We start from the raw sequence: 548,969 nt of genomic DNA, 5'->3' as shown, positions 1-548,969 counted from the left end.
GAACAAGAACGTGACCTGCATGCAATTTTGGGCACCAGAATACAAGAAGAACATAAAGCTGTTACAGAGTGTCCAAAGAAGGGCTACAAAGATGGTAGACGATCTGGAGGGCAAGGTGTGTGAGGAGCAGCTGAGGTCCCTGGGTTTGCTCAGCGCAGAGCAAGGAGCTGAGGGAGGCCTGATGGCTGCAGCTCCTCACAGGGAGCCGAGGGGCAGCGCTGAGCTCTGCTCTGTGTGACAGCGGCAGGGAACGGCATGGAGCTGCGTCAGGGGAGGGCGGCTGGGGGTGAGGGACAGGGAGAGTAGGTGGCCTTTCTGTTGGTATTCCAATGTATCAACAAGTCCTGGCTGCCTCAAATTTGCTGAAGCCCTTATCCAAAAAGATGCGCTGAATTGTAAATTATAATTAATATAACTCACTGTACTTACCCTATATAAATCTATTATACAAATCTACATTATCTCTTCTTAGCTCCAAATTCACATTAGCCTTCCTTATCTCAAATCCTCACAACACTATTCAAAAGCTAAGTATCAGCATCATTTCCTTCAGGGGAGAAGTTTATTCAAAGTGGTGATGTCTGTCTTTGGCCCAGTAGTAGGATATAATGTTACCTCTCAATGACGACCTGGCTGGTAATTTACCAGTGTAAGTACAGTGGTGCAAAAGTTCTTATGGAATAAGTAGATCCCTAGAGCATGCAACTTATATTTCATCTCGTTAATGGTGTGAAGCAGAAGGCAAAAGATTGAGGGATCACAGATGCAGAACTTCTGTCTAGCAAGCATGAAATGTTGATGGCTGTAAATCATTTAAAATTTATTTATTTAAAATTTATTTAAAATTTAAAATTTATTTAAAATCTTTAAATACTTAAATCTTTAATGGTGTCAGATTTCTTTTTTTTCGTGTGATTAGTGCTGTTGCTGAAGAAAAGAAGAGCATTGCTTTGCTTAGCATAAGGAAATTGCTTTGTATAGAGTCATAAGCTATAAAAGGAGACTTAATATAGGATACGTTATTCACCTACTCAAAGCAGAGTTTGGCCATTATTTTGTAAGGAAAAACATAACCAAGTTCACAGCAGCCTGTGAGGGATTATGACCTGTTCCTGTTGTGCAGAATGGGAAGAGCAAGTCTCTCCCCTGACCCCTTGTCAAAGCTCATAGCACCTTGTCAAAGGTCCCCACCTCAGCAGCAAATGAGGCTGCTGTGGTATTGCTGAGCCCAAGCCATAAAATGTGCTACTGCCATGTCTCACCTCTAGATGAGTTCTCCCTGCATCCAGAGAGGGGAACATGGAAGAAATGTTAAATTTCCAACTCAGTCCTTTACAGCTACATGCTATCCTTGATCTGTTGAGAGCAGACAGCAAAAATTACTTATTTTTCTGTATTCCAGATATATTCTGTATTTCAGAAATGACTATGCCATCATTTTCCTTCAAAACAAATGAAACAGTATGAATGAAATATTCACTTAGGGAAAGCTTTTTTTTCCCCTAAATTATCCAAAATATACCTGTAGGACTTGCACAGATTTATGGTGTCCGTTATGCCAATGTGTAAAGGTCTATAAATCAATGTGTTTCTTCTTTCTGCAAAATGCTCCCAAAATAAATACAACCCAAACCTATGACATTGCTTTGTGTCTCATCTGAAGGACACTGTTTATCATTAAGCAGAATACCTATGTAGCAACATGAACACACCCATGAAAACCCATAGGAAATGAAAAAGACTGCTTTTGTCTTCTGCCATTTGTATATGGGATTATTCTGAGCCAAACAGTGAATTTGTTGAAGGTACATATCAGAGAATCACAGAACTGTGGGGCTAGGAAAGTTCTCAAGAGATAATCAAGTCCAACTCCCCTGCTAAAGCAGGTTCCCTACAATAGGTCACACAGGTAGGGATCCAGATGGGTCTCGAATATCTCCATAGAAGGAGACTCCACAACCTCTCTGGGCAACCTGTTCCAGTGCTCCATCACCCTTACCATAAAGAAGTTCTTCTGCATGTCAGTATGGAACTTCCCATGTTTGAGTTTTAGGTCATTGCTCCTTATCCTATCAATACATAGTGCTGAGAAGAGCCTGGCCTCATCCATTCGCTTCCCACCTCCCTTTAGATATTTATAAATATTAACCAGATTCCCCCTGTCTTCTTTTCCTCAGGCTGAACAGACCCAGATTTCTCAGCCTTTCCTCATAAGGGAGATGCTCCAGACCCTTAATCATCTTTGTCACCCTCTGCTGGACTTCCTGTCTTTTTGGAACTGGGGATCCCAGAGCTGGACACAGTATTCCAGATGTGGCCTCACGAGGGCAGAGCAGAAGGGCAGAATCACCTCCCTTGACCTGCTGGCCACACTCCTTTTAATGCACCCCAGGATCCCACTGGTCTTCTTAGCCAGTGGAGCACACTGCTGGCTTATGGCCAATCTGTTGTCCACCAGGACCCCCAAGCCCATTTCCACAGAGCTCCTCTCCAGCAAACCACCCTCTAACCTGTACTGATGCATGAGGTTATTCCTTATAATTGATCTAAGCAAAAAAGAAAAAATCCGAATAATGTTGCCTTCTGCAATATGCCCTAAAGCAGAAAAAGGACAAATAACAGAATGATAGAGTCATGGAATTATTAAGACCTCTAAGAGCATCTAGTGCAACTGTCAGCCCATCACCACCACGCCCACTAGCCACGTCCCTCATCCGGTACGGCTATCTTTCAAACGAAGAAGATTGCACGGTGAACATCTTCGATAAGGCAGCCGAGAACCCCTTCGGCTTCTCTTAGCCGAGGTTGATGTCAGCGATGCGCTGCTTACTCCAGCGAACTGAAATCAAACCTGAGGAAGAAGCCGGACCGCTGCTCCCGCCGCGCGGCGCCATGGCGGCTCCGGGACGCAGGAGGGCAGCAGCAGGAAGGACACGAGCCGCGTGCTGCGCTGTGCGGGACATGGCGTGTCCTGGCGGGACCCCGGTGACAATAAAAGGGGCAATCCAGGAGGGAAGCCGGAATCCTGACACCCTGTATTGTACCAGGAACGGTGTGGTGAGCAGCACTAGGGAAGTCATGCTGCCCGTGTACTCGGCATTGGTGAGGCCTTACCTCGAGTGCTGTGTTCAGTTTTAGGCACATCAGTACAGAAAGGACGTGGAAGGTGCTGGAGCAGATCCAAAGAAGGGCAACAGGGTGGTGAAGGGAGAATATGCCCTATGAGGAGAGACTGAAGGAACTGGGGCTGTTTGGTCTGCAGAAGAGGAGGCTGAAGGGAGACCTTGCTGCTCTCTTTCAATACCTGAAACGTGCTTACAGTGAGAGTGGGGTTGGTTTCTTCTCACTGGTGACAGGTGACAGGATGAGGGGAAATGGCCTCAAGTTGTGCCAAGGGAAGTTTAGGTTGGATATCAGGAAAAACTTCTTTACAGAAAGGAAAGTGCTCAGTTGTGAAGCACTGGAATAGGCTCCCCAGGGAGGTGGTTGAGTCACCATCCCTGGATGTGTTTAAAAACCATTTGGATGTGGTGCTCAGGGACATGATTTAGCAGAGGGTTGTTAGGGTAGTATGGTTAGGTCGTGGTTGGTCTCAATGGTCTTGAAGGTCTTTTCTAACCTGAGCGATTCTGTGATTCTGTGAGTAAAACTCTTATTTCAGACAGGAATGCTGGGGTTGGAAAAAGAGGAGGAAAAGCAAAGACGACAGTTATGTCGTGTAAAAAAATGTCAGTGGCAGCCTGCCCTCCTTACTTCAGCTCCTGTCCATCTCTGCACAAACACTTTGGGAGTGGACTGTGACTCGAGAGGAGCCCAACAGGGTGGTAAAGCGACCTGAAAAACACGCAGGCGTTCAGTGATGGGGTGCTGAATGACTCCGAGTCAGTAACATCACAGTCCAGTGACACAGGAAGGCAGACAACATTTTCCTCAGTTACAGTTTTCTTAGCTGTGGGATGCAATTCTGGCAACCACAAGAGAGCATCATTCCCACAGCAAATAGGATACAGCTCTGGAGAGGGAGGACAAACAGCTTAACTCCTTTGGGCTCACAGTGGGAACTTTGTTGGCATGTTCCAGATCTGTGGTCCCTACCTCCAATCTATACGAAGGTTCCTTAGTCTGCCCTGCCAGAGCTCGTTCCAGAGGGACTACATAATATTTATTCCCACTAGAGAAGGAGAGCGCATACATGTATTTTCTGCCTCCCAACCCAGTGCCCTAAATGCTGATCTCTTGGCTGCTCCAGGACAATGTTTACAAGAACATTATCTGCTTTCATCTCAGCACAAAATGGAAATTGCTGAAGTTTAGGAACTGGGAAAAACAGTTCTTTCCCATGTAGCTGGGAGGACAGTGTAGGAAACAGATTTAGGTTCGGCTGCTACTCTAAAGCTCGTGTGCTGGTGACTGCATACACTTTGAGTGTTCAGCCAGTGAATTATAGCTTGCTATAATAAGAATGTTCTGCTTTCCATTAGATCACACTCACTGCAACAACAGCAAATGAACTGAGGCAGCCAACAGAGCCATCAGTGACTTTTCTGTGACAGTCTCTTTTCTTCTGTTCTGGCAAAAGGACACCTTGGTGGCATTATCAGAAGAAACAGATGAGCTCCTCTGAAGGAAGAAGAGAGGTCCCAGTCCAGGTGAACACCAAAAAATCCAAGAATCTTAGCAAAACTAGAAAAAAAGTGGTAGCAGATATCATAATTCTTGTACTAAAATTCAAGTCAGAGCTCTCTCATGGTGTTATGAGAGTAATAAATAGCACTCTCAGCTCTTAGCAGCAGTCTGAATACTTCTTTATCAAAAAACCCTTTGAAACAAGAGATAGGTGCATTTCCAGGACTGACATTGTTGAAAGGAATGATGAAAAGGAGAATGGTTCACCCTGCAGAAGCAAAGCAAGTTTGGGTCACGCTGCCAGAAGTTGGAGCAGTTTGTGTGAGAAACAAGTGTTCTGAAAATTTCTGTGTGATCTTATCTCTTCAGAGGGACAGACCACTTAGAAGAAGCCAGATAAGTCATGCAGGTTATGAAACTGAGCAGTTGCAGGCATTATCTGTTGGGAAACCTAAATATTTTTTAATCTACCATTGCTCCTTTGAAGCAGCCAGTGCAGCCGTATCAAGTGGCTTATTCAGTCACTCACAAGGTCCTACTTTAGGAAGAGATGAACTGCTTTTCAGACTTTACTGACTGTATTGGCTAGAGTCAAGATTCACCTCTATGTGTCCAGCACTGGGAAGGTGTCCTGGCTGGCACCCAGCTGTTCCAAAAGGGCAACGGTTTCCCCTGTAATTTCCCCTGTCAGTGACAGCCACTTGTCTCAGGCTTCTGAAATAGCACCAGCATTAAGTTGAGCCACTCATCTCCACTGCCTGAGCCGCTGATCTCCACAGGCAAAGCATAGCAAAGCACATTTATAATAGACACGTTAGAGCAAAGGCATTCTCATGGAACTGGATTCTGCTCTACATACTGTATATCTGTCTCTGCGCTTGAAGATTTCTTTGGCTTGCAATTTTGTTTTGAGGCCATTGTGTCTTTTAATTGCAGAATTCCATGCATATTAGTCTTTCCAATCACGAGGCAACCTGAAATAACTGTTCAGCAACAACTTACATTAATTGAGCCTTAACAGGTTGGTGCAGAACAGATGCGCATGCATAGAGATAGTTCAGAGACTCTTTCTCGGCTTCCTTCTACCTGACTTACTGCTATTGACTGAACACTGGCATCAGCTGTGTTTTGCAAGACAGCCCCTGAAAGGCAGACCAATGACCTATGGCAAAGAAAGAAACTGTTGGATGAGGCAGGAGTGAAAGTATGCAAGAGACAAAGCAGTAAAGGGAGGACAAAGGAATGGTCAGTATTGGTACCAGGAACATGACTGGCAGCAAACTGGAAAGAACTGAGAAATGACTCGTTTCGCTGTGATCAAAAAACCTATCCTTTTTCAGCAAAAGGATGGCAACAAGTTCACTGCACGTCACTACCATACTTATCACTGCTGTCCAACCCGGAGGACAAAGATACCCAAAGAAAGGAATCTTGGGCAGTGGCCTTGCTGGAGATATATAGAGGCTGAAGCTTCTGAAGGTGGAAGGAGGAGGCAGCATCCACCGTCTGACATTCAGCACACAAATCCAAACAAAATTCTGAGCAGCACCAGCTTGGGGGAGATTGCTCCGGTTCATTTGTTCTGAAGTTTTTCACCAAGCCCTTATTACTTATGTTGGTTTTCCTATAATGAAACATACACAAAAACTGCCTGCCTTTCGCACCGCTCTTTGAGTGAGTCACTGAATGCCCTGTGGCTATGAGCAAACACTGAGCTATCTCTGTTATGCCTTTTGAAAAACAGAGCAGTGAGCTATGCTTCGCTGATAATGAAAATGTGAACATGAATGGAATTGTGCCCATAAAGTAAGTTACTAACTAAATATGCATTAGCAAGACATCCTGAGATGAGAACAGTCTTGTGGAGGCAACCAAACTAATGCCAGCCTTGAGCAATGCCCTGCCTTATTACTTACAGAAAGTCACCATGACAAAGCACAACTTATTATGAAGGTTATTAAGGCAGTAATGACTCTTGTCATTCAATGACATTGCAGGGATTAACAGGCTCCTGAGAAATGTCTCCTTCTGGTCATTGCCTCCTGTGAGATGCTGTTGCTGCCAGTGTGTCTGCCTCTCCTGCAGCGATGCTGCTTCTCAGTCTTCTGCAAACAGCCAAGTGACTGAGATTAACCAGGAAACATTGCAGTGGGTACACTGTCACGACACATCCCAGGCCCAGCATTTTAGAATGACTAGTGCCAACATTCAGGACAGAATCAGAACAGTAGTGTATTCCTATTTCTTTATTTGCATTACTGTGCATTTTACAGATTTAGGTTTGTTGAGTAAGACATTTACTGCATTCAGCAAAGAGATGCTCTGACCCAGAGAATGTGGAGCAGGAGCAGGACAGCCATGGGAAACGGAGATAATGAATGTGGGGAGCAGCCTCAGCAGAGCAGTCACTCAGTCATCATCAGAACTTTAGCAGGCCCGGGAAATTCAGAGAAAATAATTAGTTTTTGCAGGTATCTGTGGTGACTTTTTCTGAGAAGGAAGAGTGGCGGTGAGGAAAAACACGGAAGTTCAAAAATTGTCAAGCTGAAAATGGAAATTGGCACCCTATGTTGATCAGAGGTAGGGCTTGGCCTCTGCATGATGAAAGGGTTGTTGTAGAAGTGGTTTCATCTGAGCAGTCACAGCATGCAGAAATGAGGTGATTTCATGAGAACAAGCAATTAATTCTGTGAGAAGTAAATCCAGTGAAGACTTGCTTCTTACCAACTAGTGTCTTTTTTCTTACCCACCCATCACAACAACCCAAAGCTCTGTACCACTGTCTCCTCACCTTGGCAGTGATCTCCTTGGCACATCCCCTAGATAGCAGCAGGGTGAAGGGCACCATCAGCTCCCCTAGCTCCCAACAAGGGGTCAGTGCCAGCTACCAGCCTGATACCCACAGCAGCTGACCACCAGCTAGCCACTGCTGGAGGGCACACACCACAGCTTTGGCCTCAGTGGACATATAAATTTCATTTCTTACATAGAGCCAGTTTTCAGATGTCTCATAGAAAACTCCACTGTTAGGCTGTTCTTCATCTCAGCTGATGATCCCAACTAAGTGGTACAGAAAGGCACTCTTGACTTGTGATTCATGCTATCCCAAAATAGATGTCTGAATCAGGACAGTTGAATCCAGTTGAGAAGTGCCAACTGGTCTCCACTAACTGTAAGGACAACATAAGGTGACAATTCAGATGATACTACATACTGATACGATATCCAGAGTCTAAACTTAGGTGAAATTAATCCGAATGCCTTTGAGCTATGTGCCATACTACTGCAGTGTTAAAATTTGGCAGTCAGTTTAAAAGTTAGTAGAGGGGGACAGATGAACAGACACAATCACCAAAGAGTTCCTTTCTTGGGATGCTAGGCTGAAAAATCAAGAAGTGCAGGGTAAAGGCGAGAAAATAAAGATATAATTGTGCATATTTCCACAGAAGATGCTGCATTCAATAAATTATTTGTTGTGTCAACTGGTCTGTTCTAGATTTCATGCCCATACATCAGATTTAAATATTTAAGGTCCCAGATAATAAACCGCATAAAGCTACACACAGTAACTTCTGTGTAAAATTCACAACTGTTCATTCAGTTAGATAATGTACTGAAACAAAGGCAGCCAGTTTCAAGTTGATTTATCTTCTTAAAGTGTAAAATTAAATTCAGAAAATTACATTTATTTTGGGAGGCCCTATGTGGAGTCAGGAATTGGACTCTGTGATCCCTATGAGTCCATTCCGACTCGGGATATTTCATGATTCTATGATTCTATTTATCACGTTAATGGCCTAAAAAAATTCTGTATAACAGCTTTTCCAGACCTCAGGCCATTTTCTGCCTCTTTCTGAGCCCACTCCATCAGCTCAGCCCACTCCATCTGTTCAGAATCCCCACACACCTTGTGTGTGTGTGAGCATCCTGAGCGATGCACTCTAGTGCTGGTGTCACCACAGCAGCTAGAACCACCTCTTGTTGCTTGACAGCAAGTACCAGCAAGCTGCCTTTTTCTACCATGGTGAATGTAGCTCACTTGCCTTCCTGTCTTTTGCAAGTTTTTGCAGGAATCAATGTATGTTTTCCTAGCAAAGTTAAAGAAACAAAGCGATGAAAGCCAGAAGATCAAAGAGAAGTCATGCAAGATACGGGTTTCAACAAGATGAGAATATTAAGATGTCCTGTGATGGAAAACAGAATAAAAAAGAAAAGAAAAAAAGATCTATTAACTTGTAAAGGACATTGAGCCTTTCTTCCACATGTTCCTTTTAGAGTTCAGCTTGGGTTGCCACACACCTCTGTTTCTGCAAGCCTGGAGTTTGCCCACAAAATCCCTACTATGGTCTACAGTGCAGGTTCACAAGAGCTACAAGAATTCTGTGGAACAACTATAGAGTTTCTTTCCGGACACAAAAAATAATCCAGTCCAAGTTGCTAGGTATTCTGAAAGTTGCAGAAAACTGAGACAGCTTTAGGGAATTTTGATTGGGGAAAAAAAATAGAAAAATGAATGCATTCCATACATTGTATTAGAAAGACATACATTACTGATAAAATGAAGACTTTCTCTAATGACTTCAACACTGTTTCTTATTAGTCTGCTGAAGGAGAGCCAGCTTTCTCATGCTGATAGCACAAGTGAGTTGTGCAATGACAACCTGTCCCAGCAACACGTGGCTCTGGGCATTTTATGCCCAACATAATGTGCAAATATGAAGTTATTGGTTTGCTAGCGAGTTTGCTGATGTGAAACGGGGCCAAGAGAGGATGACTGGACAGAAATGAGAGAGACCTTTCACATTATGAAAGGGCACATGGTACGTGAGCCTCACATAGCCTGACAGCAAGGCTTCGTGCTTTTGCAGAGAAGTAGAAACTAACACAAAAGTTGTTCAAGGACTTCTTTCTGTTAATTTAGTTACAGATAAATTGAATTTTCAAGTCTATGTGAAATGTAACTTGGCCTTGAATTTTTATTTTTGGAGAGGACTGTTATTATATGGGTAACAGCATGTAGAGTTGGTAGAGACTAAGCGATTGGACAAATTCTGATTTCTTTGTGAAATGAATTAGTAGACTTGGGCCATGCTGCTCACTGACCCAGGCGTTGATCTGTAGCTGCTGCTACAATGTGAGTTCTGTGGGATTTGTCTCAAAGCTGCCTCCTCCAGCTCTAAGTCCCTTTCTCTCACAAACAGGAATGTGCTTCAAAAAGAAAGTCACTTGACTTTCCCATGAGTTTAATTTCTACAGCTATTTGTCCCCTGAAACTACCGTGCAAGATGCACTCCTGGATTTTCTGCTTGAAGCTTTTGTAAATAATTTACAGTTCAAGGAATTGAAATAAGCCAACTAGTCAGAAGAGAAAATATCAATTGTCACAATTATCCATTTTTCTGGTTTCTAGTGCTTCCTACCACTCTTGATAGGAAAGTGCAAAATCTGTGGCAAATCTGATCTATTGGTTCCAATTTGAAATTAAACTCATTTAGGAAGAACAGGTGCCAACTGGAAAACAAGCAGACAGCTTAAAGGTAATTAAGGATAAAATATTAATCTATTTGCGTTCCAGAAGGCTGCCCTTTGACCTTCTTTGAGATAATACATTAACATCAGGGTGAAATGTTCATGTGCTGTCCAAACTTTTTACCTGATTCTACATTACAATATCTGAATGTATCATATGAATATATCATATGAATGCTGAGTCACTTCCTTATTAGTACAGTTAAATAGCATGACATAGCTCAAGTATGGGACCAGCCACATCTTTTTGGCTTCATTTGTTGATATGTCAGAAGAAAAAATTAAATGAATTCATAAAAAGGACCTATCTGCTCATTTGTTTTCTTAAAGAAGATTTGATCCTCTTAGATTATTCCAAATGCAGTTTGCCACAATAACCATCTAAGCATGGTTATATATGGCTATGTGTAAGGATAGTATGGCACACAGATACACAAAGAACGACTGCAGGAAAACCCATCCACAAATGTTAGTTGCTCTCCACTCCAAGCAGTCTGAGATTAAAACAAAAAGCTTTTAGGGGGCACAGGACCAGCAATTTGGTGCCAGTGGAGTCAGCCAGCTTGTGCAGAGAGCACTGTCAGCCTTTGCTAAGAAACAGCAGCTTACTGAATCCCTGCAAAATAGTATTAAACTTTCAGAAGTAAAGATCTTACTGCTGGGTCAGTAACTGAAGAATAGCTTTATCCAGGACAGCTTCTCTCTTTGCTCTGCACTTTCTAGAGAAAAACTAACAATTTCTGTGGATTTCTGGCAATTACAATTACTTTTGGTATTGCTTCTCAAAATAATACCATTCCATTTCAAAATCACAGTATCTATTGGTTGATCTCTCAGTGTTTCAAGAGCATGAGAAAATTTACAGTATATGTATGCTTATGCAATATATATCCTTAATGCAAACATTTCTTCATGAACAAGTTATTGCCTTCTGATCCCTTTCTCACTTTTAATTATCTTTTTGATTCTGCTGCTGATCTGTAGGTCTTGAAGAAGTCAGTGTGCAAGTAGGACAAGCATCAAATGCAGACATGAGATGTGCTTCCTTCAAAAATACAAGCAGATAATATCCTTATTTTAGAGCAAGAAAATGAAATTGCATGCCTTAGGGAAAGAAAATGTGATAAAATCAGGACAGGAACAAAAAAAGAAAGTCTGACTGAGCTTTGTTAAACATTCTCTGATGGTACCATAAAACAAAGCTCGCAATACCAGTTCCAGGAAAGGGTATCCAGCTGTTCATATTTGAAGATCCTCATCTGACTTTGTAAAGCTGAAAGTTTTCATCTTTCTTATCACTAAAAGTGCCCATCATTAAAATTAACAAAAATGTTTGCTACTGCTAAGAAGAGAAGGCAAGAAATAAGCCTCCTTTTCACTTGTTGAGAACAAGACTAGGTAGGAAACATGCCATGTTTTCTATGTTAAAGCTCCTACAGTTGATCCTTTGGGAAGTGAATCCTTCTACAAATTTGGTAGGAAATTTAAAATTTGGAGAGGTGAGAGCTGTGCTCTATGTGGAATTCCTCAGACTCCTCAAATAAATTCCTGCTCTGTTGTGCAGAGATGGAAGGCCACTGGTCACTGAGGGCTGCGCCTGCCCTGCACAGCATCCTGCTGCTGCCCAGGCCCTGCACTGCCACATAGGCCCCAAGGCAAGAGTCTGCACAAGGAGCCTGCAGGGAGAGCTAGGCAGGAAGAACAGAGTCACAGAATCATACAGTCATAGAATCACAGAGTGGATTAGGTTGGAAAGGACCTTTAAGATCATTTATTTCCAAACTCCCTGCTATAGGCAGGAGCACATCCTGCTAGACCAGGTTGCTCACAGCCCCATCCAGCCTGGCCCTGAATGCCTCCAGGGTGGGAGCATCCACATCCTCTCTGGGCAACCTGTTCCAGTGCCTCACCACCCTCACAGTAAGGAATTCCTTCCTAATATCTAATCTACCCTCTTTCAGTTTAAAGCCATTTCCCCTCATCCTGTCACTGCATGCCCTTATCAAAAGTCTCTTCCCAGCTTTCCCATAGGCCCACTTCAGTTACTGGATGGCTGCTAGACCTGCATGAGGGACCTATTTACAGCAAAGAAAGCACGAGAGCAAAAAGCTGGGCAGTTTTGGATTTATCTCATCCCAACTTCTTCTGGAGCCAGGAAAAAAAGTTTCTTTTGTCGACAAGTATCGTGTGAAAGGCAGTGGGAACACACCTATAGTGTGTCCTTTTGGGACTGATTCCTTGGAGACAACCACCTCTCAAAGCATGTGCTCAAATGGTCTGGTAAACCTACGAATCACAACACTTCACCGAATGAGAATTAGCATTGTGAAGTCAAACCCTCCAACATCATGAAATGCTAGAATTAATTTCATGGCACCCTGCTGTTTATGCATTACAGCACGTCCTTCAAACGGTACAACTGCAGAGGCATTCCTTTCAGGAGATCCCTGCTTCATTCAGTGTACAGGAACAGCAGAGGTTTCTTAACGAGAGTCTAGGTGAGATTTTTATTAGCAGCGTCACTCAGAGAGCTGCACTCTGCCTCGCTTACTGAACCCTTTCTCAGCAAGGCTCTGAATAGAAAATTTAAAATGTACAGTTTTATTTTGGAAGTTCAACACCTTGTAAAATTCAGCTGAAGCTGAGTGCTTAGACTCTGTAGTCCAAGACAAGAAAATTTTAAAAATGAAGACCAAGCAGGACCTTTCAGATCTTTTCAGGTCTTGCTTTCCACAGGCTGTGCAATATCCAGCTGCATTCACTATGGCACTAATTCTGCTCTCCTGTTAACTTTTCAACTTAACTCTAAAGCCCTTCCATATTCTGCAGTAAACACAGTTAAGACCCTTCAGGGAACAGAATCTTTCAGCTCAGCCCCAAAAGATGCACATCTTGTCTGCATTTCTGACTTGCTGCAGCATAAGTTTGCAGAGTACAGAAAAATGCCTCAAGATACCATAGCGAAATGTGAAATGGAAAACCTGCAATTGCCTCTGATCTCTCACAGAATTGAACACCATATCCATTACTGACATGCATGCACATAGAAGGACAGATTCCTTTTAGAAGGATCCTTAAGGTGGTCAGATGGGTCAAAACTGAGGGAATAAGGCAAAACATCCAGTCCTCCTGCTTCCCAAAAGACAGCACGAGGGCCATATTTGTGGCACCAGGAGCATTAGGCGAAGAGCTGTCTGTGGCAATGGCAGCTGCAGGCTGATATTTGGTGGGATTCCAAAGATTCACCCTTTCTTACAATCCTATGAATGGGATTAGACGTACCTCCAAACTAAGAGATGCAAGGAAGAAAGCAACACAAGTACTCTGTTTCTCAAAAAGAAGATAAGCTGGAAAAGGTGTCAGAGAACAATCTGTAAAGAAAATCAAACGAGTACACTCTGCAGGCTATATCTTTCAACCATGGCTCCTTCACACAATAGCTCTGGGGTTTCTTCAAACAAGATTTAGGTTTTCCTAAGTAGATGCCATCTTGAGTACTGTACCATACCACAACTAGCCACCTACCAACATAGAGGGTGTAGGGATTCAAGAGGTCCTACATTGTATCAGCAGTACCATGTGAATAGCTTGGCTACTTCGGGTAGCTTATGTCCAGATGTGGACCTTGATCCCTACCAGCCATTTCACTGAGGCTCAGTGTCGAGGCATGTGCAGACTATCTGCTGCCCTGCACCTAATTCTCCAGCATACCTGCCCACTGCACCTGCCTATCTGATGCAGGATACCAAAGGCACTAAGTCACTGTGGTGCTCATCTCAAAATGCTGTTGCGTGAGGAGCATGTTTTTGTTGTGTTTTGGTTTTAATGGGCCTGAAGCTCTATTTCCCATCAAACTCAAAAGGAGGAAAAGAAAACCTTACATGACCTTTCAGGAGACGATAGCTTGGGAGATGCCTTTCCTTTTATATCAGGCTTAGCAGAAGAATGAGGAAACAGTCAGATTACTGTTAAAATGAATGATGAATCCGCATATCTGATCGCTGACCTAGCTCTGAAATAATACCATATTTTATTATTTTAGGGTGAAAAAGAGAATGGTTCAGAATTTATGAGATTAAAACTCCTTCAACTGCAGCCAATGGAAACACTGAATTTGACTTTGGAAGAAACAGAAAATGTCTGAGTTAATCTGAAAAATACTTTGAACAATGGAGTGATTACCACTTGCTGACAATCATTAGCTTTCCTTCCTTTCCTCTGTCTCAATCACATAAAATCTCTCCAGGGCAGTACATTTATTTGTTTGCTGTCTAGCTTCATAGTTTCTTTACAAAGTTTTGAGAGGAAAATGAAAAGTTGATGTATTTCCAGAAATCTAAGATAGGAGGAAAAAAAAAAAAAACAACCAGAAAGAAAGAAAGCCTACCTAGATTCTGTGGAGATGGCAAGAGAGATTGTGGTTATCAGGTTATCTCTCTTGCAGGGAGCTGAAAAATGAGTTTACAAAATATTCAAACTTTATTGACCACATTCCTGCAGAGCCTTCTTGCTGCTGTGACACTGGCTGATCTGTAATACTCACTCTGTGAAAGGCTAAACCATAACAGCAAATAAAAACAACTTCTATATATGGAATGGTGTAAAAGCGAATTGTGCATGAACAGAACTTGGATGTTTGCTATTCAGGGGTAACAGCACATTACAAGAAAGCTGATTTACTTACCAGCTTGCCTGTGAGATATAGGCTGTGTTTCCTATTTTCCTTTTCTGAGACCCAGACCCAGCATGCAGTCCTATCCACTAACATTAGCTCTGGTGCTCCTCAGTACATACCTTCATGGTTTGAGTCAAATCCACACAACATCACAAAATGATTCACCTTTTTCCAGTAAACTGAATAGGCTTGGTGCGGGGTAAAAAAACACAAGCCAGTGCAAGTGAGGAGAGAAGGGCCAAGGTGAGGAGAGCAACGAGTAGAGCAAAGAGCCTTTTCCACTATTTGGAAATGAGCTGTTAGATCATCTCAAGCCCAAACGTGTAATTTCGCCTGTGACAGCTTTGTTGCAGACACTAATTCTCTGTTACCTGCCCTATAGACTTGTCTTAACAGCCATCTGCAGCCCATCAGTAATTAATCAGCCTGCCTTTGAGCGCTGAGAACAACATGATCTGTGGTGAACACAAAGAACTTCAGGAGAAAACTTCAGAAGCCTAGTGATCTAAAATGTGCAGCAGTGTCCAATGTTTTCACAAGGCACTCTGGTAACCCCTGGGAGCTGTGCATTTCTTTTCATCTGTAGCACCTTTGTATTCCAAGAATCTCATCCTCGCCTCCAGGCAACCTCCTTGGTCAATTAGGAGCACTTCTTTCTGCAACAGATGCTGAGAAATGTGTGTGGTAACACTACCAAAGCTACTGCAACCCACTGTCCATAGCTACATCTAACGGCAATGTTTGCACAGTGTATGGGAGCAACACTGAGGCAACAACCTGCCCAACTCTTCCCTCGTAACACAGCTTCTTACAGGGAGTAAGTAGTGCTGCTGAGTCCACCCATGCATACTTTCTAGGAGAAAAGATCTTTCTAGAAACACGAGCTGTCACAGAAAGATACAAATAAGCCATAAAATTATTTGACTGCCTGAAACACTCAACAGAAGGCCAAGATTTCCTTTTTTGATCTGGTAGGTCTGTTTGTTGAAAATGGAAATGGCACATTCATGTTTCTGCTTCGCTAGCATTTGGTAACCTAGCTGAAAGCACTGTCGATTCTTGAGATGTCTGGAACATGCATTGGCTCACTAACAAATTTAGTCTTCTGTTACCTCCAGTAATAAACAGGATTCTACTTGCGATTTTGAGCAACTATTTCATGATTAGGTTAAAGCTTTTTCCTTGATGGAGTATTACACAGTATTACACAGCTCTTGTGAAAAGAAAGATTAAAGTAGACTGGTGGAACAAGAATCACGAGAAATTTGAGAAGTAAAAAAGGTTTCTCATGGGATAATGCATGGGACCAAAACTTATGCGCATGCATGCCAAAGGGGAGCCTCCTCTGTCCCTTGGCATTGAGCATGGGTAAATGTTGGACCAGAACAGCACTGCTGCTTCGGCAGCGCCCTTACTACCTCCTCCTGGAGACATATGACCCTACAGTCGGAAAGAACCGGGTGGTCATAGCTAATCCCATGAGCTAAACAGACAGGAGTCCTGCTGTAAGCACCACGAAGCATGGGAGCACGGCGTGTTTGGCAGGCAGAAGCTGTCTTTTTTACATAACTGTGCAAAGTACAGCTCCAGTGATAAAACTTTACAGTATTTACAGGTTATATGGGGTAAGGGTTACATTTCCTCTACTCTTATCTTTGTGTCCAATGCATTCTTTCGCAGAAATGGGGATTTGGGCAAAGACTAAAGAACATACAGTTATAAACTACTGGGTAACCATGTACTGTTACTGGCAGTATTAGCAAGGGTTAGAATCCAAGCACTTATTTTCGTAAGCCTCAAACACAATGGAGACTTTAGGGATTTACTAATGGAAGGCTTGGTTTGTGTTCCAACTCTTACCTCACCTGCTAAGTATTAACTATTTCTTCACACTTAAAATCTTCATGAATTGCATATGTCAGGTATAAATATATAGTACAGAGCCTGAGCTGAAACTTGGAATATAAAACCACTGTACCTTGCACAAGGCAATGTTACTAATGCAAACACAAACATACAAAGGTAGCACTATTTTAAAACCTACTTGCATATTGTTATTGTGTTATGATCCTAACTTTAATATCAACAGTTGAATAGCAAGGGGAATCTGGTTTGTCAAGCCTCCCAAGGGAATCAGTCAGAGAAAGTGAGGGCACAGCACACATCATTTACCCGCTCCACTGACCTTCTGCACCAGGAGATCAGTAGGTCACCATCAAAAGGTTCAAGTTTCCCATCCGTGGTTTGGTAGGGAACACACAGCTTTACCCAAGTGGTCTCTCATTAGTCCTGACCTTTTCAGCAGCGCTCTTCAGAACGGTGCTCTCCCCTGCAAAGCTGGCATAGGGCAGGGATGCCACTAAATATCCCTGGAGTTCTGAGCTCCAGTTAGCTACACAGATACACAGATGCCAGTGTGTACAGAGGGGACAGAAGAGAACAGGATGCCAGACCATGTCTGGCTAGCTACTGCCCAGTTCACCACCTGCTGGTCCCACTACCTCTGTCCACAGATTCCTGCCACTATTCTTTCTTATGTGTTAATTTCACAACATACTTCATGAGAAATTTAGCCTCTTACCCTAAGATAACTGGAGCAGCCCCTATAGCTGATAATCTACAGTTAAAGTAAAGCAATAATTATTGTATGTTTTTAAAGGAAGCATCCTGGATCCTACCTGAAGCAGCTTGACATCTCTGCTCCTCAGTTTGTCTACCTGCACACTAGGACTATTTATGCTTAAGGCCACTTTCCAGTTCCTCAGAGGCTATAAATTGTAAAAATGTATTTAAAAATAAAGAGCTATAACACTGAGTACTAGACCAACTTTTAAAACTGTTACAATTGCTCTACTTAGAGAAATTTCAAAAAAAAAAAAGCATTTCCAGCTTCCTGCAGCTGAAGAAGATGCAACTGATCTCCGGAAACTATTCTGTATGTAATTATTAGCAGGCTTTAAGGTATTCTGGTTTTCAATGTATTCCTGAAAAAAAGTACTTTTGTGCAATATTATGTCTAAAAATATATTTCTCCCCATTAGCCATAAAGAGCCACAAGTCACACAGAAACTAAGGGATGGCACTCAGTGTAAGTTTGAGATTGCTTTTCACCAGTTTTACAGTTGCAGCCAATGCTATGCAGTAATATTATATAAACACCAGTTATTATTTTTCTTTCCATGCGAACAATGACTTATTCTTTAAGGAAAACGATGTCCTGGTTATTAGTAAAATATCAAAGGGTATTTGCTGACTGCCTCAGTCTTTCTTACCGGATGTAGTTCTTCAGGTTAAAATACTCTCTGGGATTTCATACTTGGGGAAAAATCAATATAAGGTAATTTTTGTATAATCTTCTTGCAACCACCCCTGCTTCAATCTGACAAAAAGATCAAGTGTTTAAATCAGATCCTTTTTTGGGACTTTGGACTTATGTAGAGGCTTGGAAAGCTTTCACTGGAGTTTCTGAAAAGCTCTTATCTTATCAAATCCTACTCTGCTATCTCATTTTCTTCCTGAAGGTTAGGTAGTTTCTGCTGCTGCTTTATCAAAGATACAAAATACCTGTATGCGTGGCCATTTAAAACAGGGGATCATTCCCATTTGGTTCATTGTTACATGGCCAAAGGCTTCCAGAATGAGCAATCTTGTAAATATTGACTATTCCCATCACAAATCAATCAATCATAATTTAAACCACAGTAACAAAATTGAATGACTAAGAGAGAAAGAACTGCACTACAAAATGAGCTGCCAGGCAATGAACAGATGCACAAATTGGATAGGAAATCAGATCCTGTCTTGAGAAGTCTCTGATATTTACAGCTTGCAGATCTAATACTGTGATTGTTCAGTACCTTGTGCTGGACATGACCTGAATGCCTGTTGGTCCAAAAGAAACTGAGATTCATGCTAGGTATCTATACATTTCCTAGACATTTGCTTTCCCTGGGAAGGAGATCTCACCACAAGGGGACAAGTGGAACTGCTCCCAGGACAGGACAAACTTGTGACTCCAGGTTGCCGCTGGACAGAACATCCCAAAGCAGGATGATTGAACCCAGGCTGCCCACCATGGCACACTCCAAGGTGGGAGAACTGCACAGCATTATGGCTGTTCTTCCCTTCAAGGCTCCTGGCACAGCAGACACAGGTTCTGCTTTCCTTTCTTGAAATATGGTGTTAAAATCCAGGTATGATGTGGTACATCACAGAATTGTAGGGTCTGGAAGAGTCTGCCCCTTTCCATTTGATTCCCACACGTTAGTTACTTATAAACAGTTATGGGATTCCCCTCTCAGCCTCCTCCAGACTGAAGAGTCCCAGGTATCTCAGCCTTTCCTCATTAGGGAGATGCTCCAGGCCCTTAATCATCTTTGTAACCCTCTGCTGGACTCTGCCTGGGAGAACCCTGCCTTTTCTGAACCCCAAGAGCTCAAAACTGGACACAGTATTCCAGATGTGGCCTTACCAGGGCAGAGAAGAGGTGGAGGATCACCTCCCTCTACCTGCTGGCTGTGCTCTTTTTAATGCACCCCAGGATTCCACTGGCCTTCTCAGCCACCAGGGCACACTGCTGGCTCATGACCAACCTGCTGTCCACCAGCACCTCCAAGTCCTTTTCCACAGAGCTCCTCTCCAGCAAATCAGCCCTAACTGTACTGAGGCATATGGTTATTCTTCCCTTCCAATCCAGGCCATTCTGTGATTCTGTGAAGACTCTGTATTTGCTGTTGTTGAACTTCATCAGGTTCCTCTCTGTCCAACACTCCAGTCTGTCCAGATCTTGCTGAATGGTAGCACGGCCTTCTAGAGAGGCAGCTACTCCTCCCAGCCATATCATCAACAAATTTGCTGAGGGTGCACCCCCTCCCTTCATCCAGGTCACTAATGCATCTTACTTAGGAATTATGCTTTTTTTTCCCCACTATGGATCAGTATTTCATTTACAGCTGCTAAACTTCTTTATGTAAAATAAATACACCACAGTTTGTGAATAGCAGGAAAGAAAAGGCAATTGCTAAAGAGAAAAATGTTATGCATTTATTCTACTTTTCAACTAACTTGTGAATGTTTCAATTAATATTCAGCTAATGTTCGGGGTCTTGTGAGTTGTTTTCAGAAGTTGATTGTGGAATTAAGACTTTTTGGTGTGTCCTCTTTGACTGCAAGAAAAGAGCACTGTCTGCCAGTTCTACCCAAATAATTAATTTGCTTTGTTAGGCTGCACATGTCTGAAATCAGTCCTTCGGAAAAGTGTGCTGTCAGCAAAGCCTTTGGAAGGACTTTGCACACACTCCTAGTTTCTGGTCATGCCTCTGTTGTTCCTCATTTCTTATGCCTAAAAAGGAATTCATCTGATATTCATTGTAAATTACATGACATGCCAAAGAAAACAACTTGGCATGTGGAGTGGATTAGAAGTAAGTTTGTCTTCAGCTTTGTTACTGAGCATCTAGTGTCATTTTATACTATACAGAGAAGACACTAACTGAGAACCTAGTTTGGAGAAGAACCAGTATTACAGTTTGACCGGAGTAGGCTTTTGTCAGTCATCTTCTTCGCTGCAGAATAGGAAGACCTTCACTGGATGACTCTCAGAAATCAAAGAATCATAGAACATCCTGAGTTGGAAGGGACCCTAAGGATCGTTGAGTCCAGCTCCTGGCTGCACAGAGGAACATGCAAAATTCCAACCCTGTTCTGAGAGCATTGTCAAAATACTCCTTGAACTTCAGCAGCCTGTTCCATGCCCACCACCTCTGGTGCAGCCCTGTCCCTCACCCCCAGCTGCCCTCCCCTGACGCAGCTCCATGCCGTTCCCTGTCGCTGTCACACAGAGCAGAGCTCAGTGCTGCCTCTGCGCTGTGAGGAGCTGCAGCGGCCATCAGGCCTCCCTCAGCTCCTTGCTCTGCGCTGAGCGCACCGAGGGACCTCAGCGCTTCTCATACGTCTTCTTCTCCAGACCCTTCAGCATTTTCATAGCCCTCCTCTAGACGATGTGCAAGTTTTATGTCCTCACATTGTGGCAGCCAAACCTGCACGCAGTGCTGGAGGTGAGGCCGCACAGCACAGAGCAGAGCAGGGCAACCCCTCCCCTCTCCCATAGGCAGCGCTGGGCCTGGGGCACCGCAGGGTGCGTTGGCCCTTTGGCTGCCAGGCACACTGCTGGCTTTGTCCCACTCGTCATCAACCAGAACCCCAGCTCCCTTTCCATGGGGCTGCTCTCCAGCCTCTCATCCCCCAGCCTGTACGTACATGCAGGGTTACCCTGTCCCGGGTACAGAATCCGACACATGCCCTTCTTAAACTTCATCTTATTGGTGATTCCCTCTCCCTTTAATCTGTTAAGACGTCTCCACATGATGTCTCCATGCTTGAGAGAACTCCTAATTTAGCATAGTCTGCAAACTTACTTAGCATATCTTCAAGTCTTGCACTGAAAACATGTATAAAAACACTAAAGAGAACTGGCCCTAAAACAGAGTCCTGTGGAACCCCACTAGTGACTGGCCACCAGCCTGATGTAACCTCATTTACTATAACCTTTTGAGCCTGACCTGTATTAACCCAAATACAGTTTAGTTTGAGTTATTTGTTGGAAAACTTTCTGCATTAAAAAAACAATTGCCTGAGCACAGGTCTCTCCAATGCTTTAGGGAATGCCTGGAGGCCCCCTAACTCAGAAGGAGGCAGTTACCACATTTGCTCCTTATCTCTGTTGATACTGGATACAGGTGCATACCATAATTTATGGACCTGGATCAAAAAATACAGTATTTTTTTTCTACCAAACACACTACTCTAAAATGTTGAAAGGAGATTGTTCCAAATGAATTCTTTACTGTATCCACAGAATAACACAATATTCAGAAATGACAACTCAATAATCACTTTGAACAATGCTACTCCAAAAATTTTATCTGATGATTTATGAAGAAAAACAAACCTTTCTTTATTCCTTGTAATAACAGCCTTATCACAAGACATCTACTTTTTACTTGTTACTTCTAATGACAGCTGGTAAAACAAAGCTTTCTGTAGAACACGGCTTTGAGCAACCTGGTCTAGTGGAAAATGTCCCTGCCCTTGGCAGATGGTTGGAACTAGATGATCTTTACAGTCCCCTGCAACCCAAACCATTCTGTGATTCTATGATTCTATGCCCAGACTCATCCCTGAGTCTTTAACCTCTTTCCACAAGTATATTCTCAAAGCTCCAAGCTACTTTATTGAGATTTAGTGGCAGCTGATTTTGACAGCTTAGCAGATACTCAAAACACAAAGTGGGTTGTACTCTCGGGAGGTTCTAGGAAGACAGGAACATACAAACACCAGGCCAACTGCTCACTATTACAGGTCCTGTGCCATATATTCTCTTTCTACAACCCTATTATCTTCAACTTAAAAACACACAGGCCTTTAACTATTTCAGCTGGAAAACTTTTCAAGATCTCTACTGATCTTCATCTAGCAGAAAGTCTAGTAGATAGTTTTGGAATGCTTTTCTAATGGCTTTCGAGGCAAGGATCAGTAAGATCACCCAGGACTTTTTAACTTCAGTACTTGTTTTTTCTTAAAATATTTGTTTCTTGGCATAGCCCTCTCTGGGTGTCACCATGCTGCTTCAACATTATCATAACACAGCTGAAACTAACCTGAAAATTATTTTTCCATGTCTGGGGGAAAAAAAAAAAGAAGAAAAAGGTAAATTCCTGTTTATTTTTGGATGCAATTAATTTGTTCCTTTTCATATAAGACAAGGCTCTTCCATTAAGTTTCTGTTTTAAATCAGAGCAGGGAGAACAAAAAGAAAGGAAAAGCTGATATTTATTTAACTGGATATGTAATTTAATTAGAAAAAAATATTCTAATTGCCCAACAGGTAAAAAAATAAAAATAAAAAGCAAACAAACAAAAATAAAACAACACTCAAACACTGAAAGTGTACTAAAATTACATCCTCAAATAAATGATAATTTGCTGTGTGGTAAGTAGGTACAGCTTCAGAAATGAGGAACAGAGTCCCTAGCTGGGATTGAAAAGCAGCTACTCAGTAAATGAGTGGTTTGGCCCAGTTATAACACAGATCTTGTTGAGGGAAAGTGAATTTGGACTGTCTGCATATTAAAGTTCCATATTGCTAAGTTTAGATAAAGGACATTTTTGGGAAGGAAGTATTTCTTCCCAATAAAATGGCTTTCTAGTGACCAATTTCCTTCAAAAACGAATACAGGTTTTCCTTTGGACTGTCCGGAGAAAGTCACATCCTGGGGCTGGGAATATTGGTACTGGGTTAAACGCATCAACCACATCAACCCTGTATGTTTGGAAAAGCTTCTTTTTCTCTTTTTTAATATAAAGTGTATTGGAAGCCATTATACATCACATCAAGTGCACTAGAAATGATTATGCAACATTACAAACACATGCAAATATTACACAATACTTGTGCATCATGAAGTCATATTTGATGTTATGCAGAAGTGAATACTTCTGCACGTGATGCCTGTCAGCCTTAGAATAGTTTATACTCGTCTGTGCACAGTTCTCTGCAGGGGAAAAGGCTACATATATCCCAACGCTGCCAAAACAAACATTTAGAACTGAAGGAAAAAGGACCTTCAGCTGAAGACAGTAAACACCTCATAAACAGAGCTGAGATGTTACACTGTGAAGCTAAAGATCACAGTGTGAGAGAACAGTTTACATTTTTATCAGTTTTACTGGTGCAAAAGGAAAGTAGCTTGGTTTTCTGTCATAAATAGTGTACTACCTCAATAGTTGATAAGCACACAAGAACGGGGTAAAAAAATAGACAACAACACTGAAACAACTCAAGAATTTGTATATTAGTGGCAAGAGAAAACCAGTGAAAATGAGCTCTTGAATTTCAGGATGAAGAGTAACATTCATGGTCAGCTGAAGAGTACAGACTGCTTAATAGCAGCTTGCATTAGTGTAAAGCTTAGTTTGGAAATTTAGTCTATGTTGCTAGAAATGTACAGGACTGTGTGTAATTACACACAATAGCACACTCAAGGCACTCTGGGATGATAACAAATACCCAAAGCTTCCAAAAACTTCTCTCAGAACACAGCACTCTACCAGCCATGTGAACAGCGAGCACAAAAGCTACATAACCCAGGCAGGTTCACCTGGATTCATATGATAACAAATGGAGTTTGCTTTGATATAATAACATTTGCTCCAAAATCAGAACAACTGCCCCAAGAGAAGGAAAGAGGCCACTGGCAGAGTCATTTCATACTGTTTGGAAGCATTTGGTATTGATGGGACTTCTCAGCTGCACCCATTTGGACACTAAACCTATAGAAAACCTGAGATTGGGTGACAGTGTGGTGGTACTAACATCTGAATCTCCGTCCTTTGGTGCAAGTGGCCTCAAATACAAGGGGCCACACATGCAGTCACTTTGTCCTCTCACAGCACAAACATATAGAAGTTGGTTCTGCATAAGCAATATTTTTCATCAGACTGCTGTTGCCAAGCGTGAAGATTTTCTAAGTCCCCCGTTTTTCAAAAATCAAAAAGACTATGGGAATTTTGGAACTAATGGAAGAGATTTTTTTCTTCTCCTTCAAAACACAATTTGAATGGTTTACTAGTCCTCAAAACCCTTAACTATGCAATTCTACTGCATGCCAGCCATGCTTTCCCCAAAGGCCTACAAAGAAGTAGCTGTGTGAATAGAATGAAAAACAGGGCTCAGGCAGAATGAATTGCCAAATCTGAGCCCTGGTCCGCTTTGCAAACTTCCTTACATCCCTCGCTTTTTAATGGTGCCCAGAAAGGACAGCGCTCTCAGAAGCAAGTCTCTCCCTTCACCTAAGGTTCAGCTTCTTGCTCGTCTCCTTATTTAGATGACGCTTTTGATAGCAGCGACACAGCCCTTCTTCCGTTTTGTATCGAGCCTACAATGCACAGCGTGACACTTCCCGCCTTCCCAGTGACGAACGTGGCTCCGGTTCGCCGCGAGGCAATGAGCCGCGGCCTCTCTCCCCTCGGCACAACGGGACACAACCGCAGCGCGGGAAGCGCGGCCCGAGCACGAGCGGCTCGGCAGGGCGAGGTACTGCCTTCTGAATCTGAAACTGTCTATTGACTTGTCTCAAGAGGACCCGAGCGCCCATCTCGCCGCAGCCAGGTGCTTACACAGACAAACGTGCAGGAACGAACAGCGTAAGCTCCTTCCCGGCCTTTGTCCGGCAGGAGTGAACGTCTCGCATCCCTCGATCCTCCAGGAGGGCCGGGCCGGGCCGGACCACCCGGCCCTGACGGCCCAGCACCGCCACCTTCTCCGCCGTGCCCGCGGAGCTGCCCGCGGGGCGCAGGAGCCGGGCGGAGCGGCGGGGCGGGGCTGCCGGCGGAAAGTGCTGAGTCACGGCCTGACGCGCCGCCGCCGTCACGTGCGGCGCCGGGCTCGGACCCGCCGCGCAGCGCGGCGCTCGGCGCAGATCGTTCCGAGCTCGTGCTGCGGCTCGCCGCTCGTTTCCGATCTCCCTCGCTACCCGGGGCCGGCATGGGGCTGCTGTCGCAGGGCTCGCCGCTGAGCTGGGAGGAGACGCGGCGCTACGCGGAGCACGTGCGGAAGCACGGCATCCTCCAGTTCCTCCACATCTACCGCGCGCTGCGCGACCGCCACAAGGACGTCCTCAAGTGGGGCGACGAGGTGAGTCCCCCCGGCGCGGCCGCCCCGCGCGCTGCCTCGGCTTTGTTTCCCCGCCGGCGGTGCCGTAGAGCGGCCGCCCGGCGCTTCCCGGAGCGCTCTTCGCCTTGAGCGAAGCGCTCCGCCGCGCTCTCCAGGCTGCGCGCGCGGCCCCGTTCTCCCCCGCGGTCGGCGTGCGAGGGGCCGCGGGAGGCGGTCGTGCTGCCGCGGGCGGGCCCTGCGCGCTCGGCTGTCCGGACGGGCCTCGGCCGCACCGCGCGCGGAGTCCCGGACCGGCGGGGTGAGGAAGGGAAGGCCGCCTGCGGGCTCTACTGGAGGCGGCCGCCGCGGGGCTGCCCTGCGCCTGCCTGGCGCAGAGCCTCTCGGCGCTGTCCGGCCGTAAAGGCCTACGGGAGCCCGTCCGCCGCATCCGCGCTTTGTGCCGCCGCCCCGCCGAGCTGCGCTTGGCGGCGACCCCGGGCCTCTGGGAGCAGAGCCTGGCGCTTACAGGTGCTTGTTACCGGTGGAAAACGCCGTTCTCCTGCACGGCAAGACCTCGTGTCCTCCGCGCGTTCTTCTGGCTGCTCGGGGGTTAGCGAGACAAACTGAAATGGTTGGATATATCTCTGTGTGACACTGGTGTTCCTGTGGCTGCTGCACGGCTGAGGCTGTGCTGGCAGCAAAGAGCCTCACAAGTTGTAGGTTCAGGAGTAAAAATGGAACAGAGAGTACTCCTGTTACTCCAGCGCTGAACTTGAGGGTTTCCTCATGAACCTTTAACAGAGGTGCCCGCCTCTAGTGTAAGTCAGCCTTGTGTTCTCAGGTATGGTTCCATATCCACAGTAGGTGAGGTAGATCTGCAGGCATGCTGGCCCAGGGACCCTCTCCCTGAGCTGCTACCACTGTCCAAGCTCAGGACCTGGCCTAAGCACCAGTCACTTGATCATATCTTAGCGTAGGCTGTTCTCACAGCAGCACTTCACAGCAATCCAGCAAGCTGTGGTTAAGGTGAGGCAAGCAATAGGAGGTGTGTAGGAACAGGTGAGCAACAGCAGCTGCTTGTTGTTGAGTGTGCATTGTTATGTTCGAGTCACTGGGTTCATCGCCTAGCTGTGGTGTAGCAAATGATAGTAACCTCAGGTGTAGCAGCTTGTCTTTATTCTGTACTGTACAATCTTTGTATTATGCAGCCTTAAGGCATGCATTAGTGTGTTGAGTTTGTGCCACTCTGCAGTTGTGCAAAGCAGAATCACATCTGTGTAGCTTGCTGTGCTGTAGGCAGATAGTGTGGAAAGCAGTGTTTGTTTTCATATTTTTTTTTCTTCCAATTTCTGGTTATTAGAAAGTGGACTCACGCTTACACCGTCCAGCTGCCAGCTGAGCAGTTATCACTAACTTGCCTTCTGTGTGTTTTGACTCTCATGTGTAAAGTCACAGCCTGAAGGTATGTTACTGTCTTAAAAACTCATGTAGACAGAAATCGAGGAGGATGACAGGCCTCAATGGTAGCAATGAAATCAGGATAAAGAAAATTACTTCTGTGCTAACAAGATGTTATTGAGATATAGTTTGGCAGAAGATACTTTTTTCAACTTTGTTTTTGAGGACTACTTGCGAGCAAAACCCAACTTCTGTAGCACACACTGAGTTTGTCTTTCACTGCAGACAGTGCAAGTATTGGGCACATTGCCCTAATCTCTCTAAAACTGTTGTGGGGAGGAAATATGATGGCTTTATACTCACTAGCAGACAACCTTAGTCTTGATCGAATTATTATCAGGGTTCTATCACACAGCATGTGCTGTCAGACTCCTTGAGAGAGCATTGGTGATCCTTTAGGATGCTTGTAACCTGCTGTAGACTCCAGTGGTGCCAGATGAAAATGCAGGGAGCCGTTGTGTGGCTGTCTGCCTCCTGCTGCCAGTCAAGAGCGCTAAAGAGAGGGGCTGACAGAACGTTGTGGTGGCACTTGATCAGAATGAAGCTGAGCAGCAACTGCAGCTCCCACTGCTGCTCTGTACTCTGACTACAGAACTGGAGAGGTCAAAGCATTGGCTCTGTTGCCTCTGAGACAGCCAGCTTCTTGCTTGCGGTGTTAGGAGAGCCAGGGTCTCTGCTGAACTGATGTTGGCTTTCTGAGGTCTGTTTTCTGGGGGCTTTGTTTTCTACGAGCGTGAAGATTTTGTTTGAACTTTTTTTTGAAAAGAAAGATGTAGATATACTGCAGAATAAGACTCGCTTAAAAAAAAATCTTTCTAAACATCTCTTTGAAGCCGTGTTTGTAGGTAAGTGTCCTTTGCCCCTTAATTACCATTCTGCCTCATCTACTTTAAAACTCCCTGTTAATGCTTGGCATCTCATGGCTGTGGAAAATACAAAACATCAAACTGCCTCATTATCCATCATTAAACCTCTCTTTATGATCCTTGCCTTAATGCCTGTCTCACATTCTCCTGAGGTTTTCTTCCTTTTCTCCCCAACAACAATGCATGGTTAACCATGTGTTCTCAGAGAAAAGTCACTAGATTTTTTTTTTTCTGTGTGCAGCAAATGCAAAAACTTTTAATCGCTGTATATGAGCAGAGGTATCAGGCACTACATGAGACAACTGGATTGTGCTGCTAGAAGTATTTGTGGCATCAAGAGTTTAAAAATTTTCTTTGAGAGTAAGACAAAACCTACTCCGTTGCTTCCCACCTTTCCTGCTGAAAGCTGTCTTGTGTGCTCGTGTGCTGTGCAGTGCCTCTGCTCTGCTGTTTGCATTCCTCTAGCTGACAGCTGTTGCTTAAATTTCACTTTGCAGCTTAATGTGGACATTCAGATCAGACAAGTGGAATGAGTGGCTCTTGGCTAGGCTCAGTTCCATCACTTTGTGCTGCGTGGGCATGTGTGTGTGCAGAGTAACAGCATCTCATGCAGATCTGCATATGTGGATACACATCCATTAGTACTTACGTGTGATAATTCAAGTTTTTTTGCCATCTGTTTCATCCATGAATGGGACAGGTTGATGTTCTGCAGGCTGAATGCCTGTCTGGGCTGGGAAAGTGATGCAAGCAAGAAGAGCTGGAAGAAGGAAGTTGAAGGAGCAAAAACCTGTAAAGAGTATATGAAAGTGTTTGGAGGGAGGTCCCCTCAGAAGAAAAGCTGTTGAGAGCAAGGATGAGCAACACGTGATGGTTTTATTTGGAAGCACATGCAAGTTAGATGGCATCTGACTTGTCTTGCTTAAAGAAATCGGACATAACCATTTCTTCATTGTGTGAGTCTTGCTGCTGTCAGTGTTAGGCCATAAAGCGCACTGTGCATCTTCAGTTGTTGTCTTTGTGCTGACAGGGACTAATTTTAAAGACGTGACTTTTATTATATTTGGTACTGAATTGTATGAGACACTACGAAATGTGTAGCGTACTGCTTGCAAGTGGTAGTCTTCCTGACTTCATTCTGTTGTGGCTTTTCTTTTGTTTCCTGCATAATGTTGCTTTCTCAGTCTTTTACCTTCTTTTGGTCTGTTTTCTTTTCCTATTTTTACTTTTGATTTACTCTTTTTAAATTATACGTTGTAAATTGAGAATGGAAATGAACATTTTCTGCTCAGCACTTCTTAATGCAGGCAGCAAAGCATCTTTTCTCTGAAGGTGCTGGAAGAGAAGTCAGAGGGTTTTTGGCAAAGTGACTCGCAAGGTGTTACTTCTGAGGAGAAGATCTCTAAAGTTTTCTGCTTTTTCTTGATAAAAGCCCGGACTGTAAAAAGAACTCCTCATCCTTTTGAATAATTCTTCTCAAGGACCTAGCTACAGTATTAATGTCTTGCTGCAGTTCATGGCTTTTGTTTTTTCCAGACAGGAACAGCACAGTGCTGGGATCAGTGACACTGCACCAGAGCCTACAGAATTTCAGGCTGGTAAAGTCATCGCTACAGCTGAAGGAAATGAATTTGGGTTCAGATGCACGTGGTTTGAGGCTCCTGTTTAATATTTGTGACTTATTTAAAACCAGAGACAAAGTCTAGGGCATTTTTTTAACAATGATTAATCTAGCTTATCTGCTGTATGAAGTAAGCGTCGTTCCTGTCTCTGAAACATGCAACTGAAGTTTTGGTCACTACTGCTCTAAAAGACTGCAGAGGCCCAGTGAGAGACATGCAAGGAGGTGCTCAGATACAGGCTCTCTGCTGGACTCTCTCCAGCAGATGCCTGTCTTTTTTCGTACTGGAGAGTTCAGAACTGGACGCAGTACTCCAGGTGAGGCCTGACCAGGGCACAGCACAGGGGAAGGATCACCTCCCTTGACCTGCTGGCCACACTCCTTTTAATGCATCCCAGGATCCCATTGGCCTTCTTGGCCACCAGGGCACACTGCTGGCTCATGGCCAACCAGTCAGAAAGCTAATGGAACAGAAAAGCAGCAGATGTAAAGCAGTTATCTTAGAAGGACAAAGGTTAGGTATCCTGTGGCATAGGAACTAAGATGGACGCCTACGTGGATGACGAGTAAGCAGTTTCTTAAGGCTTTTATTTACAAAACTCCACATGCTGCAAGATGTCCATCCCTCTGTCCAAACCACATAGACAATTTTCAGGTGGCTCATTGGGTTTCTTTAACATTCATCTGCAACTTTCTAATTAGCTTTTTACTGTATATATTGTAAACAAAACAGAAGAGCAATGAATTGCTTTTGTATTTTCCTTGCTATCAGTAATAGATTTTCCTTTTAAGAAAAACAAATAGTCAGGTCTTAATCTGAGGAGCTCATAATCTCACTTTGTTCAAAATGCTCTGCAGAAAGTACTTTAAAGCTTTTCATGAACTCTTGTGTTCGCAATAACACCAATGTATTATCACCTTAAAAAAGGGTGTTTTTTTTTTTTGTTTTAACATTTGAGCTCATGTTGCTTTAAGACAATCAGTTGTAGTCTCCCCCTCCCCCCGCAAAATTCCCCCAAACAATGCATTTTTGAATTTCTCTCATGCAGAAATTCCTCATGATGGCTCCCTGCCAGATGCAGTGTGTCTGGATGCATCTGAATGGTAGTTGTCTTAATCAATGCGCTTGCCTGCTTGCTGTGTGAGGAGAGGCAGCACTCAGGAATGATTGGGTTATATGTCACGTGTCTGCCTGTTCATACTTCCCCTCTGAGCTTTGACTAAATAAAGGGACAGTGGCATTATTTGTTTACAGGTAGTTGTGTTTCCTTTGTATTTTCATAGCTGCACTTGCTGTTTATTAGGGTAGTGTTCCTGGGGTATGAATTTAATACTGCTTGAAAGCTTTGAATGTTTGAGTACACAAATGAATATACCAATGAATGCAAATATATCTCCTTAAATCTTGATTTGAACAAGGTAGGTGCCCTTAAAGAGTCATCTTGTTTATTCCTTCCCTGGTTGGTTTGGCTGACAGTTGTGAAACTGCACTTCTGCCCTGCTTTAATCCTTGTATCACAACTGTAGCTGTTAGCCTCCTTGCTGATTAATTATTCGCTTCAGCTGCTTCCTTCTCAGTTCTTCTGTGACCACATTGCAAGACTTGCTCAAGCTGTAGTGTAGCAGCTGTGAGCCAATGTGGTTGGGTGTGCTGAGAATGCAGCAGTGCAGAGCTCGCAGCTCTGTCCAGTCCTGCTGGAAATAGTGTGCACCTTCCCTCAGACTGCTCACGTGTGGTAGGTGCTGATCTGTTTCCATATAAAACATGGCGCGTCTCTGCAGTGCTCTACAGACACCGTGGGAAATGGATCTGGTGGCTCTTTCTGTGGAAATTGCTGTGTATAACTTTCTTTATACCTGGTGGTTGCTGCCGTGGCCTTGCCTGCATTACCTCCTCAGCTTAAAACAGATGGGACTGCAGAAGAGATGAGCAAACAAACAGGAAGAGAAATGCAAGGTACCTAATATTCAGAAGACTTGAGCTGTTAGGCTGAGGAAATATGTGGGAGCCTACATTTGGAGAGAGAACACAGGTCTGAGGGAAGTTTAGCTCCAGGGCTCCCAGAAGTTGTGCTGGGATTTGAGAAGCTCCTCCTAACTGCTGCTGCAGAAAAAGAACAAAACAAAAAGCACAAACACAAAGATTTGTACATCCTGGTGTTTTCTTTACCCTAAACTGTTCGGAAAGCAGAAGCGATTCTCAATTCTTTCTATCTCAACAAGTAAAAAATACAGGTACAAGTCCTTTGCCTCACATTATGCTTTCAGTTTTCTTTATTTAAGCTGTGTATCAGTTTGGAGTTGCTCCCATAAAGTTTCTTAGTCTAATCCTACAGGTATTTGGCTGTGTTATACTGAGTGTTTCATCAAATAGTTTATAGTTGGTTGCTTTTTCTAAAGCTAATTTTGTAGTTCATGGAGAATGTTTTGGAGGGCTTTTTTGTTTGTTTGTTTTCTCTAAACAAGCCATAATCTGTAATAAATAGCGACTGGGGCCCCACAGTATGCATTGATCTCCTCCTCCACAATCACAGATTAAAATAAAAGGAGTTTTAATTATCTGCTGCTTGTATATTTCAGATAGAGAAATATTCTGTTCTGTTCAGTTAATTTCCTCCCTTGCGTGGATGTCAAATGAATTGCCATCATCTTGTCATGGAATTACCATCTATTGTTTCAGCGTAATTCCTCTTTTGCTACCGACTTGTTCTTGCTGTGCAGAGGTGTTATCTCAGTTAATGGTATTGGAAGGGCTCAGTAGGAGGGATGGGTACGGGAAAGGGGTTTTCTTCATCTTTTCTCTCTCTATCTTTGTGATACTAGAGGCAGTGTAGAAGCTTGTGGCGTCTTGTTTAACAGTTGAAGAAATTATCTATTACTAGTCTACAAAAATTTCTAGCCTGTGAGAATTAGAAAGTACAGCTGTGCCAGAAAGACTTGTGCTTTTTTGTCTTAAATCTAAAAATTCATGAGTATCTTAAACTTGTCATTGGAGAAATGTGACACTAACATCATCTTAGTCTTTTATAGTATTACCTCAGATGTGACCCAGTTCAACAACTGAAGAGGAGATGCTTTGTTCTCTGATGTGTCCACGTCTTGTACCGGGGAGGAATGCAAATAGTTACAACCTCTACTTTTGAGTAGCCCAGCTTCCTGGTGTGTGTGCAACACAGGACATCCTCTCGTCATGTTAAATCACGTGCAAAAAAAGATTTTATTTATTTATATTTTTTTTTGCAAACCTGATGTCAACAAGTGGGAGGGGAGCAGGCAGGAAGCCTTAGCTAGGTCTGTTTTGCCTCTTCATTTTCTGCAGCTACGTCTGCTTCTGCATCTTCATCTTTTGTGTGGTACAGAAGTGCTTCAGCTTTGTACTCTCAGTGTAATAAACATCAGTGACACTGGGTTTTTTGTTACTGTTCTTTAAGAGCACGATTGCTGTAGGTTGGTTTTGTGTAGAGTTGCAGGCTGCTTACTGGATTAGCTGCTCCAAGGGTGCTTGATCAAAATTATGCATTTTAGGAAATACATTTGAGTAACAAACTTAAATAAATAAGAAGTGTTTTAATGGCAGAAAATAGGGATTGCAGTCCCATGAGCCTGGCTGCGCTTTGTGTTGTGTGAGTGATCTCAGGGCTTGCTGAGAAATGGGGGCACCGGCTTCATCTGCGATGCCAGAGTTGTTTTCCTCCCAAGTTCTCTCCCTCAGGACTTGGACTCTCCTTTGTGGGCCTGCAAACCTTTCATTAAATGTTATGAGCTGGTTATTACTGTGCCTATGTTTTATGACAGCAATGGTGAGAAAGTAACCCCATTAAAAAACATCACATGTATCACGAGTACTTACGGGAAAAGCAGAATTTTCTGTGTTAACACTGTAGACCTGCAGTAGAGTTTTTTAATGGGCAGTCAGGTTATTAAACCTTTGTTCTTCTGTAGATTGTCATTTTAATGAAATGTGGCATTTTAATGATGCAGTAAGTGACCAATAAACGTTCTAAGGAATTACATCTTTTGCCACAATGGAGCTTAATAACTAGTGAAAAGAGCTTGGGTTTTTTGTTTGTTTGAGGCCATTGGGAATAAAGGTTAACTTTAAATGTGTGCATAAATATGTGAGGCATACTGCATGAAAAGACTGTAGATGTTTTTGTGGCTTCTGGGAACAGTAAACAAAAGTCTGGAGACCTTGTTCAGTACTGAGGAAGAGATTGCTTTTTTTTTTTTTTTTTTTTAAAGCTCCAGGCCAAGGGGGAAGTATGAATCCAGAGGCAGCTGCTGAACTGGCGTTAAGGCAACTCAAGTAATTGCTCCAAATACTCATGTCAGTGGTTGCCCAGTGAAGGCACTGCTAAGGAAAAAAACATCAGTAAGGTTGTCTTCGAGGAAGAGTGGTGGTCTGTGAGTCATCCCAGGCTGTTCTGTGTCTCCCATGACTCATCTGTGTCAGTTTATTAGCCTGGGTAGAGAAGTCCAGGGAAAAGGTGAATGCAGAGGTTGTTTTTCCCCAGGAGGAAAGAGCAAGGCAGAGAGCATGCAAACTTACCCTTTCCTCTCAAAACTTTTTCTATACATTCTATTATTATTCTATTCTTATGTATATTCTATATACATAATTCTTTCAAAATTATTTCATAGAATCATAGAATCACCAAGGTTGGAAAAGACCTAAAAGATCATCCAGTCCAACCGTTCACCTGTTCCCAACAGCTCCCACTAAACCATGTTCCTCAGCACAACATCCAGTCTTTCCCTCTGTTGTATAATCTCAGCCTCTTCAGCACCTTATTTCTGAGTTTACCAACGTGCAAGTCTGGATGCTTCCATGAATATTTATATACAGAAACTGCTCATGGCAAATACACTGTACATTAAAAGCGTCTGTCAAACACTCTGGAGTGGGGCCTTGGCACTCAAATATCAACCAGGCTTTGGTCTTGGTGTACTTAGCATAACAGTGTTACGTTGAGTGCCCTAAGAAGGGGACTGATAGTGGAAAATTGGCCCCTGCCAAGGCGTGTGTTTGTACACCGATACTCGTTGGACGCGCATCAATTCTTGTTTCTGCGAACTGCTGCTGAAACTTTGCTTGACTTATGTGTCTTAAAACTAAAGTGGTATGCTTTGTGAAGAAAGAATACATGTAATTAATAGAAGTACATGAATTGTAGCATGCAGTTTTAGACATGCTTGCCCATTTCCAAAAAACAATTAGCTTCAGCAGTGCTGCTGGGCAAGTCCAGTAACAGCTACTTGGCTTCTTGTGTAGGAAGAGGTTTGGCTCCTTCCCAGCCTAGGCTGGTTCGCAGTCTTGCCTGCAGTCGAATCTACAGAGGCAACATGAAAGAACTTTGAAAAGTTTTAACATTTCTCCAGCAGGCAGCTGTAAGAAGTAAACCTGACAAATGAAGCAACTGTGTTCTAGGAACTGTCCTGCCAACAAGGTGCCCCAGGTCCAGAAGCACAGCCACCAAGTGAGGGATGGGGCTGTCCTTCTGGGCTGTTTTACCTCCAGCACTGTGCGGGCTTTAGGTGCTGTAATAGAAGAGAGCATAAAACAGTTTGACAGTGTCAAAAGGAGGGCTGTGAAGATGGTGAAGGGTCTGGAGGACAAGATGTAAGAGGGGCACAGAGGCCCCTTACTGTGTTCAGAGCAGGCAGTGCGTGGGGGGCATCGTGGTGGGTGCATCTCTTCACAGGGAGCAGCGGGGCGGTGCTGAGCTGTGCTCTCTGCTGACAGCGATGGCCCTGGGGAATGGCATGGGTCTGTGTCAGGGGAGGATTAGGTTGGGTGAGGGAATGGTTCTTCACTGGAGGACAGCAGGCATGGAACAGGCTGCCGAGTTCAAGGAGTGTTTATGCAGTGCTCTCAGACACAGAGTTTGAATTTTGCATGGTCCTGTGTGGAGCCAGGAGCTGGATTCAGTGATCCTTGTGGATCCTTTATAGCTTGGGATGTTCTGTGACTATTCTGTGATGCTGAAGGTCTCCACTCTAGAAAACAACGGGGTGAAAGTGGTGTGGATGCATTCTGTAGTTGCAGCGTGCTGCAAGTTAGTGGTTGAAGGAAGCTGACAAGGGATATTTTTTCTTTTATGTTGGCTCAAAGGTAGCTCTTTTATACTTGAATTAATTTACTGGTGTGGACATTTATTTGTTATTTGAACTTTTTTGTAGTTTTGCTGTAGGTATTTTACCGCTTTCACTTCTCTGTATTCCTCGCCAGTTTCTAGTTCTGTTTCCCAGTGATCTGTCCACAGCATTTCTGCAAGGTGAACATAGCCTTCTTGGTCAGAAGGCTTTGTGTATTGGAACTGTGTTGTGCACCCCACTGCAGGGAGGAGTCTTTGGTCTTCACTGGTATCTTCATACTGTGCATTCCAGATGGGAAAAAGAGACGTGATGCTTTAGAGCAGGAACACCACCTGAGTGCATGAATCTATGGTGTGCCTTTCTTACAGCAGCAGAGTGTGCTTCTCTAGTAGACCTAAGTAATGCTTCTTAGCTGTGTGCCTTAGTAATTTGACCTAGTGTGTATTTTGCTGCTCACTTGGTAGGCTAGTTAAAACTAGGGAGAAAAGAGAACTGCAAGAGTTTGTCAAAGTAAGTTTGAGGTGAAACTCACACAATTGACTTTCAGACTCAAAGCAGTTACAGACGTGCTGATGCTTTCAGTTTGGCCACGACTCTCTGAACATTTTTGTGGATGAAAAACAAGACAAGTCTGTGAATGAAGAGTTCAAGTTAAATGTGAAAGTGTGTGAACTGTGAATTTGTTTCTCTTTTTTAGCTGTAGGCTAAATCTTTTGATGAGCTTTAATTAAATTCTTTCAGAATGCCCATTCAGTCAGTCAGTCTGTCTGTTGGCAAGATATTCTGTAGCAACTTCTAATTGTTGGCAGCTGTCTGAAGTTCTTCTTTCTCATTAATTTTAATGCCAGATCTTCTGTGTGTTAAGACAGCTTTGAAGATTTAGTCAGTGTTTCTGGGGGCAAGAGTAGCAGTTGTTTTTAAAGCTAGGTGTGTAAATGGCATATATTCACTGCTGTACTCAGATCACAAAACGTTGTGATTTCCTTCTTAACTTAATGCTTCTTTACATTCTGCTGGTTTATTTTCTTTTGTGATGCTTCTAAACAATATATAATATAGTTCATAAAGAACAAAATATAATAGAGTTTTTTAAGATAGGAGGCTAATCACAGGAATGTGTTTATACACAGTGACAGATGTTGGCCTTTTGGTGTCTCTGAAGTACAGCTGCAATTCTTTCACCTTTTTCTGTTCTCAGTCCCTCCTGAAGGGTGCCATAAGGGCAGTGTGGAGGCCAGGTGCACAGGAGGCTTGAAGACAGGTCTGTGACTAGGTATTATGAGTTGAACTGTGCACTGAAGTACTCCTGATAGGTTAGGAGTGAAGGTAAGTTGGCTGAAGCTTTTCCAAAGCAAGAGGTGGTGTTGACTGTGGTAGGAACCCAGGAAGTGTGAAAGAAGTCCCTTTGTATGGCCACTAATCGTGAGTCAGGTGTCACTTGATAAAAACTAAATCAACGCTTGAGTGCATTCCAGTTGCCTGTTGTCTTATCTTGAGCAGATTATTGTAGCATAATGCACACAAACCACAGAGAAACTCTGTGTTGCACAGAAACTAGAAATCACTATGTATCTTTAGGGGATTAAGATTTGATCTTGCAAAGTATTGAGAACATGCCTAATTGCTCGATTAGTTCCTCCAGGATTTGTGTATAATCAGATTCTATAGAATTACAGACATTCTCAGATAATTCTGGTTTAGATTTAATCATAAACCCTGGCAGAATATTACATTCATTGTCACTGTAGCTAGCAACAGCTCTTCTATGAATGCCAAAGTAACCAAAGACTAGGAAGCTCACAAATCCATTTAGTGTGATGGGAAACACTCCACAGGCTTTCCTGTGCTTTGCCAGACTGTTTTCCCAGATGCATCTCTGTATAAAAAGATGTTGTTGCCAGTTTGTACACTGGCACTTCAGAATCAGTGCTTTGTGTGAATCTCCTGGCACTGAGGTAGAGTTGTTCACAAAGTACCTCTGGGTAAATGATGGTCAGAAATCATAACTAAGTGCAAATGCTGGTAAATTCTACCTGTGGAAGTATAGTTTGAATTTATAACTAGAACTGGATGTTTGCATTACATTAGTTGTGAAGGACTTGGTTTAAGAGCTGCGAACACAAAGCATTGTGTATCAGTGCTGGTCCAGTCAGGACTTTTTGAAGCCATTACCCTTGTGATGCATTTCCATCCATGACTTCTGATTTTACTTGGCAAGTAAAGCATCCCCTTCCAAATGTCAGAAAATAGAGTTGTGTCAGTAAGGGTTGAAGGGTTATAATGTCCAGGCAGCTGTCAGGGTGCTCTGCTTGGTAGTGCTCTACAAGTCTGTGAAGGAATTTTGGTAGCAAACATGCATCAAGATTAGAAAGGTTGAAATGAGAGTGTTCTGAGTGTTCAGGCAATCTGGTAGGCAAACTGTTTCCTTCAGACCTTTGGCACAGCACTGGAGTTGCTTTCAGCAGCAGCTTGAGAGATTGAGGTCTCTACGTGCATGGCATAGGAGCGAGTGAGGGGGGCAGCCAGGAATAGAGGCAGGCGGAGGTCCTGAAGCACAGCGAGATGAGGTTAGGAAGGCAGGGAGGGAAGAGAGGCTGTGAAAGAGAAGCTGAAGCAAGCCCCCTGTGCTGTACTAAGAGCTGCATTAATAGCAGCCTGACGCTGTTTGTTACAACTGTGGACTTCCCGTAGTGTAAATGAGACTCTGTTGCACCACCCTTGATGACCAGTCACTTGTTGGAACTATAAATGGATGTCCTGTTTGTAGAATGAGGGCTTTTTGTTTTTATCAGCTGCAGAGACTAACCTGTGGGATGACAGACGTTTGTGGTTAGCAGTTTGCGTGGGGTTTTAGCTTTACAAAGCCAGAATCTTTCTCTGAAGTGTCTGCGGTTAGAAAAAAAAAAAAAGTCAAATTTCAAGAAACTTCAGCTGATCTGAAGATGAAGTAAGCATGCAGCTATCTTCTCCAGTGTTGTTTACCATATTCATAGGTAGCCATGGGTTTTTTTTAAGCTTCTGTTAAGTTCAGTGTGAAATTTGACATCTCTTTATGCTTGATGCTTGAAATCATGTGCCAGTGAGAGTTTGTGTATGAAGAAAACTCTACCACTAACTGCTTATTTTCTTTTTATTACTTACAAGGTGGAGTATATGTTAGTAAAATTTGACCATGAGAATAAGAAAGTACGCTTAGTGCTGAGTGGTGAAGAAGTTCTTCAGACGCTGCAAGACAAGGGGGAGAAGATAAACCCCAAGTAAGTAGCTGTTTCCTGTTGCTTTTTTTTCCTCTTCTTGTGATGTTGTACAGGATTTTGTACAACTGATTTAACTTGAAGTCTGCTTTTTGTAAAGCAGTAAGTCACAGGTATCAATATTCACAGATTCCAGTGGGATGCAAGCGGTGAAAGATTTTGAGTGCATCTGCAGGTTTTCCATGGACCTTTGATTTTAGACCTTGTAAAAACGAAGGACGTAATGATGAGCATTCAGAAGTTTCAGTTTTAGGTATTTGTTTTGTCTTGCTCTGGTTTTGTGGTCATGTGTACGGAGTGCCTGCATACCAGAGCTTCCTGCCCAGTGGAGCGCGTGCGCTCTCAGTGCATCCCTGATTGCAGGAGCAGATGAGGTCTGTTGAAGGGAGCTGTCATCTTTGGAAGCACTGTCCCATTTTTGATAGATTTAGAAAGATAGACATAAAATGGCAGGGCAGTTCTTTTCCATCCTCTTCTCTCCTGTGGAATTTGCAACAGTAATTAGATTTCCACTTAAGCTAGCCATAGAACTGCAGTTCTATGCAGCTTTCTAATTGGTGGCAACAGATCTTTGTTTCCCAAGCAGAGAAACGAGATCAGAGATAGCAAAGTGTTTTGACTGAAAAGAGCTAGCACTTAGAGGAAGCTAGAAAAACTGCTGTGGTGATGAAAGGTCTTTGTGCCCCAGGCGCCTTAACCTATGTCATCCAGAAAGGCTTGCCTGTTTTTGCTTCTCAGTAGAGGGACTGGAATGCCAGCAAGAAGAAATACCTCTGTATTTAAGTCTTTTGCTTGAAACCACTGCTATGTGAAAGAACAGCAAGGAAATGCTGCTTGCCTTTGGACTCTGTGGAGGTGGCTTGTCAAGAAAGCAAGCTGTTTTTCAGGGTGATTGCTGGTGTCTTAAACTTCATTTCGTTTCTTAACCTGATAAATTCATGATATCTGACCAGGTTTCCATTAGCAGCAGAAAGAAGAAATAGGGCATAACTTCCTTGCTTTGTGCTGTGGCAAGTTAAAACCCCAAGAAACAAAAGATTGAGATATACTGAAGGCAGTTGCAAGATGACATTAAGCAGATTCTGCTTGCTGCATTATGCAACAAACTTTCTAGCACAAAACTGTGCTTTAACTTCTTTTAGCTGTCTCCTAGTGGTGCGATCCATTGGAATGTACATTGTGGTACTCCATCAAATAATCAGCTTTAGGAGATTTTTCTTTCAAGTTGCATTTGTCTGAAACTCATGCTATTAATCCATCTTCTGTAAAGTTATAGAAATATTTAAATAAGGCTGTTTGTGTTAAAGCCACCCAACACTCTGGCGACCAGAATATGGAAGCTATATGATTGAAGGCACACCTGGGCAGCCATACGGGGGAACCATGTCTGAATTCAACACTGTTCAAGACAACATGAGGAAAAGGAGGCAAGAGGCCGCTTCTGTGCTGAAAGAAAATGAGGCTATTTGCACTGTGACGTCTTTTCCAAGGTGAGATTGCTGTTTCAGATGTGTAATGCTGAATTTCCTTTCCTCCTTATTCTACTTAAATGCTTTTTCATAGAATCATAGAATGGCCTGGGTTGAAAAGGACCACAGTGGTTATCTAGTTTCAGCCCCCATGCAGTGTGCAAGGTTGCCAACCACTAAACCAGGCTGCCCAGAGCCATGTCCTAAGCTGTACAGTTAAACTGAGCAAAATATGACTCAATTAACAGTCTTGCTTTCTATAACTTTTTATTGCTGTGAGTCAGAAATAAATGAATGTCTTCTGTACTTCTAGGTTGCTTCTAATTTGTGATGATTTTGCAATAGAATGTCTGATTATTCATAACATAAAGTATTGTACGTACAATAGCCTGCAGTATTGGATTGGTATGGCACATCATACACAAAAGGCTTCTCTCTGTTTATTTTCCAAGCTTTGATGTTTATAAATAGCATTTGTAAAAAGTGGCTAACATGACCTGTTCTTTTTTTTTTCATACTACTTATTCACTGAAGCACACACATCCTTCCTTTTAAGGCTTTGAACACGATAGAAGAAGAATGTGATTATCATTACAAAATGAAGATTTAAAACTTTTATAATCCTGTATTTACCAAATCTAGAAAGCAGTACACCTCTCCTGAGTTCCCAAAGGGTACATTTCTTTATTTGTCTTTCATTGTGAAGAGACTCTTGATGAAATGCATTCAGAATGTGCTTCATTGCCTAGGAGAAACTGTATTTTGTGACCTTCCTTTCAAACACGGTTCTAAAGGAGGATTTAGTATGTTAGTTCTGGTCAGCCGAATAAATGAAAATAGGCTGAAAGCAGTGGGGTTCATTGGTTGGTCGGCTGCTTTTTTTTGCTCAGCTGTTTTTAGAAGTGAAAAAAGTTTTGCATTAGAATAGAAGCATTTGGGTTTACCACCTGGCTTCTTGTGTAGTACGGAATGAAATGGCCCTGAATTCTTACTGAGTGTGTGTACACCACAGAGTGTAACTTAGCAGCAAGTATCAGGTATGAAAATGCCATTGTGTATTCTACCTGAAGAACTCTCTGTTGATAAAATGCACTTCCTCTATATGACAACTGTACTAGACATGATGGCTTATATAAAGTCCGGTAGTTCAGTATATTACAGAATTGCATTTTGCCCTGTAACATAATGAAAAGATGATGTCAGTGAATATCGTATAAGAAGATTTCAGAGCCAGTCTTGCAATTAATAAAGGGAAAGAGAGGGACTCATCACCTTGTAGATACAGACAGTTTTTATGCTACTGTAGAAGCAATACATAAGACTTAAGCGAACACCAGTGAATAATAAAATGTGCAGTCTACATGTGATTTATGTTTGGAATGATTCTTAGCTTCATCCATCAGGATTTGTTCTCCCTAGATTATATACTTCCATATTACTGCCTTATGCTGTCTTGCCATTCCAAGTCTCTATTTGTTTAACTGTAATCCTGCTAACTTAGCTTATGAGATTTTTTTCTGTTGTTATTATAACCTCTACAGTAGCATACAAGTGTGTCTGTTGATGTGCAGATAGCATAGAAGAAAATCTGTGCATCTGAAAAGAAAGAAAATGTTAGAAGGAAGACCAAGAGTAGGCTTGTTCAGATGAATTCAGTTAAAATAAATTGCTTCAATGTTAAAACAACAAAAATAACACTAACTTAGAAGCTAACTGACTATCCCAGCTTTTAAATTTGTGAGCCCTTGTTGCTGGAGCAGAAAACTTTTCTTTCTGGACTGGAGCAATGCAATTACAGCGTTCTTTCTGATTCATCATGTAAGTGATAAAGTTGGATTTAAATGTTGTGGGACAGCTTGGATACTTCAGCTAAGAAGAAAGCAGTAGTGAAATATGTGTTGAACATAAGTCATTTTTACAGGAATATGAATATCCTTATTGGTATTTTGAGTAACTTGATTATAACTGTTTTCATATAGCCAAATATTGGAGTCTTTCTGGGTAATTCCAGCTTTATTTATTTACTCTGCAGTATGGAGGAATTAATTTTATGCAGCTTTACGTTATTTGACTCAGCTGGTATTGAAAAGCTACTTATTCTTGTTTCAGATGGTTCTTAAACTTGCAAGGAGGACTCCAAAGCAAAAGATTTTATTTTGATTTTCTTTATCATCTCTCAGCATTTTATGCCTAATAGGTGTATCTTTTCCTTGCTTACTATTGTTTCTCCCATTTTGAGGATTCTTCAAAGCTCCAAAATCACAAGTTGTGACAAGCTTTTAAAAACCTTTTTATTCCTTCATATACCAGAATTCTTATCTTAGGTCATCTGGCACTTCTAAAATCAGTCTGTTTTCTTAATGACTTGGACTCTCACTGTTGTATTTCATAGGTTAGGGTGTCCTGGTTTTACGCTGCCAGAATATAAGCCAACGCCAGTAGAAGGAGGAGCTTCAAAATCCCTCTTCTTTCCAGATGAAGCCATCAATAAACATCCTAGATTTAGGTAAGAGTATTTGGGGAGTGTGAATGGGAAGCCAGATGTTTTTCTTCACTGAATTATTACAGGCATACCTTTGAAAGAAAGCTACTTGGCTGCATGTATCCCAGGGTCTTGGACAGAGATGTTGTGATGCTGTGTGTTTTTTATCAGTGACTTTAAGTAAACTGTTAAGCTCAAGGGATTTCATATAGTAGTTTCATGACATTATCAGACAAATGGTGTTGATTTGGTTCCTGCAAAATTGTTTCCAGTTAGAAATCCTGTGGTTAACCACTTTGCTCACTGTTAATCCAGCTCTTGTTCAGGTATGTTGTAGTGCATTTTATTTCAGCAACATCACGGTGTACTGAACTCAGCCAGGTTCACCCAAAGTGGAGCAGAGTGTCAAATAACTTGTATGGTCCAGGAAGGGGTTTGAGCATAGAGTGAGACTTCAGAGAATCAAATATGTCATTTAAAAACTAAGCAGTACCTTTTCACTTACCCTTGTTCTCTTCAGGTCAGCAGCCCATTACTTCTGCCCATCAGTCCCTCAAAATAGGACTGACTTCAGTGAAGAAAAATTAAGTTTAGAGTCTGTTGTAGTCTGTAAAGCAGGGAAAGAAAGATCCCAAAAGAAAGGCTCAAAGCAAACAGGAAGCTTATATTCTGAAGTATTGAATATTAATGAGAAATTAACTGTGAAACTATATATTCTTATCTCAGTACGCTGACCAGAAACATTCGGCACCGAAGAGGAGAGAAGGTTGTCATAAATGTACCAAGTGAGTGAATCCAATGTATCGCTTCTTCTTTTTCAAATTCAGTGTTCAGTCTGTTACTCTGGGTTACTGAATATCTGTGTTCTCCACACAGTCTTTAAAGATAAGAATACGCCATCACCGTTTATAGAAACATTTCCTAATGATGATGGAGAAGCAGCAAAAGCAGCGAAACCAGACTTTATATATATGGACGCTATGGGGTTTGGAATGGGCAACTGCTGTCTTCAGGTAAATACATCTACTTTTGAGATGTAACTGAATGTCATCTTTCCTAAACTGTTTGTTTTTTAAGTTACCTTATGTCTCATTGCTGTAGTTGATGCGTTTTCAGTATGGCAAAAGGGGAAGTAAAATAACAGTTTTGTGTGTGACAGTGCCTTCTTAAAATCCAGATTTATTTGCCTACACTATGTCTATTTTCTGCAAATGTTCAGTGGTAATTTGATATTTTGCTGAAAGGATTTGCTTGAACTGGCCACATCCCTGTCACAGACTTCTCCTGAAACTCTGTTTTTGAAGTGTGAAAGATCTTCTGTTGTCTTCCTTCAGGCGTATCCAAAGAGCCTGGTGGAAATGCAAACTGAACTGCCTTGTAGAAAAGTGATTTGGTTAGGTTTTTTTTTGGCTATTCACCATGTATGTTTTTTTCTCTTCCCAATTCTTTGAACAGTAAAAGCGAAGAGTGACAAGAGGTCATTGGAGCACCTTTAAGAAATTAATAGCTCTTTTCTGTATATATTTCTTTACAAACAGCTTTAACTCCCGCATACAAATTTCCTCATTAATGCATATTTTTAGCTACCTATCAAGAAGCTACCTTCTCACTTCTTACACCATGAGCCTACCAAATCTACGTGGGCAGCTGCCTCCTGTTCCTGCTTAATGAGAGACATACTGCTGCTTTTATTTCCTCTGTTAATACATTCCCTCTTTTTACTTTTCTTTTATTCATTTGCTGGACTCAACGTGTCCAGTTTAAATCCAAGTGTTGTTTTCTTTAATTCTTTCAATCTGGTTTTTTTTGTAGTTTTGTTTGTTTGTGTCAGTGTTTCTCTTTCACAGTAGCCCAGTGGGGATGATGTCTTAGGCAGCAATGATGTATTTGACTGTTGTTAAAATCTGCCTGTTGCCAGCACTAGCAGCTTGTAAGCAGAGTGAGGAATAGGGTTGTGTTCTGTCTCCAGGGGATTAAAGGAAATTCCCCTATTGTTTCACCACACTGGCAGAAATAACCACATTCAAAACGCTTCTGTCTGAGGCTAAGAAAGTTAAAAAGATGAACAGATAAAGTGTTTTGGACAACAGCTGAGTATGATTACCTGTTGCTGTAGGTAAACTAGGGAGAATATGATGAAATAGTGAAATGTGTGTGAAGTAAACACATGCAATATTATATTATATGCAGCCTATTTTGTGCCAGCTCTTTTTATGATGCATGACCAACAAAGAAATCCAGCCTCTGCTTTCAGTCACTGTTGAACTTTAAAAAAAAAAAGTTAATCTCTGTTTATAGAACACAGTTTTGCTTTTTATCAAGCTTAAAATCAGTGGTTAAATTCAGTACTCTTGCTATTGTCAAAAGGAGAATGAAAACAAAGTTGTCGGGTGCTGTAAGCAGCTGCTTATGTGTTAGCTGTTAATTCCTTACAACCAAGACCAAGCACTGTTAATTCCTTATAATGTGTTCCCTGCTTATTTTCTGTAGTTTATAAGTATAGACTTTGTCTTTTTCTCACCACACACACAGAATACAACTTGATTTGAGGTATTTTCGGGGTCAGAAAGTATCCTGATCAGCTCAGTTGGGATCATTTGCGTGGGCACTGTCCCCTGTGAGCAACAAGGCATAGTGCTGTGCTCCTGCCCTTGTTTAGGCTTCATGCACTGAGCCTGAGATGTTCTGGGTGTTTCTGATTTGCTTTGGGATTTTTGTTTTGTTTTGTTGTTTTTTTTTTTTAATCTTGCTCACAGGTGGGAAGGGCTTCAGTTGCAGGTTAGGAATCTGTGCCTTTGTTGGAGATTTTAATGGTCTGTGCTCAAGGATAATTGTATTCAACTGATGTTATTCAGGCCAGTATCACCAGTGATGGTGATTCAGAGTTGAAGCAGGTTACATAAGGTCACGATAGGATTCATTCCAACCTAAATTACTCTGTGATTTATGAATGTGTAAACTCTGAAGAAGGAAACAGAGGCTTTTAATCTGTTCATCATCTTTTAACGGTATTGAGGTGACTGGGCCCTCTCTGTGTTTCTGAAGTGCATGGAGTGGTGGTTTGAGAACTCTGGGGAGTAAAATCAGTTAGAAATGCATCTTGCATTTGATGCTGCTCTGAGCAAATTTCACCAAAATTGCAAAGAAATGGTAGTTTCTGGGGACTTTTGTGGTACAGCTTCCACGTCAGTAACGGTGAATAATATTTCATTTTGTGTTGTGTTCATTTTCATGTTGTGTCCTGGCCTCCAATGCAGGCAAAACCGTTCTTTCAACAAAAGTTACAGTAAACAAAAAAAAAGTCTATTTTTTCCCAGATGCGGGATCAAACACAAACATACTGAAGGCAGTTCTTTAGAACAGGAATTGAAACAGGATTGGCTGTCACATAAAGCAAATTTTACATCTGCATCTGACTGTCATTTTAAGTGAGTAGGTTCCTGGTGTGGTTCCTGAATGCACATTATCAACCCACCTGTGTTGTAGATGTTAATTCAGTTGTCTTTGGTTCTGGCAAGTGTTTGTGTGTCTGGCTTCAGAGCTGAGGTGTTGTCATCTGAAGTGTTTTAATAAACATGGAGAGTGTGTGGAAGGAAGCTTGTAATACAGATGCTGCTGGCAAAAGCTTGTCCAAATGTCTTGAAAGAAAAAGCACATAAACTTCTGATATTAAGATTCTTCTACAGTTTTGTAGGCTCTGATTCCAGGAAGATTATGCTTGCACTAAGATTATAGAAACTGTAATAGCAACTGTCCTTCCTTCATTAGGTAACATTCCAGGCTTGCAGCATTTCTGAAGCAAGATATCTCTATGATCAACTAGCTACAATCTGTCCCATTGTGGTGAGTAATGCACTTCTGTCACATCACATCTTCGTTGTATGGAAGCCACCACATGTGAAAAATAAAATCTGAATTAAGACCTTAAATGCTAGCTACAAATTTAATGTTCTGGGTAAAATGTTGATTTCTCTTACTATGCTGTCACATCAACAGTGTTATTCGTTTAATGTCCAGATATGTTTAATGAATGTGAGCTGTCACTTTGGAGTGTTTGAAAGAGAAGCATGTGATACTCACAGAGCTTATGTCTCTAACTTTACCATGCTAAACACATGAAAAATACTTCTGTTGAATACTTCTTGAAGTGCATTTGGGGAAGCTTTTCATGGAAAATAGCTGAAGTCACTCCTCGAGCAATTCGTAAATTTTTGGCTTTGGTCTGTTTCACTTACATCTGTCCCTTTGTAAGCGTGTAGAAGCAAGTATTGTAATAAAATAAGTATTGGCCTATTTTGAACAGCTCCTCCTCTGAGTGAGATGTATTGCAGCTTTGCTGCTGAAGTGCCTGCCAAATAAAAATAAAAAGATTGCTGGGTGAATTTCATGAGTTCAGAAGCACCGTAATTGCTGATCTTGTTATGAAATTTATTCTTCTTCATCAACTTTCTGTTCCTTAAATGCTGAGGTAGTAAGTATGGAGAACATTAGGTGCCACTTCAGAAATGCTGACATTTAATGCAGGCATTTTATGGGGATAGGAGTTGAGAGACTTTGTGGTATGGGCTTTGTCTGCGTGCTAAACTGAAATGTGTACTTCATGCACGTTTCCCTTTCCTGTGGGATTAAGGCACTGGTTTTGGTTCCTTGGCCTGTACTTCTGTTTTCATGTTCGGCTATTTTCTTTCAGATGGCCTTGAGTGCTGCATCTCCGTTCTACAGAGGCTATGTGTCCGATATTGATTGTCGCTGGGGAGTCATATCTGCATCTGTGGATGATCGAACGCGAGAAGAGAGGGGGCTGGAGGTAAGTGATATGGGTAGGAGGCATCTGCTGTTCTTCAGAGAAAAATGTTAAACTTTCATCAATACCAAATTCTGCTTGTGGTCATCAGAGTCCCTGATGGGGGAATTTGACAGTTGTTGTGGTAAATACAGAAGAGATCGTGTAAGCAGTCATGTTGGTTGTACAGCTTACAGAAGCAAATACCTTTTCAGTTAGGTATGGAATTTCAGTTAAACTCCTCTTTTGCTCCTCCACAGCTTACTAAAGTTGTCCATGTTTAAATTTTCCATTTTGTGCTTAGGCCAAAAGGCAGAAATTGGTTTGAGTTAAATAGCAGGTGATGCTGAGTAATCCAGTAATGTAAACTGGAGCTACATGAAGGGAGCAATTGCCAGAACTTCAGGAATTTCTGTAAGAATTAATTGGCATCTGAGACACATAAGAAAAAAGTCTACTTGAAATACTTCTTTAGCTTTAAACCCAGTTTAAGACTATTTCTAGCAATGTGTGTGTAATAAACTGCATCAGTATGTGTTGGAACAGGTATAATAATGCTTTCCAGATAGTTGGGGTAATGTTGATTACATCAGGAAAATGTTTCCATTTAAGATTCATGCTTTTAATAATTTTGAGGCTGTAGGGATTTTTAAAACAGCGTAATAATTCTGACATAAGTGTCATTAGTGAGCAAAACTTAGGTAACATTGTTAACAAGCTGTTAAAATATTGTATTCTTAAATTATATAGCCACTGAAGAACAACCATTATAGAATCAGTAAATCCAGATATGATTCCATAGACAGTTATCTATCTGAATGTGGTGAGAAATACAATGACATTGATTTGACAATAGACAAAGATATCTACGAGCACCTAATAAAGGAAGGTAAGTGATTGCTTCATTATGAGCAGGTTTAGAATTGTGCTTGCACTGTATGGGGATATTTTAGTTTTTGTTTCAATCATTGTGATTTCCTGAGAGTGACTCCTTTTCAGAAAGTATCTATGCACCGTGACCTTAAGAGTAAAAAACACATATATTTGTGCAAGGAACTGTCCCTAATTCCAGCATGAGAAGCTTAGTGAATTGTGTACTAATCTTTTACTTTTGTGGAGAGACAGAACTGCTTTAGGAAACGTGACACAGAGGCACATCAGAAAACAGAAATGGCAGCCACACCAATATCCAGCTGCCACTTCCAAAGAAGACCTTGTTCTTTTTTTCTCTTTAATCATTTCCTTCCTTCCCAAAATCATCGTTTTGACTTTAACAGGATGTGGTGGGTTGAGGTAGTTGGATTTTTTTCACTTTAGGTTCTTGTAAAACAAATCATTTCTTAGAGCCTCCTTTGCTGCATTTGAATTGTTTCTCTGAATTTTCATTTTGTAGGTATTGACCACCTTTTGGCACAGCATATTGCACACTTGTTTATTCGAGACCCATTGACTTTGTTTGAGGAGAAAATACATCTAGATGATGCAAATGAATCCGACCATTTTGAGGTTGTGTCTGATTTAGAGGAATTTAATAATTATCTATGTACAATTTTTCTTTCTTTATAGTACTGCTTAGTTGAAGGATGGTTATATTGGCTAAGAATATCCTTTTTCCTGACTTCTTCATTTCAGATAGTTTTTTAGCATATGACTTTGCAGTTATAAGCATGTATTTCTGTTTAATCATTTACTTAGAAGAAAATGGTACCTGATATTCTAAATGCAACAAAATTAAAGGGCACAAATCAGTTGTGTATGTAATTGATATGGGGAATTGCCTTTTTTGTGTGACTTCCTGAAAGCTCGTTTGCATGACATCTCTTCTGCATGTGTCTCTCTTACACAAACTAATGAAAATCTGTATAGCATAGCTATTATTTTGTAATCATAGTATGGTATTTTTACTCATTTTTACATTTGGATGTATCAGTCCCTTAGGAAAAGACCTGTTTCAGCTCAGCTCAGCCTAGTATCTCATGTAATCCTCAAATAAAATAGTATAAGAAAGTATAGCAAAGTTGCTTAGAGGATGAATAGTTGTATTATGCTTTTTAGAGAGTCATCACCAATTTGGAACTATTTCTCTGTTAATTTGAGCTTCTTTTGGGGAGTTATTAAGACAGTTCGTTTTGCTTTGATTATCTTACATAATGATGCGTATCTTAACTGCAACAGATAATTTCTTGTGCTTTGCAGAACATTCAGTCTACAAACTGGCAGACAATGAGATTTAAACCACCCCCTCCAAATTCAGATATAGGATGGAGAGTGGAATTCAGGCCTATGGAGGTAAGGAGGGAGTCAATTTGCACAAAAATCCGTTTACTTTTAAGTGGAAAAGTACTAGACATGCTGCCATTCAGTATCAGACCCTTGTTACTTGTGTTTTCTTCCCTCTGAGTTGCTAGATGCAAATGAAGTGGACAGCAGTGTTTAATCAGACATGAACTGTGGAATGTAACTGACAGGAGAATCCACTGTAGCACAGCAAAGCATGCTAATGGATTTGGGGTGGCAGGGAAAAGAATTAGGCTTGTACTAAAACTTCTGCAAACAAAGACCTGTTTAGTTTCCAGGGACCTTACTTCTCCGTGCTTTTATTGGTACTGAACAATTCCGCTGTCACTGTTTTGTGTTTTACAAGTGCTTTTATTTTATAGCTGTCTGAGTTGAGTCCCTTAAGTAGGAGTTTAAAAGCTATAATGCATTTCTAATTACACAGAGCCTGTAGGTACAGGTTATTAGGTAGCCTTTTGGAACACAAGTGCGCTTTGGCATTGGTTTAAAGGGTTGAACTTGAAGTGTCCACACTGTGTTGTGCACTTGAAGGCACAATCATTCCAGCACGTACATCACTGTCTCTGCTTGTAGAATGTGTATGAATACACACGTCAGTGTGAATTGTTGGAGTCCAACCATTCTAAACTCTCTCACATAGCCATCTGTTTCCATGGGCATGTTCCCACTAGTGTAATTCCATCTCTAATTCTTTCATGTCTAGGTCCAGTTAACAGACTTTGAAAATTCTGCGTATGTTGTGTTTGTGGTACTGCTAACTCGAGTGATTCTGTCATACAAACTGGATTTTCTCATTCCTTTGTCCAAGGTAGGTGTGAAAGATGGGATTTACTGAAGCTAATTGCAAAATATTTGCATCGTGTTTAATTTTTATCCTCTGAAATCTAGGAATTACTGTGAGTGTGCTTACTGAACAACTATTTCTGTCTTTCAGTCAGTTTTCATTTGGGCCAGTAATTTGCTTCAATTTAACTTCTGCAATTGCAGATATTTTACTGCCATCTAATGGAGTTAAGCTTGCAGGGGCATTGCTAGCTGCCTCTTGATGTTTCGTGACTCATTTAAAAATGGCTGATGGGCCCTTATTTAGAAAGGCATCAAACCACTGCCTTCATTTCAGTTGCATGCTCCTTCTGCAGTCCTGCTGCTGTATCTCAGTGAGCAGTGGCCATGTGACATTATGGTTTTCCTTTTTGGTTGTGTGGCTTCATGCTTGTTTAATGAACACCAAACAAAATGCTTCCCTGAAGTCCTGCTTGCTCGTGGCATAGGAATTCCTGTGGTGCCCAACAGTGTCAAGCAGCTACAGAAATGCTGATAAAGAGCATTGTCACAGAAATGTTTTGAGACTCAAAAAGGGCATGTTTCCACTGTTTTACAGGAGAAATAGACCGTGGAGTTCAAATAAACTTACTTTGGTATTTGTTCTAATGTGGTTACAGTGTGTGTCTTGTGTTCTTACTTTTTTGTTGTTTGTATTTGAAGGAGAAGCTGAGGTACCTAAGCAGGGTACTTCCCTCTTAGCTTTTGAGACTAATCTTATACTGATCTCTTCCGTCTGATTGAGTACTGCTGTAGTTCAGTTAGCTAGTGTGTAAATAAATTCCCTAATACAGGAAGAACGAGAACGGGCTTTTGAAAAGCAAAGCATTGAAAGGTAGGAATTAAGTGAGGATTTCACATTATCCTTAAAGATGAAACATGGAATTCAGCAATTAGTATCCCTTCTTCTACAGGCAACGTAGTAAAACTAGTGTCCAAAATAAGCAATGTTCATTCCCTCAGGATACACCTACCAAAGAACTTGGACAAATTCTCTGTCTGTAAACTTAGGAGCAATGCTTTGTTGTTTGTAGGTTTTGTGGAAGTCTGCAATGTGGAACTACTTTTCCGGCAGCTTCTCTGAGTATTTCACAGATGTTTGGATATGGGATATTCCCTTACAATGTTACTGGAAGTGTTTGAGTTTATTTTAACTTTTTTTTAGAAACAGTTATTACTTTTCAGAAGACTTCAATGACCTTGTTAATAAAAGCAGCCGACAGTGGATTGGAGGATAGCAATTTTTGTCTGTACACAATGAAGTTGCATCTGGATACACGCAAAAAAATCAGATGGAATGCAACCTGTTACACACAGCTGCATTCTGTTTTCAGTCTGACTTACAAGATTAACGTAGCATTTTCTAACAGTACCTCTCCTGCTGGAGACCTGATTTTATAGTGTCACCTTCTCATGGTTTTGTACAGAACCAGTAAATACTTATTTCCAGAGTTTGGTCTTATGTGGTAAAGCAATTAAAAACGCAAGAGATTTTTCAGCTAGTGAGACTCCAAACTAATGTGAGGGTTTGGAGAGTCCTTGCTTTCTATAATGCCATTGATCTCTGCAATATTTGCTTTGCTAGGTGGATGAAAATATGAAGATGGCCCAGAAAAGAGATGCTGTTCGGCAGGGAATGTTTTACTTCAGAAAGGATATTTGCAAAGGTATCCCAGCAAGCATTCTAACAACATGATGGTCAATAATTACTGCATTTCTTCTGACTTACTACTTTCCCTTTGTCTCCCATGAAGGTGGAAATGTCGTGGATGGATGTGGCTCTGCACAAAATGGGACGGGCACAGACACGGAGGAGTACACCTTAATGAGCATTGATACAATTATAAACGGGAAGGTCATAGCCTCTTTACCTGGGACACACAGCCTTCCCCTCTGCTCTGTCCCCCTTGAATTGACTAAGCATGTTTCATGCTGACTGTGTTCTCTCATACAGGAAGGAGTCTTCCCTGGTTTGATCCCAATTTTGAATTCTTACCTTGAAAACATGGAGGTGGATGTGGACACAAGATGCACCATCCTAAACTACCTGAAGTTAATAAAAAAGAGAGCATCTGGTATGTTTGACACTTTCAGGCACTGATTTTCCTGCTGTTTTTCTACTTCAAATGTAATAAGGATGTTCTCTAATTATCAGTTGGGTAGAACTAGTGGCAACTGTGACTTTCTGGTGAAGTGTTAAGTCTTAGGAGCAAAGGACTGACAGGTCCTTTGGCTTAAATTAGGTCATGTTTAATTCTGTTCATAAATGTTTTGTGATCCATTTTAGAACTTAACTTAGGAGTAATTGGTACGTTACTCCCAAACTGCAGTTGTATTTCCAAGATGTTTTTTCAGCAGCACTTTTATGAGTATGTGGGGCTGGGTCTGATAGCCTGGCAAAGAGTCTGGCTCCAAAGTGTGCTGGTGTTAAGTTTGGTTAAGCTCTTATATGTAAGAGCATGGGGGCTTGTTTTTAATTCCCTGATAAGAAAGTCCTTCTGTAAGTAGTGAAAATCTTTGAACTCAGACCAGGTTCTTCTGCCTTTTTCATGCTGCATTGCCTTCTCAGGTGATATAATGACTTCTTATGCTCCTTCTTTAAATGCAGCAGTGTACTGAGCAGAAGATGCAGGCCAAGGGCTTTCATTCAGAACTGGGCTTAACAATCGTTAGCAGCTTTATACTGAAGTACAAATCCTTCTTGTGCCAGCTAGACAGTTGTACAATCAATGAATATACAGATGGTATAGTATGTCCAGGAGTTTGGCTGATGTAATTATGATGCTAGACTAAGGAAAAGAGGACACTCACCCTATCATGGGCTCATGTAATAAACTCCGGTGGAGTAGATCTCCAGTAGAAGAGATCCTTCCCCACTGGCTGTCAGCTCTTAAATGGGTCTAGGAGAGGTGGAGCCAAGCTCATAGAACGGCTTGGTTGGAAGGGACCCCACGGATCATCAAGGCCCAAGCCCCTGCCACAAGCAGGGCCACCAAGCTCCAGATCTGGTTGTCCAGGACCACGGCCTTATGAGTCAGAACACAAACTTTGTTTGTGATACATTCATTGGTTTTAAATTAGTGTAGCATTCTTTTTTAATTACTGAAGATTGCGATAGAACATTCTAGCTAAAAATGTTTTTAAAACTGAGGCAAAAATCAGGTCTTTCTCCTGCCTCTTAATTTAATGCTTTAGCAGCTCTAGAGAGTGGTAACACGTTTTAATTAATTGTTGCTTTCACTGAAAATGTTCTTTCAAAGCCTGCTTGTTTGTGGAAGATTTCTGTCCCTCAGGTAACACAGATGAGGGATTTGGTGCTTGACTTAACAAAGAGAAAGTAAACTGGTAAGAAGAAAACATTTGAGGTTCGTTAACCCTCAAAGTAGCAGAGCTTCCAAAATATTCCATTATTTTGTATTGCTTATAATTAGATTTAAAAAATGCTTTTGGAAAAAAGAGAGATGCAGAGATACTGTTTTTGTATTCTTTTTCATGAAGAGATAATTAACCCAGGCTCAACGCTGTGCCATGGGTGTTTCACATTCAAATGTGATTTCCAATTATTTCAGGGTTTCATGCCTTCTAGTTCCTATGCTGCATGGTAATGTTTCTACTGCAAAATCATGAACATTGAAGTCTGCTCACAAGTATAGTCTTCCAGCCTTGAAATTCCTTCCTCCCATATTTCTTTGTTTGCAGGTTTCCTCGCATGTTTTTTCTGCTTTTTCTTAATTTCTTAAAAACTTGTTTTTTGGGGATGCATCCTGTCAGCCTACCGTGATGTCTTACTGTCATAATTACCTTTATCTTATACTCATTGGAGTTTGCTTGCATGTACTGCATTCAGGAGTGAGATTTAGTAGGCTGAATGCTGGTGTCCAGCTGGCTCACAGCTGCTCCTTCGCAAGGACACAGGTCTCCTATAGGCAGTGTGTGTTACTTGGTGCTGGGGGCCCTGGGGCATCTGATGGCTGCCCTGTGGCCAGCAGTATCCTGCGTAGTGAAGCAGGGGCAGTGTGTGCAAGCCAGGAGCTGCTGCAGTTGGGAACCTGCCTGTCTTCTGCTAGAGGAGCTGCCAGAGGGAAAAAGTAAGAGAGTGATTAAGGGCACACGAAGCAGAGATAGCAGCTGAGTTGGATGGAAAATTATATCGGATCACAGAATGGTTTGGGTTGGAAAGGTCCTTAGAGATCATCCAGTTCAACCCCCCCCATGGGCAGGGCTGCCACCCACCAGGTCAGGCTGCTCAGGGTCTGTCCAGCCTGGCCTTGAGTTCCTCTGGGGTTGGGGCATCCACAACTTCTCTGGGCAGCTGTGCCACTGCCTCACTGCCCTTCGTAATTATTGTAGTGGTGTCTGTTGGTTTGTCTCAGACAGCTTTTCTACTGAAGTGTTTTAAAGACCCCTTGCTATTCGATCTGTTGGTAACGCCTGTTCTAGCGTGTGAGTGTGATGCCTTTCTCTGTGCTGCTTTTATAGAAGATTTGAAATTTTGAAGATTGTACCAGAAGAGTTTGGGACTGTCAGTGATGCGGCAGCTGAATTTTGCTTCAAGTTTTAGCCTCATTAAAAAGAAAGAAGTAGGAATGCGTTTCCTATGAAAGCACAAACTGTTAATTAATTGTGCGTGGAATGTTGTGTTTTACTGCTACATAAGGCGCACTAACTGAAATTTGGTTCTGTTTTACCCCCAGGAGAACTAATGACGGTCGCCCGGTGGATGAGGGAATTCATCGCACAGCACCCAGACTACAAGCAGGATAGTGTGATAACAGATGAAATGAACTACAGCCTTATTTGGAAATGCAACCAAATCGCGCTAGGCCAGGCAGAATGTCCGGAACTGTTGGGGGTAGGATTTAACAAGAAACCAAGTGGAAACAAAACTGACCCTTTGTAATGAATGTTTGTTAAATAATAGAAAGTTTTAAGTCTTTTAGCTAAGCACTAGCAAAGGTACTGTGAATCTGATACAGTTTCATGGTGTGAAGACCAAAACAGGGATACTGCACTCTAAAATGGGCCAATGCCTAAATATTCGTTTAAGGCATCCTAAAGTGGGCATATTCTTATTGTTAAGGTTTATACAATGTACATGTAAATAGTAAAATATTTTTATGATTAACATCAATGTATTTTAATAAGCATTGTATCTAAAGTTATTGTGAATTAGCTCATTAACTTTTTTATGCTTAGAAAAGGAAAATTGTCCTGAACAACTTTGTAAATGTAATGGTACTTGTATATTATATGCATTCCAGTTACTGAATGTTTACTGTAATTTTTTAACCTGGAATGTGCTGAGTAATCTACCTTATTGTGTAAGAAAGGAAAAAAAAAAAAACCTTAACCTACCTGACTCCCAGACTTCTTCCTTCCATTTTGGTTTTGAAAGTACTTAAGAACAGAAAAATGCATGTGCATTCCATTTGTTAATCTCTACAGCAGTTTCTCTGTTGCTGCAAGACCTACATCCGGATGTACAGTGTAGAATTGGAGGAACAGAGCTATCTCTAGTCAGATAACACAACTCCCTGTCTCCTGGTAACTGCAGTTTTACACAAGTGCTGCCATTTTCTTTCATAACCTGCATTTCCTACAACAAAAACTCCATCTTTTCCCAGAATTTTTTTTGGTTCAGAAGTTTGGCCCACTTTTTATGATCTGACAGAATAGCAGAAAGAGGGGAGAGCTGATGTAAGAAAGGAGGAAGTGGGAGCTGAACGTAAGACTGTCCTTATGCAGGAATCAGGTGACTGCTCTGGGCTCTGGCACTCCTTCACTGCTGGGAGAGCCTGCATTGCTGCTGCTCCCGCAGTCAGTAACAACTGCAGGACCTTTTTGTTCTTCCTAATGGTTGAGTTCCTCATTCCTCATTCACTATTAAAAATATTTCTGGCAGCATGTTTATACTTCATACAGGTAGCTGAGGTACCTACAGAGCTGTAAGTATGGGCAGCTTTACCTCCTCTATAAAGTAATGCAAGGAGATCATGGAGCATGTGAGTCCTTTGAACTGGGAGCAGTGCTGGCAGTGACTGTAAGATACTTAAAATTTAGCCATTGCAACTGTAAATAAAGCAAACTTACGGGGCCTTTTAATTTAGCTTCTTAACTGATTCCTAAAAGTGCATTGCATTATGGATGCATTATGCAAAGCTTAATGCAAGAGCATATAAATATCTGAGGTGTAATGATCTTTACCAAGGACTAATGGAGAAACTGCATTGAAAAGGTGCACTAAAGAGAGGCTTTTATGTACTGACATTAGAATTTGTTCTGTGTTCACAGGTGTGCTTTAGAGAATAAAAAGAATGCTTTTTATGTGGTGGTGAATTTGTTTTAATCAAGGTGTAGGCGTATGCTAATTAAGTTTGTGTAATAAGGAAATAAAATAAAATTTGCAGTATGTGTTTGTCACTTGCATGAGTTGGAGTCGGTCTCAGATTCAAAAAAGGAACTCTTGTACTTCCTGAGGACTGATAGCAAAGGTTTTATCACTCCTGCAACAGAAATTGTGTCATCTTTGATGCAGCATCTGTCTGACTGTGTAGCAGGAGGTGCTGCAATTGAAAGAACCCTTAGGAAAATGACTGCTTCACTACTGGTAGCATATCAATGTAACGTATCAGTGCATCCTTTAAACGTGGCATTAAGTCACCATTCTGGCCTAGCAGGTGGCTCCTGTCCTCTGAATAACTGACTGTTGTCCTGACTCTTAGAAGCTGTGGCCTCCAGCATCCGCTGTGCTGTATGCACACTTTAGGGCAGGACAGGAAGAATCAAGCCAGGCTGCTGCTTGTTTGCCCAGGTGTCCATGGCTTTGGTGCCTGAGCAGCTGATGTTTCCCAGATGAAGAGATGCCCTGGGTGCTGGACATGTGAAGGCTCCCAGCCATTGGTGCAGGGAAGGGCAAGTTTTGCGGCTGGCTGGGGATGTGGCCAGGGGAGGCTGTGTGGTACCTTTGTGAAGAAATCCCTTGAGCTATGTACACAAGATTTGGGGTCCTACCATCATGAGGTGCTATCATGGATATAGCAACCCTCCTGAAAGCCATGAGAGCAAAACTGAACACCCCAAGTTAATGTGATCGGTTCCTTGCCCAAAAACATTTGTAGTGTCTTGATCATGGCACTTTGTGTGAGCATCACGATGTCCTGGCTCCAGTTCAGCTGCAGTAATCTGACTCCTTCCTGCCTTCTCAGCTTGAAGACCCTGTTCTGATTTCTTGGAAGTCTTGGCATCATAAACAATATTCTGGGACAGCTGTCCTCTTTCCTGAAAAATCATGCAGCTTGAAACAGCAAAACAAATGTTTACAGTCACCATGTTTAGTTTTACTAGACGATTAGGATTATATTCTGTGTGTAGCTCTGGTTTTGCAGCAAATTTAAGTGACAGCAGAGGTAGCTCCAGCAGCTGCTTAGATAGCTGGAGCTGGATGTCAGCAGGAAAGAATTGCTGCAGTCCCTCCAGGAGCTGGTCCATTCTTCTGACTGCCTCTTATGCATATCAACATATGCAAAAACACACTCCTGGGGATATTCTTTAGGAAAGCAGATGAAGGGACGAAAGTGCAATAGTCCTCCAGCTGGCAGCAATGCGAAACAGAAGGTTGCTATTGAGCATAGTGCTGAGCAGTGTGAGAGCCTGTGGTATAACACCAATCTAGAAACAAGAATGTGATATTGGAGCATGGTAGCAGGGAACATGGGTCTCACCAAGTCCGAAAGACCTGATGATTTGCTGGAATTTCCTTGAAGCATCTTTGCTTGGGGAGGAACAGCTCATCTGCCCCTTGCCGGTGCAACAAAAGGGCAAAAGCAAGGAAGTTCCTGGGTCACAATAGACAGCTGTGAGTGAAGAGGGAAAAAACAAAGTGATGCCAAAGCATCCACGCACCACCTGTTTTCTCTGCCGGGTGTCAAACTGGAGGTGGAAATGTGTCCTGAGCAGGCAGAGCCGAGGATGGGAGCAGGCAGCCCCTGCCGAGTAGCGCCGTGCCCTGTGCGGGGTTTGGAGGAGGCAGTGACACAGCGACACCACCTCATCTCCCAGAGCTCGAGGGGCTCCTTCAGAAGGTTTAGCTGTCTGCGAACTGAACAACCGGGTGAGCAGCCTGTGTTAAGAAATGGCTCCCTAGTGTTTTCTAAGTCCATATGCACCTGTGTGCACCTGTTAATTTAGCTCTCCAGTTTATTCCCGTATCTCAATATCTTCCCCAAACTACCCTGTTATGTGGACCTACGGGAGCTGTAATCATCCTGCCAGTAAGAAGGCAGAATGGTTCAGAGGGCAGCACCCAGAGACAGGCTGCTGACAGGAGTGCTCAGAATCCTGCAGGGAAGCGCTGGTATGCGGCGGCTCCGCAGGGGGATGCTGGCGCGAAGTGGCTCGGTGAACTTGTGCGGGAGGAGGAGAGATCGTGTGAGGTGAAAGCAGCTGCGGGAGGCGGGAACGAAGTCTGAGAGTGAAGCTGACGAGGTCGAATGTCAGAAATCGCCCGCTCTCCCCGCGCAGCGATTCGCGGGGCAGCCGCACCACGCTGACCTCCGGCTCCCTGGCTTTTTTCAGCTCCGTTTTATCTCCCCCTTACACCACTCGGTAAGCTGGGCTCCGTGCCTTCAGCCCGTTCCCACAGGAGCACACAGATGCGGGGCCGCACAGCTAATCCCCGCTTTCCTCACAGCACGGGCACTCGGAGGCCAACGCTCGCACTGCTGTCCTCAGCCTGCTCCGCACAGCCGGGCGCAGAGCTGCCCCTGGGCCGGCCGCGCCGTGGAACCCGGGCCTCGCAGAGCGGCCTCTCCTGCCTGCAGCTTGTCCCGAGGGTGGCAGAACGAGGCACGATCCTGCCTGGGATCTCATCTCGGCGCAGGACGAGCTCGTTGCTAAGCCCGGCGCCAGCCCTAGGTGGCCTCCTAGGCTCAGCGGGCTGGGAAGTGCAAATCACCGTACTGGAGGAAGGAGGAGGGAAAACAGCCACAGCCACAGCTGCGTATCAGATCCAAACCCTCTCTGGGTTCTGGCTGCAGGGATCTGCGGCTGTGCTGAGCACAGGGTCATGCTGCGTCCTGGTATGACAGCTGGGGACAGAGCCGGAGCCCTCGTGACGGCAGCATTTGCCTGCACGGGCTGGGAAATGGGGCAGGCAGTTCAGCTGCAGAGAGCTCTGCCCAGAGCAAACCACCTCTGTGTGAATCACAGTGTGCAGCGCCCAGGTGCTCCTGGGCATGGCACGTCCCAGTGGGCTCTGCAGGGTGGGTAGGGCTTGCTCTTAAAGTGTTCGCTTCTGGGTGGCAAATGTTACTTTAGGAAAAAAACAGCAAGAAGCTCCTATCTAAGACTGCTCAGAGAATGGCACAAAATAACGTTCAGATTTTTGTCTCTTCCCCTTCATTTATGGCCTGCAGCCTGCTGTGTCCCTCAGCTGTGGCTCTGATTTCCCACAGCACAGCATCTGGCCTTGCTGGGAGCTGGCGCTAGAACAAGACTGCATTTCTCATCCTACCTCAGAAAAGCAAAATCAAGTGCAAGGTCCTGCAGCTGGGTTGGGGCAATTCCAAGCACGAATCCAGGCTGCATGGAGAATGGCTTGAGAGTAGCCCTGAGGAGAAGGATTTGTGGGTGTCAGTTGATGAAAGATTCAACATGAGCTGGCAGTGTGCGCTTGCAGCCCAGAAGGCCAACCATATCCTTGGGATGCATCAAGAGAAGTGTGACCAGCAGGTCAAGGGAGGGGATTCTGCCCCTCCACTCTGCTCTTGTGAGACTCCCTCACCCTGATCCCGCACCCTGACAGCCTTCCCCTTCTCCCCGGTTCTGGAGCCCCCAAAACAAGAAGGACATGGATTTGTTGAGCAGGGTCCAGAGGAGGGCCACAAAGATGATCAGAAGGCTGGAGCACCTCCCCTATGAGGAAAGGCTGAGAGAGCTAGGGCTTTTCAGCTGGAGAGAAGGCTGTGAGGGGACTTTTTAACAGCCTTCCAGTACGTGAAGGGAGTCTACAGGAAAGCTGGGGAGGGACTTGTTAAAAGGGCAGGTAGAAAGAGAAGGAGATGAATTGGCTTTAAACTGGAAAAGGGTAGATTTAGACTAGATATTAGGAAGAAATTCTTAACTGTGAGCGTGGTGAAACACTGGAACAGGTTGCTCTGTGAGGTTGTGGATGCCCCCTCCCTGGAGGCTTTCAAGGCCAGACTGGATGGGGCTTTGAGCAACCTGGTCTAGAGGGAGGTGTCCCTGCCTATAGTACGGGGGTTGAAACTCGATGATCTTTAAGGTCCCTTCCAACCCAAACCATTTTATGGTTCTAAGAAATGGCACAGAAAGGAGGATTCAAGATGTGCATCAGAGTATCCAGAAGAGGACTCTGCAGGAGATTGTGTGCAGTCTTGCACAAAGCCTTGTAGCTGTTCTCAAGACAGACCAGAGCAAGCTGTTCTGAGCACAGAAGAATGCATCCTTTGGGGCTGTGCTGTCCGGAGGTGGGGATGACCCAGGTGCATCCCTGCTTAGGATGTCATCATTCTGTTTCCATGAGGAATAACACTAACACTGGTCTTGAAGAACCCAGGAGATGATGTGATGTGGTGAGTCTAATGCTCTAACTGCAATTAATATTAAACATTCTGATTTATTCTGTCTACCAGCTGCTCTATATTTATCACATTTCCTTCACTGTGCTCAGAGTTTGAGAGGTGGTGCAGTGACAACCTCACACATGCATCTCCTATCTCTTAACATGAAGAAACAAATTTGGTCTGTACTAGTGACATCCTAGTAACAGCTTTTACCAGTGGAGCCCATTAGCAGGAAGGGCTTATAATCAGCCATTCTTGTGTTCATGTGATACCTACCGTGAGAAGACATCTGCGAGTTGTGCAGTGTTAAAACAGGCTCCATGTGTCTTGCCTCCAGGAGACATTACAGACAACACTGAAGTCACTGAATGCTAGTGCTGTGTCCTCATGGCACATCACCAGTTGGGTATAGGCTGCTGTGACAGGCCCTGCAACAGGAGCCAGTGACATAGTAGCTGCTCTCCAAAGCTCTTTACATGGGGAGAAAACACTCCATAACATGAGGTTTCTGGTTTTGTGGCCTGCTTGGCGGTTTCCCTCTGGATAGGCAGGGGAGCAGATCTCAGCTGCTCTGCTCTCATGAGTGCTCCCATGAGACCTCAAACTTGACACAAAAATTAAAAAGACTGCCTTCAGGGAAAACAGCTGGTTCCATCCTTGCTGCTCTCTTTAGCAGCCTGACCTTCTCCTCCAGCACACCCCTCCCTTATCTCCATGCAGAATGTCTCCGCTACTGAGTCTCCTCTCCCTTGCTCTTGTGCAAGCTCTGCCTCCATCCTCCTGCCTGGGAAGATGACAGCTGCACATCCTCCCGCAGCAGCACAACAGCAGTCTTGAGCTTGCAGGAAGCAAAGCAGGAGACGGTGATCCCTTCCTGATGCCAGAGGGAGGTGAGAAAGGCAGGAAGACCTGTGGAGTCAGACATGGAGCAAGCCATCCAATAGCCCTCATTGAAAGGCCCCATTATTATTTCTTGTTCCCAAAGAAATCTCAAGGGTTAGGCACTCTAAGGATGTACAAACTGAGGGGGAAGAAGGTATCTAAATGCTCATGTTACAGGGTTGTGTATGCCTGGTTTTTGTCCATGGTTAACCAAAAAATTAAAAAAAAAAGAAGAGGGAGATGCTGAAGAGTCCCAAGCTCAGCTTATCTGGCCTTTGATCTCAAAAGCACAAACTGAGCTTTCATTGTGGACAAAAGAAGACAGGGCTGGCACAGCTATGAATGGTCTGCAAAGAAGTAGGCAGATGAAATTCTGCTTTCATCCAGAGACAGGAAAGCAGGTAGCAGCTATGGAGATCTTTTGGCCATAGAATAGAGGTGAGAAGAAGAGAACCCAACAAATGCAACCAGATAGAGTGGGGAGATAGCTTGGAGGGAACCCAGGAATGGGCAAACATGAAAAACCCGGGGCAGATTCCATGGTGGGACAAGGTGATGGTGTCTGGCACCTGATGGTCCTCAGAAGGTGAGGCCGGTGTGCTAATTAGGACCAGAGGCCTTTCTGGTTGCAAAATTTTATCTTGAAACGATAAAATTAAAAACAAAACAACTCTAAGCCACTCCTTGACACTTAGACACCCACAGATGATTGCCAGTGAATGCTCTTAGATTCTTACCTCATGAGCTTCGGCATGTGGCAAAACAGGCAGGGAGCTTCTATGCGTGTGGCTAATGGGGAACAGGTTTGGGGTGTGCAACCAGGAACGCTTTTTCAGCAATCCTGAATAATGCTTTCTCAGTGAGAAGAGCTGTGGTTTCCATCCTCATCTACATCTTTCTGTGTGACATGCATAGACTGGAAAGGCATTAAGCATTTCTGGGTAGAAATGGTAACTTCAGATGCCTCAGAGAAGCATCAAAACTTGCTGTTGAGAAAAGGGAGCTCTGAGAGGGTGAGGCTGTGGGATGGCTGGGATTAACGCAACCAGGACAGCACCATGAATGACAGTGGCTGTGTCTCACTGCTGTATGCTGGCAGCTGAAGCTTTATGTCACTCATAGCAGTGATCCTAACTCAAAAGCTTTTGTAGGCTTAGAGTAAATTTTAATCTAGAACAGGAGTGGCCAAAGTCCATTTATGTTGACAGTTTTCTCCACGATGGACCACGGCATCAGACACTTGTTCATTTACTGCCTTCTCCAACTGCCTGAGCTCTGGATTTCTCTCCAAGCTTGGACTGCATCTCCAAGCTTCCCAGGCATCTCTGCAAGTACCTTCCAGACACTGTGGAGCACCAAAAGACCTGTATAAATTGAATCACCATCCAAACCTACAATGCCCAGAGTCTCAGAGGAACAGATGGTGGGAGGAAGCAACAGGCATTGGCAATCCAGAGGTTGTGATAGTAGCATCTTTCGCTTTTTCAACAAGGGCTTATCCTCCCTATTGGACTTTACTACCATAGAGAACAAAAAGAGTAGAACGTATTTTTAAGCCTCTGTATAAATCAGTAATATACTGACATCTTCATTACTGTGCAATGTTCTGCTTGCCTTACCTCAAGAGGCATAAAATAGAGCTAGAGACAGCCAAGGCCAAAGAGAACATTCAGGAAAAAAAAAAAAAAAAAAAAAAAAAGGAAAGAAAATAAAGAGGAGATAATGCAACCTAAGGCAGGCACTGCATTAGAAGCCCTGAGCACTGGGAGCTGCTTCAATATTCAAGCAGTCACTAATAGAGTATGCAAAAGGAAAGCATGGGCCACTCAGACTTCTCATCTAGCAGCTAAACATCTCAATCACCAGCTTCCTTCAAGCACCAACTTGCAGTGCGCTGCAACTACAGAATGTGTCCACGCTAGTTTCATGCTTGGCCATGTTTAGTATGAAGGAAGTCTTCATCACCATAAGATAGAATCACAGAATACCCCAAGTTGGAAGGGACCCACAAGGATCATTGAGTGCAGTTCCTGACTCCACACAGAACCAGTCCAAACTCAAACCCAATGTCTGAGAGCACTGTCCAAACACTCCTTGAACTCCAGCAGCCTGGGGCCGTGACCACTGCCCTGGGCAGCCTGTTCCATGCTCACCATCCTCTGGTGCAGAACCTTTCCTAACACCCAAAATGACCTTCCACTGACACAGCTCCATGCCATTCCCTCAGATCCTGTCGCTGTGAACAAAGAGATCAGTGCCTGCTCCCGCACTCCACCTTAACCATCTCTATTAGCTTTCCAAATCATCTTTTCTGGTCATACTAATAGTAACAGTCCACACTTTAGGAAGCATTGTTGTAATAGCCTGTTAACAGTAGCCATTCTGGTTGCTTTGAACTCTAAAAATACCTTACCTTCCCCATGAAGCAAACAAAGTTTTAGGCTACAATATGCCCCTAGGAAAGCAAGCAGTCACGGTGGGCCTAATATGCACATAAACATGTGGTTAGCTTACTCCCTGGCACAGTCCCAGCTTGATCTGACCAGCAGTGTGCTAGACTACACCATGCATGGCCCAAAGAGTTATTCAGGTGGGCAGGATGCAGCCGTGCTGCTCAGATGGGCAGAGTTTTTGTTAGTGTGGCCACGAGCTGCCTCAAGGTGAATTGACCTCCTTGGACTGTTTCATTTTCTAGTACAGATTTAACCTATGTACCTCATACCAACTTGCACTGGAGGGAATATGACATATCCATAAATAACTATGAAGACTTTTAACTTTCATATATCCATATTTTTTCTTGGTTTTGCCAGCAGACCTCTATACAGAACTAGAATTTATGCTGTTGCAGTTATATGTAGGAGTACTTGAAGGCATATTGTGTACTATAGAGGAACCAAGGAGCCCTTCACAGGTGAAGAGCTGGTCAAGTACAGCGGCTCCAAGCAAATGGCACAGCCTTAGAAATGTATGATTCAACCTTGTGAAAGTCAAGCAGCAGTCTCATATAATACACGCTCTTCATACACACTGTCTCCAAGTCCAGTTTTTAGTAAAATATCTGAAAAGCTACATCCAGATGTTCTGTCTGAAATAGCAAACAGATGTTATCATGCATGGAAGGGATCTAATATCATTGCATGTTCCCTAAAGCATGCACAGAAGCTGATTTTCTGATAACAAAAGTGCAGCTCATACTGCTTAGCAATTTAGAAATGACAGAATAGAAGAACAAAACTGTAGAGATTGGAAGAGTCCACTGGAGCTCGTCCAGTCCAAAGCATTGCTCAAAGCACAATCAGATGAAATAAGTCACTCAGGACCGTGCCCAGTTGGATTTTGAATGTGTCCAAAATGGAGACTGCATCCTCTCTGGGCAACATGTGCCAATCTCACAGTGCCAAAGGTTTTTTCTAATTTCAAGTTTCAGTTCATGCCTCTCGTCCTGTAACAGGGTACCACTGATAAGTGACTTTGTCTTTTTTAAGCCCTCCCATCAGGTATTTCTCCATCCCAACAATATCTCCCTCGACACTTTGCTAAGGAAAGCAGTTCCAGCTCTCTCAGCCTCTCCTCATATGGCAGATACTCCAGTGGCTTTATCACCTCGCTGATCCTTCATGGAGAGTGGAATATGAATTACATCTCTTGTTCTGCTGGCAACACTCTGCCTAATGCAGTACATCTTGACCTTGTTTGCCACGTGACAGAACTTCTGACTCATGGTCACTTTGTTGTCCACCAAGACCCCAAGAACATTTTTCTTCAAGGCTGCTTTCCAGTTGGTTGGCCTCCATGCAACCTGTACAGCAGCACAGGGTGACTCTTCCCCAGGGGCAGGACTCTATGTTTCTCTTTACTGAGTTTCATGAGGTTCCTCTCCATCTATTTCTCCAGCCTGCCAACGTCCCTCTGGATGGCAGCACAACGCTCTGATGGATCAGCCACTCCTCCCAGTTTTGTCCCTTCTGCAAACTTAATCAGTGAAGATGTTGAGCAATATTGGCCTCAGTATCAATGTCTGGTTACACCATTAGGGAATAACCTCCACCTGGATTTTGTGCCACTGATAATTGCTCTCTGAGATTGGCATGTCAGCCCTTTTTCAGCTGATAATTCCTTGGCTTGTCTATGAGAATTTATGGGAGTGCTGACAGGCTAAAGTCAAGACAAATGACTACAGCTTCCGCCTCATCCACCAAGCCACTTGTTGTAGAAGGCTACTATGTTGGTTATGGACAATTTCTCCTTCATAAATCTATGCTTATGGCTCATACTTTCTTCTTCTCTGCATGTCTGGAATGGGTTTCCAAGAGCTTTTTCTCTACCACCTTCCCTGGAATTGAGGCAGTTTTGCAGAGTCTTGACCTTGCGCCAGATGACAGGTAGTCACATCAACAATTTGGTTTTAGCTGCTCAACAGCTGTGATATGACAAGGGAAAATGTTTTCAAACTAAATGAGGAGAGATTTAGATTACACATGTAGAACTTTTTTACAGTAAGGGTGATGAGGCTCTGGAACAGGTTGCCCAGAGAAGTGATGGAAGCCCTATCCTTGGAGATACTCAAGGTCAGACTGGACAAGGCTGTGAGCAACCTAAAAGAGCTGTAGGTGTCCCTGTTCATTGTGGAGGGATTGGACTTTTGTAGAGTCTTTTAAGAGTCCCTTCCAATTCAAATTCTAGGATTCTATATTTCAGAACAGACCGTATCTCTTTGTATACCCACCCCACTGATGCCCTCATATCCTCCCTTCCATATACTCCCACTGATGCTTGCTTTCAGCTTCCCACTAGGTGCCCTTTCACTAGACCTGTTTGCTGTGCTTGAAGAAGTGCTGTGCTTCATGGTTTCTCCAAACACAAATGCATTTCCAGTTTTCCTTCAAGTTCTCATTGTTCATATTTATTTCCATTGAAAGCTGTTTCCAGTGCTACTGGCCATGGTTTGGTCCTCAGCTTCTATCAGCTGTATGGCATTTATCTCAGAAAGATAGCACCTCAGAGCAGGGATGTCTTACCCATGAAGACTGGAGAACCATGCAGAAGTTTGATTCACTGCCTGGTGGTAACTGATGTCCATTTTGTATCAAAATAAGGCAGGCAGCCAAACTCTAGTTCTCTCACCTGTGTTGGTATGAATGTAGAGTTGCAGCTCTGAGGTTATCTCAACATTATGCTGACAGTAAGTGAGGGCAGGAACTTATACAGCAGGAGGGTTTTGCAAGTGAAATGGGTAAATAGATTATCTTTTGTTATTCTTAGCAGCTTGTCCATTCTTTGCCAATGTTATGTAACCTACATCTGCAGTCAGGGTTTGTTTAAACACATAAGGCAATCTCCATAAAGTCACTTGCAGATACACTGAATTAATTTCAGAAAAATGTCATTGAACATTTTAACAAGGGGAAAGCAGAGCAGGAGTGCAGCGCATTTGCCTGCTGCTCAGTCCTTTCCACTATACCAGATACTAGCATCCAATGGCTGGAGAGAGAAAGCTGTGCCTGACAAATCCCCTTTTGAATGTTTAGAATTGTGCAGAACTGTTATAAGTGCATTTAGAGAAGGGTAGAAGTCCTTTTGACAAAAGTCAGGAGGCTGTATTTTGCTAAATGCTTTATCTTTTTCAAAACTCATAAGGTAAGATATATGGCCTTACTACATTTAGACCTCATCCTTGCTTATTCCTTGCATAGTAGATTAAGAAAATGCCACACAACTTCGAATTACTGCAACAGGGCACTGTGGTTACTGCACTGCTGACATACATTACTTATGTACATCTCTCTGGCAAGGTAAAGGAGCCTGCAGGGTACCCACATATTAAAGCTTCTTCCTGCAGCCAGAGGACATAATTAGGTCACAAAACACTGCAAGTTGTTTCTCTTAAACTGATGTCTTTTTTGGTATTAGGATTAGTGAACAACTGAAGATTTTAAGGTGAAAATGAGTCATTTGAGCTGTCCTGGTGGCAAAACCAAAATCACCTCTTGCTGCAGGCTGAATTTCTCATGGATCTTGGAAGAAAGGGTAAAGAATCAACCAAAGGAGTGTGCACACATTGCAGCTCATTGTTTTGCTTTCAGTAAAACCCTCTGTGAACCACGAAAAGACACATTTCTAGCTATCATCGTATGTTCAGCTCCTGCAGTTGCTGCTTGGCAAAAGATATTGAGCTGGCATAATCTTTTTGGCACTGTAAAAATATTGTCACCAGATCAGCTTAGGAATATTTCTACACTAATAAAGCACTTGCGTTTATCTAACAGGCTTATCCAGCAGCCCCTGAGCAACCAGAGAACTTGACAACTGGAAGTAGAAAAGAGGAACACAGCTTCCAGGAGCAGCACATGTGCACCCAGCAGCACAGCACTGCCCAGGCCTGTGTGTTTGTCAGGGCTGAGGAATGCCTCGTTGACAAAGACGGGAAGTGCTGATACATTTTCCCCAAGTCAGGCATTAGAACTGTTTTTTCCCTGCTATTAATGCCACCATTTTCAAAAGTGAAAACAAAGGGCATTTGTTCTTACGGGTTTGGGGGAAAAAAAAAAGTTTATGTATAATAGGAATCAATCTTTTTTTCTTTGCCAGAAGTGGTTCTTTGGGGGCTTTTGGCCATACGTGTTTAAAACCCAATTGTTTTCCTCTGTGTTCTCTGAGTTTTTCAGCAGTTGTTCCTCTCTGAGAGGTCGGCAGCAGAAGTAAATCAGTTTCCATGTGCTTAAAAACAAAGGAACAATGAAACATTCAGCCAAGCTTGCCTCACTGGATCTCCTTTTTTTTTTTTTTAAACTTTCAGAGCAATTTGCAATAGGAGAAAGGCTGAACAACTCGAGATCCCAGAGCATTTATGAGGAGAGGCTCAGAGTGCCGACTGTGACTGCTGGGAGATTCAGGGTCACATCCTCCCCCTCTTAAGCTCTCAAAAGTCCAAACTGAACTGAGAGAAGGATTTGACCTTATTGTATTCTGAAAGTAAATCACCGTGATGAGTGAGAAATGTTTGCTAACTGAAGCGCAGTAACTGGGTGTGCGATAACCGGCTCGAGGTTTTCCAGCAGCAAGAGCAAAACCCAGGTTTGTGGTGGCAGCAGTAGAGCAGATTCTGCTCGTGGGTCTGGGGGCTGTAAGTGCAATGTGGAAGCAAGGCAGGGGGTAAGTGCCTGGATTTGGAGGTGAGCACAGCCCACAGCTCCCAGCAGCTTGCTCCCATGGGCAGCCATCAGCTCTGCCATGTCTGCTCAGCCTGTGGCCCTTGTGACATAAGTCTCATTGTTTAAATCCTTTCAGCTAACAGGTTTTACATGATAATCCTACAGGATGATAGCACATAAGCAGTGAAGGCCAACTGTCATCTGAGAACCTGCCTGACTGCACACACACTTCCTTAAATGCAGATGGCACTTGCAGTCAGGGCTTTCAGAGCAGGTGGTGCTGGGACCCTAGTTTGTACCTTCAGAACAATTTCCATCCCCGTGGTCTGAAACTACAACAAAAATATTAACTGACTTGCTCTACTAACACATGGAAAACAGGCACGAGGACATTTCCTACCCTGCAGTGTGCCCATCCCATCGGTTGGGAGCTGCAGTTGCTCTGTGACACAGATGCTTCTACCCGGCGGGTCAGGCTGGTAAATGAAGAAAGATACCAAATTTGGTTTAAATTTCAGGTGGAATGTAATCATGCAGGCTGGAAAATTGCCAAGGTGCTGATTAGCGCCCTACAGAAAGCCACAGGGAATCACTAATAATCATGGCTATTTGATTAGCTGCTGCTCCATTCTGCATGCAGAGCTGTGTTTTTCCCACTGTGCTTGGTGGCTCTCCTGGTGCTTGCCCTTACGTGCCCCCTCTGCAGGGCTGGCAGGCACATCAGGGCACCCTCTTTCCCAGGAAAGTAAAGCTCTGCTGGCACATAAAGGATTGCCCTTTGTACCATGGCCTGAGCGCTACAGCCCCTGGTATGTTTTGTTTCTTGTTTTGTGCCTTTCTTTGGGAGCAGGATTCAGCCTCGGTGCCATCTGTGGAACTCTGCCTTTGGCTGGCTGTTTTGCTACTGCTGGGAAGCGTTTCCAAGAAAGCTGAGCTACAGCTTCTATTGCTGATTTAGAATAAGATATTTATGGTTCTATTTTTCACCACTGGTATTTCAAAAGAGAATGTTAAAACAGGTTTGGTATGAATGGTTGTATTCTTCACAGTTTTACAGTTTAGTCAACACTTCCTCTGCTTTTTCAGGCAGAACTTCCTTGTTATCATCTCTTTTTAAACCTTATCTAATTTCTGCTCTGTGGCTATTGTTTTTCAAGTGCCTTTCCTTTGTTTTCTTCACTGAATCATTTCCATTGCTTTTCAATTTTACTTCCATCAAATCATAGAATAATTTGGGCTGGAAGGGACCAAGGAAGGAGTTTCTTTTCTGATTTTTTTTTTTTTTTTCCCAGCTAACTAAAAAGAACTGCCAACACCATAAATACATGTAATTTAAGTGATGCTTCATAAAAAGAATGGAGACACAGGAAGGAAGTATGTATTTTTAGAAGAAGAGGATGTTGTGAAAGTACCTGCGGAGAGAAGCTTACCATGCTGATGCTGAAAGAATTGTATGTGGAATGGATGGATGCTTTTATGATTTAATTTCATCTGAGCAATGAATCCTGGCCTGATGGAGGAACTTAGCTTCTGACCACAAGGGTCAGTTTGTTCCTGAGGTGACAACATGACCACATAGTTTCAATGTGAAGAAGGAGACTTCTGTATTGGTCTGGTGAACTAACCTCACACGTTCCAGTGCCAGGCCGAAAGGCTGCAGCCAACTGCCTTGGTCAGGAGGGCATGGCATCAGCCTGGAAGGGACAGTTGGTGCAGACAGAAAATCCCAAGGAGGTGCTCGTGTTACTAATACAAAATTGCCCTGCAAATGGGTAAGACCCACAGATTAGATACTAGAGAAGGATGGAGGCAGTTTGTGTTCCGACTTCTATTAGTTCATGTAAACTCCATCTCAGCCCACTGCTCTTCCCAGCAAGTAAGAGCAAGTGTTGGTAATGAAGCAGGCTGCAGTGTTCTGGGCTACATCCCCAGCTGGGGCATAAGGATGGCCATGTCTAGCACTGGCTGTTAGGATTTAAATGACTAAAATTATTTTTTAATAAAATTCTGGACAAGTTAAACATCAGTAGAGACTTGTACTTCTCCCACCAAGCAAAGCTTCTGCTAACAGTAACTAGTGCACAAACATCATGCTAGCAGAGCAGTGGGCTCTGAATAATACCTAATTCCTTTAGACCCATGGCTGTCAGCAGAATCCTCATGAGATATCTCCTCTCCGTTCCTTATTTCCCTTTGCAAAACCATGCTTATTGCATGAAATATGCACTTGTCCCACCTCCACATTGCACCTCAGGGAAAGGCTTCGGTGTTTCCTGCCCTGAGGCAGCACAGGGCACCTCATTTGGCAAAGGCCAAAGCGATATAAAAAAATATGAACAATTAGTCCCTACAAATCTCCTGTAACATCTTGGGTCTCCACCAGAGATATTACTGGCATCTTGTGGTGCCTTCAAGTGCCTTTTAGCTGGGGAGAGGAGGGAGCTTGAACTAAGCCAGTTCCTTGTCTGAGGATTTAACCCAAATACCTTCACCTTCCCAGTAAAAACATGCCTTGCAGTACCTCAGAGTGCAGCCTGCAGTGACACATCCTGAGGCAAGAGGCAGTGGTGGTGGTTGGCTGAATCCCCCATCTAACACCTGGGAGAACAAGATGGCATCAGCACAGCTGGGCCCTTTGATTGCCTGAAATCCTCATCAAAGAGGGAATTTAGTGCCCCTCCTTTGTTTCCCAGGTAATAGTGCATTTGGGCAAGCCTGCCCCCTCGCACTGGAATTTATACATACCCCAACCACCAGGGAGTTTTGCAAGGGAAAGGCCATGTGTCTTTATCATCCCCAGGAGGAGGAGCTTTTCAAGAGGCTTCTTCAGTATTAACAGCCTATTTCAGTTCTGGTATCAAAACTGTCAGCTTAGTAACAAAACAGCTGAGAAACAAAACTGCAAATAAACAAATCCTCATTACTTCACATAATGAGATTTCATTTTCAACCCATCTCAGAACAAGACGCTCCCGAACACAGGCTTGTGGCTCTGCACTGGGCAACTGGTTGCACTGCAGCCTTTGATACAAGTTGTCAAGAATAATGCATTTTTCCTTTCAGAGACAAGGCTGGAAAGCTCCTGAGCCCTGGTGCCGGATCCAAAACTGTGGGGCTACATTTGATAACGTTTTGATTTAGATAAGAGTTTTAAGGCAGTAATGGAAAGCGAAGGAAAGGAGGGCTGGGAATGCCTAGACTGAAACCTAGGTGAGAGTCTTCACGTACTGAAACAAGCACCAAAATGTATCTCACAGCTTTAATGGAATTATTCTTGATTTGAAGTGCTCTGAGCTCTGAGAAGGGCTGTGGGCTGGCACTTGGGAACTGCAAGCAGTAGGGGGACTACGGTTTGGCAAATGAGCCTTTGTCAGCTGAATGTAAAGAAGTGCCTGAGGCAATGTTCCCAGTCTTGTCAAGGAGTGTGATGTGTTCTGTTTGCACTTTGGTGTGTTTTGTGATTCAGCTGGTGAGCTCTGACTTCTTACTAAGGCAGGGTGACAGCTCTTCAGTCATGATCTGTGGTATCTGTAATTTCACTTCTCTATTTCTGTACAGAATGCAGAACTATTGTTTGGTAATTAAAACTGAACTGAATGCAGTTTATTTTTTTTCTTCATAGGAAGTTACATTGGATAAAATGGCATTTAAAAAGGGAACATAAGAAATGCAGTGTTCTTAATAGTTTTACCCAAAGTGATGTAATTTGTCATGACCCAAGGACAGTTTGCCACATAAAATCCAATTATTTTTTTTTTTTTTTTGTCTAAATCAATGTGAGGCTCATTCTTTCTGCTGCAAAAATCAATGGCAATTTAAGAAGTTGGGACCTGTTTCTGTGAAAATCTAAACCAGATCGTTCTCTTTCGTGCCTCTTTTTGCAGATGAAATAAGCAAACCTATGCCATGTTAAGCTTCATTCAGTTTTAAATAAGTGTTGCTAAAGATAATTCCAAACATACTTCACTCTTTTGCTTCAAAGGTTTTCTTTACATCGTCTTACCCATACGTTTGGATCTGTGGGCTCTCAACAATTCCACATGAATTTTCCAAAGTACAGAGAGCTGGACAGCTTTAGTACAGGTGATTGTCTCTCACTGCTGTGTGACTGTGGGGATCTTACCCTGCACATCCTAACAAACTTCAGAGACATTTCTGAGAGCCTTCAAAGTGCAGACATTGCTTCCACCTGATGTGGACTTGCTACAACTCACAGGGGCCAGTCACAGCATTCATTTGCTCGAAGGCTTCACTGACAAATGGAAAAACTAACTGAGGTCCAGTCAATACCTGCTATTATAGGGTTCCGTTCTTTCAGCTCTAGTTGTATGAGATTGACTAGCATGGTTTTCTTTCCCCTTGCAATTTCAGCCAAAGAAAAAAGAGATAATGCAGGGAAGTAAACGTTCTTTGGGTAAAACCAACAATAACAAGCACAAAAGAGCAAAATTAGAAAATGAATTAAGTGCCCATTTCTGAGAGACTGCAAGCAATTAAAGCAGAGAAGTCTGCTTGGAATGTGAGGAGCACGCTGCAGTAAGTACTACAGCACCTGTCTCTGCACTGACAACTGACATTGCAGTTTCACTGCTCCTTAACCCAGCAAAGCACCCACTTGAGCAGAAAAGGGTGATCCTGTCTTCCTCTGCTCCCAGTTCTCAGTCCCATCCTCCATTGCATCCGCACAAACGTTCATGCAGCATGCCAGATCCCATTGCTCTCTGAGCAGGTTCCTTCAGATATTCTGCATGAATAGAATGTAATGTTTCAATACCAAATTTATTTATTTGACATTATGCAGGATTTTGATTATCCAGTGTGATGCACCCCTATACTGAAATTATAACACGTGTATAATACAGCAATTTTAATATACAGTTGTTTCACAATACAAACACGATTGCTATTACTGGTATCTACGTGTTTTCCATCACAGTTCTGTGTGTTCCCAATTGCTGGGAAAGAATAGGTGGGCTGTTCTCTTCAAACCTCATTTTGATGGTTGTTCAATTTTGGTACTCCGTGTTGGGCTCAGCCAGCTATACACTTCTCCCATGCTGGTCTGGTTGGCTCAGGAAGATAATGCATTCTACTGACCATCTTAGGGAAGACCATTTACACAAGCAGTTGACCTGCTCAACTGATACTGTTGAACTGTAGTTGATTAGCTATAAAAGTGGCTACCTTCCACCCCCCTTGTGTTAAGTTCATCTTCTACATAGGCACTGGGGGACATACTTAGTGCTCATGGTAGTTGATGGTTGGACTAGATGGCCTGAGAGGTCTTTTCTGACCTTACTGACTCTGTGATTCTATGATTTCTTCCCAATAGTTGTGGTCACTTCCTACACTCTTTCCTGAACTTCCTAAGAACATCATCTTTGCCTACCTCCTCTGAGCCTTCTTTCTTGGTTCTCTCTGTGTTCTTTTAGGTATAGGGTGTTGTGCTATGATATCAAACCAGGAATTGTGTTTTACAAAGTCAAGTTACACACATTTGTTCATTTTGAGAGCCTATGTTTTTTTCCCGCAGATTCATGACAAAATCCATACTACATATTGTAGAGTGCAATAGTGTAGTAAGAAACTACATTCTGATGAACATGAGCTATATTAAACACAGGAACAAAGATGTGGTGCTAACATACAGATGGCAGAGTTCAAAGCCTTCCAGTGCCTCTGTAGCCATCTGTGTTGTCCCTGGAACAACCATCCCCACAGCTTTGGTTGTGGGAATGCTAAGCTTCCTCCCCAGAGCCATCACCACACGTGGGATAACGTGACGGCGACTTTCCAGTTGGTCCTGCAGAGATTAGGGCTGGGGAAAGGGCAGAGGAAAGGCGAGTACTGTGTCTTGAAATAAACGCAGGATCTAAGTATAACAAAGCTATCTGCTGGAAGCAGTGGGGCAGCTAACAGCCCTGCCTTTGGTCATGGCCCATGGGAGCTCTGCAGAGAGGAAGCAGTACCTCACTGTACCAGACGCAGCACAGGAACATCTAGGGTAGAGCGCCATGGCTCCAGGCACTCGCAGGGCCACACGTCACAAGCCCAAGTGTCAGAACTGTATTATTATTAAACAAAATGCACTTTCCTACTATCCTTTAAAGAAGACAACCTTATATCAACAAAAGGGTGAGTTATGGTGAGTTTGCTTGTAGTCCTAATCCTAATGGACTTCATGCTGTTGCCATTATTAGACAAGACTTTACCATGTGGGTGGAAGCCGAAAACCAGCCAAGAGTGAAGAGACAAATAAGAAACTATTTGAAGAATGGGGATTTCAAATGAGAGCCTTTGATGATTAATGCACTGCTGCTGCAGTCATGAGAACTGGGCCAGAAGTCAAAACTCTGAGCTGCCTTTCCTGTGGGGTTAGTGCTCCAGCTACAGAGCTGTGATGTTTATAGAAGGAGACACAATCAATGATCCATACAAGACATGTAACAAGGCAACTACCTTGTCAAAATGACATGAGGAGGAGCAGCGTATAGTAAAAAGAAAATAGGCTTTGGTGATGCTTTTTTTCCCTCATAAAAGTAGACTGAAGTAAGCAAGACATATTGGAGCTGGCGGTGTATTGTTTGGCAGCAGTTCAAAGCAAGGACCTTGCTCACACTTTTTGATGTGTGCACCTGCTATGTGCAAAAGGTAAAGGATGAGGGACACGGTGTCTCTGCACAGAATAAAGGGAGGAATTGCTTATTCCTCCTGAGTGACAGAGGATGCTCTGCACAGCCCAAGCAGGGAAGAAACGTATTCAGGGAGTGTGTGAAACAGTGTGAAACTGCTGTATAAAATAACAAAATCCTGAGGTTTAATGCTGGTGGGTGTCCATACATAAAGGAATTATTTAAAAAAAACACACCCCATTCAGCTTCTCCTGGTATACAACAAAAAGACAACAGAGTTGTTTACAAAGACCGTTCATGCATGGTTAAGTTCACACAGAAATCTCCATTCAAGTGAAAGGTGAGGTGGGTGTGAGGATACCGCCCATGCTAAGCTACAGCTTCAAAGTGTTTTTTCTCAGCAGAAACTGCATCCAGAATGTAGTGCATTTCACCAATAAGTAGGAGTTCAGACAATTTTTAACTCATCTAATTATAGCTTATTTGTTGTGATACTGTAATTAAGAGCATTGAGGCACTCTCATACATATGCCTAGATGAGTTTCTGGTGCCAAGATGAGCTGTTAGCAGCTACAAGTGCCCTTGTTATACACACTGCTAATTTAGGTGTAGTTAAAATACATATAAGGGCTCAGGCACCATAAGTGAGTCCCTGCAGGCAAAAAAGTCCCTGTGCATGAACAGTAGCTGGAAGCCTGGCCCAGAGCGAGAGCAATGCATGCCAGCTTCAACCTATGGAGATTTATGCTAATATACTTCATTTCTCACTTCCAACCGGAAATAAGAGCACAAAAAGTTTATTCCCATGGTTGAAATGATGCCTGGCAACTCACTGAATGGCAGTAGCGAGGACTTTCTGAGTTCCAGCTGTTTCCCTCTGTCCCAGTGAAGCCCTACCAGAGACAAAAGGGTCTGGGGACATCCCTGCACAGCGATCCCCACGCTGGAGCTGGATGCAGCAGGGAATGAGCCACAGCAACTGCTCAGAAATGTTTGGTCCTTACAGTGTTTTATTGAAATATGTGGCGACAAGGAGACCTTCAGGCAGGAACCTGACAAGAGCTGAAGGCTCATGAAATCTGGGATCGCAGAGCTGAAGGAAAATAAACCTAACTATACTTCATATCTTTCTTAAAAACAAAACAAAGCGGCCAGAGAAACAAACTCCTGCAAGCCTACAGCTTTGTCACACTCCAGGAGATAATCACACATTACACGAGCTATTTGCCTTGCAGTTCTGCAACACTCAACTGCCAGTTTCAGTGTATCTGGGCTCCTTCAGCCAGCTTCTCAGAGTGCAGAAAAGAAGTTGTGGTTCCTGTTTCAAAACACAAGAGCAGTCTGAGGTTGGATATATGCTGCTACAGCTTTCCATTTTAGAAAGTCAATGCATAAGATTACTCCAATAATAAAATTAGAAGATAGTAGGCCAATAATACTGAATCTCCACCTTTTGAATGAGAAAAAGGCAATTACAAGAATTGCATACCATAGAGAATTTTTAATAATTGATCAGATAAGAACATGGTATATACAGTTAGTAAATAATAACAATACAGCTATTAGACATTGATGCAGGTAAGTTGAGAATAGAACCTTTTACCTCAGAAATCACTGAAAAGATTAACCTTACGTGCAAGAGACAAAACTGTCCCAAAAGAGGAACTTAGTTTAATATGTACTTATGCTAGAGAAATACAGACAAAGAAAAAAAAAAAACCAACATAATCAAGAACTGGGTCTCATAATCCCAATGCATTCATAAAAGTTGCTGCTCTTACGTGTAGATCTACTACTCTTCCTCTCTGAGCAGTCAACAAGCAAGCCACAGAGACAGCGCATTGGGTGTGCAGAGAACTCATCTCCTGGGAAGAAGATATGAAGAAGGCAGTTTTGTGTACTGAGGATTCAATGTCTTGCAGCCAGAGAGGGAGGCCTAAAGCTGGTCTGCACGGTGATTCCAGAATAAAACAGGCTATTAAAATCACACACAGTAGCTCTAGAGGATAAATGTACAGATACAATGGTTTTCTTTAAGGAAGAAGATCTTTTGTAAATACAACAGATTAAAAAGGGAGAGGAACTGTAGCAGAACTTAAGTGCTGTCAGGAAACAGCCTACTCAATAAGATGGCTGCAGTAATGACCTAATACTTAATGACGGTTCAGGTAAGAGGTGGTGGCACAAATTTTAGCAGCAGGGCAATTTGAATGGATTTAATACTTGAAAAATTAATTAAAATCTAATACATGAAAAATTCCAAAAAGGAACAACAACCATTCAGACTTATGTATGTGCTCTAGGATAATTTAGAGTATTTACAAAAATACTTTTGCCTGCCTTTTTTGCATTAAGATGGTACGATTTGCTCTTAGCTCTAAGCAGTGGGTCAGTATTTTCTCTCAACAGCAGAATTATCTCAAACGGTTTACACTGGCTATGGTTAAAGAGAAGTGGACAGGGAGCACGGCACACAAACAGGACCACATCCCTCTCAGAGGTACAGTCACTGATGTTTTCTACCTGAGGTTATGTGGGAGCACATCCGATAGCCTGTGCTCTCTGTAAAGCAAGTCTCCAACCGGCAGGACTGATTATCCAGGCAGTAAGGAGGGAATGTCTGGAGATCTTTGGTAAACTGCCTTTTGAAATCGGGAAAACAAACCATTCCTAGGGCTTTGAGGTCAAATAGGTGTCTTGGATGGTAAATGACCCAATATCTGTATCAACCTTATCTCAGCAGTGAGGACAACCCACTTCTCCTCCTCATTCTCTTATTCTCTGTTTTTCACTCTTTCATTCCTTTACTTCCTATGGAAAGCTGTCTTAGCCTACAGCCATCTATAAGGAAGCCTAACAAAAAGTTACATTCATGTTTCCCCTTCCCTTCCAAACAAATGCTGTCCAAAGCTGCTTCTCTTAACCAGTACATCTGAGACTTTCAGTGGAAATACAGAGGTGTACTCCTACCAGCTCTACTATACTGAGTGATGTAACAAGTCCAGATGCCATTCCCACTAGTTTTGAGTAGAGATAGTAATGAAAGATAAAGCAGACAGGCTGCAGTGGACTGTGATGTTGTTTTGGAAGAATAAATGTTGTCTGAAAGATTAGATGTTGCAATCCATACAGTAAGCCAACAAAAAGACCCCATAAAAGGAACAGTCAAGGAGTAAGCATCCTGTTACTAACATAAAATAATGCAGTTCATCCTTTGATTGCAGTTCCAATTAGGGCTGAGATGATCCTCCCCACTCCCATCCCACATCCCACTCCCTCCATCAACCAGCAAGACTCCATACAGGCTCAGTGGCTTATGCCCCACTAGAGGCTGGATTTGCACCAGACAAAGGTACGCTTTGAGCCGTTTTGAAAATCAGATGCCTCTGACTGCCATTTCTAATGCAGGACCAACTGGTGCAGAATGACGTGTGGGCACTGCCTACACAGCTGGCTGAGTATGTGTGCCTCTTGGTTAACTGACTGTTCTTTTCCTTGTGTCTTATCTTCATTACTTTTGTAACTACCTGCTCCTTTATTACTTGCTCATCAGAAACACCTTTACCGTCTGCTATTGACAGTGACAGCCATCTAGCAGTGTCACAGGGGGAAAACAGCTAGTATACAGTGGCAAGATCCCCAGGGCTTGTTATTTTCTAAGCTCGGGGCAATCGAAGCTTAGCAGCCAACTGACGACACCAAAGAAAAATGCATGTAACTAAGATAAGCAGCACTGGCAAGAGTGGATTTTCACCAAATTTTCTCTCTGACATGCAGCACTGTGAGAGAGAAAAGCATACTATCAACAACAGCATAGAAAACTTTCCAATTATTTAACATATGTTCTGTTTGGCTAGAAATGAAACATTTTGCTATCGCAGGACACCATCTGTTCTGCCTCTGGGGTAAGCCTGGCTCTTAACATACATCACAGGTTTGCTGAGTTGATACAGTCCTAGAAAATAATCATTTACCTACAGCACTGAACACTGAAGGGAGATAAAAGAACAGGAAATGCAGGAAAGTAACTTGCTAATACGAAATGCATGAAACTGGATTAGAAATATGGGGCAGAACCTTGTCTCCACTCTTGCATGGGAGAATTTTGCCCTTGCTGGCAGAAACCAAAAGCACTCTCAAAAGTTACAGCAGTTGGTAACACGATCATCCCTCAGAGTAGAGCCAGTGTGTTCACACCAGTTCTGTGCTGAAGTCTCAAACCCTCAGCTTCACCCTGCCACTTTTTATAGTGCCTGCCAAGTAAGGAACTGCCAAGAAAACCCCATCCAGAAGCTTTCTGCATAACAATCAAGTAATCAAAATTTTACAAGCAGCATAAATCATTTGTGCTTTGCACAGAAGAAATTGCCATATTCTGAGGAAAGAGATACTGAAACTCCATGCCTGGTTCTTTAGTTTGGTGTTTGATTTAAAGTGAACAGTAATCATATACCACTTATCTCACTGATAAAAAACATGGGACTGCCACAGTCAGCCTGGACAGAAGCCAAAGCAAACTCAAGCAGAACTGAGAATTTGAATTGAGATGACTGTCACAAGTGATGGTTGTTCATTCAAATCAAGAAAAATTGGTTTGTTTCAAATCTCAGTAGAGACCTCTTCATTATAATGTGCATGATGAACCACTACTAAATATGCATGGCATGGATATCTAGTTGATTTTAGGAAAGTTCTGGTTCCTCACCTCCCCCATCCCTCAGAAAAAAAAGAAAAAGAGATGTAGGCTTGTTTCCCTGCAATGCACAGTTCCATCACTTTATCCAGGCTAATTTCAAGCAAAACACCAATGGACCTTCTACTCCAAACTCTTTATCCTGTGCTAAAGCTCACTGACTCTCAGTTCTACTTATGGCTGTTCCAGCTGTTGCCCTCCTATCTGCATTCTCAAGCACTAGCAGCTTTTTAGCCTGCTCTCTTTGCTTATCATTGCAAAAGTAGCAAGTTGGTTTAGTGAGGACAACTGTGTCTGCTGAGGCCCCTTGTCATCTCTGCTGCGGATACCTAGGATGAGCCATTCATGGCTCAGCTTTTCACAGTCCTCAGCATTCCGCCTCCTCTCTCAGGACTACGATAGACCTGAGACACACATAAATCCCCTGGTCGGGGACCTCTGGATGAAATAAGTTATCCAAATGCAAGGCATAAATTGCATTATGCCTGTCCTTGCTATCTTTCTGTCTGAATCCTCGATAATGTTTAATTGTCCCTCTTCTGAACTCCAGCCTCATCGATCCCGCTCTGATAACGAGGTCTATGAAGTCCATCCTGAGCAAACACACTGATAGCATTTCCATCAGCACTCAGCAGGGAGGCCAAGGGTGATGTTTTCACTTGTGGAAAACTTGCAGATTTTCTAACAAAACACTAAGGAATCCATGACTCGGTACATACGTAGCCCAAAACGACACTGGCCTGCCCCTAACTCCTCGCTCGGTGATAAAACTACTCAGCAAATTTAAAACTCTTAAAACATGAACAAAAAACCCATTTGTTTACTTAGTTCTCCTAACAGGGTTATTCTGAAACAAAGCTTTCCTATGCCACGACCTTGTTCTTATTTTCTGACTGATAAGAGCACAAGAACTTTAGAGAGGTCAGGTGAGGAAAAGAAGCAGCTGATCAGGGAGGTGGTACCACGCTGGCAATGCCCAAATTCTCCAGCTTCATCTTCCCTCCTATGCTGGCCACATCTCAGGCAGGAAGAAAGGAACTCTCTCCCATGCAGGGTACTGCTCGCCTTCCAGCCTGGCCCTTGCGTTGGCATTCCCAGTGTTCTGCTTCATCCCCTCTTGCATCTGAAGTTGCAGAGGCTGTTATTTATTTTTAAACTACCAGATTGAGTCTTAATTATTTAAGCATCTCCCAGATATAGAAAGCTGTTTTGGCTGTGAAAGTAACACTCAGTGCAATCATATCACATCAATAAACCATGAAAATAAATGTGTACACCTGTTGGGAAGCAACTTTATTTAAAGCTCATTTAAAAGTCCAGTTCAGATTTACAGATGTGAAAAGACCCAACATTGTTCACATTTCAATAAGCACATGGCATTTCAGCTCAAGTGAGAAAAAAAAAAAGGGACTTGCACCTCATCCCACTGACTTTGTTAGGAGCAAGATGGCTTTATTTCCCCTGAAACCAGAAGGAACACCTCTGTGACACCCAAAATGAAAGCCTTGGCAAGAGGCCTTCGGACAGGTGTACTCACTTCAGAGTTGTGCTAGCTTTCATTTTAATTCTGAAGTGCTAAAACTTAATAGGTAAGGACAGCTGTGAATGCTCATGCCTTATTGCAAACTGTTACAAAGGCTCACATCACACATGCAAAGATCATACAGAGGCTCTGTTTCTTCAGAGAGAAAGGGAAATGGGAAACTTGGGCTTCAAAAGCAGACATTCTTCAAAACCTTCATTGCTTCATGGCTTCAAAACCTGTACATTCTTAGTAACTAGGATCAAGAAATAAGGTAACACATTACGGTGTGGCCACAATGTCCAGTTTGGAGAAATGATTTTTTTATGTCCAATCTTAGGTAGGGTTGGATTTTTTTTCTGCTCACACTGGGCAAACGAACAGTTAAAACGTTACCTGATAGTATCACCCTAGGGAATTGCTTGCACATTGGAGTCAAACCAGGCCAGCCCTACACGCAACATGCTGCATAGGCTAAATGGCCATAGACATAGGACCGGTGAATTACTACAGAAGAAGAGCTACTGGCTGGCAAGGTTAGCTATCATTTGCATTGATAGCTTCATCTGTACAGCCTTTTCTTACAGTCAGAGGGAAAAAAAGATCCGTACTCATCCAGCTCTCTAAAATTGCTGACTGTGCAATTCAGTACTGCCTTTGAGCACTAATCTTCGATCTTGAGTACAGCTCAAGCAAAATGCTGCTCTATTCCTCTCCTTAGCGAAGCAAAGCTGCATTTTATTTATGTAACATTTTCACTAAACTAGCAAAGAGGTGGAGCAAAGTCAAAGAAAAAAAAATGACGGAAAAAAAGACAAGGAAAAAGCCATCTCTCTTCCAGCATGAGAGAGTATGAACAGCAGCCTGACTGGAAAAGAAATGGGCTGCTGACTAAACTCTGGCCACAGTGACCCCAGGCTCCCCGCGGTTGCCTGGTATGGGTTGTCAGCACCCAGTGGAGGTACGGAACAGTGTGGGGTAGGCTCTTCACTGAATGTGCTGCATGTTGGAGAGGAGCCAGCGAGAATGTGTTAGGATTCCTTCCTCAAACATTTGACACAATCAGGACAGGCTTAGAATATATATCTAAATTACACAGCAAAGTCAGGGTTTTATTATATGATCAAGATAAGATCTCGCCTTATTTACCACACACACCGCTTCCATTCAAATGCATTATTATGTTGCAAAGCCTTTTATTCCAAACATAGCAAACAGATCAACAGAACCTACCTGCAACCTTTAATTTAGGCTTGTGGCTCACCTCATTATGGCAGTCTTTAATTACATTATCCCATATTGTTTTTCACTGGGATGGAAAATGCTCACTTAATCAGCAGCCTCTCAATATTTTGTTTAATCCTCAGGAGTCAGTGTGGAGGCTCAACTTGTTGGGCACAGCTGGAAGCAGCTGGACTTCCTGCTGGGCTCCCTATGGGCTCTCTGCATTGAGTGCCAAGTGCTGCCATCCCACTCTATGCCCTTGAAGTCAACCTGACACCACAAAACCCATAGAATAATTGAATCATTAAGGATGGATAAGACCTTTAAGATCATTTAGTCCAGCCATCAATCCAGCACAGCCATCCCCACCATGCACACTATGTCCCTCAGTGCCACATCAACACATTTCTTGAACACCTCCAGGGACGGTGACTCCAGCACCACCCCAGGCAGCCCATTCCAGTGCCTCACTGCCCTTTCTGAGAAGAAATTTTTCCTAATATCCAACCTGAACCTTCTCTGGTGCCACTCAAGGCCATTCCATCTCATCCTGTCGCTGTTACCTGGGATGAGAAGCTGGCCCCGCTCCTCACCATAACCTCCTTTCAGGTAGTTTAGAGAGCAATAAGGTTTCCCCTGAGCCTCCTCTGCTCCAGACTAAACAACCCAGTTCCCTCAGATGCTCCCCATAAGACTTGTGCTCCAGACCCTGCACGGCCTTGTTGTCCTTTGGACACGCTCCAGGGCCTCCGTGTCCTTCTTGTGGTGAGGGGCCCATAGCTGAACACAGCACTCGAGGTGCAGCCTCCTGAGTGCTGAACACAGAGAGATGGTCACCTTCCTGCTGGCAACACCACTGCTGACACACACCAGGATGCCACTGGCCTTCTTGGCCACCTGGGCACACTGCTGGCTTACGTTCAGCCCCCTGTTCCCTAAATCCTTTGCCTCTGCGCAGCCTGCCACGCTGGGGCCATTCTGCCCCAAGCCTGTATGAATTCATGGGGTCCTTGTGATCACCAACCCACTGCACACCCACGAGGCCAACCCAGGCACCCTCGAAATGGCGGCACGACCGCCCCCAAAACTTCCAGCGCAGCCACGGCCTCCTCCGGCCATGATGTCACACCGCGCCCCCTCCCGCCCCCCACTCCGCCACCCTTCGCACCATCGTTACGTCACGATCAGCCCATGGGGGAGGGACCGGGGGAGGACGCGGGGCGGTGGAGCCCCACCGCTCCGCCCCCGCCTCCGCCCCCGTCGTCCCGCAGCGTGCCAGAGCCGGCCGGTGCCGCCGCCGCCCGCAGCCTGCCGCGCCGTCAGGTAGGGCCGCCGGGCTGTGGTGCGGTCGTGCGCGCCCGGGAGGAAGAGGTGCCGGAAGGGCGTGGGGTGGTCGGTGTGGCGGCGGCTGGGCTGGGGGCGGCAGCCGTGCGGGGGGCTGCGGGCGGCGGGGGCTGAACCGGGTTTTTTCCCCCCAAATCGCCTTCCGAAGAGCATGATGCAATCCGGCATTGCCATGGCTACTGCAGCTTCGCGAGCCCCCCTCCCCGCTCCGCGGTAGGGAAGCGGGTCCTTGCGTGCTGTGCGGGGAGGGCGAAAAAAAAAAAAGAATTAAAGAACAAAACAAAACGTGGAATCAAAAGCGTTGGCGGCGGAGCTATAACGGGAACGGCGGGGCCGCGGGGGCGGCGTCCGCGCTTGGTGCCCCGCGGAAGTGGATCGGAGCATCCCGAGCCCCGCGCGGCGCGGGGGCGCTGCCGGGCCGCTGGGGGGGGGGCGGGTGAGGCGGCGCGACGGGACGGGAACGGGATGCGGCCACGTGCCGTGGGCTCTGCCGAAAACTTCCCCGCGTCGCCGCCGTGCCGCCGCGCTCCGTCTCGACAGCGTGCCGCGTGGGGCCGTGGGGGGCGGGGGGTTTCTCCGGGGATCTCCCCGTCCGCAGACAAAGGCGGATCTGCGGGGCCGAGCTCTCCCGCCGGGCACCGCTGCTTGCTCGGCACGACGGGCTATGGCCGGATGCAGAAGACGGACTGATGTATCGCTCCGGCTGCGGGAGGCTGGAGGTGCCGGCGGTGCCCCGGCGGCGTATCGGGCACCTCTGTGGAAAACGCAGGCGGAGAGCTCGGCCCAGCCGCCGGGGATGGTGAGGAGGTAAAAACAACACGAGAAAAAGGCGCGGGTGCTGTTGTATTTAGGATGCTTCCGAACAGGAAGTCTCGAAACCGCTCCGTGCAAACGACACACGCCCTGCAGCTGGAGCCAGGCGAGGGGGAGCTCGGGCTGCTCGGCTGGGCACGGCCATTCGTCCGAGTCCGCTCCCAGGGTAAGGCAGCGCCCGACCTGCCGCCGGCCCTGAGACGGAGGCTTTGCCGCCGGGACGCAGCGCGGATTCGTGTTGCAGGCAGAGAGAGAGGGGGTTTGTTTGTTTTTAATGCCAAGTCATGAATAGCACCGGAGGGTTTGGTGATCTAATGTAGGCATTCCAGCCTAAGCCTGCCTCGTTCCTTTGCCTGAGGGTTTGTTGGAAGGATTCACGGCTCATGCTGGGTGCTGGTGTGCCCTCGCTGCCAGGAGCAGCAGCACAAACAGCACCAGGGCTGTAAGCCTGCAGCGCACAGCGTTATGTGCTGCTATTCAGGAAGGAAGGCCAGAGCTTCTTCTAAAGCGTGTATGTATCTGGGCTGCAGTAGTCATAATCTATTGCTGGAGCAGCAGATAACCAAAGCGTGTTCCAGAATGGGACCATTTTGCTGGCTAGGGTGTCTGTTGGCAGGCACGGATGAAGGGTTTCCCTTGAAACTTGCATGCCTGTGGATGGCTGGGCTTGGCGTGCTGGAAATGCCTGCCAGCTTTCTGCACGTGTCAAAGAGAGCTCTGCACCAAGGTTAGTAATGGGTTTGCCACATCAAAGATGCCAACCAACAGAGCTCATGGGTCCAGGACGCTGTAAAACATGCCAGAATTTGGGATCTTGTGCTGGATTTCTTGCACGAGTAACGCGTGCTGGAAGCACTTCGGGGTTTCTTTGTGTGTTTTTTTTGTCCATAATAAGCAAAGGAAATGGTAAGTGGACTAAGCTAGGGGGCACGATATTGGAGACATGGTTTAGTGGGTACAGTGGTGATGAATTGATGGTTGGACTACATGGTCCTAGAAGTCTTTTCCAACCTTAATAATTCTATGTATTATACTCAGTATTTTAGCATTCAGAAGCAATCAGAGAGCAGTCATGAAGTTAATGTGTCACGGAGCTTTGTCTTGGAAGTTCAGGATGAGTTGCTCTGTTTGTTCCACTGTGGTCATACTCATTTAAAAAGCAGTCACACTTTGTATAGTTTGGTTTACTTTCTGTATCAGCAGTTGATTTCTTAGAATGAAACTCACGTGTATCTGTAACATAAACAGAGCATCATTAGGGGTATTCAGCTGATGTGCTGTCTGACTGACCTTTAGGTATACTTAGTGCAGTATTTCAGTAAGCTGTTGTCTTTACGTTTCTCAGGAAGAATTCCTCACTGCATTCCTTGCCTGTTGAACAGTCAGAGCTGAAATTAAATATTTTGAATTCTCTCATCTTATCTGTTCTTTCCACATTGACCTTCATTTTATGTTGATTGTAAGAGGCATTAAATTGGAGAAAATACAGTTAACAGAGCAACAACAGAAAAATCTATCTGTCTTGTTGGAAAGAATACTGTGAGTTTGGCAGGCTCCTGTACAGGAACTTCAATTGCTCATTCTTGTGCAGCTTGTTGGAAAGACTTTTGAAGGTTCTGATTTTTTGGATGCAGATCTGACCATTGTAGGTTTCCAAACTGCTGTGGTGTTCCTGTTTGAGTTGTCACATGTGGGAAGCCCAGCACTGAGCTGTCGGTGAGCACGTTCTTTTTAAGTGTTGTTCTGCTGGTAACTGGTTAATTGCTTTCACACAGCAAACAGATCTCATTCCTTTATCTTCCTCGTTTCTGGGCCACAAACGTTGCAACACGAAACACTTCTGTGGCTGTAGAGCTCAAAATATCCACCAGGGTACAGCAACATGGCATTGCTCAAATACAAGAGTGATTTGCAAGGCCAAAACAATTCCTGCCCTTGCTGTCTCCTACCTGTCTTCTACTGGTCTCAGCACTACTTGAAGGAGTGAGTCTCTAGAGCAGTGACTGTGCAGGAGAGCAGCTGAGAGGCATTCCAGCTGTCACTATTGCTGTCAGCTTGCTGCCTGGCCAGAGGTACCCGCCTCTGAGGCAAGAAGCCAAGCTGCTCTTGTCTTATGCAGAGTTGTCTGCTGAAGTGGGCAGCACTGGAGAGGCTCCCTCAAACCTGCCTGTTGTTTCACTGCTGACGAGCAGAAGCACATGGAATCGTAGATGGTGTGGGTCAGAAGAGACCTTAAAGACAGTCCCTTTCCAACACACTTGCCGTGGGCAGGGTTGCCACCCACTAATCAGGCTGCCCAGGCTCAATCCAGCCTGCATTGAACACCTCCAGGGAATACTTCTGCAAATGATGTGCTATCCTGAGATGTTTCACAGACTGTTTCCTTTTCGAAGCTCCTGAATTCCATTAGAGATTTGCCAGTTCTTTGTATAGGTCACGAAGACACCTATTTATTCTGATGCTTTTTGCAGTAAGCTTCCCCGAGCAACCAGTCAATTTGCTCATTTTGTCTTCTCAATCTGTCCTCCTTCATTGCTGTATCTAGAATTGGCCTGATACATGTGAGTGCTTTTGAGGCTGTTGGCCTCAGCTCCAGCAGAAACATTCTCCTGCTTTTACAATGTACCAAATTATATCCTTCCAGGACATAACATATGCTTCTGAAAGCTGTATAATAGACTTCAGAAATTGATGCTTACTGTGTGCCACTCAGACTCCAAAACACTTCACAAAACTGACAACAATCCTTGTAATCTGTAGCTGTTTTGTCATGTACAGTGTAGTCTCTAATTGGTTTTGTGATTCCTAAGTGCATCACCAGCCCACAGATTCCTGCACTTCAAAGGATTTATGCATGGTAGCATCAGCAGCAGTTTTTCCCTTAGAGATCGCATACATTTGTCCACACCCAGACAAATCAAGAGAGTAAGTAAGGAACTCTGTAGAATTTAGGCTGTTTGAAATCTTGCTTCCAGATCAGTTGCTTTTCTTTGTTCAAACAAATTATCAAATCGCACAAATGCTGCCTTGAATTTTGCTGCCAACATACCTCATAGTTGCAGTGGACCGAATGCAGTGGCTCTGTTGAAATTGATCTTATTTCCCCAAATGTACTGCCATGGTTTCTCTGTTTGTATTTTGTTTGGGACGCGTTATTGTACAGGGTAAATAAGAGCACAGGAACAAACTTGCCCAAAGTATGTGACCTGTGAATGCTCTCCCAGTGCGGTCAGCATGCTGAAGAATTATTTCATTTCCTCGCTGAGATGGTTGACTCACACCAAGCACCAAGCGCTGAGGAAGCGCGATGGCAGTTCAGCAAATTCCCTTACCAGGTGCACAGCTCTGCAGATGTGTGCTGCTCCGTGGACCTGTCACTTCTCCAAGAACAAATGAATCATGCTACTAATGCTGAATTCGCTGTTGTAAACTAGGGTCGGGTCTCAGCATCCCAGTGCATCTGGATATTTTGCATGCCTGTGTTAAAGCATTATTAGCTACATAGGTTATGCTTTGCTGATTCCTTCCTAATGGTGTCTGTGAATTTACACTGTCATTTACACAGAGCAACTGTCCTTGTCCTGCTACCTCTTCCAGGTGCTCCCCTCTCCCTCTGGTGACCTTGACAAAAAACTGTTATTCTTCTTGCCAGCTGTATTTGCATTGTCTGGAGGATAACTGCTTCCTTCCCCTTGCAAATCGAGGCTCTCTGCTGTGAAAGAAATGCCATAGGCTTGAGTTCAAATAGCACACTAGTGTTCAGGGAAGCTGATAGATGTTTCTGTTGGTGTCATGACGTTAGGGATGTTACCAGTAATAGACCAAAACTAGCAGGTTTTGAATTGCACAATATGGTGTTTAAGCTTATTAGACTGAAAAACACATCACGGTATCCTATGGCTTTAGGCCACATGTATAACTACTTAGTTCATAAACATTCAAATTTGCAGGTGCCTTATTTCCCAATGCTTTTTTTTTATTATTTTTTTTTTTATTTTTAATACTGGTACAGACATGCAGGAGAGCATTTAGGATTGAGGCAGTCTGTGTGCTGTGCCTGTGCTGGCTGAGGAGCCCCTGGATGGAGCCAGCTGTGAAACATGCCTCCCTCCTTCAGTTGCTGTACGTTTGCAGGAACCTCAGCACCAAGAGGCTCATGGAAGTCTGAGGCAATTCCTGCCACCAGGCTTCAAAATAAACTAAAACTGTGGTGTTTGTATGTGGATGGAGTGGATGATGCAGTCCAGGGCTTGAAGTTCTCAGAAATGCACCAAAAAAAATCTCCTTGTATGTTTGCCATTACTTTATCAGCTGTTGATAGACTTATCTCAGCATAGGGCTATGGTCTTGTGTCGGTCCTGTGTCCTCTGCTTTGGATTCAGTCAAAGCAATCAACATCTGGAAAACTGGAAACCTTCATACTGTGATCTTGAAGACTTCCCCTCAGGAGTGCTGTTTCTATGCATGTTATTCAATCAAAAAGCTTCTCTTAACCTTCTCCTGAAGTATTACATCTTGTTCCCACCTGGCTTTTAGAAGTGCTAATCATCTTGCAGACAAACACTAAGGAGAACCTTTGACTTAAACAACAATAATTAAACCATTAATCATTAGTAGAGTGACATTCTACAGTGTTTAACCCTGCCCTTTAAAAAAAGAGATTGGAGAAACCTTCATGTGTGCTGAAGTTTAGCTTGTATGATGGTTATGGTGTGTGGCTCTTATCCTTGCCTAAATGCACACATGTTCAGCTCGCTCATACAGTGCTTACATGTTTCTGAGCTAGGCCTCCTGTAGGAGTTACAGGACAACTGTGGGCAGAAGGACATGAAGCTGGATTTGGCTTTGAAGGATGCAGCCTCAAGTTATGTATCATATTCTAGAATCTTAGGATCACAGGCTTAGGAGGGACCTTAAAACCCATTCAGTTCCACCTCCCTTGATGTAGACAGGCCAGACCCCCACCAGATCAGGCTGCCCAGGGCCCCATCCAACTTGCCCTCAACACCTCCACGGATGGGACATCCACAGATTCTCTGGGCAGCTGTGCCAGTGCCTCACTGTCCTCTGAGTAAAAAGCAATGAATCGGCCAGATATATAGAATCTTGAAGTCGCATTTGTGTGTGACGGTTACACTTGCATTTGTAAGCACATGCTGTGATGCTGTGTGGATTGCAGGGTTGCAGCTGTTTATAGTGAAATTCTGGACGGGCATCCCTATACCTTCTGCTAGAGCTTCAGAAGTAGTGTGGTTGCTGTAGGACACACACAGGGAGCACCAGCGATGTATGGAATGGCAGACCCATTGTTTAATAGAGTCAGAAGGTACCAGGTGAGTCCGTAAGGACTGACGGAGGCTTCAGGAACCTTGTTGTTCTGTTAAAAATAGGGAGGAAAAAAGAAAGACAAGTGGCCATCCCAGAAGGGTTGCCACATTTCAGTGTAGATCATGGCCCTGTTAATACAATAGCTGCTTATAGGTAAAAGTTTTGCATAGACATAAACCGTTGTTAGAGTCAGTTGTGTTGTGCCTCTTACTACAAGAGTTTACTTGACTAGCTCTGTCTCCTGGTTTTGCAGCCATTACCAGGTTCCCACGTAATCCTGAAATATCCGGGGTTCTTGAGGCACCGCTCAGCCCTTGCTTCTCTTTCATAGGCTTCTGAAACCCCTGACTTTGTTACCCGTTCTTCTGCCCTTTCAGAAATCGTCATCTGCCTTTGAAGCAAGCAAAGGCACACTGCAAACCTGAGGATGCCTTGCAGAACAAGAATAACATACTTTGATACTTTTTTATCTTCTGTATTGATTTTTTGCTCTATTACCACTGCTAAGTGATTGCACTATGATACAGGAAGGGATCAGTAATGTTCTTTTCAGAGGTTTTGTATCATTTTTTCAAATCCCCCATCTAATTGACTCTGCTTCTGGGTACAGTACAGAGCTCATTAAAGTAATGTATTCAAATATAAGCTCCAGCAGAGCTATCATGAACTTTAGTTGTGAGGGCTAAATGCTGCTTGGTTTTATATCAAGCACATCAGGCTCAAATGATGTGCAGGGCTGGGTATCAGATGCACGCAGCACAGGTCTGCTCTCTGGGTGCTTGTGTGGACTGGCTCTGTGTGCTAAAACTGGTACTTAAGAAACTTGAAGTGGAGCTTTGAGTCCTCAAGAATGCAGTAGGTGAGAACACAGGGCTCTCACCAGGTTTTAGCCGACTTTTAGAGTGTGTGGAAAATGATCATCTTGGAGCAACGCGTGTGCTTTAGTGCTCCTTGCTGCCTTTGGAGGAGGTGGCTATAGCCTACTTACAGCATTAGGGCTGTAAGCAAGTTGCCAAATGTGTGCGTGTGGTAGATTATAGATAACATTAAGGGCTTTTCTACTCTTCTTCCCCTTTCATTTTTCCTTTTCTCCCTTCTCTGTTCCTCTCTTCCCCTTTCTCAGCATTGCCCTTTGGAAGCTGGCTCAGCAGCTGTTCTGGGGGGTTGTTCTGCAGGATGGGTGAGCAGAGCTGGGCTCTGTGCCGAGCCAGAAGAGGAGTCCTGGCTGGGGTCAGCAGGTGAAAGACATTAGTGAGGCTGTGGGCTTGAGCACCGCACTTCCCCTGTCTGCAGTGACAGGTCTGCCTCACAGACAGTCCCTTTCTGCTGTTTGTCTTCAGGTGGCACGTCTGTGCGGGGGACTCATATGCCACAGTGATGAAACACTGTGGAACGACAACCTCCAATCACTGAGATGGCATTTAGATATTTAAGAAATAGGTCCATGGAAGAGGTATGTTGGACGAAAGAACTGTTTTTAATGGGAATTAAAAATAAGCCCATGGTTGCCATGAGAGGCTGAGGGACAACTTTCAAGAGCTGCCAACATTAGTAAGCGGTTTTATTATCTGAAACGTTCTGTGTTCTACCCAGTCTGTACAAAACATACATGAAATAGAATAACAGAATCACCGAATGGTTTGGGTTGGAAGGGACCTTTAAGATCATCTAGTTCCAATCCCCTGCTATAGGCAGGGAACACCTCCCACTAGACCAGGTTGCTCACAGCTCCATCCAGCCTGGCTTTGAATGCTTCCAGAGAGGGGGCATCCATAGGTGCACCTCATAAGGTAAAGGTCTGGTTTTGCTTTCTGGCAATTTCATGTGCAGAGTACTACTATGCAGGCTGCAGTGCTTGTCTGTTCCATAGAGTTAGAGGAGTTCTACTAGAGTGGCTAATGAAACAAAACTTAATTCCTTCCTATCTTTCACTCCTGGCAAAAGATTAGTGCTTATAAAATACACTGTAAGTTGTGTTTTCACTTTGCTGTAAGCAGAAAGGAGAAAGCTTCATTTTTTAAAATATAAAAATAACTTTTTAATTATCTAGCAATGTGTTTTTCCTGTATAATAAATTTAATTATCAAAGCTGGGTATTGAGTTGAACTGCTTGGAATTACCAGAAAATCAAAGTCACTGACGTTTCTTCTCAGGCTCCTGCACTTGAGTCTTAGATTGCTACTGAGGGCTCAGTTATTGTTTCTTACAGTATAATATGCTTTAATACTGAGCATTAAGATATACTGATGAACATCTCTGTCTTCCACAATCCTCAGCTTCAGACTGACTGTGTTTTTGGTCAGAGTCACCTGACACCTAGTGTTTAGCTTTTTATTTTTATCATTTTCTATTTCTCTCCACTGTTTCTGTTTCTGTTGGAATATTCTTGCAGACTGAACAAAGGTTGCCCGTTTGTGCAGGAGGCTGTCCTTGGTCCCTGTCTGCAATCTCTTGGTGCTCAGCTCTCTCCTCCCCCACCTTATGTCCTGCTCTCTCACAGCTGGTTTGGATTGCATCCATCCTTGGTTCTGCATTGTGCAGGACAGATACTAATGCATCTTAAAATCTGTCATTTGTATTGTGAACACCTCGGCCCTCTTTTATTGCTGCTTTTACAGTGCAATAATCTGTCACTTGGAGCTGTTTACATTTACGATCTCTCTATGAGGTAGCTCTGTATGACATTAGCACGATCCATATGACCTTCTGTGACTCTACATACTGCATTTTTCCTTGTGCTTTCCACCACAGCACTGCCAATATGTAAGATGCAGTGTGTACAACACATTTTATTTTGAATACTATTTTGTAATTCTGCCTTAATAACAGAGGCATCTTTCTCCTTGTCTGTATTCTTCCTTTACCTACCTTTTTGCTGCGGCCTTGGTTTCTTGCCAAGTAGTGAGAAACAGGTGGTGGAATGGACATGGCTAAAAACTCCTCACTGGGTTGTTTCAGAGGGCTATCCTAACTACCTCTGCTTTTTTGCTCTGAGAAGGGCAGAGGCAGGGGTGCCCCTTGCATTTCTGTGTTATCTTCCTTGAGCAGGCAAGCTGTGAGCAGAATGTGCCTATCTGGTACTGCCTGATAAGGACAGGGATGGTTGTAGGGCAGAGGGAGGAAACTCATTACGTTGATGAGTTTGGGTGTTTTGTCTCTGTGTTTGGAATAGGTACAGCATGTGAATTACAGTACTGACCCTGCCTTTCATAGAATCATAGAATGGCCTGGGTTGAAAAAGGTCTGGGTCACAATGATCATCGAGTTTCAACCCCCCTGCTATGTGCAGGGTCATCAACCACCAGACCAGGCTGCCCAGAGCCACATCCAGCCTGGCCTTGAATGCCTCCAGGGATGGGGCATCCACAACCTCCTTGGGCAACCTGTTCCAGTGCATCACTACCCTCTGTGTGAACACACCCTCCGTTCTTTGGCTATAAAGCTTTTGAAAACATGAAAAACCTGCACCTTGGCTTGTGTTGCAGATGGGATTATATATTTCATTTGTAAAAGAGAAGCAGCAGTGTGTTTTATTGCTATAAGGTAGTGCTTTAACAAAACTTACACGACCTAACAAGGTTCACGATGGCGAGGTCACCTGGTTGTGTGCTAACTGAAGAACAGGGTCAGATAAAGCTACTGGGAAGGCTCTCTCACTGCGTCATGGGATTGGAAGGGACCCCCTGGCCAACAATTTATATGTAAGGGATTATATGCACCGTTAACTTTTATATCACTCAATACCATAGCAAGTTAGCCAGCTATTAGCATATAGGAAGTCTTTTTTGAGGAGCTCGGTATTGGTTGCTTACTGGTATCTACCACAGGTAAGGAATCTCCACCTTGAGGATGACCTCGTGAGGTGTCCCTGTGCTGGGGACAGCTTGCTGCCACACAAGCAGAGCTCCTCGGGGATTTGATGGGGCCTACGGGGGGTCACCTTGCTCCATGGGATCTGAGCCTGTGGCCCAATGAGGTGATGGACCTGTGATAGAATTTGTCAGACTGGGTCCCAAATTTAAGAAAGCTCCCTGACCCCAACAGCTGTTTGCTTTGTTCCCACTCAAAATTATTCAGTCCCTACCACTTAAGCATACTTGCCACAGTGATCCGTGTCAGTTTCATCTGGTTTACTGCTATTATGTCTCTTGCAAATACATTAATTGCAATGAGTCCTGAGGCATGGTTTTTGTATTATGCTGCAGATACCCCAAGGTTTCTCTGTTCTTTTTGTTTGAACAGCAGGTCTGGCTTCATATTCGGAGGATTTAAGGGAAACAAAGGATCGTTTTCCTCTGGCTCGCTGTAATCAGGATCACCCCAGATATCCCCATCCCAATGTTCAGGGGATACTCTTAGTGTCCTATAAAATGTGCAGTATTGAGTTGGAGGAAGCCTGCATAAGCATCATCTCAGTCCTTTCTTCCAAATTTTTCCTTCTTTTCCTCCTTTAACTGTTTCTGAAGTTGTTCAGCTTTTAAAAGCTCCATAGCCTTAACAACTCCATAGCCTTCCTGTCCTCTATTTCTTCTCTAGGTCCTGTTCCTTTTTACTACTGTTCTCCATATGCAGCTTCTAGCCAGGAGCCTAGCATCTTGCAGACAACTCCTTTCCTTTTCCATCTGTAGTGCAGCCCCTGGCTGCCTTTAAGTGCTCTTCGTTGACTTTCCAGTTATGCCAGTTGTCATGAGCCCTCAACTCTGTTGAGGAGCTGAGGCTCAAGCTCCCTCCATGCCTCCTTATAAGCAGAGATAGCACTTGCCACCTTGCTGACTGTGCCATCTTGCTGTGGAGATGATACACCTTACTCGTACGAGAGCAGCAGCAACGTGTTTCATTGCTATAACGTAGTGAACTAAAAAAGCTTATGCAACTTAGTAAGGTTTTTGCTGGCAAGGTCACCAGGTTGGATACGGGATAGAGAACGGGTCAACCCCATAGCAGGGTTTTTAGTGCAGGTGGTTTCTTCATTAGGAGAGATTTCAATGGCATGAGGGTTTCCCTTGCGCCAGGAATTTGCAGTGTCTTGCTGAAAGAAAAGAGCAACTACAGTTTGGAGGAAACAAAACCATTGTGCTGGTATTCCCTGCGGGATTTGTGCAGGTGCCTGGATTTTTTTATGTTGTGAACTTGTGGAAAATGGCCTTGCAGCTGCCAGATGTGTGGACAATGCTTTTTATTTCTTGAGTAATCTTGAAGTTTGTAGAAAGAGCCAGTGATGTGATCACACCAAGCCTTACCACTGTTATCTTCTCAGCCGGCTGATCTTCCTCACCCAAAAGCAAGTAATAAGGAACTGTAGTGCTTGCATCTGGATGCATTAGTATTTCGAAAACCAGGATACCTATACATAGAAATGCTTTCTTTTCCAGTTTATCCCAGAGTCGGGCCTGCAATCCAGCAGCCCTTGTTGGGCTTTTGACCTGGTCAAAACGTCATCATCACATGCACCTAGCTGACTTAGCACAGCCCTTTGGGGGCACAGCTGGTGCGGTCTCACACAGGTACAGCCCCAAAGTCCTTTGGGATCCCCCAGGCTTTTCAGCTCTCAGCTTCTGCAGCAGAAATGCCACCAGCTGGCTGCCTGTTGGCTTTTTTGGCAACTCTGAATGAAATGCTGCCAGGTACCCATGTTATACAGGAAGGGAAAAGATTGGGAGACAAGGCATCTGTGAGAAATCTCCTACGTCCCCTTCCTCTGCTGTTAGACCATGTAGTCTTCGCTTTTGACACTGCTTGTCAGTCCTGGGCAGGAAAAAATCCTTCTTGTTTTTCCACAGAATTGTTTTATCTCCTTTATCCTGTGGAAAAGAAAGTGAGTTCTGAATGCTTCAAGGGTAGCTGCTTTTCTGATCTATGAGCTCTGCATTTACACCATTTTTAAGGCAAGAGAGATAGAAACGAGTCTGTGTTTTGTGAGAGTCAATCATTTTATCAAGGAAACAAAAAGATTCTTGAATGTGTTGACTACACCAGGAAGGCATTTACTGATAACCCAGAGTTTGGTAGCTGCAGTGTTTTGTTCTGAGCAGCATGATGTCACGGCCTAGCAGTTGTATCTCAACAAAGCTTTTTCCTCTCTTCTGCATGTTACTTTGCCCACCATTCTGAGAACTGCTTTAGTACCTTCTTCTATTCACAGCTGTTCACACCTGCCTGACTTGTTGATAGCAGAACTGCATACAGTGAATGATGCTGCCTGGCACGATGCTCAGCATCTTACACTGAAGATACGGAGTATCAGTGTGGCTGCAGCCATGCAGCATTAGCTCATGCCTTCCAGGAAAGTGCATAAGTTTCAAGATGGACTTCTGGTAATGTGTCTGTCTCTGCGAAGAGATGGCAGCACAGCAAGCTGTGAGCTGGGCTTCCATTTTCTTACAAGTGTAGAAAATGACTTTTTTTTTTTGAGGCCTGAAATGAATGCAGTGACTGCATATATTTTTCTGTATATTGCATCCTGCTGGGGAATTTCACTTCTCCACCATGTTTACTGGAAATAAGAGCAAGCACACAAATAAATAACATGCAGTAACTTGCCTAAAGTCTTGTGGAGATGAATTTTTGTCTGTCTTCCCAAGCATAAGTGGTCCTCCAAAAGATAGCATTTACCCATTTGAACACAGGCTGTAGCTACATGGCTTAGCAAGGCTTTTAGATTTTGGTTTTGTGTTCTCTGTTATCCCTGTACTCATCAGGTTTGTATGGTGTAGCTTTATCTTTGTGACCGTCACCCTCTTGTTCATGATCTTCCTCTATTTTCTTGGCTTTTTGGTGATCACTGCTTCTAGTTACCCCCTGGACCCTAGGTAATCTCTTTATCTCTAATCCTGTTAGCTGTGCTCAGGGCTCTTTGCTCAGCACAGTGTTTCATGTCTGCAGTAAAATCTCACACAGGGCAGACTGCAAAGCTTTTGCACGTCAAGCTAATAAGTGCAAAGAAAATAATTAAGAATTACAGAAGTCCTGTGCTTTGTTTCACTCTTGAGATGTCCACTGGGCTGACCATAGCTGCTGTGGGGTGCTGAAGGAGATGATGGCTCACATGGCGGAGCGGCTTCACTTAAAACTCTTTGTATTGCTACTCACTGTGTCTTTAGTGTTTGTTTCTTTGTTTTTTAATATACAGCTATGAAATGTGACTTTGTTTGTTTGTTTATAAAGAAAGGAAAGAATAAGCTGGGGCTCAGTGTTGAAGCTGCACTGAGCTCTGCTGTCAGTGCTAGGTGCTGGTGGTGGTCACTCGAGACCAGTCTTCTCTGTCCTTTGGACTTTGTTGACTGTGGTCTCAGCAACTCTGTTACTAGAAAATAACTTCACTGTGTATTGCTGATACAGCTCAGATACAGCTCAGCCTCATGACCAAGATGGCCCATGAAAGTAGGTTTCACTGACCAGACCTTTATTTTCTCCTGTGGATGTAAGAAGTTGACTCAAGGATGAGTGCAGTCCAAGATGAGAGGAGCTGCTTTATTAATGGAGAAGAGTTTTGCAGCCCTTGTTAAAGGTTGCACTTGAATGATGGGAAGTAAAAGCTGTGGCCCTTGGCATTTGGTTCCTGGCTCCTCCTTTCTGTCACATCTCCACAGCTTCCCAGGCAGCTTGTTGCTGGCTTGCAACAAGCAAAATTCCGCTAGCAATATTTTTTTAATTGTAATACCAGCAAAGCTTTTGGGGAAAAATAAAAAGAGAGCTTCATATTAGAAAAGCAGCTGTTTACCAAATACTTGTATGCTGTGTGGGGAGGAGGGGTTTGGAGCAGAGCTGTATAGGAAATGCTGTGCTTCAGCATTACTTCCAAAATAGTCAGCCTGTATCTACTGTGCCTTATATAGATGCATATATTCTCCATTTCCATCCAGCCTAGTTTGGTACAGATTTATCCATTCTTCTACTTCATTTCCCATTTTTAAAAAACCAGTTCCTTCATAGCCAAGAGATGGTTGGTTGTTGTGTGTCTGTGCACGTTTTGAGCTGTGCGCTGTTCCAAGCAAAGCAATTGAATAACCCTGCATGCTTTGCCTTTTCTTCCTCCTCGTTTTATTTCTGTGAATACTTCTGCTACGTGCACGTTGTGACCCCAGCACCACGCTACAAGCTGGCAGCTGCGATGAGCGGTTCTGTGGTTATTGGATAACATGAGCAGTGGCTGGGCAAAGGATACTGCACTGAACGCATGATTCCTGGAAAATGCATACTGTTGCAAAAAGCATTTTACCGTAGCACCAAAGGACACTGGATTACCTGCTGCTAATTGGCACTTTGCAGCGTGGAGAAACTATTCTTTCTAGCTGGATGCATCCTTCTGGGCTTAAGAGGGGACGGTGCACCCCTATTTTTTACCTGTTCTTACCAATCCCATGGGAATGTTTGTTTGGTTGCTTCCAGCTTGTTCTTCCCTCTTGGCTGTCATCCTCAATGCCCTCCCTAAAGCTGAAGTTATCCTGTGGCATAGCACCAACTGTTGTCTGCAAGGGGATGAAATGCATCTGAATGTCCTAATCCTGGGACATTCAGATCCTAATTCAGGCCAAATCAGATCTGCTGAGAATGTGGTTTACATCAGGGATCTATGATTTGTCTTTGATGGTGATTAGATTTAATGAGGTGTGGGGCATGAAGGACAATTAACTATTCCATTTTGCTGTACTCTTTCTTATATTTGTTTCTACCCTGTTAAACACTTCAGTTACCTCAGTTGTACTTCATTGTAAAGGCAGTCGCTGCCGAAGGATTTGGCGAGGCGTGGGAGGAATGGCAGGAAAAAGTAATGGCATGAAATCATCCCCCTAATTATCTGGGCAAAGCTTTCCCTTACCCCTTCATTTTCACATTTTTTGAAGTACCATTGAGGTTAAACTGCTTGAGACTAGCTTCTTCCTTTGTCCTGTGGTTTTTTTACACTTCCCTGAGTTTTGTGCAAATCATTTATTTCTAAGCTTCCTTACGTTTGTGCTGATGGAGAACATGAAAGCTCAGCACGCTGAGTCCTGGCGAGTCAGCAGCAGATGATGATTTACCACCAATGCAAGCTGGGCCAAAAATCTGCAATGCTTTGCCAGAGATACAGTTGCAAACTGAAGTTTAAAAATAATTTATTGCATAAAAATCTGCAGCATTCACACTTCATATGGCTTCTCATAAAACAAGTGTACCTATGCCTTCAGATTAAATGGACTATGAGTTATCCTAAACTTCATGTCAGTGATAACAGAAAGCATGCTTAAGGCTTAAAAAGGTGTTCAAAAGGGGAGAAAGGAAATCTGGGGCTGGTGGCAAGTTAGAAGACAAAGAAAATGCATGTGAATGAAGGATTTGGAAATGTGAGGAAGAAACTGGACAGCTTTGGCAAATGGGCAGCAAAAAGTTGCCAGCTTTGGTTATTGATGCTGTCTTCCCATTATCAAGCAGATGAGCACTTGCAAACAGCAGTGTGATGATTGTATTTGGAAAAGGGACCATTGCTATTTTTGGAGGAGAGGAAAGAGGAGCTACCTCTGCAGTGCTGAGGACTGGGAAACATCAACTAGAAAACATTATTCAAGATTTTCAAAATCAAGTGCCTAAAATTAGGCTTTGAAGTCCTAATTTAAGAACTGAGAAAGTGGCTGATTTCCAAGAATGCAGAGCAGCCAGGCCTGACTCTGCGTTGTGCTCACAAGTCAGAACAATTATTTAGATGTCTATTTTAGGATTTTTTGTAGCTCAACTTGAGGCACTTAGATTTGATAAATGGAATCTGTTATTTCAGGGAGTTCTGGAGAAGCAGGATAAAAGCTGAAGCCCTCTGCTCAAAGGGAGCGGGCTCCTAATGTGTTGAGCATTCAGCCCAAAATCTTTTGTTGCTGTTGTTTGGTTTGTTGACAAAAGGGCACAAGCCTTCAGGTTTTAGTGACTGGTCACTGGAACTGGAAACTGAAATTTGGACCTGGAAAATAACGACAAAAATCAACAAGAAAATGTGATCAAGAATTCTCAAATCAACTTTTGGCACCAAATCTCCCAAATGTGTTTTCTGTTGAAAGTGTAGGAGAAGAATCTCCCTTGAATGAAATAAGCTAGTAAAATGCTTCAGTATTTAGCAGCTCTTCAGTTTTGATGTTCATTAGAAGGGCAGGTTCCCACTGCTGCATGAAAAACACTGATACATCAATAAAATGTCCTGAGAAAAAACACATCTGAGTGCAGCCTTCGGCCTGTGCTTTCAGCTGCCAAGGATCACTTGTGCCCAAGCTGAGCATCTCAATAGCATTCAAGTTTTCCACCTGCACTGTACTGAGTATATGTGTGAAGTGCTAGAAATAGGGAAAGCATATGAAACATTCTGTAGATGCCCCAAACTCCTATTTAGATAGGTGCAGAGGACTTTTGAAAAAACTACTATTTTTATGATAGGCTTTGATCTGGTTGGAGCAACATGAAACTACAGCCTTTGTTATGTTTGTGTTGTGGGTTTGGAAGGCCAGTAATTAAAAGGGCCTGGGAATGGTTTTATGAAAATCAGAGCTGCCTAGAGTTGCCTAATAGCTTTAAAAATATGAAGAGTCAAATGTGTGATCTCTCAATTTGTTTGTTACTTCTTTGGTACAGTACATGCTACTGCAAAAGGCAAAGGCTTAGTTAAAGTCATCTCTACTCTGTGCTTCCTGTTATTATCTTCTGTCCTCCTAGGATAGAAGCTTTGTGCTCTTCTGTACTCTAGTTACAACTGAAAAATGTAGACTTTTGTTTTCTCTTGAGCTGTGTGATCTGAGTAACCTGGATATGTTCATGCTCTGTGCCACCTAATCAGTGTGAATTTTCTCTCTTCTGTATGATGCAACATCAGACCTCAAGAGATAAAGGTCAAAACAACCAGCCTCTGAAAAAAAAACGAATTTTTGTTATGTCTGTCCAAACCTTCTTCCCTGTGAAATCTACTTCAGTGCGCTCATCCTGGGCCTGTTAGAGCCTAATGCAGCTTGCCTCAGCCAGGACAGGTGATGATGTGCAAGTAGCTGCAGCAGCCACAGCCTCTTGCTTGCCAACATTAAACTTCATCTCATTTTCAGAAATCAATGGTTGTAAAACTCATAAAAATGAGTTTTTTATTGCTTTACAAAGTGTTCTTCAAACACACAATCTGTAATGGGTACTTTACAGCCTAGCAATACCGTCTCGCTTATAGCCTGTAAGCCACAGAAGAGGTTGAATATAAACCAAGGGAACAGACACTGAGTACTTTGAAGTGACAACCAGGAATGACAACACATCTCTTCCTAGTACAAACGAATTAGCAGTGAACGTGTTTCTTTTCTTTCTTTCTGCTGGGAGTGGAAAGATGGTCATGTTTTCATGGGACTGAGTTTCTTCCATCATCTGACAAGACCTTATTCCTTCCATCTCTCCCAGCTTGCTAGCAGTTTTGGTTTCTGACGGACTTTTGTGGCATAACACAGTGATGTCTCATGGCCCTCGTGTGTGCCAGCGGCTTCTATCCGGTGCTGGTAGTAGCTCACAGTGCCCTGAACTAAGACTTTTAATATATTGATCATCTGTGTGTGGGTAAGTGCCTGAGTTCTTCTGAGTTCTGATCAGATATCTGGCATTAGCATATCTTAATACTTGTAAAGAATTTCCCAGTAACAGTAGCAGAAATGGATCTGGGCGCATCACAGACTATTTTTTTCTAGAAGCCTTAATGGCTTTTTTGATGGATTTCCAAACTCTGCTCATTTACCATCCTAAAAATGATAGGGAAAGAGAAAGTAAGAGCTGTTTTCATTCTGCTGAGCATAATTAATAAAGTCAAGTAATTAGTATGGATCTTTTCTTCATTTATGAAGACCATTCTTGACCTTGATGAGGCTTATTTGGGAGCACTATCATGACTTTTCTGTGTACTAGGAGAGCAATTAAAGTACAGTGCATTTTTCAGAGTGCACTGGAGGTCTGCTTTCTGTCCTTTAATGGGAATACCCATAAATTCTGAGGAGTTCTACATGTGCCTGTACGGAAGACTCCCCAGCATCTGGAAAAATAGTTCTTTTTATTTTATTGTGCTTAAAACACCAGATCCTTGTTTTCCTTGAGGAGTAAAGCCTGTTGTAGGTCAGCCTGAGTGCTCCTATACTCTGATCCAGCCTGCCCTGGTGTTCTGGGGTTCTACTGCATTGATAAAATATGGTAGCAGAGAGGATGGTTCATTTCCTGTCCACTGTAGAAAAACAAGTTAGAGAAAATGATGTATAGTTTCTAAACAGGTTATATAAACTTTTATACCTGTTTCTAAAACAGGTATAAAAGTACCTGTTTTAGAAAGCAGAGGGTGACATAACTGGGTAATTGTCCTTCTCACTTCAGGTAGCAGCGGTGCCTTGCTGTGGTCTATGACTCCTAGGTAAAGGAGCACTGTAATTATTTGTTCACATATATGGTGAGCTGCAGGATTTGTTTATTTGCAGTATTAGGAAACCTGCTGCTTACAGTGTTTCAAATGGCAACTGGTTTAATTTTTCTGGAAGTTGATATTCCTCTGAATTGGGAAACTATTCTAATTAAAAAAGAACCCTTGTAGTTGCTGCAGTTGAAGCAGTGTTTAATGTTGTGCAGTTATTGGCAGCAGACTTGATGCATTTTCACATGACCCCCCTCTGGAACAAAAGCAGATTGTTTCACTCTGTTTTTGTATTATACAAATGAGTTCCCTTTGAAACAATTTCTTTTTTTTTTCCTACAAATTCTTGATGTAACACCAGGAGTAGTTCTTCCTCCACTGTGCCTTTTATGATATGCTGTGTGATAACTGTGGAACAAAAGCTACCTGGGCAGCAGCCCTCCTAGTAGAAAGTCTTCTCCCTCTGCAGAAAGTCTTCTTTTGGGAGTGAGCTCTTCTTACAGTTTTATGAAAGGATTGAACATGGAGTTTTCTTTCTTTCCTTCTTTGCTATATATAGCTTGGTGTGATCTGTTTCTACTTTTCGAGTTGTTTTCATATCTTAATTTCTTTCAACATCTAGCAAAAAAATAATAAATAGCCAATCAGTTATGAATTGAGCTTAGTTTGGGTAACAAGTCCTTGGTTTTGGATCAAACTCTATCAAACTCTAAATACCTCAATCTCAGGTATTCCCCTTCAAAGCAGGAAGCTGAAATTAGGAACAGGTTGTGGTTTATCAGATGAATGTGTAACTAAATTGTTATTGGATCAAAGGAGCAACTGATAAACTAATTGAGGTTTCAGACAACACAATAAATAATCAGCTGCATAGTGAGCACTTTTCCTCTGGGGATATTTAATAGCTATCAGATTAAAGAAAGAAGCTTGTTCTGGATAATTTTTTCTTTTCCTTGGAAATCGGGTACTTATTTCTGAAAGTCTTCCTGACGTTCTGATAGCACAGCCATATCTCAGTTCGATGTCAGTGCTCCTAGGATACCAGCGTGCCACCAGCACTCATAAATTGTATCGTAATTGGTGCTGTAAAGCAATTTAAAGAATGGATGTTCTTGTGAAGTGGATGCTTATTTGGACCAGACTTCTTCAAAATTCTGAATGGGGAAATAAACAGGCATGAATCTGGACTACAAAAGACTTTTTACTTTCCCTGTTATTTTGAGTTCTTGGTGTTTTGGGTTTTGTGTGTGACCAAATTTCAGGGTAGTTTCTGTGTCTTTGTGTAGTTCAAAACACTAGAAATGGCTTTGAGTGCACAGATTAAGAAAGTTCTCTGTGTCCTTGAAAATGCAGTGGGTAAAGATGGGCTTGGGGCGCAGCCAGAAATCCTGTAGGAGCGCTGGAGCCTCAAGGTTACGATGTGGTGGAAAGGATGTGGGATTATACAGAACAACAAATGATGTAAATACATTCTTGTCTATTTAATTCTCCCGGTGTCATGGGAAGTAGAAACTGAAATGAAATTGAGGCCCTGCCTGTCCTGCAAGCAGCCATGGAGATGGAGTGGGCCCCAGCTCTGCTTGGGGATGTGCATGGGACCCTGCGCATCCTTGGCATCTGTTCGCTGTTCTGCTGCCCTCAGGAGAAATTGAGGCGTCAGTGCCAGCTGACCTAATATTTATTTTACTTGTGTAAATCGGAAATATCCTAAAGGCAGCGTTCTAACAGGTAAAAGTAAGCTGTTTCCTTAGCTAGGGAAAAAGAAAAAAAGAAAAAGATGAACTTCTTTGTTGTCAGCTATATACAAACTTGAAAACTTGCGTAATGGTTTCACTTTTCACTGTATGTCGACCTCTTACGAGTTGCTTGCATTATTTCCATGTAACTAAAAATTGCTGTCAATGTGAGTACTGAAGGGAAGAGAAACATCAAGAGGTGAAAATTATACTGCTGGAAAAGGGCAAAATTACTTTAACGAAAGCTCTGTTATAATTTGAAAAAATTGGAAGGAATTCTGCATAGAGAAGAGGAAATTGTGTGTGTGTATATATATATATTTAAAGCAAAAAGAAAGTTTCTTCCTCTTCTCATGAGAATTTAATGAGTGTCTCAGGGAGGGCTACAAAGATGGAGGAGGGTCTGGAGGTCGAGAGGTGTGAGGAGCGCTGAGGTCCCTCTGTGCACTCAGCGCAGAGCAAGGAGCTGAGGGAGGCCTGATGGCGGCTGCAGCTCCTCACAGGGAGCCGAGGGGCAGCGCTGAGCTCTGCTCTGTGTGACAGCGGCAGGGAACGGCATGGAGCTGCCGTTCAGGGGAGGGCGGCTGGGGGTGAGGGACAGGGCTGCACCAGAGGTGGTGGGCATGGAACGGGCTGCACAGGGCTGCGGGCACAGCTCTGAGCTGATGGAGCTCAAGGTTTTGGGCAGCGCTCACAGACAGAGTTTGAATATTTTGGGTGCTCCTGTGTGGAGCCAGGAGCTGGACTCCAGATCCTTATGGGTCCCTCCTGTACCTGAGGGGTGTTACTTTATAGTATAGAGTTTGCCAGTAAGGAAGCTGTGGAAATGAAGACCTTCATGCTGTGAATTGCAGTATTTCCCTTCCTTGCCTGTGCAACACTGTTATCCCGTAGTTGTTCATCTTTTAGTTTTATGGGCTGTTAATCACAGCTGTGATCAGTCACCTATTCACAAAGTGATAGAGAGCCAGTTTTCATGTTTTTCCTTCCCTTCCTCCTCCCCAGCTAATGTTGCCAACTGTTTGAAGTTCTTTGTTAAAATAGCTTCATAGTATTTATGTGGGAATTTCAGTGTTGCTGTTCTTTTCAAGGTCCAGCTCTCCTCCTTGTAGAGCAGTCATGCCAGTTATGATGCTGTATTTATACTCTTACAATACTGAACTAGAAAGCACTTTTGATAAAACTGCACTTACTGTTTTAAACCTCCGTGTTTCTGAATCCGTGATTAAATGCACATCTTTACAGCTGTTTCTCTCTGACACTAGAATATGTTTTCTGTACTTGTACTGTCTTTGCTAATAATGTCCAGTATCTGTCTGCAATTTTTGGATATTAGAATTTTCTTTGTTAACTCGAGCAGTTGGTATTCAGATAATTAAACTGTTTCTGTGCAGTGAAAAATAACTAACTTACTTTTCATTTTTCCATTTCACCAGATTGTAGAATGGAACGTCTGGATAAAACAATCAATAGCTACCTGGATGTTTGGCTTGGACCCAGAGGTAGGCTTTTTCAGAAAATAAAATAGTATAACTGATTCAAAAGAACAGACACTGGAGCATAAGAAGAACATTCCTAGCAACCTGACTTTGAAAAGTGATCAGTTTTCTTAATATCTGCAGAGCAACATAACGTGTGATTCTGTAAGAAAGTAGAAATGTCTCAGTGCATGTTCTCTTCTAACCTGGAGAGCTGCTTATTTTTTAGCTACAGCAGTCTGAGATGCTGTTCTCTTTACTAGCAGTTACATGCCAGTGTTAGCCTCACTGACCTACTGATCTCACTCAGGTCTTCGCAGGTTTTGTCTTAGAAGTTAATGATAGGTTGTATTGGAAAATAAATCTTGTTAGAATTTGCATTTGATGAAACAAAAATACTCTTATTCTCATAATTGGAGCTGCTTACTTCGCTTTCACTGAAATAAATTTTAAGAAGTGTTTTTTAGAATGCATTTCTTCTTCGGAACCATTCTTTTTAAAGAAACAGTGGTTTTGGTGAGCTGTTCACTGGGAAAAAGTTCACAAGTGGAGAGCAGAAATCCTGCTCAGTATGAAGGGAGAGGCATTAACACCAGAGAAGACAGTGTCCTTGCATGAGGGCTTTCACCCAGGCTTCGTGTGATCCTGTAACTGGGGTGCACAGTTAACCCATGTGGTGTTGCTCAGTACTTGTTTTTCCTCTTCCAGTGGTGTACTTCCTCCTGCTGCCTACCCTCTTTCTCTGTCCAAATGAAGCTCCTGCTGTTGCCTCACAGCATGAGGTCCATCGGGGAGCTCCTCTGATCCTTCAGAGAGTGCTTTCTGCTTGCTCTTGAGTTGTTTGGTGCCCTGGTTCTGCTCACCTTCATGCTAAACCTGTTTAGATTAGTCAGGATGTTGTGATATGACACAGTGTTCATACTTTCACATAGCCTATATTTGCCATGTTTTGAAAATTAAGGCAGTAAAATCCAAACAGATCCCAGGTTTTCTTAGCCATTTCCCAACCTATGTTTTAAAGCCTTATCTCTTACAGTCAGCTTACACATTTGACTCCTTTGCAAAGAAGACATTGCTGGTTTATGGTTTGGCAAGCATGGCTTCTATCCTTTAGACAGGGCTCAGGTGAAGGTAGTTAAATGCCATGCTGTTGCTGGGTAGAGACCACGGCAGTGACTGTGGAAAGAAGTGTGACGCACTTGTCTCAGGCATTTCTCTGAAGTGCTCATTCTGAGCAGCTGATGTGCTTTTTCTGAGGAGCTGATGTGCTTTTTCTGAGCAGCTGATGTGCTTTTTCAGTATTTTGCCAGCTGATCTGGGTAGTCAAACAGGACTGACTGTTCTGTGTTTCATTGCGAACGCAAGGACTACAAAATTTAAGTATCGTAAGTAGCACATTTGTTAATCTAGTTAGGCTAGTATTGATACAATGCAGATACAATGCAGACTACAGAAAGCTATCAGGACCATCTGCTGAGACCCTCAGAGCATCCACTTCGCTATTAGCTTTGCTGGCTCTATGAGGGAATAAAAACTGTGCTGTTGGGAAAGGCTGATTTGAGAGAACAAGAGAAGATGATAGAATCATAGGATCATGGAATAACTCAGGCTGGAAAAAACCTTAAAGGTCATCAGGTCGAACCACAGCCTAACCATACTACCCTAACAGCCCTCTGCTAAATCATGTCCCTGAGCACCGATTGCTGAAGCTTTGCTTTATAATTTGAACTCATGTTTGGTATTCAGGATGGATGGAGCTTCTGAGCTGTAGTTAGTATTTCACTCACAATAATTAGATAGTAGTTTAGAAATATCTTTGCCTTATAAAGATTTCTATTTCCTTTAACAACCACGTAAATAAAATCTTGCTTCTGAAGTTGTTTGTAATTAGTAACATAGCCCTTGATAAAAAGATTTGCTGTTCTCCCTTCATCTTTCTCTGTCATTCTGATGCTAGAATCATTCTTGAGTAAAGATTTTTCTGGATGCATTGAGTTCTTCTTCATTCAAAAGTCTAAATGTTTGTAATTTTGTTTGTTTGTTTCAGATCCCAGAGTAAAAGGATGGCTTCTTCTGGAAAATTATACACCTACCTTTATCTTCTCAGTCTTGTACTTACTAATCGTATGGCTAGGACCAAAGTACATGCGGAACAAACAACCGTTCTCATGCAGGGGGATTCTAGTGGTCTACAACCTTGGACTCACACTGCTTTCTCTGTATATGTTTTATGAGGTAGGAAAAAGCATTTGGGTTGGGGTTATTTTGCAGTGTCTGTTTTAATTATACTGGCTTGTGTTGAAAATGATCTATGAAGATAGTCCTGCTAAACATGGGGAAACGTCAGCAAAAATGTTGCATGATTCTTTAATGTCACTTCTGAGAGGAGAATACTCCCATTGCCTAGAAGACAGGCTTAACTGGATTGCTTTGATAGATTGTACAACATACTTGGCAGCAAAACTATATCTTGTTTTGAGTGCAAAATGTGTTTTATTTAAATGTGTTTAATCACAAACTCTTTGCATCTGTTTGTGTAAGCTTGGAAGCTTACACATGTCCTCTTAATTTTGCTGAAACAAATTTTGCATCTAGACAGTTGTGATTCATCTGTTTGTGAATGTTAAAATCTGAACGTACAAATAGATTTCAAACTGAAGTGGACTTATTTTCTTTCTTAACAAAACAAAGATTTGTGCACTATCAAGTTTTCTGCTTCCTTAGAGCTGTTGAGCTGCTCGTAATTGAGATTGCATGCCTTTGATTAACGTGAAAATGGAAAACTATGGCCATTTAAATAAGAATGTGGTCAATAAACAATGCAGCACGTGGCTTTAATGTACAGAATATTGTGGCTTGCCTTTAACCAGAAGCATTTCTCTTTTTGGTAGGGAGTTATTTCATTTTCAACATGGAATTACAAACAAAAGCTAAAGCTACTGCTTTCCTTGAGTGGAAGAAGGGGACATTTACTTAGAAATACATGCAAGTTATAATTCTTAGAGGTTTTAGGTAGGAAATGATTTAAACTTAAAGGCAATTTCTCTTGTGTAGTGAAGAGTTTAGTCAAAATTGCTGTATTGATTTGGATTATTGGGAATTTTGGTACTTAATTCTTTAGGATGAGCAGTGTGGGATTCAATAGGTACTTAGAACAGCTTGTATTCTCTATTTGTTCTCATTTCTAATCTTCCTTTCAGGATATTCTAAATCCTGAGTGAGTGTGTGAGTGTGAGGAGTGCATACAGAATTTGCATATTGATGTGTTAACACATAGTGTTGCTGTGGACTTCATTGACAGTACCTGCATTGTTAGTTTATGCAGAGATTACTTATACAGTAATTCATATTATTTTAACCTTTATATTACAAGTGCCAACTTTTCTTCAATTGTACTAAGTATGGATAAAATTCTTAGCATAGCCAATCTTCTTTTCTTGAATACTTGAAATAATTCTCATAGTTTCCAAATGAAAACTACTGTATAAATTTAAACAATGGAGAAGATTTGAACTGCTGATTGTAGGCCTTTGTAAGACTTTCCTTGCTAATAGTGAGTAGGTTACTAAGAAAAGTTTATGTTGAAGTTCCTCGTACTTGCAACCACTTGAATAGCTTTTATATTATCTCATCCTTCACAGTTACAACACAGTGAATGTGAAGGTTTATGCTTTCTATAAAGTAAAACTCTTCACATGGGTTTGAACTACCCTTTCTGTAAAGAAGTTTTTCCTGATATCCAAACTAAGTGTCCCCTGGAGCAACTTGAGGTCATTCCCCTTGTCCTGTCATATAAAGCTGCAGTGTTATGACGACTCATGATAAACTCATGGTAACTCATGACAATTACAACAAAATTCTTTTGAGATCATCTTGTAAGTGAGTTTGCTCTTTTGTAGCCTCTGTTGTCTTAGAAGACCACTGGATGTCCTTTACTGTGAACATTCCATGCTTCTTCCCTGCCAATGCAGCAATGACGTGGTGGACTTTAGGGCTACAAAGGCGATGGGGGGCCTGGAGCATCTCCCTCACAAGGAGAGACTGAGAGACACGGGGCTGTTCAGGCTGGAAAAGAGAAGAATGAGAGAGGGTCTTGTCAATGCTTATCAAAGGATGGCATGGGGCCAGCCTCTTTTCAGTGGTGCCCAGCAACAGGGCGAGGGGCAACGGGCACAAACTGAAGCATAGGAAGTTCCATACAAACATGACAAAAAATTTCTTTACAATGAAGGTGACAAAGCACTGGAACGGACTGCCCAGAGAGTCTTTTTCTCTGGAAACATTAAAAACCTGCTCAAACGTTTTCCTGTGCAACCTACTGTAGGGAACCTGTTTTAGCAGCTGGTTGAACTAGAACATCTCCAGGGTCCCTTCCAACCCCTGTGATTCTGTGACTTGGGAGCAAGCAGTGGTCTGCAGCAAGGACTGATGCCTTAAAATATTGCAAGTCGACAGCCTTGCTGACATAACACTGTGCTGCTCGCTGTTTGCAGGATGAAAGCCAAAGAGCCAGGCGATAGTGAAAAAGTCAGATTCCTAAACTTAATGTACATCTGCTGGCTGCAGTGAGTGCCTCTGTAATAGCCGTGTCAGTATAAAGCCAGCAACAGCCTCACTCAGACCATGTCTGTCACTGAAATTTAGCTGTGAAGGATGAGTGATCATGGAAGGATGAGTGATTATGTTTCCCCTGTATTCAGCACTGGTGAGGCCGCACCTCGAGTACTGTGTCCAGTTTTGGGCCCCTCACTGCAAGAAAGATGTTGAGGCCCTGGAACGTGTTCAAAGGAGGGCAACAAAGCTGGTGAGGGGTCTGGAACACAGGCCATATGAGGAGAGGCTGAAGGAGCTGGGAATGTTCAGCCTGGAGAAGAGGAGGCTCAGGGGAGACCTCATTGCTCTCTATAACTTCCTGAAGGGAGGCTGTAGTGAGCTGGGGGTCGGCCTCTTCTCTCGTGTCATCAGTGATAGGACCAGGGGGAATGGCTTCAAGCTACGGCAGGGGAGATTCAGGCTGGACATGAGGAAGTATTACTTTTCAGCAAGGGTGGTCAGGCACTGGAATGGACTGCCCAGGGAGGTGGTGGAGTCACCGACCCAGGGGGTGTTCAAGGAAAGACTGGATGTTGTGTTGAGGGACATGGTTTAGTGGGAGCTATTGGGAATAGGTGAATGGTTGGACTGGATGATCTTCTAGGTCTTTTCCAACCTTGGTGATTCTATGATTCTGTGATATGATCAGTCACACTTCATGACACGTGTTCTTTTTCAAGCTAAATTGATGACAATAAACATTAAAAAAAGGAAGAGGGAGGTATAATACCTTTCTCATCTCTGTATTTCATTGTATTTCAGCTGAATTAAACTTTTATCAGACCTAGTTTGAGGACAGTCATAAAACAGCACCACATACAAACTTGTTCAATATCCTATCTGAAAATAAACCGTTTTATTAGCTTGCTATTAAACTTCTGCCTGGGAGTTTCTCCTGAGTTATAGCTGTCCTGGTTCAGCCTGTGAATCATAGCATCACAGCTCAGTTTTAGTGTTGTGTGACCAAAACATGATATTGAAGTGAGGCGTCCTCCCAACCAAGATGAGAACGATGATCTTGTTGGTTTTCTGACCTTTTTGTCTGAATGTTTGTATGCACTAACATAGGGGTGGGGAAAAAGTGTGGGATTTGTATAATTCCAGCTACTGTGTTCTTGCTTCACTTGGTGGTCTGATGGTCTTTTTGGTCTTTAAAATCACATCTTAGACTTCTTATTCAGGGTTTGTAGGTAGTATTTTATGTACATAGAAGTATAAATTATTTATTCTGGCATTTAATGACTGGAAAAAGCTGGGGTGTGTTCTGATACTATCAAAAGAGAGCGGTGGGCTGCTTGTCTCAGATAATTTTAGAGGAAGGCAGGCCCTGGGGAGTGGAAGAGGTTCCTCTCAACTGCCCTGTCAGTTCCTATTTGAGGAAACCTGCCTGTGATGAAGGCTCACTTTCTGAAAGCAATCTCTGTTTCTTCACTCTTCATATGAAGCACCTGCCTGTAGCCAGGCTTGGGCCTTGGCTGGTATCAGAACACAAAATCCTTGCCCACCAGCCATCTCCACAGCCAGTTCAGAGTGGTGCAGGTATGCTGCTTTATTTTGACAGCAAATGTGATAAAAACCACATGCTGCAGCATTTTGAGGAACTCGATTGCAGCACAAACATACTATAAAAATGAAAGAGAGAAGGAAGAGAATCCTACTTAAGCACAAAAGCGACTTCAAACTGCCATGTTTTCCCTGGGGCTGAGGAACTTAGCACCGCCTTGGAGTGCTATCTTAACTGGATTATGAAGGAGCTGCCCTCTTGGCGTGTCATTTCAAAATGGCAGACTCTGGAAATGGTTACAGTCAGCCTGTTCTACACAGGTTAATTTCTCAAGAGAAGATAGCCTGTGGCCGTGCATCAGCAGTGCCATTAGCAAGCCTGGGCTCCTGCCAGCCTTGAGCTGGAGGGCGTCTTGAGGTCAGCTGGCCAGGAAAGGCCATCTTGGGCCCACAGCAGCTGTAGGAGGGCTCAGGAGGTGGAAGCAGGCCGCAGGAAGCACAATAAATTACTTAAATGCACCTGCTGACAATTTGTGACACCAACATTTTAAGCGAACAGCTCCGTTAGCTCCATTTATCGGTTTCTGCATTGATGTGCCCAGCTCTGTACACAGCGCAGCCGTCTGGGAACTGCTGTTGGTCAGATCTCAGAGCAGCCTATTGTTTCTGTTTTCTGAGGCCTTCCAGCATGTGCTGAAAGTGCTGTGGCTGTAATAAATAGTGGGAGAGCAGCTGATCCCTCTGAAAAACCATTACCTATGGGTGCCATGTGTTACTCAAAGCAAGGCTCACAGACAGTAGTATGAGCTCATGGCAATTTTTGACCTCTTAGTTTCTTTTGGAAAGGAAGGTTTGATTTTTCTTTAGTAACTATACTATTTCTATGTGAAAAGATACTGCTGTTTCCTACAAACATTGCCTTGCTTGTATAATTTACAGCATTATGACTGTGAAATAACACTACCATTCCTAGCATATTACAATATGCTCTTCTGGAAACAAGGAAATACTTGACTGAAGTTTTACTGAAGCTACCTACATTCACACTGATGCCTTTATTCTTTAAATAGCAGAATCAATCTGGACACCTTCTGTCAAGCTTTATGTAGTGAACCTGTATCCTTGCAGGGAAAGCCCCCTGGGTGTCACTGTGCTAGCCTTTGCTCTGAAGGAATTCCTGGAAGAGCTGGAGATGGAGGCTGACCCTTGCTGTTTGCAATAATCACCGTGCAAAAGTGATTATTGCTCTGTTTCTCACCGTTCTTTGAACTGTGAAATCTGCATGAAGACATCTGTAAGCTCTTAGCAACACTGTTACAGCACAGCGTGGTCTGCCTGATGGACTAGTGAGCACCCGAGAAACCTTACAGGCTTTCCCTCAATGCTGTCAGAGTAGCTTGGTGTAAGCTTTGTCCAGAGAGGGTAGCAGGTACCTGGATGAGTTCTCCTTGCTGCTTGGATAGAGAAATTGCTTGGGTCTGCTGCTGATGCACAAGGCTGCCTTGCTGTCACTGTCATGGTAATATTGATTGTTCTCCATTACTGAGGTAATTTCAGGTCTTTATGTTAAGGTATTACTGGATGTCTTTTCCCCCCCCTTCCTCCACTAACTAGTGGCCATAGTTCTATTTCAGGAGGTCTAAAGTAACGACCTAGACTGATTGGGTATTTTTAAAGGTAATTTAGGGAGAAAATGAGCCATGAAAGAAATAACATTAGGAAAAGGTCATTTAAATCATAATCTTTATTGTACCTTTCAGAATTAATTTCCCATTCACAGTTCTGGACAGCGTTTAATAGCACCAGTTATTGTAGCAACTAATTATTTTAAATGACTTACAGTACATTGAGTTTTTAACCATGGCCTTACAAAGCCTGTTTTTTTTTTTAATTCTCCATGAGTGTAGATAAGGCCCAGAATGGACAAGTCACTTGTGCAGGATGTCTGTCCATGCTTTTGGAAGGATTTTTTAGGTTGCTTTCCCATTCTTTTTACAATTGGAAGTAGTTTAAATTCCCTATTCCTCTTCTAATACTATTTCCAAGAGGAAAAAATGTCTTTCTAAACATCAAGCAGGCTCTTCTGTCATGATTATTACTTTAATAGAAGCACTGATGGCAACCTCTTAAAAGTCAGAAGCCAGAACCACCAGGGTTCTCCCTTGGTGTTAAAAATAAATAGGTTAAATAGCAAGCTGCCTCCTGGCCACATTATAAGCCAAGACACTTGTTCTCATCCCGTCCTCACACCTACTGCCCTCTCAAGTCCCACCTTCAAAATCTCCCCTTCCAGGAGCTCCTCCATCTCGCCCTTCAGAGCCTGCTTCAGCCTCTCCCTTTGCAGTCTGCCTGCTCCCCATCACCCCTCATACACAGAGCTCAGGGACAGCGGGTGATCCGCAGCTGTGGGAAAAGCATGGGACACGGGCACTGGCAGTGGATCTGGATTCCACCTTGGTTTCAGCCAGCCCCAGGGAAAGGACTCCTCGTCACCCTCTCATGACTGGTAGCTAGCTGCTCATTACTCCCTAATTACTCTGCAAAGTAATTTTGTCATATTTGAGGTATTATTTGATATATCAGGAAGTCAGGCAGGCAATGACAGAGACTGAAGAGGAAATCACTTGGATGGTGAAGAATGTAATGTGCTTGGAATTAGGGATTTATTTAAAAAGATTTAAAGAATCAACATATGGTAAAGCATTAGTTGTTAACTGTTAATGATAGCAAAGCTGAAAGGTTTGTTCTGTTATACGGCTGAAAAAATTGTAGTCAGATCCTCATGTTTGCAATTGTGTTTTGTAATCTTTGGTATTACCAATTATAATTTGTAATCTTTGGTTGTTCCCTTTCTCCAGCAATGAGATCATCAGCTGAAGGGAGAATCTGTCTAGGAACAAACACATGCTGTGTGGGATAGAGGCTGGCTGGAGGCCTGTAAGCAGCGGTGTTCCTCAGGGGTTGGTGCTGGGTCCGGTCTTGTTCAACATCTTCATCAATGACCTTGATGAGGGGATAGTGGCCACCCTCAGCAAGTTTGCTGATGATACGAAGTTGGGAGGATTGGCTGACACGCCTGAAGGCTGTGCTGCCATTCAGCAAGACCTGGACAGGCTGGAGAGCTGGGCAGAAAAAAAACGGATGAGGTTTAACAAAAGCAAGTGTAGAGTCTTGCATCTGGGGAGGAATAATTCCATGCACCAGTACAGGTTGGGGGATGACCTGCTGGAGGGGAGCTCTGCGGAAAGGGACCTGGGTGTCCTGGTGGATGACAGGTTGGCCATGAGCCAGCAGTGTGCCCTTGTGGCCAAAAAGGCCAATGGCATCCTGGGGTGCATTGCAAAGAGCGTGTCCAGCAGGTCGAGGGAGGTGATCCTCCCCCTCTACTCTGCCCTGGTAAGGCCTCATCTGGAGTACTGTGTCCAGTTCTGGGCTCCCCAGTACAAAAAAGACAGGGATCTCTTGCAAAGAGTCCAGCGGAGGGCCACGAAGATGGTGAAGGGCCTGGAGCATCTCTCCTATGAGGAAAGGCTGAGTGAACTGGGTCTGTTCAGCCTTGAGAAAAGAAGACTGAGAGGGGACCTGATCCAGGTCTATAAATATCTAAGGTGTGGGGGGCAGAATGGCGAGGCCAGACTCTTTTCAGTGGTGAGTGGAGACAGGACAAGGGGAAACGGCCAGAAACTGCAGCATAGGAAGTTCTGCACAAACTTCTTTACAGTGAGGTGACGGAGCACTGGAACAGGCTGCCCAGGGAGGTGGTGGAGTCTCCTTCTCTGGAGATGTTCAAGACCTGCCTGGATGCCGACCTGTGTGACCTGCTGTAGGGAACCTGCTTTGGCAGGGGGGTTGGACTCGATGATCTCTGGAGGTCCCTTCCAACCCCTTCGATTCTGTGATTCTGTGATTCTGTGATAAGCTGGAGCACTATCTCGTACTTTTATTCTGTTACGCTGCAATTGAAGAATTTCTATTAACTCACCCTTCTTTATGATTCAGCTAGTGCCTGGAGCTGAAACCCAGCCTAGTGTCACATTGAGGTGTCCACAGATGCCTTGTCACCAGGTGTCTCCCAAAGCTTCTGTCAGGGTTTGGGTTCACTGTGAGGCACGGTGTTGGCATCGACTGACACTTTGTTCTTTGCTCTCCCCAGTTGGTGACAGGAGTATGGGAGGGAGGATACAATTTCTACTGTCAGGACACACACAGTGGAGGTGAAGCTGATATGAAGGTAATGTAATCAAGACTTCAGGCTAATTACGTTTTCAATTGTTTCCTTGAACGTAAGTAGAAAGCAGAATGGTATTGATCATGCAGTTTTTGTTCAAACTGTGTGTTTTTTTCTCCTTCCACAGTATGGATGAGTGATGCATGGTCAGACATAAGAATTAATCAACAGTATATTCATTGATATTTACAATTTCTGTGAATAATTGTATGTACACTTTCATGTGTTCCCAGCTCAAAAAACAGAATTGGTCTTCAGTCTGTATCTGGCTACTGTGTGTCCGTTCTCTGTCTGTGGGAAGGTGTGGTGATGATTTCTTCTCAGATCTTGCCTTTACAGGCAGCACTACAGCATTTTTTGCCCTAGTTTGCTAAATACTGTCTGGTCACAATGTGCAGTACTTTTAAAACTTGTTTCCTCCTTTCTAGATCATACATGTCCTCTGGTGGTATTATTTCTCCAAACTCATTGAGTTCATGGATACCTTCTTTTTCATTCTGCGGAAAAATAATCATCAGATCACTGTCCTGCATGTCTATCACCATGCAACGATGCTGAATATTTGGTGGTTTGTTATGAACTGGGTGCCTTGTGGTCACTGTAAGTACTGGGATGTGATGGGATATGCTGGCATCAGAGGCCTTGTTTTGATTTTCGTTTGGTCAAATCAAACATTTCTGGTATCTTCAAGTGCAGGATGTGTTGTTTCTGATGCTAAGCTATTTTGCTGAATTGCAGCCGTTGCTGGAGATATTAAGATGCCTGCGGGGTGTCTGGAAAATACATGACTATATAGCTTGAAGATTTTACTTGACAGTTTGACATTTGTTTTCTGCAGCAGTCCAGGTCTGGCACCTATCAGCCTTGCTTTCTCTTTTTTTGGAGACCCTCAAATGAAACAATGTTTTTTTCCAAGGAAGAACCAGAAATGTGTTTTGACTGCAAGATGTCTAATAGTGACACTTGTCCTTAAATCTGTAAAGTTCACCTGAGATGTAACTTTCACACATTAATCTAATTTTATACTCATAACCACAACAAATGATTTCAATTAAAATGTTGTTGTCCCCTGAGCACTAAACTTGAACTGAACTTGACTGAATGTGTCTTAAGTGAAAGGTTTCCGTGTCTCTCTTGTCTAAATCCTTCTAACCTCTGGCAACCTTGGCAGATTCTTTAATGTCCTTTGTTTTTCTTGTCATCTACTTTACTAACTGTATTAGTGTGGTTCAGTTGTGGTTCAGATATGCACGTTAATCCAAGAGAAACCTTTTGAAATCCAGTGGGTGTAAACTAGCAGCAAGGCAGACCAAGTAGCTGGATTGCTCAGGAGTCTGCTTTCCTAGCCAAACAACATAGAAACTCATATTTGTTTTGTGTTGTCAGCACGACAGTGAGTAATGTTGAACTTATGGGAAGCGTGCATCCAGAACCACATTTTCCTATAAAGAAGTCAATCTCTGTTTATAGAACAGTCAAAAGTGCAAGTACTTAGAGTCTATCTTGAGTTTTTGTGGTCTTGGAAATACTTTTGTGCTATTTCTGGTGATGTGTTTTTCTTCTTCCTTACCAATCTCTGTGTCGTGCGTGGTCATCCAGTACCACACGGTTTGGTGCTAAGCTAAAACTGAAATTTATTTGGTGACTAAAGATGCCGCAAACAAGGACAAATGGAATGGTTAGCTTTCACATTCGGAAGCTACTTGTTGCTTTTGCTTATAAATGACCAAATAGGCTCCCTCCCAGAAAGTGAAATTGGCCTAAAATTAGATTGGAGAAGCTGTGGATTGTTGGGCATGTTTACATGATTCATTTTTATCAGCTTCCTATTGACAAGATGGAGTGTAGAAAAATAATAAATAGAGCAAACAAAATCAGAAGGCTGATACACAGCACACAGTGGCAAAGCATCTCAAACACTCGGTTGAGTCAACATTCTCAGTTGAGTTTCAGGAGAGGGGAGTTTTTTGCTTTTGCTCTAAGAGAAATCATATTTTAAATAGTAGCCATTTTGAGCTGTTGGTTCCATGTAACAGCATTTTCCTGGTAATTCAGGGTACTTTCTTTCTCCTTTGCTGTTTCAGCTTATTTCGGTGCCACACTGAACAGCTTTATCCATGTCCTCATGTACTCCTACTATGGATTGTCGGCTGTTCCAGCGATGCGTCCGTATCTGTGGTGGAAGAAGTACATCACTCAGGGGCAGCTGGTGAGTGATGAGCTCCTGTAGCGCTTCAGCAGGTTCTTGTGTTCTCAGTGGCATCTTTTGGCCTTTACCAACAGAAAATTTTGGTATGGATAGAAGGGGAAGTGAAATCTAAAAGCTTTTACATCTTCCTGCACACAGATCACTTTAGAAATCCAGCTTCTGCCTCTCTGTACTGCTTTCAGGGCAAAAGGGAGGTAGGAACTGATGGCGTGCATAAATCAGCGCTGAGCAGTTCAGTAGGATCTTTTTATATCTCTCCAAGCTGTGTGGCAAGAAGTATTGGGGAATCTCAGTGCTGGGTTTTTGGGGTCTTTTTTGGGGTCTTTGGAGCCGTGTAGGCAGTGTGCCTGTCTGGGTGCTTGTTGCTCAGGCTGATGCTGAGAGGGCAGAGCAGAAGCAGAGTGCTACACAGTCTGCAACTAACAAGGCCCTTCATTTTAGTCCTGCAAGACAATGGATTTTCTGTCCCCCTTTTTGCATGCAGTTGCAAATGGTTTATTAAAAACTGTTCAATATTTCTGTTCTCCTTCCGCACTTTAAATGGGCAGATTTTTTTTCACTTGTAATTCTGCATTGTGTTTGTTGCATCCATTTGTATTGTTTCCTGGGTGTACAGAGATGATGCCTGAATGCTGTGGACCGGGGGTGAAAAGAGCACTGAAGTTAAGCAGTGAGGCACATGCTGCAGTGACTCTGATGTGTATAATGTGCCAGAGCTGCACAAGAAAGTGTGCACAGGCATTTTGTTCTCCTCGTTTTATAGATGGGAAAGACAAAGCCTAGAGGTTTTTAAAATTATTGTTAATATTTACTGCTATGATTCTTTCTTCCCACTTCTCTCCCCACTCTCAGAACTCTGATTAGGTTTAGTAGCATTTGCTGGTGATTGTCAGCAATTCAGAGTTCAATTCTCAAAATCCTTTTTCTTAGCACTGTTTCTTCCAGAAGGAAGGCGAAGCACAGCAAAGTTCTGTGTGGTTTAGCAGGTTGTTTTGTTTTGTTTTGTTTCCCTTCCAGATTTGGGCCCTGTTCTTCATCTGTGCTGTCTGAGCGCTGCAAATTGCAACTGCCTCTGTGGTGTAGCTGCTCCCCTGGCTATTGTCACAGTGCTTCCATTTCCCTGCCTGCTCTGCATGGCAATTGCATCTCTTTTCAAATAAACATCCCCTAATCTGGTAGCCTTCATGTAAGGATGGATTTTTTGCCTGAAGGCCTTTGCAGCACATAAGCCCAAACTGTTGATTTTTTTTCCAAAAGAGAAAACCAAAGGTTGTTGTAAACAGGTGTAATGAACCTCTGATCTCTTCCATGCCCCCGTTCCCCCAGCTTCTCTGCTTCATATGTGCAGTTTTTGACTTAAAATTCTTTCACTGGAGCCATATATAGGGTAGTCTCAGACTGTGGAAGAGGTGACGCTGGATTTTTAGCAGAGCTACTGTGTTAGGCTGGCAGAGCCAAACCCTGGTGAGCTCTCCCTCGGGGGGTGGTGGTCTCTGTTCCCTAGGACACTTATAAACTGATTCTATGTAGGTTACAGTAATGCTCTAAAATGGAACAATATTAAATAAAATCACTTAAGCAACAGAATATCGCAACCTGAAAGTCTTGCTAAATCATGTTTACTTTGTTTTAGTAAAATAGAGAAGAAGAATGCATCAACCTTAGGACGTTTTGGAGACACCTAATTAGGTTTTGGTCAATAATGGCTTTTTCCCTTCTTGCACTGACATGCTCTGGTTTTTGTTTTGTTTTGTTCTGTTTTGTTTTTTCTTTCCCCAGATTCAGTTTGTCCTGACAATCTTCCAGACCAGCTGTGGTGTTGTTTGGCCATGTGCGTTTCCTCAGGGGTGGCTGTATTTCCAGATTTTTTATATGATTTCTTTGATTATCCTCTTCACAAATTTCTACATTCAGGTAAAAGTCATAATATTCATAGATTCTTTATACCATTCTGCTGGTTTTGTTTCATTGGAAAGCTGTTTTACAGAAAGATCTGCTTGAAATAGCCTTTTTCTTCCAGCAACATGCATGCATTTTTAATGTATTATACTCACTGGTCTACCCACAACTTTGAGAGCTTCAGGTGTGCTGTCTACAAAATTCAAAACTGTTAGAAATCTCTATAAGCAGAGTATCACAGAAACACATTTTACTAATGCACTTTTAACTACAGATAAGGGAGAGGAGGAGCTTAATTTAGGAAACAGTTTTTCATTTTGAAATAAAACAGCAACCTCTGAAGTGCACAAGCAAATTGTTTCCTACTGTTCTTACAAGGGTAAATGCTTAGTTTATTGCCTGAGAAACATCTGAAACTATCAGCACACAAAAATCTGGTTTGGGTTCACCTCTATAAGCATTTCCACGTGGAAAATTAGCATTTTGAATTGAGTTTCTGTGGCATTTATTTCATGTCTGAACAGATCTAGACTCAATCTATGTTGTTCAGAGTAGGTCACACTCAGGCTCAGGGCAAAGATGTACCTGTCTTCAGGAAATCAACCCCATGCAGTCCCATGCACTGACCTCAAACAGTGTTACCTAGTTTAAATGTCTCTTTTTAACACTCTTTTCACCTGAACCTTTCAGGTCTGGTGAGAGTGACTGAGGCAGGAGAGAACATAGCAGGCGTCACCCTTCTGATCTTTTGGTGTTTCTTAAAATCAGTCCTGTGCTCCTGATCCCTTCCTGCATATGAGCATGCAAATTAAAGATGATCATATACCCCAAATATTATTCTACTTCCCTCATCAGGGTTACTCATATTTTAACTTTCCTTCACATGCACAGTTTGGAAATGTGTTCTCATGAGGCAACTGAACCCCTTTGACAAAGATTAAGTCATGCGTATTTTTTCACTGTCACTAATTTTTGTGCTGAGTCTCCTGAAAGCTGTTGGTTTTCACTCCTTTCTTGCTTTGCAAGTCTGCTGCAGCAAATTTGTTTCATATTTCTGTCTCTGAAACTGCCCTCGCTGTTCCTGTTTACCCACTTCTTGTTCTGTCACTGCTGGAGATAGTCACCTGCAGTGCATCAAGCCTCCCTCCTCCCTTGTCATTTTGAGTATATTCTTGTGCCATAGTCTGCTCATAAAATTGCTTCCCTGCTTCTAATTTACTGTTAACATATTACTGCCAGTGCTACCATCGTGCAGCAATCCCTGTTCTTTGCCAGTGAGCTAATTCTCTTCTTGTGATGAATGAAACACACAATGTAGCCTCATACACAAAAAATGTTAGCTTGTTAGACTCTGCTGCCAGCACAAGGCCTTGATGGATGCAGATTTACTTCTAGCTTCTTGAATTGCTGTGAGAAAATTGTCTGAAATCTGTTTAAGTAAAACCATGTGTCTTTCTGTATATTCTAGACTTACAACAAGAAGGCATCCTCGAGGAGGAAAGAGTATCAGAATGGCTCTACAGCCACTGTGAACGGGTACACAAACAGCTTTTCTTCCCTTGAGAACAATGTGAAACAAAGAAAACAAAGGAAGGATTGAAGACCAAACTGAAAAACCATTTTGATAACCCCAACAACAAAATCATCTGATTGTAAAAGCACAATAAGAGTTGTGCACTAATACTCTAATGGCTACTGTAACTATTCCTGCCTAGAATAGTGTGACTTATGTAGGACTTAACCAGTGCAAACACCCTAGAAACTGTATACAGAACATAAAAGTAGGTTGAAGTTTAAAAATAATTCTGGGCTGTCACTGACCCCGCTATAGACTGTGGAAGGGAGTGTTATTGTAGTATATGACACTGCTGTTGCCTTACTAGTCAATACGATAGGTGCTGAATTATGATTCACAATTTGAAAACACTGTAATCTAAACTCCATTTTTTTTACTGTAGATCATGCATGTGATTGTAGAAGTAATTTGTATGACGCTGGTTTCAGTAGTTAAACACACATGCCTTAAATTAAAAAGCAGGGCCCAAAGCTTACGACTGGTTTAAAAATTAGGGTATGTTTCAACTTTTCAGTTGACTGACTTTTTATTAAAAAGTCATGTAGAAGAATCCATGATCATTTTACTGGTCTGTATGTGATACACAGTGTTAGGTATCTCTTACGTGATACAGTGAAATTAGAAATGGTGCATTTAGTTTTGTATATTTGGCTTTAACTGACTAAGCAGTCACAAACCAGATGGAAAAGTTATTTTACCTTTTTAATAGATCTTATTTTTTTATTTGAAGTATGTCACTACTGTAAAATTAATTGGCGCTTACTCAGTCCGGTAAGACTTACATATTTGTCTCTGAGGTTTAGGGTATATACAGGGTGGACCCATCTTTTATTTTCTCTTTCTTATTTCTGAGAATTCTTCAATGCTAAATGAAGAGTGGTTTTTAATATGGAAACTGGCAGAATTTCAAGTGTTGTTACCACAGCCATATCCACACTTTAAGAGCTGCTGTTTAAATCTGTAACATATCCAGAGGTGTATTTCAAAGTGAAGACGGAAGGATGCTTTTCTGATGGAACCGTCTGTGTTTAAGTTGGTAACTGTGTTGGTCTTCATGTAGCATATGCTCATTTTTAAAATGTGCCTAACGAACATCTTTTCCTAAACAAGCAAAATTAAGTGGTCTAAGTCAAACGTAATGTTTTCTAAGTGTTACTGAAATGTGCTGGAGGTGTCTGTTCCTGTAGTGTGAGTTGTGTTTGTTACCAGTAATGTCTTGGCTTGTTATCTGAGGATTTGTTTAGAGAGCTACTAAGGTTGCTCCTGTAAAATGTTGCCTTGCACAGATGAGGAGCCAGCTGCAAAGCTGAGGTCTGTTGCTGGGATGTTACTCTGGTATCTGCCATGGTGGAGCCTGGCTTATGAATATCTCATTCATTAAGCTCTGAGAAATGGAATTGTGCAAGATGTTCAGTTGGTTATTGCTCAAGTTTAGCTATTTTTGATATTTATATAAATGCCAGTTTTAACTTGTTTAATTTTTCTTTTTTTAAATTAAACCTTTTTAAAATTTTTTGCACATCTCTTAGGGAATTAATAAGTTTTCCTGCTGCCCTTGTGGGTTTTCATTCCTTGTTTTGAAGGAGACAGTGTCTGTCATGTTTACATTATCGAAGCTCGTGTGTGTGTCTTCATTTCTAGGTACTGGTTTGCAGAGTCTTTACATAGCTCAGTACAGCAGCTATACTGTTCAAAATAGGCTGTCTAAATGTGCTAGAAATAAACTCTTGGCTCATCTGAGTATACCTACGTTGTTAATGTTTGACATGGTTTAATCATTAAAACACTTTTGATGATTTCTGCCTGAATTTTATAGTGGGTTTGTACAGATTTACTATATTGCTGATTCCTGTGTAATGCCAAGAAGAAGTTGTCTTGACCAAAGGGCAGCTGCAGATATTTGGAGAAATTTAGCATGCCAGAGATTTGGTATCACATTCCATGCAAAAAGCTTTGGCTGAATACGGATCCATTGCCTGGCTGCAGAAATTATCTGCGCAGTGGATTAAACCTCCCAGTGGAATTAGTGAAAGCAGAACACCCCAAGTGGCTCCGAGGCTGAGTCTTGGGAGCGAAACTTAGCGTGGGCTTTCTGCCTCATGTACACAGTCTATAGAATGGGAATGATACCTTTCTCCAGAATGTGGGCACTTTTGCAACTTCTCTATAGCTTCTATTGCCCTTTGAGTGGTCATTTCTGAGCCCTGGGTGGTTTGAGCAGCAAGCTCAGACAGCTTGATGGTGGACTTACTGAAAACAGAAATACTTAAAAATATAGCTGTCTTCAGGTTTGCAGGCTCTCAATATAAGAAACCTAGAGCAAGGAAATGGATTTTGCATTTTATGTGAAAGGCTCAGAGGTTTTGTGTCATTCTGGTTACTTCTGGCAGGGAGCTCCAGGTAACTGCTAAGGCAGTTTCTTTCTCCTGCATGTGCAGTCAGCTGGAAAACAAGTGTTCTGAACAGGGCTCAGAAGGCTTACCAGGGACAACACAGTACCTTGGATGCTGAGCCTAATTTGCAGGTTGTTCCTTGAAGGCTGTAGCATCAACCCAGCCTTGCCCATAGAGCTGTGCTCCAAGCCTACCGTGGCCAAAAGGATGTACAGCACCAGTAACCTTCATACCTGCAGGTCAGAAGGCTGGCTCCTAGGTGCTCTTCTACAGTCTCAGCAGCAGCTGCCATGTGGATGAGAGCTGTAGGGGTTTGGATCTCACTTCACCATAACCAGCAGCCAACCTGATGGGCTGAGTCTGGACCTCTGCACCTTGTTCTGCTTCCAATGCACTGCCCAGCCTGGGGCAAATAGCAACCTTTGGGTTGCCTGCTGTTCTGATCATAGATATAACTGCCTGGGGCTTGGGATCCTCAGGGTCCTTTGAACAGACCTTTGGTGTTGTAAAGGCTGGAGGGGTGAAAAAAGACCAGCTGCTGCCACGGGCCTGGAGGGGTTTCATATGAAACAGGCCAAGGAGAAAAAAAACACATCACTTCAGTGACTGTTTGCAAAGAGCGAATGACCAAGCTGCAAAGTGTACCAGTAAGATCTCATGTAGTTACAGTTAGTGAGCTGACCACGCCACCTCTTTTGTTGGAACCCTGCAGGATTTTGTGGTGGAGAGGGAGGAGGGCAAATGCTTCTGTTTGACACAAAGGGGCCACGAAGCCATGGCAGCACAGCACAGCTGCTCTTAGAGCAGTCCTGATGTGAGTACCCACAGAGCTCTGTTGCTGTGGCAGGAGGCACTTCAAACTGGTGGCACATAGCTGGGAGGTTTGCAGAGGGTAATGCAAAAGCAGAGAACAACACTGACAGTTTAGGAAGTCTTCTGCGTTGTTTATTTCACCTGACGCAGATCAGGTATTAAACAAATGCTGGAGCTTCTGATAGGCCTTTTACAACCAGAATTAGAGCAATGAGACCCCCTAAAGCCCTACACCTGGTGGAGTTTTCTTGGGATTGCCTCTACCTTTGATGTTTGATTGCTGTGTTGAGGGACAAGTGGATAAAAATGTGTGTTGTGTGTGTCTGGAATAAATTGTTAAAAGGGTATGCATTATTTAAAAAAACAAGTGTAGAAGTAAGCTGGATGCTGAAGGAAAATGTGAATAAATCATAGGTGAAATTGCTTTGACAGTGTGGGTTCTGCTGGGAGCTTGCTAGAAAACAGTGCAGGAGGTGATTAAATTATGGAGGGAGATCTCTCTTGCTAGAGAAGTGCTGCTGAGAATTGTGTTGATACATGAGATTAACTTCACACTGTCATCACCTTCTTGCCAAGAACTGCTGGACCAGCAAAGGTGTTTAGTTGCAATTATCAAGATTTTGCAAGAACTGGCTTTAAAAGAAAAGAACTTGAATCCAATTTCAAATTTTCAAACCATTTAGGTAGAGGACAAAACAAAGTCTGAATATTTCTTGATTTCAGTAGAACAAATGTGGATGAACAGGAGAAGCTGAGTGCCCAGGGTCTCAAAAGACTTGGCAATTGAAGAAGCATTAAATTTTAAGTCAGAGGTGTTAAAATCATCACAAAATGGGGAAAAGATAGTTACAGATATCCAATTTTAGAAGAGTTCGCAGTGCTGAGGAGAGAAAAAAATGACATGGTTTGTGTTTCAAGGATATACAAAGTAGACACTTTATTTTCTATAGGAAGAATGTAAATAGTGGCACCACGTCACTGGTTGGCCTGAGAGTCTGACCTCCGTACGGTGCAAGGCTTCAGAATATGTAGAAGGAGTGGTTGAGAGAAAGGAATTAAACACAAAAGGGGAGAAATTGAATAGGTTTTCTGAAAGCAACTCGCACGTCTTGCTGTTATTGCATAATAAAAATACTGTCAAAAAGGAAATTCATATTTTATCCATCTGCAATAGGTAAAGAATTTAATCTCATAACTAGTTATCTAAACTGAAGAGTGTGGTGACCCAGCATTAGGATCTACAGTCAGGCAAGGGTCAAACTGGTGAGGAGGTGCTGTGTCCTGATGCTTTCAGCCTGAAGGCAGCCCATTAATAGTGCTTTCAGTAATGACTATAAAAAGTAGCAATATTGGCAGATGACAATGCTAGGAAACTGCATCATTACCAAGCTAGGGGGAGATTGTATTTCCTACAGCAACGACCAGATGTCCCAGTCCTGGGTGGCTGCAGTGAGAGGCAGGATTAGAGTGTGAAGTCATTCCCTCAGGGACCAGCACCAGAATTCCAGTTTTAGTTGGAAATAACTGAAGAGGAGAGAAAGATATTTTGTAACCATCTGCTCATAACTCAGAAGGGAAAAAAAAAAACCCTCATTTGCTAATCAGTCTGTATTTAGTAGAAACAGGAACGTGCTGTGACAGGAAACTGATGCTTCGGTGAGGTTTCCTTCCAAGGGACACATTTCTCCCGACTGCTGTCACTCATCTTCAAGAAAACTCAGCTGAAAAGAAGCTGTACGGATGGGGTGGTCAGAGGAATGGAGCAGCCTGGCAAGGGGAGGGAGGGATCCACACTGGAGCAGGGCAGAAAGGAGCAGCAGAGAGGAGCTGTCAGGGCTGACCACAGCCTCGTTCACCATCAGTGCTGCACTGCTTGGGCTGGAGCGTAACAGTGAAGCTGTTTCTGGACAGAAGAAGGATGGCAAGAAGGTGGTGTGGGTATTGTCTTTGTTTCTCACCATTCTATCCTTATCTCAACCCTCAAACTTATCACCTTGTCTTCTCTCCATGCCCTGTAGAGGAGGAGGAGGAGTGAGAGAGTGGAATTCTAAAGGGGACCAACAGCCGTGATGCAGCCAGAGCTCTCACTGCCTGGGGAAACACTCCCTGGAGTGAAGCAGCCACATTCTTTCTCCTTGTTTCTTCCAAGTACAGCCCGTGGCAAGGCATCACCTTTTCCAGGAACCTCCCCTGTAGTTTTTGGAAAGATTTTGAAGGTGATAGATGAACTTCCTGCCTGCTGAGGAAAGGTGCCACAGTGGCACCATGTGTGGTAGAAGCCAACCGTCAGCAGAAAGGTCCGAACTTTCCTGGTGGGAAGAATTACCTCACACTAAGAGGCAGAAGGAGCCCTGTTGTTTTAGAAAGGGATTGGGCAGCAGTGCAAGAGCAGGAGAGGAAGATCATTCGCACTGCATTTTGTTTGGGAACAGGTAGATCTTGGTGGGAAATGAATCTGTTCACATAAAAATGCAGTCCCCTATGAGTTGGCTCTGTCTTTGCATTTGCTTTTCCTGAGTTGGTGTGGAGGGGAATGCATAAATACTGTGGCATGATTTCATTGTTTCTGCTGTATTCACAGCATCCCCTGTAGGATTAGCCAGCACAGAGTGATGATCAACACTGTGATGACAAATTACCTGATTGAAGTATTTAAAGAGAAAGCAAGAGACATATGTTCCGTGCATACTGAAGTACTGCAGCATTTGTGTGGCTGCCTGGCCACATGGTGTCACGTCCCATTGAGCAAGCAGGAAACCTGTCTTCAAGAGCTGCTCTACCTGTCACTAGAAGCCAATGTTTGCTAAATGCTACGAATACCATTTTACCCGCTGCTTAGGAAAGCAGCATCTCAAATCACACCACAAAAATAGGACTTCTGGGGGAAAAACAAAGGGAAAACTGCGTAGTTATTTAAATATATGACTTCCATTCAAGTCAATAGGACCTCGGTGCCTCAGGGCCTTTCTAGGGCTAAGTTCCTAATATGCTTCTGTGCCTTTGGAAAGGATTCCCTCTTTGAAAGTTCTTCTGTTCATTTCCCAGTTTGTTTTGCTTCCCACAGTACTTGGGGAAGTGCTGGGAGCTTCTCGGGGTGTGCTGAGCTACTGCAGCCTCTCTGATGCAAATGAACTTCTGCTGACTGGAATAGCAATGAGTTTGCAGAAAAGACTAGGAAATACCTCCTGTGCATACAGATGGCCTAACTATTATTGGCTGTTATCAGCTTTGTTTCCTTTTTATTTTTATTTTTTTAAGATTTTTGAAAGTCGTTGTGAAAAACATCCCCCTGGCTTAAATAAAGAGCTAAGGAGTCCTCCTAACATCTCACCCTCAGTTGGAAATGTTGGGGAAATGTGCTGGCTATGCCCATTGTTATAGAATCACAGAGTTGCTTGGGTTGGAGAAGACCTTAAAGACTACCAATTTCAACCCTCTGCCATGGGCAGAGCTGCCCCCCACCAGATCAGGATGCCCAGGGCCCACTCAACCTGGCCTAGAGCACCTCCTGGGTCTCTTCCAATTTGTGCCATCCTATGAGCCCCAAACCAACCAAACAAGCAGAACCCCCAAAACCTATCACAGCCTCCCAAATTCCCAACCCTTTACCACACTTCTATAAGGAAGGCTTTTTCCTACTGCCTGCTTCAGCATATTCTTGTGAGCCCCAACGGAAGGTGTGCGTCACAGCAGGGGTGCACATCTTGCTATTGCAGGATGCCCTCTCCTGGCGGCACAAGAGAGGCGACGGAAGGGTGGGGGGACAGGCTGAGCCTCCTATGGGTCCTCTACAAAAAAAGAGATCTGAGCAGGAGGAAAATTTTTAGATGGAAAGATCTCTGCTCTCTATTTGAAACACCCACAGCAGCTCCTAGCAGAATAATAGCATAGCTACAGGTACGGAAAGTGTTGCAGTTAAAGTTTTGCAAAGTGGAGATGAGGGTGAAATAATGTCCTTTGTCTCACTGCTGCAAAGCCTTTACAATCAGGAGTTGGTGTGAGAAGAGGGGACATAAAGGAAGATGAGATTAAAAGGAAGTGTATCCTGTATTATGGATTTGGTGCTGCATCTGGCCCCAGTTACACAAATCAGCCTGGGAGCAGTGATTCAGGAGGAAAGTAGGAGCTGGTTGGATAAAAATGATTGGAGCACAGACCTGTGTATTCTGGTATTCAGGACTACTCAGAGCATTTTACAGGTGGAAGTAAATGAGTACGTTTAGGTGGGGGAGAGGGAAGGGAAGGGGAGGGAAAGGGAGGGAAGGGAAGGGAAGGGAAGGGAAGGGAAGGGAAGGGAAGGGAAGGGAAGGGAAGGGAAGGGAAGGGAAGGGAAGGGAAGGGAAGGGAAGGGAAGGGAAGGGAAGGGAAGGGAAGGGAAGGGAAGGGAAGGGAAGGGAAGGGAAGGGAAGGGAAGGGAAGGGAAGGGAGAGAGAAAGATCATTAAATTCATCTTAAATCTCAAATCAGACACGTCTAAAGGTTATTCTGCAATGATTATTACTGTAATACAACGTCAGCTGCTGAGCACATACAAATGGATGTAATTACTTAATAGCATTTGGTATTGATTGTGCTCTATACCAGACAATGATGAGTGAGCAGCCCAGAAGCAGCAGAGTGCAGTGCTTATTTCCCCATTCCAGGCCAACATTTCCTAGGAACTCCTGACCCCGGTCTCTCTACATGGGACATGATTAGTGGGCATAGTGGGGATGGGTTGATGCCTGTACTGGATGATCATAGAGGTCTTTTCCAACTGTAATGATTCTGCAATTCTGTGAAAAGACAGAGGGGCATGAATCACAACCCAGTGCTCCCCCTGAAATGAGTGTCATGTCTCTTGACAGCCACATGGACCTGGGAAGCTTTTCAGACAGAGCAATTGGGATCACTGGAGCCTGCAGGAGCTGCTTTCTCCTGGCACCAGGTCTGGCCCTATGCCACACTGCTTCTCTTTTCTAATGATCTTTGTAAGTTTCACCTCCAAGTTTGTGGAGATTTTTCCATGCCTACCAGTGGATTCTTGCTTTCAAGTGAAGAACAGCAGGAACTGCTGCTTTCCACAACTGGGGCTCAGACTTGCCCTTTTTGACTGGATTCAGTCTCAACTTATCCTTTTGCCCAGATCCAGCCACCTTTGGCTTCCTTCTATACAATCTGCCATTCAGAAGTGAAGATAGTGGGTCTCAAATAAGCAATCCTTGAAAATAGAAAGGAAAAATCAGGGGTTTTTGGCTTGCTTACTTTTTGTCTAAAATCTAACATCCCAATTCTGAGTTTCTGCTACATCCCCTTGGCCTAGCTCAAGCTTCCTGGGTTTTCCTTCCCCCGCCTCTCTGACTCTTTTTCATCAAAATGTTGTCCCTTCAGTTGCACTCACTCACTCAGGAACATTCAATGGGAGAATACTGTGTCTATTACCACTGAGATCCTAAGACAACATTTTTTTGCCATTTATTTCAGCAGCAATTCACAAGTTATTTTGCTGGGGAAAAAAAAAAAATAATAACCTTTTTTCACACATTTCCATTTCTGTCAACATGATTTATGGAGAAACACAAAACAAAAATACTCTCCTACTCCCAGTACTAAAAGATAAATCAGAAGAAGTCATGGTCTTAGGTGTCGAGGAGCCTGCCTGGTGTCTGCTCTATTGCAGCAAACACCCGTAAAACAAGCCTTGTCCTGCTGGCTGATGAAAGATCACATCACTTCAGTGCAGCAGCATCCCATTAAAATACTGATGGAAAATACATCTTACAAGTGCGATGAGAAGTGTGCTTGAGCTGCAGAACTGTAATAACTTTGCTGGCTGTTGAGATGCCAGCTTCTCCCGAGGGAAAGGTTACACGTTAATCATTCATGGTACAACACAGAGAGACCAGGTCATAAGGAGACTGAACACATTCTAAAAATAATGTAATCCAGGGAGGAAATGAAGAGATCTGCAAGATGCTAACTTAGAGGTCTTGACTCTTCTGTCCTTTGAAACTGAAGATCCCAGATCAAATCCTACTTTAGCAGTGTAAGAATGGAAGAACTGAAGGCAGCATCCCATGTTTAGATTCTGATGGAGAGAAGCTGAGTAACAAGATCCCTAACAAGAGCTGGGGGCAGCCATTCCCACCGACTCACCTCAACCTTTGGGCAACTCAGGATATTCTGTCATGGTTTGTCTGTGCTTAACATTGTTGAAGTCTTTCAATGTCCTGACATTGTGAGAGTGCCTACTGGCAAAGTGTCTGTGCTTCCAGGTCCTTGGCCCACCACGAGGAGCACCAAGGTTGCCAGGGAGGTGCATCGAGGGATGCCTAGCTGCTGTTCTCAGGAGGAAGAGCTTGGAGTGACACAGTAAGAACACAGAGGGGGAGGAAAGGAAAGGACAAAGGCGCAGGTTCAGCAAGGGAAATTGAGATAAATTCATCACAGTGAGTGGTTGAGAAGTGTCACAGAATACCCAGAGTGGCCATCCTTGGAAATTTCATCTCCATCCTTGGAAATTTCAAAGCTCAGCCAGCCAGGCCCTGGACAGCCTGCTGCAATGTCAGAGTTAGTTAGCATTCTTTGAGTGGGGTGGTTTCCAGAGGGCTCCTCCAACTTAAGTTATTCTCATTGTGACAGTGCAGAGAATGAGAAGAGGCTGTGTTGAGGGAGAAACAACTGAAGTAGTTTCTCTCCTCCAGGCAAGTGGAGGAAAGTGCTCAGGGCTTTGCCCAAGCCAAGTGCGTCTGCACAGGAGTTGCTGCAGTTGAAAGCCAGAGGCAAGTCGGTAGCATATGAGCTTCACATACGTGAAATCTAAGTGATGGAAGTAAATGTCACCTGAAAGCAAACAGTTTGAAACTCGAACTTTTTAAAAACAGCTGTGCAATAATAGGATAAATAGCACAACCTTGTCCTTCCAACTGGCTTTGTGTTTGCAATGAGATACAGATACTGGCACCAAACTGTTTCTGCTTCTGTTTCCTCTGTTCTTAATACCTCCTAGCTGTCCTGCTATGCATTCCTCCTCCTGAGCTAGACATTCTTTTCCTGAATGCTTCATCTGAGTACAGTCCATGAGGGCTACATTACAATTTTCAAACTATCTGGAACTTAGCTGGATTTTTATCAGCCAAAGCAAGTTTTCCTCAGTTTCAGGGGTTTCCACACTGGAATTTTTCTACCGGGTGCAGCAAAGCTTTTACCTTTGCTCTGGAGCTAGGAAAGGTGTAAGCAGGAACGTGTGATGGTCATCTCCCCTGCTTTGCATTCATCTGTTTGCAAATTTTTCTGAAATTTCTTCATGTCTTTTCTTCATATCTGGCTCCACCACTCAAACTGCCACATTTATTGTACAGTCATTGCTAAATTAACACAGTATTGTTCTGTCTTTTTATAAAGTACCCAACTGAATACATGAAGCTCAGCTTGTTGGACAAACAGTTCCACCTTCATTTTGAGATTTTGAGGAAGATTTAGGTTGAATGTTCCATGGTTGTTAATGCTTCTTGTCAGAGATATTTACACTTACTGTCCTTTGCTATTTGTCCTATCCCTATTCAGCTATCTTAACATTTTAGCAGAAAGTCAGGCTGTACTTGCTCTGTTTATTCCTTTATGAGCTCCTTCCTTCTCTATTTTGCTTCCTACAAATAAAGGCAAACTTCCCATCAGAAGCCACTTAGCCTCCCAAGAAACTGATCAAAGCTCACCTGTGCCATAATGCCTAGAAGTGTTAATAGCCCAGTTTGTAATTACAGCAAACAAATTACCCTGTTAATAATGAATTGTTGTTTACTTGCATCTCTGTCCTGCAGGGAGCTGATCTTTAAAGAAACACAAGCAACAGAAATGAAATCAGGGTTGGAGGAGGAATGTCTTGTGGAGTGGAGGAGAGAAGTGTCACCGGAAGCTTGCAGACAAGGCTTTAAGGATTTGTTTCACAAGGGAAATTGCCTGCTGTCTCCATCTAAGGGAAATGAGGGCAGTTATCAAAGATGCGTTGGGCTGCTGCTTCCTCCATGCAGTTGGTTGGATCGCAGCTCTGCCTTGTGATGGAGTCTTGGCTTCTGGGACTTTTCTTCCGTTACTGATTACACAGTGTGCCAAACCATGTGTGTCAGCTGTGCTCAAACCAGAAAGCCTTTCTGTGTCCTGGCTGCCAGTGTTGCTGCCTCCAAGCTTTACGTCGTGCAGAAGACAGCTTTGTTCCTGCTCCAGGACACCTCGTCCTCCTACTCTGCCAGGGACCTGCCAGAGCATTGCTAGCTGATTCTGGTAATTGCCTACAAGTGGTGAAGCCAATGATTGCCGTGAGCAGGGAATCTGAAATACGGCTGGAAGGGTTTTGCTTTATTTTCTTTTGTTCTCTTCTTTTTCCATCCACGGACTGAAAAATACACAGACCTGTATCGCTTCAACGCTCTAAGGAAAGTAACGGGACACAAAGGAAGACCAAGCCAACAGAGTGTGGTGGGCAGGCTGGGTGTGGTGCATCCTCACCCATGAAAACAGGGATTAACGTGACTCACAGCTGTATCAGTGCAGGGAGAGCCTTTCCAGCATTTCCAGCTAGAGAGATCATCTATTGCAGTGAAATGACTCAGTGACCGTAAGAGGCAGCCAGAGGCTCTCTCTGGAGTCTGCTTCTGGGACAGAGCAATGTAATAGATGGGAAAATGCACTGAGCACATCTCCTCTGGGCCTTGTTACTGATCTCAGCTGCACAACTCTGCTCAGCTCTCTGAAATATTGGCAACTCCTTGAGATTTTCAAATAATTTTAGGGTCAGTACTCCGTTGTCACTGAAGAATACAAAGCACACCTTAGCTGCATAATGCTTACTTTTTGCTGTAATTTTGGAAAACTTTCATAACATAGGGGTCCATCTCTTATTTGGTTAGAGTCAGCACAGAGCACTTTCCCCTAGGAAAAAACATTCTCCCTAAGGCAAAATTATTGGCCCTTGGGGCAAAAACTACATTCAGATTGGGGCAGAAGGAGGCAATTCCATTAAGCAGCAAGTTTAAGTAATTTTCAAAGCCTGTTACTCCTAGCCTTTAGGATTCTGGATCATTTTTTAAATGTCGTGTAGTCCTAAATATGGAGATACGTCACACAAAGGGAAGGCAGAAATACTTGGAGCAAGGATGCTCCTTGGGAAAACAGAACCACTTTGTAAAGTTCCCTCTCAAATGTGACTCAAACCTGCAAGTGCAAATGGAACACACAGGGTCTCTGGGTTCCTTCCATGCCATCTTTGGTGATTTCTCAAGATCCTGAAAATCCGCTCATGTCTTCTCCCGCCTGCAGTCTATGCAGACCTCCAGTATGCATAGAAATGAGGAACCAGTATCAAGGAAGAAAGGGAGGCAAGAAAACTAAACCCAGAAGCTGCCTGCCCTGCCGCTTTACCCAGTGGTGCTCACTTGGCATGCGTAGCAAGGAAAGGCTCCAAAGGAGGCTGGAAGTCAATTTAGATTATGACTTCACTGCATGCATTGCCAAAAACAGCAGCAGGAAATGAAGCAGCCCAATGTGTAAGTGACCATTGTGCATCCTGGAATGATGTGTTTCTCTTCTTGTCTTTTTCCCTGTGTTGCCCAGCATGGCATGGTAGGTATGATATGTTTATCCCCAAGCCATCAATTCACTTCACTGCTTTACTTAAGAAGGTGTTTGTTTTGAATGAGATGACTGATTCACCTTTTTTTCCTTCTGAATATTTCAGTGAGTGCAAATGAAAGGAAACGCTTCCAGTGAATGAGTAACCACCTAAACTTTGGATTCCAAATACTTCTGTGTTTCTGCTTTTTTTACCGTTAAATGACTAAAAAATGTTGTAGTGGTTGCTATGTCTGCGGTCAAATAGTCCATTTGCACAAATCTTTTACACAAAATAACTGAGTTTCATGGCTCAGAAAATAAAGCTGCAGTGAGCTCAGCTGTCTCTTGACATCAGCAGTCTGCCCCTCTGTGATGACTGCTTGTTCAGTGTCTGATGGGCAACTGCAACCTGTTGCTCCATTTCTTGATGTTGCGGTTCTCTATTTTTCTGTACAGAAACTTTTAGAGACTCTTCTCTGTGATTTTTCTGCCTAAAGGCACAATGCATACTAGAACATTCTGTGCCCCAAATGGGCGCAGTAGTAGCAGAATTAGAGTACGTAATCTCTGGAATTTACAAGATTATTTCTTGCTCATACCTACTTAAAATTAAGACATTTAACGTGTTCTGCATTTAACCTGAGATCAGCAAAATGAAGTGGGCAAAGAGCAGCTAAGAGTGGAAGCCATTACTTGTACAGTCAGATGGCCAACACACAACCAGTCCTTACAGAGGGACACGGGGCTCAGATGCTTGGTGGAGTAGCAGGATCGTGTGTTAGTCTCTAAAGGTATGAAACCTGCTGACAATTAGATGCACTAGGACATCACTTCTGGAGATGTAATTTCTCATACAGAGATCAATTTGCCTCCTTTGTCAAGGTGAACTGGAGTCACGCACATACTGCACAATTAGATGGGAACATCCTGACTTTCTCACTTTGCAATGTCCTCTGTTCAGCAGACTGTAAGTTCCTTGGGGAAGGGAGTGTTAAAAGCAATTTTTCATTCTATCAGTAGAAGACAAAAAGGCATTTTTGCCACAAAATTAAAGTCATCCCCAAAGAAGAAACTAGCTAGGGAGGAAAAAAAGTGTTATAAAGAAAGCTAGAAGAAAGCAGCAGAAAAGTAATTTTGGCCTCTGGTCTCTGGCGTGAGCTGAATGGCAGCACTGGTACTTTGCTTCCTTCAGCTTGGGAGTTAGAAATACAACCACAGAGCCTGGCCAAACATGGCCGTGGGGCTCCCTGCATGAGTGTTCCATTTCAGTTAGTTAGAAGGCTAGCTGAGCTGAAGCACAGGTCTTCAGAGGAATAACAAACCAGATGAAGAAAGGCTTCAGATTCATCAGACAGTTACACTGCCAGTAGCAAGAAAACTGGTCCCATCTCATTAGTTAATAGGAAAATGAGAAGCATTCTGGGGGGAGAGATGAGGTTTATCTCACACAGATGTCTCGGGTTGTCCCAGCCCAGCTGCAGGATTGATGTCTGCCTCTTCCCAGTCATCAGGACTCTCCTGCAGCCACCACAGCCTTTCAGAGACGGCCTTGCAACAACATCAACCAGCTCCCCCAGTCCTTGGGTGCATCCTATCCAGTCTCCAGACATGTGTAGGTGTCCGTTTTATTTAAATTGTCCTCAACTCTACATTTTTTTAACAGCTTGAGATTCTAAAGAAAGCAAAGAGAACAAAATACCCATCATCACTGAGCATCACACATATCATTTCATCAGAATTAGACCTTACCTATGTGCATCCCAGTCCATCCATCCATCTATGCATGTATGTATAGTTTTTGCATCAAGTCCTTTCTTCCTTGCTATATTGCCATTCTTCTCAGCTTTGCACTGCCTTTCATAGCAAGACCTGAATTTCCTGTATTAGCAATAATGGACATCACTTTACTAGAAACAACAGGTCACATTTTCACTGAAGAATGCTTGTCCATGAAATATGTTTCTTGACTCTCCTGACATATCAACTGTGCTGTGAGAGGCACAAAAGGAGAAGGCCAAAATGTGCACAGCATCTAGGGCAATAGGAGGCTGTCTACAATAGGAATCCATCAGGAATTGCAGGCACTGAATTCTTTACTCAAGGCAAAGCAAGATTTGGCAAAAGAAAGCATGGGTTGTGCATACCTTTTTTCTTGATCTGTGTTTTTTCCATTCCAATATCACCAGCAGGTTCCCCATATCTGTAGGACAAGGGCTGCACAGCACTGCTCTCTCACACTACAGCTATGAAGCTATTAAGAGCTATTAAGGCTGCAGTGGCTTTAATCCAGGGGTTTCAATTCATCAATAGCCTGTGCAGAAAAAAAAAAACACTTGCAACTCCTCTTTGTGAAGAACAAATGGATAAGTGAAAAAAGGAGAAAATGAGAGACAGTCTTTCCCTTCTGTGCTGAGAACAAAGTGTAAGAAAAGCCAGTGATTCTTATCAAACTCCCACTGCAGTTTGTGCATCAGCATGACAGCAAATAGGTAGGCCATAACTGGAACATGTCATCAGATTACCAGTAAATTGCTGCACTCTGCTATAAGATATGCTGGAAACTGTGCTGTATTTAGACAGGGTAATGGTCTGTTACAAGCAGATTCAGAACAGCCTGCAATACTGTGCTGCTTGTGTGGATGGACTTCTGTAGCAAGGTTGGTCAGACATCCGTCGAATTGGGTGGAAAGGCAGAGGGATGCTCTCCTTGATGATGTGATGCAAGAGTGAAAGATACCACTACATCCAGCACAGCCAACCAACGCTGGCAGAGTACCCTGTACAGCTTCCAATACCCAACCACCTACGTTGTTTTCTAGAGATATACTCAGATTTCAATGAAATGTATTCAGGTTGCTTGAGGGCTTCACAACATAATATTTATTCTGCAAATGGAACTGAGTTAGTTGAGTCTAAAAAGGGAAGGTCAGAACTAAAGAGTATATCAAGTATCCAGGACTACTAGTCTTTCTGCCTTCAGTGAGCTTTGCTGGGGTTGCTGCAAAGGCCAAAGGGAAAACATGTATACTGGAACAGCTTTAGTTGGATGAGACGAAGCCAATGAGGCACATGGAGGGAACTGAGGGATCTCAAGGGATGAAAGAGAAAGCTTCTCCAAAGGCTATCTTGTACTGCTGAACCTGCACTCACAGCTGGCAGCCTCTCTCCTAAGAGCTACAGGCACAGGATTTGGGGTCAAATAGATAGGCAAACATAATCTGGCATTTCCAAAGCTGAAAAAGACCTGATCTCTTATCAGTGTTCTAATTCCCACCAATCTCTTACATATCAAAAGGAGCTCAACTGGAAGAGAAACTCTGCTTTCCCAGGGGCAACACAAACTAAGCCCTGTGGCGAAGCAAACAACTAGAAGGAAACTATTTCTCCTACAAGGTGTTCCTCCAATTGCTCACGCTGTGGAAAGATTCCACTCATTTTAGAATATACAACAACGCAAATTTATCAAAGCTTTAGAATTTCTGCACAAAAACATGAATCCATAACAAGATGTAGTCTGTAGAAACTGGAATGGTGTGTGTACATTGGATCACTAAGCAGATGATTATGTCAGCAACAATGGCTGATTGAAGCTTAGGTGGGAATAACTGATAGGAACTTATTTTGGTCTTATCTATAGCTGAGGCTGGATTTATCAGGGGTGACAGTCCATCTGACCTTGGAAAAGAAAACAGAAAGCTGTCAGAGATGATGTTAGAAATGAGTCAGCTCCTACAAAGTACAGAGATGATAACCATCATGACATACCAAATTTCTCTTCTGAAGTACACAGACACTTGTAGCAGAAATGCTGAGTCACAGCCTGAAGCAGTGATTGAGCACCTGGAGGGAAGGCAGGGCCAACCCAGGGGAGCTCAGGTGCATGCAGTGCTGCTGAGTGACTAGAAGGGGTGGAGGTAGGATCCATCTCTTCCCAGACCTCATTTTAGGGTTGGCAGTGAAAGAAGTGTATCTTGCTGAAGATCCCTGCCTATCTGAGGCCTTCCAGAGTTAAGAAGTTTTTCTTCCTTTGTTTCTGTGTCTATGACTGTTGTATTTGGGTTTGTCTTCTTTTGCTGTAGCCTAGGACTTTGCCATCCTACTCTTATTGCTGTACTTTCCATCACACTATAGCACTGCAACATGAAAGGCAACTCATTTAGTAAACAGATGTTCTTCAGATTAAGATTAAGAAAAGGGAAAAATACAAAACTGTGTGGAAGAAAATAGGACCATGTTCAAGGTGTAAGCATCAATCCATAAGGTGATTTGCCTGTAAGTAATGTTCATGCTGTGAAGAACTAAGAAATTAAATGCCTTTGCACCAGATACAAACACCAGATGAGAAACTGAATGTAAAATCAAGATGTATGTATGAAGGCACTAGACTGAGAAGATTAGCAAAATAATCACAATGTCCATGCAATAAATCCATTTTTTCACTAGATTAAAATGTTGTTGTCACTCACTATTACAACATATGAGTGTAAGGCCTCCAGAAAGCATTTCAACTAAAACTTTGGGTAGTTCATATAAGCCACTTATTTCAGTAAGAGTAGGGGAATTTGTGATCCTAAGGGAAAACAGGAGAACTAGTTTATAAAGCTATCAAGATACACAAGCAAAACAATAAATGATTCAGACTTTTACCACCAAAATATCCTAATATTAATGCAGCTATATTACCGTGTTATTTGTGCATCTGTGAAATAGCTTTCCCTTGTGGAGTAAATCAGATGTCCAGACACATCACCTGCTTTTCAGACTGTCTAATGTGGTAAGAGAAACAAATTAAGGTGATTAATAAAGCTAATAAGAAAGCTGGCCTTCACCATCAAAGCATTAGAGCTCAAAGTTTTAAAAAAAACTATCAGGACAAACAGTGAAACTCTAGACCCAAGCACCCCAAAGAGATCCCTAAAAAGAGCTCAGTCTCCAAATATTCTTCTTGTATTATTCATAATATTCTTTAAGTAGTAATTCATATCCATCCTGGGTCAGCAGCTGAGAATGCCATTTGGGAGCTATTCCACAAGTGGATTAACACTGATATCCTCAAGAGGGCAAACTAAGATGCCTGGCAAAGGTATTTATGCTATATGACACAACTGTGTGGGCATGAAGCTCACGCGGCAGGACCTCTGGTAGATAATGCCTACCAGCACCCACCTACTGGAAGGAGCCAGGAAAGTGCTTGGAAAATGGAAAATGAGAACACTGCAACAGGCTGAAACATCCTTCTTTTGACATGAAGGAAAAACTGGAAATGTTGTAAGCTGTTAATTGGAGAAGCCTTCACTTGTCCCTTGGCAATCTTGAGCAGTGAACACAGTCAACGTCAAGTACAAAGGCAGTTTACTTGGGAACATGTTGGGGCCACCTAGGACAAAAATACCTGTCTCCACAAAATAAGAAGCATCCCCAGCACATTTTGCATGGGCCTTAACTGTTTCCTCACTACCATTGACATGTCTACCTTTAGAAAGTTTATGCTTTGTGTCTGGGAATTTAATCAAATTGCTCCATCCTGCTGCCACAGTTGATCAAATGAGAATGATGAATCTGTGGATAAATTTGGTGTTTCAAAGTCTGCTGAATGTCACTGGAAAAAAAATAAATAAATAAATGAAGTCAAAGAAAACAAATTTTCCTGTCAATTTAAAGAGCTATTCCACGAGGAGTATCCGTAGCATCTTAGTATTGTGCTGCCAGCTCTTTGCACTGCACTCAGCAGTAATCAAAGGAGGACCAAGGGAGGATGAGAGAGCAGTGAGGGCCAGCATCTGCATTGGCTGCAAGGTACATGGGATGGCTTAGGTTGGTAGAAATCATCGGGCTAGAACAGCTCCTACAAGTGCAGCAAGGAGAACCTTTCATTGTCAAGGTTGAAAGTGGGACACAAACGCAGGCTTTGAAGAGAGTGAAACAGGCACCACTGGCAGGACAAGGTAACTCAGACATGGAATGGGCCTCTGTCTGCACGTAGGATCAAGTAAGGGTTGTCATCATTGACAGATGGCACCAGTGACTGGAACTCTGATGGTGGCAGTGACAGAAACACTTCTCTGTGTGGTAGCAGAATAACACATGCAAGAAGCCAGACCTGGTGACTACCCTGCAGCAGCCTCCATCCAAGCACTCCCAGCTCTCACCTTGTGTCAGTGCTTGGCACCAAACAAGAGGCAGCAGCAGCTCATGTGGAGGTGGCTGCTTGCTGGGCACTCCTTTGTGAGGCTGCAAAAAGCTGCTCACAGCTTCAGACCAAGATCTGTTGTCACAGATGATGGCTGAAGAACTCGCATGATTCATCTTTGGTTTTGATTTGAAAGACTACTCTTTCAAACAAGAACTTGCGAATTACATTGAATTAAAATTAATTCAAGGTATTGGATACTGTGACGCTTGGTAGTACACATAATCTCTTTTATAAATACATAAATCTGCTCCTAACAGCAGCCAACGCCAAGTGCTTCTAAGGAGAATACAAAAAAGCATAATCCTTGCTAGTGAAGAACGGTTGTAAGCTGTAAAAAATGGGATCTATCTTTCTAAATGTATGCTAACAAATTTCAGATGGTACACAGATAGAAGGGATAAAGAGCAAATCTTTCTTTGTGTATTATTTCTTTCCTATCTTTTTTTCAGTCTTATCTGTTTGATCTTCATGACGTACTGCAGCAATACCAGCAGTACTTATAACATAAGGATCCAAAGCAACGTGGGAAATGAAGAAGAAATAGCCATCACCAGATCAACTGATATTAATTATACAGTGAATGACAAACGTTTCCTTGCTTCTCTTTTGAAGCTGTCAATTTTTATTCTGTGCCATCCAGGATTTTGGGTAGTTGCAACAAGCACCCCCTGCTCCCTTCTGGATTTCAGAATTTATAGGGTCTATCGGGCTGTTGCTTGTCTTCTCTAAAGTGAACAAGTCCAGCTTTTGTGAATTTTGTGTGCCCTGAGCCCTTTCTCTTTCTGGAAAGGACTGATCTTTCTGCACAGTATTGTAAGCAAAAAAATATGACGCTGTTCTACAACTGGCAGTATCACAGTGCTGTGTGTAGTCCTTCCATTCAAGCTTTCTGCAGTGTAACAGTCTGGGCTGCTTTCTGTTTGATGCATTGCACTTATAGAACTGTCTGTATGGATCTCTCAGTCACTTCCATGAGTTAATTTAGGCCTCTGTGAAATAAGTACTGTATATATATATTACCCTTCTAAATACAAAGGGGGTAGGGAAGGAGAAAAAACGAAGAAGACCAATTCAGAACTCATATTTTATCAAGCTGAGAATCTCAGTAATAATTTAAGCTACATAAACAGTAATGAAAAAAGTCATATGTTGCATCATCCTGTAATTATTACTCACGTTTTTTTGCTACTCTTTCAGCCTTTGCCAGCAGTAGCTCGATATATATGACTCATTGTAGATTTGGGATTTTTTACTTAATATCACACAGCTATCATTGTCTTCCATTACACTTTAAGGTAATATTTAATTAAGTTTTTATCTTTATCAATATGACATAAAAAAATTATTCTCTTTAATAAGGCGGAAATTAGAAGTCAATTCCTAAGACGTCTCATTTTGAAAAGTTCTTTTAAAAGCAGGGGGACTGCCATTTTGGATTAGGTAACAATTCATTTCATGTTTTAGAGCACACAGTAGTTGAGAGTTATTTATTTAGTACGCTCATCCTGGTTTTCCAATGCAGCTCATGTTTTGTTTGTCCTGACTACCAACTCCACCTCTGTTGTAATCCAATATAGAAATAGCTGAGGACCTGATGTTTCCTACCTCCATTTGTATTCCGAGGCTGCAATACCCCCCTCTCCTACTGTCTAACATCTCATTTGAACATGTGGTGCCCTCTCAGAATTGGCTTCATTGCAAAGCCCTGCATGCGATGGTGCCAAACATGCAGGTAGCCCAGCCTCCTTTTCCACGCTTCCCTCGTGCAGTTGATAAGTTCTCAGATGCCAACAGCTTCTGAAATGGTTGAGAGCCATCTCATTTGGAGTGATGCAGTAGTACACTCTTCCTTCTCACCCTTGTCACATCTTGTATGTGAAACATCTAATAAATGAGCAGTGACTCAAAGAGCTCTGTGAAAATACTGAGAGACAGAGTGGGATCTCGTGTACGAGGACTGTCAACAGAGTTACATGATTGAGTGAGATTGAGTGAGAGAGAAAATCTAGTAAAATAACACAGATAAAAGCATGGTTTGCTTGCTATTCACCATGCCTCTGTAGCATCATGGTCTATCTCTAAGCTGTACTTTCTACTACACTGCTGGCTTGCAAAACTTTTAATGGAACAAGTTTTTCTGGCAGAAGAACACTGATTCTTATCTTTAATGAGCAGCCTCTCTATCATTTTGCTTTGGGAAACAGCTTCCTGGTTGTAAACTGCTTGAGAGTGCTGACAACTTCAAAAGCAGCCGGTAGAGATTTTCTTGCAAAGTTCAGGAAGGATCTCAAAAATGCTGAAGGCTGCAGACAATGTTGCTACGAAGCAGGAGGACTCTGCGTCCCAAAATGGAGAAATGACAAGTTGGGATATCAATGACATCAAACTTCCCCAGGTATGTGTCTGCATCTTAGAAATTTACCCAATTCTGATCGGTCTTCTCCACTTCAGAACTCTCTCTTTCATCTATGCCTCATTGCATTGCCTCTTTGTCACCCTGAGCTATAAGATTACGTTTTGCTTGAAGGGCTAGAGAATATCCAGTAAAATGGTCTTTCTATCCTTTTCTGGTCCCGTTACCTAAAAATCATACCCATGTACTCCATGGAAAACCCATGACACCCCACGCCTCAAACCTCATGACGCCTCAATGCCATCTTCAAAGACATCTTAGTATGTATGTGCCATATTCCTCCTGCCAGGCTGTTTTGCCATCCAGCTCTGTCCTTCACCTTCCAACCCAGCCCTCTTACCTGATCTCAGTCTCTTCCATGCTGTCTCACTGCTGCTCGCCCAAAGCCTCCATGTCCCGGGCCACCTCCTTCCCCAAGGTCACCTTCACCTGCATTCAGCCTGGAGGCTTCCTCCATACCTTTCTCTATGCTCTGAAATGAGGGTGCTCAGCAGTTTCTATCTTCAAAGTTCATATTCTTACTGCTATAATGGCTCTCAGTGGCTGGGAACAGCAATTTTAAGTAAAGCTCTAATACCTTTGTTATGATCAACCTTTTCCCTCACAAGCCATCAGAGGGTATGCTTCATGTTTTAAAACTTATTACATTTTACTGTGTTAATTGTAGCAATAAAAGAGTTGTGTAATTAGTTATTTGTCTTATTCTATTTTCCACTGAGATGTTTTGTTCTTTTATTGTTCCTTACAGTATTGCCTCTGGAGTTTCTTTGTTTGCTTTTTCTGCTCGTTCACCAGTGTTGAAAATAAAACCTGACCTTTGGTTTTAGACTTCAAAAAATCACTGTGGAAGACTTCCATGGCACTTTTAGGCCAAAAATCTAGAATGAAAGACCTGCAGATGTGCAAATAGCCTCACTTTGATTCAGTATTTGCTCTTTTTCCAGTGAGCTGAGCTAAATCAAGCCAGATGACTCAGAATAATGCTGCTTTCATGACCTGAAGGGCAAAGCAGAACAGCATGTGTTGTTTTATGTCAGGTACCCCATCTTAGTCCCCTGGAGCAATTCTGCACTAGGCAGAACCCACAGCCCAAGCCTTCTGGCCTGCCCTTCCTGGCTCTCTGGGGCTTGTGAGCAGCCTCATTTTTTCTGCCTTCCCCGTGCCATGCTCTCTGGCAGAGAGAGCTGCCAACCAACACTGCTGCTGCTGTGCTGGAGTGACCCATACTTGGAGAAACCCAGCAGAAGGCCATGCTGGGCTCTTAGACGAGCCCTCCTTTAGCCTAATGTTTTGTCTCTTTTTTGTCTCTTTTCAGGACGTGAGACAGACAGACTGGTTTCAGGAATGGCCAGATTCCTACGTAAAACATATTTACAGCTCAGAGGATAAAAATGCTCAGAGGCACCACAGTAGCTGGGCAATGAGAAACACCAACAACCACAACTCTCGTATCTTAAAGAAATCCTGCCTTGGGGTGGTGGTCTGTGGCAATGACTGCTCTACTTTGGATGGCAGGAAGATCTACCTGAGGCCAGCCATATGTGACAAAGCTAGGCAAAAACAACAGCGTGAGTATGGGCATGGCTGCTCGTTACGTGGCAGCTAATAAGTGAAACCACATAAGCCAAATCAAAATGGAGGATACTCTTTGGGTTACCCAGTCATTCCTGTATTCAAATGCAACTCTTAGAATACTGCACTTCACATTTCTTCATATTGGAGGGCGTTGTGTGTTTGCTTGTTTCCTTTTGGGCTTAATAATCCTTAGAGGTTCCTTCCAACTTGTGATATTCTATGATTGTATGTGTTGGTTTCTTTTTTTCTGATGGAAGATGGTTTGAGATTGATTTGCAGCCTTCTCAGGCCCTGCTGACCTGAGTGTTATTTCATGGGCCCAAGAGTAACTTGGGGAAGTCTTGCAGGAAAGACAGTGCTCATTAACTACAATGGCTGGCAAATAGAGAATAAGTCTTATGAAGAGAGGCTGAGGGAGCTGGGATTGTTCAGTCTGGAGAAGAGGAGGCTCAGGGGAGACCTCATTGTACTCTACGACCTCCTGAAGGGAAGCTGTGGTGAGGAGGGGTTTGGCCAATTCCCCCAGGCAACAAAATGAACCCAATGGAATGGCTGCAAGTTGTACCAGAGGAGGTTTAGGTTGGACATAAGGAAAAACTTTTTCTTCCAGAGAATGGTCAGGCACTGAATGGCTGCCCAGGGAGGTGGTGCAGTTGCCATTCCTGGCAGTGTTCAAGAGGTGTCTGGATGAGGAGCTGCGAGGTATGGTTTAGTGGTGATGGGAGGATGGTTGGGCCAGATGATCTTTTAGGTCATTTCCAACCTTGCGATTCTATAATTCCACGATAGGCCTCATGGCCACGTTGCCAGAGACAAGATGGTACAAATAGAGAAAATGAGCTGGACACACATCCTTCATTTAGGTATTTCAAGCTCTTCTGTATTCCTCAATAGAGCTACTGTTTTTTGAAACCAATGAGCATTTTAGCTAAAGAAAGGTTTTACTCGAGCACTCACTGAGGTCAGAAAGACATCCCATAGAAAAATCCAAAAGAACCATATCTGACATTCCAAGCACTTTCAAGAACTGAAAGAAAAATGCTAAGACCTTTGAAGGTGAAAGCTCTTAGCTGACCATACTAAACGTGGAAATAGTCTTTGCTAGTTATATTTAATAATGAAACAGAATAAATGTAACTATTTGTTTGCTTATGTTTGTGTTTTTTGTTGTTGTTGTTTTGTTTTGTTTTGTTTTTTGCATATTTATTCTCAGTGCAGTTTCTAAGCCCCAAAATAGAAGTGGCAGTCCATCCCTAAGTGAACCATTGTACCAGATGGGATTTACCTGTCTGGCATTACATAGGAAATACTTCCCCTTGTTTTTTCTCCAGGGAAATGCTGTCCAAACTGCAATGGACCCCTGCGACTCCTTTCCTGCCGAGGCCATGGGGGTTACCCAGTCACCAACTTCTGGAGGCATGAAGGCAAGTTCATATTTTTTCAGGTTGGTATAAAATTACCTTAAGTTATGCACATTAAAGATTTTTTTTTTTTTTTTTTAATGTACTGATTAAGGAAATTTTCTTGTTCCAACAAATAAGGGTCATGGAATATGACAACAATGCAGTTGTAAGGTCAAAAATTTTCACAATGAGTGTGCAAGTTCCCAAGCAACCTAATCTAACTGAGGGCATCCCCACTGGAGCAGGAGAATGAGTGAGATTCCCAGTGGTCCTTCCCAATCTAAATTACTCTATGCTTCTATAGTTTCACAGCACTTTTTTTGTTAACGCTCCCACAAGAACCTGTTGATTTTCAAGTATTTTTCACCATATATAGGGAACAAATAATTATCAAAGAATCAGAACTGCCACTTTATATCGGCCTTGCTGGGAACCCTTACATAGACATGATGCTATTCCAAGGGATTATGTATGAAAAACACCATCTCTGCATTATACTCGACCTATACCTGGAAAACAATGCATCCAATGTTTAAATAATTGGAACTGGTTTTGGAAGCCATAGACCTGGTTTGGTACCACACACACTGCATTGCTTTCTAGTCTTCTGAGTCTTTATAGTTCTCTTTCATTTACATGCAGGTTAAATAATACTAAATCTCTGTGGGAGCTAATAGAAATTAATGTTCTGCTAAACACGTCCAAGAAGAATGATGACAGCTGCAGGGACAATGTAGCCAGCTGACCTTGTGGCTTTAATTGGGTCTCCACTGTGGGGAGTCTCCTCTGCATGTCAGTGTGGTATACTGCTTCACGATTTAAGTGAATTTCTGCCCTATCGCACTTCATCAGTGAAGCAGTCATCTGCTTGTTACTTGAGCTCAAATTAAATAAGTCTCATTAAATACAAAGCATTAAAACAGGCCATGTGTATGTTTTTGGCCTCTGCAAAAAAATCCTACTCCCGTAAGATTAATAACAAGACTGTTTGTAAATATTGCAATTCCTTTCTCAAGTCCAAAGGGGCTCATGACCATCCACGTCCAGAAACAAAACTAGAAGCAGAAGCAAGGAGATCCATTCAGAAAGCGCATGCAGCTTTTTCTCCACCTTCTCCAGCACTAATAAAGCTCCAGGAGATCAAGGTAACTTTTGTTATCAACAAATTAAATTGCAGGGCAAGGGACCCATGGTGCAAGACACTTCCTACGAGGAACCTTGTTTTTAGGTGGGAGTGGGTTTTATGTCTCTACATTTCATTCCCCTGTTGTCAGGTACAGAAGGAGCAGGGCTGTCCTGAGTCCACTGCTGGCATTCCCCAGTCCAGAGCCTCTTTTGGGCTGGAGGCAGGGCTGGAGGCAGGGCTGGAGGGCTATCACATCACTATTCACATCATTCTTGGCACAGTTTTTATCCATATAACTCACGCTTGCAAATAATTCTTGGCCTCATTTTATTTAGTGGTATGTACGTAACTTTTTCCTTCTTTAAAAATGCACAAGTTGCCCCTAGAAAATTTTCCTACAAGTATAAGTGCATCTCCAGAAATGAAATAACTTATAAACAAATCTGGGAATAAAGTAATTAGGATTTAGTCAATTCTGTATTGACATCGAAGGAGAATATTAGTAGGTTTTCAATGGATTTAACTTTTAATATGAGAAAATTTAACAAATGAACATAAAAACTGGAACATCTTTTTGATAATAACTGGGCTCACGAGGAATATTTGTGTATGTGTGTGCATACGGAGTGTAGTATTTAATTTCTGAATGCCATAAATACTGTGTAGTATTACCCACATTATATCTCTGTTGTATACTGAGTGTGGTATCTGGACAAAACAAATTGTCATTAACAGGGCAGATCTACAAATCTCTGCCCAAGCAGCTGGGAGTGGAAGCTCTTATGAAAGACAAGCTACAGAGGTCCTATAGACCCCTGTGTGCCTGATGGAGTCAGAAGATAGAGAAGTAAGGCTGCATTTGGTGACTTTCCTTGCAAAGGTTGCGTTACACCCACCTGTATGCCACTCGTCTTTACATGCATTTTGTCATTTGAAGTGCTGGAGGTGGCATATCCTCCCCAGCCCCGCATTAAGGACAGTGCTCATATCCTTTCATCAACAGATAAAAAAGATAAATGGACCAAATGCAGAAGGACTCCTTAAAATACATGAGGGAGGAGGGGAATTCATAGCTCACAAAGTAGTTTACAAGTCAGCAGAAGTTAAACCCATTTAAATGGAATATGAATTTAAAAGTGCAGCTATTTCTACTAGTAATATGCAGCAGGACACTAACAAACAGAACTTAGGTGTGATTCTCATGATGACACACTAACTTGGGATGGGAAAGTTGGAGAACACACAACAGGCTGACAGTGACCTCTTGACACAGGTGAGTGGGAACACAAGAAAATAACCTTCCATGTTAGTATTTAACAAAGACTGAAACAATGATTCTCATAATATTGGTTTAATTCCGTCCTTTTGAGGAGGACACATAAGAAATGAGGAAGATACTTAGGAAATTCTTCATCTAGGAAACGTTATTGAGCCTTGTGGCTTATTTAATTTTATATCTGAGCCTGAATGTCTAAAGAGTTCTAGTCTTTGTCCATCTCTTTCTACAACATCGTCCTGTTGTTTTGAGTCCAAATTTTAGTAGGAGTAGGAACAGATCACAAATGTCTTCAGTATCCAATTATTTAATAAGTACTGAACTATCTGATTAATTAACGGCCTACTCGTCAGCTGGCCTGACTTCATGAAGTCAGAGTGGGACTTGAGAATAACTCATGATATTCTTGTTTGCCATGACCAGTTGTAATTCAATTTCTCACATGCAATTGGTATTGCTGAAGCTGAGAGAAGTCTTCATAGAATATTTGCCTGTAATGTTTTGAGAAGAAACGAGGAGGGAGAGCCATAGAAAATACATGGGCCCAAAATAGAGCAAGTGATATGTAGGATGTTTTTACTATGGCGTCACCTGATTTTTAGCTGAAGATGTGCTGGTCCTAAATTAGGTCACTGGAATTTCTTCTCATGGTAAGGGGAGAGCAGTTGAAAGGAGCTTTTCTACTCTGGCAGTTAACAAGACAGAAAATCACTGTAATTAAATGGACACAAAGGCAGTATTATAAGGAGCAGAGATCTGTAAGTACTAATCAGAAATGATAACCCAGAATGAGTATTCTGGCAGGAATTAAATACTGTACAATTATAATCCAATAATTAAGGTATTTAAAGAAGTTGCAAAATATCCAGGGAAAAAAATGACTCAGAAGAATAATTCCACTGTGCTGCTCCCTCCTCCTATGAGAGGAGTTTATGGCCAAAAAAAAATTTTAGGATAATAAAAATAGTCAGTTAAGAACACTTCAAAACAACCATTTAAAAAATAATATTTTGTATATTTTCCAAGCTCCATAGAAATAATTTCAATTCTGTGGAATCAAATGTTTCAATGCATTCATTTTCAGGTGCTCCTTCAGTATATCCTGATAGCTGTGAACGTGAGATCTAGTGATTCTTTTTGTTTAAAACAGAATTTAGCTGAAAGCCAGTGAGCCAAGCCCAGAACCACGAGCTCAGAGCCCCTGCTAGATTTGCCCCCAATGCCTCTGGCTCTGCTCTAAAAGGAGGTCCTGCTGCTGTGTCTGCTTTATTCTCCGCATTAATTTAATGCCTTTTTTGTATGCACTCACTGCTTTTTGGTTAAAGTTGCTAGTCTGGACCGTGTTGCAATAATCCTCGCCTTGCTTTCCCAAGTCTCTGACAGGTGAGGTGCCCACCCAGAAGGCTTTGCCTTTGATCCTTTCCGAGCCGGACCAGTGTGTGCCACCTCCCAGTTTTGGGGGATGTTTAAGCACAAGCTCCCTGCAGCAGACAGCAGGCTGCTGCGTGGAACAGCCACCATATCCGATGGCAGCGGCGGAGCACGCGGAAGGCCAGGTGCACCCTGCTTACGGTGGCTCGTGCACACGGGCCTGGAGCAGCTCCCTGCACACCCCTCGTGTGCTGCCGGTTACAAAGGGAGGCCACGATCTGCTCAGGCCCAGTGTTGGCCCTCTGGGGGAGGAATCCTGCGAGGGAAGAGCTCCTTCAGCCTACAGCCTCCCTCCTCCATCATACCCTCTGCCTCAGCATGGGCCCGGCCTGCAGGGCTCACACCAGCAGCACCAGCAGCTCCCAGTGCTCTTCAAGGGAAGCTATGGTGACGTGGAAGAAGGAAGGCGCTGCGTGAACCCCAGCTACTGCAACAACTTGTTTTGTAACCTGTACCCATTACGGTGACTGGGTTAATGTTTTCTCTCTAAATGCACCTCCGCCAATGGGCAGCATCTTTGCTTTTAGACGTAAGGAAGGGCTTTTATGCCTGCAGAGCTCTCTCTACTTTTTTTCTTTTCCCTCACTACTTTATTAATCTAACGAAGTCATCATCTCTTCTTACAAACTACCCTCGTTGCTACCATGCAGCTTGGCAGAATTTCATGGCACCAGCCCTATAACCATACCACCTGACCTAGTTTCACGCATTTCTGTACTGAAGGTGCCCCACTATTTTTTCCTGCCAATTTCCATTGGTAACAAATTCTTCAGCATCCTTTCCTGCACATCACCCTGTGTTTTAACCACTTCTGCAATCTATATTTCAGCAGGAGATATCAGTTCCCTAATTTGTTTAAAAAAGTAGGGTGCCAAAAATGAATTTTCTTGCCTGAATTTAGTGGCCAGCTTTGAGAATTTTGGCAAAGGTTTCTTTACCTTTTCTGCCATAATTCAATCTGATTTTACCAATGTTTTTACTCTCCGGACCATGTGTCAGAGGCCACCATCCAACACCACGTAGCAGAAAGCCCCAAAACATGCCCCCACTGCCATCTCTGCAAGGAAGAGCTGAGGGATGCCAAGTCTGGAACCATATTTATGGCTGGTTCCCTCAGCTTCCATGGCTTCACGTGCTGCCAGCCCCTGAGGTCAGACACAGTGCTGGCAGTCTTGACCAGCCCTGCCTGTGGAACAAGCCATGCGCAGGCAAAATGAATTTTTATTGAGATGAGTCTGGGAGAACAGTATTGCAAAACCCATGGCAATAAAAAAAACTTCACAGTACTTCAGACCATGGCATATCTGGTGTCCATCAAAACAGGTTTGGTCTTCTCATGGGAACTTACATCAGCCTTCCAGTACCTGAAGGACTTCTACAGGAAAGTTGGGTGGAGACTTTATATAGTGATACAATGAGGGGAAATGGCTTTATACTGGAAGAGAGTAGATTTAGACTAGTCGTTAGGAAGAAATTCTTTACTGTGAGGGTGGTGAGATGCTGGAAAGAGTTGCCCAGAGAAGTCATGAATGCCCCCTTCCTGGAAGCATTCAAGGCCAGGCTGGATGGGGCTTTGATCAACCTGGTCTAGCGGGAGGGAAGTGTCCGTGCCCAGGGCAGGGGGGTTAGAACTAGACAATCTTTAAGGTCCCTTCCAACACAAACCATTCTATGATTCGTCCCTTTTTTTCTGCTTATTTTCAACTTTTTAGATTCCATCTTTCTTTGTTTATCACTTGGGAATACATCGGTTATAGGAAAACTCTCATTGTGAAGAGTAGAATTTAAAGACATTTACAAGACTGGAACAAATTATATTTATAGAACGTTTCAAAATGTTTGTGAAACAAAGGCTGTGTAGTGAATTTTTTATGTGGAAAAAATCTAAATGTGGATCACAATAGGACAGCCTGTCGTACACAAGGGTCAGTTCACCAAACTTTGCCAATCCCATGCCAATTCCCAAGTCTGTGTGCATTTTAACCTCCTTTGGATCAATGTCTCAAAGAAATGTCGAGGGTATGAACATCCTTCACCTCCAAGACAGTAAAAGGGAAATCGATGAGAGCCATCAGCACAGGTGCTCTGAGAGGTGAGATGCAGGAAGGGCAGGCAGATCCCTTGGGGCTGCATGTCCCATAGCTGACATTCCTCTGTGGCTGCCCAACCAGCCACACCAGCACCAACCCTGCCTGACATATGTCTCGCCTCTCCCCCACAAACCTTTCGTCATGCAGCTCCTGCTCATGATCCCATGCACTCAGGCTTTGGGACTATACCCCAGTTTGGGGAGACAGCTGGCCCCACTGCTATATCCCACTGATTTTCCAAGTTAAATGTGTTTTAGGCTCAGGGATAAAGTGCCTTTTGAAAAGGAGGGAAATGAGACACAGGATGACCATTTGATTTTGCTCAGGTTAAGTAATCACAGAAAGGCCTTCCAGATTTGCATGCTGTCAAGGTCAATTTGACCTTTCCATGTTGTGGCACTGATTTCTGTGCTGGCAGCAGCTCCCTCCTTTTTGGTACAATCACACGTTGGATCAGTATGGTGCCACCTTTATAACCATTTGGCTCAGAATATGAAGACACATGTCCCAGGTGTGGCCTTTGCAAGAAGAGCTTTTCGCAACATATTTAGAATGCGTGAAAAGAAATGTCCGTACCTCTCTGCTGTAACCCTCTCTTAAGCATTTGTAAGGTATTGTGCCCAGCTGTGAGCATTGACAGAAATCAGAGGTGAAAGACAGTACTGGGTACATTTTATCCTGCAATTTGAAGAAAATACCAGGAACACAGAAACAGTTGTACTGGCTTTGTGAATATCACTGCATGGCATGGATGAACTACACTCACTGCTTTCCCAAGGACCCAGCTCTGGAAGCCCTGCCTTCAATATTCGTTGGAAGTAGTCCCAGTGCTTGCTTCTAAGCAGATACTTTGATCCATGATGGCTCATCAGAGACACTGCAGAAAAGTTACTCAGAATCATAACACAGCCAAGCTATGTCTCACAAAAATATAGTATTGCTAGTGTTTTTGTTTTTTGGTTGTTTGTCTTTGGTTTTGGGTAGTTTTTTGTTTTTGTGGGGTTTTTTAATCAGGCAGAATTTAAAGATGAAATATAGGCATATAATCAGATAAAGATATAAGGCAGCAACCAGACACTTCCAATTTTTAATGCTGTTATCTTGAGAATATCATTGTAAGGAAGAGAAATGCTTCTGTATCAGTCACACTAACAAGGAAATGGGAATGCCAAAGAGGGATTTGACCTACACAGTTTCTTTCAGCCTTCTCTAACTTTGCAAGTGAAAAAAGTTACAGTAAGAATGCAATCAGACATTTTCATTTTTAACCACTGATGCAAAATCTCCTCTTTCTATTGTCAGACTGAGGCTATACTGCATGCAAGATAATGGGCTGCTTTCTAAAATACACTCCTAAAAGCTTTCTCTCTGATTTTAAACAAAACAAGTGCGGAGTAAGTTCTGGGGGATACAATCCAAGTAATTTTATCAATGATTTTCTTTCTTCTTGGCCTCTGTGAGGTGTACTACCCTGTGCATCTGGTACTCATAGAAATTTTGCTGTGCTTCTCCTTGATGTCATCATTGGAGGCTTTTTAGATAGTTATGACCAAGGAGTTAGAATGCAACCACATAATCTTTTACTTTATTGCAAACAAAATGCAGAAGTGGCTCCATGGTGGGACACAGCGGGGGGACAGGAAAGGTGGAGGAAGATGAGAAGGTGGTGCAGTGTATTTGAGAGGAGGAAGTGAAGGAACTCTGATGATATCCGATTATAAATAGAAGCAATCAGCAATCAAAGCAGAGCATGAGTAGGATATTAATGCTGCACATCCAAATACCCTAAACAGTTTGAAACTGGCTCTTGTGCAATGTCCTGCTTCAACACAGTGCCTCCTTCTCGCAGAGCTGCTGTAATCCCCAGGCTCCAGGGGGTTTTGTCTTCCACAGGGTAAATTTCAACACTGCTCATCTTCAGATGCAAGGAAGCATTGCCGTCAGTGCAGGATGACAAGTCTATGAGTCCTGGCAGGACGCTCCCAAGGGTCCTGGTGACCATCGAGTTGAACATAAGATATCAATGCATCCACGTGGCCAAAAAGGCAATATTCAAAGGCCACGTGGACAAGTTCCTGGGCCCACTTCTCTGTGTGTCCCTTAAGTAGAAGTTGGACACGGGATGTCAAGAGATCCCTTCCAACTTCAGCCATTCTGTGATTTCAGGAACATTTAATATCTGATGTAGCTCTTCAGGCAGTTACTGTCTCCTCATTGAGTGCTTGAGTTTTGTGAGCTATGGGATGACCTCCTGGATGGCAAGCAGTTCCCAAGGCACAGACAGGCCTTCAGAAAACGGGACAAGCCAGGAAGGCCTTTGACCAGCTTTTCACACTGAGTTCACTCCTGCTGTTTCAAGTCACTAAACAAAGAGCCAAATCTGGCTGGGAGGGCTTGTCTCTGGTTAGAGTGTTCTTCATTTCTCAAAATCAGTAATGCCACGATTTGAACTGCAGCTCTTCACATCATTCAGCAACCGTACCATCAGTGATGTAAGTCTTCTGTCATCAAGCATTGCACTGTTTGCTCTTCTAAAGACAGTCATAAATAATACAAACCACAGTACAAGTGATGTCCTCTTTGCTTGCTGCTTTCTGTGCTTGATGGAAACTGTCAGGCAAAGGCCAGAACCATGAGGCTAGTGAGTAACCATCTCCTTGGTACTTCCACAGGAGATGCTCAATGCTTAGGCCACACACACATATGGCAGCTGTGCCTCACTGCTGTCAGTACACACAGCTGCAACTAAACAAACTTCTGTGGATATTGTAAATACCGTTGTCTTGCAAAGCTGTTTGCCATACTAGTAGATTTCCTCTGCATGTCACAGCAGTGACAGGAAGAGTGTGATATCAAGGAGGACACCCAGCACTTGGCCACTGCCCCCAGCAGAACAGGGCCTCTGGAGGCAGAGATTTTCCCTCAAGGCCAAGTGAAGTGTGTTCTGGTTTTATTTCCATCTTATAGCTCTTTCCTGTAAAACTAATGCTTTCCCAACAAAGATACCCTCGGGTGCCAAGGGACCACTTCACTGTTTCTAATTGGTTCATCACTCTGATGACCTATTCAAGTAAGAAGAAAACCTCATTCAGCAGCAATAAACTTCAAGTTTTTCTAAATAGATACTTTTGAACGCCATCTGTGGGCATTTGCATGAGAACTGTATAACTGGTCAAATTTATTTTGAAGTTGGTCAGCAAGTTCAAGAGTTATTAATGGGAACTGTCAGGCTAAATAAACAGGGAGATGGCTAAATATCAATCTGCATTTACAGGGCTGGGAATCCAAGCATATCTCTTACCAGTTCACTGCAGAGTGAACGCAGCACAGACAATGCTGCTTCTACAAGAGGCTGTCACTGTCCAGATAAACTATGTAACATGGTCTTTTTTCCAATAAAGTAGTCCCTCCATTTCCATGATAACTATAGTCTTTCCAACTCCTATTCTATTTTAGTGCTGTTGATAGCTAAGCACAGACTTACATCAAGGGAGCAAAAAAGCCTGTAACTGAAATCCTTGCTCAGGTTGTTTTCCAGAAACACTACCATCCCAGCACTGCAAATGGCAAAGTGGCATTAGAAGCGAGAGTCAGTAGAAGTAGTTCTTCTGAGAAACTCTTATCAAGGAAATGAATGTAATTTTTAAGCTACAGTTGTGATCCAGAAAGTCCTGATTTACTTTATCCTAACAGTGCAGGCTCTTTGCTCGTTGTAGGAACAGAGCTGTAGGAATTTGAAACTACCCCCACCAAACTCACTGTTCCTGCACACAATCAGCAGCAGCTGCATGACCACAGCTTAACTCTCCTTCAGATTCCAAGACAAAAGTTATTTTGTGTCTGGATCTTGTCTACTGAAAGAGTCAAGCCTGCTTCCAGGCCTGGGCTTCTGGAAAGCTCTGAAGCATAACAAGAGAAAGCTGAGCTCACACACATCTTCCTGAAGGCAAAGATCATCTCCGTCTGCAAAGTGGGTGGCTTGGGCACCGCCCTGAACGTATCCGTAACACAAAGGCTTCTAAAAATAAAAAATAATAAAAAAAGAAGGGTAATCAGAATCACTGCTATGGCACAGCTCAGAGATCACACACCGATCAGCAGTGCATCCCACTGCGATTGCTTTGCTCCAGTGAGGGATGGTAAAAACAGGCTGTGATCCACAATACAATTTGGGTCTCACAAATACCTTTCTAAATTAGGGTCCCTAGAAAGGAAAGAAGAAAAACTTGATTTGGGGCTTTGCAGATACCCAGATAAATTTTCACCTTATCATCAGGTTGCTTTTTGCTGTAGTTTTTCAGGTTCTACAGACCTTGCTTTTTTATGTGGAATTTTTAAGAAGACACAGTCCTTAGAGAGGGAGGAGGCTCCACATGGAAATGCTGGCAACTGCTTTGGTGGCTCTACAAAAGTTGTCACCTCCCCTCCCCACACACGTTTAAGAAGCTCTTTCCACTTCATTGCCATGGGGAAGTGCAGCCGACTTTAATATCTGCACATTTATTTTCCCCAGACTTTACTTTCCAGATCACCATCTGTCTAGACACTGTCAATTACTGATGCGTGAACTCAAGGTGAGTTTAAAGGTACTCAATATTTTCTTTCCCCTGTAATTAAATTTCCAGGCAGTACTGAACCAACCCACTATATTCATATTTGTCATTTCAGGCAGACATCACATTATCCACAAAAATGAAAGACCTTTACGTTGACTTTTACTGAAAATGAAGTGCCGAAGTTTTGGGAAGTACCCTGAATTTCAGAGGCCTTCTGGAAGGTTTCATAACAGGAGCTGTCTTTGCCTTGGGTATCTCCCACCAAAAAAATATGAAATTGGGGCAAGAAGGATCCACTGACATGAGCTGTGCATTAATGCCACATTACATACTGCTGAGAAAAAATGGAAAAGCATTTGAGGAACAATCAGACCAATGATACCCATCCCTATACTAACCCATACAAGGAATGATTCGGCTTTGCTGGGAAAACAATCATTTACATTCTGCTTCAATACAGTTTTCACTAAGTATCTCCCGGTGCAGTCAGACCCTCCTGCACATTACTTAGCGAGCACAGGTCATCAGCCCCCAGAGATGCAGAGGCAGCTCTGCAGGCACTGCTGCAGACAGCAGGCAGCCCAGGACTGAGCATTCAGCCTGCACATCACAACACAGAATCACAGAATCACAGAATCACCTGGGTTGGAAGGGACCTCAAGGATCATGTAGTTCCAACCCCCCTGCCTAGCAGGGCCACCAAACGTACACGTACACATTCAGATTCAGACACAGCGCTGAAGAGGTTTAGTTCTGTCTATAGTTTGATCTCTGATGCTGCTGCCCTAGAAGTTATCATAGCCACTAGCATAGGTCAGATAAGAAAATAACCTAAAGCCCAGCATATGAAAACAGTAACTGATTATTACTCGCATATCTGTTTCTCAAATTTCCCTCATATTATGCTGAGATTTGGGCCTTTCCCTGTACAGTGAGGCCCTGAATCCCAGCACTCCCAAGCTGTCTGCTCCCTGTTCTTTGAAACCAGTCTATTTGTGTGATCACAGTTGAAGTTAGTTAGGAGGTAAGGATACTGGATTTTAGGGAAAAGATGAGAACGAGGTCCAGTATTTTGTGTTTGTTTTTTAAAAACTGCAACTGCTAGCTGTATCAGAGATGCTAGCACCTCTGTAAGCATACATTAATAACCAAGTAAACCTGGTTTTTTAACAACAGAGGAAGGAGCTTCCTGCATTCCTCTGGCAGTGAGACAGCCCACAGCACCATCTTTAAAAACATGAGACAGGATTGGTGCCTTTTGCTTCTGAACAGAGCAGGTGGTGAAGCCTAAAGTCTCCCCCCATGAGAGGGGGAGGTGCTGTGCTGAGGGTATACACACTCCTGCATGCGTTTCATGGGATCAGCTCTCTCCTGTTCCGTTCATGTATGATCATTAAAGTTGGAAAAGACCTCTAAGATCATTTAGTCCAACATCCTGGCCTGTGCATGACTGTTTTATAGTGTTTCTGTGGGGACATTCTGCCTTCCTTGTAAGAGCTGTTGTACAACACGCAGGTTTGTTACGCACGCCTTGGGGCAGAATGACCAACCCCTCATCTAAAAGCATGTCTGACTGAGCTAAGGAGTCAAGGTCCCCAGCTAGGAAAGTGGGGCTCTGAACAGACACAGAGCACATAGGGATGGAGACTATGATCCCTGCTTTGGAAGTATATGCTCTTCTAGTGGCTGTGTTGAAACTGCATTTCTCTACAGCACTCCATCTTTCATTGCATCAGAGTGTTCCCATTTAGCATGCTAGCTGCCTTGGATCTCATTTGGAAGCTGTTCTCCCGGTCGCTGGGAAGCAAACTTGGGCCTTAAAATTCCACTCAGATTCAGACACTTAGAAGAAGCCCATTGAAGAGCAAGCTTTCCTGTTTCCCATTCCATTGTTTTATCATGGGCACCTGACTGGCAGGAACTTAAGGAGCTGAATGCCCAGTGGTCTAAACCTACAGCTTGATGCATTTTTTGTTTTCTTTTCCCTGAAATGCTCTCGACTTCTGAAAAAGCTATAAGGGAAAATAAATATAAATATTATTCAGCACAAATGGAAACTCTTGACTGTGGTATGCCACCTAATGGCAAAACAGCATCATTCTCCTGCACGTGTACTAGTAAATACAGATTAGAAAGCTGCATCCCAAAGCTTATCTTGCTTACTAAGCTTCAACAACCCGCAGAGTACCACTGCTCTGGGGGCAAGAAAACAACAACAGTAAAAAACAAAACAAAACACAAAACCAAAACAATAAAATTCCTTTGCAAAAACAAACAAAATCAGGCAGAATTTTCATTCATACAGAAAAAGAACATATGAAGAAATGTCTACTTATCTTGGCTTTCCACACTGAGGAGTGATTTAATTTGATGGAATTTACAAGTCTTAATTCTCTTAGTGCTGCAACTTACCCAGCTACTCCTCACAGAACATTCCAATGCTAAGTTAGCAGATGTGATACGTAGTCAGAAAACACCAGAATGCATGCAGTTGTGAAGCAGGAAAGCTGTCCATCCTGAGTTACGTAGAAACATTATCTAAGTTGCATCTCATGTCTTTTGTCTACCTATACACCAGGGTGCGTGTTTCACAAAAACAACTGTAATTTCAGTCTGCTTCTTACTGCCTTGAACAATGGTCACACAGCAGCACCTGGACCCCTTCTAGTGGGATACATCCCCAGAGCTCAGATATGTTTCAGTTAAGGGAAGGTGCCATTTTATGCATCTCCAAAGTTTCCATTCAGTAACAGGATCTAGCTTCTTTTCCAAATCCAACACCATCAAGGCCTTGAGGTTTTAAACACTATTTTAAGGACTCAGGAGATACTCTGGGGAAAAAAAAAAATAGATGTAGGGCAATGTGTTAATTTGTTTCTTTCAAGCAAACCATTACACAAGTCATGTTACCAAGAAAGCTTCCTTCTCATCATCGCATAAAGTACAGAGCTTGACTCTAGACTGAATGATTATCAGATGGAACCTTTAGTATTTGTAATGGGGGAAAACCAAAGTAATACGTGCAAAAGTGCATTTCTGCAATCCAGACTGTTCTGAAGATGTACTTAAGCCTTTACATTATTTCCTTCCTTTAAAGAAAAACCTCATATGCCTATGAAATTCTGCCTGGGTTGGCTCAAGCCTACTGAGAAGATCAGGAGCTGAGCATCTGGAAATGTCTACAGCTGTCATTTGCTTCGAGCAGAGTCAGTCTCTAGTTCTCTCCATTTACAGGCCAACATTAGCACCTGTTGACTGTGTGTGTTATCTCTGATTAGACCGAGTCAAATTAGCATAACATTTGGTCACCTGAGCATCTGCTCTTCTCTTATAAATGGAAGGAGGGCTTTAAGTCAACATGTTCCAACAACAGCAATGAAAAAAAACCTCTTGGGAAAAAGGACTGCATAAGTATATATATGCACACACCTGATTCTTTTATTTAAGTAATTATGAGTATAAATAGCTGAGGACAACTTGCCAGCAGTAAACCAGTTATACCAACCAGTTTCTTTCTGTAGTAAATAAAAGGACAATAAAAGTCAGTTATAAAGACAGCTCCACTAGCTTTGCCTTTGACTACTGACTTTGCCAAAGCCTTTGACTATTAAAAATTCCTACATGGAATGAAGAAATAAGTTCTCACCTACTTCTTTGCTGAAAATAGTACTATTTTAAGAGTGGCACATGAACAGACAGTAGTAGCGCCTGCTGACAGGAAACCATTTCAAGAGACAAAATAGCTTGACTTTGTCATATTTCTAAACATAAAAGAAGCAGCATATTAGTCATAGCTAGGTCTCAACAGGAGGCTCACATAACTTTCTTGGAGAATAAGTATTTCACATAACCTTAATCATTGCCTGATGCCTTCGTTAAATCTACACCTCAATTTATAACAATCTCAACTTACAGCAGGTTACCAGGCAGTTTTTCTTTTGTGCCTGGTTTCCTGTCAGCAGGCGCTACTACTGTCTGTTCATGTGCCACTATTAAAACAGTACTGGTTTCAGCAAAGAAGTAGGTGATAGTAGTGTATTTCAAAGTTATGGCCAAGGTAGGAAAAGAAAAAACAACAAAAAACAAACAAACAAACAAACAAGACCCAACAACAACAACACCAGAAGCTCAGAAGTCTCGGTATAGAAAGGGCTTCGAACTGAAAGGACAGCTCAATTACATTGAATTTGATTACTGATTAATAATCAGTACCATTTATGGTTCTTAGCAGAAAAGTTTTTGACATTTCTCAGCAGGAAGAATCTGACCTTTATCATCGTCAGTAAAAGTGGAACTAACACCTCTTCCTGATCACAAACTTGTCATCAATATTTTGTTACTTATCTTCAAAACACAAGGCTGACATTCTAAGCAAACATCAATTCAACAATGAGAATATAATACACTAAATTGTTCTGTTGTATGAAGTAATAGTGCAACTGCAGCCTTATAGCCCAAGGGCACGAGCTGAACAAGGGTTGTAGGCAAAGTCTTACTAGACAAGCAAGAAAAAGTTTTAGTTATAAGCACCCTTTATCCAGAACTCAAGTATCTGACAGCACCTCTGCAAGTAATTTACGCATGGTAACTCCTAACTAATCATTTACTGTATGAAAATAATGACTTCTTGACAAAATAAGAAATTGCAAGGGACTGTGTGTTCAAAATCATGTTTTATTGATGTATTTTAATTGTGTAACTCCTTGCAAAGATACACTTTATAAATTATGGAACAAGAATAGTTCTTCCCACAGCTCTTTCACACATTAGTCTGAGTCCAGGTTAGTACTTTGAAATGAGATGTTCAAAGGTAAATTATGCAGGATGGCTTAAAAAAAACTACACTAAAAAGCTTCAATTCTTTCAGAATCCAAGACACATATGATAATAAGCAGTATAACAGTGTCTGCACTACACCCCCAAGCAATATATGCAGGAGAAGCAGCATACAGTACCTGCGCCAAATCTCAAGGTACACTTCATGATTAGCAGTACACAGCACCTGAACATCTACAGCAGCCTCAAAGTTTATCTTAGTACAACAAATGCTCAAAGGATTTACAGCATCTGTAGCAAGGTTAGATGAAGGATTATAACACATTAGAAACACGTTCAAGCGAGCTCTGCCTGCTGTGCAATCAGACCCTGCCAATGCACAAGCAGCACACACAAGCATTTCACCATTGCTCTGTGACAATCCCCAAGCAGAGCCACGTACCCTGCCAACTCATCCTACTACTCACTGCCCACATCTCTCTCCTTTTTATGCCCACTTATTGAGAAGGCAGGCTCTACCAACTCGTATCAAGATCAAATTACTTTTATCAACTGGCATCCCTGCATTGGCGGGGATGTACCTCTGCATTTAAATGCTATACTTCATGACTGCCTGCCCTTGATTGCTTATTCTTAAGGTTGATGTTGACATAAAGCCAGATCTTGAAGGCAAACAAAATCAATTTAATTTGAAGAGAATGTTTATTTGAAATTATTTTAAGTCACACAGTTTAACAAATGTAAGAACAACTTTCTTCCATTCATGTTTCAAGCCTTCACCCAAGACCACAAACACTGTCCCATGGACAATGAGAATTTCCTATGGCAATTCTTTTTGAACAAACCAATGTCCAGGGAGATGAAGACTCACATTTTAAGCAGACTGATTTATAAAATCTGTTTAAAAAAAATAAAAACTTTGTTACCAAATTCTTGTCACAAAGTAAAGGTGTTTAACACTGAGAAGCTTTATCTCAGAACAAAACCCCAGCTAGTCAGAACCAAGGAGAACAATAACGCCCTCAAAAAAAAAAAAAACAACCCTGGAATTTTAAAATGCTCCAAATATATACACATTTATAACTTAAGTGCTGGTTGGCTACAACCTTTTATTCATGCATGATCTGTGAGAGGACAAGGTGTTTCTTAGAGCGGCTTTTCTGAAAATGCAGTGTAACTCTTCACTCGTGCAAAGAACAAAGGGGTGTACATTTTGTCAATGTCAAAAGTAGTAACTGCTGTCTCACCGGTCGACCTGCAAAGAGCACAGTAAAAGTTAAATTAGACAACAGTTGCTACTTAAATCTGTTATGCAGTCATGATCCACAGGACAGCGTGTGCAGCAAACTGCAATTGGAATGTAAGCATCTTGCACACCATCTCATTCTGAAACCAAACTAATGTTGACTAGACCACACCACACAGAACACTCTTCTATGCAAGCAAACTTTAATAACAGGGAAATCACCTTCTTCTTTCTGCTATTATTACTTGTTCTGAAACTTGACATAGTGCAGGATATCACTGAGGCCACTGTATCTTAGAATCATAGAATCATAGAATCACCAAGGTTGGAAAAGACCTAAAAGATCACCCAGTCCAACCGTTCACCTATTCCCAATAGCTCCTACTAAACCATGTCCCTCAACACAACATCCAGCCTTTCCTTGAACACCCCCAGGGTCGGTGACTCCACCACCTCCCTGGGCAGTCCATTCCAGTGCCTGACCACCCTTTCTGAAAAATCTTGAAGTAAAACATCCACTTTCGTTTCAGTTTGAACCATGAATTCAAAATACAGCCAAGTTTTTGCTCTCACTTTGTATGTTTACAACAGAAGAACAACCAACCACAAAAACCCACAACTATTTCTGAACACTAGTAACAGGAAGTACATGTCCTCCTAGCTTTGCTTCATACTCATCTCATTCCAGTTTTAAAAGGACACCAACACACTAACAGGTAAAGCAGAATTTGAACAAGACTCTGTATCACCCATGTGCAGAGACTCTCATAATGGTATCTTCTAAAGCATTTCTACACATTCACGAAGGAAAAGAAGATCTTAATAAATATTTGTTTTCTACACCTTTTTTACTGACATCATACTGAAGTCACTCAACCCTGACTCAAACCTGACATCTTTCCAACACTGCATAAATCCTTTAAATGACTAAACTACTGCAGTTCCACTACTTGGTATACTTCCCACACCATTAGAAAAAAAGTTACTAAAATCTTGGGATTTCTTCAAGTAAAGTTCATTATAGTTTATCAATTCAAGACCAGTTACTCTTCCCAGAACATTTTATTAAAGCCTCATCAAATTCCAGTCACATTAATTTCTACAATTAAGTATCCCTCCTTGGACTTATTCTGTATTTACTTACTTGTAAGTTATGTGACAAGAATGATGTATCCAAACAAGTTTGTTGAATGTCTGGCGTCCACTGGAGCACAACTGAAGTCCTACATGAAAACTATGCTCTGTCTCTTGTACTGGAACACGACGGAAATATCTGTATTTGTGGTAGTCAACAGGTTTCTGTGCAAAGAAAAAGAGATTTGTGATGCAGAAAGAACACAAGGTGCAACTATTTATCATTGGGACTAAATAAGTATGATACCAGACTGTTAAACCCTCAAAAGTAGGTGCTGGTTTTCCTTGAAAATGCATCAATTTAGATGCTGATTATAGAAGAAGTTTTCACAGAAAGGTAAGGATGGAGGACGTCACCCAATTACACAAACTCATTGTAAAGTATGGTAACACTTCTAACTAATTTAGTTCTGTTTAAAGATATGGAATATAAACACAGTCAAAAACTGATTTCAGAAAGCGACACCTTCCACCCTTCCTTCCTGTTTGTTAAAGCTACCTAACAGAAACACCAGCAGTAACTAAGCCTAAGGGGGAAGAACCACTGCTGAATGTGAACCAAGTCTTTATCTGTCTCAATAACAATTACTACAGATCTAAAAAGGCAGGATGAATCTCCACAGTTAGTCGTCTTTATTTTTAAAACATTTTCAACATGAAATTTATTTTTCAACTCTTTTTTGCATTTGTAATGGTGCCTTAAAATACTTCAGGTGTCTTAAAATATCCAGATTGAGAAAAACCTTACTAAAAAGCCCTCTCAAATTATTTTTTCTTTAATCTGTTTAGGAACCTACCTCTTCTTTTTTCTTCATTATTACAGCAAATACTTTGGTTTGATTGTCCGTTTCCTGGGAAAGGCGATAATGACCAAGCAAGATTGCATCCATTCTGGAAGGTTAAGAGGAAGATAGCATCAAGGACAAAGATGTTTGCTGCCCAAATGCCTTCAACTTATAACACAAATATCAGAAAGAAGAATGTATATCATAATCAAAGAAACATATAATTATTTGCATTCAATAAATACCGAGCTCACTGATGTTAGGAAATGATGAAAACATTCTGGAAAAATGCTTTTAAATTTTCATACTTAGAACTGACCAACTGATCTTTACTGTTCCGTCTTGTGTACTGTTAAATATTTTCAGATTTCTGGTGAACAGCTCAAGCCTGTTCTGAAGTCCCAAACAACTATCTGTATTTTTTAAAAATTCATGCAAACATCAACAAGAAATTGAGCAATAGTTCAGTCAAATCCCACCAGAGCCTTTCCTTTCCTCCATACAGTCAGGGAAGTGCAAGAAAGCAAGTGATAACTAAATAGTAGCTTCAAAAGCAGGTATGTTGTTAGATTGGTGATTTCAGTACTCTTCTGTCTACTTCCTTTCTAAGTTTAAAATCAAATAGTCTGAAAGGAAATCTAAACACAATACCAGGAGTTCAAAATGAAAGATATCTTGGCATGAAGATCAAAACTTCTTGCAGTTCTCAGTCGCTCCCATACAACAAGAACATTGTTACAGTTTTATCCTCATTTTGCTAAGCACAAATACAGAATTAGAGAAAAAAGCAAACAGAAATTGCCAGGTAAAAAGCAAAGAGGAAAGTACAAATCAGTATTCTATTTCGCTAACCTTGTATTTTTAGTCCGTAGGCGAGGAACAATAGATTGCGGATCTTCAGGCGTCGTAAGCATCATAACTTGGCCATCTGGAAAGAATCTCAAGTACCTGAGAAAATAAAATCACACAATATAAACATACGTTTATTTTAAATCACAGAGGAATATGAAACTTTATAGGAAATAGGATTTGAAAGCTTATTTCTTCATACAGTACAGCAGAAGAGATTGGAAAAAGTACAGCTTTGAAGGTTAAAAGATCAAGGAATGAAGAATTATGCAGGAAGACAAATTCTGCCACTTCTCAACAAAGCAAACAGGCTACCCTGAATCAACCTGACCTCAGGTAAGTTTCTCCCCCAGCATGCTTTGAGACAAACACGGTAAACTCTCAATTACAATGTTAGTACTGAATGGACAATGTCATAAGGTCTTTTTCAGGTTCCAGGATTTGATCAACTTTTACACTACTCAGATACCACCTCAGTGTTTGTGAGACACTATAAACAGCCAAGAGATTCAACAATTTCTATTAACATTTCCAGCCTCAGCAGGGACAGCAGAACAACACAAAAACCTGGTGAAAAGCAGGATGAAGGACAACAGAAAAACAGCCAGAGGAACAAATGGCAAGGTATTAGAAAACACTGAGAAAGCCCAGCCTCTTGATTACTTACAACTGATTAAAAATGATGTATATCATTTGTTTTCCCTTTCCTAAAAAGTATTATTACTTCAGAAATTTAAAGCAAAAAACCTCGGGGAAGAAATCTGTGTATGATTGATAGCAATATTATTGCTTAACTCTTATTCACAAGAAACAGTATAACTGAAGATGAAATATGTTTCTAAATTGCAATAAATCCCCTTTCTTAAGACCTATTCTCAAAATATTTACATATAACTTTACACAGAGTAATTTTCCACCACGATTTACAGACTGGTTAATGTTTGCCATATCAAGGGCTGGATTTCAAGAACTTAAGAGAGAGAAACACTTCACTCACTCATTGTACTACAGTTCTACCTGTAATATTCTACTTGGTGCCACGCTCTATAGAAACCATCAAGAGATTGTTCTCCTTGGCGTATGTATGTTGTCTTGCTGATATATACACCTATAGAAATGAAGGAAATAAGTATATGAACAAAAGTACATAAAATAAGATAAAAAACTGATAATCCATAACTTTTGAGTTTTAGTAACTTAAATACACCAAAGTTTTTAATTTGGTCCCCTAGACCTCCCCTCTTGTCTTTACAGATAGGCTACAGATTCAAAAGCCCAATTCAGAATCATAGATGGCTGAGGTTGGCAGAGACCTCTGGAGGTCACTGGTCCAAATCCCATGTTCAAGTAGCAACACCTACAGCAGGTTGCCTAGGATCACATCCAGGCAGCCTCAATAAATTCAGAAAACTTCTAACAACATCATAAACACAAAACCCATCTGATTGCTCTGTCACAGTTACATGCAATGTTTCCAGAAGTAAACCTCACCATCAAATCGAACACGAGGCCTTTCCAAAAACATTTCCCTCCAGGAAGAATATGGAACAAGTTTATTGCAGCTCCTGCCCCATACTTTCAGACAGACTTGATGCCAGATTTCAGGATCTCTGGAAAAAAAATGAGGGGAAAAAAGCAAAAGTCAAAACTTTCCTGCAAACCTTATCTTTTACGTATCAGAGCAACAAACTCCATTATTTGTTTGAATGCAATTTAAAGAAACACTCCTGAACTCCTGTTGCTCATACTGTACATAACTTGGAATAATTAATTGCCTGAATCCTTGAGCACTTGAAAGCCATTTCCTCCTCCCTGGAAAACCCAAGAACACAATGTGATTTTCAGCCAAGTACACAACAACACTTGAACAGCCTGGCATTTCTCTGTGCAGCAAGATGAGGATGACAACGCAAGAAGCACTGTTTTGGAGATTCTGCAACTTTTTCAAATAAGGCAGAATAAATAAGACTTTTAGCAACTTTTACGACAGTGAAGTACTTAGGTTCTTCTGAATATAAGGCCTTTTATTTATTTCCATGGAAACTGCAGCAGAGCACAAAAACACTATTTGATAGAGGAAATTCTCAACTACAAAACTTTTTTTCCATGCAGTCACAGAATCACAGAATCACAGAATCACCCGGGTTGGAAGGGACCTCAAGGATCATGTAGTTCCAACCCCCCTGCCTAGCAGGGCCACCAAACATACACATTTAGATCAGGTTGCCCAGGACCCCGTCCAACCTGGCCTTGAACACGTCCAAGGACGGGGCATCCACAACCTCCCTGGGCAGCCCGTTCCAGGGCCTAACTACTCTCCTTGTGAAGAACTTCCCCCTAACATCCAACCTAAATCTTTCCTCCTTCAACTTGGATCCATTTCCCCTAGTCCTGCTGTTGTCAGCCCTTCTGAAGAGTTTACTCCCCTGCTGGGTGTAGGTTCCCTTCAGGTATTGATAGGCTGCAATGAGGTCACCCCGCAGCCTTCTCTTCTCCAGGCTGAACAAGCCCAACTCCCTCAGCCTGTCCTCATAGGGGATCAGCCTGTCCTCATAGGGGACATAGTCATCACTATTAGGTATGCATTTTTGCCAGTGACAAACAAGAGCTTGCAAGCCTGCAGGTCACACTAGTAAATATCTTCATGGCCATCCAGAATGTGGCTTGTCTTTCATGTCACTGTCATCAATGCTGAGACACACCACTCACACCTTCACTGCACTCACATCCACTGTTTGATCTCCACAAATGTTCAGCAAGTGCTGATGAATGTCAACGGGTGCCATTTTTTCCTCATGGAGGAATTCTATGACGCACCTTTGCTTTACAGGCGCTTCCATGTCAGACACTGTTTTGTCAGACTGCCCCTCTGCTGCCATCTGTCACATGGCAACAAAATGGAAGAGGATACTGGCAGGAAGGTTCACCTTCTATTGCCATACTATCAACATCTGCTTCTTATTTTGGATGTTGTGCTGGCCCATGACATAAGAGGCATTATTTTCAGAGTAGCCATGTGAGATACTTACTACTGACATACTCTAAAGTTGATGAGCTCTGTAGGGAACATAATATAGGACTTTCCTCGGGAAGAAAAAGCATAACATGGTCCTACATATTAGTGGCCTAAATGCAAAACCAAAAAAACCCAACAAACCAACTTTTCCTATATAGGAAGTTTTGTTATATGGATTTAACATCTACCTGCACATAGAGTCTACAAAGTCTTGTGCATAAAAAAAAAACAAAAACAAAAAATGAAGTTCTTATCTTTCCTAGAACACAGAGAAGCTTCACTTTAGGTAACTTATTTACAATACCTGGCACAAATGTAAAATCCTCGACAAACAAGAGATAATTGCTCCAATGATCTCAGGTCCAAGTCACTCGAAACCACCCATCGGAAAATGTACATCAGTACCTCCAGAGGCAACGCTGCAAATAGAACAGAATTTCTTGTTAAATGCTGCTGTGCAAATCAATAGTTTATCTATAATTCAGTAACTCATGTTTTGACTTTCCACAAAAAAATACATTTCCACATGCTAGCCATATGCCAAGGAAGCTATCAAAAATATCTTTAACAAGGAAATTGTTATGCAAAAAAGTAACAAAGAGAATGAAAAAAAAAATAAATCAAGAGTTAAGTGAATTATGGTAAAACAATAGGATAAAACATACCCGTTGTCTAATGCTACAACTCTAAGGTGTGATACCAAACATTCCACATACACACTGCACAAACACAGCATCCATAAATCTCCACTTTCTTCAAACTGACATAATGTATAACATTACAGTACATACTATACTTCTGTATGACAGGCTCAGATCAGGTTTAGCATTGGATAGAAGATCCTAAGAACAACCTATCCAATGTGAAACCTGAATTACACCACTCTATATTTTGTGGTACAGGTCCAGTGATCAAAAATGTTATTGCTCTGTTTAAAAACTTTTAGAAATGTAATACAATGACAGAATCACCATCAAAAGTTCAAAAGATCATACAATACTTTTCCTAGAATTAGAAATTCAGTAAGAATGCCCCAGGAAATGAAGCTAAAATTCTCTCTCATAACTTGCTGCCTCCCTGAGTTTTCTCTATCTTGCTTGTATATAATCTTGTGTGTAATCTTCTATCATCAGGAATTACACTTCACTTACTTTCAACAACTGCTGCTTTCTGGTGCCTGTGGCTTGACCTGTAATACCACATCCATTCAATGACTTTACTCAGTATAACAGCTTTGAGATCAAATGAAGAAAAGAACTGAAGCACAAAGGTACGTTAAACAGTAACCAGCTGTAAATACCAGGGTAGAGTCTGTGGTTTAGTGAATTTATTTGTTTTATGAATCTTAATTAATCATATGTTTCACTACAGAGTACTCACAAATTTGCAGTATTTGTGATGATTAAATTCACAGTCCGCTTATAAACAGAAGTTGTGCAGATGTAGATATTACTTCAAGAGACAAAACAGCTTCTGGCCATTTGAGCTCTTCAGTAGATAAAGGAGATACAAAGGCTTAACATTCTTAGTATTAGCAGCACTAACAAGTATACATTTTCCATTCACCAGTCAAAGCCTTTGATTATCTCTTATCACCAACATTTCCACGTTTCTAGTGAACTAGGGATTGTTAAGACCCAGTTTCAAATACTGGGCATGCCCTGTAGGAAAATATTTCTGGTGAAGAATGGTTGAGTCCCAACCTTTACCCATGTAACAACAAAAAAAACCCAACATACAATGAAAAGTCACTCACCAATGAATGAATTTACACTTTCCTTCACCATTTGTGTTATATGGCAGCGGACTAATCCTGTCCTATACTAAAGTGAATCAGTATTATAAGATGAGTGCTAATAAAATGCAAAATATAACAGAAGAATGGGAACTGGTTGCTTTAAACACATTGCTCCATGTTTTGATTTTCCCTTAAGCCCCTTAAGAAAAACGTGACTACTACTGTGATGATTAACAGGGATCCTCTCCAGCCCACTAACTTCTGCAGCAGGTAGCACTGTTGTAACAGTTTTCACTGTACCACAAAACATAGATAAGGGAGATAATGCAACACAGGACTGCCAGGAGAGGAAACAATAAAACTAGAAAGAATTAAGATCAATGTTAAAAAATGACATGTCCTGAGATCATTTTAAGTAATGATCTACAATACCTTGACTTTACTTGCAAAAAAAAAAAAATCCCACAACTGTTTTCCCAAGCATACAGTGCCACACTTGTTAGAAATTCCATTATATGTTTTGATTTAAACAGATTGTTATATTTATTTTTTCCTTAAGCACAACAGATTTCCAAGAGCAACTGATAACTGTACAAAATGCATATGTTTTGGAGGCATCTGATTTTAAGACAGTTCATAACCTATACACACTTTCTACAATTTGTAACTCCTACGCAAGCCTAAGGAAGGGGTGACGATCCTGCAGTTGAAGCACTGAAAATCATTAACCTTCAAAAGCCTTTCTAACTGTTATGTGGTTTAGTTGAACCTGAAAGCATTTGCTGTAAAGAATCTGATACAGAGACAGATAAAAGCACAAAACACACAAACGTATCTCTTCACAAAATAACTGCCTCCTTCTTCTCACACCTTACAATTAGAATAAATAGATGCAAACTAAAACAAATGAACAAAGAAAATCCACAACAAACCAATTCAGCATGTCCAAGTAGAAAAAACTTACTGAAGTAAGTTTGTTTCTGGAAGTTACTATTTAAGCAGCATTCTCTTAATCCTGAAAAACTGTACTAGAAGCTCTACATACAAAAGTTGTGGGATTAAGACAAGTTTGCCATGCGTGGCTTCGCATCTAACTACAAAGGTAAGAGATACTGTGTTCACTTATTTAAAAGAAGCTTCAGAATGAAATAGATAACTGTTTTGGAAAACGTCAGTGAAACATCCCTAGAACTTCTTCCTCCAAACATTTACAGTCCATCTTAACTCATACCTGAGATATGGGTTTGGTTGACATCAAGCTCAGGCTGACAAAGTTTGACAGAAGATTCCTGAAGAGTTAACTGCTGCTGGAAATCTGACAGGAGATCAGCCATTTTGCCATCCTCTTCATTGTCCTCAACGCTAGAAAAGGGGAACGCCAACACTGTGATATTGAATAGAACATAACAACAAATGTCCTCACCTTCGCATCGATCTTCTGTCTTCAATATTAAAGCAATCTCATTTTATCATACAATAGAACAGTTACAGCAATGCTTTCAAGTTCATTTAGATTTTGCTGGAACCCCTCTGAGAGTGTCCATGATGCTGTTGGGTTGATGGCTGGACTTCATCTTAGGGATTTTTTTCCATGATAGTAACAGCCTCTTTTTTCCCCTTTAATTTCAATTCTTCAGATTTGAGAGTTCACAGTTCCCTCTTTTAAGACAAGTAACTGAAGGATTGCTTGATCCCACAGAAAGACAAATCCTATTCCTTAATTTGCCTACCATAAACAGGAAATAAACTATCACTGATGGAATGTAATATTCACTAATGGCTCTCATGCTGTGAAGTACAACAGACAAGGAAGGATTATTTACTTCTTTCTACTTCTGCTTTATTCACCGAAGAGTGACCCCTAGTGGTGTTTCCCATCCTTTTCAATAAGGAAAATTTTCTTTTGGGAAAACTACTTTTTACCAACTTAGATTTAAAATACTTCAGGAGCAAGCTAAAGAAGGCCAGGATAGAAAAATTATGCTCACTACTTATCAGTAAACTTGGAGGATTACAAAGATAACATTACTACATTCAAATATATATATATCAAAAATATATATATATACACACATACATAATATACATACATAAATGTAAGTTGTGTATCACAGCATAATCCTTCAAAATAAGCAGGTTTGCCTGCACCAAGTAACCACAAACTATAAAATTCTCCTTAATTTCATTTAAAGAATTACCTTCTTTTCCCTGTCTTGGGACACAGACTTGCTCAATGATCTTCCAACCACTTTTTAAATATTTACACTAAGCAAACTTAATAGAATGAGCTGAGAATATAAAGCCCCACCAGTAACAAGGAGACATAGCAATGAGTTTTAAAATGTATAGGGGAAGAAATTATGTTTGGGCCTGTTTTAACTAAATCCATGACAAGATATCAAATTGAAACCCACCTTTATTTTGAAGACTCAGACAGAGTCCCAACAGCTATAAGGCATACTGTGAACTGTTTTTTTCAGCTCTCAATACCCCTGTAGTCAGTCAGTAAATTTTCATACTTACCACCGCTTTCCAACTCCATCACCATCTGGGGACCGCGTATAGGCGATCTTAAACTCGATGTCAGGGACAAGCTGCATGGCTAGGCGATAAAACTTGATGGCTGAAAACAAAAACTGTAGCGTTTAAACAAGTCTGATGCCTACACCAGCTTATCAAAGCAAAGATTTTATCAGGGATTACTTCAACCAGAAGTGCTAAAAAAAAAAAGTGGAAAACTCCTTTGCATAAGCCTCAACTGACTGGGTTTAAATTCAGTGCAGAAGAGAAACAAATCGAACACTGTCAAAACAAAAACCTTCATATACTTTTTCAGAACAAAGGTCTCACATGTTTCAGCTTTCACAAATTTACCTTAACTGCTAAAAAAAAAAATAAATCTGTCCTGGAGTATACAAAATTTTACAGCAAAATGCTACCAAGTCTTGATTGCATTTGTTGCACAGATTTTTCCAAGAAGCCAAAGAGATTTTAGACATTACTGTCTTAAATAACCAAAAGGAATGTGAAAAAAGAGTACAAAAGAAGATGCAAGCATATGTTACATATCCATTACACTGCAGGCACTTCAGCTCCACATAACACTACAAGATAAAAAAGCCGAAAAATGGTTGCACGTTTGAAAAACTACAACAGATACAAACCAAACATTGCTGTGGTACAACCATGGAAACTAGAGCAGGCACAGGAGCAAGCCACTCAGAACACTGAGAATGAGGAACCTGACTTGGGGAAAGCAGCCAGTTCAAAAAGTTATGCAGCTAACAAAACGTATGGCATGCTAGAGGAAAACTGACAGGTGGGACTTCATCCAGCACTCAGACAAAGGATGTCACCCTTTAGCACTCCAAAGATGTTATAAATATTGATTAGAGGAATAGGCAAAGGAAGAACACTGGTATTAAGATTAGGCGTGTATTTACAGGTCTTTCTATATTCCCACGTGATGATTCCCAATCGGTGGCAAGATGGCTATTCTCCCTCTCAATACCTAACTAACAGCGACTTTGGTTGCACTAATGAATCTCAGAAGCCTGAGTTTGGGGCTAATCAGCATTCTTATTTCCTTGAGCACACATCAGCGCTGCTGACTGACAAGTAGTAGCCTTTGGTGAAGATGAGGAACACCAGCAGCCTCAGCTGAACAGATCCGTCTCAACTTCAACATCTGATCTCACAGCCAGGCCTGCAATGCACTTGAACATGGAAGAAGCTGCTTCACATGACTGCTTGACAAATGTCAGCTATCAGCACATTTCAGAAGCAGGCTTAAAATGTCACTGGGTTCTGGTGAACCGGGCCAGGTCAGCAAACAGAAGCGCGGTCTGGGAACAGATGTCCCAACACACACAGACAGATATCTGTGTCTAGCACAGGGCCTTGTTACTAAGGTCTCATAAGGGTGTATGAGGAAGTTTTGGTTTTTGAGGTCACAAATAAAATTCAAATGAGAAAGAGTGCGTTAAATTCAGTGCAGTGCAGTTACATTTCAAAATACTCTCACCTTTTGTCTGAAAGCTAGAAATCCTTCCTTGAACACCCTTTAGCTTCACCTCAACCGTAGCTCTGTGATATAATGATTCCTTTCATACCTTGTTTGTTCGCTTATCCAAATAACTGAACTCTCAAATTACAATTAGCCATCAGTTTAAGGTCACTGTTAACATACAGTTTTGCACAGAAGTTAGTCTGTTATTCTGCAGTAGAAGCATTCACTGTAGACTTCTGCATTACCTTCATAAAGGGCCCCATTTTGCTCTTCTTCCACTGCTTTCAGGAAAAGTTCTTTTGCCTGCACAATAACACAGAATGCTCCTTAAGTTCATTACAAATACAAGTGCAACTTCTTTTGACTTAGAATTGTTTTCATCTTATGTACTGTATTCTACAAATGAGAAGAATGAAATACCTCCATCAACAAAATGTCAAGACATATTCAAGTGGAAACAAATTCCCAAACAACAATCTCTCCATGTCATTTTTTGAAAGAAGAAAAAGATCCAGACAGGTTATAAAAGAGTTAAAAAGCACCACTAACCCAGATCACAGAAGGGTGCTGGAGGTACATACAAGCATACAAAATTAACAGAACTCTAATTCTAACAGGATCACAGTACTCCCATTATGACTCACTGTCTGAAAGGTTATATTCTGCTCAGCAGTTCAACTCCCTTAACACAGGGGTTTGACTTGCAACTAAGACAATGCCTCGCAAAGATTCGTAGCTTTGCAAAAACAGATAGCTATCCACTCCCAAAAGGAACTGAGGAGATGGAAAGAAGCCAAAAATAGTCTATGCTAAACCTCATCTTAGGAAATAAAGATGATTATTGAAATATAATTGACAAAATAAGGAGAAAATGCAACACAACACTGGTCCAGAAAACATGTGTTTCTTGTACCTTTTCCTCTTTTGCTATCTCCTGTTTCCCTCTGGCATCTACAGACTTTACTCCAGGTCCTCTTGACGATGTTCTGCATGGCAGAGGTTCCAACCCACTAGAACTCACACCTGGGGCAAGCTCAAACATCCACTGAGCTCTGAACATCTGCAGCTCTGCCTAAAAGAATCCATTACATTCTGATTTAGTACCACATATTCAGACAGAAGATCTTCCAATCAGAGATGATATAACACTAACCCAAAAGAGAATTTCAAAATTATGCCTTATACTTACAAGTCCTAAAATCCATTTAGACATGAAGAATTAGCCATTCCTTTGTAGACTTTTTTGTTTTAAGCACATGTATTGGTTCAATATAATTCAATAACAAATGCCTTTATCTGGACTGTTCATGGCAGAAGAAATTAAATTAAATTTTTAAATTAAATTAAAATCAAATTAAGGTAGAATTTAGTTAATTGAATTAAAATTAAAAATTTAAATTAAAATGTAGAATTTAGCTAATTTTTATACATAAGCATATTAAACTTCAGGAAAATCAAGACAGTCATTTGGAATAAAAATCTGAGGCCCTACCTCCTTTCTTTTTTTAAAATGAAATGCTCTGTTCTGTGAAACAAAACAAGTCATTTTTGCTACGTGTTTTTCTAGCATCTTTGAAGTTACGCTTAAAATGTTGCAACTGCTGAGGCTCCTGGAGAACAACTACATAGAAGGCAAGTAAGGTAAGCAAACGTGCTTTTCTATCAGACTGCTTCTATCATCTTCCTACTCTAGAACAAGAGACAAATTAAACCTGAGTTTAATCCATACCGAAATTGCTGTCTGATTTCTATCGTTCTTCAAAGAAATTCCAAATCTGACACAAACTTTCATCTGTACAGACTGCTTACAACTGACTCACACTCTTGGTACACAATGCAAAATTCAACTACTTCACTTTTGGAGGGGCAGAGACATTAAGCACACCAGATCAACAAATACACAGTAACCAAACAAGCATTAGCAGCACGGCTTAAATCACAGCAGTGCTGTTTGTGATATAACACCAGCATGCGAGACGTACCTGAAGGTTTGCTTCACCAGATCTTTCATTGTCATCAGTTCTCACCATATCAGAGTGACAATCTTCTTCAGCTTCTGCCTAGTAGAGAATGGTCCAGTGTGATTACACGCTGCCAAGTCCCAGCTGAACCTTCATAATGCACAGTCACTATGGATACTCATAAAACAACACACAAGAACCAAACATCCTCTTACCTCCCCCACCCCACCTGCACGTCCACCTTATCAGTCTGATGATTAAACTTCATCTTAAATCAACTGGTGTTGTTTGCACTTCCCTATTAACTCAATGAAATGTTTTGCACTTCAGCCATATCAACCCAATACAGACTAATCGTGTTAAGACACACATACATCAGCACACTGCCACAATACGCAGCTAAGAACACCGAGGGCTCAAGACACAGAATCGAAGCTTCAGTACTAAATAGTAGTAAGAAATTCATGTAAGAAATTAAAGATTAATCTTCTCAGTGTAAAGGTAACCAATAGTTTTGATTTCTTTAGTATTCAGGAAAGAACAAAAAGATTATTTCTTAGAGAAGAAAACAGCTACTTTATGAACATTATGGGACACTATGAGCAATCTCAAAAAATTACATATGAAAAATACACTATATACAAAATATCACTCAGAGGGTGGTGACACACTGGAACAGGTTGCCCAAGGAGGCTGTGGATGCCCCATCCCTGGAGGCATTCAAGGCCAGGCTGGACGTGGCTCTGGGCAGCCTGGTCTGGTGGTTGGCGACCCTGCACATAGCAGAGGGTTGAAATTTGATGATCTCTATGGTCCCTTTCAGCCCAGGCCATTCTGTGATATACAGAAGCCACCTTCATGTAAAAGCAGTGAAGAAGCTAGCATGAGAGTGTGACAGCTGGTTTTATTTACAATACTGCTATGAGATAAGCTAAACAAATAAGACCTTCAACCTAACAAGGGCTTTGTTAAAATTAAACAAGCTCTGAGCATCAGCAGCGAAACCACCATCAAAAACGAACCCTAACGTCAAAGATTTTTCAGAGGAGGAAACAGGTAAACAGCAATGTTCCAGAGCACCAGAAGAGATACAACTGAGCAAGTAGTAACTTAGAATCTGACTGCAGGCAGCTCATCCTGTAGAAGCTACAGCTGTCCTATCGCAACAGTAATGCAGCACACAGGGATTACATCTACGCTGGACAGAGACAGCTGGATAAATTAGCTCTGAAATCAATGTCTGGTAAGGGCACTATTGCAGCACTGTGGTGACACAAGGAGGGCCCACTTCTGCCTGTGCAGAGAGAGGATATAAGGCTTCAGGCATACAGCTGAGTTCCGCCCAGTCAGCTCTCAGCATGGGCAGAGCAGGTCTGGTTTTATCTGCAAAATGCAGAGACTGGTAGAGCTATTTCTACACGCTATCTTCCTGTGTATAAAGGTGCACCCATTAAAAGCACATAAATTTTAATCCAAGTTGTGGTAAGAATTGGGATTACATAGGTTTTGAAGCTGGCTGAAGTCCACCTAGCACTTACAGACTTAGTTTCAGTAACTGTTCAGGAGTCCTGCTTTCCTTCCTGTTGTTTCTACTCCAGCCAACCCATGACTCCTCCAATGCAGTCAAAAACCTTTCCTAGTTCTGCAGCAACTGCTTCCAATTACTATCAAATGCTCTTTGAAACTTCAGCATGCTTTCAATCCAAACAAAAAATACAACATGCTGAAGAGTCCTAGAGCAAAACGTAACAATTTTGAGCATTACAAAGCTCACTATAACCAACATTTGACTTTCGTTGCTACTTCCTCTATGCTGAAATTATATGTGAGCTGAAGTCTCATATGATAGGTTTGTCTGCAGGAAGCAGTGGCAGCAACAATTTCTCCCCACACTTACCAATAAAGCAATTAGTCCTCATTGTTATTGCATGGTTAACTGGTCTCCACTAACAACCTCTCTGCTATTTATTTGACCTGCAAAACTCCTATGGTTTTGCTAATTCAAATGAATAAATGCTCAGGTACTGCTAAAGCAAACATCACCACACACAGGCAACACTTGGGACCATATGTAAGGCATGCAAAACTTATCTCCTTCAGACTATTCTGGCAAAAAGTAAGCTACAGTTCTAGCTTCTGAAGTTCACAGAATACTGTACTGCAGCTATTGCTTAGTTAAAAAATTCCATCCTGTTCATCTTTATGCCACCAGCCTTCCTTCTGCAACCTGTCAGCTGTCACATCTAACAGCTCAGCAACTCTATCCTGCTTAAAAGGTAAGCCACCCTTGCCCTGTGCTGATCAGCTCAAGTGACTTTTCCATTAGAAAAGTGGTAGCAAATCAAGCAACCAAAAGGTCAGTGTGGAAGCAGCGAATGCCTGAGCTAGACAGCGACCTCTAAAAAAAAGTCAGCTGAGCTTGTTCGATTCCAATTTGTTTGCAAAGCTTTAGAAAACACTTGCAAAACACAAGACCAGCTTATTTGCACAGGTCAGTAATAACTCTTGCAGTCAGTAATTGCATGCTGCTTTCCTTGGAGCTCTACAGCCACTTCCTAAGGACTCAACGCTTCAACTCAGTATTTCAGACCTTTGCTCCAGCAGAGTAAAGCTGCGATCAGAACCAGCTCAAGGCTGGCTGCCGCGGCTGCACGGCAGTTGTACACGTCCATCCCACAGATGACACTGCAAAACAGGTCTGACGGCTAGCTGGCTTGTAAGGGAACAAGGACATAACTCGATTTTTCCTCTCTACGTGGTAAAAATCAACGCTGTGTTCAGAAGTAAGTTTCAGACACAGCGGTAAGGAGTTTTAAGAGCACCTGAACGACACCAAAGGGTTCCGGGTGCCCTCGAGGCTGCGATCTCAGACACCTGAGCTCACGCGGAGGTGCCGTCAGCAGGGCGGAACCGAACCCAGCACCGCCGCGACGCTAAACGGCAAACGCCTGGCGAGGAGCCCGGGCGGCACCGCGGGGCAGAACGGGGAAGGCTGGGCAGCTCCAGGCGGCGCGGCCATCGGCGCAGCCGGGAGGGCCCCGCGGCGGGCAGGGCAGCAGCCGGCGGCGGGCCGGGCCGTTCCGTTCCCCCCGCCCGCAGGTCCCCGCCGCTCACCATGCTGCCGGCGCTCGGGCGGCGCCGTCCCGTCCCGGGGCCCTTCGTCCCCCCCGCTCGGCCCGCGCGTCGTCCCCGCGGGGGAAATTAGCAGAGTTCTCGGTCGGAGAAGCGCACCACGCAGCGGGAGTAACTGCGGGCCCGGCGTACGGCAGCCATCTTCCCGGCGAGTGAGGGGCAGGCGGACACGGGCGGACGGACAAACCCGCGGGGCCGGAGCGCCGCACGACGCGCAGGCCGCTGCGAGGCGCCGACCGCGGGCCGAGACCAGCCACCCCGCCGGACGCACCACGCCCACCGCGCCTCTCCCGCCCGGAGCGCCCCGGCTCGGCACCGCACCGCCCGCTGGGAAGCGCGATCCACGCGGGCCGCCGCTCCGACCGACCCGCCCGCGCGGAGGAGCGGGGGCTGCCGGGAGCTGTAGTGCCGCGCGGGCGGCCATCCCGAGGGAGGCTCCGTCTCCGCTGGATGGCGCCAGTTCCGGCCCGCCGTGCGGGGCTACGGGCCTCGGCCCGGCCTGGAGCGCGGCGGTGCCCGCGGAGCGCGGAGCCGTCGCCTTGCCATGTGTGAGTAGCGCGCGGTTCTGGGGACGGGCCCGGGCCGGGCGCTGCAATCAGGCGGCCGTTACGGGTGAGACCGGTCGGTGCTGGGGTTGTATGCGCGCCTTTACGCGTGGCCTCCTCGCCCTTATCCGTACTCGCAGCCACGAGTGCTTTTAGGAGCGGAGGAGTTGCGTGCTTTGCTCGGGGACGGAGCCGCTGTAGCCGGCGGGGACGTGGCGGCCGCTGCGGGACGGGCCTCGGCCGACGGGGCTGGGAGGAGAGAGCCGCCCCGGGGCCGCCGGGCGCAGCGCCAGCCCTTGTGTTGTGGGGCGGCGGGGCGAGATGCTCGGGTACGCGGCGTGCCTGGGGGCAGGCGGCACGGGCTCGTGGCATGCCGAGGTGTGGAGGTGCTGTGCTCGGCGAGATGTGCACGACCCATCTCGTGATGGTTTTTTGCTAGAGCGTTCAGGCTGCTCTGCCTGGGCGCATCTCTCCTCATTGAGGAACAAAGCCCTGTCACTGGGCTGCATAGTGCTCTCCTCATTCAGGAACGAAGCCCCGTCGTTGGGTGTGTGTGTGCTTGTGAGATGGCAGAGAGATGTCTTAAAGCAGAAGTCACTTTTAAATAAGTACACACAGCTCCAGCTGGCTTCAGTAAGTGTCACGCATGCCTGTGGGAGTTTAATGCTTGCTTAACGCTGGGCTGTGGGGTACATGGCACCAACCTAGGGTGACCCTTGGGTGCGCCCCACGTTTGGGTTTTCTGAGTGAGGAGGAATGGTGGTGGGGTGTGAGTACCTTGAGGGGAGCAGGCTGGGAGTGGTGTGCCGAGATGCTGCACTGGGCAGCCTGGGAGGTGGTGGGATCACTGTCCCTGGAGGCATTAAAGAACTGTGTAGATGTGGCACTGAGGGATATGGTTAGTGGGCATGGTGGGAATGGGCTGGAGGTTAGACTAGTGGTCTTATGGGTCTTATCCAACCTTAATGATTCTGTGCTTCCCCCTAACACATCAACTGTGTTTCAGTCTGTTTGTTGTTTTGGTCATGTTTGGCAGCAGAGCTGGAGTACCAAGAGAGCTTCTTACAGGCTCAATGAAAATCAGTGGCTGTGAAAGGCAGAGGCTTGAAGAAGTATCCCCAGTGTGGATAAGGGCTGGGAACCAGGGCTACTGACAGCTGGAGTAACCAAAGCTGTTCACGTGGATGCTGAGTGAACGTGGCCTGAACACACATTTATGCTATGCTGGTGTTGTCAGCAGTTTTCTGGGCCACTTTGGCCAGTGCAGTGACTAATTGGGATGGGGGGACCCACGGACCCATGCCCCAGGAAGGGGGGAGGGGGTGGGGAGATAGACCTAAAACCAGAGGCTTAGTAAACTAAGGGAAAAAAATAATTTGGTAAGTAGTGGAATGCAAGATAACACAATATAATGCAATATAACTGGAATTGAAGCTAATAAATAAAATGAGAGAGAGTGTCCAAAACTGAAGGCCTTACTCTAGTGTTGAAGGCAATACAGCTAGGGAGCACACATGCAGAGACAAGCAGTAAAATAATGGGACAGTCTCCTGACTCATGAGCAGTTTTATCTTTCCCTCTAAACAGTAAACTAAAACAGAACAGCAAAGTCTTCTGGGAGATGTAGTTCTTCTCTTCTGAGAACCAGATACCCAGAAATATCAACTATGCATGGAAATGTAGCATTAACTCTGTAACTCCCAGTGCAATTCATGATGCTATGGTATGCAATACTAATAACAGAAATCATAAAACCATAGCAGGTGTGCAGCCTGGAAACTAGCCAAAAAGAAACCGGTATTCCAAAGTGCTGTCCAGACTCTGTACTCCTTGGTGAGCAGTACAAAATGTGGGACTGGGTCTCCAACTAAATCTGTTCAGTCATGGTTCCCCAAGGCAGTGTGTGGAGAGAAGCTGGTCCTGCTGGGGGGCAGCTCCTCCCACCTGCCCTACACACTGCCTGGTGTCAAAGGCAGGAACACAGAATCATGGAATTATTAAGGTTGGAAAAGACCTCTATGATCATGTAATTCAACCATCAACCCGTCACCACTGTGCTCACTGAACTATGTCCCTCAGTGTCACATTTACCTTTCCTTTGGAAACCTTCATAAGTTTCATTGCCATTCTTGAAAATGCTCTAGGTTGAAGCAGATTGCTTTTCTCATAAAAAATGTGTAAAATAGGCCAAAGGTGTGTTGTGGCTGTATTTCCTAATTTGTTTGTTTGTTCCTGTATTAGTTGGACTGATAGGCTTAGATAACTGAAAACAAAGAATCTTAGCAACATCCTGCAAATACAGAGTTGTGGTTCTGCACTGATAATGGTTACAGAATTCAAACAGTGGAATCCTTTTACAATAGTCATTTGGCTTTGTGAGCTTTTGGAATGCAGACTTCAGAAGGCAGAAGTCACACGGCAGGAATGTTGCTGTCTTCTGAGAGCTGGAGAAAAAAGAAAGCAGGGACCAGACTCAGTGATAGCAGAAGAATTTTGTTTTATTCCAAATGTATGAATAATCAATATAGATCACATTTGTTCTAAAGTATTGTAAAGATTAGGAAACGTTTGTAGCAGTTAGATTAAATAAGGGAATATAGACTATCTTTCTTTATGGATGATGTGTCCACTGCTAGAGACAGATCCATTCTTAGGAGTGCTGCACTGAAATGCATTTGGCGTTTTCTGATGCGTGCGTAATGTTTTATAACATAAGCTGTGAGGCTTCATCTTCTGTTTTCATTACTAGTACGTGCCCTCAGGGCTAGCTACAAGCTTTCCAGAAGGGGCCTTTAGCTTTAGTGAGCAAATGGATTTGGGGAACAGTTACACCCAGATAAAAGCTGTCTGCTTCAGCTGACAGGGGAACTGAAGCAGGTATTTGATTATAGCTTCCAAGGGCTGTTTCTTTGAGGAGAGAATGGGCTCTGCAAGTGAGCAATCTTGGAAGGGTACAGAAATCAAGTGGATTATGTTCTGTGCTTTCAGACCAAAGGCTAAGTCTTGAAAACATGATTCCTGCAACTGTTGACACTGTCCTGAGTGCTCTGTATTTATGCTGCCACAGAAAGAACTGGTTACAGTCGGAGAAGAAACACTAAGGACTCAAATGCGCTTGCAGCTAAAGTATCCTCATCATGAATAGGTACACAACCATCAGACAGCTTGGTGATGGGACCTACGGCTCTGTCCTCCTAGGGAGAAGCATTGAATCTGGGGAGCTAATAGCCATTAAAAAGTAAGTATTTTCCTTTGTTAGCTGATGCTGGATGATCCCAGTTTTTCTGTTCTGTGATTTGCATCACCTGGTCGTGCACAGACTTGAGCTCTCCAGATGCTACGTGACATCCGTACTTGCAGCTGAGCTCCATATGCTTCCCCTCAAAACAGGTTCTTTATATCCTCCCCAGCTCGAGCAGAAAATACAAGGCTGAAATACATAGATATATTGTAATAGTGCTCAGCTACTACGTGCTGTCAGATGCATGTGTATTATTTAGACTGTTCTGCAATGCTGCTTTGGGAATCTGCACTCTCTTCCCTGCTGCATACATGGGACATACATTTCATGGTCTAATTCCCAGTATCTTGTTAATACTGCAGTGGTAAAGAAAAAAAAAATGAGATCTAATGTATCAACTTTTTATTCTATTAATTATCAGTAGTTTCAGCTTATGTTTTTTCTTAATAGTCTTGGAGAAATCTGCTTGATTTTTCTCATTTTTTTCTCTGCTGCTTCGGTTATGACCTCAGTTTGTAAAAGACTTATTTGTCCTGGTTGTGGTAAGAGGCATTGTGCTGCAGTCACTTTCTTGAAATACCAGCCTTGACCCAGGGATGTACTTGTCAAAAGAGCTTTCAGTACAATGTTGTTTTGTATGAATAGTCAATGGATGGCTTCAGCAAATTCTCTGTGTTGAGAATGTTTTACCTGCATCAAACCTTGCCAGAAACACTTTTGATTTTCATTTTACAGCATGGTATAAACTCAAATATTTCAGAACATATCACAAAACAGTAGTTTGTGCTCTTACATTTGAATACCAACCCATTATTAAGAGCAGAATTGTGAACTGGTACCTGGCAGGACAAGATGATAATTGCAAGAACACTGCTTACACAAACAAAAATATAAAATTCTTCAAGAAATGAAGACCATGTCAGTATATTTAAAATCTTCTGAGAACTGATTTCAAACTGGAAAATCACTGCAATAATAAGAAGTATTCTTATTATAAAGATTCTTATTGAATTCTGACAAAGACTCAGATCTTCAAAGGGTACCTCACTCCCTCTGAAATCCAGATTCAAGGCAGTTATGTAGCTAAGTGTAATCTGTGCTGTTCTGTGTGTATGTACACATATTGCTTTCATTCTGGACTTCTGAAAGTATTGTTACGTGAAAGAGCTGATTCACAATCAGAATGTTTGAACATGTAAGACCATACTTTACACATTAATACTTTGCACAGCTGTATTCTGAATTAGGATAGAAAAGATCTGTCTTGTGGCTTGCTCCTGTTGAAGCAGAGTTGCTTGTGAGCTTGAAAGGAGAGGCAAAACTGAAAAAGCAGTTAGCATGGTAGAGGAAACTAGCAAGGGAGCAGTGGGCACTGAAAAATAAGGAAATAAGGAGAAATGATATGTGTAAACTTACAAAGAGATCAAAATATAGAGGAGAGGAACAAATAGAATATGATGAAGTTGGACAGCCCATGCCATGATCTCACTTGATTTTCAATAGATTTGTTTCAAAACTAGTCTGACTCAATCATGACTTGTTGCCCTTGTTCTTTTTACCATTATATTCTTCTCCATCAGATTGTATACTAGAAAGAAAAATTATATATTCCAACTTGCTGAAGGCTCTTACATCTCTGCAAAAGGATACATGTGCAAAATAGGGCATCCCATATAATACTATCGCTTTAAAATTCTACTAGAATGTACTTTGCCTAAAAATCCAGAGGTTTTTTTTTGACAAAGGAGATGACACCTTATATTTAGATGGTGGATTTGAATTCCTGAGCTGTAATGAGACTTCTAGGTCTAAGACTGTAGCTGATGTTGACCACGTATTAATTGTTTTTGCCTCTACTGTTGTAGAATGAAGAGAAAGTTTTATTCCTGGGAGGAATGCATGAATCTTCGTGAAGTTAAGGTACTTGCTTCATTCAATGGCTGACTTATATTAAAAGATCCCTGACACATTTTTGGGTAACAACAAATTATTTCTACCTCTTTTGGCGAAAAGTCTCCCACAAAATTGCTGTGGATGTTGTTGCTACAGTTCTGTTTCCTGCCTCTTTGCATTTGACTGGGGTGACAGTAATGTTATGGAAGTACTGCAGTTTTAAGAAAAAATGCATAATGTTGTGCAGACTTGCTTCCAGTGAGGGTGGTAAGTGTGGGAGATAGCTTTCTTATCATGAAACCTGGAATTGGTTGGTGTGTTTTGTGGAGCTAGACAACACCTGGTCTTCACTCAGCTGAAACCTTTGTATATGCAGCTGCTTTTGTCTGGGTAGTTGGTTTGGAGATGGTCCTGTAGCATGAAATTCTGATGCTAGCAAGGCGTTAAGGGTATGTTTTTAAGGTCTCCCTTAATTTCTAGGCTTTGCAAACTCTTCCAAACACACCTAGGTTGTTCTTCCAGGATGATGCATTTTCTTCTAGTACAGCTGTTAGCGTTGCTACTGCAAGAATGAATGTCCAACAAAAAATCTAGAAAGAAGAGAGGATGAAGAACCAACAATGATTTCCAGGGTTTTACTTCGTCCTGAGTCTAACCTGACTGTCATCAGTGCAAGTGATGCAAATTCTGCCAGTGGGAAGCTCTATATAGAGAAAATACCATTGTTTTGGTACCTCCTGTGCTGCCAAACAGCTGGCTTATGGGTGACCAGCTGTGCATTATGCTGATGTGTATGTACACTTCAGGTAGCAATGTTTGAAAACTCGGTCTTTGGTCTCATAGCTGTCTAATTATTTAAATGTTAAAGTTTTGAAGCCAAGTCTCCTGCATCAGTGAAATCATCTTTTTGTTTCTGTTTGAGAAAGACCCTTGTAAAATACTCTTTGTGTTTTCTGCTTGCAGTCTTTGAAGAAACTAAACCATGCCAATGTAGTAAAGCTGAAAGAAGTCATCAGGGAAAATGACCATCTCTATTTTGTGTTTGAGTACATGAAGGAAAATCTTTATCAGTTAATGAAAGAAAGGTATGTAAAAACATCACCTGCTCTTAATTACTTGTGTAATGTGCTCATTCAGCTTACTTTTAACGCCTCTGCTGTTTTTCAGAGGAGTTTGGATCTTTTGCTTATGCTTAGATCACTACAGCTCAAGTCTTTGTGATACAGCAGGAGCTGTATCTATCTATGGCTTTCCCCTTTGAGCATGTCTCAGGCAGTTTCCTGTGTCTCTTCTCAGATTAGCCTGGTAGATAAATTGGATACTCTTTTGAAAATTAGGAACTGAGGACTTTTAATGTCCCTCAAACTGAAGAGGCATTAAACCTCTGATTTCTAGATAAGTGCTCTAGCTGGCAATGATTCTGTATTAGAGACAGCTACTTCCTATGCTTCTAATTTGGCTTTCTCAAATAAATGAATAAGAAGTGATTGAAATAGCAACTGTGAAAGGTCTAATTGTGGATTGCTTCTAGGAATCTTCTTTCTTTTTTTCTTTTTTTTTCTTTTTTTCTTGCAATTTTGTCTGCCATATTCAGAAGATTGACTGTTTTGTCTGTCACTTTTCTCAGAATCTTCTGCCTCTTCGATAAGGTCTTAATTTTACCTTTTAGACCATGATAGGATCCTCCAGAGGACAATCTGGGGGTAAAATAGCTTTCTGCTTTGAATCATTTGGAAGAAGCCATTTTTGTCCTATGACTTCAGAATAAGCCAGTGAGAGGGCTTGTTATCATCATAGTGTATCTCTGTGAATATTTCATAAATACTTAATAAAATACCTTTTTAAAAGTAGAGATACTTACTGTGCATGCATAGGTATAGAACAGCTTTCACTAAATTGTGCATGTAGATGTAGGTGCTGATCTTTAATTACATGAAATAACAAAGCTTGAGAAAATAATTCTAGTGCCTAAGGTACAGACCAGTGATCTCTATCATCATCACAGAAATTCATAGAAATGCTGAACATAGTCTACCTCCATATGAAAACCAAAAAGGCAGATGTCTATGAAAGCATGCAGTACACCACGTTCTTTCAGTTTAGCCAGCTCTCAGACTGGTTAGATATCTCATTTGTAAAGATCTGATTGATCAGATTTATATTCTTAAATCTTTGAGTTACTATTTCTGTGTAAAGGGACTGTGGAGAATTTTTCTTTCTGTTGTAATTTGAAAAAATAAGAAAGGCTGAAAAGTTGGCTGTAGGAGCAGATGTCACTTCCAAAATATGTGATGATCGTTCTTTAGAGCTCAGGAAATTCAGTAAGGCCCAGACCATCTTCTTTCACTCTTATGGCCAATTTTTTTCCCCTCCCCATCCTCCCAAACCGTCTGTACATACAATGATGTGCAGAGGCAGCTGATACAGAGCTGCTTAATCATAACCTTCTGTTGGTGAAAGGGTCTATCATTAAACTGCCTGCTATGGCTGATCTAGGCTAAATATCATGAGAAGAGCCTCTTGTTTTTGCTGGTACGGATTGTGAAAGTGCCATGCAAGTTTTCATGGAGCAATAAACTACCAGAGAGTGCTTAGAGTGTACCTAAGAGTTTTACTGTTATTGTTAGCTGTTCTCTTTGGTTCATAAGAAGCATAAGTTAATATGTAAACTTAATAATTAACATTTCTTTCCTCTTTTTTTTTTTTTTTTTCTTTTTGTCCTGTAGAAACAAACTGTTTCCTGAGGCTACAGTTAGGAATATTATGTATCAGATCCTGCAAGGGCTTGCATTTATCCATAAGCATGGTAAGCTATGTTTTAGCTGTAAATACTTTGAGTTAGAATGAGATAACCTCTGTGTAAGGTTTTTGTTTGTTTGTTTCAGTGAGTACAAATACATTACTAACTTTCATATAAGGGAGTCTTCAGAAGAGTGTTCTCTTACTGCTCTCGTCAAATACCTGAAAGGTGCTTACAGCAGAGCAGGGCTGGTCTCTTCTCACTGATGGCAGGTGACAGGACGAGGGGAAATGGCCTTAAGTTGTGTACAACTTGGGTTGGATATCAGGAAAAACTTTACAGAAAGGGTTGTTAAGCACTGGAATAGGCTCCCCAGGGAGAGGTTGAGTCACCATCCCTGGATGTGTTTAAAAACCATTTGGATGTGGTGCTCAGGGACATGATTTAGCAGAGGGTTGTTAGAGTTAGGGTGGTATGTTAGGTGGTGGTTGGACTTGATGATCTTTGAGGTCTTTTCCAATCTTAGCTATTCTATGATTCTATGAGTGGCACTAAACTAGCAATTTGTGTTACAGAAAATAGAGGGCAGGTATCTGTATTTTATAGCTGCCTGATGTTGCATTTTGGAGGTTTGCTTAGTTTCTTTTCTGTAGATTTCCACATTCTGTAGTGGGCAGCTAGCAGCCTTCTGTAACTTGTCTGATGTTAATGGCCACAGTCCTGATAGATTTAGAGGTCACTTGAGATTGAGAATAAAGGATATCGTACTGTTTATTATTCTCTGAATGCAGAGAGCTCTATAAAAAGAAAAAAATATACTGATATCCACTGCCTGATAGGTTATCAGTGCTTGCAGACTGTTAAGAAGTTCTTAGATAGGAAAAAAAACCAGGCTTCAAAATACAAAAATCAGCTCCTATTTCAATTTCTATTTTTTAAAAAAGCTTTGAGGTAAAAAGTTTTAATCACTTCCTTGCACACTTTCCATCGTAATTAGAATAAAGCTAGCATTAAAATAGTACTTGTTATTTTTTTAAAGGAAAACTCACCTGAAAGGGAGTTACCTGCCTGACTGTTCACAGTTGTTACAGAGTAGTTGATTAGTTCTTCATAAACTGTTGAACAATCATTATGCTGGCTGGCTTTCTTGGGCATTGAAGACATTCAGTTCTGTGTGGTGCTATTCAAGCTTCAGCAGTAAGAAGTGAAACAGTGTAGGTGGAAAATAAAGGTGACAGCTGGGTGTGGCATTGCAATGCACGTCAATATTTTATTTGAATTTTAGGATTCTTTCACAGAGACTTAAAACCTGAAAACCTCCTTTGCATGGGACCAGAACTTGTGAAAATAGCAGACTTTGGCTTAGCCCGAGAAATCCGATCCAGGCCTCCTTACACCGATTATGTATCCACAAGATGGTAAGCAAAAGTACTTCTTGACGTTGTGGGAATCTGCAGGTCTTAAAATGAAGCTCATAAATAAGCAGTGTAACATTTCTGCGGAATATAATACTGCTCTTGATTCATCCTCTTGATGAAACTTTTATTTAAGCTGAGCATAATTCAAAAAGCTTCAGGTGGTGCAAGGCGGTTTGCAGATAGCACCAGAGCAGGAACTGAGGGGGATCTGATGGCACAGGTGGGATGTGGTGGGAATGCTGCATGTCAGGAAGATATAAGAGAACTTAAAGGGCTTACGTAGTTTTTTTTTAATTCTTTTTTTCTAGGAAATAAAGGAAGGTAGGAACCTTGTAAGTCATGTTTGCTGTTAACTGGAAAGAACAAAAAGCTGAATAGTTCTGTATATGACTGCTCTTGAATTGTGTTGATGGTTGTGATTTTTTTCTTTTCCTCTCTCTCAGGTACAGGGCTCCTGAAGTCCTTCTGAGATCCACCAGCTATAGCTCTCCTATAGACATTTGGGCTGTTGGTTGTATAATGGCAGAAGTTTATACACTGAGGCCTCTCTTCCCAGGCGCCAGTGAAATTGATACAATATTCAAAATTTGCCAAGTTTTGGGGACACCAAAGAAGGTAGGTACAGTCACATTCCACTCTGCAGTAATGATCTACAATACATAATAATTTTACTTGACTTTACACTTACTGCATAAGCATGATGTAGTTTTACTGTAAAAACTGATGTGTAGAGGAGGAGAAGTAGACTCCTGAATAGCAAACAAAGTCATTAGACTGTGATTCATCTTGACATTGAAATTTCATTGTTTCTTGCATTTCAAGCAATGCTTTAAGAGGATAAAAAAATTGTGGCAAACTCCTATGTCCTGTTCACATTTGTGCCTTTGACATGATCAAACATAAAGCCCTTACTTCCCACTAGAGCTTTGAGGTGAAAATGTTTGGTGAAACCTTCAGAATGTTTTAGGTGGCCACAGAATGGCTGGTTGCAGCTTGTAACTGACTGGAGAATATGTGCTAGTGCTTTTAGGCACTGTGATGTTTTACACTTGAATTTTCTTTGTGTTTGGAAATTTCATTCTCCCAGAATGACTGGCCTGAAGGCTACCAGCTTTCATCCTCCATGAATTTTCGCTGGCCTCAGTGTGTGCCTAACAACTTAAAAACCCTCATACCTAATGCTAGCAGTGAGGCAGTGCAACTGATGAGAGACATGCTGCAGTGGGATCCCAAAAAGCGGCCAACAGCCAGCCAGGTTTGATTTTGTTTTCTTTCTCATTTCTGCATATGACTCTTCTTTTCACTGCAAGTCACTGTGTATAGGCAGGTACCCAGCAGTTGCTCAAGAATGCTGTTCTTGGAAAGGAAAAGAGCAGAAGCCAAGAACAGTTTCCAAGACAAAAAGGAGTAATTAACAGGAAGTTATTAATCTGTTGCATGCAGCATCAGCTGCATGAGGCGAGTCCTCAATGATCAAATGTGTGAGTGCTGCACACCTAAATGAAGTATAACCCAGCCATAGTGAGTTATAGAGTGAAGGCTGGATGTGTGGCTGAAGGCTGTGATGCTGTACTTTCATTGCTGTTGATGGGCGTCACAGAATTACAGAGTGGCTGAGGTTGGCAGGAACCTCTTGGTCTGCCTGCTTCAACCTTCCTGCTCAGCAGGGCCACCCAGAGCATGTTGCACAGACCATGTCCATACAGCTTTGGGTTGTCTCCAAGAATGGAGACTCCTCCATAACTTCTCTGTACCAGTGCTCAATCACTCTCACAGTAAAGTATTTCCTGGTGTTCAGGCAAGAGCACCTGCTGTTTTCTATTCCCGAAAAAGAGCACTAAAATTTGTGCTGTCCAATAGAGCAAGTTAGAAACTGTGGATTCCTAAATTGGCTCCTAACGTTTCCATTATGTTTTAGGCACTTCGATATCCATACTTCCAGGTTGGACATGCTTTAGGCCTTCAGGAGCTGACGAGACCAAAGGAACTCCATGATAAATCATCTCTGCATATTAAGCCTGTCCCTCCAGCACAACCTCCTTCAAAATCCCATGCCCGCATTTCTTCACGGCCATTTCAGCAAAGCCAGACTTCTCAACATTTGGTCTATCCGTGTAAGACAGACAACTCTGGGGCTGATCACAGTAAATATTTACAGGAGGACAAGTCGAACCAGGTTCTTCTGCCTGCAATTCACAATAAGGTTCCTCAGCAGGTAAAGGTTCATCTAGCGTACAGATTTTCCTTAATGATGTTTGGTTTTTTTCTTGTTCTCCTGCATAAGATTCTTATACTGTGTTAAAAGCATAGGAAATGGGAGAAAAAAACAGCAGCAATAACTTCCTGTCATAAACTGGAGGTTAGTATGTTGAAATCAAAATCTAATTTTGATTACTGTAAAACAAGCAAGTTGATGTCTCAATTCAAGACGTGTTATGTTCCCCTTTGTGGAGTAGGGTGTTTGAAGGATGATTTTACGTGACTGAAATGATCTACAGGAGTCAGAATATCACTGGGTTTCATTCCATAGAAAAAAAAAAGTATCCAACTGAATGGAATTGAATTCAGATGGTGAGCTGTTACTTTAGTCCATTTAAGTCTTCCAGATTACATGACCAGGACAGCTAGTCCATTTGAGCTTCTGTACTTGCCATAGAAGACAAGGTTTTTCTTTCAGGATAAGAACCTGCCATTTCTTTTGATTAAGAAGACCAGTTAGGTGTTGGTCTTTACTTAAAGCTGTCTGTACTGGCCATTGACTGATTTGCACAAAGTTCAGTTGTACAAATGCAGTTAAGTGGCTGAGGTGACACAGTTTTTTATCTGCACAGTGCCACAAGTAAAATATATTTTATAAATGTCTAGGTATGGGCTTGTGAAAACATGAATGTAATTGTGGTTTGGTACTCCCAAGATGGATCAAGAAATAAAAATCAAGAGTGAGCTACTTTTTCTGAAGCTGTATAGCAAAAGATAAGTAGGATTGGAAATGAGACCTAAGAAATTTATTCTTCTGTCAGTGTAAGATATTATGATGTAGGATAAAATGGAGAAGTAGTGATGTCTACAGGCTACAGATTGTGTTCTTAGCAAGCTTAATGAAGGCTAGATTTCTGCTACAGCTCTGCAACCAATCCTGTCCTTTAAGGGAGGAAAAAAGATGCTTTGGTCTTATCACCTGGTTTGTGTTGTAAGTGTGTGAGGTTTTGTTTTGTCTTGTTTTCCAATCACTGTAATAGAAAGCATCTACTGGGACTGAGAACATAAATGGTGAACTTAAGCCAAAAGCTAGGCGAAGGTGGGGACATCTTGCTGGGCCAGTGAAGAATTCTGAAGAGTGGGATGACTTGGAAGACCTTGATTTCAGCTCTTCTATCACAAGGGTTGACTTGAAAAACAAAAAGAGGCAGAATGATGAAACTACTTGTAGGTAAGTTGGGTTTTGTTATATTTGAACTTGTTTCCTTACATTTCACAACATTTTTCATTTTTTTTTCTTTCTTTTTTTTTTTCCTTTTTTTTGCCCATAATGTTGCTCTTTATGCTTTCTATGGATCTAGAAACATATATCCATGCCAGTCAAGGACATGCAGTTTTCCTATCTGTTAGTTTGTTATGGCTTCTGGTTGAATGCTGACCTTTCAATTACTACATCTTCTTTCATGGACAGTGCACGTCTCTAAGCAATTCCTTGCTCATTTTTCCCTGCTGAAAATAATGCCTGATGTAAATATTTCCAGGTTAATCTTCTGATACATGCTTTCTGTTTGCCATGTGAACCATTTCAACGTATTTCACACATGTTTTGCATTACTCTAAGCTGTATTTTCTGTGGATTAGAAGCAGAAGAGAAAAACTAATTGAGATACAAAAACTGATGAAGCCATTTATAAGGGAGCTACAAGTGCGGGTCAGACTTTCAGGAGTGCTCATATGGCTTCAGGCTGAAAACATTCCCTGTTGTCTGTGTGTTTATGCTGTAGTGAGCACAGTGATGAAATGATTCCTGGAGATGAGATGGAAGAGAGAAAGCCAACTGTGGATAAACATATGCTATAAGTTTTGGACTAAGTGTAGCAATTTTTGGGTTATAGATTTGAAAGCATTTTGGACCTGAAGCCTTTGGATGCAGTTGGCTCTGGCAGCAGTGCACCATCCCATGCCATCTTCCCACGGCAGGACACCCCGACGCTGCAAGTTTCTGCAGCAAAGCAGCACTACCTGAGACATTCTAGGTACCTACCCGGTTAGTAAAAAAATACTCATTTCTTTTTCCTCCTGTGATTCCAGCAACAGTATGAAATAGTCACAAATGCATTATTCCTTATCCTTTGAGCTTGTGGAGTTGGGGCTGCTGCTTAAAGGAAGGAGAGGAGGAGCTTTCTTGCTTATGCAGGTGGCTATAATGCTAACTGCATTCTAGCAGTCTAGCAACTGAGATGAGTTCTGTTTATGTGAAGAGGATGCTGGCATTTTTTCCTCCTGCCAAATGCTCCTTTATATTTCAAAGTGTATTAGAAAATGTATAGTAATGTGCCAGGCTACTCCCTGTACCCCTTAGAAAAATAAGGCTGATCTTGTAGACTGGAAAAAATAGTGCCCTGAACTTGCCTGGGTATGTAATACCATGAACAACAGAAGCTAGCTGATAATGGAATAGGCTTTGCCACAGCTTGGGATTTTATAGAATCCAAATCCTGTGTCTGTAGAGGAGCTGCATGCAGTAGAGCAACCTCCAGTTGTAGTGAGACTGAAGTAGAGTGAAGTACAGGACTGGGGAGTGTAGCTGTCTATAATTAAAATGAACTGAGTATAAAAATGTCCCGTTTCGTAATTTCTGTTTACAAAGGCAGTATCAGCAGCTCCTTAACTTATAGGATGAATACTCCAAAGTTGCTGAAGTTGAGAAGATCCCACGATGTAAGACTTGGCCTTTTTTCCTGAGGAAAAAAAAAAAAAGATGATGTGTGACTTCACCATTTCAGACACTTTCAGATTGTCTCATTTAAACAGAGTTTGGTAGCTAAAAGTTTTGTTATCGAAGGAGGTAGTAAAATCCATTCATCCCAAGCCTGCTTTAGCTTTACTGTAGACTTGAGCATATCCTTGCATGTTGGATACCCTGCTTACATAGTAAAGTCTGTGTATTAAACACAGGGCTTGTGGCCTCTCATAGAGTGTGAGAGGATGGGAAGTAAGCCAGAGGCATGGTAGGGTGAAAAGGTTTTGGTTGAGTTCGCTGAACTTAATAGTTATTGCACGGTTGTGCATCAGATGGAATGTGTGCAAATCTGTGTAAAACGAGATTTTCAGCATGGTAATTGTTACTTTTTTTGCAATAGGAGTAAACACAAGAAATAGCACGGTCTCCACTTCAAGCAAGGAGTCTGTTCCATCTAATCCCTGGCCCAGTTCTGGTTTGCCTGGAAAAGCTTCAGTTTTGGGAGGAAGTATTAACAGGATAAATTCAGGTAAGGTGGTCCCACAGTTCCACATAGCTGTGTTTTGTGGTCACCTATTTCTAGTACATTGCCATCTCCAAAGATACATGCTACTGTGCCTGTGCCTTTTGTTAAGCCTGGTAATGAGCTAAATGGCTGAATGTAAATGGCTAAACTACATGAGAACCTTTATATAGATAGCCAGGCTCCTTCTTGGCTCTTCTACCGCTTTTTGACTTTTTTTTTTTTCTGGTAGCTTCATAGAAAGTCATTAGTCAATTCTTATTACCATCATTTCCCACAGTCTACTGGGATAAATGCAGGCATATAAAGGATCTGTGCACTTTTGGTATCTTTGGCAAAGTTTTTGTTTCCATCAGTCCCTGATCAGCTTTCATCTCAAATACGGCCCGTCACTTTGCACCTCTGTAACCTGTGCAGGAGATGGATTGCATTGGCCACAGACGTTCCTTGCTTTTTCTTTCAGGTCCCATAGCATCAAGTGGTCTGACTGGTGGCTATATCCCTTCATTTCTGAAGAAGGAAGTAGGCTCTGCTGGGCAGAGGGTTCAGTTGGCGCCAATTGCAGATCGATCTTCAAGTAAGTGTGGTACCACCACCATCTTGGTCCCTTGCTTTGGTTATTCTGTGTATATGCAGCATTATGTTACAGATTGGTGCTTGACTCTGTAATTATTTGAGCGACTGGAACTACTGCTCGTAGCCTTGCAGAGCTTCATGTAGAGGAGGGTTATTTTTATTTAGTTCATGAATTACATGTTTTAACCACAGCTGTTACCCAATAAGCACACTGCAACGGAACCTAGAGTCTGATGTGAGAGCTGGCACAGGATTCACACTTGCCAATCTGAAGTGTAGTGCTCCTTGTATAACAGGGTTCTAAGGTTTGGATCACACACGTTGTTTCACATCAGCAAATCCTCAGTCAACCGTAACCTCTTGGAGTTTTCTTTCCCCCTTAGATTACGCTGCTCTGAAGTCAGCAAGACCCCATCTTGGACGGCCACCATTCAACTCACCTTCCAAGAGCCCCCCCGGGGTCGTGCCGCTCCCGCCCCCAGCGCAGCCAGTCCACGGCCGCGTTGACTGGTCTGCAAAGTACGGAGCTCACCGGTGACACGTAGAAATGCTCTCCCAGCAGCGCCCCTTGCCCGCATGGTGACTGACGTGTGACAGTTTTCTAATGTTTTATAGACTTGTAAATTTAAAAGAAACAGATCTTCTACGGTTGAGACCTTTCTGAAGGTTGCTTTGGTTTTGTTTTTTAACTTTTATTTGTGTTAATTTCAATGCAATCTTGTACTTTTTTTTTTTTTTTTGTATGAAATTTTGTTATATAATTGGGTCCAATTATTTTCATAAATCTGATACCTTTTGTATATATGGCTTAGGGATCTTGGCATTTTTATATGATAAATTTTTATAACAAACTTTTTTAAATTCTAAATTCTTTCGTGGATTCAACATTTTTATAAAAATGAGTTTAAGAAAAAATAAAGTGGTGCAATATTGTGTTGGAAGAGAAGAGCGAGGAAGGGGCATTCATTAGATGTTTTCTAAAGCTTATGTGCTAAGTGAGATTGTTTAATTCCAGTGATGCCATGTCTTGATGCCACACTGCTGCTGCTGTGTACTCGTTTGCTCTGTACATCAAAGGAATGAGCGAGCAGCAGTCCAACCTCTCCTTTACAGCCACTGAGAGACTGCTGGAAGTCCCAAGTCAGTGGGAAGCTTTTCTTTTTTGTATTTATTACTTTAATTTTACAAGGCTTTTGTTGGACCGCTGTCCAGCTTCCCACTCCCATTCTTTTGCTTTTACCAAATCTGGGTAATCTTGTTTCGTAAAGGATAATCAGTAGATTTATTTTCTGACACTGTGTTTGTCATGCTTCAAAATTACCTCTTGGTGTTGTTCACTATCAAATAGAATGTGGACCTACCTCTCTTAAATTTGCTTAAATGTTTCCTAATGACTAATGAGGAGAAACACCAAGATCTGGTTTTGCTGTTGTTGGGAAAAGAAGATCCAATACGTATTTAAGGCAGTATTGAGAATTACAAAGCTGGTTTCATAGTGAAGAAGTATTAGTGAGATGCCGGCAGCAGAGTTTAAGGAAACAGTATCTATGCATTTAACTTAATCTTTGTAACTGTTTCAAATGACTTTTGAGGGGAAAAAAAATGAAAATTTGGAGCAAATGAATATGTTCAAACTTCAGTTCTTCTTCATTTCGATGTCTTCACTTGTGATGTGAAGAGTGTGTCAGTTGCTGTAAATTAGGCTCCCGACTCTACTGGGTAAAAATGAGGCTTTATGTCAGACTGCTAAAAACCATTCAGTTTGAAGGAGAAAAGGAACAAGAGGGTTCTAGACAAAGGCAGGCTGTTTCTGCACTGGGAAGGAGCGCTGGCATTCAGCTATCAGCAAATGGTTCATTTTGATCATAGTATTTGGCTGTTCCTTCACCTCCTTCCACAGAAGATAAGTCCTGTAGCTGAGACAATTACAGTGCTGTGGGAGGACATCCTTCATAGCTGCATTTTGGACGAGCACCTTCAAAGCTGAAATGTACACATCTTCCCACAGAACTGTACGGAAATGGTCAGCTTTTGGGAAACCTCATCTGAACTCATTTTATCAATGGATCGGGCTGAAATTTGTGAGAGCCGGTCTGAAGGGATCAGAGGTGTGGTGGCATCCGGCTGCTTGGAAGGAGAGAAATGTGCCAGTGGGCCTGCCCCATGGGGGGCACCTGCTGTGGGCTGGAGGCTGGTAGCATGCCCTGGCCTTCTCAGCTCTTTCCATGAGAACACACAGGACTCAGGAAACTGCTCCCCAGAGTAAACTGCTGGCTCAGTGCTGTGGGGAATCAGGAGGGACTCTGGTCACTGTTGGCTTTTGCTGACTGAATCTATAGCGAGTTCACAGGGCAAAAAGGACCAGAAGTGTCTATGCATTAAAAAAGCACGTGTGTAAGGCTTGCACATGCCACAGATACGTCCGGCTACGCCAGGCACTTGTCCTTAACATGTGCTAAAGGCAAACTGAACATAACAGCTTCTGTAGCAGCAGTGTTAATGCGTAGCAATGACCATTCCAATTCTATACCACATGCTGGTGTTGTGTTTGGGTAAGTGGAGAGGGAAATATGTATATTTGTGTCAGAAACTGGAAAGATAGTTGTTTCTTTTGGTGGAAATAAATATCATTATTTATGTCTAGATATCATTTAATTTATTTTTTTCGCTGAATAATCAGTTTTAGGGGAAATAGCCTGAACCTGTCCTAAGTATCCCTAGGCCTGTGTAAGCAGTTTATGTAGTCTGTTCCATACATTCGATTCCTACAAATGGAAGCATGAGATGAATCATGAGAGCACGCTGCTGAGGCTTGGGCTCATCCTACCGACCCACACGTGCCTGAGCTTCTTCCAAAGCAGGGAGGAGTGAGAATCTCCTCTCAAGAAATGCAGCTTACCTGAGGACTCCCCTGGAGATGCTCAGGCCTCTCCCTATTAATGATGGGAACCATTCGGTCACAGTGATACAGGATGAATATGGACTCGGCCTGTGTATATCTGAACCCCCATCAGCCCTGTTTTCTTGGATACGGTGTTCAGTCTTGGTCAGTCCAGCAAAAGTATTAGATTTAATTCTTTTTTTTTTTTTTTTTTTTCTTTTGCCACAACTCCTCCTTTCCTGAATAAAAGCCTATATTTTGTGGGGGAAAAAAAGCTAATAATCTTGATATTCAGAATGACTTCTGCTACTTTCAGCTTAGTGAGGTGGGAAAACTGCAAAATGTTGGTATATTGATATCACTCTTGTAGCCTTTACTCAAGCAAAGGATGTTGGGGATGTTCTTTTAAGGATTAACCTGATTGAGCAATGTGCAGTGCTGGCTGAGTACAGTGCAGAGGGAAAAGCTGTCAGCCTGTTGGTTATACTGAGAGCTGGACAAGCAGCATAGCAGAGAATTTATCATACGTAGCCTCCTACTTTGTGTTGTAATGTTTAGCAGCATCATTATGCAAAATGTTGTTGGAATTCTGCAGTTTGCTTGTTCTCAGCATTACGTGTTGTAATGACTGCTGGGAATAAAGGAGCGTGCCGACGGCCTCATTCACCTCTGCTGTCCAGATCTTCCTAAGTCTTGTGTCAGTGCCACAATATCAGCCACAAAGCCACGGTTCCTGTGGCTTATCAGTATCTGGTAAGGCTGTTGGTGCCAATGGGATATTTCATAAAGGAGAACGGTTTTGAATTTAGAGGAAGGGCGTGGAATTGTTAAGTATGATTATAAAGAAATAACGGTTCTTGTTTATTCAGTGTTTTTGTTCAAAAAGGTTATATATGTTTGTTCCGTTCCTTCTCTGTCAAGTCTCCTGCCCAGAATAAAGTTACTCTTGAAGAAATACTGACTGATGAGAGTCCTTACGTTGTGCTGAATTTTAACAGCAACGCTTTGGTTTGGCTGCTTTATGGTTACTTAATAAGCCTTCCATTCGGTGCCCTCTCTGGTGGCTGCTGCCTCTGTACCTGCGCTCTTTCTGCGGGTTCCTTGGCCATATGATGCGAGTCTAAGCACGTGATTTGTGCTGTGTTCTGTAAGCTTTTAATCTAATCTATTAGTCTTTGGATGTCAAATCTGAAATTAACTAAAGTGTGGGAGTAGAAGGGAGGGTCAGGCTGGATATCAGGAGCTGGTTCTTCACTGGAAGGCGGTGGGCATGGAACAGGCTGCCAGGGCAGTGGGCACAGCCCTGAGCTGCTCGAGTTCGGGGAGCATTTGGACAGTGCGCATAGACGTTGGGTTTGGATTAGGAGTGTTTCTGTGTGGAGCCAGAAGGTGGACCTGATGTCCTTGTGGGTGCCTTCCAACTCAGGATATTCTCTGATGTCATTAGAGAAATACATCGCACCCTGGAAGGAGGGCATGACTTGTTCTCTCCATCTTGTGTCAGCTCCTCCTGTTTCTCCCACTCCTTTCCAGGCAGTAGAAGCCAATTGGTAACTTTTAACCCCAACTGTTTTCCTGCAATTTCAGTGGCTTGGAATTGATTGTACAGGGGAAGAACCAGATGTGAGATCAAAGTGAGGCATGCATGCAGAAGTGCGGCAGTTCTGGGTAGTGTGCGCATAAGAGAAGGAAGGAGCTCAGAGATTTGGGGGGCAGCAGTGGGAGAGTGAACGAGCAGTGCAAGTTGTTTCTCGTGTTGGGGCCGAATAGTGAAAAGCAGAGAGACAAAGATGAACGAGGAACGCCTTGGAACCCGTGGGGCTGGGCACAAAACAATGGCAGACTGCCCCATGCAGTGCCTCACTTGGATGTGTCTGCAGTCTTGGAAGCTTGACTACCCTACGTTCTCCTACAAATGGACCTTGAGCTTGTTTGGAGGTTCTAGCAGGGGAGCGCAGCTACCGTATACCCTTGACCGATGAACGGTACCGTCTCTATCGGGGAAGGTCGTCCTCTTCGACCGAGCGCGCAGCTTCGGGAGGGACGCACATGGAGCGGTGAGGGAGGAAGGGGACACCCGCCTAGCCAGCCAGATCAGCCGAATCAACCCTGGCGATCAATGGGGTGACAGATGTCGCAGCCAGATCGCCCTCACATCCAGAGCTACAAGCCGCCACAAGCGATATATAAGGACCAATACCGTAATGTCTTCCAGGTCATGGTGACGTACGGTGGGTCTGAAAGTTCCAGGAAACGGGCGGCAGAAGCACCTCTCAGCGCTGTTTCAGATCTAAACGCTTTTGCTCTAGAATACTCGGAGCACGTTAACATTCTTTCTCGCTTTGCATTCCACCCAGCAGGCCTTGCGCGTTATGCAAAGCAGAGCCTTCCCACTGGCGGGCTGCGGGGGGCCGTGCCGGCCGCCCTGCCTCGGGGGGCGGCACCGGGAGGGCTCGGAGCGCTCGCCCCGCGCTCTGCGTGACACTGAGCCTCTCGCGACCGCGCGCTCCGAACCCACCGGCTCCTGGGCAGCGACCTGCGGCGGGGGTACGTGCGACCCCGGCCCTGCGAGGCGGGGGATGTGCAGGGCGTCGGGCAGGGAGCGGCTCTCGGGGAGCGTGTCGAGCCGGGACTGAAAACGGCTTCCCGTGTTCGTGTGCGGGTGTTTCTGGTGCTCTGACTCAAGGGTGGCCCGGCTTGGAAAGCCTCTGTGAACCGTTATGTCGCTTTGGTGGAAACGTGGCTGTTAGCGGCGATGGACTGAGTAACTGTGCTGAAAGTCGCGTTGGTGAGGCCAGCGCGGGCTGCCCGGGGAGCGGCGGGGTCGCCGTCGCAGGAGGTGTTCCAGAAAGGTTTCGGTGTGGTGCTGGGGACATGGTTGGTGGGGATGTGTTGGAGGCGGGTGGATGGCTGGACGGGGTGATCTGGGAGGTCTTTCCCAACCTTACCTTGGTGATTCTGTGATTCTGTTATTCTACGATTTTCCAGCCTCAGTGACTCTATGGCTCTGTTAACACCTGCTGATGCTCTCAAGTGGCAACTCTTGTTATCTCCTGCTTAGCATCTGATGCTTCCTTTTTGAAGGTTTGGGGGGAACTGTGACCATGCCACAATAAAACCAAGTCTGTACAGACAGCAGCTTTGCTGAAATGTTTTGTCTGAAATTAACCCAGTTTTCTGTCCTGTGGGTGACTTGTGAACCAGTATCCCAAGAGCCATCCATTTTTTGAATCATTTATTAACAGGTTTCTTTTCCGTTTTTAGGTGAAGGAAGTCTGAAGCCATGGCTGCAAAACCTGTACTCTACTACTTTGATGGAAGAGGCAAAATGGAGTCGATCCGCTGGCTGCTGGCTGCAGCTGGGGTCGAGGTTTGTTTCATCTTTGTAACATTATTCTGTGTGTTCTAAGCTTGTCTGGAGTCAGAACATGGGTCATTGATCAAAGAAGCACTGCTAGATGCAATAGGAAGTACTGGCTATTCATTTAATGCAATCGTTTTAGGTGCGCAAAAGTTTAAGTTCCATCTCTTCTCAAACATGATGCTATCATCCAGAACTCTGCTTAATGCAAGAACAATTAATGATTAAGCCTTCTTAAAGTTCCTTACCCAGCACTATTGAGCTCAATGATATGTTTGTTCTGGGAATAACAAATATAATGTGTGCCAAAGCAAACAGCAATGAATTTGCTTTGTCCGATCTTTATCTTTTCGGTTGGAATGCTCATTCGAGGATTTTTATGTTTTCCTTCCATCCTTTGCAGTAAGCTGCAGCAGGGCACTTGCATTGTCCTGTTTGCACCATATTGTAGCAGGGTGAAGTGAACAAGATGACTGTAACAGCAACCTACACATGTATGGCACATGCAAACACATATACGTGGATGCCTAACATTGGTGTCTTCATCTTGAACTGATTCCTTCCATAATTAACAGCCATCTTTAACCACAGTGATTGTAACTACATCATGCATATCACAGGCAATTCTGCATCTGTTTGTTTTTCATCTGGTGAATAATTCATCTTCAGATGTCCTAAGCATGTGTCTGCATTAAACTTCCTGCTTGGCATGATTACTGAGCATTGTTTTGCAAAGGATTTGTTTTAACTTTCTAATAATTTGTTCCTGTCTTGCTCCCAAATCAACCTATTGCACTGCAGAGCTCTTTTCCACATATCAGAAAGCACTGTGAGGACAGCCTGCTCTGTCCTGTTGAATGTCTCAGGTTAAATTCCCTTTTTAATACCAAATAAAACATCCTCACTCTGGTTCTTAATGCCAGATTTTCCACTGGAGTTGCCTTTAGCAGCATTTCTCAAACTAAGGGTGCACAGCACCTTGCTCTGGAAGATAGGAATGGGGAACAGAATAAGCCCTCCATAATCCATGACCTGCTTCAAAAGCTGGACATTCACAAGTCCATGGGGCCAGGTGGATTGCACCCTAGAGTGCTGAGGGACTTGGTAGATGTGGTTGGCAGGTCACTCTCCATTATTCTTCAGCAGTCCTGGCTAACTGGGGATGTCTGGGTGGACTGGAGACTGGCAAACGTGACACCCATCTTCAAAAAGGGCCAGAAAGATGATCCTGGTAGCTGCAGACCTATCAGTCTCACATCAGTGCCAGGGAAGGTTATGGAATGGATAATCTTGAGAGCCACCATGGATCAATTAAAGGTGAACCAGGGGATCAGGCCCAGTCAGCATGGGTTCATGAATGGTGGATCCTGCTTGACAAACCTGATTTCATTCTATGACAAGGTGACCTGCTTATTGGATGAAGGTAAGGCTGTTGATGTGGTCTACCTGGACTTCATTAAAGCCTTTGACACTGTCCCCCACAGCATTCTCATGGAGAAGCTGGCTGCCCACTTTTTGGATGGACGTACGCTCCGCTGGGTGAAACTGGCTGCATGGCCGGGCCCAAAGAGTTGTGGTCAATGGAGTTAAAGCCAGTTAGCAGCCAGTCACAAGCAGGGTCCCCCAGAGCTTGGTACTGGGGCCGCTTCTATTTAACATCTTTGTTAATGATCTTGATGAGGCCATTGAGTACACCCTCAGTAAAACATCAAGTTGGAATGGAGTGTTGATCTGCTGGAGGGGAGAAAGGCACTACAGAGGGACCTGGATGGACTGGATCAATGGGACAAGGTTATCTGTATGAGTTTCAATAGGGCCAAGTGCTGGGTCACAACAACCTCAGCCAACCCAACAGGCTTGGGGAGGAGTGGCTGGAAAGCTGCCTGATGGAAAGGGACCTTGGTGTACTGATGGACAGTCGGCTGAATAAGAGCCAGCAGTGTGCCCAGGTGGCCAAGGCCAATGGCATCCTGGCTTGTATCAGGAATGGTGTGGTGAGCAGGACTAGGGAAGTCATCCTGCCCCTGTACTCGGCATTGGTAAGGCTTCACCTCAAGTACTGTGTTCAGTTTTGGGCACCTCAGTACAGAAAGGACATGGAGATGCTGGAGGAGGAACAAGGAAGGGCAACAAGGCTTGTGAAGGGCTTGGACAATATGCCCTATGAGGAGAGACTGAAAAAAACGGGCTGTTTAGTCTGGAGGAGGCTGAGGGGAGACCTTACTGCTCTCTTTCAATACCTGAAAGGTGCTTACAGTGAGAGTGGGGTTGGTCTCTTCTCACTGGTGACAGGTGACAGGATGAGGGGAAATGGCCTCAAGTTGTGCCAGGGTAAGTTTAGATTGGATATCAGGAAAAACTTCTTTGCAGAAAGGGTTGTGAAGCACTGGAATAGGCTCCCCAGGGAGGTGGTTGAGTCACCATTCCTGCATATGTTTAAAAACCATTTGAATGTGGTGCTCAGTGACATGATTTAGTGGAGGGTTATTAGAATTAGGGTAGTATGGTTAGGTTGTGGTTGGACTTGATGATCCTTAAGATCTTTCCAACCTGAGCATTTCTATGATTCTAGGAGATTTTGCCAGTGAATTTTTCTCCCTTAGGGCCATGTCTGGAATGCAGGGGCCAGAGCGTGCACTGTCTTCTTTGTTAAGCACCACCCAAGTTTGTGTGCTCTGGAAATGTCTGAAGGTGCTCATTTCTTTTTCTTCCTTATTCTTTTCTTTCTTTTACTTTTTTTTTTTTTTTTTTTTTTCCAGTTTGAAGAGGTGTTTTTGGAAACACGAGAGCAGTATGAGAAACTCCTGCAAAGTGAGTACATATGAGACCTCAAGATAAGTGTGAGCAGGTTCCGCTCAGTCCCAGAGAAGACTGAAGACTGTGTGGACCGACTTCCATCTGGAAAAGAGGGAATTAGAACAGAGCTTTGAGCAGCTGCAGAGACTGAATGTTTTCACATGTGGGCAGGCACAACTGAAAACTGAATGTCCTTCCAGCTTGCAGTTTTGCAGTCCTCTTGGCTCTTTTGTTTGTGTGCTGCTGCCAAAACTTTGTTGGCAAAAATTCACCTTAGGTGAATGCGCAGCTTCTGGCTGGTCTCACTTTTTTTTTTTTTCCCCCAAGTCTTCAGCATTACAGCAGTTGATTGTCAGTTGGCCATAAAATATAGTAGGCCCTGAGTGTTTGTAAATCTTGCTTTGAAACAGCTTTGCCAGGATTCTTGGATTCTCATTCCCAAGGAAAGCAGCATTGTGAAATTAATCCCATGGGAATGTTATCCAACAACCTTATTCCAGGCTTCAGCAACTTGCACATGCTTATCCTAAAAGTTCATGGAATGCCCTGCTTTAGCTTAAGATACAGGTTACAAGGAAGAAATTTTATAATCTAACATTTGTTCCATCTGTGTTTTAATAGTAGGAAATAAATACATTTTTATGTATTTAGAATTAGTTTACATCAACTAAGCTTCTTACTTAATGTGTTTAGTGTCATGATTGTCCAAATTATATTTCAGTTTCATCATAAGAGCTGTTGTACACAGCCTTACCTGCACTTTCTCTGAACTTTGGTTTTTAAAGGTTAATAACCCACAGTTATTCCATTCTTCACTTTAATTAGTCTTAATTTACTGTTTGCATGGAAATATGCCAGTTTAATAAAAAGACTCCCTAGAGCATGCTCAGGAAGAAATTGGATGTAGATGTACCAATGCAGTAATATGTGGCTTTCTCTTTCTTTAGGTGGAGTCCTCATGTTCCAGCAAGTGCCCATGGTGGAGATTGATGGGATGAAGTTGGTGCAGACCAGAGCCATCCTCAACTACATAGCAGGGAAATACAATCTCTACGGGAAGGACCTGAAGGAGAGAGCCCTGTACTGTACCAGTACTACCCTTCTTGAACATATTATAGTAGTTTAGATACATGAAGAATAAACTGCATTTTGCATACTCAGAGAACCACCTTTGCTTTGGTGATGCGTAATTTGCAGTAAGACTGACAGGCTACAGTTAAATGCAACCCAACTAATTTGTTCTGATCAGTTTATCTCGATGTAAAAAATGGTTGATATGTAGGCCCATTGTCTAGTAAAATATTAATATAACTTGACAGAGGTATTCAAGAGGTGACTAAATACTGATCTATTTCTGCATGTGGAAATTCAACTTTAACACTGTGCAAATCTGTGCTTGTGAAGGCACCAGCCTATTTAAGTTTTGTTGTTTGTTTTTAAGGATTGACATGTATGTTGGGGGAACAGATGACCTTATGGGCTTCTTGTTGATTTTTCCGTTCTTATCAGCTGAGGATAAAGTGAAACAGTGTGCCTTTGTAGTTCAAAAGGCTACAAGCAGGTACTTCCCAGCATATGAAAAGGTATGTAGGAGAATTGTTTCCTCCTATGTTTCATTTTTATTTATATTTTAAACCACAGTAACAAACAGTTATTACTACAGTTTCAAAAATGCTTTTAAGTTTCCCTAGGCAGATATAGGAGGAGCACCTCCAAGCAATGAAGTTTTCTAATCTAAATGGCCTGATGCATTGGCCAAGTTCAGATCTCAGTGTTTATCTTGCTGATCTCTATTTTCTCATTGAAGCTGTAACAGAGTTAAATATATATATTATATATATATATATAAGTCCGTATATATATATATATATAGTCTGTATATATATATAGTAAGATTTCTTAGTCTGTAAATTCCAGTATGATATAGGGTGTGGTGTTACCTGGGGCAATAGGAAGGAATGATGGGTAAGAGAAACCCTGGGATTCCAGACTGCTGCTGGGAAGACTGCTCACAGATAAGCTGATCAGTGATTGCAGGCATTGAACTAACATCTCCCACTCTGGGAGTACCCTAGTGCCATGGGAGAGAAAGATGAATAGAACAGAATTGTTACCAAAGGTGTACCTGAGCATTTTGAAAAGATAATTCCATCTGCTTATCCACTTTGGAACATTTTCATTTCTGACATCTCTAGGTTTTGAAAGACCATGGCCAGGACTTTCTTGTTGGCAACCGTCTCAGCTGGGCAGATATTCATCTTCTTGAAGCCATTTTAATGGTAGAAGAGAAGAAGTCAGATGCTCTCTCAGGATTTCCTCTGTTACAGGTGACTTACATTAACAATATACTTTATGGCTGGAGATATGGTAGAAAGAAAGACATTTCAAAGTCTGTTTTGTGTGGACAGTTCCATAAGAGAAGGTGTCTGTCACTCTTTTATTGTAGTCTTGCTCTGCTTGCTTTAGGATGAACATCCTAATAGGACTCATCTACAGAATGTATTATTGTTTAGAGTAATTCCTATAAAGCCTGAAGAAAGCCACTCTCCTTTTCTTTTGGTTGCTTCTTTTCCCCCTTCTCACCAACTCTATAATGCCAGAAGCAGAAAGTATTTTCTAGATTAAGACATGATTTGAGGAGAATACACATCTGAAACCACAAGTAACTATTTCCGCATCATCGTACCTCAATACAAGGTGGACGGCTGTTTAATCACTATTTAAAATGAAGTTGGGGTGAGAGAGGGTAAATTTACCCATAGCTAAGATGGTATTTCTTTTGTCTTGCATTTGCAAACCACTTTTTAAAGGATGTTAATGACTTATTAGGGAGACTGAGGTGAATATAGACAAAGGTCTCATCAGTATTTCCTGTACTGACGGAGCGGTACTGGACATGTGTCGTTAGCAGTATCTTCAGCAGCAGCTGATACTGTTTGCTTAGTGATTTCTGTCAGTGCTCCCCTCTTCACTCAAATCCTCCACTTACACAAATGAGTGTGTATATTCTTGTCTTACTTTGCTTTTTAAATGCAATGTTCTTACCATTTCCCTTTTAGGCATTTAAAAAAAGGATAAGCAGCATCCCCACAATCAAGAAGTTCCTAGCGCCCGGAAGCAAGAGAAAACCTATTTCTGATGATAAATACGTGGAGACTGTGAGGAGGGTTCTCCGTATGTATTATGATGTAAAACCAAATTAGGGTGCTTGTCTAAAACAAGGGCTGTTCTTAGTTGAAGAGAGCTACCAGATGGCATAAGTAAACTGTGCAGAGAAGGTGAGGAGGCATTTGAAAGTAGTTGTAATGAGCAGAACCTTGAATTCTCTGATACAAAATACAACATACAAGTATTTTGCTTACTAATATAACGCTTTACTACTAACCCATTCTTGAGATTTTTCTGGTAATTGCTACCAATTGAAATGGCATCAAATGTGCTGTTTTCCAGCAGTCTCACCAGAAAAGGGGAAAACAAAAGTGAAAGAAGTGTGAATTGCTGACTGACAGCTCCAGCATCTTGTGGTAGCTCTGAGGGTCCAGATCAGGTTTCTGTATGATCAGTTCTGATTCAAGTCCTTAGTGATTTTAGATTCACTTTAGGAAATGAAACAAACAGCTTTTAAAGAATGTAGGACAGAGATGTTCCTCTTGCCAGATATATTGGATGTTACTGATGCGTGAAGTACCAGTGTGCCTTCATAACTAAGCTGCATTTTAATTACTGAATTGGGAAATAAAAGGACTGCCAAATGTCATATTTGTATAACTAGCCTATCTAGAAGATCTATTCTAATAAATAAACTCATTATCCTTACATGTGCTTGTTGTCATGTTTGTCTCATGATTTAAGGTTGAGCTTTGCAAATTATTGTGACTTGTCTTTCAGGATATATTCTTGATGCTTGATTTGAAGGAGATCCTTATCAACCTGAAATGAAAATCCTTATCAAGATCCTTATCAACCTACTGTCTCGCTCCAATTTATAGGAGGGAGATGAGGTTCTTTAATATCTGTATACCCGGTGTGAGATTAGTCCCCAGCAAGCTTTGAGACACAGAAGTTAACAGAATAATAACTTACAGAGTAGTATCTTACACCTACTCATGAAAAAAAGTTGGAAGGGCTGCTTAATAGCATGCTATCTTAGGCTTTCATAGCTTTTATAGTTCTGTATTAATTATATAGTTGAAAAGATTTCTGCTCAATCTCCAGTGTCACTGCTTAATTCCCGAGCTGGCTGTATGTTGAGAAATGGGATGCATCTTGACCTTGTAATGCAGCAAATACACTTGAGTAAATTTGATGAATGAATTGCCCACTAGGGAGCTGTCTCACAGCTTCAGAGTGACTGAAGTTCTCAGCACTATGAAAGCCAGAAGAATAGAAAGATGCCAAATGTAGGCAAAATGTGTCCCCTGCAAGGGTTCTGATGTCTTTACCGCGCACCTTATTCATAGTGAATAGTTCAGGCTGTGGCAGGAAGATCGAGGGGCTGCAAGCACCTGGAACATGAGCATATGCTTTGACATGGAATGAAGGAGCTTGTCCCTTGGCTGATGTCCAAAAGGGACATGTGGGTTCCTGGACCTGGAGGTAGCCTGGGACTAATGCCACTGAGTCAGGCACGGATCTGAGGTTCAAGAAGGGCTTTTCTGATCATGCATATTTTTGGGCTAGAACGTTCTAGATTTAGGAGGAGTAAGCTGCTGTTCCATTGTAATCTCATTCTCACATATTTTTTAATATGTGAGTAGCCATTTATGAGCCTGAAAGTCACTTAGAGCAATTTCCCTTTTTTTCTTGTTGACACCAGCCCATTATGGTGTTTGGTACACTTGTTGCTCAGTTGTTTCTTTTTCATTCATTCCTTGCGTATTTGTGATCAATTGTTTCTACTTCTGTCCTTGCTGGAGTTCAAGTTCCCCTCTTTTAGACCCTGTATCTATTGTTTCTACTCTTCTTCCCCCCTTTCCCTCCCCCAGCTGATTCCAACCCCCCTTGCTGAAATGCAGCTCAAAAGCTGTCTTTGTGCAGAAGGCTGAGGACAGCTGGCTGGCTACGGTTGCTGCCAAGTGGGAAGCCAGAGTGGTGTTCAGTAGTTACCATAGGAGCTGCCAAGGGCTGTGCAGGAGGGAGCTGCTTCTAAACCAGGATCTCTTAAATAAGGAGTCCAACTACCTGTTTGTTTATTGTTAAAGTTGTAAATCAAGAATTGCAACGCCCACAGTGCCTGCAGATTTATAAAAAAAACTCTTTTGTGTGGTTATTAGTTGTTGTAACAGATTTACAGAATCACATTTACAGAATACAGCTGTTACAAAACGTTCATAAATGCATCTTGAGTGTGACATGGGGATTCTAAAGAGTGGCTTTCCCCAGCAGAGGGAAGAAAACAGAGCATAGGATACTGCTCAGCCACAGTAGCTATCCTATACTGATCAAGGTTTTATTGTTGGCATCATACGTAAGATCCTGCTTCTAGTGAAGTTTATTCTAGATCCCAGTTGCTACAGGAGATAATTTCAGCCTTAGGCACTTACAGGCATTCCATTTCAACACTATAAAAGCTGTAGGCCTTGAATTAAATGGGTGTTACACTTTTTCTGCCCTAGATGGAGCCCTGCTCCTTCAGCAGGTGCTCATGTGGAGACTGATGAGATGAAAATTGTGAAGACATGGGGAGAAAATTGTGCAGCCCCGAGCCATCCCCATTAACACAGCAGGAAGAGTACAGCCTCTGTGGCAAGAAGCTGAAGGACAAAGCCTAAGCACCACCTGCCAGGTTTTGAGCTATGGCTACTTCTGCAGTCATGGAAAGAAGTATGTATCTCCAGGTGGCAATTTATCTGAGCTGCAAGGAAGGGTTAGCCTCTTATCGTGTGACTGCAAGCATGTCTGCATGTCTCACAGGAGGTAAGAGCAGAATTCAGTCTTGTACAAACCCATGTGCAGCAGCACCTTCTAGATTCTGACCACGTCATTGTAAAACTTCCTTCTGTTGTGTTTGCTTAAGATTTCTGCTGCTGCAACTTGTGTGCCTCTCCTCCTTTTCTGAGAAGTGTTTGTTCCCGTCCTCTCATTAGGTAGTTGAAGACAGCAATTAAACCCTTGATACTCTGCAATGTAATGTTTTATGAGGAGACTGAAAAAAATAGCAACGTTTGCAGAAGATTAAAGTAAATAAAGTTGACAATAAAGGAGGGGGGAAAGGTGAGATTGGTGATCCGAGTCAGTGTGCACACTGAGAATAAACAAGCAAACTTGCAGCTTCCAATTCTTTCCTGTTGCCTGCCCTATTACTTTCCTTTCAGAACAGTTTCTCCAATACACACTTGAAAAAGGATGTAAAAGAAGCACTGCCCTGTTTTTGGCAACAGACAGAAGGAGCTCACCCTTGCCCTTCAGCCTGAGACTCCACAGCTCATCTCCCAACCAGCCCATTCAGATAAACAACAGTTCAAGCACAGGCCACCCCCTTTTTCAAAGAACTAATTATGTTATCAAAGGCTTGCCATTGCTCTGCAGTTTTGCACTTGGGGAACTTTAGCCTTGGGATGAAAGAGCTGTGTGTTCTGGATTCCTTGTAAGCCAGCTTTGGGTAATCGTTTCAGAAAATGTTACTCTAAGAAGGGAGACAGCATTGGGTGGCAGGCATAACTCTCATGCTTTGTAGAATATCTCGTTGATGTCCTCCTGTGAAATACACCCTCATAGCAACAACAAGAAGTGTAACAGGTGTGTGGATCTTAACCTTCATTAAACAAGCACACTCTTTATTTTCCTGGTGCTGCGGTTCCTTGCTAGTCCAGGTGCTTGTGAGAAGCAGGGCAGGCTGGTCAACATACATCGCCAGGATCTAGGAGTTGGTTTTGCACTAAAAGAGGCACACTCACACGTTGCATCCTGTCCTGGTCCTTCCTGAAGCAGGAGAGACACCTTTCCCAATTAGACTACTGAAGACCCATGTATGGGTTTAGGCCTCAAAGTCTTTTTCTGCTCATTCCTATGGAGAAGCCTAGGAGTCTATGCTTCCAGCTACAGCAGAAGAACAGACAGTGCTTATTTTATTGCCAAGGGTGTCCATGGGAAGCACCTTATATCAGAGGCTTGTGGATGGAAATGTCGGGGAAGGAATTATGATGACATTTATATAAACCTATGGTGAAGGTTTAACCTGACGAGGATTCATAAATCTTCCTCTTTACTGCTATACAATTATACTGTTTCAGACTATCTACTTGGCTTTCATGACCAAACTCCGGAGGTAATAAAACAATTTTTCAACACAAATTTCTGTGTTTGCTTTGTACCAACCTTGGGAGAAGCAGTGACACATAGCTTCACCATCACTTTTCTAGCATGGATGTACTGCCAGTGTTTTATCTACTGCAAGTTCATTACTTGCACATAAAGAGCGCATAAAGTATCAGCCTGGTTCTCAAGCACACCAAAGCCTTTTCTCAGTGTTCCTGTTTTGGGAAGTGCAGTATATCTTTTCTTGTGCAAGAGAAGTTAAAATGCTTGGAAGGTTCTTGCAGTCTTTCAGAGTGCAGAAATACTCAAGAGGGGATGGGGAAATACAGCCAACAATGTGAAGTACAAAACTATAAAATGCAGAGCTGAAGAGGGACACTACCACCAGATGAAGAAGCTGTAGCATTAATACAGAGAATTTTCAACTTCTGCCGTTATTTTCCATGACATTCCCTATTTCAGCTTTCCCTGATTTTTGTTTTTCTAGATTTTTATGATCCTTCTCATGCAACCCAGAACAATAAATCATATTTTCACATCACCAGAGAGCAAAGCAGGTTGCATTCAATAAATTGTTAGATGTATCTGTAAGAAAAGTAAATGTACAGGTAGAAGTTTACTCGTAAGTATCATTAAAACACATACATGTTATTATTTTGAAGATAGTACAAAACAGTTAATAGAGAGAATCTTAAAAGTCAGATTATTCAATATTGTACGAATAACACACCATTAATCTCACCTCATTGAATCTTTTCATGCTGACAGATCTGTGTAAGGGAGTCTAATGGAAAGAGAGAATATTTCCTCTTAAAGGGAAATAAAGGCTGAAATCTATACTAAGGATACTGAATGTTATGAGAATGATGATGAACTCGGGGGAAACACAAACTTCAGTAAAAACAAAGCTGTTTTATAGGAGTAGAAGTGGACTTGTGTGCCCTGAAATCTATTTCTCCTTATATAAGAAGTGTAAGTAAATCTGATTTTATAAAGACAATAACCAGAACAAACAAACAAAATGTCTCACAGGATAAAAGCTGGTTTTAGATATTTTCCAGTGACCAATTTCAACTACAATTCCCTATACTGAGGAAAAAAAAGGAAAAAAGATGGAATAAATGCTTTTGTTCAGCTTTATAATTTATCAACATCAGATAAATGTAGAAGTCTTTGCTTCCTTCCACCTCCATTTGAAAATATAAATGTTATTTAAACATAAACTAATTATTTCTTTTAGTGCAACAATGCACATTTTTACTGCAACAATGCACATAAGCTTTAGATGTAACAATGTGCACAAACTGAGAGTCCTAGAAAGTCCTAGAAAGTTTTGCAGCACATGCCAGAACCCCTATAAAGGAAACATATGCAAGTTACTATTGAAATAAGAAGTCATTATAATACAAAACTTATTTAAGTTCAGAATTTCACATTATGGATTAAAGTTCTTTTTCAGTTGGCTTTGAAGCCTTGATCTGGCACACCTCACACGATGGGGGATATCAACCCACTCTTTGACCAGGTTTTACAGATTTGGGGCTAGATAGCTGTGTAGACTCTGCTCCTTTTTTGGCATGTGCGTAACTGGTATTTATGTTTGACCCTGACACAGCCCTGAGTCAGCATGAGTCACCTTCTCTGCCTGCCTGCTGGCTTTAGCCCACCCTTCATTTGTCCTCGCTGTCCTTCTCAATGTTACGAACATCGCTAAGCATCATTCCAGGCTCTGTCTAAAGCCCCTCAAAGGGTTCTGCATTATTCCGCACTGTCTGTGCTGGTGATGCTGCTCTGGCCCTGCAGCCACTGGCACAGTGAAGCTGGTGTTTGTGCAGCCACTCCCGCTTTGCACACAGGGTGGCCGCCTCTGAGGCAGTTCTTGGCAATGATCCTTGGCCCACACTTGCCCACCCGCAGTGCCTGGGCACCCTGTGGGACAGAGCTGGTTGGCCCAGGTCATGGCTGTGCTAGGAAACTTTTGCTACAAGGGAAGGCACATGCCGATGCTGGGGTCTGTGTGCTGGCCTTTTTCTAGTGTAAATCTTGTTTCTGTCCCTCCCTAACTTTCCTTGCCATTTACACTCCTCATATGAGTGTAAATCAGGATTAGGATTGATTTTCTCAGAATTTTCTGTGCTGGTGGTCTGGATAAGTGCCAACTGGCCTGCAGAAATGTGCAGGAGAAAATGCCAACTTGGCTGACATCATATTTACGGTGATCTTGGTTGCAACAAGTTGAACATGAGTCAACAGTGTGCCATCTCAGGGAGAGGAGGGGCAGCGCTGAGCTCTGCTCTGTGTGACAGAGACAGGGCCTGAGGGAATGGCATGGAGCTGCGCCAGGGGAGGGCAGCTGGGGGTTAGGGAAAGGGTCTGCTCCAGAAGGGGGTGGGCATGGAACGGGCTGCACAGGGCAGTGGGAACGTGTTGACGATAGGGTTTGAATTTTGGGTGGTCCTATGTGGAGCAAGGAGTTGGACTTGGTGACCCTTATGGGTCTCTTCCAACTAAGGATCACAGAATTCTAAGAGTCTATGTACTTGGGTGTTCAGTAAGGCTTTCAGGACAAGACTAGAGTCTTTGCTGGAGTGTCACAGGTCAGCATGTCTTGGATTGCGTGACAACAACTTTGTTGAACTATTTTTGTGGACTTTAGTTTTATCAGTGTGTGTTTGTTCTTCATTTTAACAGATTGATTGGAAGCACAGGGAGAATCCTATCTCCCTGCTTCATTCTCCAGTAGCATTTAGCTGCATACTCAGCCCTTACCCCTGAAAAGGTGCTGCCAGAAGTTGCAATCAGGCATGGTGCCCCAAGAAAGAAGTTTTGTGGTTTGTGAACATCACATTTAGAGAAGTCTTTGAGTTCTCTAAGGTGCATCATCATAAAACGTGTTCACAGACTGCACCGGGAACTTGACCTGCTGGGTGGGGCGTGCTTGTGCCCAACCCAAGATCCTTTAAGTGGTACCTGGGATCTCTGCCAGCTGCCTGGATGCTCACAGGTGTGGCTGACCAGATTTTTCATAAAAGAGATTTGCTTTCTGTTCGACTCCGGAGGATTATACAACAAGTCAAGTTAGAGATGAAAGAAATCTTGTAGGCAGTAGATATGGATTTCAATGGAGCTTATAGAGGTTACATTGTTTTCACAGTTGCTGAGCTGAAAGCAAAACAAAAATTTCACAAAATCATAAAACAGCTTGTGATGGAAGGGACATAATCTAAACATAACAAAGGATAAACCTGGCAAACAGGGATGTGTAGAAGGGGAACAACTACTGAATCTGGATGTCACATCGTTCAGTAAATCCAAAAAGCATCAGAACAGTTTGCTTGACTGCTCATCACCATGCCTCCAATCACAGATATCAAAGACCTCAAAGCAGGAGCAGCTTAGTCTTTACTCAGTGCTGCCATCATGGACAGGTACAGGCAAACACTTCCAGCCTGTACCTGTGAATTTTCTGGAGGTTACTAATTGGATTTGACATGGAAACAATATGGAAATGTACGTTTAATGATCTACTTTATTCTCCAGATGATGAATCTGAGAGGGTTAGAATTAGGCTAAGTAGGAAAAAGCACCATATCATTGTATTTTGCTGACACTGTCAACATTTGGAGAACAGAAATTACAGATTTCCAAGAGGACTCAAGTGAAAATGCATCCTCTAGAGGAGATTGCCAGAAACTGTCAGGCAGATAAACTGTAACTGAACCAGAAATGTGAGGAAAAAAAGAAAGTAGCAGTATTTTGAAATTTCTTCAAAGTAGTCAGGTAAAGACTTTGGTCCTGAAGTTCCCCAACTTTTGATGCTATGTAGGTACAGCCATGACTGTACCATTACTCAGTGTTTGCTTTATGGACAGACCTTTAGATTAGCAGATTTAATGCAGAGAGTAAATGATGCCACATCATAATATGTGAGTCTACACTAGAGGTGAGAAAATGATCATTGCTATCCAAATCCTGCTTCACATCTGTTAAGCTACGTTTGTGTCTGTCCACACTCTCTTCCATTTTGATCATTCTATCTGACAGGCAGATGGCAAAGCTGAGGTCAGAGGTAACTATATGTCACAGAAACAGGGTAGGAAAATCATACTTTACTTCATCTCTGCATACGCTGTGTGTACATCTCCATGTACACTCCATTGCAAAATCAGTGCTGTTTCCTTAGACATGGGCTAAGTTGTCGCATAAACTGCTCATCTATTTTTTATACCAAGTTACCACTAAGTAAATTGTCATCAGCAAGCTGTGTTTAGAAGTAGTTGGGAATTGTTATCCCTACTTTGGGTATTCTTTTTATGCCAGACAGCACTGAAAATAAGTACCTTGGTTACCGTTAAGATAGGCCTAGAATATTTACTGGATAGTTTTTAAAAAGTTGCAGTTATCTTAAATAAGACGCAGAAGAACCTACGTTGTTCTCAGTGTTTTAAAATGTCTTCTCTTATATGTGTGTAAAATACCCCAGTAGCTCCAAAAGAGGAGCTTGAATAGATGGCTATGATAGAAACTGTGTGACTACCCCATCGTATGGTCAAATCAGCAAGCAGCAAAAGAGCCCCTGCCTTGAGTGGCACCTTCAGATACATATGCCTTTAAGTTCTGTAACGTCAGATTAATGACAGTAGGAGTATTTCTCTCTTATTGGGTATGGCTGGGAACTCCCCAGGCATAGGAGGAGCTGCCAAGTTAAACTAGAGGTGGGACTGTACCTGCAAGCAGTGGAGACTGAGCATAGAAGGTAAGTACAGGCTTCTATTCTTTAGTGCTTGGGTTATGGAGCAAGAAAGATCTTTTTAATCAGGAAACTAATCCTGCAGTGTGAATCACACTGGGTAAAGCAGATTCTTAAGCACTGAGAGAATAGGACAGAAATATGGAATTTAGACAAAAATGGTAAATATGTATGTATGTAGATACATCCACTCACTTTTGTGCTTGAAGCAGTGGTGATTTGTGCTTTTCCACCAAAGAGGTGATGCTGAGACCTTGACTGCACCTGCGGTTTCCTGCCAAGCACCAGGCTGTCTTTTCAGCAGGACAAAGATCCTGCAGGTTTGGAAAGGTATCTGCCCATCTCCAGTGGCAGCAGGCGCATGGGTGCGTATCCAAATGTATCCAAGACTCAGCTTCTGATGCAGGCCCCGTAACACAGGTGTCGATAGGTGTGTGGTGGGGCCCTTTGTAGTCACTGGTGATGTTTGGTGGATCTCAGACTGAGAAGACTACATAAAAAACCCAAGTACTTCTTTCTGTGTCAGAGCTTTAAGATTATTAAAATCTACTTATGGCTGATGGAGTTATTATTTATTTTAGAAAGCTGCAGCTGATGGCAAGTTTTTATTTTCTACTTGTGATTGCTCTTCACAAATTCAATGGTATACAGGATTTCTTACTCATGTAAAACAGTGAAATGTTGCCTAATGCTTTTCACTCCCTGTGTTTTCCTATGCAGTTGTAGAACCCTTGGCTGTGTAATTAATATCCTATTTACTGTACGTTTTGGTGCATTACAATCAGGGTCAATGTGTGTTGGAATGATATGACACAGTGTTTCTGATAAGCATGGTAATGAAGAGGCACCAGTTAGCTGTGGATAGACAGATAAACTGTACAGTCATGCCATAAAAACTATTCACTCAGCATTTGTAGAAATGAATGCAACCACTGACTTACAGGCAGGACCATAATTAGCAACAGTTGTTGCTAACTGAGGGTGATATTTTCTCTTTTGTATTCAGATTATGTTGTCAAAATCACACAAACCATCCTTTCTTATTGTAAAAGCACAACTAAATTTTTACCAGAATTGTTCTGATTGCTCTTTAAAATGGAGTTTTGGCAAAGAATTGTCTGAATGTACCTCATGTTAAGCACACTTAGAAAGCAGTGTGATTTGAAGAAAATATCACTAGAACGCACTGAACCTTATTTACTTGGGAAATGAAGTGTGAGTGCAGTCATGTGATGGCAACAGTGTGAGTATTGCAGCTTTTGTTTTCAGCACTGAGAAAATTGAAATCATCTGTAGGATTTCTGCTTGTTTGTTTTTATCTTGTTTTGTTTTTAGGACATCCTTAAGCTTTTTTTTCTCCCATTCTGTAGTGTATGAAACTAATATGTTTGTGAAGGGGGAATTCTAGTCCCACTTTTTTAGCAATTAGGGCAACAGAAAACAGAAATTAAGGCAAATATATGCTCCAGCTTCAACACAAACAGCCCATACTGCATGAAATAGGTTTATACCAACTTTCTATCTGTGCCACAGCTCCTCTTTGTGCAAAGGTGTGGGCTATGATGGGAGCTGCAGAGATCATGATGTGCAAGGCCCTGGGCACACCTACTCCCTTGTGCCCTGGGATACATTTTGGGGGCACCTGCAGCCAGGTTGCAGGTATGGCTTTGGGGGAGACCATAAGCACCAAGGAGACGGTCTGAGGCCATCCAAGACAACTGATCTAGCAACTGATTTAGCTGTTGGCAACCCTGCCCCTGGCAAGTAGTTTGGAACGAGATGATCTTTGAGCTCTCTTCCAACCCAAGCTGTTCTAAGATTCTGTGAGTGCCAAGCACCTCAACCTGCCTCTTGGAACAGAGGGAAGATCAATGATTCATTTATTTAGGAAAGAGGTGGGTGACAGATAAAGCTGCGTGATGCACTGTGACATCTGGCAAAAAAAAAAAAAAGAAAAAAGCTAGGAACATTTCAGCCTAGCAGTATAACACCTTTTCTTTTCCTTCCTTTCAGTGGTGATCATGGCAGTGATCCTCACTGAGTAACTGCCCTGAGGGCATGGTGGATTTCCAGTGGCTTTACATTAATGTCTGGTCAACGAGGTTCCCCCTCCAGCTCAGTATTCAGATTGCTTGTTTAAACATGTCTGTTTTTGCAGATGACCAAGAAAACCCCTTCCTAGTAGCACTGGAAAGCTTTTACCACTCAGCACATCTTTCCTTTCCTAGTATATGACAAGGTAGTAGCCTCGAGCTGAGCCAGGTGAGGTTCAGATTGGAAATTAGGAAACATTTCGTCTCAGAAAGAGTGGTGAGGCAGTGGCACAATCTGCATGGGGAGGTGGTGGAGTCACAGTCCCTAGAGGTGTTCCGGAACTGTGTGGATGTGCCACTGAGGGACATGGTTAGTGAGCATGGTGGGGATGGGTTGACAGGTGGAACAGATGATCTCAGTGGTCTTTTCCAACCTTAATGATTCTATGATTCTATAGTCTGTTTAAAGCCAGTAATGTACACTTGCAGCAAAGGTAGTGAGAATAAAAGGCTTTTCTTTTTTCCCCCCAAATAATGGTACTTACACTTGCTTTTTGAGATCTTTGTTTTCAGCTTGAAAATTCTCAAGGCATCGGGAGCTCAGAAGCATGTCAGGGAAGCCCAGGCTCACCTATATCAATGGAAGAGGGCGAATGGAGACCATCCGATGGCTGCTAGCTGCAGCTGGAGTGGAGGTTGGTTAACACTCAGCTCTTTAAATGGACACTCTGTGAAACAATTCAATATGCACACAGGGAATAAGGGTGCAAAAGGGTGAATAACTTCGTTTTCAAATTAATTTAGGTTTGTGCCTACCCTGTTCAGTGGCTGGTATTTGGCATACAAACTCAGTGGAGCTTTGGATTTCACAGAGCTAGCATCAGTTTTCTGAAGTAATTCTAGTGTGTCTAAACAGGGATTTTTTTAAAAGGCCTTTAATGAATCTCAGTTTTCCAGCTGTGCAAAATCTCTTTGCTCAGTCTCATTTAGATTGCGGTTGCAAAGTGTATAAGAAAAAAGAATGTTGTTGGCCCACTCTTGGGGTAGTGTTAGAAAGAACTGATTTACCTTGTGCTTCCCTTGGCACTGGCTGCAGCCTGCTCTTCCCTCTAGATGTCTGTGTCTCACTTCTGCTTGCACTCCAATAATTTCTGAATCAGTGCAACCAGGCAGAAATGGCCAGGTCCTTCCACTGCTATCCAGCTGTGGGGATGGGTGGAGAGTCCTCAGAGGATTCAGTCAAACAGCACATCTGAAGCCTCGACTCATCGTGTTTTGCTTGGCTGGATTGTTCTGCTCGAGGTTATGTGCAGTCAATTGGAGAAAAATGCCAGAAACATAAAGAGCTCTTCTCTCTTCTTTTCCAGTTTGAAGAAATTTTTCTGCAAACAAGAGAGCAGTTACTGAAGTTAGGCCAAGGTAAGACTGTGATGCTTGAGGCTTTGGCAATCAGAAAGTTGCTCGTATTTAGCTACATTAAAATTTATTTAAACCAAAGCAAAATTCTGGGTATACATCTTGAACGCTGAAATGCCGGTTTTGTGTAACCTGTTCTTTGCAGTACCAAATAACTCCTGTAAGATTGAAATCATAGCTTCTATGACTGTGGTCACAGTAACACATTAAATATGGCTAGCACTGGGAAGTTTAAGGTAGGATTTGACATGGCAGTAAGGCCATGTAAAGCAGCTGTGCAGGATGAGCCAGCGCCATGAATCTTCCCCCAGATAAGTCTGACATGGTCCAAGCAGCCAGAAAGCCTTTATGTAAACTGTGGGAGTGAGACCAGATCCCAACAGCAATGCAAACCCCCAGCCACTGGCCTTCATACTTGCTCAGCTGAAGCCCGGTTTGAAGTCCTCTGCACCACCCTGGAGGGAGAAAGCCTCGCTGCCCAGGTGGGGAAGGAGCTGGGTCTGTGAGGACCACTGCTAGGTTTGCCTGTCCTGAACTTTTTCTGCTGCCCAAGACAGGAACACCCCAGCACAGCAAAGAGACACCCTGAAAAGGACTTGGCTGTGTTCAGGCTGCCCACTCAGATAGGGAAAGCTGTGTTTAAAGAAAAGATGAAAACAAAACTAAAATGCACAAAACACCAGCCATAAAAAAGTGGCATCAGTGAGATCAGTTGTAAGTCTAGCTGGCTTGTAATCTGATGACATGGGAGGGTTGTGTTCTGTTGAGACAATAAATATAGCCCTAAATACAATAGTTTAGGTAGTATAAAGTTAGGTACCCAAATCTGAATTTCCTTCTTAAAGATATTTAACCCAAACAGAATGGCATGATTCTGCATTTTGTAATAAGGCCTATCCATAACCAGAGAAGAGAATTAAGTGGCAAGAAAAAGGATAGGGAAGTCTTCTAAAGAAAATGAAGGCTCTTCAAGTATATACATATACTGAGCTTAAGAGGCTCAGAGCACAAAGAAAAAGGCTGGCTTTGACACGATGAATTGAAGAAAGACGAATATTAGTCATTTGGTGGAGTGATGCCAGATGCTCAGAGCAGGACTGAACATGAGTAAACACCACTCCCTCTACCTCCAGTTTTTTTTCTCTCTCCTTGCCAATGTGCCTCGTTCCAGGAAGCCCTGAGTTCAGACTTCAGAGCACTGTTACTATGGCCAGGTGTGGCTCTGGCCTGTGCCAACTGAAGGTCTTCTAGCAATCCTCCAGCACTTTCTGAGATTCAGCCCAGGCCAGGAACTGTTCCCAGTTCTACAGTTCCAACTGTACCTTGCAGCAGGCAGCTGCTTTGGAGAGACTCCAGTACATCACCTGGCCAGGCCTGTACTCACTGGCCTGAGACCTGCTGGCTTGGCTCGATCTACGTAGCCACAGGTTGATGTTGAGAAGCATTGCTGTTCTGTGGCAAACAGGCCCAGGTTATAGCTCTTTAATGTATGCCCAGAGATGATCATCAGACACACAATACAGTCAGCAAAATGAGTGGCAAACCGCTTTAAATCCTGCATGTATGTTATGTGCAGTGGTTATGTGAAGTGGTCCCATTGCAAAACCAGGAGAAGCAGCCTACTAATGGTCATAAGATAAAAATTCTTCTGTGTAGAGAAGAAACAAACCAGGCATTTAGTGTTCTCACATTTCCTACACTTTATTTCTTGTCAAGGGGCAGAAAGTCAGATTTATTCTTTATTCTCCACTTAGCGCAACTCCTTGCTGAGACGTATGCTTGTATAGCTGCTACTTTTTCCATCCTGTGTTTTTTCTGCTAGATAGGGGTCTTCTTATAGGTGATGTTCTTTCCCAGTCTGCAGAGGTGTGTTCTGGTAAGACATGATGACACAGGATCATTCTGTTACTGTCTATGAGAAATAAATGGACTATTCCTTGCCACAAAGAGAGTTGCTTTTTGAATTTAAGCTGTAAATTAGTGATGTAGTGAAGATTTTTTTATTAGTTCTTGGTTAGCAGAGTATTTTAGTAGCTCTGTAAAGAAGAGAGTAGGTAAAGGTGCTGTGAATTTTTGTACTTGGAAGAAATGCACTATTAATAATGACCAAGCAATTAAAATAAACGCTTAACTTTGAGCAATGCAAAGTGGCAGCTGCCCACTTGGATTTAGAGCTTCAGTGTAATTTTAACAGGTCAGGATTGTTTTTTGGATGCCCATAAACATTTAAATGGAGCAGGGAGTATCTCCAAAGCTGGCAAATGAGTTCAGCAGAAAACTACACTAGAAAAAAAATGGCTTTGCTGTGCCAAACACAAAGTCTCAGCACAACCTTGTTAAAGGATCAGCCACACTGCTTCCAGCACTGGGAGAAAACAGGGCTTGTCAGCACAGGGCAAGAGGGGATAGTAGTAGCATGGCTGGATGGGTTTGAGTTGTTGTGAAATGACACTGGGGACAGACAGGCCTGCAATGGAAATCTACAGGGATGCTCAAAGTCCTGTTTCTGGAGCAACTATGCAAAACTTAGTGAAGCAGCAAGCTGCTGTCACACTCCCCGTCCCTGGCTTCACTGCCTCACAATGAATCTGGCACTGCTTCTCCCAGTGCCCTGACCTTTCCCTTTGTCCCAGTAGCTCAGTCTTACTGTGGTACTACCTCTTTTTTTATTTCCATCCTTGTCTATGTGCCTGCCAGGGAACTGATCTGCATTCAAAATAATTGGGCTTTTTGTTCTGATTTAACACAGCTCTTCATTCTCCTCAGGTCTCTGGGGCTGGAACTGCTGGGTCAGCCTTCTCCTGCCAGCAGGGCCAGGGGCCAGGAGTGCAAGGGAACAGTGCCAGTTCCCGTCAGGCAGTGCAGCCCTGGCAAAGCTGCAAAGCATGGGGCCCAGCTGCACCTCTCTGACCAAGCTGCAAACCTGATGCCTACCAGACAACATTTAATCTTTCCCACAATGTTAATTAACCACATGGAGTTTGAGTTAGGGCAAGGCGTCCATGATTACACTGCAAAAGTAATGCACTCTCCTGTAAAGCTAGAATTCCAGAAGGAACTAACAAGCTCTCATTTGACTTTGTGTTCTAGATGGATCCCTGATGTTCTATCAATTGCCACTGGTTGAGATCGACGGGATGAAGTTGGTGCAGTGCAGAGCCATCCTCAGCTACATAGCAGGGAAATACAATCTCTATGGGAAGGACTTGAAGGAGAGAGCCCTGTATGGTAGCACTTCCTCTTGCTTAATGAGCAATCTGTTATTTGACAGCTGCATTACACTCAACAAATGCAACCCTGTAAATCCAATAAAAAGGTGTAAGAAAGGCTAAGCAAAAAAGCAGACTGCAGCCTTTGTTCAGGATTTAATCGCTGCTTATGAAATGCTGTTGAATAGAAACAGGCTTTTAGCCCTTTTAAAACTTACCTAGCTTTATTTTGTATTTAGTTTTGACTATGAAATTTGGCACTGTGATCGTGATATACAAATCCTATAAGTTGCCTTAGTTAATTGTAATACAGATGAAATAACTCCCACGCTGTTGTCTATTGTCTCCCCTCAAACAGGATTGACATGTATGTGGAAGGAATATCAGATCTGATGCAATTGATTTTGATGTTTCCTTTCTCTCCACCTGAGGCAAAGGAGAAAAATATTGCTACAATTGCAGAGAAGGCAACAGAGAGGTACTTCCCTGTCTTTGAAAAGGTATGTGACAGAGAGGATGCCTAGAAAACTTGCATTTACGGTTATCAGAAACTTTCCCAAAAGTAACATACTTGTAACATACTTGTGGTACAGTTAGATCCAGATCCTCAGTTTTCTTGGCTCTCACAAAGAAGGGAAAATGATACAGCACATCTTCTGTTTGTTAGCTTATGTTGTTGGGGTTGTAATACTGTTACAGCCACCAAGCAAACAAAGTGAAATGTTTTCAGTTTATACAGCATATCTTTTTGCAGATACAAAAACAAGCACATATGTTGTTGCTTTTGGTTTTTTTTTTTCCGTGAGAGAAAATTCCACTCTTGTATTTGTTCAGAGCACATCTCTCTGCTATCCTTCAGTTGAAGAATGCAAAAAATCCCTTGCAAATAAATCAGATAGAGACAAAAACACTGAGGTATTAGGACTGCTTTAGTAAAACAGCCTCAGATTTCTGCATGCCTCACTTGCAAAACAACAAACCAAACCGACGAGTCCTGGCAACACTGTTCACTTTTGTAACATTCATTTAGTTTTGATGGAAAACAATAATAAAGGCTGAACATCCTAGAAGTTCCTATTACTATAACAACTTACTCCCAGAGGCAGGGATTTTCTTTGGTTACCTATTGTAATTTTGCATACTAAGATTGCTTCCTGTATGTTGAACAGAACCATAAATTAAATATCTAAATGGCAATTTTATGAATTCTCTCCAATTCCTTCTTATCTCTATTTATAACCTTATGACTGCTAATAGCTTATTTAAGCATGTGGCTTTGTCTGTTTTCCCAGTATCGATTGTCACCCATCATTACCAAATGACCAGAGTTTGTAATATGGGTTCCATACAACATTCCAACAACAGTGAAGTGATTTGGGCTCACAGATCTCCAGCTAAAAAGTGAAGCTTTGCTTATAATCACTTATGGTCACTGATTAGCTCTACAGCTGTGCCATAAGGCTTAGCTGCCAGGTATCATCTGTAATCCGTGCTCTCTTGTACTCCACAGGTTTTGAAACAGCATGGCCAAGACTTTCTGGTGGGAAACAAATTCAGCTGGGCAGATGTTCAGCTCATGGAAGCCATTTTAGCAGTGGAGGAGAAAGTACCTTCTGTGCTTTCTGGGTTTCCTCAGCTGCAGGTAATGATGTTATTGAACATGTTTGTGTTCAGGAACCACACGGTACAAAGATCTCAAAGATTTCATGAAGGGACAGTCCTGCAGTGATAGTCTCTCCATTCTGTGTAAATCTGTTCTGTGTAAACTACCAGTGTTTGTGTTTGTTTAACATAAAGCACAGCAGCGAATAGATTTTGTTGATTTGTTGTAAGGCACCATGCCCCTGTTTAACCCCATTAAGGCATATCTCTCCCTCTTCAAGTGGCTTATGCTATCTCAGTAGAAATCAATGTCATTCTAAGGAAACCACTGATCTAAGCTGCCCTGTTTTCATTTTCCTGTCTCCTGCTTGTGAATGCTATCTAATACTAATAACAAACTACGTCTGTGACATAGACTGACATGTTAGAATATGATAGAGCGTGCCATTTTCTTTACTGGCTGGTATTATAAGTTTGGGATTCTATTAACTTTACTACTTTACTTTCTAGCATGGCTAGAAACTGAAGCCCTGACCAAAACAAACAAACAAACAACCACAGTTTGCTTTCAGTAATCAACTTGATATCATCAAGGATGAAATTTCTGCTTTTGTACCATGTGCAAAATCTGCAACCAAGCAGAAGTAAGGCAATCAGAAATCGGAAAATTCCAGACCTGCAGCATGCTGTAAGAGCCCAGTGCTCGAGCAAACCTGCAGGAGTCAGAGTTTTGATACAGTGGATCCAAATAGTCTGAGACTAAAAAAAGCAAATATTGTTCAGTAATTCAACCTTGTGCCTGTAATCTTGGTAAACAGAGCAGTGCAAGCAATGCAAATTTAGACTGATAATGCCATGCTTGATATCATTGCTTTGTTCTTAAAAACAGTTAACCTAAAGCATGCACTCAAAGACTTGGGCTTTGATCCCATGAACAAAATAAACAGTCCAGCATCAGACTATCCTAACTGGAATTTCTGCTTGGTCCTTGAAGAAAAGGGGTGGGGAGGAGATGTGATATTCTCCCCTTCCCCCTAAATCGCAACCCCAGCAGTTTGAATTTTGAATGACAGAATGAGCTGCTTTAGCAACAGGGTTGGCAGTGTTTTGTGACAGACTGCAACCTGTGCACCATTTTTCAGCTTCAGGAAATTCTGGCCTCTAGCTCCCATCTTTTGGGAAAATATCTTGTCCACCAGGTATGGACACTGTTCATCTGACATGACTTGAATCATAAGGATGCTTTCATTGCCAGAAGAGAAAATACTTCTAATATTGGTGGTTTTTTACTATACAGTTTTTTACTTTTCTTGCTCCTTCCTGTATTCCCCCTTATCCTTCCAGTGCTTGTAAGGAAGAAGAAATGTTCATGCATGTGCCAGCAAGAAATGGCTGTTGTTCTGTGAAGCTCCTCTCCCTTAGTCCCATTGTCAGAAGAGGTTCTCATATACATAATATTGCTGAGCTAACTGTGGGATATCCAGATGCTCAAAACCTGCTCCAGTGGGTCTTCTCAGACTGTACAGTGAGAGAAGGCATCTCTTGTCATCTCAGATGCCCAAGTCATCCTCATCTTGGCCTCCAGACAAAACTGTAGAAGGGAACTGGCCTGAGGCCCATGCTATATTTGCCAGCCCCATGTAAATAATTTGGCTGTGTTGGGTGAGACACGTAGCACAAGAAGCCTGAGCAGGACAACTGAGTTGAGCAAAGAAATGGCTTCCAGCCATTTCACTTTCACCCATATAATCTTAGAAGTGCCTTGTGGTAAAAATAGAAATCACATTGCTAATTTGGTTTTCCCAGGTGGTAAGTTTGCACCATCATAAGAAGCAATGGGGAAAAAAAGCTTGGTTAGTTCGCATGGACCTTACAAACTAATCCCTGATGCTTCTAGATATTGCAGTTTTGCCTCCAGTTTCTTGCAGGCAGTGGAGATCTAGGTGTTGCTTGCTCCAACACTGCTTTTGCTGATAAGAATAAGCATTTAGCAGCAGCTGGGTCCTTCTGGTGTTAGGCAGGAGGAGCCTGTGTAGATCTCCTCAGCGCTTGAATCTATTCTACCAGCAGGGGGAAGAAGCTGTCCAGTATCCTACGTATGGAAAGTTGCTGCTCGCATCGTCGGGACTTATCCCTCTTGCTTTTATTTTTCAGGCTTTTAAAACCAGAATGAGCAACATGCCTACAATTAAGAAGTTCCTGCAGCCTGGCAGCCCAAGGAAGCCCCCACCAGATGAAAATTATGTAGCAACTGTGATGAAAATTTTTAAGCTAGATTGAGAGCAATGTTAACTTCACTAAGTCCCAAAGTGCTGGGAAGAAAGACATCAAAACCCAAACCCTTGAAGGAAGTAGGAAACTCAGTAAAGTTTTTTTTGGTACTTAAAAGCAATGGTAGAAATAAATAGAAGAGTGAAATAAAGCATTCTGTTTACTCTGGCAATGTGACAGCAAATTTGCCTTTTTAGGTGTCTAATGCTTTGCAGCACATGCAAACAAAGCAGAATGGAAGCAAAGAACTCTGCCAGAGTAGGGAACTTACTCCTTTGTAAGGAGAGTGATGAAGTGCTAGTATGGAAGAATGATCCAAGGGGTGGAACCCCTATGCTGTGAGGACAGGCTGGGAGAGCTGGAGCTGTTCATCCTGGAGGAAGGAAGGCTCTAGGGAGACCTGAGAGCACTGGAACAGGTTGCCCAGAGAGGTGGTGGACATCCTGTCCTTGGAAACGTTCAAGGTGGGTCTGGATGTGGCTCTGAACAATCTGATCTAGCTGTAGATGTCCCTCTTCATTGCAGGAGAGTTGGACCAAACGATCTTTAAAGGTCCCTCCCAACCCAAAATATTCTGTCTCTATGACTCTGTGAAAATAGGTTTCAAAATAATGACTACAGAAGAGAACAAAGAGAAAAAAAAAGAAATTGGAAAAAAATTTGAAAGGTGCATCTGGTGAAAAGAAAAGAGAATAATGAACCTTCTTTGCAGATTGCTTGTTCTACAGCATACTCACCATGGTTTCCCAGGCAGCAGAATATGCATGCTCCCTTCAGAGCTGCACCACTGTAGACAGCTGAGATCACTGCTCCTTCAACAGAGATGGGCAAGCCAAAATTTTGGTCTCCTGCAAACACAGTGAGAAGAAACTGTAACAGAGTTACAGTTAGAAGACATTGTTTAATTAAGCATATCCATTTCTCTGCTTCTGGAGTAATACAAAAATGTCTGTTATTACTAACATTTTCCCTACATCTTTGCATTAGCTGTAAAACAAAAGGACAAAAAATTACTTCTGTTAGGGTGCAGTAAGATGAAATGGGGTCTTTAACTGAATGTAGAATCACAGAATCACCAAGGTTTGAAAAGACTTCCAAAAAGTCCAGCTGTGCACCTATCACCAATATTTTCCCACTATACCATGTCCCTTACTACAACATCTAAATGTGTCTTGAACACCTCCAGGGATGGTGACTCCATCACCTCCCTGAGCAGCCTGATCCAGTGCCTGACTACTTTTTCAGAGAAGAAATCTTTCCTAGTGCCCAACTTGAGTTTCTCCTTGTGCAACTAGAGGCCATTCCCTCTAGTCCTATCACTAATTATGAAGAAGAGGCTGATCCCCACCTTGCCACAACCTCGCTTTGGGTAGTTGTAGAGGTCTATAAGGTCTCCCCTGGGCTTCCTCTTCTCCAGGCTGAATAATCCTGGTTCCCTCAGCCACTTCTCATAACATTTGTGCTCCAGAGCCCTCACAACATCTCTGTCCTTCTCTGGACACGCTCCAGAGCATCAATGCCCTTCTTGTGGTGAGGGGCTCAAAACCAAACACAGCACTCAAGCTGCAGCCTTAACAGTGCTGAGTACAGGCAAATGATCACCTCTCTGCACCTGCTAGCAGAACTATTTCTGATACAAGCCAGGATGCCATTGCCCTTTGTGGCCACCTGGGCACACTGCTGGCTCATGTTCAGATGGCTGTTGACTAATACCCCTAGATCCTTCTCCTCCTTGCGGCCTTCCAGCCTGTAGCATGCTGGGGTTGCTGTGGCCAAAGTGCAGGACATGGCACATGGTATTGTTGAATTTCATCCCACTGGCCTCAGCCCAGCAATCCAGCCTATATAGATCAAATATGCTCTGCATGTTGTCAAAAGCAAGTTATCTTTTACTGCTACTTTTGATACCATCGTGTATTTTTTTGGTTATGAACTGCAAACACTGAAACTCATCTTTTTGCAGTACTTCTCCATCTGAAGTCAAGTCTATGCCTAAGTACATCTGTAACACAGTGAGTGCTAGCAAGTTCTTTATTCACATGCATCTTTATACTCCAGGCATAAATAGAACTGAAGTAGAAAATACCCTTGCATGAGTTATTCCTGTGTGTGAAGTGGAGAGATTACAGTTGTAAAATTCTAAAAATAAAAAACACGTCCCTCAATGTTATCAAGACTGTAGGCAAGCTAAACAAGACAGCTGATTTTCTGAAAATAGATGTGCTGAAAATACTTTAGCACATCCTATTTGCAATTCAACTGTGTAGAGATACAGAGTGTTAATGACAAGTGCATCTCCTGAAGAACGAAACTGTATGGGACAGGAGACGCATAGGCACAGAGAGCACCAGCACTTTAACAAGCCATACTGATGGTCCAAGCTCCATGCATTATGAGAGAGAAAGCAAATGCAGACTTACTGTACTTGGTGCAAAAGTCTTTTTTTTTCCATGCCCACCTTGAGTTTCAAAGCAGAAGTTTGTATTGCCCATCAGTTCTCCACTTTTCATCCATTTCACCTCCTGACTGTTGAGAAAAAAACTAACAATCATGTGGCTGACATCTCTCCCTCTAGAGTAGTGAGTATATAACAGAATGGGAGCAAACTAGAGGGAATGTGAAGAAAATCTGAAAGCAGGCAATGTGCTTCTGAGGAGAGAGTCGTGATGTGAATGTGCAGAGAGAGCTTTAAAGGCAACAGTGAGCAGGTAACTCCCTGGAGCTATGTTACTGATAACTGCAGGGCTATGTTGTGTAAACTTATCCTTGAGTGTAAAAGATTGCTTGGTTAATACCTACCCAGCCGGATTATGAGGGTGGAAGTCATGAGAAATGTGTTGTGGGATTGAATGTGTGAGTTGGGTTTTAGGTGTGGTGAACACATGGAGTGACAGTTCAGAAAATCCAAGAAGTACCCAGTTGGTTTGAATGATACAGAACACCAGATGTGTGCTTTGTGTCTGCAACAAGGCAGGGCCGGGCATAGCCCTGCAGGTCTCCTTGGTCACAGCTGAAGCTCCCTTCCCTACGATTCCTCCTCCTCCTATGAATACAGTAACACAGTGCAGTTTGTGCATGCACCAGTTTCCCTTACATTTTAAAGACTGGCTTGGATTTTTGAGCATAGCTCCAGCCCAAGCCAAAGGAATTCTGACACATTTTATGGGAGAGGAAAATTGACAAGGTTTGATGATGCAAAACATTCTTTGCTTGCTCAGGAGATCAGTATTGTATGTGAGAAACCAATTATTACATAGATCTGTGTTATTATTTTAAAGGAAGACCCCAGATGGGAACAGGCTGGTGGCCAGCAGCAGCACCAGTGCTGAATATTCTCTCTGTTAAGTTATTAAGGTATATATTAGAGATTTCCCCTAGCTTTCCCACCTGGATTGTTCATCTGAAGAGAGAAGAACTTAAAAATCAGATGCCTTCACACATGACAGATTTTGACCTTTTGAGTGCCTACTGCTGTCTTTGTTTGGGATATCAGCTGTGGTTTCAGTGTTTTTCAGAGGGATTTGTCCTGCCTGGATTTAGATCTATTTAAAGGAGATCACATGGCTGGACTGGATGTAGATGTCTACAAACTCAGCTGAAATGAGTTTTACCCAAGCTGTCTACACTGGGATTAACTTCCATGCTCAAATTCTTACCTTTCAGTTCTTTGATACAGTGAAGGTGAAGTCCTGGTAGGTGCAGTTCCTAGACATTCTAGGATATTTCCTAGAGTTCTTGACTTTGTAAAGGCAAGGATTGAAAATGATTAATATTCAACCTCATAGTGAGTTAATACGTATATCACTTGGAAAGTAATGCCTCCCATTCATTAAGAAGGAAACTACCACTGATACAAGGTGCACAATAACACTTACTGATAGAACAAATTCTCAACTACAAAACAAGATTTTTCAACGTAGTCACCTCCATTAGCTATGCATTTTGCCAGTGATGAACAAGAGCCTGCATGCTGAACTCTTAAAATCTGCACCAAAAGAGGTGAACCGCTGTCACTGTTGCCACTGCAGGAACACTCCACCCACCTCCTCGCTGAGCTGGCACAAGCAGTTTGATCTCCATAAATGTTCTGCATGCCTTTATGAATCTCAAGGGTTGCAATTTTTTCCTCAGGGAGGAATTCAATTACACACCTTTGCTTCAAATGAGCTTTGAGATCAAATGCTATTTTGTCAAAGCAGTGGCAAGAGGCTGGTAGACGTCCAGGGACATGCACCATGGTGTGGACACTCTGGTGTTGGTGGCTGAGCAGCAAATCTATGCTATCCTTCATCATCTATGAGGATCACCTGAAGGAGAGAGCCCAGCTACCGAAGAACTCATTTATTTGACTACATTTCACACTTCCTCTGTATAATACCAGAAGAATATCCCAGCTCACATTTAGACCTGGAGTGATTATTCAGCAGATTTTCACAGAGTACACGGACCTTGCTTGCATGGGGCAAGGGTGTTCATGCAGTACTGTCTCTTAGGAATCAACACAATTATCTAAAGACAACCGTTCAGAGTTTGCCCTCCTGATGCCAACCACTCTCCTTTCACCACATCCTACTGTCATTAGAAGCAATCATTTCGCCGGGTCAAATCCTGGGTAATATCTCTGATAGAAAGTACAAACCACTTCTATGTCCAAGAATGAGATTCAGGAGAAGAAAATGTCCTGAAGGAATATCCCCTGCCTCTACAGGAAGGAAACAAAACTGATGAAGGATTCATGCTGAAAATAATTGATAAAATGTGCATGAAAAGGTACAAAACTAGGCACAGTTGTCCTAAATCATGATGACCTCTCACAAGTGTTATGTATGTGCACTGTCAGCGCTAGTCAGGAATTAATTTCCTGTAGTTAATAAGTGATTAAAACCAGATATTTTAATTGATTAAGAAATGGCGTTACCCAACAGCAGAGATGTGTCTGCAATTTGCTTTGTAGGAGGAGCTCCATAAAAAAAATCTCCATAACCTCAGGGCAAAGCTGCTGAGAGCTCTGCACAAAGCCCAGTCAGTGCAAGGTAAGCTTTTTGACTTCTGAGTATGCAAAGGGAATTAGTGTACTTGATGCTAAAATCTGTGGATGGATTTTGTGAATTTAATACCTTCAGGTGCATTCTTTGTTAACATGGTTTTGTGCATCAGATGATTAATTAATAATTAACTGCTTTGTATGCACTCAGTTTGAAGAGAGATCAGCTTAGATCTCAGAAGTGTGAAGTGGTTCCTGTTTTAGAGACAATGGCATGCTGTTTACAGGGGGGATATGTTTTGTTGTAGCCATTTGCTTTTTGCTGCAGTTCATACTTCAGCTTGTTTGTTGACTTGTTTTTCATAACTGTGACATGAATATGAAGTGGGTGCTGCCTACACTGTTACTGTTTGTTGTGCCCTGGTTCTGAATGGGGCAGGTGCCCACTGCCTGGAGACAATTATTTCTTTAAATCCCAGCATGAGCTGGAGTAGAACTGAGCAGGGATTTCACTTTGTCTCAGTCTGGTGACAGCAGCCGAATGATATCAGAGACAAATTCAATTGTGTATTTTAAAGAAAGGAGAAGGAATGGGGATTGTTGTGAACTAGATCGCGCATGTATAAGGAGGGAGGGAAAAATCTTTCCTGTCACTTTAAAGCGGAGCCTAATGGCTACCAAAGAAACTACAGCGATTTCTACATTTATACTGTGTGTGGAGCAATGTGTATTACACAACCAGCTTTTCTGGCAGAGCTGAGCACTTTGATCTAGAAATGGACTTTGTTTTGCACATTCTGATATGGGCCAAATTCTTCCAGTACACAGTTCTGCTTTACTAAACTGTGTGTTGAAAATTCATTACAAGCTTTCAGTCTAATCTCCTCTGATTTGATGAGAGTCCTGCATCATCAGTCATTGATTTAAAAGAAGACAACTTTGTGCAGAGCTTGAGAACCAGCTGGAGATTCAGGAACAGCATTCTGATCCTGCTTGATTTGTGATAGTTCTTCTTTATTATAGGCAGCAGGAAATCAGATACGTGGAAACATGTCTGGGAAGCCAGTTCTGCACTATGCTAACACACGAGGCCGAATGGAACCAATAAGGTGGCTGCTAGCGGCTGCTGGAGTTGAGGTTTGTCTACAGTTGTTCTACTAAAAGCATGTGACAAATACTCACAGTATTCCTTATAAAAAATGCACAGCCATTACAAAACAAAGGATCATCACTTCCTTACCCTTCGCAGGAGAAGCAACTTCCTTCTTCATTTCCAACATCATGTGACGAGCACAGTCTTAGCATTTTAAACATGTCTTCCTCGTGACTGCTGAAATAAATTATTTAAAACTTGGCTTATTGTCCTCTAATCAGAGGAATCAAGCACTTTACATTCTGAAAGTTCTAAGTTTATCCCTGAGCATACTGTATATTAAAAAACACTTTATTGTTTTAACTTTAATTATTTCTAGATAATAGAGCAGGGAATGTGCGTTTTAGGAGCCGAACTTTTTGTTTGCTGTTGTGATGGCAACACACCAAAAAGCAATAGTTTTCATCCCTCCTTTTGTCAGCTTGTGGAATAGGAGCTCTAACATGAATCCAACTTTCCAGCATGAGTATTCCTATTCTCCTCCCTGCAACATCTCCTGCCAGGGCTCAGATCACAAGCACAGAATCATACAATCATAGAATGGATTTGTTTGGAAGAAACCTTTAAGATTCCTCTGCTACAGGCACAGACACCTCCCTCTAGACCAGGCTGCTCAAAACCCCATCTAGCCCCAGGAAGGGGCATCCACAACCTCTCCGGGTGACCTGTTCCACTGTATCACCACCCTCACACTTTCTTCCTGATCTGTAGTATAGATCTTTTCCAGCATCATGCTTGCTATTTCTTCAGAAGAGAAACTTTTGTGCCTTCACTTCAGGTTTAGCCAAAATGTCATGGGCACAAAAATACAAATTTGCATGGGAGAGTGATGAGGAGACAACAGGGCAAAGGCAAACTAACTATTCAAAACCTTATTTGGCATTTCTGAAACAAAATTCCCTCTGCATTGCATTTTGGGCCCTTGTTGTCTCATGGCAAGTTAAAACGTATTTCCTTCTGTATTCCCTGCAGTTTGAAGAAAGATTTCTGGAAAAAAAGGAAGATCTCCAAAAGTTAAAGTCAGGTAAGTTTCCTTTAGTTTTTAATAATCAGATAACAATGACCTTTAGAATTGTGTGTTCTAGAACATGACAGGAATCTTATGTCTCTTGAAAAGAAAACCTAAACTGGCTGGTACAGATGGAATCACAGACAAGCACTGTAGTAAGCATCACCTCGGGGTCCATCTGGCACGACTCCTGCTCATATACCCAGAGTAGGTCCCCAGGACCACATCCAGGCAGCTTTTGAAGATCTCCAAGGAGGAGACTCCACAGACTGTGGGCAAACTCTGCCAGCACCCCATGACCCACACAGTAACTGTGTTTCCTGGTGTTTAGATGGGAACTCACTTTACTCATTGGCACTTGCCTTATGTCAATATATTATCTGCAGTCAGATCATCTTGAAGCACGAGCACAAACAAAAATATCTTTAATAGCAAAAAGTTTCTGTTTGTGTGCATGCCTGTCTTAGTGTGGCTACAAAGGTGGACGCAGCTGATGGGTTAGCTGTGTCAAGAAATGTGATTCCATGAAGCAAATACAGTTTCTTCCAACAGCTCCCAGCTTGCCTTCTTCCTTCCTAGTGTAAGACTTACACAGACAAGCTGAGATTTACACAGCTACGATCTCACACCAATTGGTATTTGGCTTATGCAGGAATCATGTGAATTGCCAACCATTATTCCCTGCTTCAAGCATGGTTTTGTAGAAAGTCAGTGTAGGAGTCATAAGGATAAAAACTAACATGTATATTAATGTAAAACACTGACAGAAGTCTGGGTTTCCAAAATCCTTACTAAGGTATAACAGAATTTGGTGCATGATAGGTCAAATCCTTTAGTGTTTAGAATCTGTACTAACCTCAACAAAAATCAACTGAATTAGGGCCACGCAGTTCTGGACTTGTGTTTTTCAGCATATGATTGCTGAAAGATCTGCATTTGGGCACTTCTTCGGATTTGAAGAAACTTCAAGAAACTGTTAATAAGTTATTAGTATATCACTAATGAATGGTCTTGTGGCAAACCATTCCACACCATATTATGAGAGTGAGGAATCAAAAATAAGAATGGTGGTTATTTTCCCATATCCCCACAGATGGTCTTCAGTCACAAACGCTCAGCATCTCCTTGTTGTCTTCTTCCCCAGATGGATCCCTGCTGTTCCAGCAAGTGCCCATGGTGGAGATCGATGGGATGAAGTTGGTGCAGACCAGAGCCATCCTCAACTACATAGCAGGGAAATACAATCTCTACGGGAAGGACCTGAAGGAGAGAGCCCTGTACTGTACCAGTACTACCTTTGTTTGTTAGCTCGTAGCTGGTACTGCCTTTCTGCAAACAAAATATGTCGTAACACAGAATATCTCAGCTCACATTCAGAATCATAGTGGTTCAGCAAGATTTTTTATAGCATGTGTTGACCATGACTGTGGGTGATGTTTACAGTAGTAATAAAAAGCTAGATAAGGCAGGCAGGATGGCGTAAGGGAATTTATAAAGATCAGAGTTCAACATGGTTATCAGAAAGGAAAAAACAAAAGCACTGGGGAACCATGGTTTAACCTGAAGTATGCTAAAATGCTTCAATTTAATAAGCATAATTCAAGATACCTGTTAGGAATTGTACAGCCCCACTGTTTGATTAAACATAGCTAGTGAGAGCTTTGGCATCGGTTTGGATACACCCATGTCAATATGCAATTCTGTATTCATATTTGAAAAAACTTAATACAGAGAAGTATCGGCCCTGGTGAAAAATGAAGGAGTACAGCCTTTTACTGATGGGTTTAAGTTTGTACCTGTTCCAATATTCTGACCTTCACTATTTGACTTGACCAACTAGATCTGTTCCTTTCAGAATTGACATGTATGCGGAAGGATTGGCAGATCTGTATGAGTTAATCATGATGAACGTTGTCCAACCAGCAGATAAAAAGGGGGAACATCTTGCTAATGCTTTGGACAAGGCTGCAACAAGATATTTACCAGTCTTTGAGAAGGTACGTGGCAATGATTTAGTAGCTTAATTAATATTGTTTTCCTGAAACTTCATTCCTGGTCTACACAATCTTTTTATTCAGACTAAAGGAAAGGAAAAATTCCATGTAAATGCTTTGGCTGTGGTGGGAGTGAGATAAGGCTGGAGACAGAACAACTCAGAGGAGACAGAAGACACTGCAGATCTAGGAGACATGCAGAGCTGTAACAAGCCAGGACACACTGAGTTCCACAGATGTCCATGTTTCAGTCTGCATTTGTTTCAGAAAAAAGCCACAGTAGCACTGGGTTCTACCTGAAGCCTCCTCCTGAAGTACAGGACCCTCTGACCAAACGTGCATTAGAAGCATTGCAGCACACATACAGAAGAAGGATTGCAGGTCCTTTTGTAATTGAAAAAGGAAAAAAAGGGAGATGGGTGAGCTGGAAGCAGGATGTCAAGAAACTGAGGCACGGGCTACATGCAGAGAGCCCCAGTGCAATATTCCCCCAACTGAAGCAGAAACAGGTGAGAAATAAGGGAGCTACCCATCACTTGAAAGAGACCAAGATCTCCTACAATGGCCTGGGCTGAATTCGTGTCTCTTGCAAATGTTGTACAGTGCTGGTTGTGTTCCATGATGTGTAGACCAACACTGAGTGAGGAAGTGCTCAATTACAGGGGCTACAGAACGGAAGGCAAGAGGGCTAGTCCTCAGCTGCCAGGAAAAAGAGAAGAAAAGCTGTAGAAGGGAAAGGACCGATGTAGAATGGCTGTGATGACAGAGTGGTGATCTGCTTGCAGTACAGATGTTCTCATTACTTCTTCTTGCTTCAGGGACAATTCCATGAGAGAAAGACTTGAAGTAACATTAAGTGGCATGCCTACATATCACACCTGCTTCTGTTCCATGTTTTTAGGTTTTGAAAGACCATGGGCATGACTTTCTTGTTGGCAACAAGTTGAGCAAAGCAGATGTGAGTTTACTGGAAACCATTTTAGTGGTGGAAGAGTGCAAGCCTGATGCACTTGCAAAATTTCCTCTCTTGCAGGTAATTGCGTAGACAGTTTTAAAGGAAATAACCAAAACAGAGCCACTGATTTAAATTGGTTGAGAAAATGGTGGGAGGTTAAGAAAAAACGAAAAGTCAAATACCCTAAGTGGTACTGGCCAGCCTGAAATACTGATAGTTATGGTGGTCTTCTGTCACCTCAGCCACCAGGGTATTGAAATGTATGGTAGGCTGAAGCATAGATTCTTAAGATACCATAATATCTCAAGTTGAAAGGGACCTTTAGATCATGGATTCCAGCTCCTGGCTCCACAGAGGACCACCCAAAATTGAAACTCTGTCTGAGAGCATTGTCATTGAACTCTGGCCTTTCGGGGCGGTGCCCAACGCCCTGGGCAGCCTGTTCCATGTCCATTCTGACCCTTCACCTTCTTGGTAGCCCTCCTTTGGACACTCCCCCGTAGTTTATCATCCTTGTAATATTGTGGCACCCAAACGTGCATGCACTGCTGGAGGTGAGGCCACACAGTACCCTCTGGGGAGTCAAGTGCTCCTCTTAGGATCATCTGCAAACCTCCTTTGAATGCATTTGAGTCGTACATCCAGATCATTATAAGCACACTACAGGACTGGACTTAGAATGGTGCTACTGGGGACCTGCCACCAGGCTTATGTAAAAAACCTAAGAAACCTCTGTTCTGATAGCTGCCGTTGTTCTTAAGCACAGTGCTGTTTCCCTTTTGTTTTGTAGAGTTTTAAAGCAAGAATAAGCAACATCCCCAACATCAAAAAATTCCTGCAGCCTGGCAGCCAGAGGAAACCACCTCTACAGGAAAAAGATTTACCAAAGCTGATGGCAATTTTCCAGTGAACATCAACCTAAACCCACCGAAACTCCTTTTTTTTTTGCCTTTGTGTTTGCTGACAAGCAAAGTGAAATTAATGAAATTAGTGAGAAGATTTGTGATGTCTCTTTCTTTTGCCTACAGCAAATACTTCCAAAGCAAATCACTCAATTAGGAAGTACACTGGATGAAATTGTCTTAAATACTTAAGTTTTCCTCAAATAAAGTCCCACTACTGACGTTACAGTGCGTGCTCAGTGACATCTTGCTGCTCCTCACACATCGGAGGGTTTCCCCGTTCTCTCTTACAGGCGTTCCCCAGAGTTAACTGGGCGAGCTGGCCTCACGAGGGGCAAAAACCCGAAACTCAGCAGTGCGTTTACAAGGCACAGCGCGCACTGACGGCACCGCCGCGCAGGGAGGCGCCAAGTCGGAGCGCCGCCAGCCAGCAGCGGCCAGCCCCCAAACCGCCTCGCCCGGGACCGCCCACAGCCAGCACAGCGCGCCGGGGAGGGCCGGGGGGTGGAGCTGGAGTGGTGTGCTGTGCGTGGCGGCGGAGGTACAGGAGGCGGGGGGACGGCCGGATTGGCGTCGAGACCCAGTTTGCGGTTCTGCTGTGCAGTCTCGGGCGGTGATTTGCTTTTATAGCCTTTCGGGAGCCTTTTCCAGCTCGAGTGGTTGAAGAACAGAACTTTTAGCTCGAATTGCAGTGGAAACAGCCCTCTGGTAAGCAGTCGCAGTCACAAGGCCGTGCTGGCTGCGGCAGGGTCTGTGTTCTGAGGTCCTTCTGCCTGAGCAGCCCGTAGGAATGTGTGCGGGAGCAGAGCATCGCCCCGGGCTGCGTGCGGCGAGGGCAGCGTTTAAGTACGGGCTCGGAAGTTTGCTTCTGTGCTTCTTCCAGGAAGGCCGCTAACAGGATTGTTTTGAACAAAACACACACACAGAGAAAGAACCGAGAAGACAGTGCTCACAGCTGTAGCAGTCGCTGTGGTGTGGCTTGGGCCACTCGGAGGCCCATGGCAGCAGATGTGGGTGGTTTGTGACTCTCTTTGGGCCCAGCAGTGCTGCTCAGGAAAGGTGCACGTTTGCTACGCAGATGTGAGTGGATGCCTTCCAAGGAGGTGTGTTGCAGAGCGGTAACAGAATCCCTTCAGCACGGTGCCAGCACAGTAGGTGTTGAGCCCAAAGCCCAGAGCTGGTCCGTCAGCCGTGCCATTGCTGGAAGATCTCTGCTCTTCCTCTCGTGGCCCAGAGCTTCAGGCCTTGGCCGGTGTGTGAGGGAGCTGTGATGGACAAGTGCAGCCTGGTACAGGGGTTCTTTTGCTGACGCTGGCGAGCGTGGCTTTGGCTGGGTTGCTTTTTACCAGCTGTCCCTGTGCTTTGGGGAAGGTCAGGGAAGTTTTCTCTTTCTGCTTCGCTAGCCTGCCCTTGTAGTGCATTTCCCAGCCTGTAGGCACATGTTGGAGGTTGGAGTGCTCGTCCAGTGCTGATCCATGGTGTGAGGGCCCTGAGTGCAGCTCTGTCCTCAGGAGACCATCACCTATTTCTGGAGCACCATGGAATGAAGTAATTCTGAAAGAAATGCTGTTTGGGAGCACTACTTTTATTGGAGTAGTGCCAGTCATCCCCTTAGAGGAAAGAGAAATAGAGCATAGATCGTGGTCTTCTGTGTGTGCATGCAGTGTAGCCGTAACTTGGCACTTTCCTAAATACCTTATGGCTGTTGAGGTATTCGTTAGGCATCAAGCAGCTCTGGTCCGATTTGTCAACACTTTATCAAGTCCTTGTTATCAAGCACCTATTTATGTGAAAGGAGAGCTTTGCTGAAGGAGACTGAAATGTCTGGGAATCCCCAGGGCAAGATGTTAGCTGAGCAGAGGTTTGGAGCCCCTGTTGCTTGGGCAGAGTGCTGCAAAGCTTGGGCTCTTCCTCATAGAGCATGTTGAACATAGCACCCAACATAATGAGCTTCCGAGGACTTGGGTGTTTGTGTACTCAAAGTCAGACCGTTTATTGCCAAGAAGACACAAACTGTAACTGCAAGCTAAGCAGCAGAGAGAAAGGGAGCAAGCTAGAGAGAAGAAAATCTGAAAGCAGGCAATGTGCTGCTGAGGAGAGAGTGGTGATGTGAATGTGCAGAGAGAGCTTTAAAGGCAACAGTGAGCAGGTAACTCCCTGGAGCTATGTTACTGATAACTGCAGGGCTATGTTGTGTAAACTTATCCTTGAGTGTAAAAGATTGCTTGGTTAATACCTACCCAGCCGGATTATGAGGGTGGAAGTCATGAGAAATGTGTTGTGGGATTGAATGTGTGAGTTGGGTTTTAGGTGTGGTGAACACATGGAGTGACAGTTCAGAAAATCCAAGAAGTACCCAGTTGGTTTGAATGATACAGAACACCAGATGTGTGCTTTGTGTCTGCAACAAGGCAGGGCCGGGCATAGCCCTGCAGGTCTCCTTGGTCACAGCTGAAGCTCCCTTCCCTACGTTTCCTCCTCCTCCTTTGAATACAGTAACACAGTGCAGTTTGTGCATGCACCAGTTTCCCTTACATTTTAAAGACTGGCTTGGATTTTTGAGCATAGCTCCAGCCCAAGCCAAAGGAATTCTGACACATTTTATGGGAGAGGAAAATTGACAAGGTTTGATGATGCAAAACATTCTTTGCTTGCTCAGGAGATCAGTATTGTATGTGAGAAACCAATTATTACATAGATCTGTGTTATTATTTTAAAGGAAGACCCCAGATGAGAACGGGCTGGTGGCCAGCAGCAGCACCAGTGCTGAATATTCTCTCTGTTAAGTTATTAAGGTATATATTAGAGATTTCCCCTAGCTTTCCCACCTGATTTTCCACCTGATTGTTCATCTGAAGAGAGAACTTAAAAATCAGATGCCTTCACACATGACAGATTTTGTCTTTTTTGAGTGCATTCAGCTGGCATCGGTTTGGGTATTTAACGTGGTTGAAGTGTTTGATGAAGGTTTCCTCCTACCCATATTTAGGTCTACTGAAAGGAGAGCAGCAGGAAATCTGTGCTGTCCATCACCATCTGTGAGGAGCACAAGAAGGAGCAAGCCCTGTCCTGCAACAGCTCAATTCTTTAACTACAGCTCATTCTCCCTCTCTGTAATAGCAGAATAATGTCCTGGCCCACATTCAAGCCTGGGGTGATTCAGCACTTTTTCACAGAGCACACTGACCTTGGGTGCATGTGTTGCAAAGAGATTAAACAGGAAATTAAACAGGAGGTTGGTTGGGGGCAAAGGAGATTATAAGATACTAAACTCTTTGGTATTTACAGCAGCTCTGATTACTATTAAGTAGCAAATTGCAATATAGTAAAAATGGGAAGTATAAGATTTGTTTCTGTCACACTTGTCCAACACGATGGTGACCTCTCACAAGTGTTACAAATGTGCACTGTTGGCATTACTTTATTGACTATTGTAGGTAATAAGTGATTAAAAGTAAATGTCTTAATGGCTTAAGTTATGGTGTTTCCCAACAGCAGAGAAATATCTGCAATTTGCTTTGTAGGAGAGGTTAAAAGCTCCATAACCTCAGGGCAAAGCTGCTGAGAGATCTTCACGAAGCCCAGTCAGTGCAAGGTAAGCTTTTTGGCTTTTGGACTTGCCTAGGGAATTGGTGTACTTGATGCTAAAGTCAGTGGATGGATTTTATGGATTGAATACCTTCAGGTGCGTTCTTTGCTAACATGGCATACAGAATGAAGAGAGATCAGCTTAGATCTCAGAAGTGTGAAGTGGTTCCTGTTTTAGAGACAATGGCATGCTGTTTACAGGGGGGATATGTTTTGTTGTAGCCATTTGCTTTTTGCTGCAGTTCATACTTCAGCTTGTTTTTTGACTTTTTTTCATAACTGCGACATGAATATAAAGTGGGTGCTGCCTACACTGTTACTGTTTGTTGTGCCCTGGTTCTGAATGGGGCAGGTGCCCACTGCCTGGAGACAATTATTTCTTTAAATCCCAGCATGAGCTGGAGTAGAACTGAGCAGGGATTTCTCTGTAGCTCTGCCTGTGCTGAAGGACAGCAAGATGTTAGCCAAAACAAAATTGGGCACTGGCCTAAAGAAAGTAGAGGAACAGAGACTTATTAGTTTGAGCGCAGTGCTGGGAACGATAAGGTAAAGTCTTTGTCCTTTCCCCCAGTCCTTATCCATAAGGAACTGAGGAGCAGAGAGGTCCAGGAAGGCTGGACATTGCTCAAAAATGAAATCCTAAAGTCACAGGAACAAAGTGTCCCCCTATGCCATAAGATGAGCTGGTGGGGAAGAAGGCCAGCCTATCTTATCAGGGAACTTTTGCTGAGACTCCAGGAAAAAAAGACAGTTCTCTACCTTGTAAAGGAGGAATCTCCATCCTTTACTGGATGTGACAGGCAACGTTACCAATGAAGGTGAGAAAAAGTCTGAGGATCTTAATGCCTTCTTTATTTCTGTCTTCAATAGTCAGACCAGTTATGGGCAGAGTACTGAGTCCTGTGAGCTGGAAGACCGAGATGGGGAGCAGCATAAAGCCCCAGAATTCAGGAGGAAGTGGTTAGCAACCTGCAGGTCCCCTGTACTGTTTCAAGTCCATGGAGCCAGAAGGTAGCCACCTGAGGGTACAGAGGAAGTTAGTGGAACAGCTTGTCAAGCTGCTTTTGATTGCTTCTCAGCTGTTCTGGACAACCAGGGATGTTCCAGAAGCCTGGAGGCTTCTGGGTGATGCTTAGGATCTACTAGAAGGTTTGGAAAGATGATCCAGCAAACTGTAGTTCCATCTGCCTGACCTCTGTATCAGGGAAGGTCACAGAGCAGCTTAAGTTCTATCACATGGCTTGTTCTGGACAAGGAGGGATTCAGGCATAAACTGCAAGGGTTCATGTAAGCAACATCCTGCTTGACCAACCTGCTCTCTTTCTATGACCAAGTGACATGCCAAGAGGATGAGGGAAAGTCTGTGAATATGGTCTACCTGGACTTTAGTGAAGGCTTTGACAGTCTCTCAGTGGTGAAGCTGACAATCCATTGCTTGGACAGACATACACTGTGCTGGTTAAAGAAGAGGCTGGGTGTCCAGACCCAGAGAGTGCTGCTGAATGGAGAAAATGCAGTGTTCAGATTTGGGTCCCTCCCGTCCCTGGAGCACATTCAGATAATTCCAGTGAAACTGTGGAGGGTGTGGAGCACAAGTGTTATGAGGAGCAGCAGAGGGAACTGGGGTTGTGTGGTCTGGAGCAGAGGAGGCTCAGGGGAGACCTTATTGCCTTGAACAGCAAAGGAGGTTGTTGCGTGGTGGGGGTTGGCCTCTTCTCCACGGTAATAATTGACAGGGCAAGGTGCTGGCCTCAAGTTGCACCAGAGGAGTCTCAGGTTAGGAAAGCAGGTTCAGATATTAGGAAAACAATTTATTCTCAGCCATAACAGTGAGGTATTAGAACAGGCTGCCCAGGGAAGAGGTGCACTCACAGTCCCTGCAGGTGTTCAAGAAGAGCACAGATGTAGCACTGAGGGACGTGGTTAGAGGGTGTATAGGGACTGCTGAGTCACTGGTTTAAAAGAAGACAACTTTGAGCGGTGCTTGAGAACCAATTGGAGATTGATGAACAGATTCTGATCCTGCTTGATTTGTGATAGTCCTTTGTTTTATCTATCAGGAAATCAGATACATCGAGACATGTCTGGGAAGCCAGTTCTGCACTATGTCAGTGTACGAGGCCGAATGGAACCAGTGAAGTGGCTGCTAGCAGCTGCTGGAGTTGAGGTTTGTATATGGTTGTTATACTAAGAACACGTGACAAACACAAACACTTGTTTATAGTATTCTTTATTAATAATGGGACATACCTGCAGTTTCAGATTCTCCCTTTAATACATTACAACCAGAACCAAGCCTGTGATGCCACAGTGCCTGTTTCTCTTCCAAGCACTGTGTGTCAGTCCCACTGTTAGCATTATACATCCATGTCCCTGGAGAGAAGTGAAAGCAATGAGTTAAAACCACAGCACAGCAGAACTTGTCTCCTCTGATCTGAGGAGATGAGTCCTTCAATTTCTGATGGCCTCTAGTTTGTTCTCAGTGTCCAAATTTATATTATTATATTAGTGCTGGTATCAGTGTAGGAGGACTGCTCTGAAAGTAATGCCCCTTTTTTTATTATGTTTGCCCATGATGTCAGAGGTGGATTTTGTTGTTGTGGCAGTGGAGGTTGAATGTTCCTGGCAATATTTCATTCCATGTTATTGCTGGGAGAAAGGTGGCAGACTGCCCCTCTGCTGCCACCATGGCATCTGCCGTGAATGTGTGTATAAAGGAAAGGTGTGGAATTGAATTCCACCATGCAGAAAAAATGGTGCCCATTGGCACTGACCAGTGCTTTCTGAATAGTTATGGAGGCTAAATAGTGGATGTGAGCACAGCAATGGGCTTCAGCAGTTTTCAACAGTGATGTGGAAGACTAGCCATATTTCAGATGGTCGTGCATGTTTTTAATAACAAGGCATGCAGGCTCTTGTTCATCACTGAGGAAAACTCACAGCTAATGATGGTGACTGTTTTGAAGTACAGTATTATCTTGGTGATATTTTATTCTATTAAACAGTGTTCTTCTGCTCTCCATATGAATTGTAGTTTCCATGGGGGGGGGAGGAGGGAATGGAGGCAGTACTTTCGGAGCAACCTTAGCATGCCCAGAAGATCTATGAATTGAATGGCAGAGGTATTAGGAGACAATATGGCAAAGGCTAGCTAATTCCTTAAAACCTGATTTGGCATTTCTACTGTGTTGTCTTTGGGCCCTTATGTCATGACAAGCAGAAGTTAAAACATGAAATCAGAATACAATTTTTCTTCTGTATTCCCTGCAGTTTGAAGAAAGATTTGTGGAAACAAAGGAAGATCTCCAAAAGTTAAGGACAGGTAAGTTTCCTTTAGTTTTTTAATAATTCCATAATAATGATGATTAGAATTTGTTTGTCCTAGATCACGAGAGTTAACTTTTGTTTCTTGGAAAACCTAGACTGGCTGGTACAGACAGACAGACACGTGCTATAGCAAGCATCACCTCGGGGTCCATCTGGCACAACTCCTGCTCAAGCAGGGATACCCAGAGTAGGTCCCCAGGACCACATCCAGGCAGCTTTTGAAGATCTCCAAGGAAGAGACTCCACAGACTCTGGGCAAACTCTGCCAGCACCCCATGACCCACACAGTAACTGTGGTTCCTGGTGGCACCTTTACGTGGCACCTTCTCTGTATCAGTATGAACCCATTGCCAGTTACCCCATGTCTGTACATTTTCTCCAGTCACATCATCATGAAATTCATTGATATTTTAGGCTGCCCACAAAGCTGTTGTTTGGTAATCTGTATGGAGCCAGAGTTCTAGATTTCTGAGTTTAACCTGCACAGGTGTGGTCCTGTTTTCCTTGCAGTGACTCACATTGCCCTTTATAGATTCCATTGCTGTGAGCATGGTTTCTCCAAACCAAATTACACATCTGTGGTCATTGCTTGTCTTTTCAGAGATATCTAACTCAGAGTGGCATTTGCCATCCTGATCTTCCTCAGGAAGGGATTTACCCAACTACAGTCTCATATCAAGTTGTATTTAGCTCTTGCACTAATCATGGGGAACACCAACCATTATTCAGCCAATGTAAAGTCAGTGTAGGAGTCACAAAGACATATGAATGTGTATATTAACTCTAAACATGAACATAAATATTAACAGTAGTCTAGGTTTCCAAACTATTTTCCCATTCTGCATAAGGAGATTGAGGAAAGCATGCCACAAATGAAAAACAACATTGGTTATTTCCCCGTGTCCCCATAGATGGTGTTCAGTCACAGACTGAGCTTCTTGTTGTCTTCTTCCCCAGATGGATACCTGCTGTTCCAGCAAGTGCCCATGGTGGAGATCGATGGGATGAAGTTGGTGCAGACCAGAGCCATCCTCAACTACATAGCAGGGAAATACAATCTCTACGGGAAAGACCTGAAGGAGAGAGCCCTGTACTGTACCAGTACTACCTTTGTTAGCTCGTAGCTGGTGCTGCTTTTCTGTGTGACACAGGAATATCTCTGCGTACATGTAACTCACAGGGAGTTTAGATTCAGGGAGTTTTCTTAGAGCGTGTGTTGACCGTGAGCGCAGGTGATGTGTACAATAGCAATAAATAGGTAGATAGGATAAGAAGAAAGGCAGCAGGGAGTTTCTGAAGATCAGAGATCAGTGCTTTATCAGGGGAGAAAAAAAAGCACTGGCATTCCATGGTTTAACCTGAAGATTGTTAATAGGCTATTCTGTACATTATTCAATAGAGGTCAGACATTCACTCAGGGAGGTGGTGGAGTCACTGTCCCTGGCAGTGTTCAAAAGGTGCATGGATGAGGAGCTTCGAGATATGGTTTAGTAGCTTGTGGTAGCATTGGGAATGGGAGGATGGTTGGACTAGATAATCTTGTAGGTCCTTTCCAGCCTTGTGATTCTATGATTTCAGGATATTTATTAGAAATTGTATAAACACATATGCTAATTCTTTAATTGGGTTTAAAAAGAATTACATGCTGAGAAGTATTATATATGAGAAGTATTACTCCTGTTGAAAAAAGAAGGAGCACAGCCTTTTACTGTTGGGTTCAAGCTAGTTTCTTTTGTGCTATTCAGATCTCCTATATTTGATTTGATCAACTGGATCTGTTCCTTTCAGAATTGACATGTATGTGGAAGCAATGGCAGATCTGTATGATACAATCATGAACCATGACTTCAAACCAGCTAATGAAAAGGAGAAAGATCTTGCAAATATTATGGACAAGGCCACAAACAGATACTTACCAGTCTTTGAGAAGGTACGTGGCAATGATTTAGTAGCTTAATTAATATTGTTTTCCTGAAACTTCATTCCTGGTCTACACAATCTTTTTATTCAGACTAAAGGAAAGGAAAAATTCCATGTAAATGCTTTGGCTGTGGTGGGAGTGAGATAAGGCTGGAGACAGAACAATTCAGAGGAGACAGAAGACACTGCAGATCTAGGAGACATGCAGAGCTGTAACAAGCCAGGACACACTGAGTTCCACAGATGTTCATGTTTCAGTCTGCATTTGTTTCAGAAAAAAGCCACAGTAGCACTGGGTTCTACCTGAAGCCTCCTCCTGAAGTACAGGACCCTCTGACCAAACATGCATTAGAAGCATTGCAGCACACATACAGAAGAAGGACTGCAGGTCCTTTTGCAATTGAAAAAGGAAAAAAAGGGAGATGGGTGAGCTGGAAGCAGGGTGTCAAGAAACTGAGGCACGGGCTACATGCAGAGAGCCCCAGTGCAATATTCCCCCAACTGAAGCAGAAACAGGTGAGAAATAAGGGAGCTACCCATCATTTGAAAGAGACCAAGATCTCCTACAATGGCCTGGGCTGAATTCGTGTCTCTTGCAAATGTTGTACAGTGCTGGTTGTGTTCCGTGATGTGTAGACCAACACAGAGTGAGGAAGTGCTCAATTACAGGGGCTACAGAATGGAAGGCATGAGGGCTAGTCCTCAGCTGCCAGGAAAAAGAGAAGAAAAGCTGTAGAAGGGAAAGGACCGATGTAGAATGGCTGTGATGACAGAGCAGTGATCTGCTTGCAGTACAGATGTTCTCATTACTTCTTGCTTCAGAGACAATTCCATGAAAAAATGACCTTGCTTTGAGTAACATTAAGTGGCATGCCTACATATCACACCTGCTTCTGTTCCCTGTTTCGTGTTTTTAGGTTTTGAAAGACCATGGGCATGACTTTCTTGTTGGCAACAAGATGAGCAGAGCGGATGTGAATTTACTAGAAACCATTTTAATGTTGGAAGAGTTCAAGGCTGATGCACTTGCAAAATTTCCTCTCTTGCAGGTAATTGCATAGACAGTTTTAAAGGAAATAAACCAAAGCAGAACACTGATTTAAACTGGTTGAGAAAATATGGGTTTGGGTGGCTAAGAAAAGTCAAATACCCTAAGTGGTACTGGCCAGCCTGAAATACTGATAGGTATGGTGTCACTTCAGCCACCAGGGTATTGAAATGTATAGTAGGTTGAAGTATAGATTCCTAAAATCCCATAATACCTTGAGTTTGAATAGAGTTACAAGAGCTCCTGATTCCAGCTCCTGGCTCCACAGAGGATCACCTGAAATTCAACCCATTGTCTGAAATCAAACACTCCTTGAATTCAGGCCCACTGCCCTGGGCTGCCTGTTCCATGCCCACTGCCCTCTGGTGAAGAAACATTTTTAATTCCCAGCCTGACCCTGGCTGGAGAGATTCCCCATGCCAATCCCTCAGGCCCTGCTGCTGTCACAGAGCAGAGCTCAGCACTGCAACTGCTACTTGTAGGGAGCTGCAGGGCCATGAAGTCCTCCTATCTCTTGCTCTCCAGATACTCTGCCATTTGTGTAGCCCCATGTGGACGCTGTAAGAGGTTTATGTCCTTCTTACATTGTGGCAGCCAAACCTGCACGCAGTGCTGGAGGTGAGGCCGCACAGAGCAGAGCAGGGCAACCCCTCCCCTCTACCAGAGGCAGTGCTGGGCCTGAGGCACTGCAGGGTGTGTTGGCCCTTTGGGCTGCAAGGCACACTGCTGGCTTTGTCCAACATGTCATCAACTTCATCATCAGCTGGAATTACAAATCCCTTTTCTTTGGGCTGCTCTACAGCCTCTCTACTCCCACTCTACATACCAATAATCCGATGTTGCCACATCTCAGGTGCAAAATCCAGCATTCATTCACTCATGTTAATCTCTGTAGTGGGTTACTACCAGCCTTCCAGTTTTTTGGGAGCTCTCTCTGCAAGGTCTCCCCATCTCTTGGAGTGTCAAGTGCTCCTTTAAATTCGGATCGTCCATAAACCTACTTAGGATGCGTCTGAGTTCTGCATTTGCATCATTTATAAACACTCTAAAGAGAAATGGCCCCAAAATGCAGCCACCAGGCTCATGTAACCCAATGTACTGTTACTCTGAGAGTTGCCACTGGTCTTAAGCGTAGTGCTGTTTTCTTTTTGTTTTGTAGAGTTTTAAAGCAAGAATGAGCAATATCCCCAGCATCAAGAAATTCCTGCAGCCTGGCAGCCCAAGGAAACCACCTCTACAGGAAAAAGACATACCAAACCTGCTAGCAATTTTCATTTGAGCAGCAGCCTAAGCACAGTGCAACTCCATTCCATTGTCTGTGGCATTCCTGAGAAGCAAAGTGAAATTAATGAAATTAGTTTCACAAGTTTTGTATGCATGTTGGCAGATGAAATGTTAACTCAGTTGTCTCAAATTTAACAAATTGCTTTAAATGCTTAAAGTTTTCCAGAAATAAAGTTGACATTTAAATGTTCGTTCAGTGACTCCTTGCTGCTACTGACTCATCCGAGGGCTCTCCTGTTCTCTCTTACTGGTGATTCCTAGCATTGCTGGAATACGTAGGAGCGTAGCCTGAACAGTGGACAACGTGCCTGTCCTGGAAAGAGCTTGGCAGAACCTGCAGGTTCTGGCCTAAGGGAGATGAACTGTTTGAATTCAGCTTTCCTCTGAACTGAGCTGTTCCTCGGCTTGGTGTACGTTGGGATCGTGGTTCTGCTGCACTTCTGTTTTGTCAGTAGCATTTCAGCCTCTTGTAGGGCCGCTTCTCCAATACCTCCTTTAGCAAACTCAGCTGTGGCTGCCGTGAGCACTGGATTGAAAGAGGAATGCTTGAGGCCAGCTGTAGAGTTGAGAAGCTGTTATGGCTGAGGAAGGAGGTGTCTGCCTGGCCTCAGGCAGTAGCAGGGCCCTGACACAGGTAGCTTTGCCTTGACTGCTGCCAGCTGATACTGAACTCAGTTTTGAGCTGTGTGTGACAGTCCCTGAAATCCAGCTGTACTGAGAGGCCAGCAAGGAAGCGGAGTACGTAACTCCGTGCTCAGCTCGTCACCCACGTGTGTAAACGCGGCAGCAGAAACCAGAAAGATGTGGATGTTGTAGCGCTGCCAGCGTGAAGCTGGGCCACCTCCAGGCCCTGAAACTCCTGCTAACGCCACCTGCTTTTAGCTAAGCCTCTTTCCAAGGGCTGCCCCGGCCCTGCGCTTTGGGTTTTTGGTGAGAGCCCTGTTGATTCCTCGCTGGCGCCGAGCTGACGGCAGAGCAGCGCTCCCACCGAGCCGAAGCCGTTTCAGCTTTTCATGCGCCCCGCCCCTCAGCACCCGGCAGCACGGAGCCTCCCGGGGCCGCCCACGTCCGGAACGGGACTCCGGGACGGGTCTGGAGCTGCGCGGCTGCAGCGGCGGTAGTGGCGGCGGGGAGGTGCGCTGGGCTCAGGCCGAGCTTTGGGGAGGCGGCCAGATCGGGTATCCGGCCGAGGGAGCAGTCCGCCAGGGCAGCGGCGCTGGGAGCGGAACCTACTGGGCTGGGGCCACGGGGACAGGGGCAGGGTGGTTTGTGACTCTCTTTGGGCCCAGCAGTGCTGCTCAGGAAAGGTGCACGTTTGCTACGCAGATGTGAGTCGATGCCTTCCAAGGAGGTGTGTTGCAGAGCGGTAACAGAATCCCTTCAGCACGGTGCCAGCACAGTAGGTGTTGAGCCCAAAGCCCAGAGCTGGTCCGTCAGCCGTGCCATTGCTGGAAGATCTCTGCTCTTCCTCTCGTGGCCCAGAGCTTCAGGCCTTGGCCGGTGTGTGAGGGAGCTGTGATGGACAAGTGCAGCCTGGTACAGGGGTTCTTTTGCTGACGCTGGCGAGCGTGGCTTTGGCTGGGTTGCTTTTTACCAGCTGTCCCTGTGCTTTGGGGAAGGTCAGGGAAGTTTTCTCTTTCTGCTTCGCTAGCCTGCCCTTGTAGTGCATTTCCCAGCCTGTAGGCACATGTTGGAGGTTGGAGTGCTCGTCCAGTGCTGATCCATGGTGTGAGGGCCCTGAGTGCAGCTCTGTCCTCAGGAGACCATCACCTATTTCTGGAGCACCATGGAATGAAGTAATTCTGAAAGAAATGCTGTTTGGGAGCACTACTTTTATTGGAGTAGTGCCAGGCATCCCCTTAGAGGAAAGAGAAATAGAGCATAGATCGTGGTCTTCTGTGTGTGCATGCAGTGTAGCCGTAACTTGGCACTTTCCTAAATACCTTATGGCTGTTGAGGTATTCGTTAGGCATCAAGCAGCTCTGGTCCGATTTGTCAACACTTTATCAAGTCCTTGTTATCAAGCACCTATTTATGTGAAAGGAGAACTTTGCTGAAGGAGACTGAAATGTCTGGGAATCCCCAGGGCAAGCTGTTAGCTGAGCAGAGGTTTGGAGCCCCTGTTGCTTGGGCAGAGTGCTGCAAAGCTTGGGCTCTTCCTCATAGAGCATGTTGAACATAGCACCCAACATAATGAGCTTCCGAGGACTTGGGTGTTTGTGTACTCAAAGTCAGACCGTTTATTGCCAAGAAGACACAAACTGTAACTGCAAGCTAAGCAGCAGAGAGAAAGGGAGCAAGCTAGAGAGAAGAAAATCTGAAAGCAGGCAATGTGCTGCTGAGGAGAGAGTGGTGATGTGAATGTGCAGAGAGAGCTTTAAAGGCAACAGTGAGCAGGTAACTCCCTGGAGCTATGTTACTGATAACTGCAGGGCTATGTTGTGTAAACTTATCCTTGAGTGTAAAAGATTGCTTGGTTAATACCTACCCAGCCGGATTATGAGGGTGGAAGTCATGAGAAATGTGTTGTGGGATTGAATGTGTGAGTTGGGTTTTAGGTGTGGTGAACACATGGAGTGACAGTTCAGAAAATCCAAGAAGTACCCAGTTGGTTTGAATGATACAGAACACCAGATGTGTGCTTTGTGTCTGCAACAAGGCAGGGCCGGGCATAGCCCTGCAGGTCTCCTTGGTCACAGCTGAAGCTCCCTTCCCTACGTTTCCTCCTCCTCCTCTGAATACAGTAACACAGTGCAGTTTGTGCATGCACCAGTTTCCCTTACATTTTAAAGACTGGCTTGGATTTTTGAACATAGCTCCAGCCCAAGCCAAAGGAATTCTGACACATTTTATGGGAGAGGAAAATTGACAAGGTTTGATGATGCAAAACATTCTTCGCTTGCTCAGGAGATCAGTATTGTATGTGAGAAACCAATCTGAAGAGAGAAGTACTTAAAAATCAGATGCCTTCACACATGACAGATTTTGACTTTTTGAGTTGAAGCTGAGAAAACCGTCAAAGTAAATTGACATGATGAAGAGTTTTGTCAAGCAGGTATTCCCTTTCTTACAGGGCTGAGTGCATGGGGGATCGCTCCCACCAAACATGCACACCAAGAGAAGCAGCAAGTACGTATTTAAAGGTGTAATTTATGCATTCTTTCATTACATTCTAAGGACAAGGGCAGAAATAACATCTCTAGTGGTCGTGGGATGTATTCTTGCTGTAAATTTCCAACCTCTTAGTGAAGGTAGCCCAAATGAGTTCCCACTGATGTTACACTGGGCAGAAGCATCTGTTTTGCCATCTTATCTTCAACAACAAGACATCTATTCTACAGTCTTATCTTCAATTGACAACATGCTCCACGGCCTCCTCTGCACTCTGTTCTTGAGCTTACATTTATGCAAGCCTCCGTCCATCAGTTTCTATCTACTCAGGCTATGAGGATGGCTGTTCTCACAATATGGAAAAGCTGTTCTCATGATCCAGAGTGCAAACTGCTGACTTTGTTTTGGGTATTGGCTGTGGCTCCAGTGTTTGATGAAGGTTTCCTCCTACCCGTATTTAGGTCTACTGAAAGGAGAGCAGCAGGAAATCTGTGCTGTCCATCACCATCTGTGAGGAGCACAAGAAGGAGCAAGCCCTGTCCTGTAACAGCTCAATTCTTTAACTACAGCTCATTCTCCCTCTCTGTAATAGCAGAATAATGTCCTGGCCCACATTCAAGCCTGGGTGATTCAGCACTTTTTCACAGAGCACACTGACCTTGGGTGCATGTGTTGCAAAGAGATTAAACAGGAAATTAAACAGGAGGTTGGTTGGGGGCAAAGGAGATCATAAGATTCTAAACTCTTTGGTATCAACACAGTTATCAAATAAAACGGATCTCCTGATAGCAATGTCTGTTCACCACCTCCTACTCTCATTAGCAGCGATCATTTTCCCCAGGTTAAATCCAGGGTAGTTCTTTGTCAGAAAGAAAAAAAACACTTCTGTTTTCAAAAATGAGGTTCTTCAGATGACAATGTCCTAAAGGAACATCCCCTACCTCTAAAGGAAGGGAAGGAACCTGACAAAGGATTCCAGCTGAAATTATTGTTCTAACGTGTATAAAGAGATACAAAACTATGAAATGTTTTAATTAAAATTGGATTAGTATCATGCTATTTTTTTCTTCAACTATGGAAGGTTTTTGGCAGCTGTGACTTTTGTTAAGTAGCAAGTTGCCACACTGTGAGAATGTGAAGTATAAAGTTTGTTTCTGTCACGCTTTTCCAACACAATGGTGACCTCTCACAAGTATTACACATGTGCACCGTCAGCATTAGTGATGAATTCTGTTGTAGGTAATAAGTGCTTAAAGCTAAATGTTTTAACTAAGAAACAGTGTTACCCAACAGCAGAGTTGTGTCTGCGATTTCCTGTGTAGGAGGGGCTAAAAGCTCCATAACCTCAGGACAAAGCTGCTGAGAGTTCAGAGCGAGTTCCAGTCTGTGCAAGGTAAGCTTTTTGGCTTTTGGATATGCAAGGAGAATTTGTGTATTTGAATGCTACAGTCTGTGGATGGATTTTGTGAATTTAATACCTTCAGATGCATTCTTTGTTAACATGGTTTTGTGCATCAGATGATTAATTAATAATTAACTGCTTTGTATGCACTCAGTTTGAAGAGAGATCAGCTTAGATCTCAGAAGTGTGAAGTGGTTCCTGTTTTAGAGACAATGGCATGCTGTTTACAGGGGGGATATGTTTTGTTGTAGCCATTTGCTTTTTGCTGCAGTTCATACTTCAGCTTGTTTGTTGACTTGTTTTTCATAACTGTGACATGAATATAAAGTGGGTGTTGACTACACTGTTGCTGTGTTTGTTGTGCACTGGTTTTTAAAGGTGCAGATGCCAGGGAGTCAAGCATAAACTGCAAAGGTTCATGTAAGGAATGTCCTGCTTGACCAACCTGCTCTCTTTCTATGACCAAGTGACATGCCAAGAGGATGAGGGAAAGTCTGTGAATATGGTTTACCTGGACTTTAGTGAAGGCTTTGAACCTGTCTTTCTGTACTCCTGGTGAAGCTGACAACCCATTGCTTGGATGTGCATAAACACCATGCTGGGAAAAAAGTGGCTGGGTGCCCAGGCCCAGAAAGTGCTGCTGAATGGAGTTAAATAAATGCAATGTTCAGACATGGGCCCCTCCCTGTAACAAACACACTGAGTCCCTGGAGCACATCCAGATAATTCCAGTGAAACTGTGGCGGGGGTGGAGCACAAGTGTTATGAGGAGCAGCAGAGGGAACTGGGGTTGTGTGGTCTGGAGCAGAGGAGGCTCAGGGGAGACCTTATTGCCTTGAACAGCAAAGGAGGTTGTTGCGTGGTGGGGGTCGGCCTCTTCTCCACGGTAATAATTGACAGGGCGAGGTGCTGGCCTCAAGTTGCACCAGAGGAGTTTCAGGTTAGGAAAGCAGGTTCGGATATTAGGAAAACAATTTATTCTCAGCCATAACAGTGAGGTATTAGAACAGGCTGCCCAGGGAAGAGGTGCACTCACAGTCCCTGCAGGTGTTCAAGAAAAGCACAGATGTAGCACTGAGGGACGTGGTTAGAGGGTGTTTGGGGAACTGCTGAGTCACAGCCTGAACCTCTGATTGATCACCTGAGGTGAGCCATGAGTCAGCCTTGGGAGCAAGGTGAAGGCAACTCACCTGTGCTGCAGGAAGGGATGGAGCCTGGCTCCAGCTCTTGTAGATGCATTTAAGAGCTGGCTACCGGGGGGAAGGATCTCCTCTGGAGATCCAGCTTCCTTGGTGTTTTATAGGTGAGCCCAGGATACGGGTAAGCTTTCTATCTCTTCTCTTTTTGGTATTATAATCTGTTTTGCCTAACTCTCTTGTTTATTTTGTAGTTATAACCTCTTAAAATTGATTATACAGAGGGCATGGTGGGGATGGCTGCGTGGTTGGAGAAGACAATCTTAAAGGTCTTTTCTAACTCTAATGGTTCTATGATTTTATTCTATGAATGTGAACGAGGATAGAGGGGTAAATTCTTCCTATCACTTTATAGTGGACCGTAAACTCTAGCAGAGAAACTGTAGTAATTACTGAGTTTATGCAGATCTTCAGACTGAGCAGAACGCTTTGGGCTGGAAGCAATCTTTGCTTTGCAAGTTCTCTGGTATGGGCCACTTGCTGTCAGCACACAGTTGTCCTTAACTAAACTGCTTGTGTGAAATACAGTACTGCTTTCCAATGTGTTCTCACTCTTGTCTCCTCTGCTGATTTGATGAGAGTCCTGCGTTATCACTCATTGGTTTAAAAGAAGATAACTTTGAGCAGTGCTTGAGAACCAGTTGGAGATTGATGAACAGATTCTGATCCTGCTTGATTTGTGATAGTTCTTTATTCTAGACAGAAGGAAATCAGATACTTGGAAGCATGTCTGGGAAGCCAGTTCTGCACTATGCTAATATACGAGGCCGAATGGAACCAATAAGGTGGCTGCTAGCGGCTGCTGGAGTTGAGGTTTGTATATGGTTGTTATACTAAGAACACATGACAAACACAAGCACTCGTTTATAGTGTTCTTTATTAATAATGGGACATACGCGCAGTTTCAGATTCTCCATTTAATGCATTGCACAACCAGAACCAAGCCTGTGATGCCACAGTGCCTGTTTCTCTTCCAAGCACTGTGTGTCAGTCCCACTGTTAGCATTATACATCCATGTCCCTGGTGAGAAGTGAAAGAAATGAGTTAAAACCACAGCACAGCAGAACTTGTCTCCTCTGATCTGAGGAGATGAGTCCTTCAATTTCTGATGGCCTCTAGTTTGCTCTCAGTGTCCAAATTAGCTTATATTTATATTAGTGCTGGTATCAGTGTAGGAGGACTGCTCTGAAAGTAATGCCCCTTTTTTTATTATGTTTGCCCATGATGTCAGAGGTGGATTTTGTTGTTGTGGCAGTGGAGGTTGAATGTTCCTGGCAATATTTCATTCCATGTTATTGCTGGGAGAAAGGTGGCAGCAGAGGGGCAGTCTGCCTCCATGGCATCTGCCGTGAATGTGTGTATAAAGGAAAGGTGTGGAATTGAATTCCCCCATGCAGAAAAAATGGCACCCACTGACACTGACCAGTGCTTTCTGAATAGTTATGGAGGCTAAATAGTGGATGTGAGCACAGCAATGAGCTTCAGCGGGGAGAGGGATGGAGAGACAATATGGCAAAGGCAAACTAATTCTTTAAAACATGGATTGGCGTTTTTAAAACAAAATTTCCGTCAGCATTGTGTTTTGGGCCCTTGTGTCACAACAAGCAAAAGTTAAAACGTGCAGTCAGAGAACAGTTTTTCTTCCATATTCCCTACAGTTTGAAGAACGAATTATGAAATCAAAGGATGATTTCCAAAAGTTAAGGACAGGTAAGTTTCCCTTGGTTTTCAATAATAATAATGAATAGAATTGTTTGTCCTAGAACGTGAGAGGAATTTAATTTCTCTTGAGAAGAAAGCCTAGAATAGCTTGTATGGAGTCACGTACTCATAGAATCATTGGAGCTGGATGGGACATTTGAAGGCCATCTAGTCCATCTCCCCTGCAGTGAACTGTGAGATACAGTAATCATCACCCTGGGGTCCATTTGGCATGACTCCTGCTCAAGCAGGGACACCCAGAGTGGGTCCCCACGACCACATCCAGAAAGCTTTTGAAGATCTCCAAGGAAGAGACTATATAGCCTCTGGGCAACCTTTGCCAGCGCTCCATCACCTACACCTGCTGGCACCTTCCTTGCATTAGTGTAAGTCCATTGTCAGTTGCTCATCTTGCTCTCCATAGATTCCATTGCTGTGAGTCTGGTTACTCACATTTCCTCCAAACCAGATTACACATCTGTGGTCATTGCTTGTCTTTTCAGAGATATCTAACTCAGAGTGGCATTTGCCATCCTGATCTTCCTCAGGAAGGGATTTACCCAACTACAGTCTCATATCAAGTTGTATTTAGCTCTTGCACTAATCATGGGGAATACCAACCATTATTCAGCCAATGTAAAGTCAGTGTAGGAGTCACAAAGACATATGAATGTGTATATTAACTCTAAACATGAACATAAATATTAACAGTAGTCTAGGTTTCCAAACTATTTTCCCATTCTGCATAAGGAGATTGAGGAAGCATGCCACAAATGAAAAACAACGTTGGTTATTTCCTCGTGTCCCCATAGATGGTGCTCAGTCACAGACTGAGCTTCTTGTTGTCTTCTTCCCCAGATGGATACCTGCTGTTCCAGCAAGTGCCCATGGTGGAGATCGATGGGATGAAGTTGGTGCAGACCAGAGCCATCCTCAACTACATAGCAGGGAAATACAATCTCTACGGGAAAGACCTGAAGGAGAGAGCCCTGTACTGTACCAGTACTACCTTTGTTAGCTCGTAGCTGGTGCTGCTTTTCTGTGTGACACAAGAATATCTCTGCGTACATGTAACTCACAGGGAGTTTAGATTCAGGGAGTTTTCTTAGAGCGTGTGTTGACCGTGAGCGCAGGTGATGTGTACAATAGCAATAAATAGGTAGATAGGATAAGAAGAAAGGCAGCAGGGAGTTTCTGAAGATCAGAGATCAGTGCTTTATCAGGGGAGAAAAAAAAGCACTGGCATTCCATGGTTTAATCTCAAGAATGTTCAAATAGGTTATTCAGTAGATGTCAAACATTTCAATATATTTGTTAGGAATTGTGTAAATCTAATGTTAAATTGAACATACCTGATGAGAGATTTAGAGTGGATTTGGATGCACATATGCCAATTCTGTATTTGGGTTTGAAAAATTTTTAATGCACAGAAGTGTCTGCCCTGGTGAAAAAAGATGGAGCACAGCCTTTTACTGATGGGTTTAAGCTTGTTCCTGTTGTGCTATTCAGAACTCCTATTTTTGACTTGACCAACTGGATCTGTTCCTTTCAGAATTGACATGTATGCGGAAGGATTGGCAGATCTATTTGAGTTAATCATGTACCACGAATTCAAACCAGCTAATGAAAAGGAGAAAGATCTTGCAAATATTATGGACAAGGCCACAAACAGATATTTACCAGTCTTTGAGAAGGTACGTGGCAATGGTTTAGTAGCTTAATTAATATTGTTTTCCTGAAACTTCATTCCTGGTCTACACAATCTTTTTATTCAGACTAAAGGAAAGGAAAAATTCCATGTAAATGCTTTGGCTGTGGTGGGAGTGAGATAAGGCTGGAGACAGAACAACTCAGAGGAGACAGAAGACACTGCAGATCTAGGAGACATGCAGAGCTGTAACAAGCCAGGACACACTGAGTTCCACAGATGTCCATGCTTCAGTCTGCATTTGTTTCAGAACAAAGCCACAGTAGCACTGGGTTCTACCTGAAGCCTCCTCCTGAAGTACAGGACCCTCTGACCAAACGTGCATTAGAAGCATTGCAGCACAAATACAGAAGGATTGCAGGTCCTTTTGTAATTGAAAAAGGAAAAAAAGGGAGATGGGTGAGCTGGAAGCAGGATGTCAAGAAACTGAGGCACGGGCTACATGCAGAGAGCCCCAGTGCAATATTCCCCCAACTGAAGCAGAAACAGGTGAGAAATAAGGGAGCTACCCATCATTTGAAAGAGACCAAGATCTCCTACAATGGCCTGGGCTGAATTCGTGTCTCTTGCAAATGTTGTACAGTGCTGGTTGTGTTCCATGATGTGTAGACCAACACTGAGTGAGGAAGTGCTCAATTACAGGGGCTACAGAACTGAAGGCAAGAGGGCTAGTCCTCAGCTGCCAGGAAAAAGAGAAGAAAAGCTGTAGAAGGGAAAGGACCGATGTAGAATGGCTGTGATGACAGAGTGGTGATCTGCTTGCAGTACAGATGTTCTCATTACTTCTTCTTGCTTCAGGGACAATTCCATGAGAGAAAGACTTGAAGTAACATTAAGTGGCATGCCTACATATCACACCTGCTTCTGTTCCATGTTTTTAGGTTTTGAAAGACCATGGGCATGACTTTCTTGTTGGCAACAAGATGAGCAAAGCAGATGTGAGTTTACTGGAAGACATTTTGTGGTTGGAAGAGTTGAAGCCTGATGCACTTGCAAAATTTCCTCTCTTGCAGGTAATTGCATAGACAGTTTTAAAGGAATTAAACCAAAGCTGAGCCACTGATTTAAACTGGTTGAGAAAATATGGAGGGGGGATGGAAAGGAGTGTGTAATTAAAAGCAAATACTCTGAGTGGTACTGGCCAGCCTGAAATACTGATAGTTATGGTGGTTTTCTGTGTGCTCAGCCACCAGGGTATTGAAATGTATAGTAGGTTGAAGCATAGATTCCTAAATTCCCATAATACTTTGAGTTGGAAGAGAATCAACAGGACCACTGATTGTAGCTTTTGGCTCCACAGGGGACCGCCCTAAATTCAAATTCTGTGTTTGAGAGCATTTTCCAAATGCCCCTTCAATGCTTCCTCCCCCTTTCCTCTTCCCTGGCGAGACCACCTCTGAAATAGGTGTCCAATTTTGGGCCCCTCAGTTCAAGAAGGACAAGGAACTCCTTGAGAGATTCCAGAACAAGGCCACAAAGATGAATAGGGAAGTGGAGCATCTCCCTTGTAGGATAGTTCTGAGGGTGCTGTGTCTTTCTTGCTTGTTGAAATCTGAGGGGTGACATCATTAATGCTTATAAATATGTAAAGGTTGAGTGTCAGGAGGATGGAGCTCAGTGACATACAGTTGTAGGACAAGGGGCACTGGTTACAAGCCATAACATAGGGGATTCCACATAAATTTGAGAAAAAACTTCTTCCCAGTAAGAGTAACTGAACAGTGGAACCGGCTGCCCAGAGAGGTTGTGGGGTCTCTTTCACTGGAGACATTCAAAACTGACCTGGATGTGTTCCTGTGTGACCTAATCTAAGTGATCCTACTCTGGCAGAGGGATTGGACAAGGTGGTTTTTCGAGGCCCCTTCAAATTCCTGTGATTCTGGCAGCTTCAGACCATGCCCACTGCCCTCTGGTGAAGAAACATTTTTAATTCCCAGCCTGACCCTGGCTGGAGAGATTCCCCATGCCATTCCCTCAGGCCCTGCTGCTGTCACAGAGCTGAGCTCGGCACTGCGACTGCTACTTGTAGGGGGCTGCAGCTGCCGTGAAGTCTCCTCTCAGCTCCTCTGCTCAGGGCTGAACGCATGAAGGGACCTCGTCTACTCCTTCTATCTCTTGCCCTCCAGCCACTTTGCCATTTGTGTAGCCCCACGTGGACATAGTAACAGCTTTATGTCCTTACATTGTGGCAGCCAAACCTGCACGCAGTGCTGGAGGTGAGGCCGCACAGAGCAGAGCAGGGCAACCCCTCCCCTCTACCAGAGGCAGCGCTGGGCCTGAGGCACTGCAGGGTGCGTTGGCCCTTTGGGCTGCCAGGCACACTGCTGGCTTTGTCCAACTCGTCATCAACCAGAACCCCAGCTTCCTTTCATTGAGGTGGCTTTCCAGCCTCTCTCCATACATACATTAAAGGTTGCTGCATTCCAGGTGCAGAATCCAGCATTCATTTACTCATCTTAAATTTAATGTGGTGGTGACTGCCAGCTTTCTAGCTTTTTGGGAGCTCTCTCTGCAAGATCTTCCCCCCTCTAAGAGAGTCAGCAGCTCCTCTTAAATTAGAGTTGTCTTCAAACATGCTTTGGATGCTATTGAGTTCTGCATCAGCATCAATTATAAACACTCTAAAGAGAAATGGCCCCAAAATGCAGCCACAAGGAGCCAGCCACCAGGCTCATGTAACCCAATGTACTGTTACTCTGAGAGTTGCCACTGGTCTTAAGCATAGTGCTGTTTTCTTTTTGTTTTGTAGAGTTTTAAAGCAAGAATGAGCAATATCCCCAGCATCAAGAAATTCCTGCAGCCTGGCAGTGCAAAAAAATCACTGATTCAGGAAAAAGACATACCAACTGTGCTAGCAGTTTTCCACTGAACAGCAGCCTAAGAGCAATGCAACTCCATTCCATTGTCTGTGGCATTCCTGAGAAGCAAAGTGAAATTAATGAAATTAGTTTCACAAGTTTTGTATGCACGTTGGCAGATGAATATTAACTCAGTTGTCTCAAATTTAACAAATTGCTTTAAATGCTTAAAGTTTTCCAGAAATAAAGTTGACATTTAAATGTTCGTTCAGTGACTCCTTGCTGCTACTGACTCATCCGAGGGCTCTCCTGTTCTCTCTTACTGGTGATTCCTAGCATTGCTGGAATACGTAGGAGCGTAGCCTGAACAGTGGACAACGTGCCTGTCCTGGAAAGAGCTTGGCAGAACCTGCAGGTTCTGGCCTAAGGGAGATGAACTGTTTGAATTCAGCTTTCCTCTGAACTGAGCTGTTCCTCGGCTTGGTGTACGTTGGGATCGTGGTTCTGCTGCACTTCTGTTTTGTCAGTAGCATTTCAGCCTCTTGTAGGGCCGCTTCTCCAATACCTCCTTTAGCAAACTCAGCTGTGGCTGCCGTGAGCACTGGATTGAAAGAGGAATGCTTGAGGCCAGCTGTAGAGTTGAGAAGCTGTTATGGCTGAGGAAGGAGGTGTCTGCCTGGCCTCAGGCAGTAGCAGGGCCCTGACACAGGTAGCTTTGCCTTGACTGCTGCCAGCTGATACTGAACTCAGTTTTGAGCTGTGTGTGACAGTCCCTGAAATCCAGCTGTACTGAGAGGCCAGCAAGGAAGCGGAGTACGTAACTCCGTGCTCAGCTCGTCACCCACGTGTGTAAACGCGGCAGCAGAAACCAGAAAGATGTGGATGTTGTAGCGCTGCCAGCGTGAAGCTGGGCCACCTCCAGGCCCTGAAACTCCTGCTAACGCCACCTGCTTTTAGCTAAGCCTCTTTCCAAGGGCTGCCCCGGCCCTGCGCTTTGGGTTTTTGGTGAGAGCCCTGTTGATTCCTCGCTGGCGCCGAGCAGCGCTCCCACCGAGCCGAAGCCGTTTCAGCTTCTTACGGGAAGCCTCGTCCCCCTTTGCGCGCTCGGGCCCTCAGCGGCGCAGCTCCGCCCCTCAGCGCCCGGCAGCGCGCAGCACCGGGGCCGCCCACCGCCGACACGGGACTCCGGGGGCGAGCCGGAAGCTGCGCGGCGGCGGAGGCGGAGGGGCGGCGGTCAGCTGCAGTGGAGGTACTGGGGGTGGGGTGGCGCGCTGGGCTGGGACCGAACCGAGGGGTGGCGGCCGGTGCGGGGGTTCCGAGTGGCTCATGGAAGACGGGAGAGGGAGGTGCTGCCGGATGTGGTCCTGTGGCGGGCTGGCATGGGGCCGGGGCTGGCTCTGGTGGGATCGGCCGAGAGCCCGGAGCCCAGAGGCTGTGCTCGGCTTAGCCTTACGATAGCGGGCTGCGATGTGCCTTTGTCCTCTTCCAGGCGCCTTTTCCAGCTCTGGCGGTGGAAGGAATAGATCGTGGATCAGAACTTTTAGCTCGAATTGCAGTGGAAACAGCCCTCTGGTAAGCAGTCGCAGTCACAAGGCCGTGCTGGCTGCGGCAGGGTCTGTGATCTGAGGTCCTTCTGCCTGAGCAGCCCGTAGGAATGTGTGCGGGAGCAGAGCATCGCCCCGGGCTGCGTGCGGCGAGGGCAGCGTTTAAGTACGGGCGGCGGACTGAGTACGGGCTCGGAAGTTTGCTTCTGTGCTTCTTCCAGGAAGGCCGCTAACAGGATTGTTTTGAACAAAACACACACACACAGAGAAAGAACCGAGAAGACAGTGCTCACAGCTGTAGCAGTCGCTGTGGTGTGGCTTGGGCCACTCGGAGGCCCATGGCAGCAGATGTGGGTGGTTTGTGACTCTCTTTGGGCCCAGCAGTGCTGCTCAGGAAAGGTGCACGTTTGCTACGCAGATGTGAGTCGATGCCTTCCAAGGAGGTGTGTTGCAGAGCGGTAACAGAATCCCTTCAGCACGGTGCCAGCACAGTAGGTGTTGAGCCCAAAGCCCAGAGCTGGTCCGTCAGCCGTGCCATTGCTGGAAGATCTCTGCTCTTCCTCTCGTGGCCCAGAGCTTCAGGCCTTGGCCGGTGTGTGAGGGAGCTGTGATGGACAAGTGCAGCCTGGTACAGGGGTTCTTTTGCTGACGCTGGCGAGCGTGGCTTTGGCTGGGTTGCTTTTTACCAGCTGTCCCTGTGCTTTGGGGAAGGTCAGGGAAGTTTTCTCTTTCTGCTTCGCTAGCCTGCCCTTGTAGTGCATTTCCCAGCCTGTACGCACATGTTGGAGGTTGGAGTGCTCGTCCAGTGCTGATCCATGGTGTGAGGGCCCTGAGTGCAGCTCTGTCCTCAGGAGACCATCACCTATTTCTGGAGCACCATGGAATGAAGTAATTCTGAAAGGAATGCTGTTTGGGAGCACTACTTTTATTGGAGTAGTGCACGTCACCCCCTAGAGGAAAGAGAAATAGTGTGTATTGAGTTATACTATCATTAAGGTTGGGAAAGTCCTCTTAAGATTGTCTGGTCTAATAGTCCCGTCACCTCTAAGTCCACTAAATCATGACCCTCAGTGCCACATCTATGCTTTTCTTGCAAAGCTCCAGGAATAGTGACTGCATCCGTTCCCTGGTCAGCCTGTTCCAATGCATCACTAACTTGTTCTAGAAGAAATGTTTCCTTATATCCAGTATCCTGAACGTCCTTGGTGCAGCTTGGGGCCATTACCTCACATCCTATTGCTGTTACTTGGGAGAAGAGGCCAACCCCCACCTCACCACAGCCTCCTTTCAGAGACTGGTAGAGAGCGATAACGACTCCTGTGAGCCTCCTCTTCCTCAGGGTAAATGTCCCCAGTTCCTTCAGCCACTTCTCCTAGGATTTGTGGAGCAGACCCTCCTCCATCTTCTTTGCTCTTCTCTGGACAAGCTCCAGGGCTTGATTGTCCTTCTCCTTGAATGAGAGGCTCTCTAGTCCTCCCTATCAATTCCCTCCAATCAACTCCCTAGTCCAGATAGCAACACTGTTTCTGATGCAAGCCTGGTCTTGACTATCAAGGCACACTCTCTGCTGGCTCTTGTTCAGCCGATTGTCAGCTAAAGCCCCAGCTCCTTTGTGCAGCTTTCCAGTCCCTCTGCCCCAAGCCTGTGGCATTACATGGGGAGTGCAAGCACAGGACTTGTCACTTGGTCTTGTTGGAGCTCATGCAATTGAACTGAGCACATTGATCCAGCTTATCCTGATGCCTCCGTAGGGTCTTCTTACCTCAAGGTTTATCAGCATTTCCTCTCAACTTGTCATCTGCAAACTCAATGAGAACATGCTCAATCCCCTCATGGCTATGAGTAAAGACACTAAACAGGGCCGGCCCCATTTCTGACTCGTGGAGAACACCCCTTGAGATGGTCACCAGCTGGATTTGACTCAATTCAGCACCGCTCTCTGGGCCTGCCCAGCAAAGAGTACACCTGTCCAAGCCATGGGCTGTCAAGTTTTCTGGAGAATTCTGTGAAATTCAGTGATGTATATCATGATCTGTGTGTAGGCGAGATAGCTGTAACAAGGCATTTCCCTAAATGCCTTGTTGATATTTGAGTATTAGTTAGGCACCAAATGGCTCTAGGCTGTTTACCTCTCTAAACTGTCAAGTCTTAACCAAGGCTTTGTTATCAAATGCATATTTATTAGAACTTTGGTGGAAGAGACTGAGGTATTTGGAAATACAAACAATAAAAGGCTAGGTGTCAGCTGAGCAGAAGTTTGGAAGACCTGTAGTTTGGGCTGGAGCACTATGGTTCTCCTGCAAAGCAATGGCTGTTGCTTAATAGAGCATGTTGAAGATAGTGCCATCATAAAGAACTTCAGTGGAGAAGCTTGGATGTGCAGTTTCTACTCTCACTGTTATGCTGTTCATTTCTGCATTTTCACTGGTGCCTTTGAGATTATGGCCAAAGGTGTATTTTGTGGCTTAATTGAATGCTGTAAAGCCTATGCAAGAGTAAATAAAACGTGACTGTAGAAAACAGATAAAACCTTGGCTTGATGATGAAACATTCTATCAGATGATGAAACACGGCTATCAGTCTGTGAGTTCGTTCTCTTACTAAATCTGCTGGGACTTTTGGGACTCATTAGTGAGAAGAGTCCAGTGTTAACTTTGTTTCCAGCAGCAGTCAAGCTTACTTCAGCTGCCAGGTCTGTAACATGGTACGTGACTGCACCTGGTGGTAGTGAAACTTTGAAAGGACCAAGTTCAATCCCTGAGCCGTTATCTGCTGGTCTGACTTCAGTTGCTGATGCTAGGAGCATTGTCCAGGCCTTATCTATCCAGTGGTGAGGTAATCATGATTGCATTTGTTTGGCATGATTCTTTGTGTTCTCAGAGTCAATAAGATACGCATACCTGTTACAGTTTAATTGTTCATAAAATTGAAATGGATCTTGAAGTCAGTTCTTATGCTGTATAATGTATGATGTGGTTCAGCTAGTGCTCAGAACAAACTTCATAACGAGAGAGCTAAAAATAATGCTGGTGTCTTGGGCTTGCAATTGTTACAAAGTGGCCAGTTTTATGTAGTATGTTTTCTAGAGTGGTGTGACTTAAATGCTGTCACAAAACCCAACACCCACTGCAAAGATTGCATTACTGAATTTGGTAATAATTCTGTGTTGAACTGATTCATGTTCTCAATTTTTTCTCCCCACTAAATCCCCAGGAGCTGTGGTTGTGTCAAACCCAAAGTACTTAGGTCTTGACTGTCCTTTTACTTTAATGTTCATCCAGATGTATTTAATAGTTTGGAACAGAACATTTTATGTATTTCTTTTTTGTTCTTTGTTTGTTTTTTAAAGCTTTCTTTAAGATATCTCCTTGAATTTCTTAGGAAAGAAGAGCTCTGAAATCATGGCAGGGAAACCTAAGCTTCACTATACCAGAGGAAGAGGGAAGATGGAGTCAATCCGCTGGCTGCTAGCAGCAGCTGGGGTTGAAGTTCGTACCTTATTTTTTTTCTTATTTTATAAAGTGATAAGATTAATTTCTGTTTGAAATAAGGGTTTGGTTTCGGAAAGGTTTTCCAAGTACTTCTATATTTAGAGATAGGTACAATATCACCTGTTGTGCTGCAGATTGCTTACATGCAGTAACACACTCTCTTGCATTTTATTTAAGGTATTCTTTTAATATGCAAAAAGAATCATTAATTCGTTCATTTTTGAAACATACATGTTGTGGAGATCTTAAATTTTTGCTACAGACCAGAACAGTTTGAATTTCCTGTATCTTCAGTGTGAAACTTCAGAACAGAATCTGCAAAAAACGTGGTTTTTGTTCATTGGTCAGGACCTAAGATTAATCAGCAAAGCTGCACTGAAGCCAATGAGGAGCTATCTAGATTCACACCAGGTGAAAGCTGTCCAAAGGCATCTTAATTTCTGTTCACTCTTTGCTTGAATGCAATGCTTTGAAACTATTTTCTTAGGCACTGTGTTGCTCTGGAGAGAAAAGGCTTTTTTAGTGGTGCACATTCAATTTGAGTATTGCTGACAGAGGAGCTGCAGAGCACAAGTGCTCTCATTCAAATGTCTTTTTCATTTAGAAAACAGACAAAAATCAAAAATCCAGAGCCCCTGGAGTTGGACTCAGTGATCCATGTAGATCCATTCTAGTTCACAATATTCTATGACTCAGTTACATCTATAAGAAAAAGAGAGGCATAAAATGTGTAACAGGAACAGGCATAACATATTAAAAACTTCTAAATATTTCACATGGTGTGAGCTGCTTTTCAGTGAATGATTCATTATCTGTGAATTGTGCATGCAAGTGAGCAGAGCTTTATGATGGAAGAAGATTTTTTAAAGGGATAGCACTGTGCATTTACTGATGGGTTGGGATGGTGTAGCACAGGGTTATTTGCCTACACAGTGATGAGAAGTATGAGAAATAGTAGGGAGAGGTGGAGTCTGGCTTCCGGACTCCTTTCTGTTTTCCCATTAACTTTGGAGTGTCACAGTGTTGTTTTCTGTCTTTACTTTTCAGTTTGAGGAAGAATTTATAGAAAAAAAAGAAGACCTAGAAAAATTACGCAACGGTGAGTCTGCAGACCAGTGAGTTCACATCAACAGAACAAAAGGAGTGCTTCTGACTTTTATCAGTGAGAGATGAGATTTCTGTAAGATCTCGGATACAATGTGACTTGTAAAGAGATTTGAGAGAGCGGGTTGCCATGTTAAAGCTTTAGATCACTCAGCATTAGAAATATCATGACATGTTATGAAGTCTGTTCCTTAGAATCAGTGGTACTACATTGCTTGAATAGCTTGCTTTTTTTCTTCCCCAGATGGATCCCTGCTGTTCCAGCAAGTGCCCATGGTGGAAATCGATGGGATGAAGATGGTGCAGACCAGAGCCATCCTCAACTACATAGCAGGGAAATACAATCTCCATGGGAAAGACCTGAAGGAGAGAGCCTGGTACAGTAGCACTACATACTGTCCTTATACTTTTTCAATGTTTTTAGTGTATGTGAGAAGAATATTGCTCTGAGGTGACTGTGTGCAAAGCCGCACGTAACGTACTTGTGCTTTGTCCCCTCGCACCCAAAGGCAGCTCGAACAGACTTTGACACTAAGAGATTCGCAGTGTTAGATATCAATATCATTAGAATTTCCTGGCCACATTCAGGCTTATCTGAACTACCAGAGTGGAATTACATTGTGTTGCTGGGTAACTGCAGTGCAGTAATACAGTTCCAATGCCTAAGGCTGTTTATTTTTTGTGCTTAAAGGGGGACTACAGAAAAGATGCCGGACTCTTTATCAGAGAGTGTAGTGACAGGTCAAGGGGAAATGACTTTAAAATAAATAAGGCTAGATTAAGTTAGATATGAAGAAGAAATTGTTCACAGTGAGAGTGCTGAGGTACTGGAACAGGTTGCCCAGAGAATCTGTGGATGCTCCATCCCTGGATCTGTTCAAGTGTGTGGCAACCCTGCTTGCAGAAGGGGTGTTGGAACTGGATGGGCTTTAAGGTCCTTCCCAACCCATGCTATTCTATGATTCTATTCAGTTGGCAGCCATTTTTTGCCTGGATCCTTTTATGATTTGACATCAAAACTGTTATATTTTCCATAGTAGCTTGCACATGTGATTTTTTTCTCATTAAAAAAATAGATTAGTAGGGTATCAGTGGAAAACTGGGGGCTTGGGGTTTGGACTCGATCTCTAGAGGTCCCTTCCAACCCCCTGTGATTCTGTGAAAACAATGTGAGCATCGGTTTGACTCTGTTTATACTCTGCTTGTTTCATACACCATGAGCCTGCTTCTGAAGATGTTTGGGAAAACAAAAAACCTGAGCTGGAATCAAAGTGGAAGAACAAAAAAGTGAACCAGTGGTTAGGCTGCATTCATTAACAAGCATCCTACTCAGTGATCTCTTAAGTACTCTATTTCAGGAAAATAATCAAAATGGGAGTTTAAACCTTTTCTTTCAGGATTGATATGTATGTGGAGGGAACAACAGACCTGATGGGAATGATCATGGCTCTCCCTTTTCAAGCAGCGGATGTGAAAGAAAAGAATATTGCCTTAATCACTGAACGAGCTACAACCAGATACTTTCCTGTTTATGAAAAGGTAAAGGGTGAAACATCAGGAGTCCACAAAGGCAGCCAAGCTGGGTGCAGCCCTCCTGCCCCAGCCCCATACTCATAGCTTGAAGGCAGGTGGTGGTGCAGCTCTGGGACTGTATGATGGAACCAGCATTCAGCAATGGGAAAAGAAAGCTGCAAAGTACTACTGGGCTGATCTCAGTACTGAGCACCTTTGCTGTCTTAAAGACTACTCAAAGGGCACATTCTCCTTGTTGTTTGCAAGCAGTGGACTTTCACTTTTTGCACGTAGCTTAGTGGCTGGTAGCTCCCATTGTTTTGCACAAATGCCCCATTTAAATACCCGTGCCAGCCTTCAGAGCTTCCTGCTTAAAAGTATACAGACCCTTGATGTTTACAGTTAAATCCAACTACTTGTTATAATTAGGGACCTAATTTTGTGATTTTTCTTGAACCCATTGCTTTAATGGAAGTCACCTAGAGATCATTACTGTCCTTTTCTGAATTGCTTTATTTGGGCACCCTCAGATGTGCACAGAGAGATGTGCACAAACAGAATGTATCTAGCTTAAAAGCAGGAAAGCAATTATCTGATGGCTACCAGGCACTAACGCGGTGGCCTCTAAGGAGCCATCAGCTACAGCGTTAGTAAGCTAACTGCACTCAAAGCAAACAAAAACCCTGTCTTTGCTAGGCAAGATTTGGCAAGGGGAGGAAGGGTTGTTCTCTGTTGCTCCCAGGAACGAAGCCTTCGTGTTACTATGTTGCCATTTCCTACCAACTTGCTATTTGTTTTGTTTTTCTCTTTAGGTTCTTTTATTTTTGTGTCTATTAACATTTTTTCTTTCTGAATTAGAGCTAGCAATGATCCTCACCTCCTGCTGCTGTTTGTGCCCTGCATGGCTGTGCTGTGCAGACTTTCTCGCAGCGCTTTCTCCCAGCGTAGCAGTTTCTCCATGTCTGTGCCAAGGCTACACAGCCGTGCTTGGCTCAAATTCCTGGTTCCCCAGGAGGAGCACAGAGAGAGGTTAAGGAAGAGGTCAGAGAGAGAAGGAGTTTTCAAGAAAAAAAATCATCATGAGATCTGCTCCTACAGGCTAGCTCTGGGGAATCAGAATATTTTGGAGGATATCTTTATACAACTTTCTGGAATCCAGAAAAATGCAACTTTTGTACTGTCTATGGTGTCGTAGGCAACTATTACAAGTTTTAATGTGAGTGTTTACTGGGAAAAAGTCTTTAAAATAATCCTTATTAACTTACATTAGACAGAACTAAACTTTGCATGACTTTTAGCCCAGCTAATTTTGTCAAAAGAATTAATAACTTTCCTTCTGTATTGGCCGCTTAAATGGTCCATTGATTCAGCTTGGCAGGATTTGCAGTCCAGGCCTTGTGCAGTCCTGAGTAAAATCTCCTAGATATGGTCACTTTGAACAATCAGCAGCAAATGGTAATTCAAAAGCACTGCAGGGTGTCTGGTCTGATGCTCTGTTTGAGAGTTTCCCTGCCTTCAGCAGTCAGGTTTTGGTGCAGCTTGTTTTGGCAGTGGGTTAGGTGTATGAAATAGCTGCAACAAGGTACCAGGTATTTGTCTGTCCCAGAAGTCGCTGCTTTTCTTAGGTTAATACTGGCAGGTGGGATTGTAATAGGAATCATCTGTATGGGTTCTTGTATGGATTTCTTTTGCTGTTTATCTCAGTAGAAATCTGCCTGTTACATCTAGGTAAAATCATTGCATACTGTATGACTTTTTTATTTGTTCTTATTTTGTAGGCCTTAAAAGACCATGGTCAGGATTATCTTGTTGGCAACAAGCTAAGCTGGGCAGACATTCACCTGCTGGAAGCCATTTTAATGACAGAAGAACTTAAGGCTGATATACTGTCTGCATTCCCTCTGCTACAGGTTAGTGATCATCTGATCTCAGCGTGGAATGTAACATACACATTTCACTGCCCAGCTTTGAAAGCTCATTGATGTTTAAGTCTTTTGAACCATTGTACTGAGTTGCTGGCAGCTCTCTGATCTTCTGTTGACTAAAACAAGCTGAACACCCCCACAGTCACCTTCCTTCAGCTCTGCTGCTTCCCGGTTGCTTTCAGCTGGCAGGAATTCACTTTCTGACTCTACCAGTTTGGTCCTGTCACTCCACTAACATGTTTTCAAACAGCTTTGGGCATCAGGACAGGAGGTTATATTTTGCTGTGGCTGAAGTTCCTAGCTTACTTTTGCTAGCAAAATTACATTTTGAAGAAACTGCATACAGAAATGTTTCTTCTTTCTTGTCTTTGTGTGGTGTTTTGCACTGAGGTGCTCCTGCCCTAGATTCTTTTTAGCCCAAATACATCTGTAGTATTTGGATTCAGGTTGTGTTTTTTCCTTTTTTTTTTTTTTTTTTTTTTTTTTTTTTTTAATTTCTCCTTTTGTGGATGAATTTTTACTCTTTAATATTAAATTCTCCCATCCACATCTGGAAAACCAAGGAAACTCTATGGCACCATTTCTGATTAGAATATTCACACCTATTCACACCTGAATTTTCCAAAAAGACCAATATGTTGTGAGACGTGTTTGCAAATATGTATGCATACATTTTTCATGAAAAATACTGAGTGCTGAGCTGGCTCTGAGTAGCTACTACTATTCTCTGCTTAATATGTATGTATGAGAATAAAAAATCCAAGTCATCTGATTTTTAAGCTAAAAAGGATGGGATTATAATTTCCTTGCTTTCACTGGCTTTCTTACTTCTTTTCTTTCAGGCTTTTAAAGGAAGAATGAGCAATATCCCAACAATCAAAAAATTCTTGGAGCCTGGCAGCCAGAGGAAGCCACCATTAGATGAGAAGTCAGTTGCTAATGTGAGGAAAATATTCAGTTTCTAGTGGCTGCTACAGATAACGGGCCTGTAGTCAATTACCTAAGCTGTGCCTCTGAAGTGTAAACTGCGTAGATCTATTCTGTGGCTTGTGCCCTATACTCTTTGAGATGGAAGACAATTTAGATTAGAGTAAAAGGCTGTTGGACCTGCTGATTACAGAAGGCAGTGTTTTATTACCAAGAGTTCTTGCTACCATCAGTTACACGAAATAAAATATACTGCTGTTTGCTGTTTGGTTAGCCATTAATTGCAGTACATGCCTGGTAAAGTGTTTCAGCTGTAGTTTCCAAAGCACTGCAACAAAGCCTCTTTCCTCCCTCTTTATTAGCTGCAGCCCAGAAGAGCCACTCCATAACATTTGATAATTCATTTTTTACTTTGCCTGGTCAAAACTCGATGTATCCCTGTGCATTTATTAATAAATAAATAAATAAAATCTCACGATCTCTGTAACTTTATGGCTGAAAGAAAGAAACTATTTTAATCCTTACATGAATCTCTTAGATTTTGATCGCTGAAAGATCAAAGTACATGTGTCTAATTAGTCTGCTGCTACTCATTCCTTGCTCCTATTCTTGCATGGCTGGACTGCTGCAGTGAGGAGAATGCCACTTGACTCTTTTACTTTCCCTGTTACTTCTCAAGCAGCTCTAAAGAAACGGCATTGGCTGCTTACCTTTTCATTAAAAGAGTTTGCAGATGCTTTAAGGACTTGTTGAGATAAAGCCTGTTTCAGATTCTTTACCCTCATTTGATGGGAATCGTCACTGTCCACTTCAGAAATACAGACATAAACTCTTTTTGTCTTTCCAGTTAGCTGTTTTTTCTCAGTAAGACTCGAAAAGAAGAGGGAGAGAAACCTGTTAACCAGTTTATAGATAGAATTGCTGACCAGCAACAACTTTTCTGACTTGTGTGGGCCAATAACGTATTTCAGAGTTACACATTTGGAACACCCCAATCACCCACACACTGCTCATATTAGTTCTTCACTTCTTAAAATTAACATTACTTGGCTGGCTGGAAGCAGCAGTTTGAACTGCAAGGGCAGTTTCCCTATCATAGTACTTAACAAGTTTTGTGTTGCTACGCCTCTGTTCCAAATGGAACAGTGGTCAAACCATTGCAGACACTAACACAGGGCATCAGCTTTGCATTCTGTAAGTGCGTGCTCGGTCCCCAAGGGATACAGTAGACTTGCTAAGAACATTACTTGCTTGGGCTGCACAGCTGTTTAGACAAAAGCTTTTGGGTTAGAGTTGGGCTTTGACGCCTGTCCTTGTGCCCATGGGGAAGTTCTGAGAATGGAAAGATGGCTCAACTCTGGACTACTGAACAATGCAAAATCCCATTGCATTTAGCATATGAGCTAGCAAGCAAGTGATGGAGGGCATCCACATTTCAGCACTAGGTTGCCTAAACTTTTCTGTAGAGCTCACTCTACAGAAGCAGAATTCATCTCCTCTACAGCACTGGTCATCTAAGCTTGTTATTATGGTACACGGCTGTCCAATTCCCCTGACTGGTCTAATTCAGGATAGAAAGAACCCCATCCTACATGTCCAGCTGTCGTTCTACTTATCAGAGTCCTACACTGAAATCTATAGAATATCAGCTCATCTGCACATAAGCCTGGTGACACCTGGTGGTGACTGGTACAAGCATTTGCTAGCTAAAGACTCGAGGTGGTATTCTGCTAATGGATTGGTGTACCATTAAGAGCAGACATACACACTCAGAAATAGGTTGCCTTTATGATACTGTAATATTTATTTATGGATGTTATGTATACTTATGTATATTCATGATATAAGGGACACTAAACCACATCCCTTAGTACCAGAACAGTTGTACACGGTACAGTGTGTGTTTTAAATCAGTAATGAGTACAGAGCAGCTCATCCAACTTCTCCTGACAAAGTGACACTTCACTCTGCATAAAAAAGCTGAGAGAAGCTTCAAACATTTTAAGTTTTATTTCAACACTGATAGTAGGTTTGATATTTAGAAACAGTGGAAGAAGATAAACATATTGAAAAGGAAGACAGGTTTTTGTATAAGACAGTACAGGCACATGCCTTTATTCATTAGTGACTAACAGTATGGTTAGAATTGATTACTTAATTGCAGAAGGTAAAAAATTATGCTTCAAAAAAATACACCTCTGAGATACAGTGCAACGCTTCTGGTGTGCTCAGCCCCTCTGAAAGCTATCAAATTTAGAGGTAAAGGTCCCTCGAGTTAGCAGATTGCTTAAGCAGATGAAAATGTATCATTAACAAACCACTGTTTTAGCTTTTATAAATAGCTTGCAAAACACCAGCTGGCAAGTGCCAGTAATTAGGGTACAGATACTGATCTTATACTGAAAAGATAAAAGCAAAATAAGACTTGTGTTCCAATTTGTCTTTCAAGTATGGAGAGCCTGCCTGTTTGTGAGGTGGGCATGGCTGTCATACTTCAGTTCTCAAGTTGCTACATTCTCCTACAGAAGCATAAAAACAAGCCTCAAAATCATCAGAAGGCTGTAGAAAAGAAAACAGAAAAAAGTCCATAAAAACAATTGTGCATAAACAGTGAAAATCATCATTAAACAACAGCACATTCATAAATACCTGACACCAGAATCTCTAGCAAGCAATCTTTCAAAGCATTTCAATCTATAGCATCACTGACCACTGAAAGTCAGTCTAAGCATGCTGTTCTGTTGTTGACACATAAATAACATTTTGCAGTTTCAGTCCTGATTGATAATTTTTAGCAACTGTGTGTGTGTGTGTAAGATGACTGTTGTATGAAGTTAGATGACTGGCTTTATGCATATCTGTATGGAAGCACTGAAGCTTTCCTCAGGTTCTTCCAAAAGCCTTATCAACATGCATTAATGTTTAACTGTAGATATCTGCTTTCTTTGCTGAGAAACGCTGTCCTCCGTTTATGTATCTGCCTAGTGAGACAAAAAGCAGGTCAATGGAAACAGGACCAAACTAATCTCACTTAAACCACACAGCTGCTAGGTGGTAGTAACCTCCACTGATACTAGCTTGAATCAGATATTGAGTAGCAACTATTTGAAAATCGGTGAAATCTTTACACTGAGATCCTCAATATATGTTTACCTCAGGCATGCTACAAGTCCGGCTGGCATCAGTTTCTTGGTCCTCTTGAACCTCATTCCCATTATAATGGTCAAAAGAAAGGCTGAAACTGTAAAAAAACAATTCAATGCATTTGTTATCTCTTTCAGAGAGGACTATTCAGGAATATGGAGAGTAAACAAAGGTCACGGACATGGTTTGCTATGAAACATAGTTCAGTAAAATGTGAGATCATAGAGAGAGATCTGTAAAAACATTCTTGCTTTCCCAAAATTCATTACCAGGATTCCCTTCAGCTGCAGATGAATGCAGCAGAACGCTAAATCCTTCTCTGTGGATGCAAAGCAAGTTTATCAGGTGATGAATTTGTATTCCTGTGTACCTGCATTCATAGGGCTACCAATGAAGTTGGAAGAATCCTCTTCGTTGACAGTAACATTTATGCTGAGTTACAAATACAATGTGTCATAACCCAACACTGCAACTGTTTTTCTTACTAGCAATTCAAGGAGCTAGAACACACAAACTGTTGTGATTTTTTTTTCCTTTTTTTTTTTTAATTTTTATTTTCCTTTCAGTGTGCTGGATCTGTATTTGCTAAGCCTTAAAAACCAGATTTGAAAGTTTTCCTTTATTTCTGCTCTAGGATATGGCTTAACATCTCCTGCACTGTGGTCGTAAGTACTTTTGATTTGCAGCAAGGCTTGCAAACCAGGTGGGCAGCCCCAAAGGGCAAACATCATGAAAGGACTTGCATCTTCTTCCTGGACCTTTTACCTGAAAACAGAGGTAGCAACAGACCGGTCAACCAGACCTGGAGAATCTAAGTCAGGCTAATGATTGCTAAGGAGATTAAGAAAGCATAAAACTGCAAAGATAGCTACAGTTGAGTTAAAAAACTGACACCTGAAATGCTTCCTAGAAAAGGGCAGAGGCAGGGCTGGCAGCTCTTCCATTCTCACGGAGCAGACAAACCACCCAGCAAACTCTCTTTAAACTCCACCACCTTCTGTGGGCAGTGCTGCGCTCACAGTTGTCAAAAATGAGTTTTAAACTCATTCCAACATCATGTGACAAGTTCTGGCAGTTACAAATAAAGACAGCTTGCTTCACTCTCCCTTGCTCTTATTTTCTGGTCCCATAGTTATGATCCTCTCTGGAATGTCTGAAGAGCAGACTATTCCACAGCATGGTCTTGCCAAGGGCCCCGAGTATATTCACAATTAATTAGAAGCTACAAAACATGCCTGGTTTAGTTTGTGAGCTCCCTGCATTACCAGTATTCGACTTTTCAAATGTGCAAAGGAGTTTTTAAGATGTTCATCTTTTAGACCTGATTTTCAAAAGCATTGAATATTCAGCATTTCATTTTTAATCACTTAAAAAAATAATCAATAAATAAAGCCAAATTCAGCTCAGTAAACCATAAAGATAAAACTCATAAAGCAACTCAATACAGCAAATGCATTGAGTTGCATTCTCACTAACAAACTTAAGCATGAATTTCTACACCTATTTCAATCAGTAAGCAATCTGGAAAACACAGGAGCTCACTTCAGGGGCAGTGGACTCTCCTTTCCTTTTTTTTTTTTAATAATTTTTTTTTTTTCCAAGCATTTTCAAATCATCAACAATGGATAAATGCTTGAAAAAATAATTTATAAAACTACTAGGGAAATTTGGCTCTGGTTTCTGCATGCCACATACACTTGGCACATAGGACAAGTTACCTAAAACAAGGACTTGTACTGAATCATTACCTACACTATTGTAGGAGGCTCCTGAGTAAGTGACAGATACTGCAGATAACCACAGTTATGGAGGAGATTTTTCTTCCTTACCCTTTGTAAAGGTTTGGGGCGCTTGTCTCTCATTACATTCTAATTTACCCCACTAGTTTCTATGCTCAGAAGGGTCACCCTCTTCCATGCATTTAGGCTCCCTCTCACACTTATGCTCTATTTGCTCCAGATACTTCAGAAAGCTAAGCATAAATGAAAGCATTCTGATCTTCTACAAAATCCATAGACATTTATTAGAGAGCCTGGATTATTACATCTGACATCTACATTAGTGGAAATCATACACCAGTCCTTCCAAAACAAGGGAACTGGAAAACAATCAACATTGAGTAAGTTCTAATCTTTCTCTTTCACAAGTTCTGTATCCAAATTCATGATTTCATTGACCCATAAAAGTACAATGTTGGATGTGCTGAACAGCATCTCACACTGAATGACTACAAATTTACATACACTCATGGCTGTGTCTTCAGTGCAAAAAAGATGTCAGTAATCTCAGTAAGTTCATGGCTGCAAAACCTGAATATCCAATTTTAGGCCACGTAGGAACAGCTGAGGTACACTATGATTACCTTTACCAAAGAACCCAGTTGGTGTGAATGCTACTTTTTTTTTTTTTTTTTTTTTAATTACATGGAAGACATTTTTACAGCTGCAGTTGATTTCAAACATAAAGCCAACAAAAATGCTCCACCATAAGTTCTAACTAAGGTCAGAAAAAGTGATTGTGTGCCAGCACAATCTGGATTACATGCCAGTTAAATGTGTGTGAAACCACAGCTTAAGCCATCAGTACTAAAATCATGAGTGGCAGAAGTTTCCAGTAACTCTTACTGCAAATCAGTTACATGAGGTGAATGATGTACCCCTTACATAGAGATGGTAGTTCCTTGCTTTCATGAGGGTTTCATGGAAGCTTGCTAGGATGATAATTACTGCATGGTTTGTACCTTTTCTTGGCAGTAAAGAAAATCACCACATCGACCATTTGTTTCATTGAGAACTAAGGACACTCAACATCACGCAAGACTTTATCTTACACCACCTTTAAGTCTCGAGTCACATTCTGATCTGTCTCTTATGATTTCATTCCAGTACTTTTCCATGTTTCTCAGCTGGATTTCACAACATGTGCATTGTTATGTAACTACCCAGCACTGCCAGGTGGTTACACACCTGTTGGTGCTGTGTGAATGAGCCGCCTTATCTTGCCAAGAGTTCCATGTGTAAGCTCTTGAATTTTGCAAGCTAAGCTGAAGTGTCAAATTCTATTTCAAAAAAAACTAAGAAAAAAACCAAAGAATTGTCACAATGCTTAAAACAAGAGAGATTTTTACAGGCACTTCAGTGAAGTCTTTTTTTATTGTTTTAAAGTGCAGTAGAACACTTACACAATGATATCTTCACATTTCTTGGGTCACGTGTCACACAGTAAGCTCCATAGCCAGCCATGGAACCAAAGGTAAGACCAGCAGCTAAAGAAATTTTACTACCTGCAAGAAAATATTCGAGTGTTATCTTTCATCACAATGTCTCTATGCTCAGTCTACACAGTAGCTTTCTCTCTACACAGTGTTATTTGAATACTCTGAAAATTGAGCTGCCACTGTGCAGCTAACTCACCCTGTGTGAACAGAGACAGCATTTCTGTAATTTTCCTCCTAGTCATTCTTTTGTATAGCATTACTGGCAATCTCTGTTAAGCAAGAGGGTGAGGATGAGGATCTACTAACATTTGTAGTTTGGGAAGATAATCTTTGAAGAACAAACCTGAACTAGGCTATTTTTAATATCACGCATACATTCAGAAGCATTTTTGTAACCTTTCTGGACTATCTATTCATTTTTACTGTATCTTATAGCACTTGGGATTCTCTGAAAAGTGACACTAAAGTCATTATGGTCAATACATATAAAGGCTAAACTGGATGCCATGCTATCACTGACATTACATTTAATAAAGATCTAAAAAAAATTCAACAGCAAAAAAAAAAAACAAAAAACACCCAAACAACGAGATGGCAATGAGGATGAAAACATGTTTTTTTAAATCAATTTGACATTTCCTTTCAATGCTATTACATGACTGGTTCATGAGGTCCACAGTTTCTGCAATATGTTTGGTTTCCGAATAGGCATTTGACTTGGTACCATATGATAAAAGTGCAGAACCAGCACAGCAGGCAATATCTGGATTAATCTGATTCCAAAATGATTACAAAGGAAGAATCCAGAACCCCAGAGGACATACAGATTCCAGTTCTGTTATACTGAACATTTTTAATCAAGAATCTGCAAGAAAACAGAAATCATTACTGATAAAAATAAATACAACACATTTTCCACAAGGTCTGACCAGCTAGTGAAGACAGAAGAAAACAAGCAAATGGGATTGTTAGTGAGAGCAGACAGGGGGGTGAGGGGGAGAGCGGGAAGATTTTCATAAAGTAAAGACATAAAGCCATTTATTTGGGAGCAAACATGCACACACTGAGCAGGGAATTGGTGATCCCGAATCCCAAGAATCATAACGGATAATGGCATGGTGAACAAGACTGCTGCACTGCTGGGACATTCACCCTGGGACAGGGAGCCGGGAGCTCCGGCTGTGCTCGGCACAGCTGCGACCTCTGCCGGGGCGCTGCATTCAGCTCAGGAAGGCTGCTGCCAGCTGGGCCGATTTGCAGCAAGTACCATCGACATGACTCAAATGTGGAAAATGTGCCTTAAAAGTACACGACAATTTAAAACCTGGTTGCCTACGTTAGAGTGAAAATGAACAGCGTTAAAAATGTCAGGCATAATTAACCATCAGGTCAGAAGAAGTAAGTAAAAAGTACTCTCCCCGGTGTGCATTTGAAATCCCCAAATCAATCCCACATGCCTCTACGGAATGTATGTTTTAATTGAAGATAACCTATTGTGCTTAACACAGGAACAATTAAACGAAATGAAATGGCACAAACCCATCAATTGAATAAATAGAAAGAAGTGACCACTTAAGCATAAGCTGATCCAAGCAAATCTTCTAGCAGCACAGGCTGGATTTAAGATGCAGTTGTGTTCACTACAGCACAAGTTACACACCTTTCACCATTTCTTTTTCAAGAAACATAGCAGAGAAGGAAGAGATTCCCCAACCTCAACATATCAGGACTCACCTTTACGAGTGTATCCTATAACACCTCCAACAGCCAACACAGCAGCATATGCAAACCCAATCCAGTCAACAGCCATGGTCCCAACTGCAGGGGAAAAAAACATATTGCAGCTGAAGACTTGGGTAAAAAAAACCACATTGTTTAAAGTGTTCTAAATAACACCTCACTTTGGAAGTCGTGCTTTATTACTGCATCACGCCATTCAAAAGACAAAGGTGCATCTATTGGCTGTCACATCACCTTTTCACCAGCTGGAGCCCTTCCTTACTCCTCAGCACAGAGGCAAACCTTACTTCTATCAGGCTGTTCCCAGTCAAAAATACACGTATGCAAGCAGCAAGCTGGGCGCTAGCTGAGCACGGGGTTTGTTGCACTGTGCTCATGGCTGGTCAGAGCAAGGCTCAGTGCTCCTTCACCCTGGTCATACTTGGTGATGGCACAGCCCTGCAGCATGGCATGGATTGGAGGTTTTCAGTGCTTCTCTGTAGGAAGGCTGTGCTTTTCCCTTCTTTCTCCCAAATCAAGTGCATTCTTACTTTTGAGCGTGTACTTTTTCCCTGAGCAGATGCATCTAGCACGGATGGGACGGCAGGAATGAGAGCACACCATCGCCCGGCGTCAAGCCTTTCATACTAGAAGGAGGGACTTACAACAATCCCTGCACAGCTGCAGTTCTCTCGGGAGCTACAGGGCTAAACGAGGCCGCGCTACGACATCAGCCCTGAAAATGGGGTCAGGGGCCGGGCTCAGAGCTGCCCTCTGATCCGCCACCGTTCCCAGCCTCGGCGGGCCGTGCCCAGCAGCGGCTGGCCCCGCGCAGGGCGCTCCCATCCCAAGCTCCGGCCCCGCTCCCGCTGAGGGCAGGCAGCGCCGCTCCCTCCAGCAGAAAGGAGGCGGCCGCAGCGCAAACCCATCGCTCCCCCCGGAACCCGCTCGCCCCCCGCCGTACCTCTTTCCGACGCACCGCCCCGTCCCGCCCCGGCGCCCTCCGACCTCCCTCCGCCCCGCCCTCCGCCCTCCCAGCGGTCCGTGCTCTAGGGTTTGAGGACGGTTTCGGTCCTCCTCCGGGCGAAGAGCGAGGAGAGCGGCGGGTTTGTGCTGCCATGACGGCGCCGTGAGGGAGGAGCGCCGTTCTGTGGCGCTTGGCAGAAGCGGGGAGGCAGAGCAGGGTCCACGCGAGGTGTGCAGCTGCAGCCCTCGGCTCGAGGAGTGCTGTCTGCTGCTTCGGGAGGCTCCTTGGGCAGCCTTGGGGCGGCTGGTCTTCGTGGGCTCCAGCGGCAGTTGTGAAAGATCTGTAGTCTAACTTAGGATTTTAAGTCTGAAAACCCCATCAGATCCACCCTGAAACCATGACCAAGAGCCAGGCCCAGCTCTGCTCACAGCCCCTCATGCTGGGCTCTCCCTCCCTCAATTCATTGCTCAGAGCACTTCTGTTCTCTGCATTGGATCATGGAGTCATTAATATTGGATAAGAGCTGTAAGATCACTTAGTCCAACCATCAATCCGTCCCCACCGTGCCCACTAACCAGGTCCTTCACTGTCACATCTGCCCTGTTCTTGAACATCTGCAGGGATGGTGACAACACCACCTACTTGGACAGCCTGTGCCAGTGTCTCACCACTCTTTTTGAGAAGAATTTTTTCCTAATATCCAACCTGAACCTCTCCTGGTTCAGCTTGAGGCCATTACCTCTAATCATATCACTGTCACACAGAAGAGACCAATCCCCACCTCGCCACAACCTCCTTTCACCTAGTTGTAGAGAGTGACAAGGTTTCCTCCTAGTCTCCTCTTCTCCAGACCAAACAATCCCAGTTCCCTCAGTTGCTTCCCATAAGATTTGTGTTCCAGAGCCCTCACAGCTTTATTGGCCTTCTCTGGACACGCTCCAGGGCCTCCATGTCCTTTTTGTGGTGAGGCTCCCAAAACTGAACACAGTACTCAAGGTGCAGCCTCACCAGGTCTGAATAGAGAAGAATGATCACCTGCCTGCTTCTGCTGGCAATATTATTTCTGATGGAAGCCAGGATGCCATTGGCATCCTTGGCTACCTGGGCACACCTCTGGCTCATGTCCAGCTGGCTATTGATGGATACCCCCAGATCCTTTTCTTTTGTGCAGCTTTCCAGCCACACTACCCAAACCAGCAGTGTTGTGTCTTCAGAACCAAGGGATATCTGCATGAAAATGCTCTGGCAGACATGCAGACAGGATGCTCATGCTGTTTGTTCAGGGAAACCAACAGACCCAGACCTCAGGACTCAGATACTACACACGTAACTGATTTATCAGACCACTTGACGCGGTTATTCTAGCATTTTACCCTTCTCATCTTCCAGCACTGTTTGTTGGAGCCATTCCGCTGCAGACTATTTTTGTCCATATTTTCTCATCCTTGATACTACTTTAGCTTTCTCTCAAATTAGCTACTCTTGATCGGCTGGGACATGTAGCTCAGTGGTAGCTGGAGGTGCCTGCTGTGCCGTGCTTCCATTGTTCCTGCAAGCCAGCTGAACATAAGCGTGGCCACAGGGAGAGAAACACAATGCCATGTAATGTGAGTTGGATACCTGCCTTGTGTAGGGGTCATTTGAAAATCCCTGCCAAAATCTTGTTTTTCCTTTAGATTTCTATGCCTAAAGGTGTGGGAGTTTTCCGCTCCAAAGAGTTTGCTGGAAAGTCTATCAGTACTCTCATTAGGGTTTTAACATACTTAATTTCCACTACTAATGTCCTATTTGTTTTTTCTGTTAGCATTTAATTGTGACACAAACCCACTCCATGTGAGCTGTCCAAGTCTGCCTGCTCAGTGGAAAATAGAACCATTTTCCTTATCTCACAAGATTCAGTGGGAAGGAAGATGAAAGGTACAGCAACTTTTGGAAAACAAGCATAGGACACTTGAGGGCAGGACGGCTTCAAAATACAAACCAAATCGGGTTCATTAATCTGAAGTCCAGAAATCTTGGATTTCTTTATGAAACATTCTGAGACTTGCAGCTCTTGAAAAACACAACATAAACAAAATAAACATTGGATTAAACTGAGCAAAATCATGCAGTCCTACTGGAGGTAGGCATAAAAGATAAAAGATTAAAGATAAACAGCTACAGCATCTTTGGGCACCTATAGAATAACGCCCAGTTGCAGTTCCTAATTCAGTGATACTCCTCACTGAATTCTGGGTTAAATTTGAATTCTCATAATTATACACAGCTTGTAGGGTTCCTCTCTATTTTCAATTATGAAAAATATTTGGTATTGTTTTCCCTAAGCTATTACTTAAACTACTGTCTGTTGTGAAACTGTTGCTGTGTTTTTACAGAACAGATGGCCTCTTGGGAGTGGTTTTTGTGTGAGGACAATTCATTAAATTAGTATGTTGGTATCATGGTAAATCACACCCCTCATCCCTAGCAGTGAGGGATAACAGAGCATGCAGCAAGGCTAGTGTAAATGTTGCTCAGCGCTTTCTATACTTATTTTCAATTGTTCCTAACTGCCAGTCTGAGCTGAAATTTCCCCTGCTGGGTGTCTATTTCCAGCTGTTTTATTTTAGCTTGTTTTGGTTGTTTTGATTGATATCATGATTTGTTTGCTTTGTTTTTGGAAAGTTCCATTTGCAACAGCTGGGCCAATTACAAGCATGAATTTAGAGAATACATGGTTTTGTCCATTATAAACATAACTATTTCACTCAACAGCCTCAATGTCTCTCTGGTTTAGAAAAAACAGTTTTCATATTTGGCAAGCTTTAGTTTCAGGAACATTTTTCCATCTTCATGGAAATGTGATCTTAAGAGCGGTCACATATTGAGAGGAAGCTTCTTGATACTATACAGCCCACTGCCCTAAAGATTTCATCTGTATTGATAAAAGGGCATCTCTTTTTTAGGTCCATCTGCACTGACATCCAAGCATATGTATATACTCCAGCTGAGCTTCTGTCTTGATTTGCAAGCATTCTATAGAAAACAAGAAGACTTTAAGGGGCTGAAATGTAATACCTCAGGACCCTCTCCTTCAACATTTTTGCTCAGGCTACCCATTGTTAGAAGGGAGGGTGCTGGCAGAAAGAATCACATGAAAGACCCATCTCTTGCTATAGGCTGTTTACAGTTTTTGCTATATTACCACTGAATACACTGAATTGGAGATAAGAACTCGAGAATCTCTAAGGTCCCTTCCAACCCAAGTCATTTGATGATTCCCTGAGTACTATAAAAAAACAAAGATCCTGAATCAGGAAAAAGAAGCAGCTATGTACACTGAGACAGCTGTAATTCGGGAAGATTTTTGCACAAAAGATTGCTCTTTTCAACAAGTGGGCCTATGGAAAGGGAAGAATAGGAAAATCTAGTTTTAAAAATGCTATTTCAGAGGCTTCAGATTTAATAATCTGTAGTTGAATAGGAAAGAATTATGTTGTCATATTGGAATACAAAAAGGTGACCATTAAAAAGAAATTCTGTCAGCTTTCATACATGCACATTTATATAAGCAGTGAGAAGAACAGCAGTGTTAAAATAATTGAAGGCTGTCTTAAAAGGCTGAGAGGACTGATGTAGAGCTTCACTGGGCAGCTCCTATGGATCGTTACCTTTCAGTCCTGAGCTGTTACTTCTTGGAAAATTTAGTAGGAAGGCATGGGTCCGTGTCATTCAGTCTAATTGTAAAAAGCTCATTATAATAACTGTGAAATAATCTTTCCAAACATATATGATAACCCACAAAAAATAAGAATCTTTCTATGAACTAAACATGTATGACATGAACTGAAGCCTGAAGAAAGAAGCAGGCAGAGAAAAGAGTGATTGAGCAGTGATTTCAGAGGAGATGTTGCTCTAATTTAATGGCCAGCTGCTTCTAAGGGTTTTTTTTTTTCATTTCCAGTTTTCCTTTTCAGTCCTTTATGTTGTTCAGTAACTGATGTTCATTGCTCTCTCTCCCCAAGTCCTAATGGCTGAGTCAACCCCATAGCCCAGTGAAAGTCTAACCAGGCAGAAATACATGTTTTTCTACTGAACTGGTTTGTACAGTCAGTTCTCAGGAGGGTCCAACAAGTGCTGGGGCACAGAGGAGGAGCTGGGACCACAAGACCTGGTGGAAGGCTTGAGAAAGCGTGTGCAAGAATCAGTGAGGAGTGAGAGAACCTGAAGCTGGGTATTCCCTCTGACTCTGCTTTTGAAATTTGCCTGTGGGAGAGCCTTATGAAGTAGCATTGAGAAAAGTCTTGGTAAACTGAGTGAAAAGCAGCTCAGGATTATGGTTGTTTAATGTCTCTGGAATCTTCCAAGTCTAAATAACCAATTGTTTCTGGAAGCTGGCAACCACCAGAAATAGGGTTTGTGCCCACATGCCCACATGGACTGGCAGTATCCAACAGGATTTTATGGTGAGGACTCCAGTGAAAGTAGGTTCTAGGTATACTTGGTATTGGGAAGATTGAGGGGGATAAATGGGTGAGTGTGACTGTGGTCTGCAGTGATTTGACAGAGCACATGTAAAACAGTTTCTGTCCATCAGGCCTGGTCAAAAGGAAATAGTAAGAGTTAAGAGTGAGCGATCGAACTATCTTGGGTTCTCATCAACACAGCAGTGCATTTCTTGAGGAAATGGAGATTTTTTCCTTCAGTACCTCAGAAATCCTTCATTTAAATAAATCCAGATTAGGAATGCTGGCTGTGCTGTGCTTCCAAGTTAGCCAGAATTTCTCATCTTTCTTAACAAGTATGTAGATTTTGGAGCAGTTCAGGAAGTCAGAGTGAAACCCCAAGGGATTTCAGAGTCATCTGAAGTTGCTTGTTTGTCACTGTGTGATGTTTTTAGCTGATTGAAAACAACTTGTGAAGATGAAAGTTTCTTGGGAAGAAGGGATGTTGTATGGGTGTGTACGTGTGCATTCTCAACCCAGTATTTGTGGTCCTATGATAGAAATCAGGTCTCAGATCCTCTCACCACTGTGTGCTTCACGCAGTGGGCTTGTTTTCAGCTTCATGTACCAAGAAAAAATAGGTTGCTTGCCAAAGGCCTGAGAGTCTCTTGCCCTCCTCAGATTCTAGCAGACACACTAAGGCACACCTAAAACCTCAAGATGCCTTCCCTGAGCTGAAAAATAGCCTGCAGATATGAAAGTTTTAGGATAAAATTCGTATGTTCATATCTTGCACTTACTCTTTCCTGATCATCAGTACATGAGCACTTTCCTTGTTGACAGTGGTCTGACACAGGAGCAAGAGCTTCAGTCAAGTCCACTACGAACAGTCTTATGATCTTACAAGCAGTCATATCCAAATCATAAACATCCTTCAGATCTTTCTCACACCAAGAAAGTAAATGCAGCCTCCCTCTCGGAGAGAGGAGATCTGTGAGAGCCTGGCTTTTATGGGGTGCACAGACAGTGGTTCAAGCTGAGATTTCATAATAATTGGAGTTCTTTCAGTTGCTGGCTTCTTCATTCTTGGTCCCTCCCTTGACCCAGCTTTGGGACCCAGTGAACTGTGTGCCAAGTGATGATCAATCATCAAAAACTGAGGAAAGATGTTGTTTACTGTTGACGTTTCTGCTCTGTCATTGCAGCCTTGGAGAGTTGATGATTCCTGGGATCTTTGCTCATGTATGGAAGAAGAAAGTGAAATCCTGCTCAAACCCATGTGCCATATTCTCAGGGAGCAAATGGAAGGGAAGGAAGCTCTCTGTAGCATAGGCTTCAGTTTGGAGAGAGTGGATATGATTTGGAATTATAAAACTAAGGCAGTGGGGCAGAGTGTCCAGAGGCATATGAGGTAAAATGTGAGATTGGTAGAGAGTTTATATTTGTTTTTTACAAGTGGTATCTCTAGTCCTCTTAACTCGGTGAAACCCAGTATTTAGATCACTAGCAGTTTCCCTGTTGAAACATACAGCTCTAGGACAATCTACACAATATTAGCACTTAGAAATGGGATTTAATCTATAGCCCTCCTGGTGCTGTCTTCTCCACTGGGGATCCTTCTGCTTTGTCTGCACAGAAATTGATGAATAATCATGTCCCAGGAAAGATTTTTTAAGCTATCATAAAATTTTCCACTGGGATATCAATGTATTTTGGCTATAAATTGAAGGTCCTCAGCTGAAAATTGCTTAGTGCAGCTGAAGGAACGAGAGTGCCAGATCAGACACACTGCTAGGCATGAATCCCAACCCTTATTTGTATGAGTATTCCTTCTGCCTGTAGCTAACCACATGAACATTGTGAGTATTGCTTACATAAGTATTACTGAGAAAAAGTGGTGAAAAGGCTTGGATTCTCACAGCAATGTTCTTGTTCCAGTACTTTCCCAGTGAGATTCTGACCCCATTTCCTTTTCAGAGATCATTAGAGTTGGGATATCCAGGAAGGATGACCACCCACTACTCAGCAGCCTCCAGGAACTATTACCAGCTCATCTTTTAGACCTATCAGAAGTCACATTTTTAACAGTTCAGACATTTTCATTCTCTTTCCAAAGCTCATCCCACACATAGATACACCAGGGTGTATTAAGCAGTGCTGTAGTGAATATTCAGAAGATCTTTGGTCTCTGCTAAAGAGTTTTCCATGTTCCTCCAGTGTCAAAGTGCCAGAAGCCTCCTTATAGCTATGTGGTGAAGGAGTCCCTGGTGGGCATGGGGTCTTGTGGTGCTTTCGTCAGGCACTGTGGGTTGGATGTATTTCCTGCCAAGCCAGACCTGGAGAAACACATCTCAGGGAGACTTCAGGTACCTCACCTAGTAACTCTGGTGACTTCATGTGAAAAAAGTGAACAAAGCTACCTTCATTTTTTGTTGTTAATGCCCAAGGGTGTGCTGCTGTGCGTGTAAGGGGAGGATTTTAACTATCAGACAACAGGAGGTGTTTGCATGTCTACTTTCATGAATGACTATTGAAGCATGGAAAAAAAGAAGTAATTTTTATCGTTACACCTAAAAGGAGGAACCAAGCTAAGGCTATTGCATAAATCAGCTCCAAAATTGAAAATGTGAGAAAAAGGATGCCAACAATATTACAACTTGCACTCCAGATTTCAAGCCAAACAACTATGAGGGAAGAAATATTCCATAGAAAAATACTGCATTCCTGCCATCTTTCTGGCCACAGTTGCACTCATTATGGCAAACTGTAATTGTAGCATTGTGAATACAGCGCTGCAGACAATGGCCTGCCAGTATTTTTCCACTATAAACCCTCATGTGAGGTTTGTAATTTTTTGAAATGCAATTATCTTTGGCTGGGACACCCAGCTGCAGTCTCAGCCCAGAAATTGATTTTTTTGCTTCCTTTACCAAGTTGTTCAAAGTTCATTGCTCAGTTAAGTGTTAGGGCCTTCATGAGTAGGCAGTGTCCACGCTGTAAAGATGCACAGAGGTTTTGCTGTCACTGCGGGCTTATCAATGCTGAGCATATTCAGGGCTGAGATCCTACCAGAAAGTCCACATTTTGGATCAAATGCCTGTGTTTGTGTCAATGCAGTCTGGGAAGGCCAGCACAGCAGGGTTACAGTGAATTAGCACTGACTGCATGTCCAGGCAAGCACAACAACACAGGCCTTGGGGAATTCTGGAGTGTGTTATTACAGCTATGGAAGGAAGGAGAATTGGCCTGGCCAATTAAATGGGTACAACTGAAAAAACTTGTCTGTCTTGCAGAATAAAAAAAAAAGGAAGTTCTGAGTTCTGTTACAGAAACGCTGCTGTGTGATTAGTGAGGCTGCAACAAGCGGCAGCCATTTACAAGGTGAGGATTTCGATTTTTTCAGCAGGGTTTAGCTGGGGCTGATTCTCTTCTCTGTCACACTGTGGTCACTGAGCTCCAAATCCAGCCCAGTTTGTTCTTTTCACAGATAACACAAATGGAAAAATATGGTGGAACCGGTGAGTGCTGCTCTCCCCATTGGAATACAACATGTTAAGAACTACAAATGCTCGCCGTGTAACATCTGTGTATGAACACATGGGAAATTGGTGGCAAAGCCTTACTCCAAAACAATTGAGTAGTAGATAAATATCACATGCTCTCATGAGGTTTCACCTGTACTTAGACATGATTCAGTAAGCATGAATTTATTCTTTGTTTGAATTTATTCACTATTAATACTCTGAAAAAAAACATGAAATCTTTGTGCTACAGAGGGCTCTGACTACTTTGTCAGCTTGACAGATGTTTCAGGGAAAAACTGTTGTGTTCATATAGTTTAATATAGATCAGGATCAAAGCAGTTAATTACTTTATGGACGATGTATAATCAGCAATCAGTGATTTTTGCATTCCAGATCTGTAATACAACAGGTAGACCGTACTGCTAGATACAGAATATTAATAAACCTATGAATTTCTAAGCATCCTTCTATAGTCGATTCCAATGCTTTCTCAGTGTAGGCATATGCATACACAGAGGGTGGTGACACACTGGAACAGGTTGCCCAAGGAAGTTGTGGATGCCCCATCCCTGGAGGCATTCAAGGCCAGACTGGATGTGGCTCTGGGCAGCCTGGTCTGGTGGTTGGCACATAGAAAGGGGGTTGAAACTAGATGATCATTGTGATCCTTTTCAACTCAGGCCATTCTGTGATTCTATGATATGCACACGCTGACACCCACAGAAAGACCCATGCATGGGGCTGTATGCAGCCTTTACTCACGGGTAGTTTGGATTACAAAAACTCTCCCAAAGGATGTGTGTTTCACTGCTTACAGACACCTTCTGTGGGAGATGTGGTTCTCTACCTTCGTGCAGATCCCTGCAGCTCCCTGCAGCTCCTTGGCTGATACAACGCCCTGGCTGAGCCACATGCAGGAGAAAGCTGTCTCCCACCCAAACCTCCCCCTCCCATTAAGAGTTTTTACACTTTTATTCTTTCCAGCCCAACTCCTGCTTTTAGTCAAATCACTCTGTAAATCCCTGGTTGCTCTTCAATCTGGCTTTTGGTCATCTTCTGCAACGTGATCAGTTTGATCAATGACCAAATAGTTTGGTCTGGTCAGTTCAGATGCACACACACAATTTGGACACATCTCTATCTTCACAGGTGTTGCTAAATAGGCCACTTGTGGTAGGGGGCTGTGCATCCCTCCAGGCCCATAGTTGCCAGGCTCAGATGTTCATTCCACATGGCTCAGGGTATTGCAAACAGACAGGCAACCCTATTTCCAGACTCTGCTCCAAAACCTGAAAATAAAGTTAACAGCGGCTTTACTGAATGTTGCTTGAACACCTATTCTGGTTCTCAATCAAGGGGTCACCAGTGAGACAGAAGCAGTAAATTGGACTGTTGGAAAAACACGGTGGAGGCCATCTGGGCCTTTACTGGATAGTGAAGAATTTACACGTAGTGCTCTCACAGTTTACACTTTCTGAGGTAATAAAGACATTTGGATTATTTTATTTTTTGGATGTTCTACATAAAAAGAAGAGCTGAGGCTGAAAGTGTAACTGGAGTAAGGGAATAATCAGATTGCATACAGTGTGGGGAAGTGCTAACAAATGCCACGTGTTATGTGATTAATATAGTACCAATGCCAGTTATGGATTTGGTTTGTGAGCAGTTGGCTCGAGTCTGGGGGTTTCTGGCCAATAGTGTAACTAATGATTTGATCTATAACAGAATCCTCACCTTTTGGGGATAGAAGAGAGATGTGTTTATAATTTAATGTATTAATAATTCGCAGAATTGTTCTTCCAGAAAGGATGCAGATAAGTCATAGTATCCTAATTTAACTGTTAAATAGTTTTTTTCCCACAATGCAGCATGATTTATGGCAGTATAAACAGTGTGGGAGAAAGCTATGCAACTGCTATTGTTCCAGCATGTCTTCAGGCTGTATTTTGAATTGCAACTGGACAGCAGAGAAAGCTCTGGTTCCCACCAGAAGTACAGCTGCAAAACATGCCACTGCTTTTGCCTGAGTTGGGCTCTAATCACTGCTCTGGGCACATCAGTGTGGGCCACAGGGAAGGCCATCTGTTGGGCGAACTGACCGTCTGCAGGCACTTAGTTATCTCCTCACATTTTTTGACAAGCTGAAGGTAATCCATTGACAGAACTTACAATGGGACTGCCCATTATTCTCTACATTTTCCAAGGGAATACAGTGCTCTTGTTCTATTGTCCTTCATGTTTGTGTCCTATGCCTTTCTGTCACAAACTTATTTCTCCCTCATTCCTATAGTTTGCTGTCGGCTGAAATGACCTCCCATACATTCTGTAAATCGGAGATTTTTCAAAAGATGTGTTATGTAAATTACAGCCCACTATTATCACTGGAGATAAAATGCAAGCAGAAGCTTTCACAGAATCACAGGATCACAGAATTGTAGGGCTTGGAAGGGACCTCCAGAGACCCATCGAGTCCAACCCCCTGCTGAAGCAGGCTCCCTGCAGCACGCTGCACAGGCAGGCGTCCAGGCGGGTCTTGAACATCTCCAGAGAAGGAGAATCCACAACCCCTCTGGGCAGCCTGTTCCAGTGCTCCGTCACCTGACTGTGAAGAAGTTCCTTCGTATATTGGTGTGGAACTTCCTATGCCCCAGTTTATGGCCGTTCCCCTTGTCTTGTCCCCACAGATGCTGAGAAGAGGTTGGCCATGTCCATTTGACTCCCACACTTAAGATATTTATAAATATTAATCAGATCCCCAATAAATATTAATAAGCCCACCAAGAGCCCAAATTTTGAGTGGGCTATAATGGGCTTTCTACTTTGCAAAACTAAATGAATGCTGTATTTCCTTGCTCTCTTTTAATCTTAAGGTATAAATCATTTGACAGATAAAAAGCCAGCTCTATTCAAGAGAAAAGATTTACAAAGGTGGAAAGTTACTGTGCCCTCAGACTTCAGGTACAGTTGATTAAGGATAAACAACAGTGTGCACTCTTTGTAGGGCCAAACTCTTGATTCTGTTAAGAAAATAAGATTTCTGCTGATTGCTTTACATGTTGAACACTTGAGTTTTACACACACAGTTTCCTGTTTAAACATGTATTGGATCTGTCAGTGTGAAAGACACCAGCTCTGTCACGCACGCTCCTGTGCACACACAAACAGGAAGCTTATTTGTTGAGCACCTTTGTTCCTTTCCATGTCATACTCCATTTTCTCCGAGTATGACAGTACTGCTAGAGAAAGTGGAGACTGCCAACGGCACGCACAGCCTCAACAGTTTATAGGAAGGATATTTTTGGCCTGTGGTGTGCTGGGACTGCAGTACCCAGCTGCATGAAGCAGTACCCTTTGGAGGAGTGCTGTGACCGTGGCTTAGAGATGGCTTTTGGAGATGCAAGTTGGCAGCCATGGTGGGAACAAGGACTTTGTGTCACAGTTGACTGACACCGACTGACCGTCCAACTCTTCATTATGATCTGTGAGCAAATCTTGAGTATAATATTGCCTCATGGAAGCTACTGTTGTTGGACACATTCCTACTGCTCTTCTCTGGCTCCAAGGAAAGGATTTTACACTTTTCATTTTTAGGGTTTGTGTGGAGGCTGTCTGGAGGAAGGAGGCAAAGTTGTTTGAGAGCCTTTAACCGCAGAATTCCACAAAACACTGCTATCACTGACATGGTGTTCTTTATCAGATTCACATTTCTAATACTACAGTTATGTTATCTCCAACTTATCTTCATCTTTTGGGACTATCAACATTTAACCTCAGTCTGGTCTGTTAAAAGATCAGGTGATCTAAACTTCCCCTTTTGTGGCTTTACATAGGGCAGCATGTGAGCTGCTTTTGATGACAGTGATTTTGTCAGGAGAAAAATAAGGAAGAAAATTCTCATTCTTGTTTAAGATTTCAGTTTCTTTTTCAGAAAAATCCAATGATGTGCCTACATTTATATGTAACTTAAAGTTCTTCATTGTTCCCGAGTCTCACTTCTCATATATTTTATATTCCACATTTTATGGAAGACGGATGTTACTAGCACAGGACAGTGTGGTTGTTATCTATTATACCATGATATATTTACTGAGAAAATTTTAATAAATAAACCACAGGCTTGAACCTCTGAACCCTTATAAACCAGCCAAATCCCATGGGGGGTTCAGGAGTTTTTATGGATGAATACTGTGTTCTCATGAGAATTTTATTAGAGCTCGTAGACTCAAGAATGACTAGCAAGAGAATTTATGAGGTTACATGGGAACTATCGCATCTTTCATTCCAACACCCTATGAGTTTATAAAATGAAACTTTTCTTAAATTGTTATTAAATAGAAGAGTTTGAATCCAACTTTAATAAAATATCTAATGTTATCAATGATTTTCCAGCAGTCAGAACAGCAGGTAATTTTACCAGCTTTCCAGTGTTTGTTTTATCCTAGGTTAGAAATTCAGGTAAGGGGTTTGATTATTTTCTTCAAAAAGGCAATAGAGGTCATAAGTTACTTAAGTGCATCAAAGAATGCTAGTCAAGATGGATAATAGGAAAAGCGAATAGTGTCCTCTACATATTTCTTTAGGCTCTGTACTGTTTACTCTTTTGAATACTCTCTAAAATTCCCCTTGCTCTTTTGTTTAAATTTAGAACCATGTTTGTAGTTTGAAGTTCTGTAGTTGCTCATTATCCCACTTGAAATTAAACTGAAAATGTTATTTTGCATCATGTAGTTCAGCTGGAAAGCTGCCCAAGCCAAGAACAGAGGTCTGTGGTGGTGAACTACAGAGGAAGTGGTCTAAGCAAGACTCCCTTCTGGGGATATTCCAACGTTTCATTATATTGTGTGTACTAATGAGTAGAGAAAAGGACTGAGAGCCAGGAAGAGCAGAGTTTTAATCAAATGACTCATGATGTGGCCTTCAGCATAATATGCGACCTTGTAATTCAGCCATCTTAGCTATAACAGTGGGTAAAAATAGGGGCTCGGTGTGGAGTGCAGACAAGTATACAGATGTGCATCTTTCGGCTGCATTCGTGGTCTGCAGATATTTTTTCCTCAACTTTGGATTTGATAGCATAGGAAGAGAGAGGATCTCCCTTCAGCTGTTCCAGAGAGGCTCACGTCCACGTTGGTGTGTGTTCTTCCTTGAACAAGAGCTTTTAAAGCTGTCAGTTAAATGGTGGATGTCCCAGGTCAGGCCTTTGCTCAGCCTAATTCACCTGAGAAGGAACAAATTTGGGGATCAGGTCTCAAGTAGAGCAGTCATGAAAACACAGATTTTGAATGGCGTGTTCAGATCTCAGATGCTCCTGATGAAGTTTACCCACCCAAGTACACACTGGAGCCCCCCAAAATGTTTATTTGGTACATGAAGTGCATCAGATTTCTGTGTGGTACTGGAAGTGGTGGCTTGGCCAGCATCCCAGTCAACTGTGGTTGTTCAAGATGTCACAGGCCTTGTAATAAATCAAGGGTAGATCTTTGGTGCATAGCCAGCTCTGATGTAGTAGGAACAGCCTGCTTCTTCTGCTGCTTCCTGCAGTCCCAGATACATATCTAGTTCCTATATCTGCACAGATCCTGTCTCCAGAACTTCACCTGGGGACATTATGGCTCTTCAGCTCTGTATGAAAACATTCATCTCTGTCTGAGTTTCTTTTGGACAAAGGGTGTCATACAAAAGTATCATCAGAAGTTATGTGTATTCTATATCTTAAGAGCTGCTCACTTTACCAAATCTGGAGCCATCCTTTAATTTCAATCCTAATTTAGGATTGAAATTAATTAATTTCTAATTGATTTCAACCCAATTTCACGTCTGACTGTCCTTCAGAAATAGGAGGAAAAAAATGCTGTGAGATTTGACTGTTTGTATGGTCAACTTTCATCCCAGAAAGCCGTGTTTGGGATGGGAAAGCACAGACAGCTGAAGTATGCTTGTTCTAAGTTCACTAACTTAATAGAACTGCATTTTTTATGACAACTGGTCAGTCATACGGAAAATATAATAAATGTCTCATGTCTCTGATCTTTACTATCTTGGGACAGGAAGGAATGGGCAAGTTAGATACCACACTGCCTTTGTTAAATCAGTCTACGTATTATCAGATATTTGTGCACAACAGGTTGATGAAGCCTGTTGTACTTCAGAGAGAAAGCATTGCTGAGCTAACATTTCACTGATCCTGTGAAGATTAAAGTGGAGGAAATAACATACAAACAAGAACACTAATCGTTTAAGTTCTTTAATAAGGGAAAAGCACTACGTTGCTTTTTGAAAACCAAACTGGAAAGTGGTGTCTTTCTTGAAGTTATCAAGGTGACCACAAAGGTGGATATATCTTCTTCTTTGTTCTTTCTCTGTATCTTGTGTATTTGCATGAACCTGTTTCTCTTATGTTTGACATTTCGTGTTCACCAGATTTTTCTTATTCTGTTTTGTTCATGAAAACACAACAGTTTGGGGCTAGATCATTATTCCTGAAGTTCTGCATCACTTAATACTAAAAAAATGTAGGAACAATTTCAGATTTCTGTTATGCCAGAAGAGAGAAGGTTTGAAGATACAGGGAACATATGTTCTCAACTCCTGGCACTCCTAGTGGAAATTGTATGCTTTTGAGCATCTCATCTCCTCCGCAATAAATAATTAACATATGGATGGTTTTCCATCTCCTTGAAGATATACATCATATCCTGCTTGGTTGTCCATGCAGTGCCTAGCGGTTCCTACTATATAACATTTTTATAGCATAAACAAAACCAATCAATATTAGTTCAGATGTTTCCTTCAAAAATAAGTACAAGTTTAGTCAGTGGTCCTTGGTACATTGTCAGGCCTCTAACGGATTAATGAAAGCATTCTGGTTTTCTCTTTAACAAGAGCTTGATGTTTGCCTTTTCATCAGCCCGTAGCGTAATACGAGCAGAAAGGCTTATTTTGTGTTTTCTGAGCGACCATCAGGTTCTCATTGAAATACATTGCAAACAATGCTGTAAACTGTTTGGAATGAAGGAACAAGAGTTTGTGTGGGGATTTCTGCTGCCTCTGGCAAATAAAAAATTGCTCCCGTCATAACAGACAGTCATACCTCTGGTTATCTGTGTCCTCTTCCTGCCAGCCAGTGCCCAAGCGGAGGGTGTGGACGCTCTGTCTTTCCTAGAACTGCTCTACTTTGTGCTCTGAGCAGTTTTGTCAGGCTACAGTGAAAGCATGCATGACAAACAAGTTGGCCTGTAAGCTGTGCCTACTGACACATGGGCATGCTGTTATTACTCCGTGCAGGTTTCATCCTCCTCTTTGCCACTAATTCTTAATTCCACCATTGGTACACGAAGGTTGCTAATAATTGTTTAGTGTGTTAGAGTTAGGCTTAAGTATAGGAAGCTAGATTTTATTGCTGTGAGGTGGATAGGAATCCTGATTTTATTCTGAAGAGTCTTTTAAACATTTGCACCTGAATGTTAAGGAAAATGTGATAAGAAAAGATTGGCCAATCTGTTTCTGAGACTGATAAAGACCAGTCAATTCTTGGGCCTTCAAGTGCTCTTCACTGTTTTAAATATTTTCTAGTAAGAAGTTATTTGACCTTTGTCCCATCTGGCAGTGATGAATCTCTGTCCTAATCTAAGTTTCTGGCACCCTATTCACCCACTCTGTTTTCCTGCTAGTGAGAAAAGTGCTGGTTTCTTCCTACCAATCCAAGAATAAAAAAGCTGGAGCAAAGTTCAGGATGGGAGAAGGGATGCTCCAAGCATCCTTTCAGTGTGAGAAACTTCAAATGAAAAAAAGAAATTGAGGAAATTCTAAGGGAATGTTTTCTAAAGTTGTGCTTTTCAATTTGGGTTTGAATTATAAGAATGGAAAAAGGAATCTCCTTTCATTGAGCTAATCGATGTCATGGAATAGCAGAGGAATGTTTTGGAAACACTAGTCTGCCATTTTCCTTCACAGCCAAAGAAGGAAACCCAAGGGAACTGTTGCTTTCCCAATTGTGGGAAGTGCAGGAGTGCAACTCAAACATGATTTTTCCATCTTCACTTTAATTGTGCATTGTAGGTTAAGCTTATTTCCATACAGAGCAAAACAGTCAAGAATTTTGAACCATGGGTCATGAAAGAAACACACATGGACATTTTCAGAATGCGTCTTCTGCTTCAGAGTATTATTCACATTTTTAAATTTCTCATCCTTGGGACAATTACTTTGCAGAAAGTCAGTTTCATCACATAGACTTAAAGTTTATAAAATATTCATTAGATACGTTTAAAAATATAGTGTGAGAAAATGTGTTTCTATTGGCAATGCCATGGCAGTCATCTATATCTTCAGGCATGTTTTTGTTGGCATTTTCATCTATGTTTGGCCTCATTTTAATGAACTTTTAACTACTAAGAAGTGGTTATCCGGGACACAAGAGTCAAAAGCAGTTAAGATTTCTCAGAGCTAAGGAGAATGGACAGAAGCACTGCTCAGCATTTTACACATTAAGCTGTGGAACAATGAGCTGTAATTATCCCCTGATAAAAACAGCAAAATAAGAAATATGGCAATCTAGTGATGAAGTTGGCAGCAGTTCAAAAGGTTGAGAGAATGAGAAATTATGGAAATTCACTGCCTTATTTTTCCCTTCATGCCTCTTCTGTGTGAGGTTTTTGATTTGTGTGCAGATGCTCAGAACTAATTTACTCTAGAAACTCTGCCTTCTATCCCTTCATCATGAATAGTGGTAGCATGAAGCAAATGAGAAGCTTAAAAATATGTCAGGCATCAGATAGAACACCTTAGTAATACAGTTCAAAGAAGTGTGAAGAACAAGAAAGCATTAACATCATCATTTTACAGAAGTGAAATTAAAATTAAAATACAAAGATGACACGTGTATGGTTCATCTCACTGACTTGCTGCTAGTTGCTTAGGCTCCTTCCTTAGTGGAGACAGGTGGCTCCACTGATTTATCCCATCAATCTTAAAAATCTATATCAGAGTGGATGGAATGGGTTATCCTCTGCAGGGGAGCTGAAGGTGAAAATTGCTCCAATCAATTATTCCATTGGTGGTAATGATCAAAACTGGTGTAACTAAAACCCCAGGCCTTCACTGACTGATCTTGATAATTTTCAGAAGGATCCTCCATCTGGAGGTCAGCAACGAGGGGGGGTGCGCCAGAAGTCTGTCCTGCGACCTTTCCTGCTTAACATTTTCATTAATGACCTGGAGCATCTGAGGGAAGACGCTCCAACAGGTTTGCAGATGACACTGAAGTGGGGTGAAGGCAGTGAGCAGCTGGAACACTCAAGAGCAGGACTGACATTCAGGAGGACCTAGGCAGGCTGGGGAAATAGGCCAACGGGAGCACACGGTTCTATCTGTTGTGCTCCTGTGCCCTGGGTTACCAAATGCTTTCTTTAGTTCCACTCACTCTGGTACAGAATGGCTGTGGGAGAACTGGGAAAGAGACAGAGGAAAGTGCTGTGAAGAAAGACTAACTCGGCTGCGTTCTGCAACTTGAGGAGAGCTGCTGGATGAGGGTGAACTTCAGGCCTGTAAAGTGACAAACATTGAGGAGATGCTAAAAAAGAAATGATTAGTCATTGTTTCTTGGAATACAAGGAGGAGAGAACTCTCAACAAGATGGCCAGAGAGCAAGTTAAAAAGAAACAAAACTCGTTTGTGAGTATATAATAAGATTGTAAAGGGTTGTGCAGAAGCCAAAAGTGCCAGTGAATTCAAGAAGGGATGGGGTGAGTTCATGGAAAATATATCTGTTGGTACACAGGGATTTGAATGAAATTCTCACATCAGGAAGTTCTTAAATTCCTGTTTGCTGGAGGTCAAGAAGACATATCAGGAGAAAGTTCAACCTTCACAGTATCCTGGTTGTGCCCATGTGCCTCTGCTGCTGTCTACTGTAGAGTCCTGTGCTGGATGAATGGCTACAGGCTGCACTTGCTCCATGGATCAAATTTCAACAGTGTGCCTGAGAAAGAAGGATAGCAGCTCTCTAAAGGGAGTTTTTAACCGTGTTTTTTGACATGACTAATACAGCAGTGCTCTATGTAACCTTCATTGAGGATTGGTTCGCACTGTATTTGGCTGTTCACTGAGGTACTAGGTCACTAGGGAGTTGGGCTTGTTCAGCCTGGAGAAGAGAAGGCTGCGGGGTGACCTCATTGCAGCCTATCAATACCTGAAGGGAACCTACACCCAGGAGGGGAGTAAACTCTTCAAAAGGGCTGACAACAGCAGGACTAGGGGAAATGGATCCAAGTTGAAGGAGGGAAGATTTAGGTTGGATGTTGGGGGAAGTTCTTTACAAGGAGAGTGGTTAGGCCCTGGAACAGGCTGCCCAGGGAGGTTGTGGATGCCCCGTCCTTGGACGTGTTCAAGGCCAGGTTGGACAACCTGATCTGAATGTGTAAGTTTGGTGGCCCTGCTAGGCAGGGGGGTTGGAACTACATGATCCTTGAGGTCCCTTCCAACCCGGGTGGTGATTCTGTGTACAAGTGGCAAAATCATAACTGCAACCCAGAACTATCTTTAAAATGTCTCAATATGCTGGAGAATTCCTAAACAAGTCTGCTACATGATTCAGTGGCCACCCAATGTTCAAAGAAAAGTGCAGTGTTTATACAAATGTATTTCCCCTTCAGTGAGCTGGGTACACATCTACTTTCATTATCTCTGTATTGCCACCAACATCCGTATTTTGAGCTTTGTCTTTGATGCACTTTGATGCATTTACTGGGGTTGATGCCCTTTGCTGAGTTCACAAACACAGCTGTAACCAGACAACATAGGAATTTTACCCCAGGGAGAAAACAGGAGTATTTGGCATGTAGGTGACAGGTCTCTAACTGTGGACTCCTCGGTTTACACCTGTCCCTGTCTGCTTCTGTGTGCTTATGCAGAGCAGGTGTGCCCTACAAACACCTTGACTAGTAATTGCAGTGGTACCATTGCACCAAGCAGTGAGTGCAGTGTTGCTGTTACATGTTTCTTATTACATGAGCTTTGCAACATTAGGACACAGCACTTCTATTACTTCTAAAACTGATGTTTACATGCATATTTTGACACGATATTGCAGTCTATAAGGCAGATATCCCCAAGAGTGCATACAGCATGATGTTAGTGCTGGCCAGGGCAGGCTGTGCATTAACAGTACTGAGACTACTTTACAGTAGGAAGAGTGCAATGCAATGGTTGCTGTTCCTTGTTCAAAATAAGTAGGGAGGAAGACAAAAGATATTTATTTATTGGTAGCCACTAGCAATGGGATGAATACCTGAAACTTTGCAATTTTCCATTGTTGTTTGACCTTTTCATGTTATTATTCTCTAAATAAAAAATGTCAGGGAGATGAGAGATTTGTCTACATCAGGCTTTATGCCAAAGCAGTTTTACCACATATAATAAGTACCTTGGACACTGAGACACTGAAATTTAGGCCCAGACAAAAAGAGGACATAGATAAGATTTAGATGTGTCAATAAGAGGGTTCCTTTTTGAAAATTACTCTTTCTTTGTCTCTAACTTTAGAAGATTCAACAGGATCATAGCTTTATTAATATTAAAGCATTCCCATAATGCATGTGTATACGTGTGTACCTACAAGCACAAACACATATGTATAGATATTCATACAGGGGTTCTTATGTAAAGCCTTGGCAAAGCTGAGCAGGGGCTCCAGTGTGGAACTGACCTTCTCACAGCAAAAAGCCATAGATTCTCTTTCCTTGAGAAACTCAAACATGGAGGAGATGATACTGTGAAAAAAATAAGAATTTTATAGGAGGGCAATTCAATTTTAAAGCAGAGGTCCAGGGAGAGGAAGGTCTATACTCATTTGCTTTCTCCAGCCACTCATTGTGAGAGGAAGACAACATCCCCACTGAAGTTGTGCCACAGGGGAGGCCATCATTGACAGGATTACAGAAAAGAAAAAGCAAGATAAAAAGGCACGCAGATGTGAAGTGCAGTGATAGTAACCCTGACTTGTTTGGGGAAGAACCTCAGTCAAGGTCTTAAACAAACACATTAGCGTTGGTTGGAATCAACATGCTGTATATGAAACAATATCTGCCTTGTTTAAAAGAAAGGTTTTATCTCTCTTCCATTTTCAATTTTTAAGATTTAAATGTATCAAACCGATGTGGGACAACAAGATCATAACAAGCTGTCTAACAAGACAAATGTATAGAAAGAGGGAAGAGGAGAGTTAAAGATGAAATGCTGCTTTTCTATGTGTTTGACACCATGCTGAGCTGTAACTTTTTGTTTCTTGCTTTAATCTTTTCTTGGTATCTCATTTGTTATTGTAACTTTGCCTAATTTTTCTCAATCTTTTTTTTCCCCCTTTTTGCTATTTCTTCATATAAATACAAAAAGCACAGCAGTGAGCATTAAAAAAACAAGATCAAGATGACTTCAGTTGGACTACAGCAGGGATGAACTTTCTCCCTTGCCATAGGCTGAGCAAAGAAGAGATGAGAGGAGAGGAATGGATTTCTTTAAAGTAATGAAATGCAGACATCTCACTTCCATGCAGCTTTTACATCACTGAGACCACTGTGTTTATCTGCTCAATTTCTCTCACTGCTCTCATGGTCAATTCTTTGGTTTTCTTGAGACGTCCTTTGAGTTGTGTTGAAGTCATTGAGCGATGGTTCTCTCGATACAAGTTATTGATTAGGAAATTAATTCCAGAGGCCTCATTCTCCGTGCTTTTACATGTTGCTTTGGAAAGCAGAAATGAAACCTTACCCAAAATGGCACTGTGGCATTATAAACCTGACAGCAGTGAAGTTTCTCAACTTGAAATGAACAGCAGCAGTGAATTAGGCCTTGAAGTTTAATGAACTGAGCAGGAGAGGGAGAGCAAGCACCCTTTGTATGCAGGCCAGGAGCCCGTTGCCTTGGCAGTCAGTGGAAGGCAGATCAAAAGGCTGTTTGAAAAGTCGGGCTTTCAGAAGAGAAGATGGGAAACAACATCTTTTTCTTCTAGTTCTGGAGTTGGGAGATAGAGGAAACAATAGCTATTGTATGGATAGAGCATTATTTGAATTCTCCCTGCCTACCTCTGTGCACCTGATTAAACAGTGTGCAGTTGAAAGGCTGATGGGGCATCAGGCTTCCTGCATGACAGAAGCCTGATAAAAATCATTGCAGCTGGAACATCTAAGAGCACAAAGCTTAGAACAAAACAGATCCCAGGGAGGAAAAGTGAGACAACACGAAAAGAGTCCTGTGGTGGGGATCTACCTTTCTGGCCTGCTCAGGCTTCAGAGAAAGACCAAGGCAAAGAGCAGAAAAAGCTTTTCAGCAGGGACTCCAAATACGCCTGGGATGAGCAGTACACAAGCACTAAAGAAGACAGTTCCAACTTTATCTTTCGTTTAACATTTCATCCCACTACACCAGGATGTCAACCTCACGTGTCCCTCCCCTGTTAACAGCCTGCTCTCAGATCAGGATCTTACTCTGCCTACCTGCATCTCTGGTCTCTGTAACTCACATCCCAACCTCCCTCTTTTTTTCTTTAGGTGGGAACCCTTATCTTACCTCTCCCCCCTCTATTTCTCCCACATCAGCTGGTACTTCCCCTGCCCCACACTTTCTCCTGCAGATAGGCCCATGCTATAGCCTAGACATGATGGTCTCCTGCCACAGGAGCTGCCATAGGGCAGGGTCAGTCAGTCAGTCTTGTCAGTTGTCACCTATTGGTCTGCACAGAAGGACTCACAGAACAGCTCGGGGAAGCACCTCAAGACAGCTGCCACCAAAATGGTACATTAAAACCCAGCAGCCTATGGACCAGCCTTACAGATACTCACATCCCAACTGACCACCCTGCTCTTGGTCACCATGCTCGAGAAGAGCATTCCACTAAGCGATCCCCAGATGTCCCTTCCCACCTCAGCCTTTCTTTGGGGCTGGAACTGCTGAGCTCCATGACAGTAGAGGTGAGGGAAGGGACGTGAAAGTACCTGACCTGCTCGGAGTCATGGAGGTATGCTTTGAACTCTGCCACTGAGCATCAGGCCTGTTTGTTTGTTTGTTTTAAACCAATGAGTGCATTTGCTGCCTAAATGAAGAGTCTTGGCAAATCTCATAGGAGACCTTTCCCGAGGCACTTGGCCATGGGCTGCTGGGCTGCAGCAGAGTGGTGCTGGAGGATTGCCAGATGGGACCTGGGGTGCAGCCTGAACTGGTGGAGGGTTGGGAAAATGGTATGGGCATACACAGGGACAGCTGAAAAGTTTGAAGCAAATCTGCAAGGTGTGGTTCCACCAACACTTATGGACTCTATAGCTCTGGATAATGAAATAAAAGTAAATGTCGAGTCTCCAGGGCAGCATAGGAAAGCCAAGCCACTGCCCATTAGAAAAACGAAAGATGTATAAATTCCTGAACATTCCTGCTATGAAAAATATACCCATTGTAAAGTCCTAAGGAGTAATTTATTTCTGTAAAAGGGATGGCAATTCAATGTAATGGGTAGTATATTCATATCTGCATTATAATCTGCTCTATGTAAAACACACACAATTACTGTATTACTGGGAATGTTGTCAAGACAACTTCTGGTGCAGCTATTCTGAGAAATTTGCAATATCATGCAACTTCTAAGGACGTGACTTAATACACTTCCACATTTTAACCACTTCCTCCAAACCGTTTTTTCATTTCTGGAGCATTTTGATTTTTTTTTCAAAGCAATTTAAATGTTTACAGTAATTAAAAGCAAAGTGAAGTGCACAGTGAGGTCCTCTTAGCTCGCATACCACTGCAGACAGCTGTGCTCTGCACTTCTCCAGCATCCAGAGGCTGTCTGGATGCAGTGCATAGCCATGCTGCCTTCCCCAGGGTCTGCATCCCTGCTGCTGAGATGGGACACCCCAGGTGGTTCAGCAGGTCCTTCCTTCTTGTTGTTACGCTGTTCATTTGCTTTTTGATTTGTGTTGATTTTTAAATTAGTATCTGTGAAAGAGCATTTGATCACTTGAATACTGCCCTTCAACCAGAAGTGAGAAAGAATGAACTTCTGTAAACACAAACTGAAGAAGCAGTGTGGGGATGCATTTGTTGTGGCAACTGGAGACTTTGAAAGGGTTTGGAATGACATAATGAGTTCTGAACACAGCTAATGGGAATTACACAGAATGAACTTGTTGCAGGTGTCAAATCAATGTGACTAAACAACCATGGATTAAATGCAACTTTTTATGATTGCATGATAATGAACTGCTGTTTGGAAATCTTCCCTCTTTGCTGTTGTGCTGCTTGCAGCACTACAGCCCTGTGAGTTCAGCCATCGGGAAGGTGGCCGAAGTAGCCTGACTCAGAAACTCATTTCTGTCAGGTGTGGTCCTTTAATTTTGCTCTCACATTTTCTTTTTCATGATATAGCAATTAAGATATTATCTTGCTGACCCAAGTACAAACTGGGGAACAAACAAAGCCAATACAAGGTGCTGCTGAGTTGCACTAGCACTAGGGCCTAGCATTAGGGGTCAGACTGATTGTATTGCTTTCATCAATAGAAATTGTGTCCCTAGTTCAAAAACATCTCTGTTGTAAACAAACAAACAAACAACAAACAAAAAAACCCGTCAGCAGATTGGCTGAACGAAGGGACAGATGTTCAGTAGGTTTCATAGCCTAGAGATCAATAATGTGGGAAAAAGAAGCACTGTTTGTCATTGGCCATTGGGGAAAAAGGAAAGAGAATGCAGGTTGTACAGCAGGAGCTTCCCTCAACATCTGCAGCCCTAAATTCACTCGTGGTACCAATGTGGGATGGTGGCTAGTGAAGGAGAATGTGGTCCTGCAGCAAGGATGCTGGGAAGTTGTGCATGTGAGCAAATACCTGGTTTGCTTGGCTCTGGAAAGCTGAGGTGCATCTTTCAGGTGCCTGCACATCCCCTGCTGCTCCTGGCTCCTGCAGATCCACACTGCTGGCAGAGCTTGCCCTGTGCAGCACAGGAACATGATTACCTTACGTTTTCCCTTCCTTGTTTTGCCACTTTGCATCATGTGGGTCCTGATCTATTTCCAGGAGCACAACATCTTAGTCTTTCTGGTGCTGCTGAAATCAATGAAATCGATGGGGTGTAAGTGATGATGAGAGAAGGTCAAAGAAATGCAGTTGTTCTTAAATGCAAGAACAAAGAACCAGGTATCTAATGGTATCTAAGCCAGAATACAAAAGTATAGGGCAAAAACAGGTGGGGAGAAGAGCAGCCCAGAACGGAGGGAAATAAAACAGTACAGAGGGCAGGGTCAGGGTAAAAGCAAGACGTGTAGTGAGGAAGATCAGGGTACCAGGAAATAGCATATGGAGATACATCAGGTGTCTGGCCCAGAGAACAGCAATCCAGAGACCTTGAAGAGGGAAAGGAGCAGAAAGAGGGGAGGCAGCATGGAGTGGGGAGACTGGAAACCTCTAGGACAACTGAATGGCAGAGAAACAAAGTTGAAAGCTGAGAGCGTGGGAGGCTGTCAGCTAAAAACAAGTACAGAAAAATGCAACAGAACTGTGTGCTGATTTCATTTTGTTCAGGCTCATTTTCTCCGCAGCGGTGATTACTGCAGCAACCAGTAATGGAGAAGCTCTCAAGGTCATCCCATCCGACTGCCTGCAGAGCAGAGAGCTTCTCAGAGCCACTGGTGTCTTTTATTGGCTTCCCCCAGCTTTTAATAGCAACCAGCTATTGGTTGCTGTTGGCAATGTGAGTTACGTTCTCTACACACAATAATGCATGTGGAAGATCCTGAAGATGAGGATACTGTGTGGAGGCAAAGCAGGTTATAGGGTGCAGTAGGCGTGCCAGCCAACACAAAAGTTATAAATAATGTCTGGTTTTTGGGAGGCGATTACATTTTCCCCATTTGTTTGTCCCTCACTGCGAACTCAGGACCCTCACTGCAACATCAAACCTGCCTCTGCTGTAACACATGGTCCTCCACCGTGAGAAGAAACACATCTTCCCTTTGTTGCTCTTCCTTTGAGCATGGCCACACAGACAGAAATGTGGAAAGCTGTGTGCTGCTGTGTGCTGAACACACCCCAGGATGCCTTGGATGTTCTGGCCCTGCTGTAGGTATTTCCTTTTATCAGTTTGAGAAATGCTGTTACATCATAACATAATCCAGCCCTGGTCTCATCACGCATCGCTCTACGCGGGAACTTAAGCACTAGGAATGCTGAGGAGGTCATTAACACCACAGAGAATGAGCTGAGAGGAGAAACAAAGCTTGCAGCAGTGCAGTGACTCCAAGATTTAGTGCAAGTTTGTTGAAAACTGGAGAAGAGCAGTTGTCTCTGAACACAAAGGGAGTAATGCGCCACATCTCAGCCCGGGGAGAACCTCAGGCCATTGCCATGTCCTGTGCAGAACCTGCAGTTTTGGCAGTGGCAGGGAATTTTGAGGTGTATGCACATGATGCATTTTAGGACTTTCCGAAGTAAGATAGGAACAGAGCTTCCAGCGTGCTTAGCCTAACCACGGTGTAGGTTTTTCCTTCTAAAAGGAGGCTCATAATTACTCTTCCTGGCTTCTTGTTCGCTTGGGCAATGGAAATTCCTGGATCACAGCATAACATTTAGACAAAGTGCATCAGATGTTGCCTAGCATGACCAATCTTTTCTGTGGGAACATTGCTAAATATAACAGCTTCCGCTGCTCTCCTCAGCTCCCTATCTACTGTATATCAAGAGAACAGAGGTGGAGAAAGTCGACCTTACAGAAGGGCAGATCTCTCTCCAAACCTGTGGCCCAAAGGGAGGAGGGCAGAATACTCTGTGTGAGGATGCTGAAACACCAAATACAAACCACGCACATGCCGCAGTTGCTTGGGTGAAGTGCTTTGGCAGCTCTGCTATTGCTTTTAGCAGCCCCCAGAGGGAGGAGCAGAGGCTGCTTAGGAGGAGATGAAGGAGCCCAGGCCAGCTGCAGCTGTGAGTATTGGGGCTGTCTCGAGTTATCTGAGACCTGTGTGATGCCAAGTGCTTTGTCTGCTGGGCTGTAGCTCGAGGCCTGCTAATAGCTGCCCACAGATTTCAAACACCCTCTCCCTCGGCTGGACAGCCAAGAAGGGAGAGGAAGAATGCAGGAAGCTTGGCACAGCCTCCAGAGGCAGAACAGCCCACGCTGGTGAGCGCTCAAAGTAACAGGGGAGATGAAGGGCAAAGTACGGGGACCTCTGCTCCTCTTCTCCTCTCCTTGGCATTGCTGAAAGGCAGGAAACCTAGGGAAAGCGGAGTTTACTCCCACAGACCCTAGGTGGGTCTGTACATTGAACCCAATCATAGAATCTTAGAATGGCCTGGGTTGAAAAGGATCACGATCATGTAGTTTCAACCCCTCTGCTATGTGCAGGGTCGCCAACCTTCAGACCAGGGGCTGCCCAGAGCCACATCCAGCCTGGCCTCGAATGCCTCCAGGGATGGGGCATCCGCAGCCTCCTTGGGCAACCTGTTCCAGTGCGTCACCACCCTCCATGTGGGTGAAGGAGGCACAAACCGCCTTGCTCACACAGTGAGCGCTGAGTCGGACATTCGGGGAGCACCCCTGGGCTCACATTGCCTCTGCTATCGGGGCGGCCAGGCCAGGAGCGCCAGGTGCTGCCCACCGCCGCCGGTTAGCGGTGCTCGGTGGTGCCCAGCAGTCCCCCGGTGCCTGCAGTATCTCTCGCTGCCCCTTCCCCGGCCCGGCAGCATCAGCACGGAAGCCGATGTCCGGCCGCTCACCACGAGGTGGTGGTAGATGCTAGCGTGTGCCGCGCTCGCAGAATCACACCGCAGCGCCGGGCATCAAAGCTTCTCGAGTGCACACGATGTTCATCGCAGTCCTCTTTTCTGTCTCCTTTCCCGTTCCTACCTTGCGGTTCCTGGGCTCTCACGGCCGTTCCCTGCCAGCCCTCCCACTCTCCGTGTGGTGCTGCCGGTTCAGGCCTCTGCAAACTCTCAGCTCTGTCCAGCAACAAAATGGACATGCTGCAGAGACTCGGTTAAAACACAACCCTGGCTCAAACCACTGCTGATGCCACAGAAATCCTTGTGTCCGCGTCTTCCATACGTGCCATCTGACGCAGCAGCAGGAGCACAGGGGCCACTGCTCACGGCAGTGCCTTGTGGTGGGAAGCAGCACAGCGTGAAGCCTCGATGGGAACCTCACAGGCAGAGCTCGAGCTGGCCTTTCACCACAGGGAAAACCTGTGCGTTCCACCCACATGCAGAAAAGTGCGGGAAGCCACAAGTCTTCATGTGCTTGGAAATGTGTGCATTCCCCACGCATACATGCAGATCCCATACGAGGTGAGGTGCTGTGGCTGTGAGCACGCTCAGTCCCCTGATGTGGGTTCTGCAGGGTAACAGCGGCCTCCTCACAGCCCTGCACCCGGCTGGTAAGTGGGAATAGTGCTGCCAGTCCTTCTGCACAGCAGCTTTACCCATGGAAGAACTGCGGGGGTCAACTGGGCCCAAACCCTGGGGTTGGCTGAGCTGCTGCTGTTGCGAATGAATTCAGCCCTAAAAACACCAGACAAGCCTCTCAGCCTGTACAGACTGCTCCTTTCTGACTGCAGGGAGCTACTTGGCTCCTCTCTGAACTCAGGTGGTGCCAGGGACCCTCTGAGCCAGGGCAGAGGGACGTGAGATGTGGTGGAACGGTGGGGCTTCGCAGCTCTGCCTCTCATCACCAGCTTGCACAGCGTGCAGATGCAGACTCCAGCTGTGGCTGCCTGCCTGAGGAGCTGGGGAAGGTATGGAGACCCCCCAAAAGAGCCCCATGAGCCTGGTGGTACCACTGTGTGCCCACTGCATAGCTGAGAACCTGCATGCTGCAGAGACAGCTGAATCATTTTAGTTAAAGGATGCATTCTTCTCCTCTTCATCATGCCTCATGTTTCTGAGGCATTTTATAACCACACTATCACATTTTCCAGGCATACGTCAGTAACAGAACTCAGTTCTAGCAGCGCTGACCTCACCTGGATGGCAGGAGGACATGAGCATCACTTTAGAAACACACTGGTGCTTCTGGTGATGTAGGTGTGCTCAGAAAGAGCTGCTAGAAATTAATGCCCAGTGGAGAAAATGCAGTATTTACTTTACACAAAGGGGAGAAACACACACTGAAGTGCTCTGTACATGGCTTAGCTGCTCTCTGCTTCAATCCTTTGGTCTACATAAATCTTTATAACCTGATTTAAGTAACCAGCATATGTTGGTGTTACCAAGTCTGTCTCCCATGACCAAACTTCCCAACGCAGATGGGAGATCTCAGCTCTGTCCAGCAACAAAAGGGACTCACTGGAGAGACTTGGTTAAAACCAAGCCTGAACCCAAACCTGGCCCAACCACAGCTGACTCCATGTGAGTCCTTCTGTCCAAATTATCCAGAAGCTCAAAGCAAGGAGCAATCCAGGTTACATTTGCAGCCTACAGTAAAGACAGCCCAGAAGTATATAGGATGTAGAAGTGCCTTGCACATTCGTTTGCCCAATAGGAAAGTATTTATGCCCAAACTTTCCTTATCTTAGGTATATGTTTGCTGACTTTTCTTCAGAGCTCTCATCCAAACAAATTCAATGTGTCTGAGAGCATCCTTTTTCCTTTGCCTAATCATAGGCAGGTTTAACACAAAGGAGAGCCCATGTCCCCCTCCCAGTATTCTGGCAATCTGTCCTGAAAAGCTGTAGTACTTTCTTGGAAGTCCTTCCATTGGAAGGGAGACTTGGAATGGGACAGAGTAGCAATGTTACAGCTGGGATGGACTTTCTGCAATTTCAGTGGAAAGTCTGTCCCACTTTGGCCAATTCTGTAAAGCTTTGGAAGAAAACCAGAGCAGCTGTCACTTAGACATGCTCAGCAGAGCCTGCAAGAGCTTGCTGAGTTCATTCTCCGGTGAGATCCTTGCTGTGGGACACACTCCAGGGTTGGGGGCTGAAGGAAAAGGGCTGCTGTTACAAAATCCCAACATTCAGAGTCTTTTCTGACTTTTAACCTGCTTGTATTTGGGCTACGGGAAGACATCAGCTGAACTGAACTTGGAGGAGTGGACAATGTGAGCCCTGGCAGAGTGCTGGGAAAGGCAGGAATGTGAGGAGGCTGGGGGAAATCAGAGTGAGAAGGGAAGGCGAAGGCTGCAAGGCAGCTGTGAGACCACGTGCAGGGAAGGATGCAAGAGGCCTCATTTCTTCTTCCCTATTCTCACTTAGATGGCCTTCCCACACCTTACTGAACGTGCATTAAATATGCCTGGTTATGAAGGCAGAATTACACATCTCCTGATGCTATCACAGTGAATGTATTAAAAAGCTCCAAAACTTTGCAAAACAAAGCACAACAGAAGTGCTCACTGGACAACCATGCAATGCAATGAAGATGTTTGATTCATGAAGTACATTTGCTCTACCAGAACTACCTCTATCCAGGCTGTAGATGTGCTGTACGTGTTCCTATTGCCTTCTACAGAAGATGCTGCCAAGTGAGCGACAGCAGCCACTTGGAATCCCCCAACACGGTGATGCAGAAAGGGATGTTTTTTAGATATTGCAACTCCTTGCATCAGTTGTTATCTTGTCACAGGACAGGAATACAATCGACAGTACCAGGATACATAGACACAATCTCTTATTACTGTTTAAACAGAGAGGACAATACCATATCCTGTACTGGCACTAGGACTATTTGCTATGCAAAATTACTTGTCAGGTGTTTGGAATATTTTCTGGTCATTTTTTGGACAACAAAAGCACCATTTCTTCAGCTTTTTTTTTTATTTTTTATTTTTTTTTTACTTTTTTGTCTTTTTAAAAAGCAACGTAGATCATGTTTTTCACCTGTATTTATTTCTCTGCTATTAGAAGAGCAGACGAGCCTACAACAGCAACTTCGTCCTATGTACAATTGTGTGGTTTCAGGAGGAAGTAATTCTTCATTTTAATTTATCCTTCCTCCCTATTAACAAAGTGTTTTTTAAATATCTTTCCACCTTTTATCAGTACCTGACCATAACAACCAAACGCTTTGTGATCAAGTGGAATTTATTAAAGCACCCTGACATAGAACCAACTTTTTATATTCTTCATGTGACAAGAAGTGAAGATGCCTTAGTCTATGGAAACAAAAAATGATTATACATTATACAGACTAGAAGTACATTTTAATACTCTTTTTATCAAATTGGATTTAGAAAGACAAGAGAGCAAACTAATATAAGGGCAATGCCAATAATGTGTCTCCTAGAATATGGATGTCAATGCTTGTTAAAACATAAGTGAAAAATCTTAACCAGGGAGTATTATGCATACAGAATGAAAAGTAATTTAACTTAATACCTTAAGTTCAAGTTTCAGGAATGAGAACTCTGCATATTCTCTTATTTATGCCTAATGATGTTGAACAGCATTCGATACTTTCTGAGATCACTGAAGTGTTAACTCTCACATCTTGCCAAATGCAAATGAACTTTTGCCTCTCTATTTCCCCTGTGGTCCCAATTGGATGAAACAGCTGCACAGCAATGCACGGCCAGAGGCTTGCTGCATCCAGAGGTGCAAAATCACTTTGGCAATTTCAACTTTCATGGGAGGGTCTCACAAAGATGGGGGAAGGAGGGTCTTGATGCAGCAACTCTAGGACCAAAACTGGTGTAGCAGTGACAAGGCTCGCATCTGCTGGAGCCCTTGAGGTGCCAGGTTTGTTCTGAACAAACCCACTCTAAAAATCACGGAAACAGAGAATCACTTGGGTTGGAAAAGACCTTCAAAATCACCAGGTCCTACCATCAACCTGACCTGAGTCCTGTCACCGAGCCACGTCCACACTTTCCTTAAACACCTTCAGGGAGGGGGGCTCCACCACTGTCCTGGGCAGCCTGTTCCAAAGCTTGACCACTCTCTCCGTGAAGAAATTCTCCTCACTATCCTCACTGAACCTCCTCTAGGACAGCTTGAGGCCCTTCTCCAGGTCCTATCACTTGTCACCAGGGAAAAGAGATCAACATCCTCCTTGCCGCAAACTCCTTTCAGTAGCTGTAGAATATAATGTAGTCTCCCCCTCAGGCTCCTCTCCTCCAGACTAAACCATCCCAGTTCCCCAGCCTCTCCTCTTAACACTTGTTTTCTAGTCCCTTCACCAGCTTCATTGCTCTTCTCTGCACACGCTCAAGCAACTCAATAACCTTCTTGCAGTGGGGGACTCAAAACGGAACACAATATTCGAGCTGCAGCCCTATCAGTACTGCATATAACAGGACAATCCCCTCCCTGCTCCTGCTGGCTGCATCACTTCTCATACAAGCCAGGATGCCCTTGGCCTTCCTGGCCACCTGAGTGCATTGTTGGCTCAAGTTCAGATATGAACACCACTTCACAACATAATCCTTCTCCCTTTTCCTCATTTTGTAACCACAGCCTCTAGGCTACAACAGCCAGCACACACAGGGACAATCTCTGGCTCTACTTTGTCCTTAGGCTCTTCATTTTCAGGTGCAGAAACACCCTAGACCAGCGGCTGAGCAGAGGGCAGGGGATTTGGACATTCCTCTCTCCTCTACCCGGGGACAGGAGTTAGGGATGGCACCACACAGCCAGACTGCAACTTCTGCCTCTGGACATCTGTCTCCTCTGTGTTATCTTTGGGCTGGTCTCCTAAGGAGGCAAACAGGTTAAAGCAATTCTGGTTTGAATTAGTCACGCAGGGAAGACAAACACGAGGCATCAAAATGCCATTTGAAAGCTGAGTTCCCACACAAGATAAAAGGGAAGCAGAATGGCTGTGAAACACAGTTTGTACAAGCGTAACTAACAAAGTTTTCATATTACAAATATGTGCCAGGAACATCATTTTTAAGGGTAGCTTCTAGCCTGTGTATTTACTTACAGCTGTGCAAACTGCCTGTCAATGGAAGAGCACATTCCAATGGAAATGAAGGAGAAACCCATCCAACACATCCAGTACAGACCTACAAATAACCTCTCTAAACAGCAAAATCCGTGTCTCAGACACCAGCAACATGTCTCAGCCTCTTCACAAGGAGCCAGAGGCTTTCCTCACCCAGTACAGTCCTTAAGAGGAGAGTGCAGCTTGAAGGAGGTAAGCATCAATGACCCATTAGCAGTTTATCTAGCTGAATATAAGTATAAAAATACTTGGGGGTCAGAGAGGAGAATGGAGGAAACCTGAGATTCACAGCAGTGTCTGAAAAATCACACTCTGGTGATGAGGGACTCTTTGTTAGGAGAACACCAGACCCATCAAGCAAGTGTGGAGGTACAGATCTGGCTCTGAAAGAGGACTGGTAGGAGAAATATTCACCACGGTGACAAGGAAATTTGTCTCCACATGGAAAACAGATCTTCCCTGGAATCAATCACATGTGATTTATGCCTAATTGGAGCTGATGTTTCTAATCTTCCTGCACTAGGTTACTGCTGCTTTTCCTTCATTGGATTATTATGTATTTTGTTTCAGTTGTACGACTTCTACCATTATCCAAACTTAAAATAACTTCCTTTTTTTCTTTCTTTTTTGCTGTTGTTGCATGCTTAGCAAATTCTGTAAGATCTCCTTTGCTGAACCACAGAGCTCCAAGCTGATGAGACAGACAAGGATGTGAAAAGAATGAGCACAAGAGAAACCCCATCGTGTTCCAAGCCTTGTCATCAGAGCCAAGCTGACCTACAGCTAACCACTGCTATCCATATTTACAATGGAAAAGCCTTTATAAAGAAGGTGACAAGATCTCAAACCCATTAGCTGTTTTTTCCATTGCCTTCTCAGGCATGGCTGACCTGAAATTTGTGCCATTAGAAGGGTTTTTATTTGGAGGTCGGGGAGGGGAGAAGCCTTTCATCATTTTTAGCAATGCTAATCCCCAAACCTCCTCCTGGCTCCTTCATTATCCACTCCTAAAATAGTTACCTTTCCATCCCTCAAGGTGAGTATATAGTCTATGCACTCCCAAATGCCAAAATAGTCAGGTGCCAATTTTTAAGTACTAAAAATATGCTCCTGCCAACAGTTGTAGTGGTTTGCTGCAGGGGGAAGAGTGGTGTACTGAAGGGAGAAAAGTCAAAGAATAATGCTTTGGAGGAGACAGCAAAAGGCTGCAGTAGGTTGGAGCAGCCATAAAGCCAGTCTAAGCACAGAGCTTTGGAGAAATGTCTGATTTGGACTCGTCTTTCTCTTCTTTCCCAATCCATCTTCCCCTGCTGTCCTGCTCAGTCATTTCTTTATCACAGCATCACTTGCTGCTTTAGTTTTATATCTTTACTTTTTATGTTCTCCATTATTTCAGTTAATGTTTCCTTATTAGCCCATTTCCTTCCACAGCAGTAAGCACAAGTGTAAAATTCTGGAACTAACAGCTGCTGAGTGCCGCTGAATACAAAAGGTTTACATACATTTGACACAGAAGAACAACATTTGTGTGGAGGGAAATCTCTTTTTATAGGGGCACAGATACAACTGAAAAAATAAGAGGTGGTGTTGAGAATGCAGGCTGCTCCTCAGATATAACACATCACCAAAACTTACATGACATTTACTACTGATATATGCTTTGTGTGTTTGCAGTACCTCTTCCCATCTCTGCTTCTGCCCAGAGTTGGCTGTACAAGACCCATGGCAGCAGAGCCCTTTTTGTGCTTGTGGTGGTTCTGCACCTGAATGAACATTACTAATAAGCAGCAACTGGTGCAGGTGAAAAAGCTATTACAGCCCAGCTGGCTATGTGTTGGCTGAGTTCATAGGATCATAGAGTGGCCTGGGTTGAAAAGAACCATTATGATCATGTAGTTTCAGCCCTCCTGCTATGTGCAGGGTCGCCAACCACCAGACCAGGCTGCCCAGAGCCACATCCAGCCTGGCCTTGAATGCCTCCAGGGATGGGGCATCCAAAACCTCCTTGGGCAACCTGTTTCAGTGCATCACCACCCTCTGTGTGAAAAACTTCCTCCTAATATCAACCCTCAATCTCTCCTGTCTCAGTTTAAAACCATTCCCCTTTGTCCTATCGCTATCCACCCTCACAAACAGTCGTTCCCCCTCCTGTTTATATGCTCCCTTCAAGCACTGGAAGGCCACAATGAGGTCTCCCCTCAGCCTTCTCTTCTCCAAGCTAAACAAGCCCAGTTCCCTCAACCTTTCCTCTTGGGAAAGGTGCTCCAGCCCTCTGGTCATCTTAGTGGCCCTCCTCTGGAGCCATTCCAAGAGCTCCACATCCCTTCTTGTACTGAGTTGGGACCCAAAGCACAAAGTAGTTGTGACACATTTTAGCTGCAAAGAAAAGAAGAAAAGGGCAAAGATGTTTTCTTTTCACTGACTCCTTCTTATACAAATGCTTCCACCGAGGACTCAAAACCACACACATGGCCTTATTCTGGTAACTGCTCATTCACCCAAATAGCAAACATAAGAACATAGAAAAAACGGAGCAAGCAGACACGACAGAAAAGTTGACTGAGCATCAGCTCTTCTTATTTTAATGAAGAAATATTTCAAGTTAATATCAGTGCATATTTAGAAATAGCATGTGATACTCCCAGTGCCAAATACATCAGCAAATTACAGTTTCAAAACTTTATAAATTAATTGCAAGGAAGAAAAAAAAAACAACAACTAAGAGTAACATAGAAAGTAACATTCAAAATAAACATCCTGCTTGTTGCACTGTGTCAATTATATTCCTGACAAGTAAACAGTAAGAGAAGTCCAGTATTTTGTGGTAATTAGTCTCTCCAGAACAGCATTTATTTTTCTACAAATGAGTTAAGCTGTCTGCGCATACTTCTGATGTGTAATTAAATGTTATTCTTAGCTGCTACAAAGAAATTTAATCATGACAGAGTAGAATTTCATTCCACGATTCAAAATCAAACTAACTGGATAACACTGCCTTCAGGTTACACTCACTGGCAATGGTCAGCGGAGCATAGGAAGAGCTACTTGTGAGCACATTTGGCTGTTACATAAAATGGCTTTTTTTTTTTTTCTTCTGGTTTCACAGCCTCATAACAATACTGTTTTTCAACGTTGTTCCCAGTCATTGTTTTTAACACGGTTCATCAACATATCCTGAATCAATCACAGATATAAATAACTCCAGTGACAAAATCCATTATGGGAGGACACAGAGCTGCAACCTGAAAGCTGTACCGAATGATTTTAAGGTGGAACTGTCATCATTCTATCAAACAAAACAAAACGCCAACAAGAAACAGAATCCACAGTAGAAGCAGTATCTCCAATTAACTGGCAACAGTGGAATCTGAAAAATGGAGTTATAATCTTGAGAGAGAGATTTTAATTCACGGTGGGCTTTAATGCAATACAAATCATACCAAAGCGAAAAAGAGGTGCACGTTTAAAGCTTGCAAGTGTGATACAAAAATATTCTCTAGTTCTTTCATCATTTTCACACAGGGAGTCTGACTCCTTAGTGGAATAAGCTAAAATACATCCTCTTTCCTACCCTGCTGCTGTACATATGGACAATTCCCTTGATACCAGGAAATGGCATTTCCCCAACCAAAATCTCAGCCGTGGCAATCACAGGCTTTCTGGTAGTGAGGGTTTGGTGATTCTGCTTTTAGAAGTACATTTTCAGGCAGGTGAAAGGATGCCCATTTCTTTCACTCCTAGACTGCTGTGCAAGTCGTATTCATCAACCCCGTAACTTCAGTCCCCCTGAAATCTGCATTGCCTGGGATGGCTTGGAAATCTAACGTGATGCTACGACAGTGAGGTGGGTGCCAGCTTATGAGACATCAGGCTAAGTCAGACGAGCGGGAAAAGGCACGTGCTTCGTGTTTCACAGGGACACCTGAAGGTTGCTTGCTACCGTAACCCACGCTCCTGAAGCTACCGTGGGTCTGCCAGCTGTGTTACCAGAGGGCACAGCTCACACCCAGCGCTGGTGAGGTAACAGGGAGCTGTGGGCGCTCACTGCTGCTTATGGCACGCGGACACGGCGGTTCTGTGAGCCCAGCTGAAGGCCCGCAGCACTGCGGGCAACGCAGACACAAGGGAGGCTACAGCCCGGCCAGGCCGCAAGATAAAGAACCACATCATTATGCTGCACACATTCCTCTTATGCACAGATACAGGGTGCACAAAATAAGCTGTTTGCTCAGTAAGGTTTAATGTTTTGCCTATGTAAAATAATGGGCTAATACTGCAATAGAATCAAAAATCATGCACTAGATAAACAGAGCTCCTTCCCCATGAACGTTTCTTTCTGCTTTAGGGAGCGTCTCACCATTTGCCAGCTTTCCAGGCCTGTTCTGAGAACACAGCATTTAGTTAAAACTGAAAAACAACATTCCAGAGAAAAAGAGGTTTTGATTTTACTTGCGATACAGCTGGGTCAGATGCAACTGAGCTGCTGCAATGCACCGAGGAGTAACAAAAATTCAACATGAATATCAGAAGAATAAATATATAACCTAAATTAATCTCTGTAAATACATTCACAGGTCCACTTAAGACACCCTTACGCATAACTCATACTTCATCTGCAGATAGAGATGGGTGTTAGTTCATAGGGAAAGCCATTTATCATACGACCCAGTTTATCTGCCTTTATTCCAGCAAAAATGAGTAGCAAATTTGAAAAAAACTACATTTATTTTCCCCAGACCAACCACACAGAGGCTTAGGTCACAAATTCTATTATTTCCAATGTTCAGTCGATAAGGCTTTATTTACACGTTTTTACTATAAATTTGGGAAAAAGTTTGGTGCAATGTGCAAGAAAAGACAGCACATCCCACTGACTGGAGACTAACATCTGCTTATGGTTTAATGCTAACCCACAGGCAGCCAATTAAAGTCCCATATATCCACGTTTTTACATAAAGTTTCCTTCCAGATTCTGTCAGAAGCATACTAGCAGTCAGGCCACCTAGAAACAGCAAAGATGGCAAAGTTTTCTTGAGGCTTAATTTGGAATGAACGCTTTTTCCAGGGAACTTGTTTCTTCTTTTAGAATCCTTTGCATCATAAAACTCTATTAGTAACCTACAAGCAGAGAGAAGTAGATGGTCACATTTATGCTACTGATGACGTCGCTTATCTAACAATTTAACAGCAGGTAGCAGCTCATCTGCAGCACGTTCAAACAATTGGTGTGCTTTAAGAGTGCGATGTAAAAGTAACATCAAGCACTCAATCTGAAGCCCTGTTGTCAGTAAAAGCATATTTTCCTTAGGGAACAATTTCAGTATTGGATATAAAGGTTGAAAAATAATCCTCTTCATTCAGAATTCAGCAAATAAGCCAAGAGTACTGGGCAATATCTTAAGATAAAATATCACACAGTCATTAGAAATTGAAATGAGAGGTAAAGTATCTTTGTGAAATAAACTAATAAATAACAAGGGCTCACAGGACAAAGTATTTTGGAAGTCAAACACACATGAGTAAAAGGTGACACTAGTAGTAGTAGTAATTTTTTTCTGTATCTTTCATAAACATAAATGAACAGATTTGAAAATTCTAGGTTTCTGCAGCTCTAAATGTGCATGACAGATTATTTTGGTACCAGGGAGGATTCCAGTCAACAGGAGTCTACAGATGAATACGATCACTGTTTGATTTTGCTGGTCTTCACTAGAAGACTGCTCGTGGGACATTGAACAACCTTCTATGCTACGTACCAGTTCCTTGTCTAGGAAATGAAATTACCTACAGATCCTCATCTTATAGTCACTTTAGTAACAGTGCCATGCTTACAGATAAGTGTGTTAATTTTTCAAAAACTTACAGGTCAAACTCATCCATTTGCTTACTCTGCCATGGAATGCCAGAATAATTTTAAAGCAAGCACACCTGAAGTACCTGGCAAATTTCTGACTCACATACCATATTCAGTGATTTAGAAGGTAAAAAGATTCAGCTTCCTTAGGTTGGACTTCAAACATGGTAAATCGACATCTGACAATACTGAAATCCCACATCTAGGCACATCTTTATTTTGGCACACAATGCTCATTAGAGGCCTTATCTGGAGGTGCTGGAGAAATCCAGGCACTTGTACCATGATTCAAAGGTGGTTGGGACAGATAAAAATTTACCTAATCTCCCGTGGTAGGCAATGGAATAGATGGTAGGTGTCTGTGGATTACTTCTGTTCTTATCCAATCACTACCTGATAGAAGATGCATACACAATTTTGGCAAAAGAGATTGGACCAAGACCTAACAAAGTTAGGAAGGTCCAGACATAATGCTAATTACTAAGCCAGAGCAAATCTCCTTTTTCTTTGCTTGTTTGCCTTGAGAATCTGGATGCACACAACTCAGCCTCAAGAACACAAATTATATATAACTCTGAGTATGAGTCTGGCCTGGAACATGCTTCTGAAGCTCTAAGAAAGGCCTAAAACCTACTGATTTCAGCTTTAATCACAGAGGTATTGCGAGTAATATGCACAGGAGTATCAAACCACTTGTCCTCAGAGAGTCCTACAGCTTGCGCTGCTGCTAACACAGAGATCACAGGTATATCTATAAATATCATAAAAGAAAGCAAGCCTCTTGAAACAGAAAGTTCAGCTCAGTGCTACTCACTTATCCTTTATTTCAAAACGTTCATGAAGCCACCTCCTCATATACATCTGCTCTTCTGGAATGTCCTTCAGTTCAATTCGATCAATGAAAATATGAACTCTTGGGCATTCCTTGCAAAGAAACTCTGAAAGAGAACAAAATAACAGGACTGAGTTACAGAAACACTGTACAGCATTTATTCACCTAAAATATGCTGAAAGTCTGACCTCACAGCTGTTAAACGCCTCGAAAGGTTGGTTAACTTTGGTTTTCAAAGGCCTTCCCTATTTATGTTTGAATTCTGAGTGCCTCACTGAACTGAGAGCCGCCTGACCACACGCTGTTGTGAAGGGCTGGCTGTCAGGTGTGGCACGGAAGAAAGTTCTAACAAGCACAGCAGGAAAACACCGCACTTCTACCTCAGCAGCAATCTGCTCACTCTGTATTGTTTGATGCCGTAGCTTCTCTGCAGGAAAGTTATCCAGCCTGCAATTTGGACCAAAGTTAGCAAAAGTTTTCTTCTGTTAGTAAAATCTAAGTCTTGTCTTGTCTGCTCCTGGATGATGAAAAATAGCCCTACTGCAATTTCCTTCCCCATTTCCTCAATTTTTCCCTGGAAAAATGTCACAAGCAAGCACTAAGCCAGTTACTGATAAAACTCCATTATCCAAATGGCTTCGTGGAATATCTTACAAGTAATAAAAGGTTGAATACTGCATTTGGCATGAAAAATCCATCAGCATTTGTCTACTAATATGCATATATCAGTTTCAACAGGGATTGCAGGAATGACAGCATCCCCATACAAAAAGATTAATGATGTGTGCATGGAAGTACTTGGAATTTTGGATAATTTTCATATTCTGAAAAGGGAGAAGTGCCTTTCTACTATAAAAATGGGCAACAAATCTAACGCAGACTGGGTGGTCCCTGCAGGTTGTTGACATTCTTTTTGACAGTCATGTACAGAAGACTCTGACCCGTAATTGTTAGGGGTATCTCAAAGAATGCCTGTGCAAAATAATTGTCACTGCATGTACATCTTTATTATTGTCTGTCAAAGCAGACATTCCCCACATTTGCTTTCCTTGTTGGCAAGATTATTCTGTTTTTAATGACATTATAATCCTTATCATATACTAGAAATTGCCTTAAGGAATTTTAAAAGCCTGTTCATACAAATTGCATTTGTGCTTTTGCAAAGGGGGATGGAAGGAAGAGAGATAAAGGGATCAGTAAAGTCTTATGGCATGTTGATGCAGACTGTGTCTAGTCCTCATGCAGAGAGACTCCTGCACTGTACAGACCTCAGCACACACAGAGAGCAACACAGTCTGCCATCAGCTCAAGGGTTGACCAAGGGCTCCAACCAGAAACAGATCCAGCTCCTAGCTGTGGCAAACACAACCAACACTAAATGTAGATTTAGCAAAGCCATCTTTTAGCTACAGCTATTAGATGGCAGCAAGTGAGGGACTTGGAGGTCCAGAATGATGATATATACACACAACTATCTTCAGGTTCACACATAATGTTTTTCCTAGCCACGATGCAAACAAGGTTCATGTATCTGAGAAGAGGTTTTCCTGCCTGCCTTTAATGGTCAGAAAGGATTTTCCAGATCCGATTCTCTGGGGATACTGTCCAAGACACCATATGAAGGTCATTCACTGTAGCAGCACCTAGAAGTATATTGTCAGTATTTTAAAAGGATGGACATATTGTCTGTATCTTAACTGCTTATAATGTCCCCTGATGTCTAAATCCTCTTTTGGAAGGACATTACCTATTACGTGGGACATTCTAAAAATACGCAGATCTGCATTATAGAAAACAAGAGCCTAGAAGCCAAATGGTATGTTGTTTTTTGCACTACTATAAAAAGCATCTCTGTCATGCATATTCAGCTCTGGCTGAAGGTCTAGGTTTAAAATATATTTCAGATGTTCTACGTGTTGTATGGTGAACATTTCTTTTTATTCATAGCACACAGGTTGTTCTGTATAGGAACTAATGGCTCCTTCCTGATGTTATTTATAATCTCAGTCATGAATGATTAAAGAAAATTACAAAAGTGAAATTCTAAGTTAGATGAAAGGATTGTTAATAGCCATGTGATAATTTTAAAGCTAACGTTATGCTTCTTAAAAAGGACTGGTGTTTGATTATTTAAAGATAGCGGCAGAGTGCATTATCAAACTCCAGTTAACAAAAATGGAGTAAAATATTGATATTTCAAAAAGAATAATTTCCCCATTGAAGTCTGAAATGTAGCAACACCATTAATCTGCTTTGAAATACCCCCCCCTCCAAAAATACTTAAGCCTTGCTGCTATTTCTTCTACACTACAGTTCCAATGCAAGCTGCTTCTTTCTACTCCCTGCATTGTCTTCTTCAGTCAGTCCACATTTTGTCCACAGATGTGAAGAACCTAAAACTTCCTCTTCCCACCTATGTAAATCCCAATGCTCTTCTCCACAGCCTTGCAATTAAGTACAGCCTCGCTGAAGGCTGCGTGATCTGCATCTATAAGGGCTTCCCTCAGGAGGATCAATATTCCCACCCATTGACTCAAAGCCATTTTATCCAAAGCCTGGACATCCAGTACATCTGCAGATGACCTTGTAACACGTGCAATCAAGCTAATCAGGGAACCTAATTAGTCTTTAACTATCCAATTCATTTAATGGTCTAATGCAACTAATGTTGCCTTTTTTTTTTTTTTTCTTTTTCTGTTTTTAAGGTGCATAATATCACTGCAATCACTTAAGAACACCAATGGATAAGAACGGTTTGCTGACAGGTTGTTTTTGAGAAGAAACAGCTGGATTTTATCAACACAGCCTCTAAAGGTTTGTGGAGGTCCCATGACCCTTAATTTCACATTTAGCTCAACTCCCCAAAGACTTATGTAATTAAGCTAAGAAACAAAATCTTACTGAAGCAATTTATTATGTGCAAATTACATCCAACTTCTGGGACATTAGCCCTTAAGGCCTGACAGGCTTTTCAGATTCCCAAATTTGCCAGAATTTGTTGTAATTAACAGCAGGAACAGGCAAGCCTGAGCTCTCCTTCAAAAGACAAAATATAAGTGCAAATCATGCATTATAATCAAGCATACCAGAGACAGTGTTAGTCAATCAAGGATCAAGCATGATTTGGCTTAAATGACCATCAACAACTTGTGTGGGGGCCAAGAGGACTGATTCTGATTTCTATCTGGTTAAATAATAGATACAAGTGCAGGATGTTTATAATGCCTTAAATGACCAATCACAGCAGAAGGAAAGAATTGAAAAGAATAAGTGGGACCTCACAGTTCTCTTCTTATACTGTGAATTGCCAACCCCCTCCCTATGGGACAGAATACATGCTAACCAAGGAATGAAGGATTCAATGCAGAATTAGAATTAATGAAAGGGATGCAATTACTTCCAGGATAGGGACCAGTTTCCCAGAGTCTTTAATTGCAACCAAAGATTTTGCATGCAGTCCAAAATCTTTGGCAAAGTTCTGCCAGTGTTCAGCTCCTCACATTCATAAGTCAATTAATTCTATTTAAGTTAGCAGCACTACCAGGGAAAGTGAGGGAAGGAGAGAAGCTCCAAAACTTACACGTGCCTGATATTGAGTAGGGATATATAAATGGTTTTAGAACACTTTTCCCCTAATGATAGCATGGAAGTTTATTTCAGCACTCCAAATTCTTTGGCTTGCCCCTTAAGGAAGTTGTGGCAGTGACATTGTACTTAAACAGATATTCCAGTCTTCAATTACTAATGAGGTCTGGTTTCATATGCACTTGCAATATGACAGCAATAGGGTAGCTCAGATTCCAGCCTCCTACGTTGGCTCTTTAAGTGCTTCATCATTTCTGCCAAAGTCCTTCACAATTAAGAAAGGGGAACTGGAAGCCTGATAGAGTCAAATGCACTTCAACAACCCCCAGTTGTTTCCTATTTTAATGGACTTCAGTAATGTCTGCAATAGGGTGAGAGTGGCATCACAGGAAACTGAGATCTGAATAATGTATTTTTATTCAAAAGAACTAATATTTACAACACACAACAATGCATCCCCTTCAGTAACAAAACACCACGTGTTGTCCTGCGTACAGTTTGACAGGCAATCTCAAGTCAGCAAATGTATATTCCTCTCTGAACTGTGGATGCTTTCTTTACTTCTTAAATTTCTATTAGAGTGGACTTAAATTGAGCTATCAAAGCAGTTTGGAAATGATCTCCTCCTCAAAAGAATGAAATCCTATCTCTCTGCTTTCATTTATTTTTGTACACCAAATTAACCACCAATTGGCAAAATAAACACATTTAAGCAATGCATTGTTTCTCAGCTCAGTGCTTTCCATCACCTCAAGTTGAGCTGCCAGGAAACTATTTCACTGCTTGCTCTGAAAAATAAAGTCGTGCTGGAGTGGAACAGCACTGAAAGGGAAAGCAAATCAAGGGCAGAGAGAGATCTGTTTCTCCAGGTTAACCTATGAGAGACACAGTGCAGTAAGTGTGTCAGGAGCTGGAGGACCTTTAGATACAAGAAAAATGGGATTCCCCTGAATCCTAACTAAGCCAGGGTGCTGGCAGTGAAAAGGCCTTAGGGAGTACTTCAGTTAGGAGTTGGGAAAAGTAAAAGGCCAGGAAAAGCAACCATTCAGGTTGACCAAACTTAGGAGGTGAACATGGCTAAAATTTAATGTGATGACAAAACTCAAAAACCTCCACATCAAATAGGAAAACTTAACATGAAGACAAGAGAACAAGAATTTGACTGAATGGGAAATACAGGTGAGAGCATGGCAGCATATGCAAAGGATTTTATACAGCACAGTTGCATAGAGATAATACAAGGAGACAGAAGCAAAAAAAAAAATTCCTGGTGTATCCTCTAAAAAATACATCCTAGATAGATAAATTAGATGGTGTCAAGATTGCCTTATTAACAAGATTATAAGCCTGATGACAGTGGTGAGAGTGTTAAGCCAGACTGAGAGCTGCAATTACAGGAGCCTGAGATTCCAGCTATTCCTTTACTAAGCCACACCAGTGTTTCATCAAGATGAGGTGCAGAGGAGGAAAGAGCAAATGGCTTCCTGGAACAACTATTTGCAGAACCCACAAGGAAAGATGCCATTCCCAATGGGGCCTAATGCAGTGCACAGCATTAGTGAAAAGTGGTCTGTAACAACAGTAAAATAAATACAGAACCATCATATGCAATTAAAGGAACTCTATAACTGGAGAAGGCATAGAGAAGGAGAAGATAAAGTGTCAAAATGCTACAGAATTGTAGAATCACCAAAGCTGGAAAAGACCTCAAAGATCATCCAGTCCAATCATCCATCTATCACCAACGTTTCCCAGTAAACCATGTCCCTTAGTACAACATCTACATGTTTCTTGAACACAAGAAGAAACAGCAGAAAAGAAGGCAGCCTACAGGCTGTTAAAAAAAACAAAATACCAAAACTTAGCAAAACTTGTATTAGAAACTCAAATAAAGCCTCTGCAACACTAGAAAACTGAAAGTGTGCAACCCATCTGTATGGCTTAATAGGAAAATTGTGGACGCTACTATTATATTCCTTCTCTTTTAAAAATAGAAAGTTTGTCCAAAGAAGGAAAACACACGGATCAGCTCATGCCAAAAGTAAACATAAAACTAAGAGGGTGGAAAAGGAACATAGAAATGCAAAGGATGCACTAATGATTAAACTGTTTGAATACACCAAAAGCAATAAACCTGCTAAAGAACTAGTGGGTCTGCTGGATGACAAAGGTGTGAAGAGCATGGTAAAACCATATAAAAGGGGATCAAATAATTGCCTGCACCAGTCTTTCTGGTTGAAATTGTCTCACCCCGACACCTATTGCATTCTTTGTACCACGTTGCTCAAAGGAACTCGATCAATAAGTAAACAGCCAGAAAGTATGAGACTAAATAAACATGCTAGATGACAGGAAGTCAGCAAAACCAGACAGCATTCATCCCAAAGCTCTTAAAGGTGGAATTTGAAAACAAAAATGTGTAACTCATAATCACAAACAGCCACTGTGCCAGAAAAATGAGGAGTTTCCCATCCTCAGATGAGGGCTTTAGAGATGATTCTGGGAAATACAAACCAAAGAGTCTTACATCCCTGGGTAAGATAACAGAGCCTATAGTAAGGTTGCTAAGCACAGAGATAATCACAGTAGGCTGGAAAAGAATTGGCGTGGATTCTATAAAGGGAAATCCTGTCTCACCAATTTGATGGCTTTCTACAGCAGTGTCAAGGAGCAGGCGGATAAAGGAGATTCGCTGGCCATGATATATTTCAATTTTCATAAAGCCTTTGACAGGGTTCTACACTGGAGGCTATTAAAGAAACTAAGCTGCTAAGAGATTAGAGGAAATGATGCTTTATAGACCAAAAGCTGCTTAAAGGAGAGGAAACAAACGGAGGGACTTAATGGTCACTTTTCAGGATGGAAAAAACCCAGCAGCTGGGATTCTCCAGAGAGTGATGCTAGGATTGTTTTTATTCCTCATTGTGACCAATGAGCAGACAACGAAGTCTCCAGTTTTTCAGATCTTTTTCAGGAGATCATAAGCTCTTCTAGGAGATCAAACGTCAGATGGTGATGAGGAACATCTAAAGGACCTCCAAGTTGAGCAAATAGAGAAAAACGTGGCAGCCAAGCTTCAGCCCAAATAAGTATGGGGAAAAAAACCTGAAATATGATGCTTAGTTTGGAATTGGTGGCTACAGTTTGGGAGCTCAGTGATGATTCTCTGAAACTACCCTCTCAGATAGTAGCAGCCCCAAATCATACCAGAATACCGGGCAGCACCAGCAAGGATATTGAGAACAGGACAAAAGGAGTCACTTTGCAGCTATACAAAAAGATTGTGAGCCCACAGTTTAAAGAGTTTGCAATTCTGAACTCTGTATCTCAAGGAGAACATGGAACTGAAAAATAATACAGTAGAAAGGAACAACTAAAACATTTAAGGCAGAAAAGCACCAGCACTATAAACAAAGAAATACGTAAAAGGCTGGATTTTCAGTTTGGAGAAGGGAATCATGGAATCATAGAATGGCTCAGGTTGGAAAAGACCTTAAAGATCTAGTCCAACTGCAACCTAACACTGTACTACCCTAACTCTATCAACCCTTTGCTAAATCATGTCCCCAAGCATCTCAAAAGCTGAGGGGAAGATGTGAAAGCCTAACAGAAACACTAAAGATCCCAAAGATGTCAGATTAGAACTGCATCTTAACAAATCCTGTGATTTCAAGTATAGATAATGATATTTCCATACCTTTCTAAAGACATCCAGATGTAAAGGACCTTTTACAACATGTATTAGAAAATGGTGCATAGTTTTCTGCACTGGTATCAGCGCCAGAGAGCTGCAGAGCATCACTGTAAGTCATGCTGCTGGAACAAGATGTTGCTTGATGAAGACCCACAGTCCTTGCACATCAGTGTTCACTGAATCACTGAAGCAATCTTTGAATGGCTTTAATCTGTTTTTGTTTTTTTTTTAAAACAGACTCACTCTGGCCTTCGTGCTGCTCTGTAACAACTCGTGAATACTATATGCTGGCCAAATTCTGTAGTTTCTTACAGAAGTATAAAAGTTTTGATCAATAGGTTGCCAGCAACAGCTGGGATAGTGTTGGATCTGTGGATTACACTTAAAGGGTTTCACAGATGATGGCTGGAAAGGACCAGATTTATGAGACTCCCCATACAGATATTTCAGTCTTCCCTGACACATTTTTCAAGTTCCAGAAATGGGAAAAAAAAATATTAATACACATACACATAAGAAAAGAAGAAATGCAAGGATTGGAACAATCCAAAACAATAATCTCTCCAGGCAGTAAACAGGATCTGTTAGGAGCTATGCCAGTACTGTTAGTATTTCTGTTTTTCCCTTTTCTTCAGCCAGTTTGTTTTGATCAACAGAGAACAGTACCACAAACACTGCAGGAAAAAAAAAAAAGGGACTCTGATGTCCCCAAAAAAACCAAACCTCCCAAAAACCAAAAACAAACATAGGCTCTCTGTGCAGCAATGCATTTCTGGTCAAACCTGACGGTGTAAGAAGTTAAACTTGTTGTTATCCTCAGGGTTTAGATACACTTCTGCATAAGAATCAGGAGTTCCTCAAGCTGTTGTACATAACTGCTTTGTGGGCATTCCTTGCACATATGCATGAAGAACATGGATCAGAGTGATTTTATAAGCCTCCAGGGTAAATACTTTGAAAATCTGATTTGTTTAGCAAAGGTTTGCTGATGAACATGGTGTCTTCTGATTACAGATTCCCAAAGGGAAGCCACAGATACCTACATTCAGTAGGAACTGCCTCAAGATAACAGAGATGCACAAGGCTCTTATTTATGATCAGACAGGCACTTGTCCATACATCTTGGGCTCATGGAGAAATAGGAGGGGTTATTATCCCCATAAGGGCATGTTTGTAACACACAGAAGCAGTATCCACAAGTGACTGTTGTTTGGGAAGAGGAAGTATCACTGATGCTTGCCTTATTCTTACTACTCTCAGGCATCTGAGTTTCCTTGTTGCAGGCAGCAGGAAACTGGGCTAAAGGAACTGCAAGTCCCTTTCTGTTCTTACTTTGAGATAGGTAAAAAGTCAGATGTCCTCACTCTTTCTGGCAACCACGTTCTGGCAGACTTGTTTTGTCTGGTTTTTGGAGTCCAATAAGGAACTACAGCAAAGCTTGTACACATTCCCATGAACTGATGCCACTGTTTGGTGAATGCTGTTATTTACAAACAGAAGCACAATGTGTAATTGTTACAGAACTAAAATACTTTCCATTTACGAGACAGTCTTTATGTGCAGAACACTGACACGCAAGTACAAATCTGTGCCCAAAGTGCCACTTAAAAGAAGTCATGCAGAAATTAACAGACAGGCTTTTGTGCTCCTCAAACTACTTTTAATAGGAAATGCAGTGGTCCTAAAGTGACAAATCTAGTCCTACAGAGGACAAGTGAAAAGGCATTCCATTTAAAACTGAATGATTACTTATGCTGTGGTGAAATCACTGCATTTAAAAGTATCATATTTTAATAATTTACACTAAATAAAATCAGAGTTTTCCTTTCAAGCATGATTTTAAGATGAAATCATTTGAACTTTGCTGCCAACCGATGTTATTATCAAAATTGCTCCAAATATTTCAATGGAAAATTTACATTATGAACAGTAGTTGCTTAAATTTTGTTTGAACAGATGCAGCACAACAAATTCATGACATTAGATTTACCATAAAAGTCAAAAAGCCATAAAAGCTATCCCACACTTGCTGCAAATCTCACTGAACCACAGAATTGTAAGGGCTGGAAGGGACCTCCAGAGATGTCACCAATGCTGATGTCCAGCCTCACTTCTAACTGACATCCTTTCAATTGCTCTAAAGTAACTGCAATTTAATTTTCAATGTTTTTCACGTAAGGTCAACTAGCAGAGATCTGAACTCTTCAGATTATTAGTCACTTCATCATTATTAATCTCATTTTTGAATGTGTTATATATCTAATACTGTTCATCAGCTCATTATACTGTGCTTTTAATTCTTTCAACACATCAATAACTATGTGCTTGTTATCATTCTTTGGATATTAAAAGACAGCAGATATGATCAAATTCAGGCTAAAGTCCAGACAAAGACTGCTTCCCACTGCTCCAGTTTCTTTGCTATTGTTCTGTACTTTGCAGCCTAACTGGGTCCAAATAAAAGTACAGACATTTGGAAAAGTGTAATTTCCCCCAGGGAAGTTTGGCTAGTCTGACCTCCTCAAATTATACCGATCAAAGTATGGACTGATTTTCAGAAATGTGCACACACACATGCTTTCAAAGTGTTTGTTCTGGAATTGATATAGTGCAGAGTCAATAATTCTCAGGAATTCCTCTGACTTCTTCAAGACAGAGCCTACATGTACTTTCTATTTTTGTTCAATGTTTACCATTGTCACATGCTGCTATTTCACACACTCTTTCATCTACAACGGCCAGATAAATACCATCTGGTTACGGTAAAACCTCCAGGCTGCAGGCAAAATAATAAAGATGTAAATGTGTGCATAATGCTCTTTCAGGTGCAAGAACAACAACGGTTCCCAAGTCCCATGAGAGCTACTCCTTCATACCAGGCAATGCAGGATAATGTGGGATGCAAACACTCAGCACATTCATTTGGGGGAAGGAAAATTAGGTTCTTTTAAGAAGAATGATAATATATGCTTTTGCTATAGTAAAACATCAACAAATCCAGCACAAGCATTTAGCTCTTTCCTCTTTTGCTTCTAAGTTGCTTAAGAATTTAAACATGAACTGCATCTTAGCTGTGCTGAACTGCCCATGTGATTATTTGAATCTTAGAATTCTAATGATCACAAATAAATACAGTCTAGCAGCATGGTCTTTCCTGCAAGGAATCATCACAGTCTGTCTTTAATGATCTGGACAAACCATCTTCAGTACTGGGAGAGGGAAGAGGTCTGTGAGAAACTGTTACTCTTTGCAGAGGTTACCATGTGGGGAAAAATTCCACTGGAAACACAACAAGATCCAAACTTGTTCAAATGAAAAGGAATGAATAATGAATACATGGTAGAAAAAGTACAAAATACAAATCGCAACCATTAGCTACAACTGGATGTGAAGCACTAACAACAAGGAGTGTCACTGTATACAACTACTAATTAAAAACAGGACTTCCAGCTGGAAATTGCCAGTAAAATATTTAAGTGCATAGATAGCCACAAAAAATTCAACTCATTTCAAAGGATATACCACAATAATTTGCCTGCTCTTAAAAGGCAGCATGTTATCAGACCTTCCTGGCATTCATGGCTCTACTCTAAGCACGAACGCAGAAAGGATGGGGAAGGTCATTTTTCCAGATGCTAGTATACTGTGCTTGGTTTTAATCCTCTTAACAAGTAAACACTATGGTATTTCAGTTTTCTAAGGTGAAAAAAATCTTTTTTTCCTTAGAAAGTCTTTTTAAACAAGGAGATTATAAAAATAACACAATTCAAATAATAATATACTAATTCAAATCTTTTTATTGTATTATATTACTGCGCAGACCAGTTGTTGGACTGTTGCGGAACAGTAAGATGATCTTGACCTTCTGCATCAGAAATTATTATTATTATTTTTCTTCCATGTTGTGTCTGGAGGGTCTAAAGGAATGTTTCCCTCTGTAATTTATAAAGCCTCCTTAATCTACATAATTTATATTATATGGAATATATGTGACTGCCACAATAACTTGGAATGTTCTGGATGGATATTGCCTTTATCTACTCTGTAATGGATAACAACTGGTTGGCTTCACTTCGTTCTGTGCTACTCGCTTTATTTTTCCTGAGACAGTAATTATTCCAGCCTCACCAGTATGTCTGATACATCCCTGAGTGATGTGTATGTAGCCCTGCCATGAAGGCTGGGCTCCCTGCCCTGGAGTCCTGAGAAGGCTGGATGTGCAGTGGTCACCTCAAACCAATTACCATTTGACATCAGGCACAAGAAATGGCCAACAGGGAAATTCAGTTTGCTAGTTTTGTTTACGTAATTATATTTCATAGAAACTTGAAAGCTCAATAGGTGAAGAGGGTTGTGAGGAATTTGAACAGTTGCCATTTTATCATTAGGTAATGATATTTTAATAGCTTAATTAGCAATCGGGCAGTGAAAAGTCCAGTGTGAGAATCTAATAATCTGGCCACGAAACAAGATATGCTACAGGGAAGGGGAAACAGTTCCATTTGTTTTAAATGGAATCTTGAGTGACAGGGTAAGAGGGAGGCTGTCAATCTTCAAGGGGGTCTGTATTTAAAAAGAAAAAACACCAAACTCTAAATAATAAAAATCTCCAAAACTAAGTTTAAAAGAAGATTATGTCCTAAGTAAAATACATTAAATCATATAAATCACTTTCAATATTTTACCACAAAACTATCCTAAGAATTTACAAGAGTTAATACACAGCGTTAGTAGTTATGTTTGCTACCTATTCACTAAATTTAAAATTTTTCTGAAAACTTACAAACAGACAATTCCAGAACTTCTAAAAACCAGTATCTGGAAGGATGAGCTTTACATTGCCATCAAAAAGCTGCACCTATTAACAAAGTGAGATGGAAATGGCTGTACTGGCAACCATTTTTAGCAGAAGGAACCAAGTACTAGCCCCTCATTGACATTGGACCTGAGGAGTGCTGCGTTAGCTAAGAATTTACCTGCAAGCCCCTCAGAAAATGCAAAGCTGAACTAATGTGGCATATTTTGCCCTTAATATCCAAATTGCAACAGACTGGAAAGTACTACTGTGAGCCAACTAACAACAGACATGCTCATATACTCTCATATCTGAGAGACCTACCAACTGCAAATGGAATGAAAGATGCCATTCAACACTCCAGCGACGGTATAGATAAATGAATTTTTTAAGAAAAGAAACAACTCACCACTCACCAAATTTCAGAGCTTTCTGTCCAAGTTTTCCCTGGCAGATACCTTGGAACTTAATTTTTATTAACCAACAGAATGTCTGACTAGTTTACCCTAGTTTCTTAAGGTGCTAAAAATGGTTAAAATACTACATGTAGTAAGTAAAGCCTGCTTGTACCAAATGCTTGAAGTGTTTATAAGGTTGCTGGGTATGTTTAGCAATATGAAAAATTACAAATAAAATATATTACTACATACAAAAAAAAGCAGGAAGAAAGATAATTTACAATCACATCAAATGCCAGTGTTAGAAGAAACATGGAGGTGAAGGGCACCCATTGCTTGCGGCCTCAAGTTCATTTCAACTCCAAAGAGAACTGGTGGTGCACAGAATCTGACCAAAGAAATATTCCATGTGCAAGCAGTGAAGGGAAGGAGAGGACAGGAATGCTGTGGGTAAGCATTATTGAGCCAAGCCACTGATGCCCCATCAAGGAGTGGTAAGATGGCTGGAGCACTGTGGAGATTATCTCCAGAGCACTGAAAAGCACCAGAAGTTGTCTTTGCATGTTAACATACACGTGGCTGCAGCATGTCTAGCATGCATCAACTCACCTGTCATAGATGGTGCCAGTTTCCTTTGTCCTTTGTGGTCCACAGTACCTTCATATGCCACAGTCACATCATACACTGCATCCAGATAGTCTTTCATTGTGTCGATTGCTACATGAGTTGCCTTCACACGTGGTGTTAGCACATGTTTCAATACAGCAAGACCTAGGGAGAAAAGAAAATTGAAGTGTTTGAAGGTAATCTGAGTGATATTTCCAAAATGAACATCATGCCAGAAAACTTGAGCACCCCCACTCAAAATCACAAAAGGATTGTTTTTAATCTCATTTCTCAGCTGAGAGGGAGCACATGTTCACGCTGCATTTGCTCTACAGGTCTTTTCCAACCCAAGCCATTCTATGATTCTATGTAGAAGACAGAACAGAATTATTACAGGATATTAATGACAAACAGGCTGCTCAACAAAAGATCCTTGTTACAGCTGCTGCTCTAGAAGTAGAGATGGTTCTAAGGTATGTATGTTCTAAGGATGGTATCTAAGGATGATAAAGAAGCATTTCTCCTTACTGCTTATGTTTGTCCAATATAGGTTAAAAAATAATTAACTGAGAAATACAAGACACAGAGAATATCACCACCTGAGACCCTGCCTCAGAAACAGATGTAGTAGATGAGGCATACACACAGATAAATTTAAGCATGTACAATGCTTATCCAGCATTTTACTTCCAATGGACAAACCCCTTCCATCAACATACTGAATCCTAATACTATCCCACAGTAATTAAACAGCAGTTGTTTTAGACTACACATGCTTAAACAATTTGAAAGATTTCTCTAAAGCAATAGCGTTAGCAAACATATTTAAATACCTGATATTTTCTACTTTTGGTTCTCTTTTTCTCTGTTTTTCATAGAATCATTAAGGTTGGAAAAGACCTCTAAGATAATCTAATCCAACCAGCAACCCATCATCACCATGCCCACACACAGGGACAATGGCTATGCTGACTGTCTTCATTTTGAGGAAGGATGACAGAAAGCAGTTAGACTCAAGACAGCTTTAGCCAAATGCAATGATTTGCTGCTGAGAGAAATGGGCAATTCCACTTTATCCTTGCAGCCACGCCTCTACCACTGTTTTCTGCAGGCTCGCACCTGTTACTGACTGTATTGCTCTGGCACTACCCTCCCACCAGCCAAATCAAGGCACTGTCCCAGCAGAAACTAAGCAGTGGAGAGGGAAAACAGCACAGAGTCGACAGCACAGATGAAATCTTCTCAGTTTCCCTGCCAACAAGCTATTAGAACGGCTTAGCCATTAACAAAGCCATAGTCATAGAAATCTGCATTTAACCATCCAGGCTAAGATGTAGAGATTGGTACATCATGGACATAAGGAGGTCAAATTTAACAGCAATCTGCAGGTCCTAACAACAGCATTTCATATCAGTGTTTGTTTCAGCTTACCACTTCTACCCAAAGCATACTGAATAACACACAAGCACGTTGGGCTTGAAATTATAAACTCTATTCTATTTCCAAAGTTTTAATATACAATGAATTGCAAAATGAAAAATACACCAAATCTTTTTGTGATCTGAACACAGCTCTTCTACACTCAATTGAAAATGCTTCTACAAAACAGGCCTGAATTTTATGAAAAAAATAAAAATAAAAAATCAGTGTTTTGCTGTATGATCTGTATAATTGTCAAAGAGAAATTATCAGGATATGATTGTGACTATTGCTTTCTAGCCTTATCACAAGTTTACTTTTCAAAATTTTATTTATTTATTTTTTTAAATTGCACCCCCAATCAGTGGTATTCACTCCTGACACTAGTAGAGGAGATTTTTTCTAAGCCAAAATACTGTGGTATTGCTTTAGGTAGATTTCCACTTGGAAAATCAACACAAAAGATAATATAGTATGTCCTGATTTTGTACTGAACTTCTGTCCCTCTTCTGTTGGGTAAAACATTCTCTGATCTAAAATTATGCATTTATCTAGCATCTAAATTTCTCTAAGATTTATATATATAGAAATTGAAAACTTTAGCATAAATCATTATCTTGATTTCTTACTATTTGCTAAGAGCCTCTTTGATCAAACAGGGAGATAAAAGGTTATTTACTAGCAGTCTTTCTGAAGTCATTGTTCTAAGCCTTACCGGCAGCAGCGATAACTGTCTATGCAAAATGTTATACAGATTGGGTAAATATTTTGAAGGATAATATGGTGGCAATGTTTTTTTAGCTTGTGAACTGTTACATCAAACAGCTAATTATGTTATGTTTCTAAATGTTTACTCAGTAAATGAAGCACTGAATATTCTAGTGTTGCAACAGCAGTGGTATTAGTGTGGACACCGCACTCAAAATAACTTGTTGGTACAAATTCTCCAACACACTCATTTTGCCCTAAAAGCACTGTCATTCCTTTCCTCTCTACTTCATCTTCCCGTTACCCAAACTAGCACTGTGGGGAAGGAAAGGAGAAATTAGGCTACAAGAACTCCTCTAGACAAAATAATACAATTATTATTAAAACAATCAGTTTTTTCTTTTTTTTAAATTAAGTTTTTTCTTTTTAATTAATTCACACACATTTTTGGTGGTGAAAATGGTCAGTGACAACCTGAGAAATCCAACTGCAGAATAAGTCTCTGTTATGCCATGTGCTTCATGGTTCAGATTCAAAATGAGTATTCATCTAAGACCAATAAAGGCTACAGTCTGTTATTTAATATAGCTCCAGTGCAATGATAAACAAGCGTCAGCAATAGGAGTTCAACACATCCTTTTAAAGAATCTTGCAATTACTTGATCATCTTAGCTAAAATCAACATAACAGAATTTAAACCTAATTAGCCACAATATAGTTACCTTGGCAAGTTGCCTTCATCTAATTTACAAAATATACTGTGCTTAAATTGTTTTTAATGTTGTGCAATACTAAGCTAGAACTCTCAAAGTATTTGAGGTCATGAGATTTCATTTTAAATGCCAAAGGAAACAAACTAGATGTCCAATAATGTAATACTCTAACTTAAAATGCTACAGTTTTGCTCTTTTATGTTAGCTGATATTTAAATGATTAACAAGCATAAAATACAAAAAAATGTGATGTCTTGACACAGGCATACAAGAGAACCATATCAAGGGCTTCTGAAATCATTATAATCATATGAAAATCTGAATAAGTAGGTTGAGTAATGGTACCTCAACCAGCAACTATTAACTAGATTATACAAGATGCAAAATTTTGTTGCAGACTTTCTGAAAGAAACAAAAGTTTTAGTTAGGAAACATTAGCATCTCCAGAATTTATTATTTTTTCATGGTAACAGAAAAGAAACAGTGCCAAAAAAAAACAAACCACCAAAGGCACTGTTTATCTAATTTCTCAGGATGAAGTTAGATATAAAAACTGAGAACTGAGAGACTTCATTGTGACCTTCCAGTGCTTGAAGGGAGCTTATAAGCAGGAGGGGGACGGACTTTTTTACACAGCCTGATAGTGATAAGCCAAGGTGGAATGACTTTAAACTAAAAGAAGGAGAAATTTAGGTCAGATGTTCCTCAGAAATTCTTCACTCAGGGGGCGGTGAGGCACTCAAACATGATGCCCCATCCCTGGAGGTGTTCAAGGTCAAGTTGGATGGGGCCCTGGGCAGCCTGACCTGGTGGGTGGCAACCCTATACATGGCAGGGGATTGGAATTAGACGATCTCTGAGGCCACTTCCAGTGATTTCTACAGAGAAGATCTCCCTTGCTTTTCCTTTAATCTGAGCCAAAAGCTCACAGAGCTTCCAATGCGGGCAGGCCACCTACCAACATTTTCAGAATCCTGCATTAGTCATAATTTTACTTCTGACATGTGCACACACTTTATTTTGAAACAAAACCAATTAAAGAAAAAGAACCAAACTATTCTAAATGATGAAAACCTGTGTATTACATGAGCAGTAGCACATTTAATCAACAAAAGTTATACTCTCACTGAAGTGGATGTCAAATTCGTCTGACTAGTATTTCCTTCTGCTATAAAACTGTGTTAATCAATGCTAAAACAGAAATTGAAAATGAGGGAAAAAAACAATGAGTAAAGTTTAGTACCCACTAGGTCTTTCTTTCCTCTTTGTGTGTGTGTGTGTGTGTGTGTGTGTGTACATGTTGCTGCATGATTAAATACGCAGCTTTTTAGTGTCCTATGAACACACTTAACACTATGTTCATCCCAACCTACTGGAACACCCTCAGTATTGAAGGTTTGGTTACTGAAACCGATGTCTAGACAGGCATACAAAATTACATATGGTAGGACTGCTCAACATTCATAACAGAGCTTCCCCTCCCAGCTTGCAAGTATCTCCAACTTCCTATACACTCTCTCATGTAACAGATTTTATGAAATTCTGCCAAGGAAGTTGTAAAAGAAATGTGCTCATATAAAAAAGCAGTTATAATACACTGTATCTTTCCATCCCCACAGTGAAAAGTTAGGTGCACAGCAGCAAGTTTCAGCCATAATTCCATCATTCTCCGTCAGTTTGCTACCTAACCAGTAGACAGCATGGTAACCGGCCTTAAGTCCCCATGAACACTGAGACACATGAAAGAGGCATTAAAAAAAAAAAAAAAATCCTCATTGAAAAGAAAAATATTAAAAAAAGAACAGCAGGTGAGAGGAGTTTAAAAAAATGACAGATATAAGGTATAAAGTCATTTGCTTGTGTGCACTTAAAAAGTTCTTAAATAGTAAGATTCTTAAAAGCTATACTTGTAATTTTTCTATGCAAAGTCTGCCAAGTCACCTACTGTTTCACTACAAAATGTTTTTTGCCTCAGTGAATTTAATAACACACTGAGACAAATATGAGACTGTGGTAATTAAAAAACATCCATTTGGAACAACAATTTGGAATAACATTTGGTTATTGCTAACGTGAAGTGAAAAGCAATTCTTTCCCATCTCTTTGGAAAAAAAAAAAACAAACAAAAAACAAAAAACAAATCAACAGGTAATCTATGTAGAAATGGGGATCTTTGCCATTTTAAATTTCATTTAATAACTTCGTGAAACACTTTTCTTAGCATTTGCCACTGAAAAAAAACTAGAGAAAATATTAAGAAATCTGTTTGTATGGTAGCATTCCATAGGCTTGTATACAAAAGTCTTAGCTGACAGTATTAAAAACTTGCATGCACTTGAAAAAAGTGAGTTTTCTTATGAACAACAGTACAAGAGAAGTAAGAAATCCTCTCAGAAAGAGAACAGCAATCCCACACTAAACCACAGGAGGCATCACACTTTGCTACACTGTTTTCCATAATGGGTAAATCCAGAAATAAGTTAAGAATATAAGATAGCTTCTTACTTTCCTAAACTTGATTTTCTAAGGACAACTATTGGTAACAGAAATCCTTTCTTCATCCTAAGGGTATATCTCTCAAATGCTACTTAAGATGCACTCACAACACAGCACTTAAAAAAACGTTACTCTCCTTTCCAAGATTCACGCTCTTACAACAAGCATGCTTACACATCAGCGTGTGAAAAAAATATCACCAAAAGACAGTTTTAAAAGACAATTTCAAGTAATATTTCTGGGAATTAAATACTTCAAATTGCTTTAAAATACAATCTATAACCAATGCCAAGATCTAGAAGGGAAACGTTTTTAATTAGCTTGGTAGAAACACCTCTTTTTCACATGACCTGTAAAAGCAATTTTGAGATAAGCATATCCTGCACGTAAAAACATCTTAGGAGAAAGCACAATACTGGTCAAGATAAACTTAGCATTAAAAGAACATTTACATTTGCAACTTTTCCACACAAAAACAAGGGAGATAATATATGAATACCTGAAATGTTTCCTTGGTCAAATGACCTCTGTTAGAAATCAAACATTAATACAAAATTCCATAAATGCTTTTCACTCAAAATTGTTTTGTCTTCAATCAGCACAGCGAACTAACCTAAGTTTATCAAGCTTATCATGTTCTCTTTGACTTGCCAGAAGTTAACAGCAACATTAAGAGCAGGAGGACTTTGGGCTATTTGCATTTGTTTTCATATCTTAAAAATGTCATTTCTTAACATTTGGATAAAATTCATATTCTACTAAACCTAAGAAATTTGGGGTTGTTCGGAACATTATGGAGGTCTAACTCACAGAAAATTATTAAAAATCCATACACATATATTGTGGAAACATACAAATGAAACATACTTTATGCCAGAAATTGGTACAAAACAAAAGAAGTCCAGTATTTGGTGGGTTCTACTGAAAGTCTGTTCTACAGTCCAGTATCAGTAAATAGGTGTCAAAAAATTCACAGTTCAAAACAAATACATACAATAAAAAATACCACTTCTAACATTACAATATTTGAGTTACATCCCTATGAAAATAAGACTGCTATCTACACATTATAATTTCCTAGACTCAAAAACTCAAGCCAATTGACTAGCATGGAAGAACAAAAGCATTTTTAAGATGCCTAGAACAGTTGATCAGAGGTTTTATATCAACAGAACGGCCACACCAGATTTTGAAGATGGCAATCATTCCATCAAAGTGGAAAAACTAAAGCAAATTTTAAGATTACTGACTATATACTTAAATAGTGAAAGCTGGAAGGAAAAGCCCAGGAAAAGAGACAAAACTCGCCTTCACATGCTTAGATCTTGCAAATATTTCCTTAGGTCTCTTAGGAGATATCGTGTTGGAAACACGTGAGTAACCATCCATGCTGAAATACAGGGGGGGGGGGGGGGGGAAAAAGAGCATTCTGATAGCAATTGCTGGAAGCATCTCATGTGATCACTTACTTCTCGTGATGATCCTTGCTATCCTCTCCTGATGTTCAAATCCACTTACACAGATGGCATTGATGCTAATGGCTTGGAAGTGGGGGGCATCATTTATTTGACAGAAACGTGAAAACCTGACAGATGTTTTCACCTGAAATTCTGACAACATCACTTATGTTGTTTCCTGACTGTGAAACTCCAACAAGTACTACAGTTCAGAAGCACAAAGTTAAATACTAGAACAATTTTCATTCTGTGGAGTTCTTCTCCACAAATAGCTTCTACACCAATTCCAAACTACTTACTTAGTTGTAAGAGGTAACTTTTGCTTTCAAAATTCAGTCAGCACATTTTTCCTTCCGCAGTACAATCAAATTAATATATTTTTAGTTTGAAATGCTGCCTGTTCCACAATGGGTAAAAATCTGATTGGGCTGGAATTGTTTGGCACTTGTAAAATGTGCAGAATAAATAATCTTCAGTTTTTGATGGTAGTCACATTGCCTTTAGATGACAACATTCTCAATTTATCACCACACAACTAGGATCCCTGGAAGTAAGCAACTTTTTGCATCTCAATGTAAACAACTGAAGTGGAAAAAAATTGGTATTTTGTACAGAACCCAAGTCTAAGAAGTCTAAGACAGAATAAGCTGCAATATAGAGTACAATCTGTATTTTTAAAAGTTACCTTTCAAGGGGGAGCCTCAATCACCTTTAAATTCTTTTGCATCCTTTCATCCTATTCATAGACAGATAAGATTTATTTAAACATTTGTATCGATGGTAAAGACATAATAGTTGCTGCCAGCAATCTGAAAAAAAGCTTTTGGGATGTGAACCTCTGCATCTGTTTCTGGACTGGGTTTTAAACATTTTTTAATTGGTCTCTGGCCAACTGTAAGAGACAGAGACTGTGTCCATTATTTATACTTTCTTTAAAAGAATATCAAGCTATGAGATGCAACTCAATAGGTCATATTAAGACCAGGTAATTAAGTTCAGCCCAATAATTCTGCTTAAGCCAATAAATCTTCTCTAGAAGAAAATCCAGCCCATGGAAAATAAAAATAAACATCAAATCCACAAAACTTTTCATACTTCCTCTCTGAAAAACTAATAAAACATATACACACAGTTAAGTCAAAAACAGTGTTTCAGACAGCATGACAGTAAACATGAGTTATGTTTGTGCTCTAGGAATAGCTGTGTTATCTTTGGGTACAATATCTCTGGTTCCATCTGGCAGAGAAAATAACACCAAATCAATGTTTAATTCTTGCAAATTAAACAACTTTTTTCTATACTACATTTGCATTATTTCCTCAGTACGTAAACTGTGCAAAAGTGTAGGAAAAAATACCATTATAAAGCTTACTCACATTTCAAGACGTATTTTACAAAACAACAAAAATTCCCCTGCATGTCAGTAAAACCAACACTGCAGCACCAAGCTCTGCATTAAAGACCAGGTAAAATCATCAGACATTTTATTTCTCTATAATGATCGAAGGGCAAAATTTAAGTTAAAGAATGCCCTCATTCTCTGACTGGAAAAGCTACTGGACGCTGTGACTTTCTAACTTTTGTCTCATAGTAAAGTAGATGTCTGGGGAGGTGTTCAGCTGCAGCTCTTGTGCTGGAGTCCTGCTTGCAGCCAGCAGCTAGAACTTTGGTGGCAAAGGGACTGCCAAGCAGAAGGTGCAAGCCATGGCTGGCACTGCTGCATGGCAGGGCTCTGGGGAGTAGCTGTTGTCTCCTGCTGGTGGTCACTCAGAGTTCCCTTGCAGCTTGGAGGTCCCCGACATGCGTGGTCTGTGCCTTGTGGCTCCCAGCCATAAGGACATCTTGGTATGCAGCTTTTAGCGTCAGGCAGGCTGGCCATCCTGGCCAGGGATGCTCTAGTTCAAGTGAGTATCAATCTTCCCACTGAATTGCAGGGACAGTTCCCACCCTCTCCGTATAAAAAATTGAGGAGAGTCTAAATTTTTGTGAACAATAGCAACAAAAGAATTCAGCAACAGGGAAAAGCAGATCAAGAGGATTCTACTCTAAACTAGAAGGTGCTTCCTGTTTAGTAAGTAGACGCATTTAGTGTTTTTAAAGGAGTAACCCTTACAAAACAAAAACAGACCAAACCTAGAGACAAGCACTAGAAGAAACAAACAGGTGCTCTGAAAGCACAAAACAGGTTAATATTATTGTTATTATTATATTTACTGTTTTTCAAACTGTAGATATGTAATTCAGAGGTTTGTTAAAGTAATGACAATGAGAGCCCTTTCTCTTCTCTGAAAAAGGAGAGGAAAGAAACACCTCATATCCAACACCCCTTCTGAACTCTCAAAGAACCGCCACAACTAAATGAAACATTTGACTTTCATTTCCGACAGGAAGCTGAAGTGATGAATAAATATGTTATGACTTCAGCTCTTTGCACATACGCACAAACAAATTCCATTCTTCCCAAGGATGCGAAGAAAGGCATATATCCTTTTGGACAAGAACTAACAATGCTTAATAGCTTGATGATATCAACAGGCTGATTCACAGACTTCTGAATTCATTTCAGCATGTCACAGAAATGAATTTACCAGACCTATTTGTTGGTCTTTGTTTACCTTCTGAATGAATTATTTCACTTTTCGTCAACAGGAAAAAACAAAGCCAGGAAACATGTTGACGGAACTGCTGGAGTTAAAAGTTTATGTGTATTGTGCATTGCTGTGAGAAAAATGAAAACGCCTGGGAGCCTTTGCCAAACATTCCTAAGATGAAATAATTCTATCTGTGGTTATGGAGAATATGCCAATGCTCACCGACGCAACTGCGAATAAATTTCAACCAAGGAGAGGTAAGATTGGAAGGTGAAAGTGGAACAAACCCTCTTGGAGGAAGTAATCGTAGTGTTAACAGTAATTCAAGAGAAAGAAACAGAAGACTTTCCTTTAAGGTGCAGCATTCCTTGTGCCAAATACTCTTTATGTCAGTAACAACCGTAAATGGAATTATAACGTCGTTAGACCAATCAGTGACTTGGTCCTACGTAGGTTGTTCCTATGTCCTTCAAGAGTAGGAAAAGGAGTGTTCATAAATACATATAAATAAAAGCTAGAGAGAACTTCCTTGCGAATGAACACTCCTTTATAATCTGAAGTGCATGAAACGTCTGTACACAAAGTATATTCATCTTACTCTGGTATGAAACACATTGGCTTTTTTGGTTTTTTGAGTCTAACCCTTAAGTATCAAGCAGGAAGACTTAACAGTCCTGTTAAGGTGAGATCATCTTCATTTTACGTAACATTTTATATAACATATGTTAAACCTATAATAAAAGAATGATATCAAAATCTTTCTGCTTACCTTCTTTTTCAGCAAATGATTGACTGTCTGCAATGACTTTTGGTATCTCTGGATTGTAACGAGTCCCCTCTGGAAAGATCACTAAAAACATCTGTGGGATGAAAAAGCAAAACAAAACAGAAAGTTCTTATAAAGAATTCAAGCTGATTCCTTTTATAGAAATTACCAACACTTGACAAGTCCACACTACATTTAGTTCACACCATCTATTACCCTAACTATAGAAAGAAAAAATCAGAATATTTGAGCTAAAAATTTCTTAGCTCACTGTTTGGACTTCAAAATTATTTTCTTAGAATGTACACCACAGGTATCCAGGTGATTTAGGAAGGAAGATAACATGCATTAACAAAAGCAAGGAAATCAGGAACAGCTGACATCAATAACAGTATTGTTTTTCTAAGTGGATTAAGACGAGATATTCAGAAGTACCAAAGTAATATTCAACTTGAAATATAACATCTGTCCTTTGACACATCACAATGGATCTAAATAAGAAGTGTTTTGCTTTAATACAGATCTTGCATCTAACCTTTCTTTATACTATATAAATTTTGTGCCATTCACAATTAGGAATACCATTAATTGAAATTACAATGGCTCTGATATGTACCTTTATGGATCTCACTCACGTAGGAGTTATCAAATATATTATGAACTTGAAGTGATAGCTTAGCATAATTTGATGAATTTTCAATTTGCTTTTGAAACACAACAGTGATTTTCCAACACACTCCCCTGCCCTGCATCATCTCCTGCATACAAAAGTAGAAGAAAACAACACTTCATTGTGAAAATTTCATACTCATTTACAGAAGAAAAGGCTACTGCCACCAACAGTAACTATGATGGAACTGAACATAAACTAACACATGCATACCAAAATCACGCATACTCTGCCTAGGCTATTTAGTTTCTTTGTTATTTTTGCAGAAATAAGTCTCAAGAAACGAGATAATGGACTTATAAAACAGTACAAGAAAGATTACTAGAGCACATGAAGACCTTGGTGGGAGAATGCATCACAAAATGATGCATGGTAAAATAAAACCTCAGAAGAGATAAACAGGACTATAATGTGCTTCTGGCCCATAAAATATCAGTGTGTTGGTATTTTGCACTTGATGATGGCAGAACAGTAAAAGAAAAGAATGAATGCAGAAAGAAAGGACCTAGCAAGTGAATTCTCCAGAATTACTGCAGAGAGGAAGGTGGAAATGTACTGAAATGCAGAGAAGGGAAGAAATCTAGGAAATGAGCTGGCTGGAGAGGTCAGTACAAGATCAAGAAAGAGGAAAATGCAGTATGTAGCTGAGAATCTAGCAAAGGAAAAAAAAAATTAAAATGGCAAAACCAGCAGAGCACGGTAAAGAGATGAGCTGCAAGACTTTCTGAATGGAGCTGAATGGAGCTAGAGGAAAGGCTGTACTCACAGCAGCATGTTTGCAGAGAAGGAGAACTGACAGACTGCAGAGACTGGTAAAGTCCAAGAATTTTCAAAGATCAGCAGAAAGCCAAGATGTATACAGATATTATGGGGGAAAAAAAAAATCCAAACAAAAATAGCAGCACTAACTAAATGAAAAAGAAACAGCAAATGAAAATGGGTTTAAGAGGCATGGAGTTTTGCATTTTATCCTAATGTGACAGCAGCATAACCACAGGGATGGACACAGGAATTCTCAGATCAGTCAAAATTCGCACCTTCCTCAAGTCAACATGTATGCATGCATGTTGAAAATATTTAGCTGGCAAATGAGAACTTTCCAGAATTAGCTGGAAAGGGCATAATATTCAAACTAAGATGCATTTCTCTTTTCATAAAGACACTTATATACAAACCATGTAATTTGGATCCTTAAAATAGCATGTCAAGATGAAGACACTTCCTCCCTCATTACAGCTTGACTGCTCAGCTCCCAAGTGTAGTATAATGGTTATAATGTGAAAGTGAAGTATGCAGGAGAGGAAAACCTTCCCTGGTATCGAGATCAGCTCTTAAAAACACATAGCACCAATAACAGCCTTCAAAGCAGCAAATCTGATTACACAATGGAGCACAGAATCTACTTATCCTGGTGCTAGATGCGTAATACAAAGCAGGGGAGAAATTATTTTTTAATTATTCTTCTAAGCCTTTAAAACACAAGCAGCTGAGCAAGTTTGCTGACCAGAATCTGAAACCTCTGAATTAAAAGCATACAATACAAGGAAGTGCTTTATGCTTGAAATTCAGCATATATAAACCTAACGTGCAAGCCAATAGGACTGCTTTACCTGGGTAAAACTCAGGAATGCAAATAGAAGCCCTGTTATATTCACAGTGTTGCTGATGACACTCTGCTGGTGCACCCAGCCTACCGAAGCTACATGCACCACTGGATCTTATCTTCTCCCAACATGGGCAGCAGAAGTTAAAACCTTAAGCACTATATCCAGAGATTATAAGAATTACAAATCTCTAAAGATTTTAATAACTAAATAAGCTCCCCTGAACTTGGATTAAGAACTGCTGAATTGTAGGAGCACTTTAATTGCCTAGAAACACTAGATGCAGCTAAAGCCTTTTTTTTTTTTTTGTTACAAGATGTTTCATTTAGAGCCATTAGCTACATAAAAGCTACCTTCTTTGAAAAAGACAAACCAACCTTTGCATTACCACAGTCCCCAGTTCTCTGACAAATCAATTTTAACATAAGCTAAATAGATCCCTCTGTTCAGAGGGAACTCGCATTCTTCATAACTCTTTCTGTATAACAGACAAATGTCAGGATACTATCTCTGATCAATTCAAGTTTCAAAGAGTGGATTAGGATTCAGCTAGTAGAATTTTACTGACTTTGGTTCAAGCCAGAAAACCAGAAGAGGCATAGGTTATCTGAGGAGCTCCCAGTGTGAAGTCTGTAAACTTGTCCTTTATTCTACAAGTTAAAGGAATGAATGGGTGATGACAACTGCTTTCATGTGTACAGCAACTCTGTTAATTTTCTCAGCGTTGCTAAAGATCGCCAGCAATGGCACAGAGGGGGGCAAAGCAGTGCTTATAGACAGGAGGAAGCAGCTGAGGAAGTCCTCGAGACAGAACAGTGTCAGAAAAGTACTTGGTGTAGCTGCAGCTGAAGGGGGCATGAAGCAAGACACAAGTCTCCAGAACACAGAACAAAGGCAGCATACAAGGAGAGGAGGTGCTAAAGAGAAAACTTGTCCATACACAAGGATTTGAAGGGTGTCCCTACAGACAGCAGCTGCCACTCTGCAGAAGGACATACAGCAACAAGAAAGTGGTGCTACTGACTGAAGATATCCTGCATTTATGGTGCTGTTGCTGAGAGCGTGACATGAGAGAACAATTGAATTTTACAAACTTCAAAATCATATTAAAGCATGCATTTCCTTAATTTTAGTATTTTCATTATTGCATCCTGGCAACTAGACGTGTATCTGAATTGATTTAGACTCTTGCCTGAAAGATATACTTCTGATGAACCAAATGAGAAACATTAACACCCAGATCAATAACTGAGAAAGATACGGTATGAGAAAGCATATCTGGCATGATTTGAACACAATACAAAAATCAATATAAGGAAAGCAAGCAAAGACATCCAGGATTTGTAAAGAAATTGCCAGGGATTTACAAAATAGGAAGTATATGACAAAATGATTACATTAAGCCTTATAACAGCTGAATTAATGTATCTGTCCTCAGGCTCCTGCTGTTTGGTTGGCACTGCTTCAGATGACAAAGTTTTATACAGTTGTCACATGAATGACAAAACCAAGACATAGTAACTAGCTAAATACTGGCTGTACTGGGCTAAATCACAGAACCATAGAACTGCTTGGGGTGGAAGGGACCTCAAGGATAATGAAGTTCCAACCCCTCTGCCACAGGCATGGTTACCAGCCACTAGATCAAGTACTAGATCAAGTTGCCCAGGGCCTCATCCAGCCTGGACTTAAGTACTTTCAGAGTTGGGTTATCTACCTCCTCTGGGTAACCAGATGCAGCACCTCAAAAGGCAGGTTTCCTTTTCTCTAGGCAGGACAGACTGTAACACAAGTCACATTTTCAAACTGAAACTTGCTGTTCAGAAGAGTCAACTTTCTTTATAAACAAGCAGACTGAGTATAGTATGTATACTATCATATATAGTATATAAAGTACTTGCTGGATAGATCATTGCACTGAGAACTGCTTTTATCTTGTTACAACTTATCTGAAAACAACATCAACACAAAAGTGCCCTTCAAACTGTGCCATAATCTCACTCACAAGGTGTTACGCTGCCATTTGTTAGCCATCAGACAGATTTTATGTCCTGTGAACAAAGCCACAGTTTTGAGTGAGCTTTCCCAATGAAAGGTGCAATAATGAGACGTGTGTATAGTTACATTAGTTATGCGATGAGTTGAGATGGAAAATAGTTTCAAGGAAGAAATAAGAAAATTTAGCAGTTGAAGATCTCTACTATGAAAATATACAGGAGGAGCAGTGCTTTAGGCTACCATCAGAGCTTAGTGTACATCCAAGCTAAAGCTCCACTGCTTTTGGGAAGCAAGGTGGAACAACAGGACAGAAGGAGATGCTGGAGGCAGGTGGAGTCCTAAATGAGGAAACAGTGCCACGCAGCCCCCTGCCCCAACATGAGATTGGCCACACCAGACTGCTAGCCCAAGCCTACTGTGCATGTGAGAGGCCAAGAGGCTGCTTTAATTTTCTGCTCGCTTTCCATCTCTAATTTACTTTTCATTATAGAAAAGCCTAAAAGAAATCAAGTGAAAGGAGGCAGTAAAACAACAAAAGGGTTTGCTAATCTAACTAGAGCAGGAGGCTGGGTCCATATTCCTACGCGTCTTATGTTTCTTAATGGGAACAGAGATGTCTCTGGACAGATTGAACATTAATCATTTGGATTCTTTTGTTTAAATTTTATGTGGAGAGAAACTGTAAATAACCAAGTGACCCTTAACACGGATTCCCTTCCATCTCTCTCTATTGGCAATAATTCTTCCCGTAGTGGCTGAGAGGCAAGATTTTCTCCAGCACTACATTAAAGGAAAAAACCTCCACCATGCAAGCCTGCAACAAGCAAGCAGTCACAGCAGCTCACTAAGCAGAGCAAAAGCATACTCTGAACTGCAGCATCCAGTGCATAAATTTTAACAGAAATGTAGAGTAGTACACTCATTATTTTCACATGAAGCCTGCAGCAATTTGTTCTTGTGCTGATGAGTTCAGAGCATACTTGTTTTACTGATTAAAATGTCTTCATTTTAAAAGCATTACAGTTGATGTGAACACCACACTAAGTCAGAGCCAAAAAGTTTATTCATGAATAATGCACTAAGGACACAGGTTATCACGTCTTCTCTCAGTAGTAATTGCAGGTTAAAGAGCATTTATGGCATCTACATCTAAATTCTCAGATAAAGTGGATTATAGAAAGTTCAGTCTTCCCTCATATGACAGTTCAGTGGTCTGTTTTTTACCCCAGCGTATGCAATCATTCCTCTCCGTAAAAAGGCCTTTGACAATGTCAGTTTTGTAAAGTGTGAGAGTCCCTTTTTATATGGCTTGACTGAAAGTGATTTAAAACAGTACACATTTTTATAGTGGTTAAACATTATTCTGCTGTACTGCTACCCTGTACAATAGGAGGACAACGGCAACGCTGCTTGGTAAGCACACCCAGTTTTTGTGCCTTATTTCCAACTCCAAGGAACTTCTAGACAGCCAAATTTCACCAAAAATCAAACACATCAAGTGGTCCCACATTTACTAAGCAGTAGCTGAGACAAGCTAGTTTTTCAGTCCAAACCACAATCAATGAGTAGAAAGAAAGAAGATTCCAGGAAAAGAAGCCTTCTGGACTTACTTTATTTATTAATCACATGTAAATATCAACCACCACGAAAAGCAGAACCCACAGTGGAAGCAGCTTTAAAGAGAAGCTTTTTGCTTCAATCACCCTTTACACTTCAACTAATGCATTACTCAAGTTAATGTATAGCACTGGAGCCACTTACTGAATCTGAATGCTACTTACAGGTTTCCAAAAGACATGCAGAATTAGGTGAGTTTCTAGACATGCATTCCTAAGACTGCATTAAAAAATAAAAAATCCAAATACTTCTATAAAGCAGAGTGATTTAATGCAGACTTCAAATCAAGGCTTACCATAACGAAAACATTATTACAACAACCTCCCGTATTTCAGTGAATGCAGAGCAAAGCCAGAAAACCAGACTCAACTAAAAGCTGAGCAAGAAATTAGTAGGTCTTTGTGGGAAAACACCCTGCCAGGAGATTCCATCCAGACCAACGAAAGCAAACTGAGCCAGTGCTTTGCTTAGGGGGATGACTTCAAATACATTTCTCAGATCTTCGTTTGTCTTTGTTTATCCAATTACACTGCAAGTTTTACAGAAAGCAGAATCTTTGCCACTTACATACAGAAAATAACAATGTAATGCAATATTTTCAACATCTCAGAACTCTCCTGGGTAATGGAGGCACAATTTACTGCTATTGAATATGGCCATCTTCTCTCTATAGACATTATTAGAGAGACAGATCTAAATATGCCTATGCTTCATACCAGCTAAGCAACTGCCAATGAGCTCCAGAATAGAAAATGCATTCTCAAGAAGAGATTCCTAAGCTAATATAGTCCCAGATGATACACTGAGGCATGCTAACAGGAAGAACAAACATACTAATAAAAGAAATTACACGCTCCTAAGGAGTGTTTCATGAAGACGCAATGAATAGCAAGTACTACATTCATCCTTACAGTAATGCTAAAATATATATATGTTTAAGCTACTTTCTAACCTAAATTTCTATTTTCCACTAGCAAAAACATTTTAAAGACACTAACAAATACAAAGAATTTATTAGCTACAGAGTACAATATAACAAAGGTATAATCTAATAAAGAAAGCATTTTATCAATGTGATTGAAACCAGAATTTGGACCTTATCAACACAAAATGCTCCAGTAGAGAATTACAGCATCTTTACAGGAAGATGCTTAGAGAAAGACAAAAAGTCTATTTGTCCACGTTACACTGTGCTGCGGAAGATGCACATTGTTTGCTGGTGCACTGGCAAGACTTGCTCCCCTTGAGAGGAGCACGTGGAACATGTGGAATTCTACAGAAATGATGTCATTTCATGTCAGCCAAAAACTCAGCTGTGGTAACGTATGTCCGACCACCGTAACTTAGCTTCTCAAAATGGGAAATAGATTTACTTAATTAAAAACAAACAAGAAAAAAACCAACATTCATGCTAAATCTTAGTTCAAGACAGGACTCAAACTCATTCTATCTTCAGCAGGGATGCTTTACTCATTTAAAGCAGTCAGTAAGTGTAAAAACACTTTTTCAACACAGACACATCCACATACAAACACATGATCTCCAAAAAAAAAAAGGAGTATAAAGCTCACAACAATCAATATGTTCCTTTTACCCAGGTTTCAGCTTTAAGAGGTTTAGTATTTGGAGTGGAAAGTCCTAATCATATTGTTCTATATAAAATGAAAATGTAACTGTTCTATATCAAGACTTGCCTGAGTTGGTTTTCATAAGTCTAGCCAAAAAGGCAAGAAACATTTTAATGCACAGCAAGCAATGGAAACGAAACACACTGATTCTAACCACTGAGCCACAAACCAAAAAGGGAGTCATGAGAAAAGTCACTTGGCACTAGCAATCGTTCTTCAAATAGAAAATTATCGCAAACTGTTTTTGTCAATTTTGATCACTTTTTTCTTCCTGCAAGTGCAGCGGACAAAATTGCTCAGTTCTAAGATGTCATAGTCACCAACAGTGGATTGATCACGGGGATGACTAATTAAAGATTTGGGAAGAATACTTCTTGACTTTCAGAAGGATAAACAACTGGTAGTCTACACAAATACCCGTTTCTGACAAGGAACAATGCAGTAGAAAAATGCTACCTTTTGAAACATGGGGAACATTGGATATGGTTGCCAAAGAAGTTACATCAGCAGTTAATAAGTGTTCTAATATTCATCTAAATCCTCCCTGCTCTCTACAGACACAATCAAAAAGTTTGTATCATTCATAAAAGGACTAGTTTGATTTCCAGCAGTTTCACCAGGGAGTTGACTCTAATCAGAAAAAATAACTGTAGAGATACAGAAAAAAAAACCAAATCCATGACTGTTCTCTTGTAGGTGGGGGATATGAAGCATGAGCTCATTTCTCCAATGACACTAAAAAGGTCAATGAAATGATGAGAGGAGGGGAAAGCAAAGTATTATCTTACCGGAGTCTCAGCTTTCATCTGGGCCCGCAACTTCCCTCTCATTTCTTTTTCATTGAATTTGGCACTTCTTTTTACATAGACTCCTCCATGCTAGCAGAGAAAGAAATGAAAAGGATTAAATATTTAAATAGTTTAACGTAGAATATTTGATAAAAGAGCAAATAAGATGACAGCAATATCCACCCTTATGACTCACGCTATAAATTGCCCACAAGACAATTTCTGCTAGGATGAAAGCACTTGAAACTCTATTTGCATGCAAGCAAGTTCACAGAATCTGTTTATATAAAGATCAGCTCTACAAAGAATATTGTAAGATGTTTGAAGTGTCTTGTTTAGAGGTGCTAAATAATTGATTGGAAGACAGCAATGGAATCGTCCACAGACAAGCACCTTAACTTGTAGATCGTGGGAAATCAAACAGCAGAATTCACTCACAAGTAGTTGCAAGCTAACTAATTCAATGTTATGTGCCTCCTCTTAAGCAGTGACTAATACAAATATTGGAGTTACATGTATTACACCTATACATCCAAAAATTAGCACTCAAGTAAATATCATAGCTCATGAAAATGTCTTCATGTACTTTACTAGAGAACTGAACCTTTAATAAGATAAAAACAGAATAAGGGAAATGATTCTATTGAAGTATTATAACTTACAACCACTACAAGAAGTTGGACCATTTCTTGGAAAAGATTCATTTTATAACTTGTTCCACACAGTTTATCACAAAAACTTTAGAAAAGGGATGATGACAAAAGCACGGAAACACACACAAGTTTTATAAAGAAATTAAATCTGCTTCATCATATCCCCCTCTTCCATACCTTTGCTTTACATACAGCCTAGCCACATCACATAGTAAACAAACATGCTTCAAAATTAACAACTGATGCAATTAATTAAAAAAAAAATTCAAGAAAAAAAATCTTCCAAATAACAATTTCATCTTTAAATGCTGTCTTCTTAAGGGATTCTCTACCTCATTCCCTAACTCAGACATACCCTTCTCTGCCTGCCCTGACTGTTGGCACTAGGATTTGTCAGATAATTTCTGTTTATTTGTGATTTTATATACCACTAATTGAAAGGTGACAATAAAAATTCTAAGAGCTGAACCTCAATCAAATATTTCAGAAGATACAGTATGTTGTAGAAACTACAGCGTTGTGGTGGGTGAAGGTATTGGGTTGAGATATCATCTAATTCGTGCAGAATAGGCAGGACTAAAGCTGGAGGGTTAGGAGGAGACAGCCAGAAGAGAAGGCTGTGTGAATGTCTTTGCTTTTTCATGGTGTGGAGCGATGGCTGTGCAACTGTTCAGCTGATGATACTTGATGAGACATATTGCCCTCCAAAAGCTGCAGTGAAAAGGAACAATTCAACGGTGCATTAACTCCAATATTAATAATCTGTATTAGTGGCTGTGCCTCCCTCCATGGTGCAGTGGTCAGCTGCAATGCTTTGCTGTGTAGCTCTGGTTGGCAGGGGATCAGAACTATGGAGGGAACAGAATGCCCAGTCTGCCAAGGCTGGGCTTAAGCAGGATGGTGCACAACAGCAGCCCCAGCACATGAGCAATTTACCAGTATCAGACAGATTTACAGCGTGAACAGAAAAACCTTCCATCAGCTGTGCAGCAAACACAGCCACGTGCTATCTCCACACTTCACATGTAAGGCTGTTTTTAATATCTGACAGTAGTAAAGGGAAACAGAAGTCTTATTTTAGAAAGTGACAGCATGACAACTGCTCTGATGAAGGGCAAACTCAGTGTGGTATGAGAAATGAAGCATCTACTGTACAAGAGTTCCATATAATCTGCAAGTCACCACTCTGAGTGAACTCAGCTCAGTTATCTCTAGCACTGACAACAGTCATCTCTCATTCATCAAAGTCTTCCCTTACTTAGCAAATCACTAACCAGCTGAACCCCCTTCTCCTTATTTTAAGTTCAGTAAACACGCAGAAGCCAAGTTACTGCTGCACAGTTTCTTAGGGACACCATGCCAATGACAAACCCAGTGTCTCCACCTCAGACTACTTTCTTGCTCAGAAATAGACCTGTATTTCCCATGAACATGCAAGTATACAGACAATGGACATATGAACAGACAAATAACCCACTGTAAGGTCACCCTCACAGCACATAACCCAACTAGAAAAGTGTTGCTTTCCCTACACACAGAGATACAAAGCCAAAGAGGCAACATGTCACATTAGCTAAATAATTGGCTAAAATACAGAAACAACCAGAAGTGTACGTGAGCTGATGCTGAACAACAGAAAGGACCTACTTCCTCTGTCAAAGAGTCAAGCAAACTTTCAGAGATCAAAAATATTTATCAAAGTTATGTCCCAGCTTCACCAGGTGGCATAAGATGAATAGGAGCTGGCTGCATTTTGGAGGAGAGATAGGGCAAAACAAATTTTACGTCCATCCAAAAATAATAAAGTTAGTTTTATGAAATCTCACTACCTAATAAATCAAACTTGGAACATAACAGGTTAATTAAGTAGTTCCTTTCTTTTTGTTGCTATGAGATATCTGCCTTCAAAGAAGAATGTCAGTTATGCGACTGTATACAGCTCAAATTCCCCGATTTGTATTGCATTTCCTTTTCAGTAAGAGATCAAATATATGAATGCTTTTCAAAACACGTTTCTGGAAGTATTGTTTTTAAGTTTCTAATTTTTTTTTCCGCTGTACTTTAAAAGCCCTTCTCTAGGTCAACAATGGATTATGTTTACAAATATACTTCCTTTGTGCCTGAATTTCGCTCTCCTGGACATCCAGACCACGTTTATTTCCAAACAGGATGTTTACCTGAGGCAGGGAATATGAATTCTGTGAGCATGTCGTAATTACGCGGCTCTGGAAACTTTTAGTGGAGTGTAAGTGACATCACTGACAGAACATCAACAGGAAGGGCAGGAAGTGTTTTATGTTTTTGCACTGTTTGGTGTGATAAAAACAATAAAAATACCTATTAGCGTGTGCTGCAGTCCTGCTGCATCCCGTATCCGTAACCTAAACACATGCATCACCATTGTCAGTAAGCAGCCTTCCATTTATGCCAATGAATTACATTTATATATATTTTTAACTACCTATCTATACAGATAAAAGTATATCCATCACTACGTCTCATAGAAGTTGTATGCTTTGAGGAATATGAAGCTGAACAGGTTTACTTATTATTTTTTAATTAAAGCGTAGCTCGTGTATGGATTAATTTCCACAGGAACCTTCTTTTAACAGTCAGTATAGCAGACAGGAAACTGAACACCGGATATTCCACAAAGCAATAGTCATTTTCCAAAATTTTGGAAAAAAAAAAAATTTGGACACCTAGTGAAAGCAGATGGAATAGATATCCTGTCTGTAGTTTAATTAATCAGACTTAAATCATCACCAACGTAATGATTACAGGCAAACTGAAACAGCACGTAGCAGACTGGTCACTGTCTCTTTAGTGGAATCAAAACGCAGAGATCTGGAGTGTTGGTGGGGACAAGAATGAGGGCTACTCAGAAAGTAATGCCTTCTATCTTATTCTGTTGGCCCATGATGTCAGAGGCAGATGTTGGAGGCATGGCAGCAGAGGCTGAACCTTCCCACCAACATTCCATTACATTTTGTTTCCGAGTGACAGATGGCAGCAGAGGGGCAGTCTGACAAAACGGTGTCTGACATGGAAGTGCGTATGAAGCAAAGCTGTGTTACTGAGTTCCTCCATGTGGAAACAATGGCACCCACTGACATTCTCTGACACTTGCTGAGCGTTGATAGAGATCAAACAGTGGATGTGAATACATTGAGGTGGTGGATGTGGCAACAGGGTGTGAAGTTTTGTATTCATTTAGGGGACTGGGAGAGCAACCTGTGTACCAATAAAAATAAATCACAAATGGTTTTACTTTTTTTTCTGCAGCATATTTTTTTTTCTAAACAGTACCATTTTAGATGAAAGGATAGCAAGCACACATGCTTCAGCCTAGCTTTACAGCTCACTCATTGCCTAGGGCACTCATCCAGAGGACAACAAAGACATTCAATTTTCAGGCTGAAAACAACATTGATTGAACCTGATCTACAGGTACCTTGGGGAACACTTGAACTGCTTACACACTGAACAGAAAGCAGGAACCTCAGTGGTATCTGTGCTCTAAAATAAAAGTGAGATAGTTCAATCCCTAGAGATGGGCATTTTCGGTGACATGATCCAAGTCTATGAACCTCTGTAGGCACCTACACCAAATGAAAGCAACATCTGATTACTGGGAAAGGAACTGTTTAAGGCACTTTCTACATCACACACACTAAATTAAGCAGTTCATGGATCTGAGCCTCCCCTCTCCAACAGCCTTTAAACCCAATCCAAATTGCACTGGTTTATTGGAGGCAAAATATGAGTCAATCAGTAACAGCTGTAGTTGGTGCCAGCAAAGGGCTGTTCTGCCTCCTTTCCTCTTCCCACCAGTGGTTGTATGCTCAACTTATGGATGCAAGAGTGAAGGTGCTGAGACAGACAGGAACACACAGCCAAAAACAAAGGGACCATAGCTTCCAATTTGCACAAGCTTGGCTCTGTTCTAGGATACAATACCAACATTGGGCATTTCATATTTGATATACAGTTTACAAAGGAAAATTGTTCTATTTTGAATTTAGACTAAAAATGTCAAACACTACCAACAATACATTCCTCAGTAACAGGGAGGGGTAAGTTGCCTATTCTTCACATTTTCCTTTACAAACTAGTAAGTTGGTCACTCTGAAAGTAAGGCGTTCTATTTATTTCCACAAAAACTACAACAGATGTACAACAACATTACTTGATACAGCAAATTCTCAGCTACAAAACGGTTTTTCAGTCACCAACATTAGCTATATTAAGATCCCCTTTTACATTGTATTAAAACCAAACAATTGAAAAACAAATAGCTCACTAAAAATCCCAGTTTGTGGCATAACAACAAAACAACCAACCAACCAAAAAAAAAACCCCAAGAAAGTCTGTTTTCACTTACTGCTAAGTGAACAGCATAGTAAAAAGAACAAAGAACAAAGTATTAGAATATTTTGAAACAGCTACTAACAGATTCTACAGCAATATCTGTAGCTACTAACGCTGCCCACAGCAACTATTTATAAGTAAACTCATTCTTTAACAACTCTCTCAACTCAGCTGCGCATCTAATCACACAGAGTGAAATGAGCTATTTTCACATTCAAATAATGTTAGCTCAGAACTCCATCTTCCCAACACAAAATAAACACATCATATACATTTGACCCACACTGAGCAAGGAAGAAGTGAATGGGCTTACCTGTGAAAAATACCACCCATACAATGGAAGCCACTTTAATCCATCTTTCAAAACATATCGGACATGCCCAAGTGCATTCTGCCTAATTGCCAACATGTCTGCAATAATCCAATCAACTGCAAAGACAAAAGCCAAGAACGTTTAGTTAAACTAGTTTATACCTGCCACTGATGAAAGAAAAAGCACATTTTGTACAAAGAAATATAATTACAGGCTTATGTGCTAGAAGTTCTGATGGAAAGCTCATTAAAGCAAGGCTGGAAAGAGACACAGCAAACAGATGAGCAGATTTATAAAAGCGTTATGAAAAAATACAAACCTGTACACTGATGATTTGATAAATATATTATATTTTCTTTATTTTTTGGCAAATCCCCATAGATTATTACCTAAAAAATAAAAAATGAAGCATTATTTTATTGTTTATAGTCATTGTATTAGTCAGTGATAAGAGTGAATGAGGTAATTACCTATTTTCTAAGAAAACTGCCAGAGAGCTAGCATCATTAATCCCATTAATTTATCAGAATCCATCATGTATACAATCTATTTATCAACAAGGAAGTTAATACTAATTAATTAGGGCACAAAAAGTTTATTCTGTAATTATGATTCAGCCCCAGAATGGGATCCATGGAAGACAACTTACATTCACAAGATCCCTAATGCAATTAAAGTAAAAGCAACCTTCAGACATGTATTAAAACATTGTTTAAGTTCATAAATCTAACATACAGCATATGCTTCATTCACACAGACGGTTATGAGTTCAGTTCAATTTAAAGCTGTAAGTTCTGCTGAATTAGATAAATTAAAAAAAATCTCAACCATTTGCCACAATTTTAACCATCAAGAACAAGCGAAAAAAAAAAATAAAAAATCACAAGATGAGAGGGGGAAGGAGAATAGGAATATCTTTAAGTTGGGCTTCAGGTTTTATTATAATTTTGTAATGTTTTTCTCCATTACTTTAAGATTCACTTTTCGACCTTGCAGTTTTTCTCCCGAGTCTATTAGTGGGACAACCTCCTGAGAGTGTGATTAAAAGCAAGATTCAGAATTAGTAATCTGAACAGCTTATAAAAAGGATAAACTCAGGTTTATTTCACATATAAAATGAATGAAACCAGTTCAATTCTGAAGTGAGGAATGTCTATAGCAGTAAAGCAGATACTTTCATTATCTAACTCAGCTGACTTTTCTAATCAGGAACACTTCAGGTAGATTTCCACCCCACTCCCCCAATTCTTCGTTTCTAGAAATCAGCTGTATTAAAGACAAATTCTTTTTCGATGGGACAGCACTCACCAAAACAAAAGCACTACTTGGAAACCTTACCCACATATCACCACCAGTTCCACAGCATGGACTGTCTGGATATTTTAGCAAGAAGATGAATCTAATATTCAGAACTTGATCAAAATCATTTAGCGCGCTAGATCTCATATTCATTCTTACAGCATCTCTGAAGAATCTGCCTGCATCTCAGTTAATCTGTTACACCAAATAGATAACTTTTTGTATTGTAACACTATACAAACATCCCACAAAACTCTGTGTTTACATTCACAGTGTTACTTATCTGCAAATACAGCTGCACTGTTAACCAAATTTGTTTTTAGGACAAGAAACAATATCTTGGCAAATTGAGACATTCAGTAAATATGTGAACAAGAGATTGTCCAGTGTACAGTAAAGAGAACATGACTTATTTGAATTTGGAGGAAGGGAAAAGGTTTGATAGAAGAGATCACTACAACCAAAGGTCCTGAATGCTATCTGTGCTTTATAAAAGGTAAGAAAATATGAACAAGAGGAAAACAAAATCTGCCCTTGATGCTCTAAGACCTATTCCACAGAAGAAAACAAAACAAAACAGGATTTGAAATGCATAATTTATTATCTTAACTTCTAAAATTTTCTACTTTTAGTGTACAATGTCAAATTCCACTGTAATCAGAACCACAATTCAAAGCACTCACTTGTGACTACTGCATAAGTAAAAAGAAATATAATGGATTGTGTCTGCCAAATATAACAGTTAATCTGTATTACTTTTTAATTCAATAGGATTGGATGCAGTTCACTTTTTAATCCCAGAGGGACACCCTCTCATTGTTACTGTGAGTAGATTTCTGTGTACAACATACAGCCTACCGTAACAGTTAGCCAAAATATGTTTGCATGTAATGAACCAACACTTTGTAACTGCGACAAAACATACAGCCATATGACTACAGAACTGAAAAGCTCTATTTATAATTAGTCCTCATGAAAGACAAGAAAGGATATTTTACTTCCGAGTGAAGGAAAGAGTGAGAAAATCTGAAAAATCTATTGTGCCTGCCCTACTGGCTCAGCCTAGGAGAACGCAATAGCTTTAACCGCTCCATCACTCAGTTCAGCAATCTCAAGAAAAGGTTTCCGCAGTTCACTAAAAGCCAGCAAACAGCTATTCACAGATTTGATGTTCATGGTCAGGAAATGAGGGCTACAAACTACATGATATATATTACAACCAGATAGGAGTGGCACCATCCAGCCTTATTGCTTCAAGGTTTCTTCAGCTCTCACAGGACACTCCCGCTCTGCAGGCAGCCATACAACATTCCTTCTAAGAAGCTGCTGCTTTTCTCAACGTTTCCATAATAAATCATGAAGAGTCTTGCATCCTGCACAACAGTTGTCCTTCTCCCTCTCAGATGATGCCCACAAAATTCATCTGCTTGGGGACATGCAGGGGAAAAGTCCCTTCTGAGCAAGCCTTCAATTTCTGTGAATCCAAATAAATCAGAGTACCTAGAAAAATTATAGCTGAAGGATGCAACACAATATTCTTCTTCATGGTCTACAAAAAAAAGCGGACTTTGTGCTACTCCTTGCAGCAACGTCTCCATAGAATTCCCTGCTGCCACAGACCGTGCAATAGTAGCCAATTCCTTTTCAGACTGCTAGTGCAGAAGGTATCTGGGGAACACAGTGAAGGCAAGCATTTGAGAACTTTATCAAATGGAAAAACAAGTGTTCACAGTGCCAGGTTATGCACATGTCCCTTTTGAAGCAACCTCAAGAGTTCATAATAGTGGTCTTCCAAGAAGTGCAGGAAGTAGGAACATTTGCAGACACTGTCTGGCCAGCATCAGGCAGAAGGCACAGGATGTAGCTGGGAGGCAGCTTCCAGTTTCAGGAGAAGCTAACACATTGCATTTCAAATATTTTATGCAAGATCTCCAAATGCCAACAGTATAAATACATACACATTTCACAGACGTATCAGCTTGAAAGACTGAGAAGGTAAATGTGCTGTCTGTCACAATGAGGCAAGAGAGGCACCCATTCATTTGAATAGGCGCTTTCTTGTTTCATTAAAAAAAAAAAAAAAAAGCAGGAAAAAAAAAAGCAGGGAAAAAAAAAAAAAAAGCAGGAAAAAAATCACAATGAAGTCCAGCAGAGAAAAAAAGTTGAAAAGAAGAGCAACACAGCAAGCCAAATTGAACAGAGATTTGAGGGAAAATAGTTAAAATGCAGATTTGTAGTCTATGATTACTGTTGGTGTAAGTCTTTCTCATTCATTTATATAGCAGTGCCATCAAACTCAATGCAGACTGGGCTCAGATAAAGGCAAGTGGATGTTAATGGATTCCCTTCTGTAGAAGGGCCAGGACCCTACTGTCCACAAGCTCAGCAGGCACAAAGCATACCTTGGAGGTGTCAAGGCAGAGAAAGCCACAAGTTCTCCCACAGAGGAAACTTACTAACTCAGTGATAGACCAATCCAGGCATGCAAATTGGGGCTCCTGGGTGATCTGGTAACCCATCTTCTGCATCCATGGAAGCTTCTGCTTCTTCCAGTGCAACTTATTCTGCCAAGGCTGTAGAAGTGTGGTAGCTCGCAGAGCTCTGCAAAGCAGCCCTATATGGAAGCCATACTTAAACACACTGTAATTTGCAAAAGGCTTCACAGCAGCAAGGCAGACACCTCTGAATAAGGTTTCTATTTCTTGCTTAGGAAGCCTGCACACATTAAAGCAAATTAAATAATCATTTAATCACATCCTAGCTGCTACACTGGCTCAACTGGGCCATGGCAAACTAATTCAAGAGAGAAAAGTGATCACACTATCAAAAGTCCTGCATGCAGGCCAACTGGTGACCACAAGAAACCCCTAGCAGAGAGATTACCTTAATACGATAACTGGATGTGGTCAGTCACGCGAGCAGCTCAGGAGCTGACCTACACACAGACCTGGCACCTCTGCTTCAGTGGCAGAAAGGCAACACAGCTGGCTGTTGGTGGTAAAAGCACAAGCCATCTCCTGTGATGTCCCATCAGCTCCCCTCCACCCTCCCTTTCTCCCTGTTCATAGAAACCAGGCATGAACTGTGGAATAATGCTCACTTCTTCACTATTTTTTCAGTAACAGAAGGGATGTGCACTGGAGCACATGGCAGCAAAAAAGGTGGAGTGTTCAGAACAGGAGAAAAGTTAGCTTCAAGTGCAAAGGCAACAGCAACTGGAGAGATGAATAAAAGCAGAGATACAGTAACGAAACATTCTTTCCCTTTCCTGGAGGAAGACAAGAGAAACAGAAGACTGCAGAAATAAATCCAACACTTCATTTAAAACAATCATATACACTTTATGCATCCAGTTTTGCTCTCCTTAAAACATGCACTTCTCTCCACTTCCCTGTTTCTGCCAGACTACTTTTATAACTTGGACTGCAAGCTCTTCAGAACAAGAGCTTCTTTGTTAGCTGTGCACTGCTACAACTGGAGTGCTTATTAAAATAATTGGTATCCTAGGATGCATTTTGCATCTTTTTGGCAAAGAGACTGGAAATAATTTTGTGGTGAAAGGGAGGAGTTTGCATCAACAAACCTCCTAAGGAACCGCTAGATATGGCTCTGAAGTCAATGCACAACCCTGGGCAAGCTGACTTCTGCAGCATTGCTGCTGCGGTAAGAAAGCTACTGTAAAAGTACGTGAATTCCAATACTACAGGTATCACGTGGGAAGTTGTTTAAATTCCCAGTTCTCCTAAAATGCTGTCTGGTGACACAACCAGTTGTTCTGAGCTTCTCAACAAAGTATCTCAGAGCACAGAATCTATTTGTCCTGCCTGACAAGGAGCAGGCTCAAGGCAGGACACAACTAGGGGCCCCTGCTTGATGCCACAGATTTCACAAGTTTCCAGATGCTTTACTGCAAGTACTTAAAAATGGTTATCTTTCTTCACAGGAGACAGGTAAGCACTTTTATTTTCATTTAACAAATCCACATCTCACTTTTCTATACCAGAAAGATATAAAACTTCCCCCAAGCAGCAAACAGGATGGTTCTAGCATTTTACAGCCTCATAATACTGCAAAATTACTTTTAAATAATATTTTTCTTAAAAATCCTTTTAGATCACATACAGTTTTTCAGGAATTATATTATTGCTACACCTCATAAGCTCTTTAGTCAAAGAGACTATCTTAACATAAAATTGCACAAGTCCAAGGTCAACTGTTCAGGCTCAGCACCAAACCAGGCGGGGAAATATTGGTGGTAGGTGGACAGCTGGACTAGATGACCTCTTTTCCAATCTTGATGATTGCAAGATTCAAACCATGAAAACATTTAATATTTTTAATAAATTAGTAATCAAGAAGTAAAACTTCATAATCGTGTGCATTCTACTACTTCGTATTCGGACAGAAAAAAAGACTTTCAAATAATTAGGTTATAAGAAGTAAGTCCTCTAATTTTCTAGTTGGTTATAGAGTAAGTTACTTAACTTTCACTGTAGTCAGTCAGTAGTTGGTAGTTTCACTGCCACCACTGCACCATAGTAAATCATGCAATGGCAATAACTAACACACTCATTCCAACACAGGAAAAAAACCCCACTGTTCTGCAAGATGAAAGAGGCATTTATTATAGATGAGCACTATCATTCATTTAACTGGACTAGTTTTATTAGTTTTCCTGCTTGCCTGGATCTTTTACAGATGCTACACGGAAGACCAAGACATTAAAGACCTCTAGAGAAGCATTACCTGCCTGTTTTTATAGCCCTTCTCAAATCCTCGTACAGTGATTTACAACAGAACACGACAATTTTATTCACAGATTTATTTCCAATCTGATCAAAACACTAATTTCGGAGGGAACAAGTTGTCACAACACAAAATATGTCGGGGCAATTTCAGTTTGTATTTAGTTAAACAACGATTCTCAGCTACATAGATTCAGATATGGAACATAACCCAGAAATGGAAGCTCTTGGCTTCTGGTGTAGCTCAGTGCTGCAGAATGGGATTCACAACACCACACTACTGAGCCTGCCAGCTTTGAATTGCCAGGATATAGGCCACTGAAAACAGATGCAGATCTTAAGTCCCATCCTGCCCTAACACAGCGCTCAGTGCTTTCAAAAGGTTCATCTGAGGACGGGGGATTCTCTTTTCTGAAAACACACTGCTAAATGCAGCTTTTCAAAGAAGTGTACGTAGAAAGAACTGAACTGCTACAGTGCATTGGTACAGCCTGTGCTCATAAACTCATTAAGCTGAAGAGAGCACCATCATTTCTTCCTTCTTATTTTTTTAAATAGAAAAAAAAAGAGCTCAAACTGTTTTCGAGGTTCCCAGCCATTCCAGCATACATTCAATACCATTTGAAAGCGCTCTTGTTTCTTTAAACAAATACTGCACATATTTCAGATACATATAACATACGTGATGTGAAAAGAGATTATTTATAAACTGAGATTTTCACAGAAGGGTTTTTTTTTTAACATCTGGCACCTCAGTATGATGCAAAGCCTGCACATGCCTTCCAGCACAAGAGTGGAAAGAAGTTTCATGTGTTTCATTATAAGAGAATGACATTCCCATACAATCCTTAGGCATCTCTGAAGATTTTTTCCTCAGATTTTTGTCATTTCCTTAAAAGAAAGGAAAAAATGACCCACATTCAATGTAACTATTGTTCATGTTGCTACTCTTCTGTAGTAGAAAATACGTAATGTCTTCGCCCCCACAATTAAAAAATTACAGCGCATATTCTGAAAACTTAATCCTTCGGCATCTCACACCAGCAAGAAGCAAGAAACCTTGTGTTGTGATGTTATTCAGTGTTCCTCCAGTTAGAGCTCTTAATAATGAGTTCCAAAATGGCTTTTAACAGTGAAGGACTCCAAGGAAGAGTTCATTAAATCCTTACCTGTAAGATTTGTACAAGTGAGCACACCAAGTACAGACTGAACTGGTACAACATTATCAGCAAGTCTGCACGCACAGGGAAGGGGAAGATGAAGAAATCACTTTCACTGGAATAACCCCTTCCATACATTTTTTTCAGTACTTATTTAGAATTTAAGCACAATGGGCTTCTAAGAAGAGGCAAATCCACCATTACAGAGCAGAAGATACCATACAGGAAGGCATCTGAGCTGGCTCTAATTTGGCTCCAGACTCAAATACAGCAAACTTGAGTCAGCTTCAAGAAAACCTGAAGTTAGCATCCCTGTTGTACCTTCCTGCACCACCACAGCGCAGAAATGAGCAAGTTCACCTGTACCTCGCTCAGCACTGTGCATCATGTTTGCTTATGCAAGAGGAACGTGCATGCCCTCCAGATTGCCAAGTAGCTTCAGAAAATGGGACCAAGTCTTCAAACTCAAGAGGAAAACCAGACTCTAACTACCACAATACAGTTGGAAGTCAGACTGTTTTTCTTCACGTTTAGGTACCTGCTTAAATACAGGAGCTCAACAAAATCATAGGAAGTTTCACAACTGAAGCAAAAAAAGAAAGACATCAAACTAGCATGCAGCGTACAGTTTTCTAGTCTCACACTGAGGAGCTAACAGCAACAGGGCGGATGACAAGTAGCAAGTGACAGATATGAAATGAAGAAAAGAAGAAAATAATTTCCGTTTTTCATCCCAAATCTCTTCAGAGCATAAATTCAAACTGACAGAACAAAGATTAAAGAACACATTTCCCCAGAGTAGTTATGCTTCCTCATAACTGTAACATCAAAATCTTTGACATCTGAGCCTACTTTATCTAATATAACTAAAACTGAGGGGAAAAAAAAGAGACGCTCTGTAAGCCTGAGGTAAATAGATTGCCATAACTGGAGTCAAACATTTAACTAGGAATAGAACCTTCTCTTTGCAAGAGTCTGATGGTACAGCAGCAGGAGAAAAACTTCTCAATTAACAATCACCCTTATGTAAAATATCTGGATATGTTATGCAAGAAGAAGGAAAGAACATGGAACAAAGAAAAATGTACATCAAGAACTCCATGGACCACCAAAACATCGTTAACCACAAAAAGAGAAAAATGTGTGAGTTATATGTATAAGTTCAAAAATGCTTTTTCTTTTTTTAATGTGATAAATAACAATTGTACTTGCAGAGGTAACAAATCAGGCAAGACTTGCACAACTTACATTAAGAATTGAATACACTGTAAGGCTAAACACATTTTAATTTGAATATCTTCACAGAAAATTTAGAAGTCAAACTACAAGGTTGTAAAACTCAGTGGCTAAATACTTGGAATCTGAACTTTGTAAGTGCTTTTAACCCCTATCCTTTGACTCCTCTTCATACCTGACAAACTGATTTTTTAATTATTATTATTTTTAGGATTTTCTGAGGTATACATCGCTGTTTTTAAAATGTAAATATACACAGCAGAATGAGGGGAAGCAGCTTTCAACTGGAAGAGGATAGATTTAGATTAGATATCAGTACAAAATTCTGTAGTGTGAGGGAAGTGAGACACTGGAATAAGTTGCCCAGAGAAGACGTGGATGCCCCCTCCCTAGAAGCACTCAAGGCCAAGCTGGATGAAGCTGTGAGCAACCTGGTCTATGGGAGTTGTCCCTGCCTATAGCAGGAGATTGGAACTAGATGGTCTTAAAGGTCCCTTCCAAACTATTATGATTTTATGATTTTATGATATTAGTTTTAAATCAAGGACAGTATTAGGTAAGGCTGACATAAAATTCAGGTTTAGTTGTGATTTGTCAGTTAGAAAATAAATGTCAGGCAAACCTCCACATAAAACTTCTGAATTACGAACCCAGACAGCAGTAGTTTTGGTGCAGGTAACTGACAACTTGTTTCTAAAGCAGCTAATGAAAGAGTAAACAAAAACTGCTATTCAAATATCAGAGGGTGGGATGGAGAGCAGAAGCTGCAATGACCATGCTATATCCCCACATTACATTCTCTCCATATTGTCCCTGTGCCAGAAGCTGCAGCATATGACAATCCCAGATGATGTCCAAAAGAACCGGTGTCACGATGGATTTTCACCTTCACGGCAGTAGCCAAGGCAGTCAGAACAAGAATTAAGATATATGCAAATATATCTTCATTGAAATCTAAAAAAGAACGAGCGCAAAGCTTACATACCTCATGTATCTATTTTTGTTGCCTCACACCACAGCTGAATGTAAGAGTCTAAAATTAGATATCCATTTCAGTGTGAAGGCAGAATCCCTTAGGCTTAACAGGTATCATTTAATTTCTTCTACTACAGCACACAGGACTTTGTTGTAATACTATAAAAGACATGCACACCTGGTGAGAGCTGCTGTCTGAAATCTCTAATGAGATGAGCCGGAGCAAGCTGTCTTCACAGAGCCAGCACCACAGCAAGAAAATTTCATTGCAAAGAGCAGGGCTTCTTTCTGAAGTTTACCACACAAAAATGATTGATTACATTATCAGTTTCTCTCTTAGCACAGCACCAATCCCCAAGCGTTCATCACATTCCCTGGATTTATTTCATTACTTCTTCCCTTAGACAAACGATAGCTTACAATTACCCTTACCCCTCAACACGCCTCCCCCAAGAGCTAACAGCTTCACATCGTGCCTGCATCACCTACAAGAGCTGCTGTTGCCCATAAGCCAAGCACAGAGCAGGACTAAAAGAGAAGATGCAAGTCCCCCCAAGCTGCTCCTCCTGCTCTTGGGGCTTGCCTTACCTGCAGCAATGTGCCTCCCAGCTCCAGCACCTCTCACTACTCACTCCCCCATCCTCCAAGCTGTCAGGCCAGCTCCAGGGGAGAGAGCTCAGACCTCACACACACATCTACAGAATAAGGCTAAAGAACGATGAAGCGCAGCTACAGGCACCTTCTTTGCAAACACAATCATGGAAGGATGAGAAGCAGCATTTCCTTCTAACTTTCTGGCTGAAGCATTTGCCCAGGTGTTCATCCTGAGGGCACTCAGCCCCTGTCACATCTCTGGACAGAAAGCAATTAGAAAAGGAATTTTTTCCCTCTTCAACAAAGCTGTCTCACCAGCAAAGATGCTGCCCTGGGAATAAAGACCAACACAGGCCTCCTAACTCCCACTTCTAAACAGAAGGCTGTAATAGCGAGCATCTCTATCCTCACCTTTTGCACTGAGCTCTCCTCACAGACCTCTCAGGAAGCCAAGCACAGAGCCCAGGCTCTACTTTGCGGGATAGCACAGTCAACAGTTCAGTAGTACAGTGTCTTTGCAAAGTTTTAGTATGGCTCAAATCCTAAGTAGTTTCCAATCTTGTTGACACATGGCAGTACAAGCTTCAATATGAACCTAGGAAGTGTGTTTTGTTGCTTACCTGGGATCTCACGTTTGTTTTTTTTTTTAAATCATTGTTAGAAACATCACAGCTCTGCAAAACAACACTGAGGTTGCATTTGATTCCAACAGCCCTTCCAGAGTCCTGTGCTGACAAGGAAAAACAGAATTTCATGACGCCTTTAACAAAAGCACCACTTCCAAAAATTCCTGTTCACAAGGAAATGGGGGTAGGGCAAGAGAGCTGACACAAGCACTGAACAAAATCCACGCACGTTAATTCAGTCATGGATTTTGTTCAATTGTCAAATCTTTCAGATGGAAAATGATCCTTTAGGAAGCAGGACCAAGTGATGATTTCTTTATTATTTCTTCACCGTCACTCCATACAAAATATCAAACACAATTACAACAAAAAAAACTGAAGAACATTTAGTCCTCAGCTGACCTGAAACATGCGCACAAACACAATAGGCATTAATTTCATCACCCTGACAACAACTGGGATAAGATGCAAAGAGTGGTAGGGAGATGACACCATTCATCATGCTGAATTACTCGTCCTTTCAGCCCTTCAAACATCCTAACCAAAGGCATATTCTCAGTTATTTCAGTTTCCAAATTCCATGCTAAGATGTGATTGTTTATTGTCTGTGCTGTCTGAATGCAGGAATCTGAACTCCCCTAAAGCAGCGAAGACAAAAGCAGTCAATCACACTGTTCACATGCTACAGGATGACTTGGAAACTTGGGGCCAAACCTACAGCTACCACAAGCAAATGCAAGTTCTCCAAAGCACAGGAACTGCACCTGTTTGCATCAATGACTGCTTTGCCACATTGCTGATCAAATCAACACTCTTCACTCTAACTCTAACTTCTACTCACTTCACACCGAGTTCAGGCATTTCATATATATCCTTCCCAGAAAAGTGTATAGTAGCACCTTCTGCAGCTTCCAGCAGGACAGGTGAGATTCAACATAGCTGCTCCTTGCTCCACTTTTCAATAGACCATCTTTACAGTTTTGCTTTGCTATGACTTTATAATCCTGGAGACTGTTTGAAGAGTACTGTCACAGTGCCACACGTAGATGAATTTTATATATTTATATATCCTTAATAAAATTCATGGATATATGCCAAGCTGCAATTGCACCAACAAATCTACAGAACAGAGTAGGATTTCTCACTTTATAGTCATAACATTTTTTTGTCCAGTTTATCTAATTTATAGGACTGGCAGGTCCTGGCTTTTTTTTTTTTTTTTTTTGTACTCTAAATACTGGTTCTTCAACTCTCTAAAGCCAAATCTTGCATGATGTCCTTGCAATATGATTGTTTTCATTAATGCACTTACAGAATTCTAATATTACTGGAAAACCTATACCAACTCCCTCTTAGCTCAAGTTCTACTTAGGTTTTGAAAAACAAATCCTTTTGGTGGAAACAAATTAGCAGAGCTGACTAAAAATTTAAGATAGGAAAGTATTTATAGTATAAGAAAATTAAAAAAATACAAACAAAAACACAGACCTCACAACTTTTACTTATTTCATGTGCCATTCTTTACAATGTAAATACTCAGTACTAGTCCACAATTATAGCTCTGTATTTATTTTAGATCTCAGGTCAAATACTTAAGAGAAAGGGAAATTGTTACTCCTTCAAGGCTTCCTGTCCTGCAGTTCAAAGCATCATCTTATCTAGCTACATTTCACAACTGAAGTGTTTGCTATGAAGATAAGAAGTCTTCCTAACACCAACTGGAATTTCTGGTTTAATAAACTTAGCTAAAAACACCCAAGTCAAGGAGAACAAAAGAAGAACAAAGTCCTCGTGCATACGGTTGTGAGGGAAAGACTTTATGGGCTAAAAGCTGTTGGTGCACAAAAACTTTGTTCCCTAATAAATAAGATTAAAAAAAAATAGATCAAGATATGCAGCTATTTCATTCAGTATAAAAGTAATCCATGTTCAAGATTCAAACCAACTTTTGGCCTATTAGCACTTAATTGCTAAATAAGTTGCAAATATTTGAAGACAAGACATCTTAAATATTCATAACAGCCTTGGAGTGCTACAGCACTGAAAAATTACAAATGGACTAAACATAACAAGCCAAAGAATGCTAAGCTTTCTATTAAGACTATGATGTCTTAATCCTGGTAACACATTACAGCGGTTTTTACGAAGGTACATAAACTAACATTCTTATGTTCTGAAGGGGAGATTGCATTTAATGATGCTACACTTCTGCATCCAATTAAATGCCTTAAAGCAGCTCTTGAGCTAAAGAGCTCCCAACCTCAAATACTCAGGCACACACTTAACTTTCCACTGTGAGTTTCAAGTTAAACAAGTTCAGCTTTTGCATGAGCAAGTCTGGAAGGACACTCTCTTTCTCTTCCTTAAGCAAATGGGCGATACTCCCAATTAAATGAAACAACTCTTAAGGATTCTCCCTCCTACCTCTCCGTAAACATATCGTGCTTTTCATGTTTTTATTTAGCTCTGAGTCTCGGTTACTATCTTAACGGATGACCTATGCTGAGCTGGTTTTGTGGGCCCTGCTCTGTTTTCAGCACTGCCTGTACCATTTTATCTTTCCCAAGATCATCCGCCATTCACTGACAAAGCACCTCTACTTTCACACTGCTCTAACTGATCACCTGTACTAGACCCCCCCTTTCTTCTTCATGAACCAAGTTTTATTCCTGTAACCAAAGACAGGCAGACAATGGAGGCCTTTTTGTCTATTTTGGCTGTCAATGTCCTTTCTATACTTTAACATGGCAGGCATCTTTTATCAGAAGTTCTAAGTGGCTGCTACTGTGTGCACATTCTTCGTAGAAAACCTGAATAATTTTCCTGTTACAGTTTATATCTTCATTTTCTGCTCCCTCATCTTTCAAGAGGTTGAATTAGACTACTGCACTGTGACTTTCAGCAGCTAATTACTGATGTGCATTACTACACATCAAAATGCCTGCAATAAAGATAGAAAATAAGGGAGATAAAACACCAAGTACTTCACCTGTGAATTACTGTTGTGTGTTTTTTTTTTTTTTTTTTTTAATCACAAGTTAACTGATTTGGACAAGATGAAAGAGTGAGGTGTCACGAGCTACAAGCTGAGTCAATCAGTAACTAATGAAGGCTAAGAGAAGACTTCATTTCCTTTTGTACTCTTTCCATTCAATCTGATGTCAAAGTGTGCCATTTTGTGCTCTCTCTCCAGCTGCCTTTGTGGGTTTCCATGAGAGCTGTTATTAAACAGGCCTACAGCTGCAGCTCAGGAGCAGAAATTAGCAGAGGCTGAGCCTGATTTTGAAATAAACATATAATAAAACAGGAGATGAATAATTAAGCTGCAAATATCAGGGACCTATTTACACTAGCTCTGTAACTTGCCAATCAACATGGAAATGCTTGTTATTCTTGACTTCCAAGAAGCTGACACTAATATAGATTTCAATATACTCAGCCAGACTGAGGCTCAGGAAACACCCATCATTTGCTTAAAACCGTTCTTTGAATGCTGAATTAGAAATCTCTTTATTTGCTTTACAAATTTCAAACAAATATATAGTTCTTACAACCATTTAACATGTGATGAGAAAATGGTGAAGCGCAGCATTATTACTTGCACCCAAACTCTCTGGTAAGGCAGGACAGACTGCCAGCTCTGCCTTCTAAACCTGAACCTTCTTGCTCTGCTTTCTGAGGTACTGAATAACCACAGCCCATGGCTGAGCCAAAAACAAAGGCCTAAACCCGACAGCAGGTAAACTATGCCAGAAGTGGGAAGGTGTAGTAATGTAATGTAGATGGACGAAGTGCAATTGCAGTCGGTTACATTTTTATCCACTACCAACGTAGCACCGTGGATGCGCAAAGCAGGCCGCATGGTTCAAGCGTGCAACAAGGCTGCCAGCCGAGCACTGACGGCGCATGACTGGTGTCACGTTCCTTCAGCTTCCAACCTGCAAAACGAACACATCACCGAGACTCGGCGAAAAGCATCGCTCGGGGAGAGGCGGGACACGGGCACGACTCTTCCTGGCGCACCCAGAGCCTCTGCCCTCCGAGCGTTAAACGTGGGCAGGGAAGGGCCGAAGCCCGCACCTGCACACAGCAGCAGCCCGCTTCCTCCCCACGCCGGGCGCAACTCTGGAGGCGGGGGCAGCCCGGGACGCCCGGGGAACGGGGCGGGCTCAGCGCTGTCTCCCGCCGCTCCCCACCGGCCGCCGTGGGGAAGCCCCGCGCCGCGCCACCGGCTCACCTGCACGCCCGCGTAGTTCTCGAAGAAGAAGAGCACCATGCTCTGGTAGATGGTGTACAGACGGTCGTCCACCTCGCGGTAGAAGCGGGCGGGGAGGACGGCGGAGAGCAGGCGCCAGGCGCCCCAGGCCAGCACGTAGGTGGGCGCCGTGCCCATCATGACGGCGGCGGGCAGGAAGTAACGCATGGAGTATGTGTGCAGCACCAACGACAGCAGCATCTTCCCGCTCGCTCCCGGCCTCACCGGGACACCCACATGGGCAGCACGCTCAGACACGGCCCGCCGGGCCCGCCGGCCCCATCGCCAACGCGCTGGGCAGGGCAGAGCAAAGCCGGTGGGCGGAGGGGGAAAGCAGCAGTAGCGGCCGCCCCCAGCAGGGAGGCGCGGAGCGGGCACCGGCTCACGGCTCCCCGAACGCCGCCTCCGCCACCATATTGCCCGGCCGGGGGAGGAGCCGCGCCGGCAGGAAGGCGTTCCCTCGCCGCCTGCGGGGAACTTCCGGGCCGGGCGGGCGCGGGGCGGTTTTGAGCGGGTACTGAGGGCGTCAGGCAGCCCCGACCGTGGATCTCTGAAGTGGTTGCGGCGGGAGCCGTGCTGGAGGCGTGTCCGGTGGTGCAGCGAGACCCTCCGTCACCTGCAAGGAGCGCACATTTAAACGCGGCGTGGTGTAATTGAAGCCAACTTGGTTTTTTCACCCTCCCGTTTTCTGCTGGTGCAGCACTAAGAACAGGAGATGTGTCGCTTCCACCAGCTCCGAGCACACCGACAGCCCTTATGCATCTCCTCTGCCCTCACGTTGCAGCTCGGGCCACACGGTAACCCTGTAGCAGCAGCTCTGAAATGCAAAAATGCGATAGGTCCTGTAGAAAGCTGCTGTGTCGTCTCTAAGAGGAAGTTTAGTATGAAATCTGAGTACATAGAGAAGTACTTATTCCTTGTTTTGTAAAAAAACCCTCCCCTGAAGCTTGCAAAGATATCATTTTAAATAAAAGAAGTGTGTGCTCGATGCCTTGTGTAAAGATTCTGTTCCCTTTGCCAGACTGTAACTCGGGTGGGCCGCTGTTGTCCTTAGCTGCTGTTTACCTTGTGATGTTTTTTATTGAAAGTTCTCTGCAGTGAGATCTCACATTTTCCATGCTCCATAGTTTTTGTACTTCTAACAAAGCACTTTTTTCCCCTGCTCCAGAAGGAGGTGATGACAGACGTTCTGCCAGTCCCCATCAGTGTTCACATTTCTGTCCCCACTGAGTGAGTGAACGCACCACCCTGGCTCAGGACTACCAGGAGAGGCACTTTGCCCACCATGGCCTCTTTTGACAGGCACTTATCAGCTATAGTCCAGGCAATTCTAGACTGGCTAGATGGAAAATTGTGTAAGGAGCCTGTTTTTTGCTGCCTACAGCATGGCCGCATGGAAGAGAAAGCAATTCATGACAATGTAGGATGGAGAGAGTAGTCCAAATAAGTACAGAGCAGGTAAAGCTAAGGCCAGGAAGATGCAATGAGGTATACATGAAGAAGCACTCTTGTGCAAGTGGAGTGGTGGGACAGGCTTGGGAGGATCCAGACATGCTGCTTCACAAAGGAGACTTCAGAGAGGCTAGGTTTCAGGGCAGCTAGGTGTGCTTGGCTAATTACACTGCAGTTAAAAGTAGAAAATGTAGATCAGCAGTCTGTTAAATAGAATGTGAGCTGGAATTGGGAAATGGCAGAGGATTGAGAAAATGTGGAGACATTCAGCTGGCTGAACTTAAAGGCAGTGTGAGCTTGTGAGATGAGATTGAAGTGTCAAGTGAACAGACTGAAAATGTGTGTTATAGTGAAGAGACTGTGAAAGGAATAAAAGCATTTGTATGAAGGAATAAACTTGTGACATCTGATTCTGTATATGTACAATCATATATTTCCTTATAGAACTACTGTGGAGATAAGTTCACTCGTACTTCTGAAAAACTTGGATATTATTAACAAAAATCTGCAGAAATGAACAATTCTGTCACTGGGGGATGGTTTGACTATCATGTAAGATAAGATAAGAACTGAAGGCACGCATTGATCAAAATGGGAGATAAAATACCAAGCTCAGCAAGCAATAATGCACATTCTGTGCACTGAATGCATTAGAAGTCTAGTGGGAACGTGGTACCAGATTCCACAGAACTCAAACAAGCAGTTTTAATCTGTCATTTGCTGATATAGTTAAGTGCATTACTTTGCAACCTTAATAATATTCTTTCAATTTAGGATTCTAGAGGCCCTCTTATATGTATTTATATACATGGCTATTCTGTATTCTTATCTTGAGTCTGACTTATTCCAGTGATACAACTGAGCATCAATACCCATTGAATTCATTATATATTAAAAGACACATTCTTTACCAGGTTTAGAGTGGTTGCCCCTTGGTTCCTTCCGTGTTGTTTCTTCTGTATTACCAGTGAGCAGATAAGACTGCCTGATTTTTCTTCGCTGCATTTTGCATTCTGCATGTTTATATCATGCCTCCTCTTTCTTTTTTTTTCTTTTTTTTTCTTTTTATTTATTTTTTCATGTGACACTTCTTCGTTTTCTTAATCTGCCATCATCCCACACCAAGCAGACATGCACAAGCACATGCACAATTTATTTCTGCTTTTAGTCATTCGTTATTTTTAAGAGGTTATTTTAACAGTTTCATTTTTAAGTCTATATTATCAACTGTGTAGGTAAAGGGCACTGTTTAACTTTTTAGTCACATGGAAGATATACAGTCCCTTGCACTAAGGCTTAGCACTTCTTTTCATTTCCTAGTATAGTTATATCAATATGATACCATAATATGGTGTTGAAATGTCTATAACTGAATGAAACCCTAACTTTTCAGTTCAAGAAACTGATATGCCACAATAATTAGATGTGAAATGCTGCCTTCTTCCTTGCTTCTCTTAATTCATAGGCACTTTTTATCCTAGATCATTCTGAATTGAGCCATGGGAATTTGAATATTGGTCTATTGAACATTCTGGACTATGGGAACAAAATCTGAAAAATACTCTGACCCTCTCTCCAGTTTTCAATTTTTACTCCTCTGAAAGCATAGGCCCTAATTACACCTTCCTTAACTGTGATGACAATCTACCAGGTGACTTAATTCCTAGGCATTTTGCTTTCAGCATAATAGGGCTCCTTTTCTGTTAAGGTATTTCATTTTCTTCTCTACCACAATATTGAAATATGAGTAAACAAGACTGCAATTTTGGAAACAGGTATGCATCTGCCATACCCAAGGATCTGAACCTGTTCGCTGTGAATTTAGTTTTGTGTGAACTAACAATAGGATCTTCTGCCAGTGGTTGCTGCCTCTAAACTGTCAAAACTCACAAAACTCTGGAAAAACATCAGAATTTCATTTTATAGTAAAAAATGCCTGAAACTGTGCCTTGAGAAGGAGCCATAAACTGTGCCTCTAAGTACTGACTCAGAATGCTAAGGGATTTTCTCATGCTGCTAATCCCATGATGGTGTTTCACAATTCTGTCACCCACTCATTCTAATTATCAATTAGACTGAGCAAAGCCAGATAGCATTAGATACACATCAAACTGCCTTGAGGTTTATAATTTATCCTATGTAGATGGTATTATCTTCCACAATATCCTGTGAGATGATCTGTTGGTTTTACTTCTATTTATATTGAGAAATGAGACAGATATTATGGCCAAAGTAGGCCTTTGATCAAAATAAAGTTTTAAACATCTTAATTCAGTTCCTGGAATCCAAGACATACTTAGGTTTTCTATGAAGTGCATGTCATGCAGGGAACTAAATACGAATTAAAAATGAAATCCACAGCAATCAGCAGTCTGAGCAGGAAGTTGATTAAAATGAGTGGGTTCAATATGTATTTGTATAAAGTCAGATAAAAATAAAGAAAAGGCTGAGGACAGCACTGTGTCTCAACAACTGCCTCTCAGGATCTCATTCTGAATTTCAGACATATGTCTGTCAGCTTGAGCTCCACAACCCAAAGATATCTCTCTTGGTAATACTCTTGCTTTTCTAAGTGTGGCCAAGAAAGAAGCCAATATCACCTATTTTATCAACTTGCATGGGTATACAACTAGTTTAGACATGGATTCAGTTTGTTGAGGCTATCAAACTTGTACCTCCCATCACTGAGGAGGGTATTAGTAATGCAAGGTAATAGTAATGATCATCTTTCATTACTGCTGTAACATTACCTTGCTGGTCTCCTGCACCATGTGACTCCTGGGCTGCCCCTCAGGGAGAACACAAGGAGGCTGTACAACAGAAACACATCTACATGCCTGTGTTCTGTTTGTTCCATTCCTCACTCCCATGAGCTGCTCAGAGACTATGTCCCTTACCACCAGAAAATTATGAGGAGCCCAGGAGAGCAAACATGTCTTTAGCTAACTGTATGTCCTACAGCAAGATTTGCTGTCTTATGCCCCTGGATGGCAGTGGGTATGGTTGCATTCAAAGTGTGATTTACACATTCTTCTGCATCATACCTTTACTACTGAAAGGGAAACTTGGCTTGAGATGTACATTAATTGAGGCAGGTTTCAGTCCTTCTCTGCCTCCTGTAAAACCTCTTCTTGGCTATACTTTTCCCACCTACAATTGAATAAGAACTGCATATACATGCAGATGGAATAAGGAGAGGGTAAACCTCTCCCATGCTCTTCCAGCCTTCTCCTTGTCCATCCCATTTGTATTTCAGGTTTCACTTCTACATACACATCAGTAATCACCTGCAGATTTATCTTACACATACCTGTCCATTCTTCTCTTTGTTCGTATAGCCTTTTAGCCTGCAAAATATCCTGGACCAAACAGTAAAATCACCTTTGTTTTTAAATTTGTTCATTGTAGTTACATTTTATTTACCTTAGAGCTTGTATTGAAAAAGATGGAAGATCCCTTTCAGCTCTCTTATCTGTGCCACTCATGATTTTTTGTCATTTCTATAATATTCCCTCTAGACTATTTTCCATATTTCATTTCACTGAGCTTTGTTCCATATGTACTCTATTCTCTATCATGAAGGAATAGCCAGCTTTAGTCATGGCATTTGCTTACCTCTAAGGTTTCACTTTTTGCAAGTTGTTCTTCTTTCACAAAAAATATATACTGAAAATGCATGTGAGATATTTTGTTCACTATCATAGGATTTATCTGTAATTAAACCAAACTAGTAAAAGAGGAGAAACACACTTTGCCAATGATTCTAAAACATATTTGATGACCCTGAGAAACGGTGATTCTCCAGATTCTTAAGAGAGTTTGCAAAGGAATGTTTTATGAACACAATCTTTTCCACATCATTTGGATCCATAGCACCTTTCATCAGCCTCCAATTTTGTCCTTTCATAGAGGAGGAATCCTTACCATGCTTCCAGCCTTCGCCCTTCAGACTCAGTCTCACTTCCAAACTGCATCCTTTGTTCTCAGTGCTGCTCTCTTTCTACATGCTGCTTTCCAATTTCCTTCCCAGGCAAACCTAGCTACTTCTACTCCCATGACTCTTGTGCATCCCAGTCACATTTCTTACACAATGTCAGTCTCTTTTTTTCCTAGTGAATTCTAGTTAGCTCTTAATTTCCCTTGGGAGCCTAATCCTGTTATCCCCTCCTCTCTATGCCAAAGTCTTGTTCAAGCATTTCTAATTTTTACTTCCTGCCTTCTTGGTCACAGAACAGCCCTTCTCTAACAGTTCTCAATACAGTTTCATCCTCAACCAACAGATCTAGTTATGTCTTTTCCTATTCTTTTGGTCAATCTTCCACTCTTTGAACCTTACTTGAGTGGCCTTTTTCTTTGAGTGCTCAGGTGGACATGGAGAACACTGGGAGAACAGCAGAAAGTAAGTACCATGGCTCAGCCTGTTTGCCTGCCTCCAGTTTAGCCAAATTTGAGCAGATTTCCACAATAGTAACAGAATTTGCATTCACTGCACAAATACTTCCTGCTACATTATCACTTTTCAAATTCCTGTTTAAAGAACAGAAGTGGTAGAAGAGAAAAAGGCTACCAGGATTCTAATACCAGCAGAATAACATATTTTTGCTAACTGCATTTCCTAGAACTCACTTCAGGAAACTTCAACCCTAAGTTTTAGATAAGCAAAGATAAAAGAGAAAAGAAAGGGCCAAACGTTTGAAATCAAAGAACATTAGTAAAACATGCACTGACTATAATATCAGGTGATGTTACAGGGTCTGCAGATAGGCTTGTGCTTGTGCTCAGAGTGGAAACCCAGTTGAAGGACAAAGTTAGTCTTTGCTTACAGGTGTCTAAAAGTCTTGGGATAATAAACAATTTGGGAAAAGAGCTTATGCACTGTACCTGGTGCTTAGCAGGGCCAGAAAAGCCGGGTGAATTATATGTATGAGATTTTAGGGAAGCACTGGTTACCTCCTTCTAGTTCAACTTTTAGTTCCGTCCTACCCACAACTATACACAAGGGCTTTTTTCATAATAAAACAACTTTTTTTTGTATAGGCAATATAGTTTCACTATAATCACAGTGCAGAATAGTTTTGTCATAGGAATATACACTACTGGTACAGTTAGCATGATTATGTAAGTAAGGTCATCCACCAGGACTGACCGTATCTTGTCTGCTTATGTTGTCCATGGAAGAAAGAGGTAGGCTTGCTACTGAAGCTTAGCAGCATTAGAAACGTGGTCCTGGCTCAGATACAGGCTTCCTATTTGCTGTTGTGCAAGTTATTTTGGTTTCCATTTATAAAATGAAAGTAATATTTATATCACATGGTCACTGTAATGGCAAATTAATTAAGTTTAGAGGAAGGATACCCTTGCAGTTAAGGGACTGCATGGAATCTAAGTTTGCCTCCCAAGTGTGGACTTTCTATAGCACCTGGTATATCTTTGTGCCTCAGTCCCTCTACTGTAAAGTAAGGACATTATTTCCTCCCCATACCTTTTATTTGTTTAGATTACAAGTATAGCTGATTGGAAAATTTCTGACATGTTTTTAATTGAGCATTTGCTGAGTCATCAAAACTTAGTGTTTTAATGAGAACTGTACCCAGCTTCCTGACAGTTTGCTGACCTGGTTCCTTGGCAGAGACCTGGGAAGTGCTGCAAGCCGTGGCTCTCAGGGTGTCCAAAAGCATTCTTCCCTTGATGGCTGGGGATCTCTGTGTCCTCACCTATGGGGCAGCCTGCTGGGTGGGCACTCTCGTGGCTGATGATTCTAGGGCAGTCCGCCTCATGCAGATCTTAGGAGCTGCAGAGTCATGCCCTTTTTCTAAAGAGAGGTTTGTTCCAGACAGAAAGAAACCACATTCTGAAATATCACAGTCTTCTGCAGAACAAAGCTGCTCTTCTCTGTTCAGCTTTTTAGAGCAGGACTGTCTTGCTTTAATGCTGGTGTGCTGCAGAAGACAAGAGGTATAACGATCTGCTTAGGAAGCAATAAACCATGTAGAAGGAAGACAGACATAGCAGTGAGTTAGTCTTCGCGCTGCCTAGCACAATCACAGTTTCCAGTTCCGAAACACTTGATGTATTTCTCAAACAATTTGTCTAATGATGGGACCCTAGTGCAAGAGCAGACATGGAAGTAGGTGGCTGAACTTCACTCTGTCTTCTCTTTCCCAGTAGAGGGAAGGTGATGTCCTTGTCTGACATTGCAACAGTGAAGAAAAAAGATAATATAAGTAATATTTTAATAATACACCTAACATCAGCAAATGTAATCTCTGTTCATCTTCATTCTTTGGAGACCTACAACAAAAGATCCAGGAAAGGTACACTCAGGCAAAGTCATAACTCTGTGTATGCTCATGCATAATTTGTGACTGCATAGATGTAACAGGGAGGAGAATTGCCCCTGCTTTTGTTATAGACCACCTTTAGCTCCGTATCCTTCAGGGAAGTACTCAAGAAAAATAAAATTATTCAGATATATACATGAAAATAACCATTTCAGTGCTCGAAGGCTATAATACTGAAATCCCCAGGCCCAACATGTCTGTCAGATGGCAATGGTAATGACTGTCTTCAGACTAAAGCATAGAAGTGCAAAACTGACAGATCTATTTCAGATGCAGTACATTAAGAAAATCTCAAACATACCCAGTTAGTCTTCTACATCTTTTATGAGGGCTGTTACCAGACATCTGCCCTGAACTCTCTGCAGTCTTCCTTACTGTGGAGCAAACAAATATAATTTCTTCAATATTCTATTTATAGACCACATTTTCTAAATCCTTCACATGTTAATTGCTTTTTTCTTCACTATCCCCATTTTGTCAACAAGTTCTGAATGTCCAGGCTTGAAATCTTCCCCTGTCCAGAGCAAAACAATTAATGAGCAGCCAGAAAGGGAGAAGCAAAGTGATGAATCATGTGTTAACACCACTGGACCAGTGGCATAATGTCTGAGAAGACATTCTGAAAGAAACAGTATGTGAGAAGAGAGAAGAAAAGATAAAGCAGTGTTGTTCTCTCAAGAGTGGCTGCAGTGTAATAGGGAAGGATAATCTTCAACATGTACTGTGGTCTGTAAAACTGAGGACATGATATGCCACAGCTCTACACTTTTTGACATCTGCCTAACTCCTCTTCTGAGACACAATCATTTGAATTATCTGTTGGAAAAGAGAATTCAGAAACTTAGCTGGGAATCAATGCTGCAAACTGCAGAAATTATGGCCTTGCTCCCCAGAGACCTTCAGGGAACTGCAGCATTGGTACAGCAGCGATTGGTAATATATTCCAGAGTAAATGCAACTAAGTGAAGTCATCCAATTCTACTTTGAGTAATACAGAATTTATTCATTTCTTATTAATCTATTTGAAATGCCTGACAGAGGAATTTATTGACTTTTTAATTACTGCTCTTCTATCAAGAGTGCTTTCATAGTCTGCTGAGGGTAGGCAGAATGTGCTGCGTGCATGAAGAAAACAGATAACACTGAATCCACAGCTTGCAAGGTCTCAATTATATCAATACATGGTACTATATTTAGGAAAAGAATTTTGGATAGTCTGTCAGTCTGACTTCACAGGGCTTTAAAATCTATTTTTGGTGGAAAAAAGGATTTAAGAGGCTAAATGGGCAATTAGCTGCTAAAGCCGAAGGGTGGTTGGAGCAGAAAACCTCCAAAGGTCCCTTCCCACCTCAGCCATTCTGTGATTCTGGAAAGTTTGTAAAAAAGGTTCAAATTCAAAATGCATTTGGTGACAGTAGTTCATGCCAGACAAACGTGTTGTCTTTCTTTCGTAAGATCACTGATAAAATGCAATAGAGCCATCAGGTTCTATAAAGGACCCAATGCAGTGCCAGATCAAAAATTATTAAATGTGGTGAACCTGAAAATTAGTGTTAAAGCTTCAGGCAAGATGAGAAACTCGAAAGAGAAAAGAGAACTAACGTGAAAGCAGAGTTCCTCAAAGATTTGTCTTGAGGCTGATGCTGTTAAATGCTTTCTGTAATGACTTTGCCACAAAAGTAGATTATTTCCTAGTGGTGCAAAGCTGAGCAGCTGGATGAGGGCAGAGGAAGCTGTAATGGTATGGCCATTCACAGTGGTGTGTCACTGTACTGGTTCCCTTTGCTAGGTTCACCTGTGGGCACAATGAAATCAGTATGATAACCACAGACTTACTTAAAGAGAAATTAAAATATCGTTTCTTTTTAACTGAATTACTTGTCTTGTTTATTTTTAATATAGCTAACAGTTAAACCACAGGCAGAGTTTCTTGAAGCATGGCTGAGGAAAAGCTTCAGAAAATCAGCCTTACTTATGTTTTTGTCTATTTTTCCAAATATCTCTAACCATTCAGGCTCTTGAGTTGATATATTAGGTTATAACCATGTTGGTTAGCGTAGCAGAATTTTTCTTGGCTGCACAATTACATTTGTGAAAATTACCTCAATGCTTCTTTTCATAACCATGTGGTAATGCATTATTGCAATTGTACTTTGCTCATCCCTTCTAGCAGAAGACCCGGGCACACTGATTTAGCAGAGATAGCAGGCATAGTTTCCTGCCTGAAGTAATAGGAAAGGTCACTGTAACTTTCCCAGTGTAGAAGAGTAGTTTCTGTTTATTAACAGAACAGTAATGCAGTTCTTGTGTAGCAGATCAGCTTATTAAACTATACCCTTCCTGATACAGTTCTATAAAGGCAAACTGCCTACAGTTAACTGGATAAATGAGGAAGTGGCAGTGGAATTAAATGTAATCATGCAAAATTCAAGTCTATAAACTTACGGATTAATACTAGGTGTTCCTATTAGATAATGGAAGCTTGTCTCTGGGTAATGGAAAAGCAACAATTCCTGGTAGTTTTAAGACGGATGTTGATACTTTTATAAATGGATTATGTGACATGGTCCTGAGATAGATGGCAGACATCTGGGATTTGATGATGGGGACTGTCCTTTCCTTGTCTGTGTTCTTTTCACAGCAATGCTGCTGTTGGGGCAAGTGCCAGTTTTCTCTGGCAGGAAGGAGAAGAGCCTATGAGAAGCCGTGAATTGCATTAGCTAATGCAAGTTTCACATCTTTTCCACATCTTTTTTTCTGTTCAAAACCCTAAAGAAACAAAGATCTGGGAGGTGTGTGCAAGAAAAATTTGTGGTCATGGAAGCTAAGTTAGTGCTAAGTTAGACCCATGTTTTGGTGTGGATCTTGATCCATAGGCCAAACCATCTGGGAAAGCAAATTAGATGTCATTGGTGATGCACAGCTGAAGGCGGCTGGTGCAGGCTACAGAAGCTCAGTAAGCTGTGGGAGAAAGGTACTCTACATCTCCACGTTTTTGTTTGTTTTTCTCTTTTCATGCACTTTTTAAAAAAGAGTTTTTCTATATCAAGTTTTTGAAAAATCAAGCTCTCCTTAGGTACAAAGGATAGCCAAGGAAAAGAGTTTGATTTCCAGAGATTCACAGATCATTGACAAATATCTGGCTGATAAGCAAGGGATCAAAATGGCTGAGTCGCAGGGATGAGTTCTGTATGTGGTGAGTATAGAAAATGTTAAATAAATCAGAAAGATATTCTCCTGATTACTGGGGGCAAAAACAGAAAAAAACGAAGTCAATAATTTCAATTTTCAGAACTAGAAAATCTTTAGATTATGCAGGCGGAGCAGCAGAATTAAGACTTGCTTTCTGAAGTATATTATAAATACCACTTACCCAAATTTAACAAAGGGCATGTGCTTGTGGGCTAAAATAGTCTATTAAATATCAACAAAAATATCCACATGAGAGTTCCTGTTTTATAATTTTCTGTTGTTATTGTAAAAAATATGGGATGGTATTACATCAATAGATATTTGAAGCCATGTCATTTAGTTCCATATAAATCTACATTATTTTAATCAAGCAATCTTTTAAACAACGTGCATATACTTTTTAAAGTAAGAATCCAAATATTCTGCCTCAAAAGTGAGGAACACCATTATTGTCATCAATCTTCATTTTGAAAGTGGATAATATTATCCATCTCTTTTAGAGACATACCTTTTATAAGAATATATTATCTAACATTCATAAATGTAAAACACTTAAACAAAGAAAAGAATGAATGGAATTCCTTTTGGAATGGAATTATAGCACCATAATTAAAGACAGAATATATATTAATCATTTCCTTTAAAACCAAAAAGGAACTTTGAAATCCCACAGGTCATTAAGTTGGCAACTCATTAAAAACAAGACATTTCCCATGCAGCTCAAGCGTACTCCTTAGTTACACAGAACTTAGTCCTGTAAAACTAAAGTTAGATTCGTAAAAAAAACTTGCTGTAAAAGTGCTGAACACAGTTAAACTTCCATCCTTCCATTACAGGAGAAATAAGCATATACGTATAAAAGCTGATAATTTCCAAATTGTTTCCTCCATCACTATCAGAGCAGTAGATAGGAATCACTCATCCACTTTTCTTTGAAAATAGAAAGGCAGTAAGAAGTATCAGCAGGTCATGTAATATCACATTACCAATTGGAGGAATCAATTTCCAGTATTATCTGGTGATTTCTTTCTTCCTGCTACTGCAAAGAATAATGGCATTAAATTTCTGCCTGAGCAATTTACCAGAGATCTGAAAACTTAACTACAAACTCCTCTCTCATGGGAACACATTTAGGGAATCTCCAATGTCCTAGTTATTTCAATGTAGATCTCTGTGGTTACAGTACCAAAAAGAAAATTACAAAGGCTATTAATGTATCGTTGGCCAAAGACCAGGCCAGGAAGACATTTCTCCTTGTTCATACGATTGCAGGAATTTATGCAAGTAACGGCCTTTTCTCGGATGTGTTTGGCATTGGTCACAAACAACAATGATGAATTGAACTGGATGTTCACTGGGTTATTTTGGGGTCTTTCCTTACAGGCAGTTCAACAGAGACAATCATTTTAAATGGAGTTTCCTTAGAAGTACCATGACACGTTTTTATTGTATTCACAGTGGGGGAGGAATGTCCCTTTACTCCCAGCTGGGATGAAGCTTTAATTTTCTTCTCAGAGAGAAGAGAACTACAGGAAGTGATTAGTTTTGCTGTAGCTCAATTATTATTGAGATTGAGCAGATGTTGGACCCATGACGTCCAAAGATACTTCCGTCTTTTTCATTCTGCAATTCTGTGCCAGCCATGCTGTGAACTGGGTGGCAAGGCCGTGTAAGGCAAAGTGAAATCACAGAAAAACCATTCCACAGGGTCTGTGGAGTGGGGTGGGTTGTCCTGTCAGCTACCATGCTGACTGATAGGGCTCTCCATCCAGCCTACTCAGTCTAGTGGCTTTAGAGGACTTTGTAGCTCCAGAGTAGCACACATCCTCCTCCAGTCTTCAGCTGAGACTTTGTCATTGTAAGGCAAGGTGGGAGGAAGAATGCATTCTGAAGCAATACAGGCCTCCAAGAAACCGAATTAATTTTCCCCACTTGATTTTCAAAGGCAGGCTTACAGTTTGAGAAAAGGGGTGCTGAACAATCTAATTAATTGCATCCCATAAAAACTCACTGGAGTCCTTCAAGGCCTAGTGTTGAAGCCTCTGAACATATCTTTCTCATAAGACGTTTACACTTTATATCTCATTTGATGCAGCTGGATGGAATGAGTACACTGCACTTCCTGATGGAGGATTCAGATGTTGTCTGACCACAAGCTGAACCCAGTTCCACAGAAAACTAACCCATCAAAAAGATAAAAAGGGTAATCATGCCATACGGTATTATGTTTGTTGTGAGAAGGAGGTGGGACCGCTCCTCATACCACGGCACTCACACCACGTACCATGGCACTCAGACCACCTCGGTGTATTCTCACACCTCTAGCTAATCATATAATCATAGAATGACTTGGGTTGGAAAACATCTTAAAAGTCATCTCGTTCCAACCCACTGTAATGGGCAGAGCTGCCACCTACTAGATCAGGCTGCTCAGGGCCCATCTAAGCTGGCCTTGAATGCCTCCATGGATAGGGCAAACACAACTTGTCTGGGCAACCTGTGCCTCATCACCCTCTAAGAAAAGAATTTTCTTCTAATAGCTAATCTAAATCTCCCCTTTTAGTTAAGGTTATCCCCCTTTATCCTATCACTATAAGACTGTGTAAAAAGACAGACTTCCTCCTGTTTATAATCTCCCCTTAAGTTCTGGGAGGCTGTAATGAGGTCTCCCCAGAGTCTTCTCTTCTCCAGACAGATCAAGCCCAGCTCCCTCCTCCCGTCTTCATAGGAGAGGTGCTCCAGCACTCTGATCATCTTTGTGGCCCTCCTCTGGAACTGCTCCAACAGCTCTGCATCCCCCATTGTGCTGGGGGCCCCAGGCTTGAACACAGTACTCCAGATGGAGCCTCAAGTAGGGCAGAGTAGAGCTGGCCACCCCTATTTTGATGCAGCCCAGATACAGTTATCTTCTGGGCTGTGAGAACACTCTGTTGGGTTGCATCAAGCTTTTTGTCCACCAGAACCCCCCAGTTGTTCTCCACAGGGCTTCTCTCATCGAGTTCTTCTCCTAGTCTGTACACATATCTGGGATTGCTCCAGCCCAAGTACAAAACCTTGCATTTGAAACTCTTTAGGTTCCCATGGGCTCACTTTCACACTTGTCCAGGTCCCTTAGGATGGTATCCCTTCCTTTTGTTGTATCAATTGTGCCATTGAACTTAGTGTTACCAGCAGACTTTTTGAAGGTGCATTCAATCCTGCTGTCCAGGTCATTGAAGAAAATGTTGAAGAGTACTGGACCCAAGATGGACCAGCTTCACCTGGATGTAGAGACATAATACATGCATTTGAAGAGGAAAGAGATTAAGGTTCCTTTCCACTTCCTGCAGATTTCCCAGGAAGGCTGGTGACCATGTACCTCTTTTACTGAAATAATCATCAAAAGCCCCATTGGCACCCATGGAAGTGTATTTCAGTTGTAAGGCAGCATTTCTTATAACACAGAGAAATGAGGAAGAAGTAAATGAGCTTTCTCCTTCAGAATGGAAAACAAGAGAGTGAGATGTGACAGAAAGAATTAAAAATTCAATGATGGTTTAAAAATAGGCTATGAAATTTCTGGGGTTTCACCTTGACTGCACTATGAGAGCTTTGACAGTGGCCATACAAAAATGTTTGTGGAGATTCTCCTTGTGTTGAGGGAAATTTGTATTCTCCCAGCTTGCTATCACCCAGATACATTTTCCTTGCTCCATTTTGCCAATTTGAGTTTCCTTTTTTGCATTCAGACAAAGATTTCCTTCTCTCTGAACACTGCTTTTACTGCCTTAGGAACATTGCCAAGCTTGTGCCCTTTTTTTTATTCTTTGCAGCTAGGCTGGAGCTTTTAATTCATTATATTTAAATAACATTTTAGCTTGATCATTTAACTCCTTCCTAGCTCAGCTTATTTCCACATTCAGCTGCAGATTAGAGGTTACCTAAAATAGTGCTGAATGTTCTCCTTGAACCAACCCCTCCCAGCATATTAATTTGGCTTGTAAATCACATGCTTGGCTTTGGGGTTCTGTGCGACCTTGCTCCATACCAAATAGGAGCAGATTTTTGGGTTGAATACATTAGAGTGAATTGCATTATACTCTACAGAGATAGGGACAGGCAAAGGTAAAACCCTGCATGAAAAGAAGATGAATGAAATTGCTGCTTCAGGGACCAGGCTCCTCATATTATGGCTCTTAAAATGAATACTTACTAACAAAGGAGTCCCAATTGAAAACTAAGACTATAAGGACAAAAATATGCTGAGAAACATAAATGCCTTTTTTTTTTTTTTTTTTTTTTTTTTTTTTTGAGTTCACACAAATATCTGGGATTATCCCAAGTAACTGTAATCCTTGTTGCATTCTCAATGGTGTTTCCAAGGAGGGAGGAATGCTGCATTCCAAAAATTGTGGTTATTGTTCCTGTTATCAAAATAGCAGAATTGTTTCAGTGGTCTTGCAGGCCTCTCAATTCTGAAACAGAACACTGTGAATGAGAGTATGAGCTGACCACTGTCTATTCTCCCTGACCAACAGATCAAGCTCACACTGTATTGTTAGCTATGGAGCCACTGCTTATTTTTCTCTTACAGTTAAGCTTAATATAGAGATAATCTGTGATGAACGGAGTGTTGTAAGAGGACCATGGTGCACTGGTCCAGTTGTTGCTTTTTGGTGGATCATCTGTGATAAAAAGGTTTGTTAGTATTTCCACATTTTGGCTGCAAAGGGTCCAAGAAAAAACTGCAGTCACCTCTGTGACAGGGAACTTCCACAGCCTTCAACAGTGTTTTGAGGGATGGCTGTGCCGAGAGCTCTCTGACTCCATGAGCAGTCAGATCCTCTCTGTTACAAGGAATTTTCCATTATTTCAACAGCTTTTTATCTGGACCAACTACAACTGAGTCAATGAAAAAAAGAGACATTTCTGAAGTGAGCCTTCACTGTTGCCACAGCACAGATACACATATAAAACTAAAGCATCAAAAGAAAACAAGTTCAGATGCCTGGAGGCATCTCAGCTTGACCTTATCTGTCCTGAAAACCATTTCATTGTGCGCTCAGTCTTTGTCATCACACACTTGCACCTTACACTGTGGAGGTTCTCTGAGCTGCCCGGGTCCTGTGGGGTTAGGACTTTCTCTTCTCATGCTCTTTGTTTACAAAAGCCATTGCCATCTAATATTAGGAACTCAGCATCCCTGCCAGTTCCTAGGCTCAATTTAAAAATGTTTGTTTTGAATCTGGTCTTTCATTACTGCTCATCTAGATTTGTACACATGTAAGTCAGGCATAAAATGCTCTCATGAAGGCACACTGTGTTTTGGAAAGATACAAAGTTGGGCTGAAAGAGCTGAAGCTGTTCAGGCCTTTCAGTGTCTAAAGGGGGGCTATAAGAAAGAAGGGGATAGACTTTTTAGCAAAGTCTGTTGTGACAGGACAAGGGAAAATGATTTTCATCTGAAAGAGGGAAGATTTGGACTGGATATAAGGAAGAAGTTTTTTACAATAGGGGTGGTGAGGCACTAGAAAGCTTGCCCAGAGAGGTAGTGGAAGCTCCATCCTTGGAGATCCTCAAGGTTAGGCTGGACAGGGCTGTGAGCAACCTAAAAGAGCTGTAGGTGTCTGTGTTCATTGCAGGGGAGTTGGACTAGATGATCTTTAAGGGTCCTTCCCAACTCAAATGATTGATTCTGTGATTCGAACATTTTTTTCCGGGCCACGCAAAGGAAATGGTCCATGTGTCTGGGGTGAGCTGTTCTACCAGTCTGAACTTCCTGAACTCTTTGTGTGGAAGCCATTCCCTGTGGCTGCATCTTGCAAATATTTGTCCATCATGTGATCCGCGGTCCCTGAGCAAATAATTTCTTATCACCCTTTGTAGCACTAACTTCAAATCTCTTCACATCAAGGAGGCAACAGGCAGTAAATGAAAGGCAATTATTTAAATGAAGACCTCAGCCGTGAAGTCAAACTTCTCCTTTTTCCGCCTCCCCGAAGGCGCTCGCTCCCGGAGGCGAGGACCCGCCAGCAGGGGGCGCCGCAGTGCAGTGCAGGCGGCGCGGGAGGGGCGCGGAGGCGCCGTGCGGTGCAGCCCTCAGGGAGCGGCCCGCGGAGCCGGGTCTCGCCGCGGCGTTCCCGCCTCGCCCTGAGGGCTTCCAATCAGACCGGCGTCTCCGTGAGGGAGCCGAAGTCGTGCGTAAAAATAAGCCGAAGGGTCGCGTTCTGCCTCGGTGTTTAAATTACCCAGCGCTGAACACACACGTACTTCAAGTAAATACGAATAAATCTTGCCATCGCTCGTGAGGCTGGAAAACGACGGATTCCTGCATAAACAAACAGCCCGCAATGCCCTCACAGGCTCTGCGGACTGAGACGCACCGCAAATGGCCTCCTTGAGCATCCCGGGTTGCGACGAGAACATGAAGAGAATGTTGACCCTTTCCTTGAGCACAATTAATCGGAGAGCTGCTGTTAGCAGCAGCTTCATTAGCTCTGTTTTGCTGAGTTCTCCCCATATACATTATTTTCTGAGCTGCGATCTAGCGCTGTTCCCTGGGGCCCTCCAAGAAAGGAAGTGGAGAATGTTCTTTTCAAAAGCATGAAGTGGGAAAATGTTTAGAACTATTTATAGCCGCACTTAGGCTGTGGAAATCCCAGACATTTACAAACTATTTATAGCTATTCTTGGGTTTAAAGGGTGAAGCCAGAAATCTGATTGAAGAAGTCGCATATGCTTTTTACCCACTGGTTGTATCAAATGGTGGTTTGGACACTGGGTCAGAACTGGGTGAGGCTTATGGAAACCAAGAGCAACTGAAGTTGAGATACATAATCGTAGAATCACAGAATGGGGTTGGAGAAGACCTTACAGCCTACCCAGTTCCAATCCCCTGCCTTGGACAGGGCTGCCACTCACTAGGTCAGGCTGCTCAACGTGGTCTTGAACACCTCCAGGGGTCGGATGCTCACAGTGTCCTGCACTGTCCCCAGATCTTAATTCACGGTTGTGAATTAATTCAGTGCCACCCACCCTTAGCAGGGGACAGTCACATTTGGTAGTGTTTGCTGTGAAATTTTCTCTTTCAGGGAGTTGTCTTCTAAAGGGTTTTACTAAACGTTTCAACAACTATAGTGAAAAAATTGCCCTATGGCATTATTATTGCTACTTTACAAACTGGATCACTATTTTTCCTCTAAGCCAAAATGTCCTGCAGTGAAAGCTTAATGCTGAGATCTTTGCATGTGTCTTTAACCTTGTACTGTTTGCAATTTGCCACGTTTTTAGGATCAGCAAATTGCTGCTGCATTAGTGGCATGACCATTCTGCCAAACAAGTGGGTGACAAACTCTTAATTTTTATTTTTTTCCCCCTTGCTAGTGCTGTCTCTGATCTTTCCAGCCCCTGGGACAACCATATTTGCTTTGGGTGTCTATATTGCCTTAGTCTGTGCCTACAATATCTGTAAATAATAACATGTGTGGATACATGCAGGTACAAACTGCCTGCATTATTCTTTTATCTTACCCTCATTACCCTAACTCGACTGCATTTCTGTAGGGACCCACAGTGGGGTGGACAAAGAGGTTTCCTGGGGCAAAAAATGCCTTTTGAAGGAAGGCATCCTTTTTTTATCTACCCCTCCTTCAGATATAACAGGCTTTGCAATTATGTTGTAATTACATGCAGAATAACCTCCCCAGATCAGAACTTGGCTTTCACTGTTGAAAGAAGAAAACTACAATGCCTTGACTGGATGTACCATGCTGTTACTGCATGTCAGAGTTTGGCCAAAGTTGGTTTGGCACCGTTAAAGCCCAAATTGAGCATGATTCGAGTTTAGGATCTAACGTATCACGACTGGCATTTTGATTACTTCATAAATCATCTTATTAACACTGCCATCATTACCTTAGCGATTAAGCAACCTCCTGCAGCAAGAAAACACAGGACTAAAAGGCTGCAGACAAATCTATGATTTAATAGGCAGACCTACCAGATGGTTTCTTTTATTGGTAGTAATGCAGCCATTTACAGCCTTATTAGCAGCCATATGCATATTTCTTAAGCATTACCTAAGACAGTGCTGGGTGTTCTTAAAAGGATTTTTCAAATTTATTTCTCCTGTTGCAATGTTCTCCTCTTTTCCAATCCTCAAATTCATCAGGAACTGAGCTGATTTCTTTTCTCGATAAAATAGAAAAAAGTGTACCTCAGTGTAGTTAAAAACAGTAGTGAAAATAAGTTGAAGTCCAGACCACCAGTCTGTTTTTCAGGATCAGCCCACTGGCAGGGCCTGTGCTGAGCCAGCTCAGATGTTGGCCTGAACCTTTATTAAAAGGACCACAGGCAATGGCCAAAGAGGAAGCACTCTGAGCCTCTCTGGTGCAGCAGAAATTAAATGTGAAGAGAGGAAAATCACTTCACTTGTTTCTTTTGGAAGCTTACAATAATAATGGGATGGAGTACATTACTAAAGAGGCAGCTATCAGAACTTGCTTCAAAAGAGGACTTCTAATGTGGGTATAACTTGGTGCCCATATCGATGTTCTGCAGAGTTTATTAAGTCCGCAAATATAGCTGTATTCAGTACCTCATTGTAGAAGTTATCTCAGCATCAAAACCACAGCAAAGCAGTGTTTTACGTCACTGACTACCAGTAATAGCAATGCAGAAGCAGAGGTGTTGAGTTTAAATGTCAGCCATGACCTGAAGCTCTTGGCATTTTCCCACACTCAATTTGTACCATCCAGTTTTCCTGGGAGACCCCTGTACTTGAGACTGTACATTCGTATAACCGTTTTTTCTCTGTGCTAGAAGTTTGAAGTCTGCATTTAGATGCTGGCTTAGGAATGCTTATGCTTTTTTTACTACAAAGTAAAGTGGCGATCATCACTGTGAATCACTGGTTTTACAGAATCCAGCAGCTAAGATAACAGTTGGGGAAAAGATAAGGCGACTGATGTGAGCAAATTACATTTACTATGACAGCGCAGAGCACTGACCTGCAAAAGGCAGAGATTTCTTACCCCGATAAGTGAAGCTAATTCTGCCAAGAAGTTATCAAATTGAAATCAAGTGTGGCTTTGCTTGTTTCCCAAAGACATTTGAAACACTGCTTTTGATTAATTGCCTTGAATCCTAGTATTATTTCAGTCATAAGGAGCAGCATCAGTCAATAGCTATCATTAGCTGCTAAGATAATGGCTTAGAAAGCCATCAGAAAGAACAACAAAGTACAACTACAAGTACTGAATGATTCCTAGCCATTACTGGAAAGGTTCATGCGTAAATAACTAAGAAACAGTGTGGATGGAAATACTATTCTTTCCAGTGCTGGTTCATTCAGTCTGATTTCTTGATTTTGAGCACTGAATCAATGAGTGTGTAGCAATAGAAACTCAGCTGTAAGAAACACAATTCCAGTGAACAACAGCAAAATGAAGAAGCCCCCTGTAGTGATTTCACAGCCAGAGACTTGTTAGCTGTACTGCAGGGTTGCACTTTACCCAGCCCACTGCTGCTCTGCAGCTGGCAGCTCTATGCAGTGAGAGCAATGTGCTGTGTTCAGCTCTCCCCAGGACAGCTGTAGCTGCAGCAGCAGTGTGGACTGTTTCCAGTGGTTTGCAACTGTTCTGAAAAACCTCATTAAGAAAGCTTTGCTGGGCACTGTTTGCCACAAAGAATGGCTGATGGCATCCATGCAAAGAGGGAGTAAGAAGACCTGACTGCTTTCTGGAGGTTATATACACATTTCATGGTCCATGAAGAGTGCTGCCCTTGTGGGAAGACAGGGTTTCTTAACAGTGTAGGAGGAGTTCCAGAAAAGAGAAAGCACCTCTTATTTGATGCAGAAATGATGGAACTGCAAATGTAACATTGCCCAGACTGTTTGGATGCTGACTTCCACCTCCAGGATTAGTGGGACGATGGTTAGGCAAAGCACTATTTGTAAGACTCAGCCTACATTATCTCAGGGTGACAGTTACAGAGGAAACCACCACAGGCAGCTGTCACAGGATTCCTCAGACTGTGCTGTAGCCACCCATGCAGCATACATCTTGTCTGCTGACCTGACTAGATGCGGTGGTTCATCATCAGGAAGGATGTTGCATTTCTGCAACGTTGTAGATCATCAAAGTCATTACTTCCAACTAGTTTGCAAGGTGTGTGATAACTCATATAATTGCTACCTGGCTTATCTTTACAAAAAGACCAGCACGCACCTGGAATCAGTCCCATCAAATCTGAGACATCCACTGTGCCATTCAGCAGACTTGTTCAGCCTCCAACAATTCTTACCTCAAGAGCTTCCTGAGGCAGGTTGTTTCAATTTGAATGTGTCCTGCTCCTTTTAAATTCGTGCAGAGTTTTTTAGCATTCATTAAATTCCAGTATAATAGACCAATTATATGCTGAGTGAAGAACGTCTTCCTCTCAGCATTCTCTTTTCCAGTTAAGAGAATCCCTATCTATGTAATCATTTCTCATACAGAGATCACTTTGTCTGTTTAATTTTGGTGCCCCTTTCAAAGACTTTTGAAAACATATTGCATCCTTTTTGATAGAGATAAAACTACATGCATGCTTGCTTGGAAGTGCAAAGGAAGATGCTACTATTCTAGCAGACAACTTTTGGATTACTGGTACTTTAAATATCTAACTTAAGCATGAGAGAAAGCTTTCAGAGCAACATACCGCTCTTCATTGGTGATGTAATTTCCTGAAAAACTTCAAGATAATCTCTTGGAGAAGTCTCACTGGATATTCAGACAACCTTTACGAGGAATATTCCAGCTTCTGCTGACTTCTTGCTCATCTGGGCTTTTATCTTAGATTCTCTCAATTGCATGTCAGGTATGAGTAACATTCATAAGGACATAAAGAACTGGAGACATGGGCCTAAAGTCCTTGTTAACCTGGGCAGATTCAAGCTCATATCTCTCATCAGATTTTTCTGTCTTCCAGGTTTGTCTGTGGCTCATCACTGCTGTTGTAGATATACAAAAATTTTCTGGGACAACAAAAGAGGAAATCTGATTCTATAGCTCAGGGGCTCTGATATTATTCAGGGGAGCACTGTTTAGAGATCGTAGGTTTCAGTCTCTCATACGATGTTTTTTCTTATATATAGTAGACAAAATGCCACTGTTCATATCAGAATATTAAAAAAAACAACTCACAAACATAGGAGCAGGGAGAGGGGAAGAAGGAAGAGAAGGTGTTGAAGGAGAAAAGGCCTAATAATGTTGGGGAAAAGTGAATCTGAATTTGGATCATTCTGTAACTCCAGATTCTTTTACTTGTATCTTCATGCCCTCTAATAGCTTTTATTTAGGTCATCCAAATATGTTCAACATCCCTGCTGCTATAAAGGACATTCTTCTCTTCGTCAAGTAGGATACTGAACGTAGCTGGGAATAAAATAACAGAGTTGATTCCCAGACTAGAGAACTCTGCTTTTAGTGTCAATTTTTGATTCAAGCCTGTGTTGCCTGGGCAATGTCAGGGAAAATATAAATTCCCTTCTGTAGGAGGAAATGCTCTGCTTTCAAACTTCTAAAACGCTTATCTTTGTGTACGGCCTGAAATACGATGAAGTATGCATCCAAAAAAGTGTATTCCCAAGTCAGCATTTCAAGTGGGTGTGAATTTCAAGTTATTCAGAAATATTCAGTCATTAGTGGAGGGAGGAGGAGCACCAGATTTCTTTAAGTGCGTGTTACTAGTGGCAGAATGGTCAGTCAGGCTCTTCACAGAGGTCAAGTATCTGCAAGCTTTTAACACAGTTTCCAAGTGTCTTGATTTTCACTTGAATTGGCCTGTTTGGCTATAATCAGAGTAGGTCCATATTTATACATTTCTTAAACTGAAACCTTTAATTGAAAACCCTGAGTTCCCTCAACATATAAACAGTACAGTGCAGAATTCTGGATGTTGTTTTGGTTAGCCATGATGATGGAATTACACCTACTGCACAGAACATTTAAAGTCATGTCATCTTCCATGCTGCGTAGATACAGTTCACCTCGACCTTTGGCTCCTCTCTGAATCCCAAGGACTATTGAACTCCCATACTGAGTTCTGGTTCTGGAGTGGGTGAGCTGGCACGAGTCCCTCCAGAGCAGAAAATCTAAATGGTGCTCTTTCCTTTACCTCTCCCCACCCCTGTAAACAAGTCAACAACTAATAATTACTGACGGAAAAAACAGCCTTACCTAAGTCTAAAAAAGCCTGAAAATTAATAATAAGGTTTAAGCATATTATATGTTGCACATGGTCGATGTCTACACAGCCTTTCTGAAATAATGTTTCAGTATTTGCTGTTTGTTGAAAGTAGGCAAAGGGCTTTGCAAACTACATATCCTGTGTCCTACCTCGAGACAGTAAGAATCTCCTCTATCATGATTCTTCTTCCATCTTCATGGCAAAGTCTGATGGTCCCAGCCACTTGTCCACTACCAGACAAATAAGTTAGGTTGAGAGCTTCATCTGGGAATGTGTAAAGGAGGCAGATGAACAAGAGGGATGGAATAGAATAATAACATCTGAATGCTTCACATAGAGTTCTTAGCCTGTTAGAAGCTCAGGGTACAGCTTTTTACCTGGCCAGCCATAATCATGTGTTTGCAGTGTACTACCTGAAGAGACAGTGTACTTTGAAGCAAGACACGGAGAGGATGAAGGACTGCAGAATGTATTCCTATGGTAACAAGAAAAAGGAAACAGAAGTATGAAAGTAGTTATTAATACACAGAAGATTCAGTGCTCAAGAATGGTAAATTCTAGTGAATCAAAAATGGGAATCAAAAAATAGATGTCAGAGCTGGGAGGAAGTGTGGGACTAATGGGGTGGAATTTGGAAAAGAGCAAGGTTTTTTGATGAACTAGAATGAAACAAGCAGAGACTAAAATAGGGAAGACAGCACAGAGCAGAGAACAGCACAAATTATATGTGGAACAGGAGTTTGGTAGCTGAGAGCTGATACTGCAGGTGCTGTTTGAGGGAAAGATAACAGCGGGTAAGATGAAAACTGTAATTCTGGGCCTGGCCAGAGTTCTGACAGAGAAGAAAGGATAAAACCTTGTTTCCATTAAAATGCAGGAGCCTGGCTGAGGAAAACTTTTATGCTTTGTATAAGAGCATCAAGTCAAACAGAATGTACTTTATGAACTTGACTGACACAACGCTATGGGATCTGTAGGCACTATGCATGAAATAGTTCTTTTGGAACAAGGTGGAAGTAGAAAAGATGAAGCCCAGTCACTCTATAATGCAAAAGCTCTGCCTAGAGGTGAGCTCTGTTGTTCCATTTTGATAAGGCTATTTCTTCTTCATTCACTCTGTGCTCTATTCTGCATTATTTTGATTTTTGTGTTTAAATATCCTGCATTGTAACTTACATGCGAGGTCATCTTTGTAACAACTCTCAGTGAAAAGCTATCTCCTGCAACTTTGAAAGCATATATCTTTAATTATCCATGGTTTTGAGAAAGCACAGTCGTAAAAGACACCCATGTATGGCAGAAAGTATCTCCTTACTGACGAGTTTCCAAGTTTCAGCTCCAGTTGCTGGGGCTGATATTAAAAGATCAGGTCAAGCGACAGTATTTTGAAACCAGCTCCCTCTGCACACTCCTCCCCAAAGACCTATTTTTTTTTCTCTCTGATAAGCCATAGCTGTGTAACTCCATTAAATCTGCCACGAAAAAGGAAGAAACAAACTCCAAGCCTGTCTGGACCAGCAGTACCAACATCTGCACCAACACCTGTAACTGCAGAATTCCTATAGATTGGAAAACAACATGGAAAGCACTCTGGTCATTGATAAATCTCCTCGGGAAATGACCTCCAAGGGACAGCTCTGTCTCTGGTGGTAGATTAGGTGCTTTAGGAACAGAAGCTACAAGGCAAACGAGATGGGCTGGGATGGAAGAAGTCGTGTGAAGGTTCAGGTCTCATAAGCTAGGAGGGCTCCATCCCCAGCAGTGGGCCCCAGCTGCTGAGGGTCCCTCTGAGAGAGGTTGATTTATTCAGCTCAAAGAAACCTGCACTCCTACCTTACCTTATATCTGGCAGCTGCCCATCAATACCTCAGCTCTGCACAGGAGCCTGAGCTGCTCTGTGGTGCCTGGAGGTTTGTTCCATACCTGTGTCAGCAGAAGAGAAACATTGCTTTGCTAACTCAGAGCAAAAGCAGGCACTGGTGCTGAGAAGCCCAGCAGCAGCTGTTATCTATTAGCACTGGCAGTTTGAAACCATCGTGCCCTGAGCTGCTGCTCCATGCTGCAGCGGGGGCGATGCTCTTCCACAGTCCTCCATTTGGTCGTGTCATGCAAAGAGCTGATTCTGAAAAACAGCAATAAAAGGAGATCGGGAATAAAAATCTAATGCATTAGAACTGCGGTCATTTGGCTTTCTCTTATTAGATCTGTCATTAAAGAAGTCAGACCGCTGGCACAGACACAGTTTTCATGCTTTCCAGTTTCCAGTCAGAGTGAATATATATATATATATTTTTTTTTCCTTGGGGCTGTGAGTTGCTCTTGAGGAAAAAAATGGTTTAATCAGTTTTCTAGATATTGGTTCTTGGATACATTTATCTTATGCTCTACAAATGACAGAAATACAGTTTCAGGAACTCTAAAGCTTCTAAGTTGATTAGACGCTACACCAATAATAATAGTAAGAGTAATAACAATAAATGATTAAAAATCAGTAAAAAAAAAAAAAAATATTGAAAAAAAGTTAAAAAAAAAAAAAAAGGGAAAAAAAGAGCAATGTATATGCCAGGACTAAATGTACTGTTAACACTTTCCTACATAATACATTTGTGCCTAAGCTATCTTTTATACAGATCAATTAATAGAACAGAAGCTTCTTATGGTGGAACTGCAAACTGAAATTCAAGTGATGCAATAATTTTTGCTGGCTATTATTACTTAAAAACTAACAACCCCAAAAAAGCTGCCCATGGATGGATCAGGAAATCTTCCAGAAGCATAAAAGTAGCTCAGCAAGGTGTGTTTTAATGACCAACACCAGATGGTTCATAAGCCAGGATCGCTGTGAATGTACTGTTTTTACTCACTCCATGTATGCATCCTAAATGCAGTTGCAATCTAGAACTGATCACAAAAACAGAGAAAGGAGAAAAACTCAGCCAACGTAAATCTCAGGAAGGAATAATACTTATTTTGGCTTTTTCTGTTTATTTTTGGTTTGAACAGGTTCCTCATCAAAATAAGCTAACTAAGATGATTCTTTAATCGTGGCAATGTGATTTGGTTGGAGACGTTGCATAGGCCGGGTGTGGGAGCCCTGAGAAGCACAGATAGCAGCTAAGCCATTTCCACAAGTGAATGGCAAAGACGCTCATGCAGGGTAAAAAAAAAAGGCTGAGGTTGAGAAAACCTTTCCCCCATAGAAAAGCCTGACTGAAAACAAAAAAGCAGCTTGCTTCTAAGGCAAGCCTGATAGAGTTCAGTGCTGCAGTGTGCAGCAGGGCTGAGCTGTGGCAGAACATCAGCGAACTATAGCGCTTTGGGAAGATCTGAAAGCCAGTCAGCTCAGAACTATCTGTGAATCCATTCCACGATGATGGGTTTTGTGCCTTTCTTTTTTCTTTTTTCTTTCTTTCTTTCTTTCTTTTTTTTTTTTTTCTTTTTTTTCTTTTTTTTTTTTTTTCCCTCTGGCTTATTGTACTTTTTGAGCTTGGTATCAAGTGCAAGTTTATTTTGGTTGGCTGATTTCTTCTGGCAAATGAAACATTGGGCAAGTTTTCATCATTCTCCCTCTGGAGTTTGCTGACGTAAGGAACAGTCAGCACTGGCCTCTTCTGCTGAGGTCTGGAGTAGAAGTGCGTCTCCCTTTCGGAGCTGAGGTGTTCAAGAATCCACATTGAGGTAAATAGATCAGAAGCTGCTCATGTGAAAGGCTCCGGGCTATAGAAAATGAACGCTTAAACTGAGACGGGAGGTTTGGGTTAGATATTAGGAGGAAGGTTTTCACACACAGGGTGGTGACGCACTGGAACAGGTTGCCCAAGGAGGCTGTGGATGCCCCATCCCTGGAGGCATTCAAGGCCAGGCTGGATGTGGCTCTGGGCAGCCTGGTCTGTTGGTTGGCAGCTGTGCCCATGGAAGAGGGGTTGAAACTAGATGATCGTTGTGGTCCTTTTCAACCAGGCCATTCTATGAGTCTATAATTCATTTTGCTGCTTGTACAACATGCTTGTCTTTGAAATTCTAATCACTCCTACATTTGTTGTGTCCTGTTACCAACCAACAGACAATATGGCTGCACAGCTCTTCTCTCACCAACCACGAGACCAAAATTAGGCATTTAATTTCCTGCTGGCTACATTTGCCTAAACAGACATTGCAAGAGCAGTCAACAGACACAGGGATATCTAGCAAATCATGTCAATGTAAGTGGAAATTATCTCAACTGATAGATTGAAACATTTTAGTTAAAACAAAAGTATATTAGACTTTTTACAGTCAAGTCTGTTACACGTGTGACTAATAAAGATCAACATGTTGATCCAAGAATTTACAATTTAAATAGTTGAGATTCATCTTAAGAAGATTTATGAGAAAACCAATTTGGAATGTTACATTGTATAAATTAATAGTGACAGATTTCTATGTGTAGTACACTTAGGAAATGACTGCAAAATAAACTAGGAGGTCGTAATACTCAAAGTTAAGCAATATAATTCAAACAAATGGTTCTGTTACTTACTGGGAACCGTATGTTCACATGTCACAACTTATTTAAGTATTTCTATTTTGGTCTACAGGCCTTGGCAACAGATTTCTTAATAAAGGGGCTCATAAGGTCAAGGGTGAAGAGTGATACCGTGTTGCCAGTGCTCTGCAGTCTTTAGGTAAATAGTTTCAATTTTAAGCAGTCGGATTTGCAAAGGAACCTGATCATTAATTCTGGTATCAAACATATTTTTTTCTGAGGTAAGACACTGTTAAGAATGTGCGTGTCAGAACAGCAAGCAAGTAAAAGACCCAAATTAATTATATTTCCCAGTTTGTATCTAAAACAAGCTCTGCATTACTTGGATATTTGAAAACAAGATCTCATCTTTTTGAATTGCAGCTGCTCGGTATTTCTGAAAATAAAGTCAGTTTAATTCTCCCTAATATAATCTTAACTCGGAGTTTTCCCATTATTGTGGGAAACTTTTGTTATACGTTTATGATGTGTAAAATGGGTAATGTATAACGTATTTACAGAGCATCTTTGCTAATCTGGGACTGAACAGCCTGTCACCCAGACGCTGCTGAACCTCTGAAGAAAAAAACCTGGATAGCCCTCAAGTTTAAAGGAAAGGTGCATTGCAATTCCATTCCAGGTCCAAGAAGCAACGCAATAGAACGGCAATATTTATAAATCATCGTACTTTGGTGGTTCCATAATATTCATTTGAAATCATTATCTTCACTGCACGTTTTCCATTGTTTGACAGTACTCTGGGGAGCATGGAGTTTGGAAGGCATGTGTTATGAGCTGCCATTAACTTACCAGATAACACATTATTCTCTGCAACGATGATACATTATTGTGATGGATCGTGTAAATATTTAAAGAAAGTTGTGCCTTCATAGCTAAACACGCATCACAACATAATTTATATCCAAATCTTTACACCTATTGAAAACAAATATACAGATTGAAGAGAATTTTAATTGTTAGGACACTTGTATACATTTTTCAAACATCCCCGAAGTATTTAGTGATATGTGATTTTCAATAGTGTATGCATGATGTATGTGCTGCCTTAATTCATCTGACTCAGAGTCAGTAGCTGTTCACAGTTTCAGCCTGGATGTGAGGCATTTAAAGGCACCTCAGCATATTTACTGAGTTTCAATTATTTTTTGAAAATATAATTTAGAACTTTACAATGGGAGGTGTGTGTCTGCCCAAGGAGGTTGTGGATGCCCCAGCCCTGGAGGAATTCAAGGCTGGATGTGGCTCTGGGCAGCCACTGTGGCGGTTGGTGACCCTGCACATAGCAGGGGGGTGAAACTAGATGATCCCTGTGGTCCTTGTCAACCCAGGCCGTTCTATGATTCATAAAAACACAGCAGCATGGGACTGCAGCTGTCCAAGTGGGACCCTATGGAATCCATTCTCTGGCAGCACAGCTCCTGCTGACTACACCAAAGCTAGCTCCAGCACACGCTCAGTGCACATACAGCACAAACAGTTACCTGCACCTTAACGGGATCAAATCCACTTAGGCACTGGGAAGCATCTTTCCACTTCCTCCCAGTGAGTAATGACTCACTCAACATTTAGGTCCAAAGGTTCTTCAACAAATAAATGGAAGCATGATGACTTTTATCAAAGAACTTTATTAAAAGGAAACAAAAATCATCATTTTCAGAAATAATAAAAATATAAAAACATTTTTATAAATACGAAGTTAGCATTCTCTTAGAAATTTTATTCACAGCTTAGCTGTTGAGGCCAAAGTGGGCTTGTTTCCTTACAGCCATATGGAAGCTCTTGAGTTAGCTCACAGCTGAAAAATGTAGTTTTCCATAGGACATACTGTATGCTGAGTGATTGAATCTAGAAGAAATAAAAAGGCAGGATTGTTTGAGATCAAGTGCACAAGAAACAGATTGTAAAGCAGTAATGTATTTCAGAGCAATTTCTGATCTAAAACAGACAGAGAAAGACGAAAAAGTAAATGCAGTCAGATGATAATAGTGCAAACACAATTTGCTTAAGTTTAACAAAGGTGCAGCATTATTTACCTATTGGCTTTTTGTTGTGGTCACCTTTGAGTGAATCTATTGGCAGTTGGTGCTTGCAGCACAAAACCACAAACGTACTGGATCGTAACACTGAGGTGTCAGAGATAAGACAAAACTTCAGATTTGGCTTGATTTATTTGATTAAGATGACAATTTGTAGGGACAGGCTGTCATTGCTTTTATTATTCTATGATTATGTTACTGAGAAAGGGGCTAGGTTTCAAGGACCTGTACCTGGTAAGGTATTATATAGAAACACTTATGTTTTACAAGTTCAGCAGATTGATCGTGTCAAATCCGTCTGCGTGGGCAGAATACAGCAATTATACAGAGCACATGTCAGAATGCAACAGAATCTGAGAAATCTGTGAAAGGCACAAAGAATTCAGTCCTTTATCTGATGTGTGAGACTCCCTGCATACACAGGGATACACAGTTTTTCAGCTCCCCCGATGGGCTCAGCTTGGCCCATCCAGCTCCATGCAGCTCATCGGCATATGTGCCTTTTAAAGTAATTCTGCACGGAGTTTTCCCATTTCTAGTTTGTTCTAAATGAAGCAGTCACATACAAGATAAATTTGAAAATCTTTGGATTAAATTGTTTCTTGGTAAAATTACAATGGTGTTTAGCAGGATCATCATAAAGTAGTGTTAGTTTTAACAGAAAGTCCTCGCCACGCAGACAGTCTTCCTGGGAGCCTGCTGGTAACAGTGCTTTCGCTTCCTTCTCTCCAAAACCTCTGTTTAGTAAACTCTTTACAGCCAATTTTTGAATACATATCCCCGAATGTTTTATATGTGTTGAAGTCTAGCGTATATGAAGGATAGTGCAGCCTGGTCTAGCATTAAATGGGGAGGTTGGTGGCCCTGCCTGTGGAGGGGGGCTGGAGATTCATGATCCTTGAGGTCCCTTCCAACCTGGGCCATTCTGCGATTCTGTGATTCCATCTTACCTAAAATCCATTTTTCTGATAAACATTTTATTTCCTGGTACTTCTTCCCTGGGTATTTTCCTATGCAGATTTTTGCCTGACGTAGGGCCTTACATATTTTTCCTCCTGACAGCTCTATAAGCTCCATCAGCTTTTTGCAGGGTGGCTGGCTGGTGGGAGATACAAACATCACAGGCTGGTTTGAGAACAGACTCAGCTGGTAGTTTCCTGCTGATAGGTGACGCTGCAGCCTGCAGATCTGTATTTGAGGAAACAAAGAAGTCAATAAAAACTGTGTTACTCAGAATAAAAACAATCCTTGTCTTAAATTCAAGAAATAAGAATTATGGTATATGAATATGAACTTTTCTGCCATATCAGAACCTTTTGCTTAAACTATGCAATGAGCTAAAATGACCATGTATGGTACACTTGATTGACATAATTCCAAAACCAGAGCTGAGACTCCTTACTTACAGCTCAGATGATTACCTGTAAGAGTTCTTAAAGGACTTGGCAAAATTACCTTTCACCAGAATCTTACATTTACAATGCTGGGCACCACACAGGCATATTGAAGTATATTCTAAATAATTATTGTCTTCCACCACACATACAAACCATGGGAGCCTTTATAACACTGTGCTGCTTTACTAACCTATACAATTCAGACATTACTCTATAATCTCTTTTCCCTTTCTGTGTTCCTGTATTAACTGTATTTTATCTCAGATAAATGAAGTGACGCAAACAAAACAGAACTCAAAGCAAATCACCAGTTTCATGTAAACACTTCTGTCTCTGCAATAGCAAAAAAGAAAGTCCTCTGTGAATGCAGTACAGCCACTGACACCATCCAATGAAAACCTCTATCTATTTGGAGTAAATTTTCTCACTTTTACCTATCAGATAGAACAATGGCTCAGCAGTTAAATGATTTCCTTTAGTGACATTGTGCAGGAAAGAAAAGCTGTGCACAGAACGAGTGTGCAACCCGTGGTAATCAATACAAAATCTTCATGCTAAAATAAATGAAAAATCAAGCTTGAAATACTGAAAGTGAGATTGCCATTGCCCTGCCAAATGAATGAATCTGACATTTATGAGTGTGCATCTCATGTCAATATTCTGAAAATTTACAATGATCCAGAAGTAAGATGAGAGCAAAAGTAAAGGTTTCAGGTCGTGTAATGCTTGGAATATTTTCATACAGATGATCAATGTGAGCATCTTACATAGCAATAAGGACACTGTGTATATATTTGGCTTACATTAGATGGCTGAATATGAAACTGTAGTCAGTGAAGAGGTGTAACTGGTAGCTGAAAGAATTACTTGTTGAGAGGATTCCTTTCTCCAGCCCTGGCACGAATGTGCTGTGAAACCACAGGCACTTGAGATTTTAATGCAGCAGTACATGTGCTTCACGGATGTGCAGCCAAATAAGAGTCTTCACGTGGTTAGCAAAGGCTTTAAAGCTGAATAGTTCCATGGAGTCTTCACTGAGCCTTAGAACAAGGTCAAGATGCATTGCTTTAGCACTTACGACCAACTATGCAGGTGAAGCATTAGAGAAGCATGAAGCCCACGCCAGCATACGAGTTTTCAGCTCACATTTCCATGCCACTGTCCTCTGTGCTGTTCTTGGACAGGTCAGTCCAAGTCTTAATTCTGAGCTCTCCTCCATCAGTACAGAATCCAGATTTTCTGTTATTATTAATTCCTTGGCTGCTCTCTTCAGAATAAAACTAAGCTGATTCTTTGCTTTCTGAATTCAGCAAGTTATAAAGACAGCAACTGCTATTGACAAACCAGGCAAAAAAGCCCAACCCTTGAGAACAATCAAAAAAATAGCCTTTATTTTCTTCTCTTTTGTGAACTTAGATTTATGAGTGATATGGCACATAATTTTGTCTCATGGAAGTCAGAACAGCCTCTAAATAATTTTGTTGAGCTCAGCATCAAAGCAGAGTTCCATCGTTTGGAAGACCCACGCTCAGTTCAGAGTTAACTCTTGGCCAGATAAATGATACGTGGGGCAGAGAGCTCTTCATCACTCGGATAGTGAGCAGGTCTGATTGCAATTCCTGTACATATGTTGGCATGTAATACTTCACACATGTGCAGAAGATCTGATTTTGAACTTTGCATGTACCACTTATCTCCTTCTGAGCAGAAAACATCTACCTGCAGGGCATCTTGAAGTCATGAAATACAACAGTCAGGCACTATACGCTTGTAGCATATGCTATCAAGTTTGTGAGTCTGGGGCCACAATCTGTGTCCTGAAATGAGACTTCTCAGAGATGTAAAACTCCTTGCAATCTCTGAGCAGTGCCCACAGGGCAGTGTGTCATGACTGATATTACTGGGATTGCAATTACTCAATTTTGTCAATAAAGAAGAACCTATGCAGTCCCGAAATTAGCAAACCGCTTGTGGCAAGCATGGTCGTAGAATTAAAGAACGAACTATCATCTAGTGAGAAACAGCAACCCCTGCACATCAATCTCAGAAGAGCCTCATGATGGGTACAATGCCATCTTAACTGGTAAGACACACAGAAGATCTCTGAAGTTGTTTATTTGGACAAACCAGCAGCAAGGGATAGAAGAAAGACAACTGCCAAGAGTCTTCAATGTTTGTTTACCCAACGCAAATCAGATTTAATTCATGGAGACAGATGTTACACTATTTTTGTCAGTCTGGAACACTACGGTTTTAAAGCTGAAAATGGTTAGTTATGATAAGCTGTTATCTTGAAAATGCAACAGGTCTTGTTTTAGACAGAAGTCAAAATATAACTTGCAGTCCTGCTATTTCCCATACTTAATGGAGTATGATTTAAAAGGGCTAATTGTATTCCCATTTCCACAAACGTTTTCCCTGAAAGCATTTATTTGCTGCCACCACAGTGAAAACTAACACGTATGGTAGGTCTTCACATAGGGAGAACTTCTGGATTAAATTAATAATAAAAGTAAATACACAGCAAATCATCAAATCAGGAAATCCAAATTTTGCACACCCGGTAACACTTGTCTCACCACACGCTCACAGTGCGGTTACTGGACGCTAAGGAACCCTGGACAGTGAGATACTGACACGATATGAAGATGATTTTCTTGAGCTCCCACTACAGTTCCAGCTGTGTGTTACCAATCCACTTTGTAAGAGGATGAGCTAGGAACACACAACTCTGAAGTAGCTAAACGAAGCTTTGGCATAGAACTTGACATTTATTTTTCCTTTGTCTGAACCTCCACTTTGGCTGTGCTCAAGCACACTGTTTCCTCACACACATTTTCCGTCGGGGGAAGTGCAGCAGCATCACATTCAGTGCTTTTGGGCTATATTGAAAGTTTTGCTTTGCATTCTGCCCCACGAACCTGAAAGAAACACGGCAGAGGCAGAGCTGGCCATACCAGGCTGGGCTGTGGGGTTAAATGGCCCAATCAGCGCTGAATTGACTCAGCTGCCTCTGCAACATCAAAGGATTCACAGCACTCCAGGAGTGTTCCCTGTTCTTTGAAACCATACAGATTCTGGGTAAGTTGTGGGAAAAAAAAATAAATAATTCTTCGGCTGAGATCGACTCTGGGAAAACTTTAGGCTCTCCAAAGTGATTATTTCCACAAATCGTGGGTGTATTGGTTGGTAGTTACAGTTGTGTCAGTCAGGGAGCTCCACTGCCTGCTATATCTCACAGTGATCCATTTTCCCTTTCAATTAGATTTATTAGCAGAGGGTTAAAAAAAAAAAAAAATCTCTTGAAAGCATCTATTCACTCTTTTTGCAATGATCCCAAGTGTTAACTTCATTCTGTCTCACAACACGATGATGCCTGTTATATTGTATGCACTTCTCAAAAATGTACCATTAATGCATGCTTGTTGAACTTACAGTTTGAAAGGAAAAATCAATCTTGACAGAAACAAAATTCACCAAGAAAATATGATAAATAAATAGAACTCCTTGCTCTAAAAAAGAAATGCATTTCATCAGCTATCCTCCTTCCTGTGGCTGGTTTTCAATCCCCACAGACTAAAAGAGCACGCATTAATATATGTATCACCTTTGTAACGTTGCCTAGAATTTGCTACATGGGATGCAGAACCACCAACCCCCATAAAAGTCCAAGGATGTGATCTTTGTGTGAGGCTCAGGAAATGGCCTCACAGCCATGCAGGCATTACCTGCTTGTTAAATGAGGACCTGAATCACAGCAGCAAGAGGAGAAGAGCAGAGGAGAGCAAGAGGGGGGAAATATCTGATTACATGCTTGCTTTCACTGTGTGAAATGCTGAAACAAATGGACATCTGATTTGTGTTTTTGCAAGACAACAATCTGTTTCTCATCCATCCAATCTCTTATTTTTCTTTTAATTTTACGTGAAAAATTTCAGCCTAAGAACAAGAATGGATGGCACAGAGTTCATCAAGTGAATCGTGTCATAACTTCAAGGTTGTAAGAAAACATTCAATTGGATGAGAGTTAAAAGAGAAACCAAACCAACATGTTCACATGTTGATTTAGGATACATATAAGAAAGGTAAAAATAATAATTGATTTTCAGCAATTATTTTTACTTCATGAGCCATGTATGTCACCCTCCTAAGCTACATCTCTGAATGGATTCCTGAATGACTGCAATAGAAAATGCAAGAAAATGAATTTTCCTGGATGTACTTGGACATTTTTCAGCAATTAAACTGCTGATGTTCTATGAACAGCACACAATTTTTGGTGTACTTTCAGAGCACAGCATGTGGGTAAATTTCCAGTCTAAAATGCCATCAGAATAATAATACTTCACAAAAGCTAAATGGAGTGTATCCTTCTGAATTATTGCAATTAGTAGAAATTGCATCTGTAGGTTAGAATCCAAAATGTGAAGTTCCAGCTTCAAAAATATATAGAATTACACTTGTGCATGCATTACACAATAAACCTAAGTGTTGTGGTAAATCCTTATTCTTAATTTCTGCTATTCAACAGAGATGAATAAATCTACAATAAATAAATAAATACGTACTGGCTAATGTGACTTACAAAAATAATAAATCGGTTTTATCAAATGCAAGCAGCAGAGGACAAAGTTGTGGACATGAAGACTGTAGATTTTATAACTTGCAGCCGAGGAGCAAGTATGATTTCATTGGAAGCTGATAAATGACACACTCCCACAAATGAAATGATCTGACCACCGGTGACACAACTCCACAACTCCTAAATGCCCTAAAAACATAAAACTGATAAAACCCCCAGCCTTTACAGCTTGATAATCTACAGATTTAATAAAAGAGGTACTGAAATTGGTATGCCTGCTTCATACAGTTGGTAGATATTGCCAGGGAAATCTCGAGCTCAAATATCTTAATATTCATATTATTTTGGTACAGGGAAATACGCAGCTGAGTGACGTTCATGATTCCAGTTACTGTCGTTCTGTGCCACGCTCCTGGGAAGGACACACTCGCAGCTACCAGTCTGCTAGGAAAATTTACTCTTGCACGGTTACGTGCATTTTCAGACAGTCTGTCATTTTGTAAAACATTCAAAGAAAAACATATGTGGAACTCCCATGTACATGTAAAGATCAAGGGCTCACACACATCCACCAAAGTGAAGCATCAGCCTGCTTCTGATAAAGGGCAGCGCGTCGCTGTGTGCGGATTTCTGAAAGTCCGCTTGTCCTGCAGGGAGGAATGTGCAGAATCTGCAGGACCTCACCAGGAGCGAGGAAGTTTGTGTTAACAACTCATGAGCTCTCCTGCAGGACGAAGAAGAAATGCTCTGTTTCATCTTTCTAAATATCAGGACTGTAAGAATAGAAGTCACTATCCAAACAGCAACTGTGTTTTTCTAGGAAGAACGGGTGGCACACAGTGTCTACTTCAGAGCTGAGCATTTTAGTTTGATTTCTTTGTGGTTTATTTTAGCAGTCTGCTGCTTTTTTTTTTTTTTTCTTTTTCTTTTTTCCCAACACACTGACAGATTTAAAATTAAAATAATATTCATTACAATCTCTAATTAAAAAGTGCATTGAAATGCTGTATGAGATAAAGAAGTTGGTGCTCTCCAGTATAAAAGCATGTTCAGAGCTGGAAACAACTTCATTCAGCAAGCTGCTTCACACAGAAATTGCCCTTTTAGGCTCTGAAGAATTGTGGATTTTATGTCTATACTTATTGAACACTGCATGGATGCCAGACTCTGGCTGGACCAAGCCACACCATCACCTCACTACCTCAACAGCACCAATAACCTCATCCCATAAATGGGCACAAAACACATTTATTGTTGATACAGATGCTTTTCAAGCTCAACTTGCAACATTCATGCAAATCATTTACAAACACTGCATGCTTATTTTTCAGCCTTTATTGAAATACCCCTTTCCCACTGGATATCTTTGCGGTATCTTTTGGCTAAAACAGAAGATCTCTTTCTGACAAATAAGAGAACGCAGTCCTTCGCACAGACAGAAGCACCCCGACACACACACGCAGCCTGACAGCGGTGCACAGCAAGCTGTTGGTGCATTCTTGCTCAGTAGAGACCCGTGCACTGTGCCCGGAGCCAGGAACAGAGGGAGAAAGTTATGAAAGATAGGGTGGAAAAATTGCTCCAGGAAAAAAATGAAACTTTCTATGTCAGCTCTTAAAAAATAAAAAGGAAAGTAAAAGAAAGATAAATGACATACTGTAAAGACCCACATTATCTGGAAACTTCTTCAAAACACAGTTTCTTCCCCTCCTCTGCACAGTCCTTCGTGTAAGTGTTTCCTGGCCAAGACGAGGGTGGAGGGAAGAAAGCTCGAAACCAGACAACTTAGCTAATAGTGTTTCTTTCCACTATGTGTTGGCAGACAACCTTGCTTCTCTCGAATCCCATAGACTGATAAGAAAAGTTAATTTCACCAATTTGTTTTCTGAGAGACAGAGTCTCAGCGGGAATGCTGCATAAAAACGTTTGGCAAATAACTCTACTGTTTGGCGGACATTCAAAATTATACTGGAAGATGTTTTGAACCATTTTTTCCGGCAGAGAAAATTTTTGCAGGAAAAAAGATAACAAATTCACTTATTTTTAGTTTAATTTCCTTGTTTTCCAAAGCTAGGACTATTTTTAAATACCAGGTAATATCAACACTATCAGCTATAGATTAGTAAAAACAAATTAGGTTGAAACAATAAGTTTTTCCCCTTCTGAGGATGACGGTGAACGGTTGGACTGGATGATCTTTTAGGTCTTTTCCAACCTTGGTGATTCTATGATTCTATGATTCTATGACTTCAAATGAGGGAGCTGTATTTCCAATACAAATCACTTAAAAACAGCTTTGTATGATTGTAATATTTGCCCATTTTGCTGCGTCTGTAACTTTTCTGAACTAAATACATTTGCACTCGGTTTCAACGCAAAGAAACTTTGTGAAATTTAAGAATACTTTCATTACCAATTCGCTTGAGAAAGTGGGATTTTTCTGGATCATAAAACATTCACTGCTTATTTCAAAATTCTGCAAATAATTGCCAATTATAATTGGGTTCTTTTTTCCTCACTCAAACACTGTGCCACGTGTCCCTCGGAAAAGGAGTTTGCCGGCGGTGACCCCATGCCGTGCACCATTGGCATACCACTTAGTGACATATACTACAGTGACAAGCCCCAGGAATCACATTAAAATTAAAGACAGAAATTCTCAGCCTCTGTGCACCATACAGTCCAATGCTTATCTTCTCTTACAGGCAGAAAAGTTTTCCTAACAATGCAACCTAAATTGCCTTTGCTGCATTTTGAGCCCGTTACTTCTTGTCCTAATGCCAACAGACATGGAGAACAATTTATTCTCTTCCTATTTGCAACAACCTTTTAAATATTTGAAGACTGCTATCGTGTCTCCCTTCAGTCTTCTCTTCCCAGACTAAACAAACACAGTTCTTTCAGTCTTTGCTCACAGGTCATATTTTCTAGACCTGTGATCACTTTGTTATGCTCCCCTGGATGCTCTCCACACCCTTCTTGAAGTGCTGTGCCCAAAGTTGGACACCAGGCTCCAGTGCAGGCTCCACACTGCTGAGTGCAGTGCAGGCTATACGTGTGTTTTGCATAGCGCATCCCTGCTAACACATCCTAGTAAGCCTGCTCCTTTGATTGGGGTATGACATAGGTGACATCTGTTTCAGATCCTCTCACTTATTTGCTCATTTGGCAGCAATATTCCATTTTCAATCTCATTCTATTTTTCCTCCTGCTTTGCACATGTCCTTGCTGAACTCCATCATGCTTATTTCTGATCATTTCTTATATCTCTTTAGGTTATTTTAATTCCAATCTTATCCTTATGAACATGATTAATGCCCATGACCTTAATGATACTATTGTCTGTGTGGAATTAGGAATCAGTAGAAGTCTGTGCATGCCTGGGAACTTCAGTTGCTGTTTAAGAGGGTGGATAGTGATAGAACAGGGAGGAATGGTCTTAAACTGAGACAGGGGAGATTTAGGGTAGATATTAGGAGGAAGATTTTCACACAGAGGTGGTGACGCACTGGAACAGGTTGCCCAAGGAGGCTGTGGATGCCCCATCCCTGGAGGCATTCAAGGCCAGGCTGGATGTGGCTCAGGGCAGCCTGGTCTGGTGGTTGGCAACCCTGCACATAGCAGGGGGTTGAAACTACATGATCATTGTGGTTCTTTTCAATCCAGGCCATTCTATGAGTCTATGATTCAATATGCAAACAACATAACAAAAAGGGATTTTCTGCACTAACTTGCTCTGGAAAATCAACATGAATGACTAACTCAAGATCACCTTAACATTCAGATTGGCAAGTGGTAAAAATTCTACTAGACTGCAATTGGAATTGTAGGGTAAATAGCAACAGTTTCATAGCAACTTTAAATTTTTCCCTCAAATACATATTTTAATTTGCAATACTGACATGAACAAAGCTCTCTCTGATAAATTGGGGATCGCAACTTACAGAATCTACAGTTTTACTACTCTAGGTCATCATTAATCAGATTTTCCTGCCTGGTAATTTAGAAAAATCCTAGAAAACAAACGAAGGATAGGACAGCGGTTAATTCAATACCATAACTGACAAGTGTGCTGGTGTGGTGGCCTCATCTCTTGCATGACAAAGACCTGACTGGAGCATACACATCACCTGTGTGGAGATCTGCAGTGAGTCATGTAGAATCTACCATTTTTCATCTGGCATTACTGGCATGACTCCAATAACTCACTGCAAATTCATACATCTCGAAATGGAAAAGAAGTAAATTAAAAACTTCTCTTAACTCAGACAGCTGTCAAGTGAACAAATGCAGTTGGGCCAATAAACAAATGGAGAAGATCTCAGCCTCTAAATAGTTTGTTTTAGACAAGTATTGGCAACTTTAAAAAGCAGGCAATACCTGGATGGGCCTGTTTTTCCTCACAATTGACAAAGATCTATTTTTGCTGGATTTATTCTCACGAGATCTTCATTAGGAAAGATACCAACATTCCTCATGGTTCAAATCAAGCTGGAAGAGCACTTTTGAAACACAGCCCTTGGTCATTCCTATTGACTCTACCTCTGGTTCCTGTTGGGGAGCAGCTATTGTGCACAGATTGAATTCCTTTCTATTGAAACAGAATACGTGCACAAACATGTGCTTGGTTCAGGGGTCCAGACTGGACCTAGTCCAGACCCTTCAATATGGTGTGCAGGGTGCTCCCAGCACTACTCTGCACATTCGCTCTGCAGAACCATGCAATATCTATCCCATATATATTATTATATGTATTTTTTATATATTAGCCCCTATCGCATGAGACCAATACTTATCCTATTAATATACCATTAATTTCAGTGAAGAAACTCAAGGAATTCAGTATTAATGAAATAAACAGCAAGTTTAATCACATGGGAGAGAAAAAAATCTGCAATTACACAGGTTGAAATCATACATTTGAAGCTAAGTGTACTTCAGTGTTCAAAACAGGTGTACTGAAACAGAAATTCCCTAAGACAGCATGTTTTCACTGCAATCAACTTGTTACTCCTTGTAGTCAAATGCTAGGTATAATTAAAATATTAGTCATGGAAGACTACTACTTGCATAAAATACACTAAAAATGATAAGCTCACTTTGACTACCTTAGACTTTTCAGATATTGAAACATTTTGGACAATCTAACTTTCTTTTTGATCAACACAGGATACTGCGCAGCATCATCTCCAAAGATTGCATTTGTTTTGCTGACTTAGGGATGTGAGGCATCCTCCCTTTCGCCTTCAACAGTAAATGACACATCCAGTGCCGTCAGTAGATTTGCTATACCTGAATCAGATGAATAATGCTATGATAAACAAAAGGATTTATATTCCAATAATAACACAATCAGTGATCTTGCTGAAAGGAAAAGCCTGGCAAATGTGAAGGGTTATGCAGATGCTCCCAAAAGGCTTGTTCCCCAAACAGTTGTTTAAACCCACAATAAAATTACTCTTAACTTGAAACAACAACAACAACAACAACAAACCCCTCTTGTATTATCTTTCAGGTGTGAATACATGAGCCCTTTTGCTCTCCTCAACAGACAACGGCTGAAGCAGAGTACATTCTTCTCTCTACTCCTCAGTTTTACTGAATGCCACTGCAACGCTCGGCAGTAACTCAGCGTGTGCCAAACATGAATATTTTTAAGCGTCATTTGTGTTTTAAAGGCTACAGTAAGTGATGGGAACACAATCGTCTTGGGAATCTACAAATAACTTTAAAAAAGCTCATAAATCTGGCTTTCATGGTTTGCTTTTCAACAGCTTTATGAAATATATCAAAGCTTGAACACAGTCAGTTCATCTTTGTTCAAATTTCTTAGGACTGACTTTTCTCAATCTTTTTCTTCATACGGTTCAATGAGACAAATAATACAGACTTGGCTTTAAAAAGACAGGCATCAGCAAATTACATATTAAATTTTTTTCTTGCTTTTTATTGATTTTTTCTTGAATTTTTTAATGCCAACAGAGAAGAACGGTACCACCTAATAGGGCAGCCTGAAGTATTCTCTCATTAACAGAAATATAAAATGGTTGTGTTCAGCACTCAATCTATAACGATAATAATAATCCATTACATAGCAGACATAATGAAAAAGCTACATTTTTTTCCTTAAATTGTTTGACAAAGATGCTTGCTGATGAGCATAGCATTAACACTTAAATGTTGTGTTTAATTCTCTGTATATAGAATGAAACTCGTGTATTACAACAATTAGTAGTAGGGAATGGTTGGTTTTTAAAATAAAAAGCTTATACTATAACTAAAGCTATAACTGAAAGCTTAATTGAAATTACATCCATATTCAACAAAGAAAAACCCTTAAAATTGTCTGAGAACTGCTGAAATAAACCCAAAGTAATGTCAAAGACATCACTTGGCATCACACAAATGGATGCAACTGCAATGGAATCCTGGCAGTTACAAAAAAAAAAAAAAAAAAATTTGGGCAACTCTCAGAAGCTCCTGAGAACCACAGTCAGCTCCACTACTGGGCTACAGCTTCCCTGATGAGTAGCAGTAATTGCTCCTCCATGGCAGCAATAATTGCTTGTGTGTAATACAGTCTCTTCTTCACCTAATTAAATCACAAGTTGGAAGATCCCACAGGAAGTGTGGAAAGCAAAGACAACTTACCCTCCGGCACTGAGTAAAAATGGAGCTACCAGCACACACAACCCACTAAAAAGTGCTTAAATATTTATCTAGGTGCATTTCAGAAGGCAATTACTCAAGAAAAGAACTTCTTTGTACCAATTTCTTCATAGTTACTGAAGAAAGGACACTCTTAACATGTTCTGTTTGAAGATTCTTTTCATGAAAACGTGTTACATTTTAGCATGGCAATAAACATTTGATTAACAAAGAAAGGACTTGTAAATATGTTTTGGCAGCAAGCTGTGATGGTCTTTTCTGCAGCTGAGGGATAATGACCTGTGCTGTGAACACAGAGTAATTTTTATGCTATGGAAGTTACTAGGGTATAGGCACGCTACCAAGCACTAAGATTATTTTCTTTGTACACAGAGATCTGCTTCTGTTTACTGCAGATGTAATTATTATTAATTCTTTCAGAGATGTTTTTATAACTTCCTTACTCAATTTCTTGTTGTTTTATATTTGAGATTGCCAGCAATGACATGGTTAAAAACAGAGAATGAGCCAGACTTATTATAGTCTTGGACTTACAGTGACTTTTAAAGTAGCTGGGCAAAGTATCTAAGGTCAGACTGCTGACCCTGTTCTTTCTGAGTTCCTTTCCTATATTCTTACTGTTCTTTGTCTCAGAACAAGGCAGGACAGACAGACTACTACTTTTTAGCTTATCTAGATTTTATCTGAGGTGTTAAAGGCAAAAAGCCTTTTCAAGAGGTTTTCACTGCACAACCAAGCAGTTGTAATTCAAAGACAAAAGAATACCAAACAAGTACTGTATATAAACTGAGCAGCTGCATCCCAGTCCAGAACTCGCAGTGAAAACAGAATAAGGTGGGCATAATGCATATGCAGCTTAGTCCTATCACAAACTACTATGATGGTAGAAGGCTTATAAAAACCCTGTAAACTCTCTGAATCATGTGTCTACTTTTATTCTAAAATTGTGTTTTAGGAGTTGACATGATAGTTTTAATGCTACCCAGGGATTTTTTCATGAAAACAATATTATTGATGATGGCGGCAATGGTGATGAGGAGATGGTTGGACTAGATGATCTTGTAGATCGTTTCCAACCTTGTGATTCTATGATTCTATGAAAGCACTAATGCACTCATCCTAATCTTTTGGACCAGTACAGAGGGATCCACAAAGATATCATTGCTCTGAGGAAAGAAGAATTCACATTGGAGTATTCTTGGGGTTTAGAAGGAATTCAATAAAATCTTTCTCATTCAAAGAAGACCAGTGACATACAGCCTTCTGAAGGAGGGAGAAAGACACATTTTCTGCATAAAACATACACAAATTCCTAAGCACCTTCAAAAGATTTTGCAGCTAAACAAAACTACATGGTATCAGCATGATCTTATCTAATGGAAGAGGAGCTTATCAGGAGTAGTCAACATAGATCTACCAATGAGAAATCATACTTGACCAACCTGGCAACCTTCTATGGTGTCATGACTGGCTGGGTAGGTGAGGGGAAAGCAGCAGAGCAGAAGCTGTTGACTTTGGCAAAGCTTTTGACACTGTCTCCCATAACAACCTTGCAGTTAAGCTTAGGAAGTGTGAGACAGATGAGTGGACAACAAGGTTGACTGAGAACCGTCTGAGTGGCAAAGCTCAGAGGGTTGCAATCAGCTGCACAGAGTCTGGTTAAAGGCCTGTGACTAGCGGTGCTCCTCAGCAGTCAGTACTGCATCTTCAGTCTGATCTGGATGAATGGATAGAGTGCAGACTCCCCCCCCTTCCCCCTTTCTCTGCTCTGGTGAGGCCACACCTGGAGCACTGTGTTCAGTTCTGGGCTCCTCAGTTCAAGAAAAAAGACCTCCTAGAAAGAGCCCAGCAGAGAGCTACAAAGATGACTAGGGGCCCTGGAACATCTCCGTTATGAGGAAAGTCTGAGGGACCTGGGACTCTTCAGCCTGTAGAAGAGAAGACTGAGAGATGACCTTGTGAATGCTTATAAAAATCTGAGGGGTGAGTGTCAAGTGGGCCAGGTTCTTTTTAGTGGTGCCCAGTAACAGGACAGGGGCAATGGGCACAAACTGGAAGTTCCATAAAAACAAGGGGAAAAACTTCTTTGCTTTGAAGGTTACAGAGCCCTGGAGAATTCCGCCCGGGGGGGAGGGGGGGGTGAAAACTCCTTCTCTGAAGATATTCAAAATCTACCTGGACACTTTCCTGTGCAACCTACTGTAGGGGGTTGGACTAAACGGTCTCCAGAGGTCCCTTCCAAGCCCTGTGATTCTGTGATACTAGACTTATTATAAACAAACATGGCAATTAAAATTAAAAATCCCACACTAAATTTCAAACGGTAGTTTTATCAATTATTATCTTACTGCTAATGATTACTTGTACAACTTGCTGCAAAGCTGAAATCATGTACGAGATGGCAAGGAGAAAAATCAGAGTATTCTGATTTTGCATTTTTTCATTTTCATTTACATTTTACATCTCTACGTTCTTTCATAAGTGAAATACATCGGGTTTCTTATGCACACTAAAGCTGAATGTATTCCCTCAGACACTCTATTTGTGTCAGTGTTATGCTCACAAAGCGTGCACATCAGAGTGACAGCTAAAAAGTCACAGAGCTTTGCACATAATCTAAAACTAAATCTGTATGTAATTTCCTTCCTTTTGTTAATTGAAGATTAAAACTAAATCAAGGGGAAGCCTTCTATGAGACTACTTCCAACAACAGATGACTCAACTAGCACCTGAGAATTTGTTGTACTTGTGTGTACTGAGGTTTTGAACTTCCTGTTTCAATAAAATACCAAACAAGTTGTGTTTCCTTTACAAATAAGCTATTACATCAAGCCCTGTTCCTATAATTTCAGTTTTTGTCTGCATTCCAACATTTTCTTTGGCAAATGTAGAAACATTCTAATTAAAGAGAAGAGAAAAACAAGCAACATTCATCATGGTAAGAATGAATGTTCAAGAGAACATCCTTACTGGTTACTTCTTTCATTCAATTTAATTTGGCTTCTGAAATACACTTAATTACAGCATGCAGTTGTGTGAGATGAAACCCAGTTAACAGGTTTTTTTACTAATAGTGTGTTATCAAAGCTATCCAAGGTAATAGCCAATTCCCCTAATGCCATACAAACGTAACACCATCTATGTGAAGTGACTGAAAAACATTTTTAGAACACTAGAAAAAACTTGAAATACGCCTTTCTGTATGGCCAATCTCTCCTATCATCACAGCCTGATAGATCATTTAGCACATACTTTGAATTTTTTTTTTCCAAAGAGAAAAAATCCTGTGTTTACCTCAGCATGATCTGTAAGATCAGAGCTATAAAAATCCTTTACAATGCTCTCTTTCCTCAATTACCAGTTTTTGCTAATGTTTAGATTACAGATCAAAGGTCTCTTTCTTGATTTGCAATTGCCACAAGAAAGACAACTTCCACAGGAAAAGTTAAAGAGCATACCTGCAAACACAACAAATTGTCTGGCTAAGTGCAATATAGCCTACAGAATGCAACATGCGTGTTTTCTATTCTAAATTGATTTCACCTTGGAACTGGAAGTGCTGACTCACCAAAACAGAAGTTCAAATTTTAAAAATGACATTATACCAGGAGATATATAATTAGACTCATTCCATTTTGGACAAATAAATTCACTGCTCCTAAAATGTGTTCATGTGCATCTTCACGAAGAGCACTGCCTCTTTTAGTAATAAAGCAGGTAAATTGCCAGGCAGATGCAGTAGGAGCAACAATCACCCTGTGGAGTTGTGTGACAGACAAATCTGGAGTGCTGTAGAAAGAGCATGCCCTGTAAATGGTTGAACCCAGGAGAAGGTGATAAAGACTTCTGATAAGAGAATTAGCCCACACTACATCTCAAATATCTTCAAAGACAGCACGAGGCTAGAAGTAGTCCAGTTAATCCTGAAGAAAAATCCTAAATTTGACAAATGATTTCATCAACCTCCAGAAAAGACAGAATGCTTCTCCTGCTTTGTCTGAATACAAGCCAATTAATCTTTTCCAGGTATCTCCTACATGAGTAAGCAGCAACTTGTCCAATCCACATATCAAATAGAACATAGCAGAACTACAGTGCTTTCAGAAAGCACATATTTTGTTTTATAAGCTTATGCTGAGTCACACTGAAAACTCAGTGGAATGGGACAAACAGCACTTTAGTTTATGCTGTTCTTTTATTTTTTCTTCTAAACCACAGCTGACCCAGCCATATAATTTCAAATTACAAAGTTTAGCACAAAACTTTTTTCATCAACATACAGATGGTTGTTTACCTCCTTCATGTTGGACTAAACCCAAAATTCAAGACTACTCCTCAATAAAACATGAAGTGCTTGACCTTGCTTTGTGTTGAAACTGCAGCTCTTTTGGGCACTTGAAAATGATCTCCCATCACATAGGAATGTCTGAGGTTAGGCAAAACTATTTGGAAGACATCTGAAGTTTTTCAGATTTAACATGCTTGCAAGGTACCTCTTAAATTGACTCTTAAATGTTTATTTCCTTTGACTACAGGAAGCTGGTATTAACTAAAAATTTTACACGTTTCCCCTGGATTCTCCAAAACATTTTACTTTAAAAGGTACTAATTAACAGATACTCTTAAAACAGCCAACAAAATTCAGCCTCTTTCAGACTACCCATAAAAATCTCCTCCCTCAGGCAGGCACACTCCCCTTAAATGTCTCTTTTTACAGTAGCTTTAAAAATACTCATGCCGTGTAGCAAGGCCTGGAATAAGGTCAGCCTGGAATCAGTTCCACAGGTAGAAGTCCCTTGTGTCAACTATTGCCAGTCTTCCACTCGAAATGAAGTTAATAATGCTTCAGGGGCCACAGATAAATTTGGTAGAACGGAACATGGAAAAAGTGTGACCTTCCAGACAGCTCAGAAAAAAAAAGGATGGAAATCATCTTCCTTAGATCAAAAGGTTCTTGGGTCAGATGCTATCTTTTGTTTTGGATTTGTACAATGCATTGGGATCCACAGTCCTGTTTTATGTACTGTAAAAAACAAAGAAGAATTTCTACCTTTCTAATTGTGAGGCCCTTTTTTAAGAAAAATTTATTACAGCCTCTGGGAACTTCTTCAGGCAATTATTTAGTAATAGTATTTGAAAAAATGAATTTAGATGATCTTTTAAATAGTTCTGATAAATAGGAAATAACTTCAGTATACAAGACATAAATCATTGTAAGAAAAACACAACAGTAGAACTTCTTGTCTTTGGAAAAGCCTCCAAGGCCTATAACAGAATTTCATCAACATGTAATAAATCACTAAACAGTAAGAACAGAAGTATGTCTATATATACATACATGTACCCATAACCCTAGTAAATCAAAAACAATGCAAAATAAATCTTCTGAGGATAGAATTTATTTTTGCAACTATCTTATGATTAAATTTTATAGCAGATATAATTTTTTTTTTCATGTGGTTGAAGCAAAGGTAAGAAAGTTAGGAATCAAAAGAATCTATTATGACTTTTATATCTTTGAAACTAAGACTAACAGGACTCGCATATATGGCCATTCATATATATTGGATTCATAAAGTATTTTCTTCATATTAGCTGGGAATTATTTTAACGTCAGTTTTTGGAGGACAGTACACAGCATTTAAGATCACACCTTAGATATGTTTGTAAGAGTCTGAAAAGACAAGCAGTATCAACTAATTTTTCTACTGTTCTCAGGAGATGAAGAAGACTTTCTTTGCCATGTTATTGCTGAATTTCATTCAGAAAAAAATAGCTTTTCAGGTCTGTAGGCCATGATCCTACACTGTGGAGACTGTCATGTGCTTCATTACCATAGACTTTTGAACATGAGTGGAGCTCATGATAATCTCAGAATCACAGAATCACAGAATGACCAGGGTTGGAAGGGACCTCAAGGATCATGAATCTCCAACCCCCCTGCCACAGGCAGGGCCACCAACCTCCACGTTTAATGCTAAACCAGGCTGCTCAGGGCCCCATCCAACCTGGCCTTGAACACCTCCAGGGATGGGGCATCCACAACCTCTCTGGGCAGCCTGTTCCAGTACCTCAACACTCTCTGGGTAAAGAATTTCCCCCTGATGTCCGACCTAAATCTCCCCTCCCTCAACTTAAAACCATTTCCCCTCGTCCTGCACGTATCAACCCTTTCAAAGAGTTGATTCCCCTCCTGTTTGTAGGCTCCCTTTAGGTACTGAAAGGCTGCAATGAGGTCACCCCGCAGCCTTCTTTTCTCCAGGCTGAACAAGCCCAGCTCCCTCAGCCTGTCCTCATAGGGGAGGTGCTCCAGCCCCCTGATCATCCTACTGGCCCTCCTCTGGACCCTCTCCAACAGCTCCCTGTCTTTTTTGTACTGCGGGCTCCACACTTGGACGCACTACTCCAGATGGGGCCTCACAAGAGCAGAGTAGAGGGGTACAATCACCTCCCTGTCCCTGCTGGCCACCCCTCTTTTGATGGAGCCCAGGATACCATTTGCCCTCAGAGCTGCAAGAGCACACTGTTGGCTCATATTAAGTTTTTCATCTATCAGGACCCCCAGGTCCTTCTCCACAGGGCTGCTTCCAAGGACCACTCCTTCCAGCCTGTATGGATGCCTGGGATTCTTCCAGCCCAAGTGCAGAACTTTGCACTTTGCCGTGTTGAACCTCATCAGGTTCACCCGGGCCCACCTTTCTAGCCTCTCGAGGTCTCTCTGCATGGCATCCCTTCCTTCAACCGTAATGCATCTTTTCACTTAGGACTAAATGAAGAAACAGAGCAAGGAGTTTGTTAAAAATAAGGGAACTTTAGCTAAACTACTAGGATTCTTTTTTGCTGGCACCACGGCATGACATGGTGCTTTAAGTGAGTCAGATTTATAACTACTTTTACTGCCTGGATATAGTGTACTACCATTATGATAAACAAAAACCACCAAGAGCATCTCGGCAGCTGTCTCCACTAAAACTGCTAGATGAGAGATTTTCCTTTTCAAACACAAAGACAGCTATAAATAGTCCCCTCCATGTTCCACCATACTGCGGCCTCTGCAGCACTTCTACTTAGAGCTGTGATTAAATATGTTACTGTCAGTATTACAAGAGTGATTAAATGTCTCTGTGTCAGATTTCAGTGAATAGAGCACATAATTCAACACATTTTTCCTCTCATAAAACGACGTGACTTGCTATACACATTTAACTGCTCTATGTAGAAGTAGTGCTTTCTAATTTCACTGTTTAAGTAAATGCAAAGTATTTTGGACTGATCATTTTGATCATTACACATAAACAATGCATATAAGCCTGATTTGTTGTTATGCAATAAAACATACATAATTTCATCTACCATAACAAGTGTGGGGATCAAGTGAGACAAAGCAGGATTTCTGCAGCTTTATCTCTATAGCCCCTGTGGGGCTCCAATGGTTTAAACAACAGAAGATTATTCATATGAAGGAGCCAAGAAGTTTTCTAGCATACACTCTCCCCCAGAAAGTTACTCTTTCACCTTGCTCTTATGAGAAAGATGGAACACTACTTCTTCTGTAACTGTCACCCATACATCTAATATGGCTTCTATTCATGAAATGTTGAGCATAAATAAATACGCTCTTCACTGAAGGATGATATATTTAGACAGCAGAGATTGAAAACAACCATATCCTAGGCTTTAGGATAATATGCATTACTATCAGTTTACTGTAGAAAAAATATAAAAGCTAAAAGCTGATTATTATTAGTATCAAGCATTACTGCAAAGTGTACGTGACCATCCGCCAGCAAGCCTATAATGAATCATGCAAGCAAACACAATCACACTGTAACATCACCAGAAGAGAACAAATAGACAAAGGCACATAACCTTAACCAGGCTTTTGCTACCATGGAAAAAAGACCAAAATAAAACTTCTGTTTTTAAGCAATAACATTACTTCTCCAATCTTGATTTTCTAGAGGCGCAAGGTCATTGATCAGAAAATAACACAGAAGTAGAATATGATCAATTACAGCACGGCAGAAATCTATTCAAACTGTATCAATTGAGCAAGATAAACCTCAATTTCTTTCTGGCAGGGAACATTGGCTACAGAGAACACTGGGTTGAACTCTCCTCTTTCTAATGCATCAATTCCAGCTTCCTCAGCTCAGATTTTGCTCACTTTTCTGATGCACTGTTATCACACTTATTTCTCAAACAAGTTTATGGAAACACATCCTTGTATTTCTTCTCCTTTAAGGATCACATCATCTCACGTAGAACAAGCAAGCAAAGAAAACCTTCAGTTTTCATTTATGAAATGTATACTATGTTTATATGCAGAGAAAATCCGTTTTGGAATCAGCCATCCTGTCAACACTTAGGGCCTTTGTTTAGCAAAACTTTCACATTAATCATTTTTCATTTCCACATTAGCTCAAATCAGTCAAACACAGAGAGGAAACTGGTGGCATGTACTAACACTGCAAGTAAAATAACCAGTAAGAGTTTCTGTGACCGAAGTGCAGCAGAACATCAGGATTCTATTACTGAGATCTGCAAGTTCATGGTGCCACAAGCAAGGACTGGAATATGGCCAAAAGAAATTACAGGCACTGATTTTTATCACAGAAGTTTAGGTATGTAGCCAAAACAGAGCTAGCTCTTTGTAGCACCTAGCTGGTGTGACACAAGCAAGTTGCTGCAGGACACGATCATGTGCTCACATACAGGTAGAGCAGCCAGGAAAGCCACACTGGTAGGTGGGCAGCATTCCCAAAGTGGGTTCCTGAGCAATCGTCAGATGCATAACAGGTTTCTGAACCTGCTTTATCCAAACTGTTTTTTATGAATAGGCTACATGTCTTAAAAAACATTGCTTGGATAAAATTGGCCTTTTGACTCAGAATGCCTTTGTAAACTAACATTTAAAGAACATGGTCCACAAAAAACTGATATGTCTTCCTCCTTCCAGTTCGAGCCAACTTCCCTAGTATGGAAGCAGGATGTACTTCAAGTTCTCATGTCTTCATTGGTAATAAAGGATAAAATTAGTGCCAGGCTCAACAATCTGTCTTTATTAAATAAAAATAGTAATTTGCATTCTCATCCTGAGCATATGAAAGTTCTTTCTTGTCTATAGCAGTGAAACAAATGTATGTAGGGATTATTCTGAGTTATTCTGGATACGGTGCAGGCAGAATAACACGATATTAGACAGAGAAGCAGCATATGACTTGTGGAAGGCAATGGCCTTTTAAAATGCTCCTTGAATTAGTATTTAAAGTGAGACCATGGCAGATGTAGTAACTCAACTTAATGAAAATAAGAAAAATGAAGGTAAATGGTTTTCAGGATTCCTGCCGATTGTGAATTGAACTGCTTGGAAAAAACTGCCTGTGCACCAGCTTGCACATTATAACATTTCTACTGACAGCCACTACAGGGAGTTTGACCAAGTGTTATTCACCTAAGCTTTCTTGTTAAACCAGTAACTACAGTAAATGTAAGTGTAGTTCATTTTGTACTCACTTAGGCAGGGCAACCAATTTTGGTTTAATCTGAAGTTTCAGAGATACTCAGTTGTCTTTGGAGTTAGCTGACAGAGGACTTACTTCTCACTAGGTACAATAAATGCCAATAAAGAGGGGCTGAATATGCACTATACGTATGAATAGACACAAAGAAAAACACTCAAAACTAGATATATAAAATATTGTCGGCTTTTCCATCATCAATTTTAAATTTACATCTGTTTCAGTGAGAATTTCAGTGAGGTTTACATTTCACGTATTGCTCTGGTTCTGTTCTCTGGTCTGGATCTCTGTTACACAATAAAGCCTGGAGTACTGAGTCCAGATGTGGAGCCCTCAGTACAAAAGAGACATGGCCCTTGCAAACTCATCCAGACAAGGGTCACAAAAGTGATCCAAGGAATGAAACACCTCTCCTGTGAGTACAGGCTGAGAGAGCTGGGGCTGTTCAGCCTGGAGAAGTCTGGAGTTTGGGGAGAGAAATATCTGAGACTGAGTCAAGGGAGACCTGATAGCAGCCTCTCAATATCTGAAGGGAGGGCTGTAAGAAAGAAGAGGACAGACTATTTAACAGGGTCTGTTATGACAGGGCAAGGGAAAGTGGTTTCAAACTAACAGAGGGAAGATTTAGACTGGATATAATAAAGGCTTTTTGCAATAAGGGTGGCAAGGCACTGGAACAGGTTGCTCAGAGAGGTGGTGGAAGCCCCGTCCCTGGAGACAATCTAGGTCGGGCTGGACAGGGCTGTGAGCAACCTCATCTAACTGTGGAGTCCCTGTTCATTACAGGGGGGTTGGACTACATGACCTTTAATGGTCCCTTCCGACTCAAACAATTCTATAATTCTAAGATAAGAAAGCATTCTTCCTTTATTTCTGATCCTGAATATCTTCATTCCTGCTCGTCTTCCATTCATTTCAGTAGGTTCAATCCTCCAGCTGTAATATGGCTCAGTGCTTACTATACCATCTACTATCTAATTTCCTGGAAACAGATGTCTCATTCTGACATGGAAAATCCAGCAAAGATATGAGATTTATTGAATGAACTATTAATGAATTCATTAATATTGAGAAAATAATGAGTGAATCAAGTGCCATTTACTATATAGTCTGGTTCTCATTTGGACCAGCCATGAAAGCCAATATCTCAGCTAGTGGTAGAGGTGACACTCCCTGGACATAATGATGGTTGTTTAACTAGTCCAGTGAGTGTATGGGGAGAAATCTTTGTCTTTAAAAAAAACTTTTCACACAAATGGCTGAGGATTCACACATTCTGGCTTACTTTTAAAATGCAATTCTGTTTCAAATGAACAGAGTTCCTGGCCACAGTTCATGTCATTAACAGCTTTGAGAGCCTTGGGCCATCCTCTGTCTGCAGACACAAGGGTATCTGCAAATTACAGTAATGGAGACCAGACCCACACTCTGCCTACTTCAGCAGCTCCTGACCACAGTGCACACTACACACCCCAGGAAAAGCTTCTGACTGATACTAGAAAAGCCTTCTAAATTGGAGGCCCACAATTTGCCCTCGAAGCAGCACCTTTTTCACAGTCCTCAGGCTCTCTCTTTATTGTAACCTCTGTCTCACAAGCATGTGCTATTTCTGTTTATTGGATGTACAACAAACTAAAATTGTGCATCAGCAAGCTCAGGTAAGATGTGGGTGACTGCAGTTTTTCTCCACTGTACTGCAGGAGTGATGAGGTAAATATCTGAATACGAGGCAGCTGGCTTCAAACAGAACAAGATAGAGGTTTTAAAAGCCAGAAAAGAATCTATTTTAAATTAGTTAAAAGCTATCAGCAGTCTGATCCTAACTTTCTAGATTGTTATGTTGATAAGCTCTATAGAGTACAGTTTTTGCACCATTTACTGTAAGCATTTAAAAAAGCACTTTTTGTAAAACGAGAAAACAAAAGTAGCAACAAAGCAATACATATCTGAGAATAATCTGGTTGTAAATTTCTATTAGCCAAGAGCTTCTGTTTGGGCAAAAACAATCTTTGAAACAGTCTCACTCTCATGATTTTGGTAATAGGATTAACTGTATTCTTTTAAATTTCAGCACTACAATTAATAATATAAAATGCAATTGTTCCACTATTGCAATGAAATTTAAAACTACTGTGATTTCCAGTATTAAACCCACTGCTGGCAATAGTGAAGTAACTGTGCTTATCAGTTTGCAGGCATTAATATTAACTTGTGGCTGATGATTTTAATTTCACAACTCTGAGAAAATGCAAGAATTATTTCAAATATATTAATTACACTTTCGTCATCTGGAGAGGGATATTTTTTTTTCTATAAGCACTTTTCACATAGAGTTCCAACATAAATATTTTTCTTTCTTTCAGGCAAGTGATGGGGTTTAGTGAGAAAAATTAGAGATGAAAAAGCTTATTAGGTCACCTAATTCTTATTGCTGCCAGCACAGGATTTTCCTTTACATATTTCAATGTTTTGCCCATCTATATTAAATTACTCACACAACGGGGATTCCACTGCTTCTCACGAGAGGCTTTTCTGCAGACTAATAGATCTTTGCCTTTGAAAATATTTATTTGTACTCCCTATGAAATTAAAATAAAGCGTAAGCCATAACTCCTAAGTTTTTCCCTGCCTGGAATAATGCACAGCTGGCTGAAAACTCTGTCCTTTGCTAGCCATCCTTCATCCTTGCAAGGGGGTTCCAGAACAGGCACTGTTTAAACATTGCAGCTGACATGATGCTCTTAACCTGGAAAAATGTGAAGGAATGATCTCTTCAGGGTGAACAATGTAGTTAGAATCATAGAATCACAGAAAAATTAAGGTTGGACAGACCACTAAGCTTATCTATTTCAACTGTCAACCCATCACCGCCATGACCACTCGCCATGTCCCTCAGTGCCGTATTTCGTGAACCTCTCCAGGGATGGTGACTGCACCACCTCCCTGGGCAGCCTGTTCCAATTCAGATTGAACTTCTTGTTGGTCTGGTTTTTAATCACTTCATAGTCCAAGCGAATTTACTATGAAAGAAATGAGAATCAGTGGAAGAAAGTTGGGATATAATAGTCTGAAAATTGTAAGAAAATGGGGACACATCTCAAAACTGAAGCAACCATCACTTCGTCAATAAATGAAAGTGGAAATGTTAGCAAAATACAAGAAATTGGGTGATGTAAAACTCATTTCTCATCATTGTTTGTAGAAAAATGTTTTGCAAAAGCCTCTTGTCTTCCCCACACAGTCTGCAGCAATGAGGTTTTTATAATAAGCATGAGGCCAGCTTTTGTAATGTCTAGTGAACTGCATGTCATTAATTCCAACTAAGCTCAGGTGCTTCCATCTGAACTTGTTATTAAAAAGTCCCCTTATAATCAGAAAAGAGCAATCCCTTTGACTGCAAGGAAGCCTTGGGTGATCTGACGTTTTTATTTAATCAAAGAATCCCACCTTGACATCTTCCTCAAGAACATAATCTTCACTGATAGAAAAAGAAAATGTCCTAAGGTGACTGATAGAAGAGATATTCTAATTGTCATCTAGTAATTATTTTAAATGTAATTTAAGCACTTCTATTCTTAGAAATGAAAATCGAGTAGGAAACAGGCAAAGGAATGCAGAAATTATTAGAACAACATCAGCTGATTATTAATTTGATCAGATTTAAAGCTATTTATATTTAAGAAAAATGCTATTCACTGGCTACTGCTATTGATAACATCTCCCACACTACATCTGAAGTAGTAAAAACCATTAATGTTACCCTAAAGATGAAGGCATGCTGGTTATTTGAAGTAGAATGCGATCACGGATATGACTGAAGACATTGACTTAAGAATCAAGTGAGAAAATAAAGCTACAAGCAAAACTTTCCATGTTCCTGTTTTACCTGAAGTTAGAAACTGAATGTTGAATGAATTGACAATATTTGCAAATATATGTTGGAGTTTGGGTGTAGTTAGCCTGAGTGGGGACTCACATTCAGACAATACAGACATCACCAGTGACTGACACTGGATTCCATTTACATGTATCTCTAATGGGACAAAATTAAGATTTCTCAGAGTTCTGAATTTTCTCTGTGTAGTGAAAATACTCATTAATAATTTGGATTTAGATAAAGTGAAGTAAAAGGACTTCCTAATTAGTTTATATTGCGATAAAATAGAATACTCAAAGGAGATTTGATCTTCTGTACACATTCCACTGGAGATGGAGGATTATCTTTCCAGCACATGATTTATTTGCAGAGATAAAGTGCAGACTGTTACCCAGCCAGTGAGGTAGGTCTGTTAATACCAGCAGGAGGAGTTTCACTAGGTGGCCATAAGGAGGAAGCTGCCTAATCTCAAAGGGGACTTACTCTTGGTATCAGTGTGCAGTAGTCTTTTTTCTGTCCCATCACAAGTTCTGGTGCCTCAGTAACCAGGGCAAAAATAAAAAATAAATCAACAGCATGCTCTGAGTTCCTTCCTCTCCTTGTACAAGAGAGAGATGGATGATGAAAAGAACTCCCAGTTTGTGCTGTAGAATCAGCAAGAGGCACTGCTTATGAGAACTGTTACTGGACTACATTTATTAGCATTGAAAAAAGCAAAGATTTATCTTTACGGAGTGCAAAAACAGTTTTCAGTTCCTCTATCCTCTTCACGTTACATATCCACAATACAGTTCAACAAATATGAATATACGAAAATATGCTGCAAATATTTTTCTTGCACTCTCCATAAAAAGGTTAGCATATGTACTGTATTTTTTTCTTGAGGGAAACAGATGTCAGGAACTAGGTACCTTACTGTTGCCATAAATGTCCTCTCTGTCTGTGAAAACTTTGTTTATTCCTCTTATACGGTTTCTCACTTCCTTTTCGTTCTCTCTTTGACATCAGTTTATCTTTGAATTCAGAATCTGAACTTGGATGTGCTCTCTGGAAGCATGACCTGCTGTTATTATCAATGGAGTGTGCTGCTAGCAGAGGTGGGAACCTTCCGCTAACCTGAAGGATTCTTTGCAGGGGAAAGGTTTAAATCACAAGGACTGGGGGTATTTGGAAGGCCAGATTACCATCCGCTGCACGGACACTTTTAGAGTGCCTTTCTTTAAACAAACTGCATATACATTTTTCTTTGAGACGTCGGTGAGGCAGATTTCTCATTTTCCAAAAGCCTCCTGGATTCTTTCAGAGCTTTTTCATATCAGCATTATTCAACACTCGCATAGCACAACAGAAGTGAAAGCCTTGCATAAGGATTCTAGCTTTAAATGATCCAAATACAAAAACTGTAAGACTGTCTTCAAAGCAGCATGTAGACAACATCTGAGCAAAGAGGGTGAGAACATCTCTGTTCATCTTTTCCAAGTATAATTTCATAATGCACAGCAAATACACGTGGTGCTGCAGAAGCGCTTATTGGTTTTAAAGGGCTCACTAGGAGCACTTTCTACACATTGGCATGCAAGTTGTTTCATTCGTTTTCAAAGGGGTGGCAACCTGTTTAAACAACTGCTGTATTACACTTCCCCCAGCGTGGGGGAGAGACGAGGTACAGCACTTACAGCTGTCAGAGATACTCAGCAGCCCAACTGTGAGATCCTTAACGCTAACGGAATTCCACGCTCATTCTGCACTAGTGCTGTTCGACTTCACGATGTAATTACACTTGTTACCAGCCACAATTTGCTGTCATCACGTAACTCTGAAGAGAACTAACAAAGCCTTTAGGGCACCGTAGCCAAACAATATAAAAATGTTAAGGAGGAAGGACGTATAGCAACTATTTGTCATAATCATGGGACTCACTTCCTACTCCTCTATGTGAGTGATTCATCTTTTAAAGATTAAAATAACAGTCATTATTAAAAAATGCTCACAGTATGAAAAACTGCCATCTGTGCTATGAATAGGAACTTCTGTAGCGCCGTGAAAATCTTCTTTGATATCTGCACTGACTGTTTGTGCACAGATCACAGTTGCACAGATACCTGCATGTTCTACGTCAGATGTTTCTTGAAATTTTGCATTTGGATTGATTAAGAAAATCAGGATGAAACTAATGAAAAAGTAAAAATTAGTAAGCATTTTGCAGCTTTGTAACGTGGAAGCAGGAATTAAAAAACAAAAACAAAACATATTTCCATGTTATTGTTGCTGCTCAAGAGATGATATCACGAAGTTTCAATCTAACACCAGACGTATTATAGGTATGGTGGCATCTGCAGCATCCTAAGCACAGATGTACACACAGGTCTAAATTTAAGGACAATTTCAATTTCTTTTAATGTTAATGTGATCTTAGTTAAAAAGTTCTGAGCAGATGTTACATAACAAAAGCATAATATCAAAATAAAGATTCAGGTGGAAAACATTAAACGTCAGATTATCTGAGAAAAGACATTGCAGGTGTAACCAAAGCAGTCAAAGGAAGTTGCTCGAGTGCCTGCAGAGTAAGCAATGAAACTGATCTATTGTGCTGAAGAGATGCTGCATTTGGAGATTCCAAAAATGAAAACAAAGTTGAGGCAAGAAGTCCACTTGTGTGAAGCTCTGACAGTTGTCTTATAACTATTATGAAAATAATAATAATATTTAGTGTAATTTACTAAAAGAAGCACAACTAATATAATAAGCTTCATAAACAGCTGCATTTCAAATGTTGTTGAGGAGCCAGACAGAATATGTTATAAAATTCAATGCACTGATGACGAAGGTCAGCATAAGAATTTCAGAGACACTACTGAAAGCATGGCATCAAAAAATGGAGAGAATAAAATACCAAGTAAGAAAGGGATATCAAGATAACTTGCACGTTGTAGATTTAAAGAAAGGATGTTGGCAGCATCGGCTGCAAAAGAGAACACGTGGCTTGCAAACAAGCATTTCCAAGGGAAAAAACAAAGTCTCTACTTTTGGCCACTTTATGCTTCAACTAGTGATGTGTCATCTAGGAAAAATACTGCGTACTGAAATGATGGATTGGATGTTACAAGGCAAGATGAGAACAAGGAGACTGAGTCACTGAGACAGGGTGACAACTGAACTTTTCAGTGGTAAGACTACTGACCTTCTGTCCCTTCAGTAAAAGTACAATGTGAGAATTAGTGCATAAATGACCTCCCTTCATAAGGACAGGCACTCAGAAGAGACGTGAAGAAACACTGGAGACAGAACATAGAGATGACTGTGAGTTCACAAGATGTTACGAGGGATGTTGGGTATGAATAGAAATAAACAGCAGCTGCAGAAGTGAGTGGAATCCTGAGAGTTTGCTAAAGATGCAATGAGAGAGCAGTGTAGAAGTTCTGATGGAATAGAAAGGAAAATAGGGGAGAGGAGGAAAGATTGGTAAGATATGGTCATTAATTTTAGAAGCATTAAAGAACTGAATTATGGGTCTTGATGAAAGCAATTTGTTTTGGCTTCATGGAAAACATAATAATCTGGCACTTCTCTCTTTCAAAGAGTTTGAGATCTCAAAACAGATAAGATTTTAAGCAGACTAAAATTCTACTAGGGTTCAAGATCCTGTTCCCTGTTTTTTAAGTTATGAGTTCAAAAGTCTTATCCTTGTTGACATTTGTTCCTGAGAAATATGTTAAAATACTCCCAGCGAAAGAAAATATTTTGAAGCCAGCAAATGGATGGAACTACCATAAACTAACATGAAAGTACCAGGAACCAAAGGTGAGGATTTAATATTAAGTGTCAAAATGTGAGGAATGTAAAAAACAGGAATATATAAAATACTTTATTGATTTATTCCAAGCTGTAGAAAATGTTTCACCTCAGACCTGATTTTGCAGGTCCACTTTTACACACTTTAGCTTTTGGCTTCATGTGTAGATAAAGCATTCCTGTGAGTATGTGACACCAAAAACTACTTGATGTTGTTGTTGTGCCTTTGTTTTGTCATTATTTTGTTACTATTTTTCCCTTGTTAAAACATGAAAGTTGCTGATATGAGAACTTGCTTATCTACTAAATCAACACTTCTTGTGTTTTAGGTGGCAAAGTCTACAGATATAGACTAAAGTAAACATTTTCTGATGTTTCCTCAGAAAAATCTAATACTTCCTTAGCTATCGGAGGTCTCACAAGATCTCTGCATTTGCCTGTCAAACAGAAGCTGTGCAGCTGTAAGTAAATGATAATTGGAAAGACAATGTTAGTGGTATCCAAGCATCTCTCTCCAAGCAGCTTGGTTGTGCGCTGCATGGAATAAAACCAGGATTGGCTGAGTAAGGGAATTTGCTGTTTCCCAGGAAAGGAAATTGCCTAAAGCACATCTGGCCAAACGTTCTACGTGTTTAGTTTTGACAAAATATACATTTCAGCTCTTCTTATAAGGTGAGTTCTGTAGAGCGAGTATCGTCTTTCTAAAAAGGGAAAGCTCTAATTTGTACTTTAAATATACTGAGCACTTATTTGCTATTTTATGTCAAATATTATATACACTCAGCTATAACACAAGCAGGAAATCCCAGCCTAAGCATCAGTATTTCATTTTGTAGGATGAATGTATGATGAATGCAAACGCTTTGCTCCATACCCTCAGTACAGTTAAAGATGAGAACAGTGAACATAATACTGAGAAGCAGCAACTGGCCCAAATTGTAAGTTTCTACTGAATCTCATACTGGCATATATAAGATTCCATGCCAAATTATCTGTGTTCCTTCCTACTTCAGTGTGGCTAAGAATGAACTGCGACACCTCATAACTGGAAGGAGTCAGATCTCTGTCATTCAGCTTTTCTGGAACAAGCCCTGCCCTGCAGAATACTTGTTATGCCTCTGAGGCTCAGTAAAAAGGCTGCATTCAGGCATCTTCCTTCCTCCTCTCCAGTTTTCAAGGACGCAAATGTATTTAACTGGCCTTACTTTTCACACCAGATTTCCAAATTTAGCTGTTACTACTTTCTTTCCCCCTGAACTCTGCCTGGCTTCCATTCCCCGGAGAGGCAGAGAAGACCACTTCCTCCTTCACAGCTGGGAAAGCTGCTCCCGAGGGGATGGAAAGGGTGAAGGATCACAAACAAATGCTCCAAAAGATGCCCCAAATGCAGCACTCTCCCGTAGTGACGGGTTAAAGGGATGTATATTTATCCCGTTGGCAAGGTGAATGCTCACTAACGTTCCTGGGTGGTGGGAAAGAATTCTTCATTAGAGTAATATGAGTCCATCAGACCCAGATGGGGAAATAGCAAAACTCTCCCTTTCCCTTCAGTTACTGCCACCGTAGCCAGGAATTACCAAGGAAAGGTCAGGGAAATGTGAGCAGGGTGACCCCCAGGGTGCTACTGAAGAAGGGGGTGAGAAGCACGGAGAACTGGTGGTTCCTGCTCTGCTGGTATGGGTCTGCCACCCAGCATTTGTTGCCTCCTGCACAAGGATACCTGCACTTTCTGTACCTTTTCCCTGAGCTGCAGATAGCTGCCACAGCGATTGGCCACCAATTCATTCATTCAAAACAACAGCAACAAAAAACAACTGTAAAAAGGTGAACTGATTCCTCCTCCCAGTATTCATACAACCACAGTTCTCCCTAGTGGAGGTCTGAGATACAGCAGTGTGGCCAGGCAGCCTCTAAGCTCTGCTTTGTTCCCCATTGTGGTGCTGGTCAGGGGCCTCCCAGAGTCATTGGTTTTCCTAAAGGTAAGTAGGTCCCACATCAAACCTTTAGAGTCTCTCCAGTCTCTCCTCAAAAATCCAGCAAACCTGAGCTGCAGGATCAGGCTGGCAATGTGACTGACAGTGTGACATATGGGTGATATTGAGATCTCAGTATCCCTTAAATCTCATCTTTGATATGTGTACAGTCCCTTGAGTAGAAACATAATAATTAAATCATCTAACAGACTATTCTGGTCATCCTCACCCTTTCCTTTTCTATTTCATGAAGGGACTAAAGAGCCCACAAAAATATAAGCAGAACAATTAGGACCATCTTCCAGTTCTCCTCATCAAGAAGATGCTTTCAGGGCTGCAGCATGCTGATTTTCAGCACTGCTCTTGTGGGAGTCCCATATTCCGTAGTCTAGCATTGAGAAGAACAGAAGAGGGAACAGACAATTTAAGAACAGTTATACACAAGCCAACAGGACACTCTCTTTAACTTCAGACGAAAAAAGCATTCAAAACAAATAATGAATTTGAATGTCTGGTTAGATATTCAGAAATCCTACACAGAATCTAGTGTATAAGTCTAATCCATGTGGCATAATAGCAGGTTTCTCAGTTACATTGCAATAAACTGCTATGCACATGACAATAAACATTCTTTCAAAACTTTACTGCAAAGAAAACAAAATACATCTGCACTGTGCAGAAAGGTACCCAAACTCCTGAGCAATGCAGGTAGCTGTCGCATTAATATACTTCGCTATCACCACAGAACCTGGAACGGATGGGAAATATATCATTTTCACACCAAACTCTACAAATACGTATATTTTGTACGAAATATTCTGGACTGTATCTCAAACCTTGAACATTTTCTTCCATGTCCTCTGCCTGAAAGGATGAAGGTTGGCAGATGAACATTGCACAGGTCACAGTCCTACCAGAACTCCAACCTTCCTGGGAGTCTCCAGAATGGAATTCCAGAGACTGCCCTTTTCAGAAGTACCAAAGCATTATGTAAAGAAATCCCAACTGCTTTCAATAAGGTAAGCAAATGCAGTTAGCTGTTACAACCATTTTTGTCAACCCCTGAACACAGTTCTCATGATATAAAGAGTAAAATTACATTAATGTGCTATGTTAGACACAGCAAGCTGGGTAAGATGGTCTGCCCCAAGAGATGGTGGTGAGGCACACTGGGATCTTCCATCTACCACTGAAACTTTGGCATCTGATCCACGCTGGTTGGACGAGCATGGCATTCCCCTTACTTTAACTGTGAGAAACCTACAGCTCGTGGTCCCCAGCCAAGCAGAGCAGCGGGGCGGTTTCTCTCCAGGAATCAGCGCTCTGTAGTGCTGGTTTCTAGAAGCCAACAAGAGGGAAAGGAAACTCCTCTGACATTTCAGTGCACGCAGCTCTTTCCCAGGGGCTGGTGAGGTAGCATTCTGCTTTTGTGGGGACATTTCTCATTGCAGAGATCGTGGGAGTGTGGAGAAGAGCAAAGCTCCTTCTTACAACTCTTTTGTACAGCCAAGCTTCCATCTCCTCTCTGAGATGTCCCCTCACCTTTTCCAGGTGTTTCCCACTTGGGAGGGCAGGAGCCGCCCCTCACTGCAGGCAGTGCCTTGGTGCTGGTGGCTGTGTGAGGCTGGATTTGCAGCTCACGTCGATGTTATCGCTATGAGACACAGCCAATTCATATCGATAAAAACCAATTAAAAAGAAGGATGAGCTTAAAAACATCTAGCTCCTGAAAGCCATGCACATAAATGATACTCGGGTCAGAGATCCTCTGACATATGGAGTCTGCGTCGGGCTGAAAACTTTTAATTCACCCCCTCTTGTTTCCTGTGCAAGGACGTGCTCCCGCTTGCTGCCGGACGCTCTGGACAGTGCCGAGTTACACCATGCCTTAAGCACAAGCTAAATCACACCTTCGCTCGGGGAGTTCATAAAAAAAACCCCTCAAGTTCCTTCCAGAAGCACAAACGGGCGCGCGAACCGTTTCCCATCACCGCGACCGCACTGAGGAGCGCTGCCCGCTCGGAGCAGCTCCCGGTGAGCTGCAGCGGGGCCGCCCGCGCCCAGGAAGTCCCTCGGATCCGCCGGGGTCCCGCTCCCCCCGGGGCTCTCCCCGCCGTCCCGCGTCCGCGCGTCCTCCCGGAGGCGAGGGACCCCCCCGCGGAGGGAGGGAGGGAGGGGCGGCCCCTCCGCATGTCTGCCTTCCCCTACCAACTTATCATATAAGGAACGGGGGGAGCCGAGCACCGGCGGCAGCTCGGGACGCGGCGAAGCGGGAAGAGGCGTTCAGGGGGTGGGAAGGCGGCGGAGCTCGGGCCGGGTCTCCGTGGGCACCGGGCGGGCCGCCCGCAGCGCATGGCCGCGGGGCGCTGAGCTCCGAGCTCCGGGCCGGGACCTCCGCGGGCAGGAAGATGCGGCTGAGCGTCTACTTCACGTGGGGCTGCAGCATCGTCCTCGCCGCGGGATACAACGCCTTCGGGAAGGGCGCGGAGCCGGTGGGCAAGAAACAGTACCAGGTCCAGCACGGGCCGTGCAGCTACACCTTCCTGCTGCCCGAGGCCGACAGCTGCCGGCCGCCCTACGTGCCCAACGCCGTGCAGCGCGACGCGCCGCTTGACTACGACGACTCCGTGCAGAGGCTGCAGCTGCTGGAGAACATCATGGAGAACAACACCCAGTGGCTCCTGAAGGTGGGATAACGTTTCTGTCCTACGAATCGGGCTTGCGGTATCTCCCTAGCAATGTCGTGATGGGCTTCTTCCCTTCTAACATCCCTAATTTCACACAGCATGTGCTCTGTGCTAGGTTTCTGACCTGCTTTTCTATCCACGAGTTGTCTCGAGTCTGAGAAGTTAACTTTCCAGCTCAGCAAGGAACAGATCACTGCAGAGTCTGCCATTATGCTGGAGTTCTGCAGGGTTTGCTGTTACATTTGTGCATTTTGGGCAACCCGTCATGGCACGGGTGGGCAGCAAGCATGTCTGAAGGCTCTGAAATGAGAGCAGCAGCTCGGAGTGTATAATTAACCAGCACGAGCTGTTCTATCTCTGTTTAAACAATATAGAATGTGCCGTTGTCTGAGGCATGATAAAAAAAAATAAACTGAAACGTGATCTCAGAATTTGTAGGCAGAAAAGAGAGTAGGTAAAGCCACAGGGATAAATGTAGCTCCACGTGAGGAATGCCAGCCTGGCTTGCCTTGAGGTTAGCCTGCTGAAGTGATGGGATTGCAAGAAAGTTCACTGGCGGATATCCTTCACATCCTGTAACATTTCCACTCAGACATGCAAATATTCAAGGAAAAACACACTCGCCCCAAGGTGTTTCAGATGCCACATAGCTTCCTTTAGTGCCACTCCATTGGAACTACAAGATTTGTTGCCCAAATGGCAACATTTGTAAAATTATACCTGAAACAGCTGGAAAACATTATACTGCATCCATTCTTAATGTGACTGGAGTGTAAACCTCACCACCATGCCACATTTCTACAGGAACTTGATTCTAGACGTGGCAGCTCAATGTATCTCACTGCCACCTGGAAGAGAGTGACAGTACAGTTTAATTGCACCATAAATGTGCAATTCCATGCTTATACCCATCTGCCTATCAGTAAACACGCCAAGGACTTAACTGAGAATTTGACACAGTAATTGCAGGACGATGCCCTACGAGTTTATTAAAGAAACGTTGCAAATGGAGAGAATTCAGAACTCTCTGTAGTAAGCAGTCCCTTTTTCATTCTAAAATCACATCATTATAACATAATTTTGCATTGGGGTTGCCTTAACTCATTAGTTACAGCATTACAGAACTAGCATGGCAGAATCAAAGAAACCTGCTAGTGAGTGTGTGTGTTTCAGAAGCAGAAGCCTCTTCAAAGCAGAAAGTGCATTGTGTTCATCTACCTGAAAATGAGCACAAAAGCTTAAATCCAAAACGCACACACTCAGAGTGTGCATCTAAGTCTGTCTTCATGGGCTCAGGATGCGTAAGCCCATAAATTTGGGAAAGCTAGCAATGTCAGTAGCCTTATTTTTCTTTTAATGTCACAGGCAAACTTACTTCCCTCCACATATGGACTTATCTTTCTACTTATTAATTTACAACACTCGCTATTGTAATGTTAGACCGACATTACCAGATGTGCAGTGCAGATGAAAACCACACAAAGTAACACAGCCTCATCTACCCAGCTGGTAAGCAGCTTCCCAGCATAAACAGCAAAATCACACACGGTGCTCCTCTGCTAAATGCCACTTAAGTAGGAAAACAATCATAAGTGACATCAGGTAAACAGAAAGCAGCCAGCAAATTCCAGCATCCTTATTTAGTAAAAACTGCGCTTTTCCTGTCACCCTCTGGGAAGTCAGCTACAAGAGGAATAGGATAAGTGCCTCCAACCAATTCTTTAGGGGATCAAAAGAGAGATTCTGTTTTACAAGGCAGAGAAGCGTTTCTTTTAGTGGAGCACAGATTTCCAAGTAAGATGCTGTACAACAGACTGATTTTTTTTTTTTTTTTCCTAGCTGTTCCACAGCTAAACATCCTGTAAAATCAGCACTGTTTGCCTTTTTCACTATTTTAACACCTGCTCTCTATGTCATCTGTTTTGTTCACAAAGAGACTCCAACAAAAGTTGCCTTTCCTCAGATTTGCTTTGCTGGTGACACCTGGTCTGCCAAGTGAAGATGAAAAAGCAAACAATAACCTTTAAAGTTGCTTACTGGGTTCACTTGATGTCTTAGTGCTTTTGTTTTTAAGATCACCAATACACATTCCCAGGTTCATATTTCAAGTTACCAAAATGTAACACCAGATTTTTCAAGGCTTCTAAAAAAATATATGCTCCCCCAGCTTTTCTAATGTGTTAAAAATGTAATATAAGATTAATTTTAAAATAACCTGATATCAGTGCCTTAGCAATTGCATGAAAGCTGCTCTAGTTTGTACTTAAAAAAAAAAAAAGTTAGTTTTGCTCACTGAAGAGGCAGCACCACCTGTTTTCTTTTGAAGTCAAGAAAAATACACGCCACATTTTTAGTGTGGATCAACTTTTCAAAGCTGTTCCTGAAGTTCTGCACATCCCAAAACATTTTTACACTCCTCCCTCCCCCGTCCTGCCTTTAATCCATCAACTAAAGGAAACATTATGTTTCTGAATGAACAGTAGGCTGTATGAATGGAACAGCATGGGAAGTGTGCGCTTTATCTGGTTAATGGACAAACACAATGGGAAGAAAATTTGTTATGTAGGGCCAGGTTCTTTCCTGCTCTAGTCCTGCATACAGAGCAGAAGACTTTGTTCTGCCTTTGCTACCAGTTAAATTGGCTGCTGCTTCATGAAAACCCTTCCTTTTTTTTCTGTCCATACTGCTTTAATGCCTTATGCCACCACTGTACATACCACACATATAAGTGGAATGTCTTTTCAAAAGTAGATTATGCTTAAGGGTTCAGATGACATACCAGGACAAACCACTATTCCCCCTAATCCAGTGTTTAGCAGTAATCCAGTAAGTGATGCTGTAGAGCAAAGGGCAAAACCCTAGATCAACTGCGCAATAACATACCTGAAATGAACTTTCTTCTATGACCTTTCCTTCTTGGGGATCAATTTATGTACTACAAGTGCAAGATTTTCAATTTGAGGGGGTAGGAGTTTGAGATACAGATATAGATGAGGTACAAGGCTAAAAGTTTTAAGCGTAGTCACTTACACTGGGCATCATCCTTGAGAACTTCTTTATATAACATTGGGTTTTCAAATATTCCCAGAAGACGGGCGATTCCCATAAGGTCCACAATTAAACAAATCTCTATCCAAAATAATGGCAGTTTAATCATTTGGAACATGACAGTTCTACTGAAGGGACTGATTTTTCAGGTATTAGGGCACAGAAATAACCTAAGGCTTACTCGAATTTACTTCTCAGTACATAAACTAGATCAGGAGGATGTTGGACTCTGTCCAAAGCAATATCATAAAAGAAGTGGGTCATATCTTTTCTTTCCTTTTAGAAACAGTTGAAAACAATTTATGATGAAACTGATAATAGCACACGGGATGTAGGTAATTTATTTTTTAGTATATCAGCAAGTCAAAAGACTAGAAGACTCAGATCTGTGCCAGGAGTCAACATTAAACATAAAACTAGAATTTTACCGTGAACCATCCTAGAAGGGGAATACTTTGCTGACAGAGATTCAGTATCTTTGCGTATTCTGAACTTATCTTTGCTTTTTCTTACCCTGGAAGCTAGAAACTCTTTGTCATTTTGAAACATATTTCTTCTCTAGGGAAAACATATTCTGACATTTTAAGATGTTTGGGAATAGATATGTATAATATTTTATGAATAAGTACCAATGAATGGTTATAATTATTGCAATACTTATGCAGAAGTGCATATCTCAAATATAAAAAAGATATTCTGACATGCATCATCCAGAAACATCTGCATGCAATAGATAAGGACAAATACATGTAAAGCACTGGATTTTGAAATACGCAAGAGATGTTTCTGACTGAATCAAGGGCTGCATTCCTTTCTTAAGTGATGCATCTGTTTTCACTTACATGTGAAAAGTGCTTGTTTCTGTATATCAACTATGTATTTGCTAAGAAAAGAATGCTGGCATGACCGAAAAAGAAAATACCGTTTTAGTTTGAGATAATACGAGTTATTGGATAAAGTTTCTGAGCTACTTCAGATGATCTGACTGCAGTCTACTGCTGCTGCATCTCCTGTAGGTAAATTCTTGGGAAAGGATTTGAAATTATTCTTGCGTGTGTTTAAAAACTGATGTAAAGACTGCTTCTGTGTCATTCCACGAGTACCAAATTGATGAAACAGGTATGAGACTGTACAGAACCAATGAAAAGGAGCAGAGATTTTCTTGTGTAGTTCTACAAGAAAAAATGGAACTTGAGAGTTCATCATGTTCAAGATGTGATTAGAAGAAAACATGGTAGACAGACGCTTGTTTTACTGAACCAGTCTCTTATTAGCATTCAAAGTAGATTCTCAAGTGCTCTGTTTGTTATCAGTATGATCACAAATTAATCACCTTTGGCCGGTCCAAATAGCAAATTGGAAGACTTCATCAGTTGTTGACAATAAGTGCGGTTTTGTTTTCTGCTCCTTCAAGTGCACATACAGGAAATAAGCCTGGAGATGCCTGAGTTGACAGGCTTAACCAATAAATACACTGCAAAACTCAACAGCACAATCTCTAGAATGTTTCAGAACCTCCTGCTGAGAGATTGAATTCCACACTGGTATTTATTTTACAGACAGTTAACGTATTAGTGCTCCTTCTTTGTTGTTCATCATGAATTAATTCAGTAATATGCACCCCCTCTAAGTCTACTGAGAGAAACAACTGATAACTTTTTTTTTTTATTTCTTCCTGACCTGAAGAAGTAAACTGTGACAAAGGGATTGCTTAGAACTGAATTTTGCCTAAAAGACACAGCTGACTATTTCCATTTCTATCTTCTAATACAGGAATATCAGTTCCTCCTGTGACTGTATTTTATTCTCATTTTCACACTACAGCGCTTGTGTTTTTGAAAATTGTACATTATACATTATTCAATTCACAAAACTTTTGACTGTAAACCAAGGTAACTCAGTAAATCTCTAATTATTTCCTATCTTTTTATATAATTTAATGTAAGAAACTCCTGTTGCACCTATTGTTAATGGGTGAAAGGCAGGAGCAGGACAGAGTAAATTTGTCCTTCTGCACCAATATGTCCATTACAGGGACAGACACGCAAAACACTGCCAGCTGATTTAGAAGATATGCTCTCCGAGCTTAGATGAGGGTCTCCGGCAGAGAGGTGCCACTCTCTGATCCTTCTGTGGATTTTAGCAAACCCAGAATTTTGTCAGATGACTCAGACTATCTTAATGAGCTCCCTAGAGTAAGTTCAGTCTGTCTTTTGAGCCTGGAAGAAAAGCAAGAGGAATGGAAAAGCGGAAAGAAATTCCCCTTAAAGAGGCAGATTTATCAGTACAGCTGAAGAAGTTGCAAAAGCTAGCGTGCTGCACAGCTCTTATCCCGGCATGCAGCTTTGGAATAAATTTTATAAACCTCAGAATCCAGGGACATAAGTGGATGGTAGAAGCATGGAACATGCTACAGAGATGATGCAAAATATACCAGTAAACATTACACATCCCATTTGTTAAAAAAGCTCAGGAGCCATAATTGAATCAGGACTGATGGCCTTTCCTTCAAGTTTGGTGCTCCCATACCCACATCCTGACAGAATGAAACAGAAGATGCAAGTTGCACTTCAGAGAAAAAAGGGTTCTGGCAGGCAGTTAATAATAAGAGGCTTATGGATGGGAGTCTTACAGATACCAGGAAAAACTGCAGATTTTCTTAAGCACTCAGGGAAAATGGGACAAAGACTGTTCTTGAATGAAAAAAATACATGGTGCATGTACTAGTATGTGAAACAAGGATATCACACTGAGAAAATACGTTGGAAGTTGAAACGCACCCAAGTAATTCTCTCACTGGTAATAACAGCTAAACCACTGAGAAAACAATTTGTCAGTGCACTATAAATATCAGTGTAACCTTCAGGAAAAAGGGAATTTCTGTGGGACCGAGCGAGAAGCTTTAGGATAAGCACGCACATTTTTACCTGCCATTTTAGTATTTGAATTTCTCAAAGTAACAAAACATAAATTACAGGTGAAAAAGTAATAGGAGGATCAGATAATTCTGCAGGATTAAGTATCAGGAAAAAAACAGAGGTATAGCACTGTAATTTAATACTCAGAAATGCCTCAGAGATATGGCACATTCCACAGTGGAACAAATTATACCAAATAAACTCACACATACCAAAAACGTGAAAGAGCACTTTACTACTGGAAATTCTGTGATCATTTCATTTCCTTTAGCAGATATATCTCTAGGAAATGGGGCAGAGGAAAAAGACTCGTGTTTTTTTTTTCTCTACAATTCAACTACTGTTTTGTGAATCTAAAGGCTATTCGAAACTTAGGGGAAATGTTAAAGAATTCTTCAAGTTACAAAATCCAGATCCATACTTTGTGGGGAAAAAAAAATCCCACACCTGCAAACACTCAGTGTTGGTTTTCAAGTTGCCTAGAAAAATACAGTTCTATCCTTAAGTACCTTTTTAAAAAAAATGCTCACTAAGTTTTCCAGGCCAAATAATTACTGAAAACCATGTTAGTTTTCATCTGTTAGCACAACAGGTTAACCTAAAGTTAAGATGTTGGTTACAAGCTCAGGAAATGCATCCTGCTATGTGCGTGATGAAGAGGCTGGCTGTCCTCATTTCAACTTCCAGAGTGTTATGGCTTAGCCTGGAAAGAGAGAAGGGAGCTACAGGAACTTTCATATTGTTTTTATACTGCCCATACCAATCTTAATTACTTTCTCTAATAATCTTCCAAAGGCCTATTGAGGTCATAAGAAGGTCTTGCTGGTAAAAAATGAGAAACTGAGGGAATATACAACCTTCTCTCCATTAACTCCTGTTAGTAAAAACATGGAAATCTAGCATCCTTTACAGAATAATGTTATTCACAGAAGCTGTAAGGAGAGAACCATTTCCATCTCTTAATGAGTGAATACTCCACAGTTCTTGGGTGCCATCAACTTTCTCTACAGTTCAGTTGTCTTCAGAGATTCCTGTCAACCTCAGTCATCTAGCATTTTAACTTCACACAAAAACAGTGCTTTTCTCAGTTTCGTATTTGCATTCAGGACTTGAGCAACAACACCTATCTAGGGTACCATCTGGGGAATAACATTTCAACTTTCTGTCATCAATTCTGGTCAGATTAAAATCAGCTTTTTGTGGTAATGTTTTGTAGTAATGTGGCTGAGAGCTTAACAGAGTGTTCTGTTGAACAGCATTCTATTTTACACTTTGCAGTGCTTTTTATTAATGTAACTATTTGAGACACTGGAACACTTATCCTACCAGGAGTGGCTGAGAGAGCTGGGGCCGTTCAGCCTGGAGAAGGCTGTGAGGTGACCTGATAGAGGCCTTTCAGTATCTACAGGGGAGCTACAAGAAAGACAGGGACAGACTCTTTAGCAGGGTCTGTGGCAAGAGAACAAGGGGAAATGGTTTCAAGCACAGAGAGGGCAGATTTAGGTTGGATATAAGGAAAAAGGCTTTCACAGTGAGGGTGGTGAGGCACTGGAACAGGTTGCCCAGAGCTGTGGTTGATGCCCCATCCCTAGGGACTCCAAGGAAAGGCTGGATCAGTCCCTGAGCAACCCGATGTAGCTGTGGTGTCCCTGCTCATTGCAGTGGACAACATGACCTTTAAAGGTCCCTTCCAACTCTAAGGATTCTATGATTCTACAGTTCTACTGGTAGCATTTCAAAAGTGTCCTGAAAGCATATGTGATGACTGGAATAATTTAGTGTAGTTAAAACTAGTGTGTTAGAGAATGCTTTTGTGGGACAGCATAATCAATGATACAACTGGTGTCATTCAAGCTACTTCAGAGGCAATATCTTTTATGCTTTTTGAATAAATTGCCAAAACCACATGATACATGCCTAGGCAAATATTTGTTCTCTAGTGAAAAAATAATAACCTGACTGAACAGTTCAATAAGATTAATCCAAACAACAGTCTTCAGACTTCAGTCTTCAGACCTTACTGCAAGCATTAAGGAATAATTCATCTCATGGTTCAGCTTCACTGCTATGCTTTCAGGCCTGCACCTGCCATGTGTGATCCTGGAAAGAAAAAATCCCCCTTGTTCCATTCTGTCAGGGAGTTGGAATGCGGAGACACCCAGCTGAGTGGAAAGGGTGTTTCCTGGGCAGTAACCACAGCCCTTACCCCCAGCAGCTCCCCAGCCCCCACAGGTGCTACCTGACGTCAGTGTACGAGATGGAAGCCTTTCATCCCATGACCTGATATGTAGTCTTGTCCTGAGGCATTTGAGTGAGCTGAGAGGTTCAGTTTTGTTAGCTGTCACCTAAAAAGCATCTTTTTTTTTGTCTTCCTCTGAAGAACTTGTATGGATCATACTGAGATACTTTGTGTACTTCCCTCAGGTCCTTCTAACTACAACAATGTTGTGTTGAGTGCTTTTCTTTGAAACAGTTTTCCTCCCCATTTCCCATTCACAAGATGTAAACGCTTGCACGATCATAGTTCAAATCAGCAGTTTCAATGTGAAATACAAGGCAGCTCTCTTAAGAGGACGTGCCACTCATTCATGAGCAGTAGCCTACTTTTACACTTCACCAGCCACCAACTGACCAACAGTTGCGCAGAAGTCAGTATGTCACAAACACTCCAGATTATATGTGAAATACATGTAACAATGGTCGAGGTGCTTACCATCCCTTCCTGTTGCATTAACAGAGAGCCTATCCATTTCAAACAATTAATATTCAATAAAATTCCCCGCTGAACACTTACGGAAAAAAAATTCCATAGTTTTGCTTTTTTCAGAAAAAAGAAACCCAAACTGGTTATAAGGAGGGTAATTCAGCTATTCAAGGGCAACACCAACCTACATTTTTTTAAATACAACTTTAAATAAATTGATCCAGTAGGAAAAAGACAGCTTAAGTGAGTGAGTTAAAACAAACACAATCTTAGATTTTTTTTATCGTTTTAAGGAAATGATTTTTTTTTTTTTTAATTTAAAAAAAGTCTAAGTCTCCTAGGAGGAGGTTCAAACTTTGACCTCATATTAACTGTTCCTTAACAGTTCTTTACTTATGTGTTCTTTACTTATGTCAAACTTCCATCCTGATGCCACATTTTCTGTCTCGTATTACCTATGAAGTAACAGTAATAAAAACAACAGCAACGCAACACAAAATCAACAAGAAAATCAACCAACTTCATGTGACTGTTACTGGAGCCTTAATGGGAATGTTTAGTGAAAAGTACCCTGACGTGATGAAATGGAGTCCAAGTAATGAGAGGGTAAACCTCAACACTAATAACCTAACCCTTAGGAGAGCTATAAACTGAAACAAGTATAAACAGTCTGACCCCTGCTGAAGACTTACCAAATACAAACAAGGACTCTGACAGCAGAGAATAGGACAAACAGTTAAACTACAGTTTACCAGCAACAGGAGAATGTTTAAATATAGTTTAGTAATATCCTTATATTTTTTTCCTGACACTTTCACGTTTATTTGATTTACTTGCAGAGGAAACTTATCCGTGTCTTGACATCTTCTTCGTTAGGGTAAACTTGATTATTTTAAGAAGGCTCTGATGACAGCATACAAAATCCCAGGCATGTAGAAAAGTTCCCACTGATTTATTAGTGAAACTGAGATTTCATCTTATGTATCTAAATATTTGTCTTAAAAGGCAAAATATTCTTATTTTTTAAACAACTTAAAGTTACTAATGGAATAAAACAGCAAATCAAACACAGTCTCTAAAGCTTTCTTTCACATAGACTAACTAGTAAGGATACCAGCAGGAATGCAACAGTGATGATTTTAATGACGAGGAAATGCACATTTCCATTTTCTTGGCCCTCTGAAATCACTGTGGGAGTAATGCTTCCCAAGAGGCTAATCCAGTCAAGTTCTTCATTTTCCCCAGTGGGTTTCCCTCCAACTTCACCATGTTGTTTGGAGTCAATTAGACAATTCCACTTTCCAGCTCTCTTTTGTAACTCACTGTCTTTATGAATTCCTAGTTGCCTTTCACAAATCCCTGACACAAAACATTTTGCACTTATGCAGATCTGAATCCTTTTTTCTTTTTTTTTCTTCCCTTTTGTCTCTTTAAAGCAATTCATCTTCCTGACTGTCCAGTCTCAATTCCCTTTTCATTATGACTCTTGTTATTGAGGATTTCAAAATCTGGATTGTTCTGTCCTCACTGTTAAATTTATTTTCAACTCCTACACCTGCACGTGTACTTCTGTGGGTAAGGGGCTGCATGTAGCGTTAATGGTCTTGTACTTTTTCCACTGTTATATCTGGTTAGTCATCCTTGGAGCAGTCTTGATCCAAGAAAATCTCCTGAAAGTACCATTAAAAGTCTCTCTCTTCAGTGGGCTATTGTAGACAGAGAGCTTTCCTCTCATGTAATACCCATCCATCCTAAAGTGCATACTTCGGTTCTCACCATTTTTGGTGAGAGCTGCTCCCCTTTAGTTATAATCAATAGCAATAGAGCTGTTTGTTTAGCTAGGATCTGGCTCCTGTTTCTGGTCTTCATTGAAAGGCTCCAAGAGGCTGCTGTCTGGCTCTAGGCTTTCAAGAGCACTGACTGGAACTCTGCTCAAGAGGTGACTTTTCATCACTAATTGAGCACTCTGCAGGGCACCAGGGATAAAGAAGAAGTTTTCTTCTTGGTTCTGTTCCAATAAACGAAACTGCTTACTTTCAGATAGATAAACCCAGCTATTGAGGCAAAAATAAATTTCTTTTTATTGGGATTACATCATTTAAATTTTTTTTTGTGTGTGTCACCCACTACATTTTGCTTCTGCAATATACTGCCTATAAGCACTGATCTTTTTTCCAAATATTTGTGTTTGACCACTCTTTACACAGTAGCTTCCTGTTTTATCTTTCAAGCATGGAATTCCTCAGAAGCTTTTGCTTTTAAGACTCTTAACTGTGCTAACAGAAAAACAATGGCAAATAAATAAGTACCATTTGAGCAGAATATACCAAAATGTTCAGATTTTGAAATAAGCAGAGGTGAGCACCTGAGCTTCCCCTCAGGCAGAACTGTGCTACTATAGTCAGTCAAGTCCGTTTTGGTTCTGGAGTCCTGCTTCCCTGACCCAGTAACTCAGCAACATCAGGGAAGTTCTCTGACAGCTCTGGTCTGGCAAACAAGGAATTTGCAGGCTTGGGATGAAATTTTAGTAACTTTTCAGATACAGCACCATTCCCTGACCACGTAACATATTAGCAATAGAAGCAATGGAAAGGGAGACTTTTTTGTTTCTTTGTCCTGTCTCAGAGATGCATAATGGCTTACAAAAGGAACCATGTGAGATAAAGGTTTTCTCTTTTTGGAAATGTACAGGAAAATCAGTCTGTGAATTCTTTGTAGGGAAATTGAGTTCTTCAAAACTGAAGTTAGCAGCTGATCTTGAAGTCTGGAACATTCAAAAACTGGCGTGTCTTCAGCTAAAATGAATGATTTTCTCTTACTAGCATTATCAAAGCTTCTTCAGAAAACCTTCTAAAACCTCCTTAAACTTTATTTGGCATTCAAAATACCACAAAGTCTAAAAGCTTCTCAAAGTGCTTTCAGTTTCCTCTATCTCTGCAATTAAAAAAAAAATCTAATGATTTTTCATGCTGAAAGGTGTTCTGTTTGGAAAAGGAGACACCCAGTTTTATAGCTTACAAAAGGGACTCATTGTATTCCATAGCTTCCTAACTAGTTTGATCCTTGAACTCCGAATCATTCTTCCTCCTGGTTGGAAGTGGAATGCAAGATGACTGCTTCCCTAGAAAGCAACACTGAGAATGAGCTGTGAATGCCTAGCTCTCTTTCACTTCCCCAGTAGCATAGTTTGAAGAAGAGGAATTTGTTTCATGTTTCCTCAGAAAACTGCTGTACCACACCATGAGCTCTTCTATAAAATAAGCTGTTTTGTTGAAAGAGGAATTCTTAATAAGCTTCACTTGATATTGTAAATTGAGAGAAAAAGTAGTTTCTTATTAAGGAAACTCTGTACCAGATACAAAACTTCTAAAACACTTAAAGCTACATAGCTGTTGCCTTTCATAAAAAAATATATTCTAAGTACTCTCTTCAGCATACTGTACAGAAAGTATTTTCTGCTGCCTGTGGTTTGGTGGAATGGAAAAAAATACAAAAATAAGAAAGCATTACTTTAGGTCTGGGATAGCACCTGTGTTTACCCAAATGTATATTTTCTAATCTAGAATCACATCTTTACACCAGTCTGGAAAGTCTTATTTCACTGACAGCACCATGCAAGTACAACATGCAGCTGAAAACTTGCATGGCTTTCTCTCAAAAGTTTGACTATTCCATTTGTGAAATTATAGTTCAGTGCTATAACTCAGTACTTAAAAATTTAGTATGGGTTGGCAGTATTTCTTAAGTGGTTAGTAAATAAGGAATCTTGTTCCTGAATTGTTGTGGCTTGTTACACATAATAAGGAATATTTATACTCATTTCAGTGAATGGCAGAAGCATCACTGGCTTCATGCCTTCCTGGCTTCAGTGCTACTGAACTTCGGCAAAATGCCATTCATGACTCAGACTATTTATTTATTTCTTCTTTATTTTTAGACTAATGGGAACTTTATGAATTCCTTCCCTGATTTCTAAAAGAAATATAATTTAGCTGTGATCTTGAAAAACAGTGATTCAGAATCTTAGATTACTGCCTTAATCTGTTACTCTTAACGAGAGTGGTTAATCACCAAACAGTTGAGGTTAGGTCTGAAGACACTGTTGTTAAATTTCACTTCAAAATTATCTCTTTATCTGTACCGAAACTCAGATTATTTAAAGATTTGTCAAGATGAATACATATTAGCAGCATTTTTTGAATTCACAATGTTTGAGATTTTATTTACATCTCGAACAAAATGCTTATCTAGGTGCCATAGAACATGTATGCTTCACTGGTAGTACAAAGCACATAATGTCATCCTCCAAGCGACAAACCTGAAAACAAATGTACAGCTGGGAGAGCAGTAGTGAGACATCACTTGTGCAAAGCAAGGCCAGGGTGTGGAGTCCTGGGAGCTCAACTTCAAAAAAGTTGGACTCAATGATCCTTATGCATCCCTTTCAACTCAGGATATTCTATGATTCTAAGTTTACAGTCGGGATAGCTTGAGATCTCAATGCCTATTCCCTTTCCCTGGTTACTATTTTTCTTTTTCCAGGTCATGATTTTAATTGTGACTGTTGTAGTTAGTTCAAAATATGTAGTAGAAAGTATGATGATGCTGTAATACCCTTCACTGTTAGGTACAAAATACTTTCAGTCAAGAATTCATAGTGAAAGTAATTCTTTATCGATATTTGTGCAGACAATAGAGGCACTTCATGCATTTTGTTTCATGCTATATTAATGTAATATTTATTTCTTATTCAAGTAATTATTCCCAATGAAAGTTTGAATTTTTTCCCTTTGATAGAAAATATAAATGCTTAATAAACATCTTACCCTATGTAAGATATACTCTTGCATCTGATTAAGTTAATAAACTTAGTCCACAAACGGCATTAACAGAATCATCTCTGCATATAATGTACTTTCTTTTCTAACAGTTAGCATTTAAATCTTTCGTATTTTATTTACACAGTTTTAGGTTTTTTTTTTTTCCTAATAAATCACAGCTCACTTTCAGCTAGTATTCATTTATGATGTTACTTTCACCTTCTGTCTGCTGACAGGAAAATGAGATAAGAGAAAAATCTTAGCTGGAGGTCTGGAGAGGCTGACATGCTCAATGGAGCATGTAAAAAGCTAATACCAAAGAGACATCTCAAGCATTCCCATATACATTCCCAAAAGATTTTTGTTTTCCCTCCCCTGAGAAACAGCAAATAGTCCTTAGGGACTTCCTGCTCTAGAGAAGGAAAAGAAATGTCCATTTTCCAGACGCGGTCACTTTTTTCTTCTGTAGTGTACCGTTTTTCTCAAAAGTGAGAGGCTACTGAAATTGAGAACTGACTTAGAAAACTTAGAAAAATGTGTCATTTTATTTAATAAAAGCTAATTTAAAATGGCTGAAGGTCTGATCGATGGGGATTGATGCAATGCCTTTTAAAATATTTTTTCTTAAGTCTATCAAGATGAGTGTTAAAAGGCATAGTGGTTCCTCTTTTTTTTTTTCCCCTCTCTTCCTACCTTTAAGCAGTAGCAGCACTGATGGATTTTGAAAACAAGTATGAAAGCTAGTTTAAAGAGATTAAAATTGTCTGCAAAATTGGAATTTTTATAATACATTGCAGTCATGTGCAAAAGATAAATATAAGCATAGATGAAGAACCTGGCAATATTGTGCTGCATTAATTACATATATGCACATTAAGCACAATGTGTGGCTTCATATTGCCTCTATGAGCTGCTATGAGGAAACTGCTGTGTTTGCATAATTAATGATACTAATTTATTTTTAGAAAAGTACTTTACATTTTACTGTTACCTATTTTCAATACAATCCAGAATGTCTTTCCCCAGAAAACCTTTCCAAATGCAGACTTCAACTATACTACAGATAAACAATTTATCTACTTGATATTTTATTTAATTGAAAGCAAAGTCTGTTAAAACATCTTCAAGAAAATTGCATTTTAGGTCTTTATATATGTAAATATGTGACGTGAATCAGAAATTTAAGGATACATGGATGAGCTTCTACAAAATGTCAGTTGCATATTTATAAAGTTAGAAAAAAAACAAAGGTTTCAAATTATGGGCTAGATTCTGTTTCAGATCCCTCATGAAGAAGTCAGACACAACCAGAATCCAAACTACTCTGAAACAAGGACAGGCAGCCAAGACCAAGCACAGCTGGGTTACGGATACTCATGGCATTTGGAATACGAGAAGTAGGAACATCTCGTCCATATTTTGAAAAAGTATTCAAAAAAGAATTGATGAGATTTATCAATGTTTTCCTTATTTTGCCTTGGCATTAGAACCAAACAAAACTTACGGTTGCTTTAAGTTTATTTTCCATCTTGCTCAGTTTTGTATATAAATGCAATATCATAGGGTACAAAATCTCCACATGATGTCTACAGGTAATCAAAGAGCTAATTTAGTTAAGATTTGAGTTGGTCTAAATTCACACTATCAGTTGTGAAAGAACGGGACATTTTTAGTAGGGATGCAACACAAATAACGAAAGCTTTTGACACCTGAATATATGTCAAACATGGTAGCCTCAATGCAAACTTAAAAAATGGTCTCCTATAATTGCTCGTTGTTCCCTTATCCTCCCATTTTTTCCTTAGGTTAGTGTATGCAGGCTTAGTCAAATAGTCCAGTGACGTAAATGAGAGCCACTTCAAGGAAAAGCAAGGAATATGTGTTTGGAGCATGGAGGCTTTGGTCAGCAGTCACCTCTTAGACAGAATGAACTCCATCAAATGCAGCTGAGCTTCATACATTACACATAGCGGTCGCTGGGTTTATGTGACTAAAGGTATTTTTCAGGCAAGATTTTGCTGATTTAAATACAAAGCTATTGAGGTATGACTTCAGATAAATTTTGACCTCTTTGATATTTCTAATAGCAGGTATGGTATTAGAAAGAATACATTACAAAAAAATCAAGATTTCAGTAGACAGGTTGCGAGAAAACCTAAAAACATGCTGTATGGGAACTGCTGAGACACAGCTTGAACCTCTGGTTGATCACCTGAGGTGACTCAGCAGTTCCCATACACATGCTTTTGGAACTTTCTCAAATTTACAGATGATGTCTCTCAAATTAGTAAATTACTTGATTTAGTAAACCTCATTTTATACAAGGAAAAAAGATCTTGATAGATTCTAATGATACAAATCACTATGCAAATTTGCATAAGTTATGCAAATGATCGTGCTGCTCCAGCCATCTACCTACTCCTCCCAGTGGACACAGCGCGGGGTAGAAAGCCATGATTAATACTATCAGTCTTTCTGAGAATAAATTCTATAGTTGACAGAATTGGATTATAAACATTAAAAATAAATCACCAAACGTTATATGGAAAGATCATTTGTGCCAGTAACAGACAAATTCCATAATGTAAAGGAAGCAGCCAGTACTATTTCTTCCATAAATATGGAGTAACGTTTAGAAAAGGAATATATACTTATAGAAAAGGAATATAGCTGTAATTTCTGCCAAGAACATAGGAATTTTATTTGTATAGACTAATCATTTGGCAGCAAAGAGCAAAACCAAGACCTCATTTATAAATTTAAATGAAAAAAAGATTAAGTGTCTACAAAATGTACAAATAATTTACTGATTCTTTGGAAAATCATTCTGTAATGTAGACACAAACTACATAATAGCAATCAGGAAGGCTTTTCATTTAAATGAGAATTGGCAAACTCATCTCCTTTACAAACAAATATTACCTCTCCTAATAGTTCAAACACAAATTTTTGCTAACACATGCTCCACATTTTGTCTTTTCTTTCCTGACAATTTAAAGCTTATAAAAAAAATAAGACAGACAATCTTGACTATTAAAATAATTTTTTGGAATGTGCTCCAATACATCTTTTGGCAGGTTAGTGAAGAATTTTAAGCAAATTTTAAGATTTCATATGATCTGAAGTCCTGAAGCATAACAACCCCAAACTGATATCCTTAGAGAATTTTGTCTCTCTAAAAATATGTAGTCATATTTCAAACCTTAAATACATTTTTTTATTTCCCAGCTGCTTTTCCACTTAAAGCATATTTTTAGAGACATGCTTTTTCTCCCTCTTTCATTTTTTATATTTACTTTTTTCAAGAATACATGCCAAAGCCTTAACAAAGCATTTAAAACGTTTCATTAAACCAAATCCACTGAAGAACTGCTGAAAAGCTAAGAATTATCACTGAAATATATATTTGTTACATAATTTTCACAAGTTTCACTTGCATGAGCAAAAAGAATTCCCCACACCAAATTAACAAGCGTCACCACACCACCAACAAATATGGACGATTTACATGGGCTCCATCCCTTGGTCACTTCACCATGTGACAACACCACATTCTCTGCAATGACTACACTTTGAATCTCAACAAACAAGCAATTCTTTCTTTCAGATTAGGTACTGATTAATATTCCTCTCCCTCTCTCCTCTTTCTTTTTTTTTTTTTCTTTTTTCTTTTGGCAGTATTTATGGATTTTCTGAAGCAAGATACATCATTAAGAGTCAGCTGTTAGGTTTTGACATTTACTACAAAGTAACCATCGTGCAATGAAGGTTAACATATTAACTTTAAAGCCTTAGACTTCACTGAATTAAGAAGAGATTAACAATTATCTTTTCATAAAGAGTCACGCAGCAAAGGAGAACTCTGGCAAATAATTCCTAGTGCACCTTTCAAATCAAAGGAAAATACTGTAGAAGACAGATATATGGTGCAAACCAAACTGCCATGCTCCTGAGCTGTTGGATAGGAGCTGAAACATTTCATTCTTATCCCCTTCCTTCTTGTCAATGACCCAAGCCATTCTCTCTCATTCAGGAATTCTGACCACACTACTGCTCATAAAGGAAGCAGACTCCTTGACAGGAGCTGATAAAGAGCACTCTACAAAGACGTTTGTCACAAAGAACTGCTGAAAGAACACAAAGAAAATATCTGCAATTCCTCAGTGTTAGTGGTGAAATTCAGCCACAGCTGCCGTAACTAGAACATATATTGCAATATTCTTCCACTCACTTGCAAGAAAATACAACGGCCTCCCATTCTGAGAGTATGCAGCAAGAATATGTACTGCTCTTGCTCAGATCAGTGGGACATGATCCCCCTGGTAATTATTGTATTCGTACTGGAAGATGAAAGTAAAGAGAGTAATGAAATAAAAACAGCCCCTAACAAAACCAAAAAGAAGTGTAAACATTTTCTATTTCTGCATTTCAACATTGTATGAAGAAGAGGAATGGATTATAAATCAATAGAGATGGGTGCATACACCCATTCAGGGTCAAGAGAAGAGACTTCCATGATGTGTATATTCAGAGATGCATAAAATTAAGAAAGGAGGGAATACAAAGGAAAGAACAGAAGGGGTTTATGAAGATATGCCTTGTAGGACTTTTAGGGGAAAAAAACAATTAGTTAATCAATATAACTTTGATGTTTCATGTTGCTTTAAATTAGAATAAATGAGCCAGATAATGAACCTGGCCACCAATTTTAAAATAAATCTCTTTTGATGTTCATATTTCATACTTTCAAGTAAGCACTGATACCATATTCCCTAAGTTGTCTATTTAATATTTTTCAGTTTGAAAACAGATTTGAAGACAAACTGCTAAGCTTTAGCCATGAGAATGATACTTCAATCGTTTAGAATGCATCTCATTCAAGATATAATACTTGGAAAAAGCGGATTGCAGTGTTTAGATACTTGGCAAATACAAAGATGTAGATCTGTGTACCTAAACAAGACAGCTTTGTAAAGATGCAAGCACACTGACAAAGGCTTTAAAATCTTGCAACCAGAACTGCCAGATGCCTAAAACTGTAATCACAGGTTTTGTGTACTGTAATCAGAACAACCTTACAGCTCTGAGCTTTAGCTAGGGAATTGCCTAAGCCTACCTTAACTTGTTTACCTTACCTTTAAGCCCAGAATTAACTCATTTTCTCGTAGGTTTTGGAATAACTCAGTGATAACATTTTCAAAGAAGTCTTGCAATTCTGTAACCCTATTTGAAGATATGACCTTGTTCAGATTCTCATTTTGATCTCTGCCTGTAGTGAACAGGAAACCAACCTTCAAGAACAAGGTTTAATATTCACAATTACCTATTGAAATAATTTATTCCTTTTACTGAAGTGGAAAAGAATCAAAGCTCTTGATAACTCTGTTGAACTATTTATTGTTTCCTTTATTTCTATTGTGGGCTTTTTTTTTTTCCTAAATGAAAAACTATATTTTCAATACTTTTTAATATTGGAAATGCATGTTGTATTGAAGCAAATCAAACGCATTCTGATTTTGGAGATTTTCCTTCATTTTCTTTTAACAGAAGTGCATTTAGAGTAAAAGTCTTCCAAGATGCCCGTAATGATGTTCAACTTTGCAGCTTCCGTTTCTAAAGTTAATCATGACTCAGACTGTTTAATCCCCATGTCTGCAGCCCCTTCAGAGAAGACACATTAATTGTTCTCAGTCTTTATGAAGCACCATCTAACTTTGGTGAAGAATTATATATTTTTATCTAAAAGCCTCCATATTCTTGCACATCTCCTTGGACTACGTTGCACTAAATATTGTTTTGCTTTACTATTGAAATTATCACTATGATCAACTGTAGTAAAGTTTAAAATTCTACCATGTTTGATCAAACTAGATGCATCCCTGGCAGGGAAGCTTTTGAAAATGAGGAATATCTAAGAGTAACAGGAGAATAGAGAAGAATTTGAATTGCCATAATATGATGAAAACTGAAGATCCCCTCATCAAATTATCATGCTCCAAATCAACTGACTGTATGCTGACTTCTAGCCTTTAAAAATCTTGTCATAAAAAGAACACCTAGTGTTTCCTAAAAGCTATTTTTAAAATGCTAGCTACTTAATTCTTGAAGTATAGCTGGGTGGTAAATACAGCAGCATTTTAACAGATATGGGTCAAAGCTTGTGCCAAGTCAGAAATTTCTGTTGTGCGTTCCAGATCACCAGAGTTCAAAGAGTGAACAAACAAATAGTGTTTTAAACATCTGGTCACATTAGACAAAAACAAAATAATGTTGATTTTAAACAAAGCATACATGCTAGCTATTTATTATTTACTAGCATCTTCTTTGTAGTTCAGCACGTTCTCTTGTTGTGTTGGAGCGATCTTACTTATGTGTCTTCCCTGAGGAGCAAAAGCTGCAAACTCTCAGTCTTTAGGTACTTATTTTTGTCAGTACAACAGCATCCAAAGTAAAATTTTTAGTTGTATTAAAATGCAAAGGAAAGAACTCAGTATTCACTAACTATACTATCAAAAGGTTTGCTTAAAGATCTAGTATTTGTATAGCTCCAAGAAATAATCAACAAGAGCAGTATTTATTTCATAAATAATGGATACAGGAAAGCTATCAAGCTGGCTCATTTTAAGGAGAGCACAGAGAAAGGAGTTCAAAATGGAGTCCATTTCTCTCAGTTCCCCCAAACTCAAATCAATCTTCCCTATCCCCTTCCCTCCTCAAAGAACTCATGCAACGTAATGCAGAGACAACAAAATCCATACCAGGACACTAGAAAGCCAAATTCATTATTCAGTCTTGTATTAAGCAATTATGGTTCACAGCAGTGCATGCAAGGATCACTTTGCAACTTGTCTACTAGTTGTATTATATTGACTTTCCCCCAGAAGCACTAAAGAATAGGTAAAAATAAATAAATAAATAAATAAAGACCCTTCAGCAAACAGGATTTTTAAAATTACTGTTTTGAAATACTTCTGCTCGCTTAAAGTACTGTTAAGTTCAACTATTTTTTTAAGCTTTTTTACATATCCCATATCGTGTCAGAAATTATTATTTTTTAATTTCCCTTGCACAGATTTACAATTCCCACATTTTGAAAGGATATTTTGTGATTTCTGCAGCAGCAACGGAAACATCCATTTTTGGTGGATTTGTCTGTTAAAAATTACTCATTTTTACCAGCCAGGTTTCATTTCTTTTGTTTTTTCTTTTGAAAGACTTGACTTCAAATATAGGCATATGCATGTAGATTCAGATTTCCCAATGCTTTAAAAAAAAAACATTCACTAGATTCTGAAAATACATCACTGAAGCACTAGGTATGAAACAGTTTTAACCTATAATTTGGAAAAGCTAACTAGAAGGACAGTGAAAAAGAATCTATTTCTTAGTGCTGTAACCTAACTCCTAACAAAAAGAAGTAATTTAGGCTCATAATTCTGAACGGTGTAGCAGTAAAAATATGGCATCACTGATATTTCAGGTAGAAGCTTAATTCTAGAAATTTCCTGTCAACAGTACTGATTTTTAACAGAGTTTAAAGATAAGCAACTGACTCATGAATGTATTATGAAGTATTTGCAGAGTTATCAAGAATATGATTTTAAAGAAGCATGGAGAAAAATCATACTGCTTTGGATAATCCAGGATGTATGGAAAGAAAAATTTCATGAAACGCTAACTGAATTTTCTCCTTGCTTTCTTTGAAAGCAGCATATTCCTCTATAAAGTGACTACCAAAAAAGCCTCATTAGTTTAGTCATTGAAATAACTTTGGAATCAAGTATTTTAAACAGTTTTTGCATTCCAAAATAATAAGTATTTAAAGTATTTATGGGTTTTCCTACTGTTTCATGTCTTTATTTGAAAGTTTCTCTGATAAAAATACGCACAGCAGTGTTAAATGACATTCGACCCCTTCTCTGACATCAAGTCGTGTGATGAAAAATGCTCTTGAAAATATTTGAGTCTGGATACAGGAAGATGACTAAACTGCTAAGCTTTTGTCTTCTAAAAAATTCCCATCGCTGCCAAAGCTGGTGAAGCCACTCTGGTGGTTACAATGGTGGGAGCACTACCATAGAAGAAGTTCCCAGTGTCTGCAAGCATTCTCACCGCTGAGTTCTATCTACCTCCAGCAAATCTGTGTTCCTGCCTATAGAAAATAGATGGCCACACATTCCTTGTCATTTTTGCCCTTCCTCTGACAGAGCTTAATGTTGGGAAGCTTTGCAGAAGTGGAAAACAGACAAGGACAAAAAAACAAATTTGTTTAGCAAGGCAGACAGCAGGCTTACTGTACTACCCACCCCCCTTCCAACATTTAAAGAATGCAACTATCTTCTTTTTTTCCTTTCCCATGTAGCTTGAGAATTACATCCAAGACAGTATGAAGAAAGAAATGGTAGAGATCCAGCAAACTGCAGTGCAGAACCAGACTGCAGTAATGATTGAAATAGGCACAAACTTACTAAATCAAACAGCTGAGCAGACCCGCAAATTAACAGATGTTGAAGCACAAGTAAGTAAAGAATTTCAACCTAAAAATGCTTCTGCTTCCCAAACGCCTGTAATCACACTTAATGCAGTTTAGTGTTACATCATGCAGTTCATCAATTAAAATTCAATCATTATGTAAAAATGAAAGTATCCTGTGTGGATACCTGTTTGTCTGTACATGTGGAAATGCTGTGTTGTGTTTGAGCATTACCACTGCAGTTAAATTGTCTGGACTAACAGGTAATTGTTACTGGGTATTTTTGGTTATTGCCAAACTCTGGGCTTGCGACTGTGCCTAAGGAATCTCAGTACCATTCTAACATTCTTTTCTGATACTTTGAAAATCACAATCACTCTCCAATAAAAGGTCCTTGTTTTCCCAGTGCAAGCCCCTGTACATCAGCTACTTCTTTTCCTGTATGCTAACAGCAATTAGGAAGAATATATTCATCTCTGAGAGAGATACATGTGGAGTTGGTGATGTTGTTGTCCAGGTAGCTGGAAAAAGCCCACAGCTCAGGAATCACAGAATCATAGAATGGGCTGGGTTGAAAAGGACCACAGTGATCATCTAGATTCAACCCCCCTGCTATGTGCAGGGCTGCCAACCACCAGACCAGGCTGCCCAGAGCCACATCCAGCCTGGCCTTGAATGCCACCAGGGATGGGGCATCCACAGCCTCCTTGGGCAACCTGTTCCAGGAAACTTTTGTGCAGTTGCAGAGTCAGCACTGACATGAGCAGGGAGCTGGAGGGAAATCTGTAAGAAATGCATCTTCCTTAAATTTGCTGGTGATAAAACTGATTTTTTGTGTATTTGTTCTATAACAGCAACCCATTCATGTAGCCATACTTCTTTTTTTTTCTTTTTTCCAAAAATGCTCTAACCTTAAACCTCGTGGCATCTCTTTTCATTAAACTTGGAAAATATTTCATCTGCTCATTCACATGCCAGGAGTTGGACACAACAATCCTTGTGGGTCCCATTCAACATGGGATTTTCTATGATTATCAACACCTCTACTCATCTGAAGAAAACATAAATATTTGGTAACATGAAAGACTTCTATTATGGGAGGATTTGAAGATTGTCTAAGAAGACAATTGTTACATCCATCTTCAAAGAAAATGTTTTTTAAAATACTGCAGTAGGTTCAAGCATACACTTTGGTAACAGTATGCTTTTATACTACTCTTGTATAGCTCTTCAGTTTTCACCTCTCCCCGCCAGATCTTAGCAAACAGGGTTCCCTCCCATTTTGCCTTTGTTCTATTTACTAAACTGTTTTGTTTGAATTTTCGTTTGTGTTTAAAAAAATTCTTATCAATGAAAATGTAATTTTTTAAAGAGTGTTTTCTCAGATGCTATGAATGAAGGAACAGATCATTTCCAGATCATTCCCAGCACAATGCACTATACTGCTCTTGCTTAACAGAGTGATGAACCAACCAACTAGAGACGAATTAAGAAAAAAAAATAATTAGGTGGCAGCTATTGGAAAACTATATTCAAGTAAACTTGCCTACAGTATGTTAATCTCGAAACAATTTCAAACAAAAAAAAAATTAAAGATTTATCTTTTACTGAGAAGTATTAACTACAATAAGACATTGCGTGAAATAGAATGCAAGTTTTTAATACGTTCTACTTTTTAAGATAAGGATAAATCTAATCAATGTAGGATGGTATGTATTTGTAATTTTGCTAACATGGTAGGAAAATTAAGTGTGTGTAATCCCCAGGCAAGTGACCATAATGTGTGCACATACTATATTACGTTACTAATGCATAAAACCTAAAATCCTTGCCAGGCATTTTTCTATCTGTAGAGTTCATCCCGTGAATACAAATATACTATTAAACCTAACATGAGCATTTGTGAGTTCTTTGATAAATGGACAGTTCATAGTTCACAGATGTGGATTCAACTTTCTAACTGTACTAGGCAGCCCAGTATTTTGCACACATTGAGAGAATGTATTTATTCACAGTAATGACTTGATGGAAATTATTCAGTTATTTTCTGCTTAGAGGAAGAAAATCATCACTGACTTTCCTTTTCTGCTTGGAATTACTGGTGGCTGGGTGAAGGTCTTAATTAACAACATAAGGAAATTAACCGAACAATTGCTCTCTCAAGGACACTTTTTTGGCAATAATTTTCAGTTACAGTTAATTGTGAAATCATGTCCTGAATGACACTTTAACATGAAGGACATGACTAATCAATTCTTCCTGCCAATGAAAGCCAAATTCTACTAAATTAAAAAAGCCGTTCTAAAACAATGAGAAAGTATTTCTAGAAAACATGCCTCAAAGTAGTGCAGTCCAGTACAAAACAGAAGCACTTTCCATGTTTCCTAATTTCTTCATTTGGAGAAAAATAAACATAGACAATAAATAATCCATATACAAAAGGTGATATTAAAATGCAAGGAATTTGTTGACAAATGTAGCCACGTGCAAAACACTTTAAAATATAATTTGGGATTGAGGGAAATAGCTAAGGGTGAACTAATGGTTTTAGAGAACTGGGCCAAGATTTCCACTAGTGAGAGATAGGCAAAGTGCTTTCTTTCTACAGTAGGTGAAGAAAACAACTCTTACTATTTTTTTATTAACAACCATAATAGTTCCAGTAATGAAACAAGAGCATTATAACAGAAGGGAAGGTATAACAGTAAAACTAATGTAAACAGTAACTCTAAATCATTGGTCAGAAATGCAGCATATTACTGAAACACTATTGATAACTGATAGTGGAACAACAAAATTATGGAAACCCATGTATTCTTCTTCATTCTAATTCTGAGAGCATTCGTGCCTAAATTTAATTTTCAGAAAATGACTTTTGCAGTATAAGTTTACACACGACTTCACAATATAAAGAAATTACAATTGGTTTAAAAAATGTATCTTGATTTTCAAATACTTTTATGTATTTTATTTAGGTACTAAACCAGACAACCAGACTTGAACTTCAGCTCTTGGAACATTCCCTTTCAACAAATAAATTAGAAAGACAGATTTCTGTTCAGACCAATGAGATAACTAAATTACAAGAAAAAAACAGGTAAGCAGCCTATCAATTTGATAAAATGCTATTCTTCATGTATCTTTAGAAGTGCTTGTGTGCTTTTACTGGTTTTTGAACTATATTTATTGTGTCGATTTTTTTTTTTTAAACTTCAATGTTCAAATTTTAATTTTTTACTAAAATTGTGACATTTTTCAAATTTTGTTTTTAGAAATTGCAAAATGCTGATTAAATTTGTCAATTCTCATTTCTCAGTTAAATACTTATTTTTATACCACTCTTCTAAGCAACCGCATCAGCTTTCTGTTATGGGAGGAGCTTTTTTTAACTTACTTTAGTAAATTTACTTGTTTCAGTTACAATTCTACTTTCATACAAAGTACTTGAAGAGAAAATTTGTGATTATGTTCCAGAGGGGAAAAAAAATGCATGTTTCATTAAATGACAATTGTATCACAATTCAAGAATTGTCCTTAGAAACGAAAGACTAATTTTGTGACAACTGAAGCTGATCTAAGAATCAGAAATGCTTTTACTAGGACAAGAGTACTGGTGGTTATCCTCACCTAGACAAGCAGATGAATTTTCAATCATGTTAACTCCCTGAGTCAGTTTACTTCTTGGCCTCAAACACCTCTGCTGTGCAAAGAGGAATGAAGAGAAAAACAGATTGTAGAAGCCCTAATTATAACCTATTTCATTAGTTTATTACCAGAGAAATACTTTTTAAAGGTTTGCCCCATGATACACGTTTTCCATGTTGTCCTGAGTGTCCATTAGACAACCTAGTTAGACACTATATTGTCCATTGGGCAAATTTCACACGGCTGGCTGTGTGAAAGCTAACTTTTAAAGTTAGCTTTGTCTGCACCAGAACTGATGCAATAACTTTCCACCTAATCACCCATTCAGGCCACCTCCCACGCTGGAGATGAATAAAGAATATTTGCATTCTTCCAGGTCTTAACACTATAATACATATTATATATGTTGCATATTATAAAGAACATATATTGTCTAACAGACAGTTTAAATATATTTTTATAATTACATATTTTAATGTATTTTTATGTAAATATAACAATGAATGTAATACGTGACATTTGAAAAGTTTAAAGGTTCATTTTTAACTTATTTTTGACTTTTAATAAGATAAAAACATGCAGTCCTTCACTATTATGAATACCATTCTCTCAGAGATTAGGCAAGACACTTTGTACTCGCAACCAACAGTTACTTTGGATCTACAATCATTTTATACTGATTCTTCATGTACTACTACAACTACTGTCCTTTTTTCAGGACTAAACAATATCTTTCATTTCCTAATGTTGAATTAAGACCCACCTGATGCACTTCAAAAACTTATGATACAACTGTACTAGATAATATTGCTTATTTATGAACTAATCATGGTTTAGTTTGTGGTAATGAGGAGATGGTTGGACTAGATGATCTTACAGGTCGTTTCCAACCTTGTGATTCTACGATTCTATGATTCTAATTAGCTCTATAATAAATTGAAGTATACCCGCAATAGGCTTAATGCTCTTCACATCAGCTCAGAATTGTTTCCTGAGGTCCTAACTGTAATCTTTTATTTAGCTTTCTAGAAAAAAGAGTTCTTGAGATGGAAGACAAGCACACACTTCAGCTGAAGTCAATAAAAGACGAAAAAGATCAGCTTCAAGTCCTAGTAGCCAGACAGAATTCCATTATAGAAGAACTAGAAAAGCAGTTAGTTACAGCTACAGTAAACAACTCTGTTCTGCAAAAACAGCAACATGATTTGATGGAGACTGTTCATAACTTACTTACTATGATATCTACACCAAACTGTAAGTCAACACATATATCATATGAGTGACCTTTCCTAGCTTGTGTACAATAGAAACTCAGTTTAATTACCACTTTTTCATACTTCTGTTTCCCAAAAACTGTATTTTTTTTGCCTTAAATTCTGCATCTGAGTTAACTGACTTGTTTATCTGGGGAAAAAACAACAACAACAACAAACATTTACGTGGTTTGTTTTCATAATCTTGCTCATCTTCTGTGATTTATATCCTTACACCTACTCAGCTCTCCAGTAGTTCAGCAAACTACAGCAACGCCATATATCATTCATCTCACCTAGCATTCATTCATCTGGCAGTGCACTTTCTCTTGACCACATACCTAGGTTAGAACGCATGATACAGGCTTGAAAGCCTTTATTCCTGGCTCATGAATACTGGTTTTGCAACCTCTCACTGTTCAATGTACATAGAATTGATCAAAGAAAGGACAATTTATAATGGCTACTAAAGGCAAAATAATGGCTACTAAAGGCACTGGTGGTAGCACCTACATATGCCCCAGACTACGGAAAGAACCAGACCTGAGTAGTAAACCTCCAGGCTTAAAGCAAATCTTCTCTACTTATCTAAAAATCACTCAGCGTAACAAATTTTACAGGCAATAATCTCACTCCTTATATGCTTGGCAGTCCTGAAGGAAAGCATAGATTCCACATTTATGCAGTTTCACATCCTCCATTAAAACCACAAAAGGCTTGTGAAAGTTATGGATAAATGTTAAACATATGAACAAATTTCTTATCTTGAAATGTCCAATGTGTCTTCATGTCCGATATGGAACTCTGACAAATTTAGAAGTTAGAGATGTGCTATATAAAAGAGCCTTGTCTTTAAAGCTATCTGAGCCAGAAATCCACAAGCCACCTCTAAAAAAAGGAATTTAAAATTAAATACTAGGAAATTTCTTAAATAGTTATTACAACTTAAAAAGCAGTATTAATGGACTGTATTGCATTACTCTAGCTGGATCAGAAAAGGAAAAGGGTGTTTGAAAGCACTCATTTTAAAAAATAAAGTCCTTTAAGTGCTCACTTTAAAAAGTCCTCAGTATTATGATGTTGCAGGTTTTCTAAACAAAGTGAAATCTCAAGGTTGTTTTTTTTTCTTTTTTCCTTTTTTTTTTTTTTTTTTTTTTTTTTTCTGTATGTGTGTTAATAACTGGCACAATTCCCTTAAATACAATTAGCAAAGCTGTACATGTTATCTGCTGATGTTATCTGCTGTGCTACTGCACAAATAAGTAAACAAGTCAAAGTCGTGTTGGCTAGGCCACCATTAAAGCCAGAGTGGAAAAAATAATGAATGTTTGCCAAAAAGACAAAATTAGCAGGGAAAGCTTCTAAGACAGTTTACAAACAATGGAGTGTGGAAAAGCAATTAAAACACTGAACGTGTTATTTTTGTATTTAAGGCAAAACATGAAAACAGGTAAATAATGAATAAGAGAGCCAAAGAGAGCAGAATATTAAACAACTATAATACATGCACATACTTATATAGCAACTAGAGCTTTGTACTAACTGGCTGTGTTTGTTAGGTTAAAATGGAAAATACACAAAACCAACCTCCGAAGGGTCAAATATGAAATATCAGTCAGCAGGCTAAATGTCAGGAAATTCCAACCTTTATAATTAATAAAGAACTGAACAAAAAGATGTTCTGTAAAACAAGAAGGCTTAGTGATATTAAAATCTTTTACACATTGTGTATCTTTTACACAAATGAATTCCAGAAGGGATGTTTCAGGACTCCGTTGGCCTGAAGTGCCAAGCTTTAATTCGGTACTTACAAAGTTGTTTCTGCTCAGCATCAACACTTTTCTACCTGTCAAGCAACCATGCTTGTTTTGGAATAAAATGTCTTAGAAATATAATGTAAAGCATAATTAGTAACTTAATCTGTCGTTTCTTTCAGAACCAGGCATATGCTTGGAACTGCAAAGCTATAAACTGACTACATAACTGACTGTTAGTAAATTTTAATTACCTCTCTTTATTGAATTTTTAGCAGCTAAGAACAACTTCATAGCTAAAGAGGAGCAAATCAGCTTCAAAGACTGTGCTGAAGCTTTCAAATCTGGACTCACAACAAGTGGAATCTACACCTTAACATTTCCTAACACTGCACAGGAAAAGAAGGTAGGATGCCTATAAATACATAGTATGTGTTGAAAAGTTATTTGATCTAGTAAACATGCTAGTTTAAGGGTTCCTTAATAGCTACTTTAGCATTTTTTCACGTAGGCAGTCATTGATGTGGATGCGGGTATCTGAAAGGAAGATGAAAGCACTTAAGGTTATCAAATCTCCAACTCCAATACAATTGCCCTACATGCTGAATGGCACAGATAACGACAGCCTAAAACACATGAAAGCCCTCAAATAAAATAGTCCTTTTATTGGAAGATATTCCTGTCCAATGATCAGGACAAACCAATGTATATCACCTATTAGTATTTTACAGATATGACGACCACTGACTATACTTTAACAGCTAGTTTATTGTTGGATGTTAGAAGAATGCAGCATTGCATTCTTGCATACCATGAGATATCACACTGAACTAGAACTTCCTCTGCAGCTTCTCAAGCTGAAGATCACAACAACCTCAAAAAAAGAAAGTCAAAACTAGCATTTAAGGCAGCCAGGTGGGCCAACATTCTCCCGTTTCCTCTAAGTTCTTTACATGTTCACTGCCCTTCACATAGTAAAAAGAGTTAATATCAGACTTCAGAAAAAAGGGACATGGAAGAGTTTTCAGGGGCGTGTAGTCATGTAAGCAATCTATTAGTACTGAACCCATGTGTGAGATTCAGTTTAGATCAGCACAAATAATAAAAGGTGATTAAGAAATCCCCTTGAAACTACTGCCTTAAATAAAAGGTAAGATAAGTGGTAGTTCATAAATAGGTGTAGTTCAGTATCTTTGAAAGCCCAGAAAAAGGAAAAACAACACAAAGTGTAAAAAAAGTGAAGAAACATTTGGAAAAGCAAATGGTAAAACTGTAGTAGTAATTAACTGGTTAAAAAGATTTCATCTAGCCCAAGCCAGACGTTGTGATCTTTACCCTTAGAAGTTCTCAACTAAAGGAAATAAGCCATTTGTTTGGGTAAGATCCACAAAACACAAAAACTACAATTTCTGCAGATAACATCTAGTGAAAAAATGGTATCTGCAAGTTTGTGTCTCTAGAAAATAGACTGCTTTTCCTTTGGAATAACCTCATCTATATTTGACGAATCCGTTTCACAAGAAAATTAGTTACGTAAGATGAAATAAATTGTAGTATCATGCATGAAGCAAAAGGGTATTTAGATATCATAGATGTCTACAATGACAACTCTAAGTGCAAGTTATTGCATCCCTATAGGAAAAGATTGCAGTGGTCTTTCCTCGACATCTCAGTACAAGATACATTCCTTGAATCTCCTAATACGACTTGCCTCAAGAGTTCACCTTTGGTTCTAATTTTATTCTCAAGTACAAAGAGCATCAGTATTTTCTAAAAGCAGACACAAGTGCATGCCATATTGCAGAATGGTAATTTCTGAGTGTCAGAAACACTGTGTTTGCAAAGTCAAACTTTTAGTCAGTTTATATGATCTGAGAACTTAAAGCAACTCAGATTTCTACCAAACTGAAACCTAAAATACTGTATTCTTGAAACAGTTTCCTAGACTGTAAAGCATTGAATGCTTTACCTTTGAACATGAAGGCTAGAAACAGCCAAAAAAAAAAAAAAAAAAAACCCACAAAAAAGACCCCTGCAACATTTTCACAGCAGTGATTCACTAGGCTAAAAAAACAGGTTCAACACAGTAATTTAATTAAATTTAATTAAGTGTTAAAAGAATTTTAATCTTATTCTGCCTACTTCCAATAAAATAAAAATGACAAAAAAGCTTGACTTTTTTGAAAAAAAAAACCTATAAAGTTCTAATCTGATAGAGGCTTTTTGTTTGTTTTACTATAAATAGAAATGCATAAGAGGAGTTGTCAAAGGGAAGAGAAGGTTTAGGGATAATCAACATGCTATACCATTTTCAACTGTTTATAGCCACTCTAACCAGGAAACAAAATGACCTTTTTCATTTGCCAAAAGTGCTGCACTGCTGTTTATGTTTTCATCCTTTCCTCTTGTAACACCTTCTGACCTCTCAACAAGCTTATAAACAACTTCTGTGTAAGCTGTGTAACTGATCTCACTCTACTAATTTGTCTCCCATCATAATATAAAACTAAAGTATTGCATATGAGCTGAGAGGAAGACAATTATTTCATTCCATTAATATTTTCAAACTTTCCTGTTCTGCATCAGGACAAAAGCTAAGTCCTTTTAAAAACACAGAGGAAAAACAGCAAGAGACTGCTGACATAAGGAAAAACAGCAGAAGCAAACCCATGAAAAGTCAATAGCTTCATGTTTACAGCAGTAACTTGAACCACTCAACCTCCTGATTATAGTTAGAACAGTTGAGCCTGGATGACTCCTTATGTTAGGCTTAACCACCACCACAACCATTACCAAATAGTGTACCAAATCTTTAAAACAGTGTCAGAATTGTTCTCCCTTCCCACCACCACTGAGCAGGGCTTTCATTGCAGAACTCATACATCTCAAATAAGCCATTTTCTTTAAACAAAACTTCATTGCAGAAAATGATATAGGCAAGCCTGAATTTATCAGCAAAAATATGTTCGCATAATTTTTTCTAATAAGTGATCACATAGATCACTAGATTAGTTATCTCCAGAAGGAGCCCATTCCATGGAAGTTAGAACTAAAACACACATACGACATGAGCACTAAAACGGGTGTGTTTGCAGCTTCTTTAATACGACAGTAGGTGGTGGTTTGATAAGGGTTTTTTTTTCTGAGTTTTGGAAGTCTGGTCACCTCACTTTTCAGCTGGTAACTTGGTATTAGGATAAATTACACAATAAACCAGACATGCAGCTATTTTTTTTCACTACAATAAGGCTGCAATTCTTATCTAGCTGTATCTCTAGGAAATAAAGCAGGATACAAAATCATTGAGCATCATGACTAAAAAACAATTTAAGAGCATCACAACTCCAAAACACTCTGAAAACAGCCAGAAGTGATGCAAAGTGATGCAAAGTGAAACATCCACAGCTGCTGTGGTATGAAAACTGTAGTGGTTATTCATCCTGATAACCCAGCTGGTCTCACCATTCAGAGACTGGATCTGAAAACACTTATATCTTTGGAATAAGGACTACTTTTAGTTATATGCGTCTTACAGTATTTAAAAAAAATATAGCACTGATCCTCAGCTGAAGGTGAAAAACAGTTGTCTTTAGCTCTCTCAGAATCATATACTGGCTGGGGTCAAAAAAGACCTCAAAGATCCTCTAGTTATAACCTGTGTGTTGCAGGTAGGGTTGCTAACCACTAAATCAGGCACTAGATCAGGTTGTACAGGGCTGCATCCAACCTGGCTTGAATATGTCCAGGGATGGGGCAAACATAGCCTCTCAGGGCAGCCTGTTCCAGCACCTCACCACTCTTTCAGTGAAAAAATTTCCCAAAATCTAGTTTAAATCACACCTCTTTTATTCAAAATTGTTCCCCCTTTGTCCTATCACTGTCTACCTGTGTAGAAATTTGATTTATCTCCTGCTTACAAGCTCTCTTTAAGTACTGGAAGGCTGATATCAGGTCTCCCCTAAGCCTTGTCAAGGCTGAACAAGCCTAACTGCCCCAGCTTCTCTTCATAGGAAGGTTACTGCGGTCTGATCATTTCTGTGATCTGCTTTTGGACATGTTCCAAAAGCTCCAATCTTTCTTGAGTTGGGGGCCCCCACCTTCATGCAGTACTCCAGATGGGGCCTCACAACGGCAGAGCAGAGGGGGACAATCATCTGTCTCACCCTGCTGACCACCTCTCTTTTGATGCAGCCCAGTATGCAGTTTGCCTTCTGGGCTTCAAGCCCACACTACTGATTCATGTTAAGTTTTTCATCTCCCACACTCCTAAGGTCCTAAGATCTTCTGGCAGAGCTGCTCTAAAATAGTTTTTCCCCTAGTCTGTACAATTATCTAGGAGTGCCCCAACTCAAGTGCAAGACCTTGCAGTTGGTCTTGTTAAACCTCATTAGATTATCGTGTGCCCAATTTTCAGTGTGTCCAGATCCTTCTGGATGACATCCCTCCCTTCTGTTGTGCCAACTGTACTGCTCAGCTTGGTGTCATCAGCAAGCTTGCTGAGAGTACTCTCACTCCCACTTTCTGTGGAACTGATAAAGTTGTGGAAGAGCACTGGTCCCAAGATGGACACCTGGGGGATAGCACCCATCACTGGCCTTCACGTGGACACAGAGCCATTAACAACAACTCTCTGGCTGAGAGCATTCAACCAATTTTGTATTCACCTTAAAATCCATCTTTCTCCAATTTAGTGATAAGGATGCGGTGTGGGCTCATGTCAGAGGCCTTGCAGAAGTCTAGATAGGTTACATCATTACCTTTTTTCTACTTATGCTGTCAATTCATCACAGAAGGCCAACTTTCACAGTGCTTCAACTGCTAGAACTGCAAGTACTGAAGCAGTACACAGGATAAATCATGTATGTCCCCTGCCAATTGGTTGCAATTTGAGATGCTAATCTCTTTATTCATTTTGGCAACTGTTTGAAGACTCCTGCTGCCTGTCTAATCTTGATATCTATTTTTACTAGTTCTATGAAATGTTACATTTCTTCCTTTAGAATATAAAACCTAGGGTAGAAGGAAAGGTCAGAAGAGCTGTATTTTAAAAATGACAGTTAGAGAAAGCCTCCAATGTGTATCATTTTACTGAAAAATGATTTTTTTTTAGTACAAATAAATACTTCCTCTCCCTAATTCTCTCACATAGAGAGATCATTAAGAATCTATTCCACCTACTGGCTAAAACAGCATTTTATTGCTTTTATTTTAAACTAAGCAAATCTTTTCCTTAATCTTTATTGTACCAAATAGGCTATCTCCATCCTTAAAAATACTTATGAATATATAAAATTATAGAATACCAGCCAAGCCTGTAAGCAAAATGTTTCATATTATTATACTTACAGATGGTAAAAATAATATCAACTTTTTAGCTATTGCAAGGGGGCAAGTGTACAACTGTAAAGTACAACAGCAGGAAACCATGCAATGAAATCTCAAACAACAGTAATCATCTTTCACCAATTTACCTTTCACAACATCTGTTACGACTCTAAACATCATCAATGTAAACTGTTAAATTCCCTTTTCCTATGCCATGTTTTCCACCCAATGAAGAAAAGAATTTCCATTTTGAACATCTAACTGGCATCTTTTGGAAGCACTTACTGACAATTTTTTTTTGTGTGTGGAAGAAATATACGATAATGTTTACATACAATTTATGCCATCATTGTTGATAAGAAGAGTCTACTCTTCTCAAATTTTCTATATTGTATTGCAGTTCCTACTAAAATTGCTTTCAACTTTTAGAAAAAAACGTTCACTACCACTACTACCACAGTGTTTATCCCAAAGAGTACGTAGTGCTATAGAAGTCAATCATCTTGCCATCCACATACAAAATATTCACCTTAGAGCCAGTACCTGATTTAAGACATCCAGTTTGAGAATATTGCAATCTTTTTAGAACTAAAATATTTTGTTATTTTAAGGCATTATATCTTTAAAGTAATAATTGCAGATTAATTGAAATTTAGATAACATGCTCAAAGAAATTTTTCAAAGGCAATTTTTATTTTTACTATGTTCAATTTCTATGTTATTACCAAACCATTACCAGTCATTAAATACAGACATTAGTAAAAAAGTTCATATATAAGAAATTACATGCAGCGGTACAAATTAAGTTTGCTGCTTTCAGTCAAATTTAATTAACATGACATACTTTAACTGCTAATTCTTGATCCAACTCACTTTCTTCCCTTTTTTACCTTCATGAGAATTTGCACAATTCTCTGATGTTGAACAAAGGCTACATATAACCTTAAAAAACAGTACCTGCTTTGGATTTCCTATATGTTACAACTTGATGAAACACTAATATGCTTAATATTAGTGGCTCTGAGGCTCACTTTCCCTTCAAAAGCATTTCTGGCACACCTATCAGTTCAAAGAACTAAAATCATAGAATGGTTTGAGTTGGAAGGGACATTTTAAGATCATTTAGTTCCGATCTCCTGCTATATGCAGGGACACCTCCCACTAAATCAGGTTGATCAGAGCCCCATCCAGCCTGCCCTTGAATGCTTACAGGGAGGGGGTATGCACAGTCTGTTCCAGAGTCTCACTGCTAGCGCAAATAAGAACACCTCTAGTGGAGGAGGATGAGAAAGACATACATAGCTTCAGTGCAACTTGTTCATGATTTTAGGGCATGTAGAGGTACACTGTGACAATGATTTTGTTTAGAAAGAATACCACCAAAAGGTTATTTTGGATATCACAAATGATTTGTATGAAAATTATGAAAACCAACACTTTCAGGTTAATACACATTACGCGCTTTAAAACTTGCCAGCACGGAGAACTGCATAAAGCATCTACTCTGTTATCATTTTTACTTGAGTGCAGGAACTTACACTGTCATGTAATTACTTTGGTAGGCCTACTGTGACATGGAAAGCAATGGAGGAGGTTGGACAGTTCTTCAGAGACGTGAAGATGGCAGTGTGGATTTTCACCGGACATGGAAAGAGTACAAGATAGTAAGCAATGTTTTTGGAGGCATTAATATTGGATATTATAGTCTGAAACTTGCTGATAAAGTAATACAAATAGCATCCTTAGAACATAAGCAGGTTTTGAAAGCTGTCTTTATCCTTAGATGTTCATTTTTGAAGTGTCAGAGTAGTAAGTCTGCTTTGACAAACAATTTATACAAGTGTGATGTTTGTTTTTAAAGAGAAACTTCATTTTCCTTTCATCAACTCTTCTCTGATACGTCTATATTTTTAAGTTACTTATGTTGTTTCATCTGGCAACTTGCCCCAAGTCTATTAAGTAACTCTGATACATTATTTCAGATAAAGATCCTTAACCTTCACAGATCCAGTAAAATTATGAGTTAGCCGACGGAAGTTAAAAACTGATCAAGGGATCTCTTCAAACTCAAAGGAAGAAAGTAACCCTGTTTCATGTGTTGAATTACAGGGGTTTGGTGATCCTGCTGGGGAGTACTGGCTAGGAAATGAGTTTGTTTCTCAACTAACTAATCAGAAGCGCTATGTTCTTAAAATAATCCTGAAAGACTGGGAAGGAAATGAAGCGTATACTTTGTATGACCAATTCTACCTAGCAAGTGAAGAACAAAAATACAGGTAAGCAGAAAAATTTGAACTGAATTTAAAAAAATGAACTGATGATTATTTTAAACTGTGTACATGCGTTACATGCTTGTTCTATTTTAACCTGTACCATATAACATTAAAAAGAATATTTTATTTCAAGGGAAACAACGTATGCATACTAGCACACACTGGGCATGAAGATCCATCCAAGTATATTCTTAACAGAGAATAATAACAGCTATCTACAGTGATTAATGCATTTACGTATGCACATGATAACACTTAAAGCTCAGTGGTAGATAGGGTGGGGGGGATGGGCTGGTTTTCCCTGATAGGTTTTTTCTTTTTTTAAAACACAGCATAGGATAGTTTTTCAAAAAGAACTTTTAGATAAATTTAACTTCTAGATTTGCTTTTCCTCTCATCTGAACAGAATTTTGCTTCATGCAGCTAGTTAACTCCTATATTTAAAGAAATATATCCTAAATACTATTCCTGAATTACATTGTCTTCAAATGGTATGGCTTAGACTATTAGTTAGATATCTCTTTGACAGAATAAAATTAAACAATTCCTGAGTTTTTAAAGAGAATCTGACGCCAACTCTACTCTGTAGAATTAATGTCTATCATTGTTATTTGCATAAAAAATAAATCAAAAAGGGAAACAATTTGCCAGATTAATGTTGCAGATGGCTTTAAGAATGCAAGAGAATATAAAATCATGATTCCAAGGGATAAATAGATTTCTGGAAGGTGGTTGAGTAAAACAGACAAAAACTTGAAGGAGATTTTCTACTTCAGTCATTTGGTAATAGCAGCTTTCTGAGCACAGTAATGTTACTTTATTGTTCCACAATCCACTGTCCTGATTCTCTAAATATAATGCTCCTACATATGAAAATAAAGTTAATGCTGAATGTCCAGCCTCATTCCCTATAAAACTATCATTTTAAAAAGCAATTTTTATTGCACATTTTTTTAATGCTCCTATTTCGCTTCAAAATGTAAAGCTTCACATTTTTTTCCTGTTTGGTTAGAAATGAAACATAAAATAGTATCAGCCACAATTGAAATATATGGGCAGTTCATATTTCATTCTGCAGGCTCTCTGTCAAAGCAGTACATACAGTATGATTAGACGCAGGAGAAATACAGTGTACAGAATAACTGATAATTTCCTACTGTGTGGCCCAGGAAATGTTTCTTCATAAGAATCTTGCAGATTCACAAAGCTGGATAGAGAAAAATAGCTATGTTAGCTACATTTTTCCGAGATCTCTTAACATCTAGTTGATGTAAACAAAATCAATCTGACACCCAAAAGAACTGAAGCTGTTACTTCAACTCAAGTCTTCTATGCAAAGCAATCTAAAACTATCGGAATTTCCATCACTCTGAATGTAAGGTCTTAATGCCTTAGCAGTACACAGCTGTCTCATCTCCAAAGCAAATGTTTTTTTCATCTGGGAACAGTTAGAATCAACAGCAGAGACTTTTTTTTTTAAGTAACGCATTAAAATACTTACGAAGACAACTTTTGTGAAATAGGTCATTGCCCTTGTCCAGTTACATTACTAAAAAACAATCACTGAAAAGTAAGATGAGTGTCAGTAAACAGATTCTTTGTTTTAAAATGCAACCAAACATGGAATGTATCATCGATGCAGCGGTTTAAAGAACAGATTAACATGAATTAAAAAAAAAAGGAAGAAAGCATTCAAAGGCAACTTTCATTAAATTAAAACATTAAAACATCTGAATGCAGGAAGATCATGAGTTGGTTCATAAAATTAAAATTTCATAGAACCATAGAAGAATTGAATTCTGAGCAAACTTGTTTTGAGGCCAACTACTTGATATCAGACTAGGTTGCTCAAGGCTTTATTGATATGGGCCTTCATAACCTTATAGACTGCTCCACTGCTCACCTGTCCTCGGGGTGAAAACATCTAGTCCGAATCCCTCATTTCAATTTACATCAGTTGACTATAATCTCCTGTTTTTCTAAGCCATATTTTTAAAACCACTGAGATGAATAAATCTTTGCCCGCATTAGGCTTCAAACGATATTTGCAATTCAGGTCTGGGTTCATGCTTTCTGCTCAGAACATTTAGCAATACTTTTGAAACTGGCTTACAGGGATCAGAGTTTGAATATAAAGCTTTAAACTTGCCTTTAGGAAAAACAGGATATTTAACTTCTACAGTTTAGAGAAAAATTGTAATGAGCAAATCTTTGGAAATTCATTTGTTCCTAATATTTTCACAAAAAGAATATAAAATGGGTTAAAACAATCTGTTAAACTACCGAAAGCAGTATCTATCATAAGCAGAGAATGACATACAAAATCAAGACCTATTTGGGGACAAGCTGGTTCTCATACATATAGTAGAATAACTGTGAGAAGGGTAAGCTTTTTGATGCAGAAATGCAATCAGCAAAGAATTAATATGGGGGCAGAGGGTTCAAGTCCACTCAGTTCAACACACCCACAATTGCACAACATGGTCAGAGCTGTGTAACTGCCTCCTATGTTCAGCATCCCAATCTCTCTACCCCTGTGAGAGATCAAGGTACATAAGCAGATACAAGTAGTAGATACAAGCAGATACAGACAAGATACAATTAGATATGAGCAGATACAAGCTTAACTTGCCAGGAAGTGAAACAAACTATTAACCTGCTGTAGGGAACCTGCTTTGTCAGGGGGGTTGGACTCAATGATCTCTGGAGGTCCCTTCCAACCCCTACAATTCTGTGATTCTGTGAAATACTTGTGAAGATCCAACCTAGTGAAACCTATGGAAGTTGTGAAAATAAAGGATAATTTGGGAAGTAGAAAATGAAACATTTAGAAGATCCTAAAGCATCAGTACTAGTTTGTATTTGAAAGTCAAGGAGATGTTCCTATCTCTCGTAGCTGCAAAGTTGTAATGCTAGATTGCCATATTGTGTTAAAAGCAAAACAGAAACAAAAGAAGTTTTTGTTAAGCTCTCAAACTTGATTAAAAAATGCAAACAATGCACTTAAAATATGAAGAAACATTAAGAAATTATATAAAAAACAATTTATAATCTATATGCTCTTGTTTTCTTCTAATATGACGTGAACAAAATGTTCATTTCTACAAATGGAGGCTGTTCATCAAGGTATTTATGATGACCATTTCTATTCATGAAAAAATGCTGTGATACCATTCACAACAGTGAATGCTCAACTTTAATGTAATATTTGCCTTTCTCTTCCTCACTTCTACAGGATCCACCTTAAAGGACTTACTGGGACAGCAGGCAAAATAAGTAGTATAAGCCAACCAGGAAATGATTTTAGCACAAAGGATGCAGACAATGACAAATGTATTTGCAAATGTTCACAAATGCTAACAGGAGGTAGGAATGTTTTTTTGTTTCTCAGTCTTCCTATTTTTATTGGCACTGGAATTGTCTATGAGATAAATAGTGGTAATTTCAACTTAGTAAATTCTGATTATTGAAGAAGTCCAGAACTGATGGAAATACCAGTGTGGTGACTCCAAATGAAATATTCTGACAAATATTTGACAGAGGTTGAAGTAAAATGGAAAGTTAAAATCTGGGGAGAAAAAAGTAAGCAGCCTCTCAAGCTAGAGTACAAGAAAGACTGATTGTGAAACTAGAAGACCAGCAGCATATTCTTCTTCCAAGGAATGATAACAGAGTCCCAAACATCAAAACACCTAAAGCACTTCAAAATTTGTTTTAGAGATAGTCTCTGAAATGGCTCTTGATTGTCTAGGCACAAATCTAACTATTCTCTAGCTATTCAAAGGAGCAGAAAACTCCCAGACTTGATGAATACACAGAACGTGCTGCAGAAGGGTACAAGTATTTAATTATGTATTTCAATACAATTATGAAATGTCAATACATGCATTAAAGGTAAAACACGTGAGAGGCATCTACGCTTCAGAAGTGACTGTTCATAAGCTATTGGAGTTTTCAATGAAGTTTTTACCTTTAGCTACACAAGTCACTCTATAATTTGTCAATCTGGCCTTCCACAGTCTGTAGTGCAAACAACTGCTTTTGTAAGTTTGACTTGTCTTCCAGTTATCTCTTAAGAAATGCTTTGTTTCCCTATAGCACAAAAAGATAATTGGACTGCTGCCCTGTAAAACAGAACACGCACATTATCGCCTTCATAACAGAAGTATCAAAATATTATCTTATTAATAAAAATAAATTTTCCCTATGACCAACTAACAGGTCAGGACCATAAAGATGCAAAATAAGTTTGGGCTGCTTTTTCCTCCTTACCAAGTTTCAACACAGTTGTTTTGAACTGATCTGCACATAGAACTAAAACAAATAACTGAATTAATCCTCTAAAAACAATTAAGAAAGGAATTAACATCTGTGAAGAACAAGAATTTACAAAAGGGCAGATGAAAAGCAAAGAAAATGCAATATCATTACAGTTTGAGTAAAGTTCTACCCTTCAATTGTCAATAATAGCTGACATCAGTAAGGTAGATTGAATACCTTCCCTTTTCAACTTTAAACTCCTAGGAATTACATTAAGCTTTAAGAATATGTAATTAATACCTTTCCATACTGGGCTGGGGGTAAATCTCTTATATTAACACTTCAAAATCGTGAGAACGAAATGCTGGATTTGGATTTGTTTCTCATGTTGGGACAATAAAGTGTTAAAAGCTTCATGTATGCTATTTTAAAAATTATCTGTGCTGACATTTTCATTTGCTGGTATTTATCTTTGTGTTCTGGTCTTGCAGGGTGGTGGTTTGATGCATGTGGTCCTTCTAACCTCAATGGAATGTATTATCCGTTACGACAGAACAACAACAAGTTCAATGGTATTAAGTGGTACTACTGGAAAGGCTCGGGATACTCTCTCAAAGCCACGACTATGATGATTCGACCAGCAGATTTCTAAATGCTTTTGCATTCTTATGTGAATTTTGTATTGTATAGTCTTCAAAAACTTTACTTGCCAAGCATATAAACACATCTGCAACTCTCATTTTCAAGCCCAGAAAACATGCACTAGCATTCTGAAGAGATCAGCTCATTCCAATCCTTGAATTGCAATAGTCTTGATCAGTTAAAGCACATATTATTCAACTAGACACAAAGCCTAAGGCACCAACCCGATATAACAGTGATTTGGCCAAATGACTGAATAAAAAGAATATCCAAGAAACTGTCAGACAACCGAAGGACTGTGTTTTACTGATCATTTATATTATGTATGTGTTAGTGAATAACTGGAACTGTGAAAAATATCTAAAATAGTTTTAGAAATACGCATTTTGCCTCGTCACTGAACTTCAAACATTACTCTAATATAAAACTTACCTAGATCTAGAACTATTTATCTCTCTGAGTATGTTTGCTGTTTATGTACATAAAAATATATCGTTCTGTAATTAGCTTAATATAGTACTTAATACATTCTCTCCCCCATAGCCTCTTAACTTCTTACACTTGTTCAGGGATTTTTTCCAATAGTTTGTATTACTTTATTTAATGGAGGACTTTGCATTTATTCTTGGAAAATGCCATGTACAAAATCACTATTATTTTCCAGTTTTATTGATCACTATCTTTAATTTAGAAAAATCCCTGCAAGTTATAATATAGTATGAGTTTCTTTACATTGTTCTGATGGTTGCACTTTTTTATTTCCTTGTCAAGTATCCATAAAATAACTGACCAGTATTTTATAAAGGGAGACAATAACAGTAACACCAGATGCCTGATTGCCTGTCACAATCAGTTATCACATGGTACCATGGTCTATCCAAACATTTTGTAAAAACAATCTAAAAACTATGTGGATGTTCTTTGATGCAATTCAATTTATGCTTGTCTTAAGAAACAAATTAATACATTTGAAAAAACAGGAAAAAAATATGAAGGTTACCTAAGAACATAATGTTGGTTTGTTTTTTTTTTCCCCCTCCTCAAAATTCTCCATGAAGAAGTAGGCCCTCTGTGTATGACACAATGTGAATAAATTCATCTACTGGGTAACATGGTAACATTTGCTTTTTTTTTTTTTTTTTATTACATTTCATACTGGAAGTCATTAAAACTGCTATCAGAGTACTCTACCACTTGCAACACCACCTTTCTTCTTCACCAAAAATGTATATCTCCACTACTAAGGAGTATCACAGATAAAAAATACTCCCAATATTACCTCATGAACTGATTCTAAATAAATTTAATAAGTGTAAATGAACAATCGTCATCTGAAGAGTTGTGCACAAGAATCTCAATGTATCTAAGATTACGGTTCAAGTAATTTATTATTTCTCCTGGAAACTTTTAAGGATATACAGATGTCAGTCTAAAAAACACTTCACAAAATTAATTTCTTAGAAATTCATAAACGTAAAGACCAGTCTAGTAGGGGAGCTACAGCATACGACATACAAAAAGAGACGGCATTTTTCTACCTGGACCAGAGAAGGGGAAGGGGAGACCTTACTGCTGCCTACAGCTATCTGATACAGAGAAGACAGAGCCAGATCCCTTCTTGGAGGAGTACTGTAGTGGAACAGTGAACGTAAATTGGAATTTGGGAAATTCTACTTAGCAGGACTTCTATTTATTTGTTTAATACCATGAGGGTGGACCAGAAAAGTCCATGAGTATCTTCATCTAATTAGATCTGCTTAGAACAGGGCATTGAACTACCTAATCTAGGATATTTTATGATTCCATAAAATTGGGATGGAAAGAACATGCTTCCTCCCTCACTGCATTTTATCAGACGACTAAAGAAAATACTCCCAATATTTGTGACAGTGAACATACACACTCAGCCCAAAAAAATCTTCTAACAAAATGAAGTGGAGTCTGGCACAGTACGCATGCTTAACCTGGCCAAGAAAAAAGATGCCAACTTCTGATTATTAAACGTCATTGTTTTAGTAAGAAAACAAAGGTACAAAACTATACACTGCATAGTTAGTTTCAATTTGCTGGGGAAAAGCATGAAGCAAAAGGTTCCTTCTGATGACAGTTCATCAAAGATGCTGAGATAGATCTTTAGCAGATCAACTGTTTAACAAGACATTTAATTAATTTTTAAAATATAATTATAGAATGGCAGGATTGAAAAGAACCTCAAGGTCATCTAGTTTTAACTCGCCTGCCATGGGCAAAGTTGCCAACCATTAGACTAGAGCAGTTATTCATTAACATGAATGTAAAATTTTAGAGTAAGTAAGTTTTACAGTGATATCATCACATTATCTAAATGAGATTGCATTGCTTAGAAGTATCAAAGTAAAGAAAGAAGAGGATATTTTAGAAAGAATACTATAGGAAGATGACTGCAACAATTTCTTTGGATTCGGTGCAAACAATCAGAATACATCAGTAATACAATCCCTTCTTTACTTCCTGCTTGTAATCAAATAAACAGTACATAAAAGTAGAATAGCCTTTCATTTTCCATATTGCTTCTTAAGAAGAAATAATAAGAAAGGATGTGTAAACTCCATCCAAGCTCATATTATGATCTTATCTTTAAATATAAGGTATCTATTACAGTTGGACTCCAGAATGACTCAAGAAAGGAATGATTGGGAAGGTGATGGAAGTATGACTTTCAACACCAACTTTGTTGCTCAACAGAAGAACCCTGCAAAAAAGCAATGCATACCTCCTTCAATTTTATCTCCTCACCATCTCTCCACCCTTCTGAAGTTCTGCATTGGGAATAAAAACTGTAAACAGAATCTAGAAACTGACACCAGCTGGAATCACTTCCAAAGAATGCCGTGCAAGTTGTTACTGATAACATACTTAGGAGACAAGGTGGTCTGAGAAGAAACAGAAAACTCAAAGCAGCTTGGCCTGAAATAGTGTTGTTTTTTTTTTTTTGTACAAATGCAGAAAAAAAGGAAAAGAACATGCTAATATATTCTTCACATTAAACACTGCCATTCATGTATTTGCTATATAAAAACTGAATTCTTCAGGAAAATATACAAAATTGTAATTGATGATTAATTTCTTTGGGCTGATTTCAGGAAAACTATTACAGATTCCCTACACTTTGAGAACTTAGAGCTTAAAATCATGAAATAAAGACTTCACCTTGAACACATAAGTTTACAAAAATATACAGATTTAGAAAGAACATTTAAAATAACTCCTTAGCAGTCAATACAACTATGGTAGTAATAAAATTCAACCTCAATTAAATGTTCTTTCTTCAAAGTCTGTTAGAAACTTTGAGAAACAAGCAGCAGATAAGAAAATATTTATCTAGCTGCAACAGTGTAATAGAAAATGTGAAAACTTTTTGACAAACTTACAGCAATCAACTACTAACCTGCTAGAATATTTTATATCCAAAATTAAATTAGTGTCTAATCCACTACAACATGTGCAGATACACTTAGATCTGCACAGATACACCACACTTCAACAAAAACACTTTTGCATTAGTTTGTAACACAGTATTGTGAGAATTAAAGACAGGAAAAAAAAGTTTTAGAAGCTTACAGTAATTTTACATCCTCAAAGTCATTTCTGGACTGAAAACATTGACGCCATGACCTGAGACATCTCATAAGGCAATAACATCTCTCTCCAGTATCTCATTCAAGTGAAGATAGTAATCAAATAAGCCACAAATTAAAGTGTATTTGTACTTAAGAAAGAAGCAAATTGATTCAATTTTTAATTGGTGAATCAATCTTTTGTATTTTCTATGCATACCAAAGGTTTTGCAGAATTCTCTAGAAGTTAGTGGTTGTACACACTTCAAAAAGTACAAGACGATGTAGAAAATAACTCCTTACGGCATTTTCTTTAACAGTTTGGTTTTTTTTCCTATATGTCATTCTCACTCACAAAACCTGTGTACAGGGCAAATCATTTCTCAGAGAAACAAAAGAATGTTACCAAGCTTAAAGGGCAATTAAACTTACAGGAGCAGCTGGGAAGTTGGAAGAAAGTTCATATGGTTCCTCCGAGATCCAGTGCCCAAATTCCAAAGAACACAGAACCTAAAATAAATCAAATAATAAGTAGAAAATCTATAATTTCTAAAAAAGCAAACCATTTGAGTTTATTAAAGAAATTAAAACTAATAATGCAGTTACAATAGATAGCTTGATTTTTTTTTATTAAAATAAAATGATTCTCTGTAAAATCAAGCAATCTCAAAGTATGAATAAATCAAATGATGAAAATACCTGTCATATTTCTATGTATAGACACAATACACTTCAATACCTTGCAAGGATATTTATTAGAAGAGTCAACTTTTTGCATTATTATATATCACATTAGAATAAAGATTTGAAACAGGAAGTCAAAAGGGAAGAATGCCAACATTTCCCATACGATATGAGTTATGTTCTCTTGATTCAATTGATTATTGAACATCATGGGGCCTCCGCGTTGCTTCATTTCTTCAGCCTGTCATGGTTGTTCTGAATGGGCAAGCTCTTAGAGTATATCAAACACTCTTCCTTGCTTTGTATTATCTGCAAGTTTGCTGAGGCTTCCCTCCATCCGTCATCTAGATCATAACTGAAGATGTCCAATATCAACTCCTACTACTGACCAGAATTACGCAACATTCTTTTCAGCCTGAAAAGAAGAAAAGCTGACTTTCTCTTTGCTAACTTCCTTTGCCAGCTGTACATTAAAGACTGCAAATAAAAAGGTTCCTACCATCACAGAGTACTGACTGTCTGGAAAACACACAATCGTTTGCATTTGACTGAGCTCTGAAATGCTGGGTGAATGTGAATGTGACCCTTAAAGATTTGTGATCCTAACTCTTTGGACAAGTTTCAGACTTCTGTTCTTAATCAGGGCCATCACAAGATGGATAACTTAAAAAATATTTAATACTTAATGAATACTAAATCTATGCAGGGACATTTTTTTATCTACCTTGGGACTCCTTCTTGCTTGTGTAGAAAGTTTCTCTACACAGATTATGAGCAAGTGAATATAGTAGTTGAACTGTGATCTCATTCTAGGTATCTTTTACCAGCTACTTAAAATGGTTGTTTTCAATCACTGAAATAAACTTTTTTTTTTTTTAAAAAAAGCTTTTTTTTAATGTTGATTTTTTTTTTTCAGTGGTTTTAAAAAATATATATATAATTTTGGGTTGCAGATTATAATTTCAAAAATCTTGCAAGGAGTGTTCAGTGACTACCCTTCCATTGTTAAGAGGACTATCCTTACAGGAAAAGATAGAGGTTCCTACCATGGTTTTGCATTGATGTCATATCAATGGTGTTTTCCTACTGATTTCTGGATAACCTAAATTCTAGAGGGCACGCTGGTGGAAAATTTTATTTTCCTCAGTGGCTTTTTCAGCAAGAACTGATGCCACAGAGCTTCCCATATGTGTAAAAGACCTGTAAATTCTTTGTGAAATTGTTCCCTATCACACAATTCAACAACCTTACTCTTTTACAGATACTCTTATTTCCCAATACCATTTCTGTAGTTACCATTTGGCAAGCCTCAATTACAAGTAAAAAAAAAATTACGATCCACCAATGACAATCTATACATTCAACTTTAAAAATGTAACTACTTAATACCTACTGCTCCTACAGCAACAAGTAGCATTATGTTAACAAGAAATATATAAATACCGAAAAAATAGGGTACATGGATTTTCATGAGAAAGTAAAACCATGTGCTTGGGATCATTTCCCATTTGCATAATAATTCTCCAGTCATTTCAAACAGATTAAGTCTATTTCTTACTGTTAGCGCAGCCACGCATCATCAAACTGCCATTATTCATCTTAGAATAAATCTAATTTCATCAATAGGTGGAATTTCTCCTATGCTTGATTCACAAATAACTGTAACTTCCCCTGCCCCCCTCCGCCCTCTTTTTAAAAAAATTCTTTTGGAATAAAATGCCATGCAAATCCACATATTATTCGTTTCCAATGAACATATAACATTTTATTTCAAAAAAAATATGTGCTATGAGATGTTCCACTTGGACAAAAGTTGGCCTGATACATGTTATTCTTTACAGTATTACAGCTCACAAAATGAGACTTTAAGCTAAGCAGACTGATTGTTAGGTAGTAATGAAAATTTTGTTTCCCAACATATAATTAGGCTTGTGACTTTCTTGTAAAGAGCTGTTTTACCCAAATTGTGGTACTACTAGAGGCAAGTTGCAAACTGAATTTAGAAAGTGATCTTAATGCTTTCAGAAACAAATTGTGTAGTTTGCAGTCTAAAGTAGTTTATGCTTGACAACTTTCAGGACATCTCATGATGGAAAAGCAGCAATGACAGAAGAACAGCAAGGTCCTACACTGCAGCAAGAGAGGACTTGCTCAAATGCAACAGCTGAGCTGTATGAACATAGGAAAGAACAAAGGAAAGAATCTGCTTACTTTCAGAAGGCCTCAAGTTTGCAAGGATCCCCAGGAAGATACCTATACCTCCAAAGCCAACTCTAAAGTGAGGTCTGGGAAGGTGTGGATCCTAGTTTCACCCCTTCAGTTCAGTCAGGTGTGTTATATACACCTGAACTCCCCTGGGTTGGCCCTGCCTTCCCACCAGGTGGGAATCAACACTGGTTCAGGACATGACTTAGCATTTCCACTACACAGGGAACCCGCAACCTCTTAAAAAAACTGCTACAAAAGCTAGTCTTTGTGTGATATGGAAAAGTGTTTTACTTGTGTGGGGAGTAGAGGTGTTCAATTTTGCAGACAACCATGGAATAAAGTGTGCATCTTCATTTATTCTCACTGTTAAACTTCACTATTACAAAAATCAAAGTGATATTATGTTTACTTTCAGAAAACTCACAACCAAATATTTGAAAATGCAACAGCTGCAAAAGGTGAAAATAATTTCTATCGCCATTATAGCATCCCAAACCTAAAAATGAGTGGAGTAGATCAGCAAGTCAAGGATTTATAAAGTAATTTGAAATATAATAATGCATTATTCTATTTAGCCAAGAAAAGTACATTTATTTAAAAGCATTCAGTTAAGACTGTAACATTATAAGATATAAAATTTAAGTTGCACTTATGTATACTTTTTCACAACTAATACTCATAATTTACAATGAGAATATTGAAATCTGTTAGCTTTATACTTAGAGCTGTATATACTTATTGCAAATAGACTGGTTAATCTAAGCCATTTCATTTCATGATCAACTTGAACTGAACCAAGAGAACTGGAAATTTTAACACAATTCTTTGAGACGTGCTGCATGAAAACAATTTCTTCATAAGTAATCTCAAGTTGCAACAGATGTACCAAGCTCTATGATGTGTACATCATGTCTGTATAGTACTGAAATGATGTTTATACTATGAGTAACTGATAGAAAACAAAAATAGAGTAAACAACCCCAAAAGATTAATTATGATTAAGTAATCCCATTTTATTTTCCAGGCCAATTTTGCAGTAATAACCTCCATCAATCCTTGTAGTATTTACAGAATTTCGTTTAGAGATCAATTTTGTTTATCTCAACAGAATAGGGATTAATGCTCGTCTATAGTGGCTCTGGAATTGAGTACAAAGGCACCATATCTACCTTCCTAGATAAAAAAGTAAATCAGACACAGATACAGATTCATGAACAGACTCTGCAGTAAATAATTAGGTCAGCACTAACAGTAACATTCAGTTTTCAGGAACACAAAAGCAATAATTCTCCATTTTAAGTCACTGAAAGTTTGCTTCTGACTTAGAATTATAGAATCATAGATTTCTTAGAGTTGGAAGGGACCTCTGAGGGTCAACTCCTCTGCAATGAACAGGGACACCACAGCTAGGTCAGGTTGCACAGGGCGTTATCCAGCCTTGCCTTGAACGTCTCTAGGGATGGAGCATCAACCACAACTCTAGGCAATCGGTTCCAGTACCTCAGCACCCTCACTGTAAAAGATTTTTTTCATTATATCCAACCCGAATCTACCCTCCCTTACCTTGAAGCCATTTCCCCTTGTTCTGTCACCACAGGCCCTGCTAAAGAGTTTGTCCCCTTCTTTCCTGCAGCTCCCCTTTAGATATTGAAAGGCTGCTACCAGGATCCTATCCAACCTGGCTTGGAATGCCTCCAGAAATGGGGCAGCCACAACCCTTCTGGGCAACCAGTGAGTAAAAAATTTCCTTCTAACATCTAACCTATACCTACTTCCTTCTAGTTTAAAACCATTAAGCTAGTCTCCCTTGTCCTATACCCATCAAACCATGTAAAAAGTCAGTCCTCCTTCTGCTTGTAAGCTCCCTTCAAGAAGTAAGCTCCCTGGAAGGCAACATAATCGGAAATAAAAGTGCTCATACATCATACGACATTTATTTAACCAGATTGTCTAACTGAACCCCTTTGCACAGATACGATGAAGCAGACAAAGATGCTACTGGTCTTTTTCAGACACAAAGGCACATTACTAGCTAACTAGAGTGATCAAACATGCAATATCCTTTATTCTAAGGGAAGTCAATCACCAAGAACTTCTGAAAACTACAAAGGATATCACAACAGCTTCTTTAAATAACTACATACATATTATGATTTTAAAGTATTTATTGAAAAAAAAGGAACAAAGAAATTAAATTAGTTATTCTACAATCCCTTACTGTAGATGAATATCTATTTCCAACAGTTATATTTTGAAGCTCTGAAAATATGAGGAAAAGTGAAAGTCTGTCATCTGTGATGTCAAATTAATTATCTTGCAGTTGATCTCTGAGGTGGTTTGATCCTGGATCAAAGCTCCCATCTAGATGCTGTTCAACTCTCTCCAACCCAAAAACAGGATGGGAGAGAGAGTTAGAAGGGCAAAAGCAAGAAAAAGAAAAGAAAAGAAAAAAAAAGACAAAAAACCCCAAGTACAACCCCCATATGCAAATATGCAAATAATTAAAAATAAAATAAAATAAAATTTAAAAAATAAATAAAAAATATGCAAATATGATGTAATCATTCCCACCAGATAATTGATACCCAGTCAGTCTTCAAGCAATGGATGCTTTAGGAAAGCTTCCTCTTTATTTTACAGCTGAGTATGACATTATATGACTATAATATAAGCCTATCCCTTTGGTCAGGTTGGATCAGCTATCCTGGCTGTGTCCTCTCCCAATCTACTTGTTGGTGGTAATGACAGAAAAAGAGAAGGTCTTGATGCTGTGCAAGTATTGTTAAGGAACAGCTAAAACAGTGATGTGTAATCAACACTATTTTGATCATCAGCCTAAAACATGGAAACATATGGGCTGCTATGAAAAAAGTGTATGTAACTGTATCTCAGCCAAAGCAGCATGGCAATTCACAGTTATCTTCTATTTACAGAAACAGTTACCAGCAACATGTAAAGACATGGCAGTCCAGAAAAAAATTTGAGGTTATGCGGTGATTCTTTGATGTGGATATCTGGGAATCATTTTTGTAAACTATACAGCCTCCAAATTACTCATATACAAGCTTTCCTTATTATTAAACAGTTTTCATCATGCAGGAAAATACCTAAAAATTCCTCTTCATGTTTACCAATGTTGAACACAATACACATTTAAGAACAAAACAGAAACATATTAAATCAGCATATAAAAAGTTCCAACTGAATAATGTGACTTGGCTAACATTGAGTCAAAATGCTTTGTTTAGCATTTAATCAGTCCAAAAATAATGCATGTACCATTGGATGGAGAGATTTCAAGCATTTCTAAAATAAACATTGAGGTACAATACAGGAATATTTTGGTCAGATTAAATACTGAAAGACAACATTCATAGTAACACAGAGCTTTAAAAAAAAAACAAATTTTCCCAAATTCAGCTAACTCCAAATCTGAGTATCTGAACATTGCAACATTGCGCACAGCATGGACAAAAATATGGTTGACATTCCAGCTATACAAAATAAGCATAATTTATTTTGCAGTAAAATTTGAATGTATTTCTTACCCATTCATAAGAAACAATCCAACACCCACGAGCAATTCCCAGCATAACATTCAAGGTACGACGAGGACTCCCTGTAACTACATGGCTTGTTGTTTCACATACATCGTCTGAGAACATGAAGTCTCCCAGTTTATTCACCACCTGAATTACTACACTTTGTTTCCTAAAAAGAGCACAAAGACAAAAAGATACAATGTTGAGTGGATAGGTAGGATTGTGGAAGCAAACATTCACATACAAATTATCTCAGATTTTCTTACATTTGTACCTTGTCTTTTCTCACTAATCCCTTCTTATCCTTCCCTCGCTCAGACTTGACCCATTTGCTAGACAAAAATTTGTTAGCCCTTCCACAGAGTCCAAACAGACCCTTTTCTGTCAGCACACAATCATATCTACTTGCATATCAAAGCTCTTTTATACCCCATATCTATCTTGCTTGTTTAAATAGAAGCTTTTTTAGTCAGGAATTATCTAACATACTGTTTGTGTATAATGCCTAGTACAACAGAGGCTCATTCTTGATTGTTTCTGTTGTACTTTAAAGAAAAAAAAAAAAAGAAGTATTCCTAAGAAATGTAAACAGTTGGATGCAGCACTCTTCAAAGGATGTCATTTGGAAGTACCATATTTTCATTATTCAAATAAAATTGTATGTTAACTTTAGAGAGAAGTCTTAAAGTTCTGGCTTAATGTCTTTATGTCTGAGTCAGTGTTTCAATTGTAAAAATCACTTATCTTTAAATAAATTTACCTCCACATGGACTGCCATATAAAATAGAGAATGGCCACCTATAACTGGAATGCTAGGTTGAGTTCTCTAACATGTAGGTTACACTGAGGCACATAATACCTCATCATGAAAACGATGAGCTCTTGGTATCCCCAGAAAAAAGCCATTGCATAGGAACAATTTAATCAGAACAATTTAACTAAAGATTGTTGTTATAAATAATACTGGAAAGCCGAATGCCAGTGCCCTCTCTTTTCCTCCCTTTGACTTACTGAAATTGTCTATAACTTACTACATAAAATAAAACAATTTAGCTCAACCTTGAACAAAGTCACAGGTAAAACACTGAGGTTAAAAACAGGTATAATGAAAACAGTCAGAACATCTTCTGAAGCCTCTGCGGTTACTTGATTCTCACTACATTTTACTCTATCAAAAGCTCAATTATAGATCCCCAAATATCCTAGCTACTTAGAGGAACTCTAATAAAACCTCTTCAGTGGTTTTATTTTTCTAATAAAACATCTTCAGTGTAGCAATTTCTTCAAAATAAATAAATGAATGAATAATTTAAGTAAGTAAAGGAACAGTAAAAACAAAGAGTGTCAAAAATTAACTTCACAGAAGTCAAATGGTGATAGCATATGTGGATACAGTTAAAAACTGAACCACTGACTTAACTGCCTAACTTCTGCCACTGATAAGTGTGAATTTTGGTCTTGACTATATGTTTAATATTCACTATTACAAGACTTTTAACTAGACAGTGCCTACAAGTGAAGTTTTTGCAATACTGCTACCCACAGAGGCTAACTCTGCCTAAGCTAAATGCTCAGCAGAGGCAACTCCATACAATATCTGAAGCTATAGTTCTTTCTTGTCCATATGAAATTTCTTAGGTGAGAGGAGAGAATCCTCTTCTACATCATTCAAATCTAAGGTATCTTAATCAACTGCACTGAAAACTCAGCAGTTTGTATTTCAGTATATTCAGAAAAAATTACAGCAAAATTTCACTAAATTTGTGACTCAGAAAAATAGGCAGCTACTGGCTGCATATCAGTGAGCAGCACTGAAAATATTCTCAAAACCCGATACCATGAAACCACTGAACTCATGCATCTTAAAATTTCTAATGAACTACTTCTGTAATTGTAGCTACTGGATATTAGAACTGGATTTGAGCCAGTTCAAGTCCTATTGAGGACTATTTTATGCTTTTTAGTTCTTTCAGAAGCAGTTCCTTTACCTTCACCTTCACTATAGCATGATTAATCCCTTTAACTGCGGACAGTCAGAAGCAAAATATTGATGAAAAAGTTCTGAAGAAAAGCAAATTTTTAATCAACAGACATTTTTATTTTATGAAATAGCTAACTTTCTAGGAAAAGTCAGCATATATCAACATAAAAGAAGTAACTTATTAACGACCTCTTTCAACAGAAGAACATTTTTTCCCTTGCTGTCAAGATCTGCGGTCTCCTTTAAGGTACATCACAGCCTGTTTTCCACTGTCCTTATCAGGACTGTAGCTATTATCTTTCCCTCCCTCACAACGATCCTCTATGACATGATTAGCAAAATGCATTTGTAGTCTTGGCATTAATAGAAACAACTCATATTAAATACAAGAAAAATACTATTGCTGTTTTACATTTCTGACATTTATAGTAGTATACTGGTTAATTGCTACCACTTACAAAGTATTTCTAAGAGGACTGCCACTAAGTACTGTTTCAGATTGCTTACTATGTAACTGTCATGACTTAATTACTTCAGCACTGAAAGAGATTTGTGGGTAGTAGAAATAAGACCTTAAGTTTTGAAAAATAATTCAAAAAACTGTAGGAAAATACAGTAGAAAATACATAATTTTGTTTTTCTTGGACGCCTTTATGATGTAAAAATTTTAAGAGAATGATAAGAGCCTGCCAGAAAAATATTAACTCTTCCACAAACACACAGCTGCAGTTGCTTCTAATGTTTTGAAACAAAATGGCTGAAAAGCCTAGAACTGGTATTTCTTCAGCAGCAAAAAAGAAGATATGAATGACAATATTTTAAATTGATGTTTCAGATCGTTAAGACTTCTTGTTCTTTTGTCTTTTTAATAGAAGCAGTTATAACATATGGGGAAAAAGCCAGGTTCAGAACTCCATCCTTAGACTATTTACTACGAAAAACTCTTATAGTTCTTTGAGAAAAAAAATCAAAATTTGATTGACTTTGGTTTTATTGCTCTGAAGCCCTGCTGAGTTCACCTACAGGCCAATGGAAACATTATTCCAGTCTGCACCATAACAGCACAGATACGCACACATTCTTACAAAGTGTAGTTAGTAATGATATACACAGGTACTTCTAGCCAGCATGACAGAATGAAGTACTTCATTGTATGGCCCAAAGACAAATTCCTTTTTGTATAGAGATGAAAAGATTATAAAAACTTAAGTTAAACTTAATGAGAAAGTAAAAATACTTTTTAATACTTAATACTTTTTAATACTTACTCAGAAGACATGCTCGTCATGACTAGTGTCCTTGTTGGCTAAAAAAATGAAGCAAACAAGAAAACATCAAAAGCCTGAAAACATTTCTGCTTTGAAAAAACTTAATTGATTAACTGTACTATTAAAAGGATTGAACTACTTGATAATTACAGTATCATTCTGGGAAGAGGCTGTACTAACTGACATATATACTAGAAATATTAAACATTAAGGATGTGGAAGGAAAGAAACCCCTTCATAATGTCTGGTATCAGAGCATCCAGTAGGAGAAAGCAAAAATGGAGTTTTTCATCAGTTAAAACAAAGTGACAGATTTCAAGAGTAGCACAGCAAGCACAGCACAAAAAAAAAAAAAAAAAAAAAAAAAATTAGTATTTTCTGTCTTCTGCTTTCTTCTTTTCTTGATCAGATTGAGATGAGAAGGCAGCTTAACTACAACAAAGAAACCCTGTAATTTAAAATGATTTCCATTTCTTACGAAAGAAAGACAAAATCTGTCTGAGATACTGAAGAAACAAGAGTTTGCTTATTTTAAAGAATATACATTATTTCACTCTTAAATCATGCCTAACGAATAAAAGTTGACTGAGTAATAATTAACAAGGTAAAAGCAAAGATTACAAAAATGCATACACGAGTAAAACTGAGTCACCTTAGAAAGCTTAGTCCCAGCAGAATCCCCTATCTTATGTGCAAAGAGTGTCTCACTCAGATTTTAAATCATTGTTTCATGAGTTAGTACTACAGAAAACAGAAGAAGAGGTATCCTTCCATCATCAGTAATAAACATAAGGCCTCCACCATGCACAAAAGTAGGACAGAATATTATTTACCAGTATCAGAGAAACATAAACTGAGCACAACGATCAGACAAACATGAAATGATCAACATGACATAATCCTGTAAGAAAAGCCTAAGGATTACGTGTAACTACATAAATATGTACAATAATGTATATGTTAGCATTTTAGTTTTGTAGAAAAAGTAGATCAATTGACTTTTACAATAATCTCAAGACAACTCTTCCTAATCTTAAAAATCAAGACATGAATTTCAAGTTTCTTGTCTAGGTACCACTCTATAACAAATATTCATTTCCATTTCTAACCTCACTCCAATATACTAAAATCTGGCTTCCTGTAATGTACTGAGATTACATTTGATAGCACAGCTCAAAAATGACTTGAGAAAGATTCAGCAATGAATCATAGAACAGAAGGAGGAAGATATTATGATGCAACACCATCCATCCTCTCTTATCAGTACAGAGTTGTTGTCCACTTAAGTGTTCAAGCAATTTGTCTTATTTACAGATGGATTCTTTGGAATTACATTTGAAGACTAATATCATAGAATCATAGAATGGCCTGGGTTGAAAAGGACCATAAAGATCAGTTTCAACTCCCCTGCTATGTGCAGGGTCACCAACCACCAGACCAGGCGGACCAGAGCCTGGCTTTGAATGCCTCCAAGGATGGGGCATCCACAGCCTCCTTGGGCAACCTATTCCAGTGCATAACCACTCTCTGGGTGAAAAACTTTCTGCTATTCTTCTACTTCTGCACTATTGCTTCGTTCCACAAAACATTATTCAGAAACATTACATGGTCAAGATGACTTAAAAAGATGATAAATACAATGTATAGATGCTAATATCATCCTGTAGGTGAAGTGGATAAATAACATAAATCCCATAAAATATTGAGAAACTATAAATTATTGAGAAACAAATTATGCAGCCTATTCAATATTTTTCAAACTCATGATAAAAAAACTGCTCAGACAGTATTATGTAAATGTAAAGAAATAAATGTAAAGGCTCAACAGTAAGCTCTACAGTACTTCCAAACTGAAATGTTCATTTGATACATTGATTATGAAAAGGCAAAAATAACCAATTATAGAACAGAATAAAACTTCAAATGATGAAAGGATGAAAATTTTAAATTGAAATACTTATTTGGGATAAATTTTACTCAGTATTTTTGGAATGCTGATTATTAACATACTGCTAGCCTGAAAAGCTTGAAATCACAGAATCACAGAGTGGCCAGGGTTGAAAGGGATCTGAAGGATCATGAATCTCCAACCCCGTGCCACAGGCAAGGTCACCAACCTCCCCATTTAATACTGCACCAGGCTGTCCAGGACTCCATTCAAGTCTGGCCTTGAACACCTCCAGGGATGGAGCACTACAAGAGGAGCTATGCTATACAGTAGTGAGGATGTACCTCATAGTGTCAAAACACATTTTGTTAGATCTACACAACTTCAAGGGATCCTGGAATCTATAATTCTAAGGGATCCTATAAAGGCACAGAACATGGCTTTGAAGCAACATATTCTCTTTCCACTCTTTCCGGGTTGAAACCCAATCAATACTGAACACGTATGCTTCAGCATGACCATAATGTTCTCCTTTGACTTGATGTCTGGAATTAAATCCACACAAAATAATTGCACAAGTTTCTTGGGGTCCTTGTGTAGTATTAGCTCTACAGCAAGATCCTAATGTGCCTGTTCAGAACGTGCAGAAAAATTTCTCACATGTTTAAAAAATAAACACAGTGAAAACATTATTAATCAGACTACTGATTTTGCCAAAGCTGTGTTAAAAGACTTACTACATAAACCAAGGCCAGAGCAATTTGAGATCCTACAGCTGTTTCTTCAGCTTCAGAGAACAAATGTTCATTAGAAGTTCCTTAGTACCTATCTTCAGAGAAGTGAAAATACTGTACCCACACAACTTGGAAAACCTGCAACCTGACATGACCCTGAAAACTCTGCTTTTTAACTGCAGCCTTTATGCTACAGCACACAACAAACAAGATGGTATACTGAATGTTCTGTGTGATGTTTTGTCAGTGTCATCAGCGCCATTCAAAGATTCAAGAATGCAGAAACATGCATACAGGAGGTAGAAATTGGGATAAGTTTAATTTCTTCCAAACTATTTTTTCATCTTCATTCAAAACTGCATATTTTTGCAAGTAAGGGGGGGGTCATTTTCTACATTTTGTTTTATTGCTTCAATTATACAAGCGGTTCTCTTTAATACACTTGTATGCAGTTACCAAACAGAAAACTTAGCAAAATTGTTTTAATTTTCAGTAGTACATTTTTCAAGTTAATTGCTTTCTTCCCTCTCCTGCTATGCAATTTTTCTTCAATGCTACTTGTGCCTGTTTTTATTTTACATTTTTCTTTTATTGCAAAATATGTTTTGAGTTAGCATTTTCTTTTCTGATTAGCAAAAAGACATCTGGTGAGCATTGCTATGTGTTCTAATGCAGATTTGAAGCAGGATTATTATTAATACAACTCTGAAAAAATGGTATTAAATGAATAAGACCTTTTAAAATTTATCATTTTTTCTCTCAATCAAGAGGAGTTGCACATCTGTTTTCTAAATGAGAGCACATTTATTTCTGGATTGTGTTTTAGATCTGTAATGAAGGCTGTATTAAGACTCCTATAGAACATTTACATGCCTCCGCTTTCCTTTATATGTTTCTTAAGACTACAGTTGCATTAAATATTTCTTTTTAGAATCTGTCAACAAGATTTCTCCACATCCTATGAAATACATAACATGCATTTCAGTACCTCAAAGAAAGCAGTGTTTGTTATTTTTTTTCAATTCTTGAAACACAGCGTGATACATCCTGTATCTGAACTGCCCCACATCACAAAAGAAGCATCCAACCTCAAAATGTATTCCTTTCTTTTTCTAACTTTAAGCAGGTGCTTCTTGGAGCCAAAGGAAAATAAGAGAAAAGCCTTGTTTTGTACAACCTGCTTTTCAAAAACTGTCATGAGTTGTTTGGGTCAAGAACATAGACCTCTGGTTTCTTCCAAGGATGGACATCAAGGAATAAATACAACTTCTGAATCGTGTATTCCTTAGACTGAATGCTCTCTTACACCTTTGACAAGTTCTGAAAGAAATGGGCTTTGAAATACTCTAATAAGATCAAATGTATACCATGATGGGTGAAAAAAAAAGACTTTCAACTTCAGAACTCAACAAGATGCGTAGTTTGGCCAGTATGCTAGGGACAAAGGACTTTTGGAATGTGAGGGAAAGGGAAGAAGTGCATTCATATGCAAATATAATGCAAGGGAGAGTACCAGAGCATTATGACAAGCATTTTGTAGTCTTCCTAGCCTTTTACTTTTTGGCTATTGTAGCTCCATCAGATGGTTCTGAAATAGATTCAGAACTCCTATGCATTCTGTTGATCTTAACAGCTGTATTCTAGGAGTCACATTCTTCCCTCCGAAAAGTACAGGAGCCAAAAAAGAGCCAGATGCAGCATGTGAATTATCAAGGATTGGGTTAATTTCACTTATTCTTTTTTTGTTTTACTAAGAAAGTTTGAAGGAGAGGATACAAAACTTTAAAGCTGTTTTTAGAAACAATCTATAAATTATGTTAATTTATTCTATTCATATAATAGTGGCTCACAGCTGAGAATAATTGGTAATTATAGTGAATTATTTCTATTCGGCAGTTTTAAACATTGAATATTCAAAGTTATAATTTACTTTCTGGTTTGCCTTACTCCAGTTATCATCAGTTCTTGATAACGACATTTTTCCAGTTTTCTCTGTCTGCAAATTGAGTTACAGTTGTAATTTCCTGATTAAAATGCAAGACCTCTGCTTTGGTGCTAATGAGATGTGAAAAATGTACCAGCATTAACCAAATCAGAACTACTATGAGGAAGGTTAAAAAAAAAAACAACAAACAAACACCACACAACAAACAACACACACAATGTAAACTATAACAAGAAAAAATTAAAATGAAATTATATATCTGAGAATTACGTTTCCCTCAATGCCAAAGAACCCTAGAAATACTGTTGGCAAGATTAGGGTTGATCAACAGCTTCAGACTGATTTCATCCTAATGCTGACACACTTTACAACTAACTGATATTTTCTGTTTTTTACATGCATCTGTAATAGCTAACATGTTTTAAACAAAACAAAACAAAAAAATCCACGTCGTATTCATTTCTTCAACAAAGGATGGATTTCACAGCATTTTGCAGTTTCATAGGGTTATCTGGTAAAGCCAGAGATTTAGGCTTTCCAGGAACAGACAAAGGGGGAAGGCAGAGTCACAAAGATTCTTCCCACACCTTTGTCCGCAACCAGAAATCTCAAAGTCAATTAGCACGAACCTTTCATGCAGCTCCTTGCCCTTAAATTTAACAAAAATACTTTGTGCCCGTCTGAACAATTTCAACAAAAATTTAAGTACAGGAGTACAGTACAGGCGTAAATCTGTTTTGTCTGTTCAGACGTTAAAGCCATTTAAGCTTTCATTACCAAATCTGATGAAGTGAATAATTTCTTCAGATATCTGAATATGTCAGACTAAAAGAACTACAAAAATCTTGAGCGGGGATACTTTGGGCCCTTACTGCAAGATTAAAAACCAAGTTACAAAGACAATCTGCAACAATAGAGTAGCTTCAGAGAAAATAACGGCCTGATTTAATCATCATCATTCATCTGTTCCATTTTGGTCAATGGACACACATCATGGATGGATCAGAAGAAGAGGTATCTGCACAGGCTAATGCACTGAAAAAAACCCAGTGGTTTGATGTATAATTTACTACATGCACACACTGGACAGAAGTAACCTAGGCACAAAGAGAGACAGTTCCATTGTAGTGACTCTAGAGATGGAAATATTTTAAGAATTAAACAATCATCTTGCTTAATCCAACTGTTAGATAATGAGTTTGCACTCATTGCAATCATTGACATGGTGAGGTTGATTTATGTTCTGAAGATTGCCAAGCATACAGCGAGGAGACTGGGATTTTTGGTGAATATACTCTTGAACAGCAGTCTGAAGTCCCCAGAAAATCAAGGCTGGATTAATTTTAGCTTTGTGTTGTGATCTAAGAATGCAAAATTCAGTAAATACTCTGCTGACAAGACTGTAACCCACTTGTTTCAGATAGTCAAGCCATCCTAAGCCATCCATCTTCAATCCATCTTCCACCATCAGATTCAAGAATGCCATAGACTTCTAAGGAAAAGTACGGAGATGGCATAGATGTACATCACAGAAATTGTGATTCTAGGATTTTCTGCTCTCTTTCTTACTCGCATCCACTTTTTTTTTTTTTTTTTTTTTGTATGGAAGACTGCGGAACAATTTCCCAGTTACCAAATTGCAAAGTTAACAATGACCTATATCACTGTCTTGGTACATTTCCAGTTTTCTAAACAGCAAACTTTTAAGTGTGAACAGTAGCTGTAAGTGTACCTGTGGAAGCAGGAAACACTCTGAACTTGTTGAGAGGAAGTTGTATCTCTTGAATCTTATCAAATGAGTATCTGCAAATTCCATTTGTATGAAACAATAACTAACATTTCTCATTTATATTCTGCTTTTGAATGTCAATATTACTATAAATTCTGAAGGTTTGAAACAAACTAATGAACACAGCGACATTTTGGCTATGGCAACATCATAAGTTGTGTCTTGCCAGTAAAAATAAACTTTCCTGTTGGATTTCAATGTTCCATTCAGTGGCCAATTTCAGGCACTCCAATAAAGATAATGTGACTCATAACATTAAATCCTCTTATTTTTGTGTTGTCTCACAATGCAGATTGCTCAAAATCTTATTTCCTATTTTCAGTATTATGCTGCACCAAGCAGACAACTAGATTTAAACAATAATCAACTATTCAGTTGCCATCAGCTAATGTTAGTCAGGCACTTTCAGGATTAGTTCATATATGACATACATGGCAGTTTGTGAACATCAAACATTCTGGGATCAAAACAGTTACACCTAAAATTACAGCGACAGATATTTGGTCCATACCATCAATGTTTCCTGACTATCATGGAAGAACTCTTATTTTTTTTTGCAGATAGATTCTATGAAGTCCATACTGCCTTCTCTGACAAAATGCGATTTTAATTATCCATCAAGATACTTAATAATTATCCCTCGATTATGCATTTCATTTCATGAAAACTTCAAAAACTGTACCACAGTAAAGGACTGCTTCTATCCCCGCAACCCAGTATCATACACTGACATTTCTGGATCAGGGAAGCCACCTGCACAGGCATTAAATCAGAGTATATATCTTGATCGACTGAGCATGTCAGTCTTGGAACTGTGCTCAGTGACTGATCTAAAAACTAGGAAGTTTTAGAGGAACTACATACAGACCATTTTTTAAAACGTGTTTTTTAATCCTCCTTTAGAGACTTCAATGTTAACAACACACAGAAACTCTTGTTACTGTTCGTTATCTTTTTTTTTTTTTCTTCTTTTTAAACAAAACACTTGTTCCATTAAAGATTCCTAAAAGTATTTATTATCTTCCCCTAACATGTCTGGGATTGTCATTAAAACTGCTTTGTCTTCAGAGCTTTTATTAGTTTACAATTTATGTAATTTCAGTAGCTATGATTAGAAGTCTTCAGAGTTTTAGGAAGCTTCCTGAAAGAAGTTTGACTGGTATCAGAGAAGCTTTGCAATTTAGTTATTTATAAAAATGTAGATACCTAGCATAGTTCACTCCAAGACATTATCCTGTTAAAATTTCTTCAATAAGAATTTCCTAGGGATTTCCTATACTGGCTTTATATATTTTGTACGTACATATGCATATAAATTATGAGTAAGAGATCTTGAACATTAATAACTGTGTAACACAGATTAACAGACAATTGCTGGAAGGAGAGAAAATAGCAAGTGCTGTTTTTCAGTGCAGTCAAATGGTGTATTAAATGTAACACACTTTGTAAAGTTCTTCTGGTGTTTCAACCAGGAAAAAAGGAACACTGTCTCAATATTAATTTGCACAAACTGCAACTGGAAACCTTTAAAATTATAATCTCACACTTTTAAAAAGAAATAAAGCATTTGTTACTGTGTCACAGACATTCAAATCAAATCACCCCAGTGAAATGGATGGATATGAAAGAAGCTATCTGAAAACACTGAAATGAATTTTCTTCAGTTACTGCTTAGTGTTTGTTACCAGCAAACACCTCACAAAGCAGGCTTTGCAACAAGTAAAGCAAGGATAAACATTAAAACACCCCACTTTCTGTAAAGCCAAAGTTTTAACTCTTCTTTGAAAAAGGGTAACAACTAAAAATTAACTTCTTATTGCTTTTTCTTCTTTTTCATTGTGTGATAGTTATGTTGGGATCCTTCATTAAGAAAACAAAAAACTAGCACTACAATGTGATGCTCTCGTAGTGTAAACACTCAGAAGAGGGAATGAGTGCCAATAAATGTAACAAATCTCCAAGCGTTGTTCTCACAGACAGCCTTACGGCCACTGACTGTTTATGGATACATATTTAGCAGCTTTCATAAGATTTCTGTTACAGGAAATGAAACTTTTCTGGACAGGTGTTCCAGCTTAATGAGGAAACATTCTTGAAAATGTTTATTGTAGGACACAGATGAAGAGTGAAGTTGATTTATATGTTCTATATAATTCTTATTAGTTTTACAACTGATATGACTGTATGTATTTAGAAGAAGAAGGTGAACACTTTCACAGAATCATAGAATCAATTGTTTGAGTTGGAAGGGACCATTAAAGGCCATCTAGTAGAACTCCCCTGCAATGAACAGGGACATACCCACAGCTCAGTTTAAAAAATAACAAGCAATAAGACACAGGCAGGAAGTCAAATTGTGATTTTGAACAGGAGCAGATGACTGGGCCATGAAAAATAATATTCCATCTTCAAGATGCTTAAAAGGCTGAACAGCCTGGTAATGGCATCTGCTCACAACTTCAGAGTAAAAGGATTTAAAAAAAATCGATCAAACTCTTCAAAACTCCACCTACAGAACAATGAAACATCTGTCTAATTTGTTTCATGTCATTACAATCGTCAGTGCCTTAGGACTACCCATTTTTTAAACAATTCAGCGTTCATTTTAATTGCACACCTTGCTACTATAGTACTGATGAAAAAAACTCTATTTATTTTCCTGCTTATCAGTTTTGCATTTAATTCTAACATAACTTTCAGAAGACAAATTAAACTTAAGATCCAGTGCTGACCCAGTCATCTCACTTTGTTTATTCCTATCCAGACTGAGCGATAAGAATATAAGAGCTTATAAGAGTATAAGAGCTTGTAAGAATATAAGAAGAAATATGGAATGTTCTTCAGAGACAGCCATAGAGAATGATCTACTATACATATATGAAAAAAAAAATGCAGTGACATGACTGCCACCACATGTTTTCAGAAAGCTGAGTTGAGTGGCTATATAAATTGCTTTTGAGCACCTTTCACATAATATTTCAAAGAAAGTAAGGTTTGGAAATGTTTTTGTTTTCTCTTTTAAACATACATACATCATGCATATTCTGTTTGTAGGTAAAAAGGCACTCAGTGATTCTTCAAAAAGAACTTAACAATATGTTAAACTGACCTTTTGGAGTCTTCTGTTTTTTCTTACCATCCCTTTGTGCTTATTTTTTTGTTCATTAAAAACTTTGCAAGAACCATAAGTAACATCATACTCTGACACACAATTTTCATCACCTAGAAAGCAAGCATAATACAAATTTAGAAACATGAAATGAAACTGCCACACTCTATAGAGCTCAGAACAATTTTAAAAAAAATCTAAGTTAAAAATTTGCATCAGTTCACAGAATCACAGAATTGTAGGGGTTGGAAGGGACCTCCAGAGATCATCGAGTCCAACCCCCCTGCCAAAGCAGGTTCCCTACAGCAGGTCGCACAGGTAGGCATCCAGGCAGGTCTTGAACATCTCCAGAGAAGGAGACTCCACCACCTCCCTGGGCAGCCTGTTCCAGTGCTCCGTCACCTCACTGTAAAGAAGTTTGCGCGGAACTTCCTATGCTGCAGTTTCCAGCCGTTTCCCCTTGTCCTGTCTCCACTCACCACTGAAAAGAGTCCAGCCTCGCCATTCTGCCCCCCACACCTTAGATATTTATAGACCTGGATCAGGTCCCCTCTGAGTCTTGAAAAGTCAAGGCCGAACAGACCCAGTTCATTCAGCCTTTCCTCATAGGAGAGATGCTCCAGGCCCTTCACCATCTTTGTGGCCCTCCGCTGGACTCTTTCCAACAGATCCCTGTCTTTTTTGTACTGGGGAGCCCAGTTATTTTTCCATTGTTTCAGTTATGAAAAGAAAAATGACACACGAGCACTTGTCTTTATCCTTCAGTTTCTCATCTTCTAAATAAACTAATTATAAAACTAATTGTAATTTCTGATATTTTGAGTACTGCATATTAATCACAAATAGAGAATGAGCAACTCAGCTTTTTGTTTAAAATTTGTCATTTCTATGAATACACAAAGAAATATTTCGGAAGCACTGGTGCTATATTTTTATATTTCTTACTGAAACATGAGAGCTTTCAGAACACACTGTTTTTATCCAAAATATCCTGAGGGTCCAAAATGTGTTTTCAAACAACAGTTTGTAAACAAATCAAGCAAGCTGTTAGCAGGCAAGGATTGACAGCACATGCAAGTGTATAGATCCTGTTATTTAGAAAAAGGCACCATCCATGAGAAGGTACTCTAATATATGATGAAAAGCAGTATTTCTCATTCCTTATTTTTTAAATTAACTAAATTTAATTTGTCGACTTTGTTTGAAAATGATAAAATTCTGGATTCATTTGAGAAATTAACTTGCTTGCAGAAGACAAAAAAGCTTGGATCTATCTTTTGATAAAGTTTCAATTTTTGAAGATTGAGGTAGGTTGTTCTTCCTAAATTTAATTCAATTGAATCCATGTTAGGACATTCATTAATTTTTCATTTAAAAGAAACACTTGACATCATTTAAAGAAAGTTTAATAAACAGTGATTGAAGTGACCCAAATTCAATTCCTTGCAAATAATCTTGCCATTACTTCAATATTACCCATATTTTAAAGTCTAAATGCCTATTCTATTCAATGGAAACAAATAGAATGTGTTACTTTTTAAGTGACCAAGGTATTTGTTATTGCATTACGGTCCATCATCTTCAATCATACAGCAAGACTGATGGAAAGAGGACAAAAGATCTTGCCACACAACAAAAACAAGATAAGAAAAATAAATGTCACTGTTTGGGAAATGTGAGTGTAGAAAGCTACTACTAAATATTTATTTTTAATCTTAAGTAAAAGATACTGGGCCACAAAATATGTCAGGAGACTACTGACTCCGTTGTTTCACCCCAAGCAGGAGGACAGCATAGTGAAAACTAGTTAAAAACAAGGTATCAGTCTGTTAAATTCCAATAGAATTCCCAGTCATTTAATTTACTGTAAAATGACAATACACCGGCATCTTGTTTTCTTTCCTTCCTTTTTTTTTTTCTGAAAGGGGGGCAGGGTAGTGAGAAGTGCTCAAATATTCCTTTTCACTCTCTTGACCCGAATGTTCAAGAACCTTAAATCTTGCCCCACTTAAACCCAAAGACTTGGATTAAAGTTCCAGTGATGGTTGGAGCTCTTTCTAGTTTGGCTTCATTCTCATTTGTTCTCTGCATTTACAAGACAGCAGGAAAAGTCCATCATCTTTTTAATTATTAACTAAAGGACCCTGCATACTACATAAGTAAGGGTTATTCGTGGCCATCCAGTTCCTACTTCCCCTGCCCATGTTTCTGCTCACTATTATTATTCTTATTATTTTTAAGAAACAGTTGCTCAGTCAAAAGTAAGGTTTTCACCTTCATTAGCTTTTCCTAAGGCATTTCTGATAAGGTTGAGAGAATTCTTTGAAGCAACTGTACTCACTATTATCCATAAATTTAATCAGCAAACTCATGGCACTGTGTGATTAGGTCTTCTAAATCCTAAAACATTGCTCGGTGGCTGGTATTAACATCTTCATAACTGGGATGTCTCTCGATTATTACAACAAATTACAACAACAGAATGGCTTTAATTTACAATTTAAGTTTCTCATCATTCACGATCATTTATCACCAGTGAGAAGTTTTGAAACAGAATATTATCTTCAAAAATCCCTTTGATATTTTGAGTTAGAAAGCAAGTAATGGTTAGATACTATGTGCTAGTTTTTGTTCAGTAAAATCATAAACATTTATTATAAGCTTTATCTGTAGTGTTCTCCTTTACGAATATCTTAAAGTGTCACTGCAATTAAGTTACGCCACATCTACTATTCTATACTTTTATGGCAAATGTCATCAGACTTTATAAACTCAACATCAAAATAACCTTTAACTCTATTTTGAAATACTTGTCCTTCTTGTTTTAATACATTACAGTTAAGTTTTCGTGAAGATAAAAAACAAGGAACCAAGCATAACTTTTCTTCATTCCTCACTGTTTTTAAAGGACAAGTAAAATGATATTAATTAATTAAATTTAATTTTAAAGATATGCATAGTATTTTAGATGAATTAAGCACCTATCTCAACATTCTAGACCTAGAACCTCAGGTAAAACACACCCATATAAATCAAACTTGATCATTTTTGTACTAAATAACATAATGATATTTCCAATTCCTTATTTCAGTCTTAAACAACACCTACTAAACGATAATTAATCTTACTTCATGTCCTTCGGCCAACTAAGATAATCTTGCTCTCCATATTTACTGTAAATATCTAAATTCACTCAGTTAAGCCTTAAATATACTGTCAAGACTGGAAATAATGCTAGATCCAGTTCAACTTTAAGTGATTTTAGGATGATTAAAAAAATAATAGTAATAGTCTTGTTCTCTTTACCTAATATTATTTATTGTTACAGCTTTGACATTAAGTCATGGGAATTCATTGAATTTAAGTATTAGCATTCTAAATGGTGTACTTCATGTGCCAACTTATCTTATCATCAACCCTACTCAAAGGTCTGTAAGCAAACCGAACTGATTTCAAGGTAAATTGATGTATAACATGGGTGTCCAACGGCCTGCCTGGGCCACGTTTAAAAAAAAATATTTGTATGAAAGCATAAAAAAGGGCAACAAAAACATAAAATTAGTGGGATACTTGACCTTGTTTTAGTGAAACTAATAAACACGTTAACTTACTAACTTATGAAATTGTTATACACAATAAGACAAGCTGAAGCTTATTAACTAAGAAAGAAAACTTACATGTCTGCTTAATGACAACAATTGGTATCTTCACGGGCACACACAAAGGCAGTTGTGTGCAATCACGGTGTTTTACCCACCAAGTGGCATGCGTGTCATATGTAAGGCATGCTGGTTTTGACTCAATTGAGTGCAGTGGTGAGTGTGACAGGCTGAGTTAACAGTGTATTGTGCCCTCCCCTCATAGCATTCTGTTGCTGCCTATGCAGTCTGTACTCCAGCTACGCACATTATATTCATGAAAAGTATTGCTAAAATCACGTGATAATGGTAACACAATTTACAGTCTTGTGGGGCCGCATTTCTAGCTGTCATGTGACCTGCAGGCTGGGCGTGATTTAAAACATGAATGACAAGGAAATCTGCTAATGACACAGATTGTCAACCTTTACAACAGCAACACTGTACACCCATAAGCTTAAACTCAAAGCCACCATTTTGCTCATCCTGCAACTGCTAGAAATCTAGGCATGCAAACCCAGCAGTTAAATTTCTACTTTAAAATCAAAGAGTAAAAGTAGTCTGTAAAGAGAATGCTTATCAAATGTTACATCTTGTCATTAAAGACAACTTGTAGGAGTGCCACTAACTTAAAAACAGGGCAAGAAAAATGCTAGATATTTAAACATATACAGCCACTGAGTCAATCTTACAATGAGTATTTTATCACTCCTAACCATACATATGTAAGGGGTAAGTAATAATATACTATTTACCCATTTTCAAACCATGTAAAACATATAAACAAAGCAATCTACTATTTATTTACTAATTAACATGGACGTGAAATAAGGAAAATAAATATTAGAAAATAAACATCAGAACTTATTAAAACCATATTTAATCGATATTCATGATTACATTTTACAGTGTCACAGTTAGAAGTTTAAAACACAATTTTAATTTTCTTCCACAAAATTTCCATTAACAGTGAAAATACAATTCAATTTTTATTACTGATCTCTTCTATTTTCAGATGAGCTTGTAACCAGAAAGGATTGAACGGAAAAGTGTTTGGTAACTTTTTGTTTGCTGAATACCCTTCCTTAATCCTCTCCTCCAAAATCTGTGAGCTTAAACAAGTTGTCCAATAGAAGTGTAACAGACTAGAATATTGGTCTCAATTTCATCACTAGAATTCATGATTTAAAATTAACGCTAATTGGGTTCATACATTTGTGGGTACACTTATATAATGTAAACCTGCATCTATTTTATTGTTTGTTAAATATCATATAGCAATGTACACAGATGTAAAGAACCCAAAAAGCAAGTCAGCTCAATTCCCACTGATAAATACACAGTTACCCTGTAATATTTCCAGTGAATGGATTTCTTAAGCGTGACACCAAAATTGTTCTGCCCTTTAAATAATAAATTTTATATAATGTATTGATGCTTTGTGAAAGTTTTTTGTTTTTGCGATTGATACATCCAACAGCAAAGTATAGGCCCTAACTGAACTTCTAACACTCTTACAAAATGGCTGTGTAGGTTATAATGAATGCACAGGTTGTTTTTCACAAGAAAGATGTTGAGGAGTGGAATAGAGCAGAGACTAGGACATCCTGGCCAGGGTAAGAAATAAATTCCAGAAGGCTTTAGCAATACCCAGTGTGATCAAAACATGAATAATGTTGAGCTTTTGTGAAGGAATACACAAGGGGAGGACTGCTAAATAAATGCAGAATTAAACACTGCTTTCATAAGTAGTAAGAGAAGCAAAAGTGGAGAGCAGAGTAAGAAAGCCTGGTACAGAACAAAACAGGTATAACAGCTTCAAGGAATATTATCCTCCTGTATCCATAGAAATGTATGGAATGATCCTAAAAACAACAGACTGGTGATAGACTTCATATGGAAAAGTGGATGTATTGCTTAGACTGTAAACCTGGAGTACCTAGCCAATAGGGCAACATGAAAGTAACTACCAGTGATGGGAGGAAAAAACAGTGTATAATGAGAAGTGTCGCTGATCAAGCGCCTGTTTTCTCCTTTGCCACAGGGGTGTACATGCCCACTATTGCAATAATGAATAAAAACGTTGTTGCTTCCCCGAGATCTTTGCCTGACGGAAAATTATCGGAACTGAGTGTTTTCACAGATTCATTCTAGAATTTTCCTGAGTTGCCAAGACTTAACATTCTAGCATATATTTGCATTGGAAGAATTTATGCTAAACTAAATTAAGAATGCTCAAGTATAAATAATATTCTTAAAATTGTTATTAAAAGCAAAGATCAGCCCCATATAAACAAAGCCATAACTGAAAGAGATGCTTACTTCACACATTGTTCAGCTGCCCCAGGTGAAGGAGATAGACTCAATCTTCTAGGGACCATTCCAACTCAGAGTATTATATGATTCTGTGTGCCTTCAGATGTCAAAATCACTCTTCATTATAGCAAAAGTTAGAAATTGTTGGGTTTATTTCCCATTAGAGATTTTGTGCCTTTAACAGTAATTTTAAATTGTGAAGTAAGAATAATTTTAACAGGGAATGCTATGCTTAATAGTTACTTGTAGACAGTTTACACAAGTATCATAACATTAAAAGGATGAAGAACTTGTTACCTTAAACAAGACTTGAACAATTGAGTTGGAAGGGACCTTTACAGGTTATGTAGTCCAACTTCCCTGCAATGAACAAGGACATCTACAGCTAGATCAAACTGCTCAGAGCTTGGTCCAGTCTGACTTCAAATGTCTCCAGGGTACAATACGTTAAAGAGTGTGTCACCTTACTTCTTATAAATTCCTTTATATATTGAAAGGCAGTGAACAAGCTTCCCAAAAGCCTTCCCCTCTCTGGGCTAAACAGACCCAGCTCTTTCAGCCTGAATAGTAGCATAAAGCTTACAGAACGCCAAGCATTCTGTAAAAGGAAGAAGGCAGCTCACAGTTTGGTTGCATTTCATAAGCCAATTTCCCTCTCTCCTGATGACTTTATGCTTGCAGTATATGAGAATACAAATGTGTGTTCTTCTGGCTCCTACACACTCATTTAAGTAAAAGTCTGGACTGCAGCATATTTTTCTTTTTGTGTAATTCTCAAGCATTTTTCCATTGAGAATGACATTTTGCATTTAGTTGTACAAGTACTTCTAATGCAGTATGGTACTGTATTGTTTTCTGTCTGTATGTATAGACTAAACAGGAGTGTGAGTATGGCAATTCATGCTGATTCTGTAGGATGGGCACGGGCATACTGAGGCAGATAGTTCCCAAAATTTAATCTAGACCTGCAATTTCAGCTTTTTCACCATCAGACATAAAATTTAATGGCACGCTTTCTGTATGTTCAGCTAGTTTAAACTACTTTATTAAAGCATAATTAGCTTTAAAAGACTTTTTTCTACCTCTCTCATAAATAGTATGTAGCTTTCAGAAACACCTATCAGTTGAGTCCATGCCTCTAAAAGATTCTTTGCAAGAAACTTCAGGAGGATTCTGGGGCTAATTTAGACCTTGTAGCTGGACTTTATTCAAATCAGATGAGAAAAAGAAGTCCTCATAAGAAGCATCGACAGTACACAGATCCTTGCTATCCATAGTAACCCAGTGCAAGAACACCTTTTTAGACCCTGATGCATTCAGTTTAAAGCTAGACAGTGTTTGTAGTTGATTTCTTTTTCTGTGTTCTGTAAGACTATCAATTCTGCCAAAAGGGAGCCTTCTATCAAATGAATGTGTATTTAATTCTTCACTGCTCAAAAGTGAATTAGAGAGACTGTCATTCAAAGCACTATTAACAGTAATTAACTCAGCAGTTTTTTGGGAAGGAGCAGTACGAACCAAGTCCTTGATCTGTAGAAGATAAGTTCTGTTTGCAACTAAAGTAGTCATTCTACTTCCATCCTTATGGCTTTGTTCTGAAAACTTTTCTAGATCTTTTATTTCTAAATACAAATTATCATGCAAAGTATTCCGCAAAATCTGCTTTTTACCTAAAGTTCTTCTGCTAGATTGCTTCTGGATTAAGCTCTTCTGGTCACAGCCACATGAGGGAGAATTCACTGAAGCACTCATAGAAACGTGAGTATGAGTCTGAGTATCGCAGATGTTTTCTACGTCTTTTTTCTGTCTCTTTGATGTAATAGTTCCGAAAAAGTCATCACAGCTTGAGTTTAAGCAGTCTTTCTTTTTTTCTCCTGTAAAATATGAAAAGTAGCAAAATAAACAGTTGAGAAAACAGAAACAGAACAAAATTTCTAAGTGAAACACGTATGAAATTATAGAAAAGAAAAAGCAAAGATATAGCCACTTACCTGACTGTTCAGTGACCAAGTCATTAAACAGAAACAAAGTATATTGATGAGAAGCTGCAATAGGTTTTACTATCATGTATTCCTATGTGTTATTTACAAACCCTAACTTAAAACAAAGCAGAGAAAATCTCTAGTGTGTGAGATAAGCAGCATGATTTTATATTGATAGAGTTAGCTGGAATCCACATAATCATTTTTGCTCATCTTCTTGCAGTTTTCCCAGAGTTATGAAGAAATTAAATACACAATAATATCACAATCTACGTACTGTAATAAAAGAAAACAATGTGGAAAAAGATAACATATTTCAATTATTCTAAAGAAATTATTTTGGGAGATAATAACAAGAAACCATTCATAACTCTTCACAGTAAATTCCTCTGAAATAGGCTTGCATCTTTGATTATTGAAAATACAGTTTTAAGAATCCAGATGTTCCATACAATTTTCTATACTCTATTTTTACAACAAATGTATGTTGAGTGCAAAGTTTCAGCAGTACTCCCTTTGTTAGTGCTGCTGTAGGTTTCGGGGAAAACAGCAATCTTATTTCCTCACTAAATATTAATAATGAATTAAACATATGGCATATTTTGGTACATTCTGAATTAAGCTGCAATTGAAATGTCAACCAACGCACTCTCATGAGCCTTACAAACAAAGGGTCACTATGACTGACTATCAGAGATGGAAACTACACTGACTATCATCAGGGATATAGAGGATAGCTCCAAAAGTAAAGGCTCCTATTTATTTCCATGGGAACTACAACAGATACAAAGAGCATAAGGACACTATTTCATAGAACAAATTCTTAGCTACAACACATTATTTTTCAGCATAGTCACCACCATTAACTGTGCGTTATTGCCAGCGACAAACAAGAGCCTGCGTACTCCACTCATAGTAATCTGCACTAGCAGGAGTGACCCAGTATTTCACAGCTGCTATGACAGCATCATTATTGAAACATACCACCTTGCTGTGCTCACATCCACTGTTTGGTCTCCATAACTGTTCAGCAAGCACTGATGAATGTCAGTAGGTGCCACTTCCTCCACTTGGAGGAATTCAGTGACACACGTATGCTGCAGACACACTTCATGTCAGACATCATTTTGTCAGACTGCCCCTCTGCTGCCATCTGTCACATGGCAACAAAATGTAATGGAGTACTAGTGAGAAGGTTCAACCTCTCACATCGTGGTCCAACATAATAAAATAGAGATCATTACTTTCAAAGCAGCCCTTGTAATATAAAAATTTATAGTGCAGCTGTAATGCTAGAGGGGCATATTCAAGGTAAAGTGCTCAAATTGATGTTTAACCTTATCAGCATACAACCAATTTACTGAGATAAAAGAGTTCAGTGCTATAGTTATGCTACTTCCAGTATCAAATTACTACTTCTTTCTGAAATTGCATGAAGGCATATCTAGCTGTGTCAGGATACCACTGTGTATGATTTTGCCTCTGTTCTCATATAAAACAGCATGACAGATTTTCTGTATGATGTCAGTACAACATTAAAAAAAAAAAAGATATACACTTTTCTGGTGGAGGAGAATGAAGAAGGCAGTCCAATCAAATGGTCTTCATTATGAATTCCAAAAGCTGACTTCTTACTTTTCTACTAAAATCCATCTTTATCTTTTTGTTCTGACAGTAGACATGCAGTATGAAGTATACCACACATTGTGGACATTATTTCTTAATGTTGTTAAGAAACCCACAGATGTAGCTTAACAACTTTCACAATCATTCTCTGTCTTATGTCCTGCTACTACCTCAAAACACAGGCGCTAAAATCTAAAGCACTGAGTACAAGAACCTTAATATATGTCACTTTCTGAATACCTAAGCTGGAGAATGCATTAGGTTTTCAGATTTTTCATTTGAAAATTTATAAGACAGATCAGTTTTGTGAGTTTTATTTTTTATTCAGTTCACTTTGTTTTCACATCACATCACTAAGCTCTTTGTTCCATACACAGAATCATGGAGTTGCTCAGGTTGGAAAAGACCTTAGAGATCATCAAGTCCAACCACAACCTAATCATACTACCCTAACTCTAAATCACCCTCCGCTAAATCACATCCCTGAGCACCACATCCAAACGGTTTTTAAACACATCCAGGGATGGTGGCTCCCTGGGGAGCTTAATGCAGTGCTGCAAAATTCCTGTATCAGTAAACTGACAGAAGGCCAGAACAAGAAGGCACTAACAAGGAATAGAATTACTTGTCACACAAGAAAGTGACACAGGCAATGCGGCAGTAAGGCACAACATTTACACAGTGTGACTTCTCTTGCTCCAGTTCCTTGAATTCTTACTCCTGCATATTCTGCCAATTAGCAGAAAACAAAAATAATTCAACTTCAAATATAAATAATAGAACAAACATAAAAAGTCCTATTTTGAATGGTGATAGATTAGTATACTAAAATAAGATATACAGATCATGTATCATGTTTAAATTCTCTAACATGTAAGTAAAGTTGAGATAGTTACCTTGCAATAACGTGTCTTCTGAGTTAGTTACAGAGGTAGACAATGGGCAGTCTCCTTGTGAGCAACATAGAGGTGCTTGAAACTTTTGGGAAGCTAGGAATTTGCAAATGATAAATCAGTCAGCTCTACGTGCAGACATACAAGTTTCTACAGCATCTATTCATATCTCAAAAACAGTTCAATCTTAAGAGATGTGGGTGCTTTGACAACTAATTATAGACTGCTTAACAGTATCTCAAACTTATTTACTCACAAAAAATTTATTATGTTTTTCAAATGAATCAAATTTCTTCTAGAAAACTCGGCACCATATTTTTCTGAAATGAAAGAATACTATTGATGAAATATTATGGGTGCTTCTAAGTCAGTTGAGATGTTTTAACAAAAGAATCTGGTAACTTCCACAGCTAGTAGAGATGCCTCCATACAGCAGAAATGCTTTTCAAAACCCTTCGAAGTATTACCTTAAAAATGCAAGAAAAAACAAATACAAGCCATGCTAAAATAAATAAGATTTAATTTTTCATCAATGTATAACTGCTTCTATAATTTCCTTTCAAAATTGTGTTTGGAGGCATAAAATGACAGTTTATTTGACAGGTTTCTTGAAACTTCAAATGCTACAGATTTTTCTCTGCCATGAGACAACACAAGCACTGATAAATTATTTGAAAACTGGAGTCTAGATTTAAGTCACCAAGATCCGCATTTTCAAGTCATTTGGTTTTTATTCACTTAGCTCTTTTTTTGTTACTTAAACCCCATTCTTCAGCATGTGAACAGGTGCCTTAGCATTTTGGAACTCCTTTTTAAACTGTTGGTGTGGAAGTAATAACATTACAATCTTTGTTAACTATGGGATTCACATTAGAATTTAATAGGAAATAAGATTTAGAATCTTGCTATAAAGTTCAACCAAGTTATAATAGCAAATTACAAACCTAAAAGTCTATTTTAGTCATTATTATTCCTTAATTGTATTATGATTAAGAAATTCCATTTTGTTAAAATTGTCTTCTTTGTCATCTTATATCACTTTCAATACAGAAACGCAAAACTTGAGAAGAAGGGAGTACTGTGCAGTGACCCTGCAGCTACGGTGGTCAGATGCACAGAATATACACAAGAGATGAGTTTTAAGAACTTACAGATTCAAGGATCAGTTCAAATCCAAATGACTTAGAAAGAAAAAATATACTTAAATTTTAGGTTCAATCATCATATTTAAGAGGCATTCAGGTCAAATCATAAAACAAAGCATCAGGTACAAAATAGGCATAGTGACAGCTCCAATTCCAGACTGTAAAAGAATGAAGCAGCACCCTTTCTGCATGCATCATTTAGATCAGTAACCCTTTGCATTTTAGTGGGATTCAAAGCATTCATTTCACATGAGTTATGGGCTATTGTCTCGCAAAATGCTACCGACATAATGATTAATGCTAACTGATTTCAGTGGCTTTATTTTACACAATTCTATTCAGATATTTCCATTCTGAGTCTAGGTAATTAAATATTTCAAGAAAAGTACAGTAATAGTAAATCCGAGAGACAGCAGAAAAAGCATGGCAAAAAGTGCAGCAATAAAAATGGTGGCCATTTGTGTACGCTCATGAATAAATAAAGTTTAACTTCTTACCTGTAGGAGATAGATTTTCTCTTTTCTCCTTCATCTCATTTATTCTTCGTTCCATTTCACTGCATTGATTTCTTATTTTAGAAACAGGGCTATACACAAGTGAACCATCATCTTCAAACAGTAAAACCGGTATATCAGTTTCTATGCAAAAAATATTGTACATTATTAATTACTTATAATAATTTCTAATAACAATTTGTACTACAACAGCTTCAGATTGAGTACTGCTTTGTTTAAAAAAAAAACAACAACTCCAACAAAACACAAATTTGCAAACAATTCTGTAAAATATAAAGCAACTTTATCCGTTACAGTGATGTGCACAAAAGCATAAAAAGAAAGAAACAAACAAATCCTCAAAAATTCATTCACTTTAAGGGCTTTCAAGAAATAACTAAGATATTTGAATACTAGTCTAAAGAAATTCTTACCTGCATTAATTCCTATCCTTTGTTGAGCTAATTCCTTAGCCATCTGGTCCAGTCTTCTCTGCAGTTTTCTATCATTTTCTGGAGTTTTCTCAACAAAGTCCTTTGGCTGCATACATTTGTGCTAGAAGACATGTAAAACTATCAAGTATATGGTAAAAACCTCTCCTAACTAGACTTCCTTTCTCCCTACCATTTTAACACAGTATTTATGATCAGTGTTTAACACTGGTTTATAATCACTTCTTTAACAGTTCTACATAATTGCAAAGTCAACATTTTCCAAAACAAATTGTAATATGAAATGACAAAGGATTAATAGATATTTTTAATCAGATTTTAGTAAAAGGGAGATGAAGCTATCAACTTTTTTTTCTTTTTTCCTTGTTTGTTTGTAGCAAAGTTACTGCTCAAAAGTTGTGCCTTTTCCTCCTCAAAATGAGGATTTTAGTACTTGTCACAACTCAGTGAAACACAAGGTACACTACTGTTAGTTGATCTGGATTAGCAGATCATTTTGTCGTTGTTTAAATCTTCACCTCTTTATACACCAATATAAACACTCAATTATTATCTTTCAAAACCTACTCAGAGTTTACAGGAAGCTCTGAAAATCAACTGTTCAAATGCTCGAGGTCAGGCTATTAGAATTTTACTCACTTTTAGTGGTAAGCCCTCATTATTGTATACTGCAGGAAACATAGATTCATCAACACGTACTCCAGTCTCTCGACATCTGTGTAATAAAATAGAGCTGTCATATTTAGTTTTTAAGAATGAGAACTTTTGCTGGAAAAAAAAAAACAACTACTTGAGTTCAGCATTCATTAAACCCTTTCCAAGTATTCTTAGCATAACTACTGCAATGCTAAAAACCCAAACCCCAACAACTTTACAACTACAAATCAAATAAAGGACATGACAATTTTCTGTCCTTACGGTGTTCTCTAAATTGCTGTATTGGTGCCCTAAAGCTTAAAGATAATACACTTATACTATTCCCTCACACATTCAAAAATCACTGAATGAAGTCAATCTGGACCAAGTCATGTGAGTGGAAGATGTAGCATCTTTTTTGTTTTCTGGGGATTCTAGGTTTTCATTCTGCAGTAGCTAATGAGATACTTAATTGTTATTTGTCATCCTGATGGCAGTAAAGACTCAACTACAAACTACAGTATGTCAGGAAAAATAAGAAAAGAAAGGATAATGCTCCTAGTAAACAAGATCATGAGTTTTATCTGATCCTGGCTTTGAATTCTTACCAATTAGTTTCATTTTCTGTCTTCTTTTTGTATATACAATGCTAAAATCAGCCCCTTGCAGTGAAGTAAAGCTATCTCTATATTTTTTTAATTAAAAAAAAGTAAAAGTAATCAAACTGATATTCCACCCCTCGATTTCTTTTTAAATAATTTTAAGTCTGAGTTGAGATTAGCGGGACTCGTGCTATCTTGGAATATCATACATATCTATCATATACCTGCACATTATGCATGATGTTGAGACAAGAACTTGATTATCAGCATGTTAATGGAAGATATATTTTAGTCAGAACTGGTAAGGTTTCATTCTTGAACCATGCTTTCTGTAATAAAACTGGTTACGAAAAGGAGCCAAAACCTTGGCAGACTACTAGAATTCCTTTAGAAGACTGTGATTCTAGTGACACCTAGTGTCAAATCGCTTTAATGATCATATTTGTAAATGCTAACACAGAGTTTAGAGTTGTCTGGAGTACCAATTAAAAATGATAATCAGCCTGCTAAACTTCTGTGGCTATTATTAAAATCTAGTTTATGATTTTAAACCTGTTTGGTTTTATTTTTTTAAGAAATGTATTCTGGATTTATGAATTTTTTGAAATGTCAGGGATCATCAAGTTTTTTTCCAGATAACATTAATTCCTGTTAAACAATGGAACCACATTTATTCAGTTTATGCTCAAGCATGCCCATGGAGCAGAAGCTTTATCTCAGGCAGATCATTGGCAAGAGCACTCTTAAGTAAGAGGCAACGTTCACACAGGCCCTGACACTAATAATTTGTGCTGTTTTTTTTTAAAAAGAAAAGCAAATACTACAGTTTTTCAAGTCAAAGGGCATGCTCCTATGCAAGGCTTATGTACTACTCAGGGGAACATAACAGTGGAATACATGCAGAACGGTTCATAAGTAGTGGTTCAACAGCTGTCAAGTGGGAAAATACTTGGCATAAAGTAGAATAATCAGGAAATGCTGGAGTAATTGTTGATGAGTTGCTTCCTTGTATGGTGTTTTTAGGGCTCAAATATCAAAGAGTAGAGCCTGGATTAAATACCACATAGTATCAATATCACAATCCCCAAGAGCATATAAGAAAACAGTCAAACTTTCCCATTTTGCTTTGCTACATATTCATAGTATAAGGATGGTCTGAGGCAACATTGTATTTGTTTGTTTGTTTTTTTCTGATAAAACTGCTTAATTGCTTCAGGATTTTTTAAAATCCACATAAACCTTTGCAGTCTATATTGATTCTACAAGGAGTTACGGCCTAACTACATCTTGCTAAAAATCATCTACTATTTTCTCAGTATTTGTCTCCAGTCAAATTCATGTGAATTCCCCAATTCTTCTACTAGAGAAGGAATAATATACATTCATTCCCTGTTCAGCATCTTTATATTAACCTTTGTTTTCATATGAAAGAGGGATCTCTGACTCGCCATTCTTGCCTCTTTTCCAGGATAATTCTTGTTTCTTCAAATCACATCTTGTGAGAAAATAATCTTATACTTTCAGTCATTCTCAATGTCATTTTCTGCCATCATTCTGAACACATCCACGGCCTTCTCACTTCAGCAACCAGAAGCATCACACTCACAGCTCTTTTTTTCATTGAAGTTTTCAATCATCTTGATGTCTACTAGGAAGGCAACACTTGTGGGCTGCAAGCAATCCAAGAGACTCCTGGAGTGCACTGAAGATAGCTTCCTGGACCAGGTATAAGACAAACTGACCAGAGGGGAAGCATTACTGGAAATGGTGCTCACCAGTGCAAAAGACATCATTAAACGGTTAAGACTGGAGGCATTCTGGGCTGTAGTGATATGCCCTGGTTGAGTCTGTGATCTTGAAAGTTACAGGCCTGGCAAAGAGCAGAGTCAGAACCCTGAGCCTTAGAAAAGTGAACTTCCAGCTGTTTAAAGAATTATTGGATGGAATCCCCTGAAAAGCTCTCTTTATGGACAAAAACAGAGCTGGCAGCTCTTTAAGGACACCGTTCTGAGATCAAACGAGCTCACCATTTCCATGTTTCAGAAACCAGTCTAAGGAAGCAGGAAACCAGCATGGCTGAGCAAGGGCTTGCTGGTCAAACTGAGGGATAAGAAGGAGATGCACAGGCAGCAAAAGCAGGGATGTGTGGCAGGAGAAAGATTACAAAGAAGTTTATTCACTCATCATTATTATCAGTGCTCCCACCTCAACAAAGCACATCTCTATATCTTCTACATCAGATGATTTCTCCATTTACAAGAAGATATACACCAAAACCTTGCTCTGATGCTAGGAATACTTTTAAGAATGTCAGGAAGATGCTAGCTTTTTGTTTCCTATTGAACAGCTTACATTTTCCTTCTAGACACTGTCACAACTTTTCATTTGGTACTGGCATCCTGATAGAGTTAGTTTCTTGAGGCATAAAAGCTTGATCTCAAAGCTGCACAGCACTGTGCTGTTTTATCTTATTCAGACTGCTATTTCTCTAAGCACATGATACTTACTTGATAAGAAAAGACCCTTTTACTTCACTTATATTCTAATTTCCATCATCACAGCAATTTAAGAATCGGAATGTTTGAATATAACATATGTGTATTCTTAAAAACCAGTAGTATGTTTTTAAACTTTATCAGAAATTTAAGTTAAGCTTCAACAACTTCTTAAACACAGAGGAGATGCCACGGACTACAAAAAGGCAGTGATGTTCAAATTTTTGGCTGTTTTGTTTTTTTTAATATAACTTTTTCCTTACGGTAGTCAAGAATCTTCAAGCAGTGCCATGCTGAACCTGACAAATGTCTTAAGAGACAGACTACATAGAGATCTTTTTCTTTCTTGCTAACAGATACTTTGTCTAGAGACTGAGAAACAGTACCAATACTTCCTCCATTTTTGCCCCTGATGAAATGCACTTTTTCGTATGGAAATGGAATAACTCATTTCAGCATAAATATCTTGTCTTCATTGACAATGCACGCCATCTGAGAGCAAAGGAGTGGAACACTAAACAAATATACCATGCAGCTAATTCAACACACTCATTTTCAATAGATAACACACCATCTGTCTGTAGAAGTAACACATTTTACAATAGAAAAAATGTCATAAGAAAGTTATCATTTACTCATAGACTTAACAATGTTTCAGGTACATAAGAAAAAACAGGCCGTTTTTGTGGAATTTTGTGGAATAGGTCACATTCATTATGCTCTATAGTACTCACTTCTCCACCCAGAGTACAGAAACAATCTTTACACCGGTGCTCTGTGCTTTTCTCCATGTAGTTGAATGTCCATCTTTGAAGACTACATGTGTGACCCGCTTGTTGAAAGTTTTTGAAACCTGCAGAAGTAAACAGAGAGCTCATCTTTGAGTCTGAAAATCAGAAAATATTAATGAAACTAGATGGAGTGGTCTGTTTCTCTTGCATGAAACACTAGCATAAGAACTTATTCTAAACAGTATGTCAAGGATAGCTTTGATCTTTTCTGTATTTGCAAAAAGCCCGAAGCAATCAAAGCCCAAGTCTGATTGTCAATGCAAAACAGGCTGGAGGGCTACAGTAGCCTTTTATTTTCATAATTTCTTTTCTCTGTGCTACCATTTCCATTTCCCTACTCTTTCTGTATCACTAATCTTACAGCATTATTGTTTAAGTAGCCAGAAACTGTTATGAAACCATCAGTACAGAAGTTAGTTGCCACTATCCAAAGAAATGCCAGTTGCGTCTTTCATTTAGTAAAGAATTCACAAACTTAGAATACAGGTAACGTCATCTTTTAAACTAATTTTCAATAATAGTAACCACTTCTAGTTTTGAGGAAGGCTGTTGCTACCAAAAAACAACTGTGAGAGAACACTTTAAAAACAAGGGTGAGAAATACAGGAAACTCAGGTAAGCATAGCTAACATCACAACTGACATTTTCACTGTGATGCAAAACTGCTTAAATCTTCCGTTATAAACTTGTAATAGCAACTAAATGTTAATGCTTTCAGTCCCAGATGTTCCACTTTTTACAAACAACATTTCTAAATATAAAACTGTTCACTTGTTGTGAATACACCAAAATCATCAAGTTAATAATTCACATTTTACAGCAATATCTCCTCAACAGTCAGACATAAGACATAAGAAGTCGTGTAGCTCTCTGATGTTTAGCTCAATTGCATCACTATATTTGGCTTTAATAAAACTATTCAGCTTCTCCAAACATTTCTGATAGCAAGTTGATTTACTGCTTTTCAAAAGACAACACCCATAAGATGTAAGTATCTAGGAAAAACAAGTCTTTTTCAGAAAAATGTATGACTCCCAGATACAAATGTATTGTCATTTCTAGCTACCAGGCTTATGCTTTAGCCCACAGGCTAAGGAGACTTGATGTTTGATAAGGCTTTGCCACCAAATTATGGAGCATCACTACCTTAGGCCTCCCTCTCACAATGAAGCCATCAGTCAAGGTACAGCTACACGCAGAAGTCCTCTCTTTCATCTCATCTCTGACCCTGGAGGTCATTCATTGATCACTTGGCCTCAATTTAGTACATCTGAACCAACCATCAGTGGGAAACACACAAAAATTCACAATTTTCTTTCCTGACAGGATAAGCCAAGCCAGTACACTACCATATGCTCAGCCCAACAAAAGGTAACATAGTGTCCAGCCAGGAGTTAAATATTGAAGGGACAGGATCATTCCTTTTTGGTCCTGGTGAATAGTCTCAATAGTCTCACCTAGCTCCACAGGTGAGCTCCTATATACCTTTTATCTTATCAAGCTACTTTCAGATCAACAAAATACAACTGTGAAGCCTTATCACATTTTTCATGAGTAAAACGTAATGCCATCAGAACATAATTTAATAGACTTCACAGCACAGCCAAAAAAAAAAAAAAAACAAAACACCACCAAAAGAATTTATTAGTGAAATTATTTATTGTGAGTTGTATTTGCTTTTACAATAAAAAGAGTTGTTCTGCTGTTCTGTCATGCTACCTCAGCTAAATTCATACAAAAAGTGAGGCTTTGGGGACATTAGCAAAACTTCCTAAATTACATCTACATATGTAGATGACATGAGATACATGAAATACATCTACATGTGCCCACTTATAAGGCACTGGGAGTTCACGTAAGTGTTATTTAGAGCATAGTGTGGGCTTTAAAAAAATCTCCACTAAACAGTAATAATGTGCAGGAAGGCAAGATGCCTGTTTGGTTGGTTTTTAGTTTAAATTTTGCATCTACAACCCAAATATATTTCATGTGGAAAAGTCACCAAGACATATGCAAAGACTCTTAGATGTATTTTTACAAGCACTTCCTACAAATGAACTACATTTCTTGGAGACTGAAAAGAAGAATGTCACAGTACATAGGTTAGAAAACACTGCAGTAACAACAGACCAGCAGCCTACAAGTTATAGAAAAGAAAGCAACATGTAAATGACTTAGGTTTTTGACATTTAGATTTGGTTTGTCCCCAGTATGGAGCAAGACCAATACTTCACAGCATATTAACAGACACGGAAGTTTATGTATCCCTAAGAAGGCTTTATACGTATTTTTTATCTGCCACTAATAAGAACCTTAAAGCATAATCATATATTCTCAAGTTTATGATTATTTTTCCTTCCTACCCTTTAAAATCTCCTTCTACAAAGAAATACTCGAGCAGAACAAGCTAAGTTTGTAATTAAGATTTTTCCTATTGTATTAATTTCAAAATAGTTTCCTTACTTTTGCTCCCATATCAAGAAGTTGCTGCTCAAAGGCTTTCGAGTAATTTTCTGTTCTGCTCGATGACCAAACCTCTACAAATGCACATATACCTGGAATCAGAAGAGGGAAAACAATAGATATTTAAGTGCACTGTGGTAAAACTAGTTAAATTGTCCCTCAGAAAATAATTTACTTTAATACTCCCTTCATACACACTCAATAGCAAGAATAGCTTTGAACAATATGTCAGGTATTACCAATAGAAATTTTTTTGAGTATTTCTGCCCATTAAATTACTTGCAATGAACTAGTAAGATTGGCACTCATTAAACAATTTCTCACTTTTTAGAACACATTACAAACTCAGTAGGCGAAGCAGTATCTTTCCATGGCTGGTTTTAATCATTGCTAATCTTCAAGTAATCTTCAAGTCATAACACAAACTACAGAAGATGTAGAAATAAATATGGAATTACCCTTTCAGCAAACCTCAATAAAAATATGTAGAAATAACCATTCCCAACTGACTTAAAATTCCACCTTAACACATCAAATCACCTTGAAATTAAGTATCTATTACAAAGGCTAATGAATTTTCACATCACCTGCTTTACAGAAGTTTAGATATATTGCACGTAAGCAGCTTACTTCATCAATCAGATTAAGAATCTTTCTAAGGAATAAAATAGTCTTGGCTCAGTAAGTCTTAAAAAATTAAAAAACAAAACAAAACAAAAACAAACCAACAACAACAACAACAAAAACCCACAATCCTAGATGTATTGACACAGAAGGATAAGCAAATGAAACTTTTAATAATCCCTTTGCTAGTGTGACTTCAGATGACCTATAGCCGCATTGGCCATACCAATTTCCCCTTTTGAATAGCAGATCAGGAAAATTCCAGAAAACTGGAAGAATGACAGCTCATCAAAACCAACTTAAAGCAAACTGCAGGCCAGGTGACACTCAGAGCTCAGGAATAAAATTTAAAGCTTTGATTTAAATTTAAAAGGTTCATCCTCAGCAAAAACTGTTTAACTATCTCCTCTGATGGGGAGTGTGTATGAGGCAAAGGTTTAAATTCTTCCATGGAGAAAGAGAAAAAAAAAAAAAAAAAAAGCACCCACTGGCATTCACTGATGCTTGCTGAACATTTATAGAGACCAAACAGTGGATGTGGGCACTATGAGTGGCACGTTTCAGTAGCGGTGACAGTGGGTCACCTCCAATGTGCGGCATGCAGATTCTTGTTCATCACTGACAAAATGTATATCTAATGGTGGTAACTATGTTGCAGTACAATATTTTGATATTTTATACTTAAGAACTTGCTCTTTTGAATAACGTTATTGTATCTGTTGTAGCTGTAGGTGGCATTTCTTTAGGAGTTACATACATTACCTAATGAATTGGAAGTTCATACATGTCATCCATGTTCTTAAACGTAAAAGACAATTACATTCTAACTGCAGTACTTTCATAAAGATTAATATTTTTTTAATTGCTACAAATTAGAATCATAGAATCGCTCAGGTTGGCAAAGACCTTAAAGATCATGGAGTACAACCACCACCTAACCATACTACTCTAACTCTAACAACCCTCTGCTAAATCATGTCCCTGAGCACCACATCCAAATGGTTTTTAAACACATCCAGGGATGGTGATTCAACCACCTCCCTGGGGAGCCTATCCTAGTGCTTATGTTTTAAATCTATAAAAGAAATAGGAAACCTAGGACACCTCCTTAGCCAAATCAGATGGAAATAAATGACTATCAGTGCTCTAACTTCAGATGCTGATGGGACCATAAGCCTAACCAATTCCCTCATTTCACCCAAGTTCATTTTAGCACTTGACCAGGACAGCTTTTTGCTGGCTGTTCTTTTGTGAAAAAATATTGTGCCCGCATCCAAAACAACCAAGGTTTTCTTCTCCTTCTTCTTCATCAAATGCTTTAAAACCTTCACAGCTGCAGTCCACACCTACCAGTGAATGCTATGCTGGGAACTCAGAGAGTTCTCTTCAAAGCAGCACGAACTGGCCGTAGGACCAAAGGGATGCTTTACAGTATCTGCCCCATTTAGGAAACAACGAAGAAAACACTTTGTAGCTTTTGCATTGCAGATACAAGGGAAAGCCAGAAAGTCCTGAACTTTTTTGAGCTAGAAGGGCTTTGAAAGAGGTAGGTTAACAGGCCTGAAAGGTGGCATCTGTAGTGTGAATGCGACAACCAACAGGGTCACCCAATGAGGGAGAAATTTCGCAAGACGCAAGGCTCGCCGAGCCGGGGCCCAAGGCGTCACGAGGACGGCGGCAGCAGCAGCAGGGCAAGAAGAGATGGCCGCCGAAACCGAGAGCCGCCTGCGCGGGCACACGGACCCCGGAGCGGCCGCGAGGCAGCACGGCACTGCCCGCCCCGTCCCTTTCCTTCCTGCGGCTGCGGGGCGAGCCACGCCAGAGAAGGCCGCACAGGAACGAGAAGACCGCCGCCATCCGGGCCCTCACCGCAGCCCCAGGGCCGACAGCCCCAAAAGGAAGGCCGCGTGGAGACGCCCGCTGCAGCCCCGGAGGCTGCCCCAGCAGAGCCCGGCCGCTACCTTTCAGCACGGACTCCATCAGCGGCTCCGGTACCCGCCACCGTTCAAACTTCCTCCGCGCGGCTCCGCGGCGCCTGCGCGGTGCTGCCTGGCTCTGCCGCGCCTGCGCGGTGCCGCCGGGTCACCGCCTACGGCTGGAGCGAGAGTTGTGGCGGGAGGGGCGATGAGAAGGTGGCTGCGGGCGGAAGCGTGAGGAGAGGTGTTACAAACGGAGGGTGGTGACACACTGGAACGGGCTGACCAAGGAGGTTGTGGATGCCTTATCCCTGGAGGCATTCGAGGCTAGACTGGATGTGTTCTGTGGCAACAGAGATGCAAAATAAAGGTGCTACACTACTACTTCCTTCAGAGCCGTTCCTAAACTGTGGGTAGAATAAGGAAACATCTGTGAGTTTTTAATGGACTTTGAAAGCATGTAATGAAGCTGGAATGTTAGGAAATTAGTGAGCAGAGAAAATTCTGTCTCTAAATAGATTTTGGAGGGTAATATGCTGAAATGTACAATTAGAGTGGTATGCTCTTATTCCCTACTTGGTGATGACAGTGAAGGTTAGTGACTATAGGAATCTGGTGCAGCTCATTACCAGAGCAGACATCAAAGAACACTGCATTTGGGTTACTCACCTTTTTGTGATGGAGACAAATACGTACAATACCAAAAGTATCCGATGAATGTATGTTGGTTTGTCTTAAATGAAATTTTGACCTCACAGTTGCTTCAGGCATTGTGAGAACTTCATTTTCTGTTAATGGCAAAAATTCATATTTTCATGAGCAGTCGGTAGTCCTTATGAAAATATTATCTTTCAATTCTTCCTTAGCATTCATTGTCCCGTCGTATTTGCAGAAAGTAGGAATACATTTTTGCAGTTACTATTTTATCAGTTTGAATACATGAGGATGTTTTAGCTCTTGTGAGGCAATGAACTCCTGCAAATGGCAATGAATGGCAGAATAAATAAACTTAATGTAAGTGCCCACTTAACAGACTTGCTAGACTTGTTGATGCGCAATTTCATGGTGTACATAAACAGAGGTTGTAGCATAAGGTGGAGTGATTTCTGTACAGCCAGTACAACATGAAAATTACAGAATACTGCAAAGTGTAGAAAGGTCTGTTACATCTAAAAAGGGAAGAGCAGTTAAAGTAGCATTTCACTCGACTTCCTAAATGAAGGAGTAGATCACGTTCCTAAGAGCTTATAGTCCTACGAAATTCTAAATATTTCCTAAACATCCAAATAGTCTTGAAAAAATAATTGGAAAAACAAAGCAACAATGTAGCAGTTATACTAAATTTAATGAAGAGGAGCAGTATTCTCAAGTACTTATTTGATAATTCTGAATATTCCCTCTCCTTGATTGATTAAAATTGGAAGGGATCTTTAAGAAGGGATACTGTAAGGCTGTAACACAGGGACAAGACTCATTCCTCTGAAACACGGTTCATATGGTGGGCTACTTCTTAAGACTCACGTTGAATCATATGCAAAATATCTAGACCAATTAAGACAGTTTGTACGTATTAAGTATAGTCTAGATTTGTTTATTATCAGTAGGTGTACTTCGGTTGAGTGGTTTATTTTGTGGGCTGATTTTCAACTACGACAAACAATATTTTGATCCTTTTTTATTTTTGTCCATTCTTAAGTTTCCAAGTGTCAACCATGAATCTCAGATAAACTGAAAAGGCTGGGGTGTGTAGCAATACCCCATAGTAGCAAATCTTGGTGAGACAATCTGCATATACAGCACCTGAGTGTTTTTAAACCAGAATGTACTTGAAGAGGTCTTCGCTACAATGCTTCTTGGCTATTATAGGTGCAGAGATATGAATGAATGGTTAGAGGGGCTGCAAAATGTGCACCCTACCTTCATGGACAAAGCTCTAGAAAGCAGTTACGCTTGTCCATTTAAACCATTATGATCTCTTCTGTCAGTGTGGGCTTCTCTTAAATAGCATACAAAACTGTAGTGTGTCAGTTGCTATGTACTGTTATGTTAGTACTGAACTTCTAGAACTTTACATAATCTATACTAGAATCTTACGTATGTTGTCTCATGGCCACTTGATTGTACTCCGATAGACTAATATTTCCAGCTAATGAGCTCTGTCATTGCAGCTGCTTGTTTATTAGTTTGTAATTTCATTGCATTCCAATATGCGAGCTCATCCAATTGTTTCTATATTCCAGTCTGCATCTCTTTTAATAAAGCCTCTGTTTAAACCATCTGAAAATTTCATTAACACACACTTTAGTTCCAAGCTCATAATGAAAGTAACAATATTAGTAGACTGAATCATAGCTGGATCTAAAACTTTAGTGGAATTAAGACTGGATCATTCAGGATCTCCTTTAGAATATTGTCTTTGGCTCTCCCTCTGGTATGAACTATTTTACCCCACACACTTTTCCAGCTTAACTTCTTGAACAACTCCATTTCTTTTTCATGTGAGGTAACAATGTACCACATATCAAACTCTACATAATACTGCATATTTCAGCAGTGCAGATTCAATCTCTTTTACCTTTGTCCAGAAAAAAAATTCCTTAGCAAAACCAGATATTATGGTTGTGTGATCACAGGAATCCTAAGTTATGTCATTGACAATTTTTGTTTCTCTCTTCCATTGGGGGCCATTTATTGCCCCCCAAATACTTTCTCCTTTCTCTTGTCTTAGCTGAGATAAAAGTTTGGAAAATCATTCTTGACAAGTTTGCAGCAGAAAGATGTCTTTGGGTACAGGAGTAGCCACCTCTGACTGGTTAGAACTGAATTTTGATGGCGCACAGTGGAATTACAGGCCAGGAAACTAACCGGAATGGTGCTAATATAGCTCAAAATTGGAGCTATACAGGTGAAAGGATACTCTGACATTTTTCAAACTGAACTGTTATCTGACACTCATGCTGGCAATAGTTTGTGCAGAACAGTTGAAGATAAGATAGAGGAGTCATGCCTCAATAGTCTCAGAAGAATTCTAGTCTCATTGCTTCTCCACAAGCAGAGTGCTTCCTGAGATTGCCAACATTGGCTTTATGATTCTATTCCACAGAATAATGAGAGCTTTTCTGTTTTGTGTAGTAGTTCAGTCTAAACAGAAGGGGAATTTCTTGTCTCATATTTTCTCTGTTTATTTTAGTATATGTTTTGTAGAGTGCTAGTACGTAGTGGTAAAGCATTCAAACAAACAAACAAACAAAAATTTTAATAGCCAAAGTAACTTTGTGAACAATATTAGAAAAAGAATGTTGCATGAGCTTGTCAGATAGATGTGCATTTATCATTGGCAAAAACCTTTACTGGTAGTTCTTATTTGTCTTTGACTGTATGTGGACAAAATTACGAGGGACATTTATTTCTTGTCATAAAGGAAGGCTAATATTATGGATTATGTAGTCTCACAAAATTGTTAAATGTTCTCATCATTGAGATGGCTGTTCATTTTCTAATGCTGATGTTCATGATCGAGAAAATGACGTGTTTAGTGTGAGAACTTTTTCAAGGAAAGAGAAAACAGTTATTATTTTTTCTTTCAGCTGAGGCAGAGACACTAATTTTATTTTCTCTTTCTATCCTGTAATTTAAGAAATCGCCCCTTTTAGATCCATAACAAACCTGCTGACACAGCACTAGCTTTAGTTTGAGTCTGCAAAATGCTGATAATAGGATAGAGACATACCCTTGTAAATTTTAACTCACCCAGTGAGACAATGTCTTTGACATACTGTGATCCTAAAGGCCTATCACAGAAGAAAAACACAGCACCATGCTGAAAAATAACAGTCCATCATATAACTGAGAGCATGACTTGACAACATGCTAATAAGCAGATGTCTCTGTTGTTCATGCTGTTGTGGAAAGCTTATGTATCTGCCCTCCAGACAGCTTTTACTGCCTGTGGTTCAGGCTATGATAGCAGCTGTAAAGGGGTGGAAAAGCTAGTTTATCTGACCTCAGTATAAAATTCTCTGTTGAAGGTTTATGATATTCTCAAGCAATGAAGTACTGGACTACTGACCAAAGACCCCATGCTTTTCATCTAGTTTTTGTGGAGATGCAGATGTACACTATGGAAGATAGCATTTATTAAGTGTATCCAAAATACTTAATGATTCTATTCTTATTTGGTAAATCAGTACCAAAAATACTATTTAAAAATACTGTCCTTTTGGGTATGTTCAGGCTCATCTTGGTGGTACATGTGAGAGCAATTTAAAAAATTTCCACCTCCTGCTGTGAGCTCCACAGTTTATGTGAATCTCAGGAAAAGTGATGGTAGGGTAAGGTTGGAGTTCAGGTTGTGAATTGAGGCAGGAAAGAAGCTGACTCAGCTCCAGAAGAAGTACATAAAGAGTACAGTAGGAGGTGTACATTTCTTATATCTTCCTGACATGAATGATCAAAGCTCATTTGAAGGCATCTAAAGTGTTTTACTTCTGGAGTGTAGAGCTTCAGGCATGTCTTGTGGATGAAGTAGACATAGAAAGACATAGACAGCTACTGTTACTTCAGAAACAGACTAGGAACATTATTATTTGTGTAAGTATAGTTTGCCCACATCCTGTCAGCAGATCTTGTTTCCCAAGTTAAATAAGGTTTAAGTTCAAGTTCAGAAAAGTGTGACTGGCATACTTAAAAGTATGGAATAGATTCCATATGATTAAATGGACCTGGAAATGGACTGGAAAACAGCCAAGCGAGAGAAGATACAATTTGTGCCTACAGAATGAGTTGCCTGGAGAGTACAACTGCAAAGAGTGGCTCTCTCTTCCCAATAAAGAAGCAGTGGCATCAAAAGAAAGTAGTGGAAGGCAGATGCAGAACAAACAACAGAAAGTTCTATTTTTTTTTCTTTTTTTTTTTTTTCCTGCGTAAGAGGAACTTAGAATGAAGATCTTGCAGACAGATGCTTTGAGTTCCAAAAGTGGACACAGAATTCAAATGGAAGCTGGAAGGAAAGCATATGGGGCCTACTAAATATATCACAAGTAGGATTAGTTTAGAAAATCCTGAAGCCATAAATAGGTTGAGAGTCTACCTGAGAAAGGACACTGAATGGGTAAACTCTGACCCAGAATACATACTCCTATGTTTCTTAAGTTCAAATTCGTGAGAGTCTTAATGTTGTAGGAAAGGAATCCATTAAATCTTAGAATGACCCCAGCTGGGGAGTGTAAGACTGTCATTTGAGAGACCTGAATGGGCCAGTGGGACCCTTGTTAAATTCAACAGGAATATATCCCAAGTCCTAAACCTGGGCAGGAACAATCTGTGGCAATAATGCAATCTGGTTTGGGGTCTCACTGTACAATAAAAACATGGGTAAACTGAAGCAGGTTCAGTGAAAAGCCATCAAGATGGCTGGAAAACTTGTCCTGTGAGGAAAAGCTGAGGGAGCTGCGCACCTGGTTGCCCTGGAGTGTTATGGAATAGCAGTTCTCAGAGGTTTCCAGGAACCAAAGAAAAATGTTTTCCTGTCAGTGTTATTTCTGATTAGACAAACTCACAAATCCCTTCCAAGAAAACTTATTCTTTAAATCTATGAATTTTCAGCTAGATCATCTCCCTGAAAGAGATCATCACATGACTTCTCAGCAACAGTGCCCATGTGAGCTGAGGTACGGGGTGGCATGATTGAGAAGGGACTGAAAGACATCAGACAAAGACCAGTTTAAGGCAGTGTGGAACTGCACCCCCATAACATTCCATGACATCTTTCACCTTATGCTGTAGACCAGGATGATCTTCTAAAGATGGAATAAAAACTATTTTCTACCCTTCATTCCTAACAACCTGGTCTTTTAGAGAAGAACTGAACAGAGACTGCTGTTTTCCAGAACATTATGAAGCACTTGGTTTTTAGTGTAGTATTTATGAACAGTATAAATAGAGTCAACTGGAGTTCCCATTACCTATTGCCTTTTTGTGCATTTAATAAAATGGTTAGTCTGGAAACATTTTTTTTTCTTTTTCGTTCTGCTTGTTCATTTCACCCTCCTATTCAACTACATCTGAACAGTGTTTAGAATAAGAGCTGCAAAATGTTTTTGCATGCCTCTAGCTATGTTTAGTTATTTTTACTTGTTATCAAAGTAAGTAGATGGAAGAAGCACAAAAGAACTAAGTGTAACTCACAGTACAGTTACATATGCAAGCAGATTATAGGCTAGCAGCTACTGTTCCAGAACATATGACAAATATTAGATGAACTACCATTTACCATCTCGATTGTTTCCATTGCTCATCACATGTCTTTAGTCATCAAAGGTCAAAGTAATCCTTATGTAATTCTAGTGAAGCCAAAAATGAATATAACCCATCTAATATTAAATGAAAGAAATTCAGAAATGGATTATAAGGAAGAAGGAAATGGTAGATGGGAGACTTGGGAGTGATAAAGATTAATTTATTTGCTTTTCAGCTTTTTGAACTTGGATTCAAATTCCTCTCGCAGTTAAGGCACAGAGAGAATATATTTAGATCATCATAATACAACAAAACCTATCACAAAAATAAGCAAATTTGTCAGTCTATTCAGAACATATGAAGCAAGATAGAAGAGTGCTCACCCGTTAAGAGTGATCAGATGCAATGCTTGCAGAATGCTTACACGAATTTATTTATTATGACAATGTTTTTACTCTGTTGAGCTGTAGGTACATACATAATTTCTTAGGGATTTGCAATAGGAACAGTATTATTTATACAGTAATCCATGGATGTGAAAATTTAAAACAATATATATATCTACTAGAAAACTTTAGCAATCCATGGATTGGAAAGTATTGAAAGCCACTGATAGCCAGACTGTTGTTTGGCTTTTATAAGGTAACCAAGGGTTTACAGCAAAGAGTATTTTGGATGAAGTCCAAGACTGACATTTTTTTGACTATCTAGCAACTTCATTTCCTGTATTCTTTTACATAATGTGGTTCTGATATATTGTATAACACAAAGCTAAACACTGAGAAGATTATTTTGTTCTTGCTCTGTCATGTTAATTCATATATGTTACATTACCATATGTAAAGAAATGTCAGCTGGAATAGTTAGTTTTTCTTTTGTGCAGCCCAGCACGAAATGCTAAATAACATTTCTGAATTTTGTTTTGTTTTGTTTTGTTTTCATCCAGATAAAGTTTTCACCTTGGTTTTGGTAAGTTAAAAATTGAGGTCTGAAACACAGATATTGAAGACATCTTGTCTCACATTAAAAGCTTAGGCATGAAGAGCAGATTCCAGACTTGTGATTGAACTTTTAAAAATAATTTTGGGCACCTATGTTTTGGTAATTGTATTGAACATTTTGCAGTTAAGATACAGGCCTTTAGAGAAGTCAGTATGGAAGAATAGTGTTAATTTACAGCACAACAGCTTGTCTAGTGATTGCCAAAAAGTAAATGCTCTTACCTAGAAGCAAATGAATGATTGATTATCCTTTCTCACTGACTAGAGAGATAAAGTTGTTTACAAGAGGCAAAGTATGTACAAACGATGTTGCCATGGAATGACAAATTCATTGTTTGTTCATGCTCTTTGTTATCTTCTTTTATCTTTCTAAGTTGCAGATGGTGTTAGAAAACATTGTCCATTTACTTCTGAAACAAGATATTTTGAGACATTGGGATTGAGCGACTAAAGCTGTTAATTGGTTTGGAAAAATCAGTGCTGAACATGACATTTTCAAGAAAGGCAGAATGTTGGAGCAGATAAACAGTTTATTCTCATTCTCATGTAGGACCTGCAGACAGCAGAAAAATTGTATGAGACAAAAAGCAACTGCATACATTGCTATACTTACTATACTTGCATAAAAAGTAGTATATAAAGCCTCAAATGGGGTTGTAAAAGGATTCATGCTCTAGAGAGATACTCAAAGGTGTAGAATTCATCTTCTTTGCCTTCCTGTTGGAACAAAAAGTTCTTATTGACAATGTATTGGGTTATATAAAGGATTTGAATGTCTCTTGAGGCTGAGGAAAAGATAAAGTGTTTTTACAGAGAGGAATTCTAGAAGCAGCAAAGCTCAGGAGAAATAATGGGATGAGTGAGATCTATGTCTTTTTGGTGAAGGTAACAATAAAGAAAGCCCCAGCAAGGGAAGGACTTTAGATCCAGCATGTCTTTTCAGAAGCACAGGGAAAATAATACTAGGATGATGTATTCTTTCCAGAAGTTCAAAAACTCTACTATTCATTGTAGTTCTAAGTATGATAAATATCAGGGGCATTTTTGAACTTCATGACAACAGCAAGGGTAGCATTTGGTTCCTCTTGTTTCAAATGCAAAGACCTGAAATATTTGGTTGTATAATTTCGAGGAAGTACATCCATGGTAAAATATCTTTGAAGGTGAAAAAGGCTTAAGAAATTACATCTTCCATTCACCCATGTGAATTCCACTGTTGTTTGGAGCCATTGCTTACTGGCAGTAAGTTGTTAGACATTAATGATACACTGTTGTCTGTATTCAGGTTAAAGGTACTGTCTTCTCCAAGACTTATTTTTGAGTGTTATCTTAATGATCTGATCTAGAGCAAGGTGGAAGGGTAAGAAGGAAATCTTGCAAATGAGAAGAATCTTAACTGCGCTTCACTGACAAAGACAGCATATTACCATCTACAGTCTCATTTTTTGATAGCAGTGTTAAACAAGGCCTCTGGTCTTTGCATTATTTAGTGAGGATCAGTGTTTTTCCAGATTGTAAGAAAAAAAAAAAGTAAAAAAATCAGGGCTTTATTCATATCTGGCCTCAGAGAGAAAAAGAAAAATCATGTCCTTATCCCACACCTGTCTGTGATCATTACATCAGAAGCATTTCATCTGTACTATGAAGTCAGAGTATGACATATATTAAAGTGAAAGTTATGCTTGATTGTTGAAGATAAGAAACATACATAATCTGGAAGGAAAAAAGAAGCAATAATAAAGAAAAAAAAATTGGTACTAAAACAAGCATATTGAGTTTTAGAAAATTAAGTTATATCCACCACATCACAAGGAAGAGGCACACCATAAGTTGGTCTTTACATGAATCAAAGCTGAACAATGCTTCTGGTTACAGAGAGAAAACCAGAAGAATCATCAATCTGAAATGCTTCAGGGAAAGCAGTTTCTTCATTTTTAAAAACTATTCTTATATAACTTTGCAGTCTTAACTGAGCTTCAGAAGCCTCCTAGAAACTAAGAAGGAAACACAGCTAGCAATTTTTGCAATAGTTTAGGAGTATTGCAGTTCTACTCTGAAAGTGGGCTATCTGACCAACAGAGATAAAAACCTTATTTGCTAAATTCAGGGGTAACCAAAGTGATTCATAGATAATGACTGAAGATTTCACTGCTTCACTGCTAAATGTGAACAGGTACCAGCAAGGTGCTGCTGAGGGGAGTTAATATAAACACTTCTACTTTTTAAATATGAGAAGCATGTAATAATGTATTTTCAATGTGTTATGAGATACATCTGCTTTATCAGTCTGAGTTAATCATTCCCACTTCCTTAGGAATGTTACAAGAATTAATTAGCTAATGTTCATTCATAACTTTTTCTCTGGGTGCCCTTATGTCCTGTTATGCTTAGCAGGAATATTTCATACCAAGTTTCATTGTTTCAAGAGGCTGTAATTTACTGTGATAAAATGGTGCAGCTCTTCTGTTTTGACCAGGAGGTCAGTCTGAATGTGAAGTAAACAGGATGGAGTAGTACATATTCTTTAAGGAGAGAGAGCTTTCCTCTCCCATGAACAGTTTTCACAATACAGAAAGAGGACACAGAGAGAACAAGAGGGGTTCACAAAAATGGGAGAGTAGCAGAGAAGAAATGTGGCTGAGGTCCAAGGAAGATTGTTAGTAAGGGACAAGACTTTGGCAGTGACTGTTCTCTGCCATGCTTGTTCAGAAACATTAGAAAAAAATCTTCATGGGGAAAAAAAAGATCTCACAATTATAGAGGGAATGATCAGCTCTGTAATATACTTACTAAATGGGCCAACTCCACTTACGAAGCAAAAGCATTAATTAGTGAATGTGTGACTTCTCTTTTAAGCACACAAGGAAAGAAGAAAGCCCTTTCCTCAGTAGCAGAAATGCAAAGTGTAAAATTTCACGTGTTGCCATTGCATGGCACCATCCGTAATGTCCTTGCTGCTTTCTGCCTGTCAGCAGAAAGCACTTCTCTACATCACCTGAGAGACATGTCTCTGCTCAATGTAGTGGCTACTAAACCAAATCTTTATTTAAACAAATATTGTAGCAGTGAGCTGAACTAACTAAGAATTTTGAATACCACTAAAAAAATAATTAAAAATTAGTGTTACTTCCCAATAGATTAGGTCTGTCTGTCCTCCTTTGGCATAATGCTGAATGCACTTTCCTTATACACACTGTCATAACACCTAACTTACCACTCTTTGACCTTGTTGTTGTCCTGCCTTTTCCTTCTTGAAAATAAACGAAAAAGCCCGGGAACTTCTTTTTGGACAAGGAACAGCTGCTGCAGCAATTTCAGTTCCTTTGCAGATTCTACCCCTTGGTCCTCAGCCAGCAGCTCAATGAAGCACTGGAAGAAGAAGGTGTGGGAAAGATGTCAGCTCTATGGCATTCCTTCTCCAGGCTCAAGAATAAACAGCAGCTTGCAGCAGTCCATGTCATCTGAACAGAAAGTGAGGCACCTGTGGTATGTTTACCCATTACTCAGGTAGAGAACTGAAGCCCTACACACAACTTAACACTAGGCTTTAACTTGTTCCCTGGTAGTTCTTCCTGACTGACAGCTCTCCTTCCCCAAAATAAATAAAATCCAGCTGCTACAGTGTAAACTTGCTGCCCCCAGTGCACTAATTTTTACTTTTTTTTCATGTATCTGTGGTGTTTCTGAATTCTTGAGACATATACACTGTATTCTTCTCTTAAATTAAATAGATTAAATAGATTAAATAGGGATATTTCCATGCTGGATTTCTCTTCTCTGTAGCTAAAGCACTGGCAGGGCTCATACTCCTTGACTTTCCCCAGTCCTGTGACCTTTTTTTTAGCTTTATAACACAATGTGGTCAGAGTGGATGGAAAAAGCAACAAGATCAGTGACAGTGAAGATAAACAACTAATTTGTGTAGCACAGACAAACGCATTGACAAAGCAATAAGAAAGCCTATCTGCATCTTGCCAAGATTTGTGGGCTTGCACAAGAGTATCCCGTTGCTTGGGATTTCAGAAAGATTCTTGGAGGACTCGTGTGGATGCAGAAAGCACATAGAGATCTGGGACACTATGGTTGGGCTGAAAAACAACCCAGTGGAGTGTTGGCTGACATTATAGATTTTCCCAAGAAGCAAAGAGTCGGGAACATTTGGGGTTTTATTTAGATAGTCTGTGTTCCTACAGAGACTGTTTGTTGTGATGTATGACTTTGCTACGTGTGGTACAGCTGTTGTCCTGGAGACTTGCCAGTGACTTTGTTTTGATATTCTGACACACTGTTCTACTTCCAGTGGGGTTGCTGACTGATGTCCATATGGAATTATTTCCTCTCTTCATTTTTCTCCTCTTTTTAACTAATTCAGCCTTACCAGGCTTTGATTTAAGAAGTACGGTGAGTGTTGGCACAGTGGTCTTAATAAAGTTCTGTAAAATGTATTGAGTGTATTTACTAAAGATGGAATTACCCGGTCTTTCGTATTTTTGTTTATTATTACTGAGTTTGTTTATTTGTATTTTTATTTGTCTGGTTGGTCAGTATAATTTCCAGGATGCAGATTATGAAAGTTCAGCAGAGTTCTAAGTTCCTGATAGAAAATAACATGACATCCACGATTTTAAATGAAATCTCTCTAATTTAGTGGTTCCTAGAGAAACAAACCTGAAGAAGAACATTCCTACTGATAGCATTGGTTCATGAAAATACATTTTGGTGATTTTAACTTCAAATGTTCTTTTCCAATGCTATAAAGCTTCAGCTCAATTTATATTAAACCATGACCTCATTAGGAGTCATGAAAATCTGCTCCTAGCAAGTCTTTCAAAGAATTGAATTTGTAGCATCTGTCTGTTTCCCGGGGTACCAACTTTCGTGAAATGAGATATGTAACTGGTTAAGGCAAGCTTCTAGCTTGAATGGCTTGGAGCATTGTGTCTCAAGCTTAATTCAACCAATAATACTTAAAGGCTCTACTTTAATAAGAAAACATATAGTGATGGGCTTTGTGCTTTTCCTTGTTTTCCCATCGCAACTTCATCATTAAGTCCATAGGTTTGTGAATATTTCTCCACACTGGTTTTCTTGCATTCTGTTGTCTCTGAGAAAAAGTCAATACATAACTGATTTTATTCATTCCAGTCCAATGATCGAGCCTGTTTAATTTGAAACTTGGATTATTTTATTTTATTTTATTTTATTTTATTTTATTTTAGCAGCCAAGGGCAAAGAAATATGCCTGCAAAGAGATAGTTTTTATTCTGTATATTACAGCCTTTTTGAATTTCTTAAATTAATGTCCAGTATATAATGTAGGTCTCCAGGTGCCTTCTGATATGCAGCCTTAGGAAATCTTTCAGAATGAAGATAATTTTCACTTTTCATAAATATAAATATAAAAATAAATATAATTCATAAAAGATAATTTTCAATTTTCATAAAAATGATGCAGTGACCTTCTTTGTTCTCCTGCCAGATTCTTTTATAGGCAGAGCTATATAGTCTGTCTTAGTTTCAGCTGGGATGGAATTGTTTTCTTCAGAGTGTATGGAATGATGCTATGCTTTGGTTCTAGAGGAAAAAACAATGTTGATTACACACCAGTGTTTATAGTTGCTGCTATGCAGGACTGTACAGAGCCAGGCCAGGAAACTGGGAGGGGATGGAATTAGGACAGCTGACTTAAACTGCCCAAAGGGATATAACATATGATATGGAATACCGTTACGCAGAGGAGTTTTGAAGGGGGGTAGGAGTTCATTACTCTCTTCTGCTGCTCAGAAGGCTAGCTAGGCATCAGTAAAGGGATGGTGAGCAATTGCATGTGCATCACTTGTTATATACATTTATATGTATAAATTTGTCATAATTATTATCCCTTTCCTTTTCTTTTTCTTAGTAAATAGTTTTATCTCAACCCATAAACTCTACTTTGTTGTTTGTTTTTTGTTTTTTCAGTTCTCTCCCTCACCCCACTTGGCAGTTGAGGAATGAGTGAATGACTGTGTGGTGCTAAGCCATCTGTTGGGTTAAACTACAACAGTCATTTTGGTGCCCAGTGTGGGGCTTGTAACAGGGATTGGAGTGACCACACGAGTTGTTATGAGGATCACGGCACCTGCAGAGCCCATCAGAAGGGCTAGAGTAATTGCAGCGTCTGTCAAAAAGGTCAGAGCAACTGCAGGACTCATCATAGGAGTTGGAGCAGCCACAGGGGCTGCTGTGAGGGTTGGAGCAGCTGCAGGGCTTGTTCATTGCAGGAGCTGGAGTAACCACAGGGCTTGTCACAGAAGATGGAGCAAACTGTAGAATTCAGCGGTAAAATTATTATTCTTAATTTTGTATGGATAATCTGCAGTATTAGTTTGCAGTTGAACTGATTACAGCAAAGATCCTGACTCTGCATTTCTCTGCAGTCTGCACCTATGCAGCATTCAATAAGAGAGTGCTGCTAACATCAACTCTAAAAATCCTGATTGTGTTGACCCACAACAAGAAAAATCTTCACAAGCCATAATGGAGATTTATCCCACATTAGCAATCTGTATCTTACTCCTCTGCTACTTTCCTCTTTTCTGAGGAATCTGACAGAGGCAGAATGTGCCAGCAGCTCTCACTCACATCACTAAGAACAGTAAAAGGAATTCCTGAGGTCATACCTACAGATTCATGAGGCTCTGACTAGCCATCAAATCCTGCTTGCCACACAAGCAATAGAACCAAACAAATTCTGATAGACTGAGTTCTTCCTTGCTTGAATATCTTCTTGTATTCATATAGAAAGAGATATTAATACAAAGGGGGTTCATGCCTTAAAATATACAAATATACAGTCTTTAACATCTTCTCTTTATTTATAATCCCCAAAACGAATATTATCAAAAGCAGTAGATCCAGTTAAGTAAAAGGGCAGCAGCTTTGGTGTAGAAACAACTAGATGGTGCTCATCTGCTTTGAAATTTGTAAGAGCTGCAAGACAGGTAAACTACATAAGAAAGAAAAAAATGTGCATTCTGAACCATCCTGTTCATAATGTTTGCTACAGATGCCTAGAAACATTTCTGAGTTACAATTAAGGTTATAATTTAGCAAAGATAGAACAATTGCTTTGCAAAACTTTATAGCCATCTCATATCGTAAATTGGATGCTTAGCATGGTAATTATCCCCACATATATGTATCGTAACTGAAGTAGCATGCCTTTTAAAAATTCATTGAAGACATTTCGTAAGAATTTACTCTAAGAGGTTTTAGAAAATTAACCAATGTGACTTTTTAAAAATGCAGTGCCAGATACAAACTGGAAAAAAAAAACAAACTTGCAACAGGAACAATATCTGAATGGAGACCAAAGCTAAAAAAAGTCTTTAAGCATAACAGAGAATTCAGTACTACACCATTAGCTTTACAATCACAATTGCAATGTAAAATTCTGTAAGTACAAGTAACTCCTAAAATGCAAGACTATTTTAAGACGAGTGAATAGATTTTTCTCTTTTCTGATCATTCACTATGTGCTCAAGATCATACATTACATGAAACATGATTATGTGTTGTCACCTCTTGCAGTGCTCGGGGTTGTGCTCACTTTCTCAGATTTTGCTAGGTGTGATATTGCACAACAACATTAATGGGCATGCTGAGCCTAAGCAGTTGTATTTAAACACACTGATGCAATGGAGTAGACAGTGACAGTGTTTCATGATATTGGTGATGTATTGGTGATGCTCAAAAAACCTTTTCTTACTTAGAAAATGGAAAATTCTTTTGGAAGTTTAGAAAGGAAATCTTAAAGAGGAATTTAGAATTTGTTTCTCAACTGTTCTGTCAGAAAGCTGAAACGTTTTGAACAAATATATAAAAGTTACTGTGTCTGTATGGGTATTTCATGGCAATGTGTTTGACCTGTGAGATATATTGTCTTTTATTCCTCTCACTCACATGTATGTGAAAATGTTGTGCTTTAACCCAGCAGGTAGCTAAGCACCTTATCAGAGGAATGGGACAGAGAATCAGAAAAAATATATAAATAGAACTCATGGGTTGAGATAAAAGTGAGACAAAGAAAAGGAAAAAGATAATAATTATGACAAATATATACGTATGTATAAAAGTATATAACAAGTGATGCACATGCAATTGCTCTGCACCCCTTGAATGATGCCAAGCTAGCCTCCTGAGCAGCAGAAGAGAGAGTAATGAATTCCTACCCCCTTCAAAACTCCTCTGCATAATGGTATTTTAAATAGTATGGAATATCCCTTTGGGCAGTTTCCTAATTCCATCCCCTCCCAGTTTCTTGGCTCTTCACTGAGAATAGCCCTGGCTCCGTACAGTCCTGCATAGCAGCAACTATAAACATTGGTGTGTTATCAACATTGTTTCTTCTTCCTTGAACCAACACATAGCATCATTCCATACACTCTGAAGAAAGCAATTCAATCCCAGCTGAAACTAAGACAGAAAATAATTTGGTCTGTGTAAAATTTATAGCACTGAAAGCTGCCTTATCTTTGTCATGTTTTACCACATGTTTACATATCAAAAATAAAATTTAAAGTTGCTGAAAATACTTTGAAGTGTCTAACAGTTTATCTGTTAGTCTGGTAATATGAAGCAGCATTGACACTTTTACTTCTGGCACTGTACATTATTGCATTATTACGTCATTGCACATTAGTGCAGAGGTCTGTAAAATTTGGTATTTATCATATGGAAAGATAAATACAGCTCCTGTACACAATAGGAAAATGAGAAATTGCTACGGTATTGCTACCTGTGCTTGAGAAGTGTGTTATTTTCTGAAGGATAAGTGTAGTTCTGTATAATTTTACTCAAAGCAGAAGACACATACAGAATTTTTCAGATGCTGCTAAGGTCACAGGAGTTCCTTTCCAGCATCTTCTTACAAGTTGAGAATCTGAGAGATTATGAAAGAGCTTTGAAATTAACATGTAAATAACAGCAATTGCTTCCCTGTCCATGTGACTGCATTATCTGTCAATCCTTCATTAAGTAATTTACTGCATAACCAGGAGACTGTTTAGGACAAATGTTTTGGACAAATGGGCTTTGTCCAGAAATTCTCCTCTCCCTTTTCCATCCTTGCAGGATACAGCAGGGCATTATCCAACAGCTCCCCTCAGTGCAGATATTGGCTACAATCTCTACCCATCCCTTCCTGTCCAGTCATTCTCTATCTTTTCTCCAGTTTCTTTGCCTTACAGCAGCTCCCTCCAGCACACTAGCTCATCCTGGCATGTGTCCCATTGCTTTGCACATGTCCTTTCCCGTTCCATATACCCAATCACAACCCCAAACCCTTGCCAGCTAGTTGTGCTCTCATCCCCTCTCATCCTTTCTTTGCACTTGCTTGCGTCCCCTGGCTCTTTTCTCTCTCTATCTTGCCATGTCTTTGCCAACCCAATTAGGCTCAGCTTCTTTCCTGTTTTGAATGTCTGCAGTTTTTCAGCAGGCACAGAGGACAGCACTCTCTATGTACAGATAATTTTGCTGTTGAATTACTTGCAGTCCACTGGCATCCAAACTAGTAGCTGCATAGGAAGCATTACTCTGCACCATCTGAAACAGGGTCGCCAAACAAAGCAAGCATCAACTCCAGGCCAAAGCTGTTGAGTTCAGAAGTTTCTACAGAGCATGTGTAAAATGGCAACACTGAGTTTTTCAGCCTGGATACTTTTAGATATAGTTGCATGAAGTTAGATAAGGCATGTCTTGGAAGCCTTAAGTGAAAGCACTTGAGTACTAAATTTTTAAAGAAAAAATAGCCTTCATAGTACCTTTCATTTGAGTTATAATATAAATTACTGTATAGTTATCCTCATGGTGGGGTGGGGAGAGGGGGAGGTGTGTAATCAGCCTGACAAAGGTTTACCTGAAGTTTTGCCATGGAATAACAAAGAATTTCAATTGAAACTAATGTGCTTTTTTTTTTTTTTTCCCCCCCAAGATTATACGCAGCTAAATGCAGCACACTGTAATGGGAGATGTTTGGCTTCCTAAATAACAAGTTGTCACACCAGTCTTATCTAAAAAATGCCAGAAATTGTCAGATATGGGTAAATAATATGGCACACATGTAGCATATGTGTATATGATCTTAAGCTTCTATCTTCTCTGATGTTACTTGTTGTCCTAGACTTTAAACTGCAGAAGGCGTATGAACAGTATCTGTTGAAAAGTCTGACATCAGCCTTGGGGATCTGTGATAATATTAATATTGGAGAAGCATGATGAAACTGTAAATCATTTTGGACATCCATTGAAATGCATTCCTGACTCATTATTTTGAAGTTTAGGATTAGAAGTTGTTAGTAACTATTTACTGTGTACTTTAATCCATTTCGTTTTCCTTTTTCTCTCTATTTAAGGCCAAATGGTAATTGATTTAAGATTTTGCTCCTTAAGCCTTAATAACTATTCCAGCAGCCAGGATTCCAATTTTATACTGACAGAGGAGATTGTCCATAAAACGTATCTTTCCCTAGGCTTTCTTTATAGCTAATTGAACGGCTCCTGTTTCAGAGCTGGACCCTAATTAAATTGCTCATTTTTTTTGCTTGGAGAACTTTCTTCTCTCTTTTGATTTTCAAAAGAATCCACAGAGATCTTTCTCACAAAGCTTTAAAATTCATCTGCTACAAAAGTCACTCTTCCCCTATTTGATGTTGATTGAATTCTGTGCAATGTTATAGTGATTGTCTTGAGTATATCAGAGATTTTTTAAAATGGAAAGTTAAAGCTGGCAATGAGTTTTTCACCTCAAGTGGATTGACTTAATTATTGATCTACTACAGTGATGAGTTTACTGAATGTTTACAGCATTGTCATTCCCTAAGAGCATGCATAATGAGCAAAATAAGCTTTTATATCCTGATAATTCCATGGTAATCAGTACTATTAGTCACTAAACAAAGTATCCCTAAATCTTTGCAGGCTTGATGTTCTAATATGACTGTGCTATCACACTTTCTAAGGACAAGGGCACAGCCTTTGAAACATATTGAATCAATTGCTGAACTTAAATACTTATCAATATTTTTATTTCTCTGTTTTTTGACATAGATCATTCCGAAAGTAACGTCTGCTATTTATTTCTATGGAAACTATAACAGATACAAAGTGCACAGGAGCACTATTTGATAAAGCAAATTCTCAGATACTAAACACTATTTTTCAAGATAGTCACCTCCATTAGCTGTTCAGTTTTGTGAGAGATGAACAAGAGCCTGCATGCTGTACTTCTAACTATCTACACCAGCGGAGGTGACCCACTGTCGCTGTCACTACTGCTAGAATGCACCACCTATTGCCTCACTGTGCTCACATCCAGTGTTTGGTCTCCAGAAGTGTTCAGTAAGTGTTGATGAATGTCAGTGGAGGAATTCAATTCCACCCCTTTTCAGGCACCAACTTGGCAGAGTGCCCTTCTGCTGCCATTTGTCACATGGCAACAAAATTTAACATAATGTTGGTGGGAAGGTTCAACCTCTACTATCACACCACCAGCATCTGCCTCTGATGTGGAAGACCAACATAATAAAATAGGGAGCGTTACTTTTGGAGCATCACTCATATGAAAAATGTTGCACTAAGAAAGCTGGCATCTCAGCATCTATTGTTTGCCTTTTAATTTTTGAATCCAAGGACATTCCTATCCAGCATATTAGCTATAACAAGGCAAAAATGTCCATGCAAAGCCCAAGAAATAACATATCTTTACTGAAGAACTGTTCAGTCATAAGCAGAAAGCTTTGTTTTACATAAAAAGAATAAAAGCAATATTTGCAGCTGATTTTCTCAGTAGGTTCTTTGTATTATATGAAACATCTTATGCACAGTCAGAAATTTGTTGTTATTTATTTATGACTTTTATTTGCCGTCTGTCTGTTCAGTCTTATTTGACTTCTTCATATATTTGTTTTTGCTAAAACAAATTATTATGGGATTATTTTTAAATTTCTTTTGATCCTGGCTTGCCAAGGTCTTTTCTCGTTTGATCATGAAGAAAAGTGTGAGACAATTTATTTGCGAAATCCTTTTAAATAAAGATAAAACATACATATCCAAAATACTTCTCCCAATATGGAAAGCACAGAGGGAGTGCATCACCTCTTTCAAAGTTAACTTTGTACATATTCAAGGCACATAAATAGGAAAAAAATATCCCTAGTAAGCAAAAAATTATCTTTGAACTCTTGTCTAAAAGACCTTGAGAGTGATATAAAATATTTTAGAGTAGTAATGTGATGTGGTTAGGTTGCATATATAGTGTTGTGTAAACAAGTTTAATTAAACATTTGACTTATTTGCACTATAGCAGAAAATTATTTTTTCTGCTATCAGTTCTGATTTACAAAAGATTTGATTTTGTACTTGTATCCAAGCAAATTTAAAATATATATTATTTGCCTTAAGTATCTTAGAAAAGAGCCCAAATGTTTCCTAGAAAAATTAAATGATAAATCAGTAAATAAAAGTAAGGAAAAGGACTACTTTTGTAAAGTCAGTGTTAATATTTAAATACATAAAATTATTATTTTTTTACTCATTTGATTGGGATTCCAACCAATGGTCAAAGAGAGAGAAATGAAGATAGAAAAAGTCTCTGATTTTATGATCTCCTGAAGTTCAAAATTAAGAGTTAAGAAAACCTCTCCTTCTGTGTACAATACCTTTGCCATATTTTTCTACAGGTATATAGCTGCTTTCCCAAGTTTTACCTTTTTGTTTGAAACTGTCTCCTGTGCCATGCAGATTTGTGGCCAAACTGAAGTTTGATCTTCTCAGGCCTGGGGTTTTCTGTTTGTTGTGCTCATTTTTCTCAGGAATTTCAGTGCTATGATATCCAGTTCACTGCAGCCAAGGCTGCCCTTGACCTTCATACCAGTTCCTACTTCAGTGTCAGTAAAAGGTCCATTAGAGCATTTACCTAGTCAGTTTGTTGATCCCCTGTACCAGAAAATTGCCAACAGTCCAGAAACCTGCTGGATTGCTTTCACCCAGATGTATCGAAGTGATTCAAAACCCCTCAAGTGCCAGGTGGTTTCATCCTGACAGGCAGCTGGACTCCACCACACTATTTGCTCACTCTCTCTCAAAAGAAAAGAGAATATAATGTGAAAAAGGGCTCAAGGAGTGATATAAGCATGGGGAGATCACTCACCAATTAACTGCCATGAGTGAAAGAGAGTTTGGATAGGGAGGTTAATATAATTTATTGTTTATTACTAACAGACCAGAGCAGAGAGAACCAAGAGCAAACTAAAGCCACCTTCCACCCACCCATCTCTTATACTTCATCCCCTGAGGCTGTATAGGAGAATGGGAGGCTGCAGTCAGTCCATAATGATTCATCTTTGATGCTCCTTCATGGTCACTCTTTGCACCTGCTCCATGTGGGGCCCTTCCCATGGATGCCATCCTTCTCCAGCTGACTTGTTAATGACTCTTTTCAGGGCACAGCTCTGTGTATTTGAACCACTCTTTTACACGGAGCTCAACTGTTCCTCTTTGCGTTTTCGGTCAGACTTTCCTGAAAAGTGTGGGTGAATGAAAAAAATCTGTGTGGAAAGCCATCATAATGCTTGAGTCACATGAGCCATCCCACCACATTTTTGTATCCCAGTGAGATCACTTCTCTGCAGATATACAGGAACTTCTAATTCTGCTTGATCACGTTCTACACTGCATCCATCTGTGCGCAGGCACTTGATACAAGCTACCACTCACTCTGCATTTAGTGGTGAAGTGCAAGAACCTCTGCCACTGTGTTTTCTTGTGGATACATCCTTACTTTCCCCCAGCCTTCATGTCCTCTTCAGGTTACATTAACCCTAGTTATGTATGTAGCTATGGACCAGAAAGGGAAAATGTTTTTTAGATGAAAGCAATAAAGAGAAAATTAAAATAACACATTCTTTCTCCCATGTGGTAAAGCAAGCATATCGGCCTTGATGCAGTGACACTTACATAAGCAGACATATGCCTGCAAAGAGATTAATTCTATTGTACAGAATGTTTAAAGATACTTAAAACATTGGAAATCCATAGTAGGAAATGGAATTTCTGTTTCAGAGATGAAACTGTAAACTGTGCTATCACTGTTCTTCTTGCCACACACAAAGTTGCATTTATCCTTGGAACATTCCAAAGTTGTGAATGAGATGATCGATGATGAGCAATTTATCCTTTTCAAAGCACTAAATTATGAAAACATATACAGTTCAGGATTAAACTCCTAGATTGTGAAAAGTACTTGGAACAGCTCTTGATTTTGTCAAGACACTACAAATGCTATTTCAGTTCAGTTTGTGACTTGTCTTCTGGCACGTTGTTATTATATGGCAGTCTTTGAAAGCTATTATCGCATTTGTATTTGCCCAGGAGAACTAGAGTTACTTTACTCTTAGAGTAGAATCCAGGAAAGGGTATGCACATAGTTTAAGCACCCAAGCACTCAAATCACATGTCGTATATCAAAGCAGACTCCAAATGATCAGGCAGGTTTTTTGTTTGATTGTTTTTTTGCTTCTGAAAATATGATTTGTTTTCATTCTGTTAACACTTGTAGGTACCTTGTTGAGTTGTCTGTGCATTTGATGTTACTCCATGTAACCTTCTTTCTTATTTACATCAATAGAAAAAAGGCTTTTTTGTTTGACAGACTTTAGTTTGAAATGCTAGACCAGTTCTCACTTATCTTGCTCCATCCAGATCAACGAATCAGACAAAGAACTCATCCATCACAATTCTGAAGCCAGATTCCTGTTTGGTATGAAACCATTAAGTTGCAGAAAAAAAACATGACCTAAGGACCTCAGCTTTCCCTTCCATAAAGTCAGAAAAGCCTTCTCCAAGCACCTGTCCCAGTTGCTCTCATAGGAATAGCAGAGCATGGAAAAGATCAGCTCTGACAGATTTTTGGCTGCCATGATATTTGGCAGAAGCTAGAATGAATCACTTAATCTCTTATCAAGAGAAATTAGGTTAGTTTAGGAAAATGAGAGCAGAAAACAGAAAAGCATATCTATCTTCAGCTGAACAAAGTACAAATTCAGATTATCCTTTCCCTTTTTTTCTCAGCATTGGAAAAAAATTATCTTTTTAAAAAATTTCATTTCTAAATTTTTCCAGTATAAAGAGGAATTATCTTCCACGAACTTTTTGCACACAGCAATGAACACCATGGGAGAAAATGCATTGTGAACAGGGATAAGTGCTCTAATGAATCTCCTTTTTCTGTTTCATCTCTTCAAGTATATTTTCTTTGCTTCCTGTGTTTTCTCTCTGTTTATATACAGTGACGTCGTCTATTTGCTTGCATAACAGAACTTTCCCTCTCATGTTTTGTGCTTAGACCTCTCAATGCTTTCACCTCCTCCACCAGATACTGTTTTCTGCATCAAGAGAGAGAATCACAACCACCGTGGGGGAAAAACAGCAGTTAAGGCTCTTCAATGAACAAAACTGCAGGCTTAGTCCCAAATGCGGGTAAGTATTTCTGAGTATGAAAGAAAAGCAGATGAAAGGCTATTGAGGTTTTTCTGGCTATTGTATTGTTAAAGCAGAAATCTGAAAGGAAAAAAGAGAGGAACTACCAAAGAGCTACCATAACTAAAGGATTTTATATTTTCTGAAAGTTTGATGTAAATAAACAGGACTGCATCAAAGAAACTCCTTATTTCCTTATCAGCATCTCTTCAAACAAACGGTTTGCCAGTCCCAAAGTTTGGCAAACCTCATAGGTAAAAAGAGGGGTAACAGTATATATTTATATGAAGTGAATAATAAATGAATCCCTTGCTTTCTTGTGCTCTTTAGAATGTCATTCATTAGTGCATATGGCACAAACACTGGGAGTAGGTCAATACAGTTAAAGATAATTAAGAATTGATCAGCATCTGAGAAGCCAAATGAAAAGACACATTTTCCCCCCAGCGTCTGGTATTGTTGAATTAATTGATAAAACCAAGAACTATTGCTCAAATCCACATTCTGTTGCTCCTTGCAATTTTTTTTTCCCTGTAATTCATTCTTGACAAGTATCTGTGATATCATATAACCCCTTATTTCCCTTAGTCTTTGTGACTAAATGATTTCACTAGGAAGAGTTCTCATTTTATCCATAGTGGAATTATTACCAGAGCTCTCAGAAAAGGGTGAGAGCCTTGTTTCCTTTTCTTTCACTGAAAAAAAAGGGAAAAAAAGAGATTGAAAAGGGAGAGTGGGTTTGGATATTTAAATTTCTGGACATGAACTCTGCAGCAGTGGCCCCTTCTTCGTCCTTGTTTCTCATACAAACCTGTGTGCCTGAATGCTGGTTGTTTGTATAGTCCTTAGGAAGTAACTGCATTTAGGTTCCTTGGTGAGATGCAGGGATTCCTCTACACTGCTGTGATTCAATATGATGTGGCTGGACAGAGGATAAGAATGAAAATATTAATGTTTGTTTTATTCTCATTTGTAGGACACAATTGGAAATATATGTTTGGAATGGAATATAGTTTAGCCATTTTTTAGTCCTTGGAAAAAACAACCCTGAGCTATTTCTTAACGCCACCAATGTTTCCACTGTTTTGTTTTAGCACTATTTAAGTAAGTACTTTAATAAACTTATGGTGTCTTTCCAAAAGAATCTACTTCCTTCTCAATTAAAAATTGTCTTTGTATTGAGGAACAGTCATTGTTTGCAGTCTTATGTTTAAATTCATGTAATTTTTTGTTCTCAAACTAGAACTGTCACAATCTGTTGCTTTTTTTCTAAACATATTATATGAATATCTGCCCACATCAGGCATAAATCACTATATCATTTTTTACACTATATAATAAATATTGCTATAGTTAATGGTTCTGTACTTGCAGTTCAGTTTTTTCCATTGACTTTAAGGTCTAAACACATACTTTCTTGAGTCTGGCATATCGCAGAGATGATGATGTGATTGTAAGATTGAATTCCATATGATACATGTTCCTGCTACTCCATTTTATCCATACATGTTTTGGTGGGATTTCTTTTAACATTCTAATCTACTGATTAGTTTCAAAATGCCCTTTTTTGAAAAGCAGGGAAAGAACATCTTCCTAAAGAAATGTTTCAATCGTTCTGCTTCTACCAGAAATGCTAACTTCAGTCAATATGGCCTGAAGACCAGGGCAGGCAATATTCTGTAATGTACCAGTGACAGGACGAAGATCCAATGTTCTGTGATCCATCAGTGTTGAAGTGGGAGCTGTATACCACTGGTAGGGCATATTATTGGAAAGGAAATAGGATGTGTAAAGTCCTTGCTATCAATCACGGCATTTCTGAAATATCAGACCTTGCACTTGTATAATGTGTGAAAAAGCAATTTATATGTAATTATTACATTTCAAAAATGTGTTAGTGATCATTTCACTCTTCTTTAGATGTCTGCACAGTTATACTGCTGATATTAGAGGATTTATTTTACTGCTGGAGAAAGATTAAAGTGACACTAACAGTATTTTTAAATAGAAAAAATATTTATATCAACTCTTTTGGTAAAGTCTAGAAATAGTGAGAATGTCTGATGGATAATAGAGTGATTATACTGTAGTTTGTGTGCAGTGCATAAATTTAAGGTCAAATTTGCTAGATCACTTAGTTGTTCAAAACAGATCATTGCATTTCAAACTGCATTTCTAAAGCAAATCTTTAAGAAATGGATCCAATCATTAACTGAAGATTTTTTGGCAGTAAAAGGAAAATTCAATGTTTACACACTCATCACTGAAATTTTGTGTCACAACTTTCTCATTAATTTGTGTGGATTCAACTTCAAGACACTGGTTCCTGCTTTGCTTTCCTCTGAGATGAAATAGCCTATAGCACCTGGTGTTTTCTCCCTGCAAATGCACTTATATTCTGTAATCAGATCATAGCTTTGTGTTTTGGTTTTTTTTTGAGAAAACCAGATAGACATATTTTGTCTCTCACTGAAAGGCTTTCAACCCTCAAATTATCCTGTGCTATTTTCTATACTGCTGAATTTTCACCTTTCTCTAGGTATAACTTGCAGACCTTGATGCAGTCTCCTTGGATTACTCTCAACAGTACTGCGTATGGCACTGTGATAGCAATGTAACAGAGTTTATCTTTAGCTGCTAATCTACTAGGATTCTTGTATGCTTTTTAGTCATTGCTTTCCAGGATATAGACTGGCATGTTTGTAGGCTTAACTGTGTTCTTGGTTTAACTGTATTTCACAGAATCATAGAGTCCTAGTGGTTGGAAGTGAGCTCTGGAGCTCATCTAGCCCAATCCTGAAGCTGAAGCAGGTTCCCTACAGCAGGTCACACAGGAAAGCTTTTAGATGTGTTTTGAATATCTCCAGAGGACACTCCACAACCTCTCTGGGCAGCTCATCCCAAGGGAAGAGGGGGGGTGTGGGGTGAGCAAATGACTGTGTGGTACTTAGTTGCCTGCCAAATTAAACCACAATGCTGAAATAATAAGACCTGCTGATGACAAAATTTGGGAAGTGCTATCAATGCAAAGAAAAACTTGGATGATCTAAAGGACTCAGGGCTCAGAACTGGATTATATTTAGTAATGAAAAGTGCCAAATCTTTTATTTAGTGACTAATGACAGTAATTTTTTTCCAAAAGTTGGGGCTTCCTCGGGGGTTGGAAATCACAAGAAAGGAGAATAATCTGGATCAGGTAGGGTGTTACAATAGGACAAATCTGTGAAAAGGACAGGCAAAGCAAGGATGTATCCAGTAAACTGTTTACAGTAGAGAAGGGTAAGTATTAGTGCCATCGTGCAGTGCATTGGTGAGGTCTGGAATCCTTTTAAACATCTCTATCTGTGCTCAAGTTTTTCTGAGCTTTGTAAAATTAGCCTTTAGTTTATCTTGTGTTTGCCTGTGGCTAAGAAACCTGTTTGTAACTATTACCAGGTGGTACCTCACTGAAGGATAGGTATTACTCTCCAAGGCCCATGCATGCTTTTATATGCAGTTGTGCTACATGATATCCAGCACATTATTTGTATTTATATACAATCTTGCACAATTATGACTAGTAGTTACTAACCACATATATATATGTAAATAGTTAAAACGGTGTAATAAAAGATACTTGTCAGTTGCTTGACTTTTGTCCCTGGTGTCACTGTGACATAAGTGAGAATAGAGTGAGGATAAAATCTAATGCTCTTAAAAATCCACATGGCTTTCACACAAAGTCCACTTTATATATTAAAAGTAACAGTTTTTCTGGAGCTTACCAACATCTAAAACATCTAAAATTTTCCCAAACTGATCAAGTAGTTCTAGACAGGACAAGGCAGGAAAACTATGAGAAGAATAATGTCTTGATATAGGATCTGTGGGCTCTGTGAAGCTTGTCACCACCTTGAGAAAGCACACTGTCTATAGTCTGAGCCTAGGTTCTAACAGTGCAACCAAATGACTCAATACACATTCTAGCACTGTGAGTAATTTTTTTTCCAGTGATTTTTGGAAAGAGCAGCAGCTTGGGAAGCCCTCCTCAATCTACAAACTTCTACTGTAGCTATTGGAAATAAAAAAACACTGACAAGTTTGGCTTTAGGCATTGCTCAGAGCTTCCTTGTGCCGACAAATTTACACCAGTAAGTGCTGACGTGCTGAATCCCTGCTTAATCTGCATCATGCAGGTTTCTGAGCTGCATACTGTCAAATTACACTTGTGGGCTTCGTAAGTCCAGGGGCTATAGATATTCACTGTCACATATTTGGGTTTTCTTCAGACCCAAGCCTGTAAACATCAGTATCTCAACTTACCATAAACACATCACTATTTTCTTAAAATCTTGTAACTTTTAATCCAACATCCAAATTGCCTTTCAGATTATCTAGGCATAGATATTAAATATCAGGTATCAGAAACAGATTTTTCTTTCAAATTAAAATCTGTTTGTGCTATATGTTGCTGAAACAATGATGCTTATACAAAACAAAACAAAAGACAAAGCAAACAGTTAATCAGTATTATTTTTTTTACAAAAACTTTCTTTAGATAGCAGCTTTTTGCCTGAAACTTTTGCAGAACTAGGCTTTCTGTTTAAAAAGGGGGAGACTACAACCACAGTGTCAGACTTCCTAATTTTACTGAATTTCAAGGAAAGGTCACTATGCAATTTTGAAGTGTCATTAGATACTCAATAAAGACTGATAAGAAGCTGATGAAATGTGGCAGTGCAGCATGACTT

The 548,969-nt window shown here is 40.8% G+C and overlaps 14 protein-coding genes and 4 long non-coding RNA genes across 46 annotated transcripts; 11 read left to right on the top strand and 7 right to left on the bottom strand.

Annotated features, from left to right (window-relative positions):
* Nucleotides 1–25,269: 25,269 nt before the first annotated feature.
* Nucleotides 25,270–57,039, top strand: GCLC (glutamate-cysteine ligase catalytic subunit). Its single transcript, XM_052676757.1, has 16 exons — nt 25,270–25,523; nt 38,667–38,779; nt 40,084–40,266; nt 42,638–42,751; nt 43,454–43,512; nt 43,604–43,740; nt 46,496–46,570; nt 47,418–47,534; nt 48,261–48,399; nt 48,904–49,016; nt 49,707–49,799; nt 50,512–50,616; nt 52,216–52,297; nt 52,385–52,485; nt 52,585–52,705; nt 55,325–57,039. Exons 1-16 carry the CDS (start codon nt 25,374–25,376, stop codon nt 55,528–55,530), a joined length of 1,908 nt encoding a protein of 635 aa, XP_052532717.1. The 5' UTR covers nt 25,270–25,373; the 3' UTR covers nt 55,531–57,039.
* Nucleotides 57,040–84,531: 27,492 nt separating this feature from the next.
* ELOVL5 (ELOVL fatty acid elongase 5) lies at nt 84,532–124,199 on the top strand. 2 transcript variants are annotated; one of them, XM_052677058.1, is made up of 8 exons: nt 84,532–84,643; nt 106,354–106,419; nt 108,443–108,630; nt 116,645–116,722; nt 117,148–117,319; nt 118,804–118,928; nt 120,708–120,842; nt 122,296–124,199. In XM_052677058.1, the coding sequence occupies exons 2-8, from the start codon at nt 106,362–106,364 to the stop codon at nt 122,425–122,427; spliced, it is 888 nt and encodes a 295-aa protein (XP_052533018.1). In that variant the 5' UTR covers nt 84,532–84,643; nt 106,354–106,361; the 3' UTR covers nt 122,428–124,199. The 2 variants fall into 2 exon arrangements, with proteins under 2 accessions (XP_052533018.1, XP_052533026.1); XM_052677066.1 differs by lacking the exon at nt 84,532–84,643 and adding an exon at nt 85,352–85,471.
* Nucleotides 124,200–143,598: 19,399 nt separating this feature from the next.
* GCM1 (glial cells missing transcription factor 1) lies at nt 143,599–154,188 on the top strand. The gene is made up of 5 exons (XM_052676993.1): nt 143,599–143,785; nt 145,119–145,371; nt 146,710–146,822; nt 147,798–147,926; nt 150,557–154,188. Exons 1-5 carry the CDS (start codon nt 143,684–143,686, stop codon nt 151,079–151,081), a joined length of 1,122 nt encoding a protein of 373 aa, XP_052532953.1. The 5' UTR covers nt 143,599–143,683; the 3' UTR covers nt 151,082–154,188.
* Nucleotides 154,189–155,278: 1,090 nt separating this feature from the next.
* Nucleotides 155,279–161,200, bottom strand: LOC128077621 (uncharacterized). The gene is made up of 2 exons (XR_008205108.1): nt 157,978–161,200; nt 155,279–157,860 (listed from the first exon to the last, which is right to left on the bottom strand). It is a non-coding gene; the product is annotated as an uncharacterized LOC128077621 (long non-coding RNA).
* A 714-nt stretch (nt 161,201–161,914) lies between these two features.
* FBXO9 (F-box protein 9) lies at nt 161,915–180,016 on the bottom strand. The gene is made up of 13 exons (XM_052676977.1): nt 179,889–180,016; nt 176,796–176,873; nt 175,727–175,885; nt 175,059–175,116; nt 173,328–173,427; nt 172,036–172,166; nt 169,371–169,485; nt 167,542–167,660; nt 167,068–167,158; nt 166,054–166,149; nt 165,214–165,307; nt 164,427–164,581; nt 161,915–163,291 (listed from the first exon to the last, which is right to left on the bottom strand). The coding sequence occupies exons 1-13, from the start codon at nt 179,889–179,891 to the stop codon at nt 163,183–163,185; spliced, it is 1,308 nt and encodes a 435-aa protein (XP_052532937.1). The 5' UTR covers nt 179,892–180,016; the 3' UTR covers nt 161,915–163,182.
* A 315-nt stretch (nt 180,017–180,331) lies between these two features.
* Nucleotides 180,332–199,620, top strand: CILK1 (ciliogenesis associated kinase 1). Of its 3 annotated transcripts, none has more exons than XM_052676788.1 (14): nt 180,332–180,454; nt 183,440–183,689; nt 185,558–185,612; nt 186,549–186,670; nt 188,312–188,391; nt 189,611–189,743; nt 190,187–190,358; nt 190,831–190,998; nt 191,662–191,958; nt 192,983–193,173; nt 193,838–193,989; nt 195,086–195,214; nt 195,672–195,785; nt 196,168–199,620. In XM_052676788.1, the coding sequence occupies exons 2-14, from the start codon at nt 183,589–183,591 to the stop codon at nt 196,320–196,322; spliced, it is 1,869 nt and encodes a 622-aa protein (XP_052532748.1). In that variant the 5' UTR covers nt 180,332–180,454; nt 183,440–183,588; the 3' UTR covers nt 196,323–199,620. The 3 variants fall into 3 exon arrangements, with proteins under 3 accessions (XP_052532748.1, XP_052532761.1, XP_052532758.1); XM_052676801.1 differs by having other exon boundaries at nt 180,342–180,454; nt 183,519–183,689; XM_052676798.1 differs by lacking the exon at nt 180,332–180,454 and having other exon boundaries at nt 182,505–183,689.
* Nucleotides 199,621–201,077: 1,457 nt separating this feature from the next.
* LOC128087836 (glutathione S-transferase 3) lies at nt 201,078–208,638 on the top strand. Of its 4 annotated transcripts, XM_052697835.1 has the most exons (8): nt 201,088–201,212; nt 201,352–201,523; nt 201,930–202,035; nt 204,786–204,837; nt 205,770–205,902; nt 206,264–206,405; nt 207,018–207,149; nt 207,882–208,638. In XM_052697835.1, exons 3-8 carry the CDS (start codon nt 201,949–201,951, stop codon nt 208,023–208,025), a joined length of 690 nt encoding a protein of 229 aa, XP_052553795.1. In that variant the 5' UTR covers nt 201,088–201,212; nt 201,352–201,523; nt 201,930–201,948; the 3' UTR covers nt 208,026–208,638. The 4 variants fall into 4 exon arrangements, with proteins under 4 accessions (XP_052553777.1, XP_052553795.1, XP_052553786.1 ...); XM_052697817.1 differs by lacking the exon at nt 201,352–201,523 and having other exon boundaries at nt 201,078–201,212; XM_052697826.1 differs by lacking the exon at nt 201,088–201,212 and having other exon boundaries at nt 201,246–201,517.
* On the bottom strand, nt 208,370–209,759 carry LOC128088005 (uncharacterized). The gene is made up of 2 exons (XR_008210118.1): nt 208,923–209,759; nt 208,370–208,787 (listed from the first exon to the last, which is right to left on the bottom strand). It is a non-coding gene; the product is annotated as an uncharacterized LOC128088005 (long non-coding RNA).
* Nucleotides 209,760–216,720: 6,961 nt separating this feature from the next.
* Nucleotides 216,721–227,532, top strand: LOC128087854 (glutathione S-transferase-like). Of its 5 annotated transcripts, XM_052697855.1 has the most exons (9): nt 216,794–216,835; nt 218,843–218,922; nt 218,988–219,091; nt 219,422–219,557; nt 220,230–220,281; nt 223,369–223,501; nt 223,846–223,987; nt 224,998–225,129; nt 227,244–227,532. In XM_052697855.1, the coding sequence occupies exons 4-9, from the start codon at nt 219,471–219,473 to the stop codon at nt 227,367–227,369; spliced, it is 672 nt and encodes a 223-aa protein (XP_052553815.1). In that variant the 5' UTR covers nt 216,794–216,835; nt 218,843–218,922; nt 218,988–219,091; nt 219,422–219,470; the 3' UTR covers nt 227,370–227,532. The 5 variants fall into 5 exon arrangements, with proteins under 5 accessions (XP_052553824.1, XP_052553807.1, XP_052553815.1 ...); XM_052697863.1 differs by lacking the exon at nt 218,988–219,091 and having other exon boundaries at nt 216,817–216,835; XM_052697864.1 differs by lacking the exons at nt 218,843–218,922; nt 218,988–219,091 and having other exon boundaries at nt 216,721–216,835; nt 219,436–219,557.
* On the bottom strand, nt 221,960–230,846 carry LOC128087982 (uncharacterized). Its single transcript, XR_008210099.1, has 3 exons — nt 229,781–230,846; nt 228,098–228,208; nt 221,960–222,151 (listed from the first exon to the last, which is right to left on the bottom strand). It is a non-coding gene; the product is annotated as an uncharacterized LOC128087982 (long non-coding RNA).
* A 1,410-nt stretch (nt 230,847–232,256) lies between these two features.
* LOC128087798 (glutathione S-transferase) lies at nt 232,257–249,714 on the top strand. Of its 5 annotated transcripts, XM_052697720.1 has the most exons (9): nt 232,257–232,393; nt 233,368–233,481; nt 234,470–234,521; nt 244,006–244,112; nt 245,216–245,267; nt 246,230–246,362; nt 247,061–247,202; nt 248,110–248,241; nt 249,400–249,714. In XM_052697720.1, the coding sequence occupies exons 2-9, from the start codon at nt 233,395–233,397 to the stop codon at nt 249,517–249,519; spliced, it is 825 nt and encodes a 274-aa protein (XP_052553680.1). In that variant the 5' UTR covers nt 232,257–232,393; nt 233,368–233,394; the 3' UTR covers nt 249,520–249,714. The 5 variants fall into 5 exon arrangements, with proteins under 5 accessions (XP_052553680.1, XP_052553688.1, XP_052553691.1 ...); XM_052697728.1 differs by lacking the exons at nt 244,006–244,112; nt 245,216–245,267; nt 246,230–246,362; ... (1 more) ...; nt 248,110–248,241; nt 249,400–249,714 and adding exons at nt 235,651–235,783; nt 236,362–236,503; nt 237,402–237,533; nt 238,246–238,583 and having other exon boundaries at nt 232,258–232,393; XM_052697731.1 differs by lacking the exons at nt 233,368–233,481; nt 234,470–234,521 and having other exon boundaries at nt 232,276–232,393.
* A 4,237-nt stretch (nt 249,715–253,951) lies between these two features.
* LOC128087823 (glutathione S-transferase-like) lies at nt 253,952–261,706 on the top strand. Of its 4 annotated transcripts, none has more exons than XM_052697768.1 (7): nt 253,952–254,028; nt 255,933–256,046; nt 256,893–256,944; nt 257,794–257,926; nt 258,488–258,629; nt 259,525–259,656; nt 261,393–261,706. In XM_052697768.1, exons 2-7 carry the CDS (start codon nt 255,960–255,962, stop codon nt 261,510–261,512), a joined length of 666 nt encoding a protein of 221 aa, XP_052553728.1. In that variant the 5' UTR covers nt 253,952–254,028; nt 255,933–255,959; the 3' UTR covers nt 261,513–261,706. The 4 variants fall into 4 exon arrangements, with proteins under 4 accessions (XP_052553728.1, XP_052553718.1, XP_052553708.1 ...); XM_052697758.1 differs by having other exon boundaries at nt 255,920–256,046; XM_052697748.1 differs by lacking the exon at nt 253,952–254,028 and adding an exon at nt 255,190–255,357.
* An 852-nt stretch (nt 261,707–262,558) lies between these two features.
* On the top strand, nt 262,559–272,225 carry LOC128087890 (glutathione S-transferase). 2 transcript variants are annotated; one of them, XM_052697873.1, is made up of 8 exons: nt 262,559–262,690; nt 262,931–263,013; nt 266,367–266,473; nt 267,524–267,575; nt 267,825–267,957; nt 268,978–269,119; nt 270,871–271,002; nt 271,860–272,225. In XM_052697873.1, exons 3-8 carry the CDS (start codon nt 266,387–266,389, stop codon nt 271,980–271,982), a joined length of 669 nt encoding a protein of 222 aa, XP_052553833.1. In that variant the 5' UTR covers nt 262,559–262,690; nt 262,931–263,013; nt 266,367–266,386; the 3' UTR covers nt 271,983–272,225. The 2 variants fall into 2 exon arrangements, with proteins under 2 accessions (XP_052553833.1, XP_052553843.1); XM_052697883.1 differs by lacking the exons at nt 262,559–262,690; nt 262,931–263,013 and adding an exon at nt 265,641–265,820.
* A 1,710-nt stretch (nt 272,226–273,935) lies between these two features.
* On the bottom strand, nt 273,936–473,012 carry TMEM14A (transmembrane protein 14A). 3 transcript variants are annotated; one of them, XM_052697989.1, is made up of 5 exons: nt 473,005–473,012; nt 280,040–280,123; nt 278,270–278,371; nt 275,098–275,185; nt 273,936–274,503 (listed from the first exon to the last, which is right to left on the bottom strand). In XM_052697989.1, exons 2-5 carry the CDS (start codon nt 280,113–280,115, stop codon nt 274,464–274,466), a joined length of 306 nt encoding a protein of 101 aa, XP_052553949.1. In that variant the 5' UTR covers nt 280,116–280,123; nt 473,005–473,012; the 3' UTR covers nt 273,936–274,463. The 3 variants fall into 3 exon arrangements, with proteins under 3 accessions (XP_052553949.1, XP_052553934.1, XP_052553941.1); XM_052697974.1 differs by lacking the exon at nt 473,005–473,012 and adding an exon at nt 280,989–281,051; XM_052697981.1 differs by lacking the exon at nt 473,005–473,012 and adding an exon at nt 280,690–280,814.
* On the bottom strand, nt 315,405–371,734 carry AGPAT5 (1-acylglycerol-3-phosphate O-acyltransferase 5). The gene is made up of 8 exons (XM_052697637.1): nt 371,282–371,734; nt 356,729–356,798; nt 356,410–356,525; nt 351,073–351,162; nt 342,771–342,861; nt 332,621–332,782; nt 319,522–319,645; nt 315,405–317,971 (listed from the first exon to the last, which is right to left on the bottom strand). The coding sequence occupies exons 1-8, from the start codon at nt 371,498–371,500 to the stop codon at nt 317,746–317,748; spliced, it is 1,098 nt and encodes a 365-aa protein (XP_052553597.1). The 5' UTR covers nt 371,501–371,734; the 3' UTR covers nt 315,405–317,745.
* On the bottom strand, nt 400,671–521,669 carry MCPH1 (microcephalin 1). Of its 6 annotated transcripts, none has more exons than XR_008209935.1 (14): nt 521,531–521,669; nt 518,946–519,037; nt 516,426–516,544; nt 512,598–512,673; nt 511,941–512,061; nt 511,510–511,650; nt 509,871–509,963; nt 507,037–507,240; nt 499,413–499,525; nt 489,948–489,985; nt 486,705–486,867; nt 480,697–480,774; nt 401,287–402,243; nt 400,671–400,864 (listed from the first exon to the last, which is right to left on the bottom strand). XR_008209935.1 is itself a non-coding variant. In XM_052697484.1 (14 exons), exons 1-14 carry the CDS (start codon nt 521,547–521,549, stop codon nt 400,809–400,811), a joined length of 1,551 nt encoding a protein of 516 aa, XP_052553444.1. In that variant the 5' UTR covers nt 521,550–521,669; the 3' UTR covers nt 400,671–400,808. The 6 variants fall into 6 exon arrangements, 5 of the variants coding, with proteins under 5 accessions (XP_052553444.1, XP_052553425.1, XP_052553435.1 ...); XM_052697484.1 differs by having other exon boundaries at nt 402,006–402,243; XM_052697465.1 differs by having other exon boundaries at nt 400,671–402,243.
* Nucleotides 435,118–477,780, top strand: ANGPT2 (angiopoietin 2). 4 transcript variants are annotated; one of them, XM_052697540.1, is made up of 9 exons: nt 435,118–435,553; nt 457,406–457,561; nt 460,492–460,613; nt 462,183–462,415; nt 464,447–464,574; nt 471,056–471,157; nt 471,603–471,769; nt 475,002–475,132; nt 476,518–477,780. In XM_052697540.1, the coding sequence occupies exons 1-9, from the start codon at nt 435,275–435,277 to the stop codon at nt 476,676–476,678; spliced, it is 1,479 nt and encodes a 492-aa protein (XP_052553500.1). In that variant the 5' UTR covers nt 435,118–435,274; the 3' UTR covers nt 476,679–477,780. The 4 variants fall into 4 exon arrangements, with proteins under 4 accessions (XP_052553500.1, XP_052553491.1, XP_052553513.1 ...); XM_052697531.1 differs by having other exon boundaries at nt 435,119–435,553; nt 464,444–464,574; XM_052697553.1 differs by lacking the exon at nt 457,406–457,561 and having other exon boundaries at nt 435,119–435,553.
* Nucleotides 521,670–538,676: 17,007 nt separating the features above from the next.
* On the top strand, nt 538,677–545,387 carry LOC128087986 (uncharacterized). The gene is made up of 3 exons (XR_008210101.1): nt 538,677–544,004; nt 544,106–544,239; nt 545,216–545,387. It is a non-coding gene; the product is annotated as an uncharacterized LOC128087986 (long non-coding RNA).
* The last annotated feature ends 3,582 nt before the right edge of the window (nt 545,388–548,969 follow it).

Source organism: Tympanuchus pallidicinctus, unplaced genomic scaffold, assembly GCF_026119805.1.
Source record: "Tympanuchus pallidicinctus isolate F22 unplaced genomic scaffold, pur_lepc_1.0 scaffold1, whole genome shotgun sequence".
Classification (NCBI taxonomy): domain Eukaryota; kingdom Metazoa; phylum Chordata; class Aves; order Galliformes; family Phasianidae; genus Tympanuchus; species Tympanuchus pallidicinctus.
This window is presented reverse-complemented; position numbering and strand designations above follow the sequence as displayed.

Excerpts from the sequence above, each read along its gene's own strand:
- ANGPT2 (XM_052697531.1), top strand. The coding sequence starts at position 435,275 with ATGCGGCTGAGCGTCTACTTCACGTGGGGCTGCAGCATCGTCCTCGCC. Across the intron at positions 435,554-457,405 it reads ACACCCAGTGGCTCCTGAAG|CTTGAGAATTACATCCAAGA; the intron begins GTGGGATAACGT and ends TTTCCCATGTAG. Across the intron at positions 457,562-460,491 it reads TAACAGATGTTGAAGCACAA|GTACTAAACCAGACAACCAG; the intron begins GTAAGTAAAGAA and ends TATTTTATTTAG.
- TMEM14A (XM_052697989.1), bottom strand. The coding sequence starts at position 280,115 with ATGGCTGTTGACTGGATTGGGTTTGCATATGCTGCTGTGTTGGCTGTT. Across the intron at positions 278,372-280,039 it reads TATAGGATACACTCGTAAAG|GTAGTAAAATTTCTTTAGCT; the intron begins GTGAGTCCTGAT and ends ATTTTCTTGCAG. Across the intron at positions 274,504-275,097 it reads GGACTTGTAGCATGCCTGAG|CCTTCTGATGATTTTGAGGC; the intron begins GTAAACATATAT and ends TCTTTTCTACAG.
- MCPH1 (XM_052697465.1), bottom strand. Across the intron at positions 512,674-516,425 it reads TCTGTACTCTGGGTGGAGAA|ATGTCGAGAGACTGGAGTAC; the intron begins GTGAGTACTATA and ends TTTATTACACAG. Across the intron at positions 489,986-499,412 it reads AAAACAGAAGACTCCAAAAG|CCAACAAGGACACTAGTCAT; the intron begins GTCAGTTTAACA and ends TCATTTTTTTAG.
- AGPAT5 (XM_052697637.1), bottom strand. The coding sequence starts at position 371,500 with ATGCTGCTGTCGTTGGTGCTGCACACATACTCCATGCGTTACTTCCTG. Across the intron at positions 342,862-351,072 it reads AGATGAAAGCTGAGACTCCG|ATGTTTTTAGTGATCTTTCC; the intron begins GTAAGATAATAC and ends TTCATCCCACAG. Across the intron at positions 319,646-332,620 it reads ACTGGCACCATCTATGACAG|AGTTTCTTTGCAAGGAATGC; the intron begins GTGAGTTGATGC and ends GTTCTCTTTCAG.
- FBXO9 (XM_052676977.1), bottom strand. Across the intron at positions 175,117-175,726 it reads AGATAGCAAAAGAGGAAAAG|GCAAAAGAACTTTTCCTGAA; the intron begins GTACAAGAAACA and ends GTTATTGTGCAG. Across the intron at positions 164,582-165,213 it reads TAATGAAGAAAAAAGAAGAG|AAACCTGTTGACTACCACAA; the intron begins GTAGGTTCCTAA and ends TTCTTTGCACAG.
- LOC128087836 (XM_052697817.1), top strand. The coding sequence starts at position 201,949 with ATGGCTGCAAAACCTGTACTCTACTACTTTGATGGAAGAGGCAAAATG. Across the intron at positions 202,036-204,785 it reads TGGCTGCAGCTGGGGTCGAG|TTTGAAGAGGTGTTTTTGGA; the intron begins GTTTGTTTCATC and ends TTTTTTTTCCAG. Across the intron at positions 207,150-207,881 it reads CAGGATTTCCTCTGTTACAG|GCATTTAAAAAAAGGATAAG; the intron begins GTGACTTACATT and ends TTTCCCTTTTAG.
- CILK1 (XM_052676788.1), top strand. The coding sequence starts at position 183,589 with ATGAATAGGTACACAACCATCAGACAGCTTGGTGATGGGACCTACGGC. Across the intron at positions 183,690-185,557 it reads GAGCTAATAGCCATTAAAAA|AATGAAGAGAAAGTTTTATT; the intron begins GTAAGTATTTTC and ends CTACTGTTGTAG. Across the intron at positions 189,744-190,186 it reads GATTATGTATCCACAAGATG|GTACAGGGCTCCTGAAGTCC; the intron begins GTAAGCAAAAGT and ends CCTCTCTCTCAG.
- LOC128087798 (XM_052697720.1), top strand. The coding sequence starts at position 233,395 with ATGTCTGGGAAGCCAGTTCTGCACTATGCTAACACACGAGGCCGAATG. Across the intron at positions 244,113-245,215 it reads TAGCAGCTGCTGGAGTTGAG|TTTGAAGAAAGATTTGTGGA; the intron begins GTTTGTATATGG and ends TATTCCCTGCAG. Across the intron at positions 247,203-248,109 it reads ACTTACCAGTCTTTGAGAAG|GTTTTGAAAGACCATGGGCA; the intron begins GTACGTGGCAAT and ends TCGTGTTTTTAG.
- GCLC (XM_052676757.1), top strand. The coding sequence starts at position 25,374 with ATGGGGCTGCTGTCGCAGGGCTCGCCGCTGAGCTGGGAGGAGACGCGG. Across the intron at positions 42,752-43,453 it reads AATAAACATCCTAGATTTAG|TACGCTGACCAGAAACATTC; the intron begins GTAAGAGTATTT and ends TTCTTATCTCAG. Across the intron at positions 43,513-43,603 it reads GGTTGTCATAAATGTACCAA|TCTTTAAAGATAAGAATACG; the intron begins GTGAGTGAATCC and ends TTCTCCACACAG.
- LOC128087823 (XM_052697748.1), top strand. The coding sequence starts at position 255,271 with ATGCATTTAAGAGCTGGCTACCGGGGGGAAGGATCTCCTCTGGAGATC. Across the intron at positions 257,927-258,487 it reads GACCTGAAGGAGAGAGCCCT|AATTGACATGTATGCGGAAG; the intron begins GTACTGTACCAG and ends TGTTCCTTTCAG. Across the intron at positions 258,630-259,524 it reads ATTTACCAGTCTTTGAGAAG|GTTTTGAAAGACCATGGGCA; the intron begins GTACGTGGCAAT and ends CCATGTTTTTAG.
- LOC128087854 (XM_052697864.1), top strand. The coding sequence starts at position 219,471 with ATGTCAGGGAAGCCCAGGCTCACCTATATCAATGGAAGAGGGCGAATG. Across the intron at positions 220,282-223,368 it reads GTTACTGAAGTTAGGCCAAG|ATGGATCCCTGATGTTCTAT; the intron begins GTAAGACTGTGA and ends TTTGTGTTCTAG. Across the intron at positions 225,130-227,243 it reads CTGGGTTTCCTCAGCTGCAG|GCTTTTAAAACCAGAATGAG; the intron begins GTAATGATGTTA and ends TTTATTTTTCAG.
- LOC128087890 (XM_052697873.1), top strand. The coding sequence starts at position 266,387 with ATGGCAGGGAAACCTAAGCTTCACTATACCAGAGGAAGAGGGAAGATG. Across the intron at positions 266,474-267,523 it reads TAGCAGCAGCTGGGGTTGAA|TTTGAGGAAGAATTTATAGA; the intron begins GTTCGTACCTTA and ends TTTACTTTTCAG. Across the intron at positions 267,958-268,977 it reads GACCTGAAGGAGAGAGCCTG|GATTGATATGTATGTGGAGG; the intron begins GTACAGTAGCAC and ends CTTTTCTTTCAG.
- GCM1 (XM_052676993.1), top strand. The coding sequence starts at position 143,684 with ATGCTGAAGGCTGCAGACAATGTTGCTACGAAGCAGGAGGACTCTGCG. Across the intron at positions 146,823-147,797 it reads GCAAGTTCATATTTTTTCAG|TCCAAAGGGGCTCATGACCA; the intron begins GTTGGTATAAAA and ends TCCTTTCTCAAG. Across the intron at positions 147,927-150,556 it reads TAAAGCTCCAGGAGATCAAG|TCTCTGACAGGTGAGGTGCC; the intron begins GTAACTTTTGTT and ends TGCTTTCCCAAG.
- ELOVL5 (XM_052677058.1), top strand. The coding sequence starts at position 106,362 with ATGGAACGTCTGGATAAAACAATCAATAGCTACCTGGATGTTTGGCTT. Across the intron at positions 108,631-116,644 it reads CTCTGTATATGTTTTATGAG|TTGGTGACAGGAGTATGGGA; the intron begins GTAGGAAAAAGC and ends TGCTCTCCCCAG. Across the intron at positions 116,723-117,147 it reads GAGGTGAAGCTGATATGAAG|ATCATACATGTCCTCTGGTG; the intron begins GTAATGTAATCA and ends CCTCCTTTCTAG.